The sequence below is a fragment of the Aspergillus viridinutans genome (genome assembly GCF_018404265.1).
Source record: "Aspergillus viridinutans IFM 47045 DNA, scaffold_4, whole genome shotgun sequence".
NCBI classification, from domain to species: Eukaryota; Fungi; Ascomycota; class Eurotiomycetes; order Eurotiales; family Aspergillaceae; genus Aspergillus; species Aspergillus viridinutans.
In genome coordinates this window covers 2,187,193-2,639,740 of record NW_025091220.1, presented here as the reverse complement: position 1 = coordinate 2,639,740, position 452,548 = coordinate 2,187,193, and the positions used below count along the sequence as shown (strand labels likewise).

At 49.6% G+C, this 452,548-nt stretch overlaps 158 protein-coding genes and 5 non-coding genes across 163 annotated transcripts; 76 read left to right on the top strand and 87 right to left on the bottom strand.

The window, feature by feature from the left end:
* Window positions 1-4,731: 4,731 nt before the first annotated feature.
* On the top strand, window positions 4,732-23,922 carry nrps1 (nonribosomal peptide synthase Pes1; the record flags this gene model as incomplete). The annotated part of the gene is made up of 8 exons (XM_043270057.1): window positions 4,732-5,238; window positions 5,299-5,715; window positions 5,831-6,133; window positions 6,186-18,447; window positions 18,506-18,885; window positions 18,940-19,600; window positions 19,651-21,269; window positions 21,325-23,922. 8 exons carry the CDS (start codon window positions 4,732-4,734, stop codon window positions 23,920-23,922), a joined length of 18,747 nt encoding a protein of 6,248 aa, XP_043125992.1.
* Window positions 23,923-24,373: 451 nt separating this feature from the next.
* On the bottom strand, window positions 24,374-26,296 carry Aspvir_006866 (MFS transporter; the record flags this gene model as incomplete). Its single annotated transcript, XM_043270056.1, has 5 exons — window positions 24,374-25,240; window positions 25,297-25,628; window positions 25,689-25,780; window positions 25,840-25,861; window positions 25,933-26,296. 5 exons carry the CDS (start codon window positions 26,294-26,296, stop codon window positions 24,374-24,376), a joined length of 1,677 nt encoding a protein of 558 aa, XP_043125991.1.
* A 1,095-nt stretch (window positions 26,297-27,391) lies between these two features.
* Window positions 27,392-29,937, bottom strand: Aspvir_006865 (TTC39/IML2 family protein; the record flags this gene model as incomplete). The annotated part of the gene is made up of 6 exons (XM_043270055.1): window positions 27,392-28,228; window positions 28,285-29,372; window positions 29,452-29,518; window positions 29,586-29,662; window positions 29,766-29,783; window positions 29,847-29,937. 6 exons carry the CDS (start codon window positions 29,935-29,937, stop codon window positions 27,392-27,394), a joined length of 2,178 nt encoding a protein of 725 aa, XP_043125990.1.
* A 1,018-nt stretch (window positions 29,938-30,955) lies between these two features.
* On the top strand, window positions 30,956-31,440 carry Aspvir_006864 (proteasome regulatory particle lid subunit SEM1; the record flags this gene model as incomplete). The annotated part of the gene is made up of 3 exons (XM_043270054.1): window positions 30,956-31,067; window positions 31,154-31,259; window positions 31,407-31,440. 3 exons carry the CDS (start codon window positions 30,956-30,958, stop codon window positions 31,438-31,440), a joined length of 252 nt encoding a protein of 83 aa, XP_043125989.1.
* A 538-nt stretch (window positions 31,441-31,978) lies between these two features.
* Window positions 31,979-33,399, bottom strand: pgkA (phosphoglycerate kinase pgkA; the record flags this gene model as incomplete). The annotated part of the gene is made up of 3 exons (XM_043270053.1): window positions 31,979-32,745; window positions 32,808-33,228; window positions 33,334-33,399. 3 exons carry the CDS (start codon window positions 33,397-33,399, stop codon window positions 31,979-31,981), a joined length of 1,254 nt encoding a protein of 417 aa, XP_043125988.1.
* A 739-nt stretch (window positions 33,400-34,138) lies between these two features.
* Window positions 34,139-35,053, bottom strand: Aspvir_006862 (Mpv17/PMP22 family protein; the record flags this gene model as incomplete). The annotated part of the gene is made up of 5 exons (XM_043270052.1): window positions 34,139-34,210; window positions 34,267-34,433; window positions 34,488-34,830; window positions 34,908-34,933; window positions 34,996-35,053. The coding sequence occupies 5 exons, from the start codon at window positions 35,051-35,053 to the stop codon at window positions 34,139-34,141; spliced, it is 666 nt and encodes a 221-aa protein (XP_043125987.1).
* Window positions 35,054-35,942: 889 nt separating this feature from the next.
* Aspvir_006861 (TRAPP trafficking subunit Trs65 domain-containing protein) lies at window positions 35,943-37,871 on the bottom strand (the record flags this gene model as incomplete). Its single annotated transcript, XM_043270051.1, has 4 exons — window positions 35,943-36,120; window positions 36,179-37,304; window positions 37,363-37,635; window positions 37,697-37,871. The coding sequence occupies 4 exons, from the start codon at window positions 37,869-37,871 to the stop codon at window positions 35,943-35,945; spliced, it is 1,752 nt and encodes a 583-aa protein (XP_043125986.1).
* Window positions 37,872-38,186: 315 nt separating this feature from the next.
* On the top strand, window positions 38,187-40,745 carry Aspvir_006860 (snoRNA-splicing protein PRP40; the record flags this gene model as incomplete). Its single annotated transcript, XM_043270050.1, has 4 exons — window positions 38,187-38,327; window positions 38,393-38,547; window positions 38,607-39,663; window positions 39,720-40,745. 4 exons carry the CDS (start codon window positions 38,187-38,189, stop codon window positions 40,743-40,745), a joined length of 2,379 nt encoding a protein of 792 aa, XP_043125985.1.
* Window positions 40,746-41,539: 794 nt separating this feature from the next.
* Aspvir_006859 (Fe-S cluster-binding ribosome biosynthesis protein) lies at window positions 41,540-44,016 on the bottom strand (the record flags this gene model as incomplete). Its single annotated transcript, XM_043270049.1, has 7 exons — window positions 41,540-41,767; window positions 41,849-42,920; window positions 42,972-43,068; window positions 43,125-43,286; window positions 43,351-43,753; window positions 43,903-43,927; window positions 43,997-44,016. The coding sequence occupies 7 exons, from the start codon at window positions 44,014-44,016 to the stop codon at window positions 41,540-41,542; spliced, it is 2,007 nt and encodes a 668-aa protein (XP_043125984.1).
* Window positions 44,017-44,850: 834 nt separating this feature from the next.
* Aspvir_006858 (chromatin-remodeling ATPase CHD1) lies at window positions 44,851-49,915 on the top strand (the record flags this gene model as incomplete). The annotated part of the gene is made up of 3 exons (XM_043270048.1): window positions 44,851-44,857; window positions 45,280-49,714; window positions 49,771-49,915. The coding sequence occupies 3 exons, from the start codon at window positions 44,851-44,853 to the stop codon at window positions 49,913-49,915; spliced, it is 4,587 nt and encodes a 1,528-aa protein (XP_043125983.1).
* Window positions 49,916-50,978: 1,063 nt separating this feature from the next.
* Aspvir_006857 (C2H2-type zinc finger protein) lies at window positions 50,979-52,211 on the bottom strand (the record flags this gene model as incomplete). Its single annotated transcript, XM_043270047.1, has 2 exons — window positions 50,979-51,604; window positions 51,680-52,211. The coding sequence occupies 2 exons, from the start codon at window positions 52,209-52,211 to the stop codon at window positions 50,979-50,981; spliced, it is 1,158 nt and encodes a 385-aa protein (XP_043125982.1).
* A 588-nt stretch (window positions 52,212-52,799) lies between these two features.
* Window positions 52,800-53,881, bottom strand: Aspvir_006856 (aldo/keto reductase family protein; the record flags this gene model as incomplete). Its single annotated transcript, XM_043270046.1, has 3 exons — window positions 52,800-53,280; window positions 53,333-53,765; window positions 53,830-53,881. The coding sequence occupies 3 exons, from the start codon at window positions 53,879-53,881 to the stop codon at window positions 52,800-52,802; spliced, it is 966 nt and encodes a 321-aa protein (XP_043125981.1).
* Window positions 53,882-54,513: 632 nt separating this feature from the next.
* On the bottom strand, window positions 54,514-55,042 carry Aspvir_006855 (uncharacterized protein; the record flags this gene model as incomplete). Its single annotated transcript, XM_043270045.1, has 2 exons — window positions 54,514-54,837; window positions 54,896-55,042. The coding sequence occupies 2 exons, from the start codon at window positions 55,040-55,042 to the stop codon at window positions 54,514-54,516; spliced, it is 471 nt and encodes a 156-aa protein (XP_043125980.1).
* Window positions 55,043-64,671: 9,629 nt separating this feature from the next.
* Aspvir_006854 (C2H2-type zinc finger protein) lies at window positions 64,672-65,532 on the top strand (the record flags this gene model as incomplete). Its single annotated transcript, XM_043270044.1, has 1 exon — window positions 64,672-65,532. One exon carries the CDS (start codon window positions 64,672-64,674, stop codon window positions 65,530-65,532), a length of 861 nt encoding a protein of 286 aa, XP_043125979.1.
* Window positions 65,533-67,029: 1,497 nt separating this feature from the next.
* Window positions 67,030-69,012, top strand: Aspvir_006853 (uncharacterized protein; the record flags this gene model as incomplete). The annotated part of the gene is made up of 2 exons (XM_043270043.1): window positions 67,030-67,402; window positions 67,487-69,012. The coding sequence occupies 2 exons, from the start codon at window positions 67,030-67,032 to the stop codon at window positions 69,010-69,012; spliced, it is 1,899 nt and encodes a 632-aa protein (XP_043125978.1).
* A 691-nt stretch (window positions 69,013-69,703) lies between these two features.
* On the bottom strand, window positions 69,704-71,875 carry Aspvir_006852 (uncharacterized protein; the record flags this gene model as incomplete). Its single annotated transcript, XM_043270042.1, has 1 exon — window positions 69,704-71,875. One exon carries the CDS (start codon window positions 71,873-71,875, stop codon window positions 69,704-69,706), a length of 2,172 nt encoding a protein of 723 aa, XP_043125977.1.
* Window positions 71,876-73,884: 2,009 nt separating this feature from the next.
* clf1 (putative cell cycle control protein (Cwf4)) lies at window positions 73,885-75,964 on the bottom strand (the record flags this gene model as incomplete). The annotated part of the gene is made up of 2 exons (XM_043270041.1): window positions 73,885-74,127; window positions 74,180-75,964. The coding sequence occupies 2 exons, from the start codon at window positions 75,962-75,964 to the stop codon at window positions 73,885-73,887; spliced, it is 2,028 nt and encodes a 675-aa protein (XP_043125976.1).
* Window positions 75,965-76,329: 365 nt separating this feature from the next.
* On the top strand, window positions 76,330-77,889 carry Aspvir_006850 (U4/U6-U5 snRNP complex subunit PRP31; the record flags this gene model as incomplete). The annotated part of the gene is made up of 1 exon (XM_043270040.1): window positions 76,330-77,889. One exon carries the CDS (start codon window positions 76,330-76,332, stop codon window positions 77,887-77,889), a length of 1,560 nt encoding a protein of 519 aa, XP_043125975.1.
* Window positions 77,890-78,592: 703 nt separating this feature from the next.
* On the top strand, window positions 78,593-79,470 carry Aspvir_006849 (uncharacterized protein; the record flags this gene model as incomplete). The annotated part of the gene is made up of 2 exons (XM_043270039.1): window positions 78,593-79,223; window positions 79,304-79,470. 2 exons carry the CDS (start codon window positions 78,593-78,595, stop codon window positions 79,468-79,470), a joined length of 798 nt encoding a protein of 265 aa, XP_043125974.1.
* Window positions 79,471-79,689: 219 nt separating this feature from the next.
* Aspvir_006848 (uncharacterized protein) lies at window positions 79,690-80,639 on the top strand (the record flags this gene model as incomplete). Its single annotated transcript, XM_043270038.1, has 4 exons — window positions 79,690-79,765; window positions 79,819-80,033; window positions 80,089-80,181; window positions 80,493-80,639. The coding sequence occupies 4 exons, from the start codon at window positions 79,690-79,692 to the stop codon at window positions 80,637-80,639; spliced, it is 531 nt and encodes a 176-aa protein (XP_043125973.1).
* An 870-nt stretch (window positions 80,640-81,509) lies between these two features.
* Window positions 81,510-82,475, bottom strand: Aspvir_006847 (UbiA family prenyltransferase; the record flags this gene model as incomplete). Its single annotated transcript, XM_043270037.1, has 1 exon — window positions 81,510-82,475. One exon carries the CDS (start codon window positions 82,473-82,475, stop codon window positions 81,510-81,512), a length of 966 nt encoding a protein of 321 aa, XP_043125972.1.
* A 1,366-nt stretch (window positions 82,476-83,841) lies between these two features.
* On the top strand, window positions 83,842-84,812 carry Aspvir_006846 (uncharacterized protein; the record flags this gene model as incomplete). Its single annotated transcript, XM_043270036.1, has 4 exons — window positions 83,842-83,894; window positions 83,941-84,054; window positions 84,101-84,351; window positions 84,403-84,812. The coding sequence occupies 4 exons, from the start codon at window positions 83,842-83,844 to the stop codon at window positions 84,810-84,812; spliced, it is 828 nt and encodes a 275-aa protein (XP_043125971.1).
* A 532-nt stretch (window positions 84,813-85,344) lies between these two features.
* Window positions 85,345-86,519, top strand: Aspvir_006845 (uncharacterized protein; the record flags this gene model as incomplete). The annotated part of the gene is made up of 3 exons (XM_043270035.1): window positions 85,345-85,564; window positions 85,617-86,076; window positions 86,132-86,519. The coding sequence occupies 3 exons, from the start codon at window positions 85,345-85,347 to the stop codon at window positions 86,517-86,519; spliced, it is 1,068 nt and encodes a 355-aa protein (XP_043125970.1).
* Window positions 86,520-87,013: 494 nt separating this feature from the next.
* Aspvir_006844 (adenosylhomocysteinase) lies at window positions 87,014-88,631 on the top strand (the record flags this gene model as incomplete). Its single annotated transcript, XM_043270034.1, has 6 exons — window positions 87,014-87,052; window positions 87,117-87,249; window positions 87,305-87,431; window positions 87,482-88,083; window positions 88,136-88,571; window positions 88,619-88,631. The coding sequence occupies 6 exons, from the start codon at window positions 87,014-87,016 to the stop codon at window positions 88,629-88,631; spliced, it is 1,350 nt and encodes a 449-aa protein (XP_043125969.1).
* A 371-nt stretch (window positions 88,632-89,002) lies between these two features.
* Aspvir_006843 (Tm-1-like ATP-binding domain-containing protein) lies at window positions 89,003-90,289 on the bottom strand (the record flags this gene model as incomplete). The annotated part of the gene is made up of 1 exon (XM_043270033.1): window positions 89,003-90,289. The coding sequence occupies one exon, from the start codon at window positions 90,287-90,289 to the stop codon at window positions 89,003-89,005; it is 1,287 nt and encodes a 428-aa protein (XP_043125968.1).
* A 264-nt stretch (window positions 90,290-90,553) lies between these two features.
* On the top strand, window positions 90,554-91,507 carry Aspvir_006842 (TIM-barrel enzyme family protein; the record flags this gene model as incomplete). Its single annotated transcript, XM_043270032.1, has 3 exons — window positions 90,554-90,641; window positions 90,696-90,841; window positions 90,896-91,507. The coding sequence occupies 3 exons, from the start codon at window positions 90,554-90,556 to the stop codon at window positions 91,505-91,507; spliced, it is 846 nt and encodes a 281-aa protein (XP_043125967.1).
* Window positions 91,508-91,869: 362 nt separating this feature from the next.
* On the top strand, window positions 91,870-92,818 carry Aspvir_006841 (SDR family NAD(P)-dependent oxidoreductase; the record flags this gene model as incomplete). The annotated part of the gene is made up of 2 exons (XM_043270031.1): window positions 91,870-91,921; window positions 91,983-92,818. The coding sequence occupies 2 exons, from the start codon at window positions 91,870-91,872 to the stop codon at window positions 92,816-92,818; spliced, it is 888 nt and encodes a 295-aa protein (XP_043125966.1).
* A 247-nt stretch (window positions 92,819-93,065) lies between these two features.
* Aspvir_006840 (uncharacterized protein) lies at window positions 93,066-93,710 on the top strand (the record flags this gene model as incomplete). The annotated part of the gene is made up of 2 exons (XM_043270030.1): window positions 93,066-93,310; window positions 93,362-93,710. The coding sequence occupies 2 exons, from the start codon at window positions 93,066-93,068 to the stop codon at window positions 93,708-93,710; spliced, it is 594 nt and encodes a 197-aa protein (XP_043125965.1).
* A 221-nt stretch (window positions 93,711-93,931) lies between these two features.
* On the bottom strand, window positions 93,932-95,887 carry Aspvir_006839 (C2H2-type zinc finger protein; the record flags this gene model as incomplete). The annotated part of the gene is made up of 6 exons (XM_043270029.1): window positions 93,932-94,038; window positions 94,090-94,152; window positions 94,200-94,227; window positions 94,279-94,355; window positions 94,402-94,542; window positions 94,594-95,887. 6 exons carry the CDS (start codon window positions 95,885-95,887, stop codon window positions 93,932-93,934), a joined length of 1,710 nt encoding a protein of 569 aa, XP_043125964.1.
* Window positions 95,888-97,360: 1,473 nt separating this feature from the next.
* On the top strand, window positions 97,361-97,817 carry Aspvir_006838 (uncharacterized protein; the record flags this gene model as incomplete). Its single annotated transcript, XM_043270028.1, has 2 exons — window positions 97,361-97,591; window positions 97,656-97,817. The coding sequence occupies 2 exons, from the start codon at window positions 97,361-97,363 to the stop codon at window positions 97,815-97,817; spliced, it is 393 nt and encodes a 130-aa protein (XP_043125963.1).
* Window positions 97,818-98,019: 202 nt separating this feature from the next.
* On the bottom strand, window positions 98,020-101,864 carry Aspvir_006837 (DEAD/DEAH box RNA helicase; the record flags this gene model as incomplete). Its single annotated transcript, XM_043270027.1, has 5 exons — window positions 98,020-98,294; window positions 98,356-100,788; window positions 100,849-101,278; window positions 101,340-101,648; window positions 101,721-101,864. 5 exons carry the CDS (start codon window positions 101,862-101,864, stop codon window positions 98,020-98,022), a joined length of 3,591 nt encoding a protein of 1,196 aa, XP_043125962.1.
* Window positions 101,865-102,348: 484 nt separating this feature from the next.
* Window positions 102,349-103,451, top strand: Aspvir_006836 (HMG-box domain-containing protein; the record flags this gene model as incomplete). The annotated part of the gene is made up of 3 exons (XM_043270026.1): window positions 102,349-102,906; window positions 102,964-103,266; window positions 103,338-103,451. The coding sequence occupies 3 exons, from the start codon at window positions 102,349-102,351 to the stop codon at window positions 103,449-103,451; spliced, it is 975 nt and encodes a 324-aa protein (XP_043125961.1).
* Window positions 103,452-104,406: 955 nt separating this feature from the next.
* Aspvir_006835 (uncharacterized protein) lies at window positions 104,407-105,892 on the bottom strand (the record flags this gene model as incomplete). The annotated part of the gene is made up of 3 exons (XM_043270025.1): window positions 104,407-104,591; window positions 104,659-105,211; window positions 105,293-105,892. The coding sequence occupies 3 exons, from the start codon at window positions 105,890-105,892 to the stop codon at window positions 104,407-104,409; spliced, it is 1,338 nt and encodes a 445-aa protein (XP_043125960.1).
* A 1,327-nt stretch (window positions 105,893-107,219) lies between these two features.
* Aspvir_006834 (putative ribonuclease H1) lies at window positions 107,220-108,208 on the top strand (the record flags this gene model as incomplete). Its single annotated transcript, XM_043270024.1, has 2 exons — window positions 107,220-107,273; window positions 107,405-108,208. 2 exons carry the CDS (start codon window positions 107,220-107,222, stop codon window positions 108,206-108,208), a joined length of 858 nt encoding a protein of 285 aa, XP_043125959.1.
* Window positions 108,209-110,672: 2,464 nt separating this feature from the next.
* Window positions 110,673-116,691, top strand: Aspvir_006833 (uncharacterized protein; the record flags this gene model as incomplete). Its single annotated transcript, XM_043270023.1, has 5 exons — window positions 110,673-110,927; window positions 111,024-111,809; window positions 111,860-115,106; window positions 115,159-115,283; window positions 115,354-116,691. The coding sequence occupies 5 exons, from the start codon at window positions 110,673-110,675 to the stop codon at window positions 116,689-116,691; spliced, it is 5,751 nt and encodes a 1,916-aa protein (XP_043125958.1).
* A 397-nt stretch (window positions 116,692-117,088) lies between these two features.
* On the bottom strand, window positions 117,089-118,314 carry Aspvir_006832 (putative mitochondrial carrier protein; the record flags this gene model as incomplete). Its single annotated transcript, XM_043270022.1, has 3 exons — window positions 117,089-117,918; window positions 117,978-118,167; window positions 118,285-118,314. 3 exons carry the CDS (start codon window positions 118,312-118,314, stop codon window positions 117,089-117,091), a joined length of 1,050 nt encoding a protein of 349 aa, XP_043125957.1.
* A 491-nt stretch (window positions 118,315-118,805) lies between these two features.
* On the bottom strand, window positions 118,806-120,123 carry Aspvir_006831 (putative eukaryotic translation initiation factor 3 subunit EifCh; the record flags this gene model as incomplete). The annotated part of the gene is made up of 4 exons (XM_043270021.1): window positions 118,806-119,385; window positions 119,461-119,930; window positions 120,018-120,057; window positions 120,116-120,123. 4 exons carry the CDS (start codon window positions 120,121-120,123, stop codon window positions 118,806-118,808), a joined length of 1,098 nt encoding a protein of 365 aa, XP_043125956.1.
* Window positions 120,124-120,576: 453 nt separating this feature from the next.
* Window positions 120,577-121,524, top strand: Aspvir_006830 (arylformamidase; the record flags this gene model as incomplete). Its single annotated transcript, XM_043270020.1, has 2 exons — window positions 120,577-120,671; window positions 120,732-121,524. 2 exons carry the CDS (start codon window positions 120,577-120,579, stop codon window positions 121,522-121,524), a joined length of 888 nt encoding a protein of 295 aa, XP_043125955.1.
* A 443-nt stretch (window positions 121,525-121,967) lies between these two features.
* Aspvir_006829 (casein kinase II subunit beta) lies at window positions 121,968-122,921 on the bottom strand (the record flags this gene model as incomplete). The annotated part of the gene is made up of 2 exons (XM_043270019.1): window positions 121,968-122,468; window positions 122,538-122,921. The coding sequence occupies 2 exons, from the start codon at window positions 122,919-122,921 to the stop codon at window positions 121,968-121,970; spliced, it is 885 nt and encodes a 294-aa protein (XP_043125954.1).
* A 1,239-nt stretch (window positions 122,922-124,160) lies between these two features.
* Aspvir_006828 (uncharacterized protein) lies at window positions 124,161-124,545 on the bottom strand (the record flags this gene model as incomplete). Its single annotated transcript, XM_043270018.1, is given in 2 exon segments — window positions 124,161-124,456; window positions 124,470-124,545. 2 exon segments carry the CDS (start codon window positions 124,543-124,545, stop codon window positions 124,161-124,163), a joined length of 372 nt encoding a protein of 123 aa, XP_043125953.1.
* A 318-nt stretch (window positions 124,546-124,863) lies between these two features.
* On the bottom strand, window positions 124,864-126,287 carry Aspvir_006827 (uncharacterized protein; the record flags this gene model as incomplete). Its single annotated transcript, XM_043270017.1, has 2 exons — window positions 124,864-126,181; window positions 126,235-126,287. The coding sequence occupies 2 exons, from the start codon at window positions 126,285-126,287 to the stop codon at window positions 124,864-124,866; spliced, it is 1,371 nt and encodes a 456-aa protein (XP_043125952.1).
* A 593-nt stretch (window positions 126,288-126,880) lies between these two features.
* Window positions 126,881-127,955, bottom strand: gcy1 (putative glycerol dehydrogenase Gcy1; the record flags this gene model as incomplete). Its single annotated transcript, XM_043270016.1, has 4 exons — window positions 126,881-127,376; window positions 127,432-127,680; window positions 127,741-127,869; window positions 127,933-127,955. The coding sequence occupies 4 exons, from the start codon at window positions 127,953-127,955 to the stop codon at window positions 126,881-126,883; spliced, it is 897 nt and encodes a 298-aa protein (XP_043125951.1).
* An 850-nt stretch (window positions 127,956-128,805) lies between these two features.
* Aspvir_006825 (PSME3-interacting protein) lies at window positions 128,806-129,633 on the top strand (the record flags this gene model as incomplete). The annotated part of the gene is made up of 2 exons (XM_043270015.1): window positions 128,806-128,971; window positions 129,065-129,633. 2 exons carry the CDS (start codon window positions 128,806-128,808, stop codon window positions 129,631-129,633), a joined length of 735 nt encoding a protein of 244 aa, XP_043125950.1.
* A 452-nt stretch (window positions 129,634-130,085) lies between these two features.
* Window positions 130,086-131,924, bottom strand: Aspvir_006824 (uncharacterized protein; the record flags this gene model as incomplete). Its single annotated transcript, XM_043270014.1, has 7 exons — window positions 130,086-130,749; window positions 130,810-131,066; window positions 131,119-131,362; window positions 131,416-131,607; window positions 131,664-131,739; window positions 131,797-131,842; window positions 131,898-131,924. The coding sequence occupies 7 exons, from the start codon at window positions 131,922-131,924 to the stop codon at window positions 130,086-130,088; spliced, it is 1,506 nt and encodes a 501-aa protein (XP_043125949.1).
* An 875-nt stretch (window positions 131,925-132,799) lies between these two features.
* Window positions 132,800-134,682, top strand: Aspvir_006823 (alpha-N-arabinofuranosidase; the record flags this gene model as incomplete). Its single annotated transcript, XM_043270013.1, has 7 exons — window positions 132,800-132,906; window positions 132,975-133,169; window positions 133,242-133,354; window positions 133,407-133,421; window positions 133,477-133,565; window positions 133,617-133,716; window positions 133,778-134,682. 7 exons carry the CDS (start codon window positions 132,800-132,802, stop codon window positions 134,680-134,682), a joined length of 1,524 nt encoding a protein of 507 aa, XP_043125948.1.
* A 214-nt stretch (window positions 134,683-134,896) lies between these two features.
* Aspvir_006822 (uncharacterized protein) lies at window positions 134,897-135,268 on the bottom strand (the record flags this gene model as incomplete). Its single annotated transcript, XM_043270012.1, has 3 exons — window positions 134,897-134,951; window positions 135,022-135,104; window positions 135,161-135,268. 3 exons carry the CDS (start codon window positions 135,266-135,268, stop codon window positions 134,897-134,899), a joined length of 246 nt encoding a protein of 81 aa, XP_043125947.1.
* An 805-nt stretch (window positions 135,269-136,073) lies between these two features.
* Aspvir_006821 (uncharacterized protein) lies at window positions 136,074-137,285 on the top strand (the record flags this gene model as incomplete). Its single annotated transcript, XM_043270011.1, has 1 exon — window positions 136,074-137,285. One exon carries the CDS (start codon window positions 136,074-136,076, stop codon window positions 137,283-137,285), a length of 1,212 nt encoding a protein of 403 aa, XP_043125946.1.
* Window positions 137,286-137,803: 518 nt separating this feature from the next.
* Window positions 137,804-143,213, bottom strand: Aspvir_006820 (putative VPS9 domain protein; the record flags this gene model as incomplete). The annotated part of the gene is made up of 6 exons (XM_043270010.1): window positions 137,804-141,384; window positions 141,443-141,695; window positions 141,758-141,871; window positions 141,925-141,999; window positions 142,068-142,166; window positions 142,692-143,213. 6 exons carry the CDS (start codon window positions 143,211-143,213, stop codon window positions 137,804-137,806), a joined length of 4,644 nt encoding a protein of 1,547 aa, XP_043125945.1.
* A 340-nt stretch (window positions 143,214-143,553) lies between these two features.
* tim44 (protein translocase subunit TIM44) lies at window positions 143,554-145,380 on the top strand (the record flags this gene model as incomplete). The annotated part of the gene is made up of 2 exons (XM_043270009.1): window positions 143,554-144,644; window positions 144,705-145,380. The coding sequence occupies 2 exons, from the start codon at window positions 143,554-143,556 to the stop codon at window positions 145,378-145,380; spliced, it is 1,767 nt and encodes a 588-aa protein (XP_043125944.1).
* An 858-nt stretch (window positions 145,381-146,238) lies between these two features.
* Aspvir_006818 (putative Hsc70 cochaperone (SGT)) lies at window positions 146,239-147,427 on the bottom strand (the record flags this gene model as incomplete). Its single annotated transcript, XM_043270008.1, has 3 exons — window positions 146,239-146,293; window positions 146,349-147,349; window positions 147,425-147,427. 3 exons carry the CDS (start codon window positions 147,425-147,427, stop codon window positions 146,239-146,241), a joined length of 1,059 nt encoding a protein of 352 aa, XP_043125943.1.
* A 410-nt stretch (window positions 147,428-147,837) lies between these two features.
* On the top strand, window positions 147,838-151,303 carry Aspvir_006817 (RIC1 family protein; the record flags this gene model as incomplete). Its single annotated transcript, XM_043270007.1, has 5 exons — window positions 147,838-148,098; window positions 148,162-149,556; window positions 149,620-149,887; window positions 149,951-150,429; window positions 150,497-151,303. The coding sequence occupies 5 exons, from the start codon at window positions 147,838-147,840 to the stop codon at window positions 151,301-151,303; spliced, it is 3,210 nt and encodes a 1,069-aa protein (XP_043125942.1).
* A 281-nt stretch (window positions 151,304-151,584) lies between these two features.
* Window positions 151,585-152,403, bottom strand: Aspvir_006816 (translation machinery-associated protein 20; the record flags this gene model as incomplete). The annotated part of the gene is made up of 3 exons (XM_043270006.1): window positions 151,585-151,975; window positions 152,043-152,183; window positions 152,390-152,403. The coding sequence occupies 3 exons, from the start codon at window positions 152,401-152,403 to the stop codon at window positions 151,585-151,587; spliced, it is 546 nt and encodes a 181-aa protein (XP_043125941.1).
* A 375-nt stretch (window positions 152,404-152,778) lies between these two features.
* Aspvir_006815 (YchF/Obg family ATPase) lies at window positions 152,779-154,386 on the bottom strand (the record flags this gene model as incomplete). The annotated part of the gene is made up of 3 exons (XM_043270005.1): window positions 152,779-153,330; window positions 153,545-154,102; window positions 154,312-154,386. The coding sequence occupies 3 exons, from the start codon at window positions 154,384-154,386 to the stop codon at window positions 152,779-152,781; spliced, it is 1,185 nt and encodes a 394-aa protein (XP_043125940.1).
* A 782-nt stretch (window positions 154,387-155,168) lies between these two features.
* hir1 (putative histone transcription regulator Hir1) lies at window positions 155,169-158,685 on the bottom strand (the record flags this gene model as incomplete). The annotated part of the gene is made up of 4 exons (XM_043270004.1): window positions 155,169-155,266; window positions 155,344-158,103; window positions 158,172-158,559; window positions 158,680-158,685. 4 exons carry the CDS (start codon window positions 158,683-158,685, stop codon window positions 155,169-155,171), a joined length of 3,252 nt encoding a protein of 1,083 aa, XP_043125939.1.
* An 866-nt stretch (window positions 158,686-159,551) lies between these two features.
* On the bottom strand, window positions 159,552-160,962 carry Aspvir_006813 (SPFH domain-containing protein; the record flags this gene model as incomplete). The annotated part of the gene is made up of 2 exons (XM_043270003.1): window positions 159,552-160,368; window positions 160,460-160,962. The coding sequence occupies 2 exons, from the start codon at window positions 160,960-160,962 to the stop codon at window positions 159,552-159,554; spliced, it is 1,320 nt and encodes a 439-aa protein (XP_043125938.1).
* A 2,034-nt stretch (window positions 160,963-162,996) lies between these two features.
* Window positions 162,997-165,489, bottom strand: Aspvir_006812 (La domain family; the record flags this gene model as incomplete). The annotated part of the gene is made up of 3 exons (XM_043270002.1): window positions 162,997-163,465; window positions 163,532-164,642; window positions 164,766-165,489. 3 exons carry the CDS (start codon window positions 165,487-165,489, stop codon window positions 162,997-162,999), a joined length of 2,304 nt encoding a protein of 767 aa, XP_043125937.1.
* Window positions 165,490-169,036: 3,547 nt separating this feature from the next.
* Window positions 169,037-171,611, bottom strand: Aspvir_006811 (nitrogen permease regulator 3 family protein; the record flags this gene model as incomplete). The annotated part of the gene is made up of 2 exons (XM_043270001.1): window positions 169,037-170,442; window positions 170,504-171,611. 2 exons carry the CDS (start codon window positions 171,609-171,611, stop codon window positions 169,037-169,039), a joined length of 2,514 nt encoding a protein of 837 aa, XP_043125936.1.
* Window positions 171,612-173,268: 1,657 nt separating this feature from the next.
* Window positions 173,269-173,930, top strand: Aspvir_006810 (GFA family protein; the record flags this gene model as incomplete). Its single annotated transcript, XM_043270000.1, has 3 exons — window positions 173,269-173,276; window positions 173,373-173,552; window positions 173,627-173,930. The coding sequence occupies 3 exons, from the start codon at window positions 173,269-173,271 to the stop codon at window positions 173,928-173,930; spliced, it is 492 nt and encodes a 163-aa protein (XP_043125935.1).
* A 2,184-nt stretch (window positions 173,931-176,114) lies between these two features.
* On the top strand, window positions 176,115-177,222 carry Aspvir_006809 (aldo/keto reductase; the record flags this gene model as incomplete). The annotated part of the gene is made up of 4 exons (XM_043269999.1): window positions 176,115-176,251; window positions 176,299-176,560; window positions 176,623-176,950; window positions 177,017-177,222. The coding sequence occupies 4 exons, from the start codon at window positions 176,115-176,117 to the stop codon at window positions 177,220-177,222; spliced, it is 933 nt and encodes a 310-aa protein (XP_043125934.1).
* Window positions 177,223-177,603: 381 nt separating this feature from the next.
* Aspvir_006808 (phosphatase PAP2 family protein) lies at window positions 177,604-178,791 on the top strand (the record flags this gene model as incomplete). The annotated part of the gene is made up of 3 exons (XM_043269998.1): window positions 177,604-177,671; window positions 177,749-178,260; window positions 178,313-178,791. The coding sequence occupies 3 exons, from the start codon at window positions 177,604-177,606 to the stop codon at window positions 178,789-178,791; spliced, it is 1,059 nt and encodes a 352-aa protein (XP_043125933.1).
* A 206-nt stretch (window positions 178,792-178,997) lies between these two features.
* Aspvir_006807 (vacuolar protein sorting family 37 protein) lies at window positions 178,998-179,835 on the bottom strand (the record flags this gene model as incomplete). Its single annotated transcript, XM_043269997.1, has 2 exons — window positions 178,998-179,484; window positions 179,555-179,835. The coding sequence occupies 2 exons, from the start codon at window positions 179,833-179,835 to the stop codon at window positions 178,998-179,000; spliced, it is 768 nt and encodes a 255-aa protein (XP_043125932.1).
* Window positions 179,836-180,686: 851 nt separating this feature from the next.
* Window positions 180,687-181,346, bottom strand: Aspvir_006806 (ankyrin repeat protein; the record flags this gene model as incomplete). The annotated part of the gene is made up of 1 exon (XM_043269996.1): window positions 180,687-181,346. The coding sequence occupies one exon, from the start codon at window positions 181,344-181,346 to the stop codon at window positions 180,687-180,689; it is 660 nt and encodes a 219-aa protein (XP_043125931.1).
* Window positions 181,347-181,914: 568 nt separating this feature from the next.
* On the top strand, window positions 181,915-184,413 carry Aspvir_006805 (tRNA ligase; the record flags this gene model as incomplete). The annotated part of the gene is made up of 1 exon (XM_043269995.1): window positions 181,915-184,413. One exon carries the CDS (start codon window positions 181,915-181,917, stop codon window positions 184,411-184,413), a length of 2,499 nt encoding a protein of 832 aa, XP_043125930.1.
* A 478-nt stretch (window positions 184,414-184,891) lies between these two features.
* Aspvir_006804 (putative Golgi traffic protein SFT2) lies at window positions 184,892-186,323 on the bottom strand (the record flags this gene model as incomplete). Its single annotated transcript, XM_043269994.1, has 4 exons — window positions 184,892-185,044; window positions 185,399-185,549; window positions 185,781-185,901; window positions 186,095-186,323. The coding sequence occupies 4 exons, from the start codon at window positions 186,321-186,323 to the stop codon at window positions 184,892-184,894; spliced, it is 654 nt and encodes a 217-aa protein (XP_043125929.1).
* A 7,452-nt stretch (window positions 186,324-193,775) lies between these two features.
* On the top strand, window positions 193,776-195,347 carry Aspvir_006803 (basic helix-loop-helix domain-containing protein; the record flags this gene model as incomplete). Its single annotated transcript, XM_043269993.1, has 1 exon — window positions 193,776-195,347. The coding sequence occupies one exon, from the start codon at window positions 193,776-193,778 to the stop codon at window positions 195,345-195,347; it is 1,572 nt and encodes a 523-aa protein (XP_043125928.1).
* Window positions 195,348-196,240: 893 nt separating this feature from the next.
* Window positions 196,241-197,481, bottom strand: Aspvir_006802 (putative mitochondrial 2-oxodicarboxylate carrier protein; the record flags this gene model as incomplete). The annotated part of the gene is made up of 5 exons (XM_043269992.1): window positions 196,241-196,952; window positions 197,035-197,124; window positions 197,224-197,253; window positions 197,333-197,343; window positions 197,407-197,481. The coding sequence occupies 5 exons, from the start codon at window positions 197,479-197,481 to the stop codon at window positions 196,241-196,243; spliced, it is 918 nt and encodes a 305-aa protein (XP_043125927.1).
* A 449-nt stretch (window positions 197,482-197,930) lies between these two features.
* Aspvir_006801 (putative GPI anchored protein) lies at window positions 197,931-199,236 on the bottom strand (the record flags this gene model as incomplete). Its single annotated transcript, XM_043269991.1, has 2 exons — window positions 197,931-198,547; window positions 198,627-199,236. The coding sequence occupies 2 exons, from the start codon at window positions 199,234-199,236 to the stop codon at window positions 197,931-197,933; spliced, it is 1,227 nt and encodes a 408-aa protein (XP_043125926.1).
* A 901-nt stretch (window positions 199,237-200,137) lies between these two features.
* Window positions 200,138-203,337, bottom strand: Aspvir_006800 (formin-mediated actin nucleation enhancer; the record flags this gene model as incomplete). Its single annotated transcript, XM_043269990.1, has 2 exons — window positions 200,138-203,149; window positions 203,266-203,337. 2 exons carry the CDS (start codon window positions 203,335-203,337, stop codon window positions 200,138-200,140), a joined length of 3,084 nt encoding a protein of 1,027 aa, XP_043125925.1.
* A 2,246-nt stretch (window positions 203,338-205,583) lies between these two features.
* Window positions 205,584-209,226, top strand: Aspvir_006799 (putative PAB1 binding protein (Pbp1); the record flags this gene model as incomplete). The annotated part of the gene is made up of 5 exons (XM_043269989.1): window positions 205,584-205,750; window positions 206,015-206,201; window positions 206,269-206,542; window positions 206,613-208,970; window positions 209,021-209,226. 5 exons carry the CDS (start codon window positions 205,584-205,586, stop codon window positions 209,224-209,226), a joined length of 3,192 nt encoding a protein of 1,063 aa, XP_043125924.1.
* A 2,254-nt stretch (window positions 209,227-211,480) lies between these two features.
* On the top strand, window positions 211,481-214,331 carry Aspvir_006798 (COPI-interacting protein CEX1; the record flags this gene model as incomplete). The annotated part of the gene is made up of 9 exons (XM_043269988.1): window positions 211,481-211,603; window positions 211,663-211,800; window positions 211,889-211,999; window positions 212,070-212,216; window positions 212,278-212,651; window positions 212,713-213,007; window positions 213,064-213,267; window positions 213,326-213,498; window positions 213,563-214,331. The coding sequence occupies 9 exons, from the start codon at window positions 211,481-211,483 to the stop codon at window positions 214,329-214,331; spliced, it is 2,334 nt and encodes a 777-aa protein (XP_043125923.1).
* Window positions 214,332-214,929: 598 nt separating this feature from the next.
* Window positions 214,930-217,044, top strand: Aspvir_006797 (uncharacterized protein; the record flags this gene model as incomplete). The annotated part of the gene is made up of 1 exon (XM_043269987.1): window positions 214,930-217,044. The coding sequence occupies one exon, from the start codon at window positions 214,930-214,932 to the stop codon at window positions 217,042-217,044; it is 2,115 nt and encodes a 704-aa protein (XP_043125922.1).
* A 317-nt stretch (window positions 217,045-217,361) lies between these two features.
* Aspvir_006796 (peptide alpha-N-acetyltransferase complex A subunit ARD1) lies at window positions 217,362-218,219 on the bottom strand (the record flags this gene model as incomplete). The annotated part of the gene is made up of 2 exons (XM_043269986.1): window positions 217,362-217,744; window positions 217,826-218,219. 2 exons carry the CDS (start codon window positions 218,217-218,219, stop codon window positions 217,362-217,364), a joined length of 777 nt encoding a protein of 258 aa, XP_043125921.1.
* A 603-nt stretch (window positions 218,220-218,822) lies between these two features.
* On the bottom strand, window positions 218,823-220,313 carry Aspvir_006795 (PI-PLC domain-containing protein; the record flags this gene model as incomplete). The annotated part of the gene is made up of 3 exons (XM_043269985.1): window positions 218,823-219,043; window positions 219,110-219,709; window positions 219,779-220,313. The coding sequence occupies 3 exons, from the start codon at window positions 220,311-220,313 to the stop codon at window positions 218,823-218,825; spliced, it is 1,356 nt and encodes a 451-aa protein (XP_043125920.1).
* Window positions 220,314-221,838: 1,525 nt separating this feature from the next.
* On the top strand, window positions 221,839-222,879 carry Aspvir_006794 (SUR7/PalI family protein; the record flags this gene model as incomplete). Its single annotated transcript, XM_043269984.1, has 2 exons — window positions 221,839-222,244; window positions 222,323-222,879. The coding sequence occupies 2 exons, from the start codon at window positions 221,839-221,841 to the stop codon at window positions 222,877-222,879; spliced, it is 963 nt and encodes a 320-aa protein (XP_043125919.1).
* An 827-nt stretch (window positions 222,880-223,706) lies between these two features.
* Window positions 223,707-225,881, bottom strand: Aspvir_006793 (uncharacterized protein; the record flags this gene model as incomplete). The annotated part of the gene is made up of 1 exon (XM_043269983.1): window positions 223,707-225,881. One exon carries the CDS (start codon window positions 225,879-225,881, stop codon window positions 223,707-223,709), a length of 2,175 nt encoding a protein of 724 aa, XP_043125918.1.
* A 933-nt stretch (window positions 225,882-226,814) lies between these two features.
* Window positions 226,815-228,227, top strand: Aspvir_006792 (WD40 repeat domain-containing protein; the record flags this gene model as incomplete). Its single annotated transcript, XM_043269982.1, has 4 exons — window positions 226,815-226,836; window positions 226,919-226,940; window positions 227,012-227,507; window positions 227,565-228,227. The coding sequence occupies 4 exons, from the start codon at window positions 226,815-226,817 to the stop codon at window positions 228,225-228,227; spliced, it is 1,203 nt and encodes a 400-aa protein (XP_043125917.1).
* A 631-nt stretch (window positions 228,228-228,858) lies between these two features.
* Aspvir_006791 (dynein light chain Tctex-type family protein) lies at window positions 228,859-229,613 on the bottom strand (the record flags this gene model as incomplete). Its single annotated transcript, XM_043269981.1, has 4 exons — window positions 228,859-229,143; window positions 229,233-229,307; window positions 229,425-229,463; window positions 229,587-229,613. 4 exons carry the CDS (start codon window positions 229,611-229,613, stop codon window positions 228,859-228,861), a joined length of 426 nt encoding a protein of 141 aa, XP_043125916.1.
* A 954-nt stretch (window positions 229,614-230,567) lies between these two features.
* On the top strand, window positions 230,568-231,010 carry Aspvir_006790 (putative vacuolar transporter chaperon Vtc1; the record flags this gene model as incomplete). Its single annotated transcript, XM_043269980.1, has 2 exons — window positions 230,568-230,601; window positions 230,673-231,010. The coding sequence occupies 2 exons, from the start codon at window positions 230,568-230,570 to the stop codon at window positions 231,008-231,010; spliced, it is 372 nt and encodes a 123-aa protein (XP_043125915.1).
* Window positions 231,011-234,393: 3,383 nt separating this feature from the next.
* Window positions 234,394-236,568, top strand: Aspvir_006789 (uncharacterized protein; the record flags this gene model as incomplete). The annotated part of the gene is made up of 1 exon (XM_043269979.1): window positions 234,394-236,568. One exon carries the CDS (start codon window positions 234,394-234,396, stop codon window positions 236,566-236,568), a length of 2,175 nt encoding a protein of 724 aa, XP_043125914.1.
* A 599-nt stretch (window positions 236,569-237,167) lies between these two features.
* Aspvir_006788 (uncharacterized protein) lies at window positions 237,168-238,357 on the top strand (the record flags this gene model as incomplete). Its single annotated transcript, XM_043269978.1, has 2 exons — window positions 237,168-237,631; window positions 237,688-238,357. The coding sequence occupies 2 exons, from the start codon at window positions 237,168-237,170 to the stop codon at window positions 238,355-238,357; spliced, it is 1,134 nt and encodes a 377-aa protein (XP_043125913.1).
* A 284-nt stretch (window positions 238,358-238,641) lies between these two features.
* Window positions 238,642-239,267, bottom strand: Aspvir_006787 (GPI anchored serine-threonine rich protein; the record flags this gene model as incomplete). Its single annotated transcript, XM_043269977.1, has 3 exons — window positions 238,642-238,921; window positions 238,984-239,082; window positions 239,131-239,267. The coding sequence occupies 3 exons, from the start codon at window positions 239,265-239,267 to the stop codon at window positions 238,642-238,644; spliced, it is 516 nt and encodes a 171-aa protein (XP_043125912.1).
* Window positions 239,268-240,810: 1,543 nt separating this feature from the next.
* On the bottom strand, window positions 240,811-243,914 carry Aspvir_006786 (NEDD4 family E3 ubiquitin-protein ligase; the record flags this gene model as incomplete). Its single annotated transcript, XM_043269976.1, has 10 exons — window positions 240,811-240,910; window positions 240,976-241,371; window positions 241,445-241,582; window positions 241,638-241,931; window positions 241,995-243,198; window positions 243,272-243,405; window positions 243,464-243,569; window positions 243,634-243,672; window positions 243,770-243,792; window positions 243,895-243,914. 10 exons carry the CDS (start codon window positions 243,912-243,914, stop codon window positions 240,811-240,813), a joined length of 2,454 nt encoding a protein of 817 aa, XP_043125911.1.
* Window positions 243,915-245,782: 1,868 nt separating this feature from the next.
* Aspvir_006785 (polyadenylate-binding protein) lies at window positions 245,783-246,706 on the bottom strand (the record flags this gene model as incomplete). The annotated part of the gene is made up of 4 exons (XM_043269975.1): window positions 245,783-245,941; window positions 246,011-246,098; window positions 246,217-246,473; window positions 246,638-246,706. 4 exons carry the CDS (start codon window positions 246,704-246,706, stop codon window positions 245,783-245,785), a joined length of 573 nt encoding a protein of 190 aa, XP_043125910.1.
* Window positions 246,707-247,604: 898 nt separating this feature from the next.
* On the bottom strand, window positions 247,605-248,403 carry Aspvir_006784 (vacuolar protein sorting-associated protein 29; the record flags this gene model as incomplete). Its single annotated transcript, XM_043269974.1, has 3 exons — window positions 247,605-247,721; window positions 247,792-248,205; window positions 248,347-248,403. 3 exons carry the CDS (start codon window positions 248,401-248,403, stop codon window positions 247,605-247,607), a joined length of 588 nt encoding a protein of 195 aa, XP_043125909.1.
* A 1,219-nt stretch (window positions 248,404-249,622) lies between these two features.
* Aspvir_006783 (alanine--glyoxylate transaminase) lies at window positions 249,623-250,868 on the top strand (the record flags this gene model as incomplete). Its single annotated transcript, XM_043269973.1, has 2 exons — window positions 249,623-249,711; window positions 249,797-250,868. 2 exons carry the CDS (start codon window positions 249,623-249,625, stop codon window positions 250,866-250,868), a joined length of 1,161 nt encoding a protein of 386 aa, XP_043125908.1.
* Window positions 250,869-251,615: 747 nt separating this feature from the next.
* nemA (Nem1-Spo7 phosphatase catalytic subunit NEM1) lies at window positions 251,616-253,238 on the bottom strand (the record flags this gene model as incomplete). Its single annotated transcript, XM_043269972.1, has 2 exons — window positions 251,616-251,758; window positions 251,828-253,238. The coding sequence occupies 2 exons, from the start codon at window positions 253,236-253,238 to the stop codon at window positions 251,616-251,618; spliced, it is 1,554 nt and encodes a 517-aa protein (XP_043125907.1).
* Window positions 253,239-254,056: 818 nt separating this feature from the next.
* Window positions 254,057-255,573, top strand: Aspvir_006781 (translation initiation factor eIF2B subunit beta; the record flags this gene model as incomplete). The annotated part of the gene is made up of 4 exons (XM_043269971.1): window positions 254,057-254,154; window positions 254,219-254,514; window positions 254,580-255,432; window positions 255,501-255,573. The coding sequence occupies 4 exons, from the start codon at window positions 254,057-254,059 to the stop codon at window positions 255,571-255,573; spliced, it is 1,320 nt and encodes a 439-aa protein (XP_043125906.1).
* Window positions 255,574-256,120: 547 nt separating this feature from the next.
* On the bottom strand, window positions 256,121-256,747 carry rps23 (40S ribosomal protein uS12; the record flags this gene model as incomplete). The annotated part of the gene is made up of 2 exons (XM_043269970.1): window positions 256,121-256,299; window positions 256,489-256,747. The coding sequence occupies 2 exons, from the start codon at window positions 256,745-256,747 to the stop codon at window positions 256,121-256,123; spliced, it is 438 nt and encodes a 145-aa protein (XP_043125905.1).
* Window positions 256,748-257,295: 548 nt separating this feature from the next.
* Aspvir_006779 (DUF5315 domain-containing protein) lies at window positions 257,296-258,054 on the top strand (the record flags this gene model as incomplete). Its single annotated transcript, XM_043269969.1, has 1 exon — window positions 257,296-258,054. One exon carries the CDS (start codon window positions 257,296-257,298, stop codon window positions 258,052-258,054), a length of 759 nt encoding a protein of 252 aa, XP_043125904.1.
* Window positions 258,055-258,565: 511 nt separating this feature from the next.
* On the bottom strand, window positions 258,566-258,997 carry Aspvir_006778 (MICOS complex subunit Mic12 family protein; the record flags this gene model as incomplete). Its single annotated transcript, XM_043269968.1, has 2 exons — window positions 258,566-258,910; window positions 258,977-258,997. 2 exons carry the CDS (start codon window positions 258,995-258,997, stop codon window positions 258,566-258,568), a joined length of 366 nt encoding a protein of 121 aa, XP_043125903.1.
* A 567-nt stretch (window positions 258,998-259,564) lies between these two features.
* Window positions 259,565-260,306, top strand: Aspvir_006777 (mitochondrial 54S ribosomal protein bL17m; the record flags this gene model as incomplete). The annotated part of the gene is made up of 2 exons (XM_043269967.1): window positions 259,565-259,780; window positions 259,938-260,306. 2 exons carry the CDS (start codon window positions 259,565-259,567, stop codon window positions 260,304-260,306), a joined length of 585 nt encoding a protein of 194 aa, XP_043125902.1.
* Window positions 260,307-261,046: 740 nt separating this feature from the next.
* On the bottom strand, window positions 261,047-263,400 carry Aspvir_006776 (putative R3H domain protein; the record flags this gene model as incomplete). Its single annotated transcript, XM_043269966.1, has 3 exons — window positions 261,047-262,442; window positions 262,507-262,647; window positions 262,709-263,400. 3 exons carry the CDS (start codon window positions 263,398-263,400, stop codon window positions 261,047-261,049), a joined length of 2,229 nt encoding a protein of 742 aa, XP_043125901.1.
* Window positions 263,401-264,428: 1,028 nt separating this feature from the next.
* On the top strand, window positions 264,429-265,452 carry Aspvir_006775 (zinc finger CCHC-type containing 10; the record flags this gene model as incomplete). The annotated part of the gene is made up of 3 exons (XM_043269965.1): window positions 264,429-264,517; window positions 264,575-264,700; window positions 264,756-265,452. The coding sequence occupies 3 exons, from the start codon at window positions 264,429-264,431 to the stop codon at window positions 265,450-265,452; spliced, it is 912 nt and encodes a 303-aa protein (XP_043125900.1).
* Window positions 265,453-265,736: 284 nt separating this feature from the next.
* Window positions 265,737-266,345, bottom strand: Aspvir_006774 (CCDC12/cwf18 family protein; the record flags this gene model as incomplete). The annotated part of the gene is made up of 1 exon (XM_043269964.1): window positions 265,737-266,345. One exon carries the CDS (start codon window positions 266,343-266,345, stop codon window positions 265,737-265,739), a length of 609 nt encoding a protein of 202 aa, XP_043125899.1.
* Window positions 266,346-266,760: 415 nt separating this feature from the next.
* On the top strand, window positions 266,761-269,253 carry Aspvir_006773 (pentatricopeptide repeat protein; the record flags this gene model as incomplete). Its single annotated transcript, XM_043269963.1, has 1 exon — window positions 266,761-269,253. One exon carries the CDS (start codon window positions 266,761-266,763, stop codon window positions 269,251-269,253), a length of 2,493 nt encoding a protein of 830 aa, XP_043125898.1.
* A 919-nt stretch (window positions 269,254-270,172) lies between these two features.
* Window positions 270,173-271,158, top strand: Aspvir_006772 (putative transcription initiation factor TFIID subunit 13; the record flags this gene model as incomplete). Its single annotated transcript, XM_043269962.1, has 2 exons — window positions 270,173-270,623; window positions 270,707-271,158. The coding sequence occupies 2 exons, from the start codon at window positions 270,173-270,175 to the stop codon at window positions 271,156-271,158; spliced, it is 903 nt and encodes a 300-aa protein (XP_043125897.1).
* Window positions 271,159-272,121: 963 nt separating this feature from the next.
* Window positions 272,122-272,260, bottom strand: Aspvir_006771. The gene has a single exon. It is a non-coding gene; the product is annotated as a tRNA-Ser (tRNA).
* Window positions 272,261-272,825: 565 nt separating this feature from the next.
* Aspvir_006770 lies at window positions 272,826-272,959 on the top strand. Its single transcript has one exon. It is a non-coding gene; the product is annotated as a tRNA-Ser (tRNA).
* A 637-nt stretch (window positions 272,960-273,596) lies between these two features.
* On the bottom strand, window positions 273,597-274,761 carry Aspvir_006769 (eukaryotic translation initiation factor 3 subunit F; the record flags this gene model as incomplete). The annotated part of the gene is made up of 3 exons (XM_043269961.1): window positions 273,597-273,816; window positions 273,880-274,592; window positions 274,657-274,761. The coding sequence occupies 3 exons, from the start codon at window positions 274,759-274,761 to the stop codon at window positions 273,597-273,599; spliced, it is 1,038 nt and encodes a 345-aa protein (XP_043125896.1).
* A 314-nt stretch (window positions 274,762-275,075) lies between these two features.
* Aspvir_006768 (UTP25 family protein) lies at window positions 275,076-277,488 on the top strand (the record flags this gene model as incomplete). Its single annotated transcript, XM_043269960.1, has 5 exons — window positions 275,076-275,173; window positions 275,239-275,612; window positions 275,667-275,866; window positions 275,936-276,513; window positions 276,570-277,488. 5 exons carry the CDS (start codon window positions 275,076-275,078, stop codon window positions 277,486-277,488), a joined length of 2,169 nt encoding a protein of 722 aa, XP_043125895.1.
* Window positions 277,489-278,029: 541 nt separating this feature from the next.
* Window positions 278,030-279,372, top strand: Aspvir_006767 (DMT family transporter; the record flags this gene model as incomplete). The annotated part of the gene is made up of 2 exons (XM_043269959.1): window positions 278,030-278,347; window positions 278,410-279,372. The coding sequence occupies 2 exons, from the start codon at window positions 278,030-278,032 to the stop codon at window positions 279,370-279,372; spliced, it is 1,281 nt and encodes a 426-aa protein (XP_043125894.1).
* A 1,088-nt stretch (window positions 279,373-280,460) lies between these two features.
* Aspvir_006766 (uncharacterized protein) lies at window positions 280,461-281,615 on the top strand (the record flags this gene model as incomplete). Its single annotated transcript, XM_043269958.1, has 1 exon — window positions 280,461-281,615. The coding sequence occupies one exon, from the start codon at window positions 280,461-280,463 to the stop codon at window positions 281,613-281,615; it is 1,155 nt and encodes a 384-aa protein (XP_043125893.1).
* A 775-nt stretch (window positions 281,616-282,390) lies between these two features.
* Aspvir_006765 (choline-phosphate cytidylyltransferase) lies at window positions 282,391-284,041 on the bottom strand (the record flags this gene model as incomplete). Its single annotated transcript, XM_043269957.1, has 4 exons — window positions 282,391-282,522; window positions 282,580-283,000; window positions 283,070-283,420; window positions 283,488-284,041. 4 exons carry the CDS (start codon window positions 284,039-284,041, stop codon window positions 282,391-282,393), a joined length of 1,458 nt encoding a protein of 485 aa, XP_043125892.1.
* A 1,775-nt stretch (window positions 284,042-285,816) lies between these two features.
* Window positions 285,817-287,929, bottom strand: Aspvir_006764 (PP2C family serine/threonine-protein phosphatase; the record flags this gene model as incomplete). Its single annotated transcript, XM_043269956.1, has 7 exons — window positions 285,817-286,211; window positions 286,267-286,533; window positions 286,610-286,816; window positions 286,872-286,956; window positions 287,027-287,100; window positions 287,191-287,509; window positions 287,894-287,929. The coding sequence occupies 7 exons, from the start codon at window positions 287,927-287,929 to the stop codon at window positions 285,817-285,819; spliced, it is 1,383 nt and encodes a 460-aa protein (XP_043125891.1).
* Window positions 287,930-289,516: 1,587 nt separating this feature from the next.
* Aspvir_006763 (putative transmembrane glycoprotein) lies at window positions 289,517-292,435 on the bottom strand (the record flags this gene model as incomplete). Its single annotated transcript, XM_043269955.1, has 1 exon — window positions 289,517-292,435. The coding sequence occupies one exon, from the start codon at window positions 292,433-292,435 to the stop codon at window positions 289,517-289,519; it is 2,919 nt and encodes a 972-aa protein (XP_043125890.1).
* Window positions 292,436-293,005: 570 nt separating this feature from the next.
* Aspvir_006762 (GNAT family N-acetyltransferase) lies at window positions 293,006-293,497 on the bottom strand (the record flags this gene model as incomplete). Its single annotated transcript, XM_043269954.1, has 1 exon — window positions 293,006-293,497. The coding sequence occupies one exon, from the start codon at window positions 293,495-293,497 to the stop codon at window positions 293,006-293,008; it is 492 nt and encodes a 163-aa protein (XP_043125889.1).
* Window positions 293,498-293,986: 489 nt separating this feature from the next.
* Window positions 293,987-294,433, top strand: Aspvir_006761 (mitotic-spindle organizing protein 1; the record flags this gene model as incomplete). Its single annotated transcript, XM_043269953.1, has 3 exons — window positions 293,987-294,064; window positions 294,182-294,259; window positions 294,356-294,433. The coding sequence occupies 3 exons, from the start codon at window positions 293,987-293,989 to the stop codon at window positions 294,431-294,433; spliced, it is 234 nt and encodes a 77-aa protein (XP_043125888.1).
* Window positions 294,434-294,835: 402 nt separating this feature from the next.
* Window positions 294,836-296,256, bottom strand: Aspvir_006760 (CUE domain-containing protein; the record flags this gene model as incomplete). The annotated part of the gene is made up of 4 exons (XM_043269952.1): window positions 294,836-295,557; window positions 295,617-295,838; window positions 295,896-296,184; window positions 296,236-296,256. The coding sequence occupies 4 exons, from the start codon at window positions 296,254-296,256 to the stop codon at window positions 294,836-294,838; spliced, it is 1,254 nt and encodes a 417-aa protein (XP_043125887.1).
* Window positions 296,257-297,041: 785 nt separating this feature from the next.
* Window positions 297,042-298,941, top strand: Aspvir_006759 (putative ATP dependent RNA helicase; the record flags this gene model as incomplete). The annotated part of the gene is made up of 3 exons (XM_043269951.1): window positions 297,042-297,053; window positions 297,084-298,742; window positions 298,810-298,941. 3 exons carry the CDS (start codon window positions 297,042-297,044, stop codon window positions 298,939-298,941), a joined length of 1,803 nt encoding a protein of 600 aa, XP_043125886.1.
* A 474-nt stretch (window positions 298,942-299,415) lies between these two features.
* Window positions 299,416-300,350, top strand: Aspvir_006758 (PITH domain-containing protein; the record flags this gene model as incomplete). The annotated part of the gene is made up of 3 exons (XM_043269950.1): window positions 299,416-299,560; window positions 299,623-299,734; window positions 299,930-300,350. 3 exons carry the CDS (start codon window positions 299,416-299,418, stop codon window positions 300,348-300,350), a joined length of 678 nt encoding a protein of 225 aa, XP_043125885.1.
* A 317-nt stretch (window positions 300,351-300,667) lies between these two features.
* On the bottom strand, window positions 300,668-301,533 carry Aspvir_006757 (ESCRT-III subunit protein VPS20; the record flags this gene model as incomplete). Its single annotated transcript, XM_043269949.1, has 3 exons — window positions 300,668-300,886; window positions 300,953-301,316; window positions 301,490-301,533. 3 exons carry the CDS (start codon window positions 301,531-301,533, stop codon window positions 300,668-300,670), a joined length of 627 nt encoding a protein of 208 aa, XP_043125884.1.
* Window positions 301,534-301,912: 379 nt separating this feature from the next.
* Window positions 301,913-304,242, top strand: Aspvir_006756 (putative AAA family ATPase/60S ribosome export protein Rix7; the record flags this gene model as incomplete). Its single annotated transcript, XM_043269948.1, has 3 exons — window positions 301,913-301,966; window positions 302,039-302,287; window positions 302,335-304,242. The coding sequence occupies 3 exons, from the start codon at window positions 301,913-301,915 to the stop codon at window positions 304,240-304,242; spliced, it is 2,211 nt and encodes a 736-aa protein (XP_043125883.1).
* Window positions 304,243-304,625: 383 nt separating this feature from the next.
* On the bottom strand, window positions 304,626-306,998 carry erb1 (ribosome biogenesis protein ERB1; the record flags this gene model as incomplete). Its single annotated transcript, XM_043269947.1, has 1 exon — window positions 304,626-306,998. The coding sequence occupies one exon, from the start codon at window positions 306,996-306,998 to the stop codon at window positions 304,626-304,628; it is 2,373 nt and encodes a 790-aa protein (XP_043125882.1).
* Window positions 306,999-307,314: 316 nt separating this feature from the next.
* Aspvir_006754 (Zn(II)2Cys6 transcription factor rglT) lies at window positions 307,315-308,609 on the top strand (the record flags this gene model as incomplete). Its single annotated transcript, XM_043269946.1, has 2 exons — window positions 307,315-307,408; window positions 307,471-308,609. 2 exons carry the CDS (start codon window positions 307,315-307,317, stop codon window positions 308,607-308,609), a joined length of 1,233 nt encoding a protein of 410 aa, XP_043125881.1.
* Window positions 308,610-309,053: 444 nt separating this feature from the next.
* On the bottom strand, window positions 309,054-310,581 carry Aspvir_006753 (Paf1-complex subunit LEO1; the record flags this gene model as incomplete). Its single annotated transcript, XM_043269945.1, has 3 exons — window positions 309,054-310,079; window positions 310,140-310,314; window positions 310,370-310,581. 3 exons carry the CDS (start codon window positions 310,579-310,581, stop codon window positions 309,054-309,056), a joined length of 1,413 nt encoding a protein of 470 aa, XP_043125880.1.
* A 484-nt stretch (window positions 310,582-311,065) lies between these two features.
* Aspvir_006752 (Mob1/phocein family protein) lies at window positions 311,066-312,430 on the top strand (the record flags this gene model as incomplete). The annotated part of the gene is made up of 4 exons (XM_043269944.1): window positions 311,066-311,088; window positions 311,373-311,662; window positions 311,728-311,842; window positions 311,911-312,430. 4 exons carry the CDS (start codon window positions 311,066-311,068, stop codon window positions 312,428-312,430), a joined length of 948 nt encoding a protein of 315 aa, XP_043125879.1.
* Window positions 312,431-313,255: 825 nt separating this feature from the next.
* Aspvir_006751 (uncharacterized protein) lies at window positions 313,256-313,717 on the bottom strand (the record flags this gene model as incomplete). The annotated part of the gene is made up of 1 exon (XM_043269943.1): window positions 313,256-313,717. One exon carries the CDS (start codon window positions 313,715-313,717, stop codon window positions 313,256-313,258), a length of 462 nt encoding a protein of 153 aa, XP_043125878.1.
* A 633-nt stretch (window positions 313,718-314,350) lies between these two features.
* Window positions 314,351-316,328, top strand: Aspvir_006750 (rhomboid protease PCP1; the record flags this gene model as incomplete). Its single annotated transcript, XM_043269942.1, has 5 exons — window positions 314,351-315,191; window positions 315,263-315,369; window positions 315,426-315,756; window positions 315,809-315,983; window positions 316,073-316,328. 5 exons carry the CDS (start codon window positions 314,351-314,353, stop codon window positions 316,326-316,328), a joined length of 1,710 nt encoding a protein of 569 aa, XP_043125877.1.
* Window positions 316,329-317,554: 1,226 nt separating this feature from the next.
* Aspvir_006749 (uncharacterized protein) lies at window positions 317,555-319,234 on the top strand (the record flags this gene model as incomplete). The annotated part of the gene is made up of 1 exon (XM_043269941.1): window positions 317,555-319,234. One exon carries the CDS (start codon window positions 317,555-317,557, stop codon window positions 319,232-319,234), a length of 1,680 nt encoding a protein of 559 aa, XP_043125876.1.
* Window positions 319,235-322,399: 3,165 nt separating this feature from the next.
* Window positions 322,400-324,729, top strand: Aspvir_006748 (uncharacterized protein; the record flags this gene model as incomplete). Its single annotated transcript, XM_043269940.1, has 3 exons — window positions 322,400-322,421; window positions 322,515-324,524; window positions 324,599-324,729. The coding sequence occupies 3 exons, from the start codon at window positions 322,400-322,402 to the stop codon at window positions 324,727-324,729; spliced, it is 2,163 nt and encodes a 720-aa protein (XP_043125875.1).
* Window positions 324,730-326,152: 1,423 nt separating this feature from the next.
* Window positions 326,153-327,736, top strand: Aspvir_006747 (putative amino acid permease; the record flags this gene model as incomplete). Its single annotated transcript, XM_043269939.1, has 1 exon — window positions 326,153-327,736. One exon carries the CDS (start codon window positions 326,153-326,155, stop codon window positions 327,734-327,736), a length of 1,584 nt encoding a protein of 527 aa, XP_043125874.1.
* Window positions 327,737-327,994: 258 nt separating this feature from the next.
* Window positions 327,995-329,911, bottom strand: Aspvir_006746 (triacylglycerol lipase family protein; the record flags this gene model as incomplete). Its single annotated transcript, XM_043269938.1, has 3 exons — window positions 327,995-328,750; window positions 328,836-329,652; window positions 329,715-329,911. The coding sequence occupies 3 exons, from the start codon at window positions 329,909-329,911 to the stop codon at window positions 327,995-327,997; spliced, it is 1,770 nt and encodes a 589-aa protein (XP_043125873.1).
* Window positions 329,912-330,748: 837 nt separating this feature from the next.
* On the bottom strand, window positions 330,749-331,937 carry Aspvir_006745 (60S ribosomal protein uL6; the record flags this gene model as incomplete). Its single annotated transcript, XM_043269937.1, has 5 exons — window positions 330,749-330,799; window positions 330,857-331,034; window positions 331,201-331,456; window positions 331,596-331,643; window positions 331,892-331,937. The coding sequence occupies 5 exons, from the start codon at window positions 331,935-331,937 to the stop codon at window positions 330,749-330,751; spliced, it is 579 nt and encodes a 192-aa protein (XP_043125872.1).
* Window positions 331,938-332,577: 640 nt separating this feature from the next.
* Aspvir_006744 (glutaredoxin) lies at window positions 332,578-333,468 on the bottom strand (the record flags this gene model as incomplete). The annotated part of the gene is made up of 3 exons (XM_043269936.1): window positions 332,578-332,897; window positions 332,970-333,330; window positions 333,394-333,468. The coding sequence occupies 3 exons, from the start codon at window positions 333,466-333,468 to the stop codon at window positions 332,578-332,580; spliced, it is 756 nt and encodes a 251-aa protein (XP_043125871.1).
* Window positions 333,469-334,352: 884 nt separating this feature from the next.
* On the bottom strand, window positions 334,353-337,134 carry Aspvir_006743 (alpha/beta fold hydrolase; the record flags this gene model as incomplete). The annotated part of the gene is made up of 2 exons (XM_043269935.1): window positions 334,353-335,281; window positions 335,340-337,134. 2 exons carry the CDS (start codon window positions 337,132-337,134, stop codon window positions 334,353-334,355), a joined length of 2,724 nt encoding a protein of 907 aa, XP_043125870.1.
* A 2,414-nt stretch (window positions 337,135-339,548) lies between these two features.
* Aspvir_006742 (uncharacterized protein) lies at window positions 339,549-343,665 on the top strand (the record flags this gene model as incomplete). Its single annotated transcript, XM_043269934.1, has 4 exons — window positions 339,549-339,836; window positions 340,014-341,634; window positions 341,711-341,824; window positions 341,894-343,665. The coding sequence occupies 4 exons, from the start codon at window positions 339,549-339,551 to the stop codon at window positions 343,663-343,665; spliced, it is 3,795 nt and encodes a 1,264-aa protein (XP_043125869.1).
* Window positions 343,666-344,166: 501 nt separating this feature from the next.
* Aspvir_006741 (RXT2 domain-containing protein) lies at window positions 344,167-345,956 on the top strand (the record flags this gene model as incomplete). The annotated part of the gene is made up of 4 exons (XM_043269933.1): window positions 344,167-344,239; window positions 344,322-344,443; window positions 344,535-344,688; window positions 344,761-345,956. The coding sequence occupies 4 exons, from the start codon at window positions 344,167-344,169 to the stop codon at window positions 345,954-345,956; spliced, it is 1,545 nt and encodes a 514-aa protein (XP_043125868.1).
* Window positions 345,957-346,617: 661 nt separating this feature from the next.
* Aspvir_006740 (bifunctional phosphatidyl-N-methylethanolamine N-methyltransferase/phosphatidyl-N-dimethylethanolamine N-methyltransferase) lies at window positions 346,618-347,582 on the bottom strand (the record flags this gene model as incomplete). The annotated part of the gene is made up of 4 exons (XM_043269932.1): window positions 346,618-346,693; window positions 346,805-347,231; window positions 347,314-347,334; window positions 347,534-347,582. 4 exons carry the CDS (start codon window positions 347,580-347,582, stop codon window positions 346,618-346,620), a joined length of 573 nt encoding a protein of 190 aa, XP_043125867.1.
* A 707-nt stretch (window positions 347,583-348,289) lies between these two features.
* Window positions 348,290-352,011, top strand: rgsC (putative intermediate filament protein (Mdm1); the record flags this gene model as incomplete). The annotated part of the gene is made up of 2 exons (XM_043269931.1): window positions 348,290-350,942; window positions 351,011-352,011. 2 exons carry the CDS (start codon window positions 348,290-348,292, stop codon window positions 352,009-352,011), a joined length of 3,654 nt encoding a protein of 1,217 aa, XP_043125866.1.
* Window positions 352,012-352,998: 987 nt separating this feature from the next.
* Window positions 352,999-353,758, bottom strand: Aspvir_006738 (uncharacterized protein; the record flags this gene model as incomplete). The annotated part of the gene is made up of 4 exons (XM_043269930.1): window positions 352,999-353,145; window positions 353,175-353,394; window positions 353,459-353,510; window positions 353,611-353,758. 4 exons carry the CDS (start codon window positions 353,756-353,758, stop codon window positions 352,999-353,001), a joined length of 567 nt encoding a protein of 188 aa, XP_043125865.1.
* Window positions 353,759-357,501: 3,743 nt separating this feature from the next.
* Window positions 357,502-358,658, bottom strand: sonA (putative nuclear pore complex protein (SonA); the record flags this gene model as incomplete). The annotated part of the gene is made up of 2 exons (XM_043269929.1): window positions 357,502-358,329; window positions 358,395-358,658. 2 exons carry the CDS (start codon window positions 358,656-358,658, stop codon window positions 357,502-357,504), a joined length of 1,092 nt encoding a protein of 363 aa, XP_043125864.1.
* An 815-nt stretch (window positions 358,659-359,473) lies between these two features.
* On the bottom strand, window positions 359,474-361,489 carry Aspvir_006736 (methionine--tRNA ligase MES1; the record flags this gene model as incomplete). Its single annotated transcript, XM_043269928.1, has 2 exons — window positions 359,474-361,292; window positions 361,353-361,489. The coding sequence occupies 2 exons, from the start codon at window positions 361,487-361,489 to the stop codon at window positions 359,474-359,476; spliced, it is 1,956 nt and encodes a 651-aa protein (XP_043125863.1).
* Window positions 361,490-361,791: 302 nt separating this feature from the next.
* On the top strand, window positions 361,792-362,593 carry Aspvir_006735 (Yae1 family protein; the record flags this gene model as incomplete). Its single annotated transcript, XM_043269927.1, has 2 exons — window positions 361,792-362,367; window positions 362,432-362,593. 2 exons carry the CDS (start codon window positions 361,792-361,794, stop codon window positions 362,591-362,593), a joined length of 738 nt encoding a protein of 245 aa, XP_043125862.1.
* A 370-nt stretch (window positions 362,594-362,963) lies between these two features.
* Aspvir_006734 (SMP-30/gluconolactonase/LRE family protein) lies at window positions 362,964-364,396 on the top strand (the record flags this gene model as incomplete). Its single annotated transcript, XM_043269926.1, has 4 exons — window positions 362,964-363,097; window positions 363,170-363,729; window positions 363,790-364,027; window positions 364,093-364,396. The coding sequence occupies 4 exons, from the start codon at window positions 362,964-362,966 to the stop codon at window positions 364,394-364,396; spliced, it is 1,236 nt and encodes a 411-aa protein (XP_043125861.1).
* A 346-nt stretch (window positions 364,397-364,742) lies between these two features.
* On the bottom strand, window positions 364,743-365,894 carry Aspvir_006733 (MYG1 family protein; the record flags this gene model as incomplete). Its single annotated transcript, XM_043269925.1, has 2 exons — window positions 364,743-365,775; window positions 365,833-365,894. The coding sequence occupies 2 exons, from the start codon at window positions 365,892-365,894 to the stop codon at window positions 364,743-364,745; spliced, it is 1,095 nt and encodes a 364-aa protein (XP_043125860.1).
* Window positions 365,895-366,951: 1,057 nt separating this feature from the next.
* Window positions 366,952-368,355, top strand: Aspvir_006732 (ICE2 family protein; the record flags this gene model as incomplete). Its single annotated transcript, XM_043269924.1, has 2 exons — window positions 366,952-367,473; window positions 367,552-368,355. The coding sequence occupies 2 exons, from the start codon at window positions 366,952-366,954 to the stop codon at window positions 368,353-368,355; spliced, it is 1,326 nt and encodes a 441-aa protein (XP_043125859.1).
* A 1,864-nt stretch (window positions 368,356-370,219) lies between these two features.
* On the bottom strand, window positions 370,220-370,888 carry Aspvir_006731 (endosulfine family protein; the record flags this gene model as incomplete). Its single annotated transcript, XM_043269923.1, has 3 exons — window positions 370,220-370,603; window positions 370,679-370,762; window positions 370,853-370,888. 3 exons carry the CDS (start codon window positions 370,886-370,888, stop codon window positions 370,220-370,222), a joined length of 504 nt encoding a protein of 167 aa, XP_043125858.1.
* Window positions 370,889-371,862: 974 nt separating this feature from the next.
* Aspvir_006730 (SAM-dependent methyltransferase) lies at window positions 371,863-372,770 on the top strand (the record flags this gene model as incomplete). The annotated part of the gene is made up of 4 exons (XM_043269922.1): window positions 371,863-372,202; window positions 372,373-372,483; window positions 372,541-372,659; window positions 372,714-372,770. 4 exons carry the CDS (start codon window positions 371,863-371,865, stop codon window positions 372,768-372,770), a joined length of 627 nt encoding a protein of 208 aa, XP_043125857.1.
* A 1,022-nt stretch (window positions 372,771-373,792) lies between these two features.
* Window positions 373,793-375,804, top strand: kexA (serine-type carboxypeptidase kexA; the record flags this gene model as incomplete). Its single annotated transcript, XM_043269921.1, has 3 exons — window positions 373,793-373,980; window positions 374,048-374,408; window positions 374,470-375,804. 3 exons carry the CDS (start codon window positions 373,793-373,795, stop codon window positions 375,802-375,804), a joined length of 1,884 nt encoding a protein of 627 aa, XP_043125856.1.
* A 301-nt stretch (window positions 375,805-376,105) lies between these two features.
* Window positions 376,106-377,482, bottom strand: cia1 (iron-sulfur cluster assembly protein CIA1; the record flags this gene model as incomplete). The annotated part of the gene is made up of 1 exon (XM_043269920.1): window positions 376,106-377,482. One exon carries the CDS (start codon window positions 377,480-377,482, stop codon window positions 376,106-376,108), a length of 1,377 nt encoding a protein of 458 aa, XP_043125855.1.
* Window positions 377,483-377,970: 488 nt separating this feature from the next.
* Window positions 377,971-380,934, bottom strand: Aspvir_006727 (IQ calmodulin-binding motif domain protein; the record flags this gene model as incomplete). The annotated part of the gene is made up of 1 exon (XM_043269919.1): window positions 377,971-380,934. The coding sequence occupies one exon, from the start codon at window positions 380,932-380,934 to the stop codon at window positions 377,971-377,973; it is 2,964 nt and encodes a 987-aa protein (XP_043125854.1).
* A 1,026-nt stretch (window positions 380,935-381,960) lies between these two features.
* On the bottom strand, window positions 381,961-384,329 carry Aspvir_006726 (glycoside hydrolase family 127 protein; the record flags this gene model as incomplete). Its single annotated transcript, XM_043269918.1, has 6 exons — window positions 381,961-382,215; window positions 382,273-382,494; window positions 382,575-383,006; window positions 383,079-383,409; window positions 383,513-383,866; window positions 383,923-384,329. 6 exons carry the CDS (start codon window positions 384,327-384,329, stop codon window positions 381,961-381,963), a joined length of 2,001 nt encoding a protein of 666 aa, XP_043125853.1.
* A 978-nt stretch (window positions 384,330-385,307) lies between these two features.
* On the bottom strand, window positions 385,308-387,687 carry Aspvir_006725 (RING finger and CHY zinc finger domain-containing protein; the record flags this gene model as incomplete). Its single annotated transcript, XM_043269917.1, has 3 exons — window positions 385,308-385,935; window positions 385,988-386,352; window positions 386,419-387,687. 3 exons carry the CDS (start codon window positions 387,685-387,687, stop codon window positions 385,308-385,310), a joined length of 2,262 nt encoding a protein of 753 aa, XP_043125852.1.
* A 1,881-nt stretch (window positions 387,688-389,568) lies between these two features.
* Window positions 389,569-392,572, top strand: Aspvir_006724 (uncharacterized protein; the record flags this gene model as incomplete). Its single annotated transcript, XM_043269916.1, has 5 exons — window positions 389,569-389,703; window positions 389,759-389,878; window positions 389,973-390,263; window positions 390,328-392,232; window positions 392,414-392,572. The coding sequence occupies 5 exons, from the start codon at window positions 389,569-389,571 to the stop codon at window positions 392,570-392,572; spliced, it is 2,610 nt and encodes an 869-aa protein (XP_043125851.1).
* A 791-nt stretch (window positions 392,573-393,363) lies between these two features.
* Window positions 393,364-393,710, bottom strand: Aspvir_006723 (copper metallochaperone ATX1; the record flags this gene model as incomplete). The annotated part of the gene is made up of 2 exons (XM_043269915.1): window positions 393,364-393,515; window positions 393,623-393,710. 2 exons carry the CDS (start codon window positions 393,708-393,710, stop codon window positions 393,364-393,366), a joined length of 240 nt encoding a protein of 79 aa, XP_043125850.1.
* A 614-nt stretch (window positions 393,711-394,324) lies between these two features.
* Aspvir_006722 (uncharacterized protein) lies at window positions 394,325-397,523 on the bottom strand (the record flags this gene model as incomplete). The annotated part of the gene is made up of 4 exons (XM_043269914.1): window positions 394,325-395,342; window positions 395,401-396,094; window positions 396,148-397,351; window positions 397,425-397,523. 4 exons carry the CDS (start codon window positions 397,521-397,523, stop codon window positions 394,325-394,327), a joined length of 3,015 nt encoding a protein of 1,004 aa, XP_043125849.1.
* Window positions 397,524-398,009: 486 nt separating this feature from the next.
* Aspvir_006721 (kinetochore Spc25 family protein) lies at window positions 398,010-398,847 on the top strand (the record flags this gene model as incomplete). The annotated part of the gene is made up of 2 exons (XM_043269913.1): window positions 398,010-398,241; window positions 398,303-398,847. The coding sequence occupies 2 exons, from the start codon at window positions 398,010-398,012 to the stop codon at window positions 398,845-398,847; spliced, it is 777 nt and encodes a 258-aa protein (XP_043125848.1).
* Window positions 398,848-399,008: 161 nt separating this feature from the next.
* Window positions 399,009-400,175, bottom strand: Aspvir_006720 (SKI complex subunit WD repeat protein SKI8; the record flags this gene model as incomplete). Its single annotated transcript, XM_043269912.1, has 5 exons — window positions 399,009-399,192; window positions 399,250-399,436; window positions 399,496-399,589; window positions 399,642-399,811; window positions 399,902-400,175. The coding sequence occupies 5 exons, from the start codon at window positions 400,173-400,175 to the stop codon at window positions 399,009-399,011; spliced, it is 909 nt and encodes a 302-aa protein (XP_043125847.1).
* A 674-nt stretch (window positions 400,176-400,849) lies between these two features.
* On the bottom strand, window positions 400,850-401,307 carry Aspvir_006719 (mitochondrial 54S ribosomal protein bL32m; the record flags this gene model as incomplete). The annotated part of the gene is made up of 2 exons (XM_043269911.1): window positions 400,850-400,887; window positions 400,950-401,307. 2 exons carry the CDS (start codon window positions 401,305-401,307, stop codon window positions 400,850-400,852), a joined length of 396 nt encoding a protein of 131 aa, XP_043125846.1.
* A 429-nt stretch (window positions 401,308-401,736) lies between these two features.
* Window positions 401,737-403,087, top strand: aspD (septin aspD; the record flags this gene model as incomplete). Its single annotated transcript, XM_043269910.1, has 6 exons — window positions 401,737-401,875; window positions 401,951-402,079; window positions 402,142-402,223; window positions 402,275-402,412; window positions 402,471-402,684; window positions 402,749-403,087. 6 exons carry the CDS (start codon window positions 401,737-401,739, stop codon window positions 403,085-403,087), a joined length of 1,041 nt encoding a protein of 346 aa, XP_043125845.1.
* Window positions 403,088-403,625: 538 nt separating this feature from the next.
* On the bottom strand, window positions 403,626-404,573 carry Aspvir_006717 (guanylate kinase; the record flags this gene model as incomplete). The annotated part of the gene is made up of 5 exons (XM_043269909.1): window positions 403,626-403,775; window positions 403,853-403,975; window positions 404,090-404,292; window positions 404,382-404,492; window positions 404,558-404,573. 5 exons carry the CDS (start codon window positions 404,571-404,573, stop codon window positions 403,626-403,628), a joined length of 603 nt encoding a protein of 200 aa, XP_043125844.1.
* Window positions 404,574-404,969: 396 nt separating this feature from the next.
* Aspvir_006716 (putative Golgi matrix protein) lies at window positions 404,970-406,923 on the bottom strand (the record flags this gene model as incomplete). Its single annotated transcript, XM_043269908.1, has 7 exons — window positions 404,970-405,193; window positions 405,259-405,365; window positions 405,422-405,701; window positions 405,762-406,197; window positions 406,259-406,645; window positions 406,707-406,837; window positions 406,914-406,923. The coding sequence occupies 7 exons, from the start codon at window positions 406,921-406,923 to the stop codon at window positions 404,970-404,972; spliced, it is 1,575 nt and encodes a 524-aa protein (XP_043125843.1).
* Window positions 406,924-407,507: 584 nt separating this feature from the next.
* Window positions 407,508-408,142, bottom strand: Aspvir_006715 (putative DUF814 domain protein; the record flags this gene model as incomplete). Its single annotated transcript, XM_043269907.1, has 2 exons — window positions 407,508-407,908; window positions 407,980-408,142. The coding sequence occupies 2 exons, from the start codon at window positions 408,140-408,142 to the stop codon at window positions 407,508-407,510; spliced, it is 564 nt and encodes a 187-aa protein (XP_043125842.1).
* Window positions 408,143-411,889: 3,747 nt separating this feature from the next.
* On the top strand, window positions 411,890-412,192 carry Aspvir_006714 (uncharacterized protein; the record flags this gene model as incomplete). The annotated part of the gene is made up of 1 exon (XM_043269906.1): window positions 411,890-412,192. The coding sequence occupies one exon, from the start codon at window positions 411,890-411,892 to the stop codon at window positions 412,190-412,192; it is 303 nt and encodes a 100-aa protein (XP_043125841.1).
* A 1,304-nt stretch (window positions 412,193-413,496) lies between these two features.
* On the bottom strand, window positions 413,497-413,568 carry Aspvir_006713. Its single transcript has one exon. It is a non-coding gene; the product is annotated as a tRNA-Gln (tRNA).
* A 610-nt stretch (window positions 413,569-414,178) lies between these two features.
* Aspvir_006712 lies at window positions 414,179-414,248 on the top strand. The gene has a single exon. It is a non-coding gene; the product is annotated as a tRNA-Gln (tRNA).
* A 410-nt stretch (window positions 414,249-414,658) lies between these two features.
* On the top strand, window positions 414,659-414,730 carry Aspvir_006711. Its single transcript has one exon. It is a non-coding gene; the product is annotated as a tRNA-Gln (tRNA).
* A 400-nt stretch (window positions 414,731-415,130) lies between these two features.
* Aspvir_006710 (glycerol-3-phosphate dehydrogenase GUT2) lies at window positions 415,131-417,454 on the bottom strand (the record flags this gene model as incomplete). The annotated part of the gene is made up of 4 exons (XM_043269905.1): window positions 415,131-415,225; window positions 415,278-416,603; window positions 416,669-416,928; window positions 417,018-417,454. The coding sequence occupies 4 exons, from the start codon at window positions 417,452-417,454 to the stop codon at window positions 415,131-415,133; spliced, it is 2,118 nt and encodes a 705-aa protein (XP_043125840.1).
* A 3,021-nt stretch (window positions 417,455-420,475) lies between these two features.
* On the top strand, window positions 420,476-422,234 carry Aspvir_006709 (cytochrome P450; the record flags this gene model as incomplete). The annotated part of the gene is made up of 4 exons (XM_043269904.1): window positions 420,476-420,844; window positions 420,916-421,673; window positions 421,748-421,866; window positions 421,930-422,234. 4 exons carry the CDS (start codon window positions 420,476-420,478, stop codon window positions 422,232-422,234), a joined length of 1,551 nt encoding a protein of 516 aa, XP_043125839.1.
* A 2,985-nt stretch (window positions 422,235-425,219) lies between these two features.
* Window positions 425,220-427,652, top strand: Aspvir_006708 (shugoshin family protein; the record flags this gene model as incomplete). Its single annotated transcript, XM_043269903.1, has 4 exons — window positions 425,220-425,268; window positions 425,406-425,850; window positions 425,908-426,434; window positions 426,496-427,652. The coding sequence occupies 4 exons, from the start codon at window positions 425,220-425,222 to the stop codon at window positions 427,650-427,652; spliced, it is 2,178 nt and encodes a 725-aa protein (XP_043125838.1).
* A 1,965-nt stretch (window positions 427,653-429,617) lies between these two features.
* Window positions 429,618-433,455, bottom strand: Aspvir_006707 (exportin CRM1; the record flags this gene model as incomplete). The annotated part of the gene is made up of 11 exons (XM_043269902.1): window positions 429,618-429,858; window positions 429,913-430,084; window positions 430,135-430,513; window positions 430,579-430,808; window positions 430,880-431,350; window positions 431,400-432,171; window positions 432,234-432,946; window positions 433,002-433,073; window positions 433,143-433,215; window positions 433,276-433,305; window positions 433,360-433,455. The coding sequence occupies 11 exons, from the start codon at window positions 433,453-433,455 to the stop codon at window positions 429,618-429,620; spliced, it is 3,249 nt and encodes a 1,082-aa protein (XP_043125837.1).
* An 11,818-nt stretch (window positions 433,456-445,273) lies between these two features.
* Aspvir_006706 (maltose acetyltransferase) lies at window positions 445,274-447,444 on the top strand (the record flags this gene model as incomplete). Its single annotated transcript, XM_043269901.1, has 2 exons — window positions 445,274-446,144; window positions 446,228-447,444. The coding sequence occupies 2 exons, from the start codon at window positions 445,274-445,276 to the stop codon at window positions 447,442-447,444; spliced, it is 2,088 nt and encodes a 695-aa protein (XP_043125836.1).
* Window positions 447,445-448,031: 587 nt separating this feature from the next.
* Window positions 448,032-449,255, bottom strand: Aspvir_006705 (porphobilinogen synthase HEM2; the record flags this gene model as incomplete). The annotated part of the gene is made up of 2 exons (XM_043269900.1): window positions 448,032-448,934; window positions 449,037-449,255. The coding sequence occupies 2 exons, from the start codon at window positions 449,253-449,255 to the stop codon at window positions 448,032-448,034; spliced, it is 1,122 nt and encodes a 373-aa protein (XP_043125835.1).
* Between the last annotated feature and the right edge of the window lie 3,293 nt (window positions 449,256-452,548).

Below are 452,548 nucleotides of genomic sequence, written 5' to 3'. Positions count from 1 at the left end.
AGCTTAAGCAAGAGGAGATCATGTACGGACTCCATAGGGTATGTCTTACATCACCTTCACAAACTCTGCCTGAGGACCCATATTTTACTCCTCTGTGAGATCTCGTCGTCTCCACTCTGCCTTGCAGATGTGGTCTAGAGCCCATTGATTCTTGAGCTCCAGAGTCATAAGAGGCTAAGAGTCGAGCCATTGACGTGTCAGGCAGAATTTGTCAATCATCAGGTGAGCTCTTGTCTAGGAACGTATTATCCCAGATCCGTACCACTGCCCGATTGAGTTTGACGATGAGACCTAAAAGTACGGAGTCTCCGTCGATCTCCAGATAACCCCTGTTATCGGTGGCGTGTTGGTGGCACGCCATGGCGAGATGTCTCAAGTGGCTTCATCCTCACGGCATGGCTAAAGTCACAGATACAAGGTCACTTAGTAGACCTCGTTATCTGTAGAGTTGAAAGCTACCAGGCATGAAAGACATCGTGACCGACGGACAATCGGTGGGGGCGTTGGGGGCGGCAAATGGAACGTGCTGGCATCTCTGCTTCTCTTGATTTCTGCAGCCGCTGATGCACTCGGGCCAGCAGGATTGATTGAAATGTGGCTGCCGCTGAGGGATTGTTGAAGCCGGGATTCAAAGGCGCCATTATCAACAGCCAGTCGGTCTAGAAGCCAGTACAGAGGAATAGGGATGAGAGACCACGCAAATAGTTCTAGGTACTTGACAGGGTTTCTGCCTTAGTCTAGGTTGACGACAGGCAGTCTGTTGACCTGTACAAAGAACCTCATGAATGTACTGGGAGGCACCGACGGAAGCCGAGACTGGGGCGGTTCCGTGTCGGCACCTTGTTTGTTGATTGTTCACTACCCAATATTAATACCCCACTATTAAAAAATCGTCCACCACACAAATCCTGCTTTATTGGCACCTTTAGGCCTTGTCTCTTTAAGGTACAGAGTAGTTCCGGCAGACACTGAGCAGTGATCCCGTCTCAGAAAGTTAAAATTCCTTGGAAATGGCCGGAAGTTTGCTCTGGCTCAGGTACGCATCGCGGAAGCTAAGATAGTCTAGTTCACTACCATGTTTTCAATCTCCATGGAGATCAGTTGTTGAGCGTTGAGATCCCTGATCGTAGTGGTTCGAAGTCTTTTTCTGCTTCGTTTCTGGAATAGGTACATACTACAATCACCCCGACATTACCCCGTACTGTCAGCTACTTGACAGGTCATATATCTATCTTTTCCAGTGACTGTCAAAGTGTCAAGGAAGATTTGTAGGACAGCTTGGAGTGGAACCCACTGCCGATCATAGCATCATGGTAGTATCATAGTTTGTAATAATAATAATATTAGTTGTAAAAGGCTAGAATGGCGCCAGAGCTCTTTTATATTAGCGTCGCGCCAAATCTAAGACATCTAGGTAGCAAACAGATCCATGGAGCTACAGTGGCATGTCAAAAGTTTGAATCCAGCGTATTTACCGCTAGGCCTGATTAGGCAACTTCCTCATATTCTATCTGCAGATTTGAATCTCTCAATACCTCTCTCAATAATAATCAATATTATGGCACCTCGCAAAGAATTATCTCCATAGATATCTGGGCGTATCTGTGAGCTCCATAGTGTTGGATGGAGTTATTAGGATCAAATCTGCATATAAAATATTGCGATTGCCTAATTGGGCCTAGCGGTAAATACGCTGGATTCAAACTTTTGACATGCCACTGTAAGAGGGCTAAGGTAACTTAGGTAAGACTTTTTGCGAGTACCCTAAACTGGGATAATTTGCTTACATCTCCACCAGTTACCATCATTTTGATGTATTCAGCAGAATTTCTGATTTCTCCACTCGGAGAAGTCCATAATGACAATTATCTTGCAGATAAAATAACAATTTCTGTTACCAGACCAGATCGATATGATTACATGACCAGTGCATCACTATGTGCTTAATTATTTCTCGAACAGCCGGACATTTACGAGTTGTCCTTAGCCAGTAGATCTCCAAAGCGCAGGATCTCCGATGATGAACCTGTTCTGATACGTCATGAACTGGCGGTGCGAGGATCTCCGATTTCAGCAGAAATCGGCCGCTTACAGTGGCATGTCAAATGTTTGAATCCAGTGGTATTTACCGCTAGCCTAATTAGGGACTCCCTACTCTACTACTAAGTTTTATCTTTAAAAACCTCACCAAATTAATTAACCTCATGGCGCCTTGCAAAGAATTATCACCCCAGATGCAATCAGAACATCCATGGGGTCCATAGTATTAGGGGGAGTTGTTCTAGGATTCATAGAAAATCTATTAGGATTCCTAATCAGGCTAGCGGTAAATACGCTGGATTCAAACATTTGACATGGCCACTGTATGCCACCTCCCTCCGGCTTATGCATGTCAAATTAAACACCGACGCTCAGGAGGAAAAGCTTCTAAGCGAGCGTCGCTTCCTGGTCTCCCTTGCATAGTATTGGTTTTCAATTCTCGGATACTCTAGTCATCATTAATTATTAGTTAACAACAACAGGATGAATAATGATATCTAATATCAAATGTCGATCAAATCTTCGATTACCAGAGGTGGATAGACACGGAAACTTGGAACAGGCATCCCGATGGATCTTAATTGGTATCGGATTTGCCCGGCATCACACCCAGTTCATACGGGGCCACTTCAGTTCGTGGAATGTTCTCCAAATTTACCTAAAATTGATAGAGATCATCAAACCTTAGGACTGCCAACACGTTGTACTATTGATATACAGACTAGTACCCGCAACCCTGTGGATACTGAACTATTTTCTTTTGTCCCATTGAGTCGGGATCGGACATTTTGCATTTTACACATCAATATCGCGGGATCAACATCGGCACGCAAACGCCGAAGGTTCAACATATTCCGAAGAGGTAGCGAGATTTCTCATGACATGCAATCAAGGGATATGATTCTGTACAGTATCTAAGCGAGAGAGACGTGTCAAAATCGATCTTCAGGGAGCAATAATAATAATATCATTGTAGGCTGTTTGGATGCAACGTCAGGGTCACTGTTGATGAGTAGGTAAAGAGGTACCTAAGGTAATGACAACAATAGATGGCAATGTAAGCAGATTGTAATGTGCTGTGAAACTTGATTTTCTTTTTCCTTTTTAAGTATCAACTAGAGAGGTATTTCTGTTCTTTTGTCTTTTCTATCTCTATTCGAGACTAGCGAGTCGTACTCCATCATAGCTACTACCCACCAACCAGTCAGTGGCTTGATGCTCCTCAGACTTTGATTTGTATTTTCCTTGTTTCTTCAGTAGATAGTTTGAGATAGTTCTTTCGACGCACAATCGACGGCCAATAGCCTAACATTCTTCTGTTTCCATTGCAGGAAGCCAGTGGAGATGAGGAACTACACTGAAAGTGGACCGCTCCCGTTCCTGACCAGGCTGATTTCCAACAATCCTGGATCCAGTAAAAATAGATACTGGACAGGATGCTGAATCTCTTGTCATGGGGCTGAATGTGGTTCTTTCCCTTGTGTAAAGGCCGTGGGTATAACATTCGCTAACTAGACGTTGATTATACATTGACCAAGCAATAAAAAAAAAATATGCTGGTAAAATTAGCTCTTCCGGTACATCTACACCGTACTGTACCTAGTAGCTAGCGTGGACCAATCAGTCAATCATCATCTGGCTTCCTGATTGGAAAAACCCTCTTTGTCCTTAGGTCACTTACTGTCCCTCAGCAAGCTTCTTCCGGGTCTGAGCTCTCAGGCTCTCAGTCCGACTCGAGTCCAGATCAGACCCGGGATCCTATTTTTTATCCACTCTGAGTGTTGTTCTCACCGAACAAGGAGGCTACGTGTCGGTAAGCCCTGAACTTCCGCTGTGATTCAGTCGAATGTACGGAGTACCAGTGGGTCGTCTCCTGCTAGATGCCTCCTCCCGTACGTAGGTACATCCATCAGCTGGACCAAGAACATCCTTGATTCTTACCTCATCGTTTATCGAGATTTGGTTCCAGACCGCGGATGGATGCCCCAGATCGTGACGGGGAATATGCAAACAGGGGCCTTCCTGGCCGATCTTCTCGCTTGCAGCTCATCGTGAGTGGCAAATGGTGGTACCCATGTTCCTTGTAACACCTGCAGTTCTTTTCTGCCATTATTCTTTTGTCAGATATACGATACGCCACCTTGTGGAGGTTGCCAGCTTTCCACGGCTATGCGGCTTCCGTGTGCATGACTCCATCGGTTCCACACTTGGGCCCTTTCCAGGATATCTTGTAATCTATTGATCTTGTTTCTCCGACCCTCCTGTTCCTGTGGCCACGGGCTAGAAGCAAGGAAAAGGTGATGCGAAAACACGGAGGTAAAGGATCACGGCTGATCAGAACCCCCCTGACGCCCCAAGGGGTCGTTCCGCGGCTCTCAGCCGTCAGGTTCATTGCCATGAGGCAAATGGATCTTCGTATTCGATAATTATAGTTTGGTGAGATTGTGAGTTCTGGGCAAAAGCTACCGAGAAGCTGCGTCGGTAGCTCCACGAGCCTAATTCGGCCTGGGTCTCAAGGGAGATGTCGATGACTTGATGACCATATCGAAGCGATGTATTTTAGCTTTCACTTTAAAGAAAGACCAAAGAACGTGCGGCGCTCTCTTTCGTCAAGCAACGTTCTCTGTTTGTCTAGACATTGAACACCCTTTTCCTCGAGGGGCCTTTTTTAAGCAGATATTGTACAGCACCATGGCGCAGTCAACCGTCCCATGTTATTTACCCAACTTTGGTGCTACGTATGATGGCCCGAAACGCCCTATCTCCATGAAACTGCGAACAGATGCTCTTCAAAGCTCTGGATTGCTATCTGCATGGCGCGAAGGCCAATTGTGCCACTTGTTACAGGCCTCGTGGGCCCTACTTCTACATCGCTACACAGGTTCTGAGGACATCTGCTTTGGCTACCATCAGATTGGTAACGAGTCTCAAGATTTACTACAGTCTTTGGAGGCTGTGGATCCTGCCCTCCTCAAAGTATCAGTCAAAGAAGGCGTCTCCCTTAAGACATTTTTCGACCAAGTCAAGACAAACAACTCTATCGACAGCCCCCCCGAGATAGCCAGAAGCTCGCTCACAGCCTCTGAAAATGCCCTGCTTTTCAACACAATTTTGATGATACGAATCTGTCACGATTCTAAGGGAACCTCACCCGCCATCCCACTACCATCCAGCCTGCCAATAGCGCTTCCTCAGGAGGTAAGTACTGAGAGAGAAGTCCTTTATCTTCCCGTGCAACCTTCTGAAACATATCTGCAGTGTCGGGTTCGCCTTCATGTCAAAGTCCTGCAGGAGGAGGTAAATATTTTCTTCGAATGGTGGAACAATGACATGCCCACCGCGCAAATGAAAAGCATTGCTGGTGCTTTTGAGCATATACTAGCAGATCTCCTTGCAGCAAAAGATACAGCAGTGGACGATCTTGACATCTTCCCAGAAAACGATTGGTCTCGAGTATGCAAATTCAATTCAGTGCTTCCAGAAAAGTACGAACGCTGCATTCATGAAGTGATCCATGAGCGGACTCTTCTCCAACCAGAGAACGAGGCTGTCTGCGCCTGGGATGGTAGCCTTACCTACAAAGAATTGGATTCGCTTTCCTCCAAGGTTGCATATAATCTTCAGGAAAGAGGAGTTGGGCCAGAGGTCTGCGTAGCCCTCTGTTTCGAGAAGTCGGTAAGTGCTACAGATTCCAAGTGATATAGCTGGCCGCGTATCGTCATTTCATTATATGACTTGACATACTCGGTCGAGATCTGCTCTCAAATTGCAGTGCTAATAGATAATATAGAAATGGAATATCGTGGCGATGCTCGCTGTCCTGAAAGCTGGCGGTGCTTTCGTACCTATGGACCCAGCTCATCCTACAGCACGATTGCAATCCCTCGTGCAAGGCGTGCAGGCGCGGATTATGCTTTGCTCTCGAAGTCAAGCAAACAAGCTCCAAACAGTGGCAGAAACACTGATACCGTTGGACGAGCAAACCGTCGATGGCCTTCCGGATCTTCCCACAGGTACTTTCTCCTCGACGACAGTGAAGAGCTCAAACGCAGCATATGTCATTTTTACCTCCGGTTCTACTGGACAACCAAAGGTGCGTCCCCTTCAATTCCGATTCGGTTACCTTGGTGTTAACTCCAGAACAGGGCACACTACTGGAGCATAGAGCATATGTTTCAGGTGCGCTGGCTCATGGACCAGTGTTTGGCCTCACTCCATCAACTCGAGTTTTACAATTTGCATCGCATACCTTTGACGCAAGTTTAGTCGATATCCTCAGCTCGTTAATATTCGGTTCTTGCATCTGCATCCCTAGCGAAGAAGCACGTCTGAATGACATTGCCAGCGTGATAAACGAGATGAAAGTGAATCATGCATCTCTGACGCCATCTTTTATTGGATTCCTCGATCCTGCGGCTGTTCCAGGGCTAGAGACCCTCGTCCTAGCCGGCGAAGCAATGTCTCCGCAACATTTGGCGACATGGTCTCATCTCAAGCTTGTGAACGGATACGGCCCAACAGAGAGTTCTGTTGCAGCTGCCCTCAATGCTGATATGTCTCCTTCTTCAGATTGCAGGGATATTGGCTTGCCAGTCGGAGTGCGCTGCTGGGTCGTGAACCCCGCGAACCATGACCAGCTTGTGCCCGTTGGTTGCCCCGGTGAGCTGGTCCTGGAAGGACCAACGCTTGCGCGATGTTACATCAATAACCCACAGAAGACGAACGAAGCATTTATTTTCAACCCTTGCTGGACGAAGCGAGATCGTGCCGGTGGCTCAGACCGAAGGTTTTACAAGACCGGTGATTTGGTAAGATACAATTCCGAATCTGGATCATTAACGTATATAGGACGGAAAGACGCACAGGTCAAGTTCCATGGTCAGAGAGTTGAGCTTGGGGAGATTGAGAACCAGCTGAGCGCAGACACGGACATCAAGCACTGCATAGTGTTGCTTCCCAAGTCCGGGTTCGCACAAGGAAAACTCGTGGCCGTCCTGTCACTGTCCGCTGGTCTTGGAGAGGCGCTGGAGACAGATGCGGTGCCCCTTAAGCTTATCGAGCATCGTGAGAAGCTTCAATATGTCAAGGATATTCGGGAACGATTGTCAACTAGGCTGCCGACATACATGGTGCCCGGAGTCTGGCTATGTGTCGAGACTTTGCCGATGCTTGTGTCTGGTAAACTAGACCGGAAATCTATTGCGACCTGGGTTTCGAACATGTCAGAAAACCCAGAAGTACATGTTACTGAGGCCGCCAATACTCGTGCCGCTAACTCGACGGAGGATCAACTGGCGTCGATTTGGAGTCGTGTGCTCAACATACCCAAGGATCGCATCGGCGTTGACGAAAGCTTTTTGAGTCTAGGAGGAGACTCCATTGCGGCGATAACCTGTGTTGGCCATTGCAAGAAGCAAGGCATTGGCCTTACTGTGCAGGAGATACTTCGCAGCAAATCCATCAGAGAATTAGCCACGCGCGTCAAGGGAGTGACTCAACCGGTAGCCTACCACGAAACGATTGAGGAACCTTTTGGGCTCTCCCCAATACAGAAACTGCATTTTATGGTGCGCAAGGAAGGACAGGGCTACTTCAATCAAAGTGTGCTCACTCGCATCGACCACCAGATCAACGACCAAGATATGCGCCGCGCAGTCGAGGCGGTGGTTATGCGCCATTCCATGCTTCGAAGCCGGCTAGTCGATCCCGGTACGGGTAGTTCTTTACAGCAGCGCATTACTGAGGACGTCGCTGGCTCGTACCGCTGGCGAACGCATCATACGACCTCGCAGAATGAGATCGAGAATGCTATTGCGGAAAGCCAGTTGTGCATCAATGCCTTCGTCGGCCCTGTTTTTGCGGTTGACTTCTGCTATGTTGACGACGAGTCGCACAATCTCCTGTCCCTGGTGGCTCATCATCTCGTCGTTGACATAGTCTCGTGGCGTATCATTCTGGAGGACTTGGAAGATTTCCTGCTAAACCCTCAAGGCTTCGTTCTACAGAACAGCTCCCTTCCATTCCAGACATGGTGCCGCCTACAAGACGAGCAATGCGAATCTCTCGCCTCCGAGAATGGAGTGCAATTGGAGGATCTTTCTGCTCCAGACCTTGCCTACTGGGGAATGGAGCAGCGTCAGATGACGTATGGGGATGTGGTCTGTGAGACTTTCGAGCTCGATTCGGATAGCACTCACTCGATCTTGTTGGAATGTCATCAGAGTTTACGGACGGAGCCGGTTGATCTGTTCCTCGCTGCTCTCCTGCACGCATTCGGACAGACCTTCCCAGAGCGTACTTTGCCCGTGATCTACAATGAAGGCCATGGCAGAGAAGTGTGGGATTCGAGTTTAGACATATCACGGACTGTGGGCTGGTTTACGACCCTTTACCCAATATTCGTACGCGAAATCTTTTCCGATGATACGGCGAGAACTGTTGCCCGTGTCAAAGATCTGCGTCGGCAGGTGTCTGATAATGGCCGACAGAAGTTCGCAAGCCGCATGTTCACAGGCAAAGGACAGGAGACATGCCAACACCACTGCCCCCTAGAAATGACTTTCAACTACGTCGGGCAGCATCGCGATCTGCAGAAGCAGGACGGCCTTTTCCAGCTTATGGGACACATGGCTGGTGAGACTGGCCAGGGTGGAGGTGCAGCAGATTTTGGCGAAGAAACTCCACGATTCGCACTTTTGGAAATTTCAGCGTTGGTAGTGCAAGGCCAACTTCGGTTTACGTTCTCTTTCAACCGGTTCATGCGGCATCAAAATAGCATTCGCGCCTGGATATCACGTTGCTATCAGCTGCTTGCTTCGCTCGGCCAGAAGCTGCAGTCTCTGGCCCCTCAACCTACCCTGAGTGATTTCCCAATGCTCTCACTCACCTACGAGGAGCTCGACCAGATGGTTTCAGTGAAGCTACCAAGCGCGGGCATTACTTCCCTTGATCTCGTCGAGGATGTCTATCCTTGCTCGCGCATGCAACAAGGTATTCTTCTCAGCCAGTCCCGAGACAGCTCGGTTTATGCTGTGCATGATACCTTCGAAGTGAAAGGCGTCAGGATCAAACCTAGCATCGATCGTTTGATCCTCGCTTGGCAAAGGGTTGTTTCGCATCATGCAATGCTACGAACTGTTTTCCTGGAGAACCTGACAAGCCAGGACTTGTTTTGTCAAGTCGTTCTCAAGGAATACAATCCAGCTCCCGCGGTGCTGAGATGCTCCGAAGAACGTGATGTGCTGTCAACCTTTGACAATCAACAGCCGGTGAACTATCGTGACCGCCGTCCTGCTCATCGTTTCAGTATCTGCGAGACAGCAACTGGCAAACTATTTTGCCGACTTGAGATAAGCCACGCCGCCATGGATGGAACGTCCATTTCCTTGATCATTCGAGATCTGCAACTGGCTTACAGCGGTCAGCTTCGGGACGACCGCAAACCCATGTTCAAGGATTACATGCGGTACTTGCAGAGCTGCTCTCACAGTGCTGGCCTTAATTACTGGTGCTCTTATCTTTCCGATATCAAGCCGTGCCATTTCCCCGTGCTCAACGATGGTAGACCATCCAACAAGCGGCTGCAAGCGATTCGTCTAGATTTTCCATCCTTGAAAGAGCTTCAGACGTTATGTGAGAGCAGTGGATTGACGCTTTCTACGGCATTCAGTACGGCTTGGGGACTTACACTCCGCTCGTTTTGCGGTTCCAACGATGTGTGTTTCAGCTACATGGCTTCTTTGAGAGATGTCCCGGTCGATGAAATTGGCTCTGTTGTCGGACCGATCATTAATATTCTGGCTTGTCGAATGAAGGTCACAGAGGACGCCTGTCTCAAAGACGTCTTGAATCAAGTGCAAAACGATTACATGGAGAGTCTACCTTACAGGCACACTTCTCTCATTGATATCCAGCATGCCTTGAAACTCTCAGACACGATCCTGTTCAACTCAGGCATCTCCTATCGGAAACTTCCACCGCAGACCGTCAGCAACAGGGATGAGATGCGACTTTTAGAGGTGGGATCGATCCATGATCCCGCGGAATTCCCGGTATATGTCAACATCGAGGCCACAGATGATGTTGCATACATTGACCTCAACTACTGGACGACTGCTCTGTCTGAAGGCCAGGCGCAGAATGTTGCCAGCACCTTTTTACGGTCCCTCGAAAACATAATTCACCATGGCGACGAGAACATTTGCCGACTGGATCAACTGAGCGTACAGAACAAACAACAAATCGCTGCCTGGAACAAGACTCTTCCTAAGGCTGTTGACAAGTGTATCCATGAGATCCTCGAGGACAAGGTCAAGCAGTTCCCGGAAGCTATTGCAATTGCAGCTTGGGATGGGAACCTCACTTACGCCAAGCTCAATGAGTTGTCCTCGCTTCTTGCGTTCTATCTGACCAAGCTCGGTGTGGGACCTGGCCTCTTTGTGCCTATTGATTTCGACAAATCCTCATGGCAGATTGTTGCTATCTTAGCGGTTCTGAGGGCCGGCGGTATTTGCCTTCCAGTCGACGAAGCTCAACCATATGATTTTATCGAGAAATTGTTGATTGACAAAGATGTTCAAGTCGCTCTTGCCTCCCCGAACAAAGCGCAGCTTCTAGAACGCACAATTCCTTATGTCGTCCCAGTGGGAAGGTCGCTTTTCGACTACCTTCCTCGTTCAGATGACATACCACATATCTCTCATAAGGCAACGGACCAGGCTTACGTTGTGTTTACTGGCGGTGGTGTCGAGGAACCGAAAGGCGTTATCTTTGAACATCTTACGGTTATGACACGGGCTGAGAGCTTCGCTTCGGCTCTCGAACTGAATAAAGCGACCAAGGTGTACCAGTCCGCCACCTACACGTCCGACATGTTCCTCCAAGTGCTTTTCGGTACGATGATGTGTGGTGGTTGTGTTTGTATTCCTGCCAACGATGGATTCAGCAACCTCCCACAATCAATCAATGCCTCCCAAGCAAACACAGCCATTATGACTCCATCACTCACATCTCTGTTGCAGCCATCCGAGGTCCCCAATGTGCAGGCACTGGCACTCTATGGTGAGATCCTGACAAACCAGGTTAGAAAGATTTGGTCCGGAAGGGTTCGTATGCATTCTTTGTATGGAGCAGCCGAGTGCTCTTCAAGCTGCATTCATGCCTCAGAGTGTCAAACACCGGGTGAGACAAGGAACCTTGGACTTGCGGCCGGGTGCATAACTTGGCTTGTTGATCCTTCGAATCATGACCTTCTGGTTCCGATTGGCAGTGTCGGTGAAGTGGTCGTTGAGGGTCCCGCCATCGCTGCTGGGTACTTGCTGGACAATGGGCATGTCCAGAGAGGCTTCATTGAGGATCCCGTTTGGACTATGACCTTTGAGCGAGACGAAGCCAGCAATGACCACGAGAAACGTGACAAAAGCTCGAGACTGACACGGCGGATGTTCAAGACCGGGGACCTGGCCCGCTACAATTCGGATGGCACATTGGTCTACATGGGAAGAAAGAAAAGACAGACCCAGAGACTGCAGGTGGACGTATGGGAAATCCAACAGTGCATCGATGCGTTTTCGTTACCTGACCATCCTTGCGTTGTGGAGCCGATTCGTTGCTCGGATGACGATGAATCCACGGAGTACCTGGCTGTCTTCGTCCAATTCATGTCAACTCACTTGGAGAAGGCCGATGGCCAGAGATCTATAATTGGGCAAGCTTCCTCGCAATTTTCTGATTTCGTCACCAAAATGCACACGCATCTGCTGAGTGCCCTGCCTGCGACTCAAGTTCCGAGGTTGTACATTCCTGTTCCCAGAATGCCCTTGACATCACTTGGTCTGCTTGACCGTCGGCTTCTGAGGAATGAGGCACAGGACCTTCCTGCACGGACACTCCTCGAATTTGATCTGAAAAGCTTCCATGAGTTTTGGCGGGTTGAATTGGCCAATCCGAAGACCTCCCCTTCCCAATCATTCCCTTCATCGACGAGTGCTACCCATAGGAGCTCTACTACCAGCACGTACGAATGGAACGGCAACATTGAATGGCGTGATATCAGCAATTTGGAACGTGTGAGCCTTGAGACCGCGCTTCTTACCGCATGGGCCCTCACTATATCCGGCTACACTCGATCGGACGATGTCATCTTTGGAGAATTGCTTCTCGACCAGCTGGATTCTAGTTCCGATAAAGCGGCGCCCGCCGTGATTCCGAGAAGATTCCGAATGGATGAGGATATGACCATTGCGGAACTCATGGGAAAGATCCAAGAGCGCCTAGCAGCTGCTTCTCCCTTCCAGAGAGCTGGACTTCAACGCATCAGAAACGTCAGCGCGGATACTTCCCGTGCGTGCAGCTTCAGTAACCTTTTCTGCTTTGCGAGATCCGACTGCGAGGTGCAGACTCCTGCTCTCGCATATCCTCTAGCAATCTTCTGCAGTGTCGCAAAGTCGGAGCTTCAGCTGAGAGCTTGCTACGACGAACAGGTTTTGTCTGCTGCCCAGCTTGAGCGTATCTTGGTACAATTCGCACGCTACATTGAATACTTGAAGACAGATCTCCGTTCTCAAGAGACGATCGGTGGCATGGCTCTCCGCAAGGATCAGACTTGTTACTTGTCCAGCCCTGATACTGCCTACTGGAGGAAGTACCTTGTTGATGTCGAGTCCTGTGCTTTCCCTTCTTTGAACCCGGACAACGAAAGAAGTGGATTTAGCTCGGCAAAATTGGTGATTGAAAATCTGGCCAATTTACGCAGCTTTTGCCAGAAGATTGAAGTAACCGAGGACATTGTGCTACAGCTCGTTTGGGGGTTGGTTCTGCGATGCTATACCGGTTCAGAAGAAGTCTGCTATGGTTACTACCCTGAAACGCCACAATCCGAGGGGTCGAAGTACCTGAAAGTACTTCCAAGTAGGCTTCTTCTTAGGGACGACTCCGGCCTTGGGTCAATTGCTCAGCAGAGGAAGAACGAGTTGGATCAGGCGATGGAGCACGCCATCTCTCAGATGGAAGTGCAGCATGAACTTGGCATTGACATGCATTCCCTCTTCAACACTGTCTTCAAGTTCGACAGGTTTACGCATCTTCCCAGTGACAATAATGGCCTATCAACCCTGCTGAACGACACCGAGAAAGGCGTCTGCACGATTGCTGTCAACCCCAGATTTTCATCTGTGTCTGCAGAAATCCTGTTTGAATACCGGACAGACGCCTTGTCAAAAGCCAATATTACGAGTGCTGTTGATTGCTTCCAGCACATTCTGGAGGAGATTATCGACAATGACCCTGTCGACCATAAGATAGGGGATATCAATTTCTTCAGCGAACGTGCTTGTCAACAAGTACGAGAGTGGAACGCTACGCTACCAGAGAGACCTGACAGATGCGCACATGAGATAATTGAGCAGCAGGTGCTGAGCCACCCTACTTCGCCTGCAATCTGTTCGTGGGACGGCGACTTTACTTACGAACAACTCGACCGTCTATCAAGTAAATTGGCAAAGCATCTTGTTCGCCTGGGGGTTAAACCCGAGGTCTTTGTTGGATTATGCTTTGAAAAGTCCGCTTGGGCAGTCATCGCACAGGTTGCGGTTCTGAAAGCTGGAGGAGCATTCGCATCTCTGGATCCCACTCATCCAGAAGCGAGACTTAGGGGCTTGGTTGACGATATTGGCGCTCACATCGTCCTTTGCTCTGCAAAATATCTCGACAAGGCTCGCCAGATGTCCCGTGCCGCCTATGTCGTGAGCGAAGAAACACTCAATGAACTGCCAAACGCATCGTCTACTGCGTCGATGACGCAGCCCAGCATCCACAACGCAGCTTACGCTATTTTCACCTCTGGAACAACTGGCAAGCCAAAAGTGACTGTTATTGAGCACATTGCTCTCAGCGTGTCTTCACCAGCTTCTGCTCGTAGCTTGGGAATGGACACGACTACCCGTGCTCTGCAGTTCTCCAGTTATACTTTTGATGTGAGCATAATGGAGATTATTATTGTCCTCATGACGGGAGGTTGTGTTTGCGTTCCCAGTGAAGACGAGCGCATGAACGACCTGGCCGGTGCGATTAGGAGACTGAACGCCAACTTCATCAGTTGTCCTCCATCAATTGCAAACACGATCCAACCCAAGAGTGTCCCATCAGTGAAAACTATTGTTACGGGAGGTGAAAAGATGACTGCGAGCCATATCGACCGTTGGTCCGATAGGTGTGTCATCAATGCGTATGGGCCCTCTGAGTCGACCGTTACGGCAACGATGAGTGTCAAAGTGGATGAAGCAGGAGTACGCGTCAACAATGATTGCAACTCGATCGGTGCTGCAATTTGCGGCCGCACTTGGGTGGTTGACCCTAACAACTATCAGCGCCTTCTGCCTGTCGGGGCTGTGGGTGAGCTGGTACTTGAGGGCTGCAACGTTGCCCGTGGTTACCTCAACAATGACCAGAAGACGAAAGAAGCATTTATCAGTGAGCCTGCCTGGACGAAGGCCCCAGAATTTCAAGGAATATTCAAGAGAAAGGAGCGCATGTATCGGACTGGTGATCTTGTCCGCTATAACCCGGATGGCACAATTTGCTTCGTCTCGCGGAAGGACACCCAGATCAAGTTCAACGGTCAGCGCATTGAACTGGAAGAAATCGAACAACAATGCATCTCTTGTTTTCCTGGAGGCACTCAAGTGGCTGTCGAGGTTGTACAGCCCGAATCGAAGACAGTTGCCAGATCCATCGCAGCTTTCTTTACTGTTGACGACCAATCTGGTCTAGACAGAGCTGATTTGGATTCTCAATTGCTCGTTCCTATGGCAGAAGCAACACGCGAAAAGGTCAGAAAACTCAGGGAGGCCTTGGCCAAGGCTCTGCCACCAAGTTTGATACCAAAGCTTTTCTTCCCAGTCTCCCGCCTGACTTTCTCAAACTCCGGAAAGCTCGATCGCAAGAAGCTCCGGGCAACTGTTGAGACTCTGCCCAAAGACCAGCTCAAGCCTTACGTTACGTTGACAGCTGGCTCCAGACAAGCGTCTGATGAGGGAGTTGAAGGGACACTCAGAAGCCTCTGGGAGGAAGCTCTGGGCCTTGCGTCAGGTTCGGTCAGTGCTGAAGACAGCTTTTTCAGCCTAGGTGGTGATTCTTTCTCCGCCATGAAGCTTGTTGGAGCCGCTAATTCTCGGGGAATCTCTCTCACATTTGCCGACGTTTACGAGGATCCAGTCTTTATGAATATGGCTAAGCGATGCGGCATGTTGCAAGAAAAGTCCAGCAGACAAACTGTGACTCCGTTTAGCCTGCTGCCTTCCGCAGTCGATCGTGAACAGCTCTTGGAGGAAGTCGCGGACCAATGTGACGTACCTCGAGCATCTATTGTCGATCTTTACCCATGCAGCCCTGTACAGGAGGGTCTGCTCACTTTGTCAGTCAAGCAGAACGGTGCTTATATTGCCCAGCCAATTTTCCGGCTCTCAGACGAAATAAATCTCGACAAGTTCAAAGCTGCTTGGCAACAGGTTGTGGATGAGCTGGATATCCTGCGGACTCGTATTGTACATACTGAGTCTTTGAACTTCTTGCAGGCTGTTGTTGACAAAGAGGAGATCTCTTGGGTCTCCGCAACCACCTTGGATGAATTGATAGCTGAGAGCCCCGAGCTGCCGAAACACAATGGCGGGCGGCTGACTGGTTACGCAATTGCCGAATCGCAGACTGATCGGTTCTTCTGTTGGACAATCCATCATGCGCTGTACGATGGATGGAGTATCCCGCTCGTCCTGCGAAGAGTGGAGGAAATTTACACTAATTCTACAGCCAGTGCCCGAACGGTTCCCTACAGCTTGTTCATAAACTATCTGCTGGAGCGGAACATGTCAGACTCTGACGAGTACTGGAAGTCTCAACTGGCCAACCTGTCTTGTTCTCCATTCCCACAAAGCAAGAATGCCCTGCCCGACACTGTCCGAGTAGGAAATAGGCATCACAGCAGCATGAAGATCTCTCGAGCCGCCAGCGGAGTTGAGCTGACGATCCCCGAGCTTATTCGTGCTGCGTGGGCGATTGTCGTCTCTGCTCATACCGGATCCGGTGATGTATGCTTCGGCGAGACGCTGATGGGAAGAAATATCGACCTTGCTGGAGTCACATATATTGCTGGACCCGTTCTTACTACGGTTCCTACGCGTATCCAAGTCGAGAACGAGCTTGCCATCACCCAGTATCTGGAGAATGTGCATCATCTGACGACCACAATGCTTCCTCATCAGCATTCAGGACTACAGCGAATTCGAAAACTCAATAGTGACACAGCATCGGCTTGCGAATTTCAAAATCTGCTTGTCATTCAGACTGGAGAGGGTCAGTTGGACAAGGGCTTGTGGGTGGCTGAACCCAACCAAACAAGCGGAGACTTCTTCACTCATCCACTTGTCGTCGAATGCAAGGTTGCCACTTCTGAGGTGTCGATTACGATGCACCATGACGAAATCGTGCTGAACAGCTGGCAGACTGAGAAGCTTATCGGGCAGTTCAGCTTTGTGCTCGAGCAGCTGCTCTCCATCAACAAGGGTGATACAAGGAAGTTGAGCGAGCTCGAGATTTTCAGCCCGCTTGATAGAAACGAAGTCGCCTTATGGAACAAGAGACACCCCGAGGCCGTGGAGAAATGTGCTCACGATATCATTTCCGAGAGATGCTCTACCCACCCCGATGCTCCAGCTGTCTGTGCTTGGGATGGCGAGGTCACATATAGAGAGATGTACGCACTCGCATCGTCTTTCGCGTCCTATCTGGTCTCTCGTAGCGTTGGACCAGAGACTATGGTGCCGATTTGCCTTGATAAATCTCTCTGGGCGATCATCACTATTCTCGGAATCTTGATTGCTGGTGGTGCCTACGTACCCCTCGATCCTGCTCATCCAACATCGAGACATGAAGAAATCCTCGCCGAAGTGGATGCTCGTATTCTTCTTTGCTCCCCTCAATATCAGAGTCGTTACTCGGGCATTGTCAAAACAATCATTCCCGTCAGTAAGGAGACAATCAGAGCTTACGGTGCCCTGAATGGTCAGGCGAAGGGACAAAGCCGTGTCACGCCGTCCAATATGGCCTACGCGATCTTCACCTCAGGAAGCACTGGTCGTGCCAAGGGTATTATCATCGACCACCGCGCACTTGCAAGCAGTGCTATGGCATTCGGGCCGATTGTGCACCTGAATGAGACTTCTCGTGCATTCCAATTTGCGTCCCTTACCTTCGATGCGGCAGTCATGGAAATTCTAGCTACTCTGATGCACGGAGGATGCATTTGTATCCCAAGCGAGGATGAGCGCCTGAATGATGTCGCCGGCGCCATTCGGAGTATGAATGTCACTTGGACTTTCCTGACTCCATCGATAGCCAGCATTATCGAGCCGTCAACCGTTCCCTCCCTCGAAGTGCTTGCCTGTGGAGGAGAGAAATTGTCACGCGAAGTTGTGACAAAATGGGCGCATCGCGTGAAACTAATCAATGGATATGGACCCACGGAGACAACCATCTTCGCTGTCTTGAATAACGTATCCCCAACCACCGATCCTGCTTGCATTGGTTACGGAATACCTTGTACTTTGACCTGGGTTGTCGATCCCGAAAACCATGATCGACTTACCCCATTGGGAGCCATCGGAGAACTGGCTTTGGAGGGTCCAGCTCTGGCAAGAGAATATCTAAAGAACCCCAAGAAGACCGCCGAGGCATTCGTGGATGAGCCCGCATGGAAGAAGCATTTCCGGTCGACCCTGCCGTCTCCGCGAAGAATATACAAGACTGGAGATCTTGTCCGGTATAATCCTGACGGATCGGTGGAATACATCAGCCGCAAAGACCACCAAGTCAAGCTTCATGGCCAGCGTATGGAGCTCGGTGAAATTGAGCATCGGTTACATGAGGACGACCGCGTCCGTCATGCCGTTGTCATCCTACCCAAGGATGGTCTTCTTAAGGGGCGGTTGGTCACAATTCTCTCCCTGAACTCTCTGAAATCAGATTCGAGTATCATCTCCGATAATGCATGCGAGCTTATTAGCCGGGAGGATCTGGCGAGAGTCGCTTATTCTGAACTCATCGCGATTCAGAAGAATCTCGAGGCCCAGCTGCCCATTTACATGGTTCCTCAGACCTGGGCTGTCATCAAGAAGTTGCCAATGCTTGTTTCTGGAAAGCTAGACAGAAAGAAGATTACTCACTGGATTGAGCATATTGACGAGCCAACGTATGACAGGATCATGCAAGTCTATGACAACATTAAGAGGGGTCATGTTGAGGACAGCGTCAAGGAAGATAAGAACACGTCGGTCAAGACCTTGCAAGACATCTACGCCCAAGTACTCAACCTCCCTTCAAACAAGGTCGACCCCAACCGGTCGTTTGTGAGCCTGGGTAAGTGATCATTGTCCTTCTCATGAAGCGAGAAAAAGAGGTTAACTGGTCAACACAGGCGGTGATAGTATTACTGGAATGGCTGTCATTTCTCGAGCTCGCAAACAAGGGCTTAACCTGACACTTCACAAGATCCTCCAGAGCAAGTCCATCGTTGAGCTGACCCAAACAGCGGAAGTCAAGACCTCGAGCATTCAAGTCGAGGAGAAGGCGAATGAATACTTCTCTCTTTCTCCTATTCAAAACTTGTACTTCAAATCATCACGCACATTCAAGGAAACGGGTCGCTTCAATCAGAGTATGACTGTGCGTATTACTCGAAAGGTTCAGCCAAGCGTCGTCAAGGATGCACTCAAGGCAATTGTCAACCAGCATTCGATGCTTAGGGCAAGATTCAGCAGATCTGCAGTCGGAAAATGGCAGCAACGAATTACCAATGTACGTGCAAATCTACTCACTGACTTGATCTTAAAGAGCTAAACGATCACACAGGGCATTGAATCATCTGTTCGTGTTGGTATTCACTCAGTCATGAGCTCCCCTGAGATGCTGGGCAAGATTGCCAATACCCAGTCGTCTCTGGATATCGAGAATGGACCGATCCTTGCGGCCGATTTGTTCAACATTAATGATGACGAACAAGTCCTTTTCCTTGTGGCCAATCACCTGTGTATCGATATGGTTTCATGGCGCATTATTCTTCAGGACCTGCAAGAATTCATCGAGACCGGCTCGCTGTCTTCCGAGAAACCCTTTTCGTTCCAGAGCTGGTGCGAACTGCAACTCGAAAATACCAGATCCCAAACAGATGAGGCCAAGCTTCCGTTTGCCATTGAGCCTCCGAACCTTAGCTACTGGGGCATGGAGAGCGTGCCCAACCATTACGGCCAAATCAGGATGGAATCATTTGTCGTGGACGAAGACATTACTTCGTTTATTCTGGGTGGCTGCCACGAGATGCTGCGCACAGAAACGATCGATATTCTCCTCGCCGCAGTTGTGCAGTCATTCTGTCGGGTCTTCACAGATCGCAGGATGCCAACCATATATAACGAGGGTCACGGTCGTGAATCGTGGGATTCGAACCTTGATCTCTCACGGACTGTGGGTTGGTTCACCACATTGTGCCCACTGCAGGTCGACGAACGCTCAGGTAATTCTCCTCACAAAAGATCTGGGGCGACAGGCTAACTTAAGACTCAGATTTCGTCGACACGGCAAAACGAGTCAAGGACTTGAGACGGAAGATAAAGGACAATGGACGATCTGACTTCGCTCGCAGCCTTCTCCAGCCCAAAAATACCGAGGCGGAGTTCCCTGTTCCGTTGGAAATCGTCTTCAACTATCTTGGTCGATTGCAGCAACTGGAGCGCGATGACTCACTTTTCAAGCACTATGGAGAGGCGTTCGACGAGGAGAAGTTCAGATTAGCTGGAGACATGGGTCCAGATACTCCCCGGTTTGCCCTCCTGGAGATTTCCGCACTTGTCGTCAATGATAAGCTCCAGGTTTCGTTCACCTACAATCGACAGATGAAGCGTGAAAATCAGATCTTCGAATGGATTTCAGAGTGTAGGAGAGTTCTTGAGAGAGATGTCCTTCGCTTCAAGGAGTCCATGCCGGAACCTACCCTCAGTGATTTCCCCTTGCTCCCTATAACCTACGATGGGCTCAAGAAGCTCACGAGCACAACGCTGCCAAGAGCAGGGATCAAGACCTGGAGCCAAGTAGAGGATATCTATCCATGCTCGTCAGTGCAAGAGGGTATCCTCCTCAGCCAGCTTCGGGACCCCAGTGCGTACATGTTCCATGTGATCTTCGAAGTGCGCTCTCCTGGAGGACGCGACAAGGTAGATCCAAACATGCTTCAAAGCGCGTGGTCAGCCGTTATCAATCGGCATCCGATCCTGAGAACCTTGTTCATCGACAGCAATTACGCAAACGGTACCTTCGATCAATTGGTGCTCAGGAAAGTCGAAGAAGGAGCCATCGTTCTTTATTGCAACGATGCCGATGCTCTTGTCAAACTCGATGCTGTCAAACTCTGTGACATCAACGCCGGACGAAACTCACGGCTGTTGCACCAGTTGACAATTTGCAGTACTCATTCTGGACGAGTGCTTATCAAACTGGAAATGAACCATGCCATTATAGATGGCGGATCAGTTGACCTGCTTTTGAGAGATCTAGCAATGGCATACAAGCATCAGCTGCCAGAAGGGTCCGGTCCGCACTTCAGTGACTATATCAAGTTCATCCGCGGGAAATCTCAAAACCAAGCTTTATCCCACTGGAGACAATACTTGTCGGATGCTCGTCCCTGCCATCTGACGTTCTCCGAGGGAGCAAGTGGTAGCCGTCAATTAGGATCAGTGATGGTGCCGTTCAGCAAGTATGCCGAGCTGCAACAATTCTGTGAGAAGAACTCCGTAACACTTGCAAATCTTACTCTCGCTGCATGGGCAATCGTCTTGCAGAGCTTCACGGGTTCGGATGATGTTTGCTTTGGTTACCCTTCTGCCGGTCGTGACGCTCCAGTTCCGGGGATCCAAGAAGCAGTCGGAATATTCCTCAACATGCTCTGCTGCCGAGTCAGGTTCTCACCAGGGAAGACTCTGTTGGAGGTTTCAAAGACAGTGCAGGATGACTACATCAAGAACCTTCCATACCAGGATTGTTCTCTCGCAAGTATTCAGCACGAACTTGGGCAAAAAGACCTGTTCAACACGACAATCTCGATTCAAAACCACCATGCCGTCTCGGAAGAATCTGGAAACGACTTGCTCTCCTTCAATGTACAGAAGGCGCATGACCCGACAGAGGTAAGTTTTACTTAAGCTGCTCTAATGATTAACGGAAAGCTAACTTCTGCAACAGTACCCTGTCACCGTGAACGTCGAGACTGCCAAGGGCCACGAAGGGATCTTGCTACGATACTGGACCGATGCTGTGCCCGGAGACAAAGCCCAGGATCTTGCAGATGCCATTGCCAATATTTTCAGCTGCTTTATTGACAAGTCGTCTCAGCTGGTCTCAGAGTTGGACCTCCGTGGCGGACAATGGATGAAGGGGAACTCTTCGGGAACTGGTCAATTCATTGACAGCAAGTCCCTTCAGGAGCTGATCGATCGCCGTGTCACTGAAATAATTAGCCAAATGCTCAAGGAAGGAACACTGGCCATGCCCGCCGTTGAGAGTGGAAAGGGCCAGTTCAAGGGGACGACCCCCGTTGAACCCGTTCATGTTGCAGTTAAGGCAAGAAGCATGCCCCGTGAAAGGGATCTTTCTGACTCGACGGCAACTCTCACTGAGGATCACTCAAAGCTCGTGGACCTAGAAAAAAGGTTATGGAAACTTTGGTGCTCGGCATTGGGCCTGTCATCCGACACTATCCAACACCAGGCGAGMTTCTTCAAATTGGGTGGTGATAGTATAACTGCGATGAAGATGGTCAGCGCTGCGCGCGAGGATGGGCTGACATTGACTGTGGCTGATGTTTTCAACAATCCTGTCTTTGAGGACATGCTGGCAGTCGTCAATGTTTCCAACTGTTCGTCTGCTTCGGAACCTGACTCTCAGACCGACAGTGACAATGAGAAGCCAGCAGAACCTCCTAAGATCGTTGAGCAAGAGCGGAACCCACCGCCACCGGAGATTTCACTCCTGAAGACCGTGCCTTTGAACGACAGCGCTCTGCAGAATGGAATTTGCCCAAAGATCGGTGTGTTTAAAGGAGGTATTGCCGACGTTTTGCCTGTTACGGACTTCCAAGCCATGTCGATTACGGCTACATTGTTCAAGTCCCGCTGGATGTTGAACTACTTCTTCTTTGACGGACGAGGATCGCTGGATCTGAGAAGATTGAGGGAGAGCTTCTTGCGCGTTGTTGATGCTTTCGACATTCTCCGAACTGTCTTTGTCTGTTTCAATGGCCAGTTCTTCCAAGTGGTGCTAAGAAAAATACGGCCAAATATCTTTGTTCATGAGACCGAGAAGAGCTTGGATGAGTACACTGAGTACCTCCAACAGCAAGATCGCGAGCAAGAGGCGCGGCAAGGCGAACAGTACGTGCAGTTCTACATCGTGAAGAAGAAGGGCAGCAACCACCACCGAATCTTGATTAGAATGTCGCATGCTCAATTCGACGGACTATGCCTGCCCACCATCATGTCAGCCATCAAATTGGGATACGAGGGCAGTACTCTGCCCCCGGCTCCTTCCTTTGCGAATTACATGCGCATGCTGTCGGGAGCAATCACTCCAGACCACTATCAGCATTGGACAAACCTGTTGAAGGGATCGAGAATGACGCAGGTAATTCGAAGAACCGAGGAGAATAGCTATCGCCATATTGGTGCTTTCACGGAGCAAAGAAAGACTCTGGAGATCCAACCCTCGGTCCTTGAGAATGTCACCATTGCTACCGTCATGCAAGCAGCATGGGCGGTTACGCTGGCCAAGCTGTCCGCTCAATCAGACGTCGTCTTCGGACTCACGATCAGTGGCAGAAATACTTCAATCCCAGGCATTGAAAACACTGTTGGCCCGTGTCTCAATGTGATTCCAATTCGAGTCACTTTCAAAGAGGGCTGGACTGGTGTTGATCTGTTCCGCTATCTACAAGATCAGCAGATAGCAAATATGCCCTTCGAAGCCTTGGGTTTCAGAGAGATCATCAGACGCTGCACTGACTGGCCCAGCTCAACATATTTTGCCACCTCGGTCTTCCACCAGAACGTCGAATATGAGGGCCAGATGCAGCTAGACAACACTACATACAGAATGGGAGGCGCCGGTGTCGTCGACAACTTCACCGACATGACATTGTTCTCCAAGTCGTCCAGCGACGGCAAACTAGGTGTCTCTCTAGGGTACTCAGAAAAGGGCCCCATCGGCCCTAAATTCGCTGCCAAGGTCCTGAACATGGTCTGCGACACCGTGCAAAGCCTGCTGGCCAACTCCCGTGTCGGGCTCCCGTCCCCATCCATGCTTCGCTCATTACCTTGCCAAACCGTCCACGACGTTCCCAGAATGTCAGACGAGATGTTCCTGTCTTCACATCTGAAAAACCGGAGCATCTCGGATATCCTCGTCCACTCAGACGTCCTGACGCAGGCCTGGCAGCAAGTCCTCCCTCGCAAGAATGCCGACGAGCCTCAATCCGCCTTCCAGCTAGACTCGTCCTTCTTTGAACTCGGAGGCGATGTTTTCGACATGGCACAAGTCGTCTGGCTCCTCGAGCAGGAAGGACTGCAGGTTCACATCGAGGACCTCCTTGAACACCCGACCTTCCTCGGGCAGATGGCCGTCTTGACGCTGCACAACTCACGGAAGAGCGATTCCATGGAGGAAATCGTGGCCGTTGAGGAGATTCCTTTGCCTGCCGCGAGGACTGGCACTTCAAGTTCGCTAGGGAAAGCCTTGACACTGGCGAAGAAGGTCACAAGATGGAGCGCACTGTCGGCTCGAGGGTGATCGGCCAGAGCATTCCCATATAATTCTATTCACTCATTGTTATTTTCCTTTACTGATTGGCGTGCATGTCATGTGGTCACGCACATCTCCTTTGTCTTGGATACTCTGCTGTTTACTTATAATGTTTGCTGTGTATATTGGCGGCTCCAATCTTTTTGACTTTTGATAATCTTTTGGATATATTCGTTGTTTAATGACTCTAGTATGTAATAATATCCATTATTTGTTTACATTCAAACTTTTCAGGCAGATGCAATATGCACAGGGGACGAACTGACGCAGAATGCATCGGACATGGTGGTATCTCGTAATATCATGTGCCAATTGGGAACCGACAGAAGAAGAAATCAAGTAGATGAAGGGTATAAGAAAGTCGCAGATGGTATATTCAACGTGACCCGGAAATATGCAGAAATCCGAAAGTATTTAACAAGAATGGAAATGCAACGATCTACCGGCCATGAGCATGACCGTAAACAGAAGCTTGAGACCACTTTCCACGCGCCCTGATCCGCGGTCCGTAGATGTAGAACAGGAACGGGATGGGGATCAGCGCGACAGCCACGAAACCCAGCGTGCTAGCCGCCCAGTTGACGCCCATCTTGCGGAACATGATGCCCGCGAAGAGCGGGAAGCAGCCGGCGAACAGGCTGCGGAGGAAAGTGTTTGCCGCGACGGCGCTGGCGGCGTATTGCTGGAAGGTATCGATGAGGTAGTTCAGGGCGGCCTGGAAGATGGTGAAGAAGCCGAAGCCCATGGAGACAGCGCCGGCGTTGGGGCCGATCCAGTGGATGTTCTTTGCGCCTGTCCAGCCGAAGACGAACAGGCCGGCGGCGAAGAAGACGGATCCAACCATCATGGGAGGGAGGCGGGCCTCGGGGACGGGGAAGTTGTTGTTGGCTTTGAAGCGCTTGATGTAGAACCGCTGGTTGAAGAGATTGAGGGCTGCGCCGAAGAGGATGCCGATGAGGTAGGCGAGGAAGGGGAGGGCGCCGACGACGGGGTTCCAGCCGCGGACTTCCTGGAATTCGACGGGGAAGGACGCGAGACTCAGGTAGAGGATTCCGTAGACGAAGGACGCGTAGAGGGCGACCAGGAAGCAGATCGGGGTGGCTAGCAGTTGGAAGGGGCGAACGAGGTATTTGTTGCCTAGTTCCTTGAGGGTCACGTCCCATTCTTCGTGCCGCGCGTGCAAAGCCCAGTTGCCGCTCTCGTATCGGAGCCGGCGGGCTTTGTAGACGAGAAGGACGGGTGGGTAGCTTTCGTCGAGGAAGATCACGTCCAGGGCGAGGAAGAACATCATCATGATGCCGGTGATCTTTGGTACGTCTGTATTTAGCTGCTGTTTATCAAGACGATATGAGCTGCACTCACGTATTGCGTCCATCTCCAGCCAAGGTAGCTCTGGACGATAGCACCGCCGACGATTGGCCCGAGCACAGGACCACCGACAACGGCCATGGCATATCCAACAATAGCTGCACCCCGCTGCTCTGCGGACCAGATATCGCCCAAAACGCCGCCGGTGTTGGTGACGGGAGCCGAGCCGAAGAATCCAGTGAAGAAGCGGGTGATCATGACTGTCTGCAGATCTTTGGCGGTGGCAGTGCCGAACGAGAATATAGCGGCGATGAAGTAGGGTATGAGAACGGCAGGTTTACGCCCGTATACTTCGGAGAGAGGTGCAAATACAAGCGGACCAAGTCCTGAAAAGTCAATAAACAAAATTGGTCGCCTCGTAAATGCCAGTGACCATCATCACATACCGAACCCAAATAGTAGTAATGTTGTTCCAAGTGTGCCGACTTCCTCTCCAACGCCGAATTGTTTGGAAACTTGAATGGTGCCGGTGGAATAACTGTCTAAGTGTCAACATGCTGATGCAGGTGAAGTGTCGTGGCTAGCGGATTTCCGTACATTGAACTTGCCCAAGTCGCACCTATTATTCGTAAACAATCAGTTAGCCCTGCTTGGTTTGCATCTCTGGGAGCGGGAGCGGCCTGTGTATACCCATTGTTGTCAGACCGTATAGCACGGTGGTAACAGCTTTCTTCCTAAATCCCCAGTTCAACGGCCTGTAGGGGTCATCAGGCCCGTCGAAATCCACAATGACATCTTCCGTCGTTTTGGTATGCGACAAAGGGTGCGTGAAACGAGCAGTTTGCCCAGGTTCCCGACTTCGGATTCTCGATATCACCGACTGTGCGCGCTGTTCGAGTACTGACAGCCCCGAGGCCGCAGTGGTCTGCTTTTCCAGCGCTGCGTTGTCGAGTTCATGGCGGCCGAAACCATTTTGTTCACTTCGAGATTCAGCATCACTGTCCGTCGTAGACGTGCGGGAAGATGTGCGGGAAAAATGGTCGTTATCGGTCATGACTTCATAGAAGCAATATTGCGACGGCGATAGCAAGGTAACAAAAGCTAAGAAACAAAGAAGTACGCTATAAGAACATAGACCAGCGAAACGTCCTATTTCCGCAAAATTTGACAGAAATCAAATTCCTTCTGCGTAGAGTGGAAAAGTGTATTTCCCTAGCAAAGTTCGGCGCAAAAACGGGTTTGCCTTATAGGTGATAACAGAGTTACGACGTCACCCAAGTTTGTAGGGGATTATATCTCGGTTCTCCCACACCAAGCCAATCATAATATGATCGAGCGATCAACTGAATCAATGGCACCAGACATGGGGATTGGAGCTTGTTATAAACAAGACTAGTCAAAAAGTCCCAAAGAATTGCCATCGTGACGAGCCGTCTTAACCGGACCCTGGCCGTCAAAACCCTAGACCGATCGGATGTCCGATAAGTACCTGGACTGGTGCCCTTCTGCTTACTCACAGAGTAAGTGTGGATTCTGAACATCTCATGGCTTTAGACTTCAGATAGAGTCCTCTCACGAGTGGATGGAAGACGACATTAGCATGCGATCTATCCGGCATCGACTTATCGACACGAAACATGTCAGCGACTCCATATGCACTCCATCTCAAAAGTGAGATGATTCAACGTACACGAAGCATCAGTGAACAAGCGGCAATATCCGTCGGAATTTTTTCCGAGCCCACGTTGAGTGGATAGGAATAATGGATCGCCACCATCGGCGTTCCATAAAGTGGAACTCGGCAATGGAAGCAATCCTGATGGCTTCGGGACGGGTAGATAATTCTTGCCCATCGTGGAAGAGCCGCTAAGAATCGTCTCAATGGGGAATTCAAGTCCGGCAAATGGACGGGGATGCGATGCTCCCATATATGGTCTGAGGTTTTGTCGAAACAAGCAACGGTTCTTGACTTCTTGGGAACATCCCAGATGAAGATCACAGTCAATCGCCGAAGCACCACGATATATGGAATATATCACGTGACTACATGCTCAAATAGATTGTCTATCGTGCTATTCTGCCATGACAAGCTTGATAAACCTGTTTCATACCATCGTACAACTCATATAACCGATCATGCACATAATCCTTAGACCGTCGGATGTGTGCTCTCCCACCTTTGCACTGCTTCCATGGCAGCTGTCACCTTGAGACCTATACGCGCATCAAGCTCATAGCTCTCCCACTTTGCCGCCTTTTCCAGATACTCTTTGCACTTCCGTACCTTTTCACTCTCGTACTGTAGCGCATCATTTGCGTCGACAGGCCCAGCAGATTCTTTGTCCGAGACTTGTCTCGTCCCGCCGTGGTTGGCGATGTATGTTGGGCGTTCCATCCAGAGATTCGCCGCCATTTCGAAGTGGGCCACTGGACAAATCCAATCGTCCTTCAGGTGGCCCTTGAACAATGCTCGGTCCTGGCTAAGGATATCCTCGAGCATTTCCTTCGCCTGCGCGTGTTTGCGCAGCGAGCGGTGAACAGCGGCTCGAAGCAACTTCAAGATCGCTTTCTCCTCTGGGCCCTCTCGTGACCAGGTCTTATTCGCGCTGGACTCACTCCAGGCCAGTTTCTGCAACGACTCTTGCAGCTGCTCGTCCGTCATACGGCTATGACCGTTCCAAAAGAAGATCATTTCCTCAATCGGGTCAACGCCAACCGCATCGACCAGAGGCACCTTCCACTCCTTGGCGCGTGCCTCCCATTTAGCAAACTTGCGAGCCACAAATACATCGAAAGGCAGTTGTCGTGCCATGAAACGCTTCTTTCCCGCTACTGTGGGGGCCATTCGGAAATATTTCTCAGCCAATTCGGCATGCTCTACGGCTTTCGCAGAGTCTGTCTCCTTCACGTCCCGGTATAACGACAGGTGGCACGACCCAGCAATGTAATAATACAATGAGCGGGACCAAGAGTTCAGGTCAACACACTACGTCAACGCGTTAGTATGCTCGTCTGCGATTTCTCTCTGTGAACAGCTCTTACCTCAAGAAAGGAATCTGCACACAGCTCATACTTGTGCAGATACATGGCGTTCAAGCTCCGCTCGAAAACCCTCAATGCCTCAACCTGTTTCAGGGGGCTGTGTTCCTCCCCACACAGCAGGTCCAGAGCCCTGTCAAGATTTTTGTTGGCTCCACTCATCCTGGACTCCTCGAGTAGCCAAAGCTGACTCTTGGGAAACCGCTCTCTCATCTGTGCAAGCAGCAATTCCAGCCGCTTCTGTGGATAACCCTGCACATCCCCGTGTTGGCCGGGGATAGAATCGGGCATGATATCGCAATAACGAACGAATCCGTTGTAGTAGCCGAGAATGGCAAAAGCTGCTATCCCTCCGATCAGGTTGTGGAACTTACTGGCCTGCCACAACATTCTCAACCCTCTTTCCTTATCGCCGTGGAACCCAATGATACTGAGCAGCTTGCTAAAAGAGGGTGGCACCATTGAGATCAGCAACAGCAGGACTCCAAAACAGAAATTGGAACCAGAATGCACAAAGACATCGATCTGATTCTGGAAGATGTCGGAGTCAGGGTCATGGTCGAGGATACCGGCGTTGATCGGGGTGGGGGTTTGACCAAGGTCTTCCGCAACGAGAGCTTCGCTGGCGAGATTCAAATCGGCCAACCTTTCATTTACATCGGCATTTTTGCTAGGTGCGGCAAGTGTATCCGCGGCCGCTTCTTTGACTTTGGCCGAGGAGATTGACGAGCGCGAGGACTGAAGGTTGCTAGAGCTGTGCCGCTTGGGAGACGGAACCGATCCAGACGTTGTAGATTCTACCGGAGTCGCAGTGCGCAATTCCTCCATGTATTTCTGTTCCATCTTCAAAATCGCATCGAGAGTGATGTAAGCTTTCCTGAGTCGATAGAACGCTTTTATACTCTCTGTGAGGCTTTCATTCAGCACCCCTACTATGGCGCCCATGAGTTGTGCTATTGCCTGGCACAATGCAAACTCGGTTCCTGGCGAATACATCGGCGAGTGGTAGGTATTCGGTGCATGCGAGCTGTGCTGTGCTCTGTGCTGGTCGACGGATGCACTAGTCTCGGCTTCGTTCAGTCGCTCCGATGCTACAAGAGCGTCAGCGGTCGACAAACCCCTGACAGCGATTGACTGCAATCTAGAACAGGAGATAAACTCTAAGCCCACCTTGGCGCATGATATCCTGTTCAAATCCCAAGGTCGCCCGAATAAAACCGACCACTCCTCTCCCAAGCTGCACGCAAGTACCAGATTTGGTCAGCACAAAGATGATGTCATATCTCGCATGGGGTTAAACATACATTATGGAAGGACGAGGTTCCTTCTGCCAGACCAGCTTCAGCGCCATCGACGTCGTCATTGAGAATCAAAGTGGCAGCTGCATCATCGAGCAAAAGAGTCAGTCTTGGTTCCTAAGTCGCATAGTCCAAGCACATGACTTGAATGCGCGAAAGTTGGTGGATAGGCCAGCTCAGACATACCCCTCATAGCATCCTCAACTAATCGGCGCCGAATGAAATGATCAGTCAAGCGGCATAACGTAGATCAAAAAGAACACTCACGATCCCGCAACTCGACTAAAGAGTCGAGAGACTGCGTCGAGGCATTGGCAGCAGGCTTCTTGCCATAGAGCCATGAACCAACTCGGAACATATTGTGAGTAGTGTTCGCTAGGAACCGGACGCAATAGTGAAAGGAGAGAAATAATAATATTAAGTATATTTACGACAAGAGATACCGAATCAGAAATCTCATATCAGACCGAGAAACGGAAGTGTCCGGACCCGAATGAAGGATATGACGAAATGGGAGAAACGTCGCGTCTCCCTCAGATACCGACTGAGGGCATGGCTCCAGAGAGGAGCTGAATGTTACGTATGAATACTTTAAAAGGAAGAAGAATAAGCAAGAGAACGGAGGAAAACAAATAAAGGTCCGGAGTTGTGCTGATGATAAATAATAATAATATTGAATAAGATCGTAGACGGCTTTATCGGTTTAGTCCATGGCCGGGGGCGGAGCATTCTGCCCGACATGGCTATCCACGATCCATATAGCCCAGCCAGTCATTGTTCAAGTATCCGTTTGATATTCCATCATCAACCATCCAATGGATCGTTCGCTATCTCCAGTGCATACTGAGATCTCTTGTCTATCATCAGTAACTCACCATTCTAGCTAGCAAGCTCATCGGTGGGTTTGAGGCTCTCGTCCCTCCTGTTCCGTTAACCCCGAGAGCCTCAGCCTAATGGACTAGGCGTCAAACCTTTCTGCACGGTCACAATGATCATTGGTGGTTCAGGAAATGGGGACACAGTGATCATCTAGATAGCCTGTTAGTTAGCTTTGTTAAAGTTGCGTCCGTGTTCTGTAGGCTACAGCGTCAGAGGGGGCAGTGGACGCTACCTTGTTACCTAGTTAGGGTCTCTTCGCGCTGCTCACGGAGTTTTGGCCTGAGGCCAAGGCAGATCGCCGCCGCCTTTGACCGACCTTGTCCAGATACCTCATCTAGGTGAACAGACTACTGATCTCTCGACCATAGTAACCTACCTCATTGACCACCTTCTTGGCCTGCCTAATATTTATAAAATTTCCTTTTCACATCAGGGAAACACATCGGCCCATCTTCTCGATCCTAACCTTTTTCGTTTCTTCCTCACACAACGCCGCCATGTCGAACACAACACAGACACAGGATAAGCCCGAAACCTCCGAACAGCCAACACAGCAGAAGCCCACCGTACTAGAGGAAGACGATGAATTCGAAGATTTCCCAGTCGAAGGTGAGCACCTGTGCTGCCCCGCTTAGAGGGAGGCGGGGTATTCCCCCAATGCAACGACGAGCTACTGCTGACCGGTGAGCATCTAGACTGGCCTCAAGAGGAAAGCGAACAAGCAAACGGAAATAACGTCCATCTGTGGGAGGAGAGCTGGGACGACGATGATGCTGCGGAAGACTTCTCAAAGCAGTTGAAGTACGTTGCTCACGGCGCTGTCGAACCTCGCTTTCCCTCGTTGCTGGGAGGATTTTCCGTGGATTCGGGTTCCACCATGCCACATCACATCATGCTCCATCTGTCACGTTTATACCATCGTTACTGACGATGCTATTCGCACTATAGAGAGGAACTCAAGAAGGTCGAAGCATCCCATTAGTATCCATTAGCGCGTTACAGATTTGCGAGAGTGATACCGGTTGAACCGACATGATCCTGGGGCGAACCTTACCGAACGTAAGACCTGCATGCGGTACGGACGAGAATAGATGATGGAAGCTTCGCATACTAGTCAGGCTTAATAACCTATGCCTGTCCTGCCTCGAAAGCTGGTCAACTCTGCGGTTGATGGTATATCGGCTTGAGGGTTATATGGTACAATGTCTGCGATGCAGGCCCGCAGTGAATTGGGCGACCGGTGTATCGATTCTCTACATATCTCCTATTTATTTACAATTAATGAATGAGATGGAACCGTCGTTCGACTGTCATGACGCTTCGCATGCGCAATTAATCACAGCTTGGCGCTCGTATCTATTAAACCACTATATCAGAAACTTTCTTGATTCGAATACTCTTTTCATTTCTGATTAACTCGTTGGTTTATACATTATATTCATAGAGAGCTCGCCTCCCGCTTCTTGAAGGTCTTCATGAACGCGAAAATTTGCTTTTGATTCAAGACATTATTCTTTCGTTTACTTACTTGACAGCGCAGCAACACCAGGCAGCTCCTTGCCCTCCAGAAGCTCCAGCGAGGCACCACCACCGGTGGAGACGTGGCTGAGCTTGTCCTCAGCACCGTACTTGGCCGCAACAGTAGCGGTGTCACCACCACCGATGATGACAATGGCGCCGTTCTTGGCGGCATCAACAGCAGCGTCCAGAGTCTGCTTGGTACCGTTGGCGAAGGGCTCCAGCTCGAAGACACCAGGAGGACCGTTCCAGAGGATGGTCTTGGCCTCGGCAATGGTCTCCTTGTACAGCTTGACACTCTTCTCGCCGACATCCAGGCCCATGTAGCCGTCGGGGATGCCTTCCTCGTCGGTGGCATAGCCGGTCTTGGCGTCGGCGGCGAACTTATCGGCCGTGATGTAGTCGACAGGCAGGACAATCTTGACGTTGTTCTTCTTGGCCTTCTCGATGATATCGCCGACGGTCTTGCTACCGGCCTCGTCGAACAGACTGTTACCGATCTTGACGTTCTCCAGGGTCTTCTTGAAAGTGAAGGCCATGCCACCGGTGATGATCAGGCTGTCGACCTTGGGCAGCAGGTTGTCGATAAGCTGGATCTTGTCGGAGACCTTGGAGCCACCAAGGATGGCCAGGAACGGGCGCGAGGGGCTCTCGAGAGCCTTGGCGAAGTACTCGAGCTCCTTCTTCACGAGGAAGCCGGAGGCCTTCTGGGGCAGGTCAACACCGACCATCGAGCTGTGGGCACGGTGGGCTGTTCCGAACGCATCGTCTGGAACAACGTTATTAGCACCTTCTAGTTCGATCCAGATCAAGAAAGAACTCCATGCTTACTGATGTAGATGTCACCCAGAGCAGTCAGGCCCTTGCGGAACTCGGCAACCTTCTCCTTGTCGGCCTTGACCTTCTTGCCCTCCTCATCCTTGTAGCTACCTTCCTCCTCGGCGTGGAAACGCAGGTTCTCAAGCAGAATGACCTGGCCGCCCGAGGCCTTGCTGACGGTCTCCTCCACGTCCTTGCCAACGCAGTCCTCAGTGAAGATGACGTTCTTGCCGAGCAGCTTCTCCAGCTCAGGAACAACAGGCTTCAAGCTGTACTTGGGGTTCTTCTTGCCGTCGGGACGGCCAAGGTGGGACATGAGGATGACGGCCTTGGCGCCCTTGTCGATGGCATACTTGATGGTGGGCAGAGCACCGACGATACGCTGGGGGTTGGTGACCTCCTTCTTCTCATTGAGAGGGACGTTGAAGTCGACCTGCCAGGCACGGGGGCCATGTTAGCCATTGCGCGCTCAAAACATGGTACTCTCCCGCAAGTCAATCGTCGATTGGCTCATGGATTCGGTTTCAGCACAACGTACCCGGATCAAGACACGCTTGTCCTTGAGGTCGACGTCCGTGATAGCAAGCTTGTTGGTGAGAGACATTGTGTATTGTGTTTCTATCAAAATGTAGGCCGGGTCAGCTAATCGGGCCTGGAAACGAGAAGTAACGACGAGTGTACCTTTGGATTCACTAAACAGACAAAGTAGAGACTGAAAACTCCTGTCCTAATATGCTCACGGTGAGCTTTCTCGATCAACTTCGGTTCGACGGCGGGGTAGTTGGCATTGTTCGTTAAGGTTGACTGTGGTGGGGCTTCCGGTGAGAGATTCGCTGACCTTCGGGCTGATGCGGGACTGATGTCAGAGTCCAGGATCGATGACGGAAGTCTCCGGGGGCCTGGTAGAATATTGTGCCTGCGAATTCTCGATAGCCTCGGATGCATATAGGCTCCGTAGTTATTCGCTGCTGGGACTATAAATAGGCATTCAGCACTCTGTTGGAGATGAGGCAAATTGTTGGGGAGTTGCTTTAGGTACCTAGGATCTTAGTCTACAGAACACCCGTCCAAGTCGCGGCGCTGTTCAAGGAAACTTGGAAGAATTGGCGCTTTTGAATAGTCCATATGATTTGCTCTGTGTATCATGATCATTTATGAGAACGAGAATTGACACCTTTTTGAGTTTCCGAAAGATTGACCTGTACACCAGTCCATAGAAGCAAGAAAGTAAAAGTCCCCCGAGCATTTACAACGCCTGACAACCACAGAAACAAAGAAGAGCAATGAGGGATATATGGTCAAAGAAAAGCAGAAAACAAACCAATGCCGCCGCTGTGTACCGTCTATTCTTCCTCGGCCGCGTTGGTCAACGACAGGTATGCGGTCCAAGCGATACCGACGGTAGATACGAATGGCTGTGACACGTCACGTTTAGCACCATACATATTCGTCATGTTAAGATTTCACTTACAATTTGGAATTGGATTGGCATAACCCGGAAGTTGATGATCTGCACAGCAGGCCACAAGACGAAGTTTGCCTTCAGGGTCGGTAAGTAGACATCCTGGAACTTGCGGGTCAACGCTCTTTTCCCTCCACCCTCGGCGACAGTCATGAATGTGAAGAAGCAGCAAAGACCTTTATCAACATCGTCAGCCAAGCACTTATCTCGGAAATTAGGGGTTTCCATACCGAAAGGAGCGAACATGAGCTGATCAACAACAACACGCTTCAACGCCGGTAACGTTGGGCTCTTCTTGGTCAGTGGAAATGCTCGCGACAGGAAGCCGAACCACTTGAATTGTATAGGCGCCATGAAGAAACCGTACGACATAAATCGGGTGAGTCGCTCGAAATCAAACGGAGGAGGGATGTGCTTCGCATGTCCTAGCTCTCCCAACGGTGGCGGCCGTTCCTTGTCCATCTCGAGGATCTCGATCGAGATGAGATCACCGTCTTGCCTATTTCGTACTGTCGAACGGGCCTTGAAGGCTGTGATCACCTGGGCCACCGTATCTGCGATTCCACCAAGCACCTAAAGTAAACGCTTCGTTAGTCGTGACCTCCGGAAACGAAAGCAGGCAGAGCGAGAGGCTTTGGACAGGTTCGTACCGCGTTGGTGACCATTGTGGTTAGAACTATGCAAAAAGTGTCAAGTTAGTGAATGCAACGCGTCGCACATGTCTTGATCGAGCCTTACCAGGCCGCTCCGCATAGTAGGAGTTGAATTTGGCCGCAAGGCGCGTTGCAACCGCCATCTCGATGAGAAAGATTATCGTATGTAGCAGAGGCTACAAGAAGAGAAAGCCGACGGAGTCAGTACGGATGGCAACGTTGGACGCACAGAATGAAAGGACCCCTTCGGAAGTTGCCCGGAGAGAAGCAGCGTCTGGAATGGGGAGAGTTGTGCATTATCGTGGCTACATACCAGTCGTCCATAGATATATCTTCTGTTAAGGCCATCCAAAATTCTTCGACGCGCTTGGGAAAACATTATGGAGCGAACTGAGATAGGAAAAGTCGTAGTATATCCTGACGGAAAAAGATCGAAGACAAGTTTCCCGGTCGGCGGGCTTGAGCGACTGTATGACGCAAAGTATGGGACCGGAGGCAAGGCGGCAGGGAAAAACCGGCAACACAGGCCTGTTAATAATAAGATATCTTGCGTTTGGTCACGTCAGTAGCATGTAGACTATTCCAAGGATGAACAAATGATGGACATAGACGAAGTGGATGAACTATGGAGTATAAGTATCCACCTGGTCTGAAGGAGAAGACCTAAGACTGTTTAACTGCATGCAATAATGATCCAACGGGGTTTTCATAAGGCATCCATCCCCATGATCCTTATCGCCAGCCCACAAATGATTAATTAGCCTTTCGTCTAGTGTGCGCCTTGCCGCCAGCCCCAGCTCCCCCGCTAATGATCACCACTACTTTCCCTTCTGATTGTGTACGAAGACCGCTAATTTGATGATGGTCAGGTAGCATCAAGTGGTAGAATGTCAGACATTAATACCAATTAAAAATATAGGGCCACACATTAGGGTATATCATACATTTGTCTGGTTACTTGGCCTACTCTATCTTGGAGAGACTCCTTTTACAGATCGGGCGCTCGAGGCATCCTTCAGAAGGACAAGTAATCTATACTGCAGAGGGTACACCCTTTCCATCAAAGGCTACTATGTCGGGAAGATCTCGGATATCGGTAGTTTCGTTCGAATTGGCGTCCACAAGGCGCACGGCTTCTAAGTGAAGAGGCCCCACTGCAAGGGGAAGCAGTTTCAATTCGGTTGAATAGCACGTTCCCGGTGGAAGGGGGCTAATTATGGGTTAGTCAGATATCTTCTTATGAAATAGGCCTTCAAAAAGAGACCTACCCAATGCGTATGTCCGTGCTGAGGCATACGAGCTCAGCTTCCTGGCCCGCCACGCTCTTTTGCATCGCATGGACAATATTGTCGTCCGTCACTGCTTCTGCAACCCCATCCTCTTTACGACTCGAGATGGATGACGAAGAAGGCCTGGCTACATGTCCTCTCGGATCGGCTCGTTTCCTGCGAGGAATGGCAATCATGGCGAATTTACGCGCACTCGTAGATCGGTTGACAATAAACACATCCCAGGAGAATGGCTTGCCAACTTCCACCTTATCGGGACCAGAGAACGAGATTGTGACTCCCATGTCGGTGATCGAAGAGGCTCTGTCTCTCAAGGAGCTCAGGCTGGGAGGAGGACCGCTGGCTGCGACGTTCACTTGATTTGGCCCCACAGAAAGACTTGCTGGGCGGTTACTCCGTTGCAAGGCTTGACTAGGACCACCGAAGGTTGGATTCAAGACCATGGAGAAGTCTATGTTTGTCCTCCACTGCATAAGAATTCGTGGGTGGCAGTCTTCTGATACTTGGATGACTGCCTCTAGGGATATATCCAAGGCGCTGACTAACACGGTGGTCGAGGGACTCGGATCCTGGCTGTACTCAGGTGTCAATTTATAGATTAGAGTCACATCGTCCCTTGGGCGACATATGATCGGGGGCTTGAGTCTGGGATCTTCAGATAAGGTCTCAATCTTCCCATCTGATAATCGAAGTTCGGCTTTATCGAATAACACATCGCAGTTAAGAAATGGCGTGACCTCAAAATCCAGACTTGCAACTGTCGTAGGTCGCCCAGAGAACGAGTTCAGTCGAGAGTACCGTATCCTGGCGCTGGCTGCAGGAACCACACGGATGGGATGACCTGATCGTTGCTGGACATTGTATATAGGATCTTCGCTATATTGCGCAGGTACGACTCGTAGAAGCCTCGACGCAGGTAGGAAAGGGTCAATTTTGTTCAAAGCTTTATCTGTTGACAAAGGTTGCAAGATATTTGTCGAAGCAGGAACCAGCGGAGGAAGATAGTCGTCGTCAGGGGACTCTTGTTGTTGACTATCACCCAGATTGAGACTGGCTGAGGCTATGAAGATAAGCGAAGGGTGTTGGATCCGTATGCGAGGGCGCCCTGAATAGGTCAATCAGTGAAAAAACACAACTGGAGTGTCAGACATCGGGGAACTTACTGAGAAACGTCTCAATACTCCAGATCACATACACATGATTACCGCTCCCTGTCTCCCCTTCAAACTCATTCACAACTACCAGCGGTTCCTCCTGCCCACTTACAACCCCTGAGAATATCAGGTCCCTCGTAGGTGTCGGATTCTCAGAGACTGCCTCGGCGGGGTCGATGGCAAAAACGTCAAGCTTGACTTCAAGGTTTGGAAGGTGATGTTTCAAGCTCGCCCGCGAGCAATCGGACAATCTGAGAACGATGCACGCGGTGCAAAATTCATCTGTGATACTTTACATGAGTAAGAGACAGGAGTTCGATCAGGAGGTTGTCTTTCCGCGTACCGAAGAAAAGGAGTGACCGCTGAGGTATTAAGGACAGTACGGAAGACAGATCGTCAGCGCCCCCTTCCAAGGCTTTTGCCAGAGCAGCCTCCAGATCTATATTCGAAGCATGCGGGACAACTGTATCTAGCACAGCATGTCTCAGGAATTCTCCAGGGATATCAAGATTCGGCATAACGAAATCACATGCTCGCGCGTCGCTTGCAACAAATGACTTAAATAACTCCAATGCCGAGCAACTCGAATAAGATGTCGTTCAATGATTATTGTAGCATGTAACGACCATTTTCCAGTGTAGTGTTATGCCAATTCTGGTGAGGACTATGATAAGGAAGACTGGGGTTCCCGATGCAAACATAACAAACAGCCTTCACTAGACAAGGGAAACTAACGGGAGAGCTTCACCCGCCATCTACATTTTCCGCGCATCAGGATCTTCATCCATGCAGAGCAGCTTGCCTTCCTTGGGAACATTTGCTCATCAAGCATCATGAATCCCGTGACAGGACCAGCAGCTGCATCGCCTCTGTGGCAGGAGGCGCGCAATGCCGACGGCAGAGTGTATTATTACAATGTTCAGACCAAAGCTACACAGTGGCAGAAGCCCGTCGAATTGATGACTCCTGTCGAGGTTTGTTTGCTATTCCGAGTCTCGCTGTGCTCATGTTTGTGCTAATACTTTCCTTACGTTCACAGCGAGCTCTATCCAATCAGCCATGGAAAGAATATACTGCTGAGGGTGGACGGAAATACTGGTACAACACGGAAACTAAGCAAAGCACTTGGGAGATGCCAGATGTTTACAAAAATGCTTTGGCGCAGGTTCAGGCACCTCAACCGGCCCCTGTAGCGTAAGGAAGCTCCAGTTGCTTAAACGTGCCGTCAGATACTAACCAGTTTTTGCGCACAGGGCCCCAACGTTTGTCGCAGGCGGAGTCAGCTCGTTTCCCTCCCATCCACAACAGCGTGACCGTGACGATTATGACCGAGGCTATGGCGACCGGCGCGGTGGTTTCGGCTCCATGGATGTCAATGGAATTTCGGCCGCTCCGGCACTGGGAACTGCGCAGGCAGAGCCAGAGTATAATTCCCTCGAAGAAGCTGAGAACGCGTTTATGAAGATGCTCAAGCGCCACAACGTTCAGGCTGACTGGTCATGGGAGCAGACGATGCGTGCGACTATCAAAGATCCGCAATACCGTGCTTTGAAGGATCCCAGAGACCGAAAGGCAGCTTTTGAGAAGTACGCGGCCGAGCTCCGCATGCAGGAGAAGGATCGAGCCAAGGAAAGATTTACTAAGCTCAGAACCGACTTTAATACTATGCTGAAAAGCCATCCTGAGATCAAGCACTATAGCCGCTGGAAGACGATCCGCCCCATTATCGAAGGTGAGACGATCTTCAGGTCCACCAACGATGAGAACGAAAGGCGACAGCTCTTCGAGGAGTATATACTCGAGCTGAAGAAGGAGCACGTGGAGCAGGAGGCTGCGCGGCGCAGTGCTGCACTCGATGAACTGGTCAATATCATGAATTCTTTGAACCTGGAGCCTTACACGCGGTGGTCTGAAGCACAGGCTATTATCCAGTCTAATGACAAGATTCAAAGCGATGATAAGTTCAAAACCCTCAGCAAGTCTGATATTTTGACCGCTTTTGAAAACCACATCAAGTCCCTTGAGCGGACGTTCAATGATGCACGTCAACAGCAGAAGGCAGCAAAGGCGAGAAAAGAACGCCACGCTCGTGAGAACTTCAGCGAGCTCTTAAAGGAACTGAAGGCCCAAGGCAAGATCAAAGCTGGCAGCAAGTGGATGAACATCTACCCGTTGATTCACCAGGATCCACGCTACCTTGCAATGCTAGGTAACTCGGGTTCTACTCCCTTGGATCTCTTTTGGGACATGGTAGAAGAAGAGGAACGGTCGTTGCGGGGGCCACGGAATGACGTGCTGGATGTTCTCGATGTAAGGTCCCTTACACCCTGTGTCCTTGAACGTATTCATTAACATGTTCCTCTTAGGATAAACGCTATGAGGTCACGCCAAAGACCACGTTTGAAGAGTTTCAGTCTTTCATCCTTTCAGACCGCCGCACGGCGAACCTCGATTCTGACATACTCCAACTCCTCTTTGATCGCATCAAAGAGAAAGCTATCCGGAGAAGCGAGGAGGAGAAGCATGCCGCTGATCGTCATCAGCGACGTGCTATCGATGCCTTACGCTCGCGGATGAAACGTCTGGAACCTCCTATACGCCCAACCGACACTTGGGACCAAGTGCGTCCGAGGATCGAGAAACTGGAGGAATACAAGGCGATTGAATCAGATGAGCTTCGCCAAGTGGCTTTTGACAAGTTCATCCGCCGGTTGAAGGAAAAGGAGGAGGACGTGGACAGGGAGCGGGAGCGTGATCGAGACAGAGATCGTGGAAGCCGGCGAGAACATTACGATCGCGATCACCGTAGAGGCGAGAGACGAGGGCCTCCTAGTCGTCTCAGTCGCACACCTGAGCCCGATGCCTATGAAGCAGACCGTCGTAAAGCTCAGGCCGATCGCGAGCGGACTTACAGAAAAGTCAGCGGCTTATCTCCGATCCGCGAGAAGCGTGACGATCGGGGCCGTGACAGGGATCGCGAGAGAGAGAAGGACCGAGACCGTTACCGCGATCGGGATCGGGATCGAGATCGAGAGCGCAGCTCTCGGTCTCTGAGCCACTATGATCGTGAACGAAGGGATCGGGAAGAAGAGCGCGAAAGACTCTATCGCACACGCGGTGACCCTCGTGGAGGTCGGGATGAGCTGGATTACGGTGCGGACACACGAAGCACCGTCAGCAACGACCGGAGGCGCCGGAGAGACAGCGATACAGAGAGCGTCGCTAGCCGGTCTGCGAAGCGCTATCGGCGTGAGAGTCGCGAGCGAGAGCGTAGCAGGGGTTCCAAGAGGGACAGGGAGCGTCAAGAACCAACTCCTGCCGCGGAGGAAGCCAGGAGAGAAGAAAAGGCTGTGCACTCTGGCAGTGAGGAGGGAGAAATCGAGGAGGACTAGTCGGCTGATGTACGTAGCTGTGCATTGGTAATCCTACAATTCCTGGTTGGATGGGAGATTGGCATTTCCATCTTCGTGAAGTTGACTATATAGGCGTATGTATCTGCTTCCATATGAGAGGCACACAGGCCGTACCCTTGGAGTAGTTATGCCATGGATCGTGTTTATCTTTTCCTGCTCGGTACTGAGCGATATAGTAGAGAGATATATATCAGAAGCGCAGGTTGATGCGTGTCATTCAGATACACAGCTATTTCTAGCCGATCATTGAGAATGTCTAAGTGGAGGACTTGGATTAGAGTATATTTTGCTGGATCTTCGCGTCTGGCTGTATATATAGATATGCTGCGCACTTGACCGCTCATAATGTCCAGCACCATACCTGCAAGGTAATAAGACTAGTCATTAATAGTGAAGACTAAGACGGTAGAGAACCAAATAGCTTATATATGCTATCTGAGATCTATGACAGTGGCCACCCTAACTTGACCATTTCCCAGCTCCCTTTTGTCTTCACTGAATCTGAACACATTGGTCATGGGACCATCTATACATATCATAACATCATCGAAGAATTTTGAGAGACCCAACTCCGAATATGATCACGCCAGCCAAAGCACACCAATACCCAGTAAAACCCATGTTGGCCCAGGTTGCCTGCATTCTGCTTACAACGAAGATAGGATGACTGGACCAACAGGGTGCGCGGATATGGGGCATCAGAAGGGACGAAGACGGATGACGACATGTGAACACAGTGAAGTGTGAACCGGGAACAGATGAACCAACTGTCCCTACTTAACATTGTCGTCATCGTCATCCTCCTCCTCATCCGAAGCACCAGCTAGATCGCCAACGAGGCACAAGCCACGGCTACGGCGACGCGAGGCCCCAGGAACGCCGAATAACGCCACTAAACGAAGGGTTTTCCATTGACCACGACGTCGCCGTTGGTCAGCGTCGCGACCATCGTCCCTGTGATGGTTGCGATTATGTTTGCCTGGAATGACCTTTTCAACTCTCTTCCTCCAAGAAGTACTAAAGATGAGGCATGTTAGCATGGCGTAAAATAAACTTGCACGGGTCGGATTTGGGCGACTTACGAAGTTGCCAGCCAACTTCTGCTCCTGGTCCATCTGACTGTTGTATTTGTTAATACGAGGACGGTAACTGTTGGGATCACGACGGAAGGTGACATCCAGGTTTCTCAAGAAAGTGTTGCAACCGGTGACCAGCGACTCGGGGGTATTGGCGTGCGCGTCAACAGAAGGCTTGCCGTCAAAGACAATGACACGGTCAGCGAGATAGGTGGCCATAATGAAATCGTGCTCGACAATAAAAGCGGTCTTCTTGGTGTGCATGATGAAACGCTTGATGACTCTGGCAGCCACGATACGTTGTTCGGAGTCAAGGTAAGCGCTAGGCTCGTCGATCACGTAGATATCGGCCGGCATTCCGAGGGCAAGGACAATAGCAACACGTTGCAATTCACCACCAGACAGGTTCTGAACTTCCTGGTCGATGAAGTCATCCATCTTGAGGGGCTTGTAGACATCGGTCTGGAACTGAGGCGAAAGGAAAGCAGCCTTGATACGCTTGAAGAAGAGCTGACGCACGGTACCCTGGAACTTGGGTGTGATCTTCTGAGGCTTCATGCTGATGTGCATGCGGGGCATGCTGACGTTGCCGTCAGGCTTCTCGGCACCAGCGAGCATTCTACAGAAAGTAGTCTTGCCAGTTCCGTTCTCACCCATCATGACAATGATTTCAGAGTCAGTGAATGAACCGGAGTCGATCTTCAGGTGGAAATTGCCAAGAGTCTTCTCCATGCTCGGGTAGGTGAAAGCACGGGCCTTGTCAACCATGAAGTCATCGCCAGCCTCAGCCAGACGGAAAGTGAGAGACTCCTCTCGGAACCGAAGATTCTCGGTGGGTATGTGACCATCCAGGAAGATATTGATACCTTCACGGACAGAAGAAGGAAGTGTAACAACACCGTAGACAGCAGGTCTACCGTAGAGCACACAGACAAAGTCTGAAAGATAGTCAAGAACGGACAAATCGTGCTCGACAACAATGACGTAGTCATCAGGGCGCAGAAGCTCACGAATAGAGCGGGCTGCCGCCAAACGCTGTTTGACATCGAGGTAGGAAGATGGCTCGTCAAACATGTACCTACAATTCCGTTAGTGAGAGCGGATATGACTGCATGCTAGTGGTGCTTACACGTCGGCCTTCTGCACGCAAACAAGACCAATAGCGAACCGTTGAAGTTCACCACCAGACAAGTGGTCAATGTCACGGTCCTGTACCTGTCTGAGTTCTACGAATAAAGTCAGTTTCTTCGATTTAAAAGTTGTGTTCATGAAAAAGCCATACCAAGAGCATCCATGATGCGCTCCATGTTGTTCATCTGAGAGCGAGCCTTGATGAGATCCCCGACGTTCTTGACCGGACCCTTCACAGCCCGAGGAATCTGGTCGACATATTGGGGCTTAACCACGGCCTTCAGGTTGTCTTCTAGGACCTTGGTAAAGTAGTCTATGAAAGTTAGAAACCATGGACCAATTATCCACAACTTTTTGAGACTCGGCAGTATACGTACTCTGCAGTTCGGAACCACGGAAATATCTCAGAATCTCTTCCCAATCGGGAGGGTTGTCGTAGCGTCCGAGATTGGGCTTCAGCTTGCCGCTAAGAATCTTCAAAGCAGTACTCTTTCCGATACCGTTTGTTCCAACAAGACCAAGGACCTGACCGGGCCGGGGCATAGGGAGACGGTGAAGCTTGAAGCTGTTGGCCGAATAACGGTGGGTGACCTCGGTTTCCAAGTTTGTGGGCAAGTTGATGATGTGGATGGCACCGAAAGGACACTTCTTAGGACAGATACCGCAACCGATGCAAAGGCGTTCCGAGATGAAGGCGATCTTGGACTCCGGCGTCACTTCGATACAGAGCTTTCCGGTACGGACGACGGGGCAAGACTTTTTACACTCTTGGCGACATTTCTGTAACGATCAGCCATGCTATAGATATGAGAGGAAGATCTCGATTTCAATCATACCTTGGGTTTGCACTACAGAACAGAGAGTATCAGGGTAAGTAAAATGCGACGCGACCATGATATAGCTTCTCGCGGGGCAACGAAGTAACTCACTTTGTCACTATTGACAATGGCAATACTATATAGAGTAGAAGCAATTAGAACTCGGTTCTCGAGAAATTGCGGAGATTCCGAGAAACAGACTCACCGAGTAAGCTTGTCAGACATGGTGCCCAAGTATCAGATTGAAAAGCACACGCAGACAGATAACCAACAGACGCAAATCTCCTCGACCAAGCAAGATATAGCAGCAAGTATGGGCTCTGACGTGACCTCTAGCAGATGCGTAGATGACGTCGCGACAGCTGTCTTGGCTGACTTTATATAAGAGAGCCAGAAACCCGGACAAGAGAGGCTGACAACGAGCTACTAGATATGAATGCAAGCGGAGGAGAGCGAGGTTTCTTTATGGAGGCGTCGAAAATGAGGGGCTCTCAATGGGGGGAGAGAAATCTATGTCGGGCATTGTGGGCACATCGTTGATGCCTCAGGCTACAAGTCAGTTTCTTTTAGGTTGAGTACCTAAGGCTCTCATTATTATTATTTTCCCTGGCTGGTGATTGGCCCTCGGTCTGTCCCTCGAAAAATTTCTCTTTAATGCCCGGTCCAGGCTGGAAAATTACTGCGCCGTCCTCCGAAGCTGTGAATTTCTACCGCTGGTGAGAGTCGGCCACGTGATGCCAGAGGTGCCGCCATACCTGTTGGGGACTCGCTTGTGGGCTCACTAAACTGTATATGGTATGGAGTGGTCTTGCAGCCTTGAGTCTCAGGCCGCAAAGCCGTCTCTTCACTGCGACTCGTCCACCTCCCAGCCCGCAGCCTGGCGGCCAACCTTACCTCTCTTTCTTACTCCCTCATCATATTATTCTCCCATCCGTATCTGGTGTTGCTCGCTCTCTCTCCACCACCCACTTTATCATTCTTTCTCCAACACCAACATATCAATCCCTATTGATTCAACATTGTCTCGTACGTTCCTCCCTTTTTCGGGGTCACCTCGCTATGAATTGTGAGTATTTCCTTCTCTTTTCCTAGCCTTACAGCCCGTGTCCTGGTTCTGTTGGCTGGGGTACTTCTCCACGTTATCGACCCACCGAACTCAAGAATATCGTTGCATCTTCCCGTCCTCATGTCTCTCTGAATTCTCTGAGTCGTCTGGGCTGTCTGTCGGCTCTGACCCTGGTTCTGGGATTGACGCTTGCCCTCCTCTTTCGCCGTCGTTTCCTCAATCCTTCCTGTCGCGTTCTATCCAATCCGTCATCCAAACCATGTCCTTGCATCATACCTTGTCTCCTGTCGGCTATCACAGGCTTCCTAGCTTCTATTTGCTGGAAATGGAGTCGCGTAGTGCTGATCTACACATACCTGTGCCTTTCGTGCCGCTTCGACCCCGAATCAAGCTTCAATGCTGACTTTTCTCTTCATCAACAGCCACTAGCATGGTGATCCCATCACCCTCCGATAATATTGCCAACATGGCATTGTCTAACGGCCTTTCTCCCTCTCTCACCTCGAATTCTCCAGCCGTGAACGGCGAACTGGCTGATAACAATGGCGGTTACAACCTCTCCGAACAATCAAACAATTTCACATCGTCAGAGTCATCGCCCGATGCGGAGATGGAGGATGAGTCGTACCATAGCGGCTCTCCTGATGCTGAGGGGGTTGGCAGTTACTCTGCTACGGATAGTAGCGAGAAAGGTAGCGGCCCATCCAGCATCGGAAATTCCTCGTCATCGGAGATCAAGCGTGGCATCAAACGTAAATCATCGTCTCTGAGTGAATCAGACTTCATCAGGCAGAATCCAGATTTGTATGGTCTTCGCCGTAGCGGACGAGCTCGGACAACGCGCCAGGTTATCCAATCCACATCCTCAGAGTCAGAGTCTGTCGTTGGGGTCTCACGCACCAAGCGTCGACGCCCGGTAGCCTCACAGCGGTCCTCGAAGCGTCCATCCCCTCCCGCTAGTCAGTCTTCCTACTCTGCCGAGTCGGACGATGACGAGTATGGCGGACCTTCTCGTACGAGTAAGGCGAAACGTCGTCGTATGCTGCAGCCAGCGTCGAACAAAGAACCTTCACATGCTGAGATCCGTTTCTCGACGCGGAATGCTTCTCGTCGTGTCTCCAATTACAATGAAGACGATGACGATGACATGTTCTTGGATGAACCTGATGAGGTTATGGACAACTACCAGGCAAACCAAGTGGAAGACGACCGTCCAGCTGTAGATGTCGTGCTAAACCATCGCCCCAAAGAGGGGGTCAGTCCGGGTGACAACGATGTTGATGAGCACTCCTTTGAATTTTACATCAAATGGCAGGGGAAATCACATTACCATGCCACATGGGAGACTTACAAATCCCTCGTCGATAACTGCCGGAGCACTCGCAGAGTTGATAACTACATTCGCAAGGTGCTTTCTGAAGAGCTACGTATGAACCATGACGGAGATGCCCTACCCGAGGAGCGTGAAAAGTGGAACCTCGACCGTGAAAGAGATGTCGAGGCCATTGAAGATTACAAACACGTCGAAAGAGTGATTGCAATGCGGGATGGTGATGAGGGAACAGAGTACCTCGTCAAATGGAAGCGGCTGTTTTACGACTCTTGTACCTGGGAGAGCGAAAGTCTCGTCAGCCAGATTGCTCAACGCGAGGTCGATCGCTTCTTGGACCGTTCCTCTCATCCACCCTTGTCGGACAAGACCGAGATGAACCCTGCCACTCGCAAACCCTTCGAACCAATCAAGGGCACACCGAGCTTCTTACAGAACGGCGAACTGAAAGATTTCCAAGTCAAGGGAGTCAACTTCATGGCCTTTAACTGGGTCAAGAACCGTAACGTCGTTCTCGCTGACGAGATGGGATTGGGTAAAACCGTTCAGACGGTCGCTTTCATCGCGTGGCTGCGTCATGTCAGACGCCAGCAAGGACCTTTCATCGTCGTCGTCCCCCTCTCCACTATGCCATCATGGGCTGAAACCTTTGACAACTGGTCCCCTGATCTGAACTATGTGGTCTACAATGGCAACGAGGCCGCACGCACCATGCTCAAAGATTATGAACTGATGATCGACGGGAATCCCAGGCGTACAAAGTTCAACGTGCTCCTTACTACCTACGAGTATGTGCTTCAGGACTCGACTTTCCTGAGCCAGTTCAAGTGGCAGTTCATGGCCGTCGACGAAGCTCATCGCTTGAAGAATCGTGATTCGCAGTTGTATCTGAAGTTGCTGGAATTCAGATCACCCGCTCGTCTTCTCATTACTGGAACTCCTATTCAGAACAATCTCGCTGAACTGTCCGCCCTCATGGACTTCTTGAATCCTGGCGTGATAGATGTGGACGTGGATATGGACCTCAATGCTGAAGCGGCTTCTCAGAAATTAGCGGCATTGACGAACGCCATCCAACCTTACATGCTTCGCCGCACAAAGTCGAAGGTCGAGTCTGACCTTCCTCCTAAGACGGAGAAGATCATTCGCGTTGAGCTTTCAGACGTGCAGCTGGAGTATTACAAAAACATTCTTACCAAGAACTACGCCGCTTTGAACGATGGCGCACAAGGTCAAAAGCAGTCACTTCTGAACATCATGATGGAATTGAAGAAGGCTAGCAATCACCCATTCATGTTCCCTAATGCTGAAACCAAGATACTGGAAGGAAGCACGCGTCGTGAGGACGTATTGAGGGCACTCATCACAAGCAGCGGGAAGATGATGCTTCTCGACCAGCTCTTGGCCAAGTTGAAACGAGATGGTCACCGCGTCTTGATTTTCAGCCAAATGGTGAAAATGCTTGACCTGCTCGGCGAATATATGGAGTCTCGTGGCTACTCGTATCAACGCTTAGATGGAACGATTCCTGCTGCTTCGCGCCGTCTGGCTATTGAGCATTTCAATGCGCCCGGCAGTAGCGATTTTTGCTTCCTTCTGTCTACTCGGGCAGGTGGTCTGGGTATCAACCTGATGACTGCTGATACTGTCATTCTGTTCGACTCAGACTGGAACCCACAGGCTGATCTTCAGGCAATGGCCCGAGCACACCGAATCGGTCAAACCAGACCAGTCAGCGTATATCGTCTTGTTTCAAAAGATACCGTTGAAGAAGAAGTTATCGAGCGAGCTCGCAACAAGTTGCTGCTCGAGTTCATCACTATTCAAAGGGGCGTCACTGATAAAGAAGCCTCGGAAATTCAGAACAAGATGGCCCGGAGTGGCATTTCCGTTAGCGAACCGAATTCCACCGAGGACATTTCCCGTATTCTCAAACGCCGCGGTCAAAAGATGTTCGAACAGACTGGCAATCAACAGAAATTGGAACAGCTCGACATTGATTCGGTGCTGGCCAACGCAGAATTACACCAGACAGAACAGGCTGAAGGTATTCAAGCGGACGGTGGCGAGGAATTCCTAAATGCATTTGACTTCGTTGACATCAAAGTCGACGATCTTACTTGGGACGATATCATCCCCAAGGATCAATTGGACGAAATTAAAGCTGAGGAAAAGCGCAAGGCGGACGAACGTTACCTCGCCGAACAGATCGAGATGAGTCGACCTCGAAAACGCAATGCTCCCGCTGATGGGCAGGAGTCTCGTGAAGAAAGAAAAGCTAAGCGACGAGCTAGAGCTCAGGTTACGGTCGACGAGGGGGACAGCTCTGACGAAAGTCACCAACTGGACCCAAAACGTCCTCTTAATCATAAAGAGATCCGCCATGTTTATCGGGCCCTCGTACGTTATGGAGACCTCAATGAGCGCACAGAAGAATTCTTGCGGGAAGCCCGTCTCGTGGATAGGGACAGGGAAACTATTCTTGCCGTTCTGCGGGAAATGTCTGATATGGCTGCCAAGCTCATCCGAGAATATGATGCTAAGATGGAGGCATTGGAAAAGGCAGGCAAGATGGTAACGAAGAAGGAGAGGAAGGCCGTCTTGTTTGATTTCAAAGGCGCTAACCGTCTGAATGCTCACCACATCGTGGATCGTCCGAGAGACTTGCGCATTCTGAGGCAGGTCACCTCAACAGTTGCCGACGTCAAGAGCTTTCGCATTCCGGAAGCAACAAAGGCCGCGGATTATTCATGCTCGTGGGGCGCGCGGGAAGACGGCATGTTGTGCGTCGGTGTCGCCCGCCATGGATGGGGTGCCTGGACCCAGATTCGGGATGACCCGGAACTTGGACTGGGTGATAAGCTCTTCTTGGAGGAGCATCGTGTCGAGAAGAAGAACGAGCGCGCGAACGCCGATGATAAGACAACCAAAACTCCTGGAGCGGTTCATCTGGTTCGCCGGGTCGAGTATTTGCTATCAGTGCTGAGAGACAAGTTGACCAATGGCACCAATGTCACTGCCAGGAGAGCTGTTGAGAACCATCATCGCAACAACCGGAGCACCGCTCGGACCAACGCGAGCGTCAGCGTTTCGGCCTCGCCTGCGCCATCTATCGCACGCAAGGGTCACCGTGAAGCCGACCGTTCAAGACACCGTTCTCACACCCATGGAGCCCGTGACAGTGTGGAGCGGAACCATACTCCAGGTCGGGATTCTCGCCCAAAGTCCGGCCAAGAAAATGACCGTCCTCGGCGCAAATTGTCTGACGCTTCGAGCGAGGATATTCGTCGTCGTAAACCGAGCGACCGTAAATCGAGCGATAACGGCAATTCCGACGAGATGCTTCGCCTCTTGTTCAAACCTATTCTTTCCTCTCTCGAGCGAGTCTCTGGTTTGACTAGGGACAGCATGACAAGTAAAGCGCGCCGCGCCTCTGAGTTACGCAACCTGCTTGGCTACATTGGCGGATTCATTCGGAAGACGTTGAAAGGAGAGAACTACATGCCGTCCCTTGAGATTCGCTTGTGGTGAGTTCATTTCAGAAGATAACCAGTCGGTACGCCAGTTCGCTAACCATTGATAGGGAATACGTTGCTATCAACTACTGGCCGAATAAAGAAGCCGGAGGTCGTCAACTCCAGACGATGTATCAGAAAATCGTTGCTGCGAACAATGCAACCGCCAACAAGGACGGGTCTGCGTCAACTCCATACTCTGCGAGAGATTAGACTCATCAGCTTTCATCCGCGCGTCTGACAAGGTAATCATCGATGCCTTGTCTAGGAGACCATTTCTCAATCTTTTCCTCTTTTACCGCTTTTATCAAGCCTCTTCTTGAGCTACATCTATGCATACGTGAAACGGCATCACATTGGCGTTTGGTCAGTTGACAAAGGTGGTTTCGAGCGGGCTCCTCATGATATGTTTGGTTTATGTAAAATTCTTTTCTTATTTTCATGTTTTCATGGTTTCCATATGGACCTGGTCCCCCCCGACCTCGGGGCGTCGGGCCTCGTCATCCCTGCATCTTGTCGGTTTTTCCATTTACAGGGACCCCCCTTATGGAGTGTTGGGCCCTGTTTTGCGTTTCCTGTTTCTCCAAGCCCATACGGGCCCCTCCAACTGGCGTGGGCCCTATGGTGATGTCCTTTCGCATTTGTTATTTTCACTTCGTGTATCTTCTATTATGGGGTCACTCCCTGGAGTTTGATTTCGTTTTGGGATCATTCGTCGTTTCTGGGAGATGCATTCAATGCGTTGTAGACCTCTTCTTTTTTTTCATGTCATCTTTGATGCTTACGGTGTGGCGGCTTTTAGCGATCATCTGGGCTTGACATTGTGTCGAATATCTTATTTCATCTGAGCTTTTTTTTGCAGGGACATGGAGAGGGAAAAAAGAACATGATTCATATCACTCATCACTCATCACTTCTGTGCTTGATCGTGGATGCTCTTGAAGATCTTTCGTAGTCAGCGTAGGATGAGTTGGATATTGGTCTGATCACAGCACCTGGAAGACTACAAAGAAGTACAACGACTCGGTGCGATATAGGTAGTGGAACGGTACATTGATTTCCAGATTCCCGACCTATCAAAATAATGATACAAGACATTTTTGTTTGATCTGCAGATACAACCATGCACTGAAAAGTCCGATGTGCCTGTGCCACATGGAATCGCAAGTACGTAGAAAAATCCACAAAGACGCCGAAAGCTTAACCCGCGAAAGACCAGTAGAGAGAGGAAGTAGGTAGGTATACGGAGTAGGAGACAGAGTCAAGTAGCACGAGATCATGGAGGAATGGACATTGAGTCGCGGCTCAGATTCGCCTCGGCTTCAGCCACAGCTACATGCTGTCCTCGCTGCTGTTTCTGGACACCATTTGGGGTACTGTCTGATTCAGCTGGGAGACCCTCCGTGGCCACAATGGCACTGAACAACCGGAGTTCGGCGTCGATGACATCGTCGAAGATGGTCTCCTTCTCCAGCCACGCCTGCTTCCTCTTCGGCCTGATCTTCTCCCATTCCTCCTTCAGCTCCTGGCCTTCCTTCTCGGCCCAGTGGATCTGCCGACGGAGAAGCCGGTAGAGATCGTAAGGCCGGAGCTGGAGCTCGTGCTCGTCGAACCCGATCTCGGAACCGAACTCGGGTAGTTCGAGCTCGTCGAGGTCCTCGGGGACGACTGCCTCATCGTTGGCGATCTCGCTATATCTGTCTGCCTCGTCCTTAGGTTGCGACAGCTTCAGCTTGATGCGCTGGAGTTTACTGACGGGGGTTCCGGCAGGGGTTCCCATCGCGGAGGCTGGGACATTGTGGCCTTTCGGTACGGGGTCGGAGGGTCGGAGGGCTTCTGTCTCGTGGACGGTTCGCATGTGTTTGGCGAGGGCGTCTGAACGGGTGAAACTGCGGTCGCATTCTGGAGGGATTTGTTAGCGCCGCACTCAATGGGGATTCTAATCAAGCAGAACAAGGGAGGATGAGAGGTTCTCACCTGGTAACGCGCAGTAGAATGGTTTCTCCCTCGTATGGCTTCTCATGTGTGCGCGCAGTGCGTAGCCGCTCGCATGCGTTTGGCCCTTTCGAGGACAGTCGGACCACTCGCAGGAGTATCTCTTCTGTCGGTTACCGACATGATCGTTGTGGATGTGCTGGACCAGATCGTCCATGTTGCCGAGATCGCCAACATTGCATCCCTCCCACCGACACACGGTAACCTGGTCGTTGCCCTGGCCGCTGTAGTCGTCATCCTGGCTGCCACCTATCAGGGCCAGGAGGGTGGGAGAGTTGGGGATGTCGCCGGAGGTATCTGACGAGATCGAGGTCGAGGGGGAGGTCGGTGGGAGATCTTCTTGAAATGTGGTCGAGAGAGGAGTATTGCGATCCCATGACGCGACACCGGTGCGACGACGCTTGGAAGGAGGCAGGGTTGAGGCCGACGGCGAGAAGGCATGCTTGAGGTCTTCGCGATCCGACATTTCGTCGGACGCAATCGAGGAGAGGGGGGAACCGGGAGATTCGGTCATTGGGATAGGCGTTGAAGCCAACGCCGGGGACGAAGAAGTTGAGAATTGATGCTGAACTGGATAAAAAACTGCTGCCGATAGCGCTTCAATGGCGACACTTGCGGAGTGTTGCTGATGTTTGATTCGAGTATACATGCAGCGAGCAACACGTGATGAGGCTATTCCGATCGAAGAAAAACCCGCACAATCACCAAATCTTCTCTCTTTCTCCTATTCATCTTCAAACAACAATCAATTGCTCGACAGCATGTCATCAGTAGACTATTGCCATCATCGAATGAACACAGCAGCTCAGCTTGGAAACTAATGTAAGTACTACTGTCAGCCCGCTCCTTTTGCATGATGATTTAATCAAGAATTCTGCAATGCGGACAATCTCCAGTCTTTTGTGAGATTGCATGTTGACTATTCTACACTTGATCTGACTTATTCTTTGAGCTTAACTGTGTTCTATCATATACATTTCACAACAATGTGCTGACAAGATCAGATTATAGGATTATATATCAGGATAGCTGTCTGTTCTCAGTTCCTTACTTTACATGTACCATATTCAATACAAATCTCTCCGCAACAATGAACAATTGCCTAGTACCGAGCACCACGGACTTCGTTCTCTTTAAGAATTCCGTCAAGCTCAGCCATTTCGGCATCGGATAGACGGGGAACGCCCTGCGAATTCTGCGTAACCTTGTCGCTCGTTGTACCCCCAGGGATCGGAATGATGGTAGGCATACCTGGCTTGCCGCTCAGGGTCAGCAGCCAGGCCAAAGCGATCTGGGCGGGTGCGACGCCCTTGCGAGAGGCCAAACCCTTGACCTCGTTGACAAGCTTGATGTTGTGCTTCATTGTGTCGTCCTGGTACTTAGGCAGCATCTTTCGAAAGTCACCCTTGGGAATCTCAGATACGCTAGTGAAAGCACCGGCCAGCACTCCACGGCCCAGAGGCGAGTACGCGACGAGTGGAATCCCCAGTTCCGCACAGGTCTCGGCCACGCCGTCCTGCAGGGTGTGGGTGTCCCAGAGAGAGAGCTCAACCTCTACCGCGGCAATTGGGTGGACTTTGTGTCTGTTCTCGGTCATTAGTAACAGCGTAGTGGCAAATCAGAAGTAGAACGTACGCTCGCCGGATCGTCTCCGCATTCACCTCACTCAGCCCAATTCCCTTGATCTTGCCCTCCTTGACCAGCTGAGCCAGGATCGTCACCGTCTGCTCGACCGTCGTGTTAGGATCCTGCCGGGCGCACTCGAAGATATCCACCGACTTCTTCCCGTCCAACACACGTAGACACTCATCCACGCTGCGGCGGATATTCGCCTCCGAGCCATCCGGAACAAGCTGGCCCGGCTTCACGCCGCCCTTGATACTCAGAACCACCCTGTCTGCGTTCTCGGGGTACTTGGTGAAGTACTTGTTCAGCAGGTGCAGCGAGTTATACTCCGGGGTGCCGTAGAGCTCGCCGCCGTTCCAGAAGTTCGAGCCGAGGGCGAGGGCCGTGTTCAGTGTTTCGAAGCATGTCTCTTCAGAGGGGGGTTGGGGGTTCCATGTCATTCCTGGTCTGTGTCAGTAGTGAGCTCATTGAGCGGAGAGCCACGAATTAATTAAAGAATAACGTACTCATCATGCCGTAGCCCGTGGGGCCAATTTCTTTTCCAACGAGAGAAGGCATTTTTTTCCCTTTCTTTTACCAGAGGATTGCGTGTCTATGTGCAATTAGTGTATCTCAGCGATTGATCTCAGGCAAATGGTAGGGAATATTGTTGTATTTATGCTTCGGCTGCCCTCGGTCAACTGGATGAATACTAATTTGTTGCATCATTCATGGTCCACCCCGCACCGGATACCGACAGCGGCGGACTTAGCTGTCTTATCACCGCCAAGCTTACACTCTCGGGCTCTGTCCATCTTCTATCGATTTCTATGAGTTAGCCCGGGCAAAGGGGCGGTCATCGAGAATCCGAAAGCTGTGATTACCATGCTTGTGCTCGCTGTCCGATTTTAGACGGACTTAAAAGTAAAAAAAGATTACGGATCATGGTGCGAATGCCGATGTTCCAGGTATGAAAGACGGAGTATGAGAGGAAAAGATTTTGGTCGAGATGTACTTTTTATTATCTATCGCTGACTCGTACATAACCTGCCATCATAACTCATTAGCGTCTACCACGCTGAAGCGTTTATCGCCCTGAAGAAGAGAAGGACACCATCAAGAGAAGAGCCAACAGAAACCGCAAAACAGATGACCATCCCAGTCTCGATAGACCAAAACCATCATATTCAGAAACTCCAAGTCAGAACGTCTCAAACTAGCGTAACCTCATCCTGAGTGAGGAACGCCTCGTGGAACTTGTCAACAATTGTGGAGAGAACATCATCCACGAACCCGACAGGGTCCGATGGGTCCTCGGTCTGCTTGTCATCCGAGTTGTTCTTGGCTTCGTCGACGATGGAGGCGTTGTGATCGGCCGTGATGGTGTTGCTGGCGCTGTTGCTGTCGTCGATGGCACCGGAGTCCTCCATCTTCGACTTCCAGTCGTCTAGCTTGTCCAGGGCGTTGAGACCGAGCGAGTCGAAGAGATTCTTCATGATCTCGTCGCGGTATTCGTCGGATGAAGGGACCACTCTCTGCGGAGCTGTTAGTGGTTGGGTTGTATGTATGTGGTGAAGGGGATAAGGCACGTACGGGATTAGCAGATCTCGAGTGGAGATCAGATCTTGACAGGCCACTTCCTGACTTGGAGACGGGACGAGTCGACCCCAGGGAGGATAGAGCTAGGATGGTCAGGAGGAGGAAGTTCAGGAGCATCGATGACCGCGTTGACTGCGACATGTTGAGCGACCGAGCGGGATAGAGACTGTAGGCTCTTGTGGCTTGCTTCGGTGATGTAGAATGACGATGTCTTGACGATCCAAATGGTCTGGTGGAGGATGATGTGAGGATGGATGATGATTCTGGCAACGATTCCAACGATCATCGAGCACTTCATATACCCCATGCATTGCCGGATCCTCCCTTGCGCGGTCGATCTGCCGCCGTCAGGAATGCGGGAGTGGCTGGGGAAGCAACGGCCACAAGGGCCAGGATTCCTCAGACTGCCTGCCACGGCTTCGAGATCGGTCGATATCTGCTAGTGCGGCTGCTGATAAGATGGACTACATGGCTACCTCATTGTTGTGGCGCCAAACTGGAATGATGCGCCTGGGGAAAGAATTGTAGACGTAGCCTATCATGTATAGTTCCTAGCATTCTATTCATCTCTCCAGTTAGTAGATGGCTGTCATATTTCACACAGGTACTGACCTTGGGGGAACAGATGAAGGGGTGCAGAGGTGGCCGGCCCTCTGACATTCCACTCTATAACACCCATGCCACTAGTGCAAGACTATTCTTGCCACTGAACATCATGGAACCCGCCACTATTATAGTACAAATTCCACGTTTTGCGGAGTTTGTAGCAGTTAGGGTTTCATTCCCGAGTGATAGAACATCGCATAGCCTGGCGTTGCCCTATGTAGTGGCATAACTATCTTCAATAGCATTCACGGCTGTGGTCTAAATATGTTGTCCCACGCTCAAGGACAATGGGCCTGGTCAAACTGATTGTGCTTGAGAGACAGTTTGACAGTAGACTCACTATAGCCAATGTCACATGTATATCCAATGTTAAGCTTATAACTATACTAAAGTCTGAACAATGATGCGGTGGATGCCGGACGATCTCCCGCAGTCACCCGAACAGATTGAATACCATGGAATCCTGCCAGAGTTGCCGTCGATATTAACACATGTTACATCGTCCTGATACCTTTTCCCTCTTCCCTCGAGAAATATTATCTTTTACCGCCTCAATTTCGCAGAGAATCGCTTAAGGCCTACCCTCAAACTCCTCGAATTGCCCACAAACAAAGACCTCTACAACCAAGGCCTCGAACCCGCCAGGCCGTTGTGGGTAACAAGCACGGGCCTGGAGAAACATCTGGAGCAGCCCGGGTAGACCGCAAGCAGCGCAGCCTCTTCAACATCGGGATGTTGACGGCATTGAACCGCTCGCATGAGCTGGGTGTTCATATCTGCGGTGCAGTCAACAATGGACTGACGGGGATCGAGAACAGGGAGGCGATCATGCATGCGACCGTTTATTGCGGTGCGCCGGTTGGAATGGAGGCAACGAGGATGGCGGAGCGGGTGTTAGTGAGATGGCTGACCTAGAGGAGTATCAGCAGAAATAAAGTAATCGATCTATGATATGTGATAAGTCTCCAGATTGTACAGAAGGTCAAGAAGGGTCTGTCTGGTGCCACTAACTCGAGTCTTGTCAATTCTCCCATAGCGATTCGCTGCCTGATGTTTGTCCATGGTCCACTGGTTTATAGACTTTTGGGCAAAGGACTGGTATACCTGGAGTCTAGGTTGTTCGGCAGACCGTTTTCAGGTTTTCGCGGACGGATCCCATTGACGAAACCGAGTAGAGGCGGTTTATTTGCCTTGAGCTGGCTGATTGTATCGGTAGAGATGTCTGAAGGCAGTGTAGGACGTACTAAAGTCATTCTATCTCCTGCACATGACTGCTCTGCCTTGTTAGTTGAGCCAGTAAATCATTGCTGGTTGTAGCTCAATGCAAGTCCAGTTTGCAGCCAGCTTGAACGTCCTTCAAGCCCCTCAATCCACGAGTCTCATTATTTGAGCACCCAAGAACTAGAGACTACATGATAGGCAAGGCACAGCTGCTGCAGGTTTGCTGAGGTTGCATCTAAAAGCCTGAAATGCAAGCCTGTCTCCGCTACGCAGTACTTGTATATCTAAGCCACAGCAAACAACGTGTACTTCTATCAAGAGGGACTGCCTCGCCCTTCGAGAACGCTCAGAACCGAAGCGATACTCCGTATGCCCCTGCTCAGCCTCCTTGTCAATCAACCCGAGCCAATGACGGAACGCGGATAACACAGATCGCAAACGCAGCTGTATGTCCAATATGTGGCTGACACTGACAAGAGAACAGCTGCACCAGGCAGAAATATTCTTGACGCGGGCTGACCCATTTGCATGAGTGAAGCTTGTCAGTGTCGCTAGGGGTTGACGTGATACGGCTGCATCGCATGAGTCAAATCCTAGACGGGAAGGAAACAAATGAACCAGCATAAAATCTCCATAATCTAGTTTCTTTGGCGCATAAACTATGAACATACGGAGTACGAATACTCAGCTCATTGATATCCAGCGAAACCCTGGCCTGACATTTACTCGTAGTAGTCTATCTAACCCACTTCGGCCCTCATCCGGACAACCCTAGTCGAAGGCGTCTGCGCCCCACCTGCTAACCACTGGCATTCGTATGCATCTACGTAAGTTGGCGGTTTATTAAAGTTATCGAATCATCGAGCGAGGACGCCATAAGGCTAGTGATGCAGTAGTAGGGCGCCTCGGGGGGTTCTAGTTCTACTACGTCCCTAGGTAAGGTAGTGATTCGAGGCCCTGTGGCTTACGTATTGCCGCATGACCAGCCACAGGCAAGCGCTAAGTGCACAACGAGATTAGGTAGCATACGTAGGCCCTGGTATCAGGGCCTACCACTAGACATCTGGGAATCAGTCCCATGAAGCTATCTAACTATCTTGGTGCTAGACGCCGCCTTTTCTTGATTCTAGGAGCGTCTACGCGTGGCCATGGGCAGGTCGAGAACCCCCACCGAGTGACGTTTCTGCTTACGCAGCTTATTGCAACTAAGCTTTGCCCTTGTCTTCGTCATTGTTGTGACTCCTGTGAGGACTGATTTTGTCTCGTGTCCTGGGGTCCAATCTTTTCTTTTTCTTTTCTTTCCCTTTTGGGCTGGTGTGGCTTGTTGTTTTCGGTTCAGACGGGAGTCCCCTATCTGATGTGGGCTGTTGCACTGGTGGTTTGGATTGCTTGTTTGACGCGTACTATGTACTCCATTGTCAAGTCTAATAGGCTGTTTAGCAAATATGGATGCCAAAGTACAAATTGCGAAATGGTGAATAGGACGAACGAGAGAGTCAGGTTTCTCTGCTCCACAACTGCGTGAGGGGAAATGCAGTCCCACAATCCAGTATGACTGACTCGAGGGTCAGGGTACTGGGGAGGTATCTTAGTTCAACGTTTACAAAATAAATTACATGGTACGCGTTAGGTACCGTACATTAGCTGAAATACTGCCACTTCATTTTACGTTACCTGGATACAGTCCAAGTTAAGGTACTTTACCTTGGTTAATACCCGCTACAGCCAGGGTTTGGGCCCCAACTTTGCGTAAGAAGACCCTGAAGATCTTGACTCCAAGAACGGGATTATCCAGCCAAGGCAATTGAATAGCAACAATCCCTAAATGTACTCTGTTGAAATGAGCTATCAAAGTAAAAAGTTTTCACTGCATAATATTATACTATCTTATTAGTATCAATCTCTACTTAGAATGCAATCCAATCCTGAATTGTCCGAACCCATTCCTGATCGTTGAGACCCTGCCTGGTCTGTTTTCACGGATATTCTCCGGGCTAACTCAATCCAAGCGATTCTCAGGGTCTGGGCCTCTTTTTTCCCGTCGTGGCGGTTTCAATTGTTCCTTCGGCAGAAGCATGATTGCATTTGTCCGATGCTGTGATCGTCAGGATTCACATCTCAGCAGGGCTCCCGCTCTACTGCCTGGTTGCCTTGTCAATGTCTCATAATTCCTTGAGATTATTCTAGTTACACTGCATATGGTCATCCTATCAAGTCCAAACGAGGCCAACAGAATTGTAGCAGATGCGCATAAATAAGGTAGTGCAGCAGCTGTAGGTAGCCTGGTAGTAGTTCTATGTGGTAGTGGCAAGCTGATCCTGCCAAGGACTAGATAAGGACCCTTGTTTAAAATCCAGTAGATGACTCCGGAGATAAACACCTCTCGAACCCTATATCCACACGGCTGGCCTGATGCCCGGCTTACTGCAAGTGGCAGTGCAATCAGTTGAAAAAGAGGCGCAAATGCCTACGTATGCAAAGCGCCACTGAAATCTAAAAGAGAGTGTCCATCAAGCATTATTGGGTATCTCCAAGGGTCCGAAAAGGAAAAAAATAGAACTACCCTACTCCGTACTGCAAATGCTTTCACGGGATTTCTACGGAGTAGTTCTAACCACTTGTAACTGTAAGCCTCTGATCCGGCGCTTGTTGGCGGTCCCTTGATTGGCCCTTGGGCTAATTTTAGGGCTGTGAACTGAGACAGGGTCAGCATTTCGGCAGGGTAGCCTGGCAGTACGACCAAGCCAGCCAGTATCTAAGCCGAAGTCGGCGATGACTTAGATGCTGCTTCTAATTGGCATGGGCTACAGCTCAGTATACACTTGCGGTTGGATTTGCAGACCCTGTTGACCGTCCACGACGGATGTATGACGAGGGTTTTAGTGTTTCATCAGCCAGACAAGTCTGACAAATAATCGCGATCAGGACTCGACTGAGGTTGGCAGCATAGGATTATTGGGAACGGTGGGGAATCTTTGGGTGTAGATGGAACGGGAGCCGTCCACCAGGATCAGGAGGATGATACTTGGGTTGTTCTGGGCTGCATCAGCTAGGTGTGTTCTGTAAATCGGTCATAGCCTCATAGGAAATGTCTTACCGTAGGATGATCGGCTGGTGGAGTAGCTGACCGGATACGAATACGACGGGTGCGAGGTAAGCCCTCGGCGTCGGCACTTGTGGTATCCGTGTTACTGGACAAGAGTCAACAATGTTTAACTGTATCTGGTAGTGCGTTTGTCGAGGAGACGATGAGCTACCTCACTAATCAGTGCAGCACAGCTAGGGTCCTTCATCTCGTCTGGATCTACTCCGTAGACAGTAGAGTAGTCGGTGGTAGTTAGGGGCACTGTGAAAACCGGAAACACCTAGAGCAACATTAGACAGCACCAAACTACTGTAGGGACTACGTAGCTCGGTTTAGCCTTCTCTAGTCAACCCCATGATCCAAAGTGGCTTTGTCCGTACTGGTTAGAGCAGAGTCGTGGTATACGTAACCCTCGACGCGGCTGCGATGCTTGCCCATTCCCTCGCTTCAGGATCATCTCTAGAAGGTGAATGTGATTTACAGCCTTACAGTGCCCCGCAGTTGCTGCTCGCAAGATGTACGACCAAGACACTGAGCGTGTCGGCACAGCGTCTTATGATGACCATCGCTCATATACCCCTCTATGAGGGCGGGAATCAGTCATGTTGATGAGCAGTTTCTAGACTCTCGGCGAATGATGATCAGCGCTTTGGTCGAATCTTGACGACGTGTCAATTTCCTCATCAGCTTAGCCGTTATTGTCATCTGTCACCTGCCGCTATGCATTAGGCATTCTCGGGTTTGGTCTAGATATCGGTTTGCGTTTCTGAAAGATGGGACAGGTGTCCAGGGAAAAGAGGGACATCCAAGGAGTCAAAGACACATGCGCCATGCTCCGAAGAGAAATAGCATTTTGCTGGATGGTCCTGCTTGACGACAGTAATACCTCGGATGCTTGGTGTGAATGACTCTTTACTTGTTTCCGTCGAAATAGTCATGACAACATGTTACAGGAGTTAGAATATCCAAATCTCACTTCATGGGTAAGGCGCGGAAGCCTCACAGAAGTGCTTCCCCTAACTGCTAACCTCCTGACGCGTATGTTGCAATTATGTGGAGTAATTCTTTCGGCAATAATGTGAATGGCCTGATCTCCCAATACTAAACAGTTGCGACACCGGGCAGGCCAGTTTGAGATTAATGATATCTAAGTCCGAGCTCATTATCTCCTGTTTAGAATGGAGTTATGGACGGCTTCTCAACCATCAAGTGAGCGTGGACAACGCGTATGCGCGGTTCATCATGTGTCCAGAGGAACTGGCTAGATCTAGGAGCTCTACAGAGCTTCAGCATGGACATCATCATCTAGCAGAAAGGGAAACTGGACCACGATATGGACACACCTATCATCAAGCGAGTTTTGTTGTCTATTAACCGAAACAGGGTCCGTTTGTGGCTTGTGGCTTCTTGGATTCGTCAGACAGTTTGACCAGTAGACAAGGAATTAACCTATTATGGGTGCCAACCAGCGGTATGAAAATAAATTCGAAGCTACTTGATGTTCTCAAGATGGTCGAGTTTTCCAGAACACTAATGGAATGAAATGGGGACAGAAAACAGAGTACTCCGGAGTCAAGTTGACAACCTAGACTACAATTCATACGAAAGAGATACATACATCCACAGTTGAGTCCAGCCACATACAGGACGTAATCATTACTTACATACAGGCGTACTCGGGTTTCGCACGTCCGACCATGTCAAACCCGAGACGGGCGGACAAGAGTACCCAAAGAGGGATTTGATAATCTATCTTGATTATCTGATGAGAAATCAAACTCGGCGATCATGAGGGCCGACTTACATCAACATACAGTCATTTCAGCTCAGAAGCTGTGAGAGTAGTAAGGAACCCTCCAATCATCCCATAATTACATTTCTGACGACTCAATGCACAAATTATTGTTTGATCGCCGCATTTGCATGGCTTCGGATGATGGGAACCTGTATGGGTAAAAGCTTGTCCGGGAATATTTTACAGGTACGGAGTGGAGGGAAAACGAACAGGGCTGGTCATGATAGGCAAAAGGACCTTCTTCCCAGCACGAGCTGCCAAAACTGCTTATCAGCACAATTGACCTAGATTTAATCTGATAAACACAGTATTGGGTTTGGGACTCTTTCATCGCTGACCTAGGCAGTAAATAATGGAATAAACCCCAAGAATAATACCTATGTACTTGTTTTTGGTAGACCCAATATTTTACTTCTTAAGGTTTCCCGTATGCTCATGCGGGAAGTTGGTAAGAAGATACTCAGTATTTGAGTTTCTGCCTCTTGAGTTTCTTTATTTACATGCAGAAATTTCCTCCCGGAAGATTACAGTATCTGTGTATTAAGGTACCACTCTGCACCCAAGACTCCAGACTCTATGTTTATGAATGCTAAAGACGCCAACAATCCATTCCTCCCCCTTCATTTATGCCAGCCTACCCTAATCACTCTTGAGTATAGTCGCTTCTACTAGGAGCAGGGACTTTTGGAAGTTTTTAGTCACATCCACAAGACACCACAATGATACCACATCAACGGCACTACAGCCGACCTAACCGGGAGCCAATCCCCTACTTCCAATATCATCCTGTTTGCTGAAAATAATATCTACAGTATTAATATATTTATTTACTCCTTTGCTAAGGTAGCCTTCCTGGCTGACGACAGGCACACGTATCAGCCAGGGGCGCAGCCAATGATGGTGGAGTGATAAGTCTGGTTGGAACGGGGTTCTGAGGGTCCTGCAGATGAAGGGTCTACAGTCTGCCTTTACATAGGTGGTAAAGTATTCCTACGACGAAGGATTAGGTACCTATCAGAACAAATCATATTTTGATACTCGTACCTATATTTTCCCCTTCATCCAGCATCATGGTACTATTGTTTGCTGCCTGCGGTCTGTTGTAGGTAAGGTAGATTATCAGATTAAACATGTACCAGAGAGTACAAGTACCTAACAAAACCCCTCTGGCGTAGTCAGCGGAGCAATTGACCCCCGTAGACTAAAGCTCACCCACCCACAATACTGTGGCTGCTCTCTTGGTGAGCTCCATAACTTTCTGTTAGTTGTTACCGGACCCCAACATCAGCCAACTAGGTAGTGTGCCCAAGTTCTGGATGTACTTCGGAGATACCTGAGCCACATTATGCCATGGGCCACGGCGTAATCTTCCTAGAACTCCTTGACAATGCGTATGCATATTTCGCACTTTCAAAAAAAGTAGCATTACTTTTCAGATATCAGAGAATATACAATGAGATAGACACTGACTTTATTGCCGTACCTTGGCAAATTTACTTCACTCTGTACCACTGGTATATGTGCTTGTAATAGGGGTAAGGCCATACTTTACTTGTCCAAACAAAGGCTGACCTAAGACCATCTATTTGTCTACATATCAAAATAATCAACATCCATCTATTGTTTCCATCTGAATTGATTATTGGGTATTCTATCTTACTTAGTATTCTACAAATGAAGATGCCTATTTTTTCTCCACTCCCTCCACTAGTGCTGTGGATTCTTGTATTCTTTTACTCAAACCCACCAAGCCACTAGTTTATCCATCGCTCACTGACTTTCAGCATGGCCAGAGCTCCTCCGAAGACCCTGGACGGGTTTCAAGATGCTCCTGGTAACTTCTGTAGTCAGTCTTCGTCGTCGTCGCCGTCGTCGTTGCCGTTGTCGTCGTCTTCTTCTTCTTCTTCATCTTTTAATACTCTTTGGCTTCATATTTTGCTCTCTCTGCTCCATCTCCCCCTTCTCCTGACTTCCTGTCATTCATCACCTTTTCTCCTATCATCAAGCTGATTTCCGCTTCTCTAACCCCTCTACACTCTTTTTTTTTCTTTCCTAATCCGACTCTTCCGTTCCCCCTCCTCTATAATCACTCCCGCATATACCGTCCATCATTGATATCTCATCTCTCCTCCTTTTACCAAGAAGTTGCCGGACTAGTTCCTCATCGATAGGTCTATCGGCCGTCCAGTCTGCTGTCTTCATCGATTCTGCCATCATTTGGTGGCCATCTCAACTACCGCTAAATTCATTATCGCACATGAAATAGACCATTGGGCTCTACTATTTTCTGGCATCGGAATTTTTCTCGCCTCGCACTTTTCTGAAAGATTGTCCTGAAGATTGTGGCAAGAATCCTGCTTCACGCATTTCCAGTTCGAGTTCTCTGTCTGGTGCATAAGGCGAGCGGTACGACCGGGCCAGTTTGAAACCTCTGTCAAGGGCATCGCAACGCTCCAACGATCGATTTCTTTTTGCCAAGAGAACAGGGGGATTTGCTCTGCGATAACTGCTCCATACTGACTATTATCGGTTGGCGGTGGGTCGTTCTTGGCCCTTGGCTCTTCTTACGATCAAAAGGGCTGTGTAATATCCATCCGGGAATCCAGCAGCGTCAAGACAGGCCAGACCGTAAGGCAGAGACGCCTTAGTGTACTTGTCAGGCTGCTGCGGTTCGATCCGCGCAATCAATTGCTTTCTCTGCAGATCTGGTCGTGTTACACGAGCGAAAGAACAAACATATTCAAATACAGCTGGTTCGTCTGTCTTCCTTTAATCCCGAGATTCTTCTTCTTTGACGGTTCCCCGTGCGCTTCTTCCCTTATTTTGTTTTCTTCCTCTTTTCCTTCTTTGAGCATTTTCATTTGGGATGGACGGGAGGTCTTTTACGGCCTCAGTCACACAGTCTTGAACTTGTTCATGGAAACAAGAAAGAACGGGGGAAGAAAGCAAGCCGGGGGAGATCAAGGATGGACTGAGGGTTAACAACAGACAAGAAGCCAAAACGGAGAGCTAACCCGTCATCCTTTAATTCAGGTGCAGTCAGTAAGACTGCTGGGTCACGAGATGGCCAGTTGCAAGTCCAGCTTCGTTTCCATCTTGAACAATGATGACCATCCATCATTTGCAGTTCGATCAAGCCCTGGGATCTCCAGACAGCCATCCACCTCTTCATCATACTCCTATCAGTCAGAACAGCAGCCACGAACTCTGTTACCCGACTACAGCTATGGATCTCCCCACACAGAGTTGACTGCACGATCTCCTGGCAGGGTAAATCGACAACCATTTGACCCGGTTTCGGAAGCGATGCAGCCCGCGTCGCCTGGATCCTCTGATTGCTCTTCCTACGATTACATCAGTCAGAACAGCGCGGTCAGTTACTATCGCTCTGGCCGACAAGATCCGTACGCTTACCCCCCTCCCACGATTGCACCCGCCGAGAAGCGTCTGAGCGGCAACTCGGTCTCTGACCCCCCATCCCCGCCGCGATCCATTGGCGGATCGAAAGACGCAGCGGGAGCCAAAGGGGCCAGAAAGAACAAATATCCTTGTCCATTCGCGGCCAGCCATGGATGTTCAGCGACTTTCACCACTTCGGGCCACGCCGCACGCCACGGCAAGAAACACACGGGAGAGAAGAGTGTGCATTGCCCCATATGCAACAAGGCCTTTACTCGGAAGGATAACATGAAACAACATATCCGAACTCACCGCACCCATTCAGAAGATATGCCTTCGGGAACAGGCGACCGCGACGGCGAGGCTGCCAGCAGCCGGTGGGCAACCGGGCGAACCAGCCCACCATATAGCCATTCGCGGTCGACGAGTCAGTCGCAGACGGATGGGACTGTCTATCACCGCAGCACGAGTACCATGAATATGACGACGTCTAGCGGAAGCCAACGTCGGCATTCGCCTTACTGAGGTGAATACTCTGTATGAGTTGATAATGAGAAGCGATGCCTCAGGTGAACATGAGTTGAAAAGAAATGAAAGAGAATTCATGAGAAATGTTGTAAGGCAAAGGACACGGGGGATGCCACATATTCTATCCAAAATTTCTTTTATTCAGGAGTACAACTCCCCTGTCGGTCCGGCTTTTGATTCCTTTGGAGTCTCGGCGTTTATATCAAAGAGGCGCAAACGGTAGCGGCTGTGCAGCACGCTTTCTTTGGCACATTTCTTCAGCTCAGAATCTTTTGACCTCTACCGTCTGGGACAAGACGGAAAAGAGGGTTAGAAGTATCTCTACGGATTTCGATTGGGTGGAATGGCTTGTATATACCATGTATTATCTTCCTGCATGATTTCCCGATTGAATTGCCTGTTGTTCATATTTGGAATTGTGCGACCGGTTTTTCAGCTTTTTTTTTTTTTTTTTCATATTTCTCCATATGTCTTTTCATTCTGCGTGCATACCATGACCTCGTTGTCTGAGGATGTCCATGAAGGGCGTTTGCCGCCATGTACAGTACTCTTTATATTGATTGATGATGGTTAGCAAAAGGAAGCTACCATCCATAAATGATACGAGATATCATTCTCAATTACCGATACGAACTTTTGCTGCGTATAAATCCTACAATGGCCTTTGAACGCAGCTCTCATAGTTTGGTCGAGTACGGAGTAACCGAGATTAAGTTTCGTGGGACAGACAGAAAAAAGCGCGCTGCTGAGGTTTTGGTTTTCCGGATTAGGGGAATAGTATGTATCAGTGATTCAGTATAGAGAACAAAAGCTTAGGGCACTGGAACCACGGTACTAGGGCTTCTGGAAACAGGAACCGATGGATCCAGAGATGGAGCCGGAGAAACCCTGAGACTACATGAATATAGATAGTGATACTAGATAATAATAATAACCTGTAAATGTGGCTGATGTGACCTCTCTATCCATGCTCTCAGACTCTGCAACGCAGCATGACGTAGGTGCGCCTGAATGCCTGATTAGCTAATTTGATGCCCAGTCCTTGTCAACAGATGCCTGATGGATACCTGAGTGAGTGGACAGCTTCTAGCGAGTGCCTGAGGCCTAGAGAAAAAAGAAGATGATGAGCCACAGAAGAACGACAGATTGAAGACACATCATGCCACAATCATTTGTAGCACCGCCTCGAGAGGGCGGCAAATAGTGGACAAGTATCAGTGAAACCATTCTCATTCGACTCGAGTTTCACCAGCTCCATCCAGATACGTCACCGGCGCTTCCTTTCAGCCCGCTTGTTTTGCCCCCCGCTTTGGCCCTTTGGGTGTTAAGTTGCTTTCTTTATCTTTACCTTTCATCTAGTCTGGCCACCTTTCTTTCCATCTCCTCCTCTCATCCTATCTTCATCTTATTTCATCCTTTTCTCATCCATATGCACCGTCTTCATCGCGTTTAGATTCAACTGCTCCATACCAGCTAGTGCTACCACTGCTGACAATGGCCTACTACGACGATCGTCACTACCACCCCGCCCGCGATCGATACGCCCGGCCGGGACCCCCCAGCTACGAGGAAAACCCCTACTACTATACCGATCCCCGCAGTCGGGCCCCAACGGATCTTGTCCGTCGTCGCGACGGAAGCAACGAATCCCTGGATGACCTGCCCCGTCATTATCCCCCCAGCGATTATGGCTACGAATACGGTTATGGGCACCCCCCGAACCCGAGACGGTCTCGAGTAGCTACCGCGCAGGAGGGTGTGCGCAGATCCCATTCGCTGAACGGCAGGAGGAGAGCCTATTATGAGGAGTCAGATTACTCGTATCGACCCCGCCATGAGCGTCGTTCGAGGCATGACGGCGATAGACGTATGTATTGCCTACGGGAACTCTAGATGGGGAGTTGATGGACGGGAAAAAGATACCAGGTGATATGAGTGCTGACGAATGTAGTCGACCGCCACAAATACTCCCGTTCTTCATCAAGCAGTCGCTCTCCGCACCGTAGACGGCGCAAGTCCTTTTCCGAGCAGGCCCTGGGCGCTCTTGGTCTGGGCGCTGCGGCGTCCTCGGCTTCCAGAAACCGTGATCATAGCCGTGGTCGTGCTCATGGTCACCATGGCCGGTCACACTCGTACTCTCCCTCGCGCTCTCGCAGCAGAGACGGTAACCGTCGCGACAAGAGCGAGCAGCGCATGGCTCAGGCTGTCCGGGCTGCGCTGACCGCGGGAGCTGTCGAGGCCTTCCGTGTTCGCAAGGAACCCGGCGAGTGGACAGGCGAGAAAGGCAAACGGATCCTCACGGCTGCAATTACCGCCGCGGGTACAGATGGGCTGGTCGATCGTGACCCAAACAAGCACTCGAAGCGTCACATCGTCGAGTCTACGCTTGCGGGGCTGGCGGCCAACCATTTCGTGAATGGACCACGGTCAAAGTCGAGATCCAAATCCCGCGGTCGCCGCTCCGACAGCGACAGCAAGCTCAAGAACCTTGCCGCCACGGGCGCTCTAGCTGCAGTCGGCAAGGAGGCCTACGACCGCTTCAAGTCCCGCTCCCGGTCCCGTCATCGGGGCCGGTCCAGCTCACGCGACAGCTACGATGATAGCGACTCACCGCGGCGCCATCGCTCGCGCAAGCGGAGCAAGAGCGTGACGGACTACATTAACCGAGGCATGGAAGCGCTGGGGCTGGGGGACAAGGACAAGGATGACCGGCGAGGAAGACATCGTGGGCAGTCCTCACGCTACGATGACTACTCGGACAGCGATCGGGATAGTGAGCCTGGGTCTAGACGGGCCAGGCCCTCCAGAGATGTAGGTCGACCTCGTTCTGTTTATGCCACGCAACCACCAAGTTCTGCCATCACCACTACGTCTGGAGCGAGGGGCTCATATGCTGAAGACGGCCGCCACCACCACTCCACCTCGGACAGTGAATCATCTTCTGACCTGGGAGACAGTTCCGATGAGAAAAAGCAGCGCAAGAAGCTCAGCCAGCAGGCCCTAATGACGGCAGGTCTAGCCACCATAGCGACGGTCCACGCGGCACACGGGCTGCACAAGAACATGGAGAAGCGCAAGCAGCGCATGCGGATGGTGAAGGAGGGCGAGATGTCACCCGAGGAGGCCCGCCGGCGCCGGACCAAAGGCAACCTCGCCGACGCCGCCAGCATCGGCCTCTCCGCTCTGGGTATTAAAGGCGCCATCGCTGAGTGGAAGGAAGCCGACGAGAAGCGCAGGGAACGAGCCGAGTTCAAGAAAAAAAGCAAGGAACATCACCAAAAGCGTCAGCAGCGCCAGCGCAGTAAGAGCCAGAGTGCCGCCGGCCCGCCCTTGCCCTTGCCCTCCTGGCGCACGGTCTACCCGGACGAGATCGAGGAGAATGCCAGTTCTTCGGGATACTTGCGGTCACATGCTGGGAAGGTGCGATCGCCGAGTGTCGGGGCGGATATGAGATACCGGTCTTCGTACTGGAGTTGATGCGAGTTTGGGCAGGTTTCCAGCGTTTGGATGATATGCCATGATGATGACTATGACACGATACCGTACACGTATCACGACTTGACGACTTTCGGGTTTGCTTTGCGCTCTTCTTCTTCAATCTGTTTTTCTCAGCGTTTGTGTATCGGGACTAGAATGACCATTTCTCTCCGCAGAAAATTACAATTACCCCTTTAGTTTTAGTTTTGACAAACGTGCCAGCGAAGGAAATAGATAATTGTGACATGGCATCAGTCCACGATGCATATGGCATTTGATCCATTCAGACAGACGGGGTTGTGATCGGTATCAATACCGATGGAACCCTTGATCAACATAAAGAAGCAAGACCAAAAAAGTCTATGTACAGTCCGAGCCAGTGACAAGACAAAGACGGAGACGAAAAGAGATAGAAGAGGGAGAGAGATACAGAGGGATGGAATCCAATCAATATACAAACACAAACACCACGCCTTCCAGATGCCCTTTTAACACGAGGACGGGTAGATAGATACGTAGACAGACAGACAAATAACAGATATGGTGGGAATTAGTAGAACAAACAGTCAGACGGGAACGCTTCAACGCTCGCTCTCTTGCAGAAGCCTGATCAAATCAAATGCAGGTGACGACGCTTGATGCTGATACTATGCTTGATGCTAGATGAACAGACATGGTAGCGGGAGCTAAACTATCGATCGGCGTTGAGGTTCAGCCAGCTCAGATCCGAGTTTGGGTTCCTGCGCGAGTTCGCGGGCGCAGGTGCACCTGGAAATGGTGTGGTTGGCAAGGGCTCAAGCGCATCTGGGATCAAGATGCTCGAGCCGCGCGTGTTGATGGTGTCACGTTCGCGGCCGCTGGGGTTGTAGAAACCGCGGCTGTAGGTGCTGCTGGGCGGACGGCCGATCCAGCTATGGTGCGGGGCGCCGAGCCACTGCGGATCCGGGGCGGGACCGCTCGAGGCGCCGTCGCGGCGGTCATGGTCGTGATCGTAATCCGTGTCTGACGCGGCGCTCAGGGAGCTGGCACTGGAGATGCGAGCGGACTGCGACTCAGCGCGCTTCAGCATCTGGCGGATCCTGGGGCCGTCCTCCGTCGTGGGGCTGCCGGTGACCACCCGGCCGAGCGGCTTGGGTTCGTCCAGAAAGCCAAAGTTCAACTGAGGAAGGGGCGCTCCGGGCCAGGCGCTGATTCGATCCTCTGCATCGGATCGAGGGGCCGCGACGGACGGTGTGTTCGCTAGGTTGGTATTGGTGCCGTTGTTGTCTTGGAAGTACATGCCCCAGCCCTCGTCCGTTGTGCGGTCGCCGGGCGGTTTGTCCCTGAGGGTTATGTCTTGCGCCTCGACGGCCTTGTCTGCACCGACCGAGTACGTGCTGGACGGCGTCCAGTCACCGTTGGACTGGACGGCGGTCAAGGGACTCGGCTTGAGCGGCGTCGCTTTTGGTCCATGGCCCGGGAATCCGCCGGACTTTTCATCGGCGGCCCTGCCAGAGAAGATGGCGAGCGAGTCTACCGATGTGGACGCGAGCGGAGCTGTACTCTTGGCCATGGGATATGCCGAACGAGTCAAGGGTTCCATGCCCTGATCCTGGAAGCTCAGACGGTCCTTGTCGTTGGCCGAACCTTGGCCCTGGTTGGCAGCACGCTTGCGGCCCAGCTTCGTCCGATGCAGGAAGAAGAGAATTAAGATTAGGATTAGGATAATGCCCACAAGACTGCCAAGCGTTGCTCCGATGATAGTACCAACCCTGGAGCCAGATGAATCATCACTGGCGGCGGTGCTCGTGCTGATACCCGAACTGGTGCTGGTGGCGGTTGGCGTAGACGAGGATGATGTTGTTGTTGTTTGGATTGAGGCGAGGATCTGCTGAGAAGATTTGTCTCCGTAGAAGAGCTTGGTTGTGTTGACCCAGCTATTGGATGTCTGGTTGAAGATGGCCAGTGACTCGGTACCACTGCCGCTGGAAATGACCACCAATCCGTTATCGCCTTGAGCGAGAGAGTAGTCCGATCTGGTCGTAGATGGTGCTAACGTTGAATCGTATGTCGGGTAATCGGCCACAGAAACCTCCCTTCTCCTTTTTCTCCTCGAGGACGATGCCCCCAGATCTGTACCAGGAGGCGCGGGCTGACCACCAGGATTGAGCAATGCGATGCTACTCACGGTGTTGGGCGAGACGTTCAGGTTGAATGACTCAAGCGCCTTGCTTCCGTTTGATCCATTTAGTATCGCGCATCTCACATCGCTGGACAGAGGCTGAGGGAGGAATGCCCCGGAGGAATGCCACCCATCCGAGACCGAGAACAGATGGACCTCTTTGGGAGTCGTCGCACCACCTACCAATGCTGCTTCACTATCGCTCCAAGGCAGAAGCACAGGTGATGCGGTGGGGTACTTTGCGGAATGAGCGTCGAGGGTATACGGAGGAACGGTGCTGATAGTAAACGTGTCGGACGAAGGGTTCGAGCTATCCGTCTGACTGCCCGCGTAGACCAGCAGAATGGAGGAAGATTTCAGATATACCGCGCCATGGGACGTCCGATTTCGCATCGTCCGCTGAGCAGACTGTATCGTGGTCCACTTTTGGGAACCGAAAGCGAATCGCTGCAACCCTGGAGGAGTCGAAGACGAGCTCGTGCCACCGATCACGTACAGCGCCTGTTGATCTTCCTTACCGTCTATTCCGCCCGTCACGCATACGGCATGGGAGACCGGCTCTCCCGGGGGCAATTCACTCCAGGTTCCATTGCGTTCCAGGGGGATGGCTGCGAATCCATTGGCGGAGTAGGTGTAGAGGGTGTTGTTGTGAATGACCGAACAATGGCCCTCCAATTTTACAGGGGGCTTCGGAACGATCATGTCGATTGGAGATTGGTTTTATTTTCTGGTAATGAGGGAATGCGGTGCGGAAAGAAAGGTCGAGTTCTTCGAGAAGACCAGCCGAAGACAATCAGTTGATAACCAGCCGTCAGAGGTAGGGAAGAAGGACGAATCGACGGAACCAGGGAAACGAAGGTGACTGCCAGAGTGCTATCTCATGGTCGGGGACTAGCGAGTCGTCCAATTGACAGGTGGGTTGGCGACGAAACGAACGTGGGTGCTGGTCATAGAATCGATGGTCCTCCACGTGTCTAGCGATGCCGTCGAGTTGGATAGTGATAAGAGTCGCAGACTGAACGTTAAGAGTCAAATGCGATCATGGAATACAGGTCGAATCAAGACCGAGTAACGAAGGAATGGCGACCTGGAGGACAGGATGGTATCAATATCAATCCGAGTTCAGTGCTTCAGGGGTAAAAATTACAATAACAACGATAGGATCACAGAGTCAAAAAAGGAATGATAATGACACGGATACAGAGGCTCATACGTCGAATCAAGGGTCTACCTGAGCAACGAACGACAAGGAAAGAGAGAGAAGAAGAATGGAATAATCAGGAGATGGATTATGAGAGTCATAATAATAATAATAGTACTGGTAGTGATAAGAGAGTACGGAGCTGTGGGTGGTACGGAGCAAAAAGATGAAACAACGGTTCTGGAGAGCAGCAAGAGGGGGTGGCTCGGAGAGTGGAACAGATCAAGAGTCGGAATCATCAATGATCTTGAGGACTTACGATTTTGGTTTTGGCAGTAATTTAGTTTATTATTCCTTTGGTTGAGACGAAAGCTGGATAGGAGCGGAAAAACAGAAAAGGGATGAGGGGAGAGAGGGAGGGGGACCAGCACGAGTGCACAGCACGATGTGTGATGAAAAGAGAGAGAGGGAGGGACAGAGAGAGAGAGAGAGAGAGAGGAATGAAGCAGAAAGAGTTCAGAGTAAACAAAAAGAAAAAGAGAACAGAAGAGAAGAGAGAAGAGAGACAATAAGGAATCCCTTAGTTCATGACTTACGAGTAGTAATCTAGATAGTCTGTGCTCACCATCAGAGTCTGAGATGATCAGAAGATCCAGAGGATCCCTTGATAGACATGTCGACTTCATACCCATCAATTCTACACTTGAACCCAGTATTGCAGTCTGGTTTCTATCACAATCTCATATCTATCAAAATAAACATCTTATAGACATTCATTTCCTGTGCAGGGTACCTTGCATCAGGCACAGCAGCAAGTGCAAGGAAGTAACACCTCAATTAAACATCTTGGTATTATTATTGCCTCATATCCACGGAGCACTCCGAACAGCTCTATTTTCAGGGGTTCAGATCAACAAATCTCAACCGTGGTTCGTCTGTCCATACCATTTACTAGGTAACATCATGATCTCATCCTTCTAGGAGACTACCTAGTTATCAGAAGACTTCCCCCTTTCTTCCCGTTCAGCAATTTAAACCTCTCAATTTCCGAATCGGGTCGGTCTGAATCAGGTCGTTATTGGTGGAGTTAAATTGCCGCCAAGATGAATTCAGTACGGTACAGTACATAACAATACATTACTAGTCAGGCACCAAAAACAGACACAAATGCAGGAACATGACGCAAATTGGTTGAACTGATGGGTAGTACTCTTTCTCTACCTGAGTTTATGATTAGAATTATGACTATGATTAGGATTCTGCCTGCATTATTACTCAGACCTCAAATGAACTGAACTCGGAATCAGAAGAAAGACGGTCCCACCAACCACCCGCTTTTCAAACGACGGGTCATTGTTCGCTTTGGCTGGGCTAACTAGTATGATCCACTTTTGCTTGGCTTAGCACGTGCAAGGAACTACTGCATCCTCGTCATATGAGAGTACGGAATGGAATGCTACACCTGGTATCCTTGACCTCAATTCCTTTGCTGTAGAGTACTAGTACTAGTAACTGGAGATCGCACTCATGCTCGACATCTCCCACAAACCCAAACACCCGCGTGCAGCGGTCATGGTCCCGCCTGCCCCCTGTTTTGCTTCCATGTGTGCGCCGCCTGCAGAATTTTCGTCAGGCTCGCCGCTGCCTGGTCGTCCGCCGGGAACACATAGTCCATGTACTCCTCGTACCGGTCGTCGTCCAGCTTGCGTCGCTTCTTGACCCGCCGGGGCATCTGCTCCTCGATCTTCTTGATGTCCTCGGGGGATCCGTGTGTATGTTCGAAGGCCCGCCAGGCGTTGAGAAGTTCCACTCGCTGTAGCTTCGTCAGTAACATCTTCCCCGGACACATGCGCCAAATAACTCACCTCTTCCTTCATCTCCTTCTCCTTGAACACATTGTGGGCCCGTTCGAACACAACGCGCGCCCGCCGCTTGGCCTCGTCGCTGACCGGCCGCTCCTCCTCTTCCTCCTCTTCTTCTTCCTCCTCCTCTGGCACGTTGATCTCGAACCGCGCGTAGTTGATCCACACCTTAACGTGGTCTGTCTTCTGCAGGAGACGCTCGTACAGCTGCCGCACCCGGTCGTACTCGCCTTCGTACTCTTCAAAGTCAATGTACGCCTTCCAGACGAGCTCCGGCATATCCAACGTCGGCTGATCGATCCCAAGCTCGAAAATCGCCCGCGCACGCTCCGAGTCATCTAGTCCCCGCTCCAGTTCAGCGTACTTGATCCACGATTGGCTGTTGGACGGGTTCCATTCAATCTGTTTTTCGTACAGGGTCCGGCACCGCACGAACTCGAACAGCTGCCGCTCGAGGTCGATGTAACCCCGGAAGAGCTTGTCCTTCGGGCACATCCCAATGGCCTGGCCCAGCGTCTTCCGCGCAGCCTGCAGATCCATCTGGCGGATGTCGAACTGCGCCTTCAGCAGCCAGATCTTGGCGAATGTGAACTTCTTATGTGGGATCAGCTTTAGGCATTCTGTGTAAATCTGGCGGGCCCGATCCACATCCTTGGCCTCCATCTCCTCCCAGATAGCGTAGAAGATCCACAGGTAGATGTACCGTCTCCAATGCCGCTTCTCCTGCGACGGAGGGATCTGCGCAATCGCCCGTTCATAGACATCTCGTACCCGGTCTGGATCGCCCGACGTTTCTTCCAACCGGGCAAAGTCAAACCAGACATCGTAGTTTCGCGGGTTCTCCTTGAGCTGTTCCTCGTATTGCACCCGGCGCTTGGACAGGATCACATCCTCGACGCCCTCTCGGTCGCCGAACTGCTTCTCAAACGTGGTGTAGGCCTTATGAAGCGCCATTGCCTTGGAACGGGGTAGCCGGTCAAGGGCGTACTTGTAGATCGCTCGCGCCCGCTCATACTCCTTGAGCTTCGCCTCGAATTTGGCGTACGCGATGAAGAGCTTCTCGTCCATAAAATCCTCACCCAAGGTCTCAATCGCCATCCCGTACACTTCCCGCACCAACTCACTCGTCCCATACTCCTCCTCGAACCGGGCCCATTTGATCCAATTCCTCGGCTCCGGGTGGACGATCGTAAACCGCTGGAAGATTGCGCGCGCGCGCTCAAACTCATTGTACCGCTTCTCAAGCTTGATATACGCACTCCACGCGCCCTCGTCCGGCTCCCATGACATCCACCGCTCAAACACCTGCCGCGTACCCTGAATATTCCCCAGCGTCTCCTCCATGTACACATACTTGTACCAGAACTTGTCCACGCGAGGCAAGATGGTGACCGCCCGGTCCAGCAAGTTCCTCGCATGGTTGATGTTGCGATTCCGCATCTCCGACTCGATATACCGGATCCAGAGCACCACCGAGGTCGGGTTGACGTCCAGCGCCCGTTCGAAGATCGATCGCGCCCGACGGAATTCCTTCTGCTCCAGTTCCCAAGAGGCATACCGCATCCAGTTGTTCATGTTCACCCGATTGCGGCGCACATAGTCTTCAAACTCCTTTCTCTTGCGGCCCTGGTACTCGTGCAGTTCTTCGAGGTCCGCGAATCGCTGTGTCGGCGCCTGCAACGCGGGCTCCTGCCGATCAACAGCCTCGCGAAGCAGCTGCTCCGCTGAGATCTGGATCGGCGCGGGAGCCTTGTTCTTGACCCTGGGAGGGCCACGAGACGACTCCATGGTGACGATGGGTGGTGTGTAAAGGTACGATGGGTCAGGTATCCACAAGCGGAAATGGCAGGTTCACTTTCAGTCGTACGTGTAGAAAAAGTAGCACGCACTTAAAAGAAGAAGTCGGGGCTCGATCAGCAACCAAATCTGGACGTTGGATCCCCAACTCCAGTTGATCGTTGTTGAACAAGTCCGTTGGTTCTTTTCGTACATCAAAAGTCGGAAGCTGCGCTCCGGGTCCGTGACGCCACCCGGATGACTAAGCGGTGGTTCCTTTCTTAGTGCTTTCCAGTTGTGGCGGGCCGACGATAGTTTTACCTTGACCAGCTGCCACACTTGCTTCAGCGGTTGCCTGTGGTTACATTGCTGCCATCATGTCGAACGCGGAGGAACTCTTGAGAGATTTTGAGGAGGATGACGAGGAATTCCAGGCCGGTGAGGAAATCGAAGAAGATGTCGGCGAAGAGTTGCACCGGCCAGCGACGGAGGTCGCCAACGAGTTTGACGTCGCCGTGTCGACCACCGACGAACTCACACGCCTTCACAAGAGTCTCCGAGACCATTACTCGATCAGATTTCCAGAACTAGAAACTCTTGTTACGAATCCTATTGACTACGCAAAAACCGTTGCCATCTTGAAAAATGGTCCCCTTAACGATATCAAGGCTCTCTCGTCCTCGGCCGATAATATGGTCGGCGCGCCACTCAAGTCCATTCTGGACGGTCCCTCGCTCATGGTTGTCACGGTGGAGGGAACGACGACGCGTGGACGCGAAATGACAGAGGCCGAGCTCAAGGTCGTGCTGGATACTTGTGAGAGGATTCTCAAGCTAGATCGCGAGCGGACGGCGCTTACGCAGAGCATTCAGTCGCGCATGAGCCAGATTGCGCCTAATCTTGCAGCTTTGATAGGACCGGAGACTGCAGCCCAGTTTCTCAACCAGACGGGCGGGTTGAAGGAGCTGGCCAAGATCCCAGCGTGCAATCTGGCCGCGCAGGGCTCCAAGAGATCGGAAGGGTTAGGATTTGCTACGAATATCGGTATCAGATCGCAGGGCTTTCTCTACAACTCGCCCATCATTCAAGATATTCCAAATGATCTAAAGAGACAAGCAATCCGAATCGTCGCGGCTAAGATGGTTCTGGCGACTCGGGCGGATGTGGCCAAGTACAGTCCCGATGGTTCATTGGGCGAGGAATTGAAACAACAGTGCTATCAACGCTTGGAAAAGTTGACGGAGCCTCCTCCGAACGCTGGTACGAAGGCGCTTCCGGCGCCTGACGACAAACCTTCGAGAAAGCGAGGTGGACGGAGAGCGAGAAAGGCCAAGGAAGCAATCGCTATGACTGAGCTACGGAAGGCGCAGAACCGGGTCGCATTCGGCAAGGAGGAGGCAGAAGTCGGCTATGGCACCGGCGAAGGCACCGTGGGTCTGGGTATGCTGGGACAGCAGGACGACGGACGGATCCGGGCGACGCAAGTAGACCAGAGAACCCGGGCCAAGCTCAGCAAGTCGAACAAGGGCTGGGGAGCGGCCACCCCGGTCAGCGGGACGGCCTCTTCTCTGCGTGGGTTTGGTGCGGGCGCAGGCGCAGGCGGCACTGCGAGTGTCCTACAGGCCAAGGGTCTACGAACTTCTGGAGTGGGTCCTTCATTGGCAGGCATCGCCGGCACGGCCAGTACGATTGCCTTTACACCCGTGCAGGGCCTCGAGCTGGTTGATCCCAAAGCGCAAGCCGAGCTCCAGCGGAAGCGCAAGGCGGAGGAGGATCGATGGTTCAAATCAGGCACATTCACGCAAGTGGGCGGTCAGAGCAGTAGTACCAACAGCGGTGCGAATGGCGGGTTCAAAGTGCCTCCACTGCCCGCAAGGAAGAAGGTCGACACCGGCGAGGGCAAGATGGCGCCACCTCCGCCGCCCATGAAGCCATAGCTATAGCTATGTTTCCATTCTATTTGACTGTTGAGCATTGACGGCGTTGGGGGTTCTGTGATCATGATACCAAATAGTGATAGACCTTAAAAGGAATAAAATATATCCACATCGTTATTGGTACCGAGCCATTTTCCTATACCTTATTGCCGTAGAGCCGAGTGGCTGGAATATGGAAGGAATAACGGCGAGCCAAGGTTCGGGGTACTGCACCTCCGAACGAGCGCCGATGGCGTGCGCCGTGCAAAATTTGGCGCAACGGACTGCGCAATCGGTGAGCGATTTGCATTATCGAGTGTAACATTTACATTTGTGTGGTATTCGCATTGCTGAGCATCAAGAAGTGTTGTCCTCCCATATTGTAGACAGTCTCGCATCTATCCCACTGTGGAGGTGACTGTATGTCAAGATCAGAACCCATGGAATCACTTATTGATCATGAACAAATTCAAGGGATGGATCCATCCCTAATACATGTGGGCCGGAGCGTTTCACAAAGCAAAGAACCATCAAGTCGAGATATTGCGTGCTCGGCTCGGCACTGCCTTATAAACTGTCCTCTTCTACATCGTAGTCATTTGTTTCCGATCTGAGCAGTCCTTCGCTAGCATTGCCAGTCAATTGACCCGTAGTCGTTCTCTGAAGTTATAGTCAGGTCCAAGTCGAGGAAGAGGAAGAGCACAGTGTGGTAGACAATCGCACCATGGCCCCGGGGATACAAGACTCGCTGAGCGAGCTCCCAGCAGCAGTCCTCAACGATGAACAGGGACAATTGTCTTCAATCAAACGAAGCAGACGCCCGCTCTCGCTCTTCCATCACAGCCTGGTCACATCCGACATGGACGCGCTGAACTTCCACGCCGCCGCATCCCTCCAGCTGTGCTTCAGCCCCTATCAAGATGTCAATATCACCAACAGCAGCACAGCAGAATCAGACCCGGAAGCGGAAGCTCAACTCCTCATCACATCACCCTACAACTCCCCCCTCCACCTCCTCAACCTCCAAACCCTCGACACACCCAACCGCCTCCTCGCCCAGGCCCTCACAACCCTCCGCCCTGTGCGCGCCGACTACGCCACAGCACCCTACGCAGACTCCTTCAACTGGTCCTCTGTCTTTGCGTTCCTGCACGATCTGAGCACCCGCGAGGGGTACACTTGGTCCCGAACGAATTTCTACGTCGTTGTCTTCCGGTCGACGCTGTTGGCGGGCGCGGATGTGGACAGGATGCATGAGCTGGATGCGCGGTCGCATCAGGAGGCTATCGCGAGTGGGGGGTTACTCAAGTATTGGTTTGGGACGACGAATGCGCGGAGGGAGAATCTGGCGACTTGTAAGTTTTCTTCTTCTCTTCCTTCTTCTGTCTGTTTTTTTTTTTTTTGGAGGGGGTTAGGTTGATGATGGTTAATATAGGTGTCTGGCGGAGTCGGGAGGATGCGCATCGGGGAGGGACGGGGCCGTGGCATCGGGAAGCGAGAGGGGCGGCTAGAGATTTGTATGAGAAGATCGTGTTTACGACGATGGAGCTGGTGGTTGGGGATGAGGTGGGAGAGTGGTCGTTTGGGGAGTGGACTGGTTGATTTGTAGAGATACCCTTTGTTTGTAATAGAGCATGGAATTTACTTTGACTCTCCAAGCTGCTTTTATCATGATATGCATGCAGTACTATATCTGTACGGAGGATGATTCCCCGCGTGTGGAGGGGGAATGGGCCCTAAAAGAGTAGTATTCCACGTCCATGAGGGGAAGACCACGCATAATCATGTCAACTGTGCATAGACTGAACCTCATTCTAAGCGATGAATGATCAAACCAGAATAGATCTGTTTATCGGTAATGAATGCGGGAGAGGGGGCTTGATCTATCTGGAGGATGGTAGGTCATCGTCCGTGCCTTGACAATGACTTGAGTGTTAGCTGACCTATTAGGCGACCCTGTTGGGCTCAAGATCGAGGAAGAGTTTACCATCAAGGCGAAGCAGGCCGGGTTGACCGATGAAGAGGCCAGGTCGGCTTTCAACTCGAATATGATGGCCACGGGGCTTCTGTCCGAGTCGCCGGTCGAGTTTGCCAGGCAGCACGGCCGTCGCTGGCTGGTGTCTGCCTACGAGGCGGGTGATGTTGTCCTGCACAAACCTCATACGGTATGTCCTTGTCCTCTATCCTTCGACTCCAATGGGATTATCCTGACGAGCGCAGATTCATGCATCGACCATCAACAATGACCCGGATAATGTCATCCGTCTGGCGACTGATCTGCGATTCTCCGATTCTTCCAAGCCGTATGATAAGGTACGTTTGCTCCTTGTCAGACAAACAAATGCTAATATGCCTCAGAGATGGATGAACTTTTATAGGTTTGGAGATGGTGTTTGATCAGGTCCAGGTAGTTTATTATCTATCACTAGCATAGTCAACAGCAACAATCTGCACCTTAAAACGTGCAATGACATATCCTGTAACACTTAGTTCAGTTTAGTTCATCTTAAGTTGCGGTGATCTTACAGCTCTCCATCGCAATATCCTCCTGTCCACCCATGACCCTGAAGGACACACTGTACGACTTAGCCAATCCATCTTCAGGCAAACGCAAAAGGCAATAGCAATATAAATACCGCATTATGGCAAGCCAGATTGGCAATCTCGTCGCCGCCTTCGATCTCGCAGGATGTCTCGACGTTCAGCTGGTTGACATGAAGGGGTATGCTCTTTACCAGTTGGCAGAGAAGGCCGAGGAAAAGAATGTTTAGGGTTTTCATTGTGATGTGATGTGTATATTTGGTTAAGCATTCAAGGACATTTGAATTCTCAAAGAGTTTGCTCGAGAGATTGAGATGGCTCGAATATCAAGGGTTCGATCAAGGGAGTCTTGTCGTCATGGATGTGAAGCAAGGGCGGAGGGTTGGCACACACAACAGGCAGACAGGCTTAATCGCGCACTAGAACCTCCATATCGGTTGAAGATGTGCGTCTTACATCCCTTGAAGTAAAATAATGTGCCCTAACGTCGTTTGATGCATATTTCCTCGCCAGTCACCTTCATCGTTTGGCACATCGTTTTCGGATCTCCCGTATTCTCTCCGTTACGACATTTATGTTCGCGTGGGATTGGTTCTCTTCTGTCCCATCAATTTCAACCAGGAAGGACTCGATGTGTATATATTCCGACACAATACTTCTGTCAGACTGGCCTGCTTCTATGGAGCACGGCGATTCTATGGCAGACACCTTGGAATGATTTGATGTCAGTTGCTCCTGCGCACCACTGCCCGTCTCGTTGCTCTACGTCTCCACGACCATATCAAATGAGGTGCCGTCGATTCTGTATTCCCAGAACTGATTCACCATCAGTCGAAGTAATTCCTGGGGTCTGCGGCCATTGCGTAAAAGATGAGTCGGTGAAGAAGATGGGAGTCCATGTTGTTAGGGCACGGATCTGCGTGGACGTAGGCTGGATAGTGCGTGTTCCAATCAACCGTGCTGGTAGTATAATTGCTATTTAGTATGGAGGTAACAACAATTCTATATAATATATGCTAAATCAAGACTAATCATAACATGCAACATATAACACCGATCACTAGCAACAGCCCACATCTATACAAAGCACATAGCTGTCCCTATGACCAAGAGACACCCCCCAGAAGCGGAAGCATATACACAACTGAGATCCAAAGATTCCACACCCGAAAAGTCATCCGATCGCTGGCTGTATCCCGCCACATGAGCATCCTAATGGCTACAGCAAAAGCCAGCACGACGCTCAGACCAGTAGCAAGGGGTCCAGAGCCCGCCAGAAGCGGACATATGACCCCCCAAACAGGCATCGGAATTGCAATGCTCCATCGCGCCGCAGCATCCCCAATCACGAGGGGAACCGTTCGACGGCCCCTCTTCGCATCGCCTTCCTGATCGCACATGTCCTGCACATGCATGGTCGTCAGGATAATTGCCGTGATGACCATGATCCAGAGACTGAGCGAGTGCGGTCTGGCTTCAGGAGACCCTGCAAACACAGCAGGCCCAGAACCAAGCGCTACCTCTACAGCTCCCGAATTGAAACAGAAGTATCCCAATGCGTTGATAATATTTCGGATCACAGGGTCGTGGTCACCCGCTCCGAAGCTGTTGTAGCAGGTGCCTAGGACGATAAGGCCGAGACATTGTCGGTGTCCGCCGCTGTAACAAAAACTGTAGACCAGTGCAAGGGCGTAGAAGCCGAACATCAGGCGTTTTGCCTGGGACCCGGAGAGACGTTTGCTCGGGAGCGGACGCCAGGGTTTATTGAGGCTGTCTTCGGCGATGGACGAGGGACTGCGCTGGTTGTTCATCGTCAGGGGAAGAAGATTGATCCCGACCCAGCCAATGATCAGAGGTATTCGATGGACTGTATTTATGTATCTGGGAGACTGAGACTGTACATCGCGGAAGTCCAGAGCAGCGAGAGCATTGGTGATGCCAAAGATGGTGCTTGGCAGGAGAATGGTCTGGACATCACTTGCAATGAAGAGCCAGATGGTATATCCGCTTGATGCAAATGCCGATGACAATTGACAGATACGAAAGTTCGGCCCGCCGACTGACATATCGCTCTGAATCTTTGCTGTGCACTAATTTGGGTCAGTACGTATCTTCAAGTAATCAGCCTTGGCTAACCTTCATCTGTACTATGCTCTCAGAATGATCAAATTCGTCCCAGAGTGGTGTTTATAACTCGCACAAGTAGTCTCTTCGGGGCAGGATATCAGCTAAAGCTCTTAACAAGACAACAAGTGTGCTCTACAATAATAGACGTAACAGACATCAGGTCCTATCATGCCTGAGCATCGATTGGCCTTCGACTGTCCGAGTCCCAAACACTTCCTGACCTTGACTCAGATTTCAGGGGCTAATTCAATGCGCCTTGTCAGGGAGGCTGGCCTGGAGACCTGGATATGATTAGAAGTCGCCCGTGCTCCAATGGGTGCAGTTTTGGATCTAATAACTGATGAATGGCGGTGCTCTTGAGCAATGCTGAAGGACTTAGCCTGGCATTTAGGCGACCTGAGCCTAGGACATAAGATGAGAACCGACTCATTTTAGTCCTGAGCAAGAATGGCAATATGGCAGTGGGAGATACTCGGGCACACGGAAGCCCACAACAAGCTCGATATACTGACAATGCATTGTCTTCTCAAGGATTGACTTGGACCCATTCCAGGTTCAACCTGGAACACGAGTCATCAATCAGGCCCTAAGGCATGTCTCAGTTCCGGTCATTTCCCCTGCCATTCTTTTCTCTGATTGAGCTCAGCCGTGTGAGGTTACACATGCGGCGTGGGAGATGTATTCCACTGCATTCTTTCGGGCTGTGATCGCTGCCATAGTGGGGGTTGTTTTTTTATGCTGAAACAGCTGACAGTCATCTATTGAGGCCGTACATAAGCTGGAAGAATGGAAGGTATCTTCTGCGGTTGCCAGTCAGAGCAGTGTTCTTGTTGTCGCCAGTTTGGCTTACCATTCTGAAAGTCACAGAATGGCGCAGTTGTCTCGAACGAGGAATGTTTAAGCATCAACAGTGAAGAATAGAGCGATTTTGATACTTGACGACAGGGCGCCTTGGATTATTGCCGATTTACTAGAATGATACAGTGACAGTACCGAGTGAGTCAGATTGCATGGATGCACCCGATTGAAGAGCTGTATCTTCCTGGATGCTTGACAGGCGTGGGTTGCTCGGCAGGTGAGAAATGCCGTGCTTTTGCAGACCTGAGGGCCTTAGGCAGCTACCTGGTCTAGTCCTTCACTTATATAGCTCACTTGCTCATGTCCGGAGGAGAAATCTCGACCAGCACCTCGTGTCTCCTTCCAGTTTCCATCCTTGACTGTCTGTCTACATTATCGAGCAAAAGCATCATCACTTCATTTCGTCCCTTCGACAATCCAATCCTATCAAATCAAGACACGACAAACATGTCTTCCTCTCCAGAATACGTCTTCACCCGCGACTACTTGGACAACAACCGGTATGCTCATTCGAACTCTGCTATCCCGCCTTGCTTACATTTGCAGCATCAACCTGCAGCACTATTTGGTCGTCCAACTTTTTGGATACCGCATCCACCCGTCGATCCCCGTCAAGGATGTGAGCAACCTACGGATTGCAGATGTTGGAACTGGTACTGGGTATGTCACGCTCGAATTTTCCGATGGCAACTGCTCACACTGACAGAATCTGGCTTACTGATTTGGCCGACGAATTCCCTGCAACTGTCCAACTGGATGGACTTGACATCTCCTTCGATGCTGCTCCTCCACGCGACTGGCTCCCACCCAACATGAGCCTTCACCATTGGGATATTAAGGCCGAAGTCCCTGAGCACCTGGTTGGTGTCTATGACGTGGTTAATGTTCGCCATTTCGTCTTTGTTCTCCAACAGTCTGACTTGAAGGGTGTCCTCGACAATCTATTCAAACTTCTCAGTACGTCAAACAGCTTTCATAATTCTCATATCTCTAACGGCTGGTTTACAGAGCCCGGAGGGTATCTTCAGTGGACTGATTTCGACATGTCCTCACTTCGTGTCGAGAAGATCAATCCAGACATCAAGGTGGACGCGCAGGTCAAGTTAATGGAACTTTTTCAGGCCAACGATACCCGTCTTCGTTCCGCGTGGGGTGCCAGTCTGCCCTCGCTTTTTGCACAGAGCGGGTTCACCAATGTCGAATCGGATGTGAAGGATGCACCACCCCATTTGGCAGTTGCACTGCATGAGTGTGGGCTGTTGGCCACGGAGGTCTTAGCCCGAAACAAAGCAGGTGGGAACGAGCAGATGGTGCAGCAACTTAGACAAACCTTGGCGGAGGCTGCAAAGGAGACTCGGGAGGGATCTGTTTTGGTTTTTACTAGACTCACTGTTGTTGGTCAGAAGCCGAGCCAGTAGACTGCCTTTAGCCTGTTAAGTATCGAACCGTCACGCATCCTTAGGGCACTGGAGGTAGATTCATACTTTCTCATAATGATATCAAGCCTCTGCTTAGGAATGATGTACGTATACTCATAAGACGATGATACGCCGTCGCTTCGCCTCGCCATCGCTCAATGCTTACACCCCTTTTGTGATACAATATTTCCAAATCTGACCAAGCCCCGTAGGGTGAGCCGATTCAGCCTCAACTTCAGGAATGTAACCCCGTACCACGCAAGGGAGTACGGACGAGAAAATACCGACATGGGTATAATGTGTACTCCTATTCCTACATCTTACCCCTCACAGCATGTGTCATCTCGTCAGTCATTGCGAAGGTTGGTCGCACAAAGCCAGCGCAAAAACTTCCCGGAATGGCATTCTGCACTACCACTGGGGTTATTCATAACCTCGATGCCTTCCTAGCAAAAGCAATGAGCGCTTAGGTGATAATGGCCCCTCCAACTAAGCCTTTCTTTACTGCGCCAGGAATCAGTAAGACGACCAGATGGCGGATCAAGACGGAACCCAGTACTCGGCTGCATACCTTGCAGAGGATCGGCGACCTGCCCTTCTGAGCGTGGCCATCACCTTTCTTGTCCTGAGTACGTCTGCGGTCATCTTACGCTTCGTGTCTCGTCGTATTGGGCGTGTTGGCTTCCATCATGATGATATTTACATTATCTTGGGCTGGATATTCTACGTGGCGTTGATATCTGTGGCGATCGGTACCTCCCCCTCTTCTCTGCCAAAAGAACATTAACGTGACGACGTATGCAGGAGACATGCACTATGGCGGCGTAGGCCTCCATCAAGCGCGCGTCATGGCTATCGATCCGGTCATGATGCAGACCTGGGCCAAGTTCCTCCTCGCCATCGCATTCATCTACATCTTCGCCGTAATTCTCCCCAAACTCGCCATGCTGAGTCTGTACATCTCCATCTTCAATCGGCACCGCGCCTCCCGTATTACCTGCTATGTCACCGGCGTCCTAATGATAGGCAACTGCATCGGTTGTGCGGCGGCGGGATTTGCTGTCTGCACCCCTCTCCGGCGACTGTGGGACCCGAGTGTGGAAGGGCACTGTGTCAACATCAATGCGTGGTTCCGATACTCGCGGATCGTGAATATCGTCTCGGATGTGATCATGCTCATCCTGCCTATCCCGCATGTGGTCCGGTTGCAGTCAACCATGCGGTTGAAAGTCGGTTTGTTGATCACCTTTTTGCTGGGGAGTGTGTGAGTCGAACCATTCTTCTTACTGTGCGTGGTGGTATATGCCTGACGAGTGTAGGGGCCTCATCGCCGGTCTGATTGCCCTCTTTACGTTCAGCACTACCAACGCCGTCACGGACAACACCTGGAACGCGGCATTGTTGATCATCTGGACCCTCGTCGAAGTGGGGATGTATCTTATTGCTGCGTGCCTGATCTCGTATCAGCCGCTTGCTAAGTTTATTTGGAGAAATACTTGGCGTCGACGGCGAGGGCAGAAGAACAGTTCTCTGGACCAAGAACATAGCCATGTGTGGGTCCGGACGAATAGTACGCCTAGTCAGAGTCATAGTACCAGGGGAAAGACGGAAGAAGAGTACTTAGAGCTGATGACAAGGGAGCGCTCTGACAGGGGGTCGTCTATCTCTGGGGGAATTATGATTGAGCGCCGGGCAACAATGGATTGAATACGGATGTATTATGCTTATGCCATCACAGCTACTGTTGTATCTCTAGCATAGAATGAAACAGAATGAAGTTATTCCAGACACAAACAGAGTGAAACTGATTATGGTATGAATGTGACTCCGAAAACAGTGAAGGAGCGGTCAGAGGACCCTGAGGGATAGCTGGCCTCAGGCAGCGACACTTGCGTTCCTCGATGCCTGAGGTACCCCGTGCCCCGCCGCAAAAACCCTCCGAGTCCGAACGGCGTTTCCCCTCCGACAGTAGCCAGAGAACGTGCCTGAGAGGATTTCCCCTCCGCTGGTTTCTCCCTTTTATTTCTTCTCTTCCCCTCCTCCCTCGATCTCTTCCTCTCTCTTCTCATCCTCATCATCCCCTGCAGTAAGTCATCTCATCCCATCTTCTGTTCAATTGCAGTCAGTCAGTTATCGAGACTTGTCCTAACTAATCGCGTCCAGCTTCTTTCTTAACCACCTAATCCTTTCTCATCATCACCATGGCTGCCCCCGCTCAGAGGTCCAAGGTCGCCGACATCGTACGTGGCCTCTCAGATCCTCCCTCTCACAATCAACCCTATGAAGCATGTTAACCCCCTTTAGTCTCTGGCTGCCTTTGGCCGCCGCGAGATTGAGCTCGCCGAGATTGAGATGCCTGGTCTCATGGCTATCCGCCGCCGGTACGCCGAGGACCAGCCCCTGAAGGGTGCCCGCATTGCCGGTTGCCTTCACATGAGTATGTTGTTTATGTCAGAAGGGGGTTAGAGACTAAAATCTGACTCGCTTATTAGCCATCCAGACCGCTGTCCTCATCGAGACCCTCACCGCCCTTGGTGCTGAGGTCACCTGGACCAGCTGCAACATCTTCTCCACTCAGGACCACGCTGCTGCCGCCATTGCTGCCTCCGGCGTCCCTGTGTAAGTTCAACTGCCATTCTGAAACCAGGCCAGCTCTAATATCATAATAGCTTCGCCTGGAAGGGTGAGACCGAGGAGGAGTACCAGTGGTGCTTGGAGCAGCAGCTTAACGCTTTCAAGGATGGCCAGAAGCTCAACCTCATCCTCGACGATGGTGGTGACCTGACCGCTCTCGTCCACAGCAAGTACCCTGAGATGCTCAAGGGCTGCTACGGTGTCTCCGAGGAGACCACCACCGGTGTCCACCACCTTTACAGAATGCTCAAGGAGGGCAAGCTCCTTGTTCCTGCGATCAACGTCAACGACTCGGTCACCAAGTCCAAGTTCGACAACCTGTACGGTTGCCGTGAGTCTCTCATCGATGGTATCAAGCGTGCCACCGATGTCATGATTGCCGGCAAGGTCGCCGTTGTTGCCGGTTACGGTGATGTCGGCAAGGGCTGTGCCGATGCTCTCCGCAGCATGGGTGCCCGTATCCTCGTTACCGAGATTGACCCCATCAACGCCCTTCAGGCCGCTGTCCAGGGCTACCAGGTTGTCACCATGGAGGAGGCTGCTCCCCAGGGTCAGATCTTCGTCACCACCACCGGTTGCCGTGACATTCTCGTTGGCAAGCACTTTGAGGTTATGCGCAACGACGCCATTGTTTGCAGTAAGTGACGCGTTTCCACTAGTTTCCATGACTTTCATACTGATCAACACAGACATTGGTCACTTCGACATTGAGATTGACGTTGCCTGGCTCAAGGCCAACTCCAAGTCCGTCCAGAACATCAAGCCCCAGGTTGACCGCTACCTGATGCCCAACGGCCGCCACATCATCCTCCTTGCCGAGGGCCGTCTGGTCAACCTTGGCTGTGCCACCGGCCACTCTTCCTTCGTCATGTCCTGCTCCTTCTCCAACCAGGTCCTTGCCCAGATTGCTCTGTTCAAGGCCGAGGACCAGGCGTTTGGCAAGAAGTACATCGAGTTCGGCAACACCGGCAAGAAGCCCGTCGGTGTCTACGTTCTTCCCAAGATCCTGGACGAGCAGGTTGCTCTGCTCCACCTGGAGCACGTCAACGCCAAGCTGTCCAAACTCACTCCCGTTCAGGCCGAGTACCTTGGTCTGGATATTGCCGGTCCTTTCAAGAGCGAGATGTAAGTGCGCCTAGTCTTTTGTGTCTGGCCCAAGCTAATGTTTGCAGCTACCGCTACTAAGCAACTTCATTTCTGGATGGCGTCGACGCTTGATATATCTTAACACATAGACCTTTTCAACATGATCACGATGTTACGAACAACATAAAGGGTTCTCTCAACTTAGAGCTCAAAAGTATTTTGTCTTCAACGGCAATAAAAAGGGGCATATATGGGGGGTTTTCTTTTCCTATTGGCTGTACGGGCGGGTCTACTTGGGAGTATGTTTGCATTCAACAATGCCTCCGATATTTCTCCATATTTCTTTCTTAATATTCAACCCGACTAGGTCGGGTCAAATGATACCAAACCGATGCATTCACCTGCATTGAATACAGATGCAGTGCATTGATCACATTTCGTCATTATATCGTAGGTTTGTAACTGTATCGTCACTTCGTGTGGCCCTTGCGGAGCTCACTACTTGATCTCAACAAATCTGCTAGGGAATCGGCTACGGAGATGGCAAACTCTGGATCATTGATATCTCTCGTATCCCGCTGAACTGCAATTCCTGTGCCGTCGAGCTCGTTCACGAGAGTGGAGAAAAGTGCCTCGTCCGCTTCTCGGTCGTGGAAGGGCTGGCCCGGCGTATCGAGCATGCTGATACCCGCCGCAGGCAAGATCACCCGCACTCGCTCCGGGTGAGCCACATGGGCCTTGAGCTTGTCTGCCATGAAGCAGGCAATCCGCTCACATTCCCCGACAGTCGTCCGCATGAGCGTCACCGTCGGGTTATGCTCATACAGCAGCCGGTGACTGTCGCGAAACCGCGCGGGCACCGTCTCCCGCGGCCCAAAATTGACCATGTCACAGGCACCCACGCTGATGATCTGCGGGAGGCCCGCTTCGGCCGCCGCGATGAGACGCCGCGGACCCGCAGAGAGCACGCCGCCGACAATCTCGTCGGGGATCTCGGACGTGGTGAGATCGACCACGGCGTCCAGCTGGCCCTCGCGGATGAGCCGCTCCATCGCTTTCCCGCCGGCCCCGGTCGCGTGGAACACGTACACCTCGCAGTCGAGCGTCTGCTGCAGCCGCTCCCGGATGGTATTCACCGCTGGCGTCGTCACCCCGAACATGGTGATGGCTATCCGAGACTTGCTGTTGTTCCGGTCAGCCTGCATGCTCTGCGCCTGTGCTTGCGACGCATACGACATAGCCATCCCGGTCACGGCCGCGGCGGCGTTCGTTAGAATCCGGTTCAGGATGCGGTTCGTCCCTGCGACGTCGACGACGCTGTACATGAGGGTTAGGTCGGTTTCCTCGACGTAGGGCGCGACGTCGCCGCTGGCCATGGTCGAGACCATGAGTTTGGGGAAGCCGACTGGGAGAGCGGCGCGCATGGCGGCGGTTGCGAGGGCGGTGCCGCAGGAGCCGCCGATGCCCAGGACGGCGTGGATGGAGCCGGTGCGATGGAGGGTGGTGAGGGTTGTGATGGCGTGGGTGGTCATCCGGTGGATGTATTCTGCGCGGGGAAGACCCGATATTTTTGTGTCAGTGCTGGTTAGGTCGGGATGTTTGATGGCGATGGAGCTGTGCGCGCTCGGGGTGCGGCCGACGTCCATGAGCAGGACGACGCAGGTGTTGTGAGTGAGGAGTTGAGACTGCGTGAAGCATAGTTCGTCCCATTTGGTGTCGCATGTTCCGATGAGGACGATGGTTGGTTTGGTGGCCATCATGTATGCTGTACTTGGTTTACGACCAGCAGGTGTAATTGTTCAATTGAACAGACAGTCCAATCTGACCATATTTCTATCTCTCAGATTGACCTGAGCAAGGTGGACTTGACTCCTCCTGCAGCTGCTCCAACTAACGTCAATGACGCAGTGCAGGCGGGGTTGTCACATAATGCATCCGCTATCTATGCCACCTTCTTCTCTGTCTCTCATCTACCTCTAGCACAGAGAAGAACAACCTAGAAGCAAGATAATTGCCTCAAAATGCCCCGTCCAACAACCCGTCAAGAAGTGCTGGCTCGACTCCGCCAGACCATCGCCAATGGCTCCATCATCGTCGGCGCAGGAGCTGGTTCGTACCACCGCCATTCACTCACCTTCCAGCCAAACCAACTGATATACGCAGGAATCGGGCTCTCCGCGAAATTCATCGAAAAAGGAGGCGCGGATCTGATCCTCGTCTACAATTCGGGCCGGTTCCGGATGGCCGGGCGAGGGTCGCTTGCAGGCATGATGCCATACTCGGACGCCAACCAGGTCGTCGTCGAGATGGTTCGTCTCTCCTACACTTTACAACTATAAATGTATATTGAAGAATGCAAACAGGCAAACGAAGTCCTCCCCGTGGTAGAGCACACGCCCGTCCTCGCCGGCGTGTGCGGGACAGACCCCTTCCGCGACATGCGCTCGTTCCTGGCGCAGCTTCGCGCGCTAGGCTTCATCGGCGTGCAGAATTTCCCAACGGTCGGCCTCATCGACGGGAAGTTCAGGCAGAATCTCGAGGAGACGGGGATGGGCTACGACAGGGAGGTGGAGATGATCCGGCTCGCGCACGAGATGGACCTCGTCACGACGCCGTATGTCTTTACCGTCGATGAGGGGGAGGAAATGGCGCGTGCGGGCGCGGACGTCATCGTCGTGCATGTCGGGCTAACCACGTCCGGGACGATCGGGGCGCGGACAGCGATGTCGCTGGATGAGTGTGTTGTTGTCGTTCAGGAGATCCGCGATGCGATTGTCAGGGTTAATCCCGAGGTGATTGTGCTGTGTCATGGGGGGCCGCTGGCGGGTCCTGAGGACGCGGAGTATGTGCTCAGTCGGACGCGAGGGGTGCATGGGTTCTTTGGGGCGAGTAGTATGGAGAGGTTACCGGTTGAACTGGCGATTCAGGAGAATGCGCAGGCATTTAAGCGGTTGAAGATCCGTCAGTCGATCTAGTCAGATATCCTCAGTTACCGGAATTGATATGATGAACCACCGGAGACCCAAACGGGAAATTCTCCGTGGTACAGACAGTGGGGAAGATAGATCCACAGACTCACTCGGTTATTATCGTTCTATCCGTAGATAGTCTGCTCCGTGCAATGTTACTCACTGGACTAAATTGTCTGGTGCGATGAAGGCTGAATTTGTATACTGTGGACCGCGTGATTATCGCTGTAGCTGTATTTAATGAGGGGTGACCCCGCTATGATTGATGGAATCTGGACGGTTGCAAAGCGTACTTCTCTATATATAAACTAGCATTAATTCTACCACTTGAAGAGCATATCCTCTTAATCATACACTCAGACTAGACAATGTCGCGACCTTTGGAGGGAAAATTCGGTATCGTCACTGGGGGCTCACGGGGTAAGTCTACAGTCTACAGTCTACACTACACCATCCGGCCAGCTCACAGCTAACGAAACAGGCATCGGCGAGGCAATCGCCCGGAACCTCGCCGCAAAAGGCTGCTCGCTCCTCCTCAACTTCACCTCTGAATCTTCGCGCGCTCGCACAGAGGAGCTCTGCGCCTCGCTGGCCTCGACGCACTCCATCCGCTGCGTCGCCGTGCAGGCCGACCTCCTCCACGCCGAAGAAGCCGTCCCCCAGATCTTAGCTGCCGCCAAACAACACTTCACCTCGCCCGAGGGCAAGTTCCAGATCGACGTGCTCATCAACAACGCCGGCGTCAGCGCCGACCGCTTCCTCAACGACCCCGTCAAGGGCCCCATCGACCGCGAGTACTTCAACTGGCACTACAGCATCAACGTGCTCGCCCCGCTGCTGCTCACGCAGGCCTGCGCGGAGTTCCTCCCCACCGACCGCTCCGGCCGCATCGTCAACATCTCCTCCGTCTCCTCGAGCATCGGGTTCACGGGCCAGAGTGTCTACGGCGGGACCAAGGCCGCGCTCGAGGCCATGACGCGCACCTGGGCGCGCGAACTCGCCGACCGCGCGACGGTCAACGCGGTCAACCCCGGCCCTGTCATCGGGGACATGTATTTTGCGACCGGGGAGGAGTTTTGGAAGCAGATGCAGGGGTTCCAGGATGCGACGCCGCTGAGCAAGATGGTCGAGGACGATCCGCAGGTGAAGGAGTTGAGCGAGGAGCAGATCCGCTTGATCAAGGAGAAGATGGGCGGGCGGCGGCCGGCGTTCACCAGTGAGATTGCGGGGGTGGTGGGGATGCTGTGTACGGCGGATGGTCTTTGGTGTACGGGGAGTGTGGTGTGTGCCAATGGTGGTATGCGGATGGGATTTTAGTAGTTCTATACTCCAGAGATAGAAGTCAATTGTCGTTGTACATATTATACCGAAATTGTCTGCCTAGCAAGGTAGTCATGGTACCTGTAACAGAAACACATGAGACGAGACAGTAACTGATGTCATCATCGTCAACAATTCCCATTCCTCAACGCCGCAGCTCACAGCGTCACATCCAAACACCTCATGGTCCTCACCTCTTGTTCCATCCATACTCGCGGCGGAAATCAATTGATACAAAAATAAAATGACCTCCCTCCGACTCAATCTATCGAACCTCCGCTTAACCCACCGACTCGCCAAACCTCTACCCTCCTGCGTCCTGCGCGCCTCCATCACACCATCCATCGCCCTCCGACCTCTATCCACCCATCCCTTGAGGCGACCACTCCTCGCAAATCTCCATACTCTCGAGAAACTTCCCCCATTAACAAGACGCTTCTCCACCGGAAGATCCCAAGCAGACCTCCTCGTCGAAGAACTCCAAGACCTGTACGCGATACGTCCCTCCCCTTTCCCTTCAAGATGGATCTAACGAGACAGCTACGAAACCGCCAAAGACGAATTCGAAATCGCCACAGACAGCACCGCCAGCTCCACCATCTACGCCGCCTCGGACCGCGAGTCCGCCCGCGACGCCCTCAACCAGCTGCTTGCCGTGTACAGCCTCTACACGACCGACATCGCCACGACGGCCGAGTCGCATGCGCCGCAGCAGATGCAGCAGGGTGACGGCAATGCCGATGAGCGGGGGCAGGTGGTGAATACCAATTTCGATCCGTCGGATATCCCGGCGCGGGTGCGCGACGAGGTGCGGAGGCGGGTTGGGCAGCGGGTGAGGGAGTTGAGTAATGCTGTGGACGTTTTGGAGGAGAGGGCTCATGCTGAATGATTGATCCACAAAGGGAGTCAGGCTGGGTCCATCTGATAAAGTTGAGTCATTATAGCTGCTAGCTGCGCTGCTGCTAGTATACATTCATATCGTGATTGGTATCATCATTTGAAAGTATCCCCTCCAACGCCGGGCAATTGCATACAATTGCATATACTTTTATACCCAGATTCCGTATACCGTCTTGTTTAACTCCGATGTGATGAAGAAAAGGGTATTTATCAAACAGTGCCAAGGGGGAATGCAAACTGGTCGGAGAGCGGCGATGGGGATGGAAAGGCCGTGCCGTCTGCTTTGTGTGTCGTGCGCATATGCCGTTTCAATTGGTCTTTAGAGTCAGAGTCAGTACTGGCGACCGGCCAAGGGTCAAACAACGTACCAGGCCGAGTAAAACTTTTGCTGCATCCAGGAAAATTGCATTTGTGTTTTCGTTCTCCGTGAGCTATACTCGTCAGTCATGTACTACTACCCAATAAGCGAGGAACATACTAAGTCGATGGCTCGACATGTTGGACGACTGTAGATGTCAGTACATGCCATTCATTCCCCAGCAAAGGAAGTGACTTACATCGCCCGTCTGAAAATTGCACCCTGGAAATGTGCACTTGAACGGCTTCTCGCCCGTATGCGTCCGTGAATGCGTTTCTACAGGGTCAGCATCCTACCAACGACACACAATCAAGTAACTTACTTAGTTCACTGCTGTCGGTGAATGACTTGCCACATTCGGCACACTTGTACGGCTTCTCGCCTCGATGGCTTCGCTCGTGTCGCTCCAGCGTCGCTTGCCGAGCAAACAGCTTGCCACAAACCGAGCATTTGAAATTTTTATCTATGGAGGACTGTCAGTTTCGGCTCGAACCCCAAAGCCTAATGAACATACAGTTACTGTGCGTCAGAAAATGACCCTGGAGTTTCGACTTTTGGGAGAAAGGCTCATCCGGGCGATGACATCCTTCCCAACAGCAATAATAGCCGGTACCCTTTGCACCTTCCACAGTCCCCATATGGGTTGCAACCAGATGCTCCTGCAGCGCGCAAGCATCGGAAAATGTCGCTCCGCAGGATCTCTTGACACCATGGCTCGTGGTGGTCCATTTGCAAATATGTACTTCCCCGTCAACGGAAGAGAACCCCGGACTGGTCAACACTGATGAGGCACCACCCTCCAGCGGCGGGGGCGTCTCGCCTGGACTGGACATCAGTTGTGAGCTCACGCTCGATCGGGACTGGCGGGAATACGCCGAGTAGGGTCCGTATGGGTGAACATGCGCATGGGGGTGAATTCGACACCGATGATGCGACCGGCATGGTCCCTTGAGCGGCGCATTCCCGTTGATATTGACTGACGCTTTGGACGAATCGTGTGGAGTGGAGGGCAGGTGAAAGCACGTGAAGGAGTCGGTCGAGCCGTTGTCCAGTTTGCTTAGATGTATGTGGCAGTTCTGGTCCTCGTGGGTGTGGGTATCAGGACAGGCAGACACGCTGGGGCACATTCCAAGCATCTGGAATACATCCGCCGGATTGACATTATTCGGCAGGGGAAATGGCACACTCCCAAGGTGATTGTGCGAATCTCGGGGTAGAGTATGACAGTGGAAGTGAGGATAGTCCGACGGGTGACAGTGATGGAATGTTGTTGGGAACGGAAACAGGGCGTCCGTGGACTGTGCCGAGTTGACAAGACCCGATGTGGCATTTTCTGTAGGTTTCGATGGCGGATGGATTTGATTCTGATCGATGGTCGATGACGGGAGTAGGTCGCAGGCTTCCAACGACAGCCCCAGTCCCAGCAGTGACTCTAGATTGTTATGCTCGGCGCCTTGCCCGTCATGGTCGGCGAAGCTGAAGCAGTGTTCATCAAAGCAGACAGCGTCCGCGCTTCTACAATTCTTGTCGTCACAGTGCGATGCGGAACAAGCAGTCGCCTCATCACATTCCGCGAAGCCGTCACAGACAGAAGGGCAGTTAACGGAACAGTCATCAACATCGCAACACGCCTCGTCAATTGCGGCACAGTGCGTCAGCGAAGTGTGATGATGGTCCTCGTCCAAACAACTCCATTCTGGCGGCTGAGCGGAGGTGTCCGCGGCGTCTTGGGAATCCTTACCATCTAGATGAAAGGCCTCCCAGTGACATTCGAGGCAGAAATCATCTTTCTTGGTGTGGGAAGACATGGAGAGGGAAGATCCGCTGGCAATGCGATCTTCTCAGGCCGCAAAGAATAAAGAATAGGGAACACCGTGAAGAGGAAAAAAACCGAGGAGGGGAGATGATCAAAAGGAGGGATGATAGCACTGGGGGACGTTAGTACGAATCAATTCCACATTGGCTGCACAGGGCAGGGCACGGCAGGGCAGAGGCAACAGGTACAAAGCCGCGAGCACCTACCACAATGCGATCAATCACTACTGCAAATGCAATAATGGGAGAATTGGGTTGAGCCGAGAGAATGGTAGGAATGAAGCAATCAAGGCCAGAGCATAGGATTGACCGCCTGCAGTGTGCAAATCCAAGAGGACCTTGGGAGCTTCCCACGTGTATATATTCGACGAAGAGTGACATCCAGATCTGTGCGAGCAACTTGTAGGGAGACGGATCCCGGTAATACCCTGGGGGAACAGGGACTACCTAGACATGAAGATTAGCGCAGTACTCGCATTTGAGCCTAGGATAATAATACGTACCTCAATAAGATTCTTGCATACGGGGGCGTGGGGTGCTACCTGACCCCATCCAGACAGGGTGACTGGATACAATCGAAAACAAGCGAGAAGGAGAGTGAGGACCCTGCGAGCAAGCACCTAATCTTAGTGAGGACCTTGGGGGAAACAGCGTCATGTCCACCCCCCGCCAGCGAATCGTACCGCCTGAATTGTCCGGCCTGCAGATTATCTACCTCGCGTCCGCTTATCGTAGGCGACTCGAAAATTTCGAGCGAGACTATTATCCGGGAAAATTGCAGTACTAGGTGTCTAGACAGGTAGCATTCTCTTTTAAAAATCCCTTAATGATCACTTTCAGTCGTCTACATTTACATTGCATCAGGAATATTTTTGATCTTTCCATGGTTTGACCGTCGGATTCTGCCTGATGATACCGCTTTGTGTTAGGTAATCAATTTTGATAAGATATCAGTAGGTACACTTCGTAGGTGCCTTGTTGCCTGATACTCTGGCCAGACTGAGGGCGAGCTTGAGATTCAAACTTACAATGCTCTCTTTGTCTATGCTTACCACTAACTCGTAAGGTCCTTACTCCGACTTCTCGGGTCGCATAAGAGATCAGACTGTTTTTAGTTAGTTTTAATGAAGCGCCCTCCATTCGATCCGTAGTTATCTGACGCCATTGTGTCTCGCCGCTGTTGAGTATAAAGGCGAAGGCTATAGTATCATTAATCTTAAGTCCACAGTATGAGGGAAAATCGTTCTTCTTGAGGATCTGCTTCTACTGTCTAGCTACTCATACTCTGGTGGCCCTGTTCCTCTTCAGCAATGGCGGACCGATGACAGCCACGTGCTGACCGCCCCTGATCCTCCCCGGATCGTCATTCCGCCATGATCTCCACCACTCCAACATAGCGAACACTCCAGGCTCACCTCAAACCTCACCACCCAGCATTTCAACATTAAACACCCCGGTCCCAACAAATGGGCAACCTCTGCTCCACCTCCAAAAACGAAGCCGAGCCCTTCTCCCGCCCCGGCCACCTCCTCGGCTCAGCCGCCAATCCCCCACCCAACGCCGCCCCGCGCGCCCCGCTCCCCGCGAAATCAAAGGCGCCGTTCAAGTCACCCGGGAGGACACTAGGCGAGGCTGCGCCGGAGGTTCCAGATGCGGAGAGGGCTGATGCGCGGACCAATGCTGCGATTGCGGCGCAGGTGAGTGAAACTGCGAAGCGTAGCATGCCATATAAGGAGGCTGGCTGACTGGACGGTGCCAAAGAAACGAGCCGAGTCGGCGGCGAGTGCGCAAAAGGGGAAATTAGGGTCGAAACTGGCGGCGCAAAAGGCTCAGACGCAGACGCAGACCTTGAGCGAAGTGAGTAGGGAGCAGACTGCTGCCAGGCAGATGGATGAGTCGAGTGAGGCGAGGAGGTGGAATTAGGGCGAAAGTTATCAACCTACGCGACCTATGTTGAACTTGTTGGTGTTTGGGAGTATATTGGCGTAAATATCACTGTATAGATCTTGATGTTTCTTTACTCATGCTTATATTGCTTACACATTATGAACCGAGACATTGGCAATGTATGTCTATAAAGATCGGACCATAACGAATATGATACAACCAGCTAAACGGTATAGTTCTAGACAACGTTGTATCGTCCTCCCACGGGTGCTCTCGCGTCGCTATCCGCAGCAGCCAGGGTGCCCTCTTTGAGCAACCGCATCAACTCCCGCATGGCATTCGTCACGCTGAGTTCCGTTTCACCTTCAACAAGAATATACAGCTTCGGGTTCTCGCCCGGTCCAGGCTCCTTACCAGCAGCATAGAAACTTCCTTTGGTGGTGATAGAGGTGCCAGTAGCCTCCAGAATCTTGGCCACATTCGTACGGTTGGTAACGGCCCAACGAGCTTTTTCTGTAGTGCGGAAACATGTTAGCGCCTGTTTTTTCACTGACCATTACAGGGAATAACTTACGAGGAAAATCGTTGATCTCCAAGGTTGCATGGAAAGCTCCCGCATCAGGTCCGCGATTGTCAATCGGCACACCAGACCGCATGACTCCAGCACGGCTGAGACGGGCATGGATATCAGCGACCGCCGAGCCCACCTTGTCCAATGGATTCTTCGACGCGCCCGCTGGGTCTTTCTCGGTCCTGTGCACCGTAATCTTACCATCAAGGTCGATACCCTTGGGAACACCGGGCAAGGCGGTTGCTGTAGCGGCGGCGGCGGCGGCGGCAGCAGATTGCACCGAGGATACAACTTTGCTGAACCGCTCGTCCGCCTTCTCGGCCTTCTCTTCCTTTTCTTCTTCGTCTTCACCCTCCTCGCCTGTCTTGTATGTCCGTCGCTCTCGCATCCGAGCTGCATCTCGCTCCTGATCGAGGCGTTCCAGACCCTTTCCTCCGAATCCAGAAGCGCTGGCTTTCTCCTTGCCCGCTTTCACCTTCTCCAAAAAGGCATCGACCAACTTTTGGACGGGTTCAGGCACATTCTGTCCACTCTGCCTCAAAGCCTTGGCGATATCCACCGAATACCGCTCTTGTTCTTCGGTCAGGAACGTGACTGCAGTTCCCGTATTGCCAGCACGACCAGTTCGTCCGGCTCGGTGAACGTAGTCTTCCAGATGGTTCGGCGCATCGTAGTTGACAACGAGCTTCAGCTGCTTCACGTCTAAACCTCGGGCGGCGACAGAGGTGGCAATCAAAACGGGGAAAATTCCGGCCTTGAAATCTTCAATCGTAGAATCTCGATCAATTTGGTCTTTGCCTCCGTGAATGGACATGCAAGGATAGCCCTTACGCATCAGCTCGCGAAGGAGAGTATCCGCAGCTTCTTGGCGGTCAACGAAGATCAAAGCACGTGCATCTTCGTTGGCGTCATCCGAGTACAAGTTGCCCAAGATCTCCAATAGTCGTACAAACTTTGTGTCTTCGTTGCGCACCTCCACAATCTGGGTGATCTCAGGCGCGACAACGCTTTTGCCACCGACAACAATCTCGATCGGCTTGGTCAACGACTTACGGGCCAAAGCCTCCATGTTCCGAGGGAAGGTGGCCGAGAACAGGACGGTCTGTCGATCGGGTCGAATATTAGCCATGATCTTCATGACTTGGGGCTCGAAGCCCATATCAAACATGCGATCCGCTTCGTCCAAGACAACATAAGTGACTCTTCGCAGATTAGTGACTCTGCCCGCATTCGCCGCTAGAAGGTCAATCATCCGTCCCGGGGTACACACAACAATCTCGGCACCACGCTTCAGCTCGGCAATCTGGTCCTTGATGGGAGCACCGCCATAAGCACAAACGGCCCGAAGATTCAACGCCTTCAAAAAGGGCTTGCAATCCTTGTGGATCTGAGTCGCAAGCTCACGTGTGGGTGTCATGATAAGGCCAATAGGTCCTTCCATGTTCTCCAGCGGCCGTTGGTCTCTGATATGTCGGAACATAGGAATCAGGAAAGCGATTGTTTTACCTGATCCAGTCTTGGCCACGCCGATCACATCGCGGCCAGACATAATCGCAGGAATGGCCTGTGATTGAATTGAGGTGGGATTCTCGTAGCCGAGCCTATGAATAACATCCAGAGTCTGCACGCCCAACCCGCACTGGGTCCATTTCAGAACTGGTTTGGGCACGTCAACTCCACGCACTTTGATTCCGTCAAGTTCCAGCCGTAAGCTGGCAGCTTCTTCATCGGTCATTTCAGCCAAGTTGGGAGGCTCATTGTAAAACTTCTTACGGAAGGGCTCGTATTCCGCCTTTTCATGGTCAACGGCCGGGATGTCCTTCTTCTTCTTAGCTTTGTTAGCAATCGCAAGAAAGTCATCAGCGTCACCCTCGCCCACAGCGGTCAAATCCACATCGTGTTCGTCGCCGAAGATCGCCTCAGGCTGCTGTTCCTTCGCTTTGGCAAATCTGGCGCCAGTTGTCTTCTTTGGCGGAGCGGTCTCCGCCAGTCCCGACATGAAAGCATCTAGTGGGTCCACTTCCTCCTCCGCTGCATCGACCTCCATTTTCTCAGATTCTGGTTGGTGAGGGACGTCATTCATCTCGACGTCACCGTTGGGTTGAGGCGCAGCCTCTTTTGACTGGGCCCGCAGAGCTTCACTCTGCAAGCGTTCTTCACGCCGTTCCGCAGCAGCTCGAGCGGCGGCCGCATTCTCCTCCTCACTCCCACCGTCCTGCATGTCGACATCATCTTCATCCTCTGCGGCGACATCCACAGCCGCCGTCTCATCTTTCGCGTCCTCTAGTGGAGGGGTCGGTAACCGCTCCAATTTCTTTCGTTTGGATTCCTCTTCACCAAAACCGAGAGTCTTAACTGCCGACGATTTCTCCGCCTCTGTTACTTGCCTGGCGCCTAACCCAAAACCGCCAACATTCCGTTTTGCTGTCAACGTAGCTACACAAGAAACGATTAGCAATTTGAAAAACAATCTTATGGTGGGAATAAATAACTTACATGAAGCGGTGCTGATGGCGGCTGGAGGTTTGTTAGCTTGTACATGATTATTCATGGAGGAAAAGGAAGCGGACGCTTTGGCAGACTGAGGAACGGCGACATCGTTACCAAGCACAGCAGGTGCACTTGGAGCCGGTGCCGCATTTCGTACAATAGCCTTCGGGTCAAATTTGCCAGCATACGGAGCAGGAGTGGCATCTGTGGTAGGCGTCGCTGGAGATTGCGGAGAGCCAACAGCCGGTGATAGACCCGACTTTCTATCAATCTCTTCCAAGATACTTCTTGCTCCGCCAGCTGCAGCGGCCTCGCGCTGCTTCCGTTCTCTCTCAGCAGCTTGCTTTTGCTTCCAGGCTTCCAATTTTGCCAGCCTTTCAGCTCTTTTCTCGTCATCGGTTGGAGCTGCAGGCGCAGGGGTGGATGGCTTCGAGGTCTATCCACTTATTAGCATCAGATCCATAGATATTTTCAAAAGCATTATAAGTCGAACGTACCTCTCGCGACTTGGAATCCAGGTTCCTCGTCCGACTATCGTCCCGTCTAGACTTGTGCTTCAAGTCAGCAGAATCGTTTGTTCGCCTCCGAGCCCGGTCGCGGGAATCATCTCGCCTGCTTCGATAATCTCTTTCGCGACTTTTCCGGCGGTGATCCCGGTCATCGCCTCTATCTCTTGATCGACGTCGTTCGCGAGAACGATCCCTCCGGCTTGGTCGATAGCTATCTTCATCCCGATGATCATCGCGTCTGTCTACGGAGCGGTCACGTCTCCGGTATGAATCGCGGTCGCGGTCGCGGTATCGTCTCTGTGGAAGTTGTGAAGTTAGGATAATGATAGACAAACCAAAATTGCGCGATCGAAGCGGCAAGGAACATACCTCAGGGCTACGAGATCTTCGATAACTCCTCCCATCATCTCGCCTGCTCTTCTCGTAGCGATCATCATCTCTGCGACTCCGTCTGGATGAAGAGTATGTGCTGCCTACAGGTGATGGTGAGCGAGTATCCCCGTGGCGAGCCATTGTTGCAGGCCAACGATGAGTGAGTATTACTGAAACTCCAAAGAACTCGAGCACGTAGTCAGAAAAGTAGAGCAATTTATTACCCTTCCATCGGCTGTTGAACTGTTGTTGACGGGTAATCAATAATCGGCACTGGTAGTAGTGAGTTGGTGGCAATGTAAGTGATTGGTTTCCGTTCGGGCTGCAGTTCTTCCTTTTAAGTCTATCTTGAAGTAGTGCCAACCCAAGTCAATGTCGGGACAAGTCTCACGTGATGCAATGTAAGGATCTACGTCACGTGAAGACCATCCCCAATTCGGAATACCCCAAACGAACCAAGGGCGTGACCCAGCCCCCCGGTTTCATCTGTGGCTAGCTAACCACTGCAGCCAAGAGCTCTTGCTTAGCTTGGACGACCTGCCCATCTTACTGCGATTCCTGGATTTCTTTCCACGTCGACCCTTGGGACATTGGTGCGCGTAACTTCGCTTTGAGTCTTAGAATCATGCCTCGAAATGTACTCCAAGGCGGAGGGGGCATCCTCCGATACCTTCATCGCAGCAATGCCTTGGTTCGTCCCTCTCGCGTGGCCATCGCCAACGGCCTTGTCCGACGCATTTGTCTCTCTACGAACCGTCATCTCGTGAACTCGACTGCGAAAACAATCCGTCCTTCAGTCATTGTATCGCGCCCATTGATCAACTCCTTTGCGACTACAAGTACTCCCGATGATGAGGCCGAGACAACAAAGGCGAAAGGATCCAAGACCGGCAAGAAGACCACAAAGAAGCGCAGCTCGAAAGCTAAGGCTAAAGCTAAGCCGAAGCCCCGCAAGAAGATGACAGACAAGCAGAAAGAAGCCAAGAAAGCTGAGAAGGTGAAGGAACTGGTCAAGCAGCTCAAGAAGACAGCGCTGGAACCTCCCAAGAAGCTTATAGAGAATCCTTGGAATCTCGCTATCGCAACGGTAGCCAAAGAGATTCAGGCTCGCGGCGTCAAAGGACCAGACTTTGTCACGCAATGTTCCCAACTTGCACAATCAATCAGCGCGGAAGAGCGTGAGGTACGTTCAGGATAGATCAACCCACCACTGTACAATCACTGATGAACTATGATTTAGCGTATTGCGACCGAGGCAGAAGCCAATAAAGCTGCCAATGCGGCAGCTTATGACGCATGGATCCAGCAGCACACTCCTCTTCAGATCAAAGAAGCCAATGCGGCGCGCCGCAGACTCAACAATATTAAGAACACATCTCTTCGACTTCTCCGTGACCCTCGGCAGGTCAAGCGGCCTCGTACGGCATACCTGCTTTACATGCTGGACCGGACTGCCGAGGGCGACTTCAAATATATGAAAGCCAAGGATATCGCATTGCGCGTAACAGAGGAATGGAAAGGCCTGACATCTACGGAGAAGGAGGTATGTTTGAATCTGACGTTCCGCCGGCAGCCATGAACCATCGATCAATGAAGCTAACAGAGTCCTTCTAGAAATACCTCCGACAAGCTGAAGAGGATCGTGAGCGGTACCGCCAAGAATACTTTGAAGTCTACGGTGAAGAACCATCAACTTCTCGCTCAACAACCGCGTCTCCAAGTCCTTAAGCTCGGTACTTTACTGAAAGATATTGTCACTTCACCTCAAGGGATCGTCGCTAATCATGCCTGAGTTTGGAATGCGGGAAAGGATCGTCCTCTATATGGCTTACATGTACCCCGTAGGTATCTTCGTCCTGTCTGTGCCCTTTATCCGGTGTCTTTTTTTCACTGCGGTCTCTCTTGATACAACTCGGCCAGCTGTCTTATTCTGTACTTTATTGATTCCTCTGATCCATGGGTTATGTGCGTTCGTGATTCCTGTAGACAATGATATTATGGTCCTGATTGCCCTCGATACACATAAGCACGTATATGGCTCTGGAAAGCCACCAACAAGGTACTCCATCCTTCAGCTCTACTCCTGAGGCGGTGGGATGTGACTGGTGCCGAGTCTATTTTGGTCTCCAATTTACGGAGTAGATTTGACCAAGCCCTCAGGTAATGTTTGATTACCGGCGTTGAAAGGTATATTTAAATGCTCCTCCCGAAGCCTATAGCTCCATGGCCACTGGCGGCAAGTCTGAAAAGGGCGCATATAACTTCTGACTGCGTTGACAATTGTGGCTTGAGAACCGCTGAGTGGATGGAAAGCCCTGTTTTCCATACCCTGTTTGTCGTGTGCGCTTGAAGCAGGTGAAGAATGGTATATGGGTGCTGTTGAGCAATATTAAGAACCAATTCAGCTCACAGGATTCTCTGATGAGGTATTGTGTACTCCTGTCACTAACATTTTCAAAGTGAATCTGGAGGAATTGCATATCTTTACATCCCCAGTGACCAGGCACTGCTCCTACTTCAGAGAGTCCCAGACTCCCAGTTCAAAAAGTCTATGGTAAGGACCGTCTCGTCCATGGATTATCATTACAAGCGATATGTACATAAGTGGGTCGATCGACCAACCCGTCCTGCTTTTCCGCAGTCTAGTCCGGGATACTGTACGGAAGTTCACCATTCCCTCCTCTCAGCGTCGTCGGTCAAATTCGCCTGACTCGTGCGCATCAAGTCCAAATAGCCCACCGGACTCGACACCATGCCGTCCAGCGCCTCGTGCACCCGGTTCTCCCAGTCGATCACGGTGCCCAGTTCCCGCGCCAGCATATTGCAGTGGACCAAAATCCGCCAGCAGTGGTCCAAATGCCGCCGTAGCTACCTCCGGTTCCGTCGATGGAGCGGATCATGCGGCACCGGGAGCCCCAAATGCGATCGATCATACTCTGTGCAGGCCGTGATCTGCAGTACCAACTCCTGCGGCAACCCTGTCGCCCGAAGATACGCTTCAACCCGCGCCACGTCGACCGCCCTTTGGGCCTGATGCTGGCCGCCGGCGGCTCCCCGCTTCCCGCAAGCCAAGAACTCCTCGAAAGGCAGTTTGCCGTAGAGGAAAGATTCGTCGTATACGGAGAGCGCCGAGATTTGTTCTGGCGTGGACTCCGGCCCCCTGCGGTTCCTTTCCAGTTTCTCGCGCAGCTGGGCAAAGACAGGCCGGTCTCAACCGCGCGAGACGTGTAGCGTGTAGCCGAAATGGCCCTCCAGGCCGAGAAATTGCCGGTGAGGGTGGCGGGAGACTTCGTTTCTGACCCGTCGTGGGTCCAGATTTTGACAGTCTGCCGATACATCCTCGTGGCGCGGTACTCATCGGTCCGTTTCTTGTTTCGGGCTTGCCGGGACGCTGGGTCCCAGAGCTCGGGAAAGCAGTAAAGGATGTTGAGAAGGAGGTAGATGTTTAGAGCGCCTTCGAAGACTTGGTCCCAGCCAAGATCCGGGCTCTATAATCAGTCAGTTGAGCTGCTCTTTTTTGACATTGATGAAGGACTGCAGGACCAGGCCTGAAAAATATGCCAACTCACCCTATATGGACAACTCGGCACAAACATCGACTTCTGCAGATTGTTATCTGGTGTCGCGCACAGTCGCAGCACCGTATCCATCTCTCCCAGAACAAGGAGCGCGTTCAGCACCTGCAAATTGTAGAGCACCTCGGTGTTTTTGACAACGAAGTGGTAGTAAGCGTTGTGAGGGTACGGCCGCTGGAAATCGGCTCCCTTCCGTTCGTGGTAGGGTAAGGAACACCCACAGGCAAAGCTCTCGCTGTTGACATGTCGGCACAGCCCTTCTGTCTTCTGGATCTTATCATTCAGCGGCCAGTTGTAGGCCTTGCACCATCGGTGGGCGAGGGGGCGGATTTGCTCCGCCACGTGGTCGTTCAGGACCAGCTCGTCCGGCGTGAAGGGTGAGTATCGGTCTGGGTAGTTGTGGCGCTCGTCCTGCGTATGCTTTTCAAGAGTCCTTACGAAGGATTCGATAAAGGAGTCGATTTCCTGCCCTTGCGTAGGTTTGAACTGAAAGTACAAGTTGGAGACGGTGTCTGCCGCAGGGTAGGAGGAAGAGCGGTGGAAGAGGTTAGCAGCTAGGATGTTCCAGTTGATGTTGTGCTCTTCGTGTGCCATTATTCTCCTCACCCTGAATTTCTACTTCAGAATAGACGACTTTGGGTGAGCATACATGTGCGATTCTACAGAACGCAAAAGATTATGGTACGATCGTATGGTAGCTTGACGACAGAGTCACAGAGGATGCGATTGGGCAGGTCCTTCCCCTAGATTCTTGAGTTTGTTGAGTTTGAACGATCAGAGGTATATATATAGGCAGCGATCTGATTGAGTCGATGTCGTTGGAACAGAGCCGTGGCCAGTTGGATAAGATTAAGCTAGGAAGGTTTGAACTCCGATCAACGCTAAAAGACAGTCTGAATCAGAAGGCCAACACCCTCGTCTTGAGCAATAGGAAGTGGATCATGATGCCAGACATGGTGATGCATGATCTCTAACCGGTCTCTCTGGACGCAGCCTGGGTTACTTGCTGCTCAATGATATTGCTCTAGTGAAGACAGAAGCCTGTTGAAGCCCTTGGCGTCACCCGACAGCTTATCTTGAAACCTCATCTCCTTCGTTGAATATGGTGATGATAAGTAGTACGTACCCTTCTGCGAGCAGCGTAGTCTGATTCTCTGAGCCATCCCTGCTCAGTATTCCCGTGGGTTTTTTCTGCGTTCCTACCAACTACTTTTAACTTGGCGAGCACTGGTCATGTTGACGCTAGCCAGTCTCTTATGCAATGACGACTTTCACCAACAGATGAAGGGGGGTGGCGCTATGCGCGCGGCATGATGAATGGGGCAATGGCAGAAATGGCTTACCAAAATCTCTCAGGCACAGAGGGGAAACGCGAAAACAAAACAATGAAATGTGCAACAAAGTTGAAGCAGTGATGGAGGGCGACTTTATAGAACATGCACGTCAATGCCAAGCGCCAACAGGGCTCTTTTCTCGCATACCTAGGGAGTAGGGACGCTATACTGTTTCCAGTAATTCGCTGTCACCCCAGACTACTGAGTACCTTGGAAAGCTGACCAAAGTACTAGTCGTTTACCTTATCGAAGTAGAGTTGTCCGCATTGTAAAGCAACCAACCAGAATAGATGGATTCAGCGAGTTTGTGAGGACCGCGGGAATCAGTATACCCTTGTCTGGTTAGTCCGAGAACGCCCAAGGTACATCGCCTGGCGTTTACGAGTCCTTGCCTGTTTAGGAAAAGTAGATAGGGACCTTATGGACTGGGGGATTGCATTGTATCTGTTAATGCTCCCTGACGCGCTGCTTGTTTGCTCGTTCTCTTTGCTTCCCAGGCTTTCTTCTCCTTCTTCTACATACTCCATATCTTTCTCTCTCTCCAGCTTCAACTTCAGTACAACAAGCTTACAGTGAAATTGAGCAATATGCCTATGCCTAGGAATTATCAGCAGAGGAGGATGAACTATCGTGCTCGCAATGTAAGATATGGCTTTTAGCTCTTCTGTTATTGCATGACGCTTTCAACACCGGTTTGCATGTCATTCTCAAGGACCATGGCAGATTTGAGGCCTGTGGATGGGGTTTCACTTCAGAAGGTTAACTGATACAGACCGAGCAGGACTCTGATACCGATGACACACACAGTGTGCACTCGTCTCTCAGTCATGGCGCAAGTACTCTGTTCAGTCACGATGACCGTTCCTCTGTTTCTTCGGGACCAGTATCTGTCTCGCATGCCCTACCTCACCGAGGTACCGGCCTCCGTTTTCGACCTGAAAACATGTACCCAGACCGTTTCACACTGGCGGACATCGAGGTGCCTCGAGGACCGTGGGTGTACCTTGCATGCCCAGGATCCAGGCGCAAGTGTCCACATTGCAAAGTTCACGTGAGCCACAGCGACCATGTCGTGGTAGCAGTTGACGGAGCATGCTCAAAGAACGCCAAAGATGGAGCTCGCTCATCGTATGGGGTGTTCTGGGGTCATAACAACGTACTGAACACCGCCGTGCCTGTTGAGGGAGAAAATCACCATACGAACCAGGTAGCCGAATTACGGGCTTGTATGAGAGCATTGCTGGACGTGGTGCACGTCAAATCTCTCTTTGAGGACCAAGGCGGTGCTCTTAGCGTGGTTGTCATCAAGTCCGACTCGGAGTATCTAGTCCGCGGCGTCACCGAATGGCTCCCCAAATGGAAGAGGAATGGCTGGAAGAACTCCAGGGGACTGGATGTGGCGAATTGGGAACATTTCAAGGCGATTGAGCGTCTCACGGAGGATTTGGAGAGACAAAAAATAATCGTCAAGTTCTGGCATGTACCTCGGAGGAATAATCGCGACGCAGATGCTATGGCGAAGGCCGTCTTGAGGGGCGTCTGGAACCGGGGATTGGGTTTGCTCCCTCCATTCTAGGGCATGCCTTGTGGGTCTGGACGATTTTATCACTTATGAGTGTTTCTGGGCGATGCGAAGGCGATCTTTTCTTCAAAACGGAGTCATGTTAGTGGGGTGTACTGTAGATGTGTCACCGAGGATGAGCTAGAGACTGAACCAGATCGTGAAGAGCTTTATGCGTGCATATTTATCTCGTACTTCTTCCTGGCCTTCTTCTATGACCAGAAAGAAATGATTACCGATTGCATTGGTCCAGTTTAGCAAACAGGAATGCCTGATGCTAAAACTGCAGCGGAAAGATGGACGTGAACATGAAGGCCAAACTTGGCTTCACCGACAAAGCAACAACAGGGGTATCGCGACCATCCTGTCCGCTCAGACACGCCATAAAAAATGGCACACATTCTAACTGTACCTCTATCCAAGTTTCGAGCCTAGTGTGCATATAGGTCCGCGGTGGGGAGAACGGGAATGGCCGTGCTAATGCATGGTTTATGGGGAGACTGCCTGAGCAATGCACGATCTGTCACGGTCAATAATATAAGTCAATGCTCAAGCGCAGCGGTGGTGATGCGTTAGGCTAATAACTGCTCCGTTCTCGGGCATCGTATGGACTGTTACTGGTCTCGAGGTACAGAGGACAGACTCATACTCATAGTCGTAGAGAGCTACGGACAGATATGGCTGCCAGTCAGCACGATGATGGGGTCTCGAATGCCAACACGCGCTCTCATAGGTGGAGCACTGGAGGCAAAGTCTTCGCCTTCGATGCGGTGAAGAAAATGGACAACAACAGAAGTTCAGAAACCCGCCGGTCTTTATAGTCATCCGAGGATGTTTGGCTGAGGACGAATGGAAGTTGCCAGATGATGTTTTTCTTTTTAATCCCTCTGCTGCCCGAAATCCCTCGTTGCATGCATTAGGAACTTGTTGCTCTTTGCGGACTTTCGAGGAAATTTCTGGGTCTGTAGAATGCGAATGATCGAAGCATCTCATGGGCGGTCTTTGCGCGCTTCCTTGGATCACCATAATAATATCATTGTCTGATGTTTAAGTAAAGTAGGTGTGTTCCATGTGTCGAGGCCGTGAAGTTGTACGGTTCTGTGGAAGTTCTCCACTATGTTCCAGGGTACTACTGTAAGCCTGTAAGTAGTCCCATACAAGATGACTCCGCAGTAGGAAAAAGAACAACGCAAACTTGCAAGGGCTCATGTACGCTGTAGATATATTATTGCTAATTGGTATATATTATTATTAAGATTCTTCAAGTGAAGCGGGTATATAGAATCAGGTCGTCTCCATATATACATTTCTTGTCTAGGTACTCCCTCTTGTATGCTTCATACTCTCTACGCAGTACACTATCAATCCCAAGGAGGGGGGCACTCGTTATCGATAGGATCTCCCTCCCACCGCCGCTATTCCACCAGCTATGTGAGTCGCTCGTGCCTGCGTGACTCTTCATCTTCCCTGTTCATAAGATCCCAACCTGCTACATTTCGGAACTTTTGTCCCATCTCTGATTTGATTTGATTGAAAGTATTTGCTAACCGGATGCAAATTCTTCCAGTCCTCCGAGGTAGACCAGCGCTTGTCCCCGTTGGTCCTCCATTCCCCAGCCACCGCTTTGCAGATTTTATACCCCGTTCAATACACAGTACCTATCTATCTACATCAGCAATCGTTCCCGTCCTCTGAGTGGACACGCCGATCAGCGTGCATTGATTGAGAAGATCACACCGGAAGGGGGAAAAAAGCAAAGAATAAGTCAGAGATACTCGAAAGAGGGGAACATACAAAGATTTTGATGTTTCACGCAAACGCAAAGTCCGCCTCTGAGACTGAATATACATCTGCTGCGTCCAACGTATCGCTGGCTGTCTAACTGACCTGCGTACTTCGTACATTAGTTCGCATTCCTAGCCCCAGTCCATCCCATACCAGTTCGTCCAATCCCGACGTGATCTTCTCGAGACGATCTTCATCTTCAAATAGCTTTGCTCTCCTACGTTCCTTCCCACCGCTTGATGGTCACGAATCACGACGCTTTATGACCTTTGTCATATCCTTGTGACTGCGACTGCTACTCCCTGGTGAAATTTTTCTTGCTGTTCTCCTTCGACTCCTCTTGCGCCTCGCATTCCCGCCATTGAACGTGCGATCCGATCACATTCCTCGCCGCCTGTCGCAAATCATAATCCTAAATTACTTCATGGTTTTGCGTTCCACATAGTGCAACCTTGAGCGGGTAGCATTTTTTTTGTCCTTTGTACAGGGAGGCTTTCTCGTTTTCGCCATCTCACTTCTACGTTCATTTTCTCTCATATTGTGTCGAATGACAATATATTTGGATTCTGCGCTTGTCAGTCGTTGAGAACAAATCTGAGTTGCCTCGACCGAGGCCGGTATATCCTCGGTATCCATGAGTTTACTATAACTACTAAGTGACGGGCTACCGTTCGACAGTCGGTCGCCTTGCAGCATGGAAGGAGTCCGTATTGTTCCTAATGCTGGACTTGCAGCGGATTTTGGAGCCAGTTTACTCCCCTCATTGAGTCAGCGCAACATCCTCAGCCATGACGTTATCAACAATAGGCGTTGGCAACAGGACTGGTTTGCAAGTGCTGGTGTCAAAGGCAGGATTACAACGCGCCAAGTAGGTGCTCGCCAGTCAGGCTCTGAGAATGAGTATGAACGGCGCCTATTGATATCTGACCTTAAGGGCATCCTCGACAAGGTAGGAGTTTTCTCCGCGTTCCTTCCAGCCCTAACCTTGAGGCCATTCTGTACCATCTCGACGAGCGATAGTACTAACGGGCACCGTTTCTGAAAGGATTCGACGAGACCTCTAAACTTTCTCTTCAAAGGGAATCTAGTTTTCGAGTCGGGCCTTGATACATGGGATCCGCCAGACTACGATCAACCCCCTCCATCGTATCAGGATGCGGTTACTGACCTACCTCCTGATTATGACACACTCTCCCCATTCGCCCGACAGAAAGACCTGATTGACGAATCAGCGCCAGATAGAACTTCGGGGGATTTCGAGGACAACTATTCTTCTGCGCCTATCGACTTCGACGATCCGACCGGTATCCGAGAATACAAAGGAGGAAAGAAGAAGAAGAAAGCAGGAGGCGGTGGAGGTGGAGGCGGAGGAGGAGGCGGAGGGGCACCACCGCCGCAAGAGGGTACACCACCACCAGAGGATAACAGTGGAGAGCAGCCGAATGAAGGTGGAGATGCCGGGCAGAACAATGGTGATGGAGGGAATGACGGCGGCGATCCTGGCGATGGGAACAACGGGGGTGATGGAAATGGTGACGGCGGTGACGGAGGCGATGACTGGGATGCTTGGAACACCACCAGCAGCAAAAAGGATAAGAAGAAGAAAAAGAAGGAAGAGGAAGAAGAACGGAAGAGGAAAGAAGAGGAGGAGCGGCTAGCGAAGGAGGAGGAGGAACGGAAGGCGAAAGAGGAAGAAGAACGAAAAGCAGCCGAGGAAGCAGCGGCTGCTCAGACTAACAGTCTCAATTGGGCTGATGAAGCTGACGGGGCTGGAGACGATTCGTGGGCGGGGTTTGCCACAGTTGGGAAGAAGAAGAAGAAGAAGGGAAAGGTATGGCACTTTCCAAGGCCTTGATGCATCGTCTTCTAATTAATGAGCAGGATGTCGATCCGCCAGCTGTTGAGGCATCGTCAAACGCCTTTCAGGATGTCAGCCTGAAAGATAGTGGGGTTCCCCAGTTGGACCTGAATCTTGATACCCCTGCAGGCAGCAATGGTGGTGCTGGCTTCAGTTTCGGAGGATGGGGCAAGGATTGGAACACCGGAAGTAAATGGGGTCTGGACTCTCTCAATATGAATGGCAACGGCAATGCCGATAGTGGAAAGAGTACCAACCCTTGGGGCGCCATTGGCAGTAAGAAAGGCGCCTCAAAGAGCCCTGGTGGTTTTGATTTCGGGGACTCTGGAAACTCAGCAGCTGCCGGGCAGGAGGACACTCCTGCAGAAGAGAAGAAGCCTGAAGATGATATTTGGGCTGATTTCGCGCCAGTTAGCTCCAAGGATAAGAAGAAGAAAAAGAAGGATGTTGTGGAGGAACTCCCCAAGGAACCCGAGCCTGAGCCTGAGCCGCTACCAGCACCCGAACCAGCACCTGCGGTAGATGATAGGTGGATGGCCGGTCTTTCCAAGAAGGAAAAGCGAAAGGCAAAGAAAGGGGTTGCTAAAGTTGCCGAGGAGCTGCAGGCGCCTGAGCCTGTCATTGAGGAACCGAAAACAGACAACGTTTGGGGCACAGCTGAAGAAAAGAAGGAGCCAGAAAAGGCTCCCGAGATGGCCGATGATAATGACTGGGGCTGGGGTGTTTCGACCAAGAAGAAAGACAAAACGAAGAAAGGCGTACTGGAGACAGTTGCTCCCGTGGAGTCTCCTGCCCCTGAACCTCCCGCACCCGAGCCTGCCCCCGCGGAAGGCGATTGGGGAATCGCTTGGGGATCAGTCGGCAAGAAGGACAAAAAGTCCAAAAAGGGAGCGGTTGTTGAAGTGCCTGCCCCTGTCGTTGAAGAGCCGCCCCCTGAATCGCAACCAGAACCTGCACCAGAGCAAAAGGCACCTGATGATGCTTGGGGAGGCTGGGATGTTCCCAAGAAAGAGAAGAAGAAGAAGAAGGGAAAGGCGGTTGAGCCGGAGCCGGAGCCTGAGCCCGAACCTGAACCTATTCCTGAGCCTGAGCCTGTACCTGAACCCGAGCCCGAGCCTGTGGCTGAACCCGAACCGGAGCCGGAGCCGGAGCCTGAACCTGAGAAGAAATCTTCTGGATTACCCGATGACCCTCTTTACGATAATTGGGTAAATCTGTCATCGAAGGAGCGGAAAAAACGCGAGAAGGCATTGAAAAAGAAAGGTCTTCCGATACCTGGAAAGGACATTGAGATTCCACAACCAGAAGCAGAACCTGCGCTAGAAGCGGCTCCTGAACCCGCTCCTGAACCTCCTGTGGAACCTGAGCCCGAGCCAGAACCTGAGCCGGTCATTGAACCACAACCAGAGCCTGAACCGATTCCCGAGCCAGTGCGGGGAGAACCTGTAGTCGAGGATAGCTGGGGCATCTGGACCTCCTCAAAGGACAAGAAAAAGTCCAAGAAGAACAAGATTGCCGATGAGCCGCCGCCCCCCGCCCCAACACCTCCCTCACTAGGACTGGACCCCGACCCCCCGGTTCCGGAAGAGGTGGCGGAGGATCTCCTGTGCGATAATGGCACCAAGCCTTCTAAAGGAACCAAAAAGGGATCCTTTGGTGTGGATGAAACTCCCGCTAAGGCAGCGAGGGGATTTTGGGCGACGCTCGGTGCAGCCACAATGGGCTCCAGACCAAAGGCTACAAGGAAGAAATCAGAGGAGCAGCCAAAGCTCATTGAACCAGCAAAGGAACCTGAGCCCGAACCGGAACCACCTGTACCTGCGCCGGAGCCTCCTGCTGATCTTCTTGGGGACATTGGGCATGCACCAATGCCTGAAGCGCCTGAGCCGCCTGTCATTGACGAGCCAGCCGCGCCAGCCGCGCCGCCACCAAAGAGCACCTCCAAGACCAAGTCATCCGCCAAGCTCTCAGTTGCGGAGCGCATCAAAGCGCTCGAGCAAGCCAAAAAAGAGAGGCTGAAGGAGAAAGCGAAGGCTAAAGAGACCGTACCACCACCGGAACCCCCTAAGGAAGAACCTGCCCTAGAGATCCCGCCTGAGCCTGTCGAAGCTCCCAAGATCTCTCGGGAGTCCGTGCCGGGAAGCTTCCCAGACGCCTTTGAGGACGACTTCCAGGAACCTCCACCTCCTGCTCTCGAACCCGAGGCGGAGCTATCGGTTGATCCACCGCGTGAGCCAGAGCGTGAGCCAGAGCCTACTCCGGCTCCGGCTCCTTTGTCCAAAAAAGCGGAGAAGAAGAAAAAGAAGAAGGGTAAGGTCGTGGAACCTGAGCCTGAACCAAAACCAGAGCCGGAACCTGTGCAGCCTGAGCCAAAACCAGAACCAGAACCTGCGCCTGCGCCTGATCCTGAGCCCGCACCTGCACCTGTACAGCTCTCGAAGACTGAAAAAAAGAAGAAAAAGAAAGCCAAGGCTGCCGAAACAGAACCCGCGCCACCGGAACCTGAGCCTGTCCCTGAGCCCGAGCAGCAACCAGAACCTCAGCCAGAGCCAGCGCGGGCGGCGCTTGAGCCCGATCGCGAACCGGAGCCTGAGCCTGTGGAGCCACCTGCCCAAGAGCCAAAGGCCACCAAGAAAATCAAGAAGAGCTCCAAGTCCAGAAAGGCTGAACCGACCATGGAGGTACCACCAGCTGGAGATTTACCTGCTGAAGGGCCTGGTGCAGATGATGGTGGTCCGCCTACTCCTCCGGCTGAGCCCACAGCACCAGGAAGATCAGCGAAGAAAGAGCGCGCTCGAGTTGAGCGAACTCCAGGTGTCGCTTCGTGGGGCTTCTGGGGTGCTACTCCCACTCCTAGGAAATCAGCCCATAGAGAGGTCAGGTCTAGCCGGAGGGAACCTTCACCCAGCGGAGTCGTACGGTCAAAGTCCACCAGACATTCAAGGCGACAAGAAGTGCCTCATGAGGCGGAAAAGACGTCTGGTTCTGACAGAGACAAACGACGAGGAAGCAAAGAGGACCGGGCGACAACCTTCTCCAACTTCATCCTTGGCGGCCCTCCTGCGCCGACCAGAACGAAGTCATCACGTAGACATGGGGCATCCGCGTCTAAGCAGGCATCTAGGCGGCCATCCATCGACATAAACGAGGCCGCAATCCCAACCCCTCCACCGGATGAGAAATTTAAAGTGTCGGACAAAGCAGCGAGGATGATGGGAGTTGGTACATCAAGGCACAAGGAAAGACCGCGGGGAACGCGGAGAAGATCCAGTAAGTTAACAGTTCCTCAAGAATTTCAGGAGATGCCTAACATGACCTTCAGACGTTCGTGATCCATACGCTATTGATGACGATATTGTCGTGGTCGACCGGGATGAGGTGGACGGCCATTCACCAAAGGAAGACTCGAGAGAATCCCGGGGTTCCAGGAAAAGATCCAGTACAAAGGTGAGTTATCGTTCGTAACCATGTCTTTACTATTGCCCCGTTCAAAATTCTAATATCCTCGTCACACCAGTCGCGGTCCAGAGCGTATGAAGATGACGCGGTCATGGTCGAGCCAGATCAAAACCACCAAGGGCCAGATGTAATGTCGGGCCCGGATGATCTGGCATTTGTGGAAGCACCGAGGGAACGACGCGTAAAGCGCTCTAATACCTTGCCGAAGAAACAAGACACTGGTGGATTCATGGGTCTCATCGGCTCGCTGCGAAGGAACACACGCCCTGAAATACCAGACCGTCGGAAATCGCGCTCTTACCGCGATGAAGATGTCAGGTACATGACGGAACCAGAGCGAGACGAAGCTCGACGCTTGAGGCGAGAAGAAAGGAGGCGCCGCTCCATGAAACCTGATATCGACGACGAAGGCTTCGTTACCGACGGCGCGCCTGTCAAAGGCATACCAGACACCGAAGCGGAAGAAGCTGAGGCTAGGAGAGCGGCACGACGATCACACCGCACATCACGCCATGCGCCTTCTGATCAATTGCGGGAGGATGATGCTAAGGAAGCCGAAGAAAGGCGCGCCAGGCGAAGAGAGCGAGAACAAGCTCGCGAGCGAGAGATGTACGAGAGGCAAATGCGAGAAGATGAAGAACAAGAAGCAAGACGTCGAGAGGAAAGGCAAGCCCGACGGGCGGCTCGCGAAGCACAGCGTGCCAAGGAGGAACAAGAGGCCAGGGAGGCAGAAGCTCGCGCAGAAGCTAAAGCTGCAGAACGCCGAGAACGGAGAAGACAGCGGGAGGCAGAGATGCTCGAGAACCCAGCATACAATTCAGGATCCAGGCGGCGCACTCCACGTGCTTCTGAGAGAGCACCGGAAGATTACTACCCTGATCACCGTCATGACGTGGAACAAAGACCACGACGATCTCACCGATCCGTCGACGACGGCGAGAAATCGAGACAGCGGGGGTCGAGAGCCCCGGAGCCGGTCAGGCCTCTACCTATGATGTCTGGGGCTCGGAGGGATAAGACCACGTCCTGGGTCGATTCGCAGGCGGTTGACCCTCCCGAGCCCCCTCCAATCATGCCAACGGTGCTCGATGTGCCACTTCCCCCGGGTGACCAAAACGCACACTCCATCTCGTCGGACGAGGAGGCGCGACGTGCTTTGCGCCGGCGGGCTCGCCGACGGGCCAGATACCCGGGCCTCGGCGATGAAGAGATCGAAGAGCTGCGCGCGCGGAAGCGTGAAGCTCGACGATCTGACCGTGCGAAAAGCAGCTCGGGCAGTGGAGATTATGAGAGGGACCGTGGAATGAGGTCGTACGACGGCCGGTATCCTGCTGTGCCGCCTCCTACCTCTGGCGCAAAGATGTCCAGTTGGTTCAAGAAACTGACCAATCTATGAATTCTATCTAAGGTTGCTACATTATCGACAGTGAAGGCTGAAACGATTTCAGCTTAATGATTGAAACGACGGAATGAATATGGACGATAAAATGATCATTGACGACGATATACCTCGAAAGGCATGATACAACCTTACTGTTATGGAATTCAGTATATCACCGACTTGGAATAGTTGGTGTGTATGATTAGCAATGCAATTCATTCTTTACTCTGCTCCCTCTTTGCCAATATGTTGAATGAATCCATGCGAAGGTGCAGGACAGGTTCTCTACTCTATAAACCAGCTTAGGATGGTCTAGTGATAATCTAGTGTTACACAGATGCTAAACATTAAACAAATTGACTGAAACGAAACCAATGATGCCCAGAATCGCGCTTCCAATGCCACATACTGACTAGATGGCAGCCTCTTCTTTCGAGCCGTCTACTTCAACCCGTGTGTTCAACCCATCTTTCTCCCGCCGTCTATTCTCTAAATAGAACCTTCCCGCCTCATACATGCTCAAGTACATACTGAGCGAGACAGCCGTCCACGCAGCGCGAATTGCACCGCCCTTGAAGAGGCCTCTGATCCCTTCATTGCGATAGATCTCCTTCCCCACTTTGAGCGTTCCCCGGCCAGCGGTCTTCTTCTTCGCGCTTTCATCCCCACCACCCTTGTTATTCTCACTGGCCGAAAGCATCATCCTCGTCTTGATCACATCAATCGGGGTCGTCACGACCGACGCGATCATCCCGGACACCGAGGCCGACATCCCCGTCAGCGCCGCCCTCTCCACCAGCGGATCCCACTCCCGCGTCTGTATCCCACCATCCTCCTTCCGCCTCTTCCTCCACTCCACGAGATGCGACCTGAAAAACTCAAACATGGGGAAATTCAGCCCCGTAAAGGGCAGATTGCGCCCCACCAGCGCCGTGTACCCGCTCCACAGCTTCCAGGGCCGATGCTTGAACCGAGCGATAACCTGCGTCATGGCGCTCTTTGCATCTTGCCCGCCCTTGCTGGCGTTCACGTTGGTGACCTGCGCGTTCTGCTTTAGGACCTCGGCGGGCGTCATCATGAGGCAGGCGACCATTTCCGCGGTCGAGGAGGAGATGGCGTGGATGATGGGTTGCGGGAGGGAGTGTGTGAAGGGGAGAGGGTTGTTTTCTGGGTTGTGGTGGTGTGTTGAGGCGTTCGTCAGGGTGTACTTGACTGCTTCGTAGGTGGTGAAGAAGGCTCCTGCTGTTTCATTTGTTGGATCTCGTTCACGCGCAGATACATAGAGGAACGGAAGAACATACAACCTGGTATTGTGGACAGCACCACGCTCCACATTCCCTGGTATAAGCCTCCGTAGAGGGCCTTTCGGCGCACGGCTCCTGTCGCTGCATCCTTGTAGAGTCGGTTGTAGTCGGGCGATTGGACTCGGGTTTTGAGGGTGTCGAAGGGGTAGACGATCAAGTCTACGGTCACTGCAGCAAATGCTCCGGCCTGTAAAAGCTGTTTAGCATCCGAATATGCAAGATAGGTGTCAAAATTGAAACGAGTGTCTTGCTCGAGTGGTACTAGTGTGACGTAGAGGTATACAAGCCCAGTATGGAGACTCACAATCCAGATGTCGAGATTACTGTTGTACATAGAGAATGATGCGGCAAAAGGCTCTAGGGCTCTATTATGATTCTATGGAATGCAAATAAGAAAATGGAAATATCCAAGACCGGAAATGCATGGCTGAGTGAGCTCATTGTAGCTTGTCGCATTGTCTATCTACCTTATCTAATCGGGTTATCGATTACAACGATGCATTATGAGGTCATGATTGCTCACGTGCAAAGCAGTACCCTAACCTTGTTAGGGTATGGTACCTGTGCCTGTGCCTGGCCCATCCAAGTGCCTGTCGATCTCAAAGAGACAGCGTTCAGAAAAGTCCCAAAATAGTAGGCTATACGTCAACTCAGAAAGGATGTGCTCTCAGGTCATACCCATAACTCTATTCGTCAAATGGAATAAGCAAACAGGAAACATATTAACAGTGGAATATAAGAATTTTTCCTGCCTACGCCATAAGGTCATGCAAGTCCCAAAATCCCCATAGATCGAGATAAATCATCACGAGCCCGGCCACACGCTTATTTGGCGGTCTCACCAGGCAACAGGTTCCCCTTCACAGCAAACATCTTTCCAGTCGTGGCCGAAACAAAGCTGTCAACCTGGCGCGCGTACTGATCCACCTGCCGGCTGTTCAGCATGCTCTCGAGGCGGCTAGGCTCCTGGGGCAGCTTGAACAGGCGCTGCCACTCATCCTCGGGCAGAAGAGGCTGCTTGAGCGTCGCACGAGTGGCGTTCTCCTGCTTGCGCTTCTGCTGCCAAGCGTTGATTCTCTGCTGCTCGCGCGCGAGCGAGCGCTGGTAGTACTGGAAGTTGTTAGTCTCAGTGTGGTGAGTCTCAATGCTGTCCAGGAGCAGGTCGCAGTTCTTCTCCAGGAAGGGGTCGATGCTAAGGGTGAGGTTGTCGTAGTTGGGGGCGAGAATAGACGACTTGACGAAGGGGCCGGATTCCAGGGCGGCCAGCGATGGGGGAAGATCCGTAGGAGCAGGAATGTTGGGGGTCTGAAGCTGGTGGATGAAGGAGGTGATCAGGTGAGAGTTGTGAATCTCCACAGGAAGCTCAACAAAGATATCCTGGTATCTCAGGCCGGACTTTTGCAACCTATCGTTCAGTTAGCATCACAGTCTTCTCATCCTCTTCAAGCGTCGTGCTGAAGACGGAAAATCGTAGACATACTCCTCTGAGGTGAACTTGTTCTCCTTAAAAGAAGTCATGAATTTGGGAGACAGGCGGAACGCTCTGAGGCTCAGGCTTCCCTGAGAGCTACGGCTGACGTCGTGCACGAGAGCTACCGTCCTCTCATTCATTTCCTTCTGGTAAAAGAACTGGTTCTCGATCACGTTCATGTTGACAAAGTTGCCCATGTTGGCGCTCGTATACCAACCAACGTTGTTGGCGTCCACGTTAACCTCTCGAAGCATACGGATCATCTCCGCCTGGTAGACGGTGTTGGCCTTAGCGCGAGGAGCGGCGGCGGCAGGGTTGGCAGCAGTATTGTCAAAGTGCGACTCGGGAGGCACCTCGACGACGGGGAACGGGAAGCTGTTTGTGATTTCCAGGGTTCCACCAACATCCATGCCAACGATCGATCCGGTCGCTGCCGTCGGGAAATTCTGAGAGCAGTGCTTCATAATCTTCATGACCACCTGTAGACGCGTCGCATGAGTATGAATTCTTCATTGACCAGCTTGGATAAAGCGGGGTGGGTTTTTTCCTGGGGAAGATGATCATACCAAGGCCTCGACCTTGACGGCCGTGAGGGGGGTTTCGTTCCTGTTTAAATCGATTAGTCGGGGGCTCTTGATATCATTTCCGCGGTATCATCACTTACTCCGCCATGTTGGATATAGCAGGCTGGGGAATGCTTTTGACAGCGACGATGGTTGATAGTCAGGCGTTGGTTTGTGTGGATGAATTGAACAATTTCCCACCGCCTAAGGCCATAATAGGTTTAGCGTGCCAAGACCGCTTGGGAAAAGAGACCAACAACATCACTCTGCGATTCAATCCTCTATGTATTCGGTGTCTCAGATTATGGATGGATTTATGACTGATTTCTTCATCGCGTCATTAACGACGGACCTCGTTAGCCTTCAGTGTGCACAGTCATGATGGTCCGAATTAAGGAGTAATGAGCCACTGCACCATTAGAGACCCTGCTCACTAGTAGTCGGCAGTGGCTATGCCACCTCGGCCCCTCTTGATCGATAAGCCATTTTCAGTCTACTTGACATTCGAGTTACTCGTCCAGTGCATCGAGGACTAGCTCTCGGACTCAAATATAACGTCGTAATGCCTACAGGAACACTTCAGTATGGAGACCACAACCTCCAAACAGTGACAATCTCCACCGTATCAGACAACCTCAATGCAGGCTATTGGGTGATGTATACAACCCAGAATCCCCAGATCTCAAAGAAATCTTGATTGACAATACGGTGAGCAAGACTGATCCACGGCGGAGCCTGGAGAGACCCAATTCAAACAGCCGGCTCGTACCTCGCCCCGGCCGAGTCCATCCTCACTACATCCCCAGCATACACCTCCACGATCCTTCCGCACATCGCGGCCTTTGCATCGATCGAGTACCGATTGAGTGCCCATCCGGGTTACCCACAGAGTCCCGATCACACCGATCGTACTGAATACCGCAATGCCAAACATCCAGACCATATCCGCGACGTGCAAGCAGCTCTGGCTCTTCTGCAGCGCAAGTATGGGTTCGGGACCAGGTATATCCTCGTCGGGCACAGCGCTGGTGCGACTTTGGCCTTTCAATTGGTGATGGGGGCTTTCCGGGACAGCGCTGCTGCTGTCGTTTCTCCTCCAGCCGCAATACTGGGGATGGCGGGTATTTATGATTTACGACTTCTGCGTGATACCCATCGGCATATTTCTGCGTATCAAGAGTTTATTGAAGGGGCCTTCGGTCCTGACGAAGCGGTGTGGGATGCCGCCTCCCCAGCCTCTGTGAAAGGCTCTGAGGGAGTTGAGGGAGGATGGACATCTGGTCGACTGGCTGTGCTGGCGCACTCGCCCGAAGATGGGCTTGTGGACGCTGCCCAGCAGCAGGCGATGCAAGCTACTCTAAGTCGCTGGGAGGGCAGCACACCGCAAGGTAGTGGCCAGAGACGAATTGAAATGCTCTCTGTCAAAGGCAACCATGATGACGCCTGGATGAAGGGAGACGAGCTGGCAAGGGCCATTGCACATACGTTAGCGGAGCTACAGAAAAAGTAGCGCTGCCTCAATAGTGCTAAATTATGTTGTAGTTTGAGGCTCTACTGACTCGTCCTACGCTACGATTCTACAAGATAGAGGGAATGGTCAAAGAAGCGTCTGCCGACTATCGCGAGTCATTTCATGGATTACAAAAATCCTTGTTTCATCACGATTAACGTCCGGAGGGACGTCCTAGGGAGGATGTGAAAGTAGTACACATTAGAAGGGAAAGGGCAAAGCCGTTTTCAAAACTCGCCAACGCCCACCCAGTGTTCATCATCATGATTGTCAATTACATGCAAATGAAAATGTAAACTCCGTAATACGCCTGGTATTCGGTTAAAGCCAGCTGGTGAGAATGTATCAGAAAAATGAAGAGGACCACCCGGCGCCAATTGCGACAGTCGAGAAGCGCATCGCGAAATGTGCAGAGCTCTTTTGGATAGATGCTGAAGGGCGATTCAGTTGCCGAGGTCCATACGACCCGAGGCAGCGTCACCCAAAAGCTTCTCTTCCTTGACTTCAGAGGCCTGGTCTTCAACCTCAGAGTCTTCCTCATCGTCATCCTCCACCTCGCTGTCTTCGGCGTATTTCACCTCCACGCCGGCTTCGTTAAGACGGCTTCTCATCTGCTCACGATAGCGATCCTGCCAGCGGGCCAGAGCGGCACTGGCATGCACGCGGAAACCGTAGATGCGGGGCTCATAGCGGCGAGTGCTCTTGGGAGGAACCAGATTGGGAAACACCTGAAAGAAGATGCTATGGAAAGAGGAACCGAAGTAGGCGCCGTCGATAGAGGAGTGACGAGAAGACTTAGGATTGTAGATATCCTCGCACTTGGCGCAGTAGAGTCTGACAGTGCTCTGGTTCGCAATATCGTGCAAGCCCATCGGGAGGAGGTGCTGACCCTCGCACAAAACGCGGGGGCATTTGCCGAAGTCGCCATTTTTGTACTTTTCAGCCTAAGCGAAGAAGAGGTCAGCTGTTGATCCTATACTCACACGTGGTGCACTGGTAACAATAACACATACCATCTTGCCAAGGCCACGAGTAGTGACAATGTATCTTGCGTGAACCAGGCCGTAGAGATGACGGGCGGACTTCTCGATCTGCTCGCGTAGATCGTCATCCGCATCGAGATCAAAGACGTCGGTCACAAGGTCCAGCGCATACTGGTAGTAAGGAACTTCAGTGTTGAGGCCGGTAAGATTGAAGCGATCGGTCAAGTATTCCTCGTCGATCTCGCAAAAATACTCGTTTCCGCGGGAGGAAATGAACTGCGTGGTATACTGTGAGCAAGGCATCGCGGATGGAGGATTATTGCGTCCCCAGAAACAGAGGTTGTAGAATCTTTCATTAGATTCATTGCCTCGAGCGTGAGCGAAAAGATCCTCACTAGCCGAAGACTCGGTCATTGTGAAAGGGTAGGTTTAGGATGTAGAGGAGAGTTGGTGGATGCGTGGTAGGATGATGCTGGTGCGCATGAGGTGAAATTGAGCTCTAGCAAGCTCTCTAGGAGAGACCTCAATGTTTTCACCAGCCGCAATTGCATCGTGAGGGCAGCCACGACCCATCTTCTGAGATGAACATCCAAGCCGCATCACACCCCAACAGCGCTTAGGTTAAAAAGAAACAGATTCAGACTCACCCAATCTCTCCAGTAGCTAGTGTAATCACTATCAGTCTCACTGTTAAAGTCCTCCATCATGTTTACTGTTTAAGTCGGCCACGAAATGAGGGGAAGAAAGTGGTGTTGGTTTGCTCTGCCTGTAGCAGTTACTGAGAGAAGGCTGGATTTGGCAGCCCCAAACCAACAGAGCTCTCAGAACCGTACAGCTATGGGAGATTCTTCCTCAGAGCATAGAAAAGCCAATTCTTAAATGGTGGACAGCGATCAAAGGGTTAGGAACAGAGATTATGAGATAATGTTAGATAGAAATCGCAGTGTGTGTGTCTCCTCTATTCTGTTTGACTGTTATCAGTGGATCACACTCTTCTGGTTAGCGCCGGGTTGGCGGTGAACATTTTGCCTAACGGGCATCACCGCCTTCATCATTTCTCTTTCTGGAGACTACCTTTGCATAGGCTCATAGCTTGTGGCCACTGGTTCCCATGTGCTGTGTTGTTGCATTACGCCTCAAAGAACCGCAGAGAAGTTGCATATCTTTGATCAACACAATACTCTGAGGTTATGGTCATCGAACAGAAAGTGCTATATACAACAAGCTTCTGCTGAGAAGAATACAGTAAAAAGAGAGTATCCGATCAAACTACCCAGTGATCCTCTGACCTCGTCTAGAACGAGGGGTTGGCGTTCTTGAGAAGCTGTTCGAAATAGGCCTGTGTCCTACTCGTTAGTGTAGCCACGGATTTGGACGGAGTTGCCTTAGGAACATACATGGAACCAGGTGCCAGCTTCAGGGGCTGGTTTGAGAGCGTCCTCGAGTCCACAGTGCGCATCGTAGCGTTTAGCAGGTATCCGAAGTGCCATCACTCTCACCACCGGGCTTAACCCAGACAAAAGCATCCACCAACTTATCTCCTGTGTCAGCGGTAGGCTGGACTCCGAAGCCAGTGCCAATCACATTGCACCAGTTCCCCCATGCAAGCTGTCCAGTGGGCTGCTTTCCGTTGCGGCCTATGAAGGAATCTTGTTAGGCGATGTGCAGCTGGCTAGCATGGTAGGACTTCCTGGTATCGACGATGAAATGAGCATCGAATCCAGCGCTGGCCAACTGTGGGGCGAAGTTGTTGATATAGATCTTTTCGTCGCAGACAGCATTTCCTTGGGTGTAAGAGGGGCACGTCGTGGCGACGAAGGCATTATAGTTAGCCACGTTGGTCACAAGACCACGCACAGAAGCAGGCGAACTTGCGTTCTTGTACACGGATGCATACAGTTCGGCTGCTGGGCCAATGTTCGCAGGCCAGCCCAGCCATCCAGCATGTCCTGTGCAACATACTCAGCAAGGCATCCTGCCCAACGATCACATGGGGCGCATGCAGCCAACTTACCAGCGTCGAGATATATCGCAACATTAGGGGCACTGAGTTTAGATTGGCTGGCGTAATTAGGCTTTCAGAATAGGCAGATGGCGTTGCGCCACCTCCAAGGTTAATATATAATATGCCTCCCTCGATATACAATTGTAGTGATTCCTGCAGCCAGCAAGCAATACCTGTAGGTATTGTCGCAGAATTGGTGTTCCACTCGATGTATATTCTGCAAACTACGAAGTACTCGCAGGATATTGATTTCTTAATTACATTCAGATATGTTATTTGAGAGCTAAAAAAAGAAACGACTGTCAAAGTCTGTGTAGATGATAGAACAACAAGAAAAGAAAAGAAAATCACTTAACGAAAGTGCTCGGCACGATCACATTCAGCCAGGAACCTGTGAATGCCTTCAACTCCTTCGTACTCTGATGCGCTCTCATGGAAACCGGCGCTGGAAACCTCAGGAAAGAAGGCACGATCGCCAAGTTCGCTCACGTTGATGCTGGAATATCCTGAAGAGGATGATACCCAAGGATTCTTGTCGGCAAAGATTGGAGAGTCTTCGAAACTAAGCCCATTGCTCGACTTTCGAGGATTCTCAGGCGAGTAACATGTCCCATCCTCTGAGGTCATCATTGCCTGCCAATCGACCTCATCAGGAGATTGTCCTTCCGACGCTTCTTGTCGGAAAAAGAACTCAGCCACATCCGAAGAAGCTGATACGCTAGGAGCAAATGGGAAGAGGAGTGCGAGATCAGCTCCTGTTCGGAGGTCGAAATCCTCATCCTGGCTAACCCGTCCTCGTTGGACACCGACCTCGTCGCATAGTCGCTCAACCGTCTCAGCATCGCACCCTGGAAATCGCACTCGGATGATGGATCTGTCATGTAAAGAGATAGGTAGATCACCCAGTGACGATAAACGCTTGAGATCATTAAGTACGGCAGCCAAATCTTTCAGAGCACGTGCGAAGTCGGCGGAGAGGAAGGACAAGGTGTCCGAGTTCAACGTTTCCACGTGGTGAACACCGGCAGAGGCAGCCTTTTTCTGAAGTCCAAAGGCTGTAATAGTTGGAGAAATCTGGAAATCGATGAAGGAACCGGAAGCCATGAGAGGGATCGCCGCCATCTCACGCCCAGCCTGATCTTGGAGCGCGCTCACAGCCTTGTACCTCTTCTGTCCCGTAATAGGGTCGATGCCGTCAAATCTGGCTTTCTGGCCCGAGAGGAAAAAGGCTCGCACGCCCATGGACACGTTGTTGATCACCTGTGCAGGAGAAGCTGGACCATGCGAAAAATAACGGGCACCACCAATACGTCCGGCACCAATGGTATAGCCTCCAGCCGTGCGGCCAAGAGTGCCACCGGTCAAGTTGGGGCGGAGAGTCGACGCAAACGGGGCACGACTAGTCAAGCGACCGATATTGGCTGCAACACGGGATTGGCGATACGCTGCGTGATCCCCTTGCAAGCCATTTTTAAGTGAGGAAACGAAGGAGTTTGCAGCACGAGTAGAGAAATAGCGATTGCTGCGGGATTGGCGGATAGCGGCAGCTCGGCTGATGGGCTGGCGGGTAGGAATACGTGCATAAGCTGGTTGAAGTCGAAGCGAGACTTGCTGAGCTGGCTCAGGAAACTTGGCCTTGAGCGTCTTCAGGGCCTTCTCATAGGCAAACCTGGGGAAAGTCAGATTATTGAAGTATACCACTATCAAGCAATGAGAACTCACCTTGCTGCTCGCCAGAATTTCGGGAGCAACAGGTGCCCACTGGAAGGCGGCATCCTGACGATAATAGAAAGGTGCTTCTAAAGAAGAATGGAGGATGAAAATACCATTCTCTTGATGGATTGATGATGGGAGAATGGATGATGAACGACGGTGCCTGGGGAATCGATGACTCCGCACGCGGTGGCGGTGCAGCTGATCTGCTGACGCCACGTGCTTATTGTTAGAGGGACCTTGCCACTGACATCTATGAGAACTATTTTCGAGTTGGATATTTCACATTTACCCCTCTACTATTTGAGACACATAACGGTGTCTGGTAAATACTAGCACCGGAAATTCCCTTGGGACGCAGTTAATGTAACTGGATTATGGCCTCATCTCTCTCATCTCTGGGCTCGGAGTCGATCTGTTCCATTTAGTGATAAGGATTATCCGACTTTCAATGCTAGTGAGGAAGAGCGTTGAAGATTCAGTTCAGACTAAAATTACTAGAGGTCTGCTGATAGACTTGACTGTTAACCTCTCTAATCCACTTTAAATACTTGAGCGGATATACAAAGCAATTCGATCTATCAATTGGATATCTAGATAAGTCAGACACGCAGCGACATTTCACAAGATATGCGCATCATCAGTTAAGAAACATTTACTCGTCATCACCAAAGAAAACCTTGACGGGCAGCCAGCTGTCACCACAGACCTTGAAGCGGTCCTTGAGGTTATCCAATTGATTTACCTCGTCGGCTGTGAGATCCCAACCATCAAGCTCAAAGTTGGTTTCAATGCGCTCCTTGTTGACAGACTTTGGGATTACACTCCATCCTTTCTGTAGACCCCACTGAAGCAGAACCTGCTGAGGGGTCTTGCCCTTCTTTTCCGCGATTTGCAAGAGAGTCTGATCCTTGTACAAAGGAGAGTTTGTTGAGCCAAGGCAAGAGTAGCCGGTAGAATGAATACCCTTGGAAGTGTTGTAGGCCACGAGCTTAGGCGAGGGGTTGTTCGGGTGCAGTTCAATCTGGTTGACTGCGGGGAGAATCTTGGTGCTTGGGTCGTTGAGAAGCTTCTCAAGGTTTCTGATACCAAAGTTAGAAACACCAATGTTGCGGACCTTGCCAGTGGCGGGCAGTTTCTGCATCTCTTGCCTATGGTACTTGTTATTATAACAACATTCCTTATTGAAAAATTCCAGAAGCTTACCATGTCTTGATGAAGTCCCAGTCAGGAAGGTGCTTCGACTTATCATTGGGATCGGTCGAGCATGGCCAGTGCATAAGGTAAAGATCGACGTAGTCGACACCAAGGCTCTTGAGAGACGAGTCAATTCCCTCTTGGACACGGTGATGCCATGTGTTATCGAGCTTGGTGGTAATCCAGATCTCTTCGCGAGGAACACCGGAGTCCATGATGCCCTGGCCTACTTCAGCTTCGTTACCGTAGGCGAGGGCACTAAGATTGGTCAGTCCAGCAGAACCTTTGACATGATGAACAGAGGCACGTTCAACTCACGTGTCAATATGGCGATAACCCTTCAACAGAGCAATTTTGACGGCCTCTCTGACTTCGTTGGGCTTAGATTGCCAGGTACCGAGACCGACTGCGGGGATCTTGTCACCCGTGTTCAGGGTGTAGGTCTTCCTACAGATTGGAAATTGTTAGCGAAGCAATTCTCTTGCGCATCACCATCTCACGATCACGTACTTCGTATGCTCGAGAGTCGACATTTTGCACGAATGAACAAAGGATATACTAGCTGATATTCTGGACTGGAATGCAGCTGCAGTAGGGAACGATGGTTCTCGGGAGAGAACATGGAAGACAAGGGGTGAAAGAGGGATTTATAAGCTGCCTTGAGCTCCGAGCCGCGAGAAACCGCATAGTTAGGCAGGTCCAAGCAGGAGGCTATGACGCTATACGAGCTACGATGGGCGGAGTCGCCCCTCTCAAAGAGTGGGGGAGCATCCGTAGATATGTCTGGCCAACATAGGGAGCAATTATCCGAGCGGTATGCCTCATTATCCAGGCATTCCTCATTTGAGCAAATAGCAGAACCTAGAGAGGTACATCGAAAGACAAGGTCTGAAGATCCCTTGTAAAGCATGGCATCTATCGATTCAGAGGCCAGGAATGTCAGATAAGCATTTCAGGCTGTAAACCACCTGCACTATTTGGAGTAGTTCCAGCTTATCTGGGTTCCTGGATGGAACCTCGCAATGTTGCAAACTTGCATTGGCAAAAGTCCAGTGAGTGGGCCTGCATCCACATGCATTTTGCCTAAAATGGACTTGATTAGGAGAATACTTAGTACAAGGCGGTGACGGCAACAGTAGCCATTCACCGCCTTGATTTCTGCCAGTCCATCAGAACATTACCCCAACGCAAGCTCAAGATTCTCCCTGCACCATCAGCGCCGAACGACGCAAATGCTAAACTCGGATATTCCTTAATCAAGTATCGTTATTGATTGCCGAAGACAAGTGATTACTACGTATTTGGTGTCACATCTGCATCATACTCCCGGAGTATCCTGCATCTACAGACACAGAGCCCCCCATCCTAAGGGGAAGAGTCGAGATGTCGTCTGGTTTCGTGGCTGCTGGAACCGATCAGGAGCCAGTAGAGCGTGATGATGAATGGCGTCGTGCACAGCACGAATTGGAGGAGGAGCGGAGACGCAAGGCGGAGCTAGGCAGGCAGGAGGGCGGGAAAAGTCTGTATGATGTCTTGCAGCAGAACAAGAGTAAGTACCACATCGCGCAAAGGCAGCTTGCGGTGCTCTCTTGGATAGATCCCATTTGGACTGACATGTTAGGATGATTGTTCTGCTGCGTAGTGGCCAAGCAGGAAGCTTTTGAAGAGAAGATAAAACTGAAGAACCAGTTCCGGTCTCTGGACGAGGACGAAGTGGAGTTCCTCGACTCCATCATGGAGTCGACGCGTGCTCAAGAAGCGGCCGTGAAGAAAGAGACTGCAGAGCAGCTTGAACTATTCCGTCGACAGCGAGAAGAAGCAGAGAAAGCTTTGCTGGAAAATTCATCAGCAGATGTTTTGCTGTCCAACGAAGGAGAGGACTGGAAGATTCCTGCACGGAAGAGACGACGGGATAAAAACAAAGAACTCTTGTTACCAGGCAAGAGACGGAAATCCGCGAGTGAAGGCGCTGCGGAACGGCCTTCGCCCAGCGAAAGTAAAGCAGACGCTCCCAAAATGCAATCTCCTTCGAAAGATAGCAAAACACCAGCCGCTGTTGAAGTGCCACCGGCTGCAGAGGATGCCAAGACGACGAAGTCCTTGGGGCCCTCTTCTACGTCAGATCCGCAGAAAGCGAATGCAAGTCTGCCAGCAGCAAAGTCATCCACATTGTCCCTCGGGTTAGCCGGGTATAGTTCTGACTCCGAATGAATATGCAACACAAACTTATTCACACAGTAACTACATTTGGTTCATTAGAATAGTTCGTCCGTTCATGTCATGAACACTGGCATGTGGAATTATCCAATAGACACCCCGTTAAGTTCCACCTCCGAGAAAATAGTCTATTACACTTCTCTCAGATACAGATGGCAATGCCGCTTTATCTTCTTCTAGTTGCAGTCAGGCACTCATGAGAACAATAATTACCCGTACTTGCTGTTCGTTATGACGACTGAGATATTGGTCAAAAACTAACCTTCTTGAATAGTCTATGTACATTCTCCCAATTAGTTAACAAAGTGTCAACGAAAGAGCAAAATACTAGACATTCTCACTCCATCTCAGACATATACAGCTCGAGCAACGTGCCATGGGATTGTGGAAATAGCTTGGTCCTCACTCCCCGACTAGCTGCACTCTTCTCGTCATTATCAAAGAATTCACTCGTGATGCGTCGCAAAAACAGCCCGTTTCTCTTCTTGTTCCTCGAGCTTGCGCTCCAAGTCGTGCGGGGTATAATCCTCCTTGCGGGTACCAGGCACGATCCAGGGAGCGTTGGAGAACAGGTAGTTCATCTCCTCGAGAGGCAATTTCTTGGTCTCGGGAAGGAGCAGCCAGAAAAACAGTGCATTAGTGAAATTGCAGATAATGAAGAGGTAGTAGTAGCGGTAACGAATATTTGTCATGGCGATCGGCGTCACTTGACCGATCATGGTGTTGAACGCAAACGATGTCATTGTGGCAATGGAGACACCCTTCGAACGTGTCCGTGTGTCGAATACTTCGGCAGGGATAATCCACGAAAGGGGACCGCAGGTGCACGAGAAGGAGAAGTTGTACAACCAGGTCATGATGATGAAGCCCCAGTGAGCACCGGTGTTGTTGGCTTCAGGAGGGAACCGCGCCAGCAGGATACACGCGATGATGAAGGTGACCATGTTGCCCAGGTTGCCACCGATGAGAGTCCAGCGGCGACCGAAACGATCAATGAACGCCATGCATAGGCACTCCGCGACCAAAGCGATGATTGAATTGATCGCCTGGTACTTGAGCGTGTCGTCGCCCGCAATGCCGATCTGTTTATAGATTGTCACAGAATAGTATCTGCAAGGTTTCTCATCGTTAAAATCACACTGCTAGTCGTCACATATGGAGAATACTCACTGGATCGCCGAGACACCAGTCATTTGCACGGACGCCTGCACGGCACAGCATAGGAAAAGGCGGCGGAAGGACGACCGATTAGTGAATAACTCAATGTAGGACTTGGCCTCGTGCTCGTGCTCATACACAATGCTCTCCTGAATCTGATTGTACTCTGCGCGCACCCACGCGTCATCCTCATTACCATGAGCATGGAGCTTTGCGAGGGTCTGTAGGCCCTTTTCGTTGAAGCCATGGTCAATAAGCCAACGAGGTGACTGTTCTTGTGTTAGCACCGCATTCTGTAAGGGAAGCATTCTATCTTATCACCTCAGGGAAGAACATGATCAGTAGACCCAGGACGACTGCAGGAGCGATCTGCAGACCAAGTGGAACTTGCCACTGAGCGTTGTTCGATGGATGAAATCCGACGTAGGTTCCATATGAGATCCACGCGGCACACAGCGCACCGACACCCAGCATGAACTGCTGCAAGGCTGTCACACGGCCTCGAATCTTGGGGTGGCAGATTTCGGCTTGGTACATGGGAACAATCATGGTGAGGAAACCAACTCTGGGTTCTCCATTAGCAAGGTCGCCCGGTCTGCTTGAGGGCATTCAACCTACCCGAGCCCGGCGAAGAATCTTCCGGTGTACAAGTATGCAATGGTCTGGGCACCAGTTTGAAGACCGCCTCCGAGGCAGAAGACTAGGCAACCGATCGCGATGGTCCATCGTCGTCCCAAATAATCACCGCTGGGACCGGCAAACCCTGCCCCAAAGAAGGCTCCCGTCGTGAACATGGACACTACCAACCCACTACGCAGGCGTCAAACTTCATGAGCCCTCTAACCAGCAAAAGCAGATACACTCACGTTTGCGTGTCATTTGCGGCAAACTTTGCCTCGAAAGATTTACACGCAATGACCTCTGCAATGACACCCAAATCATCTTGACACCGCAGGTCAGCGCTGTGAACACTCAAGGTCCAGCGGATAGTATACGTACAGCCAAAAAGGAACGAACCCAGGGAGGCGAAGACGCCCACCAGGAACTAGCCACCGACAGGTCAGTATAGAGTCAAGTACCTGAGGCATTGCTGCACATACCTGGTACCACGACGGACTCAAGCGCATGATCACACCAATAAAGGATCTGGATTAATAGTAACAACGATTATTCCTCTGGGGAAAACCAAAAAAATGCGGAGAATGAAAAGGATCGTCCTGGGGTGCTCCGCAGGGCCTTTTTAAGGACATCTACTCCGTACTGGGGTTCAGATTCTCGCAATCGAGTGGTAGCACCACGCGACGCAATAAAGTCAACGCCATATCGTTTATCGTGCAGCAACGACCTCTCGCGAAGCTTAGAACAGGAATATCCGGCGGAGTAATTGCCAAAAGGCCAAGTTTCCTTGATCGGGGCACCTCGCGCAGCACCTTCAAATTCTGAGCAGACTGGCTAAATGTGAAACCAACAAATCCTGCCGCACGTCAATCACTCTTAAACCCACGGCAAGGGAAAGCCGAAAGACAGCCATAGCCGGGCTATGTGGGGAGCTAGTTTCGCTGTCAGAAAGTCGAAAGCAACAAATCAGAGCAGAACATCACCAGGAGAGCAAGCAAGCTGATTGATGGAACAACTGGTGGCGTTTGCTCGGCTCCAACACTAAGCAGGAATCCCCAGCCAACTGTTCCAGTTGTCATCAGCTACGGCGCTCAACATCTCCTCATCAGTGGAATCATCGTTAGAGGCCTGGATTTTCCCCCGCAGGGAATTTGCCCAATTCAATATAATGATGGAGCGATGGCCGAGGATAAATCCAGAATACAAGCTGGAGTTTGAGAGCGCCTTATCGAGACGAATCAGTTGCGGTTGCTTCGGATAATAGTACTGATTCATTATTATTCCTTCTTCCCCAGTCTATCGTTCCTGTTGGGCTTTGAGATCTCTTAGTCGTCGAATATACTTGACTCATTTCGCCGGGATTTGTTGACTGCCAACTCCCATCATGACTACTTTCACGAAGCTCAGTGAGCAGGAGACACCAAGTATCTCCGTTCATGCATCGCGACGCATTTCCAAGATCAACCCTAATATCTATGCCGGGTTCACAGAGTAAGACCAATCCATGCTTGATGCTGAAGACATTGCAACTCCGAGCGTGTGCTAACCTATGATCTCAGGCATATGGGCCGATGTATTTATGGAGGCATCTATGACCCAGGCAATCCTCTGTCGGACGAGAATGGCTTTCGTAAAGATGTACTGGAAGCCCTCAAGGAGTTGAACATCCCTGTTGTTCGTTACCCTGGTGGTAATTTTACGGCTACATATCACTGGATTGATGGTGTCGGTCCCAAAGATCAACGGCCTGCAAGGTAACTGCATCTCCAGCTAGAGCTTTAGGAATTAGCCTTTGAGCGAATTGTTAACTCAATCATGGCTCTAAGACCCGAGCTGGCTTGGCTGGGAACTGAGACCAACCAGTTTGGAACAGACGAGTTCCTGAAGTGGTGCGAGCTTCTTGGAACTGAGCCTTACTTTTGCTTGAACTTTGGCACAGGTACGATACGGTCCAGCTGTTCTATAATGCGAATGCTGACATTTGACTCCAGGGACTCTCGATGAAGGTAAAGCATGCCAGCTTCGTACTTCCTTTCGGCTTATACTAATGTGGGTGTCTAGCTCTTGCGTGGGTTGAGTACTGTAACGGTACAAAAGACACTTATTATGCCAATCTCCGGAGGAAGAATGGCCGTGAAGAGCCTTATAATGTATGTCATCTGTGCTACTGGTCATTTGCCAGGCAATAACATAGACTCTAGATCAAGTACTGGGCTCTTGGTAACGAAGTGTGGGGACCATGGCAGGTCGCCCAGATGACCAAGGAGGAGTACGCTCACAAGGCCTACCAGTGGGCAAAGGGTGAGAACCTATTCGCTTCGACTCCGCAAGAACCAACCAGTCATGCTAATATACTTCCTAGCGCTGAAGCTGCTTGACCCCACTCTGAAGTTGATCCTCTGTGGCCAAGACGGCACTGCCTCATGGGACTACTACACACTGAAACATTGCCTGCTTCCCGCTCACTCGCCTCTCTCTACTAGCACCGTCCCTCTCATCGACATGCACAGTATCCATCTCTACACCTGCGGTTCAACTCATCTCCCCAACATCACTGCTCCCCTAGCCGCTGAACGCGCGATTGAGATTACCTCGTCCCTCATCGACCTTGCCATGATTGAGAACGGTATTCCTCCTGACCAGCCGCGGCCCACAATCTGCTTTGACGAGTGGAACGTGTGGGACCCCCTGCGCGCTGAGGGCAGCAAGGGCGCTGAGGAAAGCTATACCCTCTCCGACGCTCTGGCCGTGGCCATCTGGCTCAACGTCTTTGTGCGTAAGAGCAGAGACGTCGGGATGGCCTGTATTGCACAGAGCGTCAATGTCATCTCCCCCTTGATGACGACCAAGGACGGTATCATAAAGCAGACTATCTGGTGGCCCTTGTACCTGTTCTCGAAGTATATGCGAGGCTGGACCATCAATGCGCACGTCTCTTGCGGTGCCTATGAGGGCGAAACGAGTCCCAAGTGGATCCGCGCCGTCAAGGACACACCCTGGCTGGATGTCAGTGCCACCTTGGGAGAGGACGGATATGTTAATGTTGCTGTCGTCAACATCAGCGACGAAAAGGATATGGAGAGCAAGTTCGAGGGGGCTACTGGTGATGTCACTGTATTCGTGGTCACTGGAAACAGTGTCTCGGCCTGCAACATGAAGGGAAAACAGGAAGTTGGCCTGACGGAAAGCACTTGGGACGGCAAGGGTGCCTACAAGTTCCCCAAGCACTCGTTCACTCTACTTAGGTGGAAGGCGGAGCAAGTTTAGAGCTCTGAAGACTACTCTAATCTTCTTCTTCACTCCGTTGTTCCTTCGGGTTTCTTTCGGCCTAATGATACTCTACGGGAATATAGAAACGACTCATGATAGACATCACATCACATTATTTCATCAATCCAGGACATGTCTCATCACACGTGATTAGGAGTAAGACTTTCGTATAGATCCTAAACCATCAACTGTCATATTCCAACATCGTAACTCAACCAAAGTTGACATCCTTGACTTTATCCTCTTCGTCAAGGTGGATGTTGAGTCTGGCAAATAACAAGTCATCAGAATTTGTCCATATCAACGTAGATATAATAACTAGGCAGGCATGCATACCTTTCCGGTCTATGATCCATAGTCATCGCGTCACCGGGACGAAGAACTCGATGGTGCTCGGGTAAATCCTTCTTCGCAAAGGTCTGTTCACCATCAGCAACCTAATTTACGATCAGAGTAAAATAGTCCGAAATCGCACATTCACATCGCTGGTAGAGTCACTGATTTTTTTGCCGGCGAGCTTGTTGAGCCATTCGCCCTTATCAGAACCCATGTTCGAGTTGATTCCTGGGACGACAAGAGGCATGGTGAACTGCGTTTGTGTAAAAAATGTTCGTGTTATTGAGCTGCGAAAAGGGAAGGGCTGAGATATTCCCATTCAAGTATGTGTTGATGATGTTCCTGATGGCGTATTCTCAAATGCTGGGGATTTATATAGCTTGAAGGCAGCAATGATAAGCGACCATGACGTCGTTTGTGGAGAAGCAGGCATCTAGATCTATATATCCTTTTTGGGATTAGTGTATCTGCCGCCATGATTATGATTTCACCGTCACGTGCTGTGTCTTCTGTGCTTTGTGTCCCCTTCATCAACATATGGTTTTTAAGTAGAGAGGTATATGGTTGTGAAGTGGTTTGTGTGTCGCTATATGCCTCGGAAAATTATGGTCAATGTTTATCAGCCAGTGAGTAGTCTTCACCAAGTGCCAGAATTGCTTCCATCGTAACGTCTTTTCAGACATTGCAACAAGGTCTCCGAGATGTCCAAGTCTTCGTCACAACGCAACTCAATCCTCCCGTCTTACATTGTGCCTCATTAAAGCTTTGGAGATTATGCATGTTTTGATGCTGATATCCAGCGTTGCGTCTGTTGGTTGAAAGTATACAAAATGCGCAGAAGGAAGGTGCGTCGACCACTGCCATCGTGCCTGCTTTTACCGGCACAGTACCGAGCCTCAGCTGCTCAGAGAGTAACATGTGAATGATTTCCATCCAGATCTTCCTCACGGTGGTTCCTCCACTCATTGTACCTATGTCTTGAGTGTGAGGTTTTTATTATGGTATCCTGAGTCGACCTTTTGGAAACCAGGATGCAAGGAAGCCTACTCGTCATGCTCGCATTACTTTGTAGTGCCATGTACACTCTCCAGTCGGGCTCTCCCTTGAATTTCTGCTCTCCAGAACCTTCCATCGTGTCATCAGCATTGCTGCCGTCACGATCCGGAGTGGTATCCGCTTCAATACCATTATCAACCGCTCCGAAAGGGATTCGTTCATGGCCAAAGGATAGATGGGACAGCATCTACAATTTCTTCAAAGATAAACTGCATATTCAGCAACTGAGCCTCAGAGGAGATGACCGATTCGAGCTGAGCGATGAGGTCGATACATCCGACGATTCCACGCACTTAGATTTCACCACTGGCTTGGGGGGCTCGACAAAGCATCAATCGTCGATAGGGATGGAGACACGCACAGAATCTACAAAATCGCACAGATTGGCTTCGAAGAAGACCCGATGCACATGTACGCCCACAGCAGTATACAAGAGAACCGTGAGCTCAACCGCGGATTCCGTGACACCAACACCATCGCATAAGTCCTTTCTCCCGCATTGGAGCTACAAGAAGAGCTCCATTGCTGCCGCGGTAGTATTCATAGTTATTACCACTGTGGCTTTTATAGCCCTGACCGTCCTCCTCATCAGAAGGCTTCGACAATCCTGGAAGCGATACAAGAAAGGGAAACGCGATTACGCAAATTCTAAATACGCTGCAGTATCTCCTCTCGACGACAACATTGCTACCTACTCATTTTGCAGCACGCCGAAAATCAGACACAGCCGCGAATTGTCGATATCTGACAACAGCGGTCCAACTACTAAGACATACGTCGCGGAAGAGGCAACGAGGCTGGAAGCCGTGACTCGAGCACTTTGCGCAAACGCAGATGCCATGCCGGTTTCGCCTCTTGGCTCATTTGCTGCTCCAAAGCAGTCAGAAGCCAGGCTCCCACAAGCGTCTGTGCAAGAGCGCCCAGGGAAATCCGAATTGCCCACGGAGCCATGGCGGGCCGGCTTTGTTCCGAAGCAAGTGGTCGTTGTGTCTCCATTGAATCGAATGGTGTCAGGGAAAGTAGCAGAGATTGGGTGGCAATCATCGTTGAGAACTATCGATGAATTAAGCTTGCCTGAGCCGCAAGCAGGCCCTCAAAGGCCACACCGAAAAGCTCGGCGCGAGGTCCGCAACCAAATTCCGTCTACAGATCAACTTTTCCGTCTTCCATCAATCGAGAGAAGCACGTCACCTCTTTTCGAATTCTGAATGTACGTGCCACTTAGTTTTAAGCGTTTAATCCTCGTGGATCGCGATGTCAAAGGCGCCATAGCTTTGAGTAGAGTGCCCTTCCCAAATCTCTCAGGCACTGGTAACGCTCGTCGAGAGCTTTTGAATACTCGGGATTTGTCAATTGCTTAGTGGTTCTAATGGGCATTCCCAGAAGTCAGAACTTTGTTTGGTCGTAGGCTGTACACACCAGAGGCATGACTATTGAACACATACCCACGTCGCTGGAAAGAAAAGGTCCAGGAGTTGTACATTCTTGAATCTCTTTTTCCTCACAAGTTGTATAAATATCGAACATGATCCCTTCTAAAAGGAAGAATGGCAGACAATGCATTGATGCCACCGTACCTCATCCTCATTTTCATCAGCGTCGTCACAGATGTAGTGGGTCATTAAAAATTAAAGGCTTTGAACGAGAAGGAAGTAGGCACAAAACTATTCTATAGGCAAGCAAACGAACCAGGGCCGCATAAAGTCTATCTATCGTACTGTACGGTTTACTTCATCTCCCGTATCCGGTTCAAGCACCGTTCAAGGCGTTTCCCTCGCTCCTTTTCTCGGACCAGGGTGGACCTGACGAAGGCGCGGATGGCGTCCCGGCCGACTTTCTCCCGCCAAGATGTCCACCCGGCGAGTTCCCCGACCACAACATCCTTGTTCCATGAGATTTCCCGGGAGAGGCGTCCGATATGGACTTCAGCCTCTTGGATCTTCTGTTCCAGATCGCGAACTGACATCTGTCGGGATTCCTCCATGCCCGGAAAGTTGATGTTGAATTTCCGGGGCAAGGACGAGGAGATGAGAGAGGAGCGATTGCGGGAGAGATTACGGGTTGTGGATTGTAGATTCGATACGAGCGAAGTAGGGCGGGAGAGCGAACCAAGTATTGCGACACTCGTGTTGTCGATCGAGGCAAAGACGGATAGGAACTGAAGAAGCGGAGATGAGTCTGAGGATGAGGTTGACAAATAGGAGGCGTAGCGGGCGAAAGCGTCCACATGTGAATGGGGGAGCGCGTTTGTGGGCTCCTGGAGAGTCGAGACTACCGACGAGCACAGGGCCAGCGCGTCGGCCATATCTGACGCCGCATTCTGCAAGGAATGACCACGGCGAATCAGACTGCGCGTGCTGGCATGAAGGGCACGAACCATGTCCTGGGCCTGGGCCACGAATTGTTCTGTCTCACGCATGCCTTCAACTGTCACAGGCGCGTAGTCGTCCGCAATCGACTCGGAGAGTACCAACGCCTTGCGCCGGGACCTGTCCGTCATCATCTCCGGCTGCAGCTCGGGCACTAGGAAGAACTCCCACAGCATCTCGTGGGTCGCAAAGGTTGGGTGGGTAAGCAGGATTTTCAAGAATCTGTCTAGTCTCTCTTGCATGTTGTGGAGAACAGACCGAGATGGTTTGGAATGGATTTGAAAAGGATTGCGAAAGTCCGAAAAGGACGGAATATAAGAGGCCGGATGCTCCATTGCGAGGCACTGGGCAAGATTCTCGAAGTCCGAGAGGGTGCGACGGCATGTAGTGACAGTGTAGGTGGTGGAACCAGCTCGAGATTCGTCTGACAGGGGCTGAGAGCTTGGGGCGCCGGACTTCAACACAAAGCGTACTGTGGCATCCTCAACGAAATACGAGCGTACAACTGTGGTGACACGACCAGATGGATCATCATATGTCGAGGGGGAATTTGAAACGAGAATGAGATCATCAATGCGATTACGGACTTCATCATCTTTGGCGAGCTCGACGGCCGTCAATCCGCGAGCTTCCTTGAGGTGAACGTCGACCCGGGGATCCAAAAAAAGGATACGCACTTGATCGACGCGGCCGTACTTACTAGCCATCATCAGAGGCGTGAACTTCTTCTCGTTGGTTGCGTTTGGGTCACAATCGCTCTCCCGTAGAATTCGAATTGTGATCTCTGGATCACCGACGATGTGTAGCAGTGTATTTCCCTTCGAGTCCACATGATCGTCCAGCCGCAAAGGCAAGCCGTCTCCCTGAGATCTTTGAGCGGCGGTCAACGCCTCGTTGACCATCGATTTATAATCAGGATGATCATAAGATCTGCACAGAGCAAAGAGCGGCGTCTGGCCATTTCTGTCACGTTGTCGCCAAGGAATGAGTCTTTCCAGTCTATACATTACTGACGGCGTACTGAATAAATAGTGAGCAACTGTGCGTCCATGCATGTCTGCTTTTTTGAGGTAACCAGCAATTGTTCGCTCGTCAGTTGCACTGAACAGAAAGTCGAGCAAAGTTTCTACCATTTCAGGATGAGCGAGTTGCACTGCGGCACTGAGTAACGTTGTTCCATCCGTGTTTGTATCCCCGAGAATGTCTTCCAATGAGTAGTACTCTTCTAGGCTCAGCAAGTACTTGAGAGCCTCCGGCTGGCGACTGTCAATGGCCATCATGGGAATTGAATCACCCGCGGGATCTTGCGTTTTTGTCAACGTCTCGATTGAGCTGTCCCCTTCTATTGCACTGGTCATTGATTCGATTGTGGTGGTGCGAGAGAGAAGCGAAGTAGCCGACGACTCCGATATGCTGCGGACATCCATCGACACTTTCTTCACAGGACGCAGAACTTCCTTCGGCGGGGAGGTGTTTGTCCATGTTTGAAATGGGAACACATGTGCCAGTGGTGGCACCTCGGAAGGATTTTCATCAATTTCTTGGAGTTCACCATTTGACCTTGAGAGCCTTCGATGAATAGAATGTCCTCGTAGCGGTTCATCCACGTCTTCGTCCTCATCGGTTTTGAAGAAGACTGATTTCCCTTCTGGCTCGTCCGGGGCATCGTCCATTGAGCTATGGTCACCTTTGGCTTCAAGAATGGCCCTCATTTCGGCAACTCGTCCGGCTCTAGTGGCATTCCACAGGCGCTTGTTGCGAACACTGGCTCTTCGGAGGCCCGCTGAATCAGTCACTAAGTACGTAAGGACTGCCTCGAATGTGCTCAAAGCATAACCCATTTCACCGCTATCAACATCGTCGATATAGATGAAGTGCTGCATATACAAAAGTCTTGCTTGGAGATGTCTGACCTGGGACCTGATGACCACAATAAGTAACAAGGAGACCAGAATATCCGCGTTTACGGTGACAGGCGCTATCTGTTTCTCCGAGGCTTGAAGATTCGCGTTATCATACGTCCCGGGGTATGATAAGACCTTGACTGTCTCCAGCAAAGTATTGAGCATGTCGTGTGGACACTTTGCGTCCGTCATCTTTCGGAACCCCTCGACCGCTCTTCCGAGCCGATGTAGCAACTCTCTTTTGCCCTCTCGACCTCCTTCGACAACGATACCTACTTGTGAAACATCTAGATTCTCCATATGACGGATTCTGGAATCCAGTTCTGCGTCCTCGGGTTGACGGAAGCTGCATAGTCGAGGGAACAGCAGCGGTTCGTGTACTTGCTCGGCAACATAACGCTCAATCAACCGTTCTACCAGAGGTCCAGTCAGGTCGGTGGTGGCGCCGAGGAGAGACAACTGCTGTTTGTCCACGAGCCGGAACAGATCGATTGCGGCGGTAACTGCTGTCTCCAGGCTGCGGCGCATCAAGTCCTCATCATCTTCGAAGTACTCCTCGGAATTAAAGGGAAGCCCTTCTCTGTTGCGGGACGACGTGCTCCGAATAGAAGCGACTTCATCCACCGAATATTCATCGCGATCCGGTTTACGTTCGTAATCATCAGGGATGGAAGGCGAGCGCGACGGAGGCGGCGGTAACGGTTTCCCCAGTTCTTTCCCAAATTCTCGAAATAGTCTGTCTAAGCCTGGCTGCATCTGTCTTGCAATCATAGGAAAATTGGCCAGCAGTTCTCCGAACGACTTGATTTCCTTCTTCGGTAATGAAGAGGCAGAATCGCCAGATTTGGCGCCTGTATTCGTGACTACTCTTTGAGGTAGCGACCCGGGCACTACAGCAGAGATGATCTTCCCTGGATCGAATAAGCCGATCAACGGGCGGGAGATGTAATAGATAAGCCATGGCTGAGAGTCGGTACTTGGAGTATAGTACAGAGCGTCGGACAGGAGCTGAGCTTGGGTTAGGGATTTGAAGCCTGACAGTTCCATTCAGCACAGGCAGAGAAAACGCAGAACGTAAAGAGACCTTCCTACCTTTATTGCTGTAAACCGAACTCTCTTTGACAATCACGGTTCGCCCGTTGACAGTCGTCACCTGCTTTGCCTTCCCCCTGCTATCACGAACATTCGAATCATCCTTGGCATTCCCGGTAGCTCCATTGGCAATCGGGATTCGCATCGTATGACTTCCCAGAAACTCTTCGGACACCACAAGATCGGAATAGAGGAGGTTGGACTCACGATCTCGCGACCCGATTAAGGATTCCGTGGTCGGAACGAGCAGGACCTACAGCAAAGGTAAGAGTCTATTCCTCAGGCTTAGTCCAACATGATCCCGACAAGACATACATGATTCTCTATCGGCAGACACTGCCCTGGGACAGTGCTTCGGAAGAAGGCACGGAGAAAGGGATTTAGAGGGTGCATCCAAACGGTCTCGGACGACGGCCCGAGAAAGGAATTCTGGCACTCATCAAGCCGTTCTTCTCAATCCCAAAGTCGGGTTTGCGCTGCACCCGGTGATCGTCACAAGAGAGGAGCAGTTCCGGCGCATACGCTCGCTGAGGATCTAGTAACCGCGCAAGACCCGACTATTGCTGAAACCCTCAAACAAAAGTCAAATCTATGTAACGGATGTCGGATGAGGAAAATTTCATACAATCAAAACAAAGTAGATAGCAGAATTGAGATTCACGTAGAAACATTCGCGATCAAAGATGAGGAGCTGGAGCCTTTCAGCCAGCAGCTTTCGGAGACACTGGAGATCATGCGCTAGTCCGTATTTGGTAAGCTGCTAATCATCTATGGCAAGCTTTTGGTTTTTGGTGCATTCAGAACGGTTCCTCAACATCTAAAATGAGAGCGCTCAAGAAAAAGCATTGATATTGGAAGGCAATGAAGACGCGAGTTGGGCTTGAGATGAAATCAAGATGCAGAATACAACCTAAGAATCTTTTGTGTATCTCCTGAAAAAAGAAACGACTAATGTACAAATATAGCTGCAGCCCAGACGGGGTTCACTAAAGATTTCAGACACTGCAGAGTAACATAGGAGACTCAAAGAACCCTAGTTGTGCGAGCCAATGCCTGATACTGAAATGAATGCGCTGCCCGCCAAGCTCCTTGTTTTCAGTTGACGCTGAAGCGAAGGAATAGATGCCTCTCGAGGCGATGGGTATGGGAGAGAGAATATAGATACCAGGCAGGATTAACCCAGTCTCCGGACCTTTCTGCTTCTCGTACCACCGAACTTTATCCGTGTCGAATCTGTCACTCGACTCACCAGCCCGCGAATATTCCTTCCCTCACTGCCAAGCAGAACCTTGGTAAATGCTTCTCGACCCTGACCGAAGCCCTGAAAGACGATTTCAAGCCGTTGAATGTTCATGAGATAGCCTCTTTCCTGGATTTGACCAAACACGTGGGACGTCAACTGATACGCTGGGTCATATCCAGAACGGCCACCTTTCCGAAAGCCAAGGTGTCCACAACTCATCGACAGCATTGGGTTCCCGTTCGGTTGCGTCAGCGTGAGAAGTGTATTGTGTTTGTGGGCGTAAACATGAAGATGGTGAGGAGGAGAACGATCGGCATAGGGGTCTTTAATCATCTCTGCTTCCAAACTCTCGGCCATGCGGGAATAGTCGCGACTGACGCCCTGGCTAGCGCGAGCTTTTTCCCCTTGCATCATTCTAGTAATAGCAGAGAGCGGCGAATTGTCTTCGGTGGTCTGTTCCGACTTGGGATTCAGAATTTGTCTCTCAATCTCGCGAGTTTTTTCTTTCGCGCTTGAGCTGGCCTTCATGGTGGTAGAAAAGGGGCGCAGAACGCGCGGGGAGATCACTCGCGACTGGCATGATCGGCTAGTATGTGACAATGCCTTGACCCAGGATGTGAAAGAGTTCATGTTGCTGCGTGGCCGAGGATAATATCGGGGACGTCCGGCAGTTGAAGCAAATAAGGGCAGCGAAAGGCCAGTCGAGTTGGCCCAAAGGCAGGATAGAACCTAGAATTGAGCGGAAGGCCGATGCGATAACGAAGTAAAAGAGAGACCAAGTACAAAGCTTCAAACAATATGGGGCATACACTCAGCTAATCCGGTTGAATCGGCAACAATACTACCTTGTCGACTGGGCCTGGAGAAAATGGCGGCGGAAAAGGCGAGGCCCGAAGTTTTCGATCTTGGCACCCGCGATCTCAACTTTTTTCCCTTCTTCACCAGTCGAATCGCTTCTTCTCTTCTACTCCCCACGGCCCCAAATCTGTTTACTTCTCAACATTTGGGGTTTGACCCATATTCTTCGTCACCTCTCACTACGCTTACCTTGCGATATTTGACTTATATTTTGTCTCCGGATTTCCAGAGCATGATCTCGGCTAACAAGATGTCGGCTGTCGCACAGGCGGCCACTTTACGGTCCCATGTCCCCGGCCTGAGGACGACATACGGCAATGCCATCGCTTCTTCGCGGACTCTGATTCAAAATAGCGCTTATTCGACCTCCGCCTCTACCTCGCTTACAGTATTGCAGCGCCAGAAATCGTCTCTTCCCACACGCGTTCAACTTATCTCTCCGTATACTGCTTTGCCATTGACGCGGTCATTCCATATTGCCACTGCCCGTTGGCAACAACAGCAAAAAGAGAAGCAGAGTGAAGAACCGAAAAGTGAGAAGAGCGAAGAGGCGAAGAGTGAAGGGGACAAGGAAGAAGGACAGAAGGAGGCGCCTCCACCACCGCCGCCTCACGGAGACAAGACTCCATGGCAGGTTTTCAGAGAGACTCTCCAAGCAGAGTTCAAGGCATCCAAGGAATGGAATGAGTCTACTAAGGCTCTCGCATCCTCTGCTCATGAGTTCGCCGAGAACGAGAATGTCAAGCGCGCTCGTGCCGCTTACGAAGCCGCTTCAGGTGCAGCAACTTCGAAGACGTCGGCTGCGTTGAAAAAAACAGGCCAGGCCATCGGAAAAGGAGCTGCATGGACATGGGATACCCCTGTTGTTAAGGGTATCAGGAAGGGTGTCAGCGTCACTGGTGCCGGACTTGAAAAGGCCACAAGACCCGTACGTGAGACGGAGGCCTACAAGAACGTGAAGGAAGCCATCGATGACGGAAGCAGCTCTCGCTATGGTGGCTGGATTGAGAAGGAAGAGCGCCGTAGACAGCGACAACTGCGTGAAGAGAAGGAGCTGAAGAGCGGGCGCCGTTCGGCCGAGCCGCTGGTTGAAGATCCAAAGTAAGTGCTACATTCACATGGAGCTTTTCTTTTCACCATTCTGACAATTGCCCGGTGCAGTGCGGGTACCAACCTCACCCTTCACAAGGACGCTGCTTGGAAAGAGTCGTGGCGCGAATTCAAGGACTCAAATCCTATGATGCAGAAACTCTTCGCTCTGAAGGAGACATACAACGAATCTGAGAATCCTCTCATCAGTACGGCACGCAGCATCTCGGATCGTGTCGCTAGCTTCTTTGCCGAAAATGAGACTGCCCAGGTCATCAAGAAGTTCCGGGAAATGGATCCCAATTTCCAGATGGAATCATTCCTGAGGGAGATGCGCGAATATATTCTACCAGAAGTACTTGATGCCTACGTCAAAGGCGATATTGAGACGCTCAAGCTCTGGCTCTCCGATGCGCAATTCCATGTTTACGCTGCTCTTTCCAAACAGTACACCACTGCGGGACTCAAGTCGGATGGCCGCATCCTCGATATCCGAGGCGTTGACGTTTCTCACGCCCGTATGCTGGAACCAGGCGAGATTCCCGTCTTCGTTGTGACCTGCCGTACACAGGAGGTACATGTTTACCGTAACGTTAAGACGGGTGAACTCGCAGCTGGTATGGAAGACAAGGTGCAGCTGGTTACCTATGCCATCGGTCTCACGAGAATACCCGAGGACGTCAACAACCCCGAGACCAGAGGATGGAGGTTGATTGAACTGCAGAAGGCTGCCCGTGACTACATCTAAAGTCCCCGCAACATCTACTCCTACGTACCTTATCCCTTCAACAAATTCTCGACCGTCACTCACCATTTCCTGATTATCGGCGGCCTTTGATGATGAATCACCTCTCATATTCTTCTCGATTGTTTTTGATATCATGCCACTGTACCATATCGACTATCTAAATAGAGACCTGGCGGAACCGGCGCTCATGTTTTATCTGTGATAGTAACTTCGGCCTATTGATTCATTTTCAGTGTCTTTCCTATTTCTTTTTATCATTGCTGCCTGAGTACTTGTCTGTCCTCTCCACAGATTTCACGGATCTGGTTTTCCAGTTTTCCTGGATCGCAGGCTGCGCAGACGGATCGTTACGAATAGCGAGGACATCTTTGATCCTGGATTGCCAGCATAATAGCCAATGCCCTTTTTTGCGCTATCTCTATGGGCGTATACGGCGTTGTATTATGTGACTTGCGACAACCAACTCCACTCCGAACATTTTCATGCATTGGCATCTGGAATCATACCCAGCCTTTTTGCCGTTTTCTGATGCTTTTTGGTACGGGCTACCCGAACATATATTTGATCATTGATACTACAATGCACTGGTGAATGCTTGGCGTGCCTTGTCAAGGTAATACCTTTAATCAGTGACAAACGTAACTGACTACTCCGTATATTGACGAGATTGAATATCATTGAGCAATTAAAACTTCTATCCGTTTGCAAAACTCATGACCAAGCTGGTATGGCTCATATTCAATAAGCACAGGTGGGTGAAGCCAGAGAAGGTGAATATCTGTTAGACAGATTCAGAGGTAATATATCGTAGCTGAATGGAAAAGGGGAACTTTCGTGCAACTGAGGGTAACTTCTGGTTTACTGTTGACCCTGTTGACCTCCACGCCCGGCGCCGCCCATCATGTTCTTCGCCCTAGATAGTTTGGTTAGTTTTCTGTGACAGAAAAGAAGTGCAAGCATGAACTTACATCTCCGCAAGGCTTGGGTCGCTCATCAAGCTAGACATGTCCGGCATTCCACCGCCACTGCCGAAGTTCTCGGCCATCTGCCTCAACTGGGAGTTGTTCATGAGGTTGTTCAGCATGTCTGGGTTACTCATCAAGTTCTGGGCCATGCTTGCGAACATGGGGTTGCTCATGATAGAGCTAAGGTCGGGCATACCACCGCCGCTGCCGCCACCTCTGCCGCCGAGCATGCTGGCGAGAGAGGAGAGATCAGGCATTCCGCCAGCACCGCGCGATGCTCCAGCGGCATCGTCGACATCATCGGCAGGAGGCTCGGCACCACGGCTGGCCTCTTCGATCTTCCTCTTAGTGGTTTCAAGACCTCTCTTCATTGCATCGCTACCTCCGTTACCTTCCGCCTCAATACCCTTTTCGTATGCTTCCTTTGCTCCCTTGTAGTCTGCCATATCGAACCGCGCTAGACCGAGACGACTCCAGGCCTTGGAGTACTTGGGATCCACAACAGTGGCGAGCTCCGCATCCTCCGCAGCTTTCTCATGTTGACCGGAGGCAGAGTAGGCAGCAGCACGGTTGGAGAGGTAGATTGGGTTCGAGGGAGCGATGGACAGGGCCTGAGTGTAAAGATCAATCGCCTTACTGTATTCCTTGCGGGCCATGGCTGCATTTCCCTCCGATTTCAACTTGTCGGATTCGGGTGTGGGAGCACCAGCCTTGGGCTGCTGTGCCTCTGCGCTCTTGGCCTGCGCTCCAGCACCAGCAGATTCTGTCGAAGGCTTCTTACGGAGCTTCTCGTAGACGCTGAAGATGCTCGCCAGAGATTGTCCGCCAAGAGCGTCCTTGACAGCGGCCTCATCGGAGGGGTCGACCTTGAAAGTGTCCGCAATACACGATTGGGCGATCTCAATGGATTCAGCGTCATCCGTAGTCAGAGTGCCATCCTTCAGGCTGGAGTTTAAAAAGTCAATAATCGCAAGCGCCAGGCGCTTCTGAGACTCGGTGGGAGCCTAGAGATGGAACAGGAGTCGGTAAGTTACTGATCTGCCGTGAATACGGTGTACTGGAGAGCCGGACCATCTTACCATTTTGTGAACTGACTGAATATCGCACCAAAAGGTCGGATTGGTTCAAAGTCAAAAAAATAAAGACAGATAAAGCAAGCGGAAGACTGGAGAATCAATCGAAGGCTCGTGAAGCTGAACGAATGCGGGGGCCTCAGACCGCAGTGTTTGCTTTGTTTGTTCTGTTTGTCAGGGGAAACTCCGGTACACGTGACGATGGGGATCATCATCAACATGTCGGCTCAAATACCATTGTCACATCAGATATTCGTTGTTTTGATGGCTAAGACGTGGAGGACTTTGATAATCACGGCGGGTCTCTCTGGGATTGGAATGTCCCGAGTTTGACACATCAAACTCCATCCTAGAGCAGTCGAAGATGACTCAATGTGAGCTCCTTGTCCTGTCTGTGACTATCGCACCCAAGTCGAGCCATGTACTGGCCAAATGGAGTTCCGCGGGTCTATGCGATCAATGGCCCAGGGATTCCAATTACTTTCCATATCGAGTCCGAGGCAAAGGAGCGTGAGACTGCTGAGGAGGAGAGATCTGTAACGGATCACAATGTTAAGGGAGAGAGGCCCGAAACCGAGTCAGCCTGGGCCAATGAGACCATTACTGGTCTCTGTATTTCTCGGAGCGGCCACATATTTGCGACGATGACCGACTCCTCGATAGCTGTTTGGCAGACTAGAGTATGACTTTGCGACCCTCTTGCTCGTCATGGAGTGTGAATTGATCTGCTGACTTGCCGTTAGCCTACCGCAGTTGTTGCTGCGATTGCCCGCTCCGCCTCATCCCTGAAGACTTACGGGCCGAATGTCACTGTTCTGATGCATCCTGACTCGACGATACTTGCTGTGCAGACACTTGGTGGATATCTGCTTACTTATACGATTGCGACTGACCCCACCAGTCGCGTATATCAACAACATTTCGATCAATCGAGTCAGAACCGTCGTCAGCAACTCGCTCGACTGTCTGCTGAGGACGATGCGAATGCGGTGCGTGATGTTAGCCTCCGCTTTCGGATGGCAATCAAAATCGAATCTGGCATTGTCAAAGCTCTGGCTCTTGACCAGGAGCTGGTTGTAGCTACCGTCAGACCTGCGGCTGTCCAATGCATTCGGTGGGCTCCGGACGCAAGCGGAGCCCACACCACGTCGGAGCTACTCAGCCGTATTCTGAATGTTTCGAAGCGGACCTCTATTACGGATATGGTCTACGATCGAGCAATCAATCTATTGGTGTGGGTTACCAGCGAGGGACAAGCATATGCCGTACAACGACTGCCGGAGAGGACCAGCACGGCAGAAAGTCCAAGGAAACTTTTCCAAGGCCACTGCTTCCACGATCCGAAGCATGATGGCGAAAAAGCAATCAAGGTCGCGATCAATGCCCGGTTTTCATTGCTCACAGTGAACTGCGCCAATGGTGAGATCCTCGTCTACACAGCAAAAGACTATCTGGGGAATGTTCCATTCTCACACAAGCTCCAACTACCCGCTTCTCCTACCACCATGGGCAGCTTGAACTTTATGTCCTACTCTCCCGACGGATATTGTCTTTTTGCAGGCTATGATCATGGCTGGACAACATGGAGCGTATTTGGCAAACCGGGTGGAAACAGCTTCTCGGTGGATAGATCGCTCGCTGCAAACAATTCTGAAGACTGGTTGACTGGGGTATCCAATGGATGCTGGGTAGGCGGAGGGTCAGACATTCTATTGACAGGGCGGAACGACCGTCGCATATGGATCCTTGAAACAGCCCGAAGCGCTCTTACGGGCTGCTTTTCTTCAGCTAATCTAGCCAGAGGCTTGTTACAGACTGGCACAGAAGTCATCCTATATCGCGGCCATGATTTACCTGATCTTATGACAATCTCGGGCAAGGACTCACTGTGGCATCATGCACAGTATCCTCCAGCATACCTCCATTCCCAGTGGCCGATCCGCTCGAGTGTCGTCTCGCAAGATGGGCGATACATAGCCATTGCAGGTAGACGGGGACTTGCGCATTACAGCGTCAACAGTGGTCGCTGGAAAGTCTTTGAAGATCCGAAGACAGAAAATTCGTTTGCCGTCCGCGGCGGCATGTGCTGGTATGGGCACATTCTGATTGCCGCTGTCGAAAGCGATGGCTCCTACGAGGTTCGTCTTTTTAGTACCACTAAGCTGTTTTGAAGCAACAGAAGGTTGATGGCTTTTTTACAGCTGCGTCTATATTCCCGAGAACTGTCTTTGAACAAGCATTCAATATTGCACAAAGAACACCTTCCCTCGCCAGTGGTGTTCATAGGACCTTCTGGCGAAGATTCGCTTCTCGTCTACACTTATGATAACATCTTATACCATTATATTATCAACTCGATGCAGCAACGGATAACCCTTGTCCCTGTTGGTCAGATTGCGTTCAACGGTATTGTGCGGGCACCTACCAGAGTTCGGGCGATTAGCTGGGTACTGCCGGAGGACCAGATGCGTAAGTGTCTAAGTGTCACTCTTATGGGTTTGTGAAATTATGGCAATTTCTAACGTCTGGCAGGAAACGGCGATCCGTCTCAGGACGTAAAGGTGGCATCAGTGCTGCTCTTGGTTGACGGAAACATGGTTCTATTACAACCCAGCTTGGCAGAATCTGGCGAACTTAAATATGATATGCGGGTCATTTCTCACGACGTTGAGTACTATATTTTGATGCGAGATCAATTCTCCTTCAATTTTGCACCGCCAGTGGATGAGTCTGTTCCAGCCAGTCCCTCGGCCGAGGTGGCATTGAGTGCGTACCACCATAGTGATCAATCACTGCGGGATTCACTCTGGATGTTCTGTGGCAAGGAATTGCTCGTCTGGGGGAATGTGCATGATGTTCTGCAACGAGAGGAAGTGCCAAAGCCAATACAAGTGCCGTTGGACTTCTACCCTCTGTCAGTACTGTTGAACAAGGGCATAGTTTTGGGTGTCGAGTCGGAAATGATACAAAGACGTGATGTCACATTTGCCGCTCTGAAATTCGCTATAAGGGTATGATCTTCGCTTTGTATTCCTTATACATGTCATCCATGTCGACATATGTACTGATGTTGAACAGACTCATTTATTCCTACCATATGTTCTACAACATGATCTTGTCCGTGGAGACATCACGGCAGCACTCACGCTATGCCAACGTTTCTCCCACCTCTCATACTTCCCGCATGCCTTGGAAATGCTTTTGCACCACGTCCTGGATGACGAGGTTGATAACGAGAGGAAAGAAAGCAAGACCGATAATCCCTCTCAAAGTCACGAGCCACTATTGCCATCCGTCATTTCATTCCTTCAAGCATCACTGCCGATTAAAGTCTTTTTGGACATTGTGGTCCAGTGCACGAGGAAGACCGAGCTTCGCTCATGGCGCACACTTTTCAACCACTTGCCTCCTCCAAAGGATCTTTTTGAACAGGCCCTAAGGCTCAACTCTCTCAAGACGGCGGTGGGGTATCTGCTCGTCTTACAAGCCCTTGAAGACGAAGATGAGGGTGGTCAGGAGGCGCCAATCGAGGACTATGTTGTCCGTCTCATTGGTCTCGCGTCGCAAAATAGCGATTGGGAGCTCTGTGGTGAGCTGGCGCGGTTCCTGATTGCTCTTGATGCATCTGGGGATATGCTTCGACGCGCTATCTCGCGGGTCGGGCTGAGAAACGCAGTTCAATCAGGAGGCGGCTTGAACTCGAACGGCTCAGGGATCAGTAGCAAAGGATTAGGCTTGGGCATTTATTCACCACCGTGGCCAACATTATCGCCAACATCGTCCGTATCACCACACTCGCGACAACAGATTCGTTCGGAGGACCAAGGGTCCCCTGTGAACAGCGCGACAGACGATCAAAGCACATTCTCTTCGATCAGTCACTGAGCATGTACGGCAAGAGCGCGTCGCAACTTCTCTTCTACAATTGTATTCAATTGGAATTTTCATCCGTATATAGACGATTCCCTAAGCCTACCAGGCTCAGCGTTCTGAACAGCTTCAGACTAGCGTCGGAATGTTTCTTCATGATAGTCATCTATTCGTCTGCGACAGCAGTTTCATCTGCCATGACATATATGTGCTGCTTCCATGTAAGAATAATCGGTGGGCAATCCAAGCGAGAAAAAGAAGCTCAAATCATTTGTCATTTACAAAAGAGAACCAAGTCAATCCAAATGCATCTTCCACAAGCCGTCACCCAGATAATGTCCCTCGTCCATGACCACACCCTTCTTCTTCTCCTTCATCTCCTCCGTCCCGACCTTCAACGGCCCGACCATACACGCATGCTCCTTCCCTTCAGCCATGACCGCAACCACCTGCCCTTTCTCCAGCGCATGCTCCGCATCGGGTAACCGCCCACCGGGCGACGTCAGCCCAGGCGCCATGAGCGTCGCGCCCGAAAGCACGAACCGGATCGCGCCCCGATCGATCTGCACCGTCGGCAAGGCATCAGGGTAGGAATGGAGCAGTTTGAGATGCGGGATTGGTGGCCCATCCATGGGCTGGTAGAACAGAGGGGTCGATTCGATGGTGTATAATGTCGCTCTATCCGGTCTGTAGCAGTGTCCCCCATCGTTAGCCTCCATCCCGCCTCCAAAGGAATCTTGGGTGGGGGGATTACAGTTTCACCGCATCGAGCTGGGCTTTCTTGGGGAGGATCTCATCGATATACGGCTCGAAGCCTGGATATGTGTCGAGAAATCTTTGGCGCAGGCCGCGCTGCACCGAGGACTTGACTTTTGAGCGGCCGCTGGGGGGAACACTTTATTTTCATCTTCTATTAGCATGCGTCATTGATTTGCTTCTCTCGCATAATTGCAGAAATTTAGTGATTTTGTCTTGAAGCGGGTTCGACATTTGCTTTTGTTTGCGGAGGGGTAACAGATAACTAGTCGGCCTGCTGTCTCACGAGGTTCTCACAGACCCAACGGGTCCCAGGACACAAACTTGGGCTCGCAGGGTACTTACTCTTTCTTGAACATTTTGGGTTTTGCGATGGAGAGGTCAATGGTCGTTCGCTGGGCTTTTCACAGCGTCAAACCAGTCTGCTATTTCCCTTCACGACCTCCGACGAATTGCGCCAATGGTATGACGCGGTTAACGCGGGGAGGGGCAGTAGCTGTCACGTGCTAATTGAAGCTCTCTTGTGCCTGATCTGTAAGGCACATTCTCAATTACCAGCTAAATTGAAGCAATACGCTATTCAATCTATGCGTGGTGGCACTACAAAAACGCAACTTTGAGTTTCGAGTTTCGTGATATTGAGTACTTTCTACCATGCCTGGGTGGGAATCACAAATAAACCCAAGCAAGGTATCAGCCTATATGAGCTATATCCAAATTTTTGATTGATCTATTTAGCCCTTGGCAGCTCCGGCCTTGATGAGGAGGATATCACCATCTTCCACAACGTAGTCCTTGCCCTTGGTCATGACCTTGCCAGCAGCCTTGACAGCGGCTTCGTCACCATACTCCCGCAGGGTAGTGTAGTTGTACACAATGACCTGAATGAAGGTCTTTTCAAAATCAGTGTGAATCACACCAGCCGCCGCGGGAGCCTTGGTGCCCTTGCGGATAGTCCATTGACGGACTTCGTCTGCACCAGTGGTGAAGAAACTGGCCAGGTTGAGAACTTGACGCATAGTAACAATAACCTTAGGCAGAGCCGACTTGGTGTTTAAGCTCTTGCACTCCTCAGCGGCCTTGGCGTCATCGCCGAAGGCAGCCAAGCGCTCCTCAAAGGAGACGGAGATGGGGATCAGAGGATCACCGGGAGAGTTCTTCTGGATCCACTCAAAGACCTTGGGCAGGTACTTGTTCTTCTGACGGATGTAGTCCTTCTCGCTGAGGTTGACCAGATAGACAACGGGCTTGGCCGTGAGCAGGAAGAGAGGGTTGATAACCTCAACCTATTAATTGACCGATTAGTATCTGGAGCACAGACAACTGGCGTAAACAGAGTGTAATGGATTGCAAATTGAATCAGATAGGACATGATCTCATAACAGCCTCTGCGTTGTAATTAAAATGAGGCTGTTCGACGAGCTGGGTTATATCGAGCAAAGCTCTTATTCATCATATGAAAGGGTGATACAGGAATGATTGAAAGGGATAGAAACATACCTCTTTGGGAGCCCAGTCACCCTTGCGGATGTCGTTTCCATCTTTCAGGAATTGCAGCACCTTGGCGACGGTGGCCTCCTCCTCACGCAGCTTCTTCATCTCAAGAGACTGGCCGCCGCGACGTGTCTGCTTGCCCAGGTTCTCGAGTGCCTTCTCAACAAACTCGATATCCTTGATCCGCAACTCCTCGCTGATGATGGTCAGATCACGGACGGGATCGACATCACCCTCGACGTGGATGATCTCAGCATCGTCGAAGCATCGGACGACCTGGAAGATGGCATCGACAGCACGAATGTGGGAAAGGAAAGCATTTCCCAGACCAGCACCAGTAGAGGCACCACGGGTCAGACCGGCGATATCATACACGGTCAAGTTGGCGGGAACCTGAGACTTGGGCTTGTAGTGTTCGCAAAGCCAGTCGAATCGCTCATCAGGGACGATGACACGAGCCTCTTCGGGGTCGATAGTGGCATAGGGGAAGTTGGCCGGGTTACCCAGAGACGACTTGGTGATGGCCTGGAAGAGCGTCGACTTGCCGACGTTGGCCAGACCGACCTAATCAATAGCCATTGTTAGATTGGATGTTGGTTTCTTCACATCTGTGTGAGTATAGCAGATGGAAGCTACATGATGTAGAACGAGGATGTAGGCGAAGAAAATTGTTGCCGGATGGAGACTGTGATTTAAATAGGAGAGGGAAAAAAAGCAAAGGCTGGGAAATAGGGCAGAAAAAAACATAGTACGGTGGGTCAATGCTCACATACGATACCACTTTTCAAGTTGTTTCCTGGACGGCCCAGCAGGACCTTCTCCTGGACAACGGCCTTCTTGGGAGGCATCTTTTTCTTCTTCTTGCTGGAGTAGTTTCGGCGGGAGAAGGCAGAAAAATAAGGAGAAGAAGAAAACGGAGAGAAGAAAGGAGAGGACTGATGGAGGCGCGAGGCAAAAGCAGAACCAGCTGCGGATCGTTCTAAACGGAGGGGTAGAGAAAAGAAGAGAACGACGGCGGGCGGTGCGGGAGACGTGATGAAGAGCGCCCACTGACAGTGGGCAGAAGAGAGACTGGGAAAGAAGAGGGGAGGTAGCTTAGGCTGTCACAGTAACCTTCGTTATGCGGTCAAATGATAATTGGAAGAGCAATTGAGATGAGGATGGTTTCCTTTCCTACTTGTACAGGACTCGCCTAACTTCTCTTCTTTTCTCTATTATTACGATGATGTTCGTGCTTTTTCGTGTTCGTCTCGGAAATTTTGCAATTTTTCTGCCAGTTGATATCTCACCGCCCACATGCCTGCAGAACCCTCGATCATGCACGTGACATTGTCCTACTCTGTATACGGGGGTAGTGAGAAGGAATCAAGCGATGGCCGCAAAAGCACTTTGCGACACAGTTCATCCCCTTCAGAGATCAGATGGTGAAGCAAGACTATAGCATGAAAAGTATGTTACATCCGGATATATGAAGTGGAAGCGAAGGAAGAACCTTGAACCCGTAGCTCCTCGACAATAAAAGAAAATGGCTACCGCTCAATCAAAGCCGGCCGTAAGGAACCCGAATCATCAACGCCGTATAGAAAGACCATGGACGAAAAGAATGAGGCTGTCAACTGTTCTTCTCTGATTATGTTTCCATTGCGTCGTCGTCTTCGGACTCGTTGTCCACCACGCCCAGCAGCTTGGCATAGGGGACGGTCACTCGCTGAAGATCCCGGTGTTTACCTGATAAGGAAGGAAAAGAAAGAGTTAGCGACGTATGTTCGTCAAGTGCAGAAGAAAGGATGTCACTGCAAACTCACCCAAGGCTAAAATCACCTCCTTCAACAGCACCTCACGTGGCCAGCCACAGAGGGTCTCCGAACTCTCCTGCCAGTTTCGATCCACCTTTTCGTTCGCTTGTAGCCGGCGGACTGTGCCTGTCTCTTCCTCCTCCTCAAATAGGCCGCCAATCAGCCCCTTCAGCAGCTCCTCGACCTTCATCTTGAGGCCCTCCGCTCCGAGACGCTTGGCATACATAGACAAATAGAGCCGGAACTCTTCTTTAGCTCCCAGCGATAACGCTGCGGCGAGTCGGTTCTCCATATGAGCTATAGACACGCTTGACTCGAAGCTCTCGTAGCCCTCGCGAGATAAGAGGACTTTGATCAGCCGCTGCAGGAAGTACGCTCGTCCACGGAGAAGCGTCTCATTTGTCGTATTGCGTTCCAGGAACGGAATGATGCCAGCTGAGACGGCGGCCTTGGTTTCCTTGTCTTGCTGCGGTCCCGCAGACTGTAGGTTGCCCACCGGAGCTTCCGTGGAGTTCCAGTACTGACTGCCGACGGCCCACCATGCCTCGGAGACACGCTGCCAGGTGTACATGGAAGGCGAATAGGAGTAGCCTTCGCCATTGGACAATGCGACCACCACCCGGCCCTCCGAGTTGATTCGTGCATTGGTGATTGCTGGAACCGCGGAGGGATGCGCACCCAGCGTGTGAATTGCTGCATCGAGGACGGGTTGGAGGGAGATGGGAGGGTGAGGGGAAGAAAGATGCTTGACGTTCCAGACATAGCACATGCCCACCGATGATATACACAGGATCCATGGGCCATTGCATTCCAGAATCACTGGTTGCGCTTCAAGCACGAGAGCGCTGACAAGTCTCCGGCCTGCGGGCGACCAGATGTAGACTGATCCATCTTCGCAGGCGGCAGCCCACATGCTCTGGTTACCGGTCACCAGAAGCACAGTCCGTGGGAGGAAATCCTGCCACAGTGGCTGTTCGCCGCGAAACAGCGTGAGGCGTACAGGCTCGCGATCTACAGCTCTACCTGTCAAACTTGCAGGGGAAGGATTACGGGCCTCGAAGACAACGTCAGCCCGCGATTTCCCCGGCTCTCCTGTCGCGCTAGGCGGATCCGTCGGCCTGCCGTTGGAATCGATGGCTCGCACGATCTGGCTGCGGACCTTTGGTACTGCAAGTCGGAGCTGACTGATCGCCATGCAGGGATTCGTTACAGCAGGCCTTATGAACTCCGGCGTTGGCTGCTGTCCCGTTGGTGCGGATTGAGGTTGCGCCAGAAGAAGTCCATCCGGCGTATTGGCGAGGATCGGTGTCGCGCCGTTCTGACTTGCCAGTGCGACCCGTTTCTCCACATGTCCATCTTCATCGCCCTCGAGTTGCGCGAGCTTTCGCTTATTACCGAAAAGCAACGCAGCAAGTCCGCCCTTAGGTAATCCATCAAAAGGTTTCGAAAGATCAACAATCGACTGTGGCGCATCGGCCTTCACTTGGCTACTAACCGAAGCCATGAGCCGGGCCTGGGGGAGAGATGACTCTGCCGCGCCGGCTCCTGATACCAGAAGAGGCGCAATTCGCTTCTTGCCCTCCTTCGTGTACGTCGGGCGCTGCTTCAGCCTCTCCAACTTCGCCTGATACGGATCTGGCTTCTCCGGTTCTGGAGCTGCTGCTGCTGTTGCTGCAGTGCCGTTAGATTGAGCCTTCTGCGTATCTGGGGCGGGCGAGGGACCTCGTGCAGGCGTTGCACCGTTTGATGGAAGTGGTGCCGCCTTGCCATTGACCATACTTTCTGCCGTGGCATGGCCATCGCCCATTAGAGCGCCCATTCGCCCCTCGACGTCTTTGATCTCTCCAGCTTTACTCTTCTCCTCAAGCAGTAACCCATCCGTTGTCTCAGCGATGCCAGCGCCTCTTCTGTTCGTGCCGAATTTTGTAAGTGACTTCTCGTTCTCCTCCATCGCCATTGGGTAGCCTAGCTCCCCGTCCTCAAAGCGAACGGCAAGAATCGTACCATCAAGGGCAGTCGCAAAGAGGCATTTTCCATCGGGACTCCAGGCTAGATCTGAGATTGACTTGGCAGCCATCTCCTGGGCGACCACAATGGGTCTGGGGTTGCTGGTGATCCAGATGCTCAGTGACTTGTCTCCGCCGGCGCAGGCGATGACTGTCACATTCTGCATTGCATGATTTTGATTATCAACCGCCGATTTGCTGACCGGTTGACTTGAATACAATCGTGGGGAGAACGCGCACACCTCCACCGGTGCTTCGTGGCCGATGAGATTGATATCACCATCCCAGGAACCTCGGTTGATAATTGCAACAGAACTAACAGGCCCGTTCACTGCGTTGGCCGCCGCAATGTGCATTCCGTCCGGAGACCACGAGCAGCGACGGAAATAGGCAGTAAGTGGCGAGTTTTGGAAAGGCGCGGTTATGGTGTGTTCGAGCACGAAATTGTTCATCTGATCATGAGCCGTAGAATTCGGTGAAGGCGACGTAAATCGAAAGATACGGACCGTGCGGTCGTCACTCGCCGTGGCAAAGTATTTATTTGCCGGGTCGAATGTGATTCCCTTGACATGGCTCTGGTGGATGGACAACGTCTTCAATTTTTCGAATGTATGCCCTGACCAGACCACGACCTTGGAATCCAGTCCAACAGATACCAAAATTGAGGAATCGTACGACCATCCTAGATCTTGAACGTCATTGTCATGGCCGATCAACCTCCGTATCGTGCGCCAATTCTCCACAGGCGGCGCCTCATTCGACCCTAGCATTTTTGAAGATAACACCGGTTAGCCAGCTCCCTTCCCACGGTCAAAATAAGCCAGCACCTACCGAACGTCGACGCATGTGAAGGAGGATTCGCATCCAGCGTATAGATACAGACTATCTTATCGTCCGCACCCGACGCCAGGTACTTCCCATTGGGCGAGAATCGAACCGTATGAATCGTGCCCGAGTGGTTGCTCATCGACGCAAGCTGCTTGGGCTTGTTCGCATACTCGGGGTTTCCCGTATTATAGATCGCTTCCGTAGACCATATTCGAACGTATCCGTCTGCACCCAGGGTAGAAGGGCTTATATCAGCAACTATCCCAAATTCGTGTCCATACGGCTTGGCCCATAGATTGGTCTGGGAATTTCTCACCTCCAGCTGCTGTGACCAAACGGCTTCCGTCCGGAGAGATATCGCAAGCGTAAACCTCGAAGTCTTTTCTCTCCCCTATACATGCAAGAAACAGTATTAGCACAGGTTTAGTAGCCAGGTCTCGATCTCCGAAGTAAAGACGTGCGGTTCATGGTATCACAAAGCGCCAACAAAAAAAAGGAAGACAAAATGCACCTCCATGGGTCAGCCAAACCGGCTTAAAGATATGCATCGCAACAACTGCGGTTTTCGCTCTCGCACTTCAATGATGTTTCTGTTTCCGCGTAGGACCGCTATGTTCGGGCTGGGCTCCTAGTAGGCTGACGTGGATGCAGGACTATGGTTTATCTGGACCATCGCAGAGAAACGGCGCTGAGGCTCACCCGATGATGAATTATTATTATTGAACGAATGACAGAAGAAACAAGGCCCAGAAGTACTTGCTGACTGGAATAAAGCTTCAGGTTGAGCAAAAGGGATGCACCAGTCAGTTGCCTTGAAATATGTCTGGAGATTAATCTAAGAATACGACAACGCGAACAAAGGAGGACCGATTAGCCTTGTCGCGATCTCCAGGCGCGGGTGTCGGATGGTCCGAGCTTCCACATATTCTCCGCCTGCAGGGACTATCCGTATATTTGTCTTGACAATGGACTGCGTATCTTGCATTGAAGGCATTGATGGTGAGATATAAGAGGCTAAATGTTATTTTTGCCTCCACCTTACTATCGGGGTACTGTACATTATACACAGAAGGAGAGAAAGGATAAGTGAAGGAAAATCAGCTAATGCCAACCAACACTCGACGGCAACTTTTGTTCTTCGTCACGGTGGCTCCCTGCCTGCACTCCTGAGAACATGCTAGATAATGTTGAGAAGTAGAATCATGGTTGCAAAAGACGAGAGGTCATAAGGTACAGGTTGTCACGAGATATTATCGTACACCAACAGATCATTTCAGCTGGACGGAATCATCGAGGGAGATGCCTTTAGCGGAATGGAACGCCCGAAGCCTGGAGGATTGTGCCAAGAGGTTATTAAGAAGAGTCATCTTCAATTAGAGTCCTCTATCTTCTCTGTTGGCTCGCTTGGTCAAATCCTTCCAAGACACTATCAGCGACATTCTCAACCTTGTCAGTCTCGGACTCAACCTGACGCTCCGGCTCAGAAGTGTGCTTTTCTGTCTTTTGTTGATTTGAGGACTCAATCTGAGCAGGCTCCTGCACTCCAAGGGCCTTTGCGGCAATGGAGCGCGCCTGGCTCTCGTTGACCTTGCCATAGACGGCCATGGCATTCGCAATCATTCCACCAAGGTCGCCAACATTGCCAGGAACAACGACGGCAGTCCCTTCACGGGCAAGATTCGAGAAGGCCTCGACGTACTTCTCTGCGACACTGAGGCTGACGGCGCTGTGCGCATTCTCACTGCCTTCTGCAATGGCCTTAGCAACGGCCTCGATACCTCTGGCTGTCGCCTGTGCCTTGAGCATAATCGCCTCTGCCTCACCAGCAGCACGGTTGATCTTCTCAGCCCGCAGAGCCTCGGATGCAAGAATGACGGACTGCTTCCGACCCTCCGCGATGTTGATCGCACTCTGTCGCTGACCCTCAGATTCGAGGATCTCCGCACGCTTCGACCGCTCTGCCGTCACCTGACGGTGCATCGCTGCAACAACGCCTTCCGGAGCATGAATATCCCGAATCTCGTAACGCAGACAGACCACACCCCAGTCCTGGGCTGCCTCGTTGATAGCCTGCGTAATATTGGTATTTAACGTGGCACGTTCCTTCAAAACGTGGTCTAGCGTGAGCTGACCAATCTCCGAGCGCATAGTTGTCTGTGCTAGTTGGGAAATGGCATATTCGGCATCCTCAACGCCGTAACTGATCGGCAATCGAAACGAGTCAGCTTGCTTGTCTTAGGTATCAGATCTCCTCGCGCGACCTGCTGTCTCCTTCCCCCTGAAAGACTCACCTTGCCTTGTAGGCATCAAATACCCTCGTATATAGCACGCCATCCAGCTCCAAGGTAACATTATCCGCGGTAATGGCATTCTGGCTCGGTATCTCAATGGCAGACTCCTTCAAGCTCTTAACGTATGCGATCCGATCGATAAAGGGGATCAGAATTGCCAATCCAGGCTCTAAAATCCGATGGAACTTGCCCATCCGCTCAACGATCCATGCGGTCTGCTGAGGGACGAATCGAATGACGGTGTTCATGGGAAGCGGGGAGCGATTTGAAAAGTAGCTCGCGGGTGCACCGCCAGGCAACGAACCAGGTCCGAAGCCTAGCAGTGATGATTCTGGCGCAGTCCGTCGAGGTGTTGAGGAGACATTTCGCCGTCGAACGGTATTCAGGGTGTTGGAAGGTATGATGAGAGTGCCAGAAAGACAAGGGTTCTGAAGGGCCACGCGGTTAGAACCGCGCATGGAAGACCGAAGCAGTCTCGATGACTGCCTGGACGTCACTTCCATCATGAGGGATGAATTACGAGAAATAGCCGAAGGACGTGTGGAACGAACTTGGGAGTATTTAGGACAAGTTTGACCTGACAAGCTCTCGTGGGGAGAAGCTCGGGTGCAGCTGGCTACTGCGATCGTCACTCCGATTTGATGGCCTGAGGCAGAAGGCCGTGCTGAGTCACCGCCTACCTCCTACCATTTCCTGTTTAGGAAATTAATCGACCTTCCACTTCACTTGAGCATGTTGTCTATAACCTCAATAGCGACGACGAGGAGAGTACGAGCAAGACTTTACGTATAATCATCGTGTTTCGGAGATCCCCATCAGGCACTCCGACTCACTTTCTGAGAAGTCGATCAGAACTCCGAGTAGTGCTCATGAACGCAATTCACTAATACGGAAACATACTCATGGCACGATTGAAGGTATGGTCAGGAAATTTTGTCTATTCAGTTCTGAATGGATACTCCCTTTTCCAAGGAAGAATGAACACGTTCCGAGAAACAAAAATCAACAATTACCCGTATTATGCACGCCGCATTACTCTCACAGTAAGAGAACTGACAAACCCATTTTATGCAAAATAGAAGGATGGATGACAGGGTAAGACGAAGTTAGAGAAAAGCTGCAGCACTCCAGAAGGCACCATGAAAGCAGATGGAGAGATCTTGCTCTGGGGTCGTCCTAGGGCGCATGGAAGGGGAATCCGTACGGTGCTTCCCGGTTTCTCCTGTGCACAGTCGATTATTGCTCGTTTCAAAGTTGAGGTTTCTTTTTTGCATTTTCCATCCATTCGTACACAGACTCGCATGCTGGATAAGGGACAGGTTACCGCAGTGGAGAGAGAAAGCAGAGAGAAAGAAAAAGAAAAACAAAAGGTTGTCGAAGTAAACTCTATGGCCGTGGGAAATCGCTTAGGCTCGGCGCACCGCAAGCAAGCATCAGACACAGGTGATATTGCCCAGTAAATCATGCCCGGACTCCGAAAAGTTTTTTAACCCTCCCATGACTGAAGCAAAAAGAAGAGGAGCGTCGGAATAAGAAAGACAAAGCGACGAGATGCCGAATAATATGTATCCATCTCGTCTTGAAAATTGATTAGCGAGAACTCGCCACAAAAAAAGGTAAATGTAGAAGCTGAGATGTAGTGATGCAAGTCATGATAGAGAAGCACGAAGAAAAAGTTAAGGACGGGAGAAGCAAAAGGAAGAATAACAAAATCACTTTTCCAGCTCGGCTCTCAAGCTAGCATCGAGAAGGCTGTCGATTTTCAGGCGATTTCTTGCGTCGCAAGCTTGACTATGCCAGGCCGAACGTAGAGTGTCGAAAGCCATGTGCCCACTCAGGTGGCTGGACAATTCCCTCCTACATGAAACAAGGAGGCCTTCGGCCACCTCATGAGGGAGGATCTTTTGCTCGACAAAAAAGCACCATAAAACCGGACGAGCCTGTTGAACCCGCTGCTGGCGTTTCGGGAAGAGAGATCATCAAGCGCTAGACTCTTAAATTCATTGTACATTTGTGCATTGAAATTTGGAACCAAGAAATGTGACCAGAATTGGTACAGGACATCCATCTCGCGGTCATCAACTTGATTGGGCGTTAGTTTTTGTTCGTAAAGAACTCGTTTTCGAAAAACACTGCAAGGTTCGTGGAGACTAAATCATCGGAGGACAGCAGGAAACTGGGTTGAATATGTTGTTTTCCATCCCAGTGTCGACGAGGATCTTTTGAAGACTATCGTGTGCCGTATCACTCACGAGTTGACTACTTCGCCATTAGTACGACGAGGAGCGGGAGAAGACGCCACTGGAAGCACGAGAGGTGAAGTATACCTAATGTCATTTTCCGTCGAAACAGTGGGACGAGGGAGGGATGATTCTCTAAAGGGAGCTAGTCCGCCCGCTGTCCTAGGAGTGTTAACAGATCCGTTGAACAAGGGAGAAAATTTGTCAAGAAGCTGAGGCCGTGCTGCGCAAGAGAGCTTTGGCCTGCGCACCATGACCATCAACTTCTCAACTTTATCATCTGAGAAGGGACGGTCATTAAATGGAGACCCTTACATTTGCGATTTCAGTCTGGGTAATCACTGGATTCGATGGCGAGAATTCCGGCGCGGTAGAAGATAATGAGGTCTTCAAGACCTGGGACTCGGTGCTACCGTTCGGCAGACCATTTGTTGTTTCGTGGACGTGGTTCTGCTCATCAAACTTTCCGGCATCGGCTGACAGGGATGGGCCCTCATTCTGAGCGGAAGGATCGCGCTGCTCGACGGGAAGAACCCATTGCTCCCATTTTTCTCTTGGTCGCAACCGGTCAATGCCATCCTCGCCGGTCTGATACTCAACGTTTCTCACTTGGCGGCAGGCATGGCGCAGCATTTCGAAATCTTCGGTGAGAGTCTTGACGCGTTTGAAACTAGCAATGACGGACAGTGGCACAAAGCCCTGAGAGTCCATTTGCTTGCGGAGGAATAGATCTTTGCAAAGATTGTCGACAGAAAAGTAATATTCCCTGTCAGAATCAATATCTGCCGCTAATCACAAGAGCAACACGGTAAAAATCTAAGGCACAACTTACAATTGCATCGAGATCATGCTCATGAGAGAGAACGGTTCCATGTACGGTTGATAAGGGACCGCAGTCATTGGGCCAGCCGGTATCGGTTGATAACCGTACATAGTGTTGATATCGGCGGGGAACGGATAAACGCCATACATAGAAGCAGAGTTCGGTAGAGAAGGCGACCTCAGAGACATTCTATGTCCTTGTTGAGCGCCGTTGGGAAGGCCATGATGAGATCGCTGACGCTCATTAAATCCGAAGGACTTGGGATGGACGAAAGAGTGGTGCGCCATATGATTGTTAGGGAACTGCGAGTTTTGCGAGCCGGTGAAGCCAGAATGTCCTCCACGTCCGCGGTGAGAGCCCCGGCCTCTGTCAGCACGGGATTCGCGAGAGAAGTCCTTGTCTTTGCGATCTCCGGGGAAACCTGCGAGGTCCGCTGACTTCGGCCCATTCTCGAAGCGGCGGTCGTGAGTGGAGCTAGCGCGAGGGCCAGTGTGCGCGTCGGTTGAGGGATGTGAGCTCTTTGAGGTGCCATCACCGCCCTTGTGGGCTGCATCGTGATTTCTCGCGAAAGGCTTGGCATCGCCACGGTGTCGTTGTGGGAGATTCTCATTCCCACCACCTTGTCTTCCAGCCGGCAATCCATTCACATTTTCAGTTCCCTTAGGTGCACGGTTTCGGTCAGCAGCTTGGGTGCCTTTGCGGGAATCCGCCAGTCCAGCGTCAACGCTGTTAGAGCGCTTGGAAGGGGCGGGTAGAGAGTTTGCGCGAGCGGAGTTGAGCTCATTCCTTCCCCTGTCTCCAACGCCATTCTGTTTAGCAGTAGAACCTTGGGCTGTCTGTCCCGAGGCTGCCTTATCAGCACCAGGCGTACCATGAGTGGCATTGCGAGCTCCATCCCTTCCTACTCGCCCAGCTCTTCCACCCCTGCGCGCAGAGGATGGCAAAGGCGTGTTGAAGACAGCGGTTGGTACATAAGGAACGGGCATCCATTTCTCCTTGCCGTGCGGCCGAATGACAGGGCTCTTCTCAGTCTTCTCCTGAGCCTTTCTCTTCTCTTCCCCTTGTGCGACTTGAGGTGTAGGCCACGAAGAGGCATCGCCCACAGGTGGGATGGAAACATCTACAGAATCACGATTAGCATGCCAATTTTGGGACTAAAGCGGGCTCGCCCTCCGGAAATTCAGAATTCCATAGCGATTACATTCGTGATAAATAACCACGAATGACCGGATCTTAGACTTACTCTCATCCCGTCCCTTGCCTCCGTCGGCCCTCTTTTTGTCCTTGGGACCATCGGATGCAGCGTCCGTTCCCTTCTTCTTAGGGGCGGTTTTCGGCAGCTCCTGATGGTTATCGACTGATGTCGAGGAGGCGACAGATGCGGTTTTCGATGTACTGGATTTAGCAGATGGAGCGGACTTGAGTGCCGCAGTGGCTTTAGCCTTAGCTTCCTGAGCTTCCTTTCGTTGCTGCCAAACGTTAACTGCAGGTAAGGGTGCTGCTTTCAGCTCCTTCAGAGGGACTTTCTTGTCCTTGTCGGAAGCATTAGATTTATCCTTGGCCTCCTGGGCGTTGCCCTGCTTATCTGTTCCTGAAGCTTGGGACTGCTTATCCCAGTTGGACTCGGAAGTGCCATTGGGTGTATTCGACCCCTCTTCTTCCTTTGGTGCTGTGGACGTGGAAGAAGGACCCACGCTAGGCGAGGACGTCCCGGAAACATTGGTCTTAGAAGGAGCGGTTGCTGTGCTCTCCGAGTCCTTGTCGGTACTGGCAGCGGCCTTCTCTGTTTCTTGAGATGTCTCTGCCGTGGGAGCCGTGGTCTCTAGCTCCATCTGCACACTCGAGTTTGTGCTCTGCTCATCTGCCTTGAGAGCTGGCTTATTCGGCTCTGTAGAGGCCGGGTTTGCCGCCGATGGCGTCGCAATGACACCCTTGGCTGCTTGAGCGTAAGAAAATGTAGCAGCCATTTCTACTTTCGAAATTCGAAAGAAAAGTAAAGAATAAGAAATAGATGTCGGAAGAATGGCAGCTATTTCTTTGCTCTGCGATAAAATGTGAAGTCTTCCTCTTGTGTTCTGCCAGAGAACAGGTGCCTTCGTTGGAAAGCTCCGATGAAAGAGAAAATGTGTGCGCCGATTCAAGGCGAGAAAGCTTCAACACGGACGACAGTCAGAATATTCAGACTTCTGCCCTCTTGCTACCCCGTCGAACTGCAACTTCCCGGTACTGGATCACTCCAACCTCAGCTGCAGCCTGTAGACGTTGTCCGGTAAACAGATCTCGGTGAGACACCCCTAGCCGGCGATAGTGTAGAACGTTAATCTCGGTAGGAAGGATTTATCACGCGTGGACCATCGATGGAATCGTCGAGAGCGGTTTCGTTGCGGTGATAGCTAAAGGACGTCCTATTGAGAATGGATGTTGAAAATGTTGTCTTGATGACGAGGACTGCGAAAGGAATTTTGAAGACGAATTCAAAAATATCCCACGACAATCATGGAAAGGTCTCGTAGCGATCCAATGTATTCGACCTCAAACGAGCGGGGACCTTGATTGTTCTTTCTTATTTTCTGTTACGCGTAATTCCTGCTTCGAGATCCAATCCGTCCGTAGAGCCAACTGTGCGTTCAAACGTTCTCTTCAAGCAGTCGGATGATACGAATGCGAATCGAAATCTAGTCTGACAGCACGGCACGTTGGTTTTCGAAGAGGGAAAGTCCGGTGTTGTTCCTGGTGTAGCGAAGCCGAAAAGCGCGACTTGCACGTGGCGGAGACGACAACGCAGTGAGATTCCTAAGGCCTACTGGACTCGAAGAATGAGACAACAGCAGCTTCAAATAGGGTCTCGGATGGACAATGCCAAACAAGATAACTGGAAAGTAACGGGAAAAAAAAGTTGTGTTGATTCAACCGATCGATATGCCCTTGCCCGCAGGATTGTGGGAAGGAGGAATTCGGAAGAATGGGAGAGTCGCACTGACGGATAGCACGAGCTCAAACAGCAACACGGACGCCAAGAGGGCGACAAGAAAAAAGATGAGAGTGGAGGGAACTGAAGAAATTAAGACGTCCCAGGATGATGTGAGGGGAAGAGAGGGGGAGAGGGGGGTAAGAAGACAACGAGAGAGAAAGAGAAGGGAAATAAGAAGGGAAAGGGAAAATGAAAAAGTAGTAATAATACTGCCAATAGCGGAGGGATGTGGAAGAGCCGAAGACTGAGAGCGAGAGTACTAGGTAGGTAGTAGTAAGGAAAAAAGACAGAACCCAATTCGTTATTGTGGAATCCGCAAGTGCAGAGGGAAAAAAAGAGGGTACGGGTAAAGGAAAAAAAAAAGGTTCAGTGTCTTTTTTTTTTTCGCGTCTAAGCCTAAAGCTCTTAGGCTTTCATCGGCCTGTACGGAGTAGAAATCAAAATAATCCCATTAAATCAAAGGTTCCTCCCGGCTGCCGTACGCCCGTCAGGAAGAGTGGGAGGTTTTTAGTGGACTTCAGGGCTTCTGTGGGTATTTCTGATATTTTTATTACTACCTTACCTTATGATCCTGGCCTAGCACAGGTCGAGTATACTCACCAATTCATCCATATATACTCTTGTAGTTCTATGTAATCTACCTGAGGTTTTTATTCCATTTGTATTGCGTTGCATATAGTGCGCTGGAGGGGAAGGATCCTCTCGGCCTGAAGCCTGACGTTATACATGATTACCTCAACCTCAAAAGTACTAAGGTACCACACTGGTTTCTGATAGCTAATACAGCCCCTCTACCCCTCCTTTGCAAAATTAAATAAATACAACAACAGCATTGTTTTACAATCATAAGACCTTCTGAGGATTAGGTATCAATAATGTCCAATAGATAAATGAGGTGTTGTTGGCAGGCACCGAGGCTATACGTCAATCCCTTTACTATCGTCCACAATTCCATGTCAGGTACTCTTTGGAATCTGAGGACCTTAAAGATCTCCAGGTACATTTCCCTTTCAACTTCTACGTCCATCCAATCATCCAAAGCACAGTCAAACACCAAGTAACATCCTCCCTTACGTCTATCTCGCAGCGCCAACATACCTTCGTATCCGAAAATAGATCGAGGGTAGACGAGGTATACAACAACAAGAAGAAGAAGAAGAAGAATCAAGTTGTGGCTCTACTGGAACTGTAGGACCGTGAGTTCTGTTGCATTATAAGTCCAATCTGGTAGATAACCTCCAAAATACAGAAATGAATTTTCTGTTTCTCCCTGAAGTTCTACAGAGAGTCATATACTACACAACTCTCATTTCACCTGTTGTGAAAAGTAACGCATTGCAACGATACTTCCAAGCCTTCATTCCATTCAAGGGTATCCTGCAAAATAGCACATCCATCTAACTTTACTGGCCCTTACAAGAATAATTCACAAGATACCGATGAAGATGACAGTTTCCTCAATCGTTAATACCTCTCGACTCTGGAGGCCTCCAGAAGCCAGATGGGGTGATATACTAGGTATGTATCGGTGGGGTCATCTGTTGGTGTGTATGGTCATTGTTTTACACGGGATAGCTCCCAGCAGAAACAATGTGCTGCGAAATCATTATCTATGCTCACTAGGCTTTGAATGAGCACATAACTACTTCTCTGTCCCATCTTCGGTACTGCTCCCTAGATAATATACACATGCCTCCCTGGTCTTCAGGTGTAGGATCAAATTTCCTGGCTTGGGTAACTGCCAGAGGTTGATGAACCGGGCCGTCTTGCAGAGCAGTTCGACTCATCCATCAGACTGCAAGCATACTCCGTCCAATGTGTATTTCATGCGCAGCCTTTCTCTTCTACGGGGTATCGCTGCAGGGCAGGTCGACTGACAGTTACATAATGAGACGCTTCCATTCCTTCTGTGTAATAATACACATGCAATCTTCAATCTCACGTGAGACACAGAATTATGGCATTCCGGCATGTGCCGTGGGGGAGATTCGATGATGGCTTGGATGAAATTGCGGTAGACCTATTCCTAATTCCTACTAGTCACATCATGGATTTGTTCGAGAAGAACGTGGACGGGTTGATTCTGTAACCTGTAACGCCGCTAACGGATACATGGCAAAGTAGTCGCTTAGCTCTTAGCAGCCCGCATGGTTCGTTGCCATTAGGGCTGAGCCTGCATCATGCTGCCGAGCATCACCAACAACCCGTGGGGTGAATGATGTCGGAATTCTTCGGGGTCTCAGTGTCCCCGTGTAGTAGTAGTTTTATATATCCAAGACCCAGAGCCCAAGCCCGTTAATGCAGCTTGCTTATTTCAGACGGGCAGACAAACTAAAATACGCTACGGTGGTGGAATACCATTTTATCTCACGTGAGACCATCAGGGTCCTGACACTGAGGGTAGGCAGATTTAAGAGACTGCTGGGATCACTTCAAATGTCAAGAGAGCGAGTTCCGTGAAAATAATTATTAAAGATCTGTGTGAGGTGCAATTATAGCTGAAGAGCCGAGGATCTCAAGTCCGTTCTCGAAGGTACCACTGCTCACCAATGCCTTACACTCACCAGCACCTGTTCCCTGGGATCTAGTTCAATCGAAGACTGTTGAGAAGTCACCATGCCCAAGCGTGTGAGGACCTGCCACACAAGCTTACGCTTGAGACCTTCGCGTACGGGGATCTTCTCAAGCGCGTCAAGCCCATTGAAATACTTGATATAGGCCGGCCATAGATACTTCATTGGAGTGCTCAGGCCCGCATACTCAGGGTCTATCTCACCTCCAGCGCCATTCGATCCTTCCCCCGGGCGATGACGGCCCACGGACCGAGGGCGCTCAGGAAACCGGGAGACAATCTGTTCCAGCCACCGTGACTCCAACGGTGAGGCGCGATGAGGGAACAGGATCAAAGATGACGTTCTCAGCGACGTGTTTCGATCTAGCATGGAATGTGAGAGACGAAGATCGCTCTCCGGCTGGTAATGCCCAGGCATTGGCGTCTCTTCCCCGCTACCCTGGCTTGCCAGCGATGACGACGAGGACGAGCTAGCATCGTCGTTCTCATCCGCCTCGTTCCCACCTTCGCCGCCGGCAGGCTTCTGCGCCTCCAAAGATCTGCCTTTCCGCAGATATTTGTCCACTTCTTCACGACGAAGAGCAACTTCTACGGCCATCTTTATCTCCGGAGTGACTTTGACCCTTGCAAATGATCGAAGTTGGGTCACCCAACCCCCTCTTAGCAGCCACGCTAAGATAGCAAAATATGTCTCCTTATGGTCTTTGCTCGGGATAAAACTTCCATATGGTCTGGGTGTCCCGCTCAGGGCAGAAAGCATCTTGGGCAAGCTGGGTAGGGTTGGAAATGCTGCTTGATAGGCAGCAGTGGCTATTTCCAGCTTGCTCAAGTCACAGTTCGGAGATACAATATACGTATCACGTTGGTGAATTGGGGGTATGGCGCGTGCACGTCGCCAGTAAACAAGATGACTGGCCAGCATCTGTATGGTCGAGAGGGGTATACCGGACGACGCGGATATCTGCACAAACGATTTCGTTGGCTTGGAGCACCGAAGATAGTGAGCAAGAGCAGGTGCCAGGGCACCTCCGGACGCTTCGACGTCCTTGAGAATAGCCGCCTCGTTGTCCAGCAACAACAGCGCAAAGTGTTTGGCTAGCACCTGATGCGGTGCGGTATTTTCATTGGCAGTAGGGTCCTCCACCGGGGTGACACTGTCTGCAGTGGTGAGCCAGAGACCCGGATATGCTTTATCTGTTGGTCCAGGCAGATAAGGTGTTGAGGTCAGAGGAGGTATCTGAAGCGATATGGAAACATCCGGACTCAGCGGAACAGATGCAATTTTGGATGCGGATATGCTGGTGTGGACGGTGTAGATGGCCCTAGCGAGCGACGATTGATTGATCAACTCCGTGTAAAGGGTGTTGAGGGAGGTTCCTGCATGAAAAGCATCAGCATTCGGACCTCTCAGAGAACATTCTTGAACATTGTGACTCACTCCTCTCTTTAGCTTTTTCTTTGAGATGTGATATATGTTGGGCCTCTCTCCAGACGTAATCAGTTCGGGCCTGCTCCCATTTCAAGGCTTTGGCGAACTTCTTTATGATATTGTCGTAGACCTCCCTAGTGCGCATGGAGTATTCCAGTAAAGGAGGGTCTAGCACGAAGACCACGTTGAACATCGTCATTGCATCCTTGTCATCACCGTCCACGCAGTCAACTGACGACCTTGCCGCTTTGCTGCTAGATCCCGACGCTCGTTTGGCCTCTGGGAAGATCATCTGCCTGGGACTCAATGTCTCAGTCGAGGCTGCCATCAGCCCGCCGCCGCCGCCAGCATCACCGTCCTCATCATCCGGCGCATCCTCTGCATTCTCGTTATGGCCCAGTTCGCCTCCCTCCCACCCAGCACGCCGCTTCTTCTTTTTCTTCCGTCTTTGTTTCCGCCACATCCCGTCCTCGCGAGCAAAAACCGGCCATCCAATGAACGCCAGGTCGTTGATCCCGACCTCGAACCGGCGCTTATGCCACGCAGGCGACGGACTCAATAACTTCTCCCAGACATCGGCAGGAAGTCCCAGAAGCGACTCCCACGGTGGACGGTACGGCCCACCCCCTCCTCCCGAACCATCCTCTTGCCTGTCTGACGCCGCGCCCGAATCCTCTTCGACATCTGAATTGCCACCTCGTTTGCGAAACGACGTCCGGCCGGATCCCATCGACCCAGCGCGCTGGGAATCTCCGCCGGGAGATACAGACATGGCGACATGATCATCGAGGCCGAAGTTACTCGACCGTCGCCCCGACACCACACTCCCGCTGAGATGACTCTGGCTCTGGTTCTGGCTCTGAAGCTGGCGCTGGTGCTCCTCCTCGTCGTCGTCGGAGCTGGAGCCACTCTCCTCGCTGGAGCTTGATTCATTACTCTTGTAGCCTTGTCCGTTCTTCGAGCGCGAAGTGCGTCGTTCCTTGCGCGCGGGTCTCAAGCCATTCTCGCTGAGTGGGTTGGGAGGGTAGTGGAACACGAAGCGTGGGCCCGCACGGGAGCGGACGATTAAGATGATGGCGACCAGGCAGGGATCTGGTGGACGTGCAATTGACGACATTTGATGGCTGTGGTTATTCCATTAGTCCTGTGTGGCTTTCTGTGGAAAAAGGGTTGAGCGCAAGCCAATTGGAGCTCACTGGGAAGCCGGGAGCATCTAGGAGCGGTCGTTTGGGGTTGTCGATCGCGGGATAAGATCGAAAGTTTCCCCGCATCAACTTTCAAGAATAACAACTAACCTCTTCACTGACAATCTATATCTATCGTTCGAAATCGACGAAACAGTGTTCACTTGAAAGGACAATTAGGATCAGCGTATAAGTACACTTTTCGTTCGACCGCTTGATTCAGAACGGGAGCAGATCGATCCTCCCTTACAGACGCACCGGTCAAGCATGGCCTAATTGATTCATGTTGAGATACAAGAGATGCATATGTCCAATATATACAGATAGAGTAAATCCCAGAACGCCGGGTGCAATATCGCAATAGTCGTGAGAGCTGGGGCATTCATATTCCTGACTTCACCATGCCCAGTATATCGTACACTTCCCATCCTCAGTCGCCAACGGTACTATGACTTTGTCCCTGCATTCTGCCTGGTCATTGTGTCGTTTTGCGCTTCCTCTTTGTCAAATACGAGTCCAAGATTTTTAAAGTCGTCGGGCGCCATAAGGTTCCTGCTCGACCGAGGATGTTAGCACCCATTCCGCGAGATTGACGACTTGTATCGCGACTTAGCCAGGCCCAATTATGACCATTGGCACGGCCCAGACATACTTATCCATTCGACAGCTCAGGTATCCCTTGGCTAGCTTGCGACACTCTTCGTCGTTAACCCCTCTCCTCAGTTTGAGACATTTCAGATACTCGGAAATAAGGTGCTTGCATTCGCCTGTAGATTGTTAGTCCGTGATCCTGCCCCATCCCCAGTAGCAATATTTCATGTCATGTGTCGTTTCCTCCAGAACTGATATGATGCTGGGACGATCCGATGGATGGTCTTCTTCACTGGAATCCAAAAGACAACATGGGCAGTGGAAGTTACCTTCATGATCAAGTGGGAAACTCCCTCGTTCAGGACTAGTTGATTCGATTAGCTGCTGTCTTATCTCCGCTCACGAAGCGCATAACTCAAGAATTCGGAGTAGTGTAAATAGGACTTACGGAGTAGGCTTGATATTGGTTGCGCCACCACCAGGGCTTCCGAAACTCATCGTGATTGATTATACGAGCAGTGACTCAATCAGACAGTGGGTAGTAATGATATTGTGAAATAGAGACGAATTAGAGCCAATGAGTAACCGCTGTACGGAGTTGAGCTGTCAGATGTTGAAAATTAATGGCCGGAACTGACCGTGCTCAAACAGGGCAAACAGTCCAAACAAGTGAGATCATCGCATCAGCCATTCGGAGACGCGAGAAGGCTACATTCGCATCAGCACGGGAGGGCTTAGATTGATGCTATGGCCTTTTGACCTTTTTACGGCCTTTTAACTGGTTGGGTAGAATGTTCTTGATCTGGTATGTTTGCCCATTAGATGAATTGTCTCGGAGGTATGGCTATGCTTGGATTCTCCACGTTATGCGAACTATATATACATGACGTTTTCCCCCAGACTTGAGCAACTGTAAGGTAGTCGAAGATATCTTCCCTCAAGACAGCCAGCTCTAAGATCTGTTAATTCCACATTTTGATCACGAATATACCTGTCAGGATGCCTATGTAAGTCCACGAATTGATTAACTGCACCTGCGTTCATATACATACCCCGCTTGCCGTTCAGATAAGAGCAGCCAACCGCTGATACTGTGGACACAGGAAACTTGAAGGAAGCTGCCAATGTGGTGGGGTGGAATTCACACTCGATTCTCAAACGCCTGTTCCTTATCAGCTTTGTGCATGCAGCATCTGCCGCAAGGTTGGTGGCTATAGCGGCAGCGTCAACCTAGGAGGCATCGCCGATAGCCTCAGAATCATCAAGGGGAAGGATCTTATCAAGTGTGTATTAACTCCAGATATGCCTGGCATCGATTGCTAGGTCTATTGGTCGAGCATTCGTCTGACAGAGGCAGGAAATACACCGCCATAAAGGACCGTGGCACTCCCAACGAGGCAAAGTGTTCGTCTGAACGCAACTTTTGTTCCAATTGCAGTACTATGCTTTGGCTGTGGGACCATCACTGGCCGGAGCTGATCCATCCTTTCGTATCTGCCATCGACACCGAGTTGCCGGTCCCAGACGAGATGGTCTGCGTCTTGGCAAACTCCAAACCATCCTGGGTACGGTGGCCCGAAGGCAAGAAATCGGTGCATGATGTCTACGGCGACGACAGCATTGAAGGGTGGCACAAGAAACATGGTCTATTCATGGAGTGAGGAATACGTTGCATTTATCAGGTGATATTTGCTTTCAAGGTTTTATGAAGAAGCATTGAAACTATTTGCATTTCCCTAGGACCTATAACTAAGCAATTGTCTGCAAGTGACAAGTTAGCCAAAGCAACTTCCAGATTTCCAATGTCAATGAATGGAGAAGACGAGGTATCAGTTCTCCAAGGTGAAATGATGTTTTTCTTCAAGATGTATTCAGTAAGAACACAGCGAATCAAGAGATCATCATACAACGTCCATGGCAAAAGAGTAGGGGTAGCACTCACACTGCAGCGAACGTCGTTAGCAATCACTACGATTCAGGTATTCCTATAACAATTCGGATAATCAGCAAGTCTGTCCAGGACGAGTCGTGTGTGATGCAAGCGAGATGAAGTGTCAACTATTGTCAGGCTGTGATAAGTAAGCATATGTTGGAGCAATTGGGGCCTCGCAGTACTAACCTCATTAAATCAGATTTTTGTGTAAGATGTTCATTTCCAGAACGCATGAGCGCCCAGATCAAACAGTGTGAATAACGTGTTCATCATATAGAGTTGACTGAAGAATACATGGGACGAGTGATGGGAGACTGGGGAGAATAGAAAGTACCTAGTACGATTTGTTAGTCGTGCCCGAAAGCCCAAAAGTACGATAACTGAAGACAGCCGCGAAAAACTCAGGTGACGAGATCTCAACAAGTGATACAACTTCACAGCACCCGCAGAGTTTGTACGCTCTACATTTGATGGATGAGGAAGATGTACACAATCTGTCCGCCCGTTCGTTCAAGATATCTTCATCGAGGGGCTGTCAAGGCAGTTTGGAGTGAATCGGATGGTATTTACCTATTGCACAGCTCGTTAGTCATCGAGGATAACAATCAAATGAGATGAACAATTCAGGCATGGTTTGAAGTAGTCAGACAAGGCTGAAACTTAAGTTTAGACAGATTCCACATGGTGATTAAGTTTGAGGAATGCCTTAGCGTGTCGTAGAGTCATCACTCAATATGAAGCAAAGCAAGTTGAGAAAATCAGAGTCCGCATACCTTTTACTATTATTGATGGGATATAGTCCAGATGCTCAAGTCATAGTTTGACAAGGATATTCTGTTAGAAGTAACGTCAGCAAGCTATGCAAGAAAAAGACTGCGGGTCATCCAGTGACATGTTGGAAAGAGTCAGAGTAATTCTAGAGACTTTTAAAGGGTCCTTCATGAATTTTCGGACGTGGATACTCCTGTTAAGGAATTCATCCTGCACTGTAGGATGACATCGTGTTCATGGAGGAAACAGCATTGACAAGCTTACCTTTTCTACGCAAAAGTGATCAATGGGAAGCATAAATGTTAGCGATCATTGCAAATAGAATGATCAAGGAATTCAAGTTTGGACAATCATCATGTCCGTTGTCAGGCTTGTAGTTGCAAGCTATGATCGTCGGTAAAAAAATATTGTGGGTTGAGATGAAATTTTATAGGAGGGAGCTTTAGCGTGCGGTAAGCGGCTTGTACCATAAGTGCTGTTTGACAACTTTTCAAACACCACATCACGGTATAGAGACTGTTCATAAGATGAGATCTCTTTCAAGAAAATGGTTAATGGCAATTGAGTTATATTACGCAAATTATTTATCTCCTTGATGGTTGAAGCTATCTGAATAGGAGAATGAGCTCTTTTGCCCTATGAGCTCCGCCCTGGACGTTGAGTTTATATGTGGAGTACTACGATTTTGGCTTCGGTTCAGATAATCACCTGTAACACCAATTGAATAGATAAACCAGGAGCTGGAGTAGCTGTTCAAGGTATAATTCAGAGTCTTTATAGAATATTTCTGCCTGTGGCAATTCACAATGTAGAGCGCTTGCTGTGATCGATAAATGCATCCACAAATCCTTTATCCCATGCCGTCAGTCTGTCTCAAGACGACGTCATATTCGTGCGCATTGAGCCAGGGAATTCTGCCTGATGTTAGCTGGTCAACAAGGCAGAGACTTCATACGTCAAGCTGACGCTGCTTTAAGATCTCGGCTTTGATTCCCTGCCTTCCAGACGTCGCTCAATTATAAATTGGAGGTTTTGACCGTAGGAAACGCCTATTAGTTAGATCAGATGACTCGCCAGCTAGGATTGAGACCTCATTACACATAGTTACTTCCAGTTGTTAATAACCAAAAGATCACACAAAATGACAAAGTTCAAGCTTAACACCGGCGCAGAGATTCCCGCTATCGGCTTCGGAACTTGGCAAGACGAGCATGCCCAGGAAGACGCCGTCGCAGAAGCTCTCAAAGCAGGATACCGCCATATTGACACGGCGAGAGTGTAAGTGTGGATTTGGCCTTGCGTCGTTTCTCTCTGACGTCGGACAGATACTTGACCGAAAAAGCTGTGGGAAGAGCAATCAAGAAGAGTGGTGTGCCTCGAGAACAGCTTTTTATAACGACGAAACTCTGGAACAACAAGCACCACCCTGATGATGTCGCTGGAGCACTCGATGCTTCCCTCGCCGACTTGCAGTTAGATTATGTCGACCTGTACTTGATGCACTGGCCGGTGGCTTGGAAACGGGGCGATGACCTCTTCCCCAAGGAAAATGGGAAATATGTCCTGGAGGACATTGACATCGTGGACGTATGTACATGCTTGCCATCAAATCGGACCTATGTGCCCAGTCACTGATCGCATGGTCGCAGACATACAAAGCCATGGAGAAATTGCTGTCTACCGGCAAGACCAAAGCCATTGGCGTTTCAAACTTCTCCAAGGCAGAGATGGAACGTTTGATCCAGAACACCTCGGTCGTGCCGGCCGTACACCAGCTTGAAGGTCATCCTTGGCTGCAGCAGCGTTCCTTTGTCGATTGGCACAAATCAAAGGGCATCCACGTCACCCATTACTCTCCCTTTGGCAACCAGAACGAGATCTACTCCTCAAAAGTCCAGATTGGCAAGCTGATTGACGAGCCGGTATTGGCCGAAATCGGGAAGAAGTATAATAAGTCCTCCGCACAGGTTGCTCTTGGTAAGTTCTCTTGCAGAGTAATTCAAGCTGGAAACGACGTTCCCTGACCATGAATCGCACATTCAGCCTGGGGTGTCACACAGGGCCATTCGGTACTGCCGAAATCCAAGACGCCAGCTCGAATCAAAGCCAACCTCGAGGGCGACTTTCACTTGAGTGATGAAGATATGAAGAAGATTCAAGGGATCGACAAGAAGCTACGCTTTAATGATAGTAGTGCTGATTTTGGACGGGACTTCTTTACCGATTTGGATGGAAAGGAGTCGGTTTGAGGGTACATATTATTATTAGACTAATCAAAGAAATGATGTAGCCTAGAGCAATAGTCAAAAGGGAAAACCTTAATGGGTTCGATGACATCTCCGGAGAAGCTGATTGATCGTCAAAGAAATGCGCTTGGTTTTTCGTGGCGCAGTTAGAAGTCCCAAGCCGCTGCCTACCAGATACCAAGACCTCTTAATCCCAGCAACCCAGTAAGCCTTTCTTTTTATCCTTGCTCAAGCTGCCCTTCTCACTATTTATGTGCTTGTGTGACCACTTTGGCACGATTATTCCATCAGAGTGTTCAGGCGCAAATTATCAGCTCAAATCATCAATAAAATAGATACTTGCGTAGCCTACAGTCAGATCCACAGTCCAAGACCCCTTTCAGGATGCGGCCTGGACTGAACCTACCGCTGCGCTTAATTTTATCCTATATCCTGGACTGGATCTTCATTGTGTATGATGACCGTCCCTGAACTGAACATGACGAACACTTGTGTGTATAGGAATTACGCTGGACTGACATATTTACAGCATCGTTGCGGTGATAGGATATGGCTTTTCCAAGGTCAAACCAAACCAGAGACCATTCTCCTTGACCGACCCAAGCATTTCCTTTCCGTATGCAGAGCATGATACGGTCTCAACCGCTGTCCTGGTGGTGGTAGCTCTGGTTGCTCCGGCTGTCATTATTGTGATCACAGCCGCGCTTATCCCTATTTCCACAAAAGACCAGAATGTGTCTCGAACATCACTCTGGAGATACAAGCTATGGGAATGGAATGCAGGATGGATGGGTTTGGCGGTCGCCTGTGCCTGGGCATGGATGGCGACCGAGGGCTTGAAGGACTTATATGGCAAACCACGACCCGACATGCTTGCGCGTTGCAACCCGGATCTCTCGAATATAGCCACTTATGCTGTCAGTGGCCTGGGAGAGAAGCTTGCGGGGGCACCCACACTGGTGACTTGGAAGATATGCCAGAACAAGTCAGACATACTGGCAAATGACGGATTTTCAAGCTTCCCCAGCGGACATTCATCTTGTGAGTGGCTGATGTCTGATCCAGAGGGTATACAAATATTGACACCTTGCAGTTTCTTTTGCGGGTTTGACATACTTGACTTTATGGCTGTGTTCAAGGTTCTCAATCGCATTTCCATACCTCGGACACTCTTTTTTGAACCAAAATCCGATCGGCCAGACACATGGATCAATTCGAACGCGTGGAGCAGCCCCGCCGGTCTATATGCTTGTCATTGCCTCTGTGCCTATTGCAGTTGCCAGCTTCATTGCCGCTTCCCGCTGGTTCGACCATCGTCATCACGGTTTTGACATTCTGTTCGGCAGCATCATGGGCGCTATATTTGCATGGATCGGGTTTCGGATGTACCATCTCCCCATCATGCGAGGCGAAGGGTGGTCTTGGGCGGCAAGAAGTCGCAGACATGCATTCTTCAAGTGCCCCAGATTCCCAAGTGAGCCAGATGAGCACCCACCGATTGATATGCACGATACTCGAAAGACAACACCGCAAGATGCTGACGTCGAGAGAGCAGCTGAGAACCTGGTGTAAGATGCTATCTGCGAAGAGACATTTAAAATTTCGACATAGCAGTGGAGTTCGAGGCAATGATGTGTGCATGACACATGGAAAGCGAATATGCCAGTCATGAAGATAGGATCTCGGACCGCCAAGAGATATACTCTGTGCACATTAGTTATTTGATCATCATGAGGATAATAGATGTATTATTTAAGGCGCTGAAACATACCAATCCTTCATCTCCATCCACCAACTCTGCCTTCATCCCATCTGGCCTTGGCTTCTCTTCTCGCGGCCAACTTGGCAGCCTCGGCTCGTACTCGTCTGACCCAATCTGCGACCTCCTTTTCGGTGGCACGCCCATGATGCTCTTCTTCGAGGAAGCTTTCCTCCACCGCTCGACAAACAGCCTCTTGCTCGGAAATAGAGGCTGATAGCCGTTGGTAAAGAGCCTTGGGCGACCACGGCGCCAAGGCAGCATCCATTTCTGATTGCTTCTTTCTCCATGAGACTTCTAGCGATTGATGTTTCAGAAGAAGCGTCTCGGTCGAAGCGCGCTGTTCATCCAGGCGCGCTTGCATTTCAAGAAGGTGTTTGGTCAGATCCTGGTTGTATTTAAGGAGAGACTGGAGGTTCTGTTGTTGTGCTGTGCACGACGGGTGTTGGCTGGCTAGAGCGGAGATGAGACTGGGGTCTTTGAGAATTGCTTGCAAATCGACGGTCCTGCAAGATTAACATGTCAATATTTAGTGCATTAATCCCATCGCAAAAGTGGCACTTGAAAAATACATACGATTTGTCTTTCACAACTTCTGGTAACCAGCCTTCTTCCACTGTTGGAGGCTTCGGGAAAGAGTTGAGGTTGTTGGCATGGACCGCTTCAGTCACGGAAGGGGACTGATATCTGTTTTCCCCATTTCTCCCTTCCTGAGCTTGGTAGTACCCCCGGGATTGCTGCTGTGGCGTGCCTGGTATGGACTGATTGAGCTGCGGTGTCCCCTTTCGACTTGTTTCATGGCTACTTGGCTTCGGAGGCGGAGGCGGAGGAGTATCTGGATTGAGTGCAGGATCCATGATGACAAAAGCCACAAGGAAGGCTGTAGTCCAAATATGTGTACAGAATTGGGTCTGACGACGATGTGCGCGATTTCCTCTGCCTTCACTGTATTCTCCTCAGTAGAGAATACTCTGTAGTAGTTTCGGATGCGGGGAAGCTGGTCTGCCGCAATCACGTGCGTAGTACAGAATATCGAGCACATTTGTTCTTTTTCGCTATGGCTCTCTACACCTCACCTTAGATTGAAAGGTATTCAGCGCCCTTCAGGAGCGAATAGTTGAGTATCTGGAAATCAATCTCAAGTGCAGTCTGAAAGTGAAAAGCTGTAGAGTCTTCAATAGTTGTATTTTTGCCAAGCTTGAATTTGCAGAAGTGGTAACTGGGCGCCTGGGAGAGAGTGACCATAGGTATTTACAAATTTTGAAACATGAACATTTGAGAAAAGATACACGCATCAGCATGACAATACAATGAAGCCTGGAATAGTGAAGGGATATCGCCTCTCCTTGGATATCCCAACGGAAGTGCATATCATCTTTCGAAGTCTTGCTGGTCTGGGCAAAGCAGCCGGACCATCAAAGATCTACACGAATTGGACAGCACATACGACCTTGTGATGACATTGAGAACTCCATATTCTCATCTTGAATGATATGCGAGGGACACGATGACTCTGGACGTCTCAGAGTCTTCGATTGGCCAAAGCTGGCTGGCATCTCGGTTTCATCCTCGGGTTCGGAGGCATCGCCGGCTTGTTAACAGGTCCCAGTGTGTGTATCCTTCCGAGCAATGGCGGTAATATAACTTGGCACAGCGTTATATGGCTTATTGGTATTGTTCTCATCATCACGCCTTCGATTCCTTTGACTTATTCAGTTCTCCGCCGAACATCTCTGTCCTGTGTTTCAATATTGGAGCCACTAAGGGCATCCATAACCAGCTGTCGTAGTTGGTTTTGCGTAGCTTCGCTATGGAAGTCTTCCCGCGCGGCCAGCTCGTCAATCCGGCGTTTAAACTCTGGGTCAACCTGGTCCGTCCCTGCACTCGCTTCCTCCTCCGATACTGTTCCCAGGTTGAGGCTGATATTGGGCGGCAACGGAGGAGGAGCATTCAAGGCGTCTAATGATGAGCCTGCAGGTGCTGATGGAGATATGCCCATAACTTTTGCGAGGTATGCTGCGACATCGGGAAATGCGCCGTCGCTCTCAATGGTCTCCTGCGCCGTTAACCCTTCGTCGTTCCTCTTATTATAGTCCACACCTAGCTCCTCAACGAGGCATTTGGCGATATCAGCATTCTCAGTCACAAATAAGCACGTCTCGCCGTCCTCATCGAGAAGGTTGACGTCCACATTAAACTCTCTGACAAGCGCGCGTAGGAGGTCGGCATGGCCATACGAAGCCGCAGCGTGTAAGAGAGAGTATCCGTGCTCATCTTGGCAGGATGCGATGGCTGGATTCGAGCGCAAAAGAGTCAACAGGCCGGAAGGGTTGTCGGCGGCGAGAATGTAGGGATTTGGTTGAGTCATCGTGGCTGTACAATAACAACAGATCTGGGCCTAACGAATGAGTCAACCAAATCAGGGTCGAATCCAGACCGCAAAGAAACGACTAAATCCTCCGAAATTTCATACCTGATAGTGCAGATGGCAATGGTACTGAGTTGTTAGCCAGATAAAAAGTGTTTTGAGCGGCTGGTGGTGGTAAGTCGGGCGGTGATGTATATTTTTTTCCTTTTCTTTTCCCCTCTGCTGCCCCGCAAATCAGACATTGGTATGATCTCACTCGTCTTTTTTTTGGTTCGGTCTCGTTTTCCTCTTCCACAACAACTACGGTTGACTCATATAATTCAGGCAGACATTGCAAGGCTTCTTCTCGAGCACGAGGCAAGGGTAGCCTCTCACTTTCCAGAGGTTAGGGGGTCTTCTTAAAAGAAGCTTCATTCACACTCTCCCTCTCGTCATTCTGGAATCTGGCATCAGTCGTCTTTGCTTCCTTCCTTTTCAATTCCTCCTCCTTTCCCTCAAAAGAATCACCATTGTACACAGCTACACCTTTCAATCATACTGGTGCATCTCTATAGTGAACAATTTCAATATGGTTCAACAGGATTCTCAGGAAGTTGCGCATCTGGTCGAAGCCCTGGAGGCCTCCAGTAAGAAGAATAGACGCGAAGGAAAGAGAACATTTACCTGCAAGAAATCGACTTTCTCCGTGGCAGGGTCAGATAACATCTCTGTTGACTCATGGAGGTTTATGGACTGGGATTACAAACGCAGCAATCTTCCGACCTATGCCCGGGGTCTGTTCACGAGCAAGAGGAAAGACGGCACTCCCGAGATTGTAGTGCGCGGTTACGACAAGTTCTTCAATATCGATGAGGTACCTACTACCAAGTGGCAAAATATCGAGACAAACACAAGAGGCCCCTATGAGCTCAGTGTGAAGGAGAACGGATGTATTATCTTCATCTCTGGCCTAGAGGACGGTTCGTTGCTCGTTTGTAGCAAGCATTCGACTGGAGTTCGACAGGACACGAACCTGAGCCACGCTCAAGCCGGAGAAAAGTGGGTCGAGCGTCATGTTGCTTCCGCAGGAAAATCCGTCAAGGACTTGGCCAGGGAGCTGCGCAGGCTCAACCTTACCGCAGTCGGAGAGCTCTGCGACGATAGCTTCGAGGAGCACGTCCTTGCGTACGACCCGGTGGCTGCAGGAATATATCTTCACGGGCTTAATTTCAATGTGCCACAGTTCGCGACATTGCCGAGCTCAGAAGTACATAAATTTGCAAATACATGGGGTTTCAAGAAGGCCAAATACCTCGTATACGACGACGTCCATTTGGTCAAGAAGTTTCTCGATCACTGCGCTGAGACCGGCACTTGGGATGGCCGTGAGACGGAGGGATTTGTCATCCGGTGTCAGCTAAGCGAAGGCGGAGGCCCGTACAGGGACTGGTTCTTCAAATATAAATTTGAGGAGCCATACCTGATGTATCGACAGTGGCGTGAATGTACCAAATCGATCATCGCCGGGAAGTTCCCGAACATCAGAAAGCACCAGAAAATTACCGAAGAATATCTTCATTATGCTCGGAGGCAGCTCTCCCAGAATCCCAAGCTGGGCGATCTCTATAAGCAGAACCATGGAATCATATCCATGCGAGAAGGGTTTCTTAAGGAGAGAGGCTTAAAGGCATCGGATATCATTGCGATGGAAGCCGGGAACCAAGACAAAGTGACCCGAGAGGTCATTCTAGCACCCATCGCTTCGCTTGGCTGTGGGAAAACAACCCTGGCTCTCGCTCTAACCAAGCTTTTCGACTGGGGCCATGTTCAGAATGATAACATTCCCAAACAAAAGAACAAACCGAAGAGGTTTGCATTCGAAATCGCCAACCTCCTCGCGGACAAACCAGTTGTGATAGCGGACCGCAACAACCATCAGAGGCGGGAGAGAGAGCAGCTCATGGAAGATATACTGCCTGGGTCTCCGGGCGCACGGTTTGTAGCTCTTCACTACGTTCACGAACCAAAAGACGTTTTACTTCCTTCAATCAGAGAGGTTACGCGGAAACGTGTCCTTGAGCGAGGAGATAATCACCAGACCATTCGCGCCGGAACGAAGAACTCGGATGAGATTATCGGCATTATGGAAGGTTTTTTGAACCGATTCGAAAGAATTAACACGGAGCGTGAACCCGACAGCGGATTTGACCATGTCATCGACTTGGATGTTGCGGCGTCTTCTCGGGAGAACCTCGAAACCGTGGTGAATGCGCTGCATTCATTCTACCCGGACCTTCTGCCGCGGATTCCCACGTCGCAGGAGCTCGACGATGCCATTACCTGCGCGATGACGGATTACCATGTCCAACTCGACCTCAGCTACAGCTACGGGTCTACGAAGCCGAGACAGAATTTGAACAAGAACAAGGGTCAGAATGGCGCTGCGCCGACCCCAGCACACGCCCAGCCCCAGGAACCCACCCCAAGCCCCGAAGCCATAGCCCAGAAGATCGAATATTTCTGCATCTCTATCCCAACAGCCGAAGTCACCAGTCTCCTACATTCACTCTTCCCACCTTCCACACCCCCGGAAAAGGCACGCCTGTACCATCATCTCGTCAACTCGCGCCGTCTTCAGCCCACCTTCCACGTCACCCTCATCCACCGCGCCAGCAAGTCCGAGCGCGCCGATATCTGGGACCGCTACGCGAACCAATACATCGCCAAAATGAAGGAGCAGCCGCAGGCCCAGGCCGCTACCCCTGTCTTCACTCCGACCCTGGCGCCCGCGCGGGTCCGCCTCGAGCGTCTCATCTGGGACGACCGCATCATGACATTTGTCGCGCGCATCATGCCCCCCGAGGACCGCGAGCAGCCCGACTGGCCGTGTGCGAATCCCATCCCGCATGTAACGGTCGGCACCGCGTCGGCGGAGGTCAAGCCCAAGGAGAGCAATGACTTGCTGAAGCGGTGGCTAGAGGTTGGATCGGGCGGGGAGACTGGGATCTGGGAGGCGGAGATTCCCGGCGTCAAGATTGTGCAGGGCTCGGTTGGGTTGGTGATGAGTCGGGGGAAGTTGCTGAAGTGAGATGGAGGTTCTGTAATGAGGCTACTCAGGGGACCGAATTGTCTGCGACCTGAAACTACATATTCTTTGCTATGCATCTCCTCTACTTGTGGTAGCGTCAGAGTAGGCTCAAACCAACGCGGTGAATACCAATAGTTAGTGATCATCCTTCCCATGCCTTTGGTAAAATTTCAAGTGTATCAACAGCAGGACTCTCCTGACCACTTCGGACTGTCTCCGCAATGAGTCTTCGAATACGTTCGACTGATGGTTCTGCTCCAAGTCTATTAAGTATCCATGAACAAGGTGTACGGTACATGTACATAGACATCAACTCTAGTCTCATAGTAGATGCATCAGAAGCTCCCGGACCCAGAGAGGCAAGCAAAGGCTCATACAGTGCAGACAAAAGCTACGAAAGCCGTCAAAATAGTACATAGTCGTCAGCAGTACAGTTGTAGCATCCGAGAGTGTGAACAAAAGATGATAGGGGAAGATATCAGCTGGTCACCCAGGCTCCGACGCGCTGTGCCCCAAATCGTCCCATAAATTGCAGTCCGGTGCTACCCATGGGGAAATAACTGACCAGATACCAAGCCAGGGCTGCAAGCTGGAAAATTGACGAAATGAGAGTTAGGAGGGTGGAGTGGAGCTGTTTCGAGTCAAAGGTCAGCAGTAGTTCTGTAGTCTTATCACGCAAATATTCCATTGCCGTTAGGTGCGGATCCTAGTGCCAAAGTGACACGAACGATGGACTGCAGCATAACAAGAGGCAGTCGACGATCAGGGGCATGGCCCGAATCGAGGTCTGCACGATGCAACCACAAGGCCAACAGCTCATAACAAGGGAAGCGAAGGTGCGCGGTGATGTCATCGTAAAAATGAGAACGCTGACTTGCATATGCACCCGCAACTCATTTACGGCAAGGGGGAACATTATCAAACCGCCAATGCCGGTCATCGCGGCAGGGATGGCGCAGAGAGACGAGGAAATCAAGGCACTTACCTTGACAGCGAAGTAGAGAGTCATGGCAATCGAGCCAAAATAGGCGGCAGTGAATGGTAGCCGTGATCCCGAGACCAAATGCTTAGCGTAGACTAGGGGCCCCATGAGGACAGCCCATGATAGTAGAAAGAGCAGAGAACCGACAGACCATCTAGGATCAAAACCGGTTGGAGTCAGTCCAAGGCACGGAACAACGATATTCTTGTGGATGCACCGAGGCCGCGATATGATAAGTCACAGCAGAGGGTACTACATGGCCCCCAGCCACGGCATGACAACGGCTGCACCGCCTCGTGCCCCTCCCTTAAGGCTGCTTGGAAGAATGCAAGGCGGGCGCAGGGTGGATGATAGTCACTGGCGGGATCTGGAATGGCACACTTACAAAATGGCAAACTTGCGGGGTTTCAACGATAGCACTGGGAAAAGGAAAAAGCAAATCATGAAGCACACTGCGGCACCCAGATTGCAGGCGATGAATATGAGCATCCGATCCCATCGGCTTACTAGCGAGGACAATGTTGATCAGTATGCTTGAATATTCAACTCGAAAAAAAAAAAATGTATCCGCCGCCACTAGACGTTGCGTGAAACCGGCCTAGATGCAGGAACTGAGTCCCAGTCACCTGGACCAGGCGCAGTAACCCACACAGGAGGGCGGTGATCCGGATATCTCGGTCATGAGCGAGGATGACTTACAGGCAAAGAAACCTTCTTCCTCCTCCCGTCGAGTTGGAGCCGGAAGAGGAGCTCCTGGAGCTTCGTGAGTGGGCAGTCGCAAATAGCCCTCTCCTTGGCCGAACGGATTTAGTGACTGTAATTTCGATAGAAAGGGGGTGGAGGAAGTGTTAGTACGAGCTGGTAGATCCGCATCTCTTCGAGACCAGCCCAATGAGTTGACAGAATCTCGGAACGAAGTAGTAGCCATGACTCTGATTCGGCTCAGTCTTCTGCCTTGTCAAGTCTTGTCACCTACCAAAAGACGATGAAGAGGGTGGGGATCCCGTTGCAGACGCTATTGCTACAGCCCAGAAAGGTAAGCGTCTCGCAGACCGCTGAAGAAGCCGTAGTAGAATTCCAAGCTAAGGAGACGCCTGCAGGGACTATGCACGACGGAAACCAGGATGTGCGTGCAGATGATCTGCAGGAAATCAAGAATGGGGGTGTGCGAATGCAACGCAGACACAGAGAAAAGCAAAATCAAATAAGAGAAATGGCTTTTGATAGGGTCAAGACCAGGCGGGCCAGCTGACTATTGCGCAACTGGACTAGACTCCCGAGGAGCTTGGGCACGGGATGATGATAATCTGTCTAGCGCCGACTGAAAAAGATAGCCTTTCTCGACGGCAGTTTAGTTGACGTCTCAAGCTTGTGATCGCCGTTTGAAGAGCTATGGAGGTGTGCTATCAGGCTTCGGCTAATCGACAGCTGTATTTCCCCCTCCCATAGGACGAGTCAGTGTCGCTTCCGGATGGACAGAAGTGGTGTCAAAGAAGCGCAATTCCACTATCAAGTTCAGATGCCGGAGAAGCCCAAGACGGTATATGTCCAGTAAGAGTGGAGAGTGCGTGGAGAACGAGAAATCAACGCACAGCTGCACGATGACGATGCTGTTCCGATAGCGTAACAATGGAAAGGATACTATTTCGAGCGGCGAGAGTATAAAGGGCGGTCGACGATAGGCTGCAAGATAGTCAGTTACTGTCATATGACTCAGATTGAGCAAGAAGGGAAAAAGGTGACGAGAGGGGAAATAAGTTGTTAAGGAGGGGGGAGGAAAGTTCGTAGTCGGTTCCCAGCTCGAGGCAGTTGGACAAGGCTGCTACATACCTCAGTATATGATTCAGTAAATGCTTGTAAAATGTAAGCGTCTCCGCAAAGCAGTAGACTAATATTCCTGATGACTATAGGCTCGGTGTTGAGATCTATTCGTGTTTGTTTCACCTTCTGAATCGGCGATGATAATTGACCTTGATGAGTGATGATGATAATAACCATGATGCGGAATGTTTCCCGATGGCCGCAACAGGAGCTCTGCTGGGGGAGGTTGGGCTAGCGTTAAGACCGCTGACCAATGGGAGAGCTGGAAAGGGTGACCAGTGATCAGATGACGGAACTAAGCCCAGAAGAGCTGGTGTCACCCCTCTCAAAGCTCTCCTGGCCAATAAAAGACTGCATATACCATCTACTGTAGTGCTTCAATACATTTCATTGGTTGACCGGCTCATGGCTGCCCTCCATGTTAAAGTACCTAGGTAGTAAATCATGTCCCTATCCTGTTCTGTTGATGTGCAACTGCTTTGTATTGACAGTACCATAATTGACACTGTTTAGCATGGTAATAATAAAATACACTTGATGGAAAAGAAACCTGAATAAGTCAAAATATTTCAGAAATTCCTTGTGAAAGGAGACCGGAAATGAAACACTCTGAGCAGTGAAGAAGAGCGAAGGTGACGCTTCCACCTTCATTATGGCATGTAGGTACTCCGTAGACCGGATCCGAAAGTGCAAAGATTAACTAAGGTAGGTAGCTTGGACAATGGTATTTTACGGCGAGGGTTGCAGATCCTACCTTAGTATTGAAGTGCACCCCGGCTGGCAACCTTGCTTGTCAATCGAGTCGATCTTCGCTAGAACTGCCATGCTATTACTTGCATTCTGGATTCTGACGATGTATTTTCGGAAGTCATCCGAGAATAATTCATGCGCTAAGGGCAGATAAGTTCATGTAGGTACAGTTGCATGTTGGTCGTATTGCGTGGCGCTTACAGAGAACTTGTCGCACCTGTAATCGGTGTTGTGGTAGGTAGGACATGGGAACTTATGCGGGGAGATAGCGCTTGGGTAGGTATTATCTGAGATCTGTTGCTTTTGCAGAGTAAGCAGGTAGGTACTTACTTTGTGAATGTTACACCCCAGAAGCTAGGCGGGAGATAGACGCATAATCCGAGATGTATCACTGGAATCGGCATTGTACCTACAAACTACATTATTTCCGTTGGATGATCCACCCGTCCCGCGGATCCAGCGGAGATATTCTCCCTTGGACCTCATAAGAGGTTGCTGTATACTAAAAAAAATCACCATACCAATGCCCATTACAGGACTGGGGATGAGGAACAAAGCGGGGCAGATTGGAGCAAATCAAGGAAAGGCGAAACAATAATAGCTGACGTACTCCGTATTACCCCGGCCTTTGTTGGCGGAGGAGGGGAAGATACTATATTCTTGGAAGTCAAGATATGGACAGCTATTTACCGAGACAGGGGTCTCTCGCAACCTTGGATACTGTATTATAGTATCCATTATTATTATTAAAGACTCCTTGAAGTGACCATGGATTGCTGTTGGCCATAATCATGCACTCCGAACCTTGACGGGACGGGACGGGCACGAGCCAGAGAGCAGGGATTCTATCACAATCTTCAGCCTAGGCATGGGTTTCGAAAAGGAAGGAAAATGGAGTAAACTGTGATATCTATAATATCAGTGAAGAGGTCAAATAAAGCGATGTATAGAGGGATGTATAGCTCTGACTGCCTAGACTCTACTGTCAGGTAGGAGCTTTTACTGCTGAGCTTACCATTTCCGAACCGTTAAATACCATCTGAGAACCATGACTTCATAGTCATGGTCAACAACCAAGATCAAAAATCAGCCATTTTGGCTGGCCGTAGATTCTTCTCTATCTGATCAAATATGAGTGAAAAAAGCGGGTTTGTGGTGTCCATTGCTGACAGCATTCCGGTTAATAAGCTTCCCCCCGCATTCTTCTGACGACAGTATTCCAAATCATGATTAATCGGAAAAAGATCGAGGTATGAAGCGCGACAGCCGTCGATATTCGCATACATACCTTTCTTCGCTCAATCCTCAAAATTGTGATAAGATAGGGCGGAATATGAGAGGGCAAGCCTGGTTGGACCATCAACATACTCCCTAGTGTTGTCTCTAGTGCCTRCTAGGTCGGGGTGCAGGACGCATCTCGGAAAGCGACATGATTCACCACCTTGCAGGGTGTCACGGACCGCTTGGAGACTAACAAGATCATTAGACTCAAAGCAGATTACGAGGTTCAAGGCTGTGCACTGGAGACTGGGCTCAACTCCGTACTCAGCTTTGAAGCGCTCGGACAAGTGGCGAGACAAGACAAGAGAAGGGCGGATGATGAATCCTCGCTGTCTTATTGTTCCAGCTCCTCTGGGTCCAAGCACCAGTTGATACGAACATGGCAGTGACTTGCGAATACACCACCACAGCACCAGAAGCTAGAAAGTCAAGTCTCGCGCTGAAAGTGAAACGGTTGAGCCCCTCCACAGGCCACATCCCACACAGCCCACTGGCGATTCCTCCGGGTATGGATTCCAGCCTGTCGAAATCGTCGATCTTCCTAGTGTCTCTATACATAGATCTTAGACAAGAGACGAGATAGAATCACAGGAGAGAGAATGGAAACTAACGACGACGATTGCCTTTTCACTAGCTTAACCCTTCCACATGGTGTCCCACGAATCAGACATTCTTGATACTTGATTCTCGACTCTGCATAACGAGTCTACGGAGTACTCTTCCACCCCCCACCACTCTGCCGCCCACCATCAGTGAGTCTCCCATTTCGGCCAAAATATTTGGACGAGGAGCATGCATACATACACATGGAGCAGAAATAATGGTCGTCGCAATGCAGCAGAATAAGTTGGCGGGATGATGTCATGTCTGCTTCGCGCAGTAATGGCTAAGAGCACTAGATCCAATTAGATCCAATATCAAATACTCACATTGCTTGATCATTCTTCGTTCGAGTAGTGATCATGCACTAGAATTATGTATAAATCATGTCGAGAGTGGAAGGCATGGTATGTAGGGTATTTCTCTTAGCCTGGCTGGACATCTGATACATTGCTACCAAGGAATTATCATGAAACCAAGGCAGAGAGGCTGACCATGAGAGTGAGTCATGACTCCCTTGTTGAGGACGAACAGGTGACAGCCATCGTACTGGACTGCTCATGGGATGAATGCCTACCTTACGAAGATGGAGGTCGATAATGCCCTAATATACCTGACTCGAGATCCTCTTCTTGTCTTGATCTGCCACTACTACCTCTTCATCTTTCTCATCCGGACTGTAACACCCTCCATACAACATAGTTCTTGTCTCCCCCCTCCTTTTGGTAAATAAATTCCATATAATAAAATTGCAGTATGAGATTTATCACTTTGGTTGACCCTCCATCATCACATACTTCCTCCACCAATACCGCACCGCCACTGGTCGGTCCACCACTATTTATCCTTTTTTTTTTTTTTTTTATTTACTTCATTTATCTATCCGCAGAAGAATTATCTGATAATTCAATAGTAAAATAAAAATAAATAAATAATAATAAATAAATAGGAAGAATAAACAATTTATTTTGCGGTAAATAGGCAATCAAGCTACGTAATGCTGTAGCTGCATCAAGCCCATCGATAGACGATCGACACCCTGCATGACCATCACCGTGGTATATCAAATGAGAGCTTCCCAGGAGCGCCTCGAGAAGTCCTTAAAGCCTTCATTCCTTCATCCTTTCCATTCTGCAAAGGCGTTTGAATCAGACCATTCGTGATTACGGATTACTCACCCTCACAGTTATCGTCTGCTTTCATTGTCCCGGTCAGAGGACGACTGCTTTTTTCTATCCACTAACCCCAACACCCCCGCTTGAATCCGATTCGATTCGTCTTCATGCAATTCATCATTCGCCAGAAGACGGACCGAAATCAAATCAAACCAGTTCGCTGCAGTACTTGCCGCGGAATCCATCCTGATTGCTCCTTTGAGCTCGAGCCCTCTCATCCTGGCTCCCGACTTTCCCGCGTACCAAGCGGATAACCTCAAGCAACTGTAAGCCATCCCAGCTGAGCCTCACAGCTACCTCTGTTTCTTCTCTGGATTAGTCTTGCTCTGCATTCCTCTCAACTTCTTGCACTTGCTATTGCCCCTTCTTTGCCCCGGCACCAGCTTCGCAAAGGCTAAGCCTCTTGCGCTTCTGCCTGTTCGCTTGATTGGGCTCTTTGGAGCTGCGGCTCTGCCACGTGTGATTTCTCTTCAAAAAACCCCCTGCCTCATCTCACTCTCCTCGTATTTCTTATGTTCTGTGCATGGAAGACGTCCTCTCCTTCTGAGGGATCAGAGCTGATCTGCGCTGCCAAACCAGACCCCATTAGAGTACTCTAATCAACACAGTTCAAGTGATTGCTTGGTAAGTGAATATTTTATTTTTCTTCTCTTCCGATATGTTTCCATCTCTGTCATTACTGCCGTATCCTGGAGATCAATTATTATGAGACCTGGAGAGATGCGCTCCGGGTAAAAGGTCCATGCGGGGATCCCTCCATGCAGGATAATCAACGTGAGACGCAACAAGCCACGATGCCTGATGGTTACCTTCTTCCACCAAGGCAGTGTTCCGAAACAAGGCGGATTATACCTACCCCTCCTCTTTGGAATGGATATGAGTGAGCCAAGGAATTCTACGCCGAATCCTAGGAAAAGATCCCTCGCTATGGACAACATCTTACAGCGCTATCCATCTGCTGCACAACCTCGCTTGCATCAAGCTCTGCAGGGGAAACCGTCGGAGAAGCGCGAGCCGAAGCTGTTCGCAGATTTCTGCTCAAGAGTTGCGGTAGCGCTGATTCGCCATTTGATTGCTCGGACATCCCACACAACGGCTGAGCTTCAAGAGGGGCAACCTAGTACTCTTTGCTTTAGGATACGGAGGTCTACCCTTTCGGACCTGGATTCCCGTCTCACACCCGCCAAAAAGCGGGTGAGAGGAGAGAGAAAGGAGTGCCTCATTCTGCATGAGCATGAGATGCAAGGGACAAGCATCCATTACATGATCTGAAACCGGAGAGGCAAGAAACAGCAACAAAGAGCGATCGTTGAGCACATTCGTGGATTGCTCCGTGATGCATATAAGCGGTCGAAAACTCCGCATGTTGTCGCTCTGACCGCCTTCTGGGGGCAATCCTTCCCCTCCACCCCTCTCATGCTCAACAAGACAAAGCGATCGGCCCAAATTGTCCTAATCAATATTAATAGCCGTCAATCGGGGACTGCTTAACCTCTATTGATTGGATGTATCGTTACGAGTCGTCTCTGCGGATGATATTGATCAATTTCTCGCCCACCGCCTCTCTCTAGGTACTCCGGGTTTCGCAGTCCAGTGCCCAATATATTCACCCAGCTTACCCCACTGTGCATCTCCCGGGCCAATTTGGATCTAATCACTTTATCCCCCTCACTTGCGCTCATCTTGCTCTAAGATCTGTCATATCATCCAAGGACCGTGGGGAAAAGGAACTGAAAAGGAAAGAACCAGGGAGACGGAAGAAGATAAAGGAGGGAGGCACCGCGGCCGCGGAGTTGTCTGCCCGCGAATACCTTGCTCGCCTCGAAAGGCTCAGCCAACATTGCTTTTTTGATGGTTCTCCCTTATCGTGGCTCAACGCCCCAAATCCCGACAGATTAACCCACATCTCGCCTCCTCGGACCCGGGTCTCTGTCTCTGTCTCTGTCTCTCTTGGTCTGGCCGCCTCTTCTCCTTTTTCCAGCTGCTTTTTGGATCTTGCGGCCACAACCATCGTCACAACTTCTCTTCAACTAAATTCCTTCTGGACACGCATCCTGATCCTCCGACCCTCAATTGACTTATCTCTTTCTATCTTCTGAATCTCCTTTCTTATGATTTTGTTGCCTCATAATTTTATGTGCTTTTCTCATTTACCAGGTGCTTATTTTTAGGGCTGCCGAGATCTTGACTCATCATTCTTCGCGTGGTTGACGATCGTCGGTGTGGCCTAGCACACCCCACGATACGCGCGCATTCTCCGAATCGCCCGCTTCCGAATCACATCCCTTGACCGGTTCACACAGCCACCTGTCCCGCATTCATATACCCAACTTCATCTTGCCAGCATCATTTTCTCCTTTTATCCATACAAGCGTACGTATCATCATCCCTCCTCTTCTCTGGATTTTTCCTTCATTGGCGCATGCATCGTGCAGCCCCTCACTATCTCTGGATGATTCCTTTTCTCCTTGGAATTAGGCCAGCTGACGGTCGCCTTGCAGACAACCGACAGCTTTCATATCCCCTTTACGAAAGTGATCATCACGTACCCTTCTCGATGCAATAACAGATTTGTTGGTGCATCTTCATAGAATTAATTCATTCCGCCATTCGAGTATCCGGGGTTCACATCTTGTCGCAATACCCGATACATCTCTGAAACCTTTCAAGTCCATCGCCACACAACTTTCCGACTACCATATTCTTCGTGAGTTAATCTCGGGGAGCCAGTCTATGCTATCTGCTCAAACGCTATGAGTGAAGCGAGCATTTTCATCAAGAGCGATCCCGACGATCACAACAACAACAACCACTTCATGATGTCGCAGAACGGCTACCCCATAAACAACCAATTTGGAAATTCGAATGAGGCCGTGGATCCCTCGGAGCTGTCCATGCAGAACAGCGGTTTCATGTCCTACCCGTTCGGTTCACAACAGAATATGTCGTCAAGCTTCAACTTTGGAAACTCTGGAATCGATACAGATGAGTTGCTAGACCTGGAAATCAGCGGTCAGAATGGGATCCAACGCGATACCAGTATGAATTTCATGCAGGACCACTCCGGTGCCGGCATCTCTATGAGCCATCCCGGTCATATGTCGCAGATGTATTCCAACACTCCAGACGGGGCTCCGATGCACAGCCCCTTTATGCACAGTTTCAATTATGATCATTTCCGCGGCCTGAACCAGCAACAACACAATCCATCCCATCTGCAGGGTTCCCATTTCGAGCAGAGCTACCTTAACGCCAAGGCACGCCCGAGTTTACAGGCGATCGACCGCACATCTTCCGATGGGCGCAGCCCCATGACCCCCAAAACTCCAGCTTTGGGTGCCCTGACTCTTGGAACTCCGGAATCTGGTAGTTTCCCTACACAACCGATCCGTACTGGATTGCAACCACGGCATCAGAAGACTCTGTCCAACCAGTGGGATGGCACTCCCGGAAGCGCTCACTCCTTCGGTATGGAGTCCCCCATTTCATCGCCGGGCCATCCCTCTCATCATGCCGCCATCTCGGAGATACTCAAGTCTGGCAAGCATGCCTCTTTGCCCGCCAAGGTTGACACGCACATGCCGGGCAGCGCCCAGGATTTGGAATCGCAAGAAGCAAAGCGTCGGCGCCGGAGAGCTTCTCACAATCTGGTCGAGCGTCGTCGGCGAGACAACATCAACGAGCGTATTCAGGATCTCTCTCACCTCGTACCGCAACATCGTCTGGAGGATGACAAGGTCCGGAAACAGCTCGTCAATAACAGTACCATGTCAGGGAACGGATCCAGTTCGAACGTAGCCACCTCCCTCCTGGCCGGTGGCAATGGCCGTCGTGCTACTGCTGGTAATATCACTATGGGTCTTCCCATCGAGGAGAAGGAGAAGGGCCCTAACAAGGGTGACATCCTGAACGGTGCCGTGGGTTGGATGCGCGACTTGATGTGGGCTCTGCACGTTAAGCTGCAACAAGAGTCTGAGCTCGCGGAGTTGATCACTAGTCTCGGAGGCACCTGGCCGTTTGAACAAACGGAGGAGGAGAAGCGCATGCGGAGTGAGATACTGGACGCCTTGGAGAAGAACGATCCTAGCACCTTCACTTACAGCCGAGGACCCGGGAGCGGCTTGAGAGTGCCCAAGCATACCAACTTGGCGGGCGAGCCTATTGCCCAGAACGGGGCGCTGAGCCCCCAGAGTCTCAGTCCATCCTACAACAGCGGTGGCAGCAGCAACGGTGGGAACTCGGGTCAAGCACAATACTGGAACAGCTCCGGCCACGCGGGTATGAGCTTCAAGGAAGAAGATGAGTACGCAATGGAGTTGCAGTAGAGGATCCCTTCATTTTTGTGGGATCGCAACTCAATCGGTCATTCTTTCTACGAGTGCATGTCATGACATATTGCATACACGGGCGTCACACGGAGGGATAGGGTTCAGCAGTTGACCGGCGTACGAAGTCTTGACATATCATCATTTTCGACGTTACCATCCGGATCTAATGTTTTCGTCATCTGTCGCTTGTTATTCTTTGGGCTATCGCAGTTTATCAGATTATTGTGTTATATTCATGGGTTTGTCCGTTCAAGATCTATCTTGTTTGTTCTGTTTCCTTCCTCTTCATCCTTTCCAGCTTTCCCGGGCCTCGGTGTTATGTTGCATCTCGACTTCGATATCGCTGCATAGCACCCAGGTTATGAATGACTACAGTGTTTTATTTTTTTCGGCGGTAATCTGTCACCGGCAACGGTCCTTGCACCATCTGTTGACCCGCCTTGGTTTTTCTTTTTCAGTCTCTGGCATATGTTCTGTTTACATTATATCGATACCCTATTGCCCTTTTTCCTCTTGACATACACGGCTGTCTGTGTTCTGTGCTAGTTTCGGCTGCTTTCTCATTACACACGGATCTGTTGCGCTACGGCTTTGCAATGTACCTTTTGACTGTTGTGGACGAGGCTGCCCTCGATTTTTAATCATTAGTGTTTTATCAGTTGTTCTAATCAATCGATAGCTTTCAAATAAGACTGACGCAATCTTTCTGCATATTTGAATATGACCTGCTAAATAGACATTGGCCGGTTTCAGTAGGAAATATGCGCTGGGCCTATTACAACCGTCGCTGTTTACAACGCGTTTCACAATCGTAGACATTACTATGTCGGCGAGACATGTCGATTCATCTAAATCATTTTTGGCCTTCCATGCTAAATGAAATACATCTTCTATTCACCGCGCATCTTACGGAAAAAGTCCATGACACCCGTGAAAACAACGAGCAGAATACCACCGCCGGGACCCAGACGGAGCACCTTGGGGATGAAGCCCTTGTAGAGGGCGCCGAAACCTTCTTCCTTCATGACGGTGCCAACGGCAGGCCAGGCCCAGTTGTACTTGGGCACCTGGCCGGCGACCTTGGGGGAGTTCTGGATGCGGGACTTGACGACGTCCATGGGGGTGTTGAGGACGGTACCGGCGATACCACCGATGGTACCGGCGATCAGGTCGTTGCGCGTCTGCTGGGACTTGTTGCCGGGTTCGGGGGCGGGGAGCTGCGCGCGGACCTGGAAGATGCAGCCGAAGTAGCCACCGTTCCAGAGGATGTGACGCCACAGCGTCGACTCGAGACCGTTGTACATGGCAAGAGGGCCCTCGGTGGCGATGATCTTGCGCACCACGTCCAGCATACCGTTGTACTTGCCCGCGGAGGCGCGGTCCTGCAGACGGATCTTGACCAGCTCAAATGGCACGACCACGAACGCCTCGGTGGCGCCTGCGGTGGCACCTGTCAGAACGGCCAACGACTGTGTCTGCTTCTGCACGCCGAAGAGACCCCGGTAGAACGTGCCCCAGCTGTCGTTGGCGGCGAACTTGGTCGCACGCTTGGGAGCCTCCATCAGGATGGGGGCCGAGATACCGCGGTATAGACGTGAGAATCTGCTCAAGAGTCCCACAATTAGCTTCCGACGTGGGAATCACAGATCATTTCTGCCCGTCTAATAGGGACATATGGACCTACCCTTCGTTCTTGATGATCTTGCGGAAGCAATCAAACATGCCATTGTATCTTTCCTCTGCAGCGGAGGTAGCAACATTGGACTGAAGTTGCCTGTAATTTGTGGCATGATGACCCCATGTCAGCTGCGCTTCCTTTCACCTCGACTTCGCACGATCGCATTGGCGCGTGGAGAGTTTCCAGAGCACTTACACTCGCGTCTTGACCACATCTAATGGGTACCTGTGTAGTTTTTTAAATCGCATCCGTCAGCGGGTTAAAGTGTGAGGTTATGGGTGGGTTTGACCGGGGTATCGCATACATGACAAGAATCTGGGAAGCAACTGAATTAGCACTCGAGCACATGGTGGCCGATAGATCTCAGCGAGCTCATACCTCTGATACACCAGCGACTGCTCCAGCGGCGAACTGGTAGACAAACGGAAGAGGCGGTTGGTTGCTAGACGACATGGTGGGCAAGCGATTATCTGGAGTGAGAGAAACAAAGAAATGCTAAATGACCAGACCCTAATTAATTTCAGATACAGAGGTCAGAATAACTATGAAAAGCCCACATAGACCTGACACCGGCAGGGAAAGCAAAATAATAGAACGCAACCTTGAGCCTGAAGCAATGGTGAAGATAGTAAACGGAGGTTCTGCGGTGTCGGAGAGTGTCGGTGCTCGCTCACCGGGTGTCGTCCCAATCGGGTAATATTTCGCTGGCCCCACGTGCCGTCCTCCAGGAACCGCCCCACGGGGTTTGATTTTCCGCATTCATTTACCCGATATAAGAGCCGTTAACTGTTACTTTGGAGTAAAGACATTTACGGGACCATATAATATAGCATTCTATTGTTATTGTCATTATCCGGTGTCATTGTTATCATCGTCATAAACACATTCAGTCATCAGGGAGTCTATATCGCCCGTATCATCATCATCCCTAGAGCACCAATTGTGCATATCGCCGTGATCGAGTGTCGGCTGGCTGCATTCTCTGGCTGGCTCTTGGCCAGGGTTCCGCTAGCAGATACACTTGATACAGCGGTACAGCTGGAACCACATGCATACCCAGTTGGACAGCATCCTCCACCCACAGTGTCTGCACAGCTAAACCAGCCACTGGCGCATCGTCCCGTCCCGCTGGCCGCGGTGGTCGTCTGGGCTGGCACCACGATGGTACGACCGTCCGATGTGATGGTCGACGATGCCTTCGCAGGGCAGGACGTAGTATCACAGTCTCGTCCTGTGCGGCAGCAGCCTCCTTCATAATAAGCAGAACAAGCATAGAACCCGGTTGGGCAGATTGAGCCTGTCTGGCTGCTCTGGGAGGTGGTGGCGGTGGAGAGGCTGGTAGGTCGAGCTGGAGGCGTCAGTCCGCCTGTGGATTGTGTTGTTGTTCTGCTGCTACTGCTGCTACTGCTACTACTACTGCTGCTCGAGGACTGGGTTGTCACTGGAGGGACGGTTCGAGTACCAGTGGACACTATGACGGTGGAGCTCAAGGTCACCGTCACCGTGAAGACGTAGGCACCTGTGCAAATAAACGTCAATAAGCCTATCACGCAGATAAAACTCAGTCCGACCCGCAGAGTCAGCAACCTGAAACTTACACCCGCCACTGACACACTCATAGCCAGGAATACAGCAACCGCCTCCCAAGGAAGCCGGGCAGCTCTTGTAACCCTCCTGACAGGATCCAATGACGCCAGAGCAAGTCTGGCCTTGAGGACAACACCCTACGTCACCCAACCCAGTGTCCTGGACCAGCACACAGGTATCTCCAGCGCCACAACAGCTGTTCGGCCGGTCAATCGCCGTACAAGCGAAAGTGCCAGTCGGGCATTTGAAATCTCGCCCAATCAGCGGGCTGAAGCCCATATTAGTCGGCACCGACCGCCGAAATGGATATGCCCGAGGCTGAATGTCTGGTGCCTCGGGGGTTTCGTAGCTTTGAGAGCTATACGTCTCGTTCGTGGTCAGGGCAACCTCGTCTGCCCTTTCAAAGTCCCAATAATCAAAGAAGAACTTCTCCCCCTCATCCTCGGACATCTTCTTGACACCGCGGATGACTGCCCTTGCGAGATCAGGCTGCAAGTCGTCACTCTGTCGGGAGACATCCTTGATGACAGGAATTGACGATGAGCTGCCATTCACTGAGAGGGCATGCACTGGAAGCGATGCAGGTACTAGGGCCCAGACTATGAAACGGATGGGCCACATCGATCCGTGTACCCTCTGTAGCTTTGACTCGGTTAGTATCATTCATTTAGTCTTAAGAAGCAGATGGAAACATCTTACAAAGCGACAATGTCGTCGTCGGTCAAGAACAGCCTGCACAGGTATATAGCTTAACCTGGCTTTCAGGTGCCTATCGATAAGGTCGGCAAATAGAATGGCAGTCGAGAATCAGCCAAAACAGAGGCTTGACAACAATAGATACAGTGGTTCTCAAGTCATAAAAGTCGATATAGGGCCCTCATTAGTATAAAAGAAAAGAAGCAAAATAACAGAGCACGGCAGGCTTGAAACATGAAAATACTCCTCAAAAATAAACATGTGGCTGGGGGACTCAAGTTCTCAACACCTGATTCTGCTGGCAATACAGAGAATCATTACTCACCGCCTTTTATGTAGTATCAAATCCATGAACGTCTGTATGTATTGGGATTACGAGAGATTTTCTTCCTTAACTGCCCATGGCAGGTCAATACGTCTTTCGGAGTATGCACATATTCTATTCCTCGCTGAGGTAGTATAAATTACTGGAAGCTGCAATATGTCAAAGGATGCAGGACAATAGCATCGTCACAAGGGTCATAACACGCCGTATGAGGGCAGGGGTATCGTCAGCAACATGCAATGCTCACGCTTTCGAACAATGTAATGACAGGGAGAAAAACACAGAGGAACTTGGATAGACAGAGTACTGGCATGATAAGAACAAAGTGCGATGAGATGACTGTGGAAGGGGAAAGGGAAGAGAAAGAATGAAAAGATAAAACAAAAATCGCAAAACGAGCCGCTTTGGTGCGGCCAACGGCTCTCGAAGAGACTTGGAAGGGGTAGACGAGGCCGTTTGACGTGCTCAGTGGCGTAGAAAGTAGACAAACAACAGGTGTTATTATGTTGACGAGTCCACTGCCCCTTCACTTGTCGTTGGCTCGTCGTCCTTGGTATCTTCTGCCTCTCCGTTGATTAACTCTGACGCCGAAGCCAGTGTCGAAGGTGTTGTCTTTTCCTCGCTCTTGCTCGTCGAGTCTCCATTGTCGGCGCTTGCTTCAGTGTTGTCTTCTGTCGAATCTTTGATTGACGGCTGCTCAGCCTGTTCGGGCTGGTCTGACTGCTCGGGTTGGGCAGAAGCTGCCGCTGCCGATTCCGCTTCTGCCTTCTCCATTTCCGCTGCTCGGGCTTGCTGTCTCTCCCAGACCTCCTTCCGTATGCGATCGTCTTTGACTCGACGTTGTCGCTCAGCCTCTTCCACGCCGCCGCTCTTCTTCAGCTTTCCCTCTTGAACAAACGCCCCAAGCTCTTTCTGGAAAAGTCCTATCCGACGATTCTCGAGTTCCTTCTGTCGAGCTTTTTCTGCCCTTTCGATCGCTTCTAATCGAGATTCATGATTAGGCTGGAGTGCGCGAACCTCACCCAGAACGTCATCCTTCGCCTTCATGGGGTCGATCGCTGTGTCAATAACCACGTTGCGCGACGTGTTTCGCAGAGTGACGCCTCCGTTGACATTCTGCTGCAACGCCTGCTGTTTGGTAGCCTGTTCAACTAGAGCAAAAGTCTGAGCGGCCTTCTCGAGATCATCTTCGAGATCCGCAGCCAGATCTTCCTGCATGGTTAATTGATCGCGTTCCTCACACACAAGCTGGAGCTCCTTCTCCCAAATCTTCGTCCAGATCGGTTTCTCCCGTTTCAGGAATTCTTGCATCTTCTTCATCTCCTTAGTGACGGCGCTAATTTCTTTGCTGACGCTTTCTAGCTGCCTTGGGAGGGGTCGGACTCCACGTGATACCACGTCTTTACGAAGATCTTCAACCAGATCTTGAAGGTCGTCGACCCGCCCAACGAGTCGTTCCGACTCATCTGCGAGTTCTTTTTTGCCGGCGTTGACACGGGCACGACCAGCATCACCTTCATAAGACGGCACGGCAACATCTGTCGCTGCAGATTTCACACCATTTGCCTTAGCGCGAATCGCATTCATCGAGCTAGCAATATCCGACGAGAAATTCGAGTATGTCTGCCGTAGCACTGCAAGATCACGCTTCAGACTCTGAAGCTCAGCCAGTTGGCCGTTACTTCCAGTAATAGGGCCCTTCCGAGCGGTTCCATCTGGAAGAGAAGTGGGAATTGAGACGGGGGGCGCGGCGGCCAGGCGAGCAATCTCCTTCGCGGCCTCTAACTGACGGTCTGACACGCGCTGGATGATACTTTCTTGTCCTTCAAGAGAACCTTTCACGCCTTCAATCAGACGACGAACTCCGCCAAGCTCATCATCGAAATGCTTCTTGACCTCGTCAAGTATATCCACATTCAAGACAAGGACCGATCTATCTTTGATGTCATTCAAATCTTCCAATTCATGCCGCACCCCAGAGATCGGGTCTTGAATATAGATCTCTGGCAGATCAACCCCGTTGTTGTGTGTGTTCCATGCAAATTTCTCAATGAACGCAAGCTGCAGTCTTCCGATCGTCAACCCGCTGTAGCCTTCCGGAAGGACATATTTTTTGATCTTGCTTTTGTACTGTAAAAATAGGGTAAGCTCTTTTCCGGGGGACGGCTGATCAGTTGCAAACTGCGAGGACTGCGGTGGCGTTGATACACCGGTAGACGGTCGTTGGATGGTTGAGCTTGGTGTGCCCGGGGCTGCTCCTTCATTGGGTATGAAAGAATCCTTGGTCGGTTCAAATGCCTCCGCCAGGGATGGTTCCTCGGCAGACTGAGGCAGCCCAGGTTGTTTTCCGGCGACTGTAGGGCCATCGATCGTACCAGCTTCAGACCGGTGTGGCGCTTTCTCCGGACGTATTTGGGATACAACCGAAGCATTTGCCTGAGACTGTGTCGGGGATGCGGTGCGAGCCTTGTTGAGCTCGTCCTCTCCTCCTTGGGCAAGGTGTGAGGATGGCAATGGCTTCGCAGTTGTTTTGCTTGGGGTAACCGCATCTTGCGGACGATTCGTCGATCGTTGTCGCCCGTGCGCATAAGACCCTCGCAAGCGTACTGCATTCAAAGATTCGCGGACATCACGACCGCGATTTGGGACAGGAGAATTCTGGGTTGGCAGAACGGGGACACCATTTGTCGATGCTCCCAAATGTTTCTGTATCTGGTAGGCAGAAAACCGCCGCGAGGCTCGTCTTTCCAGTTCTCCACTTCTTTGGAGGGCACCCAAAGCATCGTCCTGCTTGGGGGGAGGGGGCGGAGGGGGGGGAGTAGGATAACCAGAGAAGTCGGGTGAAGGCATGGCTACCCTTGAGGAAGTTTCGGTCTCGGGTTGCGATGGCTGAGATAGGATCTGCTGCGCCTCTCGTCTTGATGCTTCTCTCTCCGAGTAGCTAGTACCCCTCGTGTCGCTCGAAGGCTGCGCTGTAGAACCAGCATGAGCCCCGCCGGGCTGGTCTTCGAGTGAGCCATTGCTTCCATGCCGACGACTACCTGGCCTTTTCGGCGAACTGGCAGTGGCTGTGGCTTCCTCATACATCTGGTTTATGACGGCACTCCCCGAGCTTGCCTGCCGGCCAGGCAAGGGGCGGCTTTCTTCCCTTTGCTGCCGCGAGCGCAAGCGAGCCTGCTTCTTCTTGAGACCATGGAGGAGGTTGATAATTATGTCACGAATACGAGGCAGATATCGATCGAGGCTCTGGGGAGACGCCTCCTGGCTCAGTGTATCTTCGAGGATTGTGCGGAGGAGGTCAGGCACTGGGCCCAAGTCGGAGGTATCAACACCAATCGCATTGAAGGCGCGGCAGGCTAGGTTAAATTCATAACCCAGTCGCACGTAGACGTCTGAGACTTCGTTCTCGGACGCCTGTCTTCGAGACCATTGAGTCAAGGTCTCCAGCAGTTGTTTTGTAGCGACAAGGAGATGGGTGACACTTTTCTCGATTTGGGAAATTTGTCTATCGGGCTGTGAGGATTTGAACAGCGAAAGCGTCGTTAGCATAAACAAGGCCGAAAAACAAGAAACAGAACCTGTATCTTTGAAGCGTCGAAAAGCACAACAGGGGGGGGCGATAAGCTTACCACAACAGTCCTTGACGACTGAGACCTGCCTGAGCTGGACGAACTGCGTGGTGCGGAAGATTGCGAGGTCATGGCGGAATCGGCACTGCTCGCAGACCCAGCGGGAACGTGTCGAGGTGGACTTCGCTGGGAGCGAGACGAACCGCTTAAGGTAGGTTGCATTCGCGGGGACACCGTGGGAGGGCCTTTCTTTAAACAGCACGGGCGACAGGGCGGTATTCCGGTGAAGTTGGAGGAACAAACCCGGGTCGCCGAAAGGGAAAGGGAGGGGGCCAACTGACACCTGGAGAGGGCGCGAGATGGGAAGGGAGAGAAAGTCACTGGAACACTGTAATTACGCGAAGATGAAGGAAAGAAAGTCAAGGGAAGTGTAAGAGTGAGACAAACAAGCCCCAGAAATCGTACCAGCCACCACTTGTGGTGGATAAGCAGATTGTTCTCAATGGTGGACTTTGATCACTGCTGATCGTCGTCTTGGGCCGTAAGTCCGCACGGCGCACCTATCTTGTAGAGTGACATTAGTCAATTTATCGAAGATAGTAAGGTAGACTAAGTTCCGATCTTGTGGATTTTAGTGGTTAAATTACTGGGACGGTTGATGATTAGGCGCTTCTCAAGGACATGACCCTTGCCTGAGGCCACTGATATCAGCCTAGGTAACTCATCCGTTTCAGACACTACCGAAGTACTAGAATTGGGTGCTTCAAGAGGTGCCCTGAGCTTTTAAGACACCAGCCTCCGCCTTTCTTCCACGCAAGGACAATGACGATAGCAAATTCAAAGCAGACTTGCGAGAGTTGTAGTCTATCACTCCATAAGGGCAATCTTTATAAGTGTAAGACCATTCGGAGTACTTTCATAGGCGACTCTTATTTAGCATACGACCAATATGTATGTGGTGGAGATAGCACATGTAGTTCAGAGTGAGGTACCTACCTGTATATGGCCTTGTCATCTTACATTTATTACAGACACCCTGAATATGCTCTTCCTCTGTATGGATATACGTAAGGTATTGCTCTCGTGAGGCGGAAAATGACGAGATGATACCTATTATTGAAACAAATCTACTCCTTGTACAAATGTGAAGTAGCAACAGATTGTCGACATGGAGACTGGATTACAAAATGCGAGTAGTCCGTACCTACCTAAATGAGCTTACGGTAGGATTGAGTAAATAGTGCAAAGGAAGTACCTTACTTAGCGAGGCAGGCACACATGACTTGAATTATCAGCCCTTTCAGTTATTAGGTAGTCTAAGGTATGTATTGATCGCAAGTCAGAGAAATATAAGGTACTCTGTATGGTTCCAAGGTTAGTATAGGTATGAAATCTATCTTTGTATAATTTGAAAACATCAATCGCAGTTTAGCAAAAAAGCTCCATCCGACTCCCCAAACGAGAAGGTCATTGTATGGAAAGTTATAGTAGCCACTGTTCAGGCATCCACAGCCCTCTCAGGATCACACTATTCTCATTCTCACTACTTGCCCACTGAGTGTGGAGACCAAAGAGAGACCCTTAGGGACTCTGGAGTAAGTGATTTATATCGTATGAGGTAGTCCTGAGAAGACCGCCTATCTATTAGCAATCAACCAAGGATACTTTATGCTTATTTTCCATTCCAGACCCCTCAAGATTTGCCGGTGTCATCATCATGCCTTACGTATCTGGAACGGTGGTGAAACTATCCACCGTCATCATTTTCATTCCTAGCGGAGTGGAAGGAGCTTGGCCTTCGGAGCTCTCTGGGTCTAAGGTAATCCGGGAGAGAATACTAGGAGGCTACCTAGAATAGTAGTGTGTGCGCAGCGCAGTGAAGTCTCACCAGTACAGAATTTTGGCGCCTTGGTGCCTTACACTCCATGCTCCCACCCTTCGCACCTACTTACCTTACCTTACCTTAGTACTCCGTAGGTACTCTGTACTACCACAACCTTACTGGACCTCATTACCACACCTCCTTCATCTAGACTCTAAACACACCACCACCCTCTCCTTCACCTTCACCCTCCTTCCCCTCTTCTTCCTACACCTTGAATAATTTTTTTCTCTCCCTCTTTTACACTTTTCGAATTTTTCCTATCGCTGGTCGAAGCGCCGTGCTTCCGTTCCCCTTCGATAGCTGCTTCGACCCTTCTTTTTTCTCCCTTTGCTGTTTCCTTCCCCGCGTCACCACCGTCCTAATTCGCTAGCTGTCCTTCGTCGCCTTGTCAGTGCAGCCGCTGTGCTGTGGCTTCGTGCCTGTTCAAGACTTATACTTTCTCTAGCCTTGCGTCGTACTGATTTTCACGGCGCGGGCTCTGTTTTGATTGACGATGGCTTCCACCGTCAACTCTGTGTCAGCTGCCAGCAATGCTTCTGGTAATGCTGTCAATGCATCTTCGCAGAATCCTACTGGCAGACCGTCTTTAAGGACTACAAGCTCTAAGATATCGGATGGTGGTCGGCGACAATCCGGAAGCCCTTTTGATGGCGGTGCTAGGTATGTTGTCTGAATCGCTCCTAATCTGGTCCATAACGATCATTTGTTCTCATGTTGTTTCGTTTCACCGCCGGTMTCCTCGCAGTATTGTTCCCCGGAGCCCTCTCTATATTTGATTGTGCACTTTACTGCCATCAAGTCATGCCCTCTGTCCCCTCCCCATCCTCCTTCTCAAATCTTTTCGAGCACAATGGTGCTTGAATGCAACTTTAGGCTCAATCGCCTTTCGAAGGATAGACATGGTTTGCTAACACTCCCTCATAGACGCAGCAATTCTCAAAAGGCTTGGACGCAGGGCACAAATCCAATCACCCAGAGATCCTCGTATTCACCACACAACGGAAACATGACTCCCAAACCTTCCATATCTCCCAAACCCACTTCGAGAGAATCAAACACGCCCGACCAGCATGCTCATGACCGCCTCATCTTTCTGCTCACTAGCTTCATTGTAAGCTTGTCGCCCCATGATCATAAACATAACCGGACATTAGGGATGGGACGCTCATTATATCTAGGGACTTGATGCTACTATCACTACAAGAAGCGGAGAGAGATTCACTGGGATTTTCTCTTCCTCCTCCCTCGAAGCTCACGACTCTTCCATTCTTCTCAAGATGGTCCAACGGCCGGCAAAACAAGACCATCAACGAGCCAATGGTGTGAGCGATGTCGTCAGCCCTTTTCTGGGCACTGCGCCAGATCACAGCATGTCTTTTGATGTCAAGGATGTGGTCGATATTGCCGTGTCCAATGTTTCGACTGCAGAAGTCACAGCCAAGGCGCCCAATGGTATGCCACCATTTCTACTTCTTCCCTAATACTAGTCACAATAAAAATGTTCCTTGCTGATAAGCCTCAGGTGCTTCAAGTGGCTTCAAGACGGATACCGATATTTCAGGAAACTTCGCGATGCGTGAACGAACTCTGAAACGATGGGAGCCTGCAGCTGACACCGAGGTTGACATGTCCCTTGAAAGTACAAACGATACGACTGGATGGGATCAATTCGAGACCAACGAAAGGCTGTTTGGCGCCACTAGCAGCTATGACGAGCATATTTACACCACTCGAATAGACCGTTCCGATCCTTCATACAAACAAAGAGAGGCAGAGGCTGCTCGTATCGCTCGTGAGATCGAGGGTACCAATGTTGACAACGTTCATGTCAGAGAGGAAAGAGGCTTGGTTCCGGTCGACGACAGTGGGTTGGACGAGGAAGACAAATATAGCGGCGTCCGCCGCGATGAGAAGAGCTTTCCGCCGCTTGTTTCAGGACAGCCGAACAAATACACTCCGCCGGCACGCCGACAAGCCGCTGCGCAGCCCGCTGCTCAGCCTGTTGCAACCCCCGAGGCCAGTTCTACTGTGAAACAGACAGTTGCGACTCCAAAAGATGCAGCTCCGGCTCCCGTCCAGTCCAAGGAAACAGTCAAAACTCAACCAAGGTCGAATGCAATGGCGACCACGACGGTCGCTGAATCGGAACAAAAGTCGGTTCCAATCAAAGCTACCTCATCTGTCCCGTTAGCTCCAAAACGGCCCGCGGCTGAAAATGCTTCAGCAAATGTGGAAGCTGAGGTTCTAGACCATTTCCGTCAGTTTGCCAACAGTGAGAAACTAAAATTGCAAGAGCGGCGCCGTAACCAGGCATCGTATGACCGGACGGTGAAGCTGAACGAGTTGATGAAATTCTCAAAGAACTTCAAGCTTGCTACACCTGTCCCCAAGGACCTGGTACCTATTCTTGCGAAAGACCCACAGAAGCAGGAGGAAATTATTCAGAGAGCTCAACAACAAGCTGAGGAAAAGGTAGCTCCAAAGACTGCCTCAGGAGTTACGGAGCAGAAGCCCACGGCTCGTGTCAGTGGGACAGTGCAGACCACTACGCAGCCCGATCGCCCCAATTATCCTCGCGGTCGCCAGATGTACCCTCCCACCGGCCCGCAGGCTGGACCCGCTGGGCGGCTCCCACACCAAGGAATGCACCCAGGTCGGCCGGGCACTGGTATGCTCAGTCACCGACTGGCTGATAACCTGCAACAGCGGAAGGGAGCGGCAATGGCGCCTGTGCCCACGCCTTTGCCGATCCAGGAGGTTCGCATTCCTCCTAGTGGCCCTGCGGCAGATCACCCTGGCGTATCCAGCCCGAATAAGACGCAGACGCCTACCTCTGCTGTTTCAAGCAAGTTTAACGTGAAAGCCCTGGAATTCAAGCCAAATCCGGCTGCGAGTACCTTTACCCCCGGCGCCTCGTCCAGCCCATCGCCATTTGTTAGGGGCCGCTCTGTCTCCCGCGTTACAAGCCCTTCTGTCTTCTTTGGCGCGAAGAAGCCACGGCCGATCTCTGACCGACCGTCAATCAATGACCAGTTCAACCCTATTAAGCGCATGAAGAAGGAGAGCGCGGAGCAATCCGATAAGGCCTATAATTTCAATGGAGGCATTCCTCCGGCTTACAAGACCCTTCCTACCTGGGATGTAGCTCCGGCCAACGAGGACAAGACTTATGTCCAGATGTTCAAGCAGCCCGTTGCTCTGCCATCCATTTCTCCTCAAAGCCGCTCGTCTTCCACTCCTCAAGTTCCTCACCAGCCCCAGCTGTCTTTCCAATTTCAACAGTCGACCCCGGGAATGCCTCCTGCCTCCGGCCCTCCCCATGGTCCTCACAACCTGCACCCTCAACAGCATCATGGTTCTGGCCCAGGCCATTTTGAGGATCATCACCGTATGCAGATGTCGGCATCGACATCTCAGATCTTCCCTTCACCGAGATTGCAGCACGGGTACCCATCTCCTATGGCCCCGCATGCCCAGCTTGCGTTTGGACAGCCTGTCCCACAGTTCTATGTGAACCAAGGAGGTCCGCAATCATCTCATCTCAGGCATTTTCCGGGAGCACCTCAGTTTGTCAACCCTCAGACAGGCATGGGTGCCCCGATGATGGTGCAGCAGCCCTCGAGCGGGCCATACATGGGCGGTCCGCAGGGCATGACGCCCTATGCTCCTCAGATGCAGATGTATTCTCCAAACCCAGGTCACGCATACCCTCAGCACGCCCCTCCTCCGCAACCCCACAGTGGCTACCCAAGCCCTAGCCGCGGTGCCCCCATGATGATGCATCAGAATTCCCAGCCGGGGCAGCCCCCTCAGCCGGTCATGTTCATGTCGCCGGGACAACACGGGCAGCCCGTGTACGCTTCTCAACAGCCAGGTCATAGTATGTTTTTGCAGTTGTTGGGCCCAGCTAGGTTGTCTAACTTTCAATAGTGCCTCCCGTTCGTGGTAATTATCCTCAGCAGCAACCGCATTTCCAGTCTAGTCCTCATCAGAGCCATCATTATCCACCTCATCAACATCGAACGCCGAGCAGCGGATTTAACCAGATGCCTCAGATGCCACCTCAAATGTCTTCTCAGCCCCCTTCGGCTGTATCCTCAAACCCCCAACCTGAGGCTACAGATGAAGTGAAATGAGCAATGTCAACATCTCCGTCGTTGACGTTCGAGACATACAATCTTGCTGAAGTGGCAGCATCAACAGGTCACCGCCACTGGGCCTTTGTCGAGCCTTTCAACCTCCCTTACAGTTGATGTGAGGCTTCCTGTTTGGTGGTGGAACCTTTGCCCTCCCTCATCCCGGGTTTTCTGCCGAACCACTTCTGTACATCTGGTTCATCGTCGAAAGCTGCCAGTGGTAAGATCCTTCAGGTGGGCAAATTCTGAAACCCTAATTGTTATGTAGTATGTACCCTGTGGAAGCCGTATGCTCGAGTCGCTGATGCTGACGATCACGCGGTCAGCGTCTTGATGTCCTCCTGGGATTTCCCTCAGTTCCGGTCTCGCATCCGCGCAGGAAGTGATTATATGAGAAACGCGGAAGTGTCTTCAACGTTAAAGTCCGAGTTTCATCCCCTTTAGAGGTACTGTTGACGAAGTGATATACTTTGGCGCTTGCCTGTGGAACAGACAGATGCTGTGCTATTTGAAGGCCTACGCGGATGGATACAAGATGAAAGTCGTCAATTCTAGGTACTTGTGACCTCGCGGTAGATGCCTGCCGCTGGAAATTTTATAAGCCAATCATGTTCTGGAGATTCTTTTATGTCTTCTTAAGTTGTTGATTTTGCCTGCTTTTCTACTTCTTTGACGTTCTCATCTAAGCTGCTGTGGTAAACGAATAGGGAATGTGGAAGGGCGCGTCGAGAACGTGTCAGCCACTCTTGAGGCCTCGCGGAGGAAACTGGACTACTCGAATTCTCCATCTTGAAACCAAATTCATTATATAGAGGTGGAAAGGGATCCGAGAGGGGACATAAAGACTAGCTATCACACAAAATAGTAAGGGATGACATGATCACTGTGAGAACTAAGACGAGGAGTTGAACGGTGTTCCGGAAAACCTATCGTCCGAAGTTAGCATCGAGTTTTGTCTTGCTCGTATGAGGGTCTGATGTAAAGAATGAACACCACTAGCATCTCCTCAGGTCTTTTCAGTTTATATTGCGGTCTTCATTCAACCAAGAGCGACGACGATGCAGCCGCGGTACCATGGCTCCCACTCAATAACATCGAAGAAATATCAGCGGCCTGGGAACAGCGAATTCCACGACTCCGCACCGGAAACAGCTCACACCGTGCCACGCCCTCATTTCGATCCGACTTCTCCGTGCCCCTCGTCCATTCAAACAGTGACTGGGAGTCGCAAGGGTAGAGATACCCCGCCAAGGATATGTTTGCCACAGCCATTGGTTCCTGAAGTTCCTCATGGAGACGAAGCGGACCAGGAACCCCAGTATGTGGCGCCATATTACTGATTTGATGTGCACATGTCTTTCCAAGGTAAACAACGCCGTGAGCCTCGCGGCCAGGACCTCGTGTGCCTTTTACAAAATCATGTGCCTGTTTGGCTGAACGAGCCCGAAGGGTGAAGAGTTGAGGACTTGGACAGATGGCCGCCTGTTCTCGATGCATCTTGGAGGGGGGATTCCGCAGTTCCCAGGTCGAGCATTTATTCTCGCATTGAGACGGGGGTACCTTCGGCGGGGGATGCAGCGCGTGCTCTGGGATAACGCGGTCTGACCTTTTACCAGTGTCACATCACTGGAGATGCGTAGTGGTGAGGGAGTTGGGAAGCAAAGTGTTAGAGAAAGGAGGGGCGCTTGGAAGGACGTACCGATTAGTAGATAAGGAAGGCGAAATTGATTCTGACGGATTGTCGCGATAGAAGCTTAGAAAGTGGCTGTATGGGTTGTAAATAAATCATCAGTATGCGATCAAATAGGAAAAGCCCCGTGTAAAGACACGAAAGCTGTACAGCCCGCTGGTTCTCATTAGAGCCGTAGAAGTTGAAGCAAATGCCGTGTTGAGAGAAGGAAGAAGCGCATGGAGCTGGAGAGATGGCGGCGGAGGAGTGTTTTGTATTGTAGTTAGGCACGGAGTAACGATCGCCCTAAGCCGTATTGGGGCGGGGTATACCGAGGGCAATTCTGGCCAAATAATCGATCAGTGTCTCGTCTCCCATCATTCTCGCGAAGTTGCAAGACTCCAGTGGACGGGGTGTCCTTTTCAAACCGATTACCACATTCGAGTCGCTCTAACAGGGGCTGTCAGGGAGTTGAGCAATTACCATTAACTTGAAACGTCTGACATCCCGGCGCTGAAGCTCCTGGGTGCATCCGAACAACTGATCCTCCTACATAACAAAACACCTTGGCTCCGTCTCTCCGCCATGGATTTCCTCAAGTCAGCCGTCGCATCTGCGATCGCAAAAGGCAGCTCATTCCCTTATTCGCTCGGCGACAGAGTCGACATCTCAGACTCAATCTGGACCCTTCATAATGCTACCAAACGGGTATGATACTCCCCGAGACGCTGAAATTATAGCTCACTTACAATGGGCTGTCTATAAAGGAAGACGGCTCCCCGTGCAGCGTATTCACCTTCGATATCTCTTCAAATAATTCTCGCACCCCGTTGGCCAAAAATGCCGTGCGTAAATCGCGGACCTTGAGACATCCCGGGGTAATAAAAGTGCTGGACACTATCGAGGTACTAGGAATCCTTGGGCGCACTCATCACAGGACATGATGCGGGACGGTCCTTTTCTACTAGGCGCGTATATACTTACAGAATATAGACAGATACCAACATCTACATCGTGACCGAGCGGGTTGTTCCTTTGTCCTGGCATGTCAAGCGCCGAAGTCTGAGCAGGGAAACATCAATATGGGGGCTGTATACAGTGGCTGTAAGTGCCAGAATCCAAAATTTGTGTCTCGACATAATTGCTGAATTGTGCTTTTGCCTCGCTCTTATAGTCTACCCTCAAATTCATCAATGACGATGCCTCTTCCGTTCATGGGATTGTCAGGGCATCCTCAATATTCGCCAGTGAGAGTGGTGAATGGAAGCTTGGAGGATTTGATGTCTTGAGTTCCATGAACGACGAGAACGCGGTGATATATGTCAGTCGATCACTGCCGGTCAAGTCTGAGGGATCTCTGAACTTGCTGACGCGAAATGCAGACATACGGTAGCCTCGTACCAGACGCCGCTCGGTACACTCCCCCCGAAGTTGTCAAGGGCGGCTGGGATATAATCAAGAGACATCCCTTGGCAGCAGTTGATGCTTATGGGCTTGGCATTCTGATATACGAGGTGTTCAATGGCAGTTTTGCGGGAGGTGACCAAGTCGGCAAAACGACGAATATTCCACCCAGCATGCATCAAAGCTACAAACGTCTCTGCACCGCCAATCCTAAACTGCGATTGAGCGCGGCGCATTTTGTTGAGCAAGGGAAGAAGACCGGTGGTTTCTTTCAGACACCGTTGATCCGGTTGACGGACGACATAGAGAGCCTGGGCCTTAAGAACGATGCTGAGCGGGAGGAATTTATCAAGTATGTCCAAAGCACATCGTGTATTCTGCTGCGGTAAGACGTTGTGAGCTGACTTGGCCAGTGAGCTTGATGAGCTTTCGGACGATTTCCCCGAGGAATTCTTCAAGATGAAGGTCCTGCCGGAATTGCTCAAGTCAGTCGAATTTGGGGGCGGTGGCCCGAAGGTCTTGAGTGCTATTTTGAAGATCGGGACAAAACTGTCACCGGATGAATACAGCTCCAAGTTGACGCCTGTCATTGTTCGCTTGTTCGGCAACCCTGATAGGGCCCTTCGGGTCTGTCTACTCGACAACCTACCATTAATGATTGACAACCTACCGCAGAAAATCGTAAACGACAAAATCTTCCCGCAGATGGTGAGCTTGAGCGGAGACTCCAATATCTCGGACAGAGACTGACGTTGATCTTCTAGACGTCGGGATTCACAGACGTCGCGCCTGTTGTTCGAGAACAGACCGTCAAAGCTGTGTTATCGGTCGTCAATAAACTCAGTGACCGAACTATTAATGGAGACCTGCTGAAGTTCCTCGCACGAACCGCAAACGATGAACAGCCAGGTATTCGGACCAACACGACCATCTGTTTGGGTAAAATCGCGAAACATCTCGGACAAGGTGTAAGTGGGAAATGGCCACTTATTCTGGCACGTTGAAAGTACTAAAACTCGTCTGCAGTCACGGTCAAAGGTTCTCATTGCCGCGTTCACCCGATCGCTGCGAGATCCTTTCGTCCATGCCCGCAATGCCGGTTTGCTCGCGCTGGCTGCGACAATCGAGTTTTTCAACGAGGAGGATTGCGCAGGGAAGGTCCTTCCCGCTATTTGTCCCTCTTTGCTAGATAAAGAGAAGTGAGTCCTCGGTCTTTAATCCCCCTTTCCGACCCTGATTGTCGGCCCTGACAGAATATCCTAGGCTGGTGAGAGACCAAGCGAACAAAACTCTAGACTTGTATCTACAGCGCATTCGCAATTTCAGCAGCTCAATGGCGGATACGGTAATTCCAGCCACTGTTAGCGCAGAAACACCCAAGGACGCTGCACGAATTGGCACGTCAAATGATAAGTCCTGGGCCGGGTGGGCAATCTCCTCGTTTACCAACAAACTTACGACAGCGAACGGTGAGATACAGCCAACTACGGGTACGAGTAAACTGGCCGACACGGAGGCTGCTCGCTCAGCATCCGTTCCTCGCCCCACAAGATCATCACCCTCCACGCAGCTGGATCTACCTAAGAAAGTATTACGTGGCGAGGCTCAACCTCTAGGACGATCTCTATCGGACCAGCCGGTTTCGAGCTCTGTAACAGTGAACGGAACGGACGATGTCTACGAAGCTTGGGGCGCTATTGATGACGATGATGAGGAGAATGCATTGAAAGACGACGATCCGTTCAGTGCCCCAATTGTCACCAGCTCCCCGGCGCCAAAGTCCGCCACTATTCCTTTCGACGATGGAGGTGAGCCCGATTTTGCCGGGTGGTTGGCTGCACAATCCAAGGCCAAAGCGAAGAAACCCTTGACCAAGGGTTTGAGCAAGCCCGCCGCAACCACAATCGGTACTCGGACCTCCAGTCATACCAACCTTTCCAAACCAAAGACGCCGGTAGCCCCCACCAAAAAAATTGATACGAAGCCCAAGGATGAGGGCGAAGATGATGGTTGGGGTGACGCCTGGGATTAATGCAATAGATCCGACTGGTTGATCTCTCAAGTCTCTTTTGGATATTCCGCATTGCAAGGCAGGGAGTTTTGGAGCATTGGATAGCTTTTACGATACCAAGCACATATTGTAACATAATGATAGACTGCCAATCCCGCTGAGTTTCTATTGTCCACTTATCGCTATGAATGCGATGATGCTTATCGGTTAATCACATGCCGTCAAATCCCGTGATCAGCACGCACTCTTTCTGCTTCTCCGCCGCCTTTTCGGGCTGTAAGCTTCGGCTTCATCATCATAGTCCTGCTTATGGGGCTTCTATTACGGAAAGTTTTTGTACATTTGTGAGTTAGGAGGCAGGATCAGTCAATTAGCGGTAGGGGGTGGCCTATGCACAAGGAGCTGACTGTTTCTTCGACACAGACCTTTGTTAATTCTGCTGCCTTCGCAGTGCTCACCCAGTCTGAAGCCGCGCGGGCATCACTGTTTGGGGGGAAATTTAGATTCTCTCGATGATCAGTCAAATGCGCGATGCTTGATCATTGATCAGAACACTGCCTATTGTTTTCAGTAGAGTCGCCTACAACATTGCGGTTGACAATCATTCGACAATCTTGTGATGGATTCCGACGAGGCTCCTCCGCCATACTCCGCCGTCGATCCCTTACTCGCGCCGACGGTCAATAATAGAAATAACAATGCGTCAGCAGAGACAGCTCGTAGCTTTCTCCGCCTTCGCGGAGGTGAAGCGTCATTGAGTGATATCGCATCCAGGGATGGCTCCGCACCTTCCGTCGATGGTTCCTCAGCGGCGTCTTTCGCCCTCCCAGCCAACTTCGCATCCGCTACAGGCTACTTCATAGAGCGGCCTCCAACTCATTTTGGCGAGGAACGGCCTACTCTCTCGCACCTTCTGACCATCTACCCGCGGAGCCAATCTAAAGACTTTCCCCGTCGTCCTCGGTGTTGGAGCTCTCGAACGGCGGAGATCACCCAGCAGGACTGGGACATGTTTCTGAAATATCTTTTTCCTCCGCATCTGGGCCTCGCAGCATCGTCCGCTCACTTACCTCGGCAGCTGAGAGCCGAGATACAGAGGGATCGAAAAGATCGCCCGCAAGAGACCGATGAGCAACGCAGGCTGCGCATCGCAGCCGTGATTGAGGAATGGAACGAATGCTTCTTTGAGCCTCGTGCAACTCGCATCGAATTCATCTATGTGACGGAGTCCGAGAATGCGCCGGTCTCTCCATTGTGTCCTCGTTGTTACCCTGCCGCGACTAGGGCATCGCGGGCGAACCGGTCAACACAGGCACACGACGCTGAAAATTCTGCGCCCGTCTCCGCGGGCATGTTGCCAACGGTCGCAGGGCAACCGACAGCACCACCAGCAAGCGGTGCATACGCACCTGGGGTGTTCCCGTACCCAAATTCGCAGATGCCTCCTGCTCCCTACCCGCCGTATGGTCCTCCTGCCTTCTTTCCCCCTGGTATGGTTCCTAATACTCCTCCGCCTCCTCCTGCCCCTCATGCATATCCTTACCCTCCTCAACCGCCTTCACAATATCAGCAGCCTTCCTCGTGGGGCTGGAACAATCCTTCGTATGGTCCGCAGTATCCGTACTCAAGCACCTCCAAAGGTGGTCCTCTTGGCTGGTTATCGTCGCTGGCGTCGCATGCGCAGAAGTACAGTGAGCGCATTACGGAGCAAGCGCAACATTATGGAAGGCAGGTCGAAGAGCAAGCCATGGCTCATGGACGCTGGATAGAGGAGAAGGCCGGACTTAACAGTCGAAAGCTCGATGACGTTTTTGGCGGCCTGTCCAGCCCTCCTCATGTGGAATATGCCTCGAACAACCCACAGGCTCAAGGCTTTTACGCCCATGGCTATGGCTACCCCCCAGTGAATGTGGTGCCAACTCAACCCGTGACCCCACCGGTCACTCAGCCTGCTCGTAGAACATCAGTCGACTCTGTTTCATCTGAATCATCTTTTTCATCGATCGATTCGATATCGACGACGTCTGACCTCAGTTCGACCGATTTGGCGACTGTTCGAGCACAGCTTCAATCTCTTAATAACCATCACGACCGTGAGCTATACGAAGCGGCAGTCGGTCTTCGGCGTCAGCTCGATGTTTTGCGCGATTCCCGCCGCCAATCTCGCATTTCTGGAAGAGGCCATTGGAGAAATGGGCAGCAAGGGCACTGTCATGGCAGCTGGGGCCGGTGGGAGTCACCGCAGGAGCAGCAGCGGAGCTCTGCTGAGAGACGTGCCCTGAAGGAGGAGGTGAAAGCCACCAAGAAAGCATTCAAGGATGTGTTCCGTCGTGCTAGGGATGAACAACGGGAACGACGGCGGATCAAGCGTAACCGCTGGCGTCAGGAACAACGATTCCGCCAAACATCGAGGGAGAACGAGCATCCTCCCGAAATTCCTCTGGAGCAGCGGCTGCAGAATCTAGAATTGAGCAATAGTCAGGAGAGTGGGAGAATGGTTCGCACAGGTGCATCACATACGTCCGCACGGCAATCTGTGAGTTCTGAGGCCAGTGGCATTAGCTCAATAAACACACCTGGCACTGGGTTTGATGGCGGCAGTCACCGCGAAGGCGTAAATCCGGTGAACACAGAAGAAAGCAAAGACGGGCAGGAACAAGGCGAGGGGTTGAGAGGAACTAATAATTCTCCGTCGAAGCAAGACAAAGATGCTGGCTCAAACGATGCATCGTGATGGCCGTCTGTCTTTGGACGAGTATCAACGCCACGAGTGCATGGAAAATGCCAGCCCTATACAAGAGGGTACTTGCCGGTACAGGATCCTCGTATACCTGGATCCTCCTTATGATGTTAGGACTTTGCATTGTCAGTACATATTCATGGATATATTTTGGTCTAAAATGTTGATATTCGGATCTCATTTCAAATAGCCTTGTTCAACGGACAATATCACTGCATATTCTGTAGATCGAGCACATTTGTCGAGGATCTCGTGTAATTGTCCAAGAGGCTAGCTCTCAGAGGTATATAAATGACCACGAAGACTCGGTTCTACGAGCTGACACTTTGTTGCGAAGGGTTGGCTTCGTTCCTCTCGACCAGATCGCCGACACCCAAACTCCGGCCGACCTTGACGCGGACGGTCTTTTCTTCCTTCTTGCCCAGACTTCCAACCTCGTCGCCCTCATCAGCGTCCTTTTCGTCACTCTTGGCGCGCTCTCTGTCCATGCGCTCAATCTCCTTCCAGTCCAGCCATTGATCGGTAAGGTCCAGGCGCATGGCGTACGCATCCTCCCCATCCGCATAGTACTTGCTCTCGATGGACCCGACCTTGAAGCCGAGGGTGTCGCGGTACAGACGCAGGGCGGCAGTGTTGGAGACACGCACATGCAGCGAAACGTAACTGGCGCGATGGGACTCGGCCATAGCGCGTTCTTTTTTGTTCAATCAAATTCCGTCAGTCATGAACAGGGAAATTCGAAAGGGAAAAAAGCACGGGAGAGAGAAAAACATACGACTCATCCTCATCAATCTCTCGGCAATACCCAACCGGCGATGCGTCCGCATCACACTCAAACTCGTGATATGCCCGTGCTGCACCCCGTCCGTCGGCTCCTCCTCCATCTTCGCAAGTACATACCCGACCACCTTGGGATACTGCCCGGAGAGGTCGGCGGTGCCTGTGCCGGTGCCTGTGCCTGATGTGCCTGCGGCACCGCCCTTGTGTTTCGAGTAACCATTGCGGGGCCGCATGACGGCCACGAAGCTCAGTTGCGGCCAGGTCAGGGCATGGTAGAGGTAGTATTTCAGAAAGTAGTTTTCGGGGAGGTTGGTGATGTTGCAGGTCTGGATGGAGGGGAGGAGGTCGATGTACGAGGGGTAAGAGGAGAGGGGGACAATGTCGACCATTTTTGATTTTGGCTTGATTTGCTGGGAGTTTGGGAGGTTGGTGGTGTACGGCGAGTCCCTAGCGCTCTGTCCGAATTTTCAAGCGGTCTGACAGTTATATAGAGGCCAATTGGGTCTGCCTGGTCTTTGACCGAATGGAAAATGGGCTTGAATGGGTGCGGAGCTCGAAGAATGGAAGACTGATAATGATGACTGGGAACCGGAAATCATGTGGTTAGAGCGCGCTAAACCCTATTCGATCAGCCAATGGATATGCATCAACAGATCCATTTCGACAATACATGGCGCCCTCTATTGTTCGGGCCAATGTATATGGAGTTCACTCAGACCTATGTGCAAATAACCCATTGTTCTCATATAGTAGTCAGATGCGTCTTCATGATGCAGAACAATTCCTATTTCTATGCCTAAATATGATCCTCTGTAGAGGAAGAATGCCATATGAACAAACATATGTACATGTCAATAAATGTATCAATGCAGTCATATCATCATGAAAGATAATGCCTCAACGTAAATGGCAACCCACAACTCCAGACGCACTCAAGTAAACAATAGCCGAGGTCTATGTGATGAAGGTGAATACAAGCCCCAAGTCTCAAGTTAGAAGATCGAGGCGAACAAATGAACACCTGCAACAAATAACAGCGCGCCCAACAAGCTTCCTGCCGGCATCAGGCTAGGAGCAGCAGAAGTGGATCCACAGCAGCCGCCGCTATAGGTAACGTTGTTCATCTGGGCCGCTACTTCAAACACAGAGCCATTGAAATTGCCGTAGTTGTAGTAGTCGACGAGGAGGAAGTTGGGGGGACGATTCCACATGGCTATTAACAGGTTAGAGCCGGACATCCTTTCCTTCTAGCGACTTGACAAGCATGAGAAGAACTTACTAGTGCAGTTCTCGGCCATCCGTCCGAGACTACCCGGCCCGGACACGGCATTTGTCTGGTTCAGTTCCGCACTGTTGGGGATGAGCAGATCGATATTGGCAACGTTGATCTCGACGTTCAAATTGTGGTTGGCCATGTACAGGCGATTATGAGCATCCTCATTTGAGAGACCAGGGGGACGCTGAACGGTGCAAGGGAAAGTCGGGTCGGTTGGCGAGAAAGGTGTCTCCCACATTTGGGAAAATTCGTCCATAAGCCATGGGAGAGCAGTTTGGTTGGCTTGATAGTCCATAAACACGACGGCTCTCTTGCCGGACAAAATCATGGTCGACAAGGTTGGCCAGTCGTCCAGGGCCATGGGAATCTTCGGAGGCGTATAGACCAGGTCGGACAGGCCCGAGTCCTCGATCGGCTTGGAGAAATTTCCCGGTGCGACATAGTCGTAGTTCCCAATAAGAATGGTGACCACGTCATACGGGTGCTGTCTTATCCATTGGGTGACCGTGGTGAGGTAGTCAGTCAGGGTGCCCGCGTAGAGTAGATCACAACTGGTATGACAGAGATACATGGTGCTGTTTTCATAGTGAGTCTGGAATTGCACTGCAGGGGCCCCGCGTATCAGGTTAGCGGTCGGTCTCTCGCAAGGACATGTTCTTCAAGAGTACGTACGCATCCGGATACCGTCGTTCAACTGACTGGCCACCCCCAACGCTTGGTTCGCAGCAGCATTGCCTGGTTTGACAAAGGGACTGTTGTGAGCAGCCACCATGGTGATGTTCGAGTACTTGCGAGCACAGAATTCGGGATGGCCATTGCAAGGTTGAGTGTTGACAACGGGAGATGCCGAAGCCGACGCCGACGCAGTCACAGTGGCATTCGCCGTGGCATTGCCGACCAGTCTCGTCATTGTATCTGTGGAAGTGGTATGAATGGTCGAATTACCGACAGCGGTAGTGTTAGTCACAGCGGTCGAGGAGCCGACTTTGCCATCGCTGTCGGTGGTGAGAGTAAGAGTAGAAGTATACGAGAGATAAGTGCCAGTAGGCAAAGTTGCATCGCTGACATGGTCTGTGATAGTCCCTGTGATGGTGAATAGAGCGTCGGTCGTTGTTGTGGTGCTTGTAGCAGAGGTATCTTTTGCAGCCAGCGTCAGAGGAATGGCTGCTGCCACCAAGAGTGGCAGCCAACAGGTTAACAACTGCATTGTTGCTGCGAACGACAATGTGGTTCAAACAGGTCGGAAATTAAAATCAGATCATATAGGTCGTTCTATCTCAGGCGTTGACGGCTTAAATTGAATCTGCAACCTCGTCTTTGTATGTCCCTACGGAGTGGATGAGCTCTTTTGAGTCCGAACCCCAGAGTCCGTCAGCCGACGGTTTGAGAGTTCAATAGGAGAAGCGAGAGAGAGAGAGAGATAGAGAGACAACAGAGGGTGTGGTAAGGTAAGTTTAGGTATCATACCTGTAACGAACTTCCAGAGGTTGACGTAGTAGTGTAAAGGTGCCTTGCCCTACCAGTACCGAGAGATGCCTGGGACTAGATATCCGTAATTTGAAAAAGTTAATTGAGGCATCCGAAGCCTAAAGGAGCATTAATGATGACCCACTTGCAAGCCACTGGATAATCAGTGGCTGATCCCATGCAGATCGTGGCGCTCGTTAGTGGATATATTGAAATAGTACCCAATCATAGATAGCTCTGCATTAGGCAACTGGAAAACAGAATCCACATAGTGGGGAACTTCGCGGCTCAATGACGTTGAATTGCATTTCAGGGGCCAATGAACAACTACGATCGAATAAACGGTACTGTAGTTGCAGTGTGCTCGAGTCATTGTTGCTCAACAGTCCAGACCGTCCCATCCAATTATTGAGACTGACCGCACTCCAGAGTAGACCCTACCTAGGTACTTTAGAGGCCCAACACAAAGGCATAAGGGAATGTCCAGCTATATCCGACACAGGAGTCACTCAGGTTATACTGTCTGAAATGGCGCTACTCCTCTGTCAGTCGATCAACGGATCCATGATAATAGCGTAACGACCAGGCCGTGCCAATTGACTTGATCGCTGACGGTAATTTGAAGATCGCTGACGAAAGTGGAGCTTCTCAGCTCAGAAAAAGGGATATTGATTGACAGATAGACAGTAGTATCTCATAATACTATTGCCTACCCACTCTGAAACTAGTTGTTTCTGCACCCTTTCCACCGAGTTACTCGATACGTAGTAGTGAGAGTACGTACAAGTCATCAAGTCTGGCCGGTATCTATCTACTAGACTGATGGCATATTGATGTCTCAGGTGGTCAACTCCCTACTCCGTGCTCGTCTTGACGCTCTTCATCCGTCAAGTTCCCTTCTCTCGAGTTTGATGCTGAAAATCTACTATCCCTCCGTCTCCGTCCCGACTCTTATTCTTTCTATCTCCTTACTATCAATCTTCCGTTTCCCATCATTTCGTTTTACTTGATTGTTTCCTTGCCCTCTGAGGACGGACATTCCATATTGAATACTTGCCGCCTGTCTCTTCCATGTCTAACGTCATTCGTCCTACGTCTTTGGAATTGCTCTGCATCATTGGGCTTCCACAATCATATAGATATTTCCTATTATTACTCCCATCCGTATTACAAGTTACTTTGATATATTCTTCTCAATCCTAATTCTCAGGACGCCTAACGATCGCACGCTTAATCCGTCTCCCCCGAAGCTCTATACTGATTCCATGGCAAGGTTTCCAGCATTCCAGAGACGATCAGAACGGCCGGTTTACGGCCGGTCTCGGTCGAAGGTGCTTTGGCATCGGATCATACGCTCTTTACTCTATCTGATAGCCTGGATTTTCTTGCTTCTGGTCGTCATTGGCAATGTTTTCGACAAACCGGTTCTCCGAGAGATCTACTTTCTCAAGATCGATCTATCAAACATCGTTCCTCTGTCCGTCCCAAACGCTGTTCTCATAAACAGTATTGCCAGAACTATCGGTCTTCATGACTTCTACCAGGTGGGATTATGGGGTTTCTGCGAAGGATATATGGACTCCGGGATCACCCACTGCTCCAAGCCAAAAACCCTATATTGGTTCAACCCGGTCAAGATCATCCTCAGTGAGCTATTGGCGGGAGCTGCCAGTAGGTTATCCCTCTCCATCTCAAACTGTTATTTATCGAATGTGCAATGTTAACCTCAGGTTCTCCTCTCGCTCATAGTTGCACTCCCAAGTGATATTACCGATGCCCTCAAAATCGCTCGCCTCGCTTCTCATTGGATGTTTGCTCTCTTCATCACAGCCACTGTCCTGACCTTCATTCTGATCTTCCTCGCTCCGTTTGCCGTCTCCTCTCGTCCTCCTCAGACAATCTCGCCTGACCCTAGTGTCAACCATTTGCACCCTGCGCACCGGCGGCGCACCTTCGTTTTCCTTCGGGCCTTTCCTTTTCTTATTCTTACTTTCCTCGCCGCTCTCTTCACCATTGTTGCCTCAGTCGTTGCCACGGTCATGTTCACCATCTTCAAGAACGTTTTCACATCGTCTGGATACGATCTCAACATAGGTGCCGAATTGGGATCCCGGATGATGGCGTTCATGTGGATTGCGTCGGCATTCAATCTTCTGGCTTTCATCGTAGAGCTTGGTTCATGCTGTGCTGCCTGTTGCGGCGGCCGCAAGGCTCGGAAACAGCTCAAGTCTATTAAGCAAACAGAACGAGGGGCTTTAAAGGAGAAGGGCAGTCCCCATAGTCCTTCGACGACCGCAACAGATTGAACTGGGGTTCTACGCTTAACTCTTTTTCATCGGGATTAAAACCTTGTCGCTTCCTCCTGTGTCTCTCTCATGGCCCTGACTGGGGACGGAATCTCTCCCAGATTCGGCCTTTGTGCCGGTCAGCGCGAGGGGATAAAGAGAGAGCATCTCCGCTAGGACGATTCGTTCATGCACCAATTTACCGGTCAAAACTGGCCAACACGCAAGTGAGATGCTCCAACAAGTGTCAATACTCGACTCGATTACCATGTACATATATACGAGACCTTTTACCTTACACATCATCATTATCTCGAGCCGCTGTGTACGGCGTCCTGATCAGCTACGGTGAGATGTGGACTATCCGTTGCAACGAGCGCGTCAGGTCCGGACAGTTCCCACGAGCACGAAGACCATGTGTCTCATCTTTAGAGGATATATAACTGGTGATCTATTCGCTATTCTCTGGAGCTGTACCGATTTTGGGTTTACTTGTTGCTGAACATTCATGAATCTTACGACCGCATAACGATTGGCATGATTGCTTAGATTCCAGATCCGAAAGGGATTGTTTGTCTTCCCCATAGATATCGCTATATTTTGAGCTGAGTTGATAGATTATTAGACTGTATTTTGAAATAGAATTCTAGCAATGATTTGCTGATGTCTTCCTTTACTCATCGAGTGCTGACTAGTCTACAATATGCAAGTGTAACTCTGGTCTGTGCAATGCATGAGGGCCCTCCAAGGTCCGTTGGACATGGTGTATCGCATGAACGCTTCGACAGAAGATCAAATATGCAGTGTCGCCGTGATAATGACATGGGTATCGAAACGTAAAAAATCGTTCAGCCTCGCGCCAGCTCCTCCTCCATCTCGTGGAGTAACTCGTCCTCGACATCCATTTGATCGTCATGGCTCGTACTGCTTGCTGCGTGCATCTCGGAAGGAGGCACGCTGGGCGGCTGATTGCTACTTGAGCGTGGCGCGGGAGACTGCTGAGAGGCCCGAGGCACGGATTCTGAGCGCAGCGGAGGTCGAGGTCCTGCTCGAGCTACCGCAGGCTGTGCGGAACCTGATGCTCTTTCGAGCCAGTTGTACTTCTTCTTCTGCAATGATTGAAGAAGCTCACCGGTTTCCTGCGTTGGCTTCGATGGAGCAATCGAAGCTGGATTGGGTGTGATGTTGGGCGCTTCGTCAGTAAGATCAATAGTCACCGTTTCTGGCTGTGGCTCTGCCGGAGCGGGATGTTGCACTGATCCTGTTGTGATGCCACTAGGCTGCGAATTGCTGTGAGGCGGATTTTGATGAGATAGGGGGGTATAAGGAGTGCTGGGCGCATGGAAAGCTGGCATAGCGAGTTGTTGAGCAGGTACAGGGCCATGGTTTCGCGGAGAGGCAGGACCTGGCATGGGATGCTCTGAAAGAGGCAAGGCAGGAGAGCTCGCAAGCTGCTGACCGGGTGCAACAGATTGCGGATGCGTTGCAGCCTGTGGTGCATATTGGGGTCGGTACCCGCGCGGAATGGGAGCCACGGCAGGCATTCTCTTCTGAACCTGGATCTCATACAGGAGGTTGTTGTATACAACACTGAGATCATGTAGTCTGCCTTTCCAGACCTCTATTTCTTGCTTGTACTGCTCCGCTCTTCTTTGGTGTTGGGTGGACACGCGTCGCAGCGTCGCGTTTTCCTCCTCGAGTATCTGTGCCCTTGACTTCCCTGTTGATGCTTCCAGTGCTGTCCATTTAGACCACGCATCCCTGTATTTGTCTCTTTCGTATTTGAAATGTTGAACTTTGTATTTGAGATGCGAAAAGCGCGCGTTGATCTGGTCATTGGAGATCTGAATGCACTTGACGTGAATACCTGGAGCTGAGGGAAGATAGCCCAAAGGTCCATGATACACTGGATATGGTGATGTGTATTTAGGTTCATGATCAACTCGCTGCAGAGTCTCACGGTCGGCATTGGCAAGAACATCTTGGGTATCGAGAGAGAACTGTCGCTTGGTCAATTCACTTGTGGGAAGTGATACGCCCACAGCGTCATGATCGAAAGTCACCTTGTCAGCAGCTTGCACCTGGACATTGCCACGAGAATTCAAGCTCGGACGACGAGACGCATCATACGGAGACTCCGCGTTTGCAGAGTGAAGTGTTGGTCTCTCCTCAGAGGAATACTCAATCCCAGATGGGTTCGGTGGAATGTAGAAGGCAGGATCTTCAAATAGAGGATCAAAAGGGTCAAAAGGAGGCGCGGGTATTTGCGACTCTGCAATACCACCTGGTGTATTGGGCACTGTTTCAAAATGATCTAACTGAATAGTGTCGGGCGAGGAAAGAGACGGTGTTGCATCCAGAGAAGGCGCACTGGAGCTTTGTAGTGAATCCGGCATCAGTCGTTTCTCAGGCCTGTGCCACAAGTGGAAATCATCAGCCAAGGCTTCGTCGGCGGTCCGTTTCAAAGACGAGGAATTCGCGTCGAAATTGGGCATCACAAAGTCGGGACCAAAGAGAGGATCGTAGAGCAGATCATCTGCATTTGGCGTAATGTTCGAGCTCAAGGGCTGTGGAAGTCTGGTCCGCGATGTGGCATTTGTGGCAACCTCCATCGATCCGACTGGACTGGCGGCTTGACTACCAGGAAAAGGTGGCCCAACTTCGTTATTCGATGAACTCGCCTGTCTCAACAGAGACGGGTCGTCGGGTGTGCCCTTGCGTGGGCCTCTCGTCTGATCATTGTGGTTCGACCCTGCGGGCTGACCGGCCACAGATATCCTCACATCTTCGTCGGATGAGCCGTGCTCGTCAAGCAAGGGGTGCGGTCGAGTGACATTGGTAGGTTGTAGCAGCTGCGACCCAGGGGGAGGTGTAAGCCCCAGATCATTCACATGCATATCACGATAAGATGGGGGAGTTGGTAGATCCTCAGGAGCAAAAAGGCTCTGAGGGTCATATGGTTGCGAAAATAGAGGGCAGGTCGGGAGAGAGGTAGAAATACCTTCAACCACGCTTCCTTCCATCTCGACCTCAGAAAGCCCAAGACAACCGGAAGTCATAACCAGGGTAGCACAAAATACCACAGGTATGAGCTGCTGGAGCGGTAGCTCAAAACTTATCCACTGGTTTCATGCGGCGGATATTGAAGTTGCGAGGCACTGACGTCGCCGAGGCGTAAGTGATGTGGCGAGCAAAGCAAAATGAACAGAAAAGCACAAAGAACACCGTACCACATAAGAACTGATGAAGGCTACAGTTGAACAGAGAGCAGATGCGTATGCTCACGCCGAGTAGCTGTACTCTGTGGTGTTCAGCCGCTTGTGCCACTCTTGTTCTGCCACAGCTAAACACGGATGACTATGCCAGAGGGCACTGCTCAATCAAAGAACAGCTGACAGGTAAGGACCATGTAGCAGATATGCAAGGTCCTGGTAGTAGAGAACGATAAAAATAAGGAATCCTTGGGATGGAACGATCAGGCGAGTTCGAGTTCGATGGAGTCGAGTCAACAAAATCAGACTTGGACAAGCAAGCAAGGAGAGCCAGGGGTCATTTTAGGCGGGTAATAAATGGCAACCAGGGCAAGCAGAGTCCGGTATGCGCAGAAGCAAGGTAATAGAGTCCGCAGTCCTTCAATAGGATGAAGGGACCTGAAGGGATATATGACAATATCGTCAAAGTGAAGCTGGAACAAAACAACAACTGCTTTTTTCGGATCTGTTAATGGCATTCCGCCTTGTTCACCGCCTACACAACCGCTCACGCGCCCTCCCCATGAGTTGTTGCACTAACCCCAATCAGGATTGCAATCGGGGGTTAAAGGCCGGCAGGAAGAGTACCTCTCCAACATACCAAATACTTCACTTCTCCCCTCACCCGCAACCACCCAACGAGGGCTCTCAATCATCCAGCATCCTCGAAGATTTTTGAGTCCTATATTGCTGTAATTACTCATAATGAGTGTCATTCTTTGTACTGGTAAGTAGGGCTTGGGAAGATTTCGCAATCTCACACTCTGTCAGAGCTGCATGACTGACGTAGTTGTTGTGGGATGTCGTAGCGGGCTATGATCATACAATTCGGTAGGCGAAGCGGATGCTTTCCGGTGCTGCCTGATTCTTTAGGGAATTGTGCGCTGATTTGTCCGGAATAGATTTTGGGAGGCCCTCTCAGGAATATGTTCGCGGACAATCCAGCATCCTGACTCTCAAGTCAATCGCCTCTGCATCACTCCCGACAAGCGCTACCTAGCGGCCGCGGGACACAACAATGTCAAGCTCTATGATATCAAGTCAACCAATCCGAATCCAGTCATGACATTTGACGGTCACACGAACAACATCACGGGTGTCGCATTCCATTGTGAGGGGAAGTGGATGGTTACCAGCTCTGAGGACGGGACGGTGAAAGTATGGGACACTCGTACTGGAAGCTTGCAGCGCAATTATGCACACAAATCTCCAGTCAATGACGTGGTGATCCACCCAAATCAGGGTGAGCTAATTAGTGGTGACCGGGCGGGTATCGTCAGGGTTTGGGATCTGGGGGAGAGCGTCTGCACCCACCAGCTCATTCCCGAGGAGGACGTTGCTGTACAGAGCGTTAGTGTCGCAAGCGATGGCTCTCTCCTCTGTGCAGGGAATAAAAAGGTAACGCCTGAACTTGGTATTTTCTAGCGTCGTTAGCTAATGAGCACTTGGTTCTAGGGCAATGTCTACATCTGGCGCATGATCCAGGACGCCGAATTGACTCGTATTGTCCCAATCTGCACCTTCCAAGCTCACAAAGACTATCTCACACGGGTTCTTCTTTCTCCCGACGTCAAGCATTTGGCAACTTGCTCCGCCGACCATACCGCTAAGGTCTGGAATCTCGATCCTGATTTTCCCCCTGCTAAGATGGCAGCGATAACAGCAGCCAAGGCCAAAGCCAACGGCAATGAGTCGCCTGCATCGGAAGCCAAAGAGTCTGTAGCGAAAGATCCCGTTGCGTCCCCGACATCGCCCAAAGTCCAGGACCTTCACGTTGGCGCTGACCTGGGAAGAACCGGGGAGTTGAACCCGATTACCTACATCAGAGGAAATGCTCCTGCAAATCCGGAGCCGCAGCAGACTTTCCCGGTGCAACCGGATGGACCACCCATGGATATGACTACCGGGACGCCGTTTCTAGAGACCACGTTAGCCAATCATCAACGCTGGGTGTGGGATTGCGCGTTCTCTGCAGATTCCGCCTATCTTGTCACCGTTTCGAGTGATCATTATGCGCGTCTGTGGGAGCTGGCTTCGGGTCAAATCATTCGTCAATACAGCGGGCATCACCGCGGAGCGGTATGTGTCGCATTGAACGACTATTCAGAACCCCGTTGAGGTGGGATAGAGTAGCCCAGTGAAATTCCGGGATTTTCGCGTGTCATACTACATGTCCATATCATGATCTGTTCTTTCCTTTGTCTCGATTGATTCAATTGTTCCTTGGTTAGCATGGCGTCTGGTCTCGGGAGAAGGAAGCTTTACTACCGCTTGATACGGTGTTTCGGTTGTCCCCTTAGCTTATCCATTCTAATGATTTTTCTTCGGACTCCTTCACTGTCTGTTCATGAAATTGGGCGGTTTTTAAGTAGTGGCATTGAATTTGATGACTCGATTGGATGAAAGCATTCGTTGGTGCAACCTTTTTTAACCTCTTTGCTTGTCTCCCGAGACCTCTTCCACCCTAGTGTGCTGGAGAGTTAACATCTATAGGTCTCGGGACCTGAAGTGCTGATACAAATTGCGGCAATTCTTGAACTAAGGGATATCGTAATCAACATTGTTCCTGTACATCAAGCCTCTGAGAACATATAACAGGTGAAGGCATGCGAAAACAACCGCAGAGTCGTAGAAGAAATGAAGATGAAATGGAAGTCACATCAGAACGGAACGTTGAACTTTCAAAAGCTTCAAACAAAATTGGCGTCTTCCTTTCTTTCACTTTATAAATTTCTTGATCTGAATGAGACTAGCCCAGAGCAAACCATGTCACACTGACGACGACATCGAGGCCCCGCTCTTCAGCCCCGGGATACTTGAATGTCCACATTCCATCGCGGTTGACGTCCCAGAAGGCGCCCGAGGCAGAGTGCATACCACGCTTGCCAGCATTGCCGACCGCACCGTCCGCTGCGGAAGACTTATCGATCAAGCCTTGTTGCACAATGGTGCTGTTGACGGTGAAGCGGTATGGAGGTGATGTCGCGGGTGTCTCTGGTGCGGTAGCTGCAATGAGGGCCTTGAGGATAGTGTTCTATCGAATCAAAAGATTATAAATCAGACATGCTCTTGGTAGTCAACGTGCCTGAGCGCATATCATTTGCCGCAGGTTGATATACTCACAATGATCTGGGAGTTCCATTCGCCGACCTTGGCGTGCTCGTAACCCTCGGCGCTCTTCAGGGCCGCATCACAAGCCTTGGATCGACCTGTCAGTACAAGTATAATGCCCAAATTCAGATCTTCGCTAATGTAAGGTATGCAAGTCGATCACAATGGCTACTATTGACGGAGTGGAACAGGCAATCAACGTACATCTGTGGCGATCTTGGTGAGCTCCGGAATGGGTATGGGCTAAAAGATGGAGAAAAAGGCAGTCAGTATCCGCGGAAAAAAGTTTGATATCTGAACGAAGGCAAATTTCGATGCGCGGCGTCGCAGATGAGGCTGCTAAGATAGATAGGGTCGGTCACGCACAGAAACAGGTCCCTTTTCGACAGCCATTGTATATGAGGTATCTTGTAGAAGGCGTTCGCAATCGTGATACGTGAGCTAAAGCGCTATAGTCAGCAGGTATATCGCTTCAAAGTCTATAAACTGGCGTGCAGGTCGAGGGAATGCGGCGTAACCACGCATGCTGGAGGCGCGATTGCGGGGGGAATGAGACCGCTGTTCGGAGCTAGTCAAACAAATCAATTGACGGGATCCAGGTCCAGTTTAAGCTTACCAGGTGGGGTACAGATATTCAGGAAATTTAGATAACCAGATATGGATAGCTCTGCAGGAAACAGGAGAAGTGAAAGGTTAGGAGATCACAGCCGATGTGATTTCTGCTTTGGATGTTTGGGGGACGAGACAACATCGGAGTCTGTGGCATCATGGGTGTGGCTTGGCGGTTAATCATTGGACAATGAGTTGCGCCAAGCTATTCCGGAATCAGATTAGCCTCTACTTTATCTCAAACCGTCACCGCCACAAGGACACGGCAGAACGATATTCCATGTCGAGGCCTCAGGCAATCAAAGCACAACAAAGAGATGGAGCACGTGGCAACTCTTGGGCGGTCGAATTGGGCAGAAGCACCATCAGCGCCATGCACTAGTCTTCTTTTAGCTAGCATTTGACCGCTTGACCAGGAGGGGTATTTCTCCTGATTAGTCTCAGTCCAGGCCTCTTAGTTGTCTTAGTTACATCAGTCCAGCCAGCGCCCATATATTACCTGCTTGCGACCATTATTATAGCTTCCTTTGGGCTGTGAGGTCTTCATCTCTTACCAATTTTTTTCCCCTTCCAGTTAAATTCTACCATACAAGCTGCAGGATATCAGTGATCACGTACCTACGTGTGGTCAACCATTGATCAATTGTTCCTCGTCGAATCCGTCCTTAGTAGCTCTCTTGACACTCCCATCCGCCTTAATTCTCCCATTTTATTCCCAATTTTTCACATTCGCCAATAATGTCGAGTCAACCTCTCCTGCAGACTGCTCCAGGTATGTGTCATGGTAGCAATTGCGTCCTCATTTTGGATCGCTGTGTCCTTACTCATCACCCGTCGATACAGGCAAGCGAATTGCCCTGCCGACCCGGGTCGAACCCAAGGTCTTCTTTGCCAATGAACGTACCTTTCTCTCGTGGCTCAACTTCACGGTGATCCTGGGCGGACTGGCCGTTGGCCTGCTCAACTTTGGCGACCGCGTCGGTCGCATCTCCGCCGGATTGTTCACGATCATCGCAATGGCAGCCATGTTATACGCTCTTTTCACATTTCACTGGCGGGCGCAGAGTATTCGGCGACGTGGGCAGAGTGGAATTGACGACCGGTACGGTCCCACTGTACTGGCATTGTCCCTTCTGGCGGCTGTCGTGGTCAACTTTATCCTCCGTATGAAGGTGGACTGATCGTCTTGCGGGTTTCTGCCGGTCGATCTTTTTTACCTGCCTGTAAATGTCCTCACAACACATTCCCTTTGGGTCAACCGATAAGCCGACGATCCTTCCACGATTGGTGTTTTGTATAACACTGCAACAAAAGTTCAAGCAACCTGAACGATGACGACTTCTACTTATGTGCCAAGAGCTGCGAGCCAGGTCTTTTATAGGTTTTCTTGTCTAGGATTTTGGTTTTGACGCCGCATGTATCATATTGTTCGTCCCGAAGATGTCATCCCGCCTTTTATGTCCGCTTCGACCAAAGGACTCCGAATGAGGGTGCCCTGAATGGTAGAGGCTTCCGGTGGCAGGTCCCGTGAGATGAAAGCACATTGTCTGTTACATGAAATCTCTGTCCAAACTCGTAAACGATTCTCGCTCGTCCGCTTCAGATATTCTTCCCAAAGAAATATTTCGAGGTTCCAGTACCCTGCCTATTTCCCTGCGCATTAGCCGTCCCATTGTCTTTGTACTTGGTCGTCCAGTAGCAACTCCTCCAAGCATGCCTTGCCCAGGCTGCATATGTGGCGGCAATTCCCAGACCGTCCCAGGGCCCCCGCCTGAATTTTCTGGTCATCAGGAGAGGGCCATCATCTAGTTAGCCGTTGGAATTTGAACTTGATGATCATTTGAAGCAAGTTCTGTTCGGAGTTCGGAGGTCGGTAAACAGTAGGAGGAGTAGGCACATAGTCTGACGTGATGGAGCAACATTAGCTCTCATCGCTGAACCTCTATACTTCTTCTGTTGAAAACATGTCGGTTGTGCGCTGCAGACATTCAGAGGAGCCTGTTGGCGTAGTCGAGCATAGCAGGCGGTAGAGCGTGGGATGCGGAGTTGCAACGACGAAGGCTTCCTCGTCTATCCAATAATCATGGTGCAAGCTTGACATTAGCCCGATTTCTTGACTGTAGAGTCGCTTGGAACCAGTTCGAGTGCTCAGGCTTTCGAGCACTTGTTCGAGAAGTGTCTGATTGCCTTTGGGTGTCTTGCTTCGCTTATATGGGCCTGGCCTGCAATAGCTGGTGGAGAGACATCAGGGTAATGCGGGGGGTTCAGTCTATGCATTTTTGAGAAAATCTTATCACTGAGAACATTCCACAGACTTTCACAGACACGATCATAGTATCTGTGTCTCTGGAGAGTTTTGAGTGGATTAGAGTTAGTGTTCCTCTTCCTCTATCTGGCGGTAGACCTCTTATGTTACTTTAATACAGTAGAGAGGTAAATATAGTCCCAAAGCTCGACTAAACCTATTACAACCATAGCCGCTGTCAGCACATGCAAAGAGGGCATTAGATACCTAGAAAGGTATTTGTGCTGGATAGTATCTAGGCATGGCGGCAATTTGATTCGGTGTGACCGCGGTGGCGATGCAGCATCTAAGGTACCTATGATTGATCCATGCTTGTTAAGGCTGTAATTAATGTGCCTTAGACAGAGAGGTACCTCTCTACCAGTAGTACTAACCTTACCACTCTCTCCACCTTACCTACTAGGTAGATAGTTACGTAGTACTTAGATAAGTGAGTATGGAGTACACAGTCTATCTCATGATTCTAATACAGTGAAGATACGCAAGGAAAGGCCGTGTCCGTTGTTCCAAAATGCGACTGCTTTGATATCCAGTGAGAGTCGTGAATTCGGACTTTTTTAACCAGTTTATGAGCCGAAGCCAAGGTGGACCACGCAGCAGCGCCGAATAATATGGGCCAGTCCAGGCCCCGGATCACATCAGAGGATCCACTGGGAATGCATCCTGTTTCTCTAGATCGAAGTGAAAAGTAATCTGATTTGACAGGTCACTATTTCTGACTGCTGTAGCCTGGGGGAACTTTGGAGCAAGTCAATCGCCTGTTATCTAGTCTGTTACAGTAAATAGGTAGGTACCTTAGCTACCTAGGCATCTAGGCATAGGATGTTGTCACTCAAAGGTAAGATGAGATGACTGGGTAACTGGGTGACAATACTGATAATAATAATAATAATAATAGTAATAATAATCACAGAGTGTTTCGTACTTTCTTTGGGTAGGTTAGCAATAATAATGTCTCAGTTCGAAGTCTGTCTTCTGAGGTAGGTTCATTTTTATTTTTATGATTGACTGCTAAAGAGGACGACTAGATAACTGTAACTGTCTAACTAATCATTAAACTCCAGTCCACGCTATTACTCCGTACTCTGCTGTGTATTGTGCATCCAGGTTCCGTGTGAATCAATCAATCAATCAATCAATCAAGCTGATCTCCATTCCCTTTCTCAATTTCCCCATTCGCATTCCTGGTCCTCCCCCCTCTTCTCCCAAAAGCCCAACAGATCTCTTAGACTACTACACAGCCATCTCCCTTCTCCTTCTGTCACTCTCCAAGCACGATTCCATCCTCGACTATTACGAGATCATCTGGAGACCGCCCCCTTGTCTGAAACTCTCTCCTCATCTGTCAGTGGAACTATTCCGTACCTGGGTGGACTATCCTTATCCAATATTATTATCGTCAACCGCCGTAACTCTTGTCACTCTCGTCACACTGCAACCCAAGTCACCCAACCGACCGTTGCTCGAGTCTGTTCCTGGTCCCTGTCCTAATTGCAATATACTGCAGTTACTCCTGAATTTCCCAGTTATTTGTTGCTGTTTGTTTCATGCTCTTGTTGATGTTATATCCTTGTTGTTGTTATTATTAATCATAGATTACGCCACCCACAACCCCATCGTCCATCCTTAAGCGTCATCATTCCCCGTATTCCCTCATCTCAAGCCGTGGTTGAGTTCAGCTTACCCCTTCTGCCTGTTTTCTCAGCTTCTCGTCCTGCATGAGTCGCTGAGAACCTGAGAGGTCCTCTGATTGACACTTGTTTTCTTATCTCTGATAATTACCTAAATTATTATCCTTCTTTGTCCCTATCCCCCCGAGCTTTCCTCTGGTTTCCCGTCTCACTTTCCGATTCCCCCCCTTGCTTGTCTGCTCTGCTCCTTCTGAGCTCTGACGGTCGCAAACACCAATCGACATTCAGAATTCAAGAACCATTCCTATTATCCCTTTGATCCGCAACATCCGTCCACCCATCTCCATCATCCACTTTTACCCTGTTCCCTCTTATCTATCTAGATTGCGTTCGCCTGCACCGGTGCATGGCCTCAACGCGCAGCAGACTACTAAATTTACACCTATTTTCCTCTTCTTCTATTCTGTCTATTCTTGTTTAGTCTAATATTCCTGCGGTTCCTCCCCTTCCTTCCTTCCTTTTTTCCCCTCCTATCACTATCGTGGCTTCTACTTTGGACGAGTCGCAAAGTTTCCACCACTCAACCTGACAAATCAATATCCTGGCGTCCGACCATATTTCGCATGGCATGTTTCGGCTGCTTCCTTGGTCCTCTGCTCTCGGAGGAAATAAGGTGATGGCGGAGGAGCTCAAGATGCTTGCGATTTCGCCACACTGTGCTTCCCCGGGCCTCAACAGTATCGGATTGCCCCAACTGAAGCGCAAACGGTCTGATTCCAGTGATGCGGCCGCTGTCGAAGATGCTCCTGTCGCAACAAAGTTACGATCCGATGACGCGTCGAGTAATTCACTTTCCGGCAAGAAGACCCTTTCTTCGACTGTAAACGGTGAGCCTGCGGTGTCGCGAAATTCGGCATCCCTCGGAGATAGTCCTTCGAACAGTTCCGTATCAAAGTCATCCAAGTCACCCCGTCGTCGGCAGAGTTCGAGCTCATCCAGTTCCATCGTCGCCGATAAAACGGCCGCGCCGCGCAAGATTGACGCGGACACGCTAAGAGAGACGTTGGAAGCGCAGCTGAGCTTGGAGGTGCTGTTAAAGCACAATGAACTGCGCTTGATCGACCAGGAGATCGCAAAATGCCAGATTGCGCTGGAACAACTGCGCCGGTGCACCGAGATACCGTATCCTGGATCTCACGTCGCTGGCGTGTCGCAGTCTGTGAGTAACGGCATAGGTATGGCAGTACGGGCTCCTGGAAATGGTGTGGCGCCGATATCCCCAGCTCCATGGGGTGTCACAGACGGTCCTTATACGCGACATTATGCGCGATGGCTCATTCCCGATCCGCACTTTGACGGAGGCGAACTCGAGTCAGGGACTCCCCTGACTCCGGGCGCTCTCGGCACTCCGCTGGCCGAGGGTCGTTCGACTCGTGGCAATCCTGTCGATGGAGGCTATCTCGCCAACAAATCTCGTCCCCAAAGAGGCTCAGCTGGAGCCAAATTGCAGTCCCTCCCCAGTGGATATCCCACCCCCAAAGAAAAGGCTGGCCCTATGATTATCCGGCGAAAGTCGGACGGTGTACTTGTCAAGCTTATCTGCTTGGATTGTCGGAGAGACAATTTCTCGAGCACTCAGGGCTTCATCAACCACTGTCGCATCGCTCATAACCGAAATTTTGCCAGTCACGATGCCGCCGCGATGGCCTCGGGCGAGCCGGTTGAGGTAGATGAGGCAGGTGCCGTTGTCCCTGGAAAAAACGAAACGCCCAGCACAACTGCGGCTGGCTTCGTCCACCCGCTTATTCGATCCGCGCATGTAATCGAGCAATCGACCAAGACGCCCTCATCGGTTCCGGAAGGTGCCGGTGACACTATGACGCCGCGAAGACACTCTGTCGCCAGCCGACGGGCATCGTCTGCGGTGGAGACGCCGTCTATGCATTCCCAAGCAGGCAAGCGAACCACCTCCGTGGGGCGGAAAGCCTCCCATCGCAACTCGTTTACCGGGTCTCCTGATACCCCACATCTTTCCTCTCTTATGCAACGCAGGGGTGTAGGGCTTGACCTGGATCAATTAGTGGGCGAAGCGAAAACGACGATGGATCTCGAAGCTTATTCTTCGGGAGCCGAGTCGGAAGATGACCCAGCAGAAACATCTGTAGACGCTGCGACACAAGCTCGGAAACCCCTTGGGAATCGTGCCGTTAGGCAGTCGATGAGAACGACGGGATCTAAAAGCGCATCCCAGCGGCCCGGAAGCCGCAAGGGATTTGATAATACAAATCACCACTCTACGTCTCCGAATGGATACTTCCAGTCTTCCTATGGACCGGCGTCTTCCGTGTCTAGGTCAGCTGCCATGGAGGACTTGCGGGAAGAATTGAGTCCAACCACTTTGGAGTCAAATCAAGCCCCAAGTCTGGTGAGCGACGATGATGACTACGGGGCAGCCTCGGATTCCGACAGCCCGGAACCGAGCTCATCCGAGGCCGGCGACCACGATGAAGAGTTTAGCCACATTGATGTAGAAGACGGCGAAGATGCTGCGGCCTCGCCGGCAACCACGGGGCCCAAGTCAGATCCCGACATGGCCAGCGGTGCGGCTCATCCTTCGAAATCCTTGTCGAGATCGCTCCGGCGAAGTAGCACGAAGAAGAAGGACCGAGTCATGTCTGCTTCGATTGCCCCGGTGAAACGGAGCAAAGACGAGAAGCGGGTAAGCTTTGTCAGTCCGAACAGCAGATCCGCTAAAGGCAAAAGAAATGCCTCGAAGAAATCCAGTGGAGGACGCAAGCATTAGACTTGTGCGGCTCTCTTTTTCCTCTCTCTTCTTCGTTTTCTTTTCCCCTTTCTAGAAATGAGAAGGAGCGGATACCCTCGCGTGTTTGTAATTGTGTAACTCTCTCCTCTTTCTTTTTTCTGCCATGCACGTGTTCTCCTCTGTGATGAGCGCGGACGTATGTGATAGTTTGAATGGTACGGTTCGCCTTGCAATCTCTTCGTTGAAGTTGATCTTCATCTCTGAGAGCACTACTGCGGTCCCGGTGATGCCCGATACCGGATGGTTTCAACGCCATCATGTTTTTAGCCACATGTGCCTATGGTTTTAATGTTTCTCGCAGCCTTTCTGGTGTGGTGATACGATTATAGTATGCTTTAGCAGATGGAACTTGAATCAATAGACGAAAACAGTCTGCTCTGGTCACCACTGCGTAGGTTAGTCCAGCCCTTGCGAAGTTAAAAACCAGTCTGGTAATTTATCAATTCTGAGATCAACTCGACAATAGAGTCACACTTGAAGGATTGGATTGAGATTGCGTGGTTCGGAGATTGTGCGGTTTAAACATATTTTGTAAACGCCACAGCTCTTTGTTACCTGACAACAACAACAATAACAACATGGCGCCCTCAGAACGTGAAAACCCCCCAAGTGATGCAGAAACAGAGCCTCACGGCCAAACAGAGGAACTTCCTGAGTTCTCTCCTTCACACATCACCATTGACACGTTCAATGACCTCCTTGCACGCTACCCTACCACCGTAGAGACGGTGATACGACGCAAGGAGACCGCAAAGGCCATCAAAGCCGCCACAGCCCGAGAGAAGAAGACGAGAGCAAAGGAAAAGAAACCTGCGGCGGATTCTGCCGCTGTGCATCCTACCTTGACACTCGATGAGAAAAGCTATATCGACAACCAAGTCCAGGCGTACCTAGCTCTGAACGGGTTGCGGTACGGGACTCTACCAACGCGGGTGCGGGAGAGAGCTGCGACCGCTGCTGCTACAGAAGGGAAAGGATCCAAGACCAATGTCGGTGGATACCTAGAGAAAGACGAGTTGGTGCAGCTAATGGAGTGGAAACTGTATGTCTTCTCAGTTCGCTTTTTACATCTTGCCACGCGATATTGATAAGCGATAGAAAACACGGTGTCTTCCGTCCCACGCTCCTCGGCCTGGTCCGCTCGAACCAGGCTGCTCTCGTCCGCCGGACGACGACCTCTGCGTTCGCTGCCGTTCCGGCGTCAGATCCGGCCGCCGATCTGGCGTCCGCGGACGCAGAGGCAGAGTCGGAGGAGTCGGAGGTGGACAGCGCGTTCCCCAAACAAAGCCTAGAGGCATTGACCGCTCCGCTCCGGGGCGTGGGCCCCGCAACGGCCTCGCTGATCCTGTCTGTTGCGACGGAGGCGGCGCCGTTCTATAGCGATGATGTCTTTCTTTGGCTTTGCTTGGGGGTGTTTCCGTTTGCTGCTGCCGCCGCCGCCGCCGCCGAGGATGGCGGGGAGAGGAAGGGCGGCGCATCGAAGCGGATACGTCCGAACGGCGAACTCAACGTCAAGTATAACCTGCAGGAGTACCGGCAGCTCTGGGAGGCTATGCAGCGGCTGCGGGCTAGACTGGCTGCGCAGTCTTCCGGTGCGGTTTCCTGTGCGGATGTTGAGAAAGTGGCGTTTGTGCTGAGGCATTATGATGTTTCGGGTCATCCTGTTGGAGATGGTCCTGTTTCTGCTCAGGAAGTTGAGGAGACGAAACGGAAGCCTGATCAGGATGTTCAAGCGGGGGAAGTGAGAAGCTCGAAAAGGCGACGATGAGCCTGTGTCTTGTCTTCTGAGGCTAGTAGTGCTGGTAGTGCTGGAATACATCATCACTTTTGCTCAGCGCGAGTACTTATCAGCCTGATTAAAGCAGAGTGAATTGCGTATGTTCTCCCCCTGAAGGATATGGCATAATACAGATTAGTTCAATGACACTAAGTACAGTACATCCTCCTCAACATCCCTCCCTATCAATCACCCATTGCGTTCCACTCTCTGCATTTCCTCCACTCCCTTTTCCGCTTCCCATCCCCTCAATCCCGAGCTGGCGATGGACCAGCCTACAAGACAATAAACCCAGCCAAGACAGCAGCCAACAAACCCCCGCCCTCAACAGCCAATCCCGCAGCCGCACCCGTGGACGCACTCGGCGAGAATCCAGACGAAGTGGTGGTCGTGGCAGCCGCCGTTTCCGTCGTCTTGGTCGCAGACGTCGTCGTGGTAGTAGCGGTGGCCGTCGAAGAGCTCAGACTGGAGTAAGCTCCGGCGGCATTGCAGTAGGACTGTTTGGTCTGTTCGGCGCCGAAGCTGTCAGGGTGTCCGGGGCAGTTGTTGTAGCACCTTTGCGTTATGATTGCGTCAGCCCTGTATGCTACTTGGGGAAAAAGGAGAAAGACACTCACGTCAGGACATTGATGCTCTGATCACAGAGGCATTTCCAGTCGTTCGGGCCGCAATTGTCGAGCTGGGGCTTCATGGAGGCAAGGCAGGCGTCGACGATGCTGTAGTTTGTCAGTATGTTATGCTAGCCTAGGATAGATGGAACGTACTTTTGGGCTTCACATGGCTTAGTGGACGAGGAAGAGCTAGCGGTAGGGACGGCGCTTGCTGCTGCGCTCGTCTGCTGCGCTAGAGTGAAGCTGGTGAAGGCGACGAGGAGAGTGATGGTGGAGGTGAAATAATGCATCTTGAGCAGTGCAAGTATCGTGTATTAGGGGGAAGGTGAGGCAGACAGTTGTGAAGTGTGAGTGGTAGAGTAAGGAGGATGAAAAGAGCGAACGGAGGAACTACAGACAGAGAGAAGGGAGCGAAAAGTCCTAGGTAAGGAACTAAATAAAGGACATGGTCAGGTCACACGGCTTGTGAAGAACGACTAAATCGGGCAACAGACCCTGCAAGGGCTGAAACCGTACATGTAGTAGTCTTAAGTATCCTGTCTAAGTATCTACACACTGTCTACCACAGTACCACCTGCCAGAACTGTCGGCAGGAAGAGATCCATAGCCATGCTGTGTCCGCTCATCCTGTGATACGGCGGCCCAATTCCCCAATCTACCGATCAAATAAAGTATCTGTCGAGGCTGCACAGAGAACTAAGTACAGTACAAACCGAGAAGCAGATTCAGGGTCCTCATCCCCCAAGTTTCAATATCCGCCTACAGACCCTGATCAGGAGATAATCAGTGCATCAGGACATGAGATTGACCAATGACAGCCGCATAGCAGAGACACTAGTGACAGACTATGAGCCGGAGATATCAAAGCGTGTGTCACATTGAGATGGATTGGGATTGCGCTCCACAGGTCTCAGGATGCCACAGTAAGCAGTATCAGCTTTGAAGGGTGTGGCTGGCCCAGGGCCTTCGGTACGATGCTAAGCGGAATCACTAGAGGCCTTGGCAAAGGAGCATCAGCATAGTGTCTGCTCGACTTTCGGACGGAGAATTGTATCTGCTTGTGTTGTGTTGTATTGTGTTGTGTCAGGGGCGACTGGTCTATCGTTGCGTGAAAAATCCAGCTTGCAGGCCTCAAAAATCAAAGAGGACTATTCTTCAACGTCCCCTTGTTCTCTGATCTGCCGTGGAAGCTTCAATGGTCTCATTTCCTCGAGTGCAAATCGGCAGATTAAACAACACCTCAGAAAGTGACCAGTCACATTGACCAGTTCACAGATCCTGACGCAAAGCTGTTGCTTCGCATTCGAGCATTCTCCTTTAATCTACTACACCGTTGGATAAATGCAACAAGATCCCTTTAATGACGAGGAATGTTTTCTGGCTTCACGGTATCCATAAGTCAAAATAATACACAAGTATATACACGGTGCGCCGGCAAAAGAAAAAAAAAATGTTTCGTATGGGGAAAAAAAATCCGAAGCCGCGTGCAAATCCACGGTATAACGTTCTTCTCCAAGCAAGCACATTGTATGAGACAAAAACCTTCGTCAGGCGGAGATGGGGAATATGAGGACGAAACGAGCGAAAGAAGAATAGCGATTGGAGGGAATCGAGATAGCACCGATGGCTTGACAAAGAGCGATAGGAATAGTAGTGAAGGAAATACCCTGCAGCATCTGCATATGCAAGAATGGAAAACTTCCCGCCCAATTTTTGGCCTCGCTTGGAATCAGGCCGCATACCCCAAGGCGAGCGACATAATGCTAAAACAAGGGATGCATGGATAATCCCGTTTCTTGATGAAATGCCTGTCCTGTTCGAAATCGAAAGCGACTACTCCTGTCCGAAACCCAATGTTTCCTCCACGGCAATGGACATCTTGTGTTCGAGTGTTTCGTACGACTTGTACGGAGGAAGGTCAAGACGATTAAAGCTGATGCCGTCAGCTCGCGAACACAGAAAAATGACAAAACAATTGATAGTGGGAATTTCACATACCACGTGTGAGACTTGGGTAATGCCGCCGGATCGCCAGACTTTTCAATGGTGAACCGTCTCGGCCCGTCAGAGCCTTGAAGGTCCTTGAACCCGTTGACTGGAATACGAGATGTACCAGTGGTGAATTGGAGAAGACGCGACTTCTGTTCAGCATCCCAGGTTCGGACAACCTTCCAGAAGTTCTGGATGACTTCGTCTGACTCCTGGTAGCCACGGTAATCTGTGTGCTTCTTCCAGTCATCTACGTCGATATCGGCAATACCTCCGATCAACAGCTCCAATTCACGTTCGTCAAAAACGTTGACCAGATCCGCGGGGATCAGCTCGTTAAAGCCGGACATGAAGGCGTTGAACTGCTCCTCAACGCGCTTGACAATCTTCCACTCAGTGACCAGCCTAAAGACCTCGGTTAGCAACATTATCCTGATCGTCCTCCGCCTTCGGAGGCCAATGGAAGATAGCAACTTACTCGACATATTCTGCCTTGTTCTCGTTTGTGACAGGGATATCCCGGCCACCGGGCTTCAGATCGATCGTGCGGCGCTCACCAAACTTTTCGTCATCAACGGCGAAGGTGAGCTCCAGAACACCCTCAATATCATTATCCCTGCAGATTGTTAGAAACCCCTGGACGCACTCCGAATGCCGGCGGAATAACTTACAAAGTCCAGGTAAGATTACGGTGGAGATCTTCGTCAACGCCCTCCATGTCTTGGAGAGAAACCTTCTTACGAAGCATCATCTTGTAGAACGCACCAATGAAGAAAGAATCGAGGAAACGGCGGTGGAAAATGGCAAGTCCGACGACTCGTCCAATGAACTTGAAATAGTTGAGGTGCTCGGGGTTCACACCGGAATGGGGATTAATCTGCAGGGTGTAATTATCGTGTGCGGAGTATTCGAAAAGGCAATAAAACGGATTAAACATTTCGTGGGAGAGAAGGAAGAAGAATTCACTAGGTCAATCATCAGTAAATGCAGGTCATATGAGTCACCCTAGAACGAGACAAGGAACATACCGAGAAAGACCACCGTAGTCGAGACCGTCTTCACCATCAAACTTGATCATCAAGCGCTTCTTCAAGTCTGATGCACTCTGCCGCATGATTTCGGCGTACGAGTCCTCGAATATATTGTTCCGGCGCACCTTGACGTGACACTGTCCGGACATGATCCGCAGAGCGGGCTGAGAACGGAAGTAGATCAGCTTGCGCCGGAAGTCACGCTTATACTGTGGCACACCCTGGTCCAGCGACGACGGCAGGCGGGGGTCGTCCCACGTAGTGGTCTTGGTGTTGTGATCGACAAAGTACACTCGCGCTGTGTTGGTCAAGCGCATCTCCCAACCACTGGGCAGGGGTCCCAGCTGTGATACCGGCTGCTGTTGGATCGTAGTATTCGTGCCATTGGCATTCTGTCCATACATCCGAATGTACTGCTGCCGTCGCGGATCCACCCAAGTCGTGGTACGGGTGTTGTGATCCACAAAGTATGGTCGCCCCTCGGGGGTCGTGCGCTGCTCCCATCCGGGAGGAAGCTCGCCAGTGCCTGCAGTGGTGGCTCCTGTTGCCATCATAGAAACAGCATTGGCACTGCCCCCGGCCGGCGGGGTGTGGGCCTGCTGTGAACTCTCCGGCAGATTAGGTGAGTTGGCGCCAGTACGATCCTCCGGTAGCATTCGACTCTGGTGAGCTCTCCGTTCAAGCTGCATATTAGCTTCGCGTTGGGTCCGTTGCGCAAGCTCATTGTAATTCGATGATGGTCTCGTCCAAGTGGTGGTTCTTGTGTTGTGGTCCACATAATAGGTTCGTCCCAAGTTGTCTTCTCGCCTCTCCCAGCCGGCTGGCAGTCGACCCTGACTGTCTTCGAACGAGCTGAGATTGGTGCGAGACCCATGGCTATTGTTGGCGGCTGCTCCAGCTGCGCTGGCGGGAGCGGCAGTGCTTGATGGCCGGGTAGTGGAAGGAACACATTGGGGATTAAGAGATGGATTCGACGCGGACGGATCAACTGCAGCTGTACCACTGGAGGCGGCGGGATGCGAAGACGGCGGGGCCACTTGCGGGACGAGGCCGCTGGACGTTGATGACTGAACATGTGATCGATGCAGGCCATTAGCTTGATTGGTATTCGGTGTGCTCAAGTTCGTAGATAGATTGATGATCAATTTGCCGTGTACGACCAGATTGTCATTGGACTTCTTGAGATCCCGAGTGAGCATCTCTGTTTCCGAGGAGTAAGAGACGCGAGGTTAGCCGACTTATGTCGCAGGTGTGCCGAACTGGAAGTAACTCACCATCGCCACCCATCTGTAAATCAATCACATCTCCAATTCGCACATTGATCACACCGAGGAACCCCTGGTCCTTCTTCTTGAATTTCTTCTGGTCGAATATCTGGATTGCGAGGATACTATCTTCGTTGACCCGGCTGGATAAAGATAATCAGCACCGGCTACACTCTGGACAGCAGATGCACGGCGACGTACAGATCAAACATCTCATTCCAATAGGGGTTCAGTGTCTTCTTGATCACCGATGTCGTATGCGTTTGCTCACCACCGACTGTGGCTACAGCGAACGGATCAGGGAATCCTGCGAAAGCACCAAGAGTTAATATTCGGACAAGAAGCAATAGTTGCAAGAATGTAAGACATACGGAACACATCGCGCTTGTATAACCCATCCGCCGCGATAACTGTCAAGAGGCAAGGTCAGTTTCCATCGCAAAACAGCCTGGATGCAACTCCGACAGTGTCGGGATGATGCAGGGTAAGAACTGTGTTGCAGCTTACTTGTGAGCCGAAGGTTTGGCTGGCTATAAATGCATCCACTCGTCAGTATCTCGTCCTCGTAGGTAACCAACGCAGAAGATTCCGCTTCTCGGATGCCGGCCCAAGTAGGGAGGGGCGAAACTTACGCAGGCAGATTGGAACCCATGCTGTGCTGGCAGTTCAACACCTCTGGGAAGCAAAAGGCCGATCAGGGCGAGCCGAAAGAGAGATACGCGGCGTGCATCCACCGCTTGGCACAGACAGGACGACCTTATGACAGCACTTGATTTCTTCCAGACCGAGCTCAGACGTCGATGGATGCGGGATTGGCGGTCGCGTGTGGTGGAAAAGTGGGCGGAGGTTCGTGGGACGGAGGAGGAGGGAGGGGGAGGGACGAGTGGGATGGGAGTGGGAAGGGAGAAGGGGGAAATGAGAGTCGCAACGTCCCTCTTCTTTTGGGGCTCTATTGAAGCGATGATAGAGGAAAGGAGTTCGAAAGTTTGATGATAGCGAGAGTAAGAAAGAAACTAAGGCTGGAATGGAGGCGCGGGCAACTTCTCTGGGTCCCGCTGCGATGGACTTTCCACTCTTCCTTAGGTGTGCCTGTCTCGTCGTGTATTAAGTAATTGGGGCTGAGCAAGCACTAAACAGTCCTGACGTTTTGGCGTCTGGGAACCAATAATAATCGTTGCGAGGGGTCGACGGGAGGTGCAACTTTCTCAACTTTCAAGGGAACATGGAATCAATAATAATGAAAGTGATGGAACTGAGCCAGTGGATTTGGGCGGGTGTGAGCGGAGCTGGCTTGGTCGGCTGGCTTAGTCGATATTCGATTTCGAAATTTGATGCTTCATGAACTAGTTAGTCTAGATACTTGATATCCATCTATTCTTGGTCTCTAGGTAGCAACATTATCCTTACACAGATTCGAACTGTAGACAATAAAGTGCCACTTGGAACAGACTGTGGCAAAGAAAGAGGAGCGCCCAAGAGCATTAGTCTGGAAAATTCAGACATGACTCGATTCTATTTCACTTGTCTATGGGATCATTGCTTCATCCTCAACCCAAGCTGATTCTATTTAAAGTCATTCGAAGATCCGCTCCCCGGAAGACAGGGAAGATCGCTTGGGCGGCTATATACTTACTCAGGTCGAACCTCATGAGTACATCCTCTGACCACTGACAGCAATAATACTACCTTAGGTTCTTATCTAGTCTAATCCTCATGTGCTTCCCAGAAGACAGAGTTGAAAACAGTGGAGGATTCACCACACTTTGATTCCATTCACTGCTTATTTATGTAGGTAGATGTGATCCAAACTCTGCCATGAGATTTTCCAGTTATGCATCGCATCTCGACCTCACATGAACTTCCTTGCGTACGACAAGACATGACACTGATTGTTCTCAGCAGTGGGGCAGTCCACCGACTCGAGACTTCTCCAGTCGCCTCTATCCAGATAGACTACCTATCCGTTTCGCCCCATCGTTCCGACAGATAGCGCCATCTGACAAGTGACAGCAGTCTCTGTTTATGTGCTGCGTCCAGCGCAAATCTAGACCTGCCAACAATGGCTGTTCCCGTAGTACCTATTCGCATAGAGAATTGTTTACCAGAATCAGAGTAATGTCCGTGGCAGAGCCAACAAACCAGAAATGGAAATATGCTGGTTTACTCCAAACTTTGAAATAGACCCGAGTGGCTGATCATGACAATAATCCGATATGATGATATCACAAAATAACGAGAAAGAAATTGAAGCCATCTTGGTGATCCACCCATCAGGTCCCTCCATCGATGGTGGTATGTTGATGGTTATCGTACAGTGCATCCCAATCCCTAACTCCAAGAGATTCCTACCCTGAAACCAGAGAGCGAGTTCCGTCCCCATGTAAATCCAGTGTACCACAGCGGCCTCCTCTGAGCATTCATTCGCCGGTCCGCAGTTCAGTAGTCTTGAACACCGGGGACCGCGTGCCCAACAACAAATATCGTTTGACTTGATACGGTAATGGAGCAGTCCGCTCGCATCTAGTAAGGCGCATAGCCTCGACCGCGACCGCGACCGCCGCCACGATAGCCTCCACGAGGAGGGAAACCGCCGCGGTGGAAGCCACGGCCGCCTCGGAAGCCACCGCGTCCACGGCCTCGGCTGCCCATACCAGGCAGATTGGTCCGTTTGGGGACAACCTAATCATGATTGTTAGCTAACGTGCAAAGAACGTACAAAAGATGGTATGTACGGAGGTAGACACTGACCTTCAAGTTGCGGCCACGGAATACACCCTCGTTCAAAACAAGGGCCTGGGCGACAAGACTAGGCTCCGCGAATTCTACGTAGGCGTATCTGTAGGAAAGACCAGCAGTCAGCAGCCATGATACATATTTTAGGAGTCGGTATCCAAGAGAGAAGACAGCGGAGCAGACAGCCACCATCTTCCCATGGAAAGATCATCATAACGCACCCCTTGGGTTGGCCCGTGAATTTATCCAGAAGGATGGTAACGCGATTGATGGAGCCGCAGCTCTGGAAATGCGCCTGGATTTCCTCGGGGGAAGCGCCGTAGTCCACATTTCCAACAAAAATACTCCGAGCATCGATCTCCTCTTTGTCCTCGCGTAGACTTTCGGACTGTTGGTCAAGAGTGGCTTGCATTTCCCGCAACTTTGCTGCTTCGGATTCCATCTCGGCTACCCGTCGCTTCATTGCCGCAATCTCTTCCTACATTTCGGAGCGGCTGGATTAGCTTCTCTGGATAGCTTGAAAGAGACAAGGGGCACCACGTATGCGCGACGATGTCACGAAAATATGAACCATCTGAAGGGTAGTGTAGAAGTGGGATGTCCGTGTCAAGCTCCATCTCCAGCTCAAGCCGCTCGACTTACCTCATCGTCCCCTCCTTCTTCGTGAGTCTCCAGACGCTCATCCTTAATCTCCTGCTCTTCCGTAGCCATTTTGATCGATTTGTAGCGGTGACCGATTCCCTCCGCTTCGGACAACGAAAAGGAAAAGTCGACAGCAATGACGATGTTCCGCTTGTCTGGCCTAGTGCCCGCGAGACGAAATTTGGAAGAACAGAGTATCCGACCAGAAATAAAGAACGAAAGAACTGAAAAGCACAGGAGAGTCCTGGTCCTGTTAAAGAAAGAGTCTTCGCACAAAAACACAACTGCTATAATGGTTGTCAATTATGCAGAGCAATAGACAACGAATGTGATGCCCTCGTTGATCGGCACCTGGGTTAATGCGACGCTGCTCTTTCCGGCTTAGCGGCATTCGCCATCTGAACTTCCTTGAACTTCAAGAAACCAATCTCGCTGATAGAAGCTCTGGACATATATAGTTCGGAGAGGCCGATTGAAAATACCTTCAGAGCATGGAATATATGCAGCCACGACAACCATTGGCCACTCCTTATCTAAGTCACGATCATGGTTATGTTATTCATCTCGTTTAGTTTCTATCATATATCTTCCATCTTTTGGCCACTGGTTAATTTCAAGAGATTAGCAGATCAGAAGAGCCACTGTATAATGTCACATTTTACCGGAGAGTCCATCGCCACCGATGTACCAAGTCACATCAATCAGCAATATAGCTTGTAGTCAGCCAGGATCGCAAGGTGGGACAGCTTTCTAGACTGTAATAGTCCACCGGACAAACCATACTAGCAAATGTAGAGTCATAAAGAGCATATCTCAGTGATCATTGACCGAGGTATTTCACGCTAGCTTCAGCATGAGAGAACAGATTATAGAGTGTTAGAGAGTTGACACTGAAGTGAAACAAAGGCGTCGTAATCGGGGAGGTCTATGGGATATATACAAGCGCATTAAGAAGAGAAACGTCGACTCATGAGGATGGGATATTGTTCTTGCGGAATGAAACCTTCTCAACAGCGACAGTCTCGACCCCGTTTGCATCCGTCTTCAGCTGGTAAACATACAACACCAATACGTCTCCTTGGATCTGCTCCTCATCAGTAATCGTCGGGTAGGGTCATGAGCCGCGCATATATATGTAAGGTCGGGATACTCACATCCATCAAACAGAAGCTGGGTACGGGTTCTTCGCCTTCTGGCCAATAACCAGTGCTCATAGCACCTGTGGCACTTCCAGGATTCACAAAGAACCTACCTTCCATCTCAAAGGCTTCGAAACGATGTGTGCCTCCCCACAGCAAGATATCTACGTCCATTTGGCGGGCTGCAATCAGGAGGGCATCGGCATCGCCCGGCGGAATGATGGTATGGCCATGAGTAAAGCCAATGCGGAGACTACCGTGAGTCACCACCTTGGAGAGGGGCAGGTTGGGAGAATCGACATCGAAATCGCCTTTGACCAACTGTAAGTCCGGGGCAATCTGGCGCAAAAACTCAAAGGTTTCCCTATCGGTGAGGTTGCCTAGACATAGGATCTGACCGATCTTCCCCGGTGTTAAGAGCTTCCGGAACTGCAATTGTGTCAATCAAGACAATGATTAGGTAGAGTGAAAGCGACAGTGGGTACCTTGGCTGGGAGATCCTAACCAGTAGCGACGGCAAGTAAGCGCAATGTCTAATTAATCATTTGGGGGAGGGATGGAGCCACTTACCGGAGCTCTATCAGGAATAAACAGGTCACCAATGACCAGAACCAGGCGGGATGTCATCCTGGATTGAGGGGATTGCGGGGTTTCGAAGGGTTTCAACGGCCCATTCCAAAGCAAGAAAGAAGTGTTGAGAACTCGCGGTCGAGAAGACGAGAGAGTGGCTGGAGTTGGTTGGCTGATATCGATGATGGTTGTGATAATATGGGCCTGGAGATCTAGATGGGATGGGCTTAGTTAAGGTAAGCCTGTAAGCCTAAGGCAGGTACTTTCGCGGGGAAAGCTTAGATATGCCTTGACGCCTGGCGCCGATGCCGCGCGTGGTTTCTTCCGCGGTGCTTGGGTACTTTTATAGATACTACCTTACAGGTAATGAAATGAAATACATACGCAGATACTCAACTCGCGAGTGGTCTCTGCGCTGAATGTTGAATAGTGACATCTACATAAGTTGATAAGAAGGCCAAAAACGAATACAACTTCCATTTGAAGTGCCAATCCAAGCTCATAACCTACCTCTTGACCTGTTGAATATCATTAATCATACTGTGCCTCAAGTGTCTCAACAGATTTGAACGCTCCAATCATCAAGGCTTCACTCCGGTGGTTATGAATATACGTCAAAATAGCTTCACCTAGATTATCTACTTCGTACCAGGACGGGTGACGGAGGTAATCGCAGGACGGAAGGCTCCGCCCGATTGATGAGTCGTAACGCCCTAATAATTTTACGGCCGATACGGAGTAAAGAAGGAGAAGGGTTTCTTTGGGACACTCAATAATCCTCAGGATGAAAAATAGACCACACAGTCTCTGAATTGGGACCTTATATATCCCTATATAATACTTGCGATTCAATCCCTTCAATTGTGGTCATATTCGACCTACCTACTACCACCCCGGTATACTTATCTGCCAGATAATAATAATAGGTAATACCAGGCGAGACAATTCTCCTACCCGGCGATCCCCGAACCCAAAAAAAGTCCCAAGTTCCATGAGCTTGAGCTTGTGAAAGCCCCTCCATAACCGATATCCTTTACCCCGCGGGCTCTCCCGTCGAGAGCCGAACGACATCGGAACGCTGGCGACCAAGCAGACGACGCAGCGCTTGAGCCTGATCTCCAGACATCTGGATCAGCGTCTCCCGCTGCCTGAGCTTAACACTCCCTTCTCGACCGAGAGACACTCACTCCAGCCAGACGATCTTGAATATAAGCCTCTTGATCGCACCACTCTACCTTCCACTCCCCTGAGACAGTCCACATCCTCGGCTGCCAGAATGTCGTCCCAAGCCCCTCATTCCACCCTGTTGATTCCAGGACCCATCGAGTTCGATGATGCTGTCCTTCAGTCTATGTCCCACTATGCGTGAGTTCCCCCCCGGAGTCTGCCTCAACCGAAGAGAAACATGATTCCTATCATGGCTGTCAACCCCTGCTAAAATTACTTCCAGTGAAAGCCATGTCAGCCCCGCCTTCGTCAAGGTCTTTGGAGAGACCTTGACCCTGGTGCGGAAACTCTTCCAGTCCACCAACCCCTCCGCACAGCCCTTCGTCATCTCCGGCAGTGGCACGCTCGGCTGGGATGTTGTGGCTTCGAACTTGATCGAGAAGGGCGAAAATGCGCTCGTCCTGCACACCGGATACTTTGCCGATTCCTTTGCTGCCTGCTTGGAGACATACGGCGCTCACGCGACACAGCTCAAGGCACCTATTGGCGACCGTCCGTCCTTCGAGCAGATCGAGCAAGCATTGAAGGAAAAGCCCTACAAGATAATCACTATTACCCACGTTGATACCTCAACCGGCGTGCTGAGCGACATCAAGCGCGTCACGGAGGTTGTTCGCCGGGTCAGCCCCGACACCCTGGTGGTTGTCGATGGAGTTTGCAGTGTCGGATGCGAGGAGATTGCCTTTGATGAGTGGGACCTGGATGTGGTCTTGACTGCCAGCCAGAAGGCGATCGGCTGCCCTCCCGGTCTGAGTATCTTGATGCTCTCCGGCCGGGCCATCGACCGCTTCAAGTCCCGCAAGACCCCTCCCTCATCGTACTTTGCCTCGATCGCCAACTGGATGCCAATCATGCAAAACTACGAGAACAACAAGCCCTCCTACTTCGCCACTCCCCCCACTCAGCTCGTTCACGCTTTGCACACTTCTCTGTCTCAGATCACCGCACGCCCCATGGCCGAGCGCTTTGCTATCCACGCCCAGACCTCAGACTGCGTCAAGGCTGCCATTGCCGAGCTCGGTCTGCGCCAATTGGCCTCCCAGCCCGAGAGCCAGGCTCACGCCATGACGGCCATCTATCTGCCCGACGGCCTGACTCCTGCAGATGTGCTTCCCGGTCTGTTGAAGCGCGGTGTCATCTTCGCAGCCGGCCTGCACAAGGAGATTGCCACCAGATATATCCGATTCGGACACATGGGTGTGAGTGTGACAGACCCCGCACGCAACGATATTGACAAGGCCATCGCGGCGCTCAAGGAAGCCCTCACAGAGGCTAAACAGGCCAAGGGCTTGTAAACTGTGTAGAGGGGATACATCTGCTCGAATCTCACGGTTTCCTTCTTTGTCTCTGTAGCATGAATAAATGACCATTCAAAATCTGTCTACACATAGATTACACATCAATACACTAAATCAAATTGGAAGATATTATAGACACTTTCGGTACATGTAGACCTCAACCAAGTTTACCTTGCATTACTAATTATTGATCCGGACCACGTTATCCAAGGTGAATCCCTGAAAATGACCGAGTTTACCAATGCAGTAAATAGCTCCTTTTTCTTTATGGTAAAGTAAGTATCATTCGTAAGGCACTCTCAGGTGCGTACGCGGGCTCCTTAAGTGATCATGTCCAGTCTTCTTGCGCAGAGCCAGCAACTGAATACTTCTGATGCCTGTACTAAATATCGAAAATACCACTATTGATATTCCTCGTCATCGAGACTTAACTTAGAACGCTGAACGACATGGAGAGTAGGGAAGGAATCGAACTGCAGACAGGACAAGTATAAAAATTGAACGCAGGACAAATCAATTATTACAAGGAAGTAAACTTGATCATAAGAAAGCACAACACAGGCAGGGGGGTATGAATAATGCTAGGCATTCATCATGGCATCGATAGAAACCGGCTCGCTCTACAGGAAGAATGAGAAACATGAGTAAGAATGCAGTATATCAGTGCCAGGATCTTTAAAATCCTGTATAATCTTCATTTTGCTCCTTTTGTTACCTCATCCCTTTCTTCATTGTTGTTCCAGCTTATATTTCTCCTTCCCCTCTCCGCAGTGCCAGAAATGCCCGCACATCGGTCACATATTGCAACGCTTCAAGCATGGGGATGAGATTGAGCAAACCGTTGTCTGTAGGATCATTGATCCAGCCCTCAATTGGTATAGCATTATCTAGACACGGTCAAGTCAGAATATGAATAAACGAAAGACGGACGCTCGATATGGATTGAACCGACGCACCTTCGTGAAAAAGGTAACTCATAGGGCTATTGTCCAGAATCATCACTTTGCTCAGGTCAGGCTCCACAGAACTGAGGTCCTTGATATATGCGCCATTGCGGAACGTGCAATGCTGGCGGTAATATCGTGCCTGGAAGTACTTGCGTTCCTGCTCGAGCCAGTCGATGACAGGGTCCGCATATTCCTGGACGCTGGCGGTAAAAATAACCAGCTTATACCATTTGCATACTTTTCGTAAAAAGTCGTCGCAATTGGGCCGCTTATGAACGTAGTAGAGGATGGGATGTTGCGGCCCTAATGTAGTCGGTGGTCCACCTGGGGTTAGAGCCGTAGTCATGGGAGTAGCAAGCTTGACTTCAACCATGTGGCCGCTGGACATGCGACCGCCTTTGGCCAGGGAATGAATAAGAGTCTCATCTAGGTCCAGTACTAGAGTCTTTTGAGGGGCGCGTGAGTTTCGAGGAGCGGCAGTGTACGAAGGCAAACGAGCTGGAATCAGCGGCCGAGGAGGTACAGGAGAATGAGGATATTTGGTGACTTTATGAACGGAAGGCGATGTGGGTGACTTGAGAGTGTCTGGACTCACAGCACCTTGTCCTCCGGCCGCAACAGTTTCCGACGTAGCACCGAGATCTGCGCTTTGCGTCCGGCGCTGCCTCTCTCGCTTCAGCGCACCTTCATTATGTAGCTTGATGCGTATGGAGCGGCGAGGGGTACCCTCTTCTCCAGTCGGATCCAAGCCTGTGGATTTCGACTTTGAGGCTCGAGCCCGAGTACCCGTGAGGCCCTGGGTGCTCCGACGATCTCCTTCCGACTCGGACGTGCTCGACGCGATCGAATCTCGCGATGCGTGACTTCTCAGCTTCCTCGTGGATCCACTACGTCGTCTTGCACCGGTCGGTTTGGCATCCTTCGCTGGGGTTGACCTACGGGAAACGGAAACGCCGGCCATTGACCGCCGCAGCTTTCGTACCGGGGCCATTGGGGAGTAATGTCCATCATCGTCTCGGAAGCACTGCGCTATAAACACACCGGGGGCAGCCAGAGTTGACAAGATAAACTTGATCGTTTCCGCAATGGCGTCAAAGAAACGCTCTGCAATCAGTCCCAGGGTACTCCTCGTAGCAAGCGGCCCATCCCTCTGAATGCTTTGTATCAAAGGCGTTTTCTCAGTCAAGGTATGTTCGGAGTAGTCTATGTCCGCTGAAGGAATTCCGGGAGTGTTGTTATGGCTTTTCTCCAATACATCAGGCGAATGAAGATTGTCGTGACTATAAGACCGAAGCTTGGATCGATCCTCCGGTGGGACCAGGGGGCTGATCTCTCCTTGCGAGCGCGACCTCTGTCGGAGACGACTCGAATTGGATGACTGGCCAATGACTCGGGAAGATAGGATATTCAACGAGTTCATCTTCCAACACGCCCCACGGGAGTCGGGGCTGGCGCAGTTATCTACAGGACACCGACGGCGAACTCAGCGACCATTCGATTCCCCTCCACCTCATGGCTTCGCGACATGGCAACAAGAGGATGACATCCGACTTGTACTCACCTCAATGCGCCAGGCGACGACCCGTGCTTCGGAACCACTTGTGCTTTTCCAGTCTCAACAATGGGGGGTTGGGAATAGTAAGAGGAGAAGCTGAAGCAGTGCAGTTGATAAAGGGAACTACCTATTGGCGAGCAACTAGCAGAGGATGTGTTCAAGAAACCAGAAGTATAGCGGAGAAAGGGTATCAGAAAGCAATAAGGAAGAAATGAATAGAGGATTAGGATAAGACACGGCGATATAACAGCAGACGGCGGCGAGGATGTGGAGAAGGTAGATAGTCGCAGTACTTTAGTTCGGAGTCCATTGTCGGAGTGACACTGGTTGGGCCGAGCGGCAGATCTGAGCGGAAAACTCCCTCACCATAGGTAGATGGTTACTATCGCATCCCACATTGTTCCCCTCATCGTTATTTTGAGTCAAGTCTTTGTTGAGCTTCTAGCTTTAAGAGCTTATTACAAGACTTGTCACTGGTAAGCGCCTTTTTCTTTCTCATATCACTTTCCTCTTTGCATGCGTTTCCTCGATTGCCCCTCCTAGAATATCTGTGTGCGACCCTAGTGACTCAATCCGCTAACTACTGCCCAAGGGACGGACTATCAAGACACTAGGATATTGTCGGATTACCCATGCTTTGAGCAGTCTTGACTGTGACTCGACCGGATACTTCATACACAACCATGCCACCTACCTCCGCGGCTTTGACGCCTGGTCTGGCGTCTTTTCTCAAGTCCCTCAAGACCACTCCAATCGACACATCCATTGACAACCTGATATCGTGCGTTTCTGGAGTCTCGTAACCTTTTTTGCGCGAAGGGTTACCGTTCTAACAGCTATATCAGACTTCTCAAGCGGAGACAGATCCGTCATTCCAGGTCATGCGCTACCGCGACCGCTTACCTTCTCCTCCGCGTCATCTCAGCTTGCAGGACGACAGATGCAGCTAAGCTGATTGAACGGGTGCAAAGTGTGGGGAGGCGATTGGTGGCCGCTCAGCCAAGAGAGATGGTGGTTGGAAACATCGTCCGCCGTGTACTTGGTCTCATCCGCGACGAAGCTGAGGACGAGAGAGAAGGTGATTTCACTCTCAGTGATGCTGGATCTGAAAGTCAGCCTCAAACGCCTCGTGTTCCCGAAGGTCGGTAAAGCACCGTTCGCCCTTGACTCGTTCTCATCGCTTTGATCTCTAACGCTGATTAATAGACCCGTCCGATCCGTTGTCACTCCGCCATGAGGGCTCTGAGCGTTCGTCCTCAAGGCCGCCTTTCACTTCACTGGCCACCACCCCAATCTCAATGTTCAATCTGCTCTCACATCCGGAGCCTGAAACATCACTCCCCGGTACTCCCGCATCGGCGTCTCCATCCGGTAGACTACTGGGACATACTCCGAGTAGGGATATTCGCGCCGAAGTCCTGGACGGAATTGGGGAGATCATTGATGAACTGGGCCAGGTGGACGACCAAATTGCGGCCTATGCTCTTGACCACATCCACTCCAATGAAATAATCCTCACCCATACTTCCTCCACAACCGTTCAGAAGTTCCTTCTCAAGGCTGCCGCAAAGCGCAAGTTCACCGTGATTCATGCTGAATCCTACCCCAACAATCACGAAGCGACGCACACCACTGTTAGCGGTGCCACTTCCACCGATGAAGAAATTCTCAGCACCGATTCATTCCAGAAGCCGTTGATCGCCCTGGGTATTACGGTCATTCTAATCCCGGATTCGGCCGTCTTTGCTCTCATGTCCCGAGTCAACAAAGTTATTCTGGGCACGCACTCTGTCCTTGCCAACGGCGGGCTGGTGGCCGCAGCCGGAACCCGGGTCATTGCTCGTGCTGCCAAGGTGCACCAGACCCCCGTTGTTGTGGTTAGCGGTGTATACAAACTCAGTCCGGTATATCCATTTGACTTCGAGTCTTTGATCGAATATGGAGATGCTAGCAAGGTCATCTCATATGAGGATGGGGATTTGATGGATCAAGTCGATGTGCAGAACCCTCTGTACGACTATGTTCCTCCGGAACTGGTTGATCTTTACATTACCAATCTGTAAGTCACTTCCCTGGATTTGCTACAAGAAGAAGCAGCACAACTGACTTTGACTTTTCCTGCAATAGCGGCGGCCATGCGCCATCATATCTGTACCGGATCGTGTCAGACCACTACCGCAAGGAAGACATCAACTTCTAGGTCCTTGTGAAGGGTGATGCGAAGCTTATGATTTGTGGGGTCAAAAAGAGTAAATCACGCTCAATCATCACATGAAAAGTCCTTGGAAATCAGAGGCGTTGGGAATAGAAACGGTCGATACCCCAGGAAAGGAATCTATAAAGCTTACCTGTAAACCCCAGTCTATAATAGCGTATCGAGGCCCATTTTATTGGACGGAAGAAGTTACATAGATTACATTCAGGTTGAATTTCGACCATTCGGTTACCGCATTCGTTTAATAACTACGAGCATGAGAGGCGGATCATAATAATCGTGGGGAACAGGGGAAAGCAGATATTGTTTGAACATTTGGCATTCCGGGCCCTTCCCAAAGAAATAAAAAATCATGGCGCCATGTTTTATGAGTATCTCAATCATAGTGACTGCAATGTATTTGCAGGGTCATCCGTCCCGAACCATAATTTTCCAGACCATAGACCATATGTTCCCAGGCTTCGATGGAATGGGGCCCTTTCCCGGCAACCAATCTCCCACGGCATCGTCCATTTCCTTTCGTACAAATTGTTTACGAACGGGGCTTCTCCTTCTTCTCCTTCCACAGAGCGAGCAGACCGACACCAGAGACCTTGACGACCTTGAAACGAACACCGGGAATATCACCCTTGGCCTTGCCCTTACGACCGAAACCAGCAAGGAGAACCTCGTCGTTCTCGTCGATGAAGTTCAAGCAACCGTCGTTGGGGACTGTAGAGATCGTCAAGTCAGCATTTGAGCATTTGCCACCATAATTTCTCTGCTTCTCTTCCACATCTCCCCATCCAAAGCCGATTCTGGACTTTCCCAATCTGTCGTGGCATCCATCAAATATTCCGTCTCTTCTCCATCCCCAGAAGCTTATCGAATGTGCATAATTGATAGAAAAGGGTTACCCACCGAAAGCGGTGACCTTCTTGCCGTTCTTGATCAGCTGGACCTTGACACACTTCCGAATGGCAGAGTTGGGCTGCTTGGCCTCAACTCCGACCTTTTCGAGGACGATACCCTTGGCGTGGGAAGCACCACCGAAGGGAGAGGACTTGAAAGCGGTACCGAGAAGGCGCTTCTTGTAGTGCAAGTCGGCCCAGCGCTGCTCACGGCGGTGGTTGGCGAGCTTGCGCGCGGCGTTCAAACCACGGGGCTTTCCCTTACCCATCTTGGCGTATTATGTTCGAAGGACGGTCAACTGTAGAGAATGAGAGATTTTGCGTTAGAAAAACTTCTTTGTGCGGACTGTTCGTGGGCTTGATGCTGCGAGGGGAGTCGGTATCGGGTTTGTATCAGAAATGGATGTCCGGGTCGAAGAACAATTTTGATCGCAAATCAAGTTTTCCTGTAAAGATCTAGAAGACCAAAAAAGGGAACAAAATTATACGTACCGACTGAAAACAAAAGTTATCGCCAAAAGGCCTGATGGGATGGTTGTCGAAAGTCGAAGGTCGAATGTTCCTTCACTGCCGGCGGTCTCCTCGGGGCGAAAATGTTCTGCTGTGCGCCTTCGCCCTAAACGGCCCGCTAAGCGAGGCCCCGGAGCGGAGAAACATCGGCCGTCGGTTATCGATAAGCGATAAGCATCCAGAGTTGCCAAGTCGTTACAGACTGATAACAGACTACCAAGTACCTCTCTACAAGAATACTGATTAACCATAACATTAGCGGAGGAGATGCACCTCTTCATCCAAGTGATTGCATAACAGCATCATTATGGACGCCGCTCCGAAGTTGGAGAACTTACGGAAGATAAGCTCCCAGCGTCTTCCACCCCCCGTTCTCTTTCAGGGTCCCCCTTCGCATAATGCATCTAATCTCTCTTTGACCCCGCCTCTGCCAGCTGTATCTTCGCCGGCGGGAAGCCAGACGGTCCCTTTGCAACGCAACCGCCCGTCTCGAGCCCAGGGCTCTTTCGATGCGGCTTCCTTATCGCCATTTGTTTCTCGCACTCAGTCTAAAGGTGAAGTCGATCGATCCGAAGCAATATGGCAGGAAATGCAAAATGCACTATCGGAGGTAGAGCTCAGTGCAGTGACCAGCGAGCATGTATTCGGGGAGAGACACTCAGAGGCACTAGAAGATCTCCGTATGAAGCAACTGAAACTCGCGCAAGCCTGGGCCCGCAGTGAGGCCGACGAAGTAGTCGATGCTGCCAAGGGTCTAGAGGCCAAAGGAGTATCTACTTCGCGGCAAGGGGCCCAAAACGTGGGAGCCACCGGCGAAAGAGTCCCGGTGGAAGCTTCCGTTCATGGAAATATGGACGAGGAAACGGAACGAGACATCATGTTAGCCCGAGAAAGGCGAGAGGCCAACGATCGGTACTTCGATCGGGTCAACAACGGTGTCTTGGAAGTGGTTGCCAAGCTTGAAGAAGTTGCACAGGCTATGCGCGCAGTTGAGAGGGAGAGCAAAGACATCTGGAGCGATAATGAGAGCATAGATACAACACATTCGGCGGCAAACACCAGTTGAAAGACTCGCTCAGCGGTGGCGACAGAGCTAATTCGAGGGTCAAAGCAACCCTCCATGTATGGCGTTTCCATTGCCGCCAGCGGTTATCCGCCTTACAGGATCAGTGGTGGGTTCAGTAACGGAAGAAGAACGGCTTTTCCGATAGTACAACGTGGACTCATCGTCTCCCGCCAAGTCCATCCTGAAAGAGCGCAAATTGACCCTAGTCAGGTTGCCCCGCGCACTGACAATGAGGTCGCCGTATGGACAACGTAGCAGTTCCTTCGCTCGGCTCAAGACAGGAATATCTCTTAAGGCGTTGCGCCATGGTTCATACCTACCAGATATACGGATCAGGGAGCAAAATGCACCAGCTAGCGCGTGCGAATCGATAAACCAAGTATAACAGGATTGGAAAAAACAGAATTATAGAATGCAATCACGCTTCATACAGGAAATCCAAGGGTATCTGGTCCTAGCTGCTTGCTGTAGGAAGCAGCAGCGATAAACATGTACAGAGTAGGCAAACTTTTTATTCCTTCTTCATAAGCCTCACCGCAGCCTTCCATCCTGCGATTGCAGTATCTCTTGCGTCCTCCCACCGACTCTCATATGCCTTTCTAGCCAGTGTCTCCACCTCCTCATTCCAGCGATGCTTAAGAAAGTCCTTCAAGGTAGGCTGTAGTCGCGACCTTTCTGGATCAAGCTGTGGCTGGTCCTTCGGCGCCAGACGGCGGTCATATGCGCCAATTGGTGATGCAATCCAATTCAGAGATCTAAGTTGTTCACGGATAATATGACTCTGCTCGAGGCGATTGGCTCGGTGAATTTGGATTGTTAGATATAAGACCGTGGAGGTCAATGCAAACCCGCTGAACTGCGCTCTCATCAGTATCCTGTAGACTGCTGATCTTTTCGGTCGCGCCTGATGCCAAATACTTACAAATCCAGCAAAGAAGCCCATAATGTAGCTCTTATCCTCTCAGTCAGATTACACAAAACCACCGATGTTGTCTTGAGATTAGGCGGGGGAGGATCACACCACCAGTTCAAGGAACAAGGGAGCCGTGATGTCGGCTGTGATCACAAGAGCTGGACAGTCGTTATGTCGGCTGGTGTGAGGTATAGATATCAAGTTAGAAGCTATGTATGCAGAATAAGAAGCAATGCCAAGCATATATTACTTATATGGATCATAGACTATCATGCATTTTCTCTGCAATCTACCTTATGCGGACGGGATGGGGGACCAAATGCGCGACTCCGATTGGCCGCAGCGTTCCAGAATTGAATCTTTCCATCCGGCATCACAGACCAGTGTCGAGCGTCTCATAGAAAAGTACAACTACTGCGTCTTCATCTCTCTACACCTCCCATTGCTATTCAGCCGGTTGCTGCCATTCGAAAAGCAACCGAATATCTATCTTACCTCCTGCCCACCTCCTCCTGTGCTCGAATTCAGGGCAATTCAACGACAAAAGAGAGCCTGCCGAAACCAGGACCATAACTATTCCCCAACACAGCTGTCACCATGGCCGGTGGTGCTGCTAAGTACCGTCATCTCAGCCGCAAGTCGTCGCATCGACAGGCCTTGCTCCGCAACTTAGTCACATCGCTTTTCAAGCACGAGTCTATCACAACAACCTGGCCCAAAGCGAAGGAGGCTCAACGGCTGGCCGAGAAGTTAATAACCCTGGGCAAGAAAAACACGGAAGCTAGTCGAAGAAGAGCATTGTCTGTTTTCTACGTATGTACCCCTACTGGCCCTTTCTGTCGATTCTGGTCAAAAAGCCCTCGGGGGAGACCGAAAGCTTCATTGAACTTGGTTTTCCCTTGCCAGAGGGACCACAGAACCGTTTCTCTCGATGACTTTGACAAACTTCCGTGGCTAACTTCATCATCAGACACCCCATGAAATCCTTCCGAAACTATTTGGGACCCTCCGTGAGCGCTACGCCGAACGTCCTGGTGGTTACACGCGAGTTCTGCGGGTCGAGCCTAAGAAAGATGATCAAGCACCTAGCGCCATTCTCGAGCTTGTTGACGGACCGAAGGATATGCGATTTGCCATGACAGCCCGGACCGTTGCGAGACAGCGAGAACAGGGCCTCGAGACTCTCAACGAGCTAACAACCCTGAATGTCCGCAAGGTGACAAGGTTCCGGAAAGGCGGTGTCGAGGACCTGGAACAGGCGATCAAGCGGTTAGAAATCGAACAGAAGAAAGGTCCTACGACGCATAAAGGCGAACGGGGAGTGGAGTCCAAGCAATAGACCCTGTCGCCGGACCAGTTTCAATGGCCAACAGGAGGAATTTCTCAGGTGCAAGGGCTTAGTTGGGTCACCGGTACTTCTCTCTCCATCGATCTTGGTGCGTTCGGCACTTGTCTGTGATGATTATTGTATTTGTAGCTATACTTTTATCCTTCGTATGATGCCCTTTCTCTCTTGGCATCGACTGGAACAAAATGTCTATATTTGGCAGTTGATTCCGCATTCTCATGAAAGTGTTTAGGTCGGTATTGATCTCGTGTAATCTACTAGAGGAATCACTATATCGTCATTTTCTCTTTTCTATCTTAGTGCAATGATTCCAAAGAGCGCCTGACCGATCAATTATCGGTTGAGAGAGGGTTGGCTATTGACCGCGCAGAGGCGTCGCTACAATCATAGTGATCCCGCTATTTTTAAGATTCTTTTCCATTTGGTAGCGCCATGGTTTATGTCTCTGGGAAAGTATTTTCATCTTCTTTTTGTCAACAATGGAAATGGGCGATACTATCAATAGCCGAAAATATGGCAAACCAGCCCTTCTCAGCAGTCCGTCCACGAGACAGCAGGTGTATGAAGCCAACTATTTGCGTACTCATAGCGAGACTCCCATCTCCTCTTCTTCTATGTTGTCGATCTGGACGAACAAACATTCACTCAGCCTGTTTCACACTACTATCTGCCAGAGATAACAGGGGTTGAACGATGCGCCAGCATGCAACCAAATCGTCAGGTGGCAGAATTTAGTTCATCTTGGGAAGACTTGTCCCTCCCGAAACAACAAGAGGTCCGTTCTTGGAGTTGGTCAGTATGTTGGAGTTGTAGGAGTGCGATGGGGCAGGAGCGATTCGATGCTTCAACTCGAAATCAGAGGGGATCTCGGACGGTGGTGGTTTTGGAGGCAAATGAGAAGGCGTTCCCCATTTTGCGATGGAATCTCTGCTACCGGGAGGGCCACCGCGCGTCACGCTTTGCCCCATCGCGCTTCCCTCTTGAGACTTGTTATTCGGGTCTTGATATCCATTCCACTGAGTCTGAATACCGGGCTGCATGGTGGGATACGAGTTCATGTTGTGTTGGCTGGTCTTACTCGGGTGACCGGGTACAAATGAGCGAGTTTGCGGATTGAATGGGGATCTTGCAAAACTGCCTGGCAGAGGGTGCGAGTTCGGATGAGCTTGCATAGCTGTATTTAGCGATTGTTGCCCTGGATATTGAGCATAGGGATAAGAAGTGGGATTAGGCGGCTGCGAGGGATAATTCGGCCAATGAGCGGTGGCATGGCTGCGATGTGTAGGCTGATATCCCGCAGCATACGGGGACGAAGACCAAGTCGACGGCGACTGCGCATATGGTGGGATGGTGTAGTTGTTCAGCGCAGGCGATGACTTCGCCGACGATTGCTGAGTGACCATCACCGGCGATTGATTCATAGATGTGTATCCTGAATAAGGGGATTGCTGGGGTACAGAGCCGCTCTGCCATGAACCAGTTGATGTCATCTGAGGAGAGACGGGTATCGAGTATTGAGGTAAAGAATTCAGATTGACGTGGTTGGAGTACATAGCACCGTTTGGAGCAGCCTGAGCATAACCCGGAGGAGACATTCCGGGCCCTACCATATATGGGGCTTGGTTAGAAAATGAAGAATCATTCAGTGCCACATTATAGGGAACCGTTCCATTGTTATACTGCATTCCCGGATAGTAGGCGTTGAACTGAGACCGGGCCTCAAAGCTGTCGTCATGTGGAGTCTTCTGTCGGTGTGTTTTCTTGCGTCCACTTGTTGAGCTCGAGCGTGACATACTCGCCCCTTGGTCACTCATATCCGAGGATTTTGTCTCAGGGAAATCGCGGAAAATCCGCTCTCTTGCTTCCTGGTACTTAGCTTCTCGCTCTTCTCGCGTCAAGGCCATTCTGTCCTTGGCAGGGGTGGCCCCGGCTGAGGAACCACGTTCGCCGTCGTTGCCACTGTCCCCTACCTCCGATGCGGTCTTTGAAGGCACTGAAGAACTTGCAGCAGTGCTTCCTTCGGTAGAAGGCCGATCCCCGTCATTCCGGCGCATGATTTTCATGGCTGGGACTGCTGGTGGTGGGGTGCTATGAGTGGCAGCATGTAAATCGGAGAGCGGAGTCGGTCTGAACAGTCAGAACGAAGTCTCAAATTGGTAAAAGAAAATCAAGGAGACGCAGGATTGCATACAATCGGCAAAAGGGTGTCCTATGGAGACGGACAGACGTAACGTTGTTATCCACGAAATGGGTCAAATGATAATAATCACCCAATTTGTGCGCGAGTAGTCTTCCGAAGGCATTTGAAGGTGGAAGCTCCAGAGATTGCTCCCTAAATTAGAACGTCAGAAGCCGAAACGAACAGCGCAACGATCAAAAAGCCATTCACTTACTTCGAATTCTGAATGAAATTGCGAACTTTCTCCTCCAGCTGAAGAATCAGGAGACGATCCTTTGGAGATTTCATCGCCTCAAGGAGCTTTTCGTCCGGCTCCAGAGGGAAACCATTCAAACTGTGTTCAACTGGAAAGCCTTCTGCAGTACTAGGCAGGACAAAATTATTAGCAACGGAGTCCGGGTGAATTATCCCGTCCGGTCGCTGGCCGCCATCAGGAAGCACAACAGGCCGGGGTTTTTGGCTACTCAAGTCTCGCGGATGATCCCTGTATATGCGGACACCAGATTCGGATCCCGTGAGTGAGTTCGGTGCACCAGATGCAGGTCCTGAAAGAGACTCTTCCTCATCAACAGCCTGTACGCTGGCACTATCGTCGGGTCGCAAAGAATCTTTTTCGTCCATCGCGAAAGTGGTAACTGAGGCCATACTCTTTGAATCGAAACTCGTCTGTTTCGTTGAGGACGTCGAGAGATGTGTACGATCATCGTCAAAGGACGCCTCTCGTTTGAGAGCACCGTGTTCATCGACTTCTAAAGGAAAGCTGGGGCTCTGTCTGCCGCTAGTGTCTGTTATATGGACGTCTTGTACAGCTCGCGCTAGACTGTCTGGACATGAAAGCCCTTCCACGTTCTGTGCATCATTTAGTTCGCAGGACCCGAGTTCTTCTGGTTTCGACGGCGGAGCCATTGCGGCTATCTATTATAATCATTAGAGAAACAGAGCCCATCAAATACGCCGTGACGCCTTCACCTAGACCAGGACATACCTTCGCGAAAGACAGGCGATGATCAGCCTCTGTAGAATTTTCCGCAGCCATGACCATGCTAAAATCCTCAAACTAGCCAGAAACTCCTTCCTTTGGCGTGCGCTTCAAACAGGTACGGTTGTACTGATTCGAGAAAGACTCCGGGAAAAAGGCTGCGGACTGCTTCAATATGCTGCGGGTTCTGCTTGATTCTCAACAGGATGAAACCGAATTCCGAATCGAGAAGCCACTCAAAAATCCCACTTCACACAAGCCCAAAAAGAACGACGACATATCTCTGAAAAGGGGAGTTCGCCATATGGAAAGCTGTTCAACGTCAGATATATTGCGAGCACAATGAGCCGTGCCCTGCAAATGATCGAGTTTCTGAAAGAAGGGAAAGCGAGGCAAAGAGGGAAGACCAGGAGTATTGACTGTTCTTACACGATGGTCAAAACGACTGGTTCATGATTTTCTGATATAATATTTCGGCAAAGGGAGAAACACCTTCTCCCACCACGGGTATCTAAAAAAACCCAGTCCAAACCAAATCGGAGCGGGTCAAAGAGAGGTCGGTTACCCTGCTAATAAAGATGAAGGGTCATAAATAGTTCCAGATAGTTGAGGGGGTACTGGAAGGTGAATAGGTTGAATTCTTTTCGTCCTTTGGGCTGAGAAGGAACGAGGCAGGCGATGATCAGGTTGGGATTCGCTTGTCTCCTCTTTCAGTGGTGCGCTTAACCGCGCGCGTATGTAAGTCGCCCTGGCCCACTGTCTGGCAGGTCCGCCTGAATAGCCGCGGAGAATCGCGATTGCGGTGTTCGAAAACTTGGGCTTTGTCAATTAAGTATGACAGACTGAATACTTTTTTTTAAGCACTTCTTGCGGCATCTCTAAGATTGCATCTTTCACATTCATACAATTATTATTTTTTCGATTTTTTTTCGGCTCGGCATATCATTTGATTCAGATGAATCGATACCGGAACGCACCAGGCATCAGAGGCCCTACCAAGGCGACTGCCAGTACTCTGTGTCAAAAATGCTTGAAGCGAGATAAGTACATAGATTTTGGTGGCTTTCTACATTTGACTGACTCCTTTATACGACATTACAGTTATGAATGCACGGTATCTGCACAGGAACGACCATATACATCTCGACCTTCTCGCACACAACAACTGCAAAACCCCAATCTGCGGCCGAAGCTGACGACTGATGTTCCAAACGAACTGTTAGGGTCGTAAGTTGGTGCATGAGTTATTGAGTGTGGAAAACTTAGCTGACATTGGTGGTAGTAGAGGTGTCGCCGATGAGATATTAGCAAGACGAGGAGAGGAACGAGGTCGCAAGAGGGAGCTAGGGGATTCAGATCCATTTGATGACGGCCATCATGCATCGAAGCGGAGTAGGTCGGAGTCGTCCCACTCAATGTCGTCAGTCTCAACGATATCGACCAGTCGATCGCATTCAGTCTCGCCGCCACGGCATGATGTTTATACTGAAAGCAGGGGGCGAGACCGAGCACAATCAGTGTCGTCGCCTCAGCCACAAACAAGAAAGAGACGATACAGTGACTCATTATCCGATCATACTGGCTCTCCTTACTCTTCCGGTGGGCGACAGCGCTCTCGATCGAGGGAATGGGAGACAGACAGAAACACAAGACGAAGGCGTCGGGAATCTAGCCCTGAAGAGCGTGGTCGACCTAGGAACATCTCTGAGGACGGCAGCCGGAGGGGTAGGACACGGAGCCTAAGTATGGACCAGAGTCGAATTGCCAAAGAAAGGCGGTCGGCGACTCCAGATACAGTGAAGGGACGGCATCATCCAACAAGAGATTTGGAGGGAAACATGAGCCGGTCGAGGCACCTGGACGGCCAGCGCAATCACGCCTTCAGCGGACCTATGTCCGGTTCAGCGCGCAGGGAAAGAAGCCTCAGTCCTTACAGTAAGCGCCTGGCGCTGACTCAGGCCATGAACATGGAACGCTGAGTCGGAATCAATTAAGTCGAGTAAAAGGAGAATGTGGAGGTTTTTCTCTCAGGCGTTCGACTGGATTGGAAAATATTGTGCTTTCTTGATCCCAGCCAGTAATGTACTATAGTAATACAGAAGATCATAATTGCATTAACATCCATGCAATTAAAATGCAGATGACCGCTAACGCCTGTTTCTGACCGTCCCGAGTCCCAACTCTGCAGCGCCATAGTAATGTGTTGTATGATAAAAAAAAGCATATACGGCCATAGATCAAGCTGTGCGAATCCTCATGGGTATCATGAATCTTCCTCGATTTCTCGTCTTTCTTCTTCCTCTTCCCTCTCGCGGACGTGAATCCCTTCCACCAGCATGTCTCCTTCAATGCCTACCTCCTCTCCCTGCTCATCTTCGTTGCGGGTCGTTCCCTGCGCCTTGGCTGCTCGTTGCGCATTCTCCATGCGCTGTCGAACCAATCTCGCAATTGCATTTTCCGTCCTTACATTAAGAATTTTCACTTTTTCATCAAGGTCACGCTTTAGGTCCCAATTAGGCTTCTTTGGCTGCAACTTGAATAGGTCGATCGGTTGGTCCTTCTCCGCATCCTTCTTCGCCTGCTCCGCCGTAGCCTTTGCTATCTCAGCAGCTTGCGCTTCAAGAGTCTTCGCTCCTTCTGTTGGCGCTTGATCAAAACCCAGCTTAGGCCCTCGAGTTTCTGCATCGAAATTGCGTCCGGACAGATATTTTCTTGTGACATCGGGAGCGGTATCCTCAAGCTCATGGTCTCCAGCACGCGTCTCTGTGAGTGTCTCCGGTTCCGGTTGCTTCCTCTTTAGAGCTGCAAGCTTCGCAAGACGGGCTTTGCGTTCTGTTGCCGCCGCATCAAGGGAGGTGTGATTCAGCGACATTGTATTAGAGGGAAAGAAGTAGAAGAAATAGCAACGGAAAGTAAAATTCCAGGGGTTCGAGAAATACCGCTGGCTTCGATTATAGAAGTGATGAGTTCGCTAAGTTTGCCCCAAGGCGACTTTGCGACAAAAGAAAAGGTCTCCGAGTTTTTGGTACAAGTAGATGAGGTACCCTCACTTTCTGCGGTCTTGATAACATCCATACGATTTATCGGAAGCGGTGCGCCACAATTAAATTGTCACTAGCCACATCCGCGTCGGATCAAAATTGGCGGCATTTTCTGCGGGTTGACCCATCCATGCAATGATCTATGAAACTGTCACTCAACGATTCTTCGCCGTCCCCATCGCCTCTTTGATTCGCTAGTATCCTGTTCGGAATCATTCATCAATGTACGCGATCAAGAAGTACTGAATGTCATTTTGTCCGCAGCGTCTCCTTCGTTCCCGCTTCAGCGCTGGACTGCCATCCTGGGATCCGCACCACAGATGGTATCAACCAGGGACGGGCATTCAAGGCGCGAGAGCATTATATTCCGGTAATGATGCGTCGAATACGAGAACTCAGCTCCCTCCCGCCGTTGATACCGCTATTATCCGTACAACGACCCCCTATACTATTCCGGAAGATCCTTGTCGGAAAAGTGTACCTCGGAGATTATCCTCTACAACGTCCACCGTCGATAAGACTTTCAGTCCCGATTCACCCTCCGGGATTGATCTAATTGAGTCGCAATCGTCCACAGTACTCGAGGACCCTTTTCCTTGTGCTGAACAGGAGCTAGTGGCTCCTAATGAAGTTGGAAAATATGCGGGCCGACGACCAAGATTTCCAAGCTTCAAACGCCTGCTTTCGATCCCAGGACGGAGTAGTATCTTCACCTCAGGTCCGGCGCCAGCCATAATATACAAAACCAAGGTCATGGTTAGGGGTCAGCCCAGAAATAGACAAAGAGTTCTCCGCCCTAAAACTGTGGCTCTGGAGAAGCGCATCAGATCTCAGACCTTCTTTCACGAAGGCGCGAATATACGCACATGGAGAATTGCACAAAGCGATCTGTACAGGTCCAAATTCTACGAAAGAGAGATCCGAAATGAGTTCTTGAGAGACTTGAAGCCGAACCCCGCCGAGCTGGACCTCCTAGAGAAACTCAAAACGGATAGCCAAGGCAGTTTCCGTGAGGCTTGGGAGGCCTTAAGCAAGAGGGACAAAGCTCTTCACTGGCACAATCTATCTCTATGGTTGTTGAAGGAGTCTCCAGAGCTCGCTCTAGAATTCTTCTCAGTGACCACTCATGGCAAGGAGAGGCCTGTCTTTGTGATGGTTGCAGATGCCTTCCTTTTCTTGGACTCGTTTTACTACGACAGGCTCAAAGACTGGAGAAAAGGTCCGCAGACATATCAATCTGTCTTCAATGCCGCCTTGGGACCCCGCAATTGGCCAATTCTCCTTTTGCCGCAAAAAATCGTTCGACTTTATGTGAAGCGCGCTGATCGTGACGCAATTTACTATGCTTATAAACTTGTGTGTGAGCGCAAGATTCATACAAAAGCGGAGACCCATCTTTGTTTCATGTGGCGATTCATCGAGTTCAAGGACGTCAATCAGGCACTTGACGTTCTTGACAACGTGCGGCGAATGAAACAGGTTGAGTTTGGGATGGATTCTCAGAGCGTGATGCGCCACTGCTGCAAGCTTCTCACACTTGATTCGGTCCAAGAAGGGCCGGAAGGGCGAAATTTCTACATTCTTCCCAAATTACTCAAAATGGGTGTTCGGCCAGATCGGGATATGATGAACGTTGTTTTGTCCAATGCCTTCAAAACAGGTGACGAGCAGTTGGGGCTCGATATGCTGGAATATATGAAAAATAATGGCCTTGAACCAGACTCTTACACTCATTTGATCCTCCTCAACGATGCCGTTGCGCGAGGGAATCGAGACCGAGTTAGTTCTTTGATTCGGGAGATCGAATCTAACGAGGAGCTACTGAAGAATCCTTGGATCGCAAGTAAGATCTTCCATGCTCATTTCGTTTTCACTGCGAAGCATATAAATCCAGATGACGATCCGGATGCGGTGTTCTATTCCATGCTGGAGATGTATAACAAGCTACATGATATTACTCCTTTGAAGGAGCTCTCTATCTTACCACCTGAATACACACCTCCGCCGGGAGGTGACAATACACCACCTACCACGATCGCTTTGTTTCTCATGATTGCAACATATCTACGCTGCCGAAGGCGTGTCTCTATTGCTCAGCGCCTTTATACGAACTTTCGCTCCCTGGTGCTGCAGGGACACCCCACAATTGCTCCTCTGGCAGCAAGCGATCACGTTTATAACGAGTTCCTTGTGGCGTTTCGGGACAATCCTCGGGGGTTGCGACCAGCTATGCGAGTAGTTGAAGACATGCTGCAGACTTCTGCCCTAACAAGCAATAACCGGGCAATGCAGGAACAAGCAAGTGGTCATGCCTTACCTTCTGTTCGAACATGGACAATTTTGATGAGTTGCTTTATCTTCAACAAACAACCGCACGCTGCAGAGAGAGTGAAGGAGATGATGGCTGAACACAATGTTGAATTCAACAAGGTCACCTGGAATATTATCATCAGTGGTTACGCCTGCAAACAAAGAGTTTTTGACCTTGCCCAAACAATCAAAGCTATGGAGGACGCGGGATACGTCATTGACTCCTACAACATGAAGGCTCTTCGTTACCTTCGAGACCCTGAACGACTGTGGGTGGCTTTGGAAGAGTTGGACAAGCTATCACAACCTTCTCTCACCACGTTGGCCGACTCTAAACTCGCGCCTCCAAAGAGCGACAAAAAGACAAGGGATGAGCTTTTGGATCAAGGGCTCAAACGGTTGAGGGAGAAACTGAAGCCCAAATTATGAAGATACCCCTAAATCTTTTGACGTCTTTCGTCTCATTGTTTATGGTTATTGCATCAGAAGCGTGGGTTCCGGAAAACTGGACGACTTCCAAGGGCAGGGAGTCACAGCTAAAGCACGGGTGTTTCTATTGGTATATAGAGCGTTTCTACAATTTTCTTGTAAATTATCACCCGGACGTATGTACATTAGAAATAAGCATGACAAACTCCTACGCATGATATTCCATATCCCGGTACAAGGGGAGAAATGAATGAACGCCGACAAGTCAAGGAAGGCACTGAATTTGATAGCATGAGACATACAGCTGAGGGATACGTTTCAGCCGCCAAAGAAGATTGAGACCTGAAGTTGATACCATCGTTAGCTCTAATATGCGTCGGATATGATGATGGAGAATCGGCGTGTACTCACTGCCATCAGTACGCAGCAAATACTAACGTACGGGCTCAGACGTTCTCCAATACGAGCGCACTTCCAGAATATCCCGAAGAACCTGAACGGTGCGAATGTCAGTCATCGAGTAATTTGTGGTAGGAACCAGTGAAACGACAGATTGCTGAGAACCTACCCACGCTGGTTACGGTCCATGATTCCTGGCATGATGGAGTGCGCATAAGTGCTTGTGCAAATAATAAGCAAGAACACAAGGAGAAGTGACTGAAAGTTAAATAAGGCGGACTGCGACATCAGTTAGCTTTACTCTGTCTGGCCTGGTGCGCGATGGTGAGGCTTCTCAAGTAAAGAGAGCATTCACTCTATTTTAAACTCACCATCTTGACTGTAGCAGAGGGTCACCACCCTTCTTCCTTACGCACAAACTCAGGCAAAAACTCCTAGTTACGTGATTGATCAATCAATCAGTTTGTGCTTTTTGAGGACGGCTATCACTGTCTCATGCCTGGTGTTCACACACTCTAAGATGGCAGATCACAGTGATAACAGTTCTGACCGCCTCAGCAGTCCTGCCGGCATGAATCCTACTCACCGCTCTAGACACCGCCATGTCCGCAGAGGCAACACTATCAGTAATTCCGCGGCTCATCATACTCCGTTGTCTGTTACAGCAGAAAGATCCTCACGACCGCCGCAACGCACTCCAAAGCCATCAGTCCCAGCACAATTTGGCAGTTCTGGCCATGTGCCAAGCGAGCTCGCTCCTCCTTGGCCTTTTAACCCCCAGGAGACTGCCCTGATACGCGCCGGATATATTCCAGCCTTCAAACCAGAAGTCCCAGCTGCACAGGAAGATTCTGCGTCGGAAACAGATTCCAAGAAGAAAAAAAAGCAGAATCGAGACAATCCATCCAGCATGGCGGAACCTAGAGCACGTGCTGCAAGGCACAAGGGTCAGATGAATTTTGCATCGGAGCGTACGTGACTACTAACTGCTTTCCATTATGGAATTGATATCGCGTGTGCAAAGGGCTTCTGCGGCTAATATATGGCAATCTAGTGCGTCTTCTGCTTCTGGCATATGGAGATCCCAGCCCTCATCCATCCTTCCCATCTGAGCCCCTTCCCGAGACCGTCCGCGTTCTTGATGAGATCGTCACCGACTTTGTCCTTGAGATGTGCCACAATGCAGCCCAGTATGCCAGCTACTCCCGTCGCCAGAAGATCAAGGTCGACGACTTTCGTTTTGCGTTGAGGCGCGACCCGAATAAACTCGGTCGTGTCCAGGAACTCTTGCGGATGGAGCGCGAGCTGAAAGAGGCTCGTAAGGCATTTGATCAGAATGATGATCAAGTCGGAAATCTCAAGGATGCGGGCAAGAAGGGACTCGAGGAGCTGGGCGAGGGCGCAGATGGAGCAGGAGGAAAGAAGACCAAGGGCAAGGGAAAGCGACCTTCCAGGAGAGATTCAGATGCTACAGAGGATACTGTTTTGAAGAAGAGGAAGCTCTGAGCAGGCAGGCCGTTTTGCTACAGCCCTTGTCCAGGTCAAGATTTCGGCGTCGACGGTCCTTTCACGTTGCCTACTTGATGGAAAACCCGGCTGGGCTTCTCCAAGAAAGGCGTTTTTCCTCTCCCATATCAAACGACACATCTGAGGCATGGTCTCGAAGGATTACTGGAAAGATCTCGGAGTTTCGAATGTACATGCTCGTGCCTTAGCGGGTGCCAGCGGTGAGATTTCGTCTACCAGTAGCCGCACCAGGGAGCTCCCGTCCTGTCTATTTCCTCTTTTCTTGGCTTCTTTCTTTATCATTATGATGGCTTGAAAAGTTAGCTCTGATACTGTCACCGGGCGTGAGTCGCTCGGGATGTATGTAGTGATCATCAAGGAAGAGCTTCTCAGACTCCTTAGCCTATGCCTCACTGGCGCCTACGCATCGCCGCTTATGGTAGCGTGTATGCCCCTTTGTAACTTTCGACAGATAGTTAACCAATCTTTAACAATGTCTTGGCTATGCTGTGGTGTGCGTTGATGGTAAGCATGGGATGCACCTGGACTATTAACTCAAATACTGCTTTCCTGTCACGTTCGTGTGGTCCCTCGGCAGTCATCGATGGCTTCTTGGAGGCCTCTTGTGATTCTGCTGAAATCTCCATTGCCTTTCGTTTGGGACGTTCAGGGAGGTCCTAAGCCACAGGCCCACACCTGATAATTATTTAATGAACATTGAATCTAATAAGCAATTGGAGATAGACTGTTTCCAGCCTATGAATTTGATGTAGGAAGTGCTGACTTCCCATATACTACTTCCACGATGTAAGTGCTAAGTGTAAGTTATTTAGCTAAGGGGCGTGCATCTCTGCAAGTTTTTGGGCGAGTCTCAACACAATTGGGACTTCAATATCGGGAAAGCAACCAGTTGCGTCAGTGTATGGAACAGGGGAGAAAAAAAAAAAAAAAAAAAAAATGAGACGACACCTCTGGGATTCGAACCCTGTGATAGATTGTTAGAAATTGATATTCATCTATGTGAATATTGTAGGGGAACATACCAGGCGGGCGAACCCACAGGCTTAGCAGGCCTGCGCCTTAACCACTCGGCCAAAGTGTCCGAAGATGGAAATCTTACTGTGTATAGGGTATATGGAGCGACTAGTTGGGCACACGCCAATTCCGTCCTAGAAACCTTCCACATCTGCCCTCATCTACGGAGTACTCCTTATTCTGCTCCGGCGTGGCGAATCCTCAAGGTAGCGCTGGTCACTTTTAGATTGCTGGCCGGAGATCCAGGAAACTTGTGTAATGTATCCAAGGTAAGTGTATGAATAGCTATCCAACTGATCTCTTAGCTACTGTAGTACCATGATTAAGTATCCCAGAAAACTTCGCGATGGTCAGGTTACTGCAAGGAGGACCGCTACACCACAGGTTACAAGCCAAGGAAAGAGGAAGAGAAGGAAGTAAAAGCAGGAGAACCTCCATGACAGCTGCGGGCCTCGGTTAGATCGCTAAGTACTGTGTAGGTAATCTACCTTATTCTGTACTCGTGCAGGGCTTCCTAGTCCAAGTGAGTGATTCGGATATGAGCTTGATATTAGGTATAAATATTCCGTTTTGGACACCCTATACAGTGCTTGCCTCCAGTAGGCTTATTTTGGGTGGTAAATTACCCATTAGACACTTTGGCCGAGTGGTTAAGGCGCAGGCCTGCTAAGCCTGTGGGTTCGCCCGCCTGGTTAGTAACATCGTTATCATAAAGTGTCAACTTTCTCTAACAATTCCCAACAGGGTTCGAATCCCAGAGGTGTCGTAATCTTTTTGCCTCTTTTTAGATCCGTTTTTGTACCCATCGTCTGTCGGAAGGGTCCTCATCCAGTCTGAAACGCTGAGTACCCCGCTGTAAAGTGCTGGGCGAAGCGCCGGTCTTATCGTAGAACAATCCAAGGTTGTCTAGCACATATGTCCATTTCGTCATGACTAACACGTCGCTGAGATAGTGATCATCTCATAAACATCTGGTTTACATCGCAACTATCAGATGACCAAGGTCCTCCCTCTCCAGAAAATAAGGGCCGTGGAACTCGATCCACGTACACAGGTGTATATCCATTTCCCCGATATCCTCCCCATTCATCCCCTTGAGCAAAGCCAGAATGACTCCTGTACGCCGTGCTTTTCTTCGTTGGACCCCTTGGTCGCCTCGTCGTATGTCTGATCCTCGCCTTAACCTGGCAACAGTATGCTAACAAAGGTGGAGATATAGAGCCAGGCCACCAGTACTGAAAAATTCTTCCAAAGCAAACCCAGGACGAGATACAGACAGACACACATCAATAAGAAGACTGATCGGGGGTAAAAAAAAGATAATGATAGGAAGAAGAATCACAAGGACTGAACAGCTGTATGAGAGAAAACGTAGGTATCTTCACAATATGTCCTTATTCCCCTCACGCGCGGACTTCCTCAGTGGCCCGTTCTTGAGTACGCTGCTGTCCGCCACGGCCGCCCCTGCCGCCTCTCTGCCCACGCTGAGCGCCAGCCTCGGCGCTACCAGCCTCTCCGCCCAGAGTGAGCTGAGCAGTTGCTAGCCGGTTGGACAGTTCCATCTGTGTGCGAATGGTGTTGGCCAGATAAGACACGACCAACACGTCCTGGATGTGGTTGTTGCTGTAACGTAGTTAGTATCAGGTAAGAAACCACCAAAGAAAGGAGGCCGCAAAGAAAACATACAAGTCACGTTCAATGTCGGCGGGTTCAACCTTGGGGGCCAAGGCCAAGGCATTGAGGAGGAACTGGCCCAGTGCCGTCGAAGCGGGGGCTTCTTCATCAATGACGGACTCGACGTATCTGGAGACTCTGTCGATCATGCCAAGAACCTCCTCGATGGCACGCTCCAGAGCCTCGATATCAGTGAAGATGTTCGTAGCACGGCTTTCGGCGTCTTTGGCGGAAGCAATAGTCTCGAGGCCACTCTTTTCGGTCTCGCCATAGCGAATCTCATAAGGGACAGGGATGAAAGCGGCGCTGTCTGCAGCCCTCTCGGCGGTCACACCGACAGGGGCGGAGATGTAGGCGCGGGTCTCAATATCCTTCCCAGGCTCAGTAGACACCGTCAGATGGACGGCAGGATGGGGCCATGTGCCGTCACCCTGGCCGCTGTAGAAGTTCTGGATCAAGGCGGAGAAGGTGTTTAACTCGGACGACGTGGCGTACCAACCAACAAGCACTTCCTTCGGGTTGGCTTTGAGGTGCAGCGCAAGCATTTGCTTCTGGTATTCCATATCCACCTCGACCTGGTCGGTCGTCTCTGTGTGCCCAACAGCAAAGGTGCTACGGATTTCCACCTCGGTTCCATCCTCTGACCTGGTTCCAAGCAGGGTACCGATGACACGCTCCTGATCGGCATTGCGACGGAGGGAATGGTCGAGAATCGAGAAAATGGCCTGTTACAAGGTGATGAGTAAACCCGATCATTCGACGTCTCCCAAGAAGGTATCCAGGACATACCTGAGGCTGAATGACAACGTTCAGAGGGGCGGTGGTTGGTGCAGACCCCACTGCCACTGGGCCCAGAGGGCGAGCAAGGTGAAGGAAAGAATCGGATTCAGCCATGTTGGAAATGTAAAAAAAAAAAAAATATGCCGGAAGCCTGTCTCTCTCACAGTCTTGAATGCTTCCTTGCCGGTGGTGGGGATGGCTCTGTAGTCTTTTTTCTTTCTAATTCTTCCGCCCGCTCAATCTCGGCGGAGTTCTTCGAGGCTCAAATTGTGTGTGCGCCCAAAGGGGAATTTCGCGCTAAGATAAGATAAGACCGAGCCCCGAAGCAAAGAAAAAAAATATGAGCTTGAACAGCAGGACTTGATCGTGCTTGTCAAGAGCTGTAACTCAAGCGCATACTATCAGAGAACTTTTCACTAGCCTAGAAAATGAGAGGTGGTAAATCCAGCAGAGGACGAGGCAAAGGACCGAGGGGCCAGACCAAGAGAAGGAATGGCTTCACCACCTCGCGAGTCGAAGACGTAGAGTAAGTATAAACTTTTCCTATCTTGCGAGTCTCGCTCATTGAATAACTATAAATTTATCTATTAGATCGGAGGGTCATTCCGATGATGAATCGCATCTCAACCAAGAGCCTGTTGGAGATGAAATGGACCACGAAACCCAAATGGACGTTGTCTCGTCTGATAGCGACGACGAAGACCAGCAGACAGCTCGTCCGTACAACGAATTGATCCAATTACTCCAAGCAAATACGGAACCTAAAGGCCCCGCTAGGAAGAAGAGAAAGGTTGCGCACAACGGAGAAGAGAAGAGAGATGCCGGGCCGGCCACGAACGGAGAAGAGGACGATGCGGCCCTACTAGGAGATGATGATTTTCAAGAGCAGGAGCGGTCAGACGAAGAAGAGGAAGATCACCCAGAGGAAGCGGACGGAAAACTTGAGACTGACGACGAAGAAGATGGTATTTATCCGAACCGACCCGCCACTGTTGATCTAAACTTCTAACGCTCTACAGCAAACGACCCTTTTGAGACTCACTTTTCGATAGTAGAAGAGAGCGAGCTGGTCAAGAAGATTAAATCAGCAGAAGAAAAGAAATGGAAAAGCACGAAGAAGGAAATCGCTAGCGGGTTGAAGTTGATACGCGCTGTTCCCGACGTTGGCGATGGCGAAGTATCCTTGCTACTAGCAATGAAGCACTTCTCAAGCGTCAAGGTAAGCCACAGACCCAGTCTAGAAACCCAATATCGACCTTCAAGATCGTTTCTTCTAAATCACTTATAGCTCAAGAAGAAACTTTATGGTCCTGCCACGGAGCGGATCCCAGCAATCAGCGGTGACGCTCAGCATCTCGCGCCTTACATCTTCGGCTATCAAGATGTTTTATACGGAGCCCGAACAACGTCGAACTCGGGCGCGATGCGGGATATCCTAGCCGTCCATGCGGTCAACCATGTCCTAAAGACACGGGACCGAGTGCTGAAGAACAACGCTCGCGTTGCCAAAGAACAGGACGCAGACCTGGACCTTCGGGACCAAGGGTTTACCAGACCGAAGGTGCTTTACCTTCTGCCGACAAGACAAGCTTGCGTTCGAGCGGTCGAGTCCATAACACGCTTCTTCCAGCCGGAGCAGCAAGAGAACAAGAAGCGGTTCTTGGACACATTTTCTGCAGCCGACGACAAATCCTGGGAAAACAAACCTGAAGACTTCCGGGAGCTTTTCGGCGGCAACGACGATGACATGTTCCGGCTGGGTCTCAAGTTCACTCGGAAGACCATGAAGTACTTTTCACAATTCTACAATTCGGATATAATCTTGGCGAGTCCCCTGGGTCTACGCACAATCATGGACCAGGCCGAGTAAGTAGATCTGAGTCTTGATTCTCCGCGAGTTTACCTTGCTGACTGCCGTCCAGCGCAAAAAAGCGTGACCACGACTTCTTGTCGTCAGTCGAAGTGGTCGTAGTCGACCACGCCGACGCTTTGCTCATGCAGAACTGGGACCATGTCGACTACATTCTCAATCACCTCAATCTACAGCCCAAAGAGGCTCACGGGTGTGATTTCAGTCGTGTGCGAACATGGTACTTGGACAACCAAGCCCGATTTGTCCGCCAGATGATCGTCTCTGCTTCATTTATCACACCCGAGATCAACTCCTTATTCTCCACACATATGCAGAACTTCGCAGGAAAGATCAAGGTGACGCCGGTGTACGCGGGGGCTATCTCTGAGGTGCCCCTCCCAGTATCCGTCAAGCAGACGTTTTCGCGGTTCGACAGTCTCACGCCGACCAAAGACCCGGACGCGCGGTTCAAGCATTTCACCACGACGGTGCTCTCGTCCTTGGTGCGAAACATCACCTCCAGCCGGGACAAGAGCAGTGCGGGAGGCACCTTGATCTTCATCCCGTCGTACTTGGACTTTGTGCGAGTGCGCAACTACTTTGCAACATCCTCGCAGACCACGAACGTCTCCTTCGGGGCGATCTCGGAATATAGCGAGGTCCGGGAGATGACACGGGCACGCACACACTTCATGAACGGGCGGCATTCGGTGCTGCTGTACACGGAGCGCTTGCACCATTTCCGTCGGTATCAGATCCGGGGCGTGAAGCGGATTGTCATGTACGGTGTGCCGGAGAACCCGCTGTTCTGGGGGGAGATTGTGGGGTTCTTGGGCTTGGATGCGGCGGGGGTCGTAGACGCCGCGGAGGGAGGCGTGCGGGCCTTGTTTTCCAAGTGGGATGCGCTGAAGCTGGAGCGCATCGTGGGGACGAAACGAGTGGGCAATATGTTACGGGAGAAGGGAGGAGATACCTTTACTTTTGTATAGGAACATACTTTGGTGGGGGTCATTCATTGTGGACATATATGGTTTGAGCGATATATTCATCAGCACTTATACTTTGTGTGCCACCAAACAATTGCAAGGCCAATGATACTGTACAAGCAGATAGGTTTCAGTAGGTCTCTCTACCCATTTGCCCTTAAGGAGAGTGCAGAGGATGCCAAGTCCATGATTCCATAAACCCAACCGATCATCCGTCCACAGCCCCCACGGACAACACTAGCACAGTGATACTTCTTGCTTAGTCCAATGAAAAGAGCTACTAAAAAGCAGATGAGAGATACTAGTCTCCTTTACGAGTAGCTGCAAAAAAAAGAAGCAAAAAACATATCGATGTTTGGAGCAACTCTCGTCCTCTCAGCTGACTGAAGCCAATACATATGGTCGCTTGATCAGCTCTTCCAATTTATGACGTGAATGGGCTATTCATGATTTTTATGATTGACGATATTTAATGCCGGTTGTATGATATAAATATTCTATTTCTTCTTTGGCTTTGGTTATCAATTTTCTCACGGGTTGAACGATGGCGTCCTCTCAACGCCAGTACAATACCCTCCAAAATTCTGAGGGAATCGCGGCGCCGCCGTTATCGGAGAACAGTCTGAATGGTTATGAAGATGACATCCGCAGACCATTACTGGGCTCTTCATCCTCGACGGATCTTGAAGGCAACGGCAAGGAGGCTTCGCAGTCATGGCTACGAGCTGTTTACGAGGAAGGAAAAGAGATCTGGCTCCAGGGTAAGGGGATGATTCTGGTGACGTTGGCGCAGTTCTTTGGTGCTTCCATGAATGTCATGACCCAGATCCTTGAGCTTGACAGCGGATTACATCCTTTCCAGGTTGGTTTTTCCCCCGGAATGCCCGCGCGGCGCTAGTTACAACGTATCGCTGACCAGCGTAGATCCTCTTTGCCCGCATGTCGGTCACCGTCGTGGCAAGCTACCTCTACATGTGGTATACCAAGGTTCCACATCCTTTTGGCACTCGGCCTGTGCTGGGCCTGCTGATCTTCCGGGCCATGGGTGGTTTCTTCGGGGTCTACAGTATCTACTACGCGGTCCAGTACCTACCTCTTTCCGAGGCCACTGTCCTGACGTTTTTGGCGCCCATACTCTGCTGCTACGCTTGTTCACTCTTTATTCCCAACGAGACATTCACCCGCAGGCAGCAGCTGGCCGCTGTGGTCTCCATGGTAGGCGTAGTGCTGATCGCGCGCCCCTTCTCGTGGTCAGCTACGCCTCCCGACCCGGAGAAGCCGGAAGGGCGCAAGCCCGGCACCACGGACGAATTTCAGCATATCTTGGCAATTTTGGCGATGATGGTGGGAGTCCTCGGTTCAACATGTGCGTACACCTCGATCCGGATCATCGGCCAGCGGTGCCATCCCTTGGTCTCGGTCACGTATTTCTCACTGTTCACTACCGTTATGTCGTTCCTGGCTATGTTGCTGGTGCCTTCCGTGCCGTTCAAGTTGCCTGAAACTGGGTTGGAATGGGCCTTGATTGTGGGACTTGGGGTTTGTGGATTCTTGCTGCAGTTTTTGCTGACCGCTGGATTGGCATACGTGCCGCCACCTCCGAGAAGATCTCTGAGGGTCTCCGGAGAAGATGGCAGTGATTGTAAGCCGACGAGATCCTCCTCGGGGTCACGTGCCACCTCCATGATCTACACGCAGATGTTGTTTGCACTCTTTTATGACAAGACAGTTTGGGGTAACACACTCTCTCCTTTGAGCTGGGCAGGCTCGGCGTTGATTGTGGGAAGTGCACTGTACGTGGCTGTGGTGCGCGACGGCAAGAAGAATGCTGCTGCTGCGGTTGCGGTTGACGAGACTGCAGAAGAAGGGAATGAACCGGTAGCTTGAAGTCCCTCAAACTGACGGGGAGGGTGGGGAAAGAGGAAGAGGAGGAGAGGGGGTACGCATATTTAAGACTGAAAAGAATATTCGCTCGAGTTATTGGTCGGCGCTGGTGCATGAGGAATCGAAGGAGGTAGGCAGGCCGACGATCTGCGAGCAAGGCTGCAGATGGAGGAGTGGATTGCAGGTTGGAGACGGTGAGAATTATGAAAGCGGTAGTCAATACGATCAGCATACCATAATAGAACCCCGTAGAGAGGTATATGGAAAGCAAATGCCAGTTGATGAGTCGATAAGCAGTCCAAGACAAAGCACCAGAGTAGATGGATATATACTCCGCTCATGATGATCATATATGGAGTGCTGGACTTAGATGTTTCTACTCCGAACTTAATGCACTTTATATCACTTCATCATGAGCCTTTCCATTTTAATTGTACCTACTTGTCTTAGTAGAATACTTCCATACACATCTCAATAATATCCTTAAAAGGCAACAAACCGCGTTAGAGTGCAAGAGAGTTGACACCTCAGGTTTCAATTGACTCCACCTGCGCAAGCATACATATTGTTATACAAAAGCCCATTGGCCACTAGGCGAACAAAAGCCCCATCTGAAAAAAACATGATTGGTCTAGATACGGTAGCAAGCCACCACCGAAAAGTGCCGATGCGGAAGGCGGAAACCCCCGCGGCCGGGGAGTGTCAGGGGCTCGGCCAATCAGCTGCAAGGACATTAAAGCTTTTCCAGAGGAAACAGCCAAAGACCAATCAGATATTGAGGATCTGATGAATTTGATGCCTCTTGAAGAAGATCGCTGCGTGTTTCATAGGGATAATCCCTCCTCGGAGGGGTATACTCCGTATAGATAGGTGATTCAATGCAAAAGATGGATATGGCTCGAGTATATATACAGATCGACCAATCTCACTTTCATGCTAGTCAAATCCTCGCTCAATTGCCTATCCTCCGACTATTTATCCCCATCCTACTTAACCTGACGCCGTCGATGTCTCACCTTTCTCTGGTAGAAAGACACAGATACACCATTTTCTTAATCCTATAGACTATAGGTCATAGATATAGAGAAGACATGCGACACTTCGATGCCTGGCTGCTTCGTGATCCATACTCTATCTGGCACTATTATTCAACCGGGCGACGATGGCCGGAGATAGTCCGTGATCTCATCCAGGAACGCAAGATCTGTGCTCCCGCGGTCGACTTACAGTCTTGGACCTCATCCAGACCAGTGGACCCTTACGATCGTCCCGTCAATTCGCAGTCCGGCTCGCCGCTCTTCGGCAAACTGCCTGCAGAGATCCGCTTGATCGTCTACCAGTACGTCTTTGGCGGCGAGGCCGTCCACCTGGTCCAGCTCAAGGGCAAGATCCGCCATGTGCGCTGCCGGCACACCTCCTCCTCCTCCCTCGACAGTCACCGACTTTGCTGCCCGGTCACCCCGGCTCGCTGGCGAGCGGGAGCAGCAACCCACGACGGCCATTCCGACAGCATGCTCTACCCGCACACCCACCCCGCCCTCCCCAGCACGCTGAGCAACGGCTCGCTCGCCCTTCTGCGCGCCTGCCGCGCCGTCTACGCCGAAGCCGCCGACCTCCCCTACGCCATCCCGGTCTTCGACGTCGACGACCTGCACACCTTCGTCGCCTTCTCCCTGACCATCGACCCGGATCGCCTGAGCGCCATCCGCCGCCTCACCATCCAGTGGACGCCCGTCTGGCAGCCCATGGCCGGCCAGGAGCACAGGGCCTCCATCTACGCGCACACTCACAACGACCGCCTCTGGGCCCTCTTCTGGTCCCGCGTCGCCGCCTGCCGCGGTCTCGAGGAGCTCCATCTCAGCATTGACCTCGGCCGCTTCACCTGGGCCACCACCGCCGCCGGGCTGCTCGGTGGGCAACGCCTGCGGCTGGACGTAAGGGAGCCGTGGGTTGCGCCGCTGCTGTCTGTGTGGGGCCTGCGCGTGTTCGAGCTGGGCATCACCGCGCGGTGTGACGCTGACCCTGTCGCGCAGAGTCTCCTGGAGGAGAACCTGCGTCGGGACGCGGTGACGCTGAGAGACCATCTCCGTGCGGTCATGTGCTCGGCGCCTGGCGAAGCTGTCCTGGTTCCGTGGAGGACAGGGATGAGCAAGCGCAGCCTGACCGACGGCATCGAAGCAGGCCTCGTCTCGCTATTACTGCTAAGTAGATTGTGCGCCTGTCGTGCATTTCACAAGAGCCTATAGTTGGGTTGGATATCCCTGGATGGAGTTCAATCACATACGCGCCCCTATACTGACTGTTCATGATACCCTGATGATATATATACCCCTGGCGATTCTTTGATTGTTTTGACCTGTATTCTGTGTTGGGTGTTTAGCGATAGAAAAATGTGCTTAGATTCTGTTCCGGATCGATGCGTCGTATTGCACGCGGCACATTGCGAACAAGCAATCAGTTTTTACCTATCTACAGAATCTATTATAGATACTAGAAAGTAGAAACCTATACAATTATACAATAAACAAAACAGACAAACGAATGAATCAATACCCAAAATCCCCAAATGTTCCAGCTTATCCAACGTTAACCCAGTCAATTCCATATCGATTTATTCCATCCAAGCAAATGCGTCCAAGTCCGTTCCAGAGTCAAAACCAGGCAGTCAATTGTCGTCTGTCTCAAACAAAGTATTATCACGACGGATCCAATATCGGTGAGAATGAACAAGGAAGAGATGATCGTCCGAGTATAATGAGGGGTCTGATGCTTTTTCTTTCATTTTTCTTCTGCCTTTCTTCCAGTGACAGGCCTTTAGAGTGAAGGAGGTATAAAAAGAAGGAAAGAAATCAAATTTGATCTTTTTATTTCTCTTCTGACTTTTTTTGTCATTCGTTTTCGTCCCAGACTATGAGCTCAATGTCAATATTACATTATACTCAGGTCAAGACACCGCGCCGTAGCCAGGGACACAAAGACAGAATCATGTCCAAGGAAAAATAATCCCTTGATTGTAACAGGTTACGATGCTGCGTGCAGAGATCTCTCATCACCAGTATGGCCGTTGGTCGCTTCCAACTCGGGCCCGGGATCGTCCTCGCTCGTGGGCGAGTGAGGCCGGCTCTCCATGAGCGATCGTCGGCTGCGCATCATCTGCAAATATGGTCAACATTCGATCCAATCATCTTGGCAGGAAAGGCAATCACAAACCCATGCTCGCACACCGCCGATCAAGCCCAAACTGTAGCCCGTCGCAAAATCTTCGTTTCTCCCGTTTCCTCCACCTGGACTGTCAGGACGACCCAATGCTTCTAGTCGCGACACATGTGATTTCTGGCCGCCGGTAGGACTGGTCAGCCCACCATTACCACCACGCACGCTTCCCAGGTCCATGCTGTTACGGGCGCTCGGGGCAGGACTGCCAGGCCGGCTGTTTTGCCATAACTGTCGCAATTCTCGGCTCAGTTCCTGGCCAGTGGCTGTCCAATTGTTGCGAATGTTGTCCCGAAGCTCCATGACATGTCGCTTGATCTCCAATTCATTCTTCTTGACCCATGACACGTTCAACTCCTGTCTCGAGGCACCTCGCTTGAATTGACGGGCAATGTACTGGTCGTAGTCGCGGACAATTCTGGATGAAACAAAATGGTCAGCAGCCACGTCGGCCAAACGGAGAGTCCCTTTGAAGGGAAAGACAAACCTGGTGATAATGCCCGTTGTGCTGACACCCTCAGTTCTCTGCGTAACCAGGAACTTGCCCTGAGCTTTGATCGGTGCATAAATGTCGTCTCCTTCCGCAGCCCCATAAGGCAGGTCATCGTGAGCAACATAATCGATCTGATGCTCCTCAATGAACTCCGGAGTCACGATCCAGGGACAGTCAGGAATCACCTCGTCCACCCATTTGCAATGACGGACGCTCTCTGCACGCTCCCGACCGCTGAGCACGGTAAGACCCTTGCGCTTGTGAGTCTCTTCGTCTCCGGTCACACCGACAATGAGATACACATCGGGGAAAGCCTTTTTTGCTTGTTCCAGCTGTCGCATGTGTCTGTCAAAAAACCACCAGCAATGAGCATCAAGTCCCATTACTGCAGATAATAAAAGTGTAGACATACCCCACGTGAAACAAATCGAAAACACCATCCGCATAGACGCGAACCGGTCGCCCCGTCGGAGGTGGATTGGTGTGGTACCCAACGGGATGCTGCAGCCCAGCTCTCTCGGGGGGTTTCATCAGATGCGGTCTTGTTTCTGCATCGGGACCGGCGGTCTTGATGTGCAACCCCGGTCGACCCATCGCCCCATGCTCGATGTCACTACTAGCTACAGTGGTCTCAGATGGCTCGCCGGGATCTTCCTGATGGATGGCTGATGCGTATTCTGTGGTTCCGTTGGGCGCGGGGGCCTGAGCCTCGCCAGAGGACGATTTCCGAGCCCGTTTCGAAGGCGGGATGGGACCCCCGGCCGAGGTCACATCAATTGAAGTATGTTTCCTGTTTTTGCTTGCTGTCGGGGTGATAGGATCTGCGGAGTCGTCTCCTTCCTCACCGGACGCGTCACGAGACGATGGTTGGAGGAGATCGGCTGTGGATGATTTGGCAATGTCGGCCGGTAAATGTTGAAAAGCACCGCGCTTGCGTTTGGCCGCAGTGGACGACGGAGACGACATGTTGGCTGACCGAGGAGCACTGCTCTACTTCTGTCGGTGTGTTGAAAGATAGTAGGGTATCTAGTTGGGAAAAATCATGAGAGATTTCCAAGGTTGGACAACCAACGAACAGAAGGAGATTGCAAAGGAAAAAAATCGAGGAGAGGAAACGGGGTCAGGGAAAGTGCTGAGAGCTAAGGTAGTCTTGTCAGTTAGTCTAATAATAATAATAATAATTAAAAGGAGAGAGGGAGAGACCCTGAGACAGACCGAAGGCGGAAGAACGAGCATACGGAGTAGACTAGACTTAACCGGTTGATCAGGCTAGCGGGAGACAGTCCCGGTAGGAAGCTACCTAGTCCAGTAGTAATGGGGCCAGGTCTCAGATCCCTTTTTTGGATCCTCGTGGGTAGAATCGGTGATTCTATAGAGAGGAAGAGGAATATCCGACGGAGAATTGTCATATGAAATGGACAAGAATTTTCTTGCACCCTTCTGATAAAACAGTTACCTTACGTAGGGTATACCTAGTAGACTGCTCTATCAACAAACGGAGTACAGCGATTACATCAGACTCCACTTACCTAACGGAGTAAAGTACGGTACGGTAAGGTCAGATACCCTGTTGATACTGAAAAGGTACTTTTGTTGGTATGAACTGGGTACCAGGCGCTATCGAAAGCATTTAGATAAGTGTTGTATGAAAATGTCATGCAACATATGGACATTCTCTGATTAATGCAATTCATGCAACCATTTCACTGCACAGCTAAGGTACCTACCTTGTCGCCGTGGTGTGTAATTTTACAATTCATGAATCTGACAAGACTCTGATAGTGATACTAAGTTGTCTTTTTTCTGCCTCGAACTACTAGTAGCTTCTATTTGGTTCTGCCAGTCTATCGGTGATCGCAGCTGTTCGCATATTACTTCTAGCGGGCCGCTCATGTGTACGATATCGGAAGAGATCCAAAAAAAGAAAATATAGCCTACTGGAATGCGTCATATTTCGCTGAACCCCACTGCTGAAGCATTGGAAAGCAGTGCCGCCCGTCGCAGACGAGAATGATCTTGATGCTGTAGATGGACATTCCAGATACGCCGTGAGATGTGAAGAAAGACCCGTACTGTCCTGTTTCCCTTCCTCCACCAGCCGATTTACAACGCCGATGACTTGTTGAAAAATTCTTCTTGATCGAGCGCTTTCCTGGCCCACAGGGCAACCCTCCAAGTCCAGAGCCGGAGCGCGCGATGATGAGGAGATACACCAGCAGTGATCACAATATGAGGGGAAGAGAATGGTAGAGGGAAAAGAATAAAGATAAAGCGTGACGTAAGAGCAATGGGTTGGGAAAGGTAAGAACCGAATTCATAGAGATATCAAGATTCATCATCGGTGGGTGTTTTGTGCGGTATCTTGCGTTGGATCAAAGCATAAAATAAACGTACTCTCGTGAGGTCTGGCGCTTGCGGCTCGGAAAAACAGAACATAGCAGAATAGAAGAGGAAACGTCTTATCACTCAGAAAAGGCCCCCAAAGAATCCCTCCGACTCGACATAAAGAAGTCTACCCAGGGCTAGAGGAGCATCCCACTGAATTTCGCCTCATCCACAGTCACAGGGCGTCGCTAGTGACGGAAGACATAGACTTTGAAGGTCATATCAAAAGACATTGCGAGGGTCGAGGAAACGGAAAAGGTTGAGAGTGGAGGATAGGGGCGGGCCGTTCAGTCACGCACAGGATGTATTCGCAAAACCAGATCGGGGAGGAAGAACACGCAAATGAATCATCGTCACTACGAGGAGGCAGACTTCTCCGTGGCTTCAGTCCCGCTGCCAGAAGAGTCCTTGTTGGTGCTCGAGGGTGATTCGGACAGGTTGGCGGCAGTCGAGGACCCCTCACCCTTACTCGCGGTCTCGTTCTTCGACTGGGGTCCCGGGGTACCTTCACGATCTCCTCGAGCCGACGAATCGGGCGACTCGTGTTGCAAATGATTTGTAACATCTCGATTTTCCTCCCTTTGGTCAAAAAGTTCCTCGTCATTCTGCTCGGGAATTAGTTCAGTGCCGTCACCTAGGAGAATGATACGGCCGGAACGGACACTGAAGCCGCGGGAGCGGTCGTTTTCAAGATCATAATTATCGGGGGTCTCTTCGAATTGATTGCGGATACCAGGTCCACGGAATTCAGCTATAAACACCATCTCTCAGTCAGTAGCCATCGGCGACCATGGGATCCTCGAGACACTTGCCGTATTCAGGCGGCGCGCATGGGCCGTCGCCGTTAGCTACCCGCTCAGAAATCTGATTGTACCATTCTTCCTTGGTCTTGCCATTGAGAAGACCAATGATGATCATGGTCATGTTGTCGCATCCAACACCTCCGGTCTCACTGTTAGAAGCAAGGCAGTTGTCCATCATGTTCTCACAGATACGGTAAAGGTCCTGTTTTGCAGCGATACCTCTCCGAACAAACTCGACCACGGATTGGGAGGACTGACAGTCCCAAATACCTACAATTAACATCGATCAGCAAAGTGAAACAAGACAGTGCAATTTGCAGATAAGCCCGCATCATAGAAGACGCACCATCACAGGCGATAACAAGGAATTCATCATCGTCAGTCACTTCGTGAACTGTCACATCGGGATAGGCTGTGACAATCTGCTGTTCAGGTGAGAGCTCGGGGCTCTTCTTGAACTCGAAATCACCAATGGCCCGAGACAGGGCCAGATTACCATTGACTCGACCAAAGTCGACGAAACCACCGGCAGCGCTGATACGAGCTTTTTCGCCTATATTCGTATATTAGGTGCGAAAGTTCGGAGGGTTGGATGACTAAACACGGACCTTCATTCTGTGGCTTGTGGTCGAAAGAGAGAGGCTTTGCGCGGCCCTTTACACCCAATACTGAGCGTGAATCGCCCGCGTTTGCCTATCATCCCGATTAGCCTTTCTCCTGATTGCGATGTGATAGCGGTAAGGCGTAGGTTGAAGGTACATACGACCCAGATCTTGTTCTTTGAAATAACACTGACGGAAGCTGTGCAACCGGAGACTTCCTCCTCATACTTCGGGTCTAGACAGGTCAGTTTTGTCGAACCCCCAAGCCAAAAAGAACAAGGGAACAGAAGTAGGATTCCAGAAGCCCAGAGTGGCGTTCACTTACCTTCCAAAATAGCCCGATCGGTGGCCAGGAAGCCATCCTTCAAGGCCTGCTCAATATCGCCCTTCGCAAAGGCCTCTTGCTTTGCGACGATCTTATGCACGTTTTCTCCCGCGAATAACGCTACTTTATCTCCACCATGACCGTCATATACACCAAAAAAAGCGAGGCGTTTATCGGGATCTGTAGGCTTTTCGGAACCTCCTGTGGATTTGGCTTGAAGGTCTAGGACTGCAGCATGGGCGTCCTCCATGCTGATTCGCCAGCCCTGCATGGCCGACAAACCATACAAACAACACTCATCTTGACCTTCGGAGGAAGTCTATTCACGGACAAGCATGAAAAATGTTAGCAGTGATCGGAGAGGTATATTCGAATGAGCAATGGTGGCTGATTGTCCGGAAGTGTGCCCGCCGCAGAACTCGGTCTTTCGCGTGAGCACCCCACAGGTCGGCATCACGAGTAGGCGGCAACCATAAGGCCTCAGACGAAAAGAGCGCAATTGTCAAATTCTCGGAAAAAAAGTTCAATCAAATTATACAAGTAGCCGTAACTGTAGCAAAAATCTGGATGGACGCTGTGTTGCGCACAGAATTGTGCTGTATAGGCGAGCCGCGGGCTTTGAACAGGGGCGGTTGAAATTGCGTAACGAAGACAGCAATGTGGGGGATCGAAAGCACGACGAAAGAACAGATGATTTGCTTACCTTCTCGACCACAGGTTCAGATAAGGTCTGACCCATGTTGTATAGCAGGTCAACGGTTAAATCTTGAGAATATCAAAGATGGTGAGAAGAATTTTTTTCTCGGGCCAAAAGTCACGCATCCACAAAAGTGAAGGAGAAGAATTGAAAGGGGATTGGGAAGGGCTCGGCGTTGATCGATTTGAGGGGACGAAGGAGGAGGAGGGGAGGAAAAAGGCGGAAGAGACAAAGCACGAAGAACTGGCCTGAGGGCAAGGGCAGCCAGTACGGCAGTAAGGTACAGTAAGCGGTGGTATTTACTGCCTACCTTTACCTAGGTACCTACCTACAGACCTGGAGCTGGATCACCTCTAGGTGGCGGTAGTGATCCACCGATGATGATGATGGTGATGATGAAAATGACGATAGTGATGAAATATTATCATCTAAACACTTGAACAGTGAAGAGAGAAAGCAGAGATGTGAGAGAAAGAAATGTGCTTTATTTTTCGTCTTCTTCAGACTAAGAATCTCGAATTGGTCGCTGTCACGAGGTGTACTGGCCTGGATTTTGCCTTAGGCTTCCATTGTCATTTTTCAACACTACCTCTACCAAGGTATCTTAATCACAGGTACCTGAGACATTATCATAATTGATATCTTCTTTATGCTGTCTGAGGGAAGTAATAAATGAACCTACACAGGCCTATTAATGACTCGATATTGTCGATCATAGAGATCCTTGCATATGTGACAAAATCCTTGTAGGTATCTCTATCTAGTCTACGGAGTACCTTGCCCTATAAACGACTTCAGGTTGGCAATATCATCTTTTCCAACGATTCGAAGTCTTCTAGTCGCGTGTTCCGGTCGCCAGGGAATGGAACACAGAGCTGACACTGCCGGTATTCTGAATTCGGCAATCCGCTTACCTAGGAACCAGAAGTAACTGATTAATGTACAAGGTTTGATCCTTCCCGACTATTATTTGAGAAGTATATCTCCTAGTCCCATTATTATTGCACATTTGATGGTGTATGACAAACCCTTGCTGATGCCTGGTGTCCAGAGCAGTCTCTAAGCAGAAGGTGGTCAAGTGTCTGCACTAATACATACATACATACATGGGATGATCTATCGACAGTTACCTACCTTAATATCAGAAGTGTGCATTACCTCTGTGTAAACCTGGCGCGTCCTGATATGCATAAAAGCTACTAAATAGGGATTTATTAACCACTTACATTATTACATATCTGTTTTATCACTAGATAGATAGCTTCCAAGTTTCATAGTGAAGAATGGTTTGACTTCCATGATTCCAGGTGGGTTGATACTAGTTTAACCAAGTATGGCTGTATTGATGACACCATGATGATCTAGGTGCCAGTCTCTCAAGCATGAACCAAACAGGAGACGGAAATACCTTAAGAAATGAAGTAAATAGAGAAATTCACTAGGTTCTTCAAGACCGTGGCCGGCCACTATGTATCTAAACAGAACAGCCACCTTGGGAATCAATAATACACCCCGTAATGACAATAAAACCCAAAAGGCACAGCCATCACACTGAAACCTTTGACGATGAAATGATAAAACAGCCACAAGAAGTGTGAAATGATAAATGCTCTATTTGACTGGACAAGATCACACAAAAGTAGCGTCGCTCCTGACACTGTTTACAATATCCCTTTGTACACTGTCGCCAGGTTGCTCAATGCTGACAGACTGACGATTTCTCCATCGTTGGTCATAATTCATGGTCTGGTCGCCCCCGTTCTCCATGCCAGCAAACCGCACCAGACTCACCCGGCGTACGGTACTGTCGACTGGAACCGATGAGGTTGAAGGACTCCTCCGTAGCGAAAACCGATGGGTGCTAAAATCTCCTTGCAAATAAGGATTGCCCCGGTACCATCGACGTTGACTCCCACAAGAATCTTCATTTACGTTCTGGGACTCGTCTGAGGTATCGACCAGGTTTCCGTGCTCCAACCGTCGAATGCTACCCAGGCTTGTTTCGCTGAAGAACCGGGGAAGTGGCGGGATGATCTTGGAATAATTCTGCGCTAGGCTCGATTGGCTTTGCTTTTTGGGTAATGGAACGATAGGTCGGACGCTCGAGGCTTCTAGACCTAGTGACTGCAAGAAGGCCGAATTGCGGTTGTCCTCTGTATAGACGGACGCAGACATTGCTGACATCGCCATCGAACCCGGACGGTCCTGGATGTACGACTGTCGACGACCATCGTTGTAGATAGAACTTGACATTGTGTCCGCGCGACTGGCCGTACTTCGAGCTCTCTCCAGAGCGCGGAGACCAGAGGATGTCCGGCGTGTGAATTGCGCTGAGAACATGGGGTTGGATGAGTTTCTATTCTTCGCCCGGTAATGAACGAAGGCTTCCAGTGAATCGGATTCTGAAATAGTTGGACTTTCTGGCTCCACAGCCCGCACCGTGAGCTGTCTTGGATGGTCAAGGATCCTGAATTCCACGCTGTTTCTCCCACGAGGGGGAGGCCGGGGGAACAGGGGAGCAAGATTTCCAACACTGCTCTCATCGCTTTGCAGAGAAACGTGAGTGTTTTGCCATGATACTCGAACCACTCCATGTCCAGGAGGCCCGAGCCCTCCAGCTCCATGACCTGCACCGCTCAGCCTTACCGGTAGCCCCGAGGCTACAGATGAAATGCCGCTCGAGCGCCTGGAGTACCTTCGGGACCTAGACGAGGCCGCCGAATTTCTTTTCAGTGATCTTCTTGGCTGTATAGATTTGAGGGGCTCTCGTTTTGTGGAATTGGCCGTTGTTCGTCTATGTAATGAGGGACTGCTCTGGAATGACAGTCGTTTATTCTGGGAAGGAATGTCCTCTGCTTGTTTATCTCCTTGCGGGTTATGGCGTGTCAAGGGGGCAAAGTCCCATTCGATCGTCGAATGTGAAAGAGAGTTTTCCTTGTCGTCCGAATCGTGCGCTTGCCTGCTGTCTTCTAGTGATTTTTCGCTCCACAAAGGTCTCAGCTCCAATTTTGGCGGCTTTGAGGATGGCGACGGGCTCCTGAGGATGACAGGAGGGTCATCAGGTTTGACCGCTTCATATGGCCGGCACGGAGGGAGATCCGAAGGAGTTAGTCTCGGATCTTTCTCAGTCGGAAATTGCCCTTCTTCTTGCGTTGCAGCTTTCGGCTTGCGCTTGTGGCGCCAACAGCAGAAGAGTGCCAAGAGAACCATCACGAAAACAATAGGAATCACTACCGCAATGGCAATGATGCCGGCTTTCTTTCCGTGGGCACCACTGCCATTGTTCGAGTCTGCTGATTTAGCTACGCTACCGTCTTGTCGGTCCCCTCGCACAGCGCGGATAATAAACTGTTCGCTGTCTTCTGCAGTCCCCTCACGAGCAGTCAACGTGATGGGGAAGCTACCCGGTGCAAGATACGAGGGGACATGTCCATAAAGAGTCTTGTTATCAGAGTTGTACCGCAGCCAGGGCAGTCGCTGACCAAGATTCACTTCGAGTCGGACTGAGTCATTCTTCAAGATCGAGTTGTTAAAGACCAGCACGAAGTCATCGCCAATCACTGCGTTGCACTCTTTGATGTCCTCTGTGAAGAATTGTGAATATTGCAGAGTGACGATCATTCGAGTGATATCTCCATACGTGTCCCTCACGGAGATTGTGACATTCTCGTTCATGGCATTGGCGGGGGGAGTGCCACTTAAGGAGATAGTATCTCTGTCGAAGGTTAACCAGCTCGGACCCTGGGCCTCAGTAGAAGTCACTTCACCGTTTCCTGGTTGTCTGCCGTCTAGGGTTAGAATGTCGCGGAAGTGACTGCTATTGAACTGCTTTCCTCTAGTGAGGAACAGAGTCTGCGTGCTCTGATTGAATGACAAAATGTGCGGACTGACGGTCATCTCAAATCTCATCGTGGCCGCACTGAAGCCGGCGACATCCGAGGCGACAAGATTGAATGTAAATGTCTGAGGCCCAGTGTTGGGGGTCGTACCGGAGAACGCGAGATTAGACGGATCAAACCGAACCCACGATGGCAGAGGGGTGTTCTGCGGGGATGTGCCATAAAAAAAGGTCGAGGTGTGAGTATTCGAGAAAGTATCATGATCAAACGAGATCACAAACGAATCCCCGGAGTGCACGAAGATGGTTGATGGTGCTGATGTAGCACCAATGGCTTCAAGTTGTGGCAGCAGTGGCTTTCCAGGCGTCGGCCCATTCTCTGCCGTGACGATCAGAGTAACTTCCATGCTTGCAGAGTCTGGCCCATTGTTGGCCACGAGTTTGAATTTGTTCGGTCCCGTATCTAGACTTGTAGGAGTACCGGATAAGGTCCGGCTTGAACTGTCTAAGTGTAGCCATGAAGGCGCACTTTGCAGAGAATATTGTGTTCCCGCTTCTGTACCGCCGAAAGTCCCCGGTGAGAAGACGAAGTGGAAAGGCCGTGAGACTCGAGCCACAGGCGGTAATTGCGCGTTTATCGGGTAGTTTGAAACTAGACTTGCGTTGACAGCGACGAGCAGTGCCAGGACGACCAACGCGATGAGTGCCATAGCTCGTCGAAGCCTCAAATGCTGTTCTGGGGCCACAGAGGAGGAAGCTCGCTTGGGTTAACCGTCAAACCATCCAGACACCGGACACTTGGATACGGACAAGAGTGTCGGACGAGGACACGAACGAGTGCGACAAGTATGAGAGGACGTCGTAGGCTACCCACCCTTCTTCAGGGTGATTCCGCCGAAGAACCAGCCATCTGACAAAGGAGCGGCGCGAAAACGACCACCCTTTCAAGGAATCCATGCCTGAATATTTTTGACGTCACTCAAGTATGGGAGCGAAGAATTGGTTCAAATTCCGTTCCGCGCGACGGACTAAAAATCACGTTGTGCTATGCGCGGTCCTGCAAGGGGGCATGAATTGATACTACCGCCAAGGAGCGAAGGAGGAAAGGCGAACCCCGGTCTCGAGATTATCCCTTGGAGTACCCAGGGGAACTAATAAGAGAGATACAGAAAAGACATTGTCGCATCTATCTCGAATCTTAAGGAGCTCAAGGGGAAGAGCTTTCGGTCAAGCCAGGCTCAAAGGGTTCAGAAATTGGAGCCTGAGAAATCCAAAGGGTCTCAATCGCGTTCGAGGTCAAGGACCATCCGAATTCCAGTACGACCTGGCGCGTAGTAGTCGGCAACCTCCTCCCGTTCTTCAAACCCACTGCGATTGTACAATGATCGAGCGGGCTCCCTGGCCTTGTCCACCCATAACTGAATGTGTTGGCAGCCTTCCTTCTGTAGACGTTGCCGAATGTAGTTCATAAGCTGCATCCCGATGCCCTGCCGACGAAATGCCTCTACAACACAGACTTTGTGCAGTAAAGCTACTCCTTTCTGCCGAACATAGACAGCATAGGCGACTAAACGATGCGGTACACCGGAAGCTGTGCTGACCGCATACAAGACCCTGGTGTTAGGCTTCTTCTTCCAAAGGTCCTCTCCAAAGGCGAATGCCTCGTTAGCCGGGAAAGTCTTCTTCTCAATCCGTGCAATTTGTGCGAGGATCTCGAATGCCTGGTCTTTGCCTAAAGCATGAATATCTGATATGGTTAAATTGACTGACATCGTCGATCCTGCAAAGTCTCCCAGACGATCTACATTCAGGACTGTAAGAGACAATAAGGCGAGGGGACGACAGTGTTTCAGGGATGCTACTCCCCTAGCTAATTCGGCATGAAGGAGGTAGCCCGAAACACACCACACTGAAGAATGGAGAAAAGGAAGCTCAGAGTTTAAGGTACCTTTTGGCAACAAGCAGACTTCCGACTGAAGAACTTTCGCCCAGAAAAGGAATTCACGCCTGAGGCAGACGAAAGGCTCATAGGAGATAGCTGAAGTAGCCAATCAGGTTCATCCATCACCAACTGCACAGAACCCCACCGGACGATCAATAAGGTAAATTCATAAACAGTAGTAGGCGACTAAGGTACTCTCAGGTAGACAAGGTACCTTGGGTACGGCTTAGTTTACATTCTCCAATACAAGGTCAAGGCCATCGGATTCCCAAAAGCTGCACAAGTCAAACATCGGCTGTTGCATCCATAATCACTGGAAATGCCCCCGCAAGCTGAGGACAAGCGCCAGGCCGCCCGCGAAGTCATCGACATTCTTCACGAAATCTCAACCCTCCTGGTATGTGCTTTCACCTCTCCATTCTCCATTATGGCTTTGTGCTATGTAGCCTTCTTTCGGCAAGATGTCTGGCAGCAGTTGAGACGTCAACTGACGCATGGCGTGAACCTGGTCTAGAACACGAATCTGGACCGAACAGAGCTCTCCCTCTGTGTGTCTCTCATCGAAAATGGAGTCAATCCTGACGCCCTGGCGGTAAGTTTCTATCCTCTTTTTTTTGTTGGAAAGACACGCCTCGTCGTGATTGATGGGCTAGGACTAACACAATGCTATGCCATTGACTGGGTGTAGACTGTTATAACTGATCTTAGGAAGGAAGCTGCGGCAACCTCGCGCGGTCTTGCGAATAAGCACTCCATGCCTGAATAATTGCTTCTAAGTGCTCCGCTGTTTGCAAGCTAGACATTTTGCTATTTCACTCGGCCTTCAACTAGCCGGCATATCATGGTTCTTGGTGGCGTCAAGGTGACCTGGCTTTCCTGATTTCTTCTCTGTCTATTTTGTGCGAATCTTTACGTTTCTTCATCTGGGTTGGGACAGGACGATACCCTTTACGAAATATAACCACAACTACTGGTATTTTGAAATCGCTGCTCAGAGTTGTAAGCTTTAAATACTTCGATTTCCCATGCCTGCGTTATGGCACCCCTGGTATCATAGAATCGACTATAAAGACAAATAGAGAATGGTGGTAGGAAGACAGGACAAACAAGGAGACGCAACAGTTGATAACTGCTGACAAAAGACACGTGGTCAAGGGCTGGTCGCTTACTATGACTTTCCAGCGGCCTGTGTGTGTTTGCCATCATTTGTAGAACCAACCTCACCGGCCATCGCCTCTGCTGTAGCCTTCTTGATACGATCAGCTTCGTCAGCATTATTCTGCTCTTTGCCCTTAGTATCTCTCTCATCTTCGCTGTCTCCCAGGCTGAACGGATCATTCTCTGCGACAGGCGATGGCTCCACTGTGGCCAGCGGCTGCCATTTGCTCGACTTGCCTCCCGTGGACGTGCGTTTGGCCGGGTCGGAAGTATCATAAAGATAGCCGATCTCGGATGGCGGACCCTCCTGAAAAGATACCTTACGTCTGTCAGGTGAGGGAGAAGCTGATTTGTACAAATTTGGGTTGGCAAGTGGTCTCCTTGGTGGTTGGGGTGGAGGTGCTGCAGCAAAATTAGCAATGGCCGCAGAAAGAGTAGGGTTGACGGGACCGGGCAGACCTTCAGAGTCTCTCAGTTCCAGCGCAGAGAAGTCGTCGCTCAACAACTGAGGGTCAGCATCGTAACGTTCGCGGTCACCGCTGCGGCGACCCATATCGCCACTCCTTCTTGGTCGACTGTAACCCTGGCCTTCACCATAGCGCTGGCTAGATGGACCCTCATCGACGTCTTCACCGTCAATTCGCTTTTTGAGATTCTGGACCCAAGAGTTCACTTTGGACTGAGTCTCCAGGAAGCCCTTGCGAATGTTCTCGCGGATTACAGGAAGATCATCTAAGCCAAAGTGTGTTAATAATAAGCCAAGGCTGATAATATCGCGTAGCATCGCATACCGTCAAAAAAACTGTAGTCCCGCTCCTCCGACTGATCGCTTCCTCTTCTAGCCCGGTCATGTCGAGATTCATCCCAACGGGTTTGTGGTGCACGACGGTTGTAATGCTCGGCTAGTTGACGGGCATACAACTCATCCGCTTCCAATTGCCTCTGCGTCGCAGACGGACGAGGAGGCTTTGGAGGCGCTATTTCTTCTTGCTGAGCGTTGGGGTCGGTCATGCCTAAGAAAGCCATTTTGTTAATGACCGCAAGACCGGCACAGGTTCAGCTTCACATACCAAGGAGAGCATGAAAAGCCCGTTCGACATCCCAGTTGCTGGCCACCAAAACTGCCCTGACGACGGATGCTTCGATGGTGGGAAAGGCTTCTTTGAGGGTGTTCTCTGCCTGTTGCCGCGGGCTCACTGGACGGGGTGGCTTTGGCGGGGCAGCTTCTGTACCAGTTTGCTGGAGAGGGGCAGTGGTAACACCGGATTCTTGAGGTTCATCATCGAAATCCAAGGGACGCGCAGTCGTCGGCGACTCCGGTTTAGGACTATTAGGGCCAGCTGCCGATTTGCTGGGGGTCTTGGGAGAGGTTAGTTGTTATCATGTCACAAAGGGCACATGGCAGCCTACCATCTTGTCCTCGTCCGACATATGGCTCGGAATGATTTCGATCTCAGTTGGTCGAAGGAGTGTACTTGTGCAGAGAGTATGAAGGTCTGTTGCGCGAGGCTTACGTCCCAAAGTAAAATTCAAAGTATTAGATAAAGGTATCTGCACGGAGTAGGCAGAAAGCAATTCAGTGTCATAAGGTAGCTGTTATTATTGGAAGACCACCTCCTATCCAAAGCTCTAGCCAACGGCTGCTTGTGATTGGGTTCAGACCCGGAGTGACGTTTGTGGCACGTGATACAGAAGTCCCGCCTTACCTAATCTACGTACTATCATATCTCTGAGCCTCAATTATCTGGAAGCAGTACCTCCTCAGAGGAGGTAAAGAATAATTTACTATAACTTACAATAAATCTGCAGCTTACTTCCTTCTGAGCTTGGATGTGCATGGCCTGAGCACTCTGCATAAACGGGGTCTATGTCACCCATTCAATATGTCTCAATCGTGTTCCGTCTTAAACCTCAAGGCTCTGACCAGTTGAATTTACATCACTGAAAGTGGTTGATACCAACATTAACAATGGCTTCAGAATTGGAAATCTCCTCCACGTTCATTCCAGCCTTATACAAGCCGGCTGCATTACTACCAATTGCAAGACATCGCCAAAGCTTGCTTTATCTAGTCGAAACATACCCTGTCACGATTGTCGTTGGACAAACTGGCAGTGGAAAAACAACACAGCTGCCACAGTATCTAGATCAAGCGGGATGGTGTGCAGATGGAAAAGCCATAGCTGTCACTCAGGTATTGTTCAATGCCCTCCACCATGGCCCAGTACGTCAGTATGTGATTGCTAAGCTGGCAACAGCCGCGTCGGGTGGCTGCCACCACTGTCGCAGCTCGAGTGGCCGAGGAGATGCGCTGCAAATTAGGCGAAGAAGTGGGATATTCGATCCGTTTTGAAGACGTGACTTCAGCTTCAACAAGAATCAAGTTCCTAACTGATGGAATGTTGCTACGAGAGGTCCTCGTAGATCCTCTGCTTTCTCGGTATTCGGTAATTATGGTCGATGAGGCACATGAGCGATCATTGAGTACCGATATTCTTCTTGGAATACTCAAAAAGATCATGAAGAGACGCCCCGAGCTCCGGATCGTGGTCAGTAGTGCGACTTTGCAAGCTGAAGACTTTCTGAAATTCTTCGCCGGTGATGAATTTCAGGGCGAAGGAGAAGCCGGCGAAATGGGAGGAAGCATCGGAAGAATTATTAGTCTTGAGGGACGAATGTATCCTGTCGACATTCTGTACCTCGAAAACCCAGCAGAAGATTATGTGGAAAGAACCGTCAAAACTGTATTTGACATACATTTGCAAGAAGGAGACGGTGATATTTTGGTTTTCCTGACTGGCCGAGAGGAGATCGAGACCACGATCCAATTGATAACGGAACGCGCTGCTACCCTGCATCCTAAAGCACCAGCTCTTCTACCGCTTCCTCTTTATTCTGGTCTCACAACGGATCAGCAGATGTACGTCTTCGAGCCAGCCCCTGAAAACACACGCAAGGTCATCGTGTCGACCAACATCGCAGAAGCTTCAGTCACTATCAACGGTATAGTATACGTCGTCGATTGCGGATTTGCCAAGCTCAGAGCCTATAATCCAAGCACAGGCATAGAGACATTGACGGCTGTCCCGATATCAAAAGCAGCCGCTGTTCAGCGAGCAGGTCGCGCTGGTAGAACGAAGCCAGGCAAGTGCTTCCGTCTCTATACTCAGCAGGCCTATGAAAGATTACCCGACGCTACCGTTCCTGAAATCCAACGCTCGAACCTGGCCCCTGTGATCATGCAGCTCAAGGCCCTGGGTATTGACAATATAGTACGATTCGATTTCTTGACACCTCCTCCTGCGGACTTGGTGATACGTGCCTTTGAGCTTCTATACTCGCTTGGAGCAGTCGATGACTATGCGAAACTTACCAATCCATTGGGGATGCGAATGGCCGAACTCGCCTTAGATCCCATGTTGGCAAAAGTCCTTCTCAGCGCGCGATCCTTCAACTGTTTGAGTGAGATTCTTTCCATCGCTGCTATGATCAGTCTCCAAGGTTCTGTGTGGGTGCAGCATGAAGGCGATAAGAAGTCGGCGGAGAGCAGCCGCAGAAAGTTTGCCGTTGAAGAAGGGGATCACTTGACCTACCTCAATGTGTACCAGGCGTTTGTCACGAAAGGAAAGAAAGACCCCAAATGGTGTCGGGATAATCTCTTAAACTATCGGTCGATGCAACGGGCTGTTAGCATTAGAGCTCAATTAAAACGCTACCTTGAGCGCCTTGGGTTTCAAGTGGATGAGACTCTCTCTGGTCGCCACGGAACGGCTGATCTAGCCAGACCGGCCGAACAAATTCAAAGATGTCTGACAACTGGCTACTTCGCACATGCTGCAAAAATGCAGCCAGATGGGACTTTCAAGACGGTCAGCGGAGGGCTTACTCTACATGCGCATCCAACTTCCTTAATGTTTGTACGTGCTTGCCATTGTCAGCCTCTGTCACCATACTTCTCCCATTTACTGACTGATTTATATTTAGAACCGCAAAGCAGATTGGGTCATCTTCCATGAGATATTGCAAACCGGTGAGAAAACATACATTCGTGACATCACCAAGATCGAGAAGAGCTACCTGCTCGAGTATGCGCCGGATTTTTACAAAGTCCAGTGACTCGGTCCTCTCTGTGGATCGTCGAGCCTGGGTGCTGATAACCCGAGAGTGCAACCTAGCAGGCAGTGTGCAGAGCTTCATTGCCATATAGTCTCAATCAGTAATCGGTCTAAACACAGGCTTCGTGATAGACCGTGTGTATAATGGAGCATATTGTTGACACGGCGATACTCGATTCGTGCAGTGTGGCAAGAGAAAATGTTGAATATCTTACGACAATACCCAGGAGATGAATAATCTCGATAGATAGCAGGATGGAGCGAGAACATGGTAGATCATCTCAGTGATCCCCATTTCGTAGGGATCTCCGAATGTTCCAAAGTTGAGACAAACATTACGCCCCGGAATCATAGAAGGTCCGCCGTCCTCTCAAGGTCAACGCAATACTCTCAAATTTTGTTTACAATCGTTGGTCGTCTCAAATACAAACTAACAAGAGAAAACATTCTGATACCCCTCTCGCCTTGATACAAAATGCCAGGACATCACCACCACCATCATGACCATGGCGGACATTGCCATGGAGAGGATGGACATGATCATTCGAACGATATCACCCCTGCCATTCAGTCCCTTCTTTACTCGCAGATCGCCTTCGATGCTATTACCACACTGAACGGTATGCATACGGTAGCTTTTTATATGGTCGTTCGCGGACATGGTTGTTGATGCAAAGCGCAGAAGCAACGCCTAAATCAGGAACTGCTATTGTGCAGAAGACATGGGCTGACCGATTAAATGATGAGCCTGAACTCGAAAGCGATGCGGATGAGCAGCTCTTAATGTATATCCCGTAAGTCTCGACCTCTGTTCCTTCAACTTGAATCTCTGCTGGCCGTCTCTCCGATCATTCTCGCGTTTTTGCTTTACCCCGCTGATTGCCCCTCATCAACGCTCGATTGTCGCAAAACGCACCAGTTCCACAGAAGCCAGCCCTGCCAGAAAAGCTGTGGGGATGAAGTAATGCTGAATATCCATGGTACTGCAGGTTCACTGGGCAAGTGAAATTGCACTCCTTGCTAATCTACACTGCACCCACACCGTCTGCACCCAAAACCCTGAAGCTCTTCAAGAACCGGAATGATCTAGATTTCGCAACTGCCTCTGATTTGACACCCACACAAACAATCGAGATCCCACAGCCAGTTCCCGGGTCTGACGTTTTTGAGCTGCCCCTCAATCGCGCTCATTGGAATGCGACTACTTCGATCACCTTGTTCTTCGAGGACAACTGGAGCGGGGGAGAAGATGATGTGACCAAAGTTGGATATATCGGTTTTAAAGGCCAGTATATGGCTCTGAACCGTGAACCGGTCAGTTTCCTCTACGAAGCTGCTGCAAACCCTAGCGATCATGTAGCCATTCCGGGTGTCAGCGGTGTAGGAGGGAGAGTAATGCCTGGTCAATGATTTGTTCAGCTCCGTGGCTGGGAAAGACGGCGTCCTGGCCGACAGATAGCTAATATACGACTGTTTCCATGCCTGTCACGTTGCTTTTTGGCATGACTCAATACGATTATGTACATGACTTCAAATGAAACTAATGACACGAAACTCCAGTCTGCTGTATCTTCGACCGCGAATACTACCGATGCAAGTTTTAAGCTGTCATGGCTGTGTACAGAGAAGAGCACCGAAAGAGGGACAAAACCACCAGCGCCCGAAAATGCTTGAGTCTCTGCTGTATATATATAATGAGATCGGCAGAAGCGTATGCAATGCATACATCAGGAAGCAGGAACTGCAGTACGCGTCTTCATCCTGGCGGCTGAAACCTCCACTTCCTCTCTGTCGCCTTCTTCTTCGCCCTCGGCCACAACTGGAGGAGCGGTAGGGACCTTTGGTAAGGTGATAGCCTCTGTCTCTTGCCGTAATTTCTCCAACTCGTCCTCAACTTCGTCCTCATCCTGGTTGGACAATTGGCCCGCAAGCATCTGGCTAATTTCCTGTAATGGCATGTGGTTAGCACAACGATTGCCCCATTCACAGGGTTTAGCTCCACGTCTCTTTACCTCTTGGTAGGCCCTGGCTTCTTCAGTTTCGCCCATCAGCTTCTCTACAGCTTCGATACCCCCCATTTCCTTGTTGATAGCTTGGAGCACCTTTGTTCCCTGTTGCAAGCCAAAGACAACATCTTTCTGGACTAAGGAAAATTCCACCTGACTCGTCAGCTGCTCCAGCTGCTCCAGCTGCGCATCTGTTTTACTTAGGAGTGTTTCTTGATATTTCTTGCGACGAAGAGCCAGCAGTGCACGTCGGCGGTCATCTCGCGCAAGACATTCCTTTGCTATGGCGGTCTCGCGGTCTGTGAGAACAGTGATTCGTTTCTGATACTGACGAAGCTTATCGCGCTGATTCTTCAGATCGAGAATGGCCCTTAATACCAACAATTTTTCTCGTCAGTAGTCATTCTGCAGGCGGTTCCGGGCATGGCAAGAAGCCGGTGGGATAGGATCGCTGCTGGCGTCACATGCGGTCCGTGATAGGATGCTCAGATTGCACAATAGCAGATGAGGAGTAGCTGAAACATGAGAGAAAGGCAAACCTACCTATCCTGAGCAGAGATCTTATGAGAACTGCTTGTGTTTCCCATTGTCGCAGCATACTGGCAGTGTCAATCTTGAGTGTAGAGAAGTCGGCGATAACTACGGATATCTTACCCCAGAAAGTCAAAACACACTGGAAAATGACGTACACTCTTCAAAACTCTTGGTGCGGCGTAAGGAAAAATACCATGTGCGTACCTTACGGAGTATAGAATTTTATCTCGAGGAATGGTGACCAATCAGACAAGCGGACTCTGGAATCGTGGTATTTTTAATCTTGGAGAAAGCCGACCACGGTAAATCTATTTCCCCGATGGCCCAAAAAATATAGAGAATCGGGGGATTTTCTGATAGATTGGCATCACTATTAATGTCACGCTTTGGACGGGGCTGTTCTTGCGCAGACAGGCCCTGCGTTTGAAGAAGATGCGTCAATCCCGTGGGGTTAGGTCGACTCTGAGGCAAGGCTTGGATCGCGAGGTGAGGAGTGACCGAAAATCATGCTCGCCGCGTTTGCCTACATTTATAACGATACTGACTTTTTTATTGTAGGTTTATCAGATCGTGCGTAAGATCATCGATGATCAGGGAGAGAGCGACCGGATACGTCTCTCGGTGCCCGCGATCTACGATACCATCAAGCGATCAAATTCCAGTCTAAACAGGAAGCCGAAGAGGATATTAGAGGACAGTATTGAAAGGGTCGTGGAAGTGGTTAAAACCGACGTGCTCGGCGAAGATGAAGAAGATTCTGTGAATGGCGACTTCGAGGGTCTGGAAGAGCAAGCACAACCTGTTCCAGTACGCGACATGACATCTCTCCATGCTTCCATTTCTGACGATCACAGGAATCCAACAGCCTCAATAGGAGCATTGTAGGCGCATGGAATACCAATTCGAAACCGCAAAAGTCAGCCGATCCCAGTGCTTCTGAAAGCGCACCTACGCCTGCACCAATCCCGACCAAGCGACGACAACATGGAGGTGAATCTCAATCGTCCAAACGACGTAAGGCCGACGTGGCCGTTGATCGCTCGCCTCCGACTCATGTGAGCCTTGCGGACCTGGGTGGATTGGACGACGTGATTCAGAGCCTGGGAGATCTCCTCATCCTACCGATGACCCGTCCACAAGTTTACGTGTCTTCAAATGTTCAGCCACCCCGTGGTGTGCTATTGCATGGTCCGCCAGGTTGCGGTAAAACAATGATCGCCAATGCGTTCGCGGCAGAACTAGGCGTCCCATTCATCCCAATATCTGCTCCATCTATCGTGTCGGGAATGTCGGGAGAGTCCGAAAAGGCTCTACGAGAGCATTTCGAAGAAGCCCGAAGGCTTGCGCCTTGTCTCATTTTCATCGACGAAATTGACGCCATCACCCCGAAGCGAGAAAGTGCACAAAGAGAGATGGAGAAACGGATTGTTGCTCAACTCTTAACATGCATGGACGATTTAGCACTGGACAAAACCGACGGCAAGCCTGTGATTGTTTTAGCAGCTACCAATCGACCGGATAGTTTGGACGCGGCCCTGCGTCGCGGGGGTAGGTTTGATAAGGAAATCAACATGACCGTCCCCTCGGAACCAGTCAGAGAGCAGATTCTGAGGGCGCTTACTCGAAAAATGCGCCTCGCTGACGACCTAGACTTCAAGACTCTGGCCAAACGGACACCGGGCTTTGTCGGCGCTGATCTAAACGACTTGGTCTCCACGGCAGGCTCTGCGGCTATCAAACGATACTTGGAACTGCTCAAATCGCATGGTGGGGAAGAGATGGACATAGAAGATCCCAACGATCTGAGCCCTAAGGTCAAAGAGCTGCGACGGCTTATCAATCACGCGAAGGAGACCCCCATTGGTGACGAGACGCAGACGGTCTTTGTCTCCAATGCAGACTTTTTTACCGCTCTCCCCAAAATTCAGCCGTCCTCCAAGCGTGAGGGCTTCGCCACTATACCAGACACTACATGGGCAGACATTGGTGCTTTGGGAGGGATTCGCGAAGAACTCAATACTGCGATCGTGGACGCAATCAAGTCTCCCGAGCTCTATGAGAACGTGGGTATTACGGCGCCCACAGGTGTTCTGCTTTGGGGTCCCCCCGGCTGTGGTAAGACGTTGCTGGCCAAGGCTGTGGCCAACGAGTCGCGCGCCAACTTCATCAGTGTAAAGGGACCTGAGCTGCTCAACAAGTTCGTGGGTGAGTCAGAGCGTGCAGTACGGCAGGTCTTTGTTCGCGCCCGCTCGTCAGTCCCTTGCATTATCTTCTTCGACGAACTTGATGCCCTGGTCCCCCGCAGAGATGATGCTCTGTCCGAAGCTTCCGCGCGTGTCGTCAATACCCTGCTCACCGAGCTTGACGGCCTCGGCAGCAGTCGTCAAGGGATCTACGTGATTGCCGCCACAAACAGGCCCGATATCATCGACCCTGCGATGCTTCGTCCAGGTCGTCTTGAAACGCTCCTCTACGTCAGCCTGCCTAATCCCTTGGAGCGTGTGGAGATTTTGCAGACCCTTGTTCGCAAGCTTCCTATCGAGTTCACCGAAGATATGAGGAGGCTCGCCGAAGAATGCGAAGGATTCAGCGGTGCGGATCTGGGAAGTTTGCTGCGCCGTGCCGGTTACTCCGCGATCAAAAGACGTGATCAGATCAGCTTTGAGGATTTCGTTGCCGCTAAGGCTTTCATCCGGCCCAGTGTTACCGATCTGAAAAAGTATGAGAAGCTCAGGAGGGAGTGGAGCGGGGGCGTGTTGTAGATATCCGAATAGAGTGGCGTACAAAAGTCAACCAAAGCATTGTGTACGTACGGGATAAATGGCCATATACCAAAAGCTTTGCATGTGCAGATGCTGACAATCTCCTCGCTGCTCGGAAATTTACGATCGATGAGTCTACCAATGGTTTATTTTCCACGTAAAATCTCCAAAAATCGGAATCGGGATGCGGAGGTTGCTTGGATCATCAGATGAGGACCTAATTTTGAGGAAAGCATTTTTATAAGGACAATAACTTTTATAAAGCGGATATATCTATGGAACAAAAAATTTTGATGCACACCAAGACGCCTCTCATGTGGACATGACATGATAAATTAACAGTTGGAAAACCCAATAATGTACGCTTCGAAATCGACATGTAATTACATCCAGAGGCGGCAAGTTCCATCCGCGCCTGCACTGACACACCACGGTTCTCTAGGATGCCAGTCGACGTCCAACACACCGAGCTCGCCAGTGACTTTGTGTCCCTTGAGAACCTTGAGCGGTACAATGGTGGCATTGCTGAGCATATCTCCGGTAACACTGCCGTGGAAGATTTGAAGCGAGCCGTCGTCACTGGCATCTGCAAACAAGGGGTAGCGGCCGCCTGGGTGGAACTTGACAGCACGAATGGCCTTGCGGTGGTACCGCAGCGTCTTGTACGGACGCTGCGACAGTTCGAGATCATGCCAAAGGAGACGGCGATCATACGAGCCGACAATAAGATTGTCTCCACCAGAAGCGGTGGAGGAAGTCGGGTGGATGTCGAAGGAAGAAATCCAGCGAGCACCAGGTTGTAAAATCTTGACGAGAAGTTGACGTGAAAGATCGTATGCGCGAATGCTTCGCTGGTTTGCGACAAAGAGGATCGGTTTCGAGGGGTGGAAGTGAGCAGCCTGAGGAGGACCACCACCCTTGATACGCCTGCGGAAGGGGTACTGAGTCAGATGCTTGGAAAGAGTGTGGATCGCAATGGCCACGGAGGCTGGAGTTGATGAGCCGGGGCAGACCGTGACAAAGTAGTCACCACGTCGATGCCACGAAAGGGACTTGGCAACGTAGCGAAGAGGGATGACAGCGCAGACTCCCAAATCAGCAAGTGACGACGAAGGACGTATCCACTTGGGAGGGTTGTTCTTCTTGTTTGCTTCAGCACCAGTGGGAGGAGGGACAGATGCAGCATATCCCCAGCCCGCATCCAGAATCTCCAGGCTAGCTTTTTCAATTGCTGGGTCGACAATTGGAGGAACAGCAAGGAAAATGTCGTCGCCAGCCGCCGCAGCGAGGATAAGAGCATCCTTGCCCGGTCTCCAACGAACAACATTAACAGGGTCTTCCTCGCTCAATTTCACGCTCCACAACTGGCGGCCCGTAAGAAGTTCCCAAACACGGACAGTTCCGTCATCGCCACCAGTAGCCAGCCAGAGACCGGAAGGATCAACAGCCAGCGTACGTACCCGACCATTATGCCCTCTGAACACGGTAGCACAAGCAGTGGGGAATGGTTTCAACTCTTCAGGGCTCGGAAGCTTGGGCAAAAGGCTTTCAGGGTCGATGTTCAACTTGCTCCTACGAACTCTGGGGGCCAGGTAAAGATCCAGGCACCGCTCGAACTTCTCCTTGACAAAGTTTTCATAGCCAGGAACTCTGCGCAAAGAACCGAAATCGTTAGGGAGAAACTCGCGGTCCCGGTCTTCAGGGTCAGCTTCCTCCCAAGCCTTGCGTTCCTTCTGACTAGGCAAATACTCTGGAGGCGGGTGGTAACTCTCCTCATAGCCTGGAGGTGGAAGTTTAGGCGCAGGGATATGCATAGGATGATCCTTCCGCTCCGCTTCATCCGCCCAGAGATCATACTTAATGACCGTATCATCCTCCTGGTCCTCTTCCGTGGGAGGCTTGAATGGGAGAATCCGGCCTTCTCTGATTGCCTTCACAATCTTCATAACCCGCTTAGCTTCGTGTTTCGAGGGCACAAACCGCCGTTTGGGTTCTGGCGCAGCGCTCAATGGCATGATTTCCTCCTGACTGGTGAACCACTCAACTGTGGGCTCATATGGGTTGTAACCATCTTCGGGAATTTCGTTCATTTGGACTTTGCGCAGCAGCTCCAGCTCATCCTGGCTCAGCTCCAGAGGTTTACCAGTGGAAGGATCAGTAAGACCCGTCCAACCCTTGGGTATTTCAATGCTATCGAGCAGTGCATCTAAAGCTTCACCTTTCGCGGGGCGCAGAATCTTCTTCCCGTTGATGTCGTAACCGATATGAGGATACTGATCGTAAAATGAAAGAGGAATGTTGCCGATGGTGTTTGCATTCTCGTCGATATCAGAATATTCAGAATTATCGTCCGGATTGATCTCGTCGTAGACGAAGCGTTCATTCCCATTGGCGTCCTTCTCAATGCGATAGTTCAACTGTTCTTCCTCGCTCGAGCTCTCACCATCTTCCACCGCTGCGCCAAGTTCACCAGACGTGGTGTTTGACTTTTTCTTGGCTAAATCCTCTCCATCCGACGGAATCTCGTCACTGTCGAGTTCGTCTTCTTCCTCCCCATCTTCTTCATCACTAAAATCATCGATCAACTCGACCTCTGAATCGCTCTCATCCTCGTCACTCGACAGGTCGTTGGCGTTATCCGAAAGGGCTCCGTCAAGGTTGTCTGTGTTCAATTCGTCTCCAGAAAACACGCCTGCCTCCTCCTCCACATCACGGGTAACTGCCTTGCGCTTCTTAGAAGCTTTTGAAGCATTCATATTGGTGAAAAGCGGCGGCGTTCTTCCAACTAGAAAGCTTTGAACGATAAGCTGCAATTTTCTAGCAACTTTTTTTCTCTCTCTGTTTTTCTGCTTTTCCCCGAAAATGAGATTGCTGACCGCCCACGTGATACGCCGCCTTGGTAGCCTCATCTTATCGCATTCGCTGATCTTCCATGGATAATATCAATCCCCACCGTCATCATCATTATTTTTGTTTATCTTCTGTACGTCTCCAGCACTATGGTCATTGTCGTCGACCGATTTTGAGCTTCTCAAATACTGTGTTGTAAAATTTCCATCCACGTCATTCAGCATGCAGTACGATAGTTTTCCTCTCCCTCCAAACAGTAGTCATGACACCGCCTTGGTACCGCCTTTGAAAAGACATGCGGCTTGTGACGAGTGCAGTAGGTACTCCTCGATGCAGGGTCGTTCACAAGTGAACACCGAGCCTGACGAGCTTCAATAGGGAAACGGAAGTTGAAATGCTCTGGTGAAGCTACGGGATGTAGTCGCTGCCTTAAGCAGTCCCTTTCTTGCCACTATTCATTACAGAAGCCGATGGGACGCCCACCGAAAAAGCGACCCCGTGAGGACAATGATGCATCCGTATATGAAATCTCAGACAATGGGATGTGGACTGATATAGATGATGGTGGTATCTTGACTGAGGAAGCCGGAGCCGAGGCTACAGCAGCATCAGATGCCCTGCGACTTTGTCCTCCAGTGTACACCGCACCAATGCGAATGCCACAGGCCTTTCCTAATCTATTATCTACTGACGATAGTCACAATCACTTATGGCAGTTGGAATCCGGTAGATCGCTCGACCCTATCCCTGCAACTACCGGTCCTTGGCCTGATTTTTCCAGCGTAACGGCCGCAACTTCTGGTCCGTTCACATTACCGTCGAGCTTGACGCTGATCGATTCTCCTAGCGTATCATCCCCAAGCTCGGACGGCGGTAACAGTTCTCAGTGTACCTGCTTATCATACTTGTATCTATGTCTCAGTCATCTTTCTTCCCTTGCTCCCTTTCCAATATCTCAACACACGTTGTGTTCGTTATTTATTGCTGCCAAAACAGCACGGGCTGTTATCCGTTGTGACGTCTGTCCCACAAGCTTTGCTTTGGGGATGCAGAATGTCATGTTTACTGGAACCCTCTTGAACGTCATTGCGGATGCCTGGCTGCGAGTGTCGCAAGCTGACGCTGAAGAACTCGGCAAGTCAGCAGCGCCGCCAGCTTATGTGGCTTCAGTGACGCAGAACTCCCCGAACCCTGCAGAGGCTTGGAAGGATTGGCTTCGACAAACTGTGAGCAGCGCTATTACAGGCGGCCCGGTAGATCCTGCTGGTCAGGTGAAGTGCTCGGATTCGCCAACATTACTTTCTCTCATTGAGGAAATGGAAGCCCGCCAGCACAGATGGCATCGATCTCGAACCGTGGAATCCCCAAACGAACCCAGGTCTTGTTCACCTGTCCCCCATGAGGACCATCGTGAAGAGGATATGCTTTGTTTTCGTGTAATCCGAAGCGCCAGAGATGTTATAGCCAAGTTTGAATTTGCACCGCACGAGTACCCGGAGGGTGCGGTTTCGGTATGAGCGATCTATTTGTTTACCTACGTGATTGGTGTCATGGGGTTAGGCAATAATTATGCTGGGGAGTTACGGCCTGCGGGAGATTTGTCCTGGGCGCGATGACATACTGTGCCAGATACCGCTTCTATTTGCTGCCTTGTGGGCCAACTCGATCAATACTATTCTTGCCAATGCCTGACTCGCGCTCCTGCTATTTGCAATGGAGCAATACATGATTTCAATTGAGCTTTTTAGTTGGGTAAGAACCTACGTACAGCGGTGGAGATCTTTGTATACTAGGGCGACAATGGACGATTGATCTTCATCATGGCCTCTAATTTTCTCGTTCTAGATACAATTTCATTGACTGCGAGAAGTTGTTACAGGATGCAGGGTCATTAATTAGGAGAGCGTGGTCATGACGCCAAGGATCATTCGGGGGCGTGCAAATGGCCAAGGGGTAGAAGATTATTCATCCTCATCGTCATCATCAACGATGTAGCGATTCTTCTTCCTCACCGGTGGCGTTCCAGATGCTCCTGCTTCCGAAACAGGTTGTTCTGGTGACGGCCGCTTTTCTTTGGTGGATCTCTGGACAGGGACATTGTCTTCCTCTTCGCCTTCTGCATCCATCTCGTCATCCTCGAGGATCTCCTCGTCCTCATCATCTTCAACAATCTCAGGCTCTTCGTCACTACCGACAAGGAAGCCATCGTCTTCATCGTACTCATCTTCCCTTGTCCGTCCGCGACGATCGTAATCTTCTTCGTCATCGGTATAAATTTCACCACGACGATTGGGTTTGCGAGGCTTGCGTGCACGGGGTCGCGTAGCGAGTAGGCCGTCATCACCTTCCAGACCACCTACGGTCAGGCCAGCACCACCTGAGCGGTGGGAGAAGCCGACACGACGACCACGGTCGAGTTCACGCTCTGCGAGCTGCTGACGGCGACGTGCAGCTTTGAGTTTCTCGCGCTCCGCCATTTCGGCCTGTCGCTTGGCCAGTTCAGGGTCCTCCTTAACCTCAATAACTGGCGCCGATCCATCCGCTGTCTTCTTGCTACCTCGCACAGCCGCAGCCAGGGACTCTTGCAAACGCTGCACCGCATCATCAGTCTCCACGGTCGTAGGAAGAACAGTGAGGCCATGGGTCAAATGTGAGGTCAGTCGGAAAACCGACGAGGTCTCTGCGGCTGCTCCCAGGTAGACATGTGAATCCAGTTTTGTATCGTATTCGCCTGCCTTGTTTGTGGGTGCCAGTGGCTTGGTGGATATTCTGTACTGCTCCCTGGGTGCCGACGCAAGCTGGAGTGTTAAAGATCCGTCTTCCCACCGGATAATTCTAGCGTTTGATTGCAGGAGAGATTCGTCGTTCGGGTCATGACGCCAGCACAGGGAAGTGGCCGCAGTAGTGAATGGAGGCGCGACGTACGTTTCCGGGTCGAATTCCTCTGTCTCTATCGACAAGAAATTTGGCACTGGCATTGTATAGACCTGCGTGTCCAGAGTCAGCCAACAGGGTAGCATGTTCTCCTTCAGCCCTGCTCCACGTACCTCGCCATTTGAAGTTACTGGCTCAGGCGCCCGGCCTAAACTCAAGTCCATAATGTTCACGGTTTCCTGGTAGTCCCCTTCCAAGCCATCCTCATCCATGCGATCTCCTGCTCTGTCGTAGCGATCAATGTCATCTCCCGAATCTAGCTCCTCGTCATCGAGTGTTCTTTGTCGACTGTCGAGCGGTCAGCATGTCTTAATCCTGAAAGCATTGTAAAAGCCTTTCATACTTTTCGTCATTGTCAAAGCCCCCTTCCGACCCATCGGATCCAAACAGATCAGCATCGTCGTCCCCATTCAAGTTTCCCGCATCTGATTTGAAGGGACTCGGATCCCGCGCAGTGGGAGTGTTGCTGCGTTCGCTGCTGACAGGACTGTCGGCTCGATCAGCAGCCGTGGCCCTTCCTGGGCGGCGTACCACATCTTCATCGGAAGAAGACATGGTGAGTGTGTTCTGAATGTGCACCGGCCTTTCTGGGGTAATAGAGATTAACGCCAATGGCCGACGCGCAAACGGCGAAATCAGCAGTGCAAGGTCAGACTAATAGATTAATTGTTCCGGAAGGGCGAATCAGCAAATATGAACAGAGTAATAGATTCCGCTCACGCAATCTGAGGTGAACTGTCAAAGTAGCACCTGTTGCGGAGCTTTCGTCAAGAGGAACAGCCATCGAGATTGAGCTATGGAGTAGACTATGGATTGTCTCCAGGAACCTCCAGATAATCCGTTCCGGATCCAACAAGGTTTAGCGGCGGGAGTAGCTCCACAGGGCCAGACCGATGGAGGAGATCAACAACTGGAGAATCTTAGGAGTGGCAGTCAATATTACTCTCTTTCTTCTTTGTACTGTTCCTATTCCCGTTCTCCTCAATTTCTTTACTTAGGTGTCTGGTCTAGCTGGCTATCTGGGACCCTGTGAACAACAATGGCGACCTTTTTTCAGAGTGTGTAAGTGTGCTGCGCGGCTCTCTTTCAGGATGGATTTGTTCCTGTACACCCCCTTCACACCGTCCCCTGAATTCCCAATATGGCAGCAGAATGATCAGACTCGGCGCTGCAGGTGCAGAAAGGAAACTTTCCTGAACCTGAGCCTGCATGATCTTTTTCCTCATGCTTTTTTCTTTGCGCTTCTTTGTACTACCCCTTTTGAGGACGCCTCACTTGACCTCTTTCTCCCCGCTCATACAGTCTCAGAGTTGTGAATTGACTTGCTAACTTGAATATCCCTATAGACGCCAAGGGTTTGGCAGAGGTGGTAATAACAAGAATAACAATAACAACGCTCCGAAGATGAATAATGGAAATTCTGCTCAGTCATCGGCCTCTCAATCTGTTCAAGTGGCTCCTGGACCCAACTCCCCATCGTTTCCGCCGAGTGTGGACAGCCCCGCACCTTACGACCCTGACGCCCCCAAGTACTTTTTCCAGGAGAAGTATGCCCCTTTGAATGTAAAGGGTAACTTCCTGACCCTGTGTGCTTGTCCGAAGAACGTGGAGCTTGGAGAATGGCTGGCTCATCAAAGTAAGCGATTCTTGTGCATCCCCGTGTGGTGAGATCGTCGGTACTGATAGTCCGAACCCATACAGTTGTTGAACAATACCGCTTGCTCCACGGCATGCTTCAGGTGATTCAGGAGGTAAATGGTGTCACTGGTTTGCCTATCTGCAATGAAAGCACATGTCCGACTATGTCTGCGGGTCGGTAAGTGACATGATAAGCCGACGGACACGCCCAAACTTCATGCCGCCTCTAACTGGATTCCCCAATAGGTTGACCTATACTTGGCTTGTAGACGGGCGTGCCGCCAAGATCTCCGCTCCCAAGTTCATCAATCGCGTTGAAAAGTGGATTGTCAGCAAGATCCATGACCCGGTCATGTTCCCTACCGAGAAGGTCACCGGCACCCCAGAGACCTTTGCACTGCATGAAGCTACAAATGCCAATCCTGGTAGCGCCGACGCGAATTCTACCGGCGAGGAGTGGATTGGCAAGTCCAGCGGCTTTCCTCAGACTTTCTACAAGGACTGTCAAGGCATCATGAAACAGATGTTCCGTTGCTATGCTCATCTGTATCACGCACATTGGTTGAATCCATTTTGGCACATCAACAAACATGACATCTTGAACATGTGCTTCGTCCATTTCGTCACCGTCGCCAAATACTACAGGCTGGTTTCCGACAAGGAGATGGAGCCTATGCAGCCCCTGATCGACTTGTTCATCAAACAACAGCGTATCCCCCAGGAGGCGCTTGCGGGAGGTCACTGGGGTCAGCCAAGCTCTAGCTGAGCTAGAGGATGTCTTTTTTGACTTTGAGCGACCATTGAGCGATTGTCCGCTGACCTATGTTGGAACTGGCATTCCATCATACGGTTATGCATTAAGATCTTGGATGATTCGCGTTTCCTACTCTGGGTACCCTTCCTAGCGGGTGCTATAACCGTGTCTTTGCTTTGAGCATTTTCCCGTCCGTGTAGATTCCTCGGACTCTGTTTGTGTCTGTCTGGGTTCCTGGACCATCTGCTTTCCTCAATGACTGTTCGGCTGGAATGCCACATCACTTCGCATCTCTCATCCTCTCCTCTGCATACTTCCGTCGCAATACTTTACTGCTGGGTAGCATTGTCTTGTGATATTTGCTTCTGGGGATTATTGTGATGTGCATAGATTTTAAAATTAAGTTGAAGAATCAGAAGAGACAATAAATCGATCAACGTATGCAACTGTAGTTTGGCTAATGTACTCAATTTCGATGTTCAACATGGGATGCCTGTCGTTCAGTCTGGCAAACGGTGACATTGAGCAAGAAGCCATGTAAAGAGCGACATGACCCAAGAGCGAGTGCAATCGGAGCCTGTCTATGTGGCGGTCGAGGGACAACACAGCTAGAATCCACTAGGTGACCTTCTAGGTGGCGTGCGTCTCCCTCTCAAGGAGTTGGTAAAAGCAACTCAGCGCCTAGCGACTGAGATTCCCCATCCAGACCAGTAACTATGATGCAGTTGGGTGGAGCGTCTTCCACAGGTGCCATGTCGCTTCAGACTGGGCACAGAAGAATAAATCTCTCCAAAGTGATCTTCTGCTGTATAAACGCCAACCAGCAGTAGTGGTGTCTCAAAGATATACACCTTCTTCCTCGTTGACCTGCGTATCTTCCGGACTTCTCGTCGCGTCCAGATGTGCTCTAGGCCGCTCATCCTCCACAGTACCGTTGACGACAGGGTGTGATGATAAAGATGCGGATGCTTCGTCTCCATTCACTTTAGTATCCGCCTTGACTTCCTCTTCAGTCCATAATTCGCCTCGATGCTCAATCTCGGTCTTCAAGCGTCCAATTCGCTCATTCATAGTGGTGATGACGGCCTCGTTTTCTGCGATGTACCCTTCCAGCTCTCGCTTATCGCTTTCACTATCACAAGACTCGTCTATAAACGCTCTAAGCTCGCTATTTGAGCGGCGCAGGTGTGCGATGGAGTTCCTGATTTCCGACACCTTGGCGTACACCGCGGAGAGGGGCAGTTCCTTGATGGCTTCGGCAAAGGCTTCAAGGGTGATGGGCCGGGATTCTTCTGACATTTTGGCTAGCTGTGGGACAGATCTTATTGAGCTCGAGCAATAACAGACACCAAAGGGTTTTCTTTGTCTAAAAGTGACTATATTAAGCTATCATCTATCCTCGCCCAGAAGACTGCTTAATCTTATCGTTATCTCCACGTGACATTTATAGAATTCGTCTTGGGACGGTTGAACATGAAGAACATTATGGTTCGGAGTGCTGTTCGGTAAGGTCCCTAGTCCAGGCTATGTTTGAGATGTATCTAATTGTAGTCCTTTGTTGCAGTATTTCTGAAGAAATGCCATGGTGATGTTTTATGTAGGCGAATTAGTGGTAGAAACCGCAAGATATATACACGCAACGCAGCGCTCATCTCTCCACCAGCTTGAAGCTCATATACTAAAAGTGTCACTAGATGGAATGAAAACGTATACTGGTTCCCAAACATACTCTTACGCTCAAAACGCCTGTTCTATATGTATGGTTCTATTCAAGAACCCTCGTCTGCTCGGATAAATTGATATGCCGCTCGGAGGTCCGCTTTGTATATCGCATCCACTTGGGACTTCTCCAACACTCCCATTTCGTTATCATCATCAACATCACCATTTAGCGTATCCTTGCAGCAGGACCTCGAGTCCAAATCGCAGGATATGAGCAATGCGCTCTGTGTAGCATGGCGGACTCCATGCTCGGGGCTTGCCCCCTCGGGCTTGCTTCCGTTCAAGTCAGGAATGTTCCGCTCCATGCTTTGCGATCTCCGCACTTCTTTCACATGCCGTTCATATAGCACATTCAGACGACCTCTTTGTACATTGGACCGGAGACCCCATTCGTTGTCATTCCTGACCGCCAATCGATTTGTTCAGACCCATCTACCGACTCCCATCAGGTCCTTCAGTACTTCCGTTCCTTTACTTTCGCAGTCTGCTCCTCCCGTTGAACATGGCGTCCCGCCTCGCTCCGAGCCCTTATCCCCGGCTGAGATCAACAAAATCTTCGGACCCCGAGCAAAAATATCTCCGGCGATGGGCAATCGTGTCCTTGCCGTACTGCACGGCAGACGTGTTGCCGGTACTCTCGACCTCGACCTGCCCAAAGACATAACTCGCTCCGTCCCCCCGTCCAGTCGTGATGCTGCCTTGGAGTGGCTGCGCGAGAACTATCCGCTAGATGAAGATGCTGCCATTCTCGCTCGTATCGAAAGAGAAGAACTCGAGGAGCAGCAGAAGCTCATTCAGCGGGCCGAAGAATTGGGACTGTACAAGCCTCAATCCGGAACTTTCGGTGCTGAGCGCGGTGATTCGAACGATCCCTACGGCAAGAGTGTCCTGAAGGAAATTCGGGAGCGGAACGAGGCGCGCCTTCTAGCGGAACAGGAGAGAAAGCGCAAGGAATGGCTGGAGAATGAGAATAAGGAGCGAGAACAAGTGTTGCGCCAGGTCCAGCAGAATACAGCTCTGCAAAAGTTCGACGACTCTTCAGCACTAGAGGGTGAGTAGATCCAGCTGCGGAGTGGCGGATGCCTACCATTGAGGGAAGTACTGAGTTTGCCTGGCGTCTAGTACGAGAACGCGCGGATCCTGCAGAGCGCCCTTTACTCGCCTGGATCCAGAAGCACCACTTGCAAGCGACGGACTGGAATATAGATGCGGCAGACAAATTGAGCACGGTGAGTGAGTCTTTTGCTTGAGCCAAGAGGGACTCAGACTCATTGCTGTCAAACAGGCTCGTCGCATCCTGCCAAGTCTCGCGCTCACTCTTCTCGTCCTTGGCCTCAGCTATGCCTTTGCCGCAAATTATGAAGCCCCAGCGAAAGCAGACCGCATGTGGCCGGATATGCCCCCAGCAGCCGCCACTGCGTTCGCCATCATGGGTGCGAATCTAGCCATCTTCCTTCTTTGGAAGTTTCCACCGGCGTGGCGAACCCTCAATCGCTACTTTATCAGTGTTGCTCTCAAGCCCCATCCCTTGAGTATTGTCGGAAACGTCTTCAGTCATCAGCAATTCAAGCATCTGGCGTTAAACATGCTCATGGTGTGGTTTATTGGAACGAAACGTGAGTGATGGTGAAACCTCTTGCACAGCCTTTTGATTCTGACTTTGCCCAGTCCATGATGATATAGGACGAGGCAATTTCCTGGGTCTTTATATGGCTGCAGGCGCTTTTGGCTCCATGGTATCTCTGACAGGTCACGTCCTAATGGGTCAATTGATGATCACGTCTCTGGGAGCCAGTGGTGCGATTTCCGGCATCGTAGCGGCATGGTGTCTGCTTCACAGCCAGTACGTATCAGCATCTTGCACCTTTATTCTTTCAGTTCTCAGAAATTGGAGAGTGCTTTACAGCGGCTGACTGATTACGCACACAACAGGGAGAGATTCACCCTCTTCTTCCTCCCCCGTGAATGGCAAGAAGTTATATCCGCCAAAGGATGGGTCCTCCTGACTGGCTTCGTCGCCTTTGAAATTTTCAACCTCGTATCCCCCTTCCGTGTTGTGAAGCTCGATCACTTTGCCCATCTCGGTGGATATCTGATCGGCGCTGTATGGGCCTTGGCGTGGAATGATGAACAACAGAAGAAACGTCGGAAGAACAGGACCTGGTTTGAACGAGTTATGTCTGAATAGACCACGGTGATAAACTCATGTACTCTATGCATATCTCATGTAACAGATCTTTTCTCACCTGTCTTAGTATGTGTTAGTTTTTGCGTTGTCAAGATCCCGGTATAGGTTGTTATGTTTCGTTTCAAGAAGAATACCCAGCTTTTTGCATGAGAAGAAATAGCTCCCTTCGATGTGATCGTAGACTTAATTATTTTTTTGATTGAAACATGGTCTTACTCTGAGACTTCTAGAGCCATATCGCTTCATTGGCTTCTGAAACTTGCAAAGAAATCCAGACAGAGAAACTTGTCTCGAAGCCTGCAGCTCTGCTCCGTAGGGGTGATATCTCCAGCACGAAGGGAGCCTCTACAAAATATCAACTGGCTTGACCAGCTACAAGCTCTTTCTCTTTTCGAAACACCATCTTGACAATTATATCTTGGCCTTGGGTCGTATCAAAGGACGATAGCAAGCACCAGAGACGAACAAAGACAACCTGTTTGATATTCCAACCTACAGATCGAGGCTTCCATTGCCGTGTAGGATGAAAGACGTTTCAAGGCAATCTAGACCTTCTAGAAAGTGTCTGAGGAGATCTTTGTTTGCTTGCTACGGATTCTTGCCTGGGGCCCGGCCTAAGGCACAAACAGACTTCCGGAACCGGCAGTGCAGTGAAGCAGATCTACGATGCCTCACCTCACGCACTTCGATCAGGTTACGCGGGATCGCATCACTGAAGCTATATTTGTAGATTAATCTTCATGCGCATGAAACTGGAGTGTGAGTAACCCCTTCTGGGCTAATATCAGAGACCTTGGTGGTCAGCCAGCCCTGTATGTCCTGGTCTTCTGGAGTGACCGAAAGACGTAATCATAAAGACTCACTTAGAGCCCACTTTGGACGTTTAGACAAGAACAAAACATTGCTTTCTGGTGTTGCCCTGCTATTTTTTGCCACGCTAGCGCGTCCTATCTCTTCTGCTTTCACTGTATGCCCAGCCTCTTCACTTCACATCTCCCATACCTCTCTTTCTCCTTCTCATCTCCTCCGTTCAAACACTTCTTTCTATCAGCACCATCTTCCTCAGCATTCCGCGATATCTGCAGCTTCATTAGCTTAACCAGCCTGTCTCTCTAAGTATCCTCGGTGCTCTCACCTCATCTCGCTCAGCTCACCCTTGTCGAGGCCTGACTTCAACACTTCTCAACGCGAGCGACTCCAAGACACGGGGGTCTGCCTCCCTTACAATGCCCCTCATGCCTTCCAAGGTGAAGCGTTTCAAGAAAAATGGCAGGGCTCGTAGCTTGCGTCGCTTCCAGATGAGAAGAAGTGACAGAGACATTCACCTCGTCAACGGGACTTCTGCCACCAGGAAAGCACTTGCTGAATTGATGGCTCTGGAGGTCAAAGACGAAACATACGACGAGTCACAGAGTTCCTTTAGCTTCGCGCCATGGGTCCCATCAAGTGCTGCTGAAGACACTGACGTAGTTGAACCAGAGGCACTGGCCTCCTGCGTCAAACACCCATGGGGCATAATTGACTATCATCTTTATCTGAACAGTCTCGAAGGGGGAAAAGACATGCATATCAGGCGCGAAAACTTGTATCTGTTCGACGGTACAGACTGTGAACCCATCCGATACTGCGATCTTTTCGTCCCCGAGACTTACAGAATGGACGAAGACAGCCAGCGAACCCGCCTGCTCTTCGCCATTCTACCCATTGCGGAGAAAGGTGCAGTCTTCGGCGAACGTAACTATGTCCTTGGCTATGACTGGAAACATAGAAGTTTGTTTGCCCGCCATTTCAATTGGATGCCCCACGACATTCGTGATATTTGGTCTGTGTGGAGCGAAGGCACGACTGTGTACACCATTTCCATCTCCCGGCTGTTTAATCTCCTGCAGTCAACATTCCATAAGCGGACCGGAAGAGCTGGCGAGGGAATTTTGAGCTCAAATCCTCTTTGCACAAGCCTTCAAGTGAGCGATGATCCCGGCATGGAGATGGTCATTGTCACTATGTTCGCCCAGTTCGCTGCGGACTTTATTGATGTCATCTTCATTCAAGAAGAGTATCAGAAACAGAAATTCCGCCATCAACTGGCACGCTATGAAGACCAATGCCGACAGGTCCTGCAGCGTGCGTCGTATCGGGCCTGGTTTGCCCTCCGCGCTGGATCCGCGGGAGCCAAGTACAGAACGGAGAAAAACGATGACAACGATTCCTTCAGACAACTCCTCCAGGATCTGTATGCCTTGGAAGAGGAAGAACGACAGGAGGAGGAGCAGTCGCACGGCTATCTGATGCAAGGTGGCGAATGGCGCGTAGCCGACTTTGAAACTTGGAGATGGCATCGCGAGGAAAAAAGGAGGAGGCGCCGTGAGGAGGCTGTCCGGCGTCTTGAGGGTCTCTTTGCTATACCAAGCGACCTCCCCGAGATCAAGTCCCCCGGCGAGGAGTTCGAAAATATCATGATTAAAGCCGGGGAGCATCCGACGATTGATGAGAATTATCCCCCTGACGCTCCAAGGACCCCTTCGCCCCCATTCCGCCACAGATCGGTTCTCCAGCAGATACAATGCTTGAGCCCGGGTTCTCCGGGCATTGTTTGTCCAGCGACGGAGGAATTCGATGATTTTGAGGCGACTGAATATCATAAGATACCCCTGCCCCTTCTGCTTCGCCGTACGATCGAGCTTCTTGAAGAAAGCCCGGACTTGGATTCGCTCGACAACCGGGGCCGATTCGGATCGCTTTTGACGGACCTTGGAGTGCGTGTCCGCAAGAGGCCTGTTGATGAGTTCACCCTTGCACCGTCACTTGGATATGAGAATGACAGTTGGAAGTTGGAGGTGCAGACGCAGCCTGAGGTCGGAGATCAACCGCCTCGCCGCCTTCTTCCCTCCCCCCTATTTGACTAGAAGACATGTTCATGTCGTGACGGTGCCGGCGTCATCAAGGCCGTGTACTTTTTCCCGAATGACTACTGTTTCCGTGTTGTTCACTTTGTCTGTTGAGCTTCTTCTGTTGCGTTTCTCAGTGTCTCGCGTTTGTGTTTTGTGACGTTTTTCGGTGTTCAACCCCTTGAACGTTGATTCGACTTGTTTGTTCGTCGAATTTGTCCCTAACCTTTTTGTTAGAGTACGATACCCCTTCAGCATTGCACCTGCTTCGTTTCCTGTGCTGTTTTCCCCCATACCTCTTCGTGTTAATGCTTGTCTTTCGGCCCCATTTCATCCCTGAAAATCTGTTCTCCATCTTCACACACACATTCTGCTTTCGTTTGCATTCAAACATTTCCTTTTGGGGCATGAACCCCTACTGGTGCCGACATATCTGTCGGCTTTTGTCACTGGACACGCCTTGAGGCCACCAAAGATCTTTTGTTCGGAGATTGTTGGGGATAGAAGTTCGGCTTCTCCTCTTGACGGTTTGGTCAGAGTATGAACACATGTCAGAGTCTTGGGATTGATGATTCGATTCAATTGTCGAAGGAAACGAAGAAAAACAAAAGAAAAGGTAAAAAAAAAAGGAAACACAAAACCGAAACATCCCAAAAAAAAAGGTCCGAGGATAACAGGAGAAAGGGAGAAGGATCAAAGGAGAATCAAAAACACAGACATCAAACATCAAAAGGACAACACATAATCATCATCAACAATATCATCCCATCACCGGTGATGGGATGATGTTGGTTGGCGCGCCGGCACGCACAACGACGGTGATGGTACGGGGATGGGGAAAGACGCTGAGGTCGATGATCTAGCTAGACTGATGTATCTTTAGACCACAGTGAATGGAACCACTTGTCCACGGTGCTTACCTCCATTAGTATGAACAGCCTACACGGGTTGTAAGGACTTCATTATTCTGCCGTCAACCATGAATCGAATATGATGGAGAAAGACGACAGAAGTGATGAGATTGTAAGATAAATTCCTCATTGATTTCGGAAACGGATGGGGTAAGGACGCAGTGTGATGAGGCTACATGTGATCAAGCAGGTATTCCATACTAGGTACTGGATCTCATCAAATCCAGGGCATTTGCAGCTGATTATGATAGTTAGTTGTCATGAAATTGGTCAATGGACCAAATATAGATGAGCTGAATGTGAAATCAAGTACTCATCATTGATCTCTCTCACAGTCACTAGTGCTACTCTTCAGTGCCCAGTCCATCAGGGATGAAGTAATCACAAGATGAATGCTTTCCAGAAGAGCACCATTGTAGATGATAGTGTGTGGTTGTGCAGGTCCATCTGCTATCAAGCATCTTCAGCCTATATGAGCCAGGTTGGCGCAAATCATCGATCATGTGTTCTCACTTCTCTCATTTGAGAGTGCCTACACCTCTTGAGACAGGGATCAGCAGGATCTTGGAAATCAATAGATAAAAGTTGTAACCTCCCTGCCAAAGCACCCAGAAAACGGACATGCTGCTTCACCATGTCTCTCCTCATCGTCAACCAGATGCCCAACAAGCCCACTTTTACTGAAGTCAACCATGCGCACCAGCTTTTCACCAGGCAGGTGATAGCTGCGCCAACGGTCTTCGCAGGGAAGGTCTTTTGGATGTTCCAGGATCATAGCATTAGTAGATAGCACAGCCGACGACGTGCCAGGACAGCTATCCAGGATTAGCCCTACTATCAGCATCTTAGATCAAGGGTAGGCGCTTGTGTAGGTCTCCACCAGTTGCGCTGCGTCATGACTACCGGACGTGGAACACAATACACGGCTTGGATGTGCGACTGAGACTAAGAAAGGCGTGTATCTGACCGCCGGTTCGAGCTGCTGCTGCGAAAATTCAGTGTCCAGACCATGTTGCCCAACGCCGGCTTGATAAAGAGGATGGAGGCGTCTGACGCGAGACGGGACCTAACGCATTCTGCCACTGCCTGGAGCATCCTAGATACAGAGATACAGACAGATAAGGCGGCGGCAGTGGGGGGAGGATATCGACAGACGGTGCTTGGATATGAAGTCGCCTTAGCATGGGCACCTACATGATAATAACGACTACTCTGTACTTCAGCTCTCAAATTGTGAATTGGACACACTGCGATAAGCTGGGAAATGATGATGGACTGATCGCCCTCCTTGTGGATCAATAATAATCATAATGATTACTGAGGTACCTCTTCTATTGGATCAAAAATGTGGCTGCCTGTAGAGTGTGGCTAGGGAGGAGGATACCTACCTTACAGTACCTAGTAAGGTAGGTATCTACTTTGTGGATCCTGATCAGGGGCCAGTGGCCACTAATGATAGGGAAATCTCCGCCGCACGAATCTGTAGTGATTGGTTAATTAAGAAAGAAATCCCCGCAGGCAGCCCCTCCAGCCACATTGATGGAGGTAGCTTACATTCTCCAGTGTTGTCTATGGATGGTAAGGTAGGTACATCACCATACATAATGCCAAGCAATCAAATTCTCAGCTGTTAGCACTCATGCAAAGCTGTGGTTCGGTTCGTGGTTCGGTTCAGCCTGATGATACTTCTGTCTGCATTAATACTATAATATTATTATTAGTATGGGATGATTATTATTATTGACTGGCCGACGGTCGCTGGCTTTTCTTCCTTGGTACTCAGCCCTATCGTCGTCTCATCATCCAATTCTCCCTTCAAGGCTTCAAGCTGTCTACAAGCTATCGGCATCTCTTCTTCCTGGCTTGAGCCCTTGTTCCAATAGCTTAAGATCATAAGACTACCTTACTTGTCTATCTCTCCATTTCTTTCTCCGCTCCTTGGTAAGAACAAACTGCGCTCGTTGATCCGAGCCAGCTAATCAGCCCTGCTGCCCCCTTCGCTTGTACATCGTGAGCCAGAGAATCCCTGGTCTCCTTAATAATATTAATCTCCTCATCTCTTTCACTTTCTTACAATCATTATTTGTCTCATTTTTCTTTCTTCGCTTCTCATTGCATTCTAACTACTTTAATCGGTTGACTTGATACCCTTTTGTTTTTCTCATCTCCTGCCCACCAGCCACACTGAGAGGCTTACCTTACTCCCCTTGTATTATTGTTGTATGACCCAAACAACCTAGCTCATAATTCCCCAGTCTCAGATCCCCCCGTCATGCTGCCAAGTCATTATTATGGTGAGCTACCCATCACCCATCACTGATCAAACTCTTTATTCTTTTTACAATAACCGTGTCGCCATGGCTAACTATATGATATTATTATTCAAGACGCCGTTCCAAATGGCCAAGCATACCAAAGCAACGCGCAGGTCGACGTCGTCTGCGGTCCATTGATCAACTACAAGAACATGACCGTCACCCCCTCCTCCTCTCTCTGGCATGGAAGCGTCTTGATTGTCACGAAACCCGGCCAAAGACAGCCCCAGCTGCTCCTGCGACAAAGTGGTCCGGTCGGAGGCAGCAATGCTCCGGTCAATGGCGATCTATCGACCCGTCAGCCCGTCGCAATCGATGGTTTGCGCCTTTACGAGGATCCCCAGAAAGCCTTCTGGCGCTTCTCCATCACCGTTCCCCTGGAGTCCTACGAAGCGCGCTGGCAGTATGACATCCCCGGCTTCCAGTATGCGGAAGCCAATCGAACGATTACGCCCTGGAACTTTGTGGTGCCCTCCGTGAACCAGTCCATGCGGCTCATGTTCCACTCCTGCAACGGTTTCTCCGTCGGCACGGATATGGATGCATGGCTGGGTCCCAATTTGTGGAATGATGTCCTTCGCGTTCATGCGCAAAAGCCCTTCCACGTCATGATCGGTGGCGGTGACCAAATCTACAACGACGGAGTCCGGGTGGATGGCCCTTTGAAGGAATGGACGGCGATCGCGAATCCCCATAAAAGACGGACGCACAATTTCGATAACTCCCTGCGAGCTCGATGCGACAAGTATTACTATGCAAACTACATCAGATGGTACTCCACCGAGCCGTTCAAGACCGCCAATGCACAGATCCCTCAGATCAATATCTGGGACGACCACGACATCATCGACGGCTTCGGTTCGTACACGGACCACTTCATGCGGTGCGCCGTCTTTCGCGGCATTGGAGGCGTAGCGTACAAGTATTACTGCCTGTTTCAGCACCACCTTGCGCCGCCAAAATCTACCTTCACCACGGATGCCCCGCAGACCATGCAAGCGATCAACGGCACAGCAGGTGCTGACCCTCGGCAGACAGAGAACACGTTTGTTCAGGAAAATCAGCCCGAGGACAACAGTTGGATCGTTGGCAAAAGCCATGGGCCTTATGTAGAGGAGAAAAGCAGGAATCTGTATATGCGCCTGGGCAAGCGGATTGCGTTCATCGGCGTTGATGCGCGTACAGAACGAACCCGGCACCAGGTCAATTACCCGGAAACCTATGATCTTATCTTCTCTCGTCTTGAGCGTGAAGTGGCAGCGGCCAATGGGGATATCAAACATCTCGTGGTTCTTCTCGGTGTCCCCATTGCGTATCCCCGCCTCGCCTGGCTTGAAAATATCTTGAGCTCTCCCATTATTGCGCCGATCCGCCTGCTGAACAAGCGGTTCGGTCTCGCCGGCGGCTTGTTCAACAAGTTTGACGGCCAGGTCGACTTGCTGGATGACCTGGATGACCATTACACTGCCCGCCAGCACAAGCGAGAGCGACGGATCTTCATTCAGCGTCTTCAGCACTTTGCCGCTGCGCATTCCATTCGCGTGACCATCTTGGGCGGAGACGTGCACCTCGCCGCGATTGGGCGCTTCTACTCGAACCCCAAGCTTGGCATCCCAAGTGAGAGTGATCCTCGATACATGGTCAACATAGTTAGCAGCGCAATAACCAACAAGCCGCCCCCCAAGGCTGTTGCAAACCTCCTAGCTCGCAGGAACAAGATCCACCATATGGATGGGGATACAGACGAGACGCTGATGGCTTTCTTCGACAAACAACCAGGCGGCGTGGAAAAGAGTGCTTCCTGGAACAAGGTGACCATGCCGTCGCGTAATTATGCTTGTATCACCGAAGTTGACGCCCCGTCTACCAATGGTGATGCCGCCAACGGGGACCAATCATTCCCGATCCCTAAGAACGGCCACTCGCCGTTGCACAAGGGCGAAGCTGACGCAGGCTCGACCCATTCAGCTGCAGACGGCGTCACCAGCAATAGTGGCATGCATGGCGGACTGGACATAGCCGTGCGAGTCGAGATCAACCCGCAAAACACCGAGGGAGTCACTGAGGGCTACGGTTTCAGCAGTAAGTTCGCCTCCTTTCTCCTTCGTCTTCCTTTCCGTTTGCTTCGAGAATAACGGCTGACATGGATGGCGCAGTCCCTCCCCTGTCATATGTTGCAGCACAGATCCCTTCAAGGCCCACTTCTCGTCTCGCGCATTCTTTGCGGGCTCCTTCCCCTCGACCGCACTCTTCGCGATCTGCTCGCCCTCATACTGCTGTCCACTAGTCTCTCTCCACAAATCATCGCTGCGGTGCAGCTGATGGAGCCGTCTTTTCTTTTTCCTTGATAATTGTTGGTTATAATTCATTGGCTGATGTATATCCCGATCTAAGTTTTCCATAATGAACATTTGGTGTACTGTCTTTGCAGTCACGAGGGCTGTGCCTTGCCTTCGGGTAAATTCATTTGATTGAAGGATGCGACTCTCATGAAGGGGATGAGGGTTCATCCCGATCGAATGATCAAGGAGAAGGCTATAGTAGAACAACTAGACCCCTTTTCAGTCGTTTAGCCCTCCGAGACATAGCTTTAAACAACGTGTATGTCATCATCCGGGGTATTGTCAAGCAAGAAGGGATGTTTACAGTGATGTTGGGAGTTGCACTCTTGAGGGGGATGGACGACTAGTCACTAAGGGAAACTTCTCTCCTCCCCCAGCACTACTACTTCGTCCATTCTTCATCCGCTTCCACACACACACACACATCGCCGACTTTCCAACAAAAGAAACCCTAGTCAACCTTCTGTCACCGATCATGATATCTTATTCGGTCTCACTCCTCAGCATCAAGGTATTTCCCCGCACTGAATGGCTCTTTCGATGATGCGGAGACGATCCTGAAGACCCCGCACGATGTGGCTTTTGATGACAGAGAAATGACAGAGAAACTTCCGATAGACAACTGATGACCGTTGAAGAAACTCTAATGGACATCATCAAACGGATTCCCTTACTGCATCGGGCTAAGTCTACGGCTGCATTCAGTATCCAGATGCTTGCTGATAGTCTCAAGCTGTCCCAGCCTCCCAGGGCTTATCTAAATTTACTGCTGAATATCTCTCCCTTATCTCTGCAACCATCAATTGAACATGCCATATGCCGAGGGACCATCGCTCTGCTTTGGTTTTCCCCTGCGCTTCATGACACAGGCTGGCTTACAGGGGTTGGAGTTGCGGAGCTGAGAGATGTGAGCAGCTCTACTAGTGTCAAAGCAAGGGGGGCAATGCATGAAAGCTCCGTGGACTGTCCAGCATCCTTCATGGTTCATCGGACTTTATTATCAAGGTTGTACCCCGTCTATTCATAGATCCTGATACGCGACGTGCTTGCTTTGCCACCAGCGTTACGTCCCGCGTTCCCAATGGGTATACCAAATCCTTCCCCCGCTTGGATTCTGGAATGTGCAGGAGCGCCTGGATTTTCAATACCGGATTGGCTCGAATTGTGGTGATTCGATGCGTCTTATCAGTTGTGTTACCACCCTGGAAAGGACCATCCATGCATGTTAGAATAGTGAGCAACCGACTCAGCTTTGGGTAATAAATAGACCCCCCTTGCTGACTTGATTAGCAGCACAGGACCTCGGCCTTTCTTCTTGAGGCCCTTTTGATACATCTGCAGTGCTCATTATAGAATTCATCTTTCGGCATGGGTGTCGGAGCGGATTGCAAGCTACCTGACTCCAGCAGTGCGCATAGTAAGGAAGATGTTGCTCCTGAGACCGGCAGCATCCAGGAAGGCGAGGGACTCGACCGCCTAGGGTACAAGCAGGAGCTCCGTCGCAACCGCTCCGTTCTCACTTTGCTCTTTCAGACCCTGGCCATTGCCGCCATTCCCTACGGGGAGGGAGGTCCTCTACTCAGTGCCATCTACGGCGGGGGTCCTCTCTCGATCTTCGTCGGCTGGATCATGGTCTGTGTTCTCGATGAATGTGTAGCGTTATCCTTGGCCGAGCTCGCATCTCGCTGGCCGACATCTGCAGGTCCTTACTATTGGTCGTTTCAGATCTCAAGGAGCTCCAAGACGGTGCTGTCGTTCATCAACGGTTGGATCTGGCTGGTCGGCAACTGGACCATCACGCTCTCCGTCAACTTTGGCTTCGCATCGCTGGTCTCGGCCACCATCTCGATGTACCATCCGGACTGGGCCGCTAATGACTGGCAGCTCCTGCTAATCTTCTACGCCATCTGCATCGGCTCGTTCTTCATCTGCACGTTTGGCAATCGCTACCTTCCCCAGGTCGACATCGCCTGTGCTACCTTCACCGCACTCACCATCCTCATCAGCCTAATTGCGTTATCCGTCAAGGCCGACGCGGGCAGGCACAGCGCGGCCTACGCTTTGGGCCACTACGATCAGAGCCTTTCCGGATGGGGCGGCTTCACGTTCTTTATCGGACTCCTGCCCGCCGCCTACACGTTCTCTGCCATCGGCATGGTCTCCTCCATGGCAGAGGAGTGTGCCCATCCCGCAGTCCACGTCCCCCGGGCAATCAGCCTTTGTGTCCCCGTCGGAGGTCTGGCGGGCCTGTTCTTCATCCTCCCCATCTGTTTCACTCTACCGCCGCTGGAAGACATCCTTACGGCCCCTGCCGCCCAGGCCCTCCCCTACATCTTCCACCGAGTCATGGGCAGCCCCGGCGGCGGCCTCGCACTGACCACCCTCGTCCTCGTCATCACGCTCTTCTGCTCCATCAGTATCACCGTAGCCGCCTCGCGCTCCACCTGGGCTTTCGCCCGCGACGATGCCATCCCACTCGCCAGCCTCTGGGCTCGCGTCGACCCTCGCCTCGGCGTCCCCGTCTGGTCCCTCCTCCTGCTCACCCTCATCCAGATGCTTCTCGGTCTCATCAACCTCGGCAGCTCCAGCGCCTTTACCGCCTTTGTCTCCGTCGGCGTCATCGCCCTCGCCGTCGCCTACGCCATCCCCATCTTCCTCAGCCTCCGGCACGGCCGCACAGAGGTCTCCAAGGCCCTGTGGAACTGTGGGCCCGTCGTCGGCCCCATCGTCAACGTCATCGCATTGTGCTGGATCGGCTTCGAGCTGGTCTTGTTCAGCATGCCCACAGTGCTGCCCGTCACGCGGGTCTCGATGAATTATGCGTCCGTCGTATTTGTGGGGTTCCTGGCCATCGCGGCGGGTTGGTATGCTGTATATGCACGGAAATGTAAGTTTCCTATCTACCTCTCATATCTGTGGGACGTCTGCTCATGCGTTGTCCGCAACCTGTAGCATACAAAGGACCCCCTGAGTCCGATGGACTTTGAAAATACTGATATCATCCTGGATCTCCTGGTCGAGATCAACACTTACACATGTCTGTCTTTCTTGGTAATTCCGTAGTTCGCCTATTGACGCCATAGGATTCCAGATAATTAATTACAATGTGTACACGCCAATAGGCCTTCCTTCTATTCGTAGGGTAACACGCAGCCCAGCTGAGTCGACAGGCTGACAGTCACCTTGTATTTATCAGCCATCCTCTTCCTGTCATGAATTCGGCACATCCGGCTGATAGTCCGCACTCCCCAGCAAACTGCTCAGATCCCGTCCGTTGTCTATACTATACCCCCTCCGTCTCCTGGGTACACCCTCGTTGGGACCTCGCCGGTGCAATGCTACACTCTCGCTAGGCCGCCTTCGCCGCACGCGCTGATACCCCTTGTCAAGCTCGATCTCGACCGCACAGCGAACCTTGAGCGCGCCGATAGCTGGCCATACGCTCCTTTCACCCTTTAAGATCCAGTATGCCAGGTTGTCCTTGCTCGGATTCTGTAGGAGCTCCGTAAAGTCAATCAGAGATAGATCGGGAACAAGCGTGAGATTCGATCCAGGGATCGTCTCTTCGATGAGGAGTCGGCCGATGATTTGAGGCAGGAGACCGAGGTAGTCCAGCTGGCGAAGTCGGTGGCGCAGCTCCACGACGACTAGGCGCTTCAGCGGCCGCGTGATGTTCCACTGGCCTGTCTGATGGCGGTCGAGCAGGTTCAGGTCCGAGCCCAGAAATGGAATGAGATACGGCCGCGCCTGCGACACGATGAAGTGGTTGACGTTGAATAACTCGGCGATGCGGGAAAGCGGTGACTCCCCGTCGCTATAATGTACGTGGCGCCATGAGTGGAAGGTGGCGTCCTGAGCGTGTGGCCAGGGGACTATTGAGCCTGTTTCATCTTTGCAGTATATCGTGACAGGCTGGTATAACGTACGCGAGGACGCGTTCGAGGCAACTGCCGCCGACCAGATTAACTGTAGTGCGTCAGCAAGGTTCACGAAACAAAGTGACTGTTCCAAAATCTAAAGCTTCAAAGCTGAGCGTAAAGTGTATACTTACAACATTCGGCGCGGTCAGGTAATTCAGCAGGTTCGGGGTGCCATTCTTGCCCGATGTCGCTATTGTAATGTTCAAGATACGTTTCGACCGTGCATATGCTTCCTCGAAGGTTAAATCACCCAAATTCGCCCGCACACATTCCTCCAGAACTCCAGCGTCGAGAAAGTAGCCTTTTTCAATGTAGCGCTTCACCCGACGGAAAAGCGTCCCAAGCCAGCTGTCTTCGCTACCGTAAGGCAATTCCTGTGAGTGCTCGCCAGAAAGCTTCTCCCGTCGTCGGCGATCAAAAGCCGTCAAATCAATCCCATCACTATCAAGGAACGACAACAATTCGTCCTCGGAGTGGATCCCAACCAGAGCCGCAATGAGCGCTCCAGTTCCTGTCCCCGTGATGATTCTGGGCAAAAGACCCTGCAGATGCAGAGCCTTGACCACACCAAGATGACATAGCCCGAATATTGAGCCACCTTGCAGGAGCAGAGTTGTTCTACCGAAAGCTTGGCGAGTATCATGCAGGAGCTCCAGCTTGGCCTGCGAGGTGAACCCACTCTCGTGGACTGGAGCGGTCTGCAGAGCCGTTATGTGCTGGATCGAAAGTGCGACTTGTGTGATATAGTCATCAATGAGGAGTTTCGTGCCAGCGTACGCATGTAAGAAGAGTTTCGGGGAGGTGATGTTGCCCAGGTTGCGGACAAGTCCGGAGCGAAGAAGATTGGCCAGTGTCAGGATATCCTCTTCCTCACGAGCAGTCATCAAAGCTTCTACTCGCCCCAGAATCAATCGGTAGTCGTAGTGTCGACTTGTCGGGTTCTGGCGCCTGCACTACCGTTAGCTACTGCCCTTTTCAGTCCAGGCAGGCGAGAGCTAAAACCAACGTACCATAAATCCGCGCTCCGGAGCTCGTCCAGCTCAAAAGCAGCCTCTTCCCACTCCTCAAATGTCTGCGCGGAGGCCAGACGATGTCGCAGCCTAGTTCTAGGCGATTTTGAGAACCACCATGCCAGTAACCTCTGCAGGGCGACCTTGATCAGCAGAGCCATTGGAACATCTTTGCGCGGAGGTTGAAGAGCATACATGTTTCCAGAACAGCGCGACGTCGAGCACCATGCTAAAGATCGCAGAGAAAAGGCCAGAGATAGCTACCCAGGACTCCATCTTTTTATGGTGGACTACAAACAGTGTGCGGTGAGCGTAATGGCGTACGGCGCATGTGGGTGTTCTTGCTTTCACATGCTAAGAGTTGATGGGGTATGACATATGACGCGGAGAAGGTGTCTCATCAGCCCTGCTTTAGTGGCAGTCAAATCGAGACAACAATCATTCTGCCAGAAAAAGAGCCCCGAGATTGAGGTTCCGTAGAAGACGGATAGAGGAGAAGAAGTTGTAGTTGTTGTTGTTGGAGGTTACCAGGGATGGAAGATGAAAAGAGACATGGGATCTGTCAGAGCATTGGAACTCTCCGCCACATGTGAAATTAACCGCTCCCACGTTTAGTTCCGGCGTGTATTCAGGATCTATAGATGTCTTTTTCAGGAGATCCATTTATCTGGCTACACTTGGCGGTTTTCTCGGCTCTCACCTCAGGTCGCCCTGCAGCGAATGCCGGCTACGATACGTCGGATGTAGGCAGAAAAGAGCCGGGTACAAGGTCTTGAGATATGTATTCAACAGTGTAAACCAAGCTTGAATGGAAGTAAAGGAAACTTGGATTGTTCGTAGAAGCCGGATATTTCCTACATACTATGTTCCCCAGATGAGAAAAGCCATATCCGTGGACACGTAAAGGGGCATTCGAATTCCGTTTTAGTTTTGCATTGATTTTCGCTTTGCTTTTTCCCTAATGCAAGTAGTGCGAAATGAAGTTCTCCAGACATCCTCAACTACCCAGCACGGCGGACGGACCCGTAAATCGTCTATTCCTCAACAATGTTGCCTCTCTCCGAAACGTACAGACCGTCAAGGAACTAGATATGGGATCAGCATCAGGGCATACACCAACCGTAACAGGTCGACATTCATACCTTCCGGATATCCTTGTTACGGACTCTGCAGATCTGCTGGATGTCGGCAGCGCTCTGGGAGACAGCCTCCAGGGAGTTACCGGTGAGCAGGAGCTCATCCTTGACGTTGTTGGAGGTGGCGACCTCGACACCGGACTGGGCGGTGACACGACGAACGATCTTCTCACCCAAGAAGTTTCTAACAAGCGCAAGAGTTAAGCCCGTCAGCAAAGCTCTTCTTCTTTCAGAAAGTGAACGCGACAGTATCTCGCGTGGCCAAAGGCCCCGTTCGCTCGAGACCCTGAAAGGACGGCCAGCCTGTTCTCTTTCCCCAGCTTCCTTCAGGGGTTTATGCGGTAGCATACCTGATCTCAACCTCATACTGGCCAGTCTCGGAGTTCTTCTCAATGTTGACGTTGATGGGAAAATGAGCGTAGACGTAGCGCATCTTGTACTTGAAGCCTCGGGTGACACCGATGATCAGGTTGTTGATAAGGGTGCGAACGGTACGCAGGGTAGCGATGCCCTTGCGGACACCGTGGTGCATCTCGATGGAGATGACATTCTTCTCGGGGCGGCCGAAGGTGACGGCAATGTGGGAGAGGTCCTTGACGAGCTTGCCTGATTCGCGTGAAAAAGTTCCAAGTCAGTGCCGTTGACCCCAGCGATGACGGGCCACTCGTCTGGACTGAAATTTCTCCCTCTGCTAGAGAAGAGAATTCCGGAACGTGACAAGTATTGGGTATTGTATTCAGCGTACCTCGGGGTCCCTCAACGGTCACAACTCGCGAGCGAATGTGAACCTTCACTAAACGGCGTAAATCCACGTTAGTCCCTATTCCTCTCAAGACATTGATCCCAAACAGCGGTCATTCTCGCATTCCCTCCTCTTGGGTAAAGATGTAGCAGCGGTCTTCCTTGCAAACAGTTCCTGTAGCCAGACTGGCGCGACAACTTCCCAGCGCACCCAAAAGCACCGCTGCTTGTCTTCCATTCTGCTCCGGCGTCTTTTCTTCCAATGACCTCAAAACAACAAGGGACGAATCGCGTGCTCACCATTCTCGGGAATTGGCAGCCGTTCCTCGGAGTAAATGTACCGCATCTTGACTGCGTGGGCTGTGGAATGTCCGAGGGGAGAATTGTCGATGTCGTTCGTGCGGTCAGTCGTCGAAGGGATCGAAATTCAACGGAGGCGGCCTGGTCTTGGTGGAGCGAAAATCGAGGGCGGGCGGGTTGTGCGTCGCTTAACGACAATTCCGGCTTAGCGCGTTTTCTAGGGTTCTGCCAGCAGCGGACATGTTACAGTTAGCTAGAGAGGTATCTAGCCCCAGCTAAGGTACCTTTTGATTATTATTATTATTATTATTACGGGCATGTTAGATGTCCGTTGTCATCATTGGTAATAGATATTCGGTCTAGAGAGGTATTTGGCTTTTATTAGAAGTTCTGCTGCATCTCTCTCCCCATCATCGCTGAATGTCGCTGAACTGGTGCCTGAGGCATCAAAAGAGCATTTCTATAAGAGCCACTTGAACATCATAGGACATCGAGAAAGAAATGCAAAGTCGTTCACTTCTTATTTAATTGCAATGACTTGCTCCCGTGCCTATCGCGAAGGGATTGTGCTTCAAATATCCAGAGAACTCGTGAGAAGAGAAGAAACCAGGAACCCAGTCGCCCAAACACCCGACCAAACTCCATGCTGTATTATATCCCCATCATACTTGTCCGCGCGGTGACCATCACTCAGTCTGCTTATTTTGGTCCTTACGATCGACCTCCTGTATCCATTTCCCACCCAGACTCTTCAGCGTCGAGGCAAGCTCTTCCTTCTCATCAAGTGCACTCACGTCGTCACCGCCGCCTATACTCTTTCCATTGACGAGTACATTGGGTACAGTACGTCGGCCGGTGTTCTCTGCCAAGAGCGATTGAAGTTGTTGTCCCATTGCATGCTGATCGAGTTCGACCACGTGCGGCGCAGGTACTATATTATATTTCTCGAGCAGGATAGACTTTGCCCGCTTGCTATAAGGACAGTAGGATTTGGAGAAAATAACGACTGCGCAGTAGAGCATGGTGTTAGAGACCCTCTCGTAGACAACAGATATGGGTCTTAGGGGCCATAACGTACTGGGCGACCTCTTGAGAATAGCATTGAGCTCATTCTTAACTTCGGAGTCATCCTCAGAAGATGCCGGGGCAGGCTCTTGCTTGGGCGGATTCTGATTCTTGTTCTTTGGTACCGTCATCTTCGTACGTCCTGCAATTGGGATCTCTTCCATCTCCTCACTGGCGCCTTTGGGGATGGCCGCCTTGACTCCGTCCGCCTCCTCCACTACAGGTTTTGCATTCTCCTCGACGGGCTTTGGAGGGGCGGGTTTCTGCGGTTGCACATTCTGTTTTGATACAGCCTCTTTTGCTTCTCTGTGGGCGTCTATCGCCGCGACGGTAGATCGATAGAACCTTTGATTTTGTATTGTCCCGGCGTCGCCCTAGCATTCGCAAGCTATATTAGTTACCGTATGCTTAGTCCTCGCAGGATAGGGTGGTCGTACCGAATAGTAGAAGATGGTGACCATCAGCAACACGGCGGCTATAAGCAGAAGCCTGATCCGCCGCTGAGAGAACATCTTGATATATGTTCTGCTTGACCTCGGTCAGATATAGCACCTGTCCGGTGCTGACAATCTGATTATTGTATTTTATTTGACCGCGACTGTAGTTCTCTTGCGTCTAGCATGAGATTCGCATGTAGAGTGTGATCACGCTCGTTCAGCTCCGCAGTAATGGAGTACCAGGGGTAGCTTCTGTACATTAACCACGACAATCAATCCCCGCGTAAAGGGACAGACCACAGGGAAATCTAATGGCCTGAATATGTTCCTGTCTATTCCCAACTCTCAGGTCCGCCTGGAACCAAAGCAAAGTGACGAACTTGTAATATGGTCAATTTGCCATGAGAAAGGCGGCAAAATCGTCCGTTGGAATTAGGTACGTTGTACCTTAGCTCGCGCTACCAATTACGTCACGGTAAGTACTCATCACATACCTCTCTGAGGGCTAGATTATACTAATTCAACGCAACAGAATAGCTTCTATCTATCACTTTGAATGTTTCTGAGAGAGATTCAGCGCCGTTGTTTGCTGTCTTATTCATTAAAATCTACATTAAAAGCTCGGCTATCTATGCTATAATGGGTATTCTCGGAGTAACAAATAACAAGCAGAACAAGACTATTGGTATCATGATTTAAGTAAAAGTGAAAGGCATAACTCTCGATGACGACGTGCAAAAAGTGTCCTGATATTGAAAACAGGACTCGAGGCTGGGATCATCATCAGGGATGTCGAGATTGCAGCAAGACGACAGCCGCAGACCTGCAGCGGCGTCATAAAAAAAACAATAGGTAGGGGATAGGGATCTCTCAGCTAAATGGCTGAGGGCAGACGGGTGATTGTGTTTGTAGTTGTGATAAGAAAGACGTACAGCGCGTGCTCAGGTGCGCATCATGCATCATGTTGGCAAGGCGAAACCCGGACGCGGTCCCACTGTCCCTCGTCGCCTGCCCTGGACCACGGTCATCCAGTCCTCCCACTCTTTCGCGATCTCCATCAGCACATTACCCATAACGGTGGCAGAGGCCATTAATCCGTGACCTTCGCCCTCGAGGACTCGAACTTCGCAACGTCGCATGCCTTTGCCCAACCAACGGACATTGTCGACAGGGACACGAGTATCTCTACTTCCGTGGTGGATGACAACATTGCGAGTGATGTCCACATAGCGGAATCCAATCGTTTGGCGGCGTTCCAGGCAGACTAAAAGATCAACTGCCGGGTTTGCGTTCGTTGTGGCCAGCTCCCATATCTTGTGTGTCAGCCTGTTATCATAATCGCTCTGGCGTTCGCGTTCTTCGGATGAGATTATGGCTGTCTGACTCGCGGTGACTTCAACCTGCTTGACATCTGTTCTTTGAGAGACGACCGGCGCCTTCAAATCCTGTAGTGCTTTGATATCACCCCCCTGTTGATGTATCTTGGACTGAGCCCGCCCAGGCCCTTTCGGCTCCGTCGCTAACGCAGGGGACATATCTTTTGAGGTTGTCTTGCGTCGAGTGCGGCGAGGAGCTTTCGGCAAACTGGAGGTGAGACTAGCGCTTGCGGCACTCATGAAACTCGAGTTGGCAACCTTCAGGAATGACGCAGGCAAAGCTCGCAGAATCCGTTGGGAATACGGAACAGCATTGGTAGGTACAGGTTCCTTGTGCGGCCCCATGCTCGATAATTGAGACGGCGGAATCCAAGGAGCCAGAAGGTGGATACGGCCACGGATGTGTTGTGGAATCCTCAACGCCGTTGCCAGCGCATAAATCGCTCCGGCAGAATGAGCCAGTATCGAAAACTTGTTGACCTTGAGGTGATTACACACGATTGCGACATCATCTATCCTCGGTTAGTGAAGAAAATTCGGGAGAGCCGAAGACAGGTTGGGTCTTCTTACCAGGCCAGCTGAGAGGATTTGCTGCCTCCTCTGTATAAGGTGCGCTTTCGCCTACTCCGGGGCGATCCAAGGTCACTAGTCGGAGATTGAGAGACCGCGCCAACTCGTCGTAAAACGCCATCAGATACCTGGTCAGGCCCATACCGAGGCAGCACAATACAACGTGGCCCTTCGGGTCTCCAACTTCAGAAAATGCTATGGCGCGGCCTGTTGTTGGGTGGGGAACCTTTTGAGTAAGTTTGGGCGATGAGATATACTCTAAGACCGCGAGGTCTATTGAGTCGGCGCTCGACGGCCGTTCGTCGCTGACCGAAGCATGGACTGGAGACGCAGGCCCGGATGGGGCACGTTTGTGGTGTCGCTTCGGGGTCGAAGACTCCAATGATCGTCTGGACCGAAGATTGTCATTCTGATCTGGCTTATCGAAAGATTGCCTATGCAGTGGCAAGTTGGGAGTTTTGGATGTAAGCGGAGAGTCACTTCGCGCCGTTGTTCTGCTCTTCCCGGTCATTACGGCCGGTGACGGAGCACTCTCATCAAATGCGACGGCTCCTCTTGCATCTGCATATGTGTGATGGCTTGTGTGGCTCGATGTCCTAAGGGGCAGACTTGGCCTAGTTGAGGAATCCTTGGAACACTTGTCTGGGCTGTCGTCTGTTTCCAATTCGGTTTTGATCCTTTGCTGCTGATCCTTCAATTCTTGGATTCTCTTCGTGACCTGTTCTGCTTCGTTGCCAGTTTCGCCGGGGCTGGACTCAACTTTCGTATCCCTGCTAGCCGTGGATGAATACCTGGTATGACGAGTGGATCTGCGCTTCCTCGGGCTGGAAGAGAAACTGTGCCGTAAGGAGGACTCGCGCGCAGGAATGACCCTTCCACTCCCGATACCTCCAGGCGTGCTGCTTACACTCCCTCGGGCGCTGTGCGATGACTGGCGTTCTCTGCTAGGCGGGGCACTGACGGCAGTTCCACTATGGATGCCCTTGGAGAAATGATCCAGTCGCGCCTCCTCGGCAACGTCAGCCATAGAATGCATAGAGCGCAAGCTGGTCCGATTGCGGGGAATGTTATGCCTTAGGCTGTCGTTGTAACTACTCGTTTTCCGTAGACGATCTGTCTGTTTTTCCTTATCATTCATGAATTCGCGCGAGGATTTCTTCAGCAGTCCAAGCTGGCTTTTCAGACTTTTTCGGCCTCCAGAAGCCGTAGATGCGATACTAGGTGCTGTGGATACTCGGGGGCCGGGCTCGGCTGTGATCATACCGAATGCGCTGTCCTCGCACGCAGCTTTGGCCGATGTGTATGAGCTTCTGGAAGCGGGTCGCGCCGATGATAGAGAAGGCCCGAAAGTACTTTTCGTCTTTGGAGATGGAGGTGCCCTGGCCATCCGAATGACCGGAGCAGCTGCTGCATCGTCCGGATGTAAAAACGGGCTATGCGTCTCGTTCTCTGAAAGCTGTTGCGCTCCGTAGCTTATCCCGAACCCATGATCGCCTGATGAGTGCTGTTCTGTATGAGGTTGTGGCTCCGATGGGAAGAATACTGAAAATATGGGGGAAGATGGATCGGTATCTAAGTCGAGGCGCGGAACGTTATCGAAATGAGATTGGAGGGGGACAGAGATGGTAGAGAGGGACGAAATTAAAGATGTAATAACTTCCGGGGATGTTTGGTCGACTGACGACCGACTTGTGGAATGCGAGCGAGATTTGCGACGTCGTGTGAGCAGGGAGGAAGACGCTGGTTGTAAAGGGGCATGCGCCGTGGGCGCAGGAAAGTCCTCCATAGCGCCCATCTTCTCCCCTGTTTCTCTGACGCTGAACTTTTCTCCTTCTTTTTTTCGGGATTTCGGTATTGAGAATGGAATTGTTTTTTGGACCTGGGCTTCTAGGAAACCCTGGGATTCCAGGAACCCCTCAAGCCAGATTCGGAAGAAGAGTGGAACGTCACCGGCAATTGATGCGGAAGGGCGGGGTGAGTGCTCGCATTATCCTGCAGGAAAAAATGATAAGACTGGCTCAACGGTAGAAATCTAAATCAAGAACGAAGAATTGATGCATGTGCGAGTTCGACCGATTGGTGAGGATCCAGGACGATCGTATCAAGCCCCCTGCGGCTTGCGAACCCCTTGCAGAAGTCCGGTATCTGGGGAAATAGAAAAACAAGAGGGAATGGGAAGTCTTCCGAGTGCGTCGTCGCTGGAAGTTGAAATTATGATTATGATTATGATCATGGATTCAGCAGAAATCGGGTCTCTAAGAAAGATATTTAAGGAGAGGATCTAGTTGATAATCGGTGCCAGAAAGTTAAAGAAAGGAGGGGCAGTGATGAGAGTTAAACTCCTATTATTTAGTAGATAGACTAGATAGATAGTGGTTCAGGAAAGGGAGAAGGAAGGGGAAAGGAATAATAAGATCATTATACTAGTAAGTATGTTGATTAGCTTAGGAGTAGTGAGAAACGGAGTATCTACGGAGTACCTTACTTGGGTAGTCTACCTATTGATTCCAGACTGATAGAGAGGTCGATGGCAAGCCAACATAAAAGGAATGATTACCTAGAGAGGATGTCTGATTGCAATAATATTTACGAATTCGTTAGGTAGACGAAGAACAACAATCCCTTGTTCTAGCCATCTTGATTATTTCCCTGCTCTTGAAGATTCGAATCAGGAAATATAATCTTCTTCATGTCTTCATTATTATTATTATCGTTGTTCTAAGGCACTGACTAGCCCAATTCTTGCTTACACGAGAAATCCCACGATTCAGGGCCAAATGAGCAACAGTTCTGAGTCTGCTCCTCCACATGGTTCGCAGATCCAAATTTCAAGAGGTACCAATCGGGCCCCCGAAACACCTCGCGTACTCAAAGTTCAATACAAACGTCAGTTCAGCTTTGGATAGGCTTCGATTCACAGGCTCTGATCTGGACCTCTGATGCACGTTCGCTCATCATATCGAGATCCTCGGAGCCTTGCTCGTCATTCTTATGAGCTTAAAGAGATTCATCAAAATAAAGATAGATACTCTCCGTGGTCTATCTACAGAGTCCTAGGGAAGACGCTAAGTCAGGAAAGTGAAGACCCATTTTTAGTAATCTGCGTCGCCTTCCTGTTAGTTAATATGGTTGCGGAACAGATGGATATCGCAGGGACATAATATGACCACCTGTCGAAGGGGCAACTGGCAAGATAACAAGATAGATGCTTGTTTCCTGCCTTTTTTGATGGTGCAGGGACGTGCGTATACTAGTCGACTTAAAACATACTGACAGACTAGACATTTTTGGATGACTAGGTAGTGATGCAAGGGAAATAAACCAATTGACGGAAGAGCATGGGATGCTTGTTGGCTGTCATGCCCTTCTATAGCAGTCTTGCTCTTTGTAGTCGCAAGGCATGGTATCCTTGCAATCCTGGCATAACATCGGCAAGGTACTTCTCAAGTATTGAAGCAGGAACCAAACTAGGAACAGAATATTCTCTACCTGAGGGTCTGGAATTGTTGCGACGACTTTGGCGAGTAATATCGTACCATCAAATCTTGCCTCATCGCAGCTAGTATGCAACAAGGAGATCGAGGATATGTAGACATATGGTAGACAAGCGATTTGACACTTTTCTCTTCGCCATAGGTTTCAACACTTGTTTTTGTGGCAATACGCCTATAACTCGCAATTTGAAAGGCTGGCCACTTTGGTCTTGCAATGAAATACATATAAACTTCGCGCGTAAATGAGGCTCGAGGTACTATTTACCACAGACTCCGGATCGCTTCTCGCATACCAACGGAGCTAGCTTCGTTGCAGAAAAACCTCGCCTGACTAATTGAGACTCGTGAAACAATTACAAACATCTGGTAGTCTACAATACAGTTGTCAATGTTGTCGACGGGACTATAGCACCTCCGCCGATAGTCTGATAGCCCGGATGTACTTAGGCTTGGCGCTGTTGATGATGTTGAACCAAAACACATGCTTGTGGCTTGGCAAAGGAAGCGAATGCTTAGGTCTACATCCACCACCAAAAGAACGCCCATGTCATCTAGGAGACAAGCGAAAGGTGTTCTTTCAATCGACAGAGGAATCAAGCAGCACTGCCTTAACAACGAGAAACAAATCTAGCGGTCATCCATCGTGGTGGCCTCAGCGGACGTTTGAATTCAGATATGCGGTGATCTACATCCCACGACAAGACCATTGTCCGCCATGGACGCCTATCCCGAAGACTATGCGGTCCACAACCTTCCTTTCATCCTTCTCTCCGGACTAGAAGCCGACCCTCCAGATGAAGCTGGATCGAGCGGTCCCGAGTACCCTCTCCTCCAAAAGGGACCAAGAATATACTCGGACTTTCCACCTCTAAGCGGACCGACTGTGGAGGAATTGCGGAGGAACCTTCTGGAGGAAGATGCGTCAGAAGTGCCATGGGACAATAGGGAACCTACAAGTACGAGGTATTCAGGGATTGGATACAAAATCAAGAGTGTAGGGAGGGTAGGTTCTCATCCACCGCATGAATCAGCCCCTAAGACGTCCCTCCTGCAATCGGACACGAACAAGCACCTTGCATTGAGCACAGCCTACTGTAATTGCTCTGTACACCCTATAGGCCGCGAGGATACTGAGTCTTCCAGTTGAAGGCGAAGTGAGCTATTGCTGACAGAAACGCAGTCCTACAGACTTCCCCCGCGGAAAGCTGATCCCCCGCCGCTGTCTCCTCCCACAAGTCCAACAGGCGAGCAACAAAATGATTTACATACACCGCCATCCTTCGTCCTGCACTCGCCTATATCCCCCTTGACACCAAGTTCTCCTACATTTCCCGATGGTCTACTCACTCCTTTGTGGGTGACGAAGCACCAAAACCTCGTCCCCGCGGCGGTCATCAACTTCTTCCCATTCTGCTTGGCCCCCAACATGAGCTCCCTCCGCGACAATCAACTCAAGATTGAGATTAATGGACTGAAGAAAGAATGGTCTGACTCTGGTTACAAACCCCGTTTCGTTGTCGTCCTCCTGTCAGAGGAAAGCACTCTTGGCTATAACAAGGAGGAGACGGAGGAGCGAATCACGAGCATACGAAGAGCGACGAGTCTGGACCAGAAATCCGTTCTTCTTCTTCCACCTGATGCAACCTCGGCGGAATTGATTGAGTTCACAAGGAATTTATTGACCATGCTACAGCCGTTGGTGGTAGAATATTATCGGGACTTATCTAAACACGCAAGACGGAAACGTAACCGAGGCGCAGTTCCTCCTCCTACGGCACCACCCACAAGCGGAACATCACAGACACTATCACTCCAGGGATGGAATGTTCGCTATGAGTTTAAACTTGGTATCTTTGCCGAGTTTCGCCAAGAGATCGATGCCGCACTAAGGAATTATGAGAGTGCATATGAGACTTTGTTTGGGCAGGATGTCTTTGAGAATATCGCCGGTTGGAATCCAAGGTTTAATGATGCTCGTCTCTTGTCTGATGCTCTGGCAATCCGCATAATTCGTTGCTTATTGTGGACCGGACAAACCCGCACCGCGGTACGTTCATGGGTCAACCACCGTACTCGCTCCCGTGATATTATCAATCGGCGAGGTAAAGGAACCAGGAACTACGGATGGGAAGCTTGGGAGGCTCGATGGTCGATGGCAATGGCACAGCTCATACGCCAGGCCAACATCCCTGGCATTTCTGGCAACACATCGTCCCAAGAGGGAGACGACGATCAGTACTTGATCTTCGTCCCCCCTGAAAAGATGACGCCTCTTAGTGATGCCTTGTGCCCCTGGGAGCTCCTTCACCATGAGGGTTATTGGTTGTACCGGTCCGCGAAACACGCGGTGACTCGACGCACTCTAGCCGAGCATATTCCGGATGAAGATCGCATACCACCAGGTCAATTACCTGCTTCTCAGATCGCGAATAAGTCATATATGTATGACACCTATCTTGCCCCAGAGCCATATATTGAAGCACCGCAGCCAGGCTCAACTGGCTTCGATCATTCACAACAAATTCTGAACGCCCTGAGGGCAGCATTGGAGCAATTTGCAAGGCGTAAGCAAGTTCGGAAGACGGAGAGCCTCAGCTTAGAGATAGCGGAAGAATACATGCGTGTTGGCTCATGGATTGAAGCATATGAGACCCTTCGTCCACTATGGCCGACGCTCACTTGGCGACAGGCTGGCTGGTGGCCGCTCATGGAGAAGTTCGGTTGGGCTTTGAGGGAATGCGCGCTATATATGCAGGATAGCGAGATGGTTTTACGAGTGGACTGGGAACTGATGAACCAGGGTGCGTTCTTGCTTTCAGTTTTCTGATACAGCGCCCTGTCTTGCTTGTGTCACTGACTCACGAGTAACCTGCACAGTGTTTCAACCACGATCAGGTTGGCACTACAGTATCAACCAGAGCCTTAGAGACCTTCCTATCACAGAACACAAGCCATCTGTCGCACTCAATGCCGAGGATGTCATATCGAGCCGTAAGTGTTCTCTTGGCTATTGTTGTCTCGTTCCTGCCTCTCAATACCTGACCATTCCACTGGCCACAGTCACAGCCACATTTGTCTTCGAGAAGTCGGAAGGAAATGTCGGCGAGCCTCTCATGGGGCAGTTGACAATCACTTCTCTCGGTCAGAAATCTTCAGACCCAATACGACTGTCAGAGGTCAAGGTCGTTTTCGAGGGCTGCCTCCGTCCAATGAAGCTTCAATCCGACCAGAACGTGACAGCTGACATCACGACTCCTTGCACGATATCGTCGCTCACGCTACGTGAGCCCACATCTGCTGACTCGACGACTCTGTTATCACCGAGCAATGGCCTAACAGCACTGGTAGGGATGGGTGATCTGACCATAGGACCGGCCCAGACCAAAGTGTTCAATCTAACCTTTGTCCCCCGCGAAGCTGGGGATTCCAGGGTGGCATCAATAACTTTACTTATTGAAGATGAGAGGTTTGATTTAGCCTGCGCTATAACCGATCTGACCCAGCGTGACTCCTTTTTGTGGCAGCAGACCACGAACGGCGTATCCCGGAGACGTGTGGGCAAAGACCGGGATACCTGTCGGTGCAAGATCATGCCCAAACCGCCAAAAATTCGAATTACAACACCGAACATCAGAGCGACATACTACACAAATGAGCGAGCTGTTCTTAAACTGGACATATACAACGAAGAAGATGAGGCTGCAGACGTGTCCGCAGAGGTAAGGCTCTTCGGACATCCGGACTCGGCAGCGCAGATTCTGTGGCTTGATGAGGATGGTGAGGCCATATCTCCTCGTTCGCAGGATAGCTCGCCCATCGAGGGGGCGCGTCATGTCGCAAAACGGTCCATTGGTGTCATGGACAGGTCATCCAGGCAACAGTTGAAGCTTGTGCTGACAGACACTCTTGAACCTTCGACCCACGAGCTTCAAATTACCTGTGTATACAATCTGCTATCTGATTATCAGACCCCGATCATCGCGACACACAGACTCGCCTTATCAATCATACGACCATTTGAGGCAAACTATGATTTTCTTCCGCGCCTTCATCCCGAACCCTGGCCTGATTTCTTTACAATCGATGACGACTTGGCTGAACACGAAACTACGCCTAAACCTCGAGGCTTGCGGCAACGATGGTGCTTGAGTTCCAAGGTTGTCTCGTTTGCCCTGGAGCCGCTTGTCATCGAAAAGATTACGCTAGTGCTACTGAGCCTTGGCGGCGGAGCGGTCTGCAACATTGGATCTGAAATAGTCGCCGACCCACATGCGCTGGAAATACGTCCCGAGGAGCTTCGCGAGTCCAGCTTTATACTGGAGGTTCAAAAGTTGGTCTTGGGAGACCGACGGCCGACAGCTCTGAATCTGGCTCTAGAGATCCAATGGCGTCGAATAGGCACCGACGCCGCTGCATCATCAGCGGACAGCGCTGCCGTCACCACGACTACTCTACCCATTCCGCGCTTCGTGATGCCCGCGGGAGAGCCCCGCGTACTTGCCTCGGCATTGGCTTCAGAAGCTATCTCCGGTCTGATTCACCTGGACTACACGCTGGAGAATCCTTCGATGCACTTTCTCACCTTCAATCTTGCTATGGAGGCGAGTGAGCATTTTGCTTTCAGCGGACCGAAGACCGCGGTCGTCCAGCTTGTGCCGTTAAGCAGACACACAGTGCGATATAACCTCCTGGCTTCCAAGCGGGGGCTATGGATCCAACCCCAATTGAATGTTGTGGATACGTATTTCAACAAAGCCCTGCGGGTACAGCCAACTGAAGATATGCGATCAGATAAGAAGGGAATTTTGATTTGGGTTGACGCTGACGACTAGATAATGATATCACAGCTTTTGTCAATTCAACAATGAATGAGTAGAGTCAAGGACAATCTAGTTACTACATTCTCTGTTCTCTGGGCTATGCAGACACATTGCATTCTCGGTCCGGCGTACTAAGGTACCTGTACCTCTCTATATTCCTACATGATAACAGACGTCATCCAGACTCAGGGCTAATCACGTGGTCAGCCCTTATCACGCGCTGGGACAGTTGGGCCTAAAACAGACTAGCGGCGCCGATCGTAGAAGTGCCCAGCGCCCGCAGCTCCCCAGACAGACTAGACAAAGACAACACAAGACAGAGAGACAAGACACAAAAACGGCAACTAGGGAGAGAGAGGACGCCGTGCAGTTCGTCTTCTCATCACTATCCCTTGCTGTATTGCCACTTACTGCTTCATTGTGGCCAGACGTTTCGACTAGCCCATCCTTCCCTTCTTGCGCTGCTTGTTACTCTGTTCGCCCATTACGCCGTCAATCGGACACATCCCAATCATGGCAGCGCAAGCGGCCCTGATCGCCGATACAATTATTGGCATGAAAAGAGCCTTACGAAGAGAGACAGAGTGTATATCTGCGTTTCCTTATTTGTCCCACCCTTGCGATCAATGGTCACTTTCTGAGCTATTTCTGACTTCTTAATGCTGAAGACTCAGGTCCCGATGAACCGATCACTCAGCCGACGAACAGAGGCAACAAATTACGGGCCAATGCGAAGTACGTGCGTGAGGGCGCTCTAGGATACATACATCCAGAGCAATTGTACAAACAGGTAACTTTTCCGACCTACCGGACTTTTGTGTTTGAAACATCGACGATGGCGCGCGGGGCTACGGGAGCAAAACGGCTGACACGGGCTCTAGAAAATCGAACACGCCGGATACACTCGCTATATCCTTCAACGTAATCCGGTGCGCTATGATTCGGAGGGTGACGAGCTTGATGAGGATGATGAAGACTCGGAGGCGGATGCGGCTGCTGCTGAAGAGAATCCATTCTCCGAGATTGCTTTGGAAAGTACGTATTTGCACTCTGTCGCTGGTTCAGCGATTTTCTAGACAGCTGACATCTTTCCGCGTTATCCTCTAGACCTCCTATGTCCTCTGAAGCATCCGTCGGAGCTGCCTACTCACCCTTCGTTGTCGCACGCTTACACTTCGAAGGCGCTTAGAAATATGACCCAAGCTGTTGAAGCGAAACTTCGACAGGAGCGCGCTTTGTTGTGGCGAGCAAGGAATCTTCATCGACAGTTCCTTGGGGATGGGTCCTGGATGCCTTGCGGGATGTTTGAAACTGCGGAAGATCGGTTCTTATTCGAGCCTTGGGCGTCTTATGCGATGCGCGGTTCACCATCCGGCGAACATGCGCTAAATGGACTGGTCGATTCGGTCGCAGCAGATAAATCGAACCAGGAGTTGCCGGCAGCCCAGGCAGGAGGAAAAGATGTTGAGATGATGGATGCTCAAAACAACGAGGCGGAGGTGCAGACGGACGACAACACTATCAAAAACAATCAGTCGATGCAACCCAAGTCTGAGGAAGTCGATGCGGCTGTGACAGATCTTCCCCCGCATCGAGACACTGCAAATTCGGAACCGCAGGTCAATGGGCACATCGTGACTGATGGGAAGCAGGCCCATGACTCTGTAGCAAATTCGGACCAACATCCCAAAGAAGGGAAAGGAAAGGCTCGAGCAAATGACGAGCAAGGAGCGGAAGCCGAAGCCGAACAACGAGACGGTCCACAAGGAGATGAAACGGACAAGGACACGGAGATGCAGGATGGCTCATCACCAGAGCCGCCTCGACGCATGACTACGCGAGCGCAAGCGAATGCTTCAAATACAGAACCGGCCCAAGATTCTGGCAAGCTCTCCCCCTCGGCTTCCACTGACACACTCAACGCACTTCCAGCGCCACATCCGCTATTCCTCGTGCCTGAGTCTGTGCTACCTGATCCCAACTTTGGGTTACCAGCCAATGAAGCTGAAGAAACGCGACGGCTGCTTTGGTCTTTTATTCAGAAGCAAGAAGAGACCGTTCGAGGATTCGAGCACATGCTTGAGTGCCTGCTCCGGGCGTGTCGGATGCAGGAAGACATCTTTGAGTGGTGTAAAGTGGAAGGGCACGTCGGAGAGTTGAGTGATGGAGAGGACTGGTACGATCCTGAAAAATGGGGTCTCGCCGAAGGCGAAGAACTCAAAAAGGGGGTCGACGAAGATGAGATCGAAACGGTCGAGGAGAGCAGAGCAACAGGCAAACGAGGACGAGGTCGACGCGCTTAGACAACTGAGATCCTCTTCTTGGTCTTTCTATCTGGTTTGGGACATGGTTAACACGTATTGAACGACTTCAATCGCACGCAATTCAACAGTTTTTGAATAGATACATAGCGTGGAGTTGGCGGAGTCTTTGTATGGGAGGTTAATTGTTTCAATTCTCTCAGGGATGACTTCTACTTGACATTTTGACTTGCAGAACGACTACGCCGGCAAGGAATCAAAGGCCGGCAGTCTAAATAGCGAAAAAACCAACATTAAACAATATCTCTGGTATATCGTCGTCTGAAAGTGACAAAAATTATGTACAAGAATCATGAGCCAACCTTTTCTCAGTGACCTTCTTTCGCCGTTATATCACCATCCGACTATATGCCTCCACCGTGTAAACTTTTGGTGCCTTACGCAGGTTTGGTAGTGGTCCGCGATGTCACTTTGGAAGTGATCGTTGAAGATAATTCCACAAGCTGTCCCATTTCCCTCCTCTATCATGAAAGACGTAATTCGTGAGCTCGTAAGCGCCACCCAAATCGTCTTGTCGAAAACCAAGGCAAGGACGAAGGTGTCCATGACCCGCAAGGATTTTGAAAGATGTTGAAAGTCCAAGGCACTAATCCTGCAGAGTCTTCGGTTTCGAGTGCTACTGCACGCAGACGGCATGCTACTTTTACAAGCTCTTGCCGCCCCGCTTGGACTTTGCACGTTCCCGTTCACGCTTAGCATAGATCTCCGCAGTGAAAGGACTACAATGCCGCGATCAGTTTCCATTACATTCTTCACTTCCAGCGAGGACACTGGGAAATGTAGGACCCAACCTAGGGCCAGAGGACCTGGGAGAGAATCGGGTGACTTACTCCTCCCACTGGAGAGCGATCCAGTATACAATGAAGACCTCCGCAGTGAGCAGGAGACCGGCGACCTTGCCAAAGTAGAGAGCCACACCCAAGAAGTTCAGGGTGCTGCCCCAGTACATGGGGGAACCGGTAACGTTGAAGGGGAAGCCGGTGACGGGAGCATCCATGAGGATGCCGAAGTAGTCTCCAAGGTAGGTTCCGGTGACGCCAAGGGCATACATGCTAGTCAAAACGAGGATAGATCCGATGCCGAACAGAATGGAGCCTAAAATCGGTTGGTGCACTGGGGCGTAGTAAGGCTGATCCTGGAGGGCCAGTTGATACACATGGTCGCGAGCGAGGCCCAGGGTAAAGATGATGAATCCGAGAAAGTAGCATCCGTAGTAGGGGCTACCGAATATACGAGTGAGGTAGTGCTTTCGGTACTCTACAAGGAGAAAAAGTAATCGGGTTTGCGACAATAAGCAAGTATTCCTAGATTCGAGCCTAAGGGAACGGGAGGTTGAAACCAACCAGTACGGGCAACGATGCTACAAGCGACGCGTAGGTTAGCCCATGAGTGCTCCGACTGGAAAAGAAAATAGAGAGAAGCAAGTTAAGCAAGTTAAGCAAGGACTTACTTCCAGAACAGTGGATTGAACAGGATGAAGAGAGCACATCCTACAATGATGCTCGTCAGTTGTGAAAATCACATGCGTAGGACTGGTAACAATTAACAGAGGATTGTACCTTGGAAGGATTTCTGAGAAAAATCGATATAATCTACAAGATTGGCCATGATGGAAGAGCACTAGAAGACTCAAAATGGGTCAAGAACGAGATAAAGCAGTTCGAACGTGGTATGGTTATATGGAGAGGGTTGTCGAGGAAAAGGAAGAAAAGAACAACAATACATGAAAGGGAACCTCAGGCATACCTAGGTGCTAGCACCCCGTAATAGGTAAGGTAAACACATGACATGACGTCTGTTTCGGAGCTTCCTGGGTCACATGATCCAATCAGTATCGAAATCAGTCGTCGACTTGAGATAAAGATTGATTTTATTTCGACTTGTCCATTGACTCGGGAGGTGTAACGAATCTGCCTCAGTTAGATTTGCTTCAGCTCAATAAGCAAATGACTGGCGAAAGATGTGAGCGTCTACCTTTCCAGGCAACTCTCGGGTCTCATCAGTAAACACTCCCCAGAGTCCCCACGTTCGGTGGACCTCGAAGCTCTAACTCCTCACCGCCAACGTTTATCTATCTGTCTCTGTATCGATCAATGCACCTCTATCAGCTCGCGGGTACCTTCCCATCGTCCTGATGTTTGTTTTGTCGTTGCCGTTATTACCCTAACAAGTACTAATAATAGCTTGATAGTCTTTTCGATCCGTTTCTGCACTACTTCCGATCATGCTACCCTTCCTCTCACTCAACCGTTCTGCCTTCCTTTACTGAGCGTCATGGGACGATCCTCGCCTATCAGTTCATACCACCTGGGAGAATGGCCCTAAATCGCCGCGACATCATTCTTTTTAGCACTGGTGGCTTTATTGCATGGGGCTTGGTTGTTCGCTGGTTTCCAGTTTTGCGATATCTCGGATATGCCCTCGTATTGGGTGTTCTGCTCTCGTGTACCGCGTTGCTGGCGGTGGTGTTTCTCACGATTCGGCCCTTAGATAGCGCAAAACCTCCTAGACCTAGCAGCATTCCCCTCGCATTTCTTTCCCCAAGGCACTGGCCCAGTGAAGTGGAAGGGATTCGCGCGCGCTCGACATACCGCGCAGATTCCCTCTACCCGCAGTCGTTCATTGTGTCGGAGAGTATTGATGAGCTCTTGTCTCTGGTGACAAGGGACTTTATCGCGTCTTGGTATCAGCATATAAGCCCGAATCCGGCTTTTGTTAATGAAGTGGATAGAGTCATTCGAGCCGCTATCGGAAATTTATGTAATCGATTACTTGCAGAGGATCTGATTTCGCTGGTCGTGTCGCGTATCTTTCCGATCCTGACCGCTCATCTGAAGGAATTCGACGTTGCAGAGAGATCTGTGCGGGGACGGAATTTGACGCGCAATGTGACCGAATCTGAGGAGCTGGACCTCGCCATCGCTAAGAAGTATCGTGATGGTCGTCTTCATCCCGCCGCGGCGCTCTCTGTGTCCGATCAGAAACTTGTGGAGCAGGAGTATCTACGGAAGATCACATTGGGGTTACTACCAAAGCTGTTTCCTGAGCACGTCTTGAACAGCCGTATTGTAACCGTTCTGATCCGTGAGATATTAGCTTGCGCTGTTCTCTTTCCTCTGGTATCGGTCCTATCGGACCCAGATACATGGAATCAATTGGTTGAAGCTTACGGAAGAACAACTATCCAAGATCGCAAAACAGTTCAGAAGATACGGGCGGCTCTCGACGAACATGCTTCGCCCGCCCCGAAGTCCAAACGTGGTCACCCATTTCCCAAACTCGCACCGAACGATTCAGAAAGGGCTTTTGAGCGGTTTGTCCGAACCATTCGGCGTTGTAACAATTTATCCGATGCCAGACGTTTCAGAGCGCTGGTCGCAAGTCAACTGAAACGGGAATCTATGGTGGAAGGTCAAGATCCGGTTTACCTCCGGCGCCTGGAAACAGGCAAAAGAGTTTTGGACCAAAAGGTTGATAAACTATCAGCACCGGGAGGAAGCAGTACGCCGTATGCAAAAACTGTTGAGTCTCATTTTCGTCGCAATAGCTCTTCGGGTAAACCCGAGGCGTCCTTGGTCGATGTGATGCATGATGCATCCGGTCTCTCCTACTTCATGGAGTTTATGGATCGGCAGAAGCTCATGTCGCTTGTTCAATTCTGGATCGTCGTTGACGGATTTCGCAACCCACTTGAAGATGATTTTGGTGATGAGACATCGCCGAGCTCCATGACCTGGACCACAGCGGATCGGAATGATATGGCTCTCATCAGTGAAACCTACCTGTCGAAGCCCGAACTCAAAGTCAGTGAGGAAGCACGTCGGACTGTCAAGGCTTTTCTGAGTGCAGGCAAACGGGCTACACCAGAACAGTACCGTAAAGCACGGACGGTCATTCTAAGCACCCAGTCCGCGGTCCTGGAAGAGCTACAAAGTGTGTACTACCCCAAATTCAAACAATCCGACCTGTACTATAAATACCTCGCATCAGATGAAGTTTCCGTTGCCGGATCTCATGCGTCGCCTGCACAAGTCGAGTCACCTGTCAGACGGCCTCTGCCTCCCTTAATGGCTCGTACCTCCTCACATCCTGGGCAAAAGCCGAAGGATCTGCGGAGGGCCGTGGCCTCCTCTAGTGACGTCCGGAGTATGGGCAAGCTCTTTGATGATGAGGAGGAGACGAGACGGTCCATTGATTCCGAGCGGTCAGCGCCATTGTTCGATGATGACTACGATACAGACCCTCTCGCAGCTTCTACACAAAGTCTCGGCACCGACTCTCAAAGTGGCTTCAATGACGCTACCCAAAACCAGGCAATCAAGTCAATGGAGGCTGCTTTGAACGACATCATCACGAGTGACCCCGGAAATGCCAATCTAGGAGATGTGAAGTATATCGATTCTGGATCGCCCGGATCGTTTAGCATTGTTGATCAAGGTCTCAAATCTCCGCGCAGTACAGGAGACTTGGGACGATTGGACAATCGTACGGACGACAATAAAGCCAAACCGAGCATCGCTTCGCTTGGGCTTGTTGACCAGTCATCTCGAATTGGCGTTTTCGATGATGAACTCTTTCCGGATCAGCAAAAGTTTTTGGAGGATGAATATGACGAACCTCCTGAGACAGATGACAAGGACCCTGCGGACGAAGTTCAAGAGGCCGTTCCAGGAGATCTCGGCCTGACCGAGGCAATCGAGGCGCTTAGCGCTGACATTGAGAAGCTCGCTGCTCAAGACGCCGTGATAGATGCTCTGACCCGGAAAGCCGACCTCACGAACAATACTGCGGAGTTAAGGATCCTGCGAAAGTCTAAGGCTAGCATTCAGCGTGAGATTCACCGCAAGGAGATGCAGCGACAACAATATATCATTCAGGAAAGTGACAATAGTTTATATGGCCGCTCGACCGTCCGAATCCAGTCCATTGTAGTGGGCAAAGAGGAAGACGGCCGAGAGTACGCGATGTGTATGTCTATTCTTCCAGTATCCTGCTTTGCCCTTTATTTGCTGTAGTAGCTAACTCAAATCTTTCAGACGTGATTGAAGTGCAAAGAAACGCCGGCGAGCAGATGCCAGCTGCATCCTGGGCCGTTGCTCGCAGGTATAGTGAGTTTCATGAGCTGCATCAAAGGCTACGGATGAGATACCCCTCTGTTCGTCATTTGGAGTTTCCTCGACGTCGCATGGTAATGAAACTGCAAAAAGAGTTTCTCCAGAAGCGTCGATTGGCATTAGAGGCTTACCTACGGAACTTGTTGCTGCTTCCCGAGGTGTGCCGGAGCCGGGACTTGCGAGCTTTCCTGTCACAGCGAGCCATCATCCCTCGCGACGAGACGCCACGCGACGGGGAGACCAAAGATCTAGTGACCCGTATCTACAACTCGGTCGCTGACGGGATGGATGATTTCCTCGGCAATTTCGGTGTACTGGACCAACTATCAGCGGCCGGTCAGAATCTCATATCTGCGGCTACGAATCATCAAGCCAGTCTTGTGCCCAATTCAGGGCTAGCTACCGAGGATGCAGTCACGGCAGCTGAAGCCGAAGCCGAATTAAACGCATTTGAAGACCGCGAGCTGGAGCCATTCATCAAGCCTATTTGTGACCTGTTCCTGGAAGCATTTGAGCTGAACAGAGGCAACAACTGGCTGCGTGGGCGCGCAGTCGTGGTTGTACTCCATCAACTGCTGGGTGGGACGATCGAACGCAAGGTCCGTGAAGGTGCTCGGTCTTTGGTTCAGGACGAATCCCTCCTCCGCTATCTTAGCATGGCCAAGGAGTCTATGTGGCCTGGAGGTGTCTTGCGCGAGAACAAGGTCCGCACGGCATCCGAGCGACTCAAGAGTCGGACTGAAGCTAGCCTGGTGCTGGTGACTCTGATCCCCGATGTAGCAGGCAACGTCGTCGGGCGAGCCAATGCTCAAGGGGCAGCTCGCAGGATCTTTGCTGCACTAAACAACCAGCGCTTGAACTCGCATTTGATATTTACCATTCTGGACGAAGTGGTGTTGGTATTGTTTGGCGGCGCGAAGTGATTTTTCTTTCTTCCTCTCTATCTTTCTCTCTTTTTCTCTTCTTTGCCCATGTATCGTACATATGAGACACTGCATGATGAGATCGCTCTCTCCAATGACACGAGGCGCACGGAGCTATGACCCACCCATCGCATACTACTTTCTAATGAAAGGATGAGAATTTTCTTGTGAATATTTTTAGCCAGTCACCTGAAGAAATCAGACGAACTCGGATCATGCGATTTCGCTTCACCCCTGAATGATGCTTCTCCCTACATGGCAAAAGTAATGACTAATGAGCCCTTCACCGCCAAGCTCCTCTCAGGCTGAGTGATCGAAAGACTCGCAAAATGTCATTCTCATTTGGCAAAGTCTACAGGCAGATCGAGATTCGGTGTTTCCAAAGCAGCTTCAAAGTGGTACTTCATTACCCCGACGCTGCCCTCAAGTGCTTTGGATTACCAAAATCTCCAAAGCTTCGCGCCGTACCCAAACTTGCGCTCGTGTGTATTCAGAGACAAGTCTGACAATTGATGTCTAGTGTAAGCGCCTTGATTTAAGATGTCTTCATTAATGGTTAATAAATGAGTGAATGAGCTCCTGGTTGATACATGACGCATGTAGCAGAGACATGATACAATGTTTCATCTCCAGCGAGCAGGTCGGACCGGTCACAGACGCATTCACCCGCATACACCCACATACACCGAGACACACCAGCATTCGCTTAGAAGCGGTGGGGTAGTGACATGCAAATGGTGAAGAAAAGAAAAGACAAGATTCGAGCACAGCAGATCCATAATATCGAATTACAAAGCAGATTTAAACACCAGCCATCTTTGCTTCTACATCTTGAACCCGCCCATGAAAAGACATGCAGGGAAGCGAGACGCGAGATAGAGGTGCTCTGGCCATTGAAGAATGGAATAGGAGGAGGGATCGAAAGAAGTGAAGAGAGGGGAAGATAGCCAGACCTCGCCATTATGATGGCTAGGATGCATAAGATATCTATGCCTCATCCTTCTTCTTCTTGGACTTCTTGCTGGGTGCTGCGGGTGGGCCGTTCTTGGTCTGATGGACGATGAGGCGTGTCCAGCACTCCTCCTTGTCCCACTCGAAGCCAGCGAGGTAGGGCTTATCCAGTTCATCATCGGCCTAGAGGGAACGGTCAGTAGTGAAATGACTTGAAGGACGCTGGAAAAGAGAGCAGATATGCGTGCCTTCTTCTTGAATTGCTTGTAGATTGCGTCCAGCGCATCCTTGACTGTGACACCCTTGAGGTTACGAGCAGTGACTGACAGACCCAACGGCCATACCAGGTCAATCTTCTTGACCGGTGGGGTCACCAGGTACATCTTGAGAACGTCCTTGTCGTCGATGGTGTTTGGAGACGTGTTGAGCTTCCTGTACCGCATGCATGAGCTTGATTTGATCCGAGCCCCGTTACCGCAGGCGGAGTCACGCTTACCATCCAGTCTTTTGTGTCTCGATGGGCAATGACAACTCAATCTTTTGTGCCTCTACGCTCGAGAGTAATAAGCTTACTGCAGACACTCATTGGTGCAAGCAAAGCAAGGCTAACTTGGATACTTCAAGTAACACATCGGAATAGAGACTTACCAAGATCCTTGATGTTCCAGACACCTTCTGTTTGGGATGTAGTGCGCTTGTGAGACTTCTTTTCTGCCTTATCGGGGGCCTTTTCGTCCTTGGGCGATATTGACAAGCCGGCGATGGCAGAGTCGACCTTGGTGAGTTCGGCAGACATGGTTGCAACTGATGGTGCTGGGATCAGAGAAGCAAAGAGATGAGAATGGTTCTAAGAGAGAACCGACCCTCCTGGATTAGCTTCTTGCCCACATGATCACGGTATAGACTGCAAGGATATTGCAACGACGATGAAAGGACGGTTGATGGAGGGCAAGAGAGGAATGGACAGCTGATAGGACGGGAAGGGGAGAAATGCAGGAACGAAGAAAGCTTACCAGACTGTTGGACAAATTGATGATGGTTACGGATGGAATCCAAAGAGAATCAATGGATGGAAAGGGAGAGAAGGGGAAGAAGAGGAAGAGAGGGAAGGGGAGGGGAGGAAAAGGATGGGAAGATGGGCGGGAGGGGGAAGAGGCAGGTGACCCTGAGTCCTTGAGGGGAGATGAGTGGTTCTACCAAAGGAGGAATGAGGAGATCGAATCATGGATACTTACCTTAATGAGCTCAGCATCATAGTATCTTTTCACACAGAATGGCCTGTACGACTCTACCAGGAAGGTACGTACCTGACTTCCCTACGTAGTTATCTTAGGTACGCCTACATCCTCTCTGGTCATACAGAGTTTGTACAGTACCAAGCATCTACATCCACCAGTCGTTGAGCATTAATCGATGAAGATGAAGAAGAAGATGATGATGATGGTGGTGGTGGTGGTGGACCCACTGTTTGAAAACATACCATGCGTGCATTTTGAGTTGAGTCAATGACCTTTTGAAGCTGGAGCGGGGTCGAAGCCTCTAGATCGAGTCTACTTGCCTAGGGAGGTAGCTAGCTATCAAGGGGACAGGCAAATCTTTCTGCTTCCAGAAAGGTATCGCATGATGAGCTTCGAATGGTGGTTGGCCGATTGCATTCTCGCTAATACTGCGATATGATTTCATCATATCCTTAAGGCACCAACATCAGTTTACCTCGCAATCTACATCGTAGAACTGACTGAGGAGGAAGGGGGAAATGACGGAACAAGGATCGTATGGACGTGATAGCTACCTATGTATAGATGCATATGCATCTAGTTTCTTTAGTCCGTGTCGTGTACCTATACATCCATCAGTTGACCATTAATATTGATATTCCAATATCTAGATAGACGAGATACTTTCTTCTGGAGAAAAATCCGTGGATTTTGATACTCAGTAATAGAATGCCTCCATCTTCTCAGTATTGTCAGTATGATAGGTAGCTTCTCCGGGAGAACCGGATCACACGCGAGCGTGACGTTTCTAAGAGCTCTGGTGGGCGGGATCCACTATCTACTCTTACGTTGACTGTTGATTCTAAGGCTGCACCCCGCATTCCCGCGCTCCACTTGGCGTGTGAGTATGACCTTACCAAAGTACTCCGTTGTCCCACCTACCTCTAGGTCCTCGATCGTCAGTAGTTATTATGCAGCGAGAAGAGTTATTGGATGGACAGCGAGCTATGATTGTAGAAGAAGTGTATCTGCCAAATAATTGCAAGTAGCTAAGTAGATGTTGAGTCTTGACGACACCACTCAAAAATGGTCTTAAACTTAGGACCCTGAAAGTACGAATGAACAAATGCCAATCGAAGGCTCATCCGGGGACAGAATGACCTCACGTGCGGCCGTCGAAGCTCAAATCCACCACTCAACAGCCACTGCAATGCCTCCTTACCTTGTATGAGAGTTGCATGTTTCCATGGGTCGACAGTCCCATTCCGATTTTGAACATCAATGGCTCCTGAGGGTCAAGGTATTCGGGGTAGCCATAACCAAAAATGGATAAGACAACCAATACTCACGTGATGATCTACAGCCAGTCTCCTGATCAGTCATCTTTATTATTGTCTGATAATAGAGAGGTACCTCTAATGAAACTAACAAGCACATTGGGTCAGCTAACACTTCTCCACTAACTCTTAGGAAACAATCTACTAAGGTATCACCATGATTAGTGACTTTAGCGTTGAGGGTGGGTCTCGGTTCTGAGTATGGCCAAGGGTGGTGTGATACCTGTGATATGCAATGTACACACCCGACTTGGTAGAAGATGGAGTCTTCTTAAGACCTGGTGTTTCAGATGTTCTTTTACCTTCTCTCTAATAATTTCGCGGTGACAATGGAAGTCACATTATCATTGTAAACTTTGCGAAAAGTTACTTCAAAACATATGCTACCACTCTAAGGTATATATCACCTTATCAAGGTACAGGGGCCCAGTAATAATTCGTGGCTATGCTCACAAGGGGTGGGCTTCATAGTAAGTAGTCTCTCCCCAGCATCAAACGACTCAAACTGCAGGAGACGAGGCCAAGTGCTGGCAATTATCTACGTCTTTTTTCGGTCTGGTTTTCTTCTCTTCGACTCAAAAGTCAAAAACATCAATTTCTAACCATCATTTAGAGCGATGTCCATCATCTAAAGTTGATGTTTATTCAAATCGGTGTTTTGGGTGTGCTGACAGCAAAGGAAACAACAATGCTTGCCTGAATCTACCTTCAAAGCACCAGCAGAGAATGCAGGGGCTCTCTTTCACCACATGCTTTTCATCTGGAGAAATGCTCTGAAAAAGCCATAACATACCACAGCAAAGGAAAGGAGGAAAGGGTCAACTGAAGAGCATTTGGCGATTACCTGGTACAAACCGCAACTTTGCAAACTCGTCGACTCCACAATGTGAAACCGCTTCCTGACAATGTCTGAAAACGACTCTGTCATCGAGTCACCTCTGAGACGACGGCATTCCTATTCTTATTGATACAGTATGTCATCACTCAAACCAGTCTGGCCTTCTAACGAGCTTATAACTTCTAACTTCTAAAGCTACTTAGGGTCACTTAGTGCTCACCGACCGCCCATCGAGTTGGAGAGCCAAGACTGCGGGGAACTCTAGAGGGAGCTTGGGCTCTCCCCGCAAAATCGGCCGCCGTCATCCATGGCCGAGATTGAAACTATTATCCACGATTGATCCTTCCAAAGCGAATTGTATCCAACTTTCCATTAGCCTGCGCTCCCCTCCCTATAATCGAGTGCAAGTAATTGCTTTTGCCCAGACTTACTCAGAAGAAAAGAGCAGACCGAGGAGGGAGCATTGCACTTGGGATATTACACACAAGTCCCATTCATCTGCTGCCCTTCGGCCCCAACAGCGCCCTCGTCCGGAAATCTCGATGTCGCAGCGACCACAATTGAGGAAGTTGGACAGCAGCCCTTAAAGGATAGATGCGAAACGCAGCCTTCAGGTTGGTTTCAACGTAACAGGAGGCCTAGGCCACAGGCATCGACTTCCACCTGTTCTGTTACGATCGTAATCACTCTCTTAACAAGTGCGACACTACAATTCTACAACCCTCATCAGGTCAAAGGGGTACTGGTGCTCAGAATTATCATAGTAATATTCTAAGTAGCGTGGCTTCCTTTCTTCTTCGTTGTAGATTTTACGCCTGAACCCTCTTTCGACAACGGAAGACTCGATCTGCCGGCAAGTTGATCTACTCTCCTCAGTCATTCTGAGATAGTAGAAAAGGAAACCCCATCCCAGAAATAAAAGCAATGACGAATCGCTCATATGATACATGGGGGAAACGCACGAATAAAACAGAGAGAAAAAGAACATCCAGAGAATTCAGGCCTCAGATTGAAACGCCTAAGACTGCCACCAGAGCCGATCATCATACATCAAGGGCACATGGTTGGCCGTTTACTCATGATAAAGCCAGGCCCGGTTGTACCCTCCCAGATTATCACCATCGAACACGCCAGTTTTGCCTCCCCTCTACCTCTTCCGGGTACCAGGTCTTGGCTTCACTTCCTCTGGCGCTACTGGATGGAGCATCACCTTGTTGGGAAGTTGTTGCGTGTTCGCTGAATATCCTTTACTCCAATCGTAGCTGACGGCATATGCAAAGATGTTGCCATTGCGGTTGAAGGCGGTGCTGGAGATCGTTCCTCCCACAGAAGGGTATCCTTTCAAACGATGCTTGGCATCCTTGTCCCAGAAATGGAAGGTACCATCACTGCCTGCGGTGCTGAAGGTACCGTGGACCGGATGGAAGGAAATGGCATTCACAGAGTAAATGTTGTTGATATCTCGTTGGTTTGGAGGGGTTTCCCGATGACACTTGAAGCTGAAGTTGGAACTAGAGTCCTTGTCCTCAACATATTGAATGGCACAACGTCCTTCGATACTACCGACAGCGAAACCAGTGGCATCCGTAAAGCAGCTGACTACCCGCGTCTGCCACTTGAGTGGTGACTGCATGGTCTTATAGAACTTGGTGGGATTGTCAAGATTGATGATGTTAATGTATCGGTCTGCCGTTCCCACCACTAGCAGCTTGTTCTTGACATCCATGGTGTAGACGCGCTCCTGACACTCCACCGTCGCAATAGGGGTGGATTGCCGCAGGTCCCAGTATTTGACGGTCTTGTCCCATGAACCAGTCACAAGAAGAGAAGAGTTTCCAGCCGGGTTGGGAATCATATGACAGCACCGGATAGGAGCATCGTGGGCAGCGACTTGAACGGGTGTAGTAGCGTTAGCTGCGAGGTCCAGCATGCGTGCAGCTTTGTCGGCGCCAGCTCCGACAACTTTCGTTCCATCCTAGCCAAAAGCACAAAGATTAGCAGGTCAGACAAAGAACACATGACGAGAAGTAGAAACTTTACCGGTGACCAGCAACAATTTAAGACCGGAGCTTCATGCTCGAAAAGAGCTTTACCCTCACTCTGACCCTGTTCGTTGATTTCGTAGATGCGGACCTTCTTGTCCCACGAAGCTACCGCGAGATGTTCGCTTGCGGGAGAAAATCGAAGATCAGAGATGCCATCTTCGGGCGGCGAGTTGAGCGCTACATCTTTGGAGATATCGCCTGTGGTATTTGTTTGACCAGCTGCTGTCGACGTAGCGCCGACGTTCCCGAAGAGCGACATTCGAACGGGGGAGCCTTTTCTCTTCTGTTTTCTTCGGTTGTGGCTTGCGCGGTATGAGGTGAACAACGAATGAACCCAGACTATGAGGCACACGAAGGACAAAGAAAATGAAAGTGGTTTATACCTCCGGTGCAACAGCTTCCTGGTATAGTTAAAACAGACAACCAGGGCCGGACTAGGAGGAAAAGCAGCGTATGAGACAAGTCTTGACGCGGTGTACACGAATCAAGTGCAAGTACCTTCAGGTTGGGACCTGAGACTTAAGGCACTGACGAGAGGTGGGCAAAATCCTCAGGGCACCACACATACCGCCTTCCTATAATATTAAAAACAACCCCAAGTCCGAGAAAATGCAGTCAAACGTCGTTTTGCAAATATTTAGTGACACAATATCTTTTCTGACGGGACAAAAAGGGGCAATGATAGGGCAAGTCAATACTACCGTGCAGACTGCGATTTTATATAATCCCAAGGACAGTCGCGGTAGGTAGATGCCATGGAACACTGTCCTCCGTCCAAACGCATACTGCCTAAACATCTGATGCCTACGGAGTACAATACGCTGGTACTTAATGCCCATAAAACAAGTTGAAGTCAGTATCTGCTCGGCGAAGGGTATTGTCAATAAATCTCAGTAATTGTCATTTCTACTACATCGTATCTCATGCCAGCCGGTCATCTCCAAAACACCACGAGGGAATCGAGAACCAAAACCCCTCCAGCCACCTCGATATCATGTACGACGGTCATTCCAGGCTTTTCAAGCCTCTTCGGGAGTGAAAAATCTCAGAATCCATTGGATAATGAATGAGAGCTCACGATGTTGGGATCGTGACCTGGGCCATGCCATCGACAACCTTCTCAACCGCTTCATCGTTCTTCCCCTCCGTAGTAATATCAGTCGCCTCTGCGCCTCCCTTGGCAGAAGCCTCAACACTAGTTTCAGCTGCCTGTGCCGCTTTCTTCTCCTTCTTCTTCAATTTGCTGGCTTTGTTGGCTGCCTTCTTTGCAGCAGCCTTGGCAGCTTCCTCCTCCTTCTTCTGTCTGTCTGCCTGAGATCCGCCGAACAGCTCACGCCATTCATCGGCCTTCTTCGGGTCAATGCGAGAAAAGAGATACCTGGCCTTGCCAATCTTGTGGCCTGCCTTCAGGGCCACTGGTTTCCAGCCATCTTTGAGTTCATCGAAAGACGGAATGACTCCAAAGGGCGCGTTCAGCTGCTCGAGAATAGACCTGGAGGTAGCAGGAAGGTAAGGAGCGAAGACACTGGAGAGAAGGTGGATCAAGTTGATGACGGTACCGACAACCGCCGCAGCCTTGTCGGGTTCGTTGGCAATGAGGGCGTTGTCAAGTCGGTTGGCCTGGATGAGACCGTTTCCAGCCTCCGCGAGCCTCATCGCTGTGCTAATACCTGCGCGAAGATGCACGCCTTCCATCTCTTCAATGTACTGTCGCAGGAGGCTTGTGATCTCGTCCAAGTTCGGCTGGAAGCTCTCGGGAACGGTGAACTCAGGGATAGTGGAGTTATAAGAAGCTGCGATCAGCTTGACGACACGGTTAACCAGGTTACCCAATTTGGCCAATAATTCGCTGTTATTGCATTCGACGAACGGACGCCACTCGAACTGTGTGTCGCCAGTCTCCGGGCGATTCTTCAAAAGGTAGTACCGCCACACATCTGGGGGCACGCCTGTCTGCTTGGCGTTGTTTCCAAACACGCCGACTCCTCTAGACTTGCTAAACTTGCCTCCCTCGTAGTTCAGGTACTCAGTGGTACTGAGATGGTGCAGCATGGTCCACTTCTCTTTGGTTCCCAGCTCGCACCCAGGGAAAATCACACTGTGAAAGGGCACATTGTCCTTGCCAAGGAACTGATACAGTTCAACCTCCTCCGGGTTGCGCCACCACTTCTCCCAGTCGGGAGTGTAGTTGGCCGTGATCGACGGATAGCCGATGCAGGCCTCGAACCACACGTAGAGAACTTTATTCTCGAATCCAGGGAGGGGAACAGGAACTCCCCATTTGAGATCTCTGGTGATGCCACGGTCCTTTAAGCCTTCTTTCAACCATGCCTTGGTGATGTCCCTAGAATTTTTGGGCCAGTCGCCTTTCTCCATGGCGGGGAGAACCCATTTCTCAATCTCAGGCTGCAGCTTGTCAAGAAGAAGGTGAATATGTTTCGTGGAGCGGCGCACGGGCGTAGCTCCATCGAGCTTACAGCGAGGTTTGATGAGATCAAAAGGATCGAGAAGGTGGCCGCACTTGTCGCACTGATCTCCTCGAGCATCTTCGTAGTGGCACCGCGGGCACTCTCCCTCAACATAGCGGTCCGCTAAAAATGACCCGTGCGCCTCACAGAATGGCTGTTCTGCGGTCTTCTCCGTCAGGTATCCATTCTCGTAGAGCCTCTTGAAAATTGCCTGCGAGATTTCTGTGTGCTGCTGGGTGGGAGTGCGGCCGAAATGGTCGAAACCGATTTCGAACCACTCGTACACCTCCTGGTGGATCTTGTTGTATTTGGCACAGAGCTCCTCCGGCGTCACCTTCTCCTCCAAGGCCTTCGTCTCCGTTGCCGTGCCGTACTCATCTGTTCCACAGATATAGAGAGTCTGTCGTCCGCAAGCTTTGTGATATCTGGGACAAATCCTAGGTGAGCCTCAAACAGCGGAACAAAGAGCGGCGCACAAGACACACCTAGCGAAGACGTCGGCACTGAGAACTGAACCTACAATGTTGCCCAAGTGAGGCACATTATTGACATAAGGCAAAGCACTTGTGATGAGAATGTTTCGCTCGCCCTTCTTGGGCAAAATTGTGGTTTCTGAAGCCATGGTTGTTGGTTACAGAATGGCGGGGTTGTGGAGGGGCAGAAAATGTTTCAAAGTGCGGATGATTCATCGCTCGGAGCCGGATGGTTCCAATCTGCTATCTATAACTAGGCTTTTTGTGTACTCCGTGAAGAGAACATCAACAAGTGTCAACCTGCGACCCATTCTGTCCCGATTGGTGCTCAGAAATAGAGATCTCACTGTCTCTTCGACGCTATCTTCTCTTATTTTCTTCTTTGCCTCTGACCTGTGCCTGGTTTCGCTTATTGTTCCACGCGCAGTCTCATCCCGGTGTTCGATTGGTCATGGAAAAAAATATACTTGACAGTCTCCTCGACCTGGAAGAGGAATTCTACCAAGAGGGCTATAATTTGGGTGCAACCGATGGTGCCCAGGCTGGTTACACTGAAGGAAGCGTATTTGCCGTTGAAAAAGGCTTCGAAAAGTTTGTTGAATTGGGAAGACTATATGGCAAAGCACTCGTCTGGGCCCAGAGACTCGCAGATTCTGACTCCTCCCGGAATTCGTCACAGCAGAGTGATAAAACAGATACCCGCAAGTCTCAGCCATATAATGAGGATGACCTTCTCTTAGAACCATTCGTATGCAAGGAGATGCTGCCTCTTCCCGCCAGTTCACGGCTGGCCAAAAACCTTGAGATTCTACTCGAATTAGTTGACCCAGCGTCGTTGCCTATGGAGAACACGGAAGAAGCTGTCACAGATGTTGATGAGCGTCTTAAGGGCGCTACAATCAAGGCTAAGCTTATCCAGCGAGCGCTTGGAGAACGGGAGGACGCTTCAGACATCCATCCTGACGTCAAGGATGCCCAGGTAGCCGGTGATGGAACAGGGAGCATTGAGGACATTAGCTCACTGAACGTTCGCCGTTAGGTTGCATTATTTTGTTCTCATGCAAGGATTCATCGTTCTTCTCATGTTGCAGCGCTGTGGTGTTTTCTCCAGCAGCACTATGGAGTCCTGTCTCCTAATCGGACTTTCTCCGACCGGATGGCAGCCGACCCCCGGCGATCTACCTGGGCCCTGGCTCTCGGTCTTCAACCCTGGAATGCGAGCCTCATCGGATGTTACCAATGACGATGGCTAAGCATTATGTCTTCGATATAATCAAACATTGCCGTCTCAGAGCAGGCTTTGTGGGCGATCATTACTCCACAGGGCTGTACAGGCCGTCCATTCACCCCCACACTTGAGGACTACACTTGCCGTTTCAATGCACTTCCAACGAAAGCTTTTAAGCTTCAAAGCTGTGTAGCGGTATTTCCCCGGTTTTCTGGGTATTCTGTCATACTAGGTAGCTCTGAGTATTCTTCGATGCTTTCTTCCTCCGCGTGGGGGCGGGGACCGTGTTACTGTGCTATTTTATATATGACGCCAACCCTCGGGGTTGCAGGGAAAGCCCACGAACAAGCAGTTCTCCTCTCGCAGTGATCTTCATCGAACTCCCTTGAGTTACCATGTATTGGGTCACCTTGACGTGTTCTTTCCTTTTTGCCCGGCTGGCTCTCACGCAGACCAGCGTCACAGATCCCATCTCTGAGGACTGCGGCCCTTCGGTTGTGTGCATCAATCATTATGCAAATGTGTTGCCGTACGTCTTTTGACCCCAAAGCCGGTATCAACGCCCAGTATGTCGCACCGCTGGAATTGACTGCTCTTTCAGATATCATTTCTATCGGAACATATCCACTTCTCAGGTTGCCACAAGCTTTGGTGACACGGTAGTAGCAAATGGCACTTCATTACATAACATAAAATCGGCCGACTTCATTGTTTATGACAAGGAAAGGGGCCTAAAGATCCTTGGAACTCAGCCTACATATAAGTATATGTTTGCCGTCTCGGATGCCGTGCATGAGGCTCCGGTCTACGTTGCGGCACAGAACAAGCTCTACTTGTCTCAATTAGCGCCTCCAGCAGGCTATCTCCCGCAGCTTGTCGTCGACTTGAATCAAGATCCGCCTACGCTATCAGAATTTCTCTCCGATCCTCCGGTCTACGCGCCAAATGGGGGCACATTCCACAATGGCAGAGTGATCTGGGGAGCCTCTGGCGGTAACCGGTCGATCGGCGGCACTGAGCAGCGGCCAGGATTGAGAACGCTCGACCCTGAAACTAATAAGACCCTCACTTTGCTCAACAACTACTACGGTTATTACTTCAATACGGTCGACGATCTCGCAGTGCACGGCAAAACGGGCGACATTTGGTTCACAGATCCGCGTATGTCTCCTTGTCTTCTGATTTACTTGCTGCGAAATCATTGGACTGACGCCTTAGCAGAATACTCATGGTTCAATAAGCTCACTGATACACCCCCTCAGCTTCCATCTGCTACATACAGATACAACCCTAAATCTGGCGCCGTTTTTGTCGTTGATGACACTCTCAGTCAGCCCAATGGCATCGCATTCAACCCGGATTACTCAACTGTGTACATCAGCGACACTGGTGCAGTGAGTGGACCGGTCGATCCCAAATTCGGCCACCCGGGAACACCTTTTAATGCCACAGGCCCCAGGTAAGAGCTCGAACTGACAAGGAACTAAAGGTTGGACTGACTAACGGAGTGTACCATGACTATAGAACCATCTATGCTTTTGACGTGAGCAAAGATGGTACCACAGCTTCTAACAAGCGGCCTGTTTATCTGTCTGCTGGATATGTCCCAGACGGTCTCAAGGTTGCTGCCAATGGGTACATCGTGACCGGCAATGGACGAGGCGTTGATGTTCTCGATCCTCATGGCCAGCATCTGTTGACAATACAAACCAATTATACCGTGCAGAACTTCGCGTGGACTGGTCCGAAACTCAAGACACTCTGGTTGATGGGCTCTGGGGGTATTTCTAAAGTTGAATGGGATCTTGCAGGTCAGGACCTAAAGTAGTTTTGGCCCTTTGAGACATCCATTATCGGGAAGAAGAAATGTGCAAATGTCTGCACCTCTTATGTCTCGTGAACTCTGAAGAGCAATTCCATTCCAACTCAAGAAGCATTATTGATTACCTCGCCCACAATAATTGTCCACTCTCCCATAATCACAGTCTAATGAAAGAATCTACTGAAATGGAGAAAGGATTTTCAGAATGCAAGCGTTCTGGTAGAAATCACGTTAAACCTTCTAGCCCACAAAACCAAGTCTCTAGGTACTACGGCTAAGAATTACGTGGTTAGCGTATATCAGCCCCAAAAACTGTAAGCTTCAATATTCTGTAGGTAATTTTAGATAAACACTATAGCTCCAATGACCGAACAGCCATGGCAAATGCGCCTTCCTTTGTCTTGTGTCCACCAATGAAGCCGCTAGCGTGAACAAAGACTGCACCTTCTGGGATCTTAGGCTTACCAGCCTTCTCGGCTTCGGCAGCAAGGCAGCCATCCAGATCCGCATCACGAACACCACGCCAACTTTCTGGTAACGGCTTGCGGGACTCAAAGCTACCCTCATTTACCGAAACGCACTGGACGCGCCACTTGGATCCTTCAGTAGCACTCTCAGGGTAGAGCACATAGTAGACCTGCTCGTCGGGGTTGATGTCCCCGGCGCCTGAGGCTTCCTTCTCGAAATTGTAGAGATGCTCCTTCCAAGGAACACCGCCCTGTGGAAGAATGATAATACGGCCGGAGGGGTGAACTTCGCGACGGGACCGGTAGGCAGCGCCAACGGTCGCCCGAGCTGGAAGCCACGAAGTAAAGGCATGGTGCAACTTGCGAGTGAAGACGTGTCCCATAAATGTGCTTGCCCTGCTGAAGAGACTATCCTCATCCTGGGGCTCTCCAGGTGGGCAAGTAGGGTCGGGATTGTTCATGTCGTTGACCACAGAAGTGATTGTGATACCACCGTCCCTGAAACGTTTCTCAACGTTGGCCGATGCCAGAGCCGCGGGGTCGTAGACTGGGACACCGTTGTCGTTGGCATCAACTGCTTCGATGAAATCCGTGTAAAGCTTCTCATAAAGCAAGGTAACATCCTCATGATCCAGCGGGAGTGAAGTATGTTGAGCAATGATAGCCCTGCCGAAGTGCATGTACACTAAGCCTGCGGAAGAAAGCCTGGTGTTGTGGTTTGGGAAGGTGGTTGAAAAGGTACGCTGATGATGATCATAGCGGTTGCTGGCTGGGTTATACTCTCCACCAACATCGACAACGGTGTGACATGTGGCCAATTGAGCCGGATCTCTGGTACGAATGAGAGGAGAGGAGGCATATGTCGACAGCTGGCGAAGAAGATAGACTGCCAGAGCCTCGTCGGCGTGGAAATGACCGCTGATGGAAAATCAGTCTCTGGGAGAATACCATCATCGGAGGAGCGTCAAAGAATACTTATGAGTTCCGATCAAAGGAGGGGAGGTCTTCAGTTTCTTCGCAACGGTTTCGTCGGCCATTTTGAACAGCTGTCGCAATCGTAGCATTCAACAACAAAGTGCGGATACTACCAGCAATGAACGATAAAGATACTTGACGCAGAGCTATCTATGATCCCTCTCTTATCTGTAACAGTTACCGTAACAGGACAGCTATTAGGGCTATTATCAAAGGGCTCCCCGCGACATGTGAGTGTGGAGAACTCAGTAATCACTAAACCTGAAATGGCAAGCAACTTCCCCAAAGATGTACCTTATGTTTGTATACTCCGTACGGACCAGACCATTTCGAGGTATAGCGCCAGGCATCAATACCGAAGCGGTATTGGAGGGTAAACAAGTGTCGCATGAGATCAAAAGGTACGAACGAGTACATGAATTGAGACGAGCCATTGCCGATGATCTTACCTCTCATAGATTCAGCAGATTGATTGGAGATAACTGAATGACCTCATCCATCTTTAAGTACACTTCTCTTTTTTGCAGTATACCTTTTGACCGCCACTACCTACATCATGGCTCCTATGATTTTGTCCACCGCCTCTATCTGTGCCAAAGTGCCGCTAGCTTCTTAATTAGCCCTTGGGATTTCGCCTGTATCCAACCAAACAGCGCAGAACAGACAGTCCTCTTGGATTGGAAAAAAAAATTCTGCATCTTCACTGCTTATGTTGTTATTTTCATTATTATTATATATTTTTTCTGGTTCCTTCTTTCCATAGATATTGTGAGAACTTGCTGTTGTCGTTGCAAGCTCAACACGTTATCATTGCCATACTTGTGCAGTGCCACGTGAAAAGACATCATCCTGTCCCGCTTGGTAGATAAGATTGAATTATCCTACAGAACTAGGACCAAAGGGGGAGAGAGGGTAGGAAAAAGTTTCATCTCTTCCACCTATCTATCTATCCAGACTTTGGTTCGGGTTCAAGCTTGATGTCTACTTGTTAAAAGGCCAGGTCTCCTATCGCTCGCCAGATTCAAAGGTCCCTACTCCGTACCGTGTCAACGTTCGCGTCCGTTCTTCCTCCCGCGTCCTCCTTTCTTGGGCAGATTTCCTGCCCCGTACTATTGCTTGATGTGGCTTTTTCGGATCCTCTCGTCGGCCCTCTTCCTGACCGTCACTGTTTCCTCCATCCCACTGGCTTTCGATGTGGGTGGGAAGACGTGCGGTTTGGCCTTTTCTCTATCCCTGGCGACTTTTTACTTCATTTTTTCCCTCCTGAGGCTCACCACCCCCGAGCGATCATGGTTCCGGTCTTCAGTGATCGTCCTTATCCGCTCCTCGCAGTGGATTATCATACCGATACTTCTGATATGGTCCCTGAATCGCTTTTCGATTGATACCGACAACACGAGTAGTTGGGTGGAACGCACATTCAGCGGCAAGAGAGCCCAGGACTCATCCGTCCAGGAGTGGCTTTTCGGACCCGATGGACTCATCGAGACCGTGACTATCGGTAACTGGTATAAGCTTCTCACATGGTCAACGCCTGTTTTTCAGCTTGTCGAAGGGTTCTGCAGCTTGTTGGTCATACAAGCGGCAGGGCAGATCACCCGTTGGCTCGTTAACCGCGGCGGACGAAGTGATAGCTGGATGGTATGAATTTTATTCCCGCCTATTCTTTAGGTCCCTTGGAGTGGAAGCAGATGAATGGATGCTAATTTGCACTTGCAGATTGCCCTTCTAGTACTGTCCGCCTCTATCATATCGAGCTCTGTGTACTTTCTTTGGCGCGTTCTTCAGTTTCCGGAGATATCGAATGTCGATGCCGCTTTGATCGGTGTATCGATTACATGTGCTGTGATTCTGTGCGCCTGGGGTATTGGCAGTGGTCGTGGCAACCCAGTGGAAAGTTCGCTCCTATTCGCCTACGTCGTATTGTGCATCTATCAGATCTTTACCGACTACCAGCCATCGTACCCAGTTGAGCAGGGCTCTTCGCCCACTCAGACCAGCGACTTCCCGCCCCTTCCACCTATCATCATGGCATCCTACTCCACACTCATGCATGCTTTGTCTTCGTTGCCTTCTATCATTCATGCAGCTTTCAACGTGATTACTGCCGTCTTCAGCGCTGTAACTCCCTCCGTCCTAATTTCGCTCGCATACCGTATCTTCGTTCTGTATGCATCCACTCGAATAATCCCTGCTGTTCGGGAATCTGGGGCACGTGCGCTTTCTCAAGAGGCTTCGTTGGACGATACTGATGCTGCGGGTCAATTCTTGGGTTTTCTGAGCTACTTTTCCCCATCGATCCTCATCGCTGTTTATACAAGTCTTCTAATGCAGCACTTTGCCACAACGTCGCAAGCGATGGGTGGCAGCGGCCAGTGGTGGAGCATTCAAGGAGGTGGAGGCGGAAACCTGTGGAGGTGGGTCAACCTCGCCTGCACCCTGGCTTTATACGCTGTCGAGCTATGGCTGGGTGAAAACAACGACCTAGATACTGGATTAGCCGGGCACTGGAAAACGGACTGAAGTCTCGGGGGTGAGACTTGGCTGGAGTTTCGTGAATTTTGTCGCATTTCGATGCGAACTGGAACTTCAAGGACGTCCTATCATTGGGGAACAGTCAGCTCAGCCACTTCAAATGCGTGGGCATCCGGCCCACTGTTTCGACCGCATTCCGTGTACCCCAATATGGAGACTTGCACTGTACATTTGGCGCACGAGTCTTCCGGAATTTCGACCCAAAGAAAATTGCAAGGTTCTGGAATAGGAGCTCGATACCTTGCAATTAGGCCAAGGACCGCACAATGCATCTCGCAAGTCCACGTTTTTCACTCTGACTACGCTCTGGCAGCTCGAAAGCGCACAGTTAGTCGGCAAGTCCGATGGTCGTGGCTATTTTGTTCATGGTAGCTGAGGAATCCCTGCGAAGGAATGGCCGTCGTGCAGCGGGGATACATGCGTTCTCATGCCTGAGTTTCCGGGGAGGATACGCAAGTCCGTTGTGGGGGGCTTGGCGACCATCCTCGAGATACAGGCTTATCTTATTACTAGATTCTGGGCCCGTCTCGCCTTCTGCTGTCTATGATCTTCAGATGCTGAAGAGCGCCGAAAAGCTCCCAGCATCCCTCCGTTTTGCTCCCTTACGATTTATCCTGTTGGTCGCCATGCTCTATACCCCTTGTTCATTCCTCTACTGTGGCCTTTTTTCCTTCTCTGGCTTTCCTCTACAACTTTCCGGTAGCATGACATGTACTGCTCGTGTGATCGGCGCCAGGATGAGACGTGGCCATTCTTTGTACTTTGAGTTTGACTGGATTTCTATACCCCATCATGGTCTGGCGGCATGTCAAACGAAGTTTCGTGTTATTCGTTCCCTGGTGGCCGTTGGTCTTGTCATCTTTGCTTCTTCCCCTTTTTTCTTCCTGAATCTAGACTTATACTAGGCCAGTATACAATAGTCCTTGATTTGCTCTGAGCAGTCATGTCCTACCCGCACCCGGCACATATGGTACAGCTCTCTGGTAGAACCTGAATGGGCACCAGCCATGTGAAGTGTACGAACCCGATGAGTAAGCTTACTTAGACTTATGACTGCTACTTCTCCTAGACAATCATACAAGATGAGTGAAAGTGAAAACGCAAGTCAAGCTTCTGTGAGATCGTGAGATGATCGTAAGACAGTTTAGATGAGAGATGCCAGTTGTTAACTCTGTCTGAGTCAGGTAGGTTTCATATTGATACTACTTGCAGAACTTAGATATGCACAGATCGTACCAAGTATGGCATACTAATTGACATCACACATCAGCGAAGGTAACATATGGTTGTAAAGTGATAATTCATCAACGAAGAGGCCAGAAAAGAGGCGATCAAGGTGATATGCTCAGACAAACAATACAGGCTGTTCGTTGATAGACAGGACGCCAGGCAACGAGATTGTCTGATAAAGGAAATCGATACGGATTGAAGAAAGAGGACTCATAATCACGGCTATGTTTGCAATGCCAAAAAATGATCGATGTAAGGTCACCCAGGGGCCAGCCGGGGAATCGGGGCTCGATCCTTTTCAAGTTTTTTTTGACGCCGCGACGTTTCAGAATCACGGTTCTGGCCCCTACACCCGAAGGAAGGGGTCTGGAGAGGCGAAGGAATGATCCAGGGCGACCGGACACTGATCCTTTCTCTATTTTCTTTGACTCTGAAGCGCAGCTGGGTTTGGCAATCTGATCTTTCTTGGTTCGACCTGCTCTGCAGTATTCCATCACAAGCTTGAAAAGCTCTCGAAATCACACCAAAGGGAGAACAATCCACAGCGCCCGGCTCCTTTCAATACCACGATTGAATCCGCTGGAAAAATAGACACAGAACGCAAGTTGGTGGATTCTGTTGGCTATCGGCGGATGGGAACACCATCACGAGCAGGAGGAGGGCTCACGCTGGGCTCGTTGCCTTCCTTGGCTGAATCGTCGGCGCCCTCCGAATCATCCACGCTAGTTCCACGTTGTAGGTAGCTTGCTTCCTTCACGGGGCTCCGGCTCTGAAATCCGATCGAACCAGCGTGACCGCTGATACTGCCATGGATCTGTTGGCCTTGAGAGCTGGCGCTGCTACCATTACTGGCGACAGCGGTGTTGTTTGCACCGGGGGATGTGGCAGTCAGATGTGGGATGTTCTCCGGAACAGGGTGCTTAGAACCGATATTAGTGACCCCGACATCCGAAGCTTTACCGGCTTTGCTCAATGCATAATCGCCCGAATCGAAGTATTTTCGTTCCTAGAAGAGCGAAGAGGTTTAGAGGGGGTCACCCTGAACAAGAAAGAATGTAGGAGATGAAGAAGTAACCCATACCTTGAGCTTGTTCTGAAGCAGGTCTTTCTTAGTCGGCATTTTACCGTAGAGACGAAGCAGACGTTGTTCGTCGGGGCTCAAGGACTAACAAAACTTTAGCTAGCTCTTCCCAGATGCAATATTTCATAGAATATAGAGAGAAGGGGCAGACGATATGTTTGTGAGGACACTTACGCTGGTGTCCACCTTGTTCTGTTGATGAGGATTCATTTTCAAGTATTGATGAACTGGATGTGGGGAAGTGCAAGTCAAATCAATCAATCAATCAATCAAGAAAATGAAGATTTCAGTTTTCGATGTTTGAATGTGTTATTGGGGTGAGGTCCCGTCGAGAGTAGTAAGGTAGATAGATAGCTAGATAGTAGTCGCCGTTGGAGTGAAGTATGAAGTAGTCGTATGAAGGCGGGGCGGCGGAAAATATGAGGGAACAAGACAAGACAGACAGGAAGAGAGAAGGTTGGGCGTCGACAGGATAAGTCGGAAGATCCCTACCGAATGCGGGGAAAGGAAGTTTAAGTGTTATTATTGTTATTATTGTTATTTTCTGGGAAACTGAAAAAATATAATTAAGAATAATGGAGAAGAAAAGGAATCGTTCAGATGATGGAGCAGATGATGGTGGTATTATATCTATTGTACGTAGTTGGGACATGCGATCTCTGCCCAATAATAATAATCAACCATGATGATGATACATCCATGCTACAGTAGTCCCTTGGATCAGCGAGTAAGATAGTAGAGGAGAACTGCACTGTACTTGAGTCTACTCAACAACCCAAGAGGAAGATCACTTATGTATCTAAACATCATAAATATTATATTTATTCATTTGCAGAGGTACATACATGGTGTACATGGTTATCGATAAGAGGGGTTGGCTCCTAACTTGCTCAGTCTTCGGGGGGTTATCTGGCTGTAAAAAGTTCATTCATTGTTCGACATATAGAGCTTGAAGAATCGATGAAATTGATGCATACTCGTTGCCTAGGCAAATAATTACCTTCTGTTCATCCCATTGTGTAAATTTCGTCACCATTTGGACTGGAAGATGGACTCCAAACCCCGCCGTTACACTGGATCCATACCCATACTACCTTGTCCAGTGAGCTTTGTCTTCCGCCTAGAAAAAAAGACTTCCGGAGTTCATTCGCCATCTCTCCATTCGTTTCATAACCCCCCGAAAAATGTCTCACCAGGATAGTGTACCGTCAGCCAGACAATTGACCTTTGTGGTCGAACATTTGGACCCAGAGCTGGGTCCCTGGTCAGCCTTAGAATACGGCTGTATTGCGCGGGAGTCGCATGCAATGGGAGCAAGATTTCTTCTCAGTTCCGTGCCGACCTCCTTGCAGCTACCAGACGACCTGGCCGCGACACAAGGTCTAGGGGTTGAGCACCGTAGTGTCGAGGAGATCTTCGCAGACCGCAAGTCCAAGGTCTGCCTGCTAGACCCTGCGGCCCAGGTCGAATTGAGCCCCGAAGATGGAGACATCTTTGATGTTTTTCTCTTTGGTGGCATCCTCGGTTCGTAGTCTCCCCATGGCTACTCTTGACGCTGTGATTTTACTTGGTCCGACTCGAGGAAATGTGCTGACTTGCTGGTCTCCTCGCCAAGTACAGGCGATGATCCGCCACGAGGTGCGTTTGATTGAACAACATGCTTTCGCTGACGGAGTTACTGACCCTGGATATAGATCGTACATCCGAGCTGAGAAAGAAAGGCTATGTCGGAAGACGTCTTGGTCCTAAGCAGATGACTACTGACACGGCCGTGCGAGTGACCCGCATAGTCGTTCAAGAGAAAGGTATCTGATTGCGTGTGTCAACTTGACCCATCTTTCATTGATGTTAACTATGATCAGTGCCACTGGAGAAGATCGAGTATGTCGATTATCCCGAGATCATTGTCAACAGACATGAGCGGACCGAAATGCCCTTCCGTTATGTGAAAGGAGACGATGGTCAACCCATTATGCCGGCTGTATGTCTTTCTTAGTGTTGAGCCCCAAATGCATAGAGACGCTGACATGCACAGGGTATGGTTGACCTTATCAAAAAGGACGCTGACAAGGCTGTGGATGACCTGTTTTGATCTGTGAATGGTGGCAATTCAAGGTACCAGGAACGTACAGTGGATAATTGCTGGTTGAAAGGGTACATAACAGGATCATCGACTACATAATACCCCTGCCCAGTCGCTTTTCCTAAGATATAGCTCTCTACAATTTGGCCTTTCTTAAGAATGGCTATTTTAATCTGCGACGCATGAATGGGTCAATTGGCTTCTGTTTCAGCCTAGTTTTTCCTTGCTACCTATATCTAGGTGCAGCATTGACACATTGTTCCTGTACCATGAGAGAGATCTTGACACCACTGCGAAAGATGTATATGTATCAACCATTCAGTTTCGTGTTTTTCCTGCTTAGAGAACAATTCCTCGTTTGTCTTGTATTCCATTCATCAATCCCAATCAATAGTCTCTATAGATAGCCCGAAATAGGGAATACAGCCCGCAAAGAGTCTGTACCGTACAGGTACGGCTCGGCTCATGATCAGGTACTGTATCCAAGTCCCTCGCCTACAATGGAAGTAATCTACCTTAAGGTACTACTTGGGTGCCTTAAAACGGTTACCGTTACCAAATTATTAATTACTGGCAAGTACAATACATGACCATGACCGTACTGTACCACAGTCCAGGCCACGCCATCCAGATCGATTTGCGCCGTCATCGCCGTTATTGGAGCTACTTTTAGAATAAGAACTACCTAACAATAATCAGCCTCAATAAACCGTCCTACACCATCGACCAGTTGACCTGGTCCAGCAATCCTGTCCTTTCTCACTAATCAGTGTGATTGTTTTGCTCTTCTGTTCATACTGATTTTTTTCTCTGGGGTTGCTCTAATATTTCTATCATCGTTTAAGGCCGGACCTCCGAACGGCCGTCATCCTAATTGTAGGGAGACCGTGAAGAGAATCGCCCTCTCCATGATACATTGAGCGTCGCCTTCAGGTCCCTCGCAGAACCATTTCCCGCATAAATACTTGATCTGGTTCTGTACTTTTATGAAAAGAGCTTGATCCCACTGTCCCTCGCCCTGGTCACTTGAGATGCTCTTGACAACGCCCTCATCTCGAGGGTCAAGGACGCAATCGGGCACCGCGAACGTTTCGTCGTGGGCCTTGTCGCTACTCCTCCTGCTCAGTCCGACCCTAGTCTCAGCCAAATCTGCTGCAGACTATTATGTACGATCCTTGCCTGGTGCTCCAGAAGGGCCCTTGTTGAAGATGCATGCCGGGTGAGTTCTAGTGTTTGAGGATCTGATACTCCCAAGATGCTGGCTAATATGATTTGCGCATTATCAGGCATATCGAAGTAGATGCACAGAATAACGGCAACCTTTTCTTCTGGCATTACCAGAACCGTCACATCGCCAACCGCCAGAGAACAGTGATCTGGCTGAACGGCGGGCCAGGATGCAGTTCGATGGACGGCGCTCTCATGGAAATCGGTCCATACAGGCTCAAGGATAACCATACACTGGAGTACAATAATGGCTCGTGGGATGAATTTGCAAACTTGCTTTTCGTTGACCAGCCCGTCGGGACGGGCTTCAGCTACGTCAGCACCAACAGTTATCTCCACGAGCTCGATGAGATGTCAGCTCAGTTCATCACCTTCCTGGAGAAGTGGTTTCAACTGTTTCCTGAGTACGAACGTGACGATGTAGGTGCCCTCATTTTTCATGCCTGAGGATATCCGTGCAACCTTTCTAACTTGTCATCAGATATACATTGCAGGCGAGTCGTATGCTGGTCAGCATATCCCTTACATCGCCAAAGCTATACAGGAACGCAACAAGAAGTTCCGTAATGACCAGAGTGCCCAGTGGAATCTTCGCGGCCTTGTGATCGGTAATGGTTGGATCTCTCCGGCTCAGCAGTACCCCTCTTACCTCACCTTCGCATACGAGGAGGGTCTTGTTACGGAAGGAAGCGGTCTCGCCAAAGATCTTGAAGTTTATCAATCCGTCTGCGAATCGAAGATAAGTGCATCACCGAACGCCATAAACATCAGGGACTGTGAGGAGGTTTTGCAACAGATTCTGGCGCGCACGAAAGATACAAATAAACAGTGTTACAACATGTACGACGTCCGCCTCCGAGATACGTATCCGTCGTGCGGAATGAATTGGCCCACAGACTTGGTGGACGTGAAGCCCTACTTGCAGCGCCCGGATGTGGTCCAAGCCCTGAACATTAACCCCGAGAAGAAGTCCGGATGGGAGGAATGCTCTGGCGCGGTGAGCAGTACCTTCAACGCAGCCAACTCGGTGCCATCTGTTCAACTATTACCGGAGCTTCTCGAGTCCGGCATTCCCATCCTGCTGTTCAGCGGCGACAAGGATCTCATTTGCAACCATGTCGGCACGGAGCAGCTGATCAACAATATGAAGTGGAACGGTGGAACTGGCTTCGAAACCTCCCCTGGTGTTTGGGCTCCGCGTCACGATTGGACGTTTGAAGGTGAACCGACCGGTATCTACCAATATGCCCGGAACTTGACCTACGTCCTCCTCTACAATGCAAGCCATATGGTACCCTACGATTTACCTCGCCAGAGCCGTGACATGCTTGATCGCTTCATGAAGGTCGATATCGCCAATATTGGCGGCAAGCCGGCGGATTCACGAATTGATGGCGAGAAGCTACCGCAGACCTCCGTAGGCGGTCACCCGAACAGCACAGCGGCCGAGCAGCAAGAGAAGGAGAAGATCAAAGAGACAGAATGGAAGGCCTACGCCAAGTCTGGCGAGGCCGCCCTGATAGTCGTGATAATCGGTGTCACGGTCTGGGGTTTCTTCATTTGGCGCAGTCGACGGCGCAACCGCGGCTACCAAGGAGTCTACCAGAGGGAGGTTGGCAGTGGCTCTATTCTGGAGCGCTTCCACAACAAACGCTCCGGGCCCGCCGATGTGGAAGCGGGCGACTTTGACGAGTCTGAGCTCGACAACCTTCATTCACCAGGTCCGGAGCAAGAACATTATGCTGTCGGGGATGACAGTGATGAAGAAGGTGCGAATCGCCAGCCTGCCACGAAGCCAGGAGGCGCTCAACCATAGGTGTTGCCGGTCGGTTGTTTCGGTTCCATATTTATTGTCAATTTTGCGATGAAGTTGGTTAGCTCTAGCGTGTAGTCCACTACAATGCATACATAATTTTTTATCGAGTCGATATTCCATTGCCGCCTGCAAGCGGACATCTAGTGTTGAAGTAAGCTTAGTCAATGTATATGCCATTCAACAGCCGCGCAAGGTCTGCTTTTATATGTGCAACTCCGTTTAACATCAGGTCTATCAATATGTGACCTTTCCCCAGTGGTCATGTATGAACCTCAACCTAGCCCAAGTGTCCATGAAACCTTTACCTCTTGAGAGTCCACACCTTGACAGTGCCGTCATCAGCCGTGGTGATCAAGACCTCCTCGTCTTCCGCACCCTCTGTCCGGCCACGATCTGCGCGCTTCGCCCAAGTAACGTGGTTGATTTCGTAGATCCCATGGGCACCGTCCACCGTGGCGATGGCTCTCCATTCACTTCTAGGAGCAGCCGGGGAGTCCGCCGATGTAGGAGAATCCGTCTCCATGGACTCTGCCATCGAGTCGACGACCAAGCGCTCCTCATACACCACGATCCGACCATCCGCCCCGACAGATGCCAGCAGACCCGTCCGCTTGCTCCATGCTACCGTATAGATAGACAGATCGTGCGCCTGCGGTAGAACGCACTCCTCGTCCCAGAACTCGTCGGACCCCGTCGGACGGATGATGCTCGGGATGCCCGAGCCACCAAACGGCGATGGCTGGGGTTGGTGTTGTTGCTGCTCCTTCGGTTGCCGTCTCCAGATCCGCACGGTACGGTCGTCAGAGCACGAGACGAGACGAGGACCGGAAAGCGCATATGCCTTCTTCCACTGCGTGGTGGGCAAATCCCCATCCGCCAAGTCCGTTGGTGCGGACGGCACATTCTCTGCGCCCTCCCAGTCGACGCACCATACCGTGCCCTGGTGGCCCTTGATGCAGGCCACCTGGCCCCAATCATCGAGATCCTCCCGCCACAGTCGAATGGTATCGTCGTAGCTGGCACTCGCCAGGCACTCCTCGACTGGATGCCAGGCGACGCACTTGACATCCCCCTGGTGCTCCTGCATGACCGCCACTGTCTCAAAGTTGTTATCACCGTCGTCCAGATCCTCCCAGATCCAGATCGACTTGTCCCGCGAGCACGTTGCCAGCAACATCCCGGACGGCGACCACGACACCGACTTGACCTCGCTGTCGTGCCCGTCTAGCAGCACGGCGAACCGCCACTCCTCGTCGTCCTCGTCGGCGCCGTCATTGTGGATTCCTGCTGCCCCATTGCCATTTGTCATGTCATCCGCATGGTTCCGGGTGTCGGCACGGTGGCTAACAGCCCAATCCTCTACTCCACGCTCCGTCTGCCCGTAGCTATCCCAGCGTCGCCAGATGCCGACAGTCGCGTCGAAGCTGCCCGTGGCGAGTACGCTTTCCCCCTTGACATGCGGCTTCCAGGCGCATGCCCTTACGCTGCGCTTATGGCCGCCCGATATAGTCGAAAGAAGCCGGAAATTAGTCAATGAGTAGACACGGACCGTTTTGTCGGAGCTGCATGTCGCAACGATCGGGAGAGTGGGATGCGGTGCGGTCAGCCAGGCACGTTCGAGCGATGGAGGAGTGAGATCCGATAGGAGAGACAACTGGGCGGATGATTCGGATGCCATGACCATATATCGTAAGCCTTTCTGATATATCTCTTCCTTTGTTCTCCCAACGCCTTGTTCTTGCGTTGGGGCTGTCGCTGTTGTCTGTGATCGGAGACCCGGAGACAACGCAGCAGGTGGGGTTCTTTTAATAGTGGATCATTGATAGAGCGAAGTCGCTCCTCTCTTCCGCCATGGCAAAGTCAATGGAGAAACTCCCTTTGGTGTTATCACGTCTATTTAACTTGCTGTCGTATGACCTTGGTGTAGATCAATTTGTTATATCAAAGAAAGTGAGACTTGCGCGTTAACAGACGTGGCGGATCAAAAAACTACAGGGTCACGACTGCACAAATTTCTTCCATTCTCGTTGAATCATTCGTGGCATTATGCTCGCACTCAGAATCTAGTAATTGTTGAAAACAAGCGCAAGAGAAAGCCAAAGCAAACCATCTAGTAAAGATAGATATCCAAGAAAAAGATCCATTGAGGCAAAATACCAAACGCCTTCATACTCCTGTTCCTGGGCCTACGCCTTCCTCCAATATCTGTTCGTAGACCATGCCATGGCAGAGCCAGTCCACCTCTCGAACTTTCTCCAGTTCCTCAGTCAATTGCCCAACTTCGTTGACGAACTCCGGCATGCCTGCCCCCGCCAGGCTCTGGCTTGCTGTAGTTGTTGCCCGTACACGCTCACTGGCGCTTGAAGCGCTCAACCGAGAAAAGACATGAGCGCGAAGGCGAGACAGGATGAGTCGGGCAACCGGGTCGGTAAAGCTTGTTTGCCCAGACGCCATTTGGCCTGGTCCTGATGTGATATCTGTCTCCGAAGATGATGAAGAACTTGGCGCGACAAGGTCACTTTGAACTTCGATCGATCCAGGCGAAACTGCAGCGCACGCCATAGCCACAGGCGCCAAAACCCGGCGGATTGTCGCTGAAAGCTGAGCACTCGCGCTCGAAGGCATGGGATGCGTCGATTCGAGGATTGACTGCACTCGATCTGCTTGAATATCGTTGAAGTCTAGAGATAAGATCCGGTCCGCTTCAGCCTTCCATTGTGAGCGTACATCCCGCTTAAGGAGGTTTTTCGCTGTAAGCAGAATCGAGGCGGTGGCTACGATTCTGAACGCTCGCGCATGCATTTTCCCTAGCCGCTGACGGTCCAGGTCCAGAGTCTCAGGAATGAGGTCCTCGGATACAGGCGCGTTGCTCAGGACAAGGTCCACAAGACCTTGTGCATAGATCTTGGGAGCCGACGGGCGAGGCTCTCCATTGACATTCTCAGGATCACGCTTTTGCATCTCATCCACGAGCATTTTGCGATTCGTCCGCCAGAATCGTCGGCACTTGCCCAAGCTAATAGACCCATCCTGTATACCCCGCTGAAAAGTCCTTTGCTCGTACCCGGGAGCCTCTTGTATCAGCTGCGGAGCAGCAACCTGGATCATGAAATTGGTATGATCCAGAGACAGCAGATCGATGAGGCCCATCAGCCTCGCCAGACGATCAATAGCATCGCCCGAGGAGTCCTCGGTGAACGCCTTGACCGCAGCATCCCGGTAAGGGGCGCAAAGCTTCGGCAGAATGTTGTTCATAAAATCGAAAAATCTATCATAAGAAAAGGTGCCAGCTTTGCATTGACCCTCCACAAGTTTTGGGTCGAGTACCTCGCTGATCAGGACGTGGAGTGAGTTTCCGGGTCGCAGCAAGCGCAGTAGTCGATCTTGAATCACTGTGGCCATGGCCACCATCCAGTTTGCACCCATTCCAGCATCTACATCTTTGCGCATCATATCGCACATATGCTTCATAATCTGCTTGCGCGGTGCCGTGTACTGTGTCTCATCGACTTTGTACTCCTTGTTGATGAGAAGCTCGTGTACCAGAGCGCGGTTTTCAGGGAGAGCAGTAAGCACTTGAGCAAACCGCTCATGTGGAGAAATCCTTTGCTTATCGAGCTCGCGAAAGAGTGGACTTTCCACGTTGTTGAAGCTCTCGCTGAGTGGTGAGGCCACGCTCTCGGTCAATGCCTCCGCCGATGAGGGAGCTACTTCGGCAGATCGCGGGATGGCCTGCTTGGAAGTTGTACGCTTCCTCTCCCGCTTGGCTTTCCTGAGCGAGTCCCGCACCATCTGCATTGCCTTGTCGGAGCCAGCCAGACGTTTCAGCCTGGCAAGGAGTAGAATTTGATTCTGCCTGATGCCTTGCCAATAGTCATCGGCAACACCACCGGCGCGGTCATCTTTGACCGTCTGCCATATCAACTCTAATTCTATGAACTGAGCAAGCATGATCTCGATCAAGACGCTAGAATCGTGAGTTTTCCAAGCATGAAATGCCGAGAAAAATACGCTGTATGCCTCACACAATGTTTGAAGATCGGTCGATATCGCCATCGGTGAGTAGCACCCCGACGAAAGTATTGGCGTGATCAGGTCAAATTCTTCAAGAAGCTCACGGGCTTTGGAAATCAGGTCTTGTTCCTGTTCACCATTGCTGCTCAGCACTTCGGCGGGATGCGTCACGATCAGATAGCTGCTGAGAAAAGTGCGAACAGCGCCTCTTCCTCCCACTGTCCCACTTTCCATATCTTGCAGTCCGCAAAGTCGAAGGACACGTGCCGTTGCAGATAACACGTTTTCATCTGAGAGCATGGCCCCCACATCTTCAAAGTTCATGCTACGGATGCGGTTAACCGTGAGGTTGAGACTTCGAAACTCCTGCATGGCCTGCTTCGCGTGATGTACCCGCCAGACACGTTGAATTGTCCTTGCGGCTGCGTCCCGAGTCAAAGACTTGGTGACCACCTGAGCCATCTTTTTCTCCTCCGTCGCTGGGAGGCTACTAGTGCGGTGACGCCGTTGAGTTTGCTGGTAAAGCAACCGCCTTTTCTCTGCTTCTGCGAACTTTTCCGCCATTTCCAGCCGGAGGCGGGCGTGCTCTGCAGCTAACCTTTCTCGGTTTTCTTCAGCCTTCTGCTTCGCACGGCGAACCTCCTCTTCGCACTTGGCGGTGATCTGCGCAAGTACCCGCTCGCGTGACTGCTGAGCAGCAAGCGCTCGCTCCTCTCGTTGGAGGTTTTTGGTAGCAGCGGCAAGTGCAGCACGAAGCCTCACCTTTTCCGCATGCAACGCACGGTCTGCAAGCCTCGCCTTTCGGTTTTCCAAAATCGAGGTTCGCCGCAGATGTTGCGCAACGTGGTCGGCGGAGGATGAGCCATTGGAAGAGGGGTTAGAATGGTGCGAATGTAGGGATGAGATCGAGCTCCGACGAGATGATGTCGCAGAGGAGCGTCGCGCCAAACTCGACTTTCGCGAGAATCGGGCAGCGATCCGAGCGGGTAAGTTCAGCGGGGGCTTCTGCTCATCGGGGAGCATGTCCACGTCTGGTTCAGTCACGGACTCTGGCGCAACGGTTGGCCCAGCATCGGGAAGCTGTATTTCGATATCTGAATTGCGACGAATCATCATCTGGGTCGCCGACGACGTTTATTGCTGCATTCAACAAGACGGAGGCAGAGGGGTTCTTGGTGGAAATGGCGGGGCGTAGAAAGGATTGATCAACCGCTTTCTATTTTCATCTATCACTCTGCACGGCAGACTTATTGTAATACCATCTCCAGTTACTCGCTAACCCCTGGGAAAGCGAACATCAAAGGTGGGGAAGTGAGTTGAAGGAATTAAGTCTTTAAGTCAAAGACTGGGACATGGCCAGGGAGCGGGAAGATCCGTGCTGCGTTTCAGAATAGAATGCCGGGGAGCAGAAATGAGGGAAAAGAAAGGCAGCAGGAAGGAGCGGAGAACAGGATATAAAGCAAGTTGGACCTGTTATTTGATAAGTAACCAACAAGGACGAAGAAATGGTAGATAGATTATAAGAGAAGGGTAAGAAGTAGGGATAATGGCGATACCAGCACTCTATGCGTTCATTCTCGGTTCATGGATGGCATCATCGTCATCACTGGTAATAATAGTAGTCTAATGATCAGGATTATAACATAACATAGGTCACAATGCAGAGACCTCTTCAGCTGATCTCCGGGGGAAGGCTCTGATAAGCTGAAGCAAGGCTATCTAAAGCATCTATCTACCACTTAGCAGTCAGCATTAATGCAGCATCCCCAGAGAGAAACATGTTCGAATGCAGCTAGCTGCTTACCTAAGCACAGTTCTGGCTGCAATCGGAAAAGAGTTTTACAGTAAGGAGACACTGTATGGATCGGAAAGGGAAAGAAATGGACGTTGAGGAATTTGTTCGCAGTTCGTTTCCTTGTGGGGTACATTTTGCTACCATCTACTGATGCATGTTGATTGTGTTCGAGGTCACGTCGTATCTTCGCGGGGATTGCTACTTTGGGTAATATCCGGTTGCGGCCTCAAATATGCACACATGTGACCATCATTCTTAACAGCTTTGAATGATCGCTTCAGACTACTTTACTTCTTCTCCTTCTCAAACAAAGCGCTCAACAGTACATGAATAATCTGCATATATCTTTATTGAACCCGTAATCCCACTCGCATCTGTCCCTTTCCGCCTCTGTTGGCTCGGAGATAATATGGTATAAAACACAAATCTCTCACGTCCTTGCTGATTGGGACCACATTGTCGGATTCAGATACAATCTGCCGCTTCCACCGGGATGTATCCAAAGTTCCTTGAGAGCCACCTTGGGCGATGATACCCACGTGGTGATCGGGACTCGATCGTACCTCTTCCCGTAAAGGTGCATTCATATCGAAGATTATTGTCTTCATGGATCATCAGCTGCGGCTTCCCTCTATCTCTTGGTGAATGTCGCTTCGTACCTTAAAATGATTATTCTCCCAAGAATTGTCCACATCCTCGACACAGTACACTATCGGTCCGCGAGTGACGTAGGCGACAGGCTGCATCGTTAATGGATGTGGCCTTACCAATTGGGGGCGCATCGGGCAGCTGAGACGGAATTCTGCATGCTGCTGGATCCAGTCTGAGGATAAATACAGATACCCATCACGAAGATCCGGCCGTGAAGGCTGCGGAGTAACCTGGTGGACAAAAATCGTTCAGTTCCTCGACTTCTTCAATCTGCACAACCGTCAAAGTAGAAGAAGAATCACCTACTAACCTCCCAGGTGCTTGCCCATCCAGGGATTCGCAGCCGCAGCTCCAGGTTCACTGGCGGGCCGTCAATATTAACTAAAAAAGAAACATCACCGTGCCATGGCCACTGTGTCTTCTGAGTAATCTCGATCCTGGAGTCCGCGACCTGGAAGCGCAACGTAGCCGAGGTGTAAAGATGTACGTTGACGGTAGCCTTCTGTGTCTCGTTGTTGACCTTGAAGCTCCAAAGATAACCGCCCAGACAGCCCAGCGTTCGAGTAACGTTGGGCGGACAACAGGCACACTCAAACCATTCGTAGCGCTGGGACGAGTCCTTTTCTGAGGAGGCGAGTTGATTTACGTAGGTGAACCCCTTTCCGTCCAAGCTCATTCCTGTTAGTACTGCGTTATAGAGACACAGTTCCAAAATGTCCGCATAGCGGCCCTGAAGTTCAATCTTTATAGGGCATTAGTTAGGTAACCAACCCATGAACAAAAGAGCAGCGTGGACAAAGAAGGGCTACGGTACCTGTAATAACCGTTCAGCCAGCATCATTACCCCAATTGCGGCGCAAGTTTCCGCATAACAGCCACCCTCGTCCGTTCCATGGGGTAAGAAGTAATCAATGCCAAAACCCTCCCACTGTTTCATGGCACCAATGCCGCCCGTCACGTAGGATTTCTTCTCAATCATGTTCGACCAGAGTCGATGCAAAGCGGGTAAGAACTTGTTTGCAACATCACTACTTGGCTCGCAGATGCGGACAAGGTCCGCAACTGAGGTTAGGAGGTACATGGCACGGACAGCGTGTCCCTCAATTGTCTGCTGTCGGGTAATTGGGACATGGGCTTGTTGATACCTGGCAATCCTAGATTAGCGAGAGCTGGTCTGAAGCAAAGCACATGGGCTGCAGAACACAAATTCCTGGTTTGCTTTCAGGTGCAACAAAGAGTCGGACTTACCAATAGCTTCTCGCGGCTGGATAGGCTTCGGGCACTTCATGCTTGCGCTCGCCTCGGGCCTCAGCCTCCACATCGTAGTAATGCCGCCGTTCTTTTCCGCCAGAGGGATTCCCACGCTCCTCAAGGAAGAAACGAGCCAGACGAAGGTGCTCAGGGTCCTCGGTTACTTCATACAGCCGCAGAAGGGCTAGTTCAATTTCTGGATGACCAGGATAGCCAGCCTTTTGTCCCTCCTGGTTTCCAAAGGTAGCTGCAAGGAGCGCAACATATTTCAGAATGGGCGACAACAATTCATCGTTTTTGTAAAGGAGACGGTGGGCGAGCGCAGCTTCGACAAGGTGTCCTGCATTATATCTAATCAAAAAAGGATTAGCTTTTGGTCTGATGCATGAGGGAGGACAAAAGCATACAGCTCATGCATGTCACGCAGGTTAGTAAACCTCTTCCCAGGTTCAACTACCGTGTAGTGAATATTGAGATATCCGTCCGACTGCTGAGCGTTCTGGATCATTTCCACAATCTCCCTGATGGCCGCATCTATTTCTTCGTCTGGATAATCCATCAGAAAATAGCAAGCACCTTCGATCCATTTGGCCACATCCGAATCCCAAAACAGGTGATTGGGCACCGGCCACACTGTGCACGGATCCGAGTAGCTCGGATGCCACTTCAACTTGAAGGCGTCATACCGTCCAGTGTCCTTCAGCATCTGCAGCTGGTGCCGCAGTGTCTGGGATCGAACAACTTGTCGGCGATGGGCCCAGAAGGAGTCCGGAGCGAAAATCGTGGCTTTGAAGCTTTCTTGCGGATATTCCATATTGAATGGAGAATCGGGTATTGTTGAGCAGCGGTCACTGTATTCAAGGGCCTTTTTACCGTATGAGAGAGCTAGGCTTCCCTTATACTGTTGCGACATTCAGATACGGACTGAGCAGGCCCCTCCCCCTCATTCTTGTAGAGGACAAGCTTCTTCGCTGACATTCTCGGCCTTGGATTACCGACGGCACTGAACACTCCACCTCCGTTGCCGGGTTGCCTTAAGTAGATCCTATTGACTTTTTGTGCCGAAGCTACGGAGTAGAGAAGTCGGAGAAGCAGGAGGGTGCAAGTTTCCGGTGGAGATCTGTCTCCGGCGGGGGCCTCAACGTACTACAGCCATTGAAGACCACAGCAAAAGAGGTCGTCGAGGCCGAGGAACAAGACGATACCGCCGCAGACAGAGACAACGAAGTCATCTCTTTTCATATTGAGATGTATGACTTTCTGAACCGGTGATAGACTACTAATCGAAGGAAGTATTGTCCGAACATGCTCCAGAAGTTACCATTGACCAGAAATCGCTCATATTGTACTTTAATATAACACGCTTCACCAGCCGGGTGACTTGTGGATGCCTCCAAAACTCCTTTTGCGCCGCGCACGGTATGCTAGTGATGCAAAACTCCTCGTGAACAGTATCAAATATGTGTGATCAAGGAAGAAGCAGATTGGACATTCCACATCGCTCTGCACCATTGTGACACTCATATGTGTTGTTCCAGTTGCAAATCTGGTATTTCCATTTAACGGACCTCTGAACACCCGAACAATCCATATTGATCATTTCTCATGAAGGCAGGCGGGCCTGCCAGCTTCTGCCCTCACAGCTCCCCTTGTAAATCATCAAATAGCGTCCATGCTGCTAGACAGAGTTAATACATAACCTGTCGCGCAAACTGCCAAATGCTGTCTTTGACAGCCTCCGCAACGCTCAACGCATCCAAGGGTCCCTGGGAACCAGGGCGCTATCGCGAAATCATCGGTGTCCAAAAATGTCAATGCCTTCGTCTTCATCATCTTCTTCTTCTTGGTCTCCACAATCGACTTCGTCGCTTGCCATTGATTCGCCATCTGTTGAGTCGTCACCGTCATTACCGTCATCACCTTCCTCCTCGACCTGCGAGGCCCCGTCGGCTGATTCTGTTTCTCGGTCGAGGAAGCCGTATTTGTATTTAATATTTGTTCCCCACAAACGAAGCTTACCACCAGCATGGTCATTACTATCTTTTCCAGCAAGATCCCCGAAAAAGGGTAGACTTGACTTCGATCTGCTGGACTCACGGCCCGGAGGCAGTCCGAAATAATTACTGATGACTGGTGAGACGGCACGACCTCGAGTCAGGCTATACGAGGAGAAGCGTCCATTCTGCTCTCCAGATGACGATGCGGTAAGTCGTGGACTCGAACCTGCTCCAGAGGGAGAGCTCGTATCAACCCGTAACTGGGCGAGAGGCAATGGAATGGTAGCTTCTTCTTCCGCACCGTGCGAGGAGGACCGCATCGGAGAAGCAGACACATCCCTGTTATCTCCGCCGACCCGATCAAGGGAATCCGAGACTTCGCCATGCAGCAAGCGGATCTGGGCAGTATTGTATGATTCGCACCTGATCATCAATTAGATTGGCGATGACAAAACAGAGCGTGCTAGGCGCTTACATGTCACATTTCAAACCTAACCAGTGATATCGGACAACTGATTTCGCACCACAATCATTGCAGTGAATCAGTGCGCTAGTATCCTTGAACTCTGAGGGCATAGGCTGACTCTGAATTGTGCGATCCAGGTTTCGGAAAGTCGATTCCATATTGGCAATGGTTTTGCTGCATATGGGGCATCGGTAAGAACTCTTGGAGTACTCAGAAAGGCATTTTTGGTGAATACTATGCCCGCAGCGCATGAAGACAACAGTTTCAGGAGACGTAAACATATAATCTCCACAAATTGGACAGTCACATTGAGTGGAGCGCTCGATACATCGATGGGTGTTTTCTATCGAGATAGGCAAACATACACTACACGTCTGCTTCTAGGTCAGCACTTAAAGAAGAAACATAAAACCGTATTTGTTTATCCGAGGCTTTCTTACCCTGCAGTGAAAGAAATCCTTTCCGAGACCCTGACCGATACGGCAGATACCACAATCATTGCAGTGGTAAATACTTTTGTTAGAATCATTATCCCAGAGTTTGCAGATATTGCAATAGTATTGTGCAGCATGTTCACCGCATTGCCGACAGACTGCTGCGGCAGGCTGAGCATGTCCACAGAGCATGCACAGCATGTTCTCTGTCTTCGGTCGATCGAGGTGATGATCTTCTACCTCATCGTGGCAGAAACGACAAGTATACCATTTTTTGCACGCAAAGCATTGTAGTTTGACGTTCCTTTTATAATGTCGGCAACCCAAGCAGGCCTCCTCGACGTCCTCGACATCCGCATCCTCAAAATCGCACACGGGCGAGTTCGATTCGGGCTTAGGAAAGAACGTAGGCCTCAGGTCTTCGGCGGTTAATTTGTATGTGTCCTCGATTTGGTGGCTGGCCGAGGCTGTTGAAGTTGGATTGGTGGGCGCATGGTCGGAGGACAGGCTGCCGCAGTGAGAAATTGGAGTCACAGATCGCTCGGACAGTTGGGGGCTAGATGGCGGCAGTGCCCTTGGTGAGGTTGATATTAAGATCTTCTTTCCCTGAGAAGCATTATATCTCTCAGTCATCAATTCGTGGATCATACGTGCTTTTTCCTCATTGCTGGATTGGAGATCCCGAATAGCGTGGATCTTCTTTCTCAAGACTCCCATTCCGTCATCCTCCGGGAGCAAAAACTGGTCACCAATGTCATCAAAATTGCCATTACGGGCAGACAAATGATGTGACTCTTGCGAACTTGGATTTGCCTCGAAGACCATATTTCGCGGGGAGACAGGTGGAGATTCAGCTCCCGTCACTTCAGGCGCAGCGTACGTTCGAACGCCACCAACATATTCAAAATCACTCAGGCCACGAAGGATCTGCGATGATACAATAGTGGTTCCAAAACGGGACTGGCTTGGTGATATATCAGGGCGCCGACTGCTCAGTTCAGACGACGCCGGTGGGGAAAGTACGAAAGGAGTACCTCCAGCATCCGAGCAATCCCCATTCAATTCTGTTGTCGAAGCCTCGTGATCACCCTTCCTACCTGATACCTCAGCGCGGTCATCGCCGTTGTAGGTTGCTGAAGAGCTGCTGCTTTGTGTAATCGGTAGTGAATCGGCTAGGTCGTCATCGTAAGGCGGATGAGAATCTGTCTGATTTGAGAGACGACGGGCTTGCCGAACGATGGTTTCGATCAGTAAAGAAGAAATGAGCCCACTCATGAAGGGCCTGAGACAACATCTGACGTTGGAAGTAATTGTTTGAAATTCCACTCAAAAAGCTGGGGTTGAAACCATTATTAACCTGAGTTCTAAGAAGTTACTGGAACAGGCACAAAAGACATGTGACGCGCTGGTGCCCAGGTCGGCCGCTGATTCGTCGCCTGGGCCCCAGATCAGAAGGTAGGTATGACGGCGGCCTCACTCCTGAGCGTGAGGTAAATGAGTATCTTCCTTAGTAGTGGGTCCGAACCGACCTCGGGCAATAATGGACAAAGCATACAGAGTATTTACTCGAAGCTTGGGGCAAATTTACTCTGATACAAACTATCGCTACGTGTGAAATTACCTCTCTGCAGGCAGAATAATAGTGACAGTTCCTCTATGAGAGAAGTATAGGGTTGGTAGATGTTACATCAGTACCAAGCATACCCGAGTGATGTCCGTTGAAGTGAGCCCTGGTCCTGGTCATGAATACACCTTTACTTACTCCCGTGAAATCATTCTCCTTCAGATGATTTCAGATCAGGAGACGTGGTATTATCGTCCAATAAACCAGGGTTGGGGAGACGAATTTCAACCCAGGTGATTACGTTCAGCAAGAACCGCGATCTGAAAATATTCGGAGGGAAGTCCAGTATCGTCGGGAGCCAACGCACTCGAAACTGACCATATCCCATGAACAATCTCCTTGGCTGTAATATCACCTGAGACACGTCCCCAAGCTTTCATTCAGTAGCATTAGTGTGCGATTGAAATGCTCATTGGCATCTTTGCGTGTGGTAAATTCATTTCGGTCATTGCCTAGTCCTCTTAAGCTTATGAAGCGCAAAAGTCAGCTTCTCCGGTGACCCCGCGACAGCCTGGAGGGGGCTTACAGTTTCACATCTTTTCTCACCTGTGGTTGCTCCCAATACCGGACCATCAGAAGATTCTTCACAATTCTGTGTTCCAATCCAGCTACATCGGATGCGCGTTGGAGGAAGCGCAACGTATTGGCTACCTTCTTTGGATCGAAATCACGAACGGGTGAAGAGCGAAAGGCTGATCGCAATGTTCGAAGGAGAACATGCCGAGATGGAGCAGAATAATTAATCAACTTGAGGCCTTGCCGGTAGAGATGCCGATAAGCATGGATGATTGCTCTCTGTTCCATCACAGGCTAGAGAATCTAAACTTCACAACTCACCGGATGAACTGTAAGAGGGCGCTTAAGGGATTGAAAAGGTGCTGAAATCAGAGACGTTGTATCCGAATGCAACCCTTTACAGCTCATTGGTACCCAATTCTCAGGGTGAACATCCCCTCAGAAGCAATGTAGATAAATCAACTCAGCCTATGGAATTTGTTCCAGGAAAGTTCACTTGCAGTATGGAGTTGGGCCAGGCAGGTGAGGGCGCTAACTTGATTTGGCGCCTACCGCGTGTTAGGCCGCAAATGCAGTTGACGCCTCCCACCTTTTCTATATCTTACCACTCTACCCAACTACTACCACAACTACATATACTGGTCTCAAGATCGCTGTTTGAAAACCGAACTTGATTCAAATCATTTGCTTTCTCCGCTTTTCTGGCTTGAGTGTATCCAGAGGCCGAAGAGGAACAAGCTTAACATTCTTCTATCTCATCCTCTGAGCTGCGATTCGCGGTTCAAGCTCACGCATTTGCGTAGACATGGTTGACTAACAGATTCGGCATTAGCATAATAACTTTCTCTCTCCTCCTTTGTTTCGTTCTATTTGCCTTTCTTTTCCCCTCGATGATCCATCTAGTGGGTTCTTTTTCCATTCGATCGTCCATTCACCATTTGATTAAAAAGATGCTCTTAGTATCGAAAGCTGTCCGTCTGCTGTAGTCTTTGAAAGAGAGCCGACTCAGTCGCAATATGGTCCGAGTATTTCGGGGACCTGCCTCGGCTTTAGCCAGGCGTCTTCCAAGTAGGACCACCAAGCGGACTCTCCGAAAGCATAAGGTGATCCTTGAATCTATCACACAGGAGAAAAAGAAGCTTCGGAGTGTTGTATGCTCCCTTCCCTGTTTAGTACGTTGAGGAATGGGCTTGACGGCAAAGACAGATATCATTCGAAGCTAAAGCACCACCCGGCTACACTTTCATCCCCGCAGGCAACCCCCAGCTCACAGGTGCGTGCAAGGAATTATGCCGAAAAGATGGTCTGAAAGTCTATGCTGTCACGGTATGCTTGTTAGCAACCTCCCTGTATCCCCTGTCATCATCCCAGTCCTTTTGTTTATCTCTGCTCTCGCCCGGTTCTCATAATCAATGACTAGACAACTCCTCATATGCACTCCCACAACCTTTCTCAACATGTGCACCGCATTGGGTATCATTTTCCAAGCGCTGTTGTCGCAACTGTGTGTATGGATCTGGGTCTACAACTCACAGCAACTGGGAATGTAATGCCGGTTCACAGCAACGCTGCTGCTGGGGAAAGCAGACATGCTAACTCTGAGGCTTCACAAATAACAATCAACACCGAGGCTAGGGACGTGCTGAGAGACCTCTTTCCAAATATACCAGACAACGATCTGAATCAGATCATCAAGACGGCGTTCCAGAAGGTATGAAGATCAAATCGGGTGCGAAAGCAGCGGCTCGTCTATTGTTTACTAATTTTGAGTCAAGGGCCAACGCAAAGTCGGTACGGCTGTTGAATTACCTCTAGCACGTCGGGCACAACTAGCTGTCGTTGCACACATAAGGCATATCTACACTGATTATGATCGACTTCTGAAGACAACGTCGTTTCACGAAGCCCGAAGCGCGGTTGAAGAGCCCACTTTAGCTAAGTTAGTGGAATGGCGAGGTGACGATGAAAACGGAAAGACGGTTCTTGAGGATGTTTTTCGCGAGGTCATTGTGATATCCGATGACGACGACAGTGATGCCGAGGAAGGAGAGGTCTCTCGTTCGGTCAATCGAGATCACAGTATCGAAATCGTCTCTAGCCACCAACGAGCAGAGGAACTGCAGACGAGGCCGGTCAACTTCGCTCATCCAACCGTGCAGGAATCCCATTTGGACATCTCAGATGATGAACCTCCGCCTGGTTTCCGTTTCATTCCTGAATTGCCGAAAAAGCAGCGGGTCGATCGTCGTGGCTTCAGCAGATATCATGCTTGGGACCGTGCCCTCAACCGATACAGAAAGGGGACTTACCAGCATAGGTTTTACGCAGACTCCACCGGCCATCGAGGGCCTTTGTTGACCGCAAGACAGCCCGTACAGGAAAGTATCACATTTGACCCAGGAGCTGCCTCTCATCGACCCATAACAACACTCCGCCACGTCTCCTTTGGCCCGCACATCGCATCTAAAGCAAAGATCCTTGACCATGGACAAAGGAGAACTCTGACGCGGCCGTTGATGGCGAATCGTGTAAGTTTGCAGAGAACCGATGCCGAGCGGTCCGGTCCTGAGGACGCACAGAAGACCCATATAAGGCCTCCACTGATATCTCATGAGCCATCCAATCTGGAAACAGTTGTACATTTACCAAATCATAGAAGCGATGCCAGTCGCTTGGCGGATCGAGCTTTAGTGGAAAACGTTTCAGCTGATCAACAGAGAGCGCGTTTGGACCAGCGGCTTAATTCTCCAAATACCCCCGTCTTCGTCGGTGGTCCAACAGAGATCCAAGGACGGAGCAGAGTCCCATCCGGCGCTATGTCAAGAATTCCTGGTCCTCCATACCTTGGAATGCAGCCGAACCCGCAGGATCACGTATTACCCTCTATTGAGACCCCGCCTTCGCCCCAGCAAATAAGGCGCCCACCAAGTGCCCACCTAGATCAACTTACCAGGAGGATATCGGGAGGATTCACTATTCGTTCAGTAACACCACGCCGTCCGACTCCGCAAGACTCATTACCTCAGGGAGAATCAGATGTTACTCGGATTCCAGCGTCGAAAAGGAGACGTGTGGCCAACCACGACCCTGCTACTTACAATGAGCCTCGGTCCGATGTTGCGCCCATTGTTCCTGTGGATACTCATGCGAAACAGCAGTACGTTTATCTGGGAGATGCCTCACCAAGATCATTTACTTCCCAGAGTGGGGCTCCGATCCGTAGGAGATACATGGTACCCGTCAAATCCTCTTACCTTGCAGAGCGCTATCCAGGGGAATCCCAAGGCCTCTCTAACTATGCCACACAACCCGTCCCAGAAGTCGTGGTTGATCAATGGCAATATTCTAACTTTAAAAGCAAAACAGCCTGGGAGCATCAGCCGAAGCACCAGCTGGAGCAGTACCGGGAGCTGTATCCTCCTCACAGATCTTCTGGGCAAATTCACGTTTCATCAGGTGCCAGCTATGCTTCTGCCCCTGCAAATGAGAGCTATAATGGTGTCTCAAAGCTGCCTGACACCGCTTCAGAAGCTGGACGTGTTTATGAAGATCGTCGAATCCATCAAGAACAGGTTAGAGAAGCGACATATATGCCAGTTTCGCAGGGTTTTGGGCATCCTCATCATCGAACCTTTGATCCTTATGGGACATCCAAAAGAAGCATATATGCCGACGACTTCGTACGTCCTATTGATTATAGTGATGATGTACGATTAGTTAATCAACGCCAGCACGGCCATGTGCAAACAACTGGACCTATGGATTCTCTTCCCGGACCAACTAATGACCACGTTCGACACTACTCAAGCAGGGAATTTATTAATCTGCCGCATAGTACACTCGTCAATCCAACACGTACAGCTCCAAATCATCGAGGCGCGGAAATCAGTCGGCGCGCTCATGATCAAGTCCTTGTGGATGATTGGGGTCCTAGCTACTACAGTCGACATGAAACATACGGTTCTTCACTTGCACTTGATCGGGATGGCAGAGGCGGCGAACCACAATTGCAACAGTTAGGGTATGATCTCGACCAGAATTTTTTCGCGGTGGAAATGCCTGCTTACATTTCACCAACCTTCCCTCTCGACCTTTTCTTTGTTCCAAACATTGTGAGCTGATGTTTCTATAGATCAAGTCAGGAAGCTCGTTTTAACCTACCACAACCGAGAGAACAGCGACATTCCGCATATTTGAGGAGGTCAGGCGACTCTAGGCTCCATTATCCTGTTTCAGAAGGACGAACAGTTCTTATCGTGGATTAGACAGCGGCGGGGTTGTCTAGCTGCTGCTGGATTGTTCTTAGCCTGAGGATGTTTCTTTGTCTATTCTATCATGAATGGTTCCATGCACTCTCAAACTGAGCAGCGTTGATGCGAATGATACCCAGTTGTGTCTCCTTTATGATTATGTACGAGTTCATCAATGCTAGCCCAGCGGCACCGTTGTAACAACCCAATGATGGTATGCGGTTAGTTGTGTTAAAATGTTGGCAAATCGAGTCCACAGAAAACCATTCAAGTAATATATGGCCTAGCATTTGAAAAACGATTGCATGTAACAGCAATGGTTCCAAGGCACAAACCAAGCCGGAGTAACGAACACGCTATGCAATCGCCGTCGTATTTGAAACCTGGTGAGAAGAGCAAAGAAGATGGACCGCATGAAAATCAGCTGTTGCCATATGATCAGTCATTATCGGCCCTGGTGAGCATCAGAATCCCAGCTGCTGAGCTTATGGCCTGTACCAACTTCGACCACGGCCTTAATTTGTCCAGAGGATTGAACCGGAGACGAGCGCTGCACCGATATCAAACAGCCATGGGTTTTCCATCAGCCTCTCCAGAGTTGACCGTCTTCCCTGTCTTCTTGATCGTCGCCAAGACAGTCTCGTAGGAGACAGTGGGTTCTGTCTTGACAAGGGCGGTCTGCGAGTCCAGGCTCACGTCGAAAGACTTGACGCCTACGAATAACATAAAAGCACGGATCAGTTTGCCGCTGAGCAAGAGAAGAAGGAAGGTTGTATTGGAGTTGCGGGAAGACAGCCCGTGTTATTTGGGTCGCTCTTACCATCTAGCTTCTTCAAGACACGCTCCACAGCGCCTGAGCAGCCACCACAGCTCATGGAGACATTGAATTTGTACTGATGCTCAGACATGGTGTACAAAAAACCAGGGACCTGATGGATGGAGTTTGATGGACAAGTAACCGGGTCAAAACAAAAATATGTGCTCTCGACGGTTGAGGGGTATTGAAGATTGATAACGGATCTGATACGTAGCCGCTTAAGATGGAGGGGTAATGACAGCACGTGCAAACCAATGTTGATGAAACGTTCGGAGAAATGGATTTGCAATTACACTAGAGTAGAGTAGTAGGGGAAGAATACCAATTAATCTTGATCGCACATGGGACCATTCCGAAATGATGAGGAGATTTTATAGAAGACATTGTCTCCTCAAGCAGAGACTTGAAGAGTCTATTTATAAGCATTCCCCCCCCACCGATGTCAGCGTCCATTGAGGGAATCACGCAAAAATCACTCATACCACGCGAAAGCCTGTAAAAAGTCACCCTTGAAAATTGCTGGTTTCTACTGTTCAGCTTGTCGGTTCTCCAAAGTCATCTGTAGAGTGGTCGCTCGCCAACTGCAACGTTGGGAAACAGATAGTGTCGATTCGTCTCCGCGGGAATTACTTCTCGTCACTCTTGATCCTGAACGGGCCCCTGCAAATATTCTACTTTCAGAACTTTCTAGACTCCACTTGTCCTTTAAAAGCCAGCTGCTCTTTTCTTTTTCCTCGCCTTCATGAAAGTTTTCCGACTGGCTTCTCGACCTCCAAACGTACCTCTTTCTACCTGGGTCATCGGTAGGTCCTCCTCGATAGCTTGACTACTTTGTAATCTAAACATTCTGGACGGCTCGCCGACCTCTGGCTGGCTACCCCATTCTCGAGCGGCAAGGGCATTGGAGGATAAGGGAGGCAGCTGTGATGAATTCAATGGAGTGCCTTGCGATGCCTTTTTCCGCAGGCGCCGTTTCGGTGTTGTGGCTTTAGAGGCACGTTGCAAGTCCTCTTCCTCCAGCGTCTGCGCCATCCTTTGCCAACTATACGTGGCCGGGTCGCTACCTACTTGCCAATGAGAAAGCAAGTTTGCCATAGCTCCAGATGGTGGACGCTGGGTGTGGAAGGTTGTCACAGAAGCTAGTCCACAGTAGACAGGTTCCGTTCCGCTTGTACTCTTGGATACTTCTTGCTCTTCTGCCAAAAAATTACTCTGAATAGTAGTTTTGCTGGCTGCCGGTTCCAGTGCATATTCACTAGAAATCACTCTCGGTACGGATAAGCGTCGTTTACCAATTTCGAGAGATGAAGGAGGATTGACCGGCACGGGCGACGAGTCATCAATTGTTTCATGATTGGTGTCTTCCGTCGAACGCACGATACCTGCTTCGTTGAGCGGCTTACGCTGTAAAATGGGCTGCGTCAGAGCAAGCTCTGCTGCCACTTTGCGAATGACCCTTTCTTTCATAATTCGCGTGCGCCCGGGGATGTCGTGCTGAAGGGTTGAAAGCCAGTCATTAACTAACCGATCGTAGATATCGACCAGTTTCACCTTCGAGGATCCGAATAGGTCCAACGACTGCTGGGGAAAACCTGCTAGTTGACTGCTTGCCAGGAGATTGCACGACATTCTCGGAGCCAGAAATTCATCAAGGAATTCATCATACTCATGAGCATTCTGGTCGATATCGTCTAGCAGAGGACTTCCGGCAAGGACTTCTAGCCTGTTAAGGTGTCAGTGATAGAATCATAAAGTGTACATCCAACGTTGACAGAGCCTACATGGTCTTACTGTTAGAAAGATGAGTCAAGTCTGCGGAGGCCATTCTGTCCTTCAGTTCCTTGATAGACTCTTGGAAGCTTCTGTCTTGTTCTTCGCCGACTTCACTTGAACCCGCAATTATCTTCCCGAAGGCAATGGCGTAGGTTGAGCTATAATTAGTTGTCCATTGCGGAGTGGCCAGTGGCGTTATGTGAGAGATCCCCGTATCTGCGACCGTGAACGTTCCCCTACTCACTACAGACCCATCCCAGTCGTCGACCACAAAGTCATCCCGTGAGCGAGTAGACTGCTTCCTCCGAACTCCGGGGTAGCGCCTCTTTAAACGCAAGGCATCCTTTCCCAACTGCTGATCATCTGCATTAACCCCATTCTCACCTGGAAGGCCAATGTATATGGACTCCCGGACCGCCAGACGCGAGTCTATTGTGAACAGTTTTATGATTTTGGCGGTAGCATCATATTGCTCCCTGCTCCCGGCAGATGGTGCGTGTGCAATCTCTCGGAGAACCAGCGTTGCGAACTGAGCTGCGTTCGGTGAGATCTGAGTTTCTGGGCTCTCTTCAGATACGGGAGGGATCTCTAGAAAGAACGGGTCCGATATAGATGTCAAATGCATGTATCCATCCCATGCAATTGGAACCCGATACCCCAATACCACGTGATTAAGCCGAGAGTACAAGACGAGATACAATTCTTCAAAGCATATTGTTAGCGTGTCACTGTGAAAGACAAGAGTAAAGGCATACCTTCAGAAACGACAAGAGAAGCCAAACGCAATGTCGTGTCCTCCGAATCTCTAAAATGGCGCCAAGATAGAATGGGTAACAGAGACGGCCTTGAAGCATCATTTTGCGAGTCTGCGACAAGAACGGAAGAAACATCAAGCCAAAATATACGTGATGTTGTCAGAATGAACACTTGTGACACATTGCAAGCACTTCTCTTGACATCTAAAATCCACTCTGATTTCCTCTTGAGCTCAAGCTCTATCGCAAAAGGCAGGGTTTCATTACCCTCTGTCCGATAAAGTATGGGACAACGTCGATCCGACACAATGAAGCTGTTGACGTCGCCCACCCATTCGATTACTGCCCATCCATCATATCGAGGAGAGCCATCGATATTTTGAGAATGGCCAAGGTCAAGCCATGGTAATGAGCCGGACTTGACGCACGCCGCAGTCCAATTGCCCTTACCTCGTCTATGCCGACCTACCATTTCCCAGACGCTCCAATTTCCTCTCTCATCGACAATGGCCAATTGTTTCTGATACCAGGGGTTAAAAGTGACGTCGGCATGCGCATAACCTCCCGTCTGGGAGTGCGAAATCTCGATCAACGGGTTCGCGTCAAGGCGCGAGGATTGTGTATGGCTCGGAACCACACGGTCACCATCCTGGTAGATGTGCACAGAAACCGGCTTCCTACGATACAGAGGTCTGAACACAATCGTTGAATGAGGAAAGCGAGCGGCGGCCCATGTCGGCTTCTCTTCTACCGTCCGCGCAAAACATATCTGGCGGACGGGGGCACCTCCTGCGGACCATTCGGTACACTCAGTGTCTCCAATCACCGGGATCCGGATTCGAGCTTTCATTCCGTGCTTCAGTTCAGCAGTACCTTCTTCTATCTTCCGGAATGAAATGACATTGCAACATTCTCCCCCGACAGTGATGGCGATCGGGACTACCCGATTGCCTGACTCATGATTCTCGATATCCACCGCATTCCCCAAGTCGAAAAGAGAGGATACCAAAGGGTCGCATAATTCACCTGCCGTCGTAATAATGTGGGAAACTGTCTCATTATCGACTAAGGGCCAACAAGCGGCTAATTCAGGGTGCACTCTAGGCAACAAGCTTTTATTCTCTATGAGTGAAGACTGTGGCGCCGTCAATGGTGAGACAATGGTAGTCTTTGTAACTCCTGTATAGACGGGGAGATGTGCTTGCTACCGAGTTAGTACATTGCAGGCCCAAAATATTCTTCACGACCTTTCTCTTTGCTTCAAAGGTTTCACTTACACCGGGCAAGCGTTCTAGAAAATGTCCAAGCTCGTGTTCCCGGCTGGTAAATCGCTCTTCCCAAGTGCCCATAATGTAGAGCACTGGTAGAATATTCATCCATTAGGCGTTTCTGTACTCTTACTGATATGTCCGATATCAAGCAGGGTGAGCATGTCGAACTGTCAATGGCTGAGGTGGTGTCTGCTGCTCCAGAGAACTAAACTTTGCATTGATCCTGTTCAGAGATAGAACAAAGATGACTCGTCACCATGTCAAAACAGACAATCTTCGGTGGTGGAAGTGATGGCTGGCTTGGCTATTCGAATGGAGATGAGTCGGACAAGAGTTGTTCAGTCCAGCAATTTTTGGACTTTTTTACTAAGGTATCTGTTGCCAAGCGCCGTTAGCTTCGGCAGTTGCGCCGCAACAACAAACATCAGGTAGCGTCCCGCTTGCGACTACGGAGTAGATTGAGTCACTTCTCAATAACGCGACACGGATATTTCCTTGACTTATCAAGCACATTAGGTATTTTTCTCTGGACTGGTGCGACGACGTGAGAATATATACGGCCGATTCGGACTCTCAGAAATCCTGTTCCCAATGTCGTCTTCGTTCGAACCTTCGCTTTCGACGAGTGGTGTACGACCGCCACTCGCAACAGCGGACGCACCATCGATGGCAGACACGCTACCTACCATCAATTTTGGATTCGAGGATTTGCGTAACCGCATGGCTCAGTTCACCGCTCGCTTCGATGCTTTCATTGAGCGAGGTCGGAAACAAGTGCTAGAAGAGCGAAACCAATTCAGGATAGGATTAGCAGAGTTACAAGGTGTGTACCAATCATCCACAAGACGTTCAACGAAAGCATAAGTCGCTAATCCCGAGTTAAGAGGATCAGCGCATGCGACAAAGAGATATTGAGATCATTAATCTCAAGGCCCAGACGCACGAACAGACTCTCCAGAAAGAAGCGGCTGAGGCAGCCGAAATGCACGCTGCTATCTCGTCCGTCGCATTAGAACGCGACTCTCGTCTGGCGAAGCGCGACCGTCTGAAACAACAAATTGAAGAAACTCAGAATGTCATCAACCAGAGATTAGAAGCCCAGAAGGCTCATGCCCGACATCTAGATGCGCAATCCCGATTGAACGTTCCAGAATTAGAATTCTGGCAGGATTATCTATGTTTGCGAATCGAAGGTGMCGGACGAGAAGATCGGTTGAAATTCGTCTACAGTCACCTTCTGGAGAAAGATTGGGACACGGAGGCGTGGTTCGAACTAGGAACCGCCAGTCGCGATTACGAGGTCTTCCATACGCGGCCGAAAGTGGATAGAGAAGCTCTGGAGCGGGAAGTCGACCTCTTGAACGAGGACCGTGATTTTGGGGCTTTTCTGAAAAGGATGCGCAGGCTACTTGTCGAATCGCTCAAGTAGGGTGTTTCCCGCTATTGTCTAAGGAAGCATCTCATGACTTCTATTCTAGTTGACTGTTTTGAAAGATACAGTTCGCTTGCTGAACTGCAGCGCGGGAAAGAAGAAATCCTTTCGTCTGGTCATTTCCGAAAGCACAATATGGGGTCGGCCCCAAACGGTAATCAACCACCAGTTGCTTCGCGATAGAAAGCTATGCTTCGGCTTGCTCCAGCAGTAGCAAATCCTTCAGACCTCCCAGTCTTTGGCAGCCATTTGGCGCTCCAAACCGCCTTCTCCGTTTCTGAATGAGTCGCGACGCACGACCTTGTATCAATTGACCAGACTTTAACTTTACCATCAAATGAACTTTGCATTCGTTAGCCGTAGATTCTAAAGGATTTTGAATTAGTCATATCGACCGACCTGCTCAACAGGTACTCCCCTGTATGGCTCCAAGAGAGTGAAAGAATCCAGGCTGAGTGACCCGAGAGATTTGCTACCTGCTCTCCAGATGAAGTGTCATAAAGCGCAATTACCCTTGAATCTCCAGCGGCAGCAAGAATTTTTCCGCCGGGAGAGAATGCCACAGTCCGTACTGGCTTGACCAGACCTGCAGGATATCAGACAATCTCACTCCTGGTCTTTCAGGGCTGAGATGGGAAAAAATACCTGACAAGCTGAATGGCATTCGCCCAGTTTCTGTACTGAATATGTAGACGCTGCCGTTCTCATGCCCACTGGCAATAAGGCGGCCATCCACGGACTGCAGAGCTCGCATGAGCATTTCCACTCACAAGGTGGCAGGTCGAACTTACCATGTCCAAGCAAGTGCCAAAACTACCCTTGGTTTCGTAGTCTCGAATCAACTCGCCGTTAGCATTGAGATCCCATACTCTGATGTGTCCATCCTGGGTGACACCAGCGAGGTACTGTCCGTCATCTGACAAAGCTACAGCCCAGGTGCCAGCTGCACCTGCCATGTTTCCTATTGATCCATTAGTAACATATCAAAGTCGCTAAGTCTTGAAGAAATGAAACAAGTCCGGTAGATCAATAAGAACTTGGATTGTGATACCTGAAGCAGCGTCGTCCTTGGACCAAGTTCCCTCGCGGCAGGCCCAGACATTGATCTCTCCACCAAAGCCTACACTGACTGCTTTGGAGCCTTTTCCATTTGTCACTATATGGTGACAGCCGACTCTGTGGGCGCCATCAATGGATTGCACCAACGGGAACTCAGGATCTGTTGTAGAATGAATCTTGAGCGCAGTTGCGCCAGAAGCCGACAGGATTTGTGTATCAGTTACAGCCAGTGAGAAGATATCAAGAGGATGAGCTGTATCCCGCATAAACTACAGTTAATAAAATTCAGAGCAGGAAAGAAGTGAATGCGTCAAGCTTCTTTACACTGACCATTGTCCGCGGAACCCCACGACAAGTATTGTTTTGACTATGTATGTTCAGATGTGCTGTAACAACCGCGGCAATTCTCTTTTAGGGTCTTACCATGTTTAATCTATCTGAATCATGGGGGACACTTGGATTGTCTTGTGTCTACTTGTTGAGTGAAAAGAATGTTTGGACTGCTGAGCTCGATAAATCTAATACCCCGTAAGTGGTAGGTGGGTGTAGGAAATAACCTAGGCAAGGTAGGTATTTGCTGGTGAAATCATGGGCGCGAGCGGCCACGAGTCCCACCATCCCCATACGCTTCAGCGCAGTAAACTCTTTTTTTTTTTTTCCCTCCATGTAAAGACTCCAAGAGGCTGAAAGTTGATGTGAGGCAATTACCGGTTTTGAAGATTTCAATAATAACTATACACTAGCAAAGCAAGAGAAGAACGGGAAACAAATTTGTACAAGGGCTCTCCAATCAAACCAGACGCCGAATGCCATGCAGCATACCCTATATCCCAGCTGTATAAAAAGTACAGGTTTCTCGATACCTCAAATCTATCTTCCTTGATTTTCATGATTCAGTTTGCACGGCTCACTGTCCTCTCAGATCACCGCTGTATTCCACTCATGCCATCTGAGTCTGCTTCCATTGCTTCTTAATGTCTAACCAGAAACAACTCATCAGACTCTCGATAGACCAACGTATTCAAAGGGCGATAACATACCTTCAACGCAGTGTGGACATAGAACATGAGCACGCTTCATTCCACCGCATCCAGAACAAGTGTTGAGGTTTTTGAGGTCTTTTAAAGCCTTGCCAGCCATCTGCCTATGACGCTTTTTCATGTGGGATGTCTTCTTTTTGGGTACAGCACGCAGGACGGAATCCCAGATGCCGGAAATGATACCGGGAAGGTCCAATGATAGGGCTGCAGGACTCAGCAGCCGATGGGGGAGGATTGGAGAACTCTGTAGAAACCGCGACCACCGTCCTGCAGCGGAGGAGGATAGAGGTTCCGAGGACAGAAGCACGCGAGGAAACATGTATGACGAGATGGCGGATTGAAACATTCGTGAAGTCATTTTCTTCGTTTGGTAGTGACCGTCGGACCGTAAGACGAAATCGCGGAATTGACACTGCCTTTACGTTGCTTTCCCTGTCCAAGATCGCAAGAATTTTGGACTTGTCGGAATTCTGAAGCTTTTCCCAGCACACCAGCGGTTTGCTGTGTTTGGATCCGGAGATGCACTAGTCCTCATACGGTATAGACTTCCCCTGAGTCGCAACAACAATTAAGGGGGTTCCATAAGGTAGTCTTCTGCTCCAACTAGAAACTCCAGACTGGCATTCTTGGGGTCCATTCAGAATACCGGTTGATTTCATACGGAGCTTTCTTGGTCAACTTTTGTTCGTTCTATCTTGGCCTGTCCTCATCCAAATATTCAGCTTTCCATTGCTCAATTCCTTGATTTGCTTTGAAAGTTATAACCAACGAGGTAACAGTTCTCACGATGGCCACCACAGCCAATTCGAATTCGACCAACCCAGCTACTGTTTTTCCTCGCAGTCATGTTGGCTTTGACAGTATCACATCTCAGATTGAGCGGAAGCTCTTGAAGCGTGGCTTTCAGTTCAATGTGATGTGTGTTGGTACGTGGGCGGAGACTGTCCAGTTGTTCCTTGTAACGAACTCGCATTGACTATGTCCTTCTACTCTACCAATAGGCCAGACAGGTCTCGGAAAGTCAACTCTGATCAACACCATCTTTGCTTCCCATTTGATCGATTCTAAGGGTCGTCTGACGCCCAACGAACCCGTCCGATCGACCACAGAGATCCAGACTGTCTCTCACAGTGCGTTGGTGCCGGAGGATAAGATCTTCGACAGGAACGCCTTGCTAACTGTTGTTTGCTAGTCATCGAGGAGAATGGAGTACGCCTCAGGTTGAACATTGTTGACACTCCGGGATACGGCGATCAAGTCAACAATGACAGATGGTATAGATGTAACCTAGCTGCTCTTCGATGACCAAGCTGATTGTGCCATAGTTGGGACCCCATCGTGAAATACATCAAGGATCAGCACTCAGCATACCTTCGAAAGGAGCTTACTGCTCAGCGTGACCGCTATATCCAGGATACTCGTATCCATTGCTGCTTGTTCTTCATTCAGCCATCTGGCCATGCGTGAGTCTGGACCATAAGAGTCGTCGATGACTCAATCTTGCTAACCCTGCAAATGTAGCCTCAAACCCATTGACATTGTCGTCTTGAAGAAACTCTCAGACGTTGTCAACGTCGTTCCAGTAATCGCCAAGGCAGACTCGCTCACTCTCGAGGAACGCCAGGCGTTCAAGGAGCGCATCAAGGAAGAATTCGCTTTCCACAATCTGAAAATGTACCCCTATGATAATGACGAACTTGATGACGAAGAGCGTGCGGTTAATGCCCAAATCAAGGTCAGGCCTTCTACTACCCGTGCTGCTTGTATGCCCTGCCCACCTGGCTCTAACCCTCTCTTAGGACATTATTCCATTCGCCGTTGTCGGCAGTGAGAAAACTATTGTCGTTAATGGTCAACAAGTTCGCGGCCGACAAAACCGCTGGGGTGTCATCAATGTCGAAGACGAAACCCACTGCGAATTTGTTTATTTGAGAAACTTTCTCACTCGCACTCACCTCCAAGACCTGATTGAGACAACAAGCCAGATTCACTACGAAACTTTCCGTGCGAAGCAGCTTCTGGCCTTGAAGGAGAGCAGCGCTGCGGGGGCACATTCTGCTGGCAGCCGGCCTATTAGCCCTTCTGCCGACCGGGAACTCAGTCGCAACTCGCAACGGATGACTATGAACGGCTATTAGGTGCTCGTAGAAATTGTCTCTCAGGATCAGTCTAATAGTTTCGACTGGCCATGGTCCATAAACATACTGCAGTCATTTCCGGTCCCCGCCCAAACAACGATAAAGGACCCCCTCTTCTCTTCCTCCACTGCCTTCTCCTTCGGCAACTTCCATTTTACTCTAGCAACCTTTTACAGATATCCTTTTCAGCCCTCATATTATTCATCAGGCCTTGTACTCTTTTTTAGTTTTGCTTTATTATCTTCTCCTCTCCGTTCAAGAGAGTGACTGGGTCTACCACGTTTCCTAGATCTGTCGTCTCCAGACGGAAAAGAGACTAACATTCGAATTGCTAGTTTAGTCTTGATGTTCATGTAATTAATCTCTCTTATGTTCGTCGACGGCGAAAGGACATCCTTGATTAATGGACTTCTGTGGGCCGAAGTTTCCAAGGCAGATGATGCATTGTTCCAGTATCGCAACCGACAGTATCTACGGACGCTGAGGTATACGGCAGCGCTGATTGAAATAAAACACGCTAAGACATTCCCAAAAAAAATCATTGACGCGCTCCAAAGTTACCACCGTCGACAATCCAATCCCGCAGCTCCGTATAGGCCTTCTCCAGATCATCGTTCACGACCGTCTTATCATGAGAGCCAGGCTGCGCAGCATATTCCAGTTCGTTTTTTGCTTGAGCAAGGCGTTTCTGTAGCAAAGTTAGATTCCCAGCGGGCCAGTCTAGCGGGTTTGGGGGAGTGAAAGAATGTCGAGGAACACCCATACCGCCAAGCTCTCCTCGGTCTCAGTTGCTCTCCCGCGCAGTCTTTTCTCCAGTTCTTCAATGGAGGGTGGCGCTAAAAATAAGAACCGAGCATCAAGATCGGTGCGCTTGACCTGCTTTACGCCCTATTGCAATTCATAGTCGTCAGCTGTTGTCTCGGTTGAGCTATACTTCATTCGGTGATGGATTTCCCTCTCCTTCTCTCCTCATATCAGTTCATGTTGCGGGACTATTATTACCTCCATCTCAATGTCGAGGACGCAGATCTTGCCCTTCTGCGCAACATCCTTCACTGCCTGCACAGTAGTGCCGTAGTAATTGCCGCCAAACTGCGCATGCTCGATAAAGGCATTCTTGCTCACGAGATCCAGGAAATCTTCTTTAGTTGTGAAGTAATACTCGCGTCCATTCTCTTCCCCCGGACGGGGTGCCCGAGTGGTATCTGAATATAACGGACATCGTTCAGCGCAATTCCACCAAAAGAAACAGTTCGTAGGCAGAGGCAGTGAGGATTGGCAGGGGTAGACTTACGAGACACGGATAAATCAAAGGTATCGGGGTATTCAGCGAAGAGTCTCTTGAGTAAAGTCGACTTCCCAGTCCCAGAAGGACCCGATACCACCACTGGACGGAGCCTTTGCGCTGCTGGATTGGTCAGTTCACTGCTTGAGGAATACGACGATAGGTGTTAGAATGAGAGATCGCACCAGCTCCGGTAGCCATTGTCAATCGTGAGTACCAAGAGATCAAAGAGGGGCGTGTATCATTCAACCTCCCAGCTGTACGAGAGCTGAATAGGCGAAGCATAGGCCAAATATTTGCAGAAAAGGCCAAACAAGTGCAAAAAAAGGCCAACAACGGCTTCTCCACTCAATACCAAGTCCCCCACTGTGGTGGCAGAAAGAAAGCGGTGGGCGAGCCTGTTTGGTGCAAACGTCGCAAACATGCGGACGGTTTCAGCATTATTACTACGAAGCAAGTCTAGAATGAAAAAAGGAAAAAATGATCGAAGGTAGTCGGCAAGCATGAGCGAATGTGGAACTCGATAAGAACCGGCTTATCGTAGAGAAGATGCTAGTTTTCTATACAGTTCAAGACAAGGGCCGCACTTACAACCCTTCAGGTTTTCGGTGATTCTTGATTCCCGCTAGCCTGTGACTCCTGCTCTAGGAAATTGGACCAGAGCTCGGCCAATGACTCTTTGCTCGGGTTCCCCTGGTCCAAGAAATCCGTGGCTAAGGTAGGTGTGCTGGGTGTACGGTGCATGGATATACTCGGTATTTTGAGCTTGCCGGCGGTGCTTGATGTTCCTGGGCGTGCAAGGCCTGCTTGCTCACGCTGCTCTGTCGTCAAGTGTCAGTGTAATTCACAGTTCGCATTATGGGGTATGCATGATGTCTTCGCATACCATCCGTCCAACCCAGAAGTGCTGCGATAAGCTGCAGTATTTGAAACTTTTTCGGATCTGATCGATCAAGGGCGAGAAAGTGCAACAAATGATTTGTAACGATGTGCCTAGATAACTTTAGTAAATAAACCAGCAGTGCAGCAGGCCTCGAATTCCGACTAACCTATCAACGTTATCCTCAGCTCTGCCTTTCTTGAGGAATCGTAAGGCTTTTGTGAGATGGTCGTTCAGTGTCACTGCCTCGTGTCTTAACTTCCCGATCAGGAGGTTCTTCTCCTTAACTTCTTTTTCAAACGGCTTTACCCTTTCAAGCTCCTTCTGAGCAGCTTGAAGAAGTTTCTCGGCCTCAAAAGCTTTAGCCTCGGCGCCTTGGAGAGCCTGTCTCAGCTCCTCAAGCTGAGTGTTCGAGCTTTCCACGAGGTCACGGAGTTCTTGTTTCCGAGCTAGAAATAGTCAGCATCGAAATCAGCCAGAAGCGCTGATATACACAGGATATGGTCTACCTGATTGAATCTCTTGCAAAGCACGTTGTAAACCATCCACGGTGGCTATCTGAGAATCACGCTCGGAAGCGACTTTCTCATACGAGTCCTTAAGAGCGACCAGCTGCTCTTCAAGGTCGATGACCTTCTCACCTAGGCTCTCTCTTATGGATCGCTCCTCCATAGCGAGGATCTCCCAGTTATGCATGGCTTCTTTTGCTTGCTCGAACTCGGACTGCAGATATGATTCTTGTTCCAGGAGCTCCTCTTTCTCTTTCAACCAATTCTGCTGAGATAGGTTACTTCGACTTCTCAGTGTAGCAATTTCATTTGACTTCTGCTCGTTATCTTGGGTGAGATTTGCCAACTCCGAGTTTTTCGCGTCCAAGGTATCTCTCAAGCTTGAATTTTGTTCCTCGAGCTCCTCGATCTTGGAGTTGGCTAGCGCAAGTTCTTCCTGTGGGTTTGCTTAGCTCACGCGCTAGGTCAAGGTGCTTGAGATAAGTACTTCAACATACAGCATCTTCTTTGAGCCTTTCACCCAGCTGCGCTTTGATAGTGTTCACTCGTTCCAGAAGCTTCTGAAATTGTGTCTCTGCGTGCTCCTTCTTGGTTTCGGCGTCGTCCAGTTTCTGTTGGAGAGCTTCCATCTCTGCGCTGTGTTTGAGCTGTATTTCCTCCAAAGATTTGCGCATGTCTGTGACTTCGGCGCGGAGAAAGTCTCGATCTCGAACAAGAGCGTCAAACCGGTCCGACGAGGGTGACCCTGGATCTTCACATTCTTTGCCAGATGCATCATCATGGATTTTTGCGTCCGCAGATCCTTCCGATTGGTTGTACCCAATTTCATTTCTTCCAGAAGCCTCAACAAGCGTAGCCTGAGCTGTCGTAGGTGGCTGTGAGTCCTATTGCCTTGCGTTAGCGAAGATTAGACCACGGCGGCTATCTCGTGGCGGCATGACAAACATTAGGTCCCTGCGTGTTGTCAATTTGTTCACTCGAAGGCCTTTCTTCTTCTCCGTCCTCAACCGTGACATGGGCTTCCTTGTGTTTTGCAGTGCCCTTGTTCTTCTTGTTCTTCTTCGACTTGACGGCTGCTGCTGAGTCGTCAGTGTGATTCCTAGGCAGAAATCTTGAAGATTATTTATTAATTCAAACAGACCAGCAACCTACCTTCGGGCATCTTGTGTAAATGCTGTTTAAGGAAGCTTCGGTGGGATGGCAATTGCTTAAGACGGCCGGCGCTACTCTGGGTACCAGGTCCAGGGCATACCTGTCAACACCACTAGCGCGGTTGCACTTGTTCCGAGCCAAGTCCGCATCCTAGTAGTTACGACATCCAGGGCGAGCCAACGTCGTGGCAAGCACTTATCGATACATACAGGTAATGAGGCATTACATTTTTCCATTTTTACGCTGGGTGTTACAAAAGGTGAACTTGTGTTCGAGGGATGGAAACAGAAAATGTGTCTTAAAGCGGCTCCGCGCAATGCATCTATGCCGTCCACTCTCGACTCGGGTAGTGCGGTGCACTCAGCAGCCAATAGCCATAGGAGCCACGTTTTGTTATATTGACATAGACCATATCGGTCCAACGTCGAGAAGCCTGGACGACAATCACACAGCTGATTCATGTGATTCCATATTTATGGTCTGCCGAGAGCTCATTTGCCTCGAGGAGCCTCAACTTGTAAGGGAAGAAGAGACTACAGTAGCTCTTGTTCAACTGAGTCATCCGCATGAATTCTGATGCCTAGCAGATTTCATTCACATGAAGTCGTCCAGGAAGTCCGAGTCTCGATCCTGATTGCTGCTTGCCTGCATGTTGTCTTCACTGAACAAGTCATCGTACGCATGCTCTTTCTGCCATTTAAGCTGTTCACGTTCCCTCTTTTCCTGCTTTTCCCTGGCACGTTGCTCATCTCTTGCTCTTCGTTCTTCCTTTTGCTTTTTCTTTAGAAATTCCTCCTTCTCTGCGCGAAGATCCGGAAATCTCTCGTCGCGAGTCTTGTTGAGCCGATTGACAATTGCATTTTCTCGCTGTCGAACATAGACTTTTCGGACCATTTTGGGGTTGTGGAATGAGACCTGTCCAGTCGCCATTGACCCGTCTTTCAGCAAATTTGACCATGGCGTGTAAATCACTGTGATGTTATCCTTCTTGTTTCCTGCACCGCCGATAAGCTTTACCTCCCACTCTTATATTCTGTCACATGAACAGAAGTTCTTCAGGGCTGACCTTCAATGGAATTGGCTTTGGTGAGCTGGGCACAGTCTTCTAGGAGCGGTTGTGGGATCTGGTCCCACGTTTCACCATCGCGAAGGCGCAGGTAAACGTGAGCGCTCGATAGATTATCGACATGAAACTGGGTACTGCATAAGTACAGGAGTTTGGACCTCATTATGCTTTGAGTCTTGGGAGTAGGGAGGTGAACAACAAACCCTGGGGTGATAACCATAAGTCAATTCTTAGCACTCAGCACAATGATGAGGATATAGGTGGTGGTTAGCGGTACCAGACATCCTTCTCTAGGCCATATTGGATGAGATCCTCATCTAATAGCAGGGACTTTAGATATTGGGCACGTTTCGCAGAGTCGAAGAATGGCCGTCATACTTTCAAATTTGTCTTTACCGACATAGATAAAGGCAGCAGGTTTCACCACATTTGAGGTAAAGTAGTATACCATCTTGCCGTTTTGCAGCAGTATAAGCGCCTCTTAGCTAGCAGAAACACTATGAAAGAATCTTTGTCTTGATGGTTGATAAGCCCTTGTTGATAAATTCAGTGGGAAACAGTGGGGTGGGATTTTCTAGGTTTGGTCATTTTCTTAGGAACTTAGGTGGAGAAATTTACTACATACTATCTAATCCTTCTGTACTCCGTAAGGTAGTCAGTTTAATTGCTGTTCTAGTTACTTTTAGATTCACTCCCTTGTTAAAAGCCTAGGCTCCTTAGTTTATGTATGACAATTTATATCATCCGCGATAACTATAACTAAGCATCAGTCTTAAAATAAGTGATGGTATTAGAATGTGTAAGCTTAAGCTTGTAATGTCTTTCTAATGATGACGCATACAGGTAAGGTTGGTAGTTTTAGCCATGTAGATACTACAGAGTATTCCTTCTCCTTTTTTTCTCTTCCTTTTTTTTTTTTTTTTTTTTTTTTTTAAATAACATCAGCCTCAAGTGATTACATTTGGTGATGTGCTATCATTGATAATGATAAGAGACAAGTTAACAACTACCTCTAAATATGGAATGGGGCTAAGCATCATTGAGAAGGAACTCCGATCCGAGCTCAGTGTAACAGATTGTCTCAGTATCATTTCCACCATAAAGGTACCTTACCTTAAGTAACACGATGTACAATCATAGGTACGCTGATCTATACAGCTCTGCCTTCCTGGGCAGCATTGGGGATACAGTACTTTGAACCTTTCCGTCATCAACCTCTCAAATGATCATTTCAGGCCTCCGGACCAGGGTACCTTATATGTTGCCCACTCCTGTATGGTCATTTGCTGCAAACTTGCAAAAATCCTTCGTGTATGCCCATCATACCACTCCGGCTTCCCGAATACCAATTGCCCTGGGGCCCGAAGTGAGAACGCTGGTCGAATTGTCAGTTGTCCCCCCCCATCTGATAGTAAATCAACGCGGCTAGATATATAATAATTATAACTATGATTATTATGGAACATAGTACGCTCATCTGGATAAAGACGCACTATGTCAAGGATATAATTCCTCAATACTTCGTACACCGGAAGCAGACAGCTTCATTCAGACAACAACAGGTATTTCGGTACACCTGGCTGCGAGATTCTCGGCAAGAACCAGTATGCATAGCTATTAAAAATATACTACCACTATGACTATGGATATAAGACCCTAGACTGATGAGGACCATGTCCGGACACCCTTTTGGCCTAGTGGTATTATAATTCAATAATAGCACGGAGTGCTTTCCTTCCCAGAGGATTGACATGTAATTAACCTATGACTATATCATCACATTCAACCAGCCGCGATGGTAACAATGTGAATTTCGAGCGCAAGTGAGAGATAGAGTGAGGATTCATGATCGTCCCCGAGCAGGACAATAAGGTCAGCCACTGCATCAACCTAGGTTTCATGACAGTCGGTCCCGAGTGTCATTGTCATGATCTAATCGGGTGATATCGCATTCATATATACTTTTGCTTCCTTCTTCCTTCTTCGCCCTTCCCCTTTTCTTTTTGATTTTCGCACCGCGGAGGAATTCATTCGGAAAAGGAAGTCGGTAAGCTTAACAGTAAGATGTCCTTGTCGGGTTCCTAGGGCCGACAGAGTGGAAGATCATTACCTACATATTGCCTTTGGAAAGACTATCTGCACCACCTTATGTCATAGGACATGGATACTTGCATGGAGAAGTACCTGGTACTCGCCTGCAACCATCATTACTGAATACCAGTGAGGGAAAGCCGGGGAATCTGATACTCGCATAGCCCAAATTCCACCGGCGTGTTTCCTTGTCCTCCCAAGTTGGGACAATGGCAGGACCTCCGAGACACCCCTTGACTGCATGGGAGTATTTGATTCATACTACCGACTATCTAGCCACAATGGATGATCACGAGATTGAAGGCAATTTTCGAAGCCATAAATTTGAACCAAGTGCGATCATGCGAGTCATTCAATTGTCTGGCTTTCCGTCGACCATATCGGTTGATTCGCTTCACTCACTAGTCACTACTCGAATTCACTACTAGAAGTAACCACCAATCTCCACTTAACTCATGCACTGGACACGGTGTCCAAGTGACATCCATGGTTGGTGTGGCATGTAGTGGAAGAGTCGGACTTTGCCAGTCATCGACGAACGGTAAAATGAATTGATACTGGACATGTTCCGTAGTGGGTAGTACGTAGTCCGCCTATATAAAGTAGTACCCACCTCTGAACTTCCAAGACCGAGACCATACAGGGAAATCACGTATTTGTTTCGTGTAAGCGCCAAACACTTGGGGATTACTCCGATACTCAAACAAGAATTTGTGTATCCTGTAGGGAGTAGTCCGTACGTACACCGAGTGCCCGGCTCTCGAGTTCACGACCGTCACTCTCCGCTGCAAGTAGTTCTTAGTCAGTAGTCAGAGTAGTACTTTTACTACTGGCCTAGCAGGAGGAGCTGGTTTCAGTGATGGCCGCCAGACAGCAATTTCACACAAGGTGCAAACCGTGGGTGGGTCGATATATGATTCGTCGGTTGACAGGGAGAAAAGCCGTTACGCCAACTCGACAAGGGATCGATTAGCGTTGGAATCAGTCTCAGGCAGTCGGGCTACGGCGGTAGATCCGGAGTACAGGTAGACCAAGTGACTTACATACCTCTACCTTAACTTAGTCAAGTCTGTTCGTTTCAGGCGTCTCTGCTATAGAGGTCTACAGCCTACAGCGGGTATGCCCGTCCCGTACCAAGACTCCACCTGCCACATGGTCGTTGTTACTGAATTATGAACACTTGAAAACAGAACAAACTGCTTATGAGAGTCCTATCAGCGCGCTAAAAGATCTCTAGGCTCTGTCTACCTTAGTCTTCCTTTGCTGTATCTTCTGCAATCGCAATCGGCTGTTGCGTCGACTGATTTGTCAGATGTCGAACACACGCGTTGCGAATGGCTCGCGTGCGAAAGTGCGAGACTGCCTGTAGGGCGTATGAACAGAGGAAAAGACAAAAGAAACGGCAGATCTCCCAAAGGCCAACAATATGTAGCCGTTCCCGACTTCTCTCGATCCCTTGTAGGAGATTCGATCCACGATTGCCCTCCCTTCTCCACCCTGGCTGCATTAATTTGACAGATTTGGAGGGGGTTCTCCTCGAGTACGCATTTTGCCAGGGATTTCGATCGATATATTTAAATTTCTGAAAATAATCTCTCGCTGCTCTCTGGTGCTTTTTTTTCTTTCTTTCTCCTTTCCCTTTTCCTTTCGTTCTGTTCTTTTCTCTTCCACTCTGTTTGTTCCCTCTGTCAATTGTCTGAATCGGTAACCCAGCTACGGAGTACTTGCTAGCGTTTCTATTTCCTTCGAAACGCCCACGCGCAGACAGCCCTAGATATCTCTCAAGGTGTCGAGGATCATCACTCTCAAACCGTGACAAATGGCCAATTCCGCAGCACCTACAGATGGTTCCAACGTCCGCGAAGCACTGGAGCGTGCCCGTAACTGCGAGCCTGATGCTGTTGATCGACGCACGACCGCCATACTCGAGGCCGCCATCACGAATCTGTGGCAAAGGATACAGAATGCGCCAGATAGCTATGTGCTGGATGGGGACGAATTTGCATTATTCAACTATTTCCGTGGCAGATATCGCCATAACCGGATTGCCCAGTTGGCAGTGGAACGGTTCTGGAACAATTACCGTGGGAACAGCGCAAGCAGTGATGGAAGTAAGACATAGCACTTGCTGCTGTGCAAACGGCACCTGGCTTTCAGTGACATGCGCGAAAACCACAAGTGTCTCGACTTGACCCAGGAGGACCACACGCTTCGGTTGCATGTCAAGCCTGACCGTCCATGACTCTTAAAGGCTGAAGAGTGAAATCTGACCATCAAAAATCAACGTTTCTGTGTGCAGCTGGCTGTGACATTTGAGCTGTAATCCACGGGGTCAGGGTTACTGTCTGACCATGCCTAGCTGGCAACTGTACCTGCGACCACAAGAATTGGGAGCGCTGGACGAAATAACTTCCGTTGGACGATATTGCCGGGTTTAACCCAGCATTGGGAACTCGTCTGTGTCTTCTGCATGTGCCTGGGAGGACGTCAGCAGGAATGGCCGTCCTCTATATGTGCGGAGATAGTTTTTCTTTGGCCGGACGACCTTAATCACTTTTATGATCTTCGGTTCAGGCTCAGCACCACACTTCGCCTGAACCCAATCCCCACTACAACATTCGGATTTGACTCGATGCAGCTGTGCTGCGAGGTTTTCCGAGTCAAGAGCGGCATTGATTCTCAAATATGTATCTGTAAAAACATCGAGGTGTAATAATTTTGGTTCTTTTCCATATCAGGTCTTGAACTCGGGCTACCACTGCTCAGGCTGGGTCAACCTGTTCGCCAAAATGATTCGTTGGGCTTGGGCCACGGCTGTCTTTTCGGTTCTGGCCTCCTCAGTCGCATTCAATACGTTGATCATGCCAGTGAACTACTGGTCATATAGGCACCAGGTGATTAATTCCCACTCATAGGAACAGTTATCTGCACAGGCTGTGACATCCTCCTTCATAATTATCATGACCAAGTTAGGTCGATCAGAGTATCGTGTCCTACTTATGAATGGAATTTAGTGGTTGCAGATGGGTTGGTCAAAGCTAGGTACTGTTGGTTATACCTTAGTTTAATGGACAGACAATTTTTGAACAAGAAATATGATTGGCTTATACTACATTAGGTGATGCAAAAGAGTGACCTAACTTAGTGACCATGTAGGTAGTCCCAGATTTAATCTACTAAGGTACTATATTCTCCAGTAAGTAAGACTGTAAGAAACTCAGTCGGTTTCAGGATTACCACATGACCAAAGACTAACATTACCGCGAGATGCCTCCATCTCCCGAATCCGGACCTATATAGTAGAGCACAGTGTAGACTCCTTACAACAACAAGTTGCTCATTATTTATGTTGCTTGACAATTGTATATATATGGCATGGGAAGAAAAACAGGCAAAGGAAAGGAGTAAACGAGATAAAAAAGTATAAGGTCGTGCCCGGAATCGAACCAGGATTGCCAGAATCAGAATCTGGAGTGATAACCATTACCATAGTCAACCAAGTGTCTGGGAGCAGGAATTTAAATTTTGCTTTTTATTATATATAGAGGCGCAAATTCGTATGTATGGATACTACATGTGGTTTTGATCCAAGGAACTCCTGTATCTTTCCCTAAGGTTAATATAGGAGATCGTATCTAGCTAAACACGCAGTCTGTGCTCTACATAGAGGTCACATCCTGATGCACCGTGACTTGTTAGAAAAACCACACAGAACCAGACATTGATGCATTCTAAGCAACCACATTTATTAGCTACAGGCAGAAACGTCTTGCCACTTCAACAGCTCCGAGTACAGTTGTTTCTATTTCCCTCCAGAGCCCTGGTTACTCTTTCGAAATGGCATGCGCAGCTATGAAGCTTTAGCTTTCCCATGCATGTACTAGGAATTAGTTTGAAAATTTAAAGAGCTGCACTGGGGCAGATCAATACAGGACAGGGCCTATGATTAAATCTAGAGTGGATTACGACAACCTGGAATGTTATTGTAGGTATGGTACATGGCCTTCGTTTTGCACTCCGTTTTTTGGGAAGCACTTGTCTGCTATGATCTTACTCTCATTCTTTATAACCTTTATAAATCACTAATTTCAGGCTCGATACCATCGTCGGTTGTGTAGTAATGGTTATCACTCCAGATTCTGATTCTGGCAATCCTGGTTCGATTCCGGGCGCGACCTTGTTACTATACTTACTACCCCTTGTCCTAGCTATCATATTTCTTTTTGGTCAATCATCCTGATCGTCCCGCCAGGATTGATAAATGACATCTATCTTTATATAAGGAGTTAGTGTTCTGGGCAGCTGTTGTCTATAGCATTACTATTAGAATGTCAGCATTGAATCATGCTTATATACCGCCAACCCTCTGGACCCCTTAGGGCCCGGCCCCATGTGCCTAATAATGCCTTGGTCGCTGAGGACCATTGTCAGGGGGATGGTGGTTCACTACGAGGAGTAAGTGGTAGTAATAATATCAACCGGCCTTTAATTGGGGTCATACTAGTAGGTAGTTATTAGCCAGTGTAATTCGTTGTACTATACGGAAAAGGCTCATAGGTTCAAAGTCGGACGGTTTTCAACAGGAGCAGGTTGTGTCCGGTAATGGTTATCACTCCAGATTCTGATTCTGGCAATCCTGGTTCGATTCCGGGCACGACCTTTAATCCATTATTCCTATTACTATACTAACTTTTGTCTTTTTGCTCAACTTGCAACCAAACGGCAACGTGGGATTTCCCATGGACTTCACAGTCGCTGTCAAGCAAGCTGTACTTCATGCCTGAACGCCGTCCTCAGACACATCTCTTCTTTGAAGCCCTGTCAGGAGCTGCAAATGCTACTCGTGGTAGCTGGTTGACAAAAGTATGCTTCTGTATTCCATTTGCATCGCACTGGCTGCAGCAATGACACACGTTGTGATTCTGCTGAAGCACGGAGAAAAATGGACCGTGTCAACAATGCAAAGAGTGAAAATATCAAGGATCTATAGGCACATTGAAAAAAAAGGACATTTTCAACATATATTACAAAATCTCGCTATCTATATATCATTATCATGGCTATTTATTGGCCGGGGAGTCAGGGCTGATCAACGGATCAGACGATTTTGAGCTACCCTTGCTCTTATCACCGTTGAGCATGTCTGCTGGTGGCTCTGGACATTTAATTAGCCTAGCCAACAAAGAGATATTGCATTGCCCACTCACCGGTTCTCGACGATTTCCGCTCCGCAAGGTCTAATTCCTTCACCCTGCCTGCCTCGACCTCCGATCTGGACATTCCAAGAAGAGACTTGGGAAGTCCCATTGACGAAAGGAACGAAACGGAGTCCTTCCATTCGACTTCCTTTCGCTTGTCGTCCCAGTTGAGTTCAGCGCCCATCAAGTCGATGATTCCAGGAAGAGCTTCAAGTGCCGCTTCAGCATTGAGGAAAGCTAACCGGGTTCTGCGCGCAATGACATCAACTGCAGTTTGAGCATATTCGTGGCGGACGGCATAGCGAACTTCACCGTCAATGAACGGATACATCGCCGAGATACGTCGGCCTCGGAGGGGGAAGCGAGCATCTGTCGGAGCAGACAGAGCTGCAACCTGCCATGCGCGGTCGCCATAAGATTCAGTCAGATGCTTGGCCACGTCAGTCTCGAGGCCGAAGTGTTGGATGAGGTTGATGAAGAGGGTTTTGGAGTATCCATGGGCTCCAATCAAGCGGACTTGGTGGGTCTGGCAACTACCATCAAGTACGGCACCGTCGGAGACCAGACCACTTCCACCAACACCACTGATGTCCGGAACCTGGGAAACCGCCCGGGGTTTCAGGCCGAACACCTTGATCGCCTCGTCCACGGCTTCCTCGGCCATTTGACGGTAGGTGGTCCATTTGCCGCCAGCGCAAGTCAACAGCCCAGACGGAGAAACGGAGATTAGATGGTTGCGAACCAAGGCTTCGGAGCTCTTCACTTTAGGGTCACGAACCAACGGGCGGATTCCGGACCAAGCAGCAAGCACATCACTTCGTTCGACATTAATATCTGGGGCCAGGTAGCCGCGAACTTCAGAGAGAATCCAGTTGATGTCCTTTTCAGAAGGCTCGGGCTGGGTCGTGATCTCCGTCGGCTGATCTGTCGTACCGGCTATAGTGTTGCCCTGCCACGGAAGAAAGAAGATGACGCGCCCATCGGAAGTAGACGGATCAATGAGGCCCATTTTCGAGGGGCTGTAGTAGCCCGGAAGGATGACGTGAACGCCAGCACTGGGAGCTACAATCTCTTTGACATCGGGCTCGTCCATTTTCCGGATGGAATCAGTGAAGGGACCAGTGGCGTTGATAATACCCTTAGCTCTGACTGTGAATTCCTCTGTCTCTTGACCACTCTTTCCCGGAATCAAGTCCTTCACGCGGGCCCCATTCAATTTTCCTGTTTCATCTTTGGTTAAGCCCGTAACCTGCATGTGGTTGACGACTGTGCTTCCATACAAAGCTGCAGTCATTGCTAAAGACACATTCATCCGAGAATCATTGTGCGCTCCATCTGCAGGACATTAGCATGTAGCCCGCCAAACGCAAGCATCTGATGTGGCGTGGCAGGACACATACCATAGTAAACCATCGCACCGACGAGGTTGTCCCTTCTCAACATGGGGAACGCATCAATGGCCTTGCTCTTGGTGAGAAAATATGAGCTCTCTATGCCTTCGGAGCCGGCCAACCAGTCATAGGCCTTTGTACCGGCCCAGAAGTAAGGCGCTTGCCACCATTTTTGCACTGGCACCATGATAGGAAGCCAACTGGAGAGATGGGGCGCTGTATTCAAAAAGTATTTGCGCTCTCTCAATGCCTCCTTCACAAGTTTATATCTGTGATCCAGCCAAAGTTGTTAGTGGCTAGAAGTCGAGTTGTGGACCTCTGCTGGTCGTGTTGTGGGTGCAATTGAGGGCGTCCTTACTGATTATAATCCAACTCCCACACAGCCTTCTCGAGATATCGAACCCCACCGTGTACAAGTTTTGTACTCTTGCTGCTAGTGCCGGCGCTAAAGTCATCTCTTTCCACAACAGCTACTTTCAGACCTCGAGTTGCGGCGTCAAGCGCTATTCCCGAGCCGGTAGCGCCGCCGCCAATAACTAGAAGGTCGTATTCATCGTCATTGCCAGAAGAACTCCGTTTGAGGTCTTCAATCTGCTCTAGCCGCGATTTTATCGCAGGGAAGCTGGGAGGGACAAGCTTCCCTTCATGGTAGCCAGGCGGTGGTACGGCGGGCGCTTCCGAGCCAGGAATATTGCGGGGGCGGTATGAGATGTAGAGGACACCAGCTCCTGTTGCTGCCGCAGCAGATGTGTAGAGCAGAGGTCTCAGAAACTTGCGAGAGTGACGAGCGGCCATAATATGTGAATGAATCTATGGAAGCTGTATCTCGGCTTGCGGATCGGCAGTCGAGAATGATCGGTAGTTGCGACTTGGTCCAATGCGCGAGATGAAAATCCGATTCGCTTAGATAGATGGATTAGTTGGCAGGCACAGCTAAAAAAAAAAAAAAAAAAAAAAAAGGCATCAGAGTAAGTACGCAGGGCCACAAAATGAAATATATAGAGTACAGCTGTGCAGGGCCAGCAACGCGGGTTGGTAACGGGCACAAGCGATGACGAAACCAGTCACTTGAGAGTGGATATGAATAAGAGGGAGATGTAGAAGAGGATCAGAGACTGCAATACATACCTATACTATGGAATTAGGATCTATGAATTGGGCAGCCGGGGGAGGGGAGAGGAGAGAGAAGAACGGGGGAGTGGAAGGTTCAAGAGACAGAAAAGGTATAAAGAGGATGGTGGGATAGATCGAGACTTCGACAATATATAACGGTAATAGATACTCCGTCGTCTTGACCATAAGTACTACGTCTTCGGATGCCAATCACGTAGGCGGTGAGATCTTTGAAAAGTTAACTCGAAGGAACCAGTATTCGGACTTTAGGGACGAACTACTCAGCTAATAACTCTCACAAGCCTTGCAGATAAACAGTACCTATTAATTAATAATAAAATAGGCAATAAAACATAGAATAATAAGGAAAAAAAAATACAAGAAAACAATAACAAACGACAGAATGAAATGACTAAGGTACCTTGCCTGCTTATTGTATGCACCACGAAGGGAAAGCACCTCAACCTTTGGAAGATGCGTACTTTGGGTAGCACTCAGCGTACGGAGTAAAAGTCGGCCAACCTGTCATTAGCAATAAAAAGTCGATTCTGTTCAACAAGCTGCTCCGGGTAACTTTCTCTCTTCTGATGCGTCATAAAGCCTCCGGAGCACAAGTTACCTAAAAATGAAAGGCCCCGCGGGTACCTTGCCTTACCTTACCTACGTAATTTCCCGCCAGTCACCTGTCGCCACAGCCCATAACAGGGAATGAAGGATTGGACTGGAGGAATGATCAAAAGGCAGAATGGGGGTGGACCACAAAGACGGTGTCACTATCAGTATTGTCCCACCAATTAGAATCTCGGCAGTCCCCGGCGTGGGTAGAGTTAATCCACTATTTCGGACAGGGTTCCCGAGCTGATTGCCGGCATGTGACCAGCAAATTTTTGTGGTCTACTTCGTAGATAGCTGATCGACCAGGCTAGACTATGTACCTTAGAAGACTGTACGCTGGTATGGTGTACATGGTGTACGAACTACTAGATACCTTGCGGAGTACTAAGCTCCTAGCTTAACTGCCCTGTAGGTGGTAGGCTCAAAAACCTTCATCATTGAACTTATCCCATAGATAGTTCGTACTATTATTCAAGCTCGTCCTCTTCTTCAATTAGCTGGTTGGGATTTAGCGGCAAATGTACTTGGAGTGGATACGGAGTACTCTGTAGAGACTAGAGAGGTACCTTGACCTGTAATTCTAAGCATGGTGGGGATTATTATATCACACCTAGATCCGGTTTCAAAGATCTGAATAGCAAAAGCTCATACATGACTCATAACTCATAAGGTGCCCCGGTTTAGCAGTAATCCCTGTCTTCTCAGGTGGAAAACCCCCCAATAGACAAGAAACCGAGGGATTGTTGGATAATAAGTCTAAATGGGAAGCTACGGAGCAACTTCCAATTAATATTTCAAATTTCTCGGCTCGATGATGAGTATCTACCCTTGAAGTCGGATCAAACTGTCAAGGGAAATATTGATAATGGAATATCAGTCTAGCTCATAAGGGTTCCTTGGTTGACACGAGAAGGAGCCGCGAATAGTAATGCTACCCATTCATTCCAGTCTCAATTCCGAAATAAGGCGACTTTGGCTTCCCTTCAGCCTCTAACCTTTTTAATGGCCTTAACTTAATCCATGGTGATTGACGATACGTAAAGCAGATTGAAGGCTCTGTCGGCCGCCGTGCCGTGCCCTACGGCCCACCATGCCTACCATTAGAAAAGCTAGGTACGGAGTATCCCACTACCTTAACCTACCTTAGTACTTCATAGTTCGTACAGAGTACTTCGTAGAATGAGTCAGATAGTCCAGACTCGAGACGTACAATAATCCTAAATAAGATGTCCCTGCCGGGAAAGCACCAACAACCTTATCTTAATGACCTCGGTCATCTGTGCGTGAGGCTTAAGGGTCCCTGATTATTTTTCCGCCAATTAATTGAACCCCAAAAGCCATGCTTTCATACTTCGATTCTCTGAGAAGGAGGTCTCTCAAAAGTAGGGTACTCTCTATTCTGTCACAGGTCGCAACCAACATCTCAGATGGTTCCTGAAGATTGCCATCATGGTATTCGATTTCTTGGCTCGGTAGAGTGCATTTAGTAGCATGACACCTTCCGTAGCACCCTACGGGTGCTAGATTCTGGACGTGTAGTATTCCAAATTTGCATGCGCTTGTGCTCTCAATTCGAGGAACACCGGGCGTTCAAACGAGCATGGCGACGTTCTCAACGTTTTGACATATGTCGATGGGCTCGATTCGGTGAAGTGCCACTGACTTATGAGCTCCTGAAGGCTCGGAATTTATGTAGAGGGAACGCGTGGGTTATTGATTGATTCGTTGCCCACTAACAAAAATGAAAACATGGCGGAATTGTTCCGGAGGCGGAATTCCCTCGGCAACACCAGCCCATCCCACACACGCAACGAATGAAGCCCTGCACTGCATTGAAACTTCGGCATGCTACCCCCGGCTTCTTTCTGGCTAGAAAATGCGGGGTGAGAATCGACGTGCGTTGACTGTCACATACATTAGAAGGAGCGGAAATGTTCCTCTCTGAGGAAGGGGTATGAGAGACCAAACAGTTCAGTTGCAGCAGTCAGAGACGTCTGCCCTATATTAACATCCGGGGTGAGATGGACATCGCCCTCTATTAACTCTCAGCCATGGTCAAGTGAGTTTCTGCTGGACTTTACGTTTATCATGGCGATAGCAGCAGCAGTGTCCTCATTGCAACACAACGTCCTTCGACACCCTCTCCAGTCTCTGGCCCTCACAGCACTGGTTGTACCGATAATTTATATCATCATAAATGAGTTTATTCGTGCATCTGCCCGCGTACCAGGATTCAAGGGTCCCCGCGGTCTCCCTTTGATCGGAAATCTGGCGCAAATTCGCAAAAATGCGGCTGAACAGTACCGTATATGGTCGAAGACCTATGGCACCGTCTACCAAATTCAACTGGGTAATATACCCGTCATAGTCGTCAACTCAGCTGCCGCAGCCAAGGTCCTTTTCGGTCAAAATGCGCAAGCCCTCAGCTCAAGACCCGAGTTCTATACTTTTCACAGAGTAAGTGAAAGAACGTATCCTGCCTTCCCTAACTTGGTCTCTCCTAGAGCCTAGAGTAACGTCTCGAATAGATTGTTTCGAACACCGCTGGAACGACAATCGGAACTTCTCCCTATAGTGAGTCTCTGAAAAGGAGAAGAAAGGGCGCTGCATCGGCTCTCAACCGGCCATCGGTTGAGTCTTACGTGTCACACTTGGATGTGGAGACAAAGGCGTTTGTGGCAGAGCTTCTTAAATATGGAAATGGCGGAAAGACACCTGTGGATCCTATGACAATGATCCAGCGTCTCAGTCTGAGTTTATCCTTGATGCTTAATTGGGGAGTGCGAGTGGCATCACAAGAGGAAGATCTGTTTGATGAGATTACGCATGTGGAGGAGGAGCTCAGCAAATTTAGAAGCACCACGGGCAATTTGCAGGACTACATTCCCCTCTTGCGGCTGAACCCCTTCAGCACTAACTCGAGGAAAGCAAAAGAGATGAGAGACCGGCGTGACCGATATCTTAATGCGCTTAACCGGGACCTGGATGACCGGATGGAGAAAGGCATTCACAAGCCTTGCATTCAAGCCAACGTTATCCTCGACAAGGAAGCGAAATTGAATAAAGAAGAACTCATCTCTATCAGCTTGACCATGCTCTCCGGAGGCCTTGACACTATCACCACACTCGTGGCTTGGAGTTTTTGTCTACTGTCTCGTCGCCCTGATATCCAGAAGAGGGCGGCAAAAGCGATCCAAGACATGTTCGGCGAGGATGAGCCCTTGTGCAATGCCCAAGATGACCAGAAGTGCGCATACGTCGCTGCACTCGTGAGGGAATGCCTGAGGTCTGAGATCCCATTCTTTAGTTGAATCTTTGGTTTGCTCGTCCGGCCTGAAAATTATTACTGAGAATTTACAGATATTATACCGTCCTCCGTCTTGCGCTTCCGCGGACCTCTATCAAAGACATCACTTACGACGGCAAGGTCATTCCGAAGGGCACAGTCTTCTTTTTGAATTCTTGGGCTTGTAATATGGGTAGGAGCTCACCCATTATTGATCTTTCGCCATGGCTGTTGACGCTGACGAGTACGCACCTAGACCCCGAAGTTTGGAGCGATCCCGAGGAATTCAGACCGGAGAGATGGTTTGAACAACCAGATGCACCCATGCTGACCTATGGCATTGGCTATCGCATGTGCGCCGGCTCACTACTTGCTAACCGTGAACTGTACCTGGTCTTCATGCGCACTCTGAACAGTTTCTATATCGAACCACACGACGACGTTGACTGGCATCCCATTAATGGGAACTCGGACCCCACAAGTCTGGTTGCGATTCCCAAGAAGTACAAGGTCCGCTTTGTTCCAAGAAATGAGCAAGGCCTTACACAAGCCTTAGCTTAACCACACCAACGGCGTTGTTATATGTACTTGCGAGTCCAAACTCCTTTTGCCAACAGAAAAGCAGTTGCTCTGAATGTAGGAGCATGTAGGGACATGTTCAGCTACTCCCTGCGATCAAGTGGTTCTCTAAGTATAGAAACAGGAGGTGGGAAATGACATCCCTAACATGATTCGTCCAACTTTGTCTGGCTAGGCGCCCTTTATTTTCTTTGCACCAGTCTTTTTTTTTACATCGGTTAAGCTTCATATGACTATACTCATTATAGTGTGTACACACAAGTTTTGAAGTGCTGAGATGTGCGTGAAGGTAGCCATAATTCATATATCACCTCATCGTCACCTCCCTTGCAGAGGTTGATGAAGAATATTGTCCAGGAGGATTGAATAAATGCAATTAGGGATATATGCTGCATGCATGAAGGAGGCATATCTTAGCCAAGTGGTCAGTCTTCATGATGGACAAGTGGGCTGCTCAACCTCTTGGTCGTATCAAACCCGTTCTGGACGTTGGCTCGTCGCAGCGCAGCGTAAACCGAGATTGAGCTGAACATAGCGTTGAGGACAACCCTTGAATCGGTATCACGCACCAAGCATTCTGTTGGGAGTGCATGTATAATTGTAATACAACCCTCCGCTTAAGAACGAAGAGGAGGACTCGAAAGCTGTGCAGAGAGTTTAGAACATCTCAGTTTCCCTACATGTCTCGTCCGCTGCAAATCTGGTTGGGATACCTCGCATGATTACGTCCAAATTTCATTGTGAGGCCATTTTTTTTGGTTCTTTTTTTGGAAGAAATGGCGGTATATGAGCTCCCGGAAGAGTAGACTGGCATTCCACAAAGAGGTCAACGGTATGAGGATTGACTGGTTGGCCTTGCTAGTTAAGAAGAAATATCGTCAAGCTGGTGATTATAGGAAAATGCGCTCTATATGGTATTGTAAAGGGCAAATTATCTGAACGCCGCCCGCAGGAATCAGAACTAGTCTGGTAGCTAGGTAGTCGTGTGATGAGATCTGAAATGATCACTTACCAGAGCTGATATTTGATGGGAGGTATTGCTAAGTAAGTTATAATGGGAAAGAAACGGTGATATCAAGGATACCTGCTTATGACAGACACTCGATGAAAGCCCGTGCACCTTCCAAGCACCATCTACAAATGATAGACTAGCCGGTTAATCAATGTGCATTGCATGTTCTCAATACGCTATTTGCCTTTTAAAGAATTTTCAGGAAAGCCTCCCTCTGCGAGCCAGGCGTAGCCCCATAACCATATGTCAGTGCTTGACATTTCGCAGATATCACCACTTATGGACGGTGATACGGCGGATCTCCACGGGGATAAACGGCGTGATAGACTTTGACCATAGACAGCCTATTATGGGCAAACAGCATCCGAATTGACCTCCAGTCATACATAGGCTCATGACTATAGCTACGGGCGAACCGGCAGACATTGCCTGCAAGCGCTTTCCGGCCCGCATCTGGCTTAAAAACTCAGTACCGCTGAGCATGTGTCATCAAATTCAGCTTGCCGCCTTGGGAGCTTAATGCATCAGAAAATACCAGAGGCTAAATAGTAGTCTGCCGCGGACATAAATGGGATTTTTGTCAAAATCTCCCAATTCCATCAAACTTGATGCTTCTGAAATCCCTGTCATTCGCCAGAATTCTTTTGGAGGCATCAAGCTTCGAGATAGATGGTTGATATTGCCAATGACAGGAGCATCATCAATATCCGGAATGCCTCACCCACATGTTAGGGAAAACAAACTATTAACTCGCCAGAATATGGTCATGTTGGGAGAGATAATTGCATGTCTCAGTCCTGCGGTCTTTCTCGTTCTTCCACGGGAATTCGCACCAGGGTTGCCGGCAGATGGCGCTCAACCATTAAGCTATTGTCAGTCTCAACGCTTGAGGATTGTTCTTTTGTGCTTATGGAAACTGCAGCTTTTGCTAGGTTGGCATGCAACATCAGTGATTTTTGCCGAAACAAGTTCATGGGAGAACAACGTTGAGCGCTTCAAGACTAAAGAACATGCCGGACTTACTTGACGCCATACTGATAGCCCGTAGAACATTGTCCCAATTTGCAAGTACACAGGCCACAGCTAGAAGTCAAAAGTTTGCTCAAGTTAGTGATTGTATACAATCTTATCCGACTTTTTCTCTTTTCGTTCAGTGATCGTGTAAAATTTCGCCACCTCAATATTGTGCAAAAACTGTGGAAGAATGCGGAAAGCGGAATGACGAGGTAGCGAACCTTCTGTACCATCTTTTAATGTATTTATCTTCGTCTCTAAGGCCTGCATTTGCATCGCCATGACGCCACTTAGATCCCGCAGCTGCACCAAATTCTCGAGCTCAGCTTTCTTGGAGACAATGCGAGATGATAGAGCTAAAGACTGCTGGTGTGAGATGGAATTATGACTGCTCTGTTGACGAATTGACGATGATGTCGATGTGCCGGCCAAAACTGCGGAAACGGGACGAGACGATGAATATGCCATGACACCTGTGAGATCAGCGCAGTTTGTGGTTTGTACAAGCCACGTGTGTCAATTCCCAAAGAGAAAGAAAAGAAGAAGTGATAGATACCGTCTAAATGCTCTATTAAGATCCAGTTGGGGGACTCAAGAAAGTAAGCAACAAAGCCCGTACAAATGGCTAAGATAAGCCTAGTTTTGCTTGCGCCTTCCCTAGTCCCCACTTTACTAGGCCCTATGTGGACAAACATCAACAATGGGACTCCGACCACGCTACCGCCAACCATGAACCACAATCTTGTTTACATTTCGCATCCGCTCCGTGGTAGAGCATACATACTATGCCCATTGCGCCTCAGGGCCTGACAGAGTTATAAACAAACCCAGACTCAAATATCTGGCGCTATCTATAACCTTTCGGCTATCCATCTCTCCTCAGGTTCACGTCTCCAGTAACTGAAGAGGCGGCATTCCACTTGGCATGAACTTTCAGAAACATGGCTCGATTGAATGAATCAACAGCTCCAACAGAGCCCATTGATATCCGTAAGCTGCTCTCACTCTCCTATCCCTATTATCTTCCTCTATCCATCGCCCCGTCCTTGTCCATCCCTGATTCCTTATGTGCATCACCTGTATTTCTCTTCCGAAGTTCTTATTGATTACTCGTGTGTCAATATTAGTGAAGCGACGATTTGTGCGGCAGAACCGCGAGATTGCCCGTGTCAATTCAATACAATCCCTCCGCATTCGCACCCTTGAATCCGATGTTTCCAATCTGCTCGCTGAGAATGTTTCCCTACGGGAGCAGGTCATAATGCTGAGTCAAGAGTTGGAGAGGTGTGAATCGGCCAAATCGCTCCACGATGGTGTCTATGATATCAAAACGAGATTAGATGATAAGTTAGCAGAGTTAAGCAATCTCGTGAACGAGTTGGGCACATTACCACGCAGGTTGGGCAAGTCCTGTGATGACAGATTGGGCGCCGGAGGTCTCGGGCAACTCAAAGTGTCGAGATCCGAATTCACATACAGGAAACCTGACCCTGAGATCAACTTGATGTCTAAGGAACAGGCAGCTCTGCCGGTAATTCTCGAAGACAAATGCTACCCGCGAGAAACCCTTGAGTAAGTATTGGTCGAAAATCTCGTTACACATAGGTATTTTGTGCTTAGCAACATCAGGTCGCAGGAGATACGACACCTGATCGATTCTGATCGCGAGATCTGTACCGCTCCAGGCCCTGCGGAGGCACCATCGCCACTATCGACAATTCAAGATCGAGAGGCTAGCCCACAGGCTTCTGAGAAAGATCTTGAAAATATCCAGATACTTGGCGTTGATGAGATGTTGGACGGCCCAGCGTTATTCTCGAATTTAATGACAAGAAAGGGACAAGAGCCAGACTCTTCCGCCTCGAACGATATCTCACCAACGTCTGGCCGCCCCCCAATCACTGAGCTGGACGAGACAATATCTCCAAGAAGGGCTGGGCACAAGAGGAAATTTGGCGCAGATCATGAAGACGAATATCTCTCGACCAGTATAGGCGACGATGATTTCCAATACAGACGGCCGCGCCACTCTTCGCTCGGGAGAGACGAAGGACGTGTGTCTACCCGTAGGAGGAATTCACTACTGAAAGAGGACGCGCAGCCGAAGCGCCATTCTGGTACCCACAAAGCAACTCAACGCAAAGCTCTTGAACCAAGTATGGAAACTCCCTTATGGTTTAAAAGCAGCATGAACGGCTTGTTAACTGTGAATCGCAGAGAATGGCAACCTTAATATCACCTCCCCAGACGAACAGCCCCCTAGCACAGTCCATGATGGCATGCGCAAGAAATCGCAAAGACAGAAAGGGGCTCTCAATCCAGTAGAGCCCGGAGAAGAATCAATATGCCAGGAACAGGGTAGCTTCGTTGGGAATATCTCCCGCCAATGTTCGAATGAGAGTGAGCGAAAAGAACCCATTACTCACGATATAGTCGTCCTTCCCCACAAGGAGGCACAGAAATCAGGACCATTGTCCCCTGCAAAAACTGTATCTATATTTCAAATTGGCTCTGGAACGACTTCTTCACTATTAAGCGCCCCTCCGTCACGCCCGTCAAGACGTCAAAGATCTGTCGTGAGCTATGCGGAACCGAACCTAAGAGTCAAAATGCGTCGACCCACAGACGAATTTGTTCCCGCTGTAGGGGGGGAAAGGCTGAGCAAGACATGGAACACAGCTGCACTCCCAGAGTCTACAGATGAGGGAGACGTGGGGTTACAGATCGATATCAGCCAAGCAAAAAAACGAGAGTGTTCGCCAGGGACGACGGGGGACCCCATATCAATATTAGAAAAGGCTTCGGGTCACTCGTCACGTTCTCCCGTAAAGATGGTTTCTCTCAGAAGAAAGAAGAACATCCTGGCGAAGATTGTGACCGCTGACGAAGAGGACCATGATACTCTACAAACCGAGCTGTCATCGGGCGCTAGTGAGAGACCAAACTACTCTTTTGAAACCAGCGAGCCCAGAGGATGCGAGGACCAGAATACGATCCGCATTTCAAATGCCGGGAGAAACAATGAGCTTGACTCACAATCCATAGATGATACTGACTCCTCGCAAAGACATGTTGCAGAAGACTCAGAGCCGACTCCTGGTAGACGCAAACACCCTCGACGCCACTCTTCACACCTTAAACCATCCACCCAGCATACCCAAGGCGAATTAAGGACGGATCTGCATTCGACTCGAAAGTTGTCGACATCGGGTGCTTGTTCTGAGGTATCGACGCCAACGACGCCGGTCGAGAACGCTGACAGCGATAGCTCAGTACTTGATGAAGAAACGAGATCAAATTCAAAAGCAATGGTTGGAGGACGTTTGAAACGTGGGCATCGGGCGGTCGCACGAAGAAAAAGTATGATGCTATGAATCAGCTTTTCCATGGGCCGGGCACGAAACTTGACAATATAACATCTGTTCGAACACTGATGCTTTTGCGGCGATTGATTCTATCTCAGTCTAAATTCCACTGACAAGACTCTTATGGCAAACACCACACGAATTCCATGTCCATAGTTCGTAATCTTGTTCCATTTCTCTTCTGTCTTCTTTTCATTCGCTCTGTCTTCTTCCCATTGACGGTCAGAACATGAAACGGAGTCAATCCAGACAGAGGTCTGTACTTTGTATCCCACTTCCCGGTCCTCTGGGAGTGACTCTTCCGGGTCAACGGTGTCAAGTGTTATTGCATATCACGACGTCCAGCGGGAAGACATGGCGACTTATATGCCGCGGTATTTGCAGATGAGGAGTGAAGTTGATGCATGGACTACAGTCCCGAATTTCTGGGCTGGCCCTTTACTTTTGGCATTTTTTCGTATGCATTCGGACTTGGCTTCCTCTTCCCGTTTCTCCTGCCATGGCGGTTTTTGCAGGCGGGAGTGCGCCCTCGATTCAATGACGGGTTTGACGGAGATTGACTCGCATCTTGTGCATTTTGTTTGTGGTATTGCGCGTGGCCTTTCGAATCACGGCAATCTACATCGCTGTCACTTTCCGACTCGGAGGAACTCGATGTCGAATCATCAGACTCCGAACTGCTTTCCCCTACAGGCCGAGGTTTGTGGTAGATGCAACATACTGTATGGGTTAAAGACGGCCCACATTATCGTAATTAGCGTCCAATCTGAATCGCATGGAAGACGATGCAAGTGATGGCGAATATAGTCTTCTTGGAAATAAAGGGGAAAGAGTATAAGAGAGGAAGAGACAGGGAAAGTAAGGAGATGGTTGCTGACGGCCTATTCCAAATTTTCTTACCTTTTGAGCTCTTTTTACCCATTCCCTCGTTGTCTACGACATCTTCAGTCCATCTTATATGTCGTCCTGGCGTTGCGTCCTCAATCTGGTCTGTGGCGATACTGTCATTCTCGGCTCTCAATCTCAGTGTGCCTGAAATACGGACAGAATGGTTTTCTTGTGGGACTGCTGGGGATAACAACTGAATATGAGAGCTGGATGCCGTATTTGATGGTACCTGTCTAGTGCGTGACATTATTCATATATATCAGTCAAACCTCTTCTTTGAGTGGTGGGGTTGAGGTGAGGGGTGTGCAATAATATATACCTCTCTCTAAGAGAGGTGCTCGATGAAAGTCTTGCGGGGCTAGTCCCTCACCGCTTTTATCCTACTTCAATTGATTTACTAATGTACTCCTGCAGACATGTTTTCCCTTCCAGTACCAGAGATATATAATAGTATTCATATTACTATGTAGCTACTTCTTTACATGGTTGATTTGATTCAGAGTACATCACAGTCGCGCTCAGAGCTACTGCTGTGCTAGTGCCATACGAAGCACACAATGGTTGCCAATCCAACAAAAGAGTGAGCTCAGGATGTGGAAAGGTTCAATCTTATGTTCCCAGTTGACGGAAACACGAGAAGCATCCCAATCGTCCGGGCCCCTCTCCAACCATCCTCCTCGGGCTAGGTCGTGTAGATTGAAGGAGATATACCTGGTGTGGTCAAATCGGTAGAAGCACTACGCCCTCAACTGGCGATTTGTTCTCACTAAAGTACACCTCAGTCCGTAGATGAGCGTCAGGCAAGAAGAGCGAAATTACAAAGTGACACGTCAATTTGCGGATAGAGACCTAAAACCACGCCCATATCGGATGCAAGTAAACGGTAGTCAAGATCGCAAAGGGAACAAGCCCTGTTTGACACGTAGCACGCCGAAACATGCAGTAGAACGAGCAGTATTCAAAGCTTCAAAGCCCGTAAAGGGACCAACCGTTGAGACCGTCTTCTGGAGTCACCAACTCCTCTAAGTCTTTTGTAGCTCTATCTAATGAGCTCACTGGTAATTCAGTGCGGAGTTCCAAGTCGAGTCAGAGCTCATCCTCCTGATCCATTTCAGACGGCTTCAAAAGTCCTCCAACTCTCATTGCCCGGTCTCGTTCTACAGCCTGCGCATCCCGCAAAGCCTGCTCTCTTTCCTCTGCATAAAGCTCTGCATTATCACCTGCGAACTCTTTCAAAGAGATCAAGAAATCCCGCAAATGAGTCTTGAACTTGTTGAAGTCATCATTGAAGGTAAACAAGCCAATTACAAACTGCTTGATTTGTATCCTGCGACAGAATTAGCACCCTTTCAATCGAGACCGGGCTAGCAGCCAAACTTACTCCTGAAGATTCTTGAAAGCATTTTGCAAGAGGTTCGCAACGTACTCTTGCAAGAAGTCTTTGTTGGATGTCCCAAGCGGCGCTTGCTCGGGGGAATAGATAGGTTCTTGGACCTTTCCAGATTCGATGAAGTAGAACATACGGGACAATAGCATTGCTTGCGATTTGAACCCTGCCAGAAGGTGAGTGTGTGCTACTCTAATACCATGGATGTATACGAACCTGCTTTGTGATCGCTGTCGGTAAGGACAAAGAACACGTCTTGAAGAATTGGAATGAAAAACTGGCGAAAGAAAATACTCGACGTTTGCGTATCGGTCTCAGCCATATTGTTCATCAGTTCGAGGCACATTGTAAGGCCGGTATTTTCCACTTCACGATTATCATGTTTACTGGCCCACATGCAAGAGTCTATCACAAACTTGAATTGCGTGGCATCAAGTTTGAGTAGCGCCGGGAAACAGTATAGATTGATCGCTTGGAGCAATTTAAAGAATTGCACACGGTGCTCTGGATACTCGTGGAAGTCTTTGTTGATCATCTCGAGGGTGCATTCGAACACACTCTCCATGATTAAAGGAACTTTGTCTTCCATAAGGCTCTGGCGAGGTAAGTCAGATTCGGTAACATTTTCAAAAGCGATGCTTGCCCGGGATTGTTACATACATGTAATTTATGAACGATTGTGGTCATGACGTTCAGCACCTCTGCTTCCCGCGCGTCGGGAACATTTCGGTTATAGTCCACCAGAACAGCTTCCAGAAGTGGTGGGACCATGTTAGAGTTGACCATCTCCAGATCATCAGCTTTCTGCACATAGGTATCGATCAGTTTAAGAATCTCCTTTTTGATGGTCCGAAGCCCTCGGACTTTCGGGGTCTTGGTGGCGATGTTGCCTGTTGGACGTTAGACAATGAGGACGCAGGGAAAAAAAAAGGAAGACAGCAAGAGTCACAAGCGTATTTACCATCGTGCGCAACCGCATCGTTGATGAGTTGACTGGAAGCCCGATACATGTTCAGCATATCATGGTAGATGCGACCAATCTGGGAATAAAAGTAAGTGCCAATCGAGGAACATGCTGCGACATTCGTCTTCATAATGTTGCCGATGATCTTTATCGTTTCTCCATCTTGAAGTATGGACGGGTCTTGATTCGCCTGAGCTATAATAGCATCCCACGCAGAGTTGGGAAGGGACATCAAGTTCTCAATCAAACGATCCTGGAGGCTTTTCTGGCCTTGTGCAGAAATCATATAGCCGCACGCTTCGTAGAAAGTGTGAACTTGTTGTGGTGAAAGGTCACATGTGATCTTTCTCATGTTTCGAACAATTTCCTCGATAAATGGCTCGTTCTCCCCAGGCTGAAGGGCAACAAAATGGCGCCTGCACTTGTTTGCGATCTTGATAAATGTATCGCACGCCATGTCTTGGACACCTGGTATGTGTTAGAAAGAAAGGCACTGGACATCCGCTGCGCAACTGACCTTCATGTGTTTCGTGCATAAATTCAAACAACTTGTTCACAACCGTCTTCAGGAATTTCCAATGGGCCTTCAAGAAACGCGGATACTGCCCTACAATATACATAATGTTACTGGCGACGACCGCTTTGTTGTCTTTTCCTCGCTTCATTTCCGTGAGACCCAGAAGGTCCTTGATCACAGTGACAAGGAAGCGCTTTTCAGTCTCCTCATTCATGGCCCCCGAGATTGACCCAATCGCCCAACATAGAGTATTGCAATTAGCCCATGACCACTCAGACCCGTCCACCTGTTTAGCCAACTTCTCGATCATGATATTTTCGGTGTCAACGACGTCAAGGTGTGTCAGATAGACCAAACACTCCCGTATTGTCTTGTAGAGCTGAATCGTGTCGCTTTCTTTGACGAATTCGCGAACAATTTCGCCCTCGTCGTTTTCAACAATCAAGACTTCTTCTGGCCTGACCATTTTCTCAATCATCACAGTGCGGAGGTTTGACAGGACCTCCTCGTACTTATGCTTGCGGAGGGGGTAATTGGCAAGGGTGCTAGGGTGCGGTGCCCCTCCGTTTGACAACCCACTGACACCCATGCTAACCAAGGGATTGATATCTGTGATCGGAAGTTGTTGCATCTCCTCGTACAGCTCCTGCACTAGTCTCGTCCAGTACTCCAGACAAATTTTGAAGACCTCTCTGTCGTCGATCTGACTGATACGGATAAGGTAAAAATGAGCATGTGTGAGGTAGTCCCGATTCGGTAACTTTTCAATGAGCTGAGCGCAGTGGTCAGTATTCTTATCAACGTCCAATCTCAAGACTATTTTGCAATACTTACATTTAGATGAGCGCTGAAAAAGCTGGAGAGGAACAGTGCTAAGTTGAGGACGAACTCCTGGTCCCGTGAATTGCTTTTGGCATATGTTTGCTTTAAATCCATGGAGAGTGGAATGGTCTTCGAGACTATGGTCAATGTCTCAGTGAACATTTGAACCAATCTTTCATCGTAATTGTAAGGGTTGCCAATTTGCAGTCCCCCAATCTCTGTGAGACACTTTAATGTCACATTCCGGAAATCGGGAACGTCCAAGAAACGAGTTAAGAGCGTGTTGATGATGGGTGTCTCAAATATGTATCCGAGAGGTATCCAATTCAGGAATCGAAGGAGAGTCTCTAATGTGGCTTTGATCAGACTTGGCTGGTTTGCTGTATTCAAAACTTCGGAGCACAGCTGGAAGATTGATGAGAATTCCTGTGTCATGGAAGTCTTGAGATTTCTGGCCTTGATAGAAGTCATCTGATCCTGCGAGAAGTCAAATACTTCCTCTGATAACAAGCGAAGGATGGCCATATTGTTTTCGCAGATAGAGAGACTCGTATGGCAAGACGAGATTATTTCATTGATGAACGTCGGCCAATTGTGGGGCCACTCTTGCTTGAGGATAGAAACGAGGACCAGGTTGAGCTTATTCAAAAAAGCGCGTTCACTTCTGAGCTTTTCTTCTGACTTGGAGTTTTCGATAATGAAGTTGACGATGAAATTTCGTATGCCTGAGTGATCTTAGTCATGAGCTGACAAAACGAACACTCGACTTCTGCTGCTTACCAAGACACTGCTCTCTTGGTAGAACTTTCCATCTGGTCATAATCACATCGTCAAGAACCTGCAGCGCGAGGTCTACCATGGTCAGCATGAGATGTATCAAGTGAAGCACATAAGAGGAGAACAAGCAAGACATTGCCTTACACTTTGTTTGCAGATATGATGATTCTTGTAGTATATTACCCACAATCAACCAAGTATCCGGATTTTGCTTGAACTTGTTGTCAAAGAGAGTCAGTTACCCTAAACTGCGTCTTGGGGTTTAGGTAATACTCACTTCTGTTAGAGTCTGCTGGGCTTGCTTTTGCTGAACGGAAAGTCGCATTGTGAAGTCAGCAATCCAAGCTCGAAGCAAACATACATATTGGCCGGAATCATTATGGTGCCTCACCAGATCCCCTTTGCCCTCGTAGAAGGCCCGGACAGTGTTGTCCAATTCTTGTATGGAAACAGACATCCTGTCTCAAGGACTGGCAACCCTGTCCGTTCTACAGCTTGACCTCTGACACACGTGCTAGGCGCGTACTATGCACAGAGCAGCCTCGCTGGACACTGATGGGCGCTGGTTAGTACAGATTTTCGGGAGGTTGATCTGGCGAGTAAACGTTTGGCGGGGTTGAGGCTCTTTTGGAGGGGTTGGCTGGAGGATAGGGAATTCGAAGAAGCTCTTGGTTGCAAAGAATGAGTTGACAGGGATCCCAGAAACAGACAAAGTTACAGCGGGGCTTGGTGCTTGGTGTAATTGTAGTATTGGTAATATGGAGTATAGATGAAAGCATATGAGTGTCAAATGTCAATTATTGGCGGTGAAGAGAGACTACTTCTTGTTGCGAATGTTAGGTTGGGGTTGGTGTGATGTATCAACTATCAAAATTGCTTACTAATTGCCTTGTTAGTCGGTTACAACTTACAAGATACATAGTTATATGGTCAAGGATCACTCATTATTACCTATTACCGACAACTGTAGAGAGGTAGCTCCCCAGCTTTTCTTCTATCTATTTCCTGGTGACTCACCAGTAGAAGGCTCAATAATAAATTAACTACCTTGGCAGTTATATAAGGATCGAATATATATTATGAAAACACGTAACATTCATGCTTTAATGTATCCTCGATTTTTCATTCTCTTGCATATTGGGTGGAATGCTGGTCTTATGTCAATACCTATATATCCATATAATAATGTCCGAGCATATCAATTTGTCGCAGGATAGCAATATCTGCCATTCCCGGTGGCTCGTTTCTCCTGGCCTCTATCCTGCTGTTGCAATCCTTGAGTTGCGGTTTAGATGATCAGGTACGCACTAACTATAGTGGAATTGCCGCCCAGTAGCTGGGTTTTCCCCATTTGATGCAGCCAAATACCACAAGGAGACGGTCAGGATCCTTGCTTTCTGACAATGACTAATCTTTCTCATGAAAGGTTGCCGCCAGACATACGGCACCCAGACAGGATCATGAAACCCCACCAGCTCATATAGATTGTCTATGGGTATCTTACAGAAGGCATAAAGATAATAATGATAATTAAAACTATGGCAGTTAGGCCACTGAATATGCATGGCATAAATACATAGATTCGATGCTAGTCAATAGTAAAATCATGATACTCAGTCAAAGTATAAGGATTAAGGACTAAGTATAGACACTGTAATGAAAGAAAACAGGATATTCTCTATGGAGGCGTGCACCAAAAGTGTTGACCCACACTAGTAAGCTTGGCTGTATCCAGCTGACGCAGCCCCCTAGTAATTTATATGGTAATGCATCTAAAGGGGAAAATCTTTGTTTACATTCTAGTATTTAACTCTTTAATACTATCTAAAGTTAATATTTTCATCAAATCTATCACTTACCATGCCTAAGAATGGCTATCATCCAGTCAAATTATGCATTCAGATTCTTGGGCTAGTAGCCTGGGGTATTGATATTAAGGAAATTACTAATAATCTAGAGGTTCCTCCTCAATCTATCTAGAAGATGATTTAACGCGCTAAAGACCATGGATTTAGCCCTAAAAGATGTGAACACATTTAAATAGAATATACTAAGGATGCTAAATAATCTGGCCAGCCTAGGGAGATAATACCTAAGAAGGAGAAAGCTATTATTAAATCTATATCTAAGGACTATAATAGAAGGGAGAAATCATCTAAAATTCTAGTTTATAAGGCTAGTATATTACACTCCTCTATTTTACAGATTCTTAAGTAAAATAGATTTATTATTATAAAGTCTTCCTGGAAGCCTGGACTGACTAAAGCTGCTAAGACTAAATAACTTAAATTCTGCCTAGATCACTAATACTAAACCCTTAATGATTAGAAGAATGTTATCTAGATAGATAGAACTATAGTAGTTCTAGGCTACTAGCATAGATCTATACATGTATAGTAAACAGTTAAAGATTAATATAATTTAATATATATATAGAGGCGTTAGAAAGATGTATCTAATTTTATAATTTAGGTATATTTGTGGCAGTTCTTGATGTGATTCTGTATGGTAAGTTGATTCTTCTAAGGTAAAACCTTCTAAGATACAATATCTGGTTGTATAATACAGTTAAGCAAAGGAACCACTACTGTAGCTGATATAATACATAGAAGAATGGGACATTATAGGGGGTCAACAAAAAGCAACATCCTCATTACTGTATATAAGACATAGTAAAATAGCTAGTAAAACCAGTATACTCTGTACTAGCAGCATATGTTAGATAGTTTTATTAGAACAGTTAAATGCTTTAAGTAGGTTAGAAGAACCCTAAAGATCATCTTTATAGATCTATTAGTCATCTTCTAGTCTATAGCCTTTCTAACAGACAAGGTATTCCATAAAAGGGGTATAGTTATAGCTGTGCTAAATAGTATATTTCTCTAGTAGGTATTTAACCTTATAGATATTATCTTCATTACTATAGACCTTAGTATCAATGATAGCAGGAGGCTTTAGTAGTTCCTAGTAGAATAAATTAGGTATATTTAGTGCAGGCTTAAGATAAGTAACTAATAGCACTAGGTAGATCTTCTATATTAAAGATAATTTAATATAGTAGGCAAGTCTTCTAACATATTCTAGTATATAGAATAGGCTAGCATTCTGTAATTAGAACTTTTAATTAGTTTGCTTAATCAGTAAGGTATAACTATAGTATAACTAAATATAGACTTAGTCCCTAACTTAGAATTTAATTAATCTATAGTTCTAGTCATAGATTTCTTTTATCTATATAGATATATACTTTATAGCCTCCTTAGTATTAAGCTATACTAAGAAGTTCTACTTTTCAGGCTTAATAAATTACTTTAGAAGCTGCTATAGTTAGTAGAGATTAATACTAAAGAGTAACTAATATAGAGTTACTTTCATAGAGTTATTTAGTAACCTATTAATTATTAATATAATACTCAGTAATTCTGACATCTACTAAAACTAATTAGGCTAGTTAGTAGTGGTATAGGTATGCTATAGCATGACCTTAATCACCTAGATAATATATTCTATTTATCTATCTATTTAAGGATAAAATATAGTAGAGTAGAGCTATTATACTCTTAAGGTAGTAAAGAGGCCCTTCTAGAATATACTTATAAATATAGAGTTATAATTAAAGATAAAAAAATATAGTATACCCTAGTTATATCCCTAGAAGTACTATAGTACTATAGAACCCTAGCCTATAGCAGTGTATATCAACCTTCTAGGGATAAGGCTAACCCACTTAGTAAACTTATTAATAATAATTAATAACTAGTTATAACTATTATTATTCCTGCCTAGTAATCTGATAATAAAGTCTATAGTGATAATTTTAAATAGAGTAGGTGGGATCTATAAGGGTTAGAGGCTCCTATATAGCTTATAATAGTGGATCTTATTCTGTAGGTAGATTAGATAATATTTAATATACTAATATAGTAAATAATAGCCTTAGTATAATATAAATCTATTAAGTGAGGCTAGGCACTTATTAATACCCTAATAGTTCTATTTATTATAGATTAACTAGAATAGATCTTATATAAGGGGATATAGCATATAGATCTAGGGCTCTTTAATAATTTTATTACTAATTAAGTAGTGCTTAGTTATGTAGAGTAATCTATCTTTATCTAGTTAATAGGGTAGAATAATAGGTAAGTTAGATATCTAGTTATTCTAGAGGACCTTAATAATATAGGTAGTTTATAGATTATTATAATATCCTTCTATCACCTATTTTTTAAACTTATTAGATAGCTAGATGGATGACATAGTATACCTATAATTAGTAAGATAAGTATTAATAGAATTAAGATTAGGTTTATTATAGTTATACTTAATATTCTACTTTATTAGTAAACAAGATAGCGCATCTACAACTATATTTAATTTACTAGATTAATAAAATACCTATAGTTAGAACTACTAGATATATTAGAAGGCATAGATTAACTGTAGGTTTAACTACTTAAGTATAATAGTATTTATAGAGGTCTGTGTGGAGATACTAATAGTAGATATATAGTTAGTATAGATAACTATTACTTATTAGGAGGACTTAATTATATAGTAAAGCTTTTAAAGAGCCTATATAAGATAAGCTACTTCTAGTTTAGTTAGCTAATATCATAATTTAGTATTAGTAAGTGTTTAATTAATAAAGAGAATAGGCTAAATAACTATACATAAAGGTAGAATTAAAAGATTAATATATTTATTATTATCCTAGATATAATATACTATAATACTAAATCTATTATATAATATATCTAGGTTAGTGTACAGGTGTTACACAGGGTCAAAGTAGGTACAGAAAAGTAGACTATTAAAGATAGACTATAGGTAATAGAATACCTTAGCTTCTTAATTAGTAGGTATATTAATTACTTTTCTAGTAATAAATATATAGTATTTAGGCCCCTTTAGTAGACTACCTTTAAGTAGCTATATCTTATATTCCTATAAAGATTTAGTAATATAGGCATACTTATTAATATAATAGTAAAACTATCTAGTAAGGGCTAAGTAATGCTCTAGCTCTTTAAGATTATATAGAAACTCTAGGGTGTAAATAGCAGCAAGTTTCTTATCTAGAGTAGATAGGCCTAACATATTAATATATTACCCTAATAATTAAATACTTAGGAATCCAATAAAAGCCTTAGTTAGTTCTAATCAAATACAGACATCCTATAGATATTATAGAACAATCCTAAGGTGCTCTAAATACTTATTAAATAGCTTAGAGGCAATAATATTATTATTAATATAGGTTTTAATAAATAGAAGGTTCTTCAGGATTTAATCTATTTATTATTAGATATATAGAACAGAATTAATGAACCCTATAATTATAATATTGAATATTTCCTAGCCGCGATAGCTAATAATAGTAAGATAGTTCTAATCTAATTATTTTACTAGCTATTAGTAGAAAAACTAACAGGCATTAATCACTATAATATAATAGTAGTTATAAACTATATTAATAATATCTTCTTATCTTAGAATAGGGTATAAATCCAGAATAACTTCTTTATTAATATCTTATAGATTAATAACCACACATCCTTTCTCTTTGGTCTTACCATTCTAGTCAGTGATGGTTTTCTATATAATAAATACTAGATATACTAAGGGTGTGTAGCTAGTAGTAGGTTTAAGCTTGCTAGCTTTATAGAGAGGATTAAGTATGTAATTAATATACTTATAATCCTTAGGACTAATATAGTAGATATATAGCTTAGGAAGGTAATTCTCCTAGCTCTCTTTTATAGATACTTCTATCTATTCTTCCTTAGGGATATAGATAGTAGAACTATTATCACCCTAGATATTATACTTTATAAGTACTTTAGTAAGCTAATTAGCTTTAGGACCCTTACTATAGATAATAATTCTATTTAGCAGGGTAGTTTGATTATTGTAATTAAGTAGAGTAGTAATAGATTCAGACTTAATAGTTAGCTAGTAAGCCTGTGCAAGCTAGTATTTAATATATTTATAGTACCTAATAGAAGGGTATTCTATTAATTTAGTAAGATTAGATCTTAATAATTACACTAACAGAATAGCTTCCTCCCTAACTTAGTAAGTAGTAACAAAGTCAGCTTCTAAGATAGTTCCTATACAGGCATGACAGGTAATAGTAATTAGAATAGCTATCTTATTATAGATTTTAATAAAGGAAAACTTATAATTAACTATATATATATATATAGTAGCTCTATGCAAGGTCAGACCATCTAGTAGATTAAAGATAAAGTTATAATTAGTTAGTAATTTAGCCTTTAGATGTACTAGTAGCTTACTAACTAAGTATACTAATATAATAGACTATTATTTTATATATACTACTGCATATATAATTCAGTGTAGTTTAGCCTGTGTAGTAATTAGAAAGATTAATTAATTATAAGAACTAATTATTATAATATTATATTTAAAGTTAAGTATAAACCCTTTACTATAGATAATATTAGTTCTAATAAGTAATCTAGGCTTTAACCTATTAACTAAATAGTAATAGACAGTAATCTTAGTAAATATATTTACAGAACTACTATTATTTATTAGTCTAGGAAACCATAGCATTAATATAGCTAAATAGTTTAACTAATAATAGGATCTAATGCTAGTAACTATAATACTATTTATAAGATTAGTAATAGTTATACTAGGTAATACTCTAATAAACTTAGTATTCCTAATAGTAGAAGAATAACTAGTATTAAGGCATATCTTATAGTACTCTAATATACTATTAATTCTGATCTTTACAGTAGCACAATACTATAAATAGATTCTAATAAGTCTAGTTAGTCTAGTTAGCTGGTGAGTAGACTTAATAATCTAAATAGTTATTAGGTTATCTATAGTAGGGGTGATAGGGACTAGCTTATAAGTATATAGGTATTCTAAAAGATAAGTATATAAATAGTTCTATAACTAGAATATAGTTCTATAGCCTTTATAGGTGGTTATAGGCTTAATATTAACTATATATATATATAGTTCATCCTTAGGCTTATACTCAGGGAAATCCTCAGGTTTAAACACTAGATAACTAAGAAAGGCCTGATAGCCTAGATTATTAGGATAGTTATATAGCTTATTTAGTTTAATTAAAATATATAGTAAATGCTCCCATTCATCCTAAACTAGATATTTAATAGTTAATTTAATATTTATATCAGCAACATAGGCCCATTATCTTAGGGGGTTAACATAAGACAGACCCTGGTTCTATAATTACCTACTATTCTAATTCCATATAGGATGGTTATAATTAGCAGTCTTATTTAAAGGTTAATTAGCTTGCCAATCTCCTTGTAGCTGAGTAGTCATCTATAGTTAGATAGATATTTATAGCAGATGTTAGTACAGCAGACCTAATAATCACTAAGGATACTAGTACTACTATATTCACTAGTAGAACAGGGATGCTTACAGCTATAATTAATATTAATATTACAGAGCAGGTTATAGATAGTAGGGTTAACCATATCTATACTAGGGAATATATAGTTAGTTAGTTCTATTCTAGTTAGTCAGATATTCTTAAGGCTAGGAACTACCTTAGGTCCTATTCTAGGGTTAATAATTAGGTTTACTATTACCTTTATTACAATCTCTCTGGTAGCTATTAGTAATATCTTTCTATATACTAGTATAGGACTTAAGCTACTTAAGGAATTAGGTTAAGGTAGTTATTAAAGTAGGCTTAGGGATATCCTACTATAGATATAGTTTAAGGTAAGTCTACACTATAGTAATCTAGTTAAATATATCTATAATCTAGGCAGCTTAAGCATAGCAGATAACTTCCTAGGCAAATATATAGGGTGTTTAGTTATTCTAGATATCATTATACCTATAAGAGAGGGACTATAATTTAACTAATATATTAGTAGTATAAGGTTTAAAATACTTAATTAACTCTAGTAGCCATCCTTAGTCTAAGGGTAAGGCACATAGGGATTACTTTTCTAGATTAGTAAGTTTAGTAGTAAACTAATCTAGTATAGATCCTTATAGTATTACTTATAGATTTACCTTAACTACAGCTTCTCCCTTATAGTTAATAATATCTCTAACCTAATTAGCAAACACATGGACATCCTTATAGAATAAACTACTATTATATTACTTAATGGATGAGTCATCTAGTATATTAGGCTAGAAGTAGCTAAGCTCTTTAGTTTTCTAATTACTATTTATTACAGGGATAACTAACAGGGGGTTATTTAGAGGATGCAGCAGTTCTAGCAGATTCTATTAGTATTCTACTAGATTCTATTAGGGTCATGCCTAATCTATAGCATTAAATCATTCATCTACTATTGCTTAAAACTATTTAAATCACTAATCTATGGTAATTCAGTTAGTATCTAGCTATTGATTTAACATCTATTAGTTTAACCAAATCATATTCATAAGATCTTATATTAATAGTTTAGCATCTAAGGGAGGTCCCTAAGGACGTCTATTATTAGGTGGTTAGTTATTTATATTAAATAGTTAATTAGTGGTTTAGTCAGTCTGCAGTAATAAGACTTATTTAAGCACTAAAGGTCTATCTTTATAGGGAAATAGCTATCTAGCTATTTATCCTAGTAAGGTAGATTATAAGTAGATATAATATATAGATTAAACTATAATTAGATTAGCTTACTTAACAGGAGTTCTTTAGCTTTAAGGGGTTAATATAGTAGGTTTAACTAAAGATTAAACTAGAATTACCTAATCTAAGGGCTCAGACTAGTTACTAGATAATATTAAGACTAAATAAGAGCAGGACTATATCCAGCCTAATAGCTATTTAGGCTTATTTAGGTTATTAGTAATAGTAGAACTAGCATTAATCCAGCAATAGTAATCTTTAGAATTTAATAGATCTAACTAACTAGCTAAATATAAGAATTCTCAAGTAGCCTTATTTAATATAGAATAGTTAATATCCTAATTAGGTAGGTATGGGTGGAGGTTTAATAAAGCAGGGGAAGGTTTAGTAGACTATATATATTATACTAGGCAGAGTGTCTTACTATTAAACTAATAAGTAAATAAGCTTTTAGACTATCTATAATATTAGCAGATTTAATGACTAAGCTCTGCAAGGCGTAAGTTCTAACTAGTTATTAGTTAAGCTATTAGACTAGTAGTATAAAGGTGGAGTGTAGTATAAGAAAGATAAGATAATAGTTAGTAGAGGAGTTAGATATATAGAGGTCCCTGAAATAGTCTTATATAGTATATAACTAGGGTTAAGCCCTAGGCAGTGAGTGCTAGTTAGAAAACTAGTAAAGTAGTAGAGAGGAAGAATAGTATTAGAAATCTTAAGATCTTAAGATTTAATAATAGTTAGTAAAGATTAAGAATTAATATAGTTTAAAAGATAAAAGCAACCTAAGAGGAAACCCTTTAGATAAACTAGATATACTACTAAGTTATGGCAGTTCTTGATATAATTCTATATAGTAAGTTAATTCTTCTAAGGTAAAACCTTCTAAGATATAATATCTAGTTATATAATACAGTTAAGCAAAGGAACCACTACCGCAGCTGACATAATACATAGAAGAATGGGACAATATTTCTCTTATAATAAAAAAGGCCCTATCTATATCTAGGAGCCTAAGACTTTATAATAGAAGAAATAGGCTAAGATAGAAATTAAAGCCTTAAATTAGAAGCTTAAGCCTATCTACCATACTAAATAGGAGATAAATACTACTATAAACTACCTTTATCTCTATAGAATTAGGGGGTGTAAGCCTATGTGAAAGTAGAATAAGAAGAATAGTAAATATATTTAGAAAGTAATAAAAGGTAGAATAGATTAGTAGAGATATTAAAAGATAAGTTCTCTTAGAGGTTCTTCTAATCTTAGTAATTTATATACTAATCTAGAACCTCTCTCTACTAGAAAGTTCTGATTCTAAAGCTTATTCCTTTTATAAAAGAATGCTAGAAAGATTAATCTAATACTATTATCCTTAAAGATAAGGCCCTAGCTCATATCCACTATAGTTAATAGCATATATATAATATCTATATAGTTTAACAGCTCCTAAATTAGCTAGGGAATTTACCTAATTTAAATACTATTAAACTATACTAGCTATTTCTAAAGAGATAGACCACCATACACAGAGCCCCTCAGGATAAGAAGACTGATAAAGCTATCTAGATAAAGGCATAGAATAAGCTTCCTTAGAAGAAGATTTAGTAATGGATTTAATACCTTATTTACTATATCCAGGAGGTTATTAAGCTGCAAGGAGGGAATAAATACTAAGAGGGGTGAGATAGGCCTAAGTATAATTAGTTAGAAAGGTGGCTTAAGGGACAGCTATCTAGATATTAAGATCTAGACCTAGACTGGGAAGACATCTGAATAGCTTTATATTACTATTATAGATAGATTTATTTAAATATTTTTCCTTCTAGACATGTTGCTATATAAATTACTAGGGGGCTGCATTAGCAGGATATAGCTAAGCTTACTAGCATGGGTCAACACTTTTGGTGCACGCCTCCGTAGTTACCTGGTAGTTATGTGCCTGCGCAACAGGTTACTTAGATTAGAGGGGGCCTACTGTCTTTAACTAGACTGATGGATATATAGATAACTATTCCTGGCTAATATAATATCTGCTCTTATCCTATGATAGTTAATATAGTGAATGTCTAAGCACTTATAAAGTTATATATGTCTGATATCATTTCTCCCCTGAATTAAATATACTCTATCTATACATAAAGATAACTTAGTAGATATGCTGCACATATTACTTCTCTTACAGCACAGAGTATATATATATATAAATGTGCATTACATGACCCCATTAAGCAGGCAAAAGATAACCACACAGGACTGAGGATGGTGTCTTATTAACTACATGCTATAAAACTCAATTTCTCCTACACATTATAGTCTAGTTAGTGGTTACTATCAGAGGCTTGGCATTTCTAGATATATATAGCACCCCCTGATATTTGCCTTGACTTTATTCAGTTGGCAGTCAAAGTAGCCCAGTTACGGAGTATGAGCTAAGAAGGTATAAGCAGTTATGTAGAGGTTTTGTCACACAGTCATGAATGCAAATTAAGCACAGAAGTGACAGAATAGTTAGATGGAGTGATCTGTCTACCCACTCTATACTTGAGAGAGATGTACAGAGTACTAGTGTGTCTGATAAGCATCTGATGCCTATACTAGCTCAGTACCATTCTGAATTTGAACTTTTAGTTATAATTATTTACTTCTACTCTGTGCACCATACTATGTAGCATTTCACACTAATAATATTATTATACTCTATTATAATACTTCTTGTGTAATCTAGTCCTTAGATACATCCTTCCTAGTTATTCATTCCCTCTTCTATTCCTTGTTCTCTATGCCTTTCATGAGTGTCTTTAAGCTTCTCTATTTCACATTTACTAAATTTTCAAGGTTATCTCTTCAGTGTGATAAGTAGTGCCTAGGCATATCTGTCCTCTATCTTATACATATATATTACTGGTATTGTCAGATCAATCATATGTAGTCGTCCGATCCCAATGATTTATGATTGAGCTGCGCCGTCTTCTGTCTATGGTGGTGCACCATATTGGTCTCCAGGCTACTACTCTATACTACTATTATTTATCCCATTTGACCCCTCATTGCGCATCATTCTGCCCTCGCTACTGCGGATTATAGCTCTCAACCCAAGGTGTACTTATTCTCCTCGCCATACGAATATTGATACTTTGATTTGCACGCGGGCTCGTTGTCCTCTTCCGAATGCCTGGCCAATAGCACTCTCTACCTCCGTATATTGGCTATCACTCATTGCGCGCTGTCGTCGAAAGGAACCAAGCAATTTCAACCTTCGTTCTTCCTCTATTTCCCCCCACCACCCAACAACTCCTCCAATCGTTTCATGTCTTGTGCCTTGTTTAACTTGTTATGCTTATTCAACTAGTATTTTGAATACCGCAAGTGATTTGTTTGTGCAGCGACAACGTTCACAATATCTAATTAGAATTGATTTTGCTCTGAGCGACTATCCCAGTGAACTTCAGCTGTTTGTCTTCCCACCCTTCTTGTGGTTTCGGGCTACTATCCCCACTGGTCGCTGCGAAATAGATATAAGACAACAGGAACAGATCTCCAGGTTCAGATCCGATCTGTCAAATTATCATAGTGCTATCAGGCGGATTGAAAGGATCCGCGGAGCGAGAACTGCGCGTCATCTTGATACTATAGCTCCGCCTGTCTTTCGAGAATGAGCACAATGGCGTCCACATCAGTGACGAATGGTCACGAACCCGAGAAGAGGTCCAAGTTGGAGAACCAAAGTCCTCCTCGGTTTACTGCGGTGAATGGAAGGGAAATCACAGCGCCAATGTCCGTTGGCCCTACTGCCGCCGACTCATCTAGCAACGAAGAGATATCGAATAATCAAGGCAGAGTCGAACTCGACACCCCGTCTCATACGGAAGAGCGCGCGAGAGACAACGGAAACGCTGAGAATGACCCGGACGAACGATCAATGCAGCGTTCCACCTCCCATAGTGGCTCATTGTCAGGAGGACAAAGTGCAAACAAGAGGAAGAGATCAGAAATTGATGAGCGTCAAGAACTTCCCTCATCATCTTCTAAAGGCTCTCGAAGTCCAGCCATACGGTCAGATGCCGCTGTGGAGTCCCACACCCAACCGCTTGCTGTCAACATCGCTGTGTCACCTCCTGGCCCTCATGATCTCAAGCATCCATCACCATCAATTGCTCAATCAGACAGAAATGAAGATTCACGATCCGCCTCAGCAAATGCCTCATTGAATGACTATGATTCACATCTGGTCCAACAGGCACAGCGCGCACAACAGATTGACCCCTCAGATGCTCAGTTGGCAGAGGTACTCCAGCGCGAGTCCCAGGACCATGATGGACAAAGCTTACAGCAAAAGAGCTGGAGTGCGACGAGTCGCTCGACAGAGGGGCCCGTGCAAACCAAAGAGCCGTTACATTCGTTTTCACAAGAACAGCCACAAGCGGCTATACAAGTCGCCCCTAAGCGAAAGCGCGTCTTCAGCAACCGAACTAAAACTGGCTGCATGACTTGTCGCAGAAGGAAAAAAAAATGCGACGAGCAGCATCCTGCGTGTAAGTTATTCTTCGCGCCTCTTATCATGGAATACGGAATTTCTTCGTTCTTTTTGCCATGGTCGCTCAACATTTTTCCACAGGCAACAACTGTCTCAGAGGTGGTTTCCTCTGTGAAGGTTATTCGTCCCGAAGCACGTGGCAGAAACCCTCAAGCGCGAAGACTCCAGTTCCGTTGCAATCAAAAGAGGGCTACCCAGATTTAGGGGCGCAGTACGTGCATGACTTGAGCCAACAGCATGAGCGACAGCAAACTCTGGCGGAACAACTTGACGCGGGAAAAATGAGGGCAATCGTCACCGATGAGAACGATCGTGCCGCTGGGCAGTTCAATGCTAGCCCAACAGGAGCAAATTCGGCTCGTGGGCCATGGTCTAAACGGAGTTGGCCTAATGCTGGCCATGCTACGTTTATACCTGATCATGTGACCAAGTCTGACTATCGAGAGGTCCCGTCGATACATGAACTGTCGCGCGAGGGACATGCGAAAGGCGACTATCAGATTGTCCCGTCGATCAGAGACATATCACACGCATCACATCAAAAACCGGGGATGTCCATCTTTCAAGGCGGTATTGATCAGCGGCCGGCACATACTGGCACAGTGGACACGAACAGCCCGCAGGCACAGGCTCGGATGGCCCTTAGTATTGAGCATCAGCTGTCCAATCGCACTGTGAGTGAAGAATCGGAAAAGGACAAGATGATTCGCGGCGAGCTCTATCGCCCTTTCGATATTCATCTTGTGGAGGAGCGCGAGCGATGCAAAGCCGCCATCTGGCGGTTCAACAATGCTTGTAATCCTGTTTCGGGCTTGAGTGCGAAGGAACAGAATCGCCTGCTGAAGGAGGTTCTAATTCCCCCTGGTTCGGTTGTTGGTTCTCCATCGAGCGTGGGACCACTGAGACCCGCCGGATCTATTGGGCAAGGCGCTGTTGTTGAGTCACCTTTTCAATGCCACTATGGGTTCAACATTCACATTGGTGAGGACGTTATGATATCAGAAAACTGTCTCTTCGTGGATGACTGCCCCATCACTATCGGTGCTCATACGTGGATAGGTCCTCGGGTCACTATTCTCAGTTCAATGGCCCATGCAAACATGCAAGAACGGAAAGGCTCTCAAAGCCGCTATCAAGGCCGCCCCGTCACAATCGAGGAGGACTGTTACGTCGGCGCTGGTTGCACAATATATCCCGGTGTGCGTCTCCGGCGTGGTGCTTATGTGGCCCCGGGCGAAGTAGTCAAAACTGACATTGTAGCATATGGTTTTCAGGGTCTAAAACCAAGCTACATGTGATGGTTAAACGTTCAAGATATGTCGTCATGATTATGAGTGTCAAACATCAAATGTCTGGTTGATATGCACATTTGTAGCGTCTGCAACATTAACGTGGGTTCCCACGTTGATAGAGTGTTGGCACCCAACCAATATCTGCACGGGAGTCTTCTCTTGTATGTCTGGCGTCTCTCTTCATGCTTTATCCACCTTCGCCTGGTCGGAAACGGAGCCATGCATTACAATACTAGAAGTGGGGGAGAAAGCAAAGGTTGGTGCCCCTTAAGATGCCGAAGGATACTCTACTGACATGTCTACCAAAAGGCGAAGCGGCCTCTCCGTCAAGTGGTGGAATGGCATGAGTACATGTTTTAATACAACTCGTCCTCATGCTTCAGTTCTTTTCCTGCCAGGTTGACTTTAGAGAAAGAGGGGCAAAGAGGGAAGGCACAAAGTACCTATGCTACATTCGGACAGCCCCATACAATCTGATTAGTATTAAACATGATCCGGACCATTTCTCTCTCAATTGACTCGATGTGATTTTGCGCATCTACAAACATGACAATGATGACAGGAGAGGCGAGACAAAGATAATGAGTAATTGGCTAAAGCCAGTCCAGGAATTCTGGTACAAAATAGCTCACGATAATTCCAGCGCCGGCTCTGAGAATCCCTTCCGTACTTTCAAACGCCATCGATTTCAAATCAAACACCCCGGCCTTGGCAGCGGCATGAATCATAGCATACTCACCACTGACCTGGTACGCTGCAATTGGCATATCCTTTGCAAGCTCCTTTGCATCCCTGATGATGTCCAGATAACTGCTTGCAGGCTTCACCATTATGATGTCTGCGCCTTCAGCCACATCTCGCTGAATTGCTCGCCGGGCGAGTCCACGGCCTCCCGGTGGCAGCTGATAGCATCTGCGGTCACCGAAAGACGGGCAAGAACCGGCTGCGTCACGGAATGGTCCATAGAGACAACCACTGAACTTTGCGCTGTAGGACATCAAGAGAACGCGATGGGCTAAGCCTGCTTCAATCAACTTCAGTTTGATAGCGCGAACTCTCCCATCGTTCATGTCGGATGGAGCGACGCAATGTGCACCAGCAGTAGCGTAGGCAAGGGCGACATCTGAAATTCGATCAACAGACTGAGCGTTATCCAGCGTCCCATCCTCTCGTAGTATACCGCAGTGACCATGAGATGTGTACTCGCACAGACAAACGTCAGTCACAATATAGAGATTAGGAAAGCGTGACCTGAGAAGACGAATAGCCTGAATGACCGGGCCCGAAGGATCGTCTGCAGCAGTACCCAGGGCATCCTTTGCAGTCGGGTGAAGTGGAACCCCGAACAGAATAACCGACCGCAGTCCCTTTTGAACAAGCAGCCTGAGGAAAGGAACAAGGCGGTTCAGACCTCGGCGATGCTGGTTAGGCAGTGATGGTATTGGTGTCTCTTCATCAGGATTGTCAGTGATGAATAATGGATATATGAGCATTTCCTGTTTTGAAATCAGAAAAAACCACAATCAAACGAAGCTTCAGATCTATGTGGTAGTCTTCAAACTGTGGAGAATTTGACCGACTACTTGGACGCCACGAACCTTGGTCAATTGTCTTTCAGCTTGCCATGATCTGGTCAATGGATGGCTGTATCCAGCATGGAGCTGGCTTGAGATGTCTCCAGAAATGCTGACACTTGTAGCGGCTGTGCTTGTATATGACCGAGCAGTGGCCTGAGACCGTGCATGGGATATTTGAGAGCTGCGATCATCATAGGCATCCCTAAAGGCAAGATCCGACACAAGATTTGAGAAAGACATTGTGTGAATGAGGTGATGTATAAGGAATTAAGTAGCTTTAGAATTGAAGATGTCTGTATGAAGTAGTTGTGCTCTATTCCTCCCTGCTCCTTGGCATTTATCATTTTCTGCCCAATGATTTTAACTGTGCAAATGCAGTCTACAGATTATTAATTATAAACTAGTATGATGAGTTGACTGTAAGGTACTGATATTTACTAAATTAATATATATACTTAGCTATCAGAATAGTGAGTGGGTGAGTTTATTAGGTATAGTAGACCCCTCTATAAGTATCACTGATATGGGTGATATAAGAATAACCTTAGATATAGCATCTGTTGAATTAGATTACCACTTACTGAATGGAGAAATTCAGCCATTCTCTTGTTGAACCTTCCTGTATAGGTGATTCAGCTAAGATGATCACGAACACACTAGAATTCTATGGAATTATGATTATAAATTTGAATTTGCTGATGCAGAATCATTTTAAATCTAAATACCTTTATTTCCTGTCTATAAATATGGGCTAGTTAGTTACTCATTAGAAAATTTCGAATTAGACCTTCATTCAATTTTGAGCTTACATATAAATTCTTAGTCATTTCAAAACTTTACTAGCATAGTCAAATTCAAAAGTTATAAGCCTAGTATGGTAGTTCACATGAGCTCTGCATTATACTAGGGAGACCTATAGAGATAGTGTTGAATTAAATTATAGCTTGCTGAATAGAGAAATTCAGCCATTCCTTTGTTTAATCTTTCTGTATAGGGATTCAGCCAAGACAATCATGAAATCACTAGAATTCTATGGAATCATGATTACAAATTAATCTCATTAATGCAGAATCATTTTAAATCTGAATACCTTTATTTTCTTAAAGCATAAATAGTGCCTTAATAGTTATTTATTAGAAAGAATCAGACCTTTATTTAATTTCAATCTTATATAAATTCTTAGTTATTTCGAAACATTACTAGCATAGTTAAATTCAAAAGTTATGAGCCTGGAAGGCTCTTAAGAGATATTTAGGAATTAACTAAGGCCTGCATCCCTATTTAGTAATTAAATATTAGAATAGTGATGTTAAGGGCTACGGCGAACCATAAAGCTGCCATATGCAGCCAATACTAATAGTGCAGAGGGTTTAGACCTAGCAGATCACATAATCTACTATTGGGATATTCATAGTTGTTAAGGATGTGGAGTCTTTGAAGAGTATAAGGGTAGGGGGTAGGCTAGTAGCTACTCTATATATATCTCCTTTACTTTAAGGGATTCTAGCTATCTTTTATATTTTAATCTAAGCTAAGAATAACTATAAGATCTAACTAACTATATAAATAGTAATATTAATTACTAGATATTATTATATACCTAATATAGCTTCTCTAAAGCTATATATCTATTATTAATATTATATCCTCCCCTACTTAAATTAAACTTTATTTATAGAGTTCTTAGTTAGCACCTATTAGTATAATTATATAGATATAACTATTACTAAGAGATATTAGTTTCTAAATTTAGTATTTAGATATTATTATTTCTTTATTAATAATCTATAGAATTAACTAAATTATTCTTTATACTATTATTTTAAAATTACTATAGTAGTAGCTAAGTATATTCTTTATTTAATATATAAAAGATATAATTAGATTACCTTACTTAGTAATATTAATAAATAAGTTATCTAAGTAATTAGTAATCCTTAAGTACTATATAAAGAATTATAGTAAATATTATTATTTATATATATATATAAATAATTAAATTAATAAAGGTAGAATTAATTAATAAGTATAGATAAATAAGTAAGTATTTATTACTAGTATATATAATTTAAATATAAATATCCTTAACTTTTCTTACTTAATATATAAGATATTTTATAACTAAATCTTAATATTAGATCCCCTAACTTAACTTTTATTTATTTAGATTAATAAACTTTTATAGTCTCTTCTCTTTATAAAGTATATTTATCTTCTATAGCTCTTTAGATATTATACTTCTATTCTTAATTTAAAGATACTTATTTTTAATTATTATAGTATTATTAAGTAGATAATAGAGAAGTGCTTTTTCCTATTAATAAAATAAGATAGATTCTATATTACCCTCCTAGATATAGTATATAATATTAAATAGTCTTATAGTAAGTAAGAGTAGTAAATTATTAATTAAGCTAATTATTAATTTATCTTAGTAATTAGCTATTATTCTCTATTAGTAAGATATTACTATAGATCCTAGTTATAAGTAATATATAGACTTTAGTATATTTCTTAAATATATTATATCTTCTAAATATAATTTAAATAATATAATTTAGGTATTATTCTAGGGTGCTTATATAAATTATCTATAATATAAAAAAAATTTAAATTATAAATTCTATTTAGGTTATAGTAAGTAATAGAATTCTAGAAATAATATATAAATTTTTATTTTAAACTTTTTATTAATAGTTAGTTATTTATATAGGATAATTCTATAAGCTAGTAGTCTACTAAAGATTTAGAATAATAATTCTACCTTATAAGATATATCTCTAAATAAAATTATTAATATATTTATTAAATAATAATTAAATACTTTATATTAGACTCCTCCTAAGCTTATTATTAAATTTAATTTAAATTATTATAATTATTACTTCTTTTCTTTTATAAGTAAAGCTATTCTGCCTATATCTAATATTAATTTAAAGTATTAGATTAGATTAAGTTAATTAAGTAGTTCTAAAAAGAATCCTATTTCTATATTAAGTATTTATTATTACTATACTACTATAGAGAAAACTTAAGCTAAGATAATTTACTCTAATATTTTAATTTTTTTAATACTAGATAGTAGTTCTCTAATCTTAGATACTACTTTAACTTTAAGTACTATAGATTTCTTTATTTCTAGTATAGATTCTACTATAGAAGCTATTACTACTAATTCTTATTTAAATCTATCTTAGCCTAACTCTATTACTTTTAGTCTTAATAATCTAAAGAATAAATATTATCTTACTTTAAGTAGAGTATCTCTAACTCTTTTTAAGAAATATTATCTTAATTATTCTTTAGATAGTATATACTATTCTCTCTTAGCCTATATTAATATCTAATTTTAAAGATCTTATTATATTTTAAATAATTTAGAAGAATCTTACTTATTTCTCTAAACTTATTAATAGAAAAATTTTAAAGTTTAAGAAAGCTCTTTACTCTAATAAAGTAGATAATAATAATAAAGAACTTAATCTAAAGAATAAGATATATTAAGATAAATAATTTTCTAATTTTATTAGCCT